The sequence below is a fragment of the Catharus ustulatus genome, chromosome 10 (assembly GCF_009819885.2).
Source record: "Catharus ustulatus isolate bCatUst1 chromosome 10, bCatUst1.pri.v2, whole genome shotgun sequence".
Taxonomy (NCBI): Eukaryota; Metazoa; Chordata; class Aves; order Passeriformes; family Turdidae; genus Catharus; species Catharus ustulatus.
Genome location: NC_046230.1, coordinates 2,051,850 through 2,554,907, shown reverse-complemented (window position 1 = coordinate 2,554,907; position 503,058 = coordinate 2,051,850). Strand labels below are relative to the sequence as shown.

General features: G+C 44.8%; 10 protein-coding genes across 17 annotated transcripts; 4 read left to right on the top strand and 6 right to left on the bottom strand.

Annotated features, from left to right (window-relative positions):
* Nucleotides 1-17,513: 17,513 nt before the first annotated feature.
* Nucleotides 17,514-59,103, bottom strand: AMER3 (APC membrane recruitment protein 3). Its single transcript, XM_033068580.2, has 3 exons — nt 58,969-59,103; nt 49,029-52,073; nt 17,514-22,624 (listed from the first exon to the last, which is right to left on the bottom strand). The coding sequence occupies exon 2, from the start codon at nt 52,050-52,052 to the stop codon at nt 49,047-49,049; it is 3,006 nt and encodes a 1,001-aa protein (XP_032924471.1). The 5' UTR covers nt 52,053-52,073; nt 58,969-59,103; the 3' UTR covers nt 17,514-22,624; nt 49,029-49,046.
* Nucleotides 59,104-83,178: 24,075 nt separating this feature from the next.
* On the top strand, nt 83,179-84,234 carry GPR148 (G protein-coupled receptor 148). The gene has a single exon (XM_033068271.1). The coding sequence runs from the start codon at nt 83,179-83,181 to the stop codon at nt 84,232-84,234; it is 1,056 nt and encodes a 351-aa protein (XP_032924162.1).
* A 5,612-nt stretch (nt 84,235-89,846) lies between these two features.
* KLHL6 (kelch like family member 6) lies at nt 89,847-111,562 on the bottom strand. The gene is made up of 7 exons (XM_033068739.1): nt 111,208-111,562; nt 106,079-106,244; nt 100,067-100,516; nt 97,806-98,043; nt 94,291-94,493; nt 93,164-93,377; nt 89,847-90,827 (listed from the first exon to the last, which is right to left on the bottom strand). Exons 1-7 carry the CDS (start codon nt 111,465-111,467, stop codon nt 90,526-90,528), a joined length of 1,833 nt encoding a protein of 610 aa, XP_032924630.1. The 5' UTR covers nt 111,468-111,562; the 3' UTR covers nt 89,847-90,525.
* A 17,380-nt stretch (nt 111,563-128,942) lies between these two features.
* Nucleotides 128,943-151,055, top strand: KLHL24 (kelch like family member 24). 3 transcript variants are annotated; one of them, XM_033068549.2, is made up of 8 exons: nt 128,943-128,998; nt 130,851-130,956; nt 134,922-135,909; nt 140,829-141,013; nt 141,901-142,019; nt 143,084-143,272; nt 143,697-143,885; nt 145,033-151,055. In XM_033068549.2, exons 3-8 carry the CDS (start codon nt 134,990-134,992, stop codon nt 145,231-145,233), a joined length of 1,803 nt encoding a protein of 600 aa, XP_032924440.1. In that variant the 5' UTR covers nt 128,943-128,998; nt 130,851-130,956; nt 134,922-134,989; the 3' UTR covers nt 145,234-151,055. The 3 variants fall into 3 exon arrangements, with proteins under 3 accessions (XP_032924440.1, XP_032924441.1, XP_032924439.1); XM_033068550.2 differs by lacking the exon at nt 128,943-128,998 and adding an exon at nt 129,727-130,012; XM_033068548.2 differs by lacking the exon at nt 128,943-128,998 and having other exon boundaries at nt 129,727-130,956.
* Nucleotides 151,056-153,350: 2,295 nt separating this feature from the next.
* Nucleotides 153,351-201,055, top strand: YEATS2 (YEATS domain containing 2). Of its 6 annotated transcripts, XM_033068422.1 has the most exons (31): nt 153,351-153,382; nt 154,127-154,239; nt 157,304-157,401; nt 157,498-157,590; nt 160,625-160,867; nt 162,997-163,112; nt 164,220-164,381; nt 166,891-167,002; nt 168,441-168,485; nt 169,529-169,715; nt 171,389-171,628; nt 173,526-173,684; nt 175,918-176,021; nt 178,468-178,575; nt 180,038-180,208; nt 181,388-181,646; nt 182,366-182,527; nt 183,422-183,546; nt 183,899-184,054; nt 184,784-184,957; nt 185,686-185,884; nt 188,367-188,498; nt 188,728-188,826; nt 189,798-189,909; nt 191,081-191,154; nt 192,202-192,281; nt 193,166-193,367; nt 194,728-194,954; nt 196,078-196,152; nt 197,507-197,580; nt 198,630-201,055. In XM_033068422.1, exons 2-31 carry the CDS (start codon nt 154,140-154,142, stop codon nt 198,736-198,738), a joined length of 4,197 nt encoding a protein of 1,398 aa, XP_032924313.1. In that variant the 5' UTR covers nt 153,351-153,382; nt 154,127-154,139; the 3' UTR covers nt 198,739-201,055. The 6 variants fall into 6 exon arrangements, with proteins under 6 accessions (XP_032924313.1, XP_032924315.1, XP_032924314.1 ...); XM_033068424.1 differs by lacking the exon at nt 173,526-173,684; XM_033068423.1 differs by lacking the exon at nt 188,367-188,498.
* A 3,632-nt stretch (nt 201,056-204,687) lies between these two features.
* MAP6D1 (MAP6 domain containing 1) lies at nt 204,688-220,380 on the bottom strand. Its single transcript, XM_033068800.2, has 3 exons — nt 219,844-220,380; nt 209,482-209,599; nt 204,688-206,782 (listed from the first exon to the last, which is right to left on the bottom strand). Exons 1-3 carry the CDS (start codon nt 220,344-220,346, stop codon nt 206,705-206,707), a joined length of 699 nt encoding a protein of 232 aa, XP_032924691.1. The 5' UTR covers nt 220,347-220,380; the 3' UTR covers nt 204,688-206,704.
* Nucleotides 220,381-225,281: 4,901 nt separating this feature from the next.
* On the bottom strand, nt 225,282-237,596 carry PARL (presenilin associated rhomboid like). The gene is made up of 10 exons (XM_033069038.2): nt 237,531-237,596; nt 237,239-237,434; nt 236,442-236,582; nt 233,998-234,046; nt 232,573-232,668; nt 231,052-231,201; nt 230,619-230,689; nt 229,222-229,323; nt 227,328-227,425; nt 225,282-225,667 (listed from the first exon to the last, which is right to left on the bottom strand). Exons 1-10 carry the CDS (start codon nt 237,575-237,577, stop codon nt 225,550-225,552), a joined length of 1,068 nt encoding a protein of 355 aa, XP_032924929.1. The 5' UTR covers nt 237,578-237,596; the 3' UTR covers nt 225,282-225,549.
* A 232-nt stretch (nt 237,597-237,828) lies between these two features.
* On the top strand, nt 237,829-258,184 carry LOC117001051 (claudin-19-like). Its single transcript, XM_033069219.2, has 6 exons — nt 237,829-237,908; nt 242,751-243,023; nt 250,916-251,080; nt 251,210-251,291; nt 253,898-254,008; nt 256,370-258,184. The coding sequence occupies exons 2-6, from the start codon at nt 242,804-242,806 to the stop codon at nt 256,467-256,469; spliced, it is 678 nt and encodes a 225-aa protein (XP_032925110.1). The 5' UTR covers nt 237,829-237,908; nt 242,751-242,803; the 3' UTR covers nt 256,470-258,184.
* Nucleotides 258,185-258,313: 129 nt separating this feature from the next.
* Nucleotides 258,314-259,920, bottom strand: DUSP28 (dual specificity phosphatase 28). Its single transcript, XM_033069220.2, has 2 exons — nt 259,523-259,920; nt 258,314-258,584 (listed from the first exon to the last, which is right to left on the bottom strand). The coding sequence occupies exons 1-2, from the start codon at nt 259,868-259,870 to the stop codon at nt 258,450-258,452; spliced, it is 483 nt and encodes a 160-aa protein (XP_032925111.1). The 5' UTR covers nt 259,871-259,920; the 3' UTR covers nt 258,314-258,449.
* A 5,715-nt stretch (nt 259,921-265,635) lies between these two features.
* On the bottom strand, nt 265,636-458,716 carry GPC1 (glypican 1). The gene is made up of 9 exons (XM_033068819.2): nt 458,468-458,716; nt 361,149-361,307; nt 290,555-290,946; nt 276,084-276,249; nt 274,005-274,135; nt 270,587-270,706; nt 270,024-270,157; nt 268,722-268,897; nt 265,636-268,198 (listed from the first exon to the last, which is right to left on the bottom strand). The coding sequence occupies exons 1-9, from the start codon at nt 458,622-458,624 to the stop codon at nt 267,978-267,980; spliced, it is 1,656 nt and encodes a 551-aa protein (XP_032924710.1). The 5' UTR covers nt 458,625-458,716; the 3' UTR covers nt 265,636-267,977.
* Nucleotides 458,717-503,058: the final 44,342 nt, after the last annotated feature.

Below are 503,058 nucleotides of genomic sequence, written 5' to 3'. Positions count from 1 at the left end.
TAAATTCACTGGTTTCATCCACAAACAAAGCTAGAGAACAAAACCTGCCTTATCTAAGGGAAAAATGCAATCTATCTATTAATATTCAAAGCAAAGGGATAAAAGTTGCTTGCTTTTTGTTTGTTTGCTTTTAATTACCCATATTATTCTACAACATTTTTACAGAAATTTGGGTTAGTATAATTGAAGGTTGATGGCTCTAGAAAGAATAGCCTTTTTGCACCTAGACCCACTCTCTCAGTGCAAATGCAAGTTTCCTAAGAAAATCAAACTCCAGTGTGTAAAAAGTATACTTTTGTTGTTATTTAGAAATGGAAATTATATTTTAATCCTCGCTCCTGAATGGTAGAGTGATTGAGCTAACATTTAAAACTGCCCTGCCCAAACATTCTTGTGAATATTTATATATTTTGCTATCTGGCAACACCTTATTAAAAGCTTTTAACAGCACAAATTCTTCCTTATTTGCCAATTTTCATCCAGATTTGTAACAATCACATTTGGAACACCACACTTGAAGCATCAAGTGAGAAGTTTTACTTCTTTCCAACACCAGTTCTGCTTTTCTTCCAACACAAAACATCAGGAGGAGAAAAAAAAATACATCACCTTCTTAGATTTCTGTAATAATGAGACACTTTCTAGGAAGAGCATCAAGTATTCCAGAGTGCACCAGAAGTGATTTGTTCTCAGTCATCTCCTTACAGGTTCTTAATCCACCCTGTGTACTCTGTTAGTCATGCAGGATTTCAGTCAAATTTTTTTAAGTCATCAAGTCACAATTCAGAAAGAAATTTCTGCCCTGATTCATGAGCTGCAGTGCTGCAGAAGCCTGCAGGTTTGTTACAGGAACTGGGCTTAAATTAAGAGCATAAAGAAAATAATTCAGCTTTGATTGATAGTGTTTTTTGATAACTGTGGTTGCTGAGAAAGGCAGTTCCACTGAGAAGTAGATATTGAACACACTCTCCCATGTAAATAAAGATGTGATAATTTTAAGAGAATGAGGTTGTAAAAAAGGGATGTGGCTGGCTTTTCCAACAATCATTCCCCAGGTTTATAAAGAATGCTTCAGAATTGTTCTGCACATCAGTCTTTCACAGCCTGCACTCTGAACACACTGCTTGTAGCTCAGAGCTGGATCCAGGAGATGGCTTGATGAATGCTGAAGATACTGGAAAAATTTCAATTTCAGAGGGGAAAGGAAGAAGTCACAGTCCCCAGCACATGCTGAATGATTTACACTGCCCATAAAGAACTGAATCAATGCCCAGAATGAAAACCCCATCTGAATCAAGCTCATTTTCAGGTTCAATGTGTTCCACTTTTCCCTCTGATGTTTTCCATTTTCATTGTCTCATCTCTCTACAACACTTAGCTCTACCCAGCATTGCAAGTATCATTCCAATATAAAACAGACTGTTTAAATATTTCTGGCCCAAAAGAATCCAGAAAATTAGAGCATAAATTAAAGGAAAACAGATTCAGAAATATTACTCCTAAACAAAACAAGCCCCACAGAACAGCTTATGATGTTTTAGGAGTTAAGTGTATCAAATCAGACTGTTTGCCCTTAGATCCTGACCCTAAATAAAATATTGGAAGTTTTGACTAAAGGAGTGAAAGGAGGTTGAGTATTCTGGCTGAAAGCTTAGAAAGTCCGTGTTCCAAAGGGGAGGGAAGGGAATGTTTAATGCTTTCTGCAAAACATCCCTCTTCAGTTGTCTCAAGTTGCACTTCTTAAAGCCACTACTTGGCTTTTACTCTGAGGACTGAAGACAAACAGTAGATTTCAGTGGAGTTCCATTAATAGCCAAACAAAAGACACTTTACTGAGAAAACAAGTATTTCTGCAAGCAGCTGACCCAACAGAGTCCTCTTTCCTACAGCTCTGCAGTTCTCCAGCGTGGAAATGGATTCATTTTACAAAATTTCTGATGTTTAATGAGGGAAAGTTTTATGAAGGAGCCTTTCCCTCTGGAGGAGCATTAACTAAGTCTATTTTCACTCCCTGGCTACCTACTTGTGAACTCTGTTAACTTCTACCTCGCTCAAATTTTGCTGAGATTGGCCAGAATGTTCAAAAGTTATTAGGAAGGAGAGATACAGCAAGACCATGTAAGCGTATCAAATGGCAAAAACAAACAAACAAACCTAAACCCAACAAAAACAACAACAGAAACAACCAAAAAATCTACAAAAAAAGCTGAAAACAAACAACCAAAAACAAACAAACAAACCATACAAAAAAAACCCAAAAAAAACCCCAAAAAACCACCCACTTTGTAATTTCCTACAAACACTTAAGGTAGCTGGAAAAGGGCTGTGAAGGGACTCAGCCAGGTCCCCTCACAGAAATTTTGGTCCAAGTGTGACCTGTCCTCTGGTTAAACTCATGTCCCACATTCTGTATATCAAGGTCCAGCTCCTTCCTCTGTCAAAATCATCCTGTGACCATAATAGGTCATGTTGATAAAGAACTCAAAAAGACACAGGAATTCAAATTTGGTTTTCCAGACCAGACATTCTCTTGCTTAAAACTTACAGTAGCTAAATGTTCTCACAGAGTACAGTAATTTCACGACCATAAGGCGCACCGGACTATAAGGCGCACCCCCCGGGAGCCGGCACATTTTGCAACTTTGTAGATCAGATAAGGCGCACCGGTCTATAAGGCGCACCGGGTTTTTTTTTGCAGCGAGGCTCCGCCCCCAGCTCCTCCCGCACGCTTCCTGGCCGAGGCCCCGCCTCAATCCGGCAGCCATTGGCTCCCGGGCCTGCCTGTACCCGGCAGGGCCGGGCTATGCCCACCGCCGCTCCGTGCAGCATCCCCAGGGCCCCGCTGTTCCGGGAGTTCCCTGGCGCTCCGGGTGACCCAATGCCGGCAGGCTTGCCCCGTGCCGCCGCTGCCCCGATTCCAGCTGCTTGCCCCCTCCCCGCGTGGCAGCCGCTCCGATTCTGGCGGTTTTCCCCCTCTCCGCATGGCGGCCGCCGTGCTTCTGGGGGTTTTCGCCCCCCCCCGCGCGGCGGCCGCCGTGATTCCGGGGGCTTTCGCCCCCCCCGCGCAGCGGCCGCCGTGCTTCTGGGGGTTTTCGCCCCCCCCCGCGCGGCGGCCGCCGTGATTCCGGGGGCTTTCGCCCCGCCCGCGCGGCGACCGCCGTGATTCCGGGGGCTTTCGCCCCCCCCGCGCGGCGGCCGCCGTGATTCCGGGGGCTTTCGCCCCCCCCGCGCGGCGGCCGCCGTGATTCCGGGGGCTTTCGCCCCCCCCGCGCGGCGGCCGCCGTGATTCCGGGGGCTTTCGCCCCCCCCGCGCGGCGGCCGCCGTGATTCCGGGGGCTTTCGCCCCCCCCGCGCGGCGACCGCCGTGATTCCGGGGGCTTTCGCCCCCCCCGCGCAGCGGCCGCCGTGCTTCTGGGGGTTTTCGCCCCACCCGCGCGGCGGCCGCCGTGTTTCCGGGGGCTTTCGCCCACCCCGCGCGGCGGCCGCCGTGATTCCGGGGGCTTTCGCCCCGCCCGCGCGGCGACCGCCGTGATTCCGGGGGCTTTCGCCCCGCCCGCGCAGCAGCCGATCCGATCCCTGCGGCTTTCGCCCCCCCCGCGCAGCAGCCGATCCGATCCCTGCGGCTTTCGCCCCCCCCGCGCAGCAGCCGATCCGATCCCTGCGGCTTTAACACCCCCCGCAAGGGAGCCGTCCCAATGTCGGCGGGCCGGCCCCGCGCGGGGGCGGCCCCGAAGCCGGCGGGGAGGCCCCGATATCGGCGGGTCCGCCCCGCGCGGGGGCGGCCCCGAAGCCGGCGGGTCCGCCCCGCGCGGGGGCGGCCCCGAAGCCGGCGGGGAGGCCCCGATACCGGCGGGTCCGCCCCGCGCGGGGGCGGCCCCGAAGCCGGCGGGGAGGCCCCGATACCGGCGGGTCCGCCCCGCGCAGGGGCGGCCCCGAAGCCGGCGGGTCCGCCCTGCGCGGGGGCGGCCCCGAAGCCGGCGGGGAGGCCCCGATACCGGCGGGTCCGCCCCGCGCGGGGGCGGCCCCGATGCCGGCGGGGGCGGCCCCGATGCCGGCGGGGGCGGCCCCGATACCGGCGGGTCCGCCCCGCGCGGGGGCGGCCCCGATGCCGGCGGGGGCGGCCCCGATACCGGCGGGTCCGCCCCGCGCGGGGGCGGCCCCGAAGCCGGCGGGGAGGCCCCGATACCGGCGGGTCCGCCCCGCGCGGGGGCGGCCCCGAAGCCGGCGGGGAGGCCCCGATACCGGCGGGTCCGCCCCGCGCGGGGGCGGCCCCGAAGCCGGCGGGGAGGCCCCGATACCGGCGGGTCCGCCCCGCGCGGGGGCGGCCCCGATGCCGGCGGGGGCGGCCCCGATACCGGCGGGTCCGCCCCGCGCGGGGGCGGCCCCGATGCCGGCGGGGGCGGCCCCGATACCGGCGGGGGCGGCCCCGATGCCGGCGGGGGCGGCCCCGATACCGGCGGGGGCGGCCCCGATGCCGGCGGGGGCGGCCCCGATACCGGCGGGTCCGCCCCGCGCGGGGGCGGCCCCGATGCCGGCGGGGGCGGCCCCGATACCGGCGGGTCCGCCCCGCGCGGGGGCGGCCCCGATGCCGGCGGGGGCGGCCCCGATACCGGCGGGTCCGCCCCGCGCGGGGGCGGCCCCGAAGCCGGCGGGGAGGCCCCGATACCGGCGGGTCCGCCCCGCGCGGGGGCGGCCCCGAAGCCGGCGGGGAGGCCCCGATACCGGCGGGTCCGCCCCGCGCGGGGGCGGCCCCGATGCCGACGGGCTCTCACTTCCGGGGTGGCAAATGTTGCAACTTTGTAGATCAGATAAGGCGCACCGGACTATAAGGCGCACTTCCGGTTTTGGGGGGAGATTTTAGTCAAAAGGGTGCGCCTTATAGTCGTGAAATTACTGTACATGGGGAGCGTTAAAACCAGAGTAGTAGCATGTTTGGCAGGCAACAATTGCACCCAACCACCATAAAATTGTTACAAGAAGATGTATCTGTTAGTATTCTCCCCCTTCACTGGACCATTTTCTTAGGGGCTGTCCTTTTGAATCCAGAGAAACCCCCTCCTGAAGAAATCACCTATATCTTAGAGCTTCCAACCTGTTGGTAGGGAAAACACAAGTGGCACCTCCAGAAGTGGTCACACTTTCACTGAAGACCTTTTAGAAGTCAGCAACTAATAAAGGGTTAAAAATTGCCTCCCTGCACCTTTTTTTTCCTCAAAGGGGTGGCAAAAGAAGGCAGGTAGTGCCCCTACACTTCCTTGTGATCACATACTAATGGCCAGAAAATTCATTCATATCACAAGAAAAACAGTTTTCCTCTTTCCCCTTGCATCCATTCTCATGCATTACATGGCATGTAGACGTTCATAGCAAGTGCAGCTGGAAGCTCTGTAGAACCCAGTACTCAAAAATACAGAGAAAAGACAATAAATTGAATTACAGATCTGTCTCATCATTATTTTGCCTTTTGTATAGATTTTAGACTGTTAAATACCAGGTGAGCTGACAGAAAATGCTTAAGGTATAGGGAAATCACCAGCTGGTTTTGATATTCAGAGGTAGAGAATATTACTGAAGTATTGGAAACTATTGAAACAGAGAATCAGTTCAACTGAATGCATGTTAAATCTGAATTAAAGAAAGATTGGAAGTCTCTTCCCTCATCCCCACAAGTCATGGTGACCGCTGAAAATGGAAGCCTCCCTCAGGGAAACATGAGTGGGAAATATCCCAGATGTCATTCTACAAAGATGCTTCTTGAACACTGACAGCCTTATTGCACGTGTTCCCATGACACAGTGGTGGAATTTGATTATTTTGTAGCTAAACTTCAGGTCAAACTGCATGAGAGCACTCAGACACCTGCTAAACACAGCCTCTCCTATCCTTTGTTAATTTACAGAAGGGTGAGCTCCCCTGACACTAAAGACAGGTAATTCTTTCTGGAGGAGCATTGACAAGGAGTTAGAAGGAGTGGCTGATATTGTCCAAGTCATGAGCACCTGGGGCCCTGTCTGTAGCCAAGGACTGGAAACATTTGGATGTATAGGGGATGTACACAAAGGGTGCCTCTGTAACACAGCAGCACCATTTCAGTGCTCCTGCCTTCCCTCCCCTCCCACTGCAGCAGGATTGCTGGGTTATGCCAAGTTGCAGAACCTGAGAAAAAGCAACACTGTACTGCTTTTGTTCTTGTGAGGGGGAAGGAGGAAAAAATTAGCACTTTTTGAATGGATTAGGACTTGGAAGAGATTTAAGTCATGGAAGAATGTCAGGAAATAAGAAAGTGGGGTTCTCAAATCTGAACAGTCTTTAAGAAAGCTCAGCAAGAAAGCAGCATTAGTAAAATAGAGGTTTAGTTATCCTTTTGGCTTAGCCAGGGAATTGTAGGATTCTCAGAAAGTTTTCTGATGAAATTTGTGATTTTAACAGAAGCTACATTACCTCTCCTCACTCTACTTTATAGTACTATGAGTTGTTCTTTCCCAACTGGAAAAAATTAAAATGCAAATGTAAGGCCATATGCAAGCACATAAAATCACACAGACAGAAACATCTCTTCTAGCTTATGTCCTTTAAAAATTCATCCTGTCACCTAAGAAACTATCCACAAAGAAATGGAACAACCATTTATCCTACAGGATAACTCATGCACTTTGTGCAAAACCATTGTGTGCAGACCACTCAACATTTTATGCTCACTTCACAACTAAGCTACAAAAAGAATCTTTGCACAGGCAGTGAATCCTGGGGACTGAAGTTGTTGCACACATTCAGACCAACTAGTAGATTTGTAGCCACAAATGAGGTTCTGCCTCTTTCTGTAACATAAATATGGCTCTTAAAACCTAAAAACTCAATGGCTGCAAATAGCTCAAACCACAAAAAACCAATCAAACCAACGAGGTTTCCAATCAGGAACCTTCCCCACCCTGGATCAGCACTCCTCAAAACCATCAGGAAGTGTGTACTGACCAGGACTCTGCCTCACAAGTTGGCTCTGGCATCTGCCCTAGGGCTGTTTACTCCACCCCGTGGATTCGTGGATTCCTACCTCTTTTCAGTCAGCCTCACAAAAGATCCCTGCAGAAAAATACCAGAAAAAGTCCCATGAAAGGGTCTCTATCTGCCCCCTAATGCAAGCAATTGGCACCACAGGATAAGTGCTCCATACAGACAAGAGCAAAGACACGACAAATATGGAATATGTGTGGGAAAAATGCTCTCTAGCAGACCAACACATAACACTGTTAGTAGTGTTCAGTTTACATTTTGAGGTTACATTTTTGCATAGCTATGCCGTCAAAAAAACTGATGTAGCTATTGCCCCAAAGCTGCCATGCACACAGAAGAGAGGGCTTGCTGCTGCTGAGGTACCACCTGGTCCCACTCCTGTGGTCTCCACCCCATCATCATCATCATCATCATCATCATTTTTCCTCTGTCACACACGTCTGAAGAAACAAAAGCCAGTAAATATTGCCTTGACATTTATTTTGATCTGTATGGTGATCTGCTCATCACGTAAATGCCTACCATAGTAAAATTTGAATGCAGAAACAGAAACAAAGACCTATTACATATTCTAAATTTACTGATGCAGCCTTGTTACACCATTGTAACCAGCAGTGCTTGAAGCTCAAACGTCTCAGTGCTTTTCTGATTAAACCTAAAACCTTAAATCGTACCACTTTTGTAGAATTCAGCATTTCTTTGCTTGGATTTGAACATTACAGTAGCTTTCTGCAAGGAATGAAATGGACTTAATTATAGCATTTATACCTGGTCCATTGCCTTGTTGCTTCCCTATCCAGAAATATATTAGGAAAAAGTATTTTTATTAGATGTGGCCAGATCAAATTTAATTAAGTCCCACCACAACCTCAAAAACTCCATTATATTTGACAAAAATGTTCCAAATCCCCACCCAATTTTTTACTTTTATAAGGTTCACATTTTCAGAGTTAAAATACATTCCAGTGCTCATCCAACACAACAAATTAATGTAAATCAGCAAAGAACATGAGCAGAAATTAATCAACTAGATTAATTAGACTAGAACTAGAAATTAATCTAAAATCATCTTGAAACCCTTGCAATTATGTAACAGTGTACAGAATAAAGTGGCTAGCAATTACTAATGTATTGCTTTGTGTAGTACTCCATGAGTAGCCCCTACAAGTTTTCCCTTGTTGAATCACCTGTTTCTGAGTACAATGTCAATATTTACAAAGCTCCTGCTGCTAATAAACCATAAAGGAAAGTGCATGGTACATAGTAATGAATTCTCAAATGCTTCAGCAGAGATTTTGATCAATTTGTATTTTAAGCACATAGGAGGTTAACTAAAAATATCAGACTTGTACTAAAATGTCTTACCTTGCAGAGTTTCAACAACAGCCAGCATGTCAGGTATGCTGTCTGACTGAATTTCACTTTCATATATTGTTCAGGCAAACAGGTAAGGTACATTTGTTCCAAATCCAGCTCTTCATGGACAGCACTACTGCCAGCATTATTAATATCTTCTTCCCCACCCTCTTGTCTTCCTTTCTCCTCTTCTGCTGATGCACCCAAACATCTATTGAATTCCATTTTAAAAACGTCTGTTGTGTCACACCCCCAGGCCCCCCTCCTTCTCCACAAAGCCCTGATCTTTCCAGAGACAACTCAGGAAAGTTCTAATTTCATATCAGTAATGATATTCCCTGATCCTCCACAAGTATGTAGCCTTGTCTTTAAGCCAACCCAGAAAGTTCAGGCTGTGGTAGAATAAACTTTCTTTAAACTGTATTGGCTTTTTGCCTTTGTCTTATTAAACAACCTCTTGCAAATGTGTGCACAGCTACAAGACAAATATAGCAGCAGCTAGCCCTATCATACAGCACAAGAATACTCCTGCTGTTGCCAAGAGAGGAGAGAAAGATCCCATTTATTTAAAGAGCAAGTCCTCAGCATCAGGACTTCAATTCATTTGGAGGGAAGGAAAAAAATGAGATGAAAAATCTGTCTTTGAAAACATTTTTTTTTGTCAACTGTGTTTCCTCAGAACAAATCCTAATTCTGTAAAAGAAATTATGTTCTTACTGACCAGGGTTTTTTAATTTAAGGGTTCAGAGACTTCCAGCCACAGTAATTCATTGTTTGTAATATCACAGATGCCAAGCTTGTGAAGACTACAGATTTCAAAAGAAAAATGAGGTCTTGCAGATGGACTGGAGCCAAGACATTCTGAAATAATTAACAGGCCTCTCATAGGCCAAAACATGAAGAAAATATGCAGGAGATTAACTAAGTAATTTTTAGTTAAACATTAAGCAGGTCATCTCTTCCTTGTTACAGCTCAAACTTGTACATTAAGAAAAATTTCAAAAACCTCTAGCTTACTCCTAGTGACAGTTAGAAAAGACTTAAAGATTTAGGTTTAATTACTTCAATTATGAAAATTCAACAGCATCAACAACTAAAAGGCATTATTTTAATGAATAGGATTACCTTGACTGGTAACTTCATGCAGAAGTTTACACTTTCTACAAATTATTTCCCCCACCACAGAGAGGAGTAAAGGAAGACATCAGCATGGTTTGCTGAAGAATTAATCGAGAGTTCCAGTATCTTGGAACATTGCCCTTTTAAACATACAGAGGATCTAATACAGAAGATTCCATCATCTTGGACCATCTTCAAGTATCTCATGGCAATTATTCAGGAAATGCTTACCATCCAATTTCACAATCTTTAATCATATTAAACACCACTTTGACCATATCTCAGTGTATTTAATAGGGCTTCCTGTGTCATACATTTTATTATTGGAATGAATGTTTCAGAAGACAAAAGGTAAAAATTAAATTGCTACATACCCATGTACAGTCTGTCCACAAGAAATGGTGAATGAAATGCAGAAATTACACACAGTTCTTTTGTCTGATATATTTTGCAAGGTGTTTGGCTCACCTGGTTCCTCTGGTGGGTACAGCTGCCACTCTTTCCCTCTTTTCATGTTCACACAAATTTGAGAAGGAGAAAATACAACGAATTGGAGAGCCAAACCTTCCTGAGATAGTTTGCTAGAGCAGAGTGGAACATCATTTCTCTTCCTGCAGGCAACCCTGAGTACAGGTGTTGAAGGCAAGCTGGCTCTAACAACTGCAAAGGAGTTGGACAGCATCCCAGTGCTCACTCCTCCTGGCCACATCCCTCTGCTGTCAACAGCATGAGCCTGCAATTCCCACACAATGCTTACTCTGACATAACACAACTTCTGAGTAATCCTCAGCAGCAGTCCCAGGTTTTCCCACCTGCAGGGATTAGGGTACCACTCATGGACCCAAACGTCAGCAGGCAGGGTGTGGCAGCCTCCCCTGCACGGGGACAAGCCAGCACTGCTCACCCCTAAGCATGAAAGCAGAGTAGTTCCTGGGGAGGAAAGTTCCCCAGCTCTCTCCTGCTCTCCTGTCCCTAGGGATAAGAAGATTACTACCATTGTTTGGAAGCAATTGTTGCCATGCCAAAAGTCTGCTCACTGTTTGCTGACTATTTTAAACACAGTTAAAGAATATTTGACATAGAAAATGATAGGAAAGGAGAAGTCAAACCAAAGAAATGCCAAGAAGCAGATGACTGAGGCATCTTATAAACTTGTAGAACACTGTCAGCTGAGAAAATTACAAGGGTGGAGGCAGATGAAAACTGCATATATTACTAAGGTATTTTCTCTTAGTCTGTTCCCAGAAGGACATGACATTGCCACATACTGACACAGTCATATTATTTTCATCTTTGTATTGCCTCCCAGTTCTTTGATTCTGACCACTAAGAAGTTTCTGCATGAGATATTTTCAACCCTAGTATTTCTTCTCTAATCCCTGGCATTTATGATGCGAATAAAGACACACAAACCAACAAACACAAGTCTGCCTAAGCTATTTTCCAACCCTGGGAGTGCAAATGAAATGATAGTTAAAATAAGATCCACTTACTACATCCTTCAGATAGTCAGCATTCACCTTCATTCCCAGCATTTCTATCCCAAGCAGAAGCCATGACAGCAGACCTCAGCAATTTTAGGACAGTAAATCACACAGACTTGGACCAAGTCTTAAGGGTCCATGATCTGGAATCCTTAAGTGGAGTTTAAAAGCAGTCTGTACGCAATGTCCAGAGAGTGGGTTTGCTTGTTTTCATAATGTTCAGTATCTCAAATGGCTTCAAAATCTTAAGATAAAACAAGTATTCCAAATAGTAACTTTTTGTTATAACTTGATGAGAAATTTTTGCAATTACGAAGAATTAATTTTAGCAGCACATTGGGATAAATAATTTTCCTTTCACAGCCCGTAGTCACAAGTCAAATTTTTGTTTTCTGTTGGACTTGATTCACACTTGGAATCAGCTTTTCTTGCCAGATACGATTACTGAACAGCTCCTTCAGCTTTGTTAGTACAAAGTGTAGTATAAAAGAATGGGTCCAGCTTTTTTGTTTTGCTATTTTAAATTAAAAATGATTCATAGCAGAAGCATATTACACTCCAGAGGAGTGCATGTAAGCTCTTGGCAGCCAATACCCAGTTCCCTGTTCAGTTCTGCTCAGCCTGAAGGCCCACTGCTTACAAGAGTTCTAGATAGGACTATACTTCCCCATCTCAAGATTTTAAAACAACCAACTTTGCCCCCTCAAAAAAACAACCAGAAAACCTCCCCACCCAAAAAAAAGAAAACTCACAACAAAATCCTGAACAAATAAACTAAAACAAAAATGCTCAACCATTTAAACAAAAAAAAAACCTTAACAAAACCCCAAAGCACCCCACAGGTTTTATTTTTACTATTCTCACCTCTACCTCATTGTCCCATGTGTTTCCAAGCATATTGTAAGAAGACCTTCTGTAAAAGGAGCTCAGAAAGTAACTTTTAAAATCCTCAAGCCAGTGTTTTTGTAGCCATCCTGACATTTCTGGCCTGTTAATAACCTTCAGTATTACTGTAGTATTCAGTAGTTACAGTCTGAGGTATTTAAGAGATCAAACATGTTTGACATTGAAATGGTCACAATTCCATATTAATACCTGGAGGCTGTATAGAGGAAGCCAAGAAATCTCAGAGGAATGGGATTTTTGAAGGGCAAGCTGCTAAAACCTAATGAATTGAAAAGTAAGGTAGCAGATTTTTCAGACACAAGGGAACACAACATAAAGCACTAGAGAAGCTGTTTCAGTTATGAAGAACAAATTGCTACAGTATTGAGATGTGAGTTTACCTCATCATCTACCTTAAGAAGTTATCCCACAATGAGTGAATTGCTTAAACTTTATGTTTTACCTGCCAGATTCTACAGTGGTACGTATGTGAAGCAGGGAAGAGAACACAGCACTGACACTACACTTCCACCTCCACAGACTCTGGCAATTTCACCTAATTAAATCTCAGAGCCCTGAGAATGCAGTTAGCCTTGACCTTACCCAGCTGCCTGCTCAGCCCTGGAGTTCCCCCAGCAGATATCTCAGGGTTGTGTATCATGGTAAAGCTCCAGTTCAGAATGATGTATAATAAATATATAATTGCATATAGATTACCATTTGAGTTTCTATGTACATAACCTATATATACTTATACTTACCATAGGTATGTAGCTGATACAAGCAGGTTTTAGGTGAGTAATTGATGGTCACAGGCTCTATAATGCTGAGTTTAATGGCCCACTGAAATGGCAGTAAACAGAATTTTAAACCCCTATAAACTGTTCACAATCTATATAAATAAAACCTTCAAACTGGGTATAGCCCATTTCTGTCCTATCATGACTGATTATTCCTTTTATCAGACTTAGCTCTAGAAACAGCAGTAGCAATTAGACCGTTTTAAACTGGCACTAATATAAGTGGTGTCTAGAATATTTGCAAAAAATAGCTCTAAATCATGCCACCTCTCACTGCAAGTTGTTCTACCATTAGGACAATGGAGATTTTTGTGCTTGTTTGGATTTTTTTTTTAACTTGAAGAATTTTTTTTTTCAGTATTATGGTTTAGATACATGGGAGAGACTGAAATAAATCCTTCCAGGAGGAGAGAACTTAGGATATGAAACAGAATGTAACCCTGCCCATTCCTCAGGAGGCTTCACTTCTTTATTGAGTGCCAGAGTATTGTCCTTTCCTGCTCAGTGACCAGCCTCAGGTGCCCAGTGACCACAAGCCAAGTTTCAGAACTGGGAGGGTAATGGTTCTCCTCCCACCGCCAGAAATGAGTTCCTTGAATCCGTATTTCAGAACATTCTATGTTTCTACCACAATTGTGATGGTGAGAAATCTGTTTAAAACAGGAGCCCTGGCTCCTCAAAAGTTGCTTGATTATGCAAAAGGAAGCATTAAGACAGTATCTCTCTTGTTTAGAGATACCAGTTTTACCATGAGCAGCACAGGTCCTCCACACACTTTCCAGTATTTCCCCAGCTGCCTCATAGCTCTCCTGAAATTCCAGGACCTCTCATCCTCCAGTCTTGCCTGAATCCCCTCTCCCCTTTCATTACCCAAGCTTTACATGCCTTAAGGAAACAGGATGCATCTAACCTGCTGGGAAGAATTCTTCAACTGTCTGAGAAATCCCCCCAAAAAAGTCGAGGACACATAATATTTGTGATTATTTTGAACCTGCTGGCAATCCTGCAGTAGTGCTTATATTTATTCAGCATCTAAGAAAGCAGAAAAGCCTCCCTAATGTGCACAGGGAAGAGATGCACTGTAAATAACTGGGTTTTCTGTGGTATTTGATGGACTGCTTCCATCTGGCTGGACTATTCCCCAGTATACTACTCCGAGCTTTGTATAGGAGTATTTAGAGCTATTTCTTGCATGAGTTAGTCATTGCAGGATGGCCATCCAATGAAACCTCCACTGGGATATAAAGAGCAGACATCTGCATGGAACTGAAGGTGTGATATGTAAAAGCATGGTGCTGGTTAACGGGTGTGTGTGCCCAGAGCAGTAAAGCTCCTTACTTAGCTCAGGCTGTGCAAAACCCATCAGAATTAATCTTGTAGCCAACATGCATGCAGGTACATCAGAAATATCAGTGGATGAAAAGCCAGGACAAGCAGATCTCCACACAGTGCTCTGAGGAATTGGCAGCCTTTGTTTGTGTTGAAGCAACATTTTCCTTTCAATTAAGGGAAGAAATTGGGTGCCATGAAAGATGTGAGGCTTTCTCAGATGAAAGCCTCTATGAGTTTAAACCATGGTTTAACTAAATGCAGATGACCAAAAACTGTAGTTTATATGAACAGCCGAAACCACATAAGCCTCAAAAAGCCAAACTGGGAAAACTTTTGAGAGAAAAACCCTTTTTTTAGCATATTCTGACACATGCTGCTTGAGATTGGGTCAGCAATGTCCCAGGAGTGGGAGTTCACTCTGTGCTTGTACGTTTGGTTCTTGTCCCAGCAAGTTTGGAGAGGTGTGAAAATGAAAACTGGCTGTGCTGAAAGTTATCCAGGCTCCTCTGATCATCAAGGAAGTTCAGCTCAGGTTTCAACCAGCAGCTTGTGGTTTGGCATGAAAGAGACTATTCTAGTTCATAGCAGGATGTAAACACCCTGAATGAGCATTACTCTCCTTTGGGAGACCTCTGGCCACCTGCTCAAGCATTCATCCATACTCCAAACCTATTACAAGTGCTCTGGGATTTGGTGTGGAGGAGTGGCAGTAAATACATGTTTTTTTCTCTGAGATAGCTTTGAAATCACTGCTATATGTGCCATGAGAGAGGGAGAAAGAGAGCACATTTTCACACACACTGCTGGGCCTCTGCCCAAGGGCCTCATGCCCTTTTACCTCAGGTCTCCCAGCCTCTCCCACCCTGAGCTACCCCACACAGCCCTTGTGTCCCAGCCAGAGGGCCCTGAGGTTTGCTGGCAGATCCCCAGCATCTCAGACAAACACATGCTCTTACAGATACTGCTGGCACCCGAGAGCCTTACCCCAGCCCAGCACTGTGCTCTTGTAGGGCATTCCAGAGCATTCCCCCACTGCCCTCCTGAGGGGTCCCTGTGCAGCCTTCCAGAGGGGCTGTGAGGTGAACTCACTCCCCAATGATGTCCTGGGAGTCATAGAATTAAGCTGGAAATGACCTGAGATGACTGAGTCCAACCTATGGCCTAACACCACATCAACTTAACCATGGCGCTGAGTGCCACATCCAGTGTTTCCTTAAACACCTTCAGGAACAATGACTCCACAACCTCTCTGGGAAGTCCATTACAAAGTCCAATCAACCTTTCTGTGAAGATTTTTTTCCCAATGTTTATAACTTGAACCTCCAGCACAGCGATGTCCTCTCATCCTGTCCCTTGTCCCCTGAGAGCAGGGCTGGCCCCCTCCTGGCTACAACCTCCTGTTGGAGCTGTGCAGAGCCATAAGGTCCCCCCTGAGCCCCCTTTTCTCCAGGCTAAACACCCCCAGTTCCCTCAGCTGCTCCTCATAGGACCTGTGCTCCAGATTCCTCCCCAGCTCCATTCTCCTCTCCAGACTGGTTCCAACATCTCAGTGTCCTTCCTGAATTGAGGGGCCCAGAATGGGACATGGCACACAAGGTGTGGCCTCATCACTGCCGTGGTCCTGCTGGCCACACCACTGCTGACACAGGCCAGGTGCCTTTGGCCTCCTTGGCCACCTGGGCTCGTGTTCAGCCACTACTGACCAGCACCCCCAGGGCCTTTTCCTCTGGGCCACTTTTCAGCCACTCTGGCCCCAGCCTGCAGTGCTGCTGTTGTGGGAATGTGTGGCACTTGGCCATCTTGTACCTCATGCTGTTGACCTTGGCCCATCAATCCAGCCCATCCAGATCCTTCTTCAGAGCCTTCCAGTCCTCCAGCTGTGGAAGAGCCTAATCCTCTCCCCTCGATACTGCAGGGAGCTGCCTCACCAGCGCTGAGGGAGGTGAGAGAGGCCTCAAGAGAGCTCCCGCTGCTCTCAAGGGAGCCCCATCCTCCAGGAACACCGATCCCTCCTGCTTAACCCACCCCGCATCTCAGGATTTTGGAGCTTCATGGGGTGAGGGGCTGTGAGCAGCGTCCAGCTGGGGAGTGCATGAGGGAAGGGTGAGCACAGCTACCGTGAGGGGCTGGAGAGCTCAGGTACTGTGAGGGGAGGGTGAGGACAGGTGCCGTGAGGGGCTGCTGAACACAGGTGCTGTGAGGGAAGGATGGGCACAGGTTCCGTGAGGGGAGGGTGAGCACAGGTGTTGTGAGGGGAGGGTGGGCACAGGTGCCGTGAGGGCCTGGTGGGCACAGGTGCCATGAGGGGACGTGGACACAGGTGCTGTGAGGGGCTTGCAGGCACAGGTGCTGAGCAGGTAAATCCCCGTGGTGGATTCGACCTGGGTAGTTTGGTTCAAGGCTGGTGTTGGTGGCCCGAGGATCTGGGACTGCCTCGGAGGAGCATCCCTGTGGGGAGGTGAGCAGTCAGGTGTGAGCCAAGCTCTCTCCAGCTTGGCAGAGCCTCTCGAGTTGCTGTGTTCAAACTGCACAGGTGTGTTCTTCATACTTACTGGGTGGTGTGACAGAAGCTGGAACCTGGGGCACAAGCTGCTCAGCTGGAAGCAGTTCAGGGCTGTTTGTCTTTAGGAATTGTGTGACTGAGCTCGAAGCTGTTCGTGCATGCTCCGTGGGCAGGAATCTCGCATGTGACAGAGCAGAACATGGCTCTGCAGTGTCAGGTGAGTGCTCCAGCCCGCCTTGGCCTGTGCCAACACATGCTCTGCCAGAAGGTACTGAGGAGCTCTGTGGGCTGTTATCTGGCACACCCCTAGCACACCGCCTGGTGTGTGTTCTATGGTGTTAATTTCTGCAATGACAGCAGCATGCCTTTCTTTGTTCCATGTATGTTAAATAAGGTGCTCCTTTGTAATGCATCATCAACTGAATCGTGTTCCTTTCATTATCATTACCTTCCTCATTACTCAAGGTGCACCTTCTAAAGACTCCTGATGGGAATATGTGGGTTAGTACTTTCTTGCACTTTTATCATTGCTGTTGCATTTCAGATTGTGCCAGCTTTCAGTATATTGGTGTTCCACCATGGAAAAACCGGTCTCCTTCCTTCTTTTTCTTCAATTTTCTACTTAGGAACATTAATGCAGGGTTACAACTATGCTAACATTAAGCAAATTGTTAAAAAGGATTTTAAAGATCCTTGTAATTGAGTGACAGACACTTATGACTGAATCCATTTAAATATTCAATATAAGACTATCAGGATAAGATTACAGTATTTTTATCTTTATATTCTGATTCTCCCAGTGTTGATTGACTGATAAGGCAGGTTGTCCTTCACAGAGGAGAAGAATTAGAGAAGAATTGAATTTTGCCTCTATAAGCCTTTGATATAGGCTGGAAATTTAAAAAAAAAATAAATTATTCATAAGCAGTAAGAAGGTTTTTTTCTGAGTACAGAGCTGGAAAATAATCATTCAATAAAGCCATATACAACAATAATGTGATATTGATTAGAGACCAAACACCATTGAATCCAAGTGACTTTAATATGTAATGTAGAATATGGTAACTAAAATATAATACATAAAGCATATGTACATTAGATATGGCATATATGAAAAATAGTTAACAAAATACGTTAAACAGCATATAAATGCATGTATCTTAGTTACATAATAAACCATGTTTGTACTGAAATTTTTACAATCTGCTACTCCAATTTTTAAAAGGTACCTGCTTCAGATTTCTTCCCTATTCTTGAACTTAGGTTTCCACAAATCCTTTTTTTAAGCGTGTGTATACACACTTGTTATTTTATATCTATATATATACTATGCATATACATTGTCAATCCAGGAGTTTATTCTTTTCCTTAAGTAGAAGTCAGAATATGTAACACTGTTCTCTCTTAAGTATGCCTCCTTTCACCTGCAACTTTATTGTGCGTCTTGTGCATCTGCTGTAAAGTGTCAGCATTTACAATATCCTGCCACCACATGCTCCAACTTACTTAGAACAATGGAGTTTTGTGAATGAAGTAAAGTATTGCTGTGGGACTTGTGTCCAAGCCCCCACCCCATACATCTTGCTGGGATGCCTGACTACCATTTTAATGTGTTGCTTTTGGAAGGAACACTTTACCTGACAATTCATTGTATTGTAGGTAGATCTCTCTAAGTTGTTTTCAGACATTTTTACCAGTATGAGATCATTTGCTCTGCAGTATTTAAAGGGGTGAGTGCTCTCTCCACTCACAGCAGTAAACGTGGGGTTTCTTAGGGGTACTCAGGTACCCGGTCTTTGTGCTGGGAGTTCCAAAAATACCTCTGAAATTCCACTGAACTCTGCATTAAACGAAGGAATGTCAAGAAGTGGTGTCTTGAGAAGAACATAGTTTTTTAAAAAATTTTTCCAGAACAAATTTTTTGCATTTTATTGAACCATAAGATGAGAGGGGAAAGCCTTTTTTCCTTTTTGGAGGTTGTCTTCAGCACAAAAGTAGTGTTCTTTTAATTATTATTCTGATCTTTGTCTGGACACAACTCATCATTGCTTCCATTCTTCTAAAAACAGGACAGGAAGTTGGTGAACAGTTTCATACAAATTGCTCTGAAGTTTTGTACCCACAAATGTTCTGCTACATCCATTGGAATGTTAAAAAATCCATCTAACACCAAAGGGGAATGACAGTATGTTAGACTGAGTGCAGGCTGAAGAAATCTGTTCTCACAGCTACAGACTGCATGAGAAATTGAATACTTACATGCAGTGAATATTTAACATTCTCATTAATTTCACCAGCCTGTCTTCATTTGTGAAAGAGATGTTACTTGTTAAAGAGATGTTACAAGTTTAAATTAAAGATTCTTCTTTAAACTCATGTACATCCAATCTTAGTAAACACCTTATTTAACATGACCTCGAGGAGGGACATTTTCTGTTGGTTCTTTATATGGAGCTAGATTAAGATTTTTGAGCTTTCCCCAACATTGCATCAGCAGCCATGCAACTCCACAGGGAGAACGAGAACAGACTACCCACAAACATTTTTTCCATGGTGTGTAATGCAGACCCACAGTTGTTCTTTTGGCAGCATGGATTGAACCGAGGACCTTTGAGTGTCAGAGTGCAAGTGTGGGGAGGCTGCACAGCAAGATCACCACCCTGGACTTCAAGAGAGCAGACTTTTGCCTCTTAAGAGATCTGTTTGGTGAGCTAAAGCCTTGGAGGGAAGAGGGGTCCAAGAAAGCTGCTTGATACTCAAGGATCATCTCCTCCAAGCTCAGGAGAAATGGATCCCAAGAAAAAGGAGATGAGGTAAAAAAGCCAGGAAGCCTGCACAGATGAACAAGAAGCTCCTGAACAAACACACACAAAAATAAGCCAATGAGGATGGATCAAGAGCAGAATACAGAATATTGTCCTCACCAGCATTGTCCAAGCAGACAAGGATTAGGTGAGGAAAGTTAAAGCCCTGATAGAATTAAATCTGATCAGGGACATCATGGGCACCAAGAATAATTTCCATAGGCATGTCAGTGATAAAAGAAAGACTAGGGTAACTATGACCTCTGTCTGGAAGGAAACATTAGACCTGGTTACTCAGCTTACAGAGAAGGATGAGTTACTACAATATTTTTTCCATTGGTTTTCACCAATAAGAGTTCCAGCCACACTGGCTGAGCCACAGAAGGCAAAGGCAGGGACTGGGAAATGAAGCACTGCTCTCTGTAGGAGAAGATCAGGTTCAAGTACTTCTAAGCAACCTGAAGGTGCAGAGGTCCATGGAATCTGATGAGATGCATTTGCAGGTCCCAAAGGAAGTAGTGGATGAAGTGGCTGAACCACTATCAACCATATTTGAGAAGTCACAGCAATCCAGTGAAGTTCCCAAAGACTGGAAAAGGGGAAATATAACCCCCACCCTTGAAAAGAGAAAAAAGGAAGACCTGGAGAACTACAAACCAGTCAGTCTCACCTCTGTTCCCAAGAAGCTCATGGGCGCAGATCATTCTGGAAACTGTACTAAGACACGTGGAAAACATTGGAAGTGATTGGGACAACCAACATGGTTTCACTGAGGGCAAATCTTACCTGACAAATCATACCTGACAAATTTGGTGGTGTTACAACACTAGTGGACAAGAGGAGAGCATCTCACTTCTAGAGGGACCTGTGCAAAGCATTTGACACTGTCCCACATGACATCCTTGGCTCTTAACCAGAGAGTGGAAGGAGCACTCAGTGGGTGAGGAAGTAACTGGCTGGTCATGCTCAAAGTGTTGTGGTCAACAGCTCAATGTACAATTGGAGAGCAGCAAGTGACGTTCCTGCAGGGTTGGCTTTGGGACTGGCCCTGTTTAACATGGACAGTGGGACCAAGTGCACCTCAGCAAGTTTGCCAGTGACACCAAGATATGTGGAGCAGTCAACATGCTGGAGGGAAGGGATGCCATGCAGAGGGATGGGATGCCGTCCAGAGGGACACGGACAGGCTATTTATGTCAATGCTGGACCTACATAAGAGCAGTAAAAGCCCATCCATCTCATCTGCATTTGTTCCCTCTGGTTTGCAGACAGCAGCAGGGGCTGGTTAGCTGTTACAGATGAGCTGGGCTTAGAGGGGAAAGAGCAGCAGCAGGAGAAAGACACCGGGCAGGTAAACAAAGTTAGACAAATCATTTGTTGCTCTGTGCCTGTAGGGTGGGAGAAATAATAGTCTCCACCGAAATACTGTCTCCTTTGCTATGTGGGAGCAAGGTGACTTTTTTCTTTCTGTTGCCTTTGTTTTCCTCCATGAAGTTGGTCCCTCAACCTGAAATTCAGGGAAGAGATGTGCAATGTGCTACAAGGATGACAAATTCTGCCTCTGCTCCCTCGAGGTTCTGGGCTCTTCACTACAAGAGATGTTGGTGAGCTGAAGGCCTTAAAGGAGGCTGCTGTGGTAATTGCAAAAGGAGGGATCACTTGTGTGAGGAACAACTGCTTTATGTACAGACTATCTGTTGCTAGAATATTAAGCCCTGTGTTTATTATTGTTTGGTTAGCTGAATTCTAATGTGTTACTTAGTATGTTAGGGAAAAATGCCTGTATGAAAAACTCCTTGGCATTTCAGGCTTTTGTAGGTTAAATGGCAACTTCGAAGCAATCTTCAGAAATACCATTGTGTGCCATGAAAGCAGGTCCTAGACACTTATAATCTGTATTTTCAGGAGATACTTGTGGTAAAATGACTGCCTTCTCAAAGCTGATTTGTGCTGGCAATCATGGGGTGCTGGAGAGAGAAGCTCTTCTCTTCGTAAGAGTTGAGTAATACTGACAAAGCTCCATAGCTGGGGGATGTGATTTCACTTTATAGCTTCATAGTCCTGCTATATCGTGCATTTTATCACTCAGATTCTGCAAAATGCAGACATCTCTTAAATACTGTGGTTATATATTCTTTACGTTATTCATGATCAAAGGTAGAAATTAACTTTTGACATCAAAATTCAGGCATCTAATTTAAGGTATTTTTCCCTTGCTGCAGTTCCCAGCCTCATGTCCTCCTTCCACTTTTCCCCATGACAGCAAATCTCAGGGTAAAGGTAGTGCCCACAAATACTGTCCAAGCCAGGATACTAACATGGAGGTTGTAAAGATCTTTACAAACACATCATGGCCACAGGGGACCATTTAATCATCAGGTTTCATCTACAAAGCATAGTTGTTTTTTTCAATTTAGTCTCAAAATATAAGACAGCCAAGACCAGGTACAAACTGAGGTATGAAAATGACTGTTTTGTTAAACTAACTCCAAGAATGCCACAAATAAATGAAAACTGGGTTAGCAGTGTATCTTACCCAGTACTTTGAGAACAGTTTTTCAATTAGAAAAGGAAGACTTTGTATAAGGTTAAGTACAGCTTGTTATCATGAATATTTTAAACATGTTTTCTCTCCTTTAAAATGTAATATTTTTTTATGGTGGCTTTCACATATAACTCATTATTCTACTCACAATTTCTGCTATAATAAGCACATGTCTTTGGACGATATAGGGAATACTATATTCTGCTTTCTGATATTTTTGTTTGTTTAAAAAATACCTTTTCCTAGGCAGTAAATCTTGCCATACCAGTGTAATCAGAACCTTGTGGCTTGGTTGCCATAAAATATATAAAGCTTTTCTCTAAAATTAAAGAAAAATTAGTACAACAGAAAACAACTTTACCTCTTCATAACAGCTTCCCAAATGAAAGCTCATTCTGCACATACCTGTGCTTTAAAAATATAGTGATATTTTCAATTGTTGTGTGGCAGGATATGACAGAAATATGCTATCATTTTTTCTTAAACCTTATCACGGCATGATTTTTTTCAAAATCCTACTGAACTTGGGTTTGGTTTTGTTTTTAAAAATGAGTATTAGTTACCAGCCATCTGCAACTGTGGCTTCAGGGTGTGTGGCTGTCCAGAACTCCTAACCATGCCTGTCATTCCAACAGACTGGCATGATTTTCTGCTGCAACACTCTGGTGAGATCTCCAGAGAGAAATCCTTGTTGTTTCTGGTCTTGGTATAACATCATGGAACTGTCATGCTATGCTGTGTTCGAGGTGCATCCGTATCTACAAACAGATTCTTCAGTGTTGCACCTGCAATATAAGCAAAAACATCTTAAATGTTCACATATTTGTTCCAGGTTTTTATTTAAAATATATTGGTGAGTGAATGAAGGAAAATAACTAAAACCAGAAATAAAAACTAGCTACCACCAGAATGCAACCAGGGTCAGATTGGCTATGACATGAGAATTTCCTCTTGTTTGGACAAACTAGTCTAACTTGTCAGCTGTGTACCATATGCCATCCTCATCTTCCCGCAAGTGTTTTTTTTTAGTAGGAGTTTTGTCATTATGATTCTGAATTTTCATGAGATAAGTAAAGCAATCCCCAAAACCCTCACTGTTTCTAAAAATGTGGTTATAGTTTTTGTGATTCTTTGCAGTTATGCAGTGAGATGGTTTCCCAGGCTTTTTGCAGAGGAGCCTCACTTAAAGAACTGAAGGTGGAAAGCTACAATCAGTTCTGTTTTGCTTTAATATTGTCCTACCAACTGCAGCTTTCCCACTGCCCCTCCTACCCAGCCCAGACCTCTCAGCTCTCTTTTGTTGCTGTCCTGTTCCTTTCCTGTGACATCTCTGTCTCTGCTGCTGTCACAGGCAGCAGTGGCACTAAAACAGAGCGAATACATTTGGACAGATCAATCTGTTTCTGCAGTCATTTGTGTCCTCTTGCAGGCAGAGTCCTTTTCTTGAGCTCATCTAAATGACTCTCTTCATGGTTTGGAAGACACCAATGTGAAGAAGACCAGGTTGAACGACGCAGTAGAGGAAAGAATATGCCTATTCCTACCCTGGGTGGTTCTAGTTAAGCACCTGCCTAAGGTACTCCTAAAAATATTATCAGATCAGCTGAGACAGACTTCTCTGGTGTATTGGGACTAACATCTCACGGATGCATGGCTCTTGTTGCACTCTTGTTCCCTTGTGCCAGCTGCAACCTGTACCCATTGTGAGGAGCAGGCCCCAGAACTGTGACTGGCAGGCAGTGGAGGGCAGCCTGCCTGACGCACAGGGGGACTTGGCCACCAAAGCCATCTCTGTGTCAGTGGGAGCTCGCTCTTACCAGTTCACAGTGGGAGCTTTGAAGCATGTAAAATAGGGCTTAGAAATTCAACTGCTAAAAGTCACCCCAGAAAACCAGAAAAATTTTAGAATGTGTTAGAGGTTGCTTACTTCAGTAAAAACCAGCTATTGTCCCCTTACTATTTTTTACATTTCATGTAACTGGGAATATAAATATAAGGCATCTTTATACTCCTTCAATACTCAAGGGGTTTTTCTTACTCAGAAGCTGATGTTTAGTGTCTCCTGAACACAATGAGCCTGTCAGTGTCCCTAAGCAGTAGCAGCAATGACCCCCAGTTTCTACCCGCGCTCGAAGGGGGAATAGCAGCATTCCTGCGCACTCTGCTGACCCAGGCACGCTTCCCAAGCAAGGAGGAGGCCTAATCCTCTGAGAATCCCAAACACAAATACTGCAGCGCTATTTGGCAGGGCAGCAGAGGAATTTGTGATATTCACAAGCTTGCTGCAGTTTGTTTTCCTTGATCTGGAGGCTGTTTTTCCAGGGCTTAGAAGGCACCGCTGGCCAGTTTCCCCTCCGGCAGTGCGGTGGCGCGGAGCGGATTTTCCCCAGCGCGGCACTGCTGGTGGAGCACTGACCCCTCGCGGCTGCCTCCGCTCCAGCCCTGGGCTCGTCCCCTCCGTGCCCTCTGCTGGAGCAGCCTCGGGCTGCTGCCTCCGAACTGCAGCACTTTTACATAACACTCGTATTTTCTGATTGGGCTTTCCATGGCGCCATTGATGAGCCCAGGTCGACTGCAGTGAGGAGTTTATCAGGTTGGCTCCCAAGCTGTACAATTTCTAAAAAATTTTTGCTTAGAGTTTCTTCACCATGCCCAAGTCATTCAGGATGCTTGCCTAAAGCAAGGGGTTTGGCACGTGAAAGTCCCCATGTAACCTGAATGTCGGCAGCCCCTGAAAAAATCAAAGAGGTTTAGAACATGCCTCGACAAATTATATGAAAATCTGATTAATGCAAAGACCTTCTTCAGCTGTTTGGATTGCTGTGCTTCCTTCTGTTGAATGTACCCTGCTAAGCTCCCACTGTGTACCCTGTTGTCGGAAAGGTGTTTTTGCCAGTATGTTAAAGCAATGTTGTTTGCAGATCTCTAAAGCCCCATCTGCTGTGAAAAATCACGCCAAAGCTCTGTCACCCTGGTGAAATAAATAAGTGTCATCCATTTTACAGTGACGTGAGTAAGAAACATGAGGTGGTCACGTGGTTATTCAAAATACTACACGTCAGCATCAATATTGGGAAAGGTCAGGGAATTTCTTGATGTGTGTTCCCTGCTCTGGGCCCTGGGACCTGCTGCTTGATAGTCCAGAGGACAAGAACAGCAGACAGTGCAATAGCTCTGGCAGCAATTGTGAGAAATGTCCACCATGCAGATCTCACCTAACAATCTGAATTGCAAAGAACTCAAAACTCCGCCTGTAATCACTGAAGTCTGAAAACATCTGTGAGCATCTCAGCCTTCACACACACAAGAATACAGAAAGGACTTTGGTAGTGCAGCGTGCCATGTCCACGTGTCCTGTTTATAGCTGTGTCACCAGGCACAGGCGTGCATTGGTGCATTGCTCTGGTCTCAGGAAGTCCAACATACACGGCCTTAATGACATGCAGGGGTCCTGTTCCATGCAGCAGTGACAGCTGCGAGCACGAGATGGCACAGCAGAGCAGTAGTGGGGGGAAGAGGAGAGGGCTGCAGCAGGGTCATGGGCAGGCCTGGTAGATGAATTTTGGGTCCTGGCTGTGTCTGGCAATTGCAGCCTGTAACTTCTGATACCATCATCCCTACTGAGTCCGGTTCTCTCACATAACACCTGACTTTTTAGTATTTCCTAGGCAGCAGCACAGTCATTTCATCTGCAGATTCCCTAGAGTTTATGAGTGAATATCTGCTCAGTACTTACTGGCATTATTAAATGACTCAGTTCCTGAGCTGGTCCCCTTTTATGATGAAATTTTCACGACATCTCCACTCTACTTGTAAATTAAAACTATATGATAAACCCAGTGATGTTCCAACTCTGAGTTCCTTCCTCCTACAATCTCATTTGATGGGTTTTTTTTCTTTTTTTCTGGTGTGACTTTTAGCAGTTGAATTTGTAAGCCTCATTGTACATACTTTGAACACTGGGCCTTTAGGGCCAGAAGGAATGTTTTGCAAGATCAATTGCTCATATGCCTAAAGAAATCTGTTTTAAAAATATTTGATATAGCCTTTGCTAGAGAAAAGAGTGTCTTGGGAGTTATTAATGTCAGGAGCAAGTTAGAATGTAAGGCCACTGTCCCCCTAAGGGCTTGGGATGCATAATCTCGCATTGTAAGATTTCTCCTTCTCTCATATGGGACAAAGATATGCCTGTTATGTCAGCCTGAGACTCGAGAGTCATTGGATGAGTGAAGTTGAACACGTATCTGATGGAAGATTGGGCTAATGTGGACTCTCCAAACTGGAGAAAAGCCTGCTGATTGCTATTGAAGAGGAACAGGAGAAGCTTATTCTAAGGCAAGAAGTCTGAACTGGAAGCTTAATAACAACATCGGTTAAGAGATGAACAGAGACTTCAGTGCCCCCCCACCTCTCTGCCCTGCCCCACCCCCCTCCCCCCAAAAAAAAAAAGCTGATTAACTTACACAGACATTGGGAATGGGAAATTGAGAATTGAGGTAGGGCCTTTGCAAGAGCTGTTTTTACCATGAGGGAATGCCCTGAAGCATTCTTTGTCTAGCCTGGCCATTGAACTGCTGTAACCTTGATGCCAAGGTTATTTAATAGCTCTGCTATCACGCCAGGCTAATCGCTCTGGCTGGTTGTGTAGATTGACAGTTAGCTGAGAATTTTATGATGGGATGATTTTCAGATGAGGAATATGCTGCTTTTCAAACATTTAAATATTACTTGTTAAAAGTGGGTTTTACTGGAACAATAAAAAAACACTTCCAGAAAAATAGGACTAGTACCTTACTACCTAGAAGATTTTACAGTAGAACAAAACTGATCGTATTCAGAATGCACAGAACAGGAAGATTTTCTGTCTTAATGGTCTGCCATGCAGACATGCAAAAAATCCCTTTCCATAAAAATGTATTGTTTTCAAAAACTGTAATCATGAATTGGTGTAATCTTTTTTTTAGTTGAGGGGTTTTATTTTCTAGTCACTTCAGTTTCAGAGCATGTACCATTTCAGAATGGCACCTTGAGCACACTACTGCAGAAAAATAGAAAAGAAAAATAAGTACTGTGATTTCTATACAGAAACACATTTTGTAGGAAATTCCCAATACTGCTGGGTTGGATTTCAATCCTGCTGAAGACTGACCACCCACATAGAAATACTGCAGCTGTGCTGGTGCCCTGTGAGCTCAGAGGATCTCTGTGCAAGGGCCAGAGGACCTTGGTGCTGCAATATTATATCTCTGAACACTGTGCAGTTTTGTTTGCTTTCTTAGTCTGTGTCAGAATGAGCTTTTGACAGGGAAAAAATCTACTTCATATTCCCTGTCCTTTTCCAACATTTATATGGCACTCCGGAGGTCTTAAGAAGCTAAAGCAGTATTTTCCAGGTAGAGTAGAAGTTCAAAGGCCAGGACTCTTCTACAGATTTTGTGATGGCACAGTTATGCACAGATCAGCACCTGTCTGTTCCATGTGACCCAACAAATAGTGAAGTTGCCAGAAGTCACTTGTGCATAAAAACCAACTTGTCACTCCCAGGTAATCAAGAAGTTACACTACAAAAACCTTTCTTTTGCTGTTATAAGCATCTGCCTTGGAGTGCTGTGCCAGCATAATGTACTGCATAATATTATAATACATGATCCTGTGCTGAGAAAGCATTCTGAGTGTGGACCTAGCCTAACTTGCTGGCTCCTTCTTTCCCTAAGCTACACAATAGAAAAGGCACAGAAGGAAAATAATGACAGAGCCTCTTTAACTGCTTCTTGCTGGAGAAATAACCCTGTAGTAGTAATGTGGTCCTTGGTTGTTCTCTAGTTCTGAACAGTTTGGGTCTGACCCCATAACTCAGTGACAAACTGCAAATTTTAAACTACTCTAGCCACTCTTCCCTGCTTTGTTCAACTACATCATGTGTGGTTTATCAGAAACCAGTATTTTTCCAATTTCTCATGTTTTGTTCATGACTGCATTCTTTCTGTAGAACTTTGCATTAACTTCAGACTCATCATAAAAATTTCAGAGCAGAAAATGAGTTAGATTAAATATTTTCTGAGCATGTGAACAAATGAAATTATCAGAATGTGATAAAATAACTGATGCATTGTATAGAAATTTCTCTTCAATTTTTTCTTCATCTCAAGTGGCTTGGATAACATCCTTCTGAAATGCTATCTCAGAGCAATAGTGTGTGAGCTCTTTTGTGCTTTCATAAATACCCACCAATCTCTGCAAGTTAAAATATCGTCACATGCTTACTGCATTTGATTATGGAGGCAGGGACAGGCCATCAGAATTTGTCTGTAATCTCTAATTTCAAACAAAGTTTGCTGTTTTGCTCTCTGCAACTTGTTCCTGTCCTCATTGTCTGCTTCACAGCTCGTGTTCAACCTCTGAGTCAAGGTCACAGTCAGTCTGAAAATCAATTTTCCATGCCTCCATTATGCCTCCCTCAACCTTATTTCTTTTCTTATCTGTTTCACTGAAAGACCTGCCTACACAACCAAGGCTGAAGCATGGGACATGTGCAAAATCTTAGCCAAATAAGAAGCCTATAATGAAATAATCTGTAAATAATCTCTGCCCCAGCTATTGTGAGCCTTTCAGATTATTTATATTGGATAGTCATTTAAATCTCTGCTGCATTGTGCTGCTGTTGATTGAAATGGTAATGAATGCAATAGAGTCTCTCAAACGGTTCAGTTTTTAAAAAGTGTCATTTACAGGCAGTTAGCAGTGTTCCAGTTGCATCTGGTTCATTGATTACCAAGTACAAGCTGGCTGTGTCTGCAGGGCACAGTCAGTCTGGGTTGCAATGAACCCTATGTCATCTTTGTGTTGCACATCTGTGGTGTATTTGCTGACTTGCTAAAGTTAGGGTCAGCAAACAAGCTCCCAGCAACCAAGAATAAGTAGCAAACTACTTTAAGTATGTTTGCAATTAATTTTCCTGAGCCAACCCTTTCTTTTGCTGGTACAGCCCACTATCTTGCAAGTCACTGCACTGCTCTTTGACTCAAGTTTCTCTGTCTGTTCTCATATCAAGGCTGTGCCTGAATCTGTTTTATTCTGTGCATAAAATCCTTTTATCATATTTCTAAGGCTGTAGCTCATGTTCTGTTTGTATTTCTTCTAAGGTATCAAAATTTGCCTTTCCTCTGGCCTTGATAAGCACAGTCTTTCCTTTTCATATGTACTCAGAATACTGTCATTTGGAATCAGTGTTTTTCTATGTGATTATGCAAACCTAAATACGTGTTGCTTTGTGTAGTTTCCCTCATTTATCTTACACTGCAAGATCCATGATTTGGTGGTTGACCCTCCTTCCAAGGCTTCTGAGGGCCAATCTCTGCCTGTCAGTTGTATACTAGTCTACTTAAATACTGATTATTGTTTATGATTAGTCAACAATTAGAGTCTGCACTGTCTCCTTGTTATGCTTCCAATGAAAACATGTAATGTTTTGTTCCATAGGGCTTCTTGTATTTGGAAGTCCCTTCCTGAAAATATGAAAACCTTGATGACATTTCCATTTCTGCAGGGCCAACTGATGCTCTCATTTTCTTTGTACTATTCCATTTGTCTGTATCTATTTGTGGGTGTTTGTTTTGCATTGTCATTTGTAGACATCATTTCTAGCCCTTTGGAGTACAGCCCCAAAACTTGATCCTGACTTATACAGCACATAACATGTGAGGAGAAGGAGGGTAAAGGGGTAGGAAATCAGATATCCAAGTCTGGAATATGTGGTCATGGCAGCAAGAGAAATGGTTACATGATATTTATTCTTTGCTCCTGCAAGACTGAAATTGCAATTGACTTTTGCCTGAAGGTTTTTTGTGGTCAGCTTGGTGCTAGAGCTTACAAAATCCTGCTCATTTTTACCTCTTCAGTGCATTTGTCAGGGTAATTGTGTGTTTTGGTAGTAAGCAACTGTTATATAGGTCTGTATACGTTTTTGCTGAGCTCCACTGGAATGGAAATCTACAGGAAGCAGTGATGTGACACACAGGAGAACAAGCCCTATTTTCCATCTGGAGCAACTCCAGATGTGAAATGAATGCTTCCACTCTCAGGAGCAAATTAATAGCACTTCCTCTTATTGAAGAAGGCTGAACTCCAATAGATGGAACTAGAGAGAAATTGCCAAGTGTTACTTAAAAATTAATTGGCTTCATTTTGAGCTGTGATAAATAAAGATAAATCCTTTACTTTTTCTGCCCTAAAACATGCTGGGTCATGCAGAGTTTAAACCTAAAGAGGTAAAAATAAAATTGAACCATTTCCAATACAGAACTTCAGCTGACTTGTCGACCCTTTAGCAGAGGAGTACTATTGACTGGGACAGCCTCTCATACTGGGGAAGGAATGCTTTATTCCACAAACATGTGAGCAGGGCTCAGTCTCTGCCACAGCCCCTCAGTCTGACAGAATGGGAAGGCATGCAAAGATACCAGCAGCTGCTTGGTGTCAGGGTCACATGCACCCCCTTTTGGGAGAGGTCTAAAAGTTCATCTCTCTCTCTAGTGCCAGTTCAGGAGCCTTCTGTGGCACCCTTGAGAGGAGATGGTGCGTTCCTGTGCTCAGAGGTTGTGGAGTCCTCCCGAAAAGGTTTCTTGACATGCTAATCTTTTCCAAAAAAGACAACCATACTATTAGAGACAATTACACTCTCAGAGGGAGTTATTAGCAGGCAAAAAAAGCCTTGATAACTAAGTTATTTTTCTTGCAAGTGCTTGATTCACACATTGCAAGAAAGGTAGACCAAGGAAGCCATCCATGCCCCGGGACTTTTGAAACTGTTGTGGTGTTTAAGCAGCAATTCTCAAAAAATGCCTCAGTGGAAGTAGAGCTAAAGAGACCAGGTGGATTCATTAGATGGTGAGATCTGGTCCAGGCAGCCCAGGTTTGAAGTTTATTGGTGGATATCCAAATTATAGCACCATCCAAATCAATAAAAATTTGGCTCTGAGGGAAAGAACTGCTGTCATCAGGCCCTTGAGCTCTGTCTGTGGTGCTCTGGAGAGTCTCTGTCCCAGGATTTGGATCCAGGTAGGGTAACAAGCAATACCTGAGTTGAGACACATCCTGTATGACCCCATCAGACCAACCTGGCTGAAGTTTGCTCAGCTCCACTGGCACTGCTGAGAGCTTGTGGTTCTTTACCAGCCAGGGCAGCCTTGGCAGCTGGGCTTTATCTTTTTGGTCCTCAGCAGTCAGGCACTGAGGACCCTACTGTGCAGTTTTCCTTTACACTCCTGACAGTTTAATTTGTTTCACTTGAAATAGGAATATTTTCTTCAGTTGACCTTCCCTCACCTCGTAACTGTGTTTCTAACCACAATTCACATCTTTGACCTCCTAACAAAGAGCCAATGCATTAAAAATGCATGAGGCCCTTGTGAGGGGCCAGCTGAATGGCTGCATTAGCACCAAGGCTGAATTATTGATAGAAAGGGTGACTTTTACTCTCCTTTTAGCTATTAAATAATAGATTAAAAGCTGCACAATAAGATAATTTTCACTACTCACATAAATTACTTGTTCAGTTAAGAAGAGTGAGGACAAAAAATGAAAAGCACCCTGGGGTGGCAAATACATTAGACTTAAAATTTTTATGTTGTAGAGTATTTATTAATTTTAGATGCATCTTCAAATAAATGTTTTGATTTAACAGAAGTAATAAGGAACGTTTTGTAGAGTTTAGGAGATAGGAATAGACTTTTTTTATGATACTCTCAGTGAAACTTATGAATAAGGAAACTAATGTGTTCTACATTAGCTGGTGGCCGTGCTAACCCAAATCAGAAGTGTTATTTAACAGTTGAAATTACCAGACTAATACCTGCTCTTTAGAATTAAGGTATTATTGAATCCCTCAGTTTTCCTATATGTGGTATGCCTCACTGAGCTGTCACCATCTGTGTAGTCCTAGACAAATAATAACTTTGTTTGTGGGTTTGGTTTTTTTTTTCTTATTTAGTTTGGCATCAGTAAAAATATTGCCTATTAAATCTTTTCATGGATTAATAATCTGTTGGGCTTTCTATACAGCCTTTGGCCTCTCCTGGCTGATTATTTCTGTGGCAAGGATCCTGCTGCAGATTTCTGTTAGTCAGTTCGTACAGGAGGTATTAGATGTCATGGTTGCCCACAATTTGGAATAGACACTTGCTTCTGCATTTGCACTTGAGCTACCCTCCTGCAGGGTTGGACGATGTTGGCTTTGAACTGGACAGCTCCTCTTCTGTCAGCTTTGCAATAATTTCAGCACTGACTCAGCAAGTATCAGGTAGGCTGGCTGGGCAGTTTTCTACTTATGTCCTTGTGGCAACAATTTGAAAAAGAGGAAGAAAAAGCAAATTTCCTTTAACTGAAACAATGAAAAATAATTTATTGCAGCTTCTAAGGAAAAGTGGGACTTCCAAAATAGTGCATCTCAGTTCTTCTGCTGGTATTTTCTGAGCCAAAGAACCAAAAGTAATCCAGCCATCAGTATTGCTTCATATCAGTACCACAAAATGTTATGGTTTAGTCATGTTAGGTATTGATTTAAAACCCACTCAAATCTTTGGAAAAATCCCATGGATTTGTAACAGTGTCTGCAACATGGGAGGCGCTCCTTTAAATACAGAAGTCAGCACTGGATTTATGCAGAAATGTATCAATTAGCAAGCACACAGGGCGGCTTCCTTACAAACCTCTAGCTGACAGAGAATAAACAATTCCAAGGCACCTGTCAGTGCAACCTCCCTGGATGACAGCCTCAGCTCTCTAGCTCCAATCCCCACACATTTTCAGTTCATGAGTTCTCTACAGGGATGGGAGCATTTGGTGAGTTTTGTGATGCTGGTAAGAAGAGAAGGAAGGCACTGGGAGTTCACTGTGAGTAGGCTACTAAATGACTATTCAAGGGTAAAGCAGAAATATGTACCACTGACCTACTTAGTGCTGAAAGTCTCCATATTCCATTATTGATGAACTAATCTACTTAATGCCTCCTTGTTGCCTGCAGTTAGCTCAACAGCAGGATGATTTTGATTATTCCTCCATTTCTTTTATTCATGTAATTAGAATTTCCCTGTTTTATAGCCTGATAGTCTGACCCAATGGAATATGTAGAGCTGAAATATATAAGCTGAGTCAGCATTTTGGGGCTGCTTTTGAAAGTTAAATTTAGGCACACAAGACTGTAAATTTTAGTCTTCATGGTCTAATAAGGTCTATAAGTAAAAGTACTGAGGGTGCTAAAGTCTTTAAGTACTTCAAACTTGCAGTTTAGAACTGATCCATTTTGGTGTGGTGTTTTTTAAAACACAGTTTTTGCAGGATTCTAAAGTATTGGTATTGTATTTTTGCTTTTTTTTTAATGGTTAGTCAAACTCCAGCAACAGATCAGGCTTTTTATTGTTAAAGAAACTCAGTTGCCTCTGACAGGATAAAAAGGCAAATATTCTAGGAATTTCTCACTTTTAGTATATATTAAAAAGATCTATTTTCAAAACTTGCTTTTAGGTTCAGTATATGTCATACACATAACGAGAGAGATGAATATAAATTACATCTTAACCAGTATAGTCACTCTCTTCGCATTGCTGAAGGAGGTGATTTTAATTTTGGAAGCTAACTTCTTGTTTTAAAAGTGAGGCTGTGAATCTGACAAATGTAGCTGTCAGCCATGCGTGGGGTGGGGAGGAAGGGAAAAGGAAGACTTCCTGTGCTATGTTTAGCAGTGTTCATGACATAAATACAGCAATTTTCCTGGGCTGTATTAAGTTCTGTAAGTTTTATGATGCTTTTCTTTAAAATTGCCTGTATGGCTTTGTGGGTTTTATGCAATAACAGTATCTTAAAGGAAAAAAAAAAAGGAAGGAAAAGCAGTGATTGAGTCTAGGATGTGCCTTGGTATACACCTCGGAGAAGGCAAAGTGCAAATGCCCAAATTACTTCCTTTGGGCTTTGTAACCTCAAGGTTCCTGCCAGATTTAATTGTTTGCATTGCCAGTGATGGCGTACAACAGATCACAAGGGCTGTGAACTGTGGGGCAGATTTTGTGCCAAGACATAAGCTCATTTCCCTTCCTCTTGAAGAGAAATGAGTGCCTCCTTCAGACTCTGGTAGTCCCGAGTGCCACAGTACTTAAGCCATCCCTGGCTTTTCTGCCAGCTGAAAACCTCATTTTTAAGTTAGTTATTCTACAAAGCCTTCTGTGGTTTAACATGCTTCTCTTGGGACACCATAAGCTTTCTCCTAATGCTGGATGTTAAACACACCATTTCTGTGGGAAGTCTGGCAGGTCTTTTTATTAACAGTTACTTCCAGGAGTCTGGTATTGTGGCAACAGATCTTGGATCCAGGTAGACTTGCCTGGACAAAGATGAAGAACATGTGAGGTGCTACTGGGGTTACTGGCTCTGCTAAAAGCAATCTCAACCCAGAAGGAAATTAAAAGACAGGTGCACAAGTGCAGCTGAGTTTTCCTCAGAAGCACTCGAACTATGCACTGAATGGAGAAGACAATATTTCTGTGTCATCTTTGCATTCCTGTTTTTCAGCCATCAGTGTAGGCTTCTCTGTGCTCTCTTGTTTCACACCCTATAGACCCTATATAGCTCTGCCAACTGGAAACTGGCCAATATGAATGTGTGACACAGAGATGTTCCCAGATTTTGATTATACTTGTTGAATGCTTTTTCCTGGCCACCCAAGTATTCCCTCACCACACTGGCAGTCTTTGAAGAGAGGATCCAGTGGATTTATGGTCCTTAATCAAGCCTAAGAATCTGTCCTGTCACTTACTATCACCTTTACTGCCAGTTAATGTAGCTCACCCCGAGCTTTGTAAGAAAATATTGAATCACTGACCCATTTTCATCTCATAACCCAGCACAGGCTGTTTTGTAGCCTTCCCCCCATGTCCAAAAATGAGGACACTTTGTATTGTAAACTTGCCTGTCCATTAAATGATGTGAATATAGAATGGGTTGCAGTATCTGGGAAATTAAATCCGAGGGTGCCCAGTTGCAACACAATCAGCTGAATATGCCATTCTTCTTGCTCCTGACCTTCTGGGGAAGGGAACTCTGATGAGTACTTACACAGTTATAATTTGTGTTTAGTAAGCACTTGTATTCCTGCAGATGAATCAGCTAAAAGGCCCCTACAGTGTAAAAGCTGATCTATGCAGTATGTGATCATCCTGTTTTATTTAAAAGATGAAAAGTGGCTACTGAGATATCATAATAGATAGACATCAACTGAATCATGTGTCTTATTTGAACTTTCCATTTGCATCCTCTTCAGCAAGTCACTTAAGAGGTTAAAAGGACACACTCAGCAGGATTAAGTTTTCTATATTTTATGGCTAAAATTTCTAATAAAACTTGGAGAAGAAAGAAGAGAAGGTGATATCATATGACACCTCAGCTCCACCAGTACGTAGCCTACTGCAATTCCTTCATATGTCAGAAAGAGTGTGGCAACAGGACCAGGGCAGTGATTGTCTCCTGGAAAGGAAGCAGAGGGACCTTCTTGCTCTCCACAACTCCCTGATAGGTGTGTGGAGATATCTGTCTGATCATAACTGTCATATCTGTCATATCTGTCTGATCATAATGCTCTGTCTCTCATTTATGAGAACAGAATTACTCGGAAGTATTCTTGAATTATGGAAGATGTGAGTTCAGCCTTGTGAATTGCTAGGAAGGAATTTCAGAATCTTGTCATTTCTGAGGTTTTTTTATGGTTATTTGTTTGGGGGTTTTTTTTTTTGTTTTGGGTTTGGTTTTTTTTTGTTGGGTTTTTTTTTTTGCTACAAATTGAGTCTAAGCCTTCATACTTTGCTATTCTTTGAAGTGAATCTCATTGATATGATAGATGTTTTCCAGACTTGGAACTGTGATAGATTTTGGTTTTAGTTAGCTCCCATGGCAAAAAACACACAAGACTTCGAGAAATCAGTGAAGGATGAAAGACTACATGCAGTGTACTTCAAACTCTTAGGTATTTATGTTCACAGAAATGCAGTTAAGAAATAATGCCAAGTTATAAACTGATTCAGAGTTGCCACGTTAGAAGTATTTAACAGTGGAATGCAAATCAGAAATCAGTCCCACCAGTGACCTCTTCCCATCTTGAGAGCCTGTTTGAAGAAAAGCCTGACCTTTAAGCAAAATCAGATCTGTTGTTAGCCAGCACTGATCAGTTTATGCTTTTCCCTAAAACTGGGTTATCTTCAGCATGGTTCAATAGAAAGGAGTTTAGCCTATTACCAACATCAATTTTAAATGTTCAAACTCTCGAGAAGAGAGATTAAACAGTGGTCACAGGAAAGTAGAACTGAGTTTTCCTAAAGAAGCAGAAATAGCACCACTGCCCAATAAATAACCCAATGGAGAAATCTCTACTTGTCAGTTAAACCTGGCGAAGTTACTAGTTCTGCCAATTAATAAAAGGGAAATTTGAAAAGCATTCCTGAAATATTGGCAAATTGTTCTGATAATGGGATTTTACCCATTATTTTTTCAATACTCTAATATTGGAACTGCACAAGTGGAAATGTGAAGAAAAAAGGTTACAGGGATGAACTTTTCTGATTTTTTGCATGAAGACATATTTTTTTTATTCTTGCTGAGATGGATTTTTCAGGTATGCTTCAAAAACACAAAGAAATAGTCTGTTTTTCAATAACTTGGTAAATTTTTCATTTGATTATGTTGCTTTGATATTGATGTTACTGTAGACTAAATAACTAGTTCCTCTAAAAAGTCAGGAATCTCCTCTCAGAAAGCACAATAAAATAAGGTTTTCTTTGTATCACTTGGTTTACTAATCAGATCTTAACTGAATTAAGGTTTTTCTTCCTGGGTGCTAGAGAAAGCTGCCTTCATGGTGGGATTTTTTCCCACCTATTAAGTGGTTTGTTCTGGGCCATTATTCATCACTATATGGTTCTCACTTTAAATTTTTGTGCTTTCAGTTATAGCACCCAGTGGATTGCTGTGTGATACACTGAGCGGTAAATTGCTGCTAGGGGAAATTTATTGATCCCTATGCTGTGCATGATTGCCATATGAAGTTCTCATTCAGGAACAGAATAGTTTCTATAGATTTCCTGAGCTGATTAAATAAAACCAGGTTGGTGACAACAATGCCTCTAGTCAGGTTGAAGGTGAGACACTCTCTCTGCTTCAAGGCAAAGAAACACAGTAGAGGAGAGCAGATGCATCAGCAGCAGCAGAACAGGGTCTGTGAGTCTCTTCCTGGAAGACCTTCCTGAAGTCTTGTTGCTTAGTGTCCAAACAAGACACAAACAAAGACAAGGGGAAGGTTGATGTTGAGCTGTTCTTTCTGCAGCCTCTTTCCTGGGGGTAGAAAAAAGGCCTTCAGCTCTGTATCTCTTCCACTCGCTGCAGAAAGGAACCAGGGCTAAGAAAGCTGAAAGAGGAGGCAGAAGCAGGGCAGTAGCACAGGATTGTGAAGAGGTTGAGTCTGATTAATAGAAGGAAGAAAATTTGGCATCATATCCTGATGGAGGATGCTCAGGGTCTACAGTTGCCTAAAGGCAGTTTTTTAAAAAAAGACAGCTTCTTCTGAACTGATTTGTTACAGAGCAGTGAGGAAGCCAGTCTAAAATATATTTAGGAATCTTATCCTTTTTTTACTTAACAATAGTTTGGTGTCATAGAGGTGCAAATAACAATTTATTCTAAATACATACTTTCCCAATTTCTGTTAATTTTAAGTATCCTTTTAATAGCATTTTTCAAAAGCTTCATGAGTAATTAAGAAAAATAATAAAAGAAGGTCAGTGGTGGTTTAGTAACCCACTAATTCTTGTAACTCAACATTAGGAGGTGGCAGTTCATTACTAACAATGCTACTGTTGTCTGTATCCTTCTAGGCAAAGAAGCAGAAAACATTTCCCAGCTAATTGGAAGCTACGTGCAGCATTCACTCTTTTAGGACATGGAGCATCCCATCAGAAATGGCAGTGACTAACAGTGCAGTTATTAATAGAACTGGCCCCAGTGACCAAACAATTGGGAGCACTGAGACTGCTGGGCCAGAGTCCATGCCCAGTGCATCCCACAGGCAGCCAGCACGGACAGCAATGGCATGGCTGGGCACTGAAGCAGAGTGTGAGCTGGGAATGTGAAAGGACACTGCAGGGCCTGTGCTCTGCAGGGAACAATGCTTCCCAGCAAATCCCTGCATGCAGTCAGAGGTGGATGTGCACTGACAGCTCGTGCTCCGTGATCCGTGGAGCGAGGATTAAGCAGAGACTGGCACACACAGACTGGCTAAGGTGCCTCACAATGCAAATCCGTGGGAATGTGCTGTGTCTGGTGTTCTGCTCCCCCAGAACACTGGCTTCTGGTTCTCAGCTGCTCTGGCAGGCCAGGCCAGATGGAAGCTCTTCCATGCAAAAAATGTTTGGTCCTACTGCAGTGCTCTCACAAAGGCCCATATTTTCTTTGGTTTTTTCACTACCCAAATGTTCCCAGCCCACTGAAAATCCCAAATCATGGGGAGCTGTCATCACTTGAAGAAATCAATCTATGGAACCCAAAAGTAGATGTTTTGTTGGCTGAGGAGGACCAGCTGCCTTACACACTGTTTGTGTGTCCTGGGCATATGCAGGAAAGAGGTATGTGACCTTGAGAAGTCTAACCAAAGAAGTGCCTCTAGCCAAATTGTGCTGCTTAGATCATTGCCAGAATTTCACTGGTAGTTTTCCCAGCTACCAGTGCTTCATAAAATCTTCACTGCCTTTTTTAAGATTACACAGGTTTCGACCTTCCAATGACTTCCTGCCTTTGTCAGCTCAGCTACAGTAACTGCAGCTTAGTGCTGGTCTGGCCACCACCTCCATTTCCAAATTCACTGTGGCCAAATTCAGTCCAAATTCAATGTGCCTTCTGGTGTGCTAAAAGGGCCAGCTGGTGTACAGTGTGCATCCTGCACAGGCCAAGGGGTGCTGGCGTGCAGGGACTGTGTCCTCCCTGTGCTGATCCCTCACTGCTGGCTTGCCTGGTGCTCAGCACAGGTGAAGAGAAACCCAGTTACTTCAATGAAGAGCACAATATTTAATTTGCTTGAATCCTGGATAATTCATTAAAATAGTTTTAGGGAGTAGGGGGTTTTTAACATTAGGATTTCCTGCCTTGCTTGTCCTAATTGTGTGGATGTTTGAGAACTACCAATTTAATTCTACACATATTCCTGTCTATCACAGCATTTTTAACACTGTAAGTTTCTCAGTCCAGTTGGTATATGTGCCTGCAACTGTAGTTTCATCTCCATTTGAAATTTATGATGCCTTTTATTTACTTTGCTGCCAACACCCTCAACCAACCCAAAACCAAAGCTGTTCTGGTGCTCTCCTGCCCTTAATCCTCAAGCCTGTTCTGGGGGGCATTAGATACTTTTAAAAAGTAGTTACTTTTACAGTACAATTCTATAAAAGACTAGTTGTACCCTACAAGAATTTATCTCCAAAGCTTGAAGTGTATAAAATGGGTAAATGTAATGATTTATTATTCACTCTTGACTTTCAGCATAAAGATTTTTGTTTCCTAGATGAAAAATTGTAATTATAGTGTATGGGCAACAAGATGATTGATGTACATTCTATTTGAGTTGCCTCACTTTCCATCCCTTTTGATATACTGTAAGGAATAATATTAGATAAAGGAATAGAGAAACTGGGGTGTGGGTTGTTTTCAGGGTTTGATTGTTTATGTGTTGTTTTTTGGGGTTGTTTGGTGTTTTGCCTGTGTGAGCAACTTGGAAGTTTAATTGTCTCTCTGTAGAGAATCCAAAACACATCTGAGGTCACTTTGCTACTCAGGATTACGGCAATAACAGTATCTAATAATAGTTAATGCAATTACAAATTTTTTCATTTGCTCTTTATCAAATCAAGGGAGCCAGCACACCTCCTGACACAGGTCACATTTCAGAGCAGGGAAGAATTCCAGCCTGCCAGTCTGGGAAATAGAGCACAGTGTGGCTCTCATGAGCATGTGTGTGATGGCAGTAAGCAAAATTGATTTCTGACCAAATCCCACAGGTACTGAGAGCAGTATGCTATCAGTTTCAATCAATAAAAATTGCTAATTGTGTTTACTAGTTGTTAGGCTAAAAATGAGATACAGGATTTGGCCTTGCAAAAATACAGCTTCCCTACAACACAGTTAAGGCACACAGAGGAGCAGCAGGATGGGAATGGTGTTGTGGCAGACAGTGGTGACTGATAAGGGGTAAAACCAAGCTAGAAAGAAGAATTTTTTATTAGAAGGGGATAAGAAAGGTGGAACCTTTCTTTTCTGAGCATGAAATACAAAATTTTTGAAAGTAATTGCAGAGCAGAAGTTTGCAGTTTGTTGTTCTGAAGTTAGTACTGGTTTATAAAGTGTTAAACCATGGTTGATGAAATAATTGAAGAAACAGAATGAAAAAAATTCTCAGGAAAATAAACAAAAAGTAGGAAAATGGGAGTAAGTAGAAACAATCAATATTTAGACTTCATTATATTTAATTTCAGTTAAATGAAAGTTGCCTGGGCTCTGGACTTCTTTTCAAAGCCTGCTTTGTATCTGGAAAATTTTTTTTGTATTTAAGACCTTAATGGTCCTTTAATTGAATAAGTTTGCAACATGCTGCAAGAGACATTAGTCTTACTTTAGAAACAGTAAGCTGCCCCAGCATTTTATGTTTGTATAGGTAGAAGGATATTTTATTGAACCATTGTTGGTTGAGGGCATTACCATTTCTAGAGAGACTGGTGGGTAGAGTATATTTACCTTTAATAATATAAAATGTGAGGTTCAGAGGTTAAGGGAGCAATAGAGAGAAAACTTTTAAGTGTCTGTTCATATATTTATACCTATAAAATCTCATAAAACCTTCACGTTTCTACCATTCACATTATAAACCCTCAGCAATAAATATAATTTTTAAAATAACCTCATTCATTCTTAATTTACGCTTCAAGGATTGCATTCAATTATACAGTTTAGCACTCATTACCTTTAAAAAACACTAATGGGAAAACTAGCATACCTTTTTCTGACACAAAAATTATTCATTAGTTTTAGTGCATGATTTTAATGTACAACAGGTTTTGAATTATGGAAGAAAAAAAAAGCTGAGGGCATTTTTAAATTTTTAAGTATTATTCAAAATTTTACAGATTATAATTGAAGAGCACTTTTGAGAGATGAGATGATTCAAGTACTATCTTGTTATTGATTGAAGCTTTAAGAAATCTAGCCAAAAAAAGCACCTTGCATTGCAACCCTGCTGTTTCCTGGCATCCTTTTGCTGTCTCAGTAACAAACTACTTCCAAAGACATAATCACTCCTGCAATCCCACTTAATCAACCTTGCCCTAGTCAGATGGACTCACTGTAAAAACACACAGTTGTTATTTGGGAAACAACAAACCTGGGGTTTTTGCAGGATGTATTTTTTGGGTGGTTAGAACACCATCTTTAATACAAATGGGTTTCAGGGAGTTGGTTGCTATAGCAACAGTCTACTTAGTGGTTTTTTCAGAGTGAAACCCTACTTGCCTGTATGTTCAAGGGAAGACAGAATGGCTAAGGAAGGAAATTGAGCTTTTATTTCTCCCAAGAGCCATAAATTGCAGCATCATCTATTTAAAGTACACAGATGGAAAAGCTGTTCCTTTTCCTCAGTATTTTTTCTGCTGCTGAGAACTCCCATTTGATGTCTGAGTAAAATACAACCTCCCCTTATTTCAGAAATGCAACTGCATTAGGGTTAATTAAGGGTAACACCCAATCAGATTTTTCCTAAAAGTGCAGCTGAAAGCAGAGGACACAGTCTCTTTGAAAAGCTGGAGCTGTGAAAATTTCTAATGCAGTCTTCTGCCTCATGTTTCCTACTGTAAATCAGGGTCCCTCTCCATCCTACTGAAGTCAGATAGAATTTCTCTTGCCATTGATTTTTCTGCAGCTCCCTGGTTGTGTATCACAGACCCAAAGCCACCTTGACTTGATTTTTTCCCCGCTCTGTTGGCTGTGAGACAGAAAAACATAACAAAGGGGTTGGGGGGGTGTCGAAATTCCTTAATCTTGCCTGGCCATAGGCTGTGATCCTCCCATGTCCTTCAGTGCCTGTCTGCACCTGGGCAGTGAGAGCAAAGCACAGAACCCAAGTTCTGGGGAGTTAAGCAGAGTTAACTGGGGAGTTAAGTAGAGCTTGGCTGGCATTTGCAGGATTTACCTGAAGAGGGGTTTCCAGGCTCTTGAGGGTGGGGAGAATTGTGTGGTGGGGGTAATGAGCTGCCAGGAAGTGACAGCTTCACAGGCATATGGGAAAGGGAAAAGGGTTTTGAGGTAGGTTCAGTCTCAGAGGGAGAGCAGAAATAATGTAAAGCATGTGCTAGGAAAGAGTTGAGCCTGTCTGGAGCAAGTTATATGAAAAATTGTCATGAAGGGAAAAGAAATCGATTTGGAAAGGAAAGTATTGCAGTTGGGGAAGACTAGTGAAAAGAAGATGGCCAAAAACCCCTTCTTTGTTCTGTAGAAGACAAAGAGGACTTTCCTGTTTATGGTTCTCCAGTAATCTTTCCTGTATCTTGACCTGCAGACTGGTAGTTTCCCTTTGGATAATAAAATCACCCCAAAGTGGAGGATAGCTGATTGTGGGAAGAGAGAAATTGCTGGCTGTACTATCTCAGTGTCATTTGTGCAGTTATCATCCCTGGCTGACACTATTATTAAGTGCCACAAGATCTTTTAAAGCTTTCCCTGAGCAGGCCTGCCACATGCCTGTAGAGGGAAGCTCAGAATATTGCCTTACTCCACAGGAAAACCCCAACAGACAGCACTTCTTTGTGTCTCTCTCTCCTGAACTCTGTTTCTGTCCAAGAACTCTGAATATCTTTCTCACCTTCAAATGTAAAAGAGATGCAGTCCCCATGATTTGAGTGACAGAAGAAGCTTGCCACACCAGATGTATACAGTCCAATCTTTCTGGGAGAACTGACCAGTCAGAGTTTGCTTAAAACAGGACAGCCTTCCATAAGACCTGATGGGGAACAGTGTTTGGGCATTTCATTTAAACAGTGCAGGCTCCCAGTTCTCCAGTGCTCATGACAACAGTTTTTATGCCTTTCACTGGATGATAAATTTTTTTTGCTCTTAATTTAGCCAGATTTAAAATTATCTGTTTGGGTTGCAGGTTTTGGGTTTTCTTTTTGTTGGTTTTGGGTTGGATTTGCTTGTTTTAGAAAAATGAAAAAAAAATGTATTGATGCTGGAGAATTCTGTGCTTTCCATCTCTCTGAACTCTGTCTTCATTTACAGAGACCCCAGACTTATATATTGAGGTATAGTCTCTGCCCTGAATCACAAAAACTCTAAAGTCCCCAGTGTTGCTAGACCACAAAAGGGGCGGTGCCTGTTTTAGGAGTGAATAGGTGTCAAAAAAGGAAAAAAATCAAAAGGAATATTTTTTAAGTTTTGCAAAGCAAAACTGCTAAATATAGAACAAAAGACACAATATTTTAAGAGGTGCCTTAAAGACATTAAACTATGAAAGGTTCATAATAGAAAATAAAAGCCTTTGAAGTTCCCATGCTTAAGGGTGTTTAGAAAATGGAGCATTAAACCCAGACACCCAGGAGCAGCCAAGGTCTAGCCCAGAGAGTGCTGGTTGCCAGAAGATAAGAGAATGATTATTTCAGGTTTCTAAATTCTCCATTTGCCCTGTTTCTGACACTCCTTTTCCAACACCTGGTGCAGCTCATTGGCAGAGGTAGAATGCAGAGTTTTCTGGAGGCCTCTGTTTCTGCCCCTCTGCATTTTCTGATGGAGGAAGTGGAATGAAATATTTTACACTTGACATCCAAAAAGCTGAGGTTACCAGACTCTTCATCCTCCTCTTTTTTTACTTGCTGTCTTGTGAGTATAAATGCCATGAGACTCTTACAGCCCATTCTCAAGGTGAGGTTCTCCTTGGCATTCAGTTTCTCCATTACTGTATTCCAGAGGGGAACAGAATCTCTCCTTTATGAAAAAAGCAGCCTGCTCTGGATGCAAGGCTCTCACTCTCCCCTTCTGCCCATTCTTACGCCTTCCTGACCTGAAGTGAAGCAGGTTTTCTTCAGAACAGTAACAACTGATTCATTTAAACAAAAAGGGCCCAGTTTCATAATTCTATAGCCAAACTTCTGTAGCCCAAATCTGACTTGTATTTTTGCACTTAAATGTCAGGCAAGACACTGAGCCTCTGAATGAGCAGTTAGTGTGTTTGCATTCTGCCTTGACTTCTCCCCATTTCTCATACAGAGGCACTCTGTATTTCATCTGTCATGCCTCTCAGACCATGTTGCTGTTCTTTTCCTTTTTTCCCTCCATTGCTATCCCCTTGGAAATCTCAAATTCAAGGTTGAAGGAGACTGGGAGCCAACTTCTGCTCTCAGGGTTAAATCTGGGAATCATTGCCCTAGCTTCAAATTTATGCTGGCGCAGTGAAGATGAGAATTTAGCTTTCTGTACTGTTGTCAACAGGGGGAAAATAGAGTCCCTATAAGGCTGTATCCATGGAAACCATCCTGCTGCAATAGCGGGTAAAGCAGCAAATCAATTTCTTCAGTTTTAAAATGAAACACATTATAGTGCATCTGGCATTTAAGAGATTATCCGTGCTGATAACTGTGTGGAAAAACCCTCCCCTAGCAAGTACAGTGGCAATAACATTTCTTCCTCCTGATAGAATTTGGATTTTGTGTAGAATGAGCATTGACAAAGTACCGTGAAGACAGTGCAATGAGACAAAGCCAAGTCCAGAAGCAACAGCGTTTAATGAAGGAGAAAATCGTTTAATTTAGCATTTAGCCCAAGTATCTGGGCACATGGTGACTAACATTCAAATGTATTAGCAGAGGCAGTGACCTGTCACCTCTGTCTCCCTGCTCTTTGCCTCCGTGGTACGACGCGTGACAAACAGAACGTTTGTACCTTGTGATGCATTTGTCTGAACAGGAGTGAGTGTGTGGCCAGTGGGCTGTCAGATGGGATTTCAATATCCTCTGCAACATGGTCTGGGTAACCGACTCTATACAGGTGTGTATTTCAGAGCCAGAGGCATTTCCAGAGCAGAAAGTGTGCTGGCTGTCTCTGTGCTGTGCTCTAGCTACATTTCATCGTGTGCAACTTGAGAGACCATGCCTTTACTCTGCCATGCAGGGAGCATGGGAACAGGAAGACTTCTTACACCAGATTTCAAAAGCTACCATACACTTTTCCTGCTGTGTGCACAGGTCTTGCCTTTATATTTTCACCTGTTAAGGTATCTCTCTGACCATTTTGAGAAATAATACCCCACTTGAGCAGAAAATTGCCTATATGCAGATGAGACTTTATTCTCCTTTTCCTTTTTACCAAATCCAAATATTGCAGTCTGCCTTCTCTATGCCTATCAGATACTGAGAAATTATCTGTCTGGGAGAAACTTATTTAAGAGAGAGGGCATGAAGTTGAACCAGGAGGGAATAAAAAGCATTACAGGAATGACCCAGACCTTGAGTAGCCCTTCAGTTGGTGAGGATCAGATACAGACTCTTCTGTCAGTTTGCAGTGGCTAGGCTGTATTTTATCTGTTTCTGAATCTCAGTTCCTTGATAACAGCAATCACACATGCAATATTGTCCTCTTTTATCATAGCTGCCCTATCTATTGTGGCAATCCCTGTTTGATTGACAGTTACGTATTTTTTTTCTGACCTGTGGGCAAGCATATTGCAATGCACTCCTTTCAGGGCTATCACTGAAACACATCCAAAATCTTCAACTGGTGCATAATGTGGCAGTTCAGCATTTGAATGAAGTGAGCACATATTGTTGGGGGCACAAGAGGTTTTGTTGCTCTGCCACATCTATCAGTTAATGGAAGATGCAGTTCAAACCCCATTAAGTGGCAGAAATGGCTCAGTGGTCTGAAATGCTGCTGTTTGCAGAGAGTGTTTTGTTCTAAATATGCCCAATTGCTATGACATCCAGTGTAGTCTGTTTGGTCAGCTCCAGGGGTTTTAAGAGCCAGGAAAAGACCTTTCAGTGCACTGCTTGAGGACTGTGCTTCCTTTCTGAAGATGACGTTTCCAGATCAAAAACATGTGATTGAAAATCACAAACTTCTGCAGATTGTTTCCTATGATGCATGAATGTACAGATCTAGGAATCCTCTCTGTATTCAGGGATTGGACTGCATTCACTTCCGAAGTCCTAACCTTTTGATGCTGAATGATGAAAATTATGCTTTTCATTGCATTTTTTATCCATAATTCACACTTTCTGTGTAAGCCTTCCATATTCCCATGCGAGGATGCCTGAGGTTCCTGGGGAGCTCAGATACAAGGCATTTGCAAATTTCTAAAAGGCAAGGGAAGGGAGAAATGGAAGAGGAGCTGTGACTAGAATTTCTTGTACCATTCTTCATCACAATCCTGTGTCTGTGCTCATCAGGGCATCAAAGCCCAAGAGATCAGGCATGGCCCAGGGGAACCCTGTAAACCTTTTTGAGCAGAGAGGATGGACTTGTTTGTTACTGTGCGTCCTGGGATATGTTGAGATGGACTGACAAAACCTGGAGATTTTAATTGCTTTGGATAAAGGCTTTTCCTCTGCCGTGCAACACTGGCAAGAAAGGTGACCTTCTTCCCACCTCCTTCAGGTCAGACTGGGAGTCCATGGCAGGATCAGAGGCTGCATTTGTTCTGAGGGACAAAGCAGGAGCCACCTCTGGATCTGTCACTTGCCCAACAGCTCCCAGGAGTGGCATTTTAGAGCATTCTTTGTGTCTAAGCTCTCGCAGTTTGCACAGTCATGGCCAGCGTAGGAGTGTTTCTCAGGCCTGTCTGTCTCCATGGATTCAGAGGTGACACCATGTTTGTACACTGCCTCTCTTACACTACCACCCCCATGACTGAGGCAAAGCTCCTGAGTCATCCTCACAAAGATTTAAAATTTCTGGCAAACCTGTAGGCCATCTGTTTATGTGGGTAGGCAAGAAAACATCAGGTAGGAAAACCCAGTCACGCACCAGTGTTTGTATCTGTGCCCACAGCAAGCTCTTTTAAATGACATTTTAACTATTGTCTAAATTCTTTTTCTCTAAAAAATTGTAACAAACAGCAACCTTGTTGTTAAATGATTCCTTGAAATGAGCCCAGTCCTCAAAGTCACTTCATGAATACATAAATCCCATCTGTATTCTAAAATTTCATTTATTTTATTGTTCGAGAAACCTTTACCAAAAATCAGCAGTTCCCTCTTGGAAAAAAAGCTTGAATTGTCTTTTCTCTGGGACTCAGGTGAAAGCATGACCTGGTCACATTCCTGCCATGGCAGGTATTGTCAGTGCTGGCACGTGGTGGCACACAGCAGCTGCCACTTGATACAATGCAAAGAATGTGCCCCAAGTCCAGTAATGTCTACTCGTGTTATGTCTTTTTCAGTGTAATGATACAGTCTGTTACTACTCCTGACAGTCACACAGCTCCCTTCTCTGTTTCTATCATTCTACTCCTCAAAACTAGAATCCCTTTGCATTCCTAGCCTGCAAAGGTAGGGACATTCCTAGCAGTACTCTGTGGATTAATATTCGCAGCAAAATAAAAATATCAGGCCAATGCATACATTGATCTGTTCTTCTAACCCCAAGAAGCTGAGCCCAGTCCTGGTTCCATGCATACTAGCTGTAAGCACAAACCTTGCCTCATCTGTACTCAGTTTATAATTTCAGAAATATCTAAAAGAGATTAGTAGTTCTAAGGGCTAAGGTGTGTCCTTGGATGGCAAGTTCTGCTAAAAATTCTGGTGACACAAGAAGGTGAGTAGCTAATCAGCAGGACCACCATAAATGCAGCATAGTTTACAATAAAAATGGAAAAAAAAACCAAACAAGATCAGTTCTTTCCATTGAGAAAGACCTAATTTACTGCTGAGCAGATTATAAATAAACAACATGTTTGTTAAGGGTATGGAAGACTGACAGTCTCTGGCCCTTAACTTCATGCAGACCCATGAAAAATATCCCTCTCTGCAATGGGAGACTTGTTAGTGGGCAAGGTCATTTTCACAATGATGGAAATAGAAAAGCAAGAAAAGCATGAATAGGGTGGCTGAATCTACCAGACGGAAGGGTGTTCTTGCCTCACACAGAAAGAAACACTGTCCTTTTTTGTTTGTACTGCTTGGGAAGCCTTTAGAGATGACCAGAAAGCAGTCACCGCTGTGAGCAGCAAGAGCCAGAGAAATGTGTTCCCTGTGTCCTTCCATTCAATAGTGAGCTGTTCCTTATAGACAATGGACAGCTGTTCTCTGTCCTGTCCCTTGCTGCAACCTCCTCTTTTGTCTTCCACCACCTCCAGAGGGGCCTTCTCAGAGCCAGGGCTGGGCAGAGTTCAGCCAATCTCTCAGATTTGGCAGGGCACATCTGTCAGATTTGACAGAGAATTTACCCAAGTTTCATACTTGTACAACAAATTGCTCTCAACAACTGGAGGCCAGAGGATTTCTCAGCTGGCACAGAGTTAGAACTGTCAGTACAGCCAGTGCCTGCTCTGGCCTAAAGCCTCGTGTGACAGGCAAACCTGAACCAGCATAATCACTGTGTGCTTCAGCAGCTTCTGGTCTGCAGCAAAGGTGTTTCTTACCCCGTGTCACAGGGCAGATTCTGGCTCTCCCTATGCTGTGTGAGTGTGGCTGAAGGATTTTAAAATGCTTGAGGTGCAGCACAGACCCTGTAATCCCTCTCTTGAGAAGCCTGTCAAGCCTTGCATGTGGAGAATACCTTGGCTTCAGGTCTTGCTTTGCCATAGCACAGTCTGGCCAGAGACCAACTGCACCTTTTGAAGAAACACTTCAGGTTTGGGAGAAGGAGGACCATCCTTTTGGTGCACCGAGGAGCACCAGCACAGCACTGGGGCCTTTCCTTTGTGCTTGAGGGCACTTCATATGTGTGCACCTGCAGGACAGGGCACGTCTGCACTGTGACTTCACCCTGCAGATCCCTGGCTTTCTCATGTGACCCCCTGCATAAATTACACCCCCTGAATGCCTCAGCCTCCACTGCTGTTGTGTACCTCTGTGAAAAGGGAACAGATGTAATTGTTTCACATTAAATTTCACCCTTCCCCTAAGCACTCACCTTCTCCGTGCAGGCGTGTCACTGGTGGTTCCTGGCTGTCACTGCTGTATCCCAAGCCATTGCCTCTAGGAGAGGGGACAGAGCAGTCCCTGCAGCCAGGCCATGGCAGGGGCTCTCTGCACAGTTCCAGGGCCCTGGGCTGCACTGTTTGGCCTCCTCAAGCTGCAGTGAGTCAGACAGACAGACAGCCGTGCTGTGTGAGCCCTGTGAGAAGGTACCAGCTATGTCTGGGCAGACAGAGTTAAAGAGAGGTAAAAATGTTGGTCTACTAAGAGATGTCTCAGGGTCAGAGTCACTTGGACTGAGACCAAAGTCCTTTAAATAGGAGAGTGCTTGATTATTCAGCTGGGCATATTCGAAATTCATCTTGCTTTGAGTAACCTCATCTAGGATTTTTGCTCCACTTTTCTGATCTTCAGAGCAAATTTGCTCCCCATTTTGCTTCAAATTATACAGACTGGTAGATTGGAAACTTGTTTCATAGTTGTATTGGTTTGTGCTAGGAATACTGGGATATTCTGGAATTTGAGCAATGCAGCTACATTCATTTTGCAACAATAATTTGTTTTTGTACTGAGACATCTTATGAAGGATACTGTTCATTTCATTCCCAATGGATTTGTCTTCCAGGTGCTTGTTTTCATAGCTGATTTTTAACGATGCCACCTGTGTTACACAGTGCTCTAAGAGCTGCACTATGTTTGTGCTGCTCTCTGTTGGTGTGGAGCTCATGTAGCTCTGGAAGTGATTGAGGGTTAGAGACTGTGGTGGTTTGTCACAGGAAATAGAGAGAGAGGGATACATCGGGTTTTTTCTGTCTTCCCTCTCAAGGGGATCTCGGAGTGAGGTCGCAGCAGTCTTGTAGGAGTAACATGATTCTACTTCGTGATTATCATCTAACAAAGGATTTTCAGAGCTCTGGGAGCCACTCTCTCTGTTCAGCTTTTCTGGCAGTGGGTTTTTATCTTTGGATGTCTCACATCCCAATGAAATTGCTACCTTCTCATTCTCAGTTGAAGATGTCTGCAGATTGTCAGCCTGTGATTGTGGTGCATAACTTGATGATCTGGTGGTTTCCACAATCCCAGGCACTGTAGACAAGTCATTCTGCTGAGTCCCTTCTCTTTCTTGGAAATCCAGATCATATGTGTTCAGGAGGGAGTCCAGGCTGTGGTCTCTTCCAGCAGTGTTTACTGAAGAGGGCTGAGTTGCATGTTTGCTTTCCTCCAAAGGCACACATACATTCAAAGTGTTCGATTCACCCTTGCCTGGTGTCTCCTGCTGAGCTTCTGTGCTCCCTTTCTGCTCTGGACTGGGACTGGGCAGGATCAATGAATCATTAGACTTTTCTGGCTGTGACTGAGGACTTGGAAGAGAGTCAGGGGAGGAGATGAGTCCCGAGTGTCTTCGTAGCCAGTTTATGATCCCCATGGTCAGTGAAAGCTCAGTGTCACAGAGCTTTAGCAAACATTCTTTGCCTTTCCATGTGCTGTGGAAAAAGCCCTGGCTAATGATGTCTAGAGTTGGTTGGGAAGCCATGTTCTCCTCAGCTCCAACATGGAAGCTGTAAATGGACAAAGGGATTTCAATGGCTTGCTCTGAAACACTTTCAGAGGCACACAAGTCATCATCAAGGACAGGGTTTACTTTGACTTCATTTGGGTCATAGAAGAGTTCATAAAGGGCATCTCCGCTGTAACTGTCTCTTGGAAATCTACCTGGGACTCCAGGGGTCTGAGCTTCCTTCAGTTCATCTTCTTGTCCAGGAGAGAATGAATCGTAGTAGCCTTCATCACTCGTGGATGTGGATTCCTGGTTTTCACTTTTCGGTGTTTCTGTTTCTGTGGAGCTGTCCTTGGAATTGTCACCTTCTTTATCAGGTGACACTTGGGGGTCTGTGACCGGTACAGCAGCCTGATTTCTGTCCTTTTCTGTGTCAGAACCAGGTATCTTCAATAACTTCTTTTCAAACAGAGCACTCTGATGCAGCCTTACTGATTTGTTGATGTTGTCCCAAAACTTTGCAAATTCCACTGTCTCATTCTGGCCAGGAGAGGCCAGCTGCTCCACCCCGCCTTGGAAGGAGCCCATGCCAGGGCTGTCTTTGTGCTTGCTTCGCCTCAGCAGAAGGTCTTTGCTGTTCTCCAGCTCCAGGTGAGCTGAGCTCTCATCAGCAAAGATTTCCCCACAGCCAGTGAGAGAGTCAAAGCTCTTCAGGGAGGCAACATCTTCACACAAGGCATTGCAGTAGTCGTAGGAGGAGTCAGACTGCAGTTCACTGTCTGAGCAGTCCTGTGACAAGCAATCAGCTGCACAAGTTTCTCCAGTTTTGAAAAGATACTTGGCAAGACGTCCAGACAATTCACTCTTGCAGCCTGGAGAGGACAGGTTCTTATCCTTCTCCACCAGAAATGAGAGGCTGTCTGGTTTATTTTTTCTTATGTGAAATATATCTCTGAGCCCTTTCTTAGATCTCTTGAGGGAAATCCTCTTCCTGGGAATGGTTTTTGCGACAGCAGGTACAAAAGGCATCTGTGGCACAAAATTCCTGTAATCAATCATCTGACTGCTGCATGCAGACTGGCTGGGGCTGACCACACACTCCTTCTTACTGCTGGAGCTGGACATCCCTGAAAAGCTGATACTGTTGACAAGCCGGCCCTTGCCCTTTCCAGAAAAGCCCTCCTCACAAGCCCTGCTGCTGGGGCTGCAGTGCTCTGTTTTGTCTGCCTCAGCAACACAGTCATGGGTTTTACTCTTCCTTACAAGTTTGTAGGAGGAGCTAGATGATTTTTCCAGGTTGTGACCACCAGGTCCGTTCCTTGCTGCTCTGGTAGAAAATCTGTAGTTCTTGTGTGTGGCCAAACATGCCAGCTGGACTTCGGCCACACTTTGGTTTCCCTCCAGAGCTGCCTTTTTGTCTTTGCCCATCTCATCTTTGCTGGTAGGAGCTGTATGCACTGCTGGCACTTTCTCATGTTGCACACTGGATTTTATGAAGGTCTTTCCTCTCTTGAGCTCCATACTGCTTCCTCACATCTGTTTCTGTAAAGAAAACATTAGAACACAACTATTGTCAGGTTGGTGGGTAGCACTTGTAAATTTTGAAAGCAACTGGAGAACAAAGGAAGGGACATTAAGTATTGTAAAATTGAGTTTCTCTGCCATCAGCTATTTCCATCTTTGAGTCATGGTACTGCATAAGAAACAGATTGTGTGTTGGCTGAAAGATTCAACATGGAAAAAACAGTGCACATTATGTGCTGGTAGTTGAGGTTCAGAGAGCATTATGTCTGTCAGAAATAAACAGATTTGCCTTGAGGAGTAGGACTTCAGGATGGCTTTTAACAAGGTAAAGGTCCTGTTCTGAAGGTAGAAAAGGCATCAATGAAAAGCAATGCCTGAGAATGTGTGTATCAGGTAGGCAACAGTTCATAGATCTGTGCCTTAGATGAGGACAAAGATCTCAAGCTAGGAAATCTCCTGAGAAAACAGATCAAACTTTCAATACATGATGCTCACTTCATATTAAAATAATCCTTCTCTGTGAATATGAAATCCATAAATCTTGGTACTACCCTGGAAGCATGCAGAGACTGAATTACTGACTTTGCTCTCCTCTGAGCATAATATATCACTTTCTACGCTACTACTTTGATTGTCAAAAATCAAAAATGCCACATTGAAAATCACTGTTAGTCATGACAAAAGTGGCACCTTAATTTACAAAGACCAGTGTAGCCCACAGAGGCATTGCCACATTGAATCTGTACTGTGCATTGATTAGCTATTTCTAAAAATACTCTAGTACCTGTATCAGTGCCAGTTTCAGGCTCAGCCTATATAGTTTAGTATTGAACCTGTTTTATGTTTTCATAAATCTAATTAGTCATTAATTATTTTAGACATGTCACTTTCAGTTTTCTGGCAGTTCTTTCCTAGAAAGATCTGATCCTTTCCTGTCATGCATCAACTTGAATATTGAGTAAGTCAATGGAGTTCCATAAAGGTAGGTCAGGGATGAAGCAAGAGCTACCTAAAAGCTGTTGGAGCAACCAGATTTTTACTTGGTAGAAGACCAAGTAAACCCCATGTAATGATTTATCTTGTTTTAAATTGATTAGACATAACTAAACAATTGGAGACGCTGAACATGAGATTTTAAATTCAGCACCAAGCCTAGGCTTTGTACTCCTAAAACAGAACTTAGAGCAGTCTTCAGTCTATTTGGAGCTATAACAGCTGTCTGTAGCCCCAGCAGCTTTCCAGTTGCCAGGCCTTGCTGGGACAGCCACACTGACCAGTACCTCACAAGGTGTGGGACTGTGTATTTGGGAGCACTTCTCCAGCAGGCAGATCAGTGACAGCCCCTTTCTTACAGAAGCTGCAAACTAACAGGTGATTAGCAATATTTACAAATAAATGTAGGTCAGTGACAAAAGGTAGAGAACATATGGGCAAAGTGTGAATATTTGACACGTGCTGGAAACGTGGTGGGTAATAATAGATGGGCATCTATCAGTGTGATTGAGATGTTGGCACATTCATTTGCACTTGGCACTACATGTGAGTGTTACAGAACATTCTTAATGAAAGCCAGTAAACATTTTACTACCCTGTCAGGTATCTGGTGTTCACTGATGCTGCGGGAAACTTGTTTTGCATATTTAGAAATAGGTCACTGGGACACGATTACACTCCTCTTCTGAAAAGCAAGGTGTGATCAACAAGCAATTCAGCATGCAGAACTCCTGCAGGGCTGTGAAAACAATCAGAAACAGCTGATGCAAGACCAGTTATTAATACCCCAGAAATAGAGTTTCTGACATCTCAGTCCTTTGCAAGTGCAGAAATAGGAACTGTGTCCCTGTGTCCCTGATGCTGCTGAGAAGCTCCTCTGAGGTCTGTGACATTGGCAAGTGCCAGCCTTACAACAAAGTTATGTAGGATTCTTTGAAGTCCTGCAGCTGTTTCTGCCCATTCTGAGTATTAAGCAAAGGTCACTTCTGTAGGATGTTGCACACTTGAGAACTTTTCTGCTGATGCCTTAAAAAGGCTATTAGGGATGGATTTATTTACTGTCAAGTATGAAACATATTAAAGCTAAGAATTTAGGATTACATTCGATAATCTTTGGAATAAAGTAATGTTTGGTCTGAATTGTATCTCCTTGATAAGAAACACATGGATGACCAGTTTGACAACTGGGTCTAAAAATTTCAAGGCTTGTTCTTCTATCTCTCGCTCTCTCTTTTTTTTTTTTTTTAATGGATTAGATGAGCAGTTTTATCTTGAAAACCAAAATGGCCCAAGTAACATTTTTACTGAGAATATCTGTATTATAATAATGTAAGATACACTGATGTTAGCTGATGCTGCCTTTTCAGTTTCTTCTGATGGGGAAAAAAGTGTTAGCTGTTTTTTTGGTTTTGTGTGGATTTTGTGATTTGGTTTTTTGAGGTTTTTTTTAAATATCTACTATATATAATCACCAACTTTTTATTCTAATTATTTAATGTTACTAATTATTCCTATATATTCTATTTCTAATACTCCCTCAGGATCCATGCCAGACTTAGTATCTAGTTCATTGTGTCATCCTGCTTATTCTAAGACTGTCATATCTTTGTAAAACTTCCCCATTGAAAATGTTATTTAAATGAACAAAAGAAAGGGAAGACCTCCTCAGTCAACTCTTTGAGGGCTCCTCAGGACAGACTACCAAAGTCTGCAGATTTTTTAAAATATTCATCTTAGATTATTTTTTATAACTTTTTATACTCTGAGTTCCTCTTTGTACTCAAGTGATGTAATCTATCAATGAACTTCTTTCCTAAAATAAGCCAGAAATATTTATCTGATGATTCTCTCATTCTATATCTATTAATACTTTTAGCCCTTTTGGTTGCAATGGATTATACTATGATACCTTTTTTTTGGTCTCTGCAGGAACACAAGTTCCATCTCTATCCCCAGAAGCTGTGCCACTGAAGTTAGAAACAGATTAAAGTGCTGTAAGGGAAAGTTACCCTCCAGTGGTTATATAAAGCTAAATCAAAGTTCTATGAAAAATTATTACAGGCATTTAAAACATAGTTCATTTTTCCAGTTCTTGACCCATGCACTCAGGTACACTAGTGCCTGTCTGTGTTCCTTTTCAATTATTCTTCTCTTGGACTTGCAGGATATGACTTCTTCCACAGGGATAAAAGATATATGAGGGCCTGATTTCCATCTTTGCAAAGGAAATAAAATTTGAAATTAGAAGTCACTGTAAAGAACAGAAACCTGGGGAAACTAGCAGTGTGCTGAGAATGTCAACGTTTTCTTCATTAATAACAAGATGTTTTTTCAGTATCTGCAAAATTGCTTATGGAATGTGCTTAAATAGAAGATATCCTCGAATCTTACACTGGGCTACAACTGAGTTGTCTTTTACAGTAAGATTGGGTGTAGCAGCAGCATTGTGGCTTCCCATCCACAGCATACAGTACTTTTTATCTGGCTTGATCAGACCAGCTGCTCACTTTCAGGATTTCACAGGTGTTTAAGCAGGCAATTAGATCTGGATTTGAGGCTGATACTATAATGAAAATAAAGTTTTCTTTTAAATTTGGATGGCATTGCTCATAAAATTCAGAGATACTTCATGCTGAGACATATACCATCTGTGCAGGGTGTGTCACAGCCTTTTCATAAAACCAGGAGGTTTTACTGAGTCTGTGATTCATCTAAAAGTAAATTAAAGTTTTAGAATGGAAAGATGAACACATTCCTGTGGCTGAGGAGACTTGATTTTAGGACAATCAAGTCAATTGCTTCTGGATCTGGGTTATGAGGACCTGAGCAAGACTGAGTTAGGTAACTGTTCTTGTTAATAAGAGCCATATTCAGATGGCCTAAATCCTCCCTAGGTCCAACATACAAGGGCCAAAGAGTGGTACAATGGAATAGGATATTCATTAGGAAAAGGGCTGCAGGCAGGATTCAATCTGTCCAGACTCATGGCAGTCAAAGAGAGGGGTCACATTTGCCTCTGCCCACGGCCCCTACCCTTTCTGCCAGCCATCTACAAGTTTCCCTCTGTGGTGGAATGTGAGAGAGCCTTGTTTGGGGTTTTTGGCAGTGTCAAAGTTGCTGTATCTTGCTAGCTTATAACAAAATAGAAAGGTTTGTTTAGATAATTTTCAAAGAAAACGTAAAAAATCAGTCCTCTTCCATATAATTCTAGGAATGCCATCCTATTAGGAAAGTAGAATTATCTGTTTCAGTGAGGTTGCAAGGATAGAAATAATACTATTACAAGAAGGAAATTTAGATAAAGTCTCCAGCTTCAGCAAGTTTGGCTCAAAAATTATTTTGTTCAAGTAGAAAAAACTGTAATTGAGGTTCATTTATTTCAAAATCTTATCAGCTATTCAGCTTGGACCTCTCTTACTTGCTTGTTTGATGTGTAATTTATATATGATCATCTCTCTTGGAGATAGAAATAGGTGAAATTTAGAATACAGGGGTTTTGAAGGGGAGATAGGAGTGTTCCCTCTTTATATCACTCTTACAATTGGTAGGTTGTGGAGATGGAGCCTTGCTGTCTCTTACTAAACAGAGTTCTGCATGTCACTTGGCACCTGAATTTCAGCTCCCTCCAGGAATTTTCCTTTTATTAAATGAAAATTTTGATAAACATTGAATAGTCTTTTAGGCATTTTAATTCAAAAATAAGGTAAAATCTCTCTTTGTACTGCTTTTGTGTTTCCAGATACAATTTTGGAGTGAGTCCAAAATCCCTTTTCCACAAGTGGCTTCATATCAATCAGACTTAAGATGCTGAGTATCAGAGGTACCTTTGAAAATGTTACCCTGCTTTTCCATCAGAAACTGTAGCATAATTTCCTGAAAGCATCTCTCTAGTTTGGGCATATGGACATACATTAAGCTTCAGACCCATGCATTTTAAGATAATTTTTTTTTTAATGTTTCTTGATAAAGCATGTAATGGGAAAGGGGGAAAGAGCAGAGAGCTCTGGGAGGCTCTCCCGATTCTTAACCTCAGGAGGATTTTTACTGTCCACCAGTTGGAAGTCCTAAAATACAAAAACAAGCAAGCATGAGGTGGTGAGAGCCACAGCTACTTCTGAAGTCAGTGAACAACACTAATTTTAATCTTTAGTATCTAATCAATTAGCAGTGCATAAGGAACAGCTGCTGCTCCCAGTAAAGTGTGTGACAGGGGAAGATTTTGGGAATAAGACTGTTTATTTACAGGCAAAAATATTAACTCTCTATCTGCGAAGATGAAAGTTAATAATGGAAATACTTACTAATAATCATGAACATATATTCCATTCTGTTAATTTGATTTTTAATTGCAAAGCAGAATACAGCTTCCTTGCCAGAGGGTAGTGATAATTCTCACTGCAGTTATTGTAACACTGTTTCTAGCAAGCAAATAAACATAACAGTTCTTCTGGTCAAAACTAAAGAGGATTTTAAAGCAGGGCTCATCTTCTCCCTTAAACTGATTACCCTCCTACTATCTCATCTCCATTAGAAAAGAAAAGAACAGGGTGGAAAGGATGGAGGATGTAATCAGGGAGAGTGTGATTCAGGAAACAGCAGAATGTTTATTTTTAAAGGCGCCTGTGTGACACACAAACCTGCATTGAGATCATGCCTCTCCTTAGGAGTACTCCTCTCATCATCCTTAGTGGCTGTATCTTATCATTCCCCTTAATCATTTGTCTCTCTCGGGTGACCCAGGATGCCTAATTATTTGCATATACATTTAGGTCAGGCAATGGCTTTCTCATGAAGAACCAGCAAAAAAGCACATTGGTGTGTTTTTAATTCAACCCTCATTCCACTGAGCACACAAAGTAAAATCTTACACTCCCCAGCAGAATACTAGAAAGATGTGTAGTTAAATGCTTAATCTTATTAGCAATGTGCTATATGGAAGTCTGAACCTTCTTTTAAGCCCTGACAACTGTTTCGTGGAGCTCAGGATTTTTCATAGTAAAATTAACCATGTTTCTACTCCCAGCACACTGTCCTGCTGCGTGCTGACAGGAGGGATCCTTGGGGGCACAGCAGCACCCAGTGCATCCCCCAGACCCATCTGGAGCACCCACAGCATCCCCCAGCCCCATCTGGGATCCCACTGCATCCCCCAGCCCCATCTGGGATCCCACTGCATCCCCCAGCCCCATCTGGGGATCCCACAGCATCCCCCAGCCCCATCTTGGCACCCACTGCATCCCCCAGCTCCATCTGGGGCACCCATAGCATCCCCCAGCCCCATCTGGGATCCCACTGCATCCCCCAGCCCCATCTGGGAACTCACTGCATCCCCCAGCCCCATCTGGGGCACCCACTGCATCCCCCAGCCACGCACAGGGTGTGTGGCAGGGCAGAAGGAGGCTGAGCCCCTGACAAAAGGAGGCTCCTTCTCTGACAAAACCTCTGCACCCCTCACTCAGTTTTCTTCTGTACCTGAGGCTGAAAGAAATGTAATTGGCTTGAAATGTTCCAATTACATCATGTAAAAGGGCAGCTTTAACTCCTGCGCAGGGAGCTTTGCAATCATCACCGTATTGCTGAGAGAAGGCAGCAGAGCAGAAATTTCCACTGCATACCTGAGAAGGAAACAGGGCTTTTTTTTACTTGCCCTGGCCAGCAGCCTGTTGGTACCAGATAGCAAAGTGTTAACACTGACAGCTTTGGCTGTCCTCAGTAATTCATTGCTTTAAAAGGAGATAGGATATGTATTTTTATAAATACAGGCACAGACTTGCCAGATATGTGGAAAAAGAAGTAAAAAAGCAATGCTTCAAAAACATCATCCCAAAATGATACTCCCTCGGAGTCACTGTGAGTGTCAGAGCAAAGGAAATGCCATTGCACCAGAGAAAACAAGGCAGATCACAAAAATTCTACTCACCATGTTTTATCACTGAGCAGAAATCCTCTGTCTCCTAGCCTTGCTCCTGAAGCTGGTCTTTATCCAGAGGCTCCTGCGATGCTTTTCAGATTCTGAGGGGCTGGACCACTGCTGCTCTCCAGTGTTACTCTCCACCCCCTGTCTTTTCCTCCTCCTTCTTCCTTCATCCCCACCCCCTCCTTTCTCCAGCTTGTAGCTTTTTCGTACCTCACATAGATTCTAAGCTTCCACATGGAGCTTGATAGAGGAAAGATGCTAATTTCAGCTACCTGCTTGGTGCCATGGAAATGCCTCCTTTGCTTTAGGAATAAAAGAAAGGAGGTAAGCTTGGGAGTTTCTGAGCCAGCATTTTGGTTCCTCCCTACATGACTGCTTATTCAGTAGGGAGGAATACATCCAAATTAATTTCATTTCTCACGTGTTGCTTTGTTTCCGACTAGGATTCAGGAAAAGTGATCTGAATGCGTTTTGGTTGGTGTGATGCTTCACTGGCAGGGTATGCAAGCTGTTGGACTGTGCCACCCTTTGTAGAGCTTGAGGAAAAGCTGAAGTTAGAAGGCATTTTTTGTGGAAGCAAAGTGGTATGAAAGGAAAGAATGGTTATTTCAGCTGCCCAAGGCTGGAGTGGCTGTGTTACCCTCATACTGCCTTCAACAAACATCATTTACCGAATTCTCCTTTCAGTCTTACTTCTGCTTCAGTGTGCAGCAAAAGCAACATCTGATGTTAACAACATCATTCTTTGTTATATAGATGAGTGTATTACCATCACAAACACCAGGGCTCTAATTTCACAGAAGTGTAAAGCTGACATCCTTCCCCCAGCCCTCTCCCCTCGAAGGGCTCCCAATCTGATCATTTCTTGATTGTCCCATTGATTCCTATCTAAGTCCTTTCCATCAGCTTCTCAGGGCCTCCTGCTTGTTGAAACACCTCTGCTGGGGGCATGATAGGAGCCTTCTAAAAGCCAGAGTGTATGTCATGAAGCAGTGGCTTAATCCACTTTGGTGCTCTCCTGTGAGTTTAGAGCTGCACTCAGGATAAGGCAGCAGATGTTGCAGACTGGTGTATCTGCAGGGAAGCTGCCCTCTGATGTAGGGGCTGCTTCACAGCTGCTCTAAGGCAGCCAACAGGCAGCTCTTGGATGGCTGAGACAGGCAAGGCCAATCCAGGGAGGCATTTAGAAAATCTCCAGCTCTGCAAGAACTGAAAATGAGCATTCCCTCACAACTGGAGCAGGTGCATCAGTCAGAGAGCTAATCTCTTCTGTCCCCACATCACAGCAGAAAGGGAACAAAAGCCTTAACCTGCTACCTGTTCTCATCTTCCTTTTCATTGTGTGCTTTTGCTGAATCTTGGAGACCGAGGAGGAAAGGAGCTTGAACTTTTGTGCTGTCTAAGCTTCTAAAGCTGGAAAATCAGCCTGTTAAGTCAAAGGCCTGCAGAACAGAGTGCTCCTGCTCTGAGTGTCAGGCAGTAAGCCACTCAGGTGTCCTTGATGCTAGAGACTGGAAAATTACACCTTGAGGAAAAACCCTTGGTTAAATCCAACCTGCAACATGTAGAAAGCCTTTGTATGACTTCACCAAGAGATTGGTGGGAGGAAAGAACAGGCTGTGGATGTATCCTAGTAGTTCTGGCAAGTAGATTAAGAACAATTATGAGAAAAAATACATTAATTAGAAATAGATTTGATGGGTTTTATTCTGCATGAGACATTAATTTTAATATTGGAGGAAGCCTTTTTTCATGAGGGGCATATGAAGCCACCAAATTTTCAGGCAGTACCCTGTTGCTCTGCAGTGATGTTGCTTTTGAAAGCCTCCCCTTTGTTTTGGAAAGAGGGTGCCTATAAAATGCCAAAGTCCTTTGCTCCAAGTGACACCAAGCCTTGTTAGAAGTACTGACAGACAAGAGAAACAAACAGAGGTCACAGCTGTCACCTGTGCCCAGCTGGCAATTTGTTAGCAATAGGGTGGCAGCAGGACCAGGGCAGTGACCATCCCCCTGTGCTGGACACTGGTGACGCCATACATCAACAGTAATTTCACGATTATAAGCCGCACCATTTTGACCAAAATTTTCATCCAAACTTGAAGTGCGGCTTATAATCAGGTGCGGCTTATATATGGCCAAAGAACGAAAAGTTGCTGTTTTAGTTTGGAGGACAGGTGTCTGCTGAGAAAAGCAGAAGCTTCTCTTTGAAATGGAGAATGTAAACCCCCTCCCTCCAAATTATTATAATTTTGAAATCAAGGGGCTCTCAGGCAAAGATATGGGAATTAGGAATAACAGTTCTTTACTAGGGAAATTAAAACAGAAATACAGAACTACAAAGAAACAAACTCCAAACCCTGACAAAGTCAGAGTACAACCTGACACCCCGTCAGGCAGGGTGTTGGTAGCAGTCCCATTCCATGGTGGCTGCATCCTCCTGCAGTGACAGATGTGATTCAGTTGGAGCAGTGCTCCTGTACAAGGTGCAGTTTCCCTCCTGAGGTCCAGTGGTGATGTGGAGAAATCCGGTTTTCCTCTGGAGTCCAGTGGAGAAAGGGACTCCCTTAGTGTCCCAAACCCTCTGTTTTATCTTGGTAAGAAATGTTGGGCTCTTCCCCCTGGCTGGAGCAACTGCCAATGGGATGCAGTAATTTTATCAGTCCCACAGTGGGACTCAGTGGCCATGAGCAGAAAATGACTGGCTGGAGGAAGGATGGGTTGTGAAAAGATAAAGAACAATGCCCTGCCTGGTTTCAATGGATGGCCCATTAGCAGAATATCTGCCATTGAGATGAGGATCACTGCCCCCACCCTCAACAGATGGTGATAGAACAGATACCTTTTATCACACTCTGTATTATAATGTGCGGCTTATAATCAGGTGCGGCTTATAATCGTGAAATTACTTACTGGTTTTGGGCTCCTTACTTCAAGAGAAACGGTGAGAGGCTGGACTGTGTCGAGAGAGGGGAATGGAGCTGGGGAAGGGGCTGGAGCACAAGTCTGAAGAGGAGCAGCTGAGGGAGCTGGGAGTGTTTAAGCTGGAGAAAAGGGGGCTCAGGGGGATCTTCTCACTCTCTGCAACTCTCTGCAGACAGGTAGGGGTTGGGCCCTTCTCCCAGGTAAAAAGGGACGGGACAGAACAGAAGGAAATGGCCTCAAGTTGTGCCAGGGAAGGGTTCAGATTAGATATTAGGAAAAATTTCTTCACCAAAAGGGCTGTCAAGCATTGGAGAAGGCTGCCCAGGGCAGTGGTGGAGTCTCCATCCCTAGAAGTGTTCAAAAAGCATGTGGATGTGGGGATACAGTTTAGCCATGAGCATTGTGGGGGTGCTGGGTTGTCACGTGGTCTATATGGTGTACAGGTCTTTTCCAGCCTTAATAATTCTGTGATTCTCGTGCTGATTCCAGGCTGGTGTTGGTATTGTCTGAGCAAAACTAGGAGCTTAGATATTTTTATTTGAAAGTTATTCATACATACAATTTCTGTAAGGAGTTTCTGAACTCTGAAGGGTAGGCATTAATGGTAAAGGCATCAGAAAAGATACACCCAAATATGCCACGTGAAGAAGAATGTAGGCAACAGAGAGCACTTAAAATTACATTTAAAGCCTACTTCATGTTCAGACTGAGCTCAATAAAACAAAGATTTGGAGAAAATAATCTAGACAGGGAGGAGCTTTAACCTCCAATGTTGTTTCGTGTACCTTCCATGCATGCAGTCTTTAGAACAGTCTGTTGCTGCTCCTCAGGAACTGGGAAAGCTCTCATGTAGTGTCCCCATTTCCAACAAATGGCAGCTGTTGTCCCTTTGCTGGAAAAGTTAAAGGGGATCACTCTAGACCTGGATGAGATACCCAAAACTGTTCTTGGAGATTCATATAAAGCATCATCTGGAATTAGAGAGCTCCAGGTTTCACGATGTTTACTTTGGACAGAAATTTCCAGCTTTAGAGCCTTTTATTTCCTTTCCTCATGGGAAGTAGCTTAAATCCACCAGCCATCCATGGCCACAGCTGTCCACAGCTGGCCATGGCCATGACCTGCACGGACCTAAATCACAGTGTCACTGCATGCACTGGTAAATGCACAGGATGTTGAATAGCAGCTGATCCATGGTAGCCCTTATGCATTACAGTAGAGGTTTTTTACTTCCTAAATAGTCCTCAACTTGCAGTTCCCTCAACTATCCTTTTGTGCTATCACTTCATTTCAGCTATTTCACCACAGCTGTTGATAAGCTTGGCTCAGAATGTTGGCCACTGGAGAACCTAATCATGCTCTCTGATTAATTCTGATTAATTCAGTCTGGCCAGAATCGGTGGGCATAAAAGGGAAGGGAAATCAAAGACCTGTAAATGAGGGGCATGTGGCACAGCTGCCATCTGTTTAGCAGATGCACACAGTCCTTGGCATGGCAAGTAGGAAAAGGGCCCTGGAGTGAAAAGGGACTAAGGAATGCACAGTCCTTGGTGAGGGAAGAGTAGGGTGGCAGGGATCCTTGGGGAAAGGAGGAAAATCCTCATGAGGGGTAGCATGGAAACACAGGGAGGGAGTTCTTAGATTAAGCAAGCTCAGCCTCCCAAAATATGGAAGCCTGAGTCTCCTCATGGTGAGTTTGCATCCAGTGATTAAAGACAACTACTAGCATAAGCAACTCACAAAAAGCAATCTATACAATTTTTAAATTTTTTAAATTTTCTGCCATGAAAGAATGTATCAGAATCTTTAACCCTGAGACTCAGAACTAAACTGTTTGCTGAACTAGCTCTATTTGATTCCAAGAAATTGCTTACAGAATGAATTTGATCCAGGCTATTTCCTGCCACTGAACTAATGAACAGTCTAACATCCCCAATCCAGTTTCTGCTAACATCAGGTTAAACTTAATTATTCATGGATTCTTATCAGTTTTTCTTGGGTTTGCACAATGAAGAGAATTGGTAATAGGATATGGAGCATTTTCTGTCCGGATTGCTAGCAGGAGGCTGCCCCAGGTTGAAGGGAGCAATCCTTGCTACTTATCTGCCTGCTTCCCAGGGTTTTCATTAAGTTAATTGCCACTCTCAGTTGCTTGGTGAGCTAGTGTGTGCTGCAAATTTTAGAATCATGAATTGCTGTTAATAACATCAGTACTTGGCAAAGGAAATGAAAAGATTTTTATCCACAGATTCTGCAAGGGTACTCAGCCCCAATATCTCCTGCTTGTCTTCCCTGTGAGGCACTGATTTGCCATATTGCAGCCCAGGGGATGATGAGGTGCAGCAAGTAGGGTCACAAGAGCAAAATATGGTGTTAAAAAGCTTGGCTGTGCTGCCTCCCAGCACCAATAATGATACCAACAGGGGCAGGAAGGAGTGCTCAGTGCCTCCAGAGTGGGACTGATCACAGCCCCATTATTGCTGTCCTGGGGACTGGGAGTGACTGATAGTGAACTGCTTGTTGCCCCAAAGAATTTAAAGGGCTTTTGAGGAAAAAAAGAAAGTATTGAAGACAATACTGCTTGTGTTGGAGTTGTGATTGCCCTTAAACTTTTTACTTTAAACAAAAAAGCTCTTGAGTAATAAAAATTTGTCTATAAAAACAATGTGGAAAAATTATTTTAATTATATGTAATTAAAAACTATGTCAAAAGATTTTTTTCCCCAAATTATGAAAAACTCCCACACTCTGTAGACCAAAGACAACACCTAGGAGGGACAAGAAACCTCAGAGACCTGACTACAGAAAGGTTAAAATGCAAAGCATGTCTCTAGAAGCTTTTTCCTTCCAGATATGCCTGAATGTCATAGACAACCATCCAGATGAGGCAAGAATACCTCCAGTTTATTGAACTGCATTAACAGGCACTGCTGTCTGGAAGGCAAAATAAGTATTCAGTTTACAGCATGAGGATGGCAAAATGTGCTATTCCATAAACATCCCAGTGCAACCTAAAAGCAACATTTTCTTAGCTCTTCTGGGGAAGATGCTGTTGTGATGCCTTGGGGGGAGGTTATAGGAAATATTTTATTAGTTTTGTGAGGCTTGGTTTCCCTGTTTAATTTTATACTGCTCTCTGCCTGAGTACATCAAATGCTCTGAAGACTTTGTTAAAGATTCAGCCAGGAAGCTGAAAAAAGAGAGATATAGGTGTAAGTAGCCATAGACACACAGCTTCAAACAATAGATCCAGTCCATCAGTGAGGCAGCAACTCTTCCAGTGGCTCTCATGGGACAGCCTTTCAAACAATAAAGTTGGGATCAAAGGAGGCCTAAAAGCAAAACAATTTAAATAAGAGAGAAGTAAGTAGTCAGATAAAATTAGTGAGGGTGATTGCAATAACACAGCAGGCTCAGGTCTAAATGCAGGGACCATGCTATGAGTAGGACAGGCTGCTGCTCCTGCTTGTATGCTTTTATTTCATATCCCAGTGAAATAAATAATGATATGGTGCATAGAAGCCGAATTGCTTACACTACATAAGATAATACCTGTCACAGGGCCTTGTAAAGGAGTCCTCATGGCTGGTATGGAGCCCAGGAACCAAATCACAAGTCCTGTTCTGAGGGAAGAAATGTCTTGGCTGAGTGCAGTTGGTTGGTCCTTGAGGAGAAGGAGCACTACAGCCAGTTTGTAAACTGTGAGAAGTAGCCCTATGCTGTGTGTAAAATCCCACTGGTCTGCCAGGCAGTATTTATATGCAGGCAAACAAAAGAACATTTGAAAGATGGATGAGAGATGAAGCCTTTGGAATTGCCAGCAATGCAGTTGGTAACAATGTGGTTAGCAATGCTTCTGCTTGATTTACTCAGTGGAACATACATTTTGGAAATAAATCTCTGTGTTTGATTTATCCTGTTAGGGGCAATGTCACGGCCACATTTCATTTTAAAGTGGCAAGTTGTAAATCCTAGAAGAGAACAAAACACACAGTTCTAAATACAGTTTGTTAGATAACTCCAGAAGCTTCCTGCCTGCTGCAGCCTGAGCTGCCGTCACAGCTGGAAGGTGAAATCTCTGACCGTGTTCCTCAAAATCATCAAACATTTGTGTGTGATAGAGTTTGTTTGTGACAGAGTATGGCATTATGAGCAAGGTCTTATGCTAGTGAAATAGGACTATTAATATATTTTTGCAGTAACAGTAAACAAAGCAGTCAAGCTGAAAGCACTCAACATCTGATGAAATGTTCCATTAATGGATCATGAGTATTGACAATGCCAAGTTCATAATTTGGTTTGCAGTTATACTAATTACCAACAGGTTTTAAAACATGGTATTTTATGTGTCTTGTAGCTGGCACGCTATTTAGAAGGAATGATTTGCTGAGTACTGTTCTTTGGTTTTATCCTTTCATGGTTTTCACTGCTGCCATCCCTCTGCAACAAAACGATCTCTAACAGAGGTTTGATTTTTCACAGAGGGGTTATTAATGTTTCCAAGCCAGCTGATAGGCCCAGGCAGGACTCAAGCATATTGATCTGTTACATGTTTCTCTAATGAATGTTCAGAAGCCATTTTTGAGGCAGTAGCTGCGTGCCAGTGCAGGGCTGGGAGATGGGAACAGTTGTTGGGCGGACAGGCAGCCAGGAGCTGAGCCGTGCAGGTGGGGCTGTGTTCGCCTGGGGTGGATGCTCTGTTCTGTGTTGCTGTGTGTTGAGGAGAGTGGTAAGCCTGTGAAACAGGACACTTTGATTTGGGGAAAGAGATTCAGAAATTATCCTTGAGTTTTAATACAGAGGTTATAGAATCATAGAATGGTTTGGGTTGGAAAGTACATTAAAGATCATCTCATTCCAACCTCCCTGCCATGGTCAGGACATCTTCCACTACACCAGATTGCTCAAAGCCCCATCCAACCTGGTCTTGGCAAGGGCAATTTCTTGCCCTAAAATGCATTTCCAGAACCTGAACCATTGTAAAAGGCTCATTTATTCTTAATACCTCTGTTTCTATGTACCTAGTTTGAAACACCTAACAGGAAGTCTAACTTTTCTTGAAAGATATTTTAAGGTGCTTCAAAGCACTTGATATGTTGGGATTTTGCTGTGGAGAAAAAAAAAAAAAAGGCAGCAGGTGACTGATGAGTTTGCAAAGTTTGAGTGGGAGGTGTATGAGAGTGAAGTGGGGAGTGCTGCTGGCTGCACAGTTAGAGCTGTGAAGTCATTGGAGCTTGGCAGTGTCTCAAAGAGCTTGGTTCTTTCAGAGCTGACAGAGTAGTATCCCAAAGTGGACAGAAGCCAGCCACAAAATGAGTTAACTTCTTCCTCAGCTCTTTAAATGAGTTGCCCAGTCAAGAATGAAGTCTGGGCTCACACATAGGTACGTGTGCTGTCACAGAAATGGCATGATGATGACAGACCTTGAGTTCCTCAGTTATTGCTTTAGTATGAAGTTCTGTACAAGAGATGTGGCTGCATCCCCTCACTCCATGGGGAGGGGGTCTGTGCTGGACACCCTGCAAATCAGTCAGAGGAGTGCCAGCTGGGGCTGGAGGAGGCAGCTTTCCCTGCCTTTGGTTTTACACATGCTTCCCTAATGCCAGCATGGATCAAACCCAGGTTAGTCTTCTCCAGATTGGGAAGCATTGCCCCAGTAATTAGAAATTACCTAAAATAACAAGGTGCTGCAATACCTGAGTAGTGGAAGAACCCGGGTAATATGCAGAGAAGCATGAGTCAGGCAGGAGGCCAGCTCTGAACTGCTGTGATCTTCCCACAAGTGCTGCAGCCTGCGGCAGTGAGGGGAGGAGTGGGCAGCCAGGAGGGCAGGAATCACTGCTTTCCCATCAGGTGAGTCTGTGTGCCTGGCACCATGCTTCTAAGACACTCTGATCAGGGCTTCTAGATTCTCTGACAGTAATATCATTTTTCCCATCCCATAAAGGTATTTTTTCAACAACAGGTATTTGAAGTTGTGAATTTTTTGCCTGATCTACCTGATATGTGCAGGTGAAATATCTGATGTAGTTCTGATTATTGAGATGCTGGCCTGTCACATCCCTGCAGTGTCCAAGCTGAAGTAAAGAAGTAAATAGTTAATATCAGCTTTCATGGAATGAAATAATTGGTTGCACAGCATTAAAGAGTTTTTAACAGGAACGTTTATCTTCTTATTGTAGCTTCTCTTTAGATAAATTTTCAGCTCAGAAAGATTTATGAAATCTTGTTATTTGTACCTGCCTACTTGTCCCTCCCTTTGTTTAACTTTTACACCTATTAGCCAGGTGTAGCCTAACTTGACATAGTGAGAGAGGCCTCAGAAAATAATGCCTTTCTTCAAAGGTTTCATGAAACTTGGTAGAGGCAGGTTGTGTAATGGGCTCCACAGGGGAAAAGAGCTGGAAAAGAAACTCCAATTTAACTGGAAATCAGAAAAGCTGCATTGCTGGCAGGTAAACATCTTAGCAAAAGCAGCTGATTAACAAGGTCCCAGAAAAGAAGGCTTTGTTACAGTGCTTGAACTATTACTTTGTATGTAAATCAGAGGGGGGAACCTGTTTGTTAAGCAGCAATGCTGTTATAAGCTTGAATGTAGTAGTAAATAAAACATGAGAAAATGGTAAAAACTTAAATATGAGTGATTTTCCATGCTTTTGGAAAACCTAGTTGTTTTCCAGATTCACAGTGGGATTTTTAGGTAACCCTGCAAGTGCTGTAGACCTACATTTCTGCCCCTCCTCACTGCACAGATGGGGGAATTAATCTGAAGGGACACCAGTATTCCTTGGGTTATCACAGCCATTTTACCAGAGAGTCTGACTCAGAACATTCAGTATTTCTGTGAAAAATTACTGAGTCCCAGCCAGCACCTCTATCTGATTAATTCAACCCAACACCAGAGATGTTACAGATAAACTAATGCCTTTCTGCTCCATCACACCTTTTTGCACTTGTATTAATGAGAACCAAAACTGAAACTGAGCAGTTGGTGGGGGGAGGGGTTGGTCTTGTTGCTATTTCCTTTTTTTGAGCAAAGCTTCCCAAAGTCATCAGTCCAAAAAAATTAATTTTAGTAAATGCAGACTTTTGTAGCCCAGGATGCTGCAGTGAGACAGGCTTGATTCCTTTTTCCACAGGCTCTCCTGAGGATGCTGCACTGTCTCAGCAGGGAAGCATTCCATCTGGAGAGAAAAACTTGTAAAATGCATTTCTGAGATGTAACAGCCAAAGATGTCTTTGTTCAGGCTGTTGTGAAATGCTGCCTGTGTTTGGGCTGTTGTTGCACACAGAGACTTCCCACTAGATGGCCCTGCACATCCAACATTGGAAGTGTCCATGAGCCAATTTCTTGGCTTTGAATTTCACTGAGTGTTGTCAACAAACCCTCTTTTCCACAATTCACGAAGGGCAAGCTCGAGTCATCTGAAGTTCTGAAACTGGCCAGTCTTCCTACATTAAAATATCTTGCCTTTTTTACTGTCAGCCTGTACCCTGAATATATATGCTTAAAACCCTGCTTTCTCCTGTGTGGGAGCTGTAAAAGTGACTGTTAAATGTGCTTTTCATCCACATATAACAAATTGAGACCTGAGGCTTTAGGCTGTGAGACTCTCATCCGTGTCCATGAACAAAAGAGAGAGCAGTGATATTACATCCTGCTCAGTTGGCTTCTTGCACCTGTTCTGCTTAAAATATTTACATCTGGCAAGGTTTCCTAAGGGTGGAAAAACACAGAACTACACTTTCAGAGGATGTAAACTAGTATTATTAACATTTAAAGAGCTGCAATAAACAACTCAGTGTTGATTTTAGTCAAGGAATTTTGCAAGAGATCCCTGCTGATTATTCAGCCTATGACAGGCCCACAGGAGGCCATTTTTGGAGGCATCTTCCTTGGAGTGTGCCAGAGAATACTTCCTTGTGTTTATTCCTCCAAGTCCCAGCTGTTTGTCCAAATTACACCTTCCTTGCATTTTGCTGATGCTGCCTAGCAGTAAATTGCTGGATGCTTGACACAAGTCTCATGTTCCTGCCATGAGCTCTGAGCAGCCTTTTCAGCACTCCTTATTCCCAGAGGACAGCTCACAGCTCATTAGGGTCACACAACCACTACAAAGCTGGGTACATGAGCCTGAGGGAGGATGTGTAGCACAGAATGTCTAATTCTGCTGTAGTGCAGGTGCTTACAAAGGGAGATTCACTAAGGAGCTGACCAGGAGTTCATGTGAAACAGGTCCCTGGTGCTGACTTGGTGCTTTGTGCACAAACAGCAACTCACAGCACCTGCAGCAATCACACAGCAATTTAAGAGACCAAAACAGGCCTGAGGAAAGGACAGAGGATGAGGTGTTGCAGGTTTGGAAGGACATGAAAGCAAAAGCCTTCTTTCTCATTTGTGAGGACTTCAGGACTTAAATGGCTGCAAAATATTAAATAGGTTCAGGAAAATTTGAAGTAATGAGCTGCTTGACAGGAAAAGGGCAAACAGTGGTGCGGGGTACCACCAACTGCAGCTGGCAATGAGTAAATTAAAGCAGCTTTTAATAAGGTACATGTGGTTGGCATCCAAGTAGTGCTCAGAGGGGTTAAAAATTGAAATTAAGTGATCATGGCTACTAAAAACAAAAGAAGAAAACATACCCTTAAGTGTGCTTTTGTGAGTAGGCAGAACTGGTGCATTCCCTGGGAAGGAAATGCAGCAGGTTAACATGAGACCGAAAGAATGAGACCAAATATTGCTGTGGGCCCTGGTGAGTGCTCTGTGTTTCACTATGTTGGCTCCAAGGGGCTGGAATCAGTTTTCCTTGCTGAGAAGGGTGGCGTTGCTAAATGGTATTATGATAACATAATGAGAAATCAGAGCAGCTAAGTCTTGACAAGGCATCCGTCTCGAGTTAATTAAAATAGAGAAGTCATGCCATGGTGCCAAGGGAAATAGAAAAAGCACAGATGGGGAGATTTGATTGCTTACTGAAGATTAGTGTGCTTAGTGCAGAGGTCTTAAAAGGACAAAGGGACAATCTGGACAACCTCAAGGCTGGAAACAGAAGCTGAGAATAGACATGGGCATGTGAATTGCAGATAGAATAATTTTAAGCACCACTACTGGTGTGAATTTGTGAAACAAAAGGCAAGCTTTGGGGTTAACCCAACATTTGTAATTATGGGAGTTGGGTCTGTGAAGAAGAGCACTTGTACCACAGTCTTGGCTTGTCATAAAAAATGTCATCACACTCATATTGTAGCAGTGCCAAACCAGGCCAGGTCTATGAAACAAAAGGCAAATTGTGCCCAGTCCAAGCCAGGCTGGCCCATCCTTTTCAGTGTTTCAAGGCAGGTGTGGTTCCAAAAGCACCTCAGCACACCATGTGAGCCTTGGAGGTGCAGTCACAGTTCTGCTGGGGGGCCCAGTAGGAAGAGGCTTTGTGCTCTGGCCTGGAGGGGGAATGCAGGTAGCAGGGGACAGGTGAGAGTGGCTTTTCTGTGCCACTCACAGCAGCCATGATCCACTTGGATCCAGCCCCCAACAGGGGTCAGAGTGCAGAAATGTAACTGGAGCAGCCTAAACTGCCCCCACGTTCTGCCTGCTCAGACAGCCATCGTTCCTCTCTCTTCTCCTCTGTGCATCTCTCATGGCTGGAATGATTCCTGCACAGATTCCAAGGCACAGTACATTGGAGTATTGCATTTGTTTCTGTCTTTATTGGACTGCATGAAGACAAAGGAGGCCTGGCCTGATCAGCTCCTAGGACTAGTTTGCACAGAAAAGCCCTTCCCTCCACCACCCCTCCACCCAAAAAAAATCCCCAACACCCAACCAAGGAAAAGTTCAGAGCAGGAATGATATTTCCATGAGAAAAGGAAAGAGATAGTCTGGAGACAGAAAAAGGGAAATTCCAGACCAGATGAAAATGGATAAAAATTTCCAGATTAGGAGGGGTGTTCTGAAAAATAGATAAGGTACATGAGTGTAGGAATATGTCTTTTCCCAGTGTTCATGCTGCTTAAGCTCTGGATGTCTCTCCATCAGGTAGAAATTTCGTGTCTAAAAAAGGAATACAGGCTGCTTGTTCCTAAGGCTACTATATTAATTGAAAACAAAATCAGTAAATTACTTAGTAGCGCTGAGCAGCTTTTGTTGGACCACTTGCTGAAATCAGTCCCAATTATGCACAAATTATCAGAAAAGCTGGTCATTTATAGCATGCTAAAACCAAAAAGGACAGCATGAAGAGTGGGGAGGAGGAGCTGACTCTCTTCCAGTTCATTTACAAAAACAAATACTTTTTTATAATTCTGTATCCCTGCAGACACCCCGTGAGGCTCCAAGGACTCCATCCTGAGTCTGACAAAGAGGGAGTTAACCCACTGCAAGCTGTTCCCCAACAGGCTGAAAGGCTTTGCCTGGTGGGGGGGATGTCCCCAAGCTGCTGTTTATTGATGGTTAATAATGGGACAGACTTCTCTGTTTTGGGAGCAGAAAGAATGGGCTTGGAATCTTGCCAGTAAACAGCTTGGGGCGTAGCCTCAAGGGCCCCTGCCTTCCTGTGGTCTGTCCCTCCTCTGGTCTGTCCTCCGTGCCTTTCTCTCTGTTCAGGGCTGAGGTCACTGCTTCCGTGGTGCCTTCAGCAGTGTCAAGGTGAGACACTGGCTGTGAAACGCAGTGCAGACCACATGGCAGGCAGCTCCTGTGTCAGCCCAGGGACACAGCAGGGGTTCAAGAACTCCTGACTTGTGTGAAAAGCCTGTGTTCCTCTGATGAAGACAAGCTGAAATAATTGGGGCTGCTCAGCCTGGAGAGGAGAATGCTCTGGGGAGACCCTATAAAACCTTCCAGCATCCAGAGGAGCTCAAAGAGGATTTTGGACAATTATGGGTTGGACAATTATGTGCCAGACAGGGCCCTGAGCTGCCTGGTCCGGTGGAAGGCGTCCCTGCCCAGAGCAGGGGGGTTACATGGTCTTTAATGTTCCTTCCAAGCCAAACCATTCTTTGATTCTGTGAGACTGCTGGTGCAGATTTGAGGCTGTGGGAGCAGGGGGGTCCCCTTACGCTGATTCCTCAGCTTCCCAGGCTACCAAGAGCAGAAACAGCCTCAGACATGCAATGGCTTCAACTAAAAGTGAGGCACATCAGAAACTGCCTCACAGAGAGTCTTGACAGCAGCTGAAGAGGCTCACAAATAGGCATTGTAGAAGACTTTCAGGGCAGAGAGCTGGGGATGAAAAGTGGCTCTGTGAGTCTCATTTTCACCATCATTCCAATCTCCAGTAGCAGGCAGGAGAGGAAAATAAGTAGAGAAGCAGTGTCAGCTTAGACATTGATGTGGAAGATACTGGCATGATACTTAGCAGGGAATGAAGGGACACAAGTGGCAGGGGTTGAGGTGGTGTCCTGGGGAATGGCACACAAGTGGCAGGGGTTGAGGTGGTGTCCTGGGGAATGGCACACATAACTCCACAGCTGCTGTGCTGGAGCTGGAGCTGGCACTGATGTCACTGGGCTGGTTTGAACATAGCTCAAGCTAGATCCAAAATCACAAGAATATTGTGGGCTTCCCAGGGAAACCAGGTATTTGGAAGGGGAAGAGTCCTGGGGCAGCTGGTTCGGGACCACCAGAACATCTGATGGTGGAATGGGAGCTGCACAAGTGTGTGTGCCCCTGAACTGCCTCAGAGTATCACTGCAGGACCTCAGTGGGAGACTGGGGCACTTCTGAGCTGGTTCAGCTCACAGCTTGTTAAAATGGCTTATTAAAAAGGGTTGCTATTTCATTCAAGTTTTCTTCTTGTATATGTTACCTTGAAGATTTTGTTATCTGTAATAGTTTTGTGCATCTTTATATTTCCCCTAGTTGCTATCCATTGTGCTGGGATGGCATTGAAAATGTTTTCTTTGGAGTAAGAAGCTGCTGCTTTATGGGAGGGAAAAAAACAGCTCAATTAAAAGGACCTAAGAATTCCTGAGAAAATGCTGAGAATGGATTAGAAAAGTAGTCTGGTTTCTAGTCACCCCAGTAGCTATAAATGTAATGAACTCCTACAAGACAGGCATTTGCCTGTGAAATAGCTGAGGTGTCTCTGAGATACCTGGAGGCAGTTTGGAGCTACTTTTGGCTCTACGTGCTGCTTAGGATAATGGTAAAGGAAAAGAGAGGATGCCTCTTCTCTGGTCCTTCTCATTAACATCTTTTAATGAGCAGGAATTTGGATTGGAGAAGAAAGAAACAAAAAATTAAACTAGAAATTAAATTAGCTGTGTATTTTAGTGAAGATCTCAGCTTGCTGTTCTGTCCGTGGCTCAAACTCTCCTTGTTGTGAGCTGTAACTCTGCCAGTGTGGTGAGAAGTTCTGGACATACCAGGGGGTGATATGCCCTCCTCTTTGTGCCTGTGGGGATCACCGGGAGAGTAAGACTGATGTGGGCTTACATAACAGCAGTAAAGTGACATCCTGCTCTCCCCACCAGGAAAAAAAAATCTCTTTTCTTTATAAGTTTGGAACATTTGTGTTCCTACTCCCACTCTAACGGGGTTTTCCTATCATGAAGTGTGAGAGGACAGGGTATTGCTATGGAAATGAGTGGGAGCAGTACAAAGCCATTGTTAGAAGAACATGGCAGAGTCAGGCCTCATGTGGAGAAAATCTAATTTTTAAGCACCTGTGCTGGATAAGTAACAAAGGAGCTGCAGAGAAGGGACAAGAGAGCTTGTGAATGGCACTTGTGTGTGCGGCCCACGGCATGTTCCCTGCTTGGCTAATTAGGGACTGTGACTTGTATTCAGCACATGCTGGCAGCTAATCTCTCTGCCATATTGTGGCTGTGCCTGGCACCTGCTTCCATCAGTGTGAGATAAGGTCAGCATCTCCCTGTGGGCAGAGTTACTGCAGACAATCAATGTTGCTTCTGTGTCTTTGCCAGCTGGGAAGTGCTGCCGTTCCCAGGTACAGTGCTGGGAGCTGGGAGGGAGCATCTTGACTTTGGCAGCTCCTTCCTCCCCAGGATGGTGCTGTGCCTTGTGCTGCTCTGTGCCATGGACCTTCATTCACAGCCTGTCATCAAAAGGCATGAACAGGAAGACATAACATGTATTTGCTTTGCATGGCGTTTTTCCTCCCTCCTTTGTTTCCACTCCACTTCTAGAGCATTTCCTTCCATCTTGATTCCTGTGTTGCCTTTGCCCCCAGGTTGTACAGTCAGGTGAGCACTTCCTGCTGCCAGGGACGAGTGAGACTGTGCAGCTGTGGCTGGGGTCCTCCCTGCCAGCCTGTACGTGTCCTGTCTCTTCTACCCTTTCTAATTCCAGCTCTGGTTTGGTATGACAGGAAAATTAAACCACAAACACCAGAGGTTTATGTCCAGAAAGGAGACAGAGGAGTCTTTTTACTTTATTTGAATAAAGGGAGAGGCCAATTCCGCTCTCGAATTTTTGGAGGATGCAACCTCCTTTTAATCCCATTTTCCCGACCACATTTCCCTCTCTCTTTCCCCATTGCCTGAGGTATGTGAGAGGTACAGACTTCCCTGAACACCTGATACCTGAAATTCCCCTCTAATGTATAACCCTCCCTTTTAATTTTTAATTTTTATGGAATCCATGGTTTTCCCCCATTGTTTCTTTCATCTTTCAATATCCAATTTCATTTATTAGCAAACCTAGAGTTTGTTTGTAAAGGTAAATACCTTTTCTTTTTTTATTATTATTCATCAATCAGTGGAATCCTTCCCATTGTTTCTTTTATCTCTCAGTGCTAGTCTTATCTACCAGCTTGTTTTTACAGACAAATCCATCATTCCTTGTGACTTCCTTTTAGGTCCCTGGGAACCACCTGGGGCCTGAAGGCAGGGACACACATGCATATCCCCGTCCCCAGGTGATCAGTTGAAAAGGTCCAGAAACTTGGTGTGTTTCTGGGTCTTTCACCAACACTGGTGGTTTTTCTGTGAGCTTAGCTTGGGTTGAGTTTGCAAAGTGTCGGAGGATAGGAGGATCAGGCTCCGACGTTGAGCAATTGAGGAAGTTGTTGACATAGAGAGCTTTGCAGAGTCTTTCAACCGGAGACAAAATTTCTGTGTCTCTGTGCTGCTGGTTGAGGACTCTTTTGAGAGTTTGGTGGGTTCTTTCTACAATGGATTGTCCTGCGGGGTTTCTGGAATTCCCCTAGTGTGTTCAATACCCCATTCATTGAGGAACTTTTTTAGTTCTTGGGATTTGTAAGCGGGCCCATTACCAGTTTTTATCTTTTTTTGAACCCCCAGAGTAGCAAATGCAAGGAGGAAATGCTTGATAACATGAGTGACCTTTTCTCCTGCATGAGTGGATGAAAAAATTGCTCCAGAAAATGTGTCAACAGACATGTGCACATATTTTGACTTCCCAAAAGATGGGAAATGGGTAACATCAGTTTGCCACAGTTGGCAGCTGTTCAATCCTTGGGGATTGACTCCTGTACCCATAGAAGGTATCTGGTAATTTTGGCAGTTTGGGCATGTTGCCACAATAGCTTTTGCCTGATCTTTTGAGAGTTTGAACATCCTGATGAGAGCAGGTACATTTTGATGAAAGAATGCATGCGACAGCTTTGCCTGGGCAAAGATGTCAGGAACATTTGCAGATTGAGCTGGCATGGCCAGTGCATCCACTTTCTGGTTTCCTTCTGTGATGAAACTGGGGAGATCAATGTGTGATCTCACATGCATAACGTGGTAGGGTTGTTTTCTGCTAGAAATCAATTGAGTCAATTCAGAAATCAATTAGTGTAATTTGGGATTGGAAACTTCCTTGATGAAAGCATGTTCTGCCCTCATGGCTATACCAGCAACATAGGCAGAATCTGTGACTATATTAAAGGGTTCATCTTTGAATTTCTCAAAGGCTCTGACAACAGCTACTAGCTCAGCAATTTGTGGGGACCCATCCACTATCTGGACATCAGATTCCCATTTCTGGGTTTCGGGGTCTTTCCAAGTCATCACTGATTTGAGAGGAGCCTGAACCATCTGTGAAAACTGTCAAAGCTTTGAGGGGTGCTCTGCTTTGGACTAACTTTGGGACTAAATGAAAAACTCCATTTCCATTGAAAAGTTTATGTTTTGTTAAATGGATGGAAATTTGACCTGTGTAACTATCTAAGGCAAACTGGAGACTTTCATTGGTTTGGAGCAAGTGCTCCAGATCTCCAGTGGTGAGTGGCAGATAAATGCAGGTGAACTCACACCCCGCAAGGGAGCGAAGGCGAGTTCTGGCTTTTCTGATCAGTTGTGCCATGATTTCTTGAAATGTGATAATTGTCTTTGTGGGCTGGTTGCTTGTGAAAACCCGTTCAAGGATCAACAGAGGTCTGTGAGTTGAGAGTCCCATTGAAAAATCAGTCCATGGAAACGAGGGGCCTTTCCCAGGATGGCAAACTGGAAAGGCAGGCTGGGCTCATAGCGATGGGCTTGACGTGAGGACAAGGCTTCTTGGACTTTGATGATGGCTTCTCTGGCTTCAGGAGTGATGGTGCGTGGAGAGTCGAGGTCGTCGTCGCCACGGAGGAGGTTGAACAGGGGAGCGAGGTCTTCAGTTGTGATTCCCAGAAGGGGGCGTATCCAGTTGATGGATCCGCACAGGCTGTGTAGGTCTCTCAGGGTTTTTGGGTCATCTCGAATGGAGAGCTGCTGGGGAACAATGGTTCTTTCACAGATCTGGAGTCCAAGGTATTTCCATGGGCTGGTGTATTGTGCTTCATCTTTTCGAATTTCAAATCCTGCTTTTTGGATGGTTTTGGTGGTGGAGGTGACTGCTTTGTCCAGGTACTTGTTATCTGATGCACAAATCAGGATGTCGTCCATGTAGTGGTAAATGATTGCGTCTGGGAATTCTTCTTGGACAGGAGAGAGGACGTGAGCCACATACCATTGGCATATGGTGGGAGAGTTTTTGAGTCCCTGAGGGAGGAAAAGCCAGTGGTATCTTTTGAGAGGAGCTTCTCTGTTAAGAGAGGGAACAGAGAAGGCAAAACACGGTGCATCTTGAGGGTGCAGTGGAATGCTGAAGAAATAGTCCTTGATGTCAATGACAACAATTCGTCGCAGGTATTTCATTCTAACTGGCACCTAACACACTGCAACCATCTGCATCCCTTCTCAGCAAGCCATCCTTCAAGGAACTATCATGCTACACCTCTCCCATGCTGCCTGGCTTTTTACATGAGACAAAGCATAGTAAGACAGGGACAGGGCCAGGTAACTTCTGCTTTTGCCTGCCTGCAGCAGCCCTTCCTAGACCATGCTGGAGATCATTGCAGATGAGACAGGACAGGAGCATAAAACTTCTGGTGCCAGCCACCACCAGAAACACAGCCTGAGAGGGATGGGTGCTCTAAGGAGTTTGGTGGATGTATTTCCCTCATTTGAGAAGCTTTCTCTCAGGAGAAGAATCTTTCTCATGTCTTAAAGGAGTCAGGGAGTCACAAATTCAGATGTGTATTTCTAGTTCTGCTCATCACTCTGTGCGGTATTGAATATTGGTTTAATCTCTTCTATAGCTGCTAAATACTCACATAAGAATGATGTTATTGTTCTTTATCTAAAGGACTTAGATTTCTGCAGGTAACTCCTGTTAGCACCAGTGTAGTTGTGTAGTGTTCCAAATTAAAGCAAGATTTCTCCTTATAAATTAAACTGTTTCAGGAAAGAAGCTAATATTTTTCAAAAAGGCCTTATTTGGTAGGCCATTTGTCCTGTTTCACAGATGCATTGTTATGAAAAGTAGGCAGGCAGAAGAGATCATTAAATCAAAGGAACAGTCTAGGATGGCTTTTCTTGGAGTCCTGTGAGTCTGTCCATAAATGACCGTGAAAAGTAGCAGTTGTTTGCTATAAATCTCTGGTCACATCTGCAGCTTGTGACAGGAAAACATGTTTGTGTGTCCTTTCAGCACAAAAGAGGAAAACCTGCCTTTCTTTGCCTTGCCAGGCTCAGGGAATGAAAATGGGTGAGTCCTGCTGGCTGCAGTTTGCAGCAGTCAGGGCCATGCAGTGACCGGCAGGAAAGCAGAAGATGTCTGGGACTTACACTGTTACTTCTCTAAACTTTCATTGAAATATTTGTCAAATATTTAGGAATTCTGTTCTTCTGACATCCAGCTTTTTTCTGAATATTGCACCTCCAAGGCCGATTTGGTACAAAATTTATTTTGACTTTGGATCACCATGGCTTGAAGGTATTTGAAATTAGAAAAATTATGTAAGGATTTAATGCTGAGTCCTCCCAATCTCTCTCAATGTCCTCTTTTGTTTGGGAGCCTCATTAAAATGTCTTCAAACCGTCACTTTCTAATCCCTGTTTTCTTTTGTTCCAGGTTTCCTTTGACCTTTCAAAGCATTGTAATCTGAGCTTAGTTTTCACACCCATTTCTTTACTTCCTTCACTTTAGTAATTGCTCTGCCTGATTTGTGAACTTTGTACAGTTACTAGAGCTGTGTGTGTGTCTCTTATCTACAGCAAATAACAAGCAAAGCACTGAACAATCCTTCTGGAGCCACGTGGGGACAGATAGCTGAGGGATGGACGAGCTGTACCTCTCCCTGTGGCTTGCAGAAAAGTTTAAAGGGAATCTTAAAGGTTTAGCAAAAAGTCGTCTTCTAACTGACTTTCTGGAAAACAGGAAGTCTCAACCAAAAAACAGCACAGTTAAACTGCTCTGATTGCTTTCTTCACTGACAGCATCAGCTAATCTGCCCAGAGTGAGAATATGGATACAGGCAGGAAACCTGGTTCTTCCTGCCCTTCTGGGAGGAGTTTGTCTGCTCATGGGCACTTGGCTGTTCATGATTGGGAAAGCTTCACCACAAGGAAGGTGCCTTCTGACCCTACATAAGCCTAGAAGGGGGGCATTTGTGAAAGGAAGCTGAAGAAACTCTTAAGAGCACATGAAGCCTTCTGAGGCCAAGGCTCTGTTACTAAACACAGCTGCAAATAGACCCATGACACAACATTCCAGTAAAAATATTGATTTATTGGACCCAACTGTCTCATCCAAGACACTTCTGTTTGGGGAGATGTGAGGCAGCCTTTGTACCCTCTCTCCCCAGGCCAGGAGCAGCAGTCTCTGGGGCAGACCCACAGCACAGGATACATTTGTTAGGCTGGGACACGGTGTGAGTTGCTGGAACAGGCAGCCACATCAAAGACTCTGTGATCACACTGAGACAGTGACATGATGGCACCCAGGGAGCCTCAGAAGTGAATGTGAGCATTCCCTGCTGACACAGTCTCTTGGGATGAAGGGCTGGGGAAATCCTAGCATTGTTCTGTTTGCTTCCCTTTTGTCTGGTGCTCCCTGTCACAGTGTACCTGTTGACTTGTTGATAGGCCAGGTAAACTCTGTGAAGTAGAAGAATGTGTGTTCTCTAAGTGTGCATGCAGTTACGTGTGTATACAGCCAAATGCTGTAAGACAGTAAGATTTCTAACCTTTTCTACTCATTTCCACAATGCCTGTTTCTAGTCAGTGACAGAATACAGTGTCATGCAGTCTTTGCAGGAGTTACAGTGCTCAGCATGCAACCTGAGATCTCCCAAACCCATCAGACAATTAACAAAGCTTTCAGCAGGATGCTTATTGAAGCAGAAATGAGTAAAGTAATTACCAGTGTGTGGTTCAGCTTGAAAATCAATACAGACTGTATTGAGCCAGAGTAAGAGCCTGCTGCTAATACTGTGTGTCTGCATCAGCAAGATACGTAAAAAGTGCGTCCACCAAATATAAATTTACTAGAGAGCATTTAAAAAATCAATAACCAGAGCATTAAGGCCAGGTTTACAGGAAATTTCAAAAGGATCATTCAGGTTGGCACCACAAACTATTGAACACTGAGAAGCAATGGCAAAAGGAGCTGAGTTCAGAATCCTCAGGAGTGCTTCTCAGAGCTGCCAGCCCCTTGCAAATGCCCAGATGTGGAAATGCCTCCTGAGGTCAAGAATATTAAAGGAGACAACAAATAGATAGTCTTCAGAACCACCTGTTCTGGGTTATATCAGTGTGCCAAGACACCAGCATTTCACATTTCTAAATGTAGCACAACTCTACAGAGCAGTTACAAGATTCCTGTAGCAATCTGAGGGGAGCGGCTTTGGCTGGACCTGCCCAGGCCTGATGGTGTTGAATCTCTCTTCCAGCTATTTACTGTTGTCCATTTTTGTAAAACTAAAGCCCTCCTGCATTCCTAAGGCTTTTCCAGGAGCTCAGGTAAAAGTGAACAAGCTCATGCCATAGGGCTGACTGGCAGCTGTAGCAGAGGAATGGCTGAGCACAGGACAGGCAGGACTGTGCACTTGTGCTGCCGTGTGGGCTCTGTAGTGCTCTTTGTGCTGAAGGAGAGAGCCATGAGATGCCTTCCCTTTGTCATGAGGATGTCAACTGAGTTGACAGTCACTCATCTAGAAGTAGATGAACTTTAAGTTCCCTTCCTACCCAAACCACTCTGTGTTTTATTTTTCTATCAGCCAAAGGTGTGCAGCTGATGTGACAATGAACTATTGTTTTTTTCACATTGAATCCTAAGCAACTGGTGGAAAATACAGTTGTGATTTTATATGGAAATTAGAGAACCTGCCCATTAATAGGACATCCTGGGAGTGCCAGGAGCTGGGAGGCATCAAACACCTCCACTGTTAACAGAAATCCGAAATTACAGTTGCTCCTGAGTTTTCATTCCTTCCCTTCCATTTTTCAGCAAAAGTATAATTCAACAGTTCTGAGTTCTACTGTCTACTTAAGGTATTAACTGTGTTGTGACTCAGTTACAGATGCAGGGCATGACCCTGATGCCAAATGTATAACTGCATCAATATTTCTCACAGACTTTTCAGTGGATGCAGGATTGAGAGAGCAAAAATAATCACCTTCTGTTTTGCCTGCCCCAGACACCATAGCAACTGAAATGTGGTGCTTAAAATTATCATTGGTTTTTCCTTCTATCTTTTTGTTCCATATGGCACACCCTGTCAACAGTCTTAGCATCCAGTTCCATGGGTGCCAGCTATCAGTGTGACAGGAAATGAAATGTGCACAAGATTTGATCACTGATGCTGAGTTTCATGAGCTGTCTGCTTCGTTGCTTGGCATGCCCTGAGGCAGCATGTCCATGGCACAGCAGGGCTTTCTGACTTTCTGCATGGTGAGCTGTGCCCTTGCTCCTGTGGAGGGAACTGCACTGCTGTGTGCTGGTAGCACTGGGAAGAAAATGAATATAATAATGCCAGGTTAAGAGAGCCTATTAAAAAGAAAAAAAAAAAAAAACACAAAAAAAAAAAAAAAAAACCCAAGAAACGCTTTTTTTTTTAATCACACCATGCCCGGAACAACTTGAAATGTTCCTTCTCTGCAATCCAGATCCTCCACAATTCTCTCAGTGCACCCCCAGCTCTGATACAGAGCTCTGGCATTAAAAGCAGCACAGTGCAGCAACAGTGTGCAGGCCAGGAAAACAAGAATTGATCTCCAAATGGACACTGGAAGTGCCAAGTGTGCCCTAGAGTATGCTGGTACAGGACAGTGTATGTCACCCCTCCCAGACAATGCACAGATTGACTGCAAGGTGCAATAGATGAGAATTCACTATTTGTATATCATACATGAAAAAAAGCAGGGGGAGGTTTATTATTCATGAATAGCATGGATTAATTCACTGAACCAAAAATGGTTTTCATCTGTAAATAAGATAATTTCATTCACTAGAGTGATTGTGCTACAATTTTACAACAGGATTGAGAGCCTTTTTTATTGATCATTTCAAATCAACTGTGTTGTTGCATACAATTTGGTACTAAACCACCCAATCACATTTATGACTCTTCTACATCAGTACACGTGGAATGTTGATCTGTATCATCACATATTTGTTTAATCAGGCTAATATTTCATCTGCCTCATTGGAGTGATAATGTGATGAGAAAAACTCAAATTACTGAAACTGATCAACCCATTCACTTCTGTTCAAAGAGCTAGCTGAGGGATTTAGTCTATTTTAATCCACCCAGAGATTCAGTCTCTTTTCTAAACACCAGATTTTGCAGAAAGAAAATAAAATCCCTTTTTTAGGCAAAATAATCTTTTGGCATCACAGAATTCACTTGCAGGTTTGAACTTTCTGTCCTTGAGGAGAGTTGGTAGAATTGGCTACAGATACCACTTTGCTTCCATGGGCTTTTTGCATCTTCTGCTTCATTTAACTTTCTAAGGACTCAGCATAGAAGATCCTGCTTTCTTCAAGTCAGACATTCATCCCAAAATCCAAAGGAAATGCACTTCCCTGGCTGTGCCTCAGTAAGGAGAGCGAATGGAACTGTGATCCGCCCCAGGGAGACAGACTTCAACAGTTCCTCAAATTGGGATTCTACAACTTTGCTCCTTTTGCTGGAGGAGTGGTCTCTCACCCCAACAGGCACAAACACGAAGATGTTTTTAATCTCTCCAGTTATCTGTCTTGTGGCAGGTGTCCTTATCATCCCAACCATCTTATTTGTGATCTTCTCTCAGTTTAAAATCCGCCAGGAAACAAGGTACATGCTGCTGGGAAACGCTCTGCTTTTTGATCTGATCTACCTGCTGTTCTACACCCTGTCAGCTGCCCTCAATGCAGCATATCTAAACCTCCCAAAGGAAGCTTGTGTCCTCCTCTTATTTTTGTTGGCAGTGGCTTACTGTGGAGGACTGTTCACAGCTGTTGCAATTGTCTTGGACACCTACATCGCTGTTCTGTTTCCTTTGCGTTATGTTGTTATTTTGCCTCCTTCACGAACTAAAAAAATCATTGTATTACTGTGGATGTGCTCTGGAGTTTTCCCTGGGATTTTCTTCTTGGTGCTATGGACTACCAACAGCTTTGTGCCCTGTGCCCTGGAAACGTGCTCAGTTCCAGTAATGCTAATATTAGCTCTGAATGGGACTGATGTTGTGAAACTCTGCTTCTGGCTTTCTACCACATTTGTCATTCTCTGCCTGTCTGTAATATTTTGTTGCTATGCTATTCTGTATTTTAAAACCAAACACTCGGGTATATGGGAGAGCATCTGCTCCAGAGCCAGTGTAACATTCTTGATGCACAACACTGTGTTATTTTTTTACTTCTTTCCACTCTTGGCCCTTTTTGTAGAATCATTTTTGTGCATTAATGTCATCAAACTGCAGAGAGGAATCCTGGTCTCCCTGACAGTCTGCAACGTCCTCACAATTCTTCCTAAAGTTTTGTTCCCTTTTCTGTATGGGCTTCGATACAGAGAGATCTCAGCCTCTCTCAAATCTATTGTCAGGAGGAAGCAGCTTCGCCTGGTGTCGCCTGCTCCACCACCATCCTGAGGCAGCACAGAGCACAGACACAGCAGAGGAGCTCCCCTCACTTTGTTATCATGCAAGACTGATGGAAATAACCAGCTTCTGAAGTGAGAAGTGACCAACCCATGGTAAGAAGACATGGGTTCATCACTGCCTCCTTGGTGCCGAAAGGCCACAGATTTTTCATCACAACACAGCTGAGAACATAGTGAATGCTACCCTGGATGGAGTTCAGAGCTTTGTCCTGGTGTGAAAGGCAGGAGCTTCTGGAGGAGATATTGAATTAAGGTCATTTTCACCCACCTGTTGCAGATGCCTTTCTGGAAAAAGGAAAATTAAAAATAGATAATGCAAAACAAAGGAGTAACCGTAGGTTATCAACTATAGCAGAGGATCCTTAACCAAATGTGCTGTGAAAACCACCACCATTTCTTTCACACAGTATATTCTTGCAAGCTTGGCAGCCAAAGTCCTGTTCTTGAAAACATGCACTGAGAGGTGCCTCTGGAAACTGCTGCACTGGGTGAAGCACCATTGCTCAGCTTGTGCAGTGTGCCAGTGTACTGCTGCCTTATGGATTCCATCTGACAATCTGCAAAACACTGATGGTTCGATAAAATCTCCGCCTGGTGCGATGCCCCCTTAGATCTGAGTGTGCTGGGCAGCCCAGCCAGTGGCCCTGCCAGGCATTGCAGGCTGCTGGGTGAGGGAGAACAGTGGCATTCCCTCCCTGTCACACAGAACTGCTGTGCCCCGGAGCCCAGCAGGTGCTGCGGGGGCCTGGGGCAGCCCAGACCCCCAGACCAGCAGGGCAGGAGCAGAGGGGTGCCAGGCTGGGCACGGGGTACCCACACCATGGCTCAGACAGAACCCAGGGTGAGGGACTAAGTGTGAACACCTCTTCTGAGTCTCTGCCGAGGCAGCTCCCAGTTCTGCCTCACAAAAATCTTCTCCAGCAGCACAATCTCAGTTTACAGCTACACCGTGTCAGAGCTGCTGATGGGTACCTGGCACCCACGCCTTGGGAAGGTCAGGAGGAGAGGCTGCAGAGCTGGTTGGAGTATCAGGGCAAGAAATATGAGATCCTGTAAGAGCCTTTTAGGTTTTCTGCATCAGCTACCTACAAGTGAAACATGTATCTGACCTTTGAAGAAACCAAAATGTCACTAGATTTAAACATCAGTGTGGGAAATTTAAATTGCTGTTCTGTTCCTTGGACTTGAGAAAAGAGTTCTGTATTTCTAAAGAAAATATTTTTAGAGTTTGTTATGTTTTATGTAAAAATAATTTGGACTTTTAAAAAGAGGTCCTTGATTTCACTCTGTACAGTATTTTCCTTGTGCAGACTCTGTCCACCTTCTTTTTGCTTAAAGCAATACACAGAAAGTGCTGAATGTGGTTTTTGGCTATTTCACACTCATCTGAAGAAGTCCATTAATTGTGAGCCAGGAGGAGATCGGTGTCTGGTTGCATTAAGTGCTTTTGGCATCGAAGTGAGTTTGAGCAGTTCCTGCTGATCTTCTCTCCTCACTCCCAAACTGCTTGTTGCTCTTTCTCACATTGCAGTGTCTGCTCTCTCCTGTTTGCTGATGCAACTGCTTCTGGGGTTGCAGGTTAAAAATATCTCTTCAAAGAGAACTGGTGTTTTCATTTTAGCTGAGACTATCCAAGGGATCTGTTTTATAGGATGTTCTGAAAACAGCTGCATCAGCACAGATTCCAGATCAGAGGTGGGGGGAATGAGCAGGGACATCTTAGAGGTTTTGCTGCTAAGGGACACTTCCTGTGTGAGAAGTATCTCTAAGGTTGCAAGTGAACGAACTGCAATATTGCATGTTTGCTTTAACCATGGTTCTATGCTTCTCAATCCTCTTCAATAAAAGGATCTAGAAGTTGTTTTTTATGGGCTGCTTTTATTTTTCTCCAGGATGAATGTACCAAGGGCCTCTGTCACAGAAGCTATGTTTGTATACTTTATATTCAACCTGTAACTGGGGTCTTCCATAACACATAGGAATGATAAGGAAAATGTCTGCATACTGGATCAGGTTCTTTCTGCTGAACTCCTTTAGCATGTGGGAAGATCAAGAATGGAAGAGGTACTGGTGAATCCCCAGACTTTCATATCCTGGGCCAGATTTTTATGTCAGTGCCCAATGACGAGGATGCTGATAGCTCACAGGTTGTTTTATCCATGCAAGGTCCATTCATGTTTACCTCTATTGGAAATTTTCATTATAAGTAGTAAAGATAACTGTGTAAATAGCATAAAGTAAAGTAATTCTATATGGAGCCATAGGTGACTGTGTAACAGCAGGTAACAGTTAACAGTTAACAGGTAACTTTGTCTTCCTGCTGACCTCTGACAATTATGAAGGTATAATCTGGACAGGATTCTGTTGCCAGTTCTGTAACTCTCTCTTATATACACATCTCCTGGATATATTTAGATACAATGGGAAGTTTGGTAACATAAAGAAGGGTGCTGAAAGACAGAGCACATGAATCAGTGATTGTGGCAAGCTTATGTATGTATAAAAGCCTGCCCACAGTGACATCAGAAGGACCAGGCAAACAAAACACTGCTCTGTGGAGATGGTCTTCTAAGAAGGATCATTGCAAGCTGATGTTAATTCTCTTTAAAGTGATTTAACATTAGATAGATACGTTTTTCTTAAGTGCTTGTAAACCATTGAATATTACTGTGCTGTTTGGTGCAAAAGCAGCAGGTTATAGAGTGCATACAAGAAACACACCATGAGCCTGAACCATTTCCCTTTGGGATTTCCCCAATCTATGTGAATAGGATCAAAGGGCTCACCAGGGAAAGCACCTTTCATAAATGTCCTGAGTTTTGTCTCAAAGAATGTTAGGCTTCTGCACTTTCCAGAACCTCATGGGTGTAGTGATAACCAACCTTGTAAGGATGTCTCCACATAAGCTCTGGAAATTCATACTGAGACTGTTTACCAGAGCCCAGTAATCGACCTCTCCCAGGTCACATAAGTGAACTTCTTGGACGTCACTGTGGCTGTCCCGCATTTTAATTTAAAGTGAAATGGAGAGCAGTTGGCTTTAACATGTGATTTGGCAGCTGGGGCCAGTAATACTTTAATGAATTGCAATAGCATGAATCACTAAAGATATTCTAATTTATAGTCTAAATATATTCCTGGTCAGTTTTTCCCCTCTTTTCTTGTGCCAGCACTGTCACAACGTTTACCTCTGCTCTCTTCCCTCTCCCAGCTGGATTTAAGTGCAGTTTGCTGTCTGTAACCTGCAGACTGAATGGAGTCAGATCTGCATTCCAGGGGCTGAGGCTGTGCCATACATCACTGCAGACATAATTAGATCAAAGATAGGTCTGTGCCTCAAATGAGATGGGTTTCACTGTCAGGAGATACAGAGGGTCTCCATGCGGGTAAACAAGCACACAGCTTTTGAGGTACAGTTCATTACAAGCATTTGAGTAATTATTCAGTAAAACTAATTCACCTCCTGCAGTTTTAGTAATTACTATTGGGGTGTCTACTTCTGCTCCATCAGTCAGCTGTGTCATTTCCTACTGGGAGTGTGATATAGGAAGAGGGCAGAAGGAAAGTGGCATTTGCCTGGTTGCACGAGGGGCAGCCCAAGAGCCCTGGGGCTGTGTCGGTGCTGGGGAGCAGCACCAGCTGTCCCAGACAGCCCAGGCAGCTCCTGCAGGGACAGTCAGCTCCTTGTACATGGAAATACTCCGTGTTGCTTGGGCAGAAGCTGTGGCTGTGCTCATTCCCTGCCGGAGGGGGTATGCACGGCCGAGAGAAGGAGCCTCTAATAGCAAAAGGAAATTGCAAGGTTGTGAAACTTGATTTCTGTTGTCTCCAGTCTCCACCCCCACCTCGCTGCTGGCAAATGAGCATCCAGCACGGCTGGTTCTTGCCATTTTTTTCCCCACAAACCTCGTGATTTTTGATGTCTGCATAAAAGTACTGATTTGAATGTTTTTGTTTTTCAATATACTTCAAGTCCTTCGGATTGCAACATGAATCCAGAAGATACAAAGAGCAGAGAGGCAAATAACCACAACTCTTCATGCACTGCTATTGAAACGTCGGAACTTGTGAGCGATTCATGAGTTAGGAGAGGGAAAGGAGCCAAGCTGTGGTTGTGCTGTCTCGTGTTTGTCAGTGAGGACTGTTTTGGCTTATGATTGCCCAAGTTTGCACATGTGACTAGGAGACCACCTTAGGACAGACAAGAAGCTGTTTTCTGCCTCTGAGATGTAGAGTTAAGAATTTGTATGAGGAAGTTTATTTGGACAACTTTTTTTCTAATTCAGTGGTTTATCTTTCTCAAGAAAAAAAATACAAGTTTTTGCTATGAACTTTACAGGGAGCAAATCAACTACCAGCTCCTGAGGGCAGCTGGTTTTTAGGATGATTCCCAGTAGGAACAATTAGTCAGCTTCAGCAGGTGCTATAATTATTTTTTCCAACAGGTAAAGATACAGAAACGCAGCTTCTCAAGAGGAAAGGGAGATCCCCCTATTCATCCACCTTCTCTGTCCCACTAGACCAGCCAGTGCTACCAACCAAGTCAAAGGAGTAACTGTTCTTCACAAAAACCTTTTGAAATAAAATACTGTCTGGAGGATACTTCTTCATACCTTCTGAAAAGCAGAGTGGGATGGGAGAGTGTGAGCTAGCATGGAAATGGGAGAAGTGCTGACCCTGCAGAATGACAGGAATGTAAAGAAGGAAGGGAAGCATTTAAAAAGTAGTTGAAAATGGAAGACATGTGGGAAAATTAGAGTGAGAAAATGTGGGGATTGGCTGAAATTACAGAGGTGAGTCCAAGGCGTGGGGAAAATTGCAGAAGAAACAGGATTTCTTGCAGTCTTTCAGAGGGAAGGATGCAATGGAGACCTGTTGGAGGGCTGCACCCACAGGCTGTGTCTGCCTGCCCTGCTCAGCCTGCACCAGGACTGTCTGCAGGCCCTGCCACACCACTGAGCACTCTGCCGTCACTGTCCTGAAATTCAGGAACCCGTGTTTTTTTTCTCAGCCTAACATGACAGAAATATTATTTTTAATACTGTATAAGGCAAAAGGAGATATTACAGAGAGGGAGGGAAGGCTGGAAAGAGTCACTGCTCTCTGCTTGGAACGCTTTGTTTTGCACTGTATTTTCTGTCTTGATTTAATAGTGAGTTGGCTCTTTCCAGCAACCAGGCAGGGGAGGAGGGACGGGAATATGTTCCCAGTCTTCGGCCAAGAGTGTCCCAGGGCGTCCCGGGTGTGACCTCTTCAATGTTTGTTTTTCTTTCCCTACAACTGACCCAGATGCTGGGAGTTGAGACTTTGGCCATCCTGGCCTGTTGAACATTTGCCCCTTGTGGTCCAGCATGTGACAGTGTCAGGAACCAGGCTGGGAACAGTACCTGGAACTGTTTTTCTCTGGAGCAGGCTGTTCTGTCCGGTTGCGTTCCAGGAAAGCAAAGCCCGTGAGAAGAAGGCTGGGAGCGCAGTGCCACCCAGTGGGGATGGAGGCAGGGATGGAGAGCCGGGCTCGGCTGCTCTGCCCGGGGCAGCACTGCCAGAGGAGAGGGCCTGCCAGGCACTACAGCCACGACACACAACAGAGAAAAGGGAAACTGCCTTTTGGTCTGTTTTATTGAGAAAACAGCCGCGGTGAATGTTCACTGCAAACAAATCGGCACTCACATTTGTAGCCTGTGAAGCTGGTTTCTTGGGAATGACAGCAAGGTTTGCAAACTGAGATGGATTTGTTTTGGTCATGCAGAATTGAAAAACTGAAAAACTAAAAAGTATCTTCAAACAAACAAACAAACTAACTAACTAAAAAGTATCTTCAAACAAACAAACAAACACACAGGCTCAAACTTCATCTAAGCACTGGGCAGGGGAAAACACAACTTTGGAAGACTCAAAGTTATGTTCCACCAAAGTTACAAATATTTAATTCCAAAAGCAACTTCTCCTTTTTCACTAGTATGTATTGCAAATACAACTTAACACAATAAATAATTGAGCAAACTCTGGGACCAGGCTGAGCCATTTCAAGCACATTCCAGGGTAGATATAGCTGGGAAATAAATTTCCCACCTACATTTTTTGGCAGGAGTAAACTACAGCTTGTCCCTTTGTTTTTCTGTGGAGGGGAGGAATTAAGATAATTTAAGGATATAATGTACAGAGGAAACACAAGGGCTGGACACTTATACCGATATCCCCCAGAGGACCTGTGGTGGTGTTTCCGAGCTCAAACCCACCCTCAGTGCAGTCTGTGCCGCGGAGGCACCGGGTTCCTTTGTCACACAGAAACTGCCCCGGGCACAACCTTGCGGATGGGCGTGTAAGACTTCCTGAGGGTAACGCTGCCGTGGTGAGACACCCCCCGAGGCAGGACACACTCTTCTGTCAGCTTCTGAGTTTCGGGGTCCCAGCACAGCACTGTCGCAATGACTTCGTTCTTCTCATCTCGGCCGCCGGTGATGAAGAGCTTGTTGTTGCAAGGAGAAATGCCACAGCTGGCTCTCTCGTGGCTGAACTGAGTCACCAGGCACCATGTGTCCTCCTGGGGGCTGTAGGAGTACAGGGCTTTCATTGCCCCACCTGGGAAGGAAATGCATATTGGTTTGCACCGGCCGTTCCTGGAAGGGATTTTAATGAAACCATCCACTTCATCAAGACTCTGTTCCTGACATTCCCAAGAACGGTTTCTGCCCCGAAGCCAAGAAAAAACAAGGTCACAGGATACTTTATTGTTTCGAAAGCCTGAACTGCAGAAGGCCACTTATTGTTCATAAGGCTGTGGAATTTAGGGCCAGAACAAACCGCTGTGATCCTTCAGTGTGACCACAGTGCACCTAGGAACAGATCTTTCTCATACCTGCTGCTCCAGCTAAGGACACAGCCTCGGAAAAATACTATTTTGTTTAAAAGAGCTTAGGTCATGAAGGACCAGCTGTGGTAAACCATCACTGTTAGAAATGGCTACAGGATTTTTCCACTCACTCCTCCAACTTCATTGTCCATCTGTCTATCAAACCTTCTTCCTGGAGCTCACTGCTTTCAAAAACCCTTCCTTGTTTAGACTGAATCAATAATCTTTCTATGGGTTTTTTAAACAGAGAGCGACCTTCAGTTTCTCTGTTTCCCAAAACTGAAGTTATTAATTAAACTTTTAGTGCACCTTTTCAATCCTGCAGTGTCCTTCTCTTGAAAAAATGGTCAATACCTCAATTCTCAAGAAAGGCTGTGTAAATACATAATCCCTCCCGAGATTGCCAACAGCAAAATGGTTCTTATTCTGAAATTTGCAGGCACTGAATGTGTCTTCTGTAGCAGCTGTACAGAATCACAGAATTGTTAGGGCTGGAAGATATCTCAGGAGATTATCCAGGCCAAGGCTGGGTCACCTGGAGCAGGTTACACTGGAATGCATCCAAGTGGGTTTGGAATGTCTCCAGAGAGGGAGACTCCACAACCTCACTGGGCAGCTGTTCCAGTGCTCTGCCACCTCAACATAAAGAAGTTCTTCCTCAGCTGAGGTGGTGCTTCTTACGTTGTAGTTACAGTCATTGTTCCTTGTCCTGTCCCTGGCCACCACTAAAAAGAGTCTGGCACTGTCCTTCCAGACAGGGTGAGATTATTGATAAGGTGCAACAATGCCTGGGATCCTCCCTGCTGGCAAAGTGAGCATTTATCTGTGGAACTTATAGATGTGGTACTTATAATAGATGCTGAGTTTGACAATACTAGTGCAGTACCTGAGGGGTGATCAAGTCATTCAGAGGTGGTTTAATTGGAGCAGACTGAAAACAGACATCTTAGTTGTAGTGATTCACCTGGCAGTTAATCATACTGGTAATTCATCAGTCTGGGTAATTTGTTTGCTTTGGATGCAGTAACCAAATGCTCTTTTATCTTTTAAACTTCAGGTGAGGGCTGATTTCTATCCAGATGGAGTAGATGTGCTTCTCAGATAGATAAACAAGAGATTTACTAGTAGATGTTGCTGGCTGAAAGAAGCTGAATGAATGTGACTGGAGTATCATGTCCATTTTATCAGAAGTTATATCAGCTAGCCCATAAGTCATGTCCCTTCTCTCTTGTCATCCTGCACAAACAGGGTGAGGTCAGCTCCACTGCTGAGGACAAGCCTGAGATATTCATGTACACAGAAGGGGTGGGGGTATGTGTGTGTATATATATGTACACACACATGCAGATTATAAATCTCCCTCCAGAGCACCATTAATTATCTGGTGAATACTCCAGCTCTGCCAGCTATCAGCACCATATTGATTATATTGCAAGTGAGAAATTCCCTGCACCAAGGCTGAGAGAGGGAGGGGAAACTTTTCAGAGCTCCTGTTTTGGAAACAAGTGTTCTTTTCTTTTGGTTTTCCTGGTAGAATCTGGAGATGTGTGCAGGCTCCCTCCTCCCCCCATAGCTCAGATCACCACCATCAAACTCTTGTTCTTCCATTTTTTCTTCCAGTTCTGGCGATTGACTGAAAATTAGCCCCAAGTGCAATTTAGTGAAGAACTCTGGGTCTGCTCCTCTGACCTGCTCCTAGTACTCTTATCCCTGCATAAATCCTGTATGCAGTGGGTTGTGTAACGCCCCTGGAGAGGAGAGGGGACATGATGTAGCTATGAGATCATGCCCATGCCACTATGAACACATCTTTGGATGGCTTTAAGCTGTCTCTGGGCTGGCTCCAGCTTTCCAAGATAGCTCCCAAGCTAACAGGGATTTTGGCTTGGTGACCTTTCCCTACTGTTGGTGAAGGTGCTGGATTCCCACTCCTCACTAAGCTCAGTGGGAAGAGGCACCTGACCATCTGACTGCACTCCATGGAGCATGTGGGTAAAACCAACACAGCAGCACAGGAACCAGCCCTGCTGGGTGCAGACCTGCAGAGCCACGGGGGTTCACTTACCCACCACATAGATGTGGTCCCTGAAGCTGGCAGCATTGATGCACTTGGCCTCCACGGGCATGGGAGCCTTGAGGCTCCACGAGTTGGTGGCAGGGTCGTAGCACTGAGTCTTGTCCGTGGCTAGCTTCCCGTTGGGGCCCCCCCCAATCACGTACAGCCTCTTCTTGTAGCTGGCTGCTGCAAAGGAGCTCACATTGACCATCAGGGGAGCAGCCTGGGGACCAAAAAGAATCATTAGTAACCATGTGAAGCAGTCACGCTGATGCCTGTGGAATTTTAAGTCAGGCATCCATTTTCAAGCAGGCTTCAGAAGATGATGTTTCTAAGGATAAGGGAGAAGTATATTTCAGCTTTCTTAAGACTGCTAAAACTCTTAATAAAAATATGCTCTGTTCAAATGCTGAAATTAAAATTATTTTATCAATAATTCAAAAGACAGGAAATACCAGAAGTGCCAAAAATCTCCTTTACATACTTACATACATTGCAAAAAAGCACAAGAGATTTGTTCATACTGATCTTTCTACTTGCAACTGTGATTGGTGGAGTCATCCACATTGCTTTGCATGATCTAGAGACAATGGGTTGTATCTGCTGTTATGACGCCTAATCTCATTACTGTCATGGCTTCATTGGTTGCCTAATTCTGTCCTCCTATTGCTTGAAATACAGTGAGTAGAACTGGGCGGAGGGAGGTATCCTCTTTACCTTCAAACCTGTACTTTCAACTTAAATGTATAATAACCCATACCATATATTATGCAGAGCTTGATAGACACATTCTATATATATATATATTTTATACATATAAAATGTGTCAGAGCAGCAGTTTTCAGCCTGTGCTCTGGCTCATGTATACTACACTCTTACTCCTTAATTTATGGACTACTAGCTTTAAAAGCCAACTTAAAAAGGGAAGTTAGGCATTAGATGTCTCACAGGCAATGATTGGCTGGCAATCTGGGATTTTTACCTTCTAAAGTATATGCATTTCTATAGAAAAAAAAATTACAAGACCAGAAATACTTAAAAGAATTGTACAAGATCATTTTTATGGCTCCAAGCCCTAAGATTTTCTGATTAAAATGGTCCAAATGATTAAAATGTTATGTGATGTAGCCTCTTACCTCTGACCAGCAGTTATGAAAGGGATCATATGCTTCCATGCTGTTGATTCTCTGCATGCCATCAAACCCCCCAATGACATAGACTTTGCCACCCAACACTGCCATTTTATGTCTCCAGCGCCCAATATTGAGATACTCAATTTGTATCCATTTGTTGATGGAGGCATTGTATTTCCAGACATCATGCTTTGTTTCTTTGCCACCTATAGGGAACATGACACACATAAATATGACAGCACAGCTTGTATTTACTTAAAAATTCCAATGTGTTTAAATTTGTGTTCTCTCACAATGGAAAGTAAATCATTATTACTGATTGTTAACTGATCCTGTTACAACAGAAGAAAATTTCTGCATTTAGTTTACTTAATGCACTTAGTGAAGGAAACTGAGCAATTTCTGTAGCCAAATTTTCAGTGAAGATAAATCACTGTTCCTCACTTTACCAGACCACAGCTACTTTCATTTCAATACTGAGTGCACAACCAACCACACAGCAGGGTGACATGCAGAAGATTTTGGTGCAGCACCAGGGCTTTGCAGAACTGCTCCAAAGGGACAAATAAAAAAATATGATTTAAGTAAGGTAGTGCTGGATGCTGCAGCTGGTAGTGCCAAATCCCTTGAAGACAGGCTTGCACTGGAGAACTGCCAGGTTGTGCAGGGCAGATCCAGGCAGCCCTGTGGTTTGCATCATAAAGCAAAAGACCTGACTGAATTCCTACCAACCACAGTCCTGCAGGACTTGGAAGTTTTATTATTCAACCCTGGGACATATGGCTGGGATTTCATTTTTGTGCCTCTCCTTCTGGTCTCTTTCTCTACTGACTTGGATATGCTTCATTTTTATAGCTTGAAGATCAAAACTGGACCCTGCAGACTCATTGCAGAGCTGACCTGCAAGTGGATCTTTGCTTGTGCTAAAGCAGAGAGTAGAGTTTTAAACAAGAGCTGTTGTTTGCCTACAGTTTCTGGTGTAACTGTAATACAAACGGATCTAGTTAAGCCTGAAACCACATTTACAGACTGAGTAGCTTATTCCATCATCTGCAACCTGATTAAACATTTGCTTCACTGGTGAATATACTGAAAAGAGAATTCATATTCCATTGAGAAAGTGTCTGCCTTCATTGGTATTCTGTACTGCAGACAGATCACTGCAAACTGATGGAGCCTATCTCTGGGCCAAATAGCAGATTGAATGGGAGATAATTAGCATGCTAGAAAGAGTCATTTGTAATGCTTTTGTCCCAGTATTTTTCACATGTATGTGCTGAATTTTATTTGCACTCAAATAGCTGAAGTGGCCAAAGGGCCTGAATGCAGCATTCATGGCTACAATGGGGCTGAGAGACTGCAGGTGTTCCCTTACTCTCCCTTGAAATCTCCCTTTGACATGAGCTTGTGCTTTCCTCCACAGCCTGAAAATCATGTAGCAGCTTGAGCTGGACCAGTGTGTGAATTTGCTCCCAATTTGCTCACAGGGAGAGAGATTTTTGAGAGGGTTCTAGGTTTATTTTGTTTCTGTTTTTCCTCTGGACAACAATTCTTTCTAATTTGAAGAGAAATTGTACCTAGAATAGTGAATGATAATTAATGTCATTTTCAGTTATGCTACAAATGTAGTATTTCAGGCCATCCAGTCAAAGCATTTAAACTGTTTTGGGGAAATCATGATCTAACAGTAGTCATAATCTTGTGCAAAGGACTTTCCTATTTTTCAGATGCTAAAGGAGCAGAGAAAACTCCAGACTGTACCAAGATACAGAGGGAAATTAGCACATGGAAGGGGAGATCAAGTTAGGAAAAATTAAAATCAAGTTAGAGAAGAAGCAAATTACAAGAGCTAAAGCAAGAAAACAAAAGTAGAAAGACATGCATGAGGAAACAGCTGTTTAATCAGGATTGAGACACTAATAATTGGTTTAGCTGAGAAAAAAACGCTAATGGCTTCAGTCCACTCAGCCTTTTATTTGTGTGAGAAGGGCAAAAAGGTGAAAGGCAAAGAGTGAATGGAGAGAGGGACTCAGAGATACGAAAGTGAGACAAGAATGAAGAAAGAGAAGCTGTGAGAACAGAAGCAAAGGGAAAGCCAGCTTAGACTCACCACAGCAGGGAATGTGTTAGCCTGGCCTGGAGGTAGCCTGGATAGAACATAAAATATAAGTGAAGAGACATTGGAAAAGATATCAGGAATAAAAGAATGCAAAAAGCCTTGGAAAAGAGGGAAGGGTAACAAACTGAAGGCAAATGGAAAAAAGACCTCTCAAGCCAAAGGTGTGAAGGTGAGGGGACTATTACCTAGTTAGAATGTTTGACAAAGGTTCCTCTCTACAGCCACATTTTAACAGAGGGACTAATGCCAGAAAGTCTCTCTGATGGACTGAAAGGAAAAACTTTCTTTATTTGTAGTTCTGGGAAGAGTAATCTAATTCTTATCCCAGGATAAATCTTTAATGAATTGGAATGAAGTATCAAAAATATGTAGATTCCTAAAAGAAAGAATGCAATGGAAGATATCTGAATAAAGGAGTGGACCACTATTCACAATTAAGCAAAGTGTTCACACTTTGGCCTACTCTCCTCCTTTCTACTCTTCCATTTTAATGGATTATAGAATTTGATGGCCAGTTATGCAGAAAGGAACTGTTCTACCTAATATGAAGGCCCTGCTCTGTATCATGGTCTGTAATGCCACAGTGATGAAAAGCTTGCTGTCACATTTCCTCTAGAAGCAGAACAAGATCATCAAACTTGTTTTTTTGACAGGCTATCAAAAGCAGCTGTCAAACTGGCTAACAAGCTTGATTTTAACATTTTGATTGTCAGAGTAAAATCTCTGTAGCCCTGGGATCAAAACTATGTGTGGATCTTAGCTGTATTTGTGTGGATCTTAGCTGTATTTGTGTGGGAAGTTAAATACACCTCCTGAAGCTCTTGGGTGATGATCAGCACATGAGTTGTTCAGACCCAAGCTGGGTGTCTGGACCATGGGATTTCATCTGGCTTTGGCAGTTTATACTGCCAAGTTAATAACTGTGGGTGGGCAGTTCTAGATGGCAGCTTTCAGGGGCAGCCAAATATTAGGGACAGTTCCTGCAGGTTCTTGACTGACTTTTGCAGAATGACTCAGATTCTGGCAGGATTTTGCTTATGCATGTGGATCTTCAAATGGACTTGTCATGAGAAGATGCTGAAGCAATTTGTCATTTTATGTTTGGTAAACTGTTCCCAAGAACCCTTCAGTGGCCTCAGTCACTGTTTAGGGTGCTGCACACAAGTACCTATGCATATAGATTAATATTGTTTAAAAATGAATCCTGTGCTCAAATCAGAGCTAGGCAGTGTCCTTACATCTAGAACTCACTGGAGCATGTCCAAAGCCAAAGCATTAAAATACCTGGAGTGCTTAACTTTTCTATGCCTCATGCCTCAAGCATGGTCTTGATAAAATCTGGAAATAATCATGAGAACCCTTTGCTCCCCTCTTGCACTCACAATGTCTTGATCCTTACCTGATATGTAGACTTCATTTTTTAGAGTAATGCATGCAAACTCCACCCATTTCTTATTCTCATTCTCTGTCTCCTGCTCTGTGATTGGTAATTTTGCTACTTCCAGACGGCTTCGCCTCAAAGGATCCAGGCAAGTCACTTCTGCTACAAACTTCTCCTCTTTTGTACAGCCCCCTATGATCATAAACACCTCAGACTGGAACTCGTGCATCCTGGGCTTGGTCCTTTCTGTAATGATCTAAATGCAAGTGAGATAGAGTGAGTACACAGGGCACTTACACCTACAATTATAGAAGGGCCTGGTGATCTTTTCTTTGATTACCTGTTTTTCAAATCACAGCAGGTTTACCTAACTGAACCAGTTAGCCAACACTGTCTAAGTTGAAAGCCTGAAAAGCATCCTAGAAGAATTCAGTAGAGGTTCCTGTATCCTTCCTTCTTTCAGCAGGATTTTTCCTACTCTGAAAACTCTTAGTTGCTTTTGCCTACCTTTAGAATCCTTCAGATCTTTTTAGGAATTACCAGGGTGGCACCAAGATCTATGCAGGTGAGCAGTAGTGACAAGCCTGGGTGCCTGTCAGGTAGCTGAAAAGGACAGGTTTTATTTGGGCTGACAGAGTGAGGGCAAGGTAGAGGGACTCCAAGGTTTGTGTATGCCTTGGGGAGCTTGGAGAGAGCAAGACTGCAGTTAGTGCTAGCAGAAAATAACTGCTCTCGTTATTTGTCTGTCAGAACAGTAACAGTTCTCGACTGTGGATGGGTTATTTTTATTTGTTTCTTTATGTATAAGCTCTTATTTCAAGCCAAAATTAGAAGATTTACGTAAAGCCAGCACCAAGCTGAAATGGGGTTAGCTCTAATTTACTGCTTTTTTGGCTCAGTTTATTGATCAGGTCTTTGTTTCAGGGACACTGGAAAAGGTCATTTGCCAGGTAGATGTTCACCAGGAGCAAAGAATGCAAGGGATGCTTGGAAACTTGTGTTCTGCTTGGAGGAAATGCTTGCAAACAAGACCCACAGGTTAAATCCTGTGTCAGGAGGCAACTCGCTTAAAGTTTTGCTTCCCTTTCTGTCTTTAACATATTTCTATAAATTGGTATAATTTATCCATTATTAAAAGATATTATCTACACAGACATGACTCTTGCATTTTGATTATGTCCAGAAAATGATTTTGTAGAACATGAGTCCCAGAACTTGCCAGCTTCCAGGACTCTGTTGGAACTTGTCTGCCACCGCTGGCCCCGGGGGAGCAGCTGGCAGCGGCTGTCCCTTTGAAGATGAGTAAAGCGTGCTCAGCCGGGGCAGCGCTCCCTTTGTCTGTCCCGCATGCACCTGCTCAAGCTTCCTCAGGGAGCTCCCGGCAGTCGGGTCGGCACTGCCTCAGGTCACCCAGCAGTGTCTGAGGTACCCAGCAGCACAAGGAGCACTCGGGCTGTCCCCCTCACAGTGCTGGTGACACAGGTGACACAGGTGACACGGGTGACACATCCACAACAGCCTCCTGCTCCCCTCTGACTCGGACTGAGGAGGGACACGTTTCCTCACATGCTCACGTACTTTGCTCCTGTTGTGAAATCTGACCTCTTGGTTGCTCTCCCCTCTCCCCCACATTTTGGCCAAGGAGATGTGACTGACACCTGACTTTCCACAGCCTGCACTGAGCAGGCAGGATAGGACTTGACTGGATGTCAGGATTAATCTGTCCCTTTGGGTGCAGAGACCTCTGCAAACAGCAGATGGGCAGTCTTCTCCTCTGGAAAGAGACTTCTTCACGGGAGGTAAAATATCTCCTTTATGAAACATTTTCCCCCATAAGTAACAGGGAAGATGTTACATATTCACATTTGAAAGAGTCATTACAAATTGTGGCACAGTTTGGTGGGAAAATTATTCCTCTTTTCTTAGGCTTAAAGTAAGAGCTGAGAGGGTGAGGTGTTGGGGCTAACACCATTTGACTTTTAATAAGGAAGCTACCTGGGGTCTTAATTTAGCAAGAGTGTGTATGAAGGGTCAAGCTCGGATGTTCATAAACAGGAAGCTGTGCATTTTGTTTTAAAACAACCCACCATAGCTTCCAAACTCTCTAAGACAGCAGGATAAATTCTGTGGCCCATTTTGACTTTTCAGTAGCACCAGTTAGTGAAAATTCAGTGTGACTACCTTTTTCTGCCCCATGGCACTGCTCCTTTCAAATTGATTTTTGAGCTGAAGCATGAGACATTTAGAAAGAGTGGCTAATACCTTCCTGTTTTACTCACCTCATTGCCTGACAGATGGTACATTCTTGCTTCTTGGAGCAAAGGAAAGACGTCTGGACACTGTCTAATGAGTTTATCAGCTTCAACAGTCTCTACAAAATACCAGGGGTCCAAGAGGGGCAGCCGGACATTCTCCAGCACGTATGGCATGAGAGAAAACCTTTCTGACTCCTTGTACCGGACCCAGTTCATGACAGTTTCGAACACCTGTGCCTCTTCCGTGACGTAAAGGTCATCACTCTTGAGCGTGTTGCACAGGATGTCTGCCGGCAGCTCCAGGAACTCCTCGTAGTTCAGCACCTGGGTGAAGTTCTGGATAATGTAGTTCTGCACTTGTTCTTTGAGGCTGTGCAGGGAGTGGGCATCAGCCAGCCTCAGGATGCCAACGCAGTTCTCTGGCTGGAGTGCTTCCGTGAGAAAACTGGCACAAGCATCTACCATGCGCAGGAACTGTGGGCAGAGAAACCAGAGGGTTACTGTGTGTCTGTCACAGGAGAGCTATGGAGCAACCAGCCGTGCCCAATACAGCAAAGAGCTGGGGGAGACAAGAATTACATCATCTGAGCACAGGTATCTCCCAAGATCTGCAGTCTGAAATGACAATTTCTTCCTTCCAGTGTTCTTATTCCTTCTGCATCCAATCGCTCCTTTCCCCTCTTGCAGGATGCGGAAGACCTGTGACAGTCATGATTTTATTTGTTTCATGAAAGGGTTTCCTGCTATTCCCTTTTCCTCCATGAGATCTCAAAGCACTGGTAATCATAGAGTTACAAAGCACAGATAAGGACCCCAGGCACTCGATTTGCTCCCCTGCTTCAACCTGCATGTCAGCCCAGACCCACCAGAACAGATTTGGTTTTAGGGCGAAGCTGGCTCCACTGTCTGCATTTATGCTCCCACCATCCAAACTCCAAATGTATCTGAGGCCTTGTGAGAGTGGTGGGAAATGAGCACTGAGGTCTGGGAGGTTTGGAGCAGCATGCTGCCCCAGAAGGAACGAGAAGCAGTCCTAGGCTGGGATGAGTGGCAGGAGGAGATTGGCCATCAGCAATTCTTTTGAGCTTTCTGACAGACAGGGCTTTCTGGCAGTCTCTTGTGGGGGAGGCTTTCAGAGGGTCTAGTGACCTTTGTCATTGTCATCACCATTGGCTGAAAAAAATACTGATATGCATTTTACACACAGAGTCTCCTTCATCAGAGAACTGACTGTGTTTGCATTCAATAAGGCATCCCAACTACTCTCATAAATTTCCTAGGCAAAATAACCCCACCTGAGCATCCCAAATGCACCTGAATCAATAATCTTTCTATGGGTTTGTTGGGCCACAGGTGTCCACAGGATATTTCTAAAAAGTATGATCTGAGCTGGATTGCTGATGATTATTCAGGAATTGAGAACCAGTTTTGGGTAGAACTGATCAGTTACAGTGCTTCATCCTAATGGATTTTCTGTCACCTCTGATTTCAGGTACAAATATTGCCACTGAACAGTGCAATAAAGATGGGTCAGAGCTAATGCTGTGCATTTCCATCTATGTTTTTTGGGTTGTTTTTCCATCCAGTGCCAGCAAGCAAACCATTTTAACGCCTGTTTTCTCACTGGGGAAAGTTGCACAACAGTAATTGAGAAGCAAAGAGGAAGCAAAACATTTTTAAACACTGTAGTACATAGATTTGTTTCAGTAATCAGGGTAGAATCTTCCAGACCCGTCGGTGTCATGTTGACATATTTAGACTGTTTATCAGAGCTGAGTGATCACAGAGGCTGTGTACAGACTGCCTGGTTCCTGTTTTACATTTAGATGTGGTCAAAAGTTTAGAGAAATGCAACTGACTGATGAACGAGGCTATGTGAGGTCTCGGAATGCGTTGCCACCATTGTGATAAAAATACGTCAGTGGCCCACAGTGGCACCAGTGACCCTTCAGCACCTGCTACGTTCACCTGCCCTGCTTCAGGGCTAGCACAAGGCAAGCACCTTGAACTCACCAGGGCATTTCCTTGAGGATCTGCAAGGACTTTGCTACCAGGTAGGCTCCAGACCTGAGGCAGGTTAAGCATCAGCCTTATTAAGCTTATTAAGCATAAGCATTCAAAGTTGTCAGTAATGAGACACAAAAAAAACAAACCTGGGATTTGCCAAGGTCATTCATCAAGTCATCTGCGAGTCTGGGAATAGACCCCAAAAAAATGTTCTCACCAGCCTGCAGCAAACCTCTGTAGAGTTCTCTAATTATTTATACACGGCTTGTTAAGAGCGATACTGAGGAGGTGACAGCAGAGGTTTTCTCAAGGCAGTGCACATTGCTCTCACGGCCAGCAGGCCCCACTCCCTCCCTGCATGGCTGTTTGTGGCCAGGAGAATGCAGAACTGCGAGGTGTGGGTGTGAGAAATGGTCCTGCTGAGGGCTTCACCAGAAAGCCTGGGCTGCTTGGGAGAGAATCGAGGCAGGACTTTCCCTGGTCCTGCTCCTCATCTCTGCACTGCACTGTCTCCCCACCACTGCCTTCATTTAGACACTAAATTCCCCCCAAAACTCCCCCAAAACTTGCTGGGCATATGTCAGTCAGTCCCAGGAGAGCAGGTGGTGACTCAAGAGAGTATCAGTAGAAAGACACTCCTGAGCCTCTGCTTCATCTGCTGTGATTATTCTGGCAGAGCTCTGAATTTTCTGCTTGTCCACTGTAAGTACTCTTCTTAATGCCACTCCAGGCACTTTAAAAGCCCTGTTCTCTGAGAACAGTTTCTTCAGGAAGTTAGTCCTTCTCCTAACACCCATTTGAATCCAAGTTCTCACTTGCTAGAAACATCCCATATGCTTATTTTGCCTCCAGCTGGCCCTCACTCTGAACAGTAAAAATTTATTCTCCCCATATAAGTCCCCGTTTGTCCCAGCTTTGATGGAGTGTAAGCAGTGCCAGCAGCCCTGCCCCTGGCTGGAGCCCCTAGAAAGGGAAGGGAATGGTGACTGGAAGGTCTCTCATTCACAATCCCTCTCTGTAGGCAGCACACTCGGGGTGGGTCCTGCACCCTGCACGGCCCGGCCCAGCAGAGACACCTGCACCCCGAGGGGCCCAGCTGAGGGCACAGCCCCCTTCAGGGCTGCTCCCCGGGGACTGGAGGCTCTCTGAAGCTGCCAGCCCTTCTCCCACCGGGGGCTGCAGTGAAAGCCTTTGTTAGCAATGGTGCCCTCTTGTCAGGCATGGCCTGCAGCTGCCACCCTGGCTCCTCCCTGCCCCCTGCCCTCAGGATGGCGGTCAAGTGTTGGGGCCGGATTTCCCTTAGAGTCTTGTTCATGTAAAGTGGGTTAACTGGGGGATGAGGGGGCTTTGGGGGTCAGTCAGGCCATCAGGCTGGTGGTGCTTTAGCCATGTCCACCATGCAGGCAGAGTAGCCCTGCTCTGCTTACAGGGGACAGCTTGAGGCATCCTCCTCTGTTCCCATTGCATGTGGCATTTCCATGACAGTGGGCATCACAGCCTTTGGCATTGCCATGGCACTGGCCATCACAGCCTTTGGCATTTCCATGGCAGTGGGCATCAGAGCCTTTGGTGACAATAGATTCTTTTCTGTCTGCTCAGAAGCCTGCTTCCCTCACCATTTCTTTGCATCTAGCACTGCAGTTGATGTGGTTCTTCAGCCAAACCCTATGGAAGGAATGGGTGATACAGAGGTTCCTGGAGGGGCAGGAGCAGTGTAGACAGGTCTGGAGGTTGTTGCTGAATTCTGGTGAGGAAAGCAGAGCTTCCTGCCATGGTGCTGGGCAGAGTTGGGACCTTGACCCTTCCCAGAGCTGAAAGGATGAGCAGCTCTGCAGGCAGTGTGGGTGGCAGAGGCTGCTGGGCAGGATCCAGAGTGGGCACCAACCTTGCAAGTGCAGTGGCTGGGCAGCCACCAGCCCAGACAGAGGAGGTGACTATTGAACTCATGTTGCAACTGTACTTTAGGTGGAAAAAATTTGTCTGGGTCACTTGAGGGTGAGGCTTAGCTGTTCAGCAGCTCCCTGTTCCAAACCCTTCACCTGCTTCCCCCACTGTGGCAGGGATGCCTGCTCTCTCCAAATAGCCCTCCACCTCTTCCTGCTGTCAGTGTTGACTGCATTTGGTCAAAACTTACTAGAAGGGAGTAAAAGAAGGAATTAATTATGCAAAACTTTTTCCAAAACAGTTTCTAGAGAAAAGCAGATCATTCACGTTGGAATATCTATACTATAATACCTAGAGCTGTGCAAGGTATTTCTTCTTTGGTTCTTTGCCAAGTCTGCAAGGTTAAAAAGAGGCACTGCCACAAGTTATTGCTAGTCAGATAAAAAGATTCTATTTTGAATTTTGATTTCTCACATGTCCCTAATTTGAAAAATTAATCGAATAAAAATGTTGCAATAAATTGGAGAAATTAAATTTTCAGATGTTGATATATCCAAATGAAACATTTGACTCTTTCAAGTGTTCTTCAGCATAAATAGCATTGACAAGCTGGCAGAACTCTAGTTCTGTCAGCTTGATATAGTAGATTAGATTAAAGATTCAGTAGCTATTAAATCTTTTTTGCAAAAACCATATTTTTAGTCCAAACCATCACATTTATAATGTGAGGGTTTAAAGCCTTATAAAACTTGATAGTATCCAAGATAACCACTGTTTTTACCTGAACATTCCTGGTGTTCTAGGTTTATCTAGTTGTTTCTGTTTTCTATTCTTACTTATGGTACCTTCACAATTTTATCATTATTCTAACAGAGTTTGATGGCTTTCTTAAAGCACCAGCCTTGGTAATCAAATTTAATCTTAATTTTAATGAAAAATAGGGAAGATAAATAAAAAAATGCAAGTTTATTTTTTTGATAGTTCCAGAAGGGAAAAAAAACCTAAAAAGCTGAGGAATGATCTTAAGGAAAAAAGGTTCAAAAGAAAAGAAAAATAAGACAGAAAAGTGTCCTGAAAATGAAACAAATGTTGCCATTGAATGGTTGATATCAGTTGGTAGTGTTGGTGCGTTGAAAATGTCAGTGAGTTACTGCACTGCAGGCCCCAGTGACATTGAAGTTACCTTTGTGAGACTTTTCCTAATATCCAATCCAAATCTCGTTTGGTACAAGCTGAGATAATTTCCTCTTTCCTATCACTTTTTGCCTTGGAGAAGAGCCTGACCTCCACCTGGCTACAGCCTCCTCTCAGGGAGTTGAAGCAATAGGGCTCCCCTTGAGCCTCCTTTTCTTCAGACTGAGCACCCCAGCTCCCTCAGCCCCTCCTCACAGGATATGTGTTCTAAAAGCAGAGTTCCAGGACTCCAGAGCAAATTTCCACATAAGATTCAAGGATCTGAATTCTTTAATTCATGAACCATGATGATCACGGGGTCGGGCGTTTCTTGCCTTCCTCAATGAGAGGACTGGACACACACACACATTGGCACTTGGCAGGTTGTGTTGGTTACAATTTGTTGGCAATTTGCAGCGTGGTACCAGACACTGCAATTTGGTAAACCTCACAGGTGATTTACAGCACACGTGACTACCTCGTGGACCAAAGGCTGAGTAACACTGCCCAGCTCCGACCTCCCACAAGTCCCAGGTTATGACTAAAACCCTTTGCATCACGAGTTCTACTAAGGAGGATGCTAACTTTGGCTGGCAAGCCTCCATCTCAGGGCTGGGGAGATGGAGAGGAAAAGTAGCTTCCTGCTCTGGCCAGCCATGCCAGCTGCTGCCCACTAAGCCTCTGACTGGCCTTCACAGGCTGACCTGAATTTTGGAGAGCACTGCCAGGCAGGCAGTGCATGGGAGAAGCTCTTGGAGGCACAGCCTGGCTCTTTTCGTTTGCATGGCACTCAGCACAGCAAAATTCCAGTACATGGCTGTCACTGCCATTTTTTACCTTAATGTAAGTAAATATGAAGCAAAATGCCTCCAGAACCCATTAAATCAGAGAAGTTTGCAGTGTGCTAACCAGGGTAAGACACGGTGTTGCCAGAGCAGCGACATTGGGTCAGTGCATTTGAGTTTTCTGTACCTGAAAGAGGCTGGCAGCTTCCAAGACTTTCTGTACATTTTGCTTTGTGATGAGCATCTTGCTGGTGTAGGTGTAGTCCAAGAGTATATTCATGGTTTCTGCATCAACTCCTTTTAGTATGATCTTCTCCTCATATTTCTCTCTTAAATCATTGCAGAACATGGCCCTGGAAAGAAAGACATTTATCTTTTACTGCATTCCAGTCAGGATGAGGCATTCTGAAAACATTGGGCTATTTAGATTTCAACACAGAATACTCTGATTGCTTCACATTTTATGCAATTATTCTTGTCGACAAGAAACAAGAAGATATCTTTTTGTTGCTCTTCTACCTCTGTACTCATGAGTTTGGTAAGGCATGCACACATGATGGATTCCTCCAAGCTGTTCTCCACAGCAGAGCCATGGCAGCAAAAGGCAGCTGTGACGTTGCCTGAGTTGGACAGGTCCCCGTGTCTGGACTGATGCTGTGGAGCAGTGTTGCTGTCTCACCTGCTGGCCTCTTGCTCTGATTCTAGTACAGGTGCATCTCCTTAAGGCCTGGCATTCTCCACACTTTGTTAGAACGTGTTCTTGGTACCCCTTGGCAGGTCAACACCTCCCTGCTTCGAGCTGCAGGACAGAACCCTGAGGCCACACCAGATCCATGTGTCTGACAGCCTCACTTCTCAGCTTCTCAGCATAGCTTTGACCACATTAATACCTGTGGTGGGCCAGGGGAGAATAAATGGCTTATGGATTTTCTTCTAATTAAGATTCTGGCTTTTCCTCTGCTAAATTTTGGGATTGCAGTTGGTACCTCTTGGCTAGAGAAGCAATTGAATTTGCATGAATTGGAACTACTGTTACGCAGAAAGTGCACTGATTTCATACATGCAGATAGCAACTCTTCTTTGGTGGATAATACTGCATTTGAAAGGTGACCACCAGACATACCTTTGGCACTAGGCAGATATTTCATGTAGGATATTAATCAGAAATTCTCTAAGGGCTGTTTAAAACCATTTTGCATTGTGCTAGCTGCAAGACAAACACACACATCTTCCTCGGCATTTTCAATTCAGAGATTTGAGTATTTCTTCCAATGCTTTTTGCTTTTACTCAGGATTTTGATCAGCCCCTTTTTGTTCACTGCATTCAGAGAATGAGATGTCACATCATTTGGAATCTGTCTCAACAGATCAGAATTACATGAGTCCACTTGTAGCTGCACTGGTGAAAAACATGTGCAGATCTAAAGTGTAATTAGAAGCGCTCTTTACCCTGCATTCCAAGCCCTTCTTTATTAGTCATATACAGTGTTGACAGGACAATGCAACCTGGGAAATGGCTAGAGGTCCCAAGTCTTAGGCCATGCTTTTCTTGTAAAATAAATGCCTGAATTAAGCTGTATGATTGACACATCTTACTGGAACCAAGATGTAAACAGATTTTATTGCAAAGCAGTTAGGCACAATGAATGGCAAATGGATGGAAGATACCAGCTGCTACTTGCTCTAAGAACTACCTGTTCCTTACCTCAGCAGAAATTTTATAGCAAGGTCTTAGTTACCTCAGTATGCAAAACTGCCTCTGGATAGAGAGGCCTAAATCTTGAAGAGGAAATCTTGGCAGAGAAGTTACTTGTCAGAAAAGTTGTTCGGCCAAAATTCTCATTTTTTCCTGTCACTCAGCTCATTAGAGATTTTTGCTTCACTGCCCTGTCTCCTGGACAAGTTTCTGCTACTACTGAAATCAGAATATTTCAAAGGCACTTAGACAAATGCTGCTTAACTTGGGTGACCATGAGACTTGGATCCATTTAGCTTCTGTCCCTCTAGCACTGTCAAGTGATGTAAGAGGGGATGTGTGGGCAGGTGGCCATCTGCAAACAGCAGTCCTCAGTTCCCACTTCTGCCTGGGAATGGGCATCAGCACGGAGAGGGAGGTTGGCACAGGACAGACAGACAGACAGACAGCTGTCTCTGCCGTGCGGGATTGATGGATGCCGGATGCCTCATCTGAGTGGTGCAGGTGGTGTCTGCTCATCTTCCTTTCATCTCTCAAGCTGATGACTCCAGACTTGTATCAAACCATCCCTGTCGGGGTGGCGAGAGTCTCACTTCCATCCCACAGACCAGAGTGTTTGGTGGGGTCACTCAGAGACACCCAGGGTTACACTTGTGCAGGGCTGCTCAGAAACCAGCCTCTTCATTCTGGTGCTGCCTTTGCACAGGGGTCTGCTCAAAGTGCTCTGGCCTGTCTGTCTCCTGATGTCTGTAATTGGCTTAGAGCTGCCATCCACTCCCAATTTCATGGATTCACGTAACATGGCTGTGAGCAGCAGAAATCACACATCTGAAGCACAGTGCTCTCCCACCAGCTCTCTGCTCTAGATCGTGGCAGGGCTGAATTGGGCAGTGCTGCACAGGAGAGCCGACTCCTGTGGCCTTCCTGCTGCTCAAATGGAGTGGTTCTTATTCCCAGCCTGTGTGCTGGCAGAGGGAACACCTGACACCACCAAGGCTGAGCTTCTCTCCTAGGAATTAAAATGCTACCTCTGAATCTTTCTGAACTTACTCTCAGGAGGGTAAAATCTTTCTAAATCCTTCAGATGTGGCTACTAATTCCATTATATGTCTCCCTGGTTCTTGTCCCTGTGTAATTCTGAACTGCACCTTTGAACCAACATGTCCTCTAAGAAATGTACATCTGAAGTGAGGGCCCAGTGCCAAATTTACCCAAAACCCAAAAATGGATAATTTTAGAAAAAAAATCTAAATTTTTAGAGAATTAGAAAATCTCAATAAAATAAAGGAGGGGTTGCAGTTTGTGAAGCCCTTTTAAGCATCCTCCCACACTGGAATGCTTGTGCTTGGAATTATGACCCTTGTTCCAAACAACCATGCTGGAGCTCTAGGATGCTCTGGAAAATGGCCTCAATTTCTCCCAGCCCCATTCTCTCACTACTCTTGGGCAGTGCAGGATTAAAGAACTGCTGTTCCACCTTAGTCAGCTGGTTATTTCTCTTCTCTGCTTTGTTGCCATCATGGAGGTAAATGGAGAGTTAATGTTATTATATCTACAGGTGCAGGATGTCACAAGAATTAGTCCATCTTCTCTCTGAAGTAGACAGGTGAAGAAGGTGCTGAGGAAAGACTAGAAGTGATTAGCTTTGTTTAACTGTGCTCCAGTCAGCTGCTGTGGGTTGCTCTGCACTGTGGCCCCCAACGTTCAGGAAGGGGATTGTGTAACTTGCAGGGGAATGAAGCCCATGAGTCACTGGGTCCCTTTACTTTGCTCCTGTGCATGGCTGATAGAGGTCCTGGAATAGCATGGAAAGCACTCACAGGAACAGTGTGATTTAAGAATTCCTTCTTTCTCTGGGGCCATGCAGCTTCTAGTGAATTATGGCAAGATGAATGAAGCCTCCTTGTGAGCAGCAGAACCAGTGAAGCTCAGTTCCCTGCAGACTTGTGTCCTCCTTTCCCTCCTCACAGTAACCTCAGCTTCCCCTTCCTGAGCCCTCCATTCTCCCTCGTTATTCCTCTCACACACTTCAGGTGCCTCCAGGAGCTCAGTTCTGTGCTGGCTGTACCCAGCAGGGCAGGGCACCGTGGTTGTTCTGGGTGCTGTGTGTGCTGGCTGGCCAGGACACCCTGCTCATTACCCTGCAGAGCACCAGGGGTGCCAGTCCAGCATCTCTCCTCTCCTAGCTGCAGATTTCCATCAAACTCTTGGCAACTTCAGGTTTGAGATTTCCACCCTGTGCCAAATGTGATTGAAACCAACCCAAAGAGTCCTGACAAAAGGCACTGGCAGACAGGCCGACAGTGAGGTGTAATAAATCTCAACTCTATGGGAAGCCAAGCCAAAGAGAAGCACCCAGAGGGGCAGACCCTGCCTTGGGATGAGAGGAGATGAGATATCCTCCAGCCAGGTATCCCCCCTCCTTCTAAGGGACAGGCTGTAGCTCACGAAGAGCTCCGTGGAAAGCTGGCCAACAGCTATTGTCATGAAACTATCTTGCCTGATTTTAACTGAGAAGTCCTTCTGATAGCAGCACCTGTACTTCCAGTGAAATTGGGTTTTTTTGTCCAAGTACCATTATGATAATTTTGATTTTAATTTGTGCATCTGCTGTCCATTATGCACACAATGCAGGTAAGAAATATTTGGGCTTCTCTGCTTTTAGCTGTATATTTTCTCATATGCAATAAATATAGTCTCTCTGTAGAAATAATACCTGTCTCCAAATATTCACAGACACAATCTCTATTCTAGATTAGAAAAGCAGAACTGTTCTTCCAGGCACTACCAGCAAAGCTTACCAGACTCCATTAAAATTAGCTTTCTGCTCATGACACAAATGGTCACAGGTTCTTTTTTCTCGTGTTTCCTCTGTAGCTGTTCAGTCATCTGATCACTTTAGCAGTAAAAGAAAGAAAGAAAAAAATCCCAGCCATGCAAATGTGGTTGTCTAAATGATGTTGTCTAAATGATAATGGAAAATCTGTGCTAAAACTGATACCAAGTTCCTCTGTGTGTCTAAAATTTGTTCTTGTTGGCCACTAGTCTCATATAGAATATCTATTGTACTGAAAAAATGAAAAATTCAAGTGGACCAGAAGGAGATGGTGAATGGCAAAATTCCCATTGCAACTGATTTTCAGTAGCCCTAGATGGAAATTCCTTCTCTTTCTTCCTCAACAATTTAATGCAATATATATATTTTACCCCAGAATGGTAGTAGGAAAAATCAGCATGTTCCAGAAACCCACTCCTATTTCAATAAAAATAGCCTGCTATCTGAATGGGTATTCCTCTTTGCTCAGGTCCCACACACACAAGTGGCTAAACATACTTGGTTAAAACATTCTTTCTCATGCACTTGACTGCCAATATTCTGTCTTCCTTTGCATGTCTCCAGTGGACTTTTTGAGTGCTGGTATCAGAACTCCAGCAAATACACAACTTGGCACCTGCCTTATTTAAGTCTCTAACTTTAAAGAACAAGCTGAAAGATGTAAGGAATTCAAGGCTCACTGCAAATTTGCAGAATTAACTCCCGGTTTGCACTCCTTGGAGACTTACAGTTCAAGTCTAAGAAGCAAAATCAGTTTATTGGTTTTGTTTGTTACAAACCTTACCTGAAATAATTGCTAGCTGCAGCAAGGACCACTCGGTGACAGGAGAATTCCCTGCTGTCCACGCACAGGATGACATCTGTGAGGGAATTTTCAAGCCGAAGGTTCTCAAGGCCATTCTGGAGCACCAGAGACAGACCTGTATCATCAAACTTGACCTTTTCTCCACACGAGACTTCCACCAGGTCCCCCATTTTTGTCGAACACTCATTGTTCAAAGAGGTCTCGGGCTCCTCAGAGCTCTTCTCCAGCGTGTCCCCCATTTTGTGGCCAGCCCCGTCTCATTCGGTTGGTGCTTCGTTCTAAAAAGAGCTCCTCAGCTTCGGGCAAATCACACTGCAGAAGTTGGGCGGATTTCCTGTCCAGAGGTTTCTGCTTATCTGTAGCTGTCACACACACATAACAGGAAGCCTTGCACTTTCTCATCCTGTTAACACAAACAAAGGGTGGGTTTTTTTCAGTGATTTTCAGGCAGTATCAACGTGTTTAGAAAGGACTTAAGATGCCTCTGGATGTGAGAAGATTACAAGTGACAGGGTCAGCTCGCTTCCCACCCTCAGTTAGTCCCTCACTGTTATCTGCTGGTTATTGATAGGTGCACCACATGCCTATCAAGTGCTCCTGATGGACTGGGTTTCTAAGGGACAAAGTGTTATATTTTGTATTCCTTTTTCCAGGTATGTGGTTATTAGTAATTGAGCTGGTTTGGGGTTTGGTTTTTGTTTTTAGTAATATTCTTGCATATTCAGAAAGCCCTCCAAGTGGATATCTCTGTCTCTCATGACTTGTTAGCTGGCAACTATTGCATGGCTTTTCTTTAAGGCACAGCTCTCTCAAGGACATGGAGCAGTATCAAAGATCTCACAGCTGATGGTCCTCAGGCTCCACTGCTGGGCACAGGGACATGGTCCATGCAGCCAGTGCCCTGCCATCACCTCTGACTAGCAGAGAAAGCTCAGGGAGAAAGTCTGGAGAGCAGTGTACCCATGCCCATCCCCATCATCCTCACTGATGGGCTTAGCTTGAGGCACAGGTGCATCTGACTGTCCCCAGAACAGACATGGACAGTGCTGGGACCTTGGCAGTGGGGACACTGCAGGGCAGCTCTGGGGCTGCACCTCTAGCATGACAGGAGCACACCGAGCACAGTGCTGAAGGTTTCCCTTTCGCCTAAGGATGGACCAGATCTGCTTGGACATCCCTAGATAAGAACCTGATCCAAGCTGAGTTCATAAGCAACACAGCCTACTGAGAGTGACAGAGCAAATCCCTGGCTTGCTTAGGAAACTCCCACACTGGGAAGTAGAAAAGCAGACCTCTATCTCCCCCTGAGAGGAATGTAGGGCCAATCCTCACTTTGGTAGCCTAAATGCTAACCAACCTTGCATCTGTGATAATTACTTCTAGGAATCCTTGTTTGGCCAATCCACAGGTTCTTACTGTGCTTTTGATTTCCTCTTTTGTCTCCAGCTTGTATAGCTGAGCTCACAGTGTTATGGGAAACTTGGCTTCCCCCTCTTCTAGGAGGAGAAAGCGGGGTCTGAGAAAATCAGATTGAAAGATGAAGAGGAAGGAAAGCAAAAAATATCCTTCCTGCTTTCCTCTACCTCCTTGTTTTCTTCATTTTGTGTAGTCTGTGCAGCCCTTTGGCTTTTTCCTTTCCCAGCTAATTTAAATGTTTTTCTACTGTCTTCTGTGCTAAGTTTTGCTAATGAATGCTTCCTTTTCTAAAGCCAGTTTGTTCTTTCCCAAATACTCCTATAGGAATACAGTGAGAAAATTAAGGACACCTTTCAAAAGTACTAGGTGTGCTTTAAAAATCACAATACTTTAACCCCATCTTGGGCTAGGTTCTCCTTGTTTATCACCACAACTTCTGACCTTTTGGAATTCATCTTATCAGGCGTTTCTCTGATGGTGAGAAGCTTCACATTGTGCTTATCTTTTAGCAAAAGCTGAGATTCCACAGCGATCACTTGATTCCAGTTGCTAAAGCTTTAAGCAAAGCATCAATAATTGTGAAATTGAAGTAAGTCAGTGCTGGCTGTGAGTGCTGGGAACGGAAACCCTGCAGTAACTAGGTCGGTCGAGGGCTGTGGTATTGTCAGTAACTGCACTGCAGGAAGGACCTCAGCAGCTCAAGGAACTGTTGACTATTTGTAGTAGTGATCATTATCCACAGTCTGTCTCTTTCTGTGCCATTGCTAACCCATATGAAGTATTTTTAACCCCTAAACATTTATTTTTTTCTTGAAAAGCACCTCCCTTCCTTTCTTCAGTTGCCATAAAACACATGCTGCTGTGTTTTAGTTCCAGCCAGCAGCCCAGCCCCAGACAGCCACTTGCCCACTCCCCCCCAGCAGGACCAGGGAGAGAACTGGGAGGACAAAAGATGGAAAACATGGTTGAGATAAAAACAGTTTAATAGGCAAAGCACAAGCCACACGTACACAAGCAAAGCAAAGTAAGGACTCAATTCACTGCTTCCCATGGGCAGGTGGGTGTTCAGCACCTCCAGCAGAGCAGGGCCCATCACATGATGGTTACTTGGGAAGACAAACCCCATCACTCCAAACGTCCTCCCTTCCTCCTTCTTCCCCCCACATTACACACTGAGCATGATGTCACACAGTCTGGAATACCTCTTGCAACAGTTGGGGTCCCCTGTCCTGGCTGTGTGTCCTCTCAACTTCCCATGCACTCCCAGCCTTCCCAATGGTGGGGCAGAACAGGCCTTGGCTCTGTGTTAGCCCTGCTCAGCAATAACAAAAACAACTCTGTAGGATCAACCCTGTGTCCACCACAAATCCAAACCACAAATCCAAACCAAAGCCCCACGCCAGCCATTGTGACAAAAATCAACCCTACCCCATTCAAAACAAACACATTCCACCCACACTCCATATCCTTCACATCATGCTCAGGTCCTGCACTACTCAGGACAGCCTCACCAACCACCATCCCACCTCCCACCCTTGGACATAATACACACGTGTCATTCCCTTAGACTATGGACCACCCTTGCAAAATGTCCACAACATGTTCACAAATGTCCACAATATGTCCTTTGAGTTAATTTAATTTGTGACTTTTGGCTCCATCTGTTCTGGTGGTTACTTGGGACAGGAGAGGTGCTGTGTAAGGTGGAGCTTCTGGGCATCAAGGCCAGCTTAGATCAGGTCACTTCTGCACTGCAGCTGCTTCTTGGGAGGCTCTTCCTCCGTTGATTTGGGTGGTTCCTGTTGTACTTATTCCTGTAATATACAACTCAAATCATGGCTTACAACAGAGCTGTATCCATTACAGTCTCCACCCCAGGTCATTTTGGGCCAGGTGACAGGGTTAAACATTGCAATGAACTCCTCTCCTTGTCCCCAGCCTGGCTGGAACAAGGGGCTCCTGCTGTAGTCCACCATCAGCACAGTCCACATCACAATTCTCCATGGGCTCCAGGGGCACAGCTAATTCACCACAGTCTTCCCCATGGGCTGCAGGGGAATCACTGCCTCCCCTGTCCCAGCATGGGGTCCCACCCACAGGAGACAGTCCTTGAACTTCTCCAGCATGGGTCCTTCCATGGGCTGCACACAAGCTGCTCCAGTGTGGGTCCCCTGAGGGGTCACAGATTTCTTACATTTCCTCCTTCAGGAATCCCCCTGCCCTGGCACAGGGTGCCCCACAGGCTGAAGGGGGATCTCTGCTCCACCATGGGCTCCTCTACAGGTCCCAGTCCCTTCCATCCCAGTTCCCACAGGAGTTCCAGCCTGCCCAGTGCAGCAGCACAGGCACAGCAGTGATGCCCTGGCTACCTGGCAGCCCAGGCCCATCACCATGGCTGTCACCAAAGTGCTCCCAGGCAAAGCAGCGACCACCAGTGAGCACTAGAGTGTGATTTACAGGCAGGCAAGCCCCGTGGCAGGCACAGCAGCCTGCTCATTACTAGCTAAACTGCAATAACACTATAAATTCAGTCTAGTACATCCCCATGGAAATCTGTGTCCCTTGTGTCCCACATTGGACTGCCTTATATTCAGAGAACCCCTTGCTCAGGGATTAATCTGCAAACGTAGTAGCTCGTTTCATTCTTTGGATTAGCACAAGGGCAGTGCTGAGGTGGTGAGTGTTGTGTCTTTGCAGGTGTAAGGGAACAACTAACCCAGCAACCAGGCAACTGCTCTCCTGAGCTGCTCTATGGCCCAAAAGCGCAGTAGCAACGTGTTATTTAATCCTGGGGCAAATCCAGCTTCTTACTTCATGGCAGAAGCTTCCAGATACATTCTTTTATTTGGCATTTAGAGACTTATTCTGCCTGCACTCTCATACTGTTTTCAGTAAAGAATTACCTGGCAGCTAAATGAACACTGAACTGGTAAGAGCTGAAGGCTTGTCTGTTCATGACTTGTTTGTCTCTTGTCTTTACCTAGGAATACTGAGCTGACCTGTGTATACTCGGTATCAGCTTGAGAGAACTGGCTAACTGGCTGGAATTACTGTGTCAATAATGTATATCTACCACGTGTGTCACAGCAAGTTTACAGAGCTCTGTAACATCACAGGCTGCTGCTGGTACCTATGAAGCTCTGTACAGTACATTTGAGCAGAGCTCAGAGGCTGCTTTCCATCCTGCCCTGACTTCCTCACCCCTGTGTCTTCTGTTCCCCCTTGACCATGCTCTCTGTTTAAATGTTGATCTGTAGCCAACATCAGCTCATTTTCAACTGTCTGTTCCTGAATCCAGGATCTCATCACTGTGGCATTTGAGCACTCTAAAGTTTGACCTCGACAGATGAATCTGCCTGGACTTGCCAGGAGTCCTGGTTCCCATCTCGCAAAATGAAAGATTCAGGCGGTCCCAGGAAAAAGTCATGGACTTGGGGCCATGACTAAGAGGAGAGACAGAAGAAATCACACCCACCAACAATGGATCAAGAGCAAGGAGCCCAGGCATTCTTCAAACAAAGGCAGAAACACAGGAACCTATTTCTGACAGTTCTTGTAACTTGGTTTGCTTCCCATGTCCTTGTACTATAGCAAACAGGGCCCTTAGGGAGCAGATGAGCCGGAGAGGAGCCAGCTATGAAACTCAACAGTGTGTGGCTGCCTCAAGGAAGAGGCCAGATAAACACTGGCAGGAGGTTTTCTGGAGTAGGAAAGATGCTCAGCCATCCTGGTATCACCAAGGGATCTGGAAACTTCCTACTCTAAGTAACAAGCAGGTTGCTGAACTTGCAGATGGCAATGACTTCATACTTCTGACCTCAAGCTCATACAAAGTGGTCCTTGCTGTGTCTTCTGCCTCTCACTCCAGACCACAAGTGATACTCCAAGTATGTGCTCTGTGACCAAGTAGCTTCTCTTCCAGGCTATTCCACCTTACACTTCTTACACTCCAGAGAGCTTTCAAAGCTGAAGCCACCCAACAGCACATTAACAGCTATGTCTCCAGGCCTAACCATTCCTGATGGCTGTGGAAGGCAGCATTCCTTCATCTGAGAGAGCCTTTGTAAATGTTCTGGCCTCCTAGAGGGCAAGGACACAACAGCAGAAGAAAGGTCTTGGCAAGGTTTTGACTTCTTCAAGTAGAAAAACACTGCAATTTCTTCCACTGTACATCCCAATAAGCACTGCAGAAAATACCTCAGAGCACTGAGGACACTGCTGGGTAGCAGAGACAGTTCCTTGGTGCAGGAGCAGGGGTGGGGACTGCAGCTGGACACGTATCAGGGCTCATCTTACCATCAGCTGTTTTCTAGCACAGTGCAAAGCAAGATAGCTGAGGCCTGAGATAACCATGTCAACCCTGGAAAGTTGCTGGATTTTTCTCTGTGTTTTCAGTACATTGGGATAGCGTTCACTAGCTCAAAATAGCACGTTCTTAATTTAGCTATAGGGAACAAACAGGATTTCAGTTTTTGAAAATACATACAGAACTTTTGGATCAGATTTTCTATAAACTGCAAACTGGAATCTTTGTTTCATTATAGTTTACTTCCTCTGCTGAACCAGCACCACCTTCCATTTCAAAAGCTACTGCTTGAGCCTTCTCATATCCCTCCCTCGGGGCAGTGCAGCTGTTCAAAGTCAGCAAACAATGGTGATTTTGTGAAGCTATCCTGTCTCATCCTCTCACTCTTGAAAATTACCTCATATTTAGAGAGGATTGCAGTGTTACCCTGTTGTGTTGCATTTATTACCTGTCCATCTTTTGCTCTCAGAGTGTTTTTGCATGTATTTTAAGTCAGTGGGATGTTTCTGGAAAAACTGCTGTTTCCATGTATTGTTTTCTTCGGGATAGTCAGGCATTGTGCTAACAATCCAGATGAGTGACTCCAAACCATGCTTTCACCTTGTATAAAAGAGAGGTCCCAGCTGACCAAGCTGTAAATGCCAGATTATTTGGGTTCAGTATTTGAAGTCTGGTTGTTATATTTTTCCCATGTGTGCTACAGGCTATAGAGGTCACTCTGACACGTGGATGGGCCAGTTGAGCTCGAGAATCTTTGATCCCCTGCTCATTAGTTTTTGAGGGAGTGGTGGAGGAAGGCTGCTATTTAAATAAGTGTTTGCTCTATTTGAAGCAGTTGAATTGCAGTCTGGGGGTGCAGTATGGTCACTCCCAAAGCGGCAGGCAGAACAAGCTGAGACATCACAAAGGGCTGTATTTTAAGATTTTATAGCCCAAGATGAGATGCATCCAAATGAAACTGGAAGGGCTGAGGCCAGGAATGCAGCTGTAGGTAAAGAAATGCAGTAGGTGCCAGCCATGGCAGCTGAGAAGAGCTGTAACAAGCCCTCTCCAGTCAGACCAGTCTTTTACTTCTCCCTGGAAGAAGGATGTCCTTTTGTCAACACCTTACACTACTGCAGGTTTTTCAAGACAACAGACAAGTGTTCCTCCTTTTCTGTCCTCAAGAAAATCAGTCTTTGAAACAAAATAGCAGCAGTTGCTTCCATTTCTTGTTGTTCGCAAAGACAGAAAAAAAATTTTAAAGTTAGCTTCTAGTGAGAAGAGCCTCACTTCCTTTTAACTTAGAGTTGAATTATTCTCTAAAAGATCTTGCCAGTGTTACTCACAAAAAGGCTTTGTCATCAGCATCAGACTCCTTCTTGTTTCAGTTTATGTAACAAGATGCTCAGGTCACTTGTCTACTGCTGTCTGCTCTGCCACCCATTAGAATTTATTAGCATCTTCTCTGCATTATTAGCTAGTGGCTGTTTATGCACAAATAATTCTTCCTCTAAGTAAATTATACCTTTGATCTCCATAATTGGACAGCAGGAACCAGGTCCATGCTAGAAGAAGTAGAGGCCTGTTGTCCTCAGTGATATTTTGATCTTGTATTTTTCATGCACCTCAATCTGCTGCCACCAGGCTCTGGCATCCAGCACAAGATAAGGAACACAGCCTTGGCAAGAGCTACAGAGCTCAGACACTTGTTCCACAGCTTTGCAAAACCTGACCAACAAAGCAGCTCTTGAAATGAAGGAGAGCCGTTCTGCTTGGCAGGAGCTGGGAAATGGAGGAAGTGAATTATGTGGAGGTCTGTGTTTTAGTGCCTGTTTGGTAATGGTACACTGGTCGGACCAAAGTTTGAGTTCTTCAGTCTATCTGTAACATTTGCTGAGTGGCCCTGCAAAAAGTTCAGAGTGTGATCCCAAACCATGGGAAATAAGCCCAGTCTGACTGATGTCTAAAGCAATGCTGGTTTCTATTTCTCACGAGGCCTGTTGACCTCAGCCTGTTCTGTGCACACAGCTAACTGATGAGCTCAGAGTGATGCTCCAGAGCTGTGACCGAATTTTGCTTCATTTTTTTGCCGGCGTGAAGCTTAGGAATGCTGGCCCCAAAATCAGTGTGGTCCTTCCTTACCTTCCTGGTGGTGGGATTCTGCTAGTTTGCAACACAGATCACCTTCTTGGGTTGTAAAGCCTCTCAACCTCTTACTTGGGAAGACCTCAGGCAGAGAAGCCAATGATGGTCTGCGTGCCCTGTATCCTCACCACTCGCTGACTCGGACCAGGCTGCTTTGTCTGCTCCCCTGCAGGACTGAGGCCATCAGACCAGAAACCCACACGGACCCAAAGCAAACAAATGAAGTCCAGTCTAAACTTTCTGAAGCAAATGAATTTTTTTTTTTTTCTGGAGATGGTAACAGGAGAAGGGAGTGGCACTCTTGTCAAGAGGGAGTGACACTGTGTGGTGTACTCAGTAGATCACAGTCATTTCTTTTGACCATCATATGGTACAGTTCCCACTGTTGGCTGACATGGGGTCATTTACTAGCTTGTCTAATTATCAAAAAAATAAGGATGGCATTGGAAAGTATTGATACTCTTGGAACATAAGCTTATCTCTGGAAGTTTATCCCTGGGATAAACTTATCCCAAAGTTTCTGTGTTTCATATTCTGACACAATGAAGGGGAGAACCAGTTGGTTCACTGACAAGTGCCTGCTGAAAGCTGAGTCTTGCTTGGTCTGCAGGAAAGAAGCAAACTGGAAAGTTGCAGAAATCTACATGTTTTCAATAAACAAATACACAACTTTTGGTCAAAGTACAATTTGATTTAATGCATTCACACCAGTGCTCTCCAATACAAAACCACTACTTAATGTTCATTTGACTTTTTTGTTGACTCTTTTCATCCACAGCAACTTATTTTAGCTCAAACCTGACATTTAAACTTGCAATTTAACAGTGAGAAGAAAGTGAATGTCTGGTGAACCTAAATGTTAGTTTAAAAAAATGTATTATATTTCTCAGTTAGTTCTACATCATTACAGCAACTGAAGCTTCATCAAGTTTTAAAATACTGTTAAATAAATTGAATCTTTGCAGTTTTTCAGCAGGGTGTCTTAATTGTCCATTTTGCAAGAAATTTAAACTTGTGTGAAACTGTCTTTAGATAGCATAGTTAGACAAGAGAATTCAACATTACTTACAGAGGAAGGGTCTTTAATCTTAACTCTGTATAAATCATAGAATCATAGAATGGCTTGAGTTGGAAGACCTTAAAGACCATGTCATTCCAACCCCCTGCCACGAATCCACTGGAATGATACGGTGTGAGCCAGGGAGCTTGGGGATGTGGATAAACCCTGCTTCCCTGCTGCACAGCTTCCAGCTACCTGCAGCCCATGGAAGAACTGAGTTGGCAGAATGTTAGCTAAGCAGCTGAGCAGATGGGAAAATATTTATCTGAGCAGAAATTATGCTGCAGAAATGTACATTTTGCTAATTATTGCCACTAGCAAAATCCGTTGCTGCCTTTTACGTAAGCGAATTATGAATGACCCCAAGTTAGAAACAGTGCAGGTGAGTTGTTACGATCCGTATGCAAATGTCGGTCTGCCGTGAAGCGCAAAGATTTCAAATAGAAAAAGGGGAAGAGCTGAAAAAGTTGTAGTATTTCCTGTTGAGGCAGGGAATTATCTGAGCGTGCTTTACTGCCTGTGTACCAAATGTGAAGGAGCTCTGCAGTTAGGAGGCTGTGCCTTTGCTGGTTTGGTTTTTAAGCCGATCAGAGTGATGTCAGGCATAGCTGTGAGCAGAGATTGCCGGCAGCAGCGGCCAGCAGAGCACGGGCAGCTCCCAGAGCCAGCCCTGCGCACGGATGCCGGCTGGGCAGCGCTGCCCGGGCTCTGCTCCCTCCGCATCCCCCCAGCCGGGCACGGCACAGAGCCCTCGTGGGGCACAGCAGCACTGCTGCACCCTCCAGCAGCAACTCCAGGGGCCGGCACTAGCCCTGAGCTCTGCTTCTCCTCACGGGAGGGCGCAGGGCGGCTCCAGGAGAGGGGCCGAGGTGTCCGCTCTGCAGCGCTGACATTCCCCGAGAGCCGCAGGGGCAGCGCTGGCACCGCCAGGGAGCCGCCCCGGCGCTGCCAGGGCTCTGCCATCCATCAGGGAAGCTGTCTGCAATGTAGGGCATTGGGACAGCCGGCAGCAGCGCAGCGCCTCCGGGCTGGACAGCGTGACAGAGCCGGGCCGGGCAGCGCAGCGCGCAGGGAGCCGAGCCCGGCCCGGCCCGGCCAAAACCAGCCCAGCCCAGCCCAGCTCAGCCCAGCCCGGCACGGCCCAGCCCGGGCCCGGCACGGCCCAGCCCAGCCCAGCCCAGCTCAGCCCAGCCCGGCCCAGCTCAACCCAGCCCGGCCCGGCCCGGCCCGGCCCAGCTCTGCCCAGCCCAGCCCAGCTCGGCCCGGCCCAGCCCGGCCCGGCCCAGCCCAGCGTGCTACATTTTGGAGCTGTGGCACTGGAGATGCAGCAGGCCAAAGCCATCTCCAACCGGAGAAAGCAGGGAGCTTTCAGAAGTTTGCCACTTACGGTTATAAAGTTTTAAATTTAGAAGCACCACTGTAATTTTTTCCGCCAATCAATACTGATTTGAGAAGTTACGTTTTCTCTTTAAATTTTCTCTTAAGAAGAAAATGGAGAATTTGAATATTCCAGTGGAATTTCCATAATATCTGCCCTGGGGAAAGTCAGAAGTTTTTCAGAACTTCACACTCTCATTAGTGTTTTTCTGAGTTAAAGGGCATTATTAGGTTTATTTAATTTTAGAGGAAAAATATGAATGATATAAATACAGCATACATCTAAAGAAATGAGACATATTTGCCTTGTATTGCTTCCGGTAATTATTTGTTCCTCATTTCAGTCTCCTCTCCTTTTAAAATGACAATATATTGTATTCTATACATAAAAATATTAATTAAAAAGTCCAAGAAAGCATATCCTACCACATACAATATTTTACATAATCAATTCTTTCTTCACAATTTCAGTACCATGTTAATGTATGCCAGCATAGTCTAGCAGCCATCTATGACGTGACAAGTTAATTTTTTTTTTTATCAGAAGCTGTCTGACAAACCAATCTTAGTTTTACAATCATTTCTGCCTAATGATACTGCCTATTAAAAGATGGGTAGGGAAGGCTTAGGATCAAAGAATAAACCACAGATTTCACAATGTTTTCTTGGCAAAGCAAGGTGTTGATTTAGCTGCTGCATTGGAATCTGCAAATCCTCATTACATGTATTTTTCCTGGGATTACTCTGGCTAACATTTTCTTTCCTGTCTTCGTGTGACAAGTCTTTGTCCAAGACCAGTGATCTGAAGCTGCTTTAATCTGGCTGAGCATTTTAATAGCACTGAGAGCTTTGTTTAGAGAAGCACACGACTCTTTTCCATAGAATTATTCCAGGTACAGAAACAATCCCATTTTAGATCTCAGAACAGGTGCTCAAAAGCCTGTTTACAAAGGAGGGGGTGACCAGGGAGTTGATCTGAGCTGGGGCTTTGGGTGCTGCTCCAAAGCAGGTGTATGGGCACAGCAGCCATTCCACATCCCTCCCCAACTGTCCCTGCCCAAGGCAGCCTCCACTTTGAGACAAGACAGCAGCTTTCAGGCTGGGAATGCTGGGCTGGTGAGTGCAGCCAGGGATTTCTGGGTAGCAGGAGACTTTTCACTGTGCTGCTTTCCGGATGTAGGAAGCAGGAAGCATGGGATTTGAGGACAGAATTGTCAGTTGTCCTTCTGGCATCCACGATTCCTCCATCCTCAGAGAGCCAAGAGAGATTGTTTTGCACCCCTGTGCCAATAATAGAGCAGCTGCTCAGTGTGTTTTAGAATGCAGTGCTGAGCCATTCAGCAGCTCTGGCTGCAAGCAGAGGAGGAAGAAATCACAGAACTCCTGGTGAACTACCTCTTTTGGATTAACTTTACTGATGAAGCTTTGTTGATGAAAAATGTAAAGGTGTAGGCAAAACTATAAAATAGCAAAAGTCATGCAAGTATTTGCCCAAGCACCACCCAAAGGCACAGCAGCCCAGAGCAGTGTGAGGACCTTGGCACATAGAATGGCTGGTCCTGCAGCTGGAAATGTGCTGTCCACTGTCTTGTTTGGGGTAGCAAGGGTATTAGTCCAAGCTAACTGATTTCTAAACTTTCTATTTCTCAGCCTATTGCCGGAGGGGGCACCAGAAGCAGGTGGTGGCAGAGATCTGCCAGCCTGGAGGTCTGAGATTCTCTGTGGGGAGACTGGCATGCATATGCCCATTCAAAATACTGTTTGTTTGCAACCTGTCTATTTTCTTCACTGTCAAACCTTTTCATGGTTACTTGGTTGAAGAAAGGATTTATTTAGCTTGTGAAATGCCTGAAGGTCTTGGAGATGAAGAGGTGCAATGCTGCTGCCTATTAATTGGTCCTGGCATTGGCAAATGGTTTGAGGAGAGAGCTGTTCATTGTGGCTGAAGGGCAGAGCTGGAGTTGTGCCGTAGGGTGTTCCATGGCAGCATGGCATAAAGGAAGGCCTGTGCCATTAGGGTGTGTGGGAAAAGTACTGTTGTGAGAGGATATGTAATGCAAACTGTTGTGGGGCTGTGCTTGGGCGTGAGGTTATGGGGCTGAGAACACCACATGGGCTCAGTGAACCGTTTTTGTAGGTACCTACTACTCTCTTGCTGGGTTAGTGGTTGCATGTGTCTGACATTCCACAAGAACAACTCTCTTCAAGTCATCACCTGTGGGACCAACAAGAACTCAAACATCTTTCATTTCTTGGTTTCTTACTTCTCCCCAAAGAGAGGAATCAAACACAGCACAACAGACTCTATCTCCCCAGCTCGGCATTGGTTTCATGGTGTCTCGATACTCTGTGCTGTACAGAAAGAAATAGTTCAGTGTTTATGGAAGCAGTGATGCAATGCTCATTCTTCTCAGCTCTGCAATTACACTCCCATAGTCATCTCCCAAGCTTGGAACATGGGAGATACTGGGTGGAAAAAATTAGACACATACTTTCTGCAAAGAAGGATTGTTGGCATGGGCCTTGTTTTGAGGTACTTACAGCAGTGAATGACTGGGAATCACTGGGATGAGAGGGGATTTGCATGAGACAGGAGCATGGGCTGGCCTAGCACCAGGGTATACAGGGGGACAGACAATCCCAATTGCAGTGCTGAATAGATAAACACCACTGATGTTTTACACAGTAGCTTTTGTGTGTACTGGAAGTAACCCAGTGTAATCTCAGAGCCTCCCTGGCTGAGCAAGAGTGAGCACTGAGCGTGCAGGCAGTGGGACAGCACCCAGCTGGGCATGGGGCGTGCAGGGCTGAGCACAGAGCCTGGCTCTGGAAAATGCCCCATCCCTTCCCCATCCTCCTGCCTCACTGCAGCAGAGACACCCAGGAGGCACTGCCAGCCTGAGCAAAGGGCTATGATGTGCAGCAAAAGTGTCCAAAGGAAAGGGGGATCTACAGAGCCAGCCAGGAGGCAGTGAAAATGGCAAAAACCACTAGAGGAGGAGAGTATTTTTTTACAAGGGCTCTTGCTATGCAAGTGCCAGCACAGCAACCCATGTTGCAGATGACATTTCCTGGTGCAGGTGCCATTTCAAACAGGTGATGAGAAGAGGAAAGGCTGAAAGGAACTGGTCCTGGAAAAATGCCTTCCAGCCTAAATGGGTGTACCTGCTGATTATGCCAGCAGACCAGCCCAAGTCAACGTGACCCACGGGACTTTTGGCACGATAGTGAAAGAGTCCAGAGTCATGGGAAGGATTTTAGAAAATATTGGTGTGTTCCCTTACTTCTGTGCGATGTCTTTTATCACAGAATAACAGAATCATGGAATTGTAGAATGGTTTGTGTTGGAAAGGACCCTAAAGATCAATCCATTCCAACTCCCCTGCACTGGGCCAGGACACCTTCCACTTGACCAGGTTGCTCATGGCCCCCGGGAACATTGCCAGGGATGGGGCAGCCACAGCTTCTCTGGGAAACCTGTTCTGGTGCCTCAGCCACCTCACAGGAAAGAATTTTTCCGGTATAGCTAACCTAAATTTCCCCTCTTTCAGTTTGAAGCCATTACTCCTTGTCCTATCATCACAGTTCCTGACCAAGAGTTCCTCTCTAGCTTCCCAGTAGGCCCATTCAGGTACTGGAAGGTTGCCAAGAGTTCTCCATGCAACCTTTTCTTCTCTGGGCTGATCAGCCCTGACTTTCTCAGCCTTTCTTCACATGGAAGGTACTCTAGACCCCTTATCAACTTTGTGGCCTCCTCTGGACTTCCTCCAAGAGTTCCATATCCTTCTTAAGCTGAGGGCACCACAACTGTGTTCAGTACTCCAGGTGGGGTCTCATGAGAGCAGAGCAGAGGGGGAGAATCATCCCCTTATGACATGAATGGATTTTGCTGTACTTCCATCTTCATTTCATCCAGCCTTTTTTTTTAATGCTATTTCCATACACTTCTTATCTTTTACTTATTGCACCTTAGTGTGTTTTTCTGGCATACTCAAAAAGCAGATTCTGCAATAGTTACTGAACTCATTCTTCTGCTTTTCCTCACAAATTCCTTGTCACATCACCTTTCCTTTTGCTCAGTGTTATTTGTAATCCTGCTGAATGGCTTCTGTCATTACATTTTTGCATCAGGCTCTGCAGTTATGTCACACAGCTACACTTTTTTTTAAAGCTTTCTTTCCACTAAAATTCTGACATACAAATGTCATAATCTGTTCTTCCTCCTTGTACTGAAGGATTTGTTTCATCTCTGCTGCATTTTGGCTCAGCTCTTCAATAACCTTGTGTTGGTTATTAGTTGTCAATCTGTATTCATCTTTGCCTTAAATGTTTAAATCCTCTCCTTTACCAAGTGATACCCTCCCTGTGTTGCATTCAGGGTTTTCAATGTCCAAGTTACATGTTGCTCTCTTCTCTCTGATCAGTGATCAGGGTAAGGGATGTGGTGCTTAGACTGTCTTCTCCCTTCCTATTCTTCCTCAGCCTCCTCCTCTGGTTGCTGTGGCTCACCTTCACCTGTCCCCTCGTTCAGATCTGAGCCCTTCCCCAGACTGTTTTGTACCGATGCCCATGAGCAGTAATCATGGACTTGCTTTGAGTTTTTCTCTGTGTATAAGCACTTGAACACCTTCAGGTTTTCCTCAGTTGTAGAAAAATCTGATAAGGAGCTACCATGCTCCCCACAGCAGAGGGAAGTTCCCAGGGGCATACTGGCATAAAAATTCCCAGAAGAGCTAATACCTTTACCTGGAGGAATGCATGGACCATTTAGGTGGCGCAGTGCATTGGTGAAATGTGTCTGAAAAGTACCCAGCAGTGGTATTCAAATTCAACACCACCAGAAAAACACATGAACATTGGTGGATGCATGCCAAAACCTTCATGCAGGCTTCTAATTTTAGGTTTTAACCTTTCCAGTGCCCTGAAGAAGCCTTCAAAATCTCCAAAATCACCGACTTGTTTGGAAAACATTGGCCTAAATGCTTTACAAGTACTTTACGTTGTTAAAAAAGTATTAACAAAGCTTTATAGAAATGAGTAATCTTTAATAATTGGTTTCAGCTTTTCAGGTAGCATGCAACTGCTTATTTTGAGAGAAATGCTTGGCGCAGCTTGAGAAAGAACAGCAAATGCCCCTGCTAGCAGAGGAATGAAGAGCAATAGGATGTAGTGGCAACTCAAGTATCCTTAATTTCAGACATCCTCAGTGACGTTGGATTTCAGAACTGGAAGTGCCTGGATGTGACCACATGCATACATGAGCACATTATGAAATGATTGATTGCTCAATGAGTATTTTTAATTAGTGTTTTCTTTTTAATACTCCATTTACCCTCTTCACTCAAGGTATTTTTGCCACGTGCAGTTTGTATTGGAGTAAACATAGTCCCTTCAGATTGCTCCTTCAAGCCAGTGCAGAGATATCTTGATCCTGTTTTGATTTTTTCTGCTTCCTCTGACTCATTCCTGTAATCCCAGTTATGTTTTCTCAAATGAACTCTACATACTCATATTGACCCCAAGTTACAGACTCAAAGAACTGGGGCAGACAAGAGGATATAAAGGATAAGAAACCTATTTTAAGCATAACATTTTTCTTAGGTCATATACTTTTAGATTTAATGGTTTTGTAACAAGTAAGACTTCAGGTTATTAATATTTCCTATATTCAGAGGGTGAAACATGTTATTGCAACAGACCTGTATTCTACGAAGTGAACTTGCTGCTGATTTTCTCTTTGCTGTTTATGTTGTTTGGGATCTTCTTGCTTTTCCAGGCAGAGGATGAGAAATGGACTGATGAAGTCAATGAAGTCAAGCAGTTCTGAGTTTTAGCTCTGCAGGAAAATGGTTGAAGATTTCAATTGTTTAAGATCTATTTGAAAACAATTTACATTTTGTAATTGACAAAATCAGTTGACAGTATTTTCAGAACTCAGCCATTTAAATTTTAATCAAGAATTCTTACTGTTTTGCAAAGCTGCAATTCACCTGACCCCAGGAGAAATCAGAGTTGTTTAGCCTATGAAAATCTGAGCCCAGTTTGCTCCGGAGGGGGTCAGCCCTGCAGTCCTGAGCACACACTGCTCCTCTTCAAGTTTCAGTGGCAGAGCACAGCCAGCTACTGCCAAGAGCACACGGCTGGCTGCGCTTCCTATGAATACCCTGGGGTCAGAAGACTGGGGAGCTTCATCAAAAGGTAAAGACATATTATGCCTAGGATTGATATCCAGCATTTAGGAGAGCAAAGTAGTGGGGAGCTAACAGAACTTGTATTTCTTCCTTTCCTTTGGCAGTAAGGAGCTAGAGGGGGAGGTCATCCTTCTAGGAAGGGAAACACAGCCAGTTACCTGCCCACATCAGCTCCACGCCGTTGCATAAAGCCTCATTTAGTACCAGGTAATGATCTTAATTTAAGCATGCACGTCCCTGCCCTCGCCTCGCTACTCTGCATTATGGGCTTGCAAGTTTGCTTATGCTAAAGGGCAGAACAAAAATAAATTTCCATACTCCCAGGCATGTTCCATCAGCCTGTGTTGGAGTGTGGGCCAGTGTCCAAATACTTAGGATATGAAGTGAATTTGGGCTCCAGGACAGGCTCAGACCTGCTCATGAAATTGCAGGGCGATGACACCAGGGTCCTGCTTTTATATTTGCAGTTGGCTGGCTGCCACGACTGGGACCCCCAGCTGTGACAGCAGAGCTCTCTCTTAAGTGTCCCAGCTTAAAGATGACCTTGGCTTCCGTGGTCAGCAGGGACAGGGACACTCTGTTCTGTGTTGTTGTTGAAGAGGAACTGGAAATTCTGAATTAATTGGGTGGAGCTGTAGCTCAGGTAGACAAAGATTCTATCTTAGTTAATTTTTTTCATGCAATGGTTTTTGTTTTGGCCATGTCGGCTGAACACCCACCCCAGGACAGGGTGCTGTTTGCAGTCTGGGAGCCGGCTCTTGCTGGAGAGCTTCGGCAGGGCTGCCCAGAGCCGGCACCAGGGACTGTCCCGCTGGAAGGTGCCATCCCGATGGAACAGCTCGCTTCCATTCACCTGAAGCTTTGCTCGCTGCCGGGGCGGGGGTGGGTCGGGTGTCCTTGTGGGGTACGTGGGGTGTGCTCCCTCAGCACCCCGGGGTGTGCTCCCGGCAGACGGACGGCGATGGCAAGGGCCCGTCCCTGCCGCCTGCCCCCGGCCCCTCCCGGGCCGCTGAGGCCGCCCCAGCGGGGCCGTGTGCGGGCGGGGCGGAGAACTACAGCTCCCAGGGCCGCGCGGAGCCGGTGACATCATGTGCGGTGGCTCGGAGGTCACATGCCCCGCCAGCCCCTTTGTTTTGAGCGGCGCTGGCAGCGCGAGCGGCGGCGGAGAGGCCCGAGCGCGCTGCACCGCTGCGGATCCAGCGCTCCGCTCCGCGCCCGCCCGCACGGCCCGACCGCACCGACCCGGCCCCGGCGGCTCCCGCGGGCGCAGCGCGGCAGGGCGCGCTCCCGGCTGTGAGTGCGGGGCGGCGGGGCGCGCTCCCGGCTGGGAGGGCGAGGGGTGCGGTGCCCCACGGCGGGCCGGGCACCTCCGGGGAAGGCGCGGAGGCCACTGAGGGACAGCCGGGGCGCGGGCCGAGACCGGCCCGTCAGTCGCCGCGGAGGGGACAGCGTGTCCGGGGCTGTGCTGGCAGCGCGCGGCGGCGGTGCCACGTTGGGGCAGGCTGTGGGAGCCGCGGCGGTGCGTGCGCCGCGCTGTTATTGTTGTTGTTTTTGTTGTTGTTATTGTTGTCACCGCGCTCGGCGGTGCCGGCGGGCGCTGCGCTCCCGTCCCGGCGGGCACAGCGGGCGGGGGGCGCGCGCAGCCCCCGCGCCGCCCGCGGCCGTTTCGTAACGCGGGGCCGCGCGAGCCCCCCGAGCCCCCCGCGGGCGCGGATTGGCCGCGCGGGCGGGCGGGGGCGGGGCCGCGGGCGCGGATTGGCCGGGGCGCGGGGGGGCCGCGGCGGGGCCCGGGGTGAAGGTGAGCTGGAGGGCGGGACGGGAGGAGCCATTTTGTGCCGCCGCCTCCGGCTGCGCTTTCCTCGCCTCGGCCGGGTTTCGGTGCCGCGCCGGCCCCTGCGGGAGCGGCTACAGCGCCCTGCGATGGAGCCGCGGCGGCTCCCGCGGCCTCGCCGCCCGGCTCTGGCGGGGCTGGGCGCGGGCGGCTCTGCTCTGCCGCTTTCCCCGGCGGGTTCCGGGCCCATCGGGCCGCGCTCCAGCCCAGCGGGCACTGCCCCGTGTGGGATGTGCTGGCATCTGGCTGAACCCCGAGCCTGGGAACGCTGTGGCCGGAACTCAGGCTCGGGGCTGGTTTAGCAAAATCTGAATCACGTGCAAGAAGGACAGCGAAGCCAAAGGGGAAGGATCGGGACTTTTTCACGTTGAAATCTTCCCCTCACAAATACTATGCAATGTGCTTTTTTTCCCCTCCTTTTTTCCCCACTTAAGTTGTTTTTCTTCCCTCTGAGGGACCTTTTCGTTTACAGAACGGTACATAAAGGGTTCTGCAGTTTCAAAGTGTTCCTTTTCGGTGCTTGTTTTTGTGTATGTTGTTTTACTTAATAGTCGTGACTCTCACGTCCAAATCAGTTCCTGTTTTTTGCTGGGTAACTTTTGAGGGCACTTAAGACTTTTTTGCGTGTGTGTCACTAGCTTGGATTACGGCTGAATTTTTACATTCTTTTTTAAGAATCAAGATAGTGTTCTACATTAGAATAAAAAACTAATGCATTTCAGCTAGCTCTTACCATATCAATCAGTTTGATCACTGGATTCTTGTTTACTGCTTAATCGTTATTCTTAAAGACTTTGTCTTAGACATTCAAATCTTCAATATCCCTTGTAAAGCAATTTCTTTTTAATTCTTTAAAATCAACAACTTATTTTTTTTTTGTTTTCGTATCCCAAGCAAAGATGAAGGCAAACGAAACGCTGTGTTTGTTTTTTTTGTCGGAGTGAAAGGTTATGCCCTTTTTCCCCACCCCCTGTTCCATCCCAAACAAGAAGAGCACGTGCTGTGGTTCCTGCAGGGGGGAGTTTGTTCTCTCTGCCCTGTGGTGAGCACACACCTGAGCTGCAGCCTTATCTCTTATCTCCAACCACAGAACGCCCAGGACCAGCCAAACCTCAGCTGCAGTTCCCAGGCCTTGCAATGAAAACACTGCTCCCGTAGCTGGGTTTCGTTTCTGGGGTGTGCTCAGGTTACTCGTTTTCTGTGGGGTGCTGCTGCTGCTCACACCACAGCAGTGACAGCACATGGGACCCGCCTGGTGCTGCTGCCTCTGCCTTCCCCAGCCCCTTCCCAGCGCCTCCTTTTCTCCCTTCACAGGTGGTCAGCGCTCCGGCCACGCCAGATCCTGGCAGCGGTGGGCACGGGCTGGACATCACCTCCTGTCACCTCCCCTGGCAGCCACAGAAACCCAGCAGAGCCTCAGGTACTTGGGAACTGCACCCCGAGGGTGAGCTCTGGGGCCCAGCACAGCTGGGGACAGGGTGTCACTGCAGGGCTCTGGGGCCCAGCTCAGCTGGGACAAGGTGTCACTGCAGGGCTCTGGGGCCCAGCTCAGCTGGGACAAGGTGTCACTGCAGGGCTCTGGGGCTCTGCACAGCTGGGGACAAGGTGTCACTGCAGGGCTCTCTGGGGCTGAGCACAGCTGGGGACAGAGTGTCACTGCAGGGCTCTGGGGCCCAGCTCAGCTGGGACAAGGTGTCACTGCAGGGCTCTGGGGCTCAGCACAGCTGGGGACAAGGTGTCACTGCAGGGCTCTGGGGCTCAGCACAGCTGGGGACAAGGTGTCACTGCAGGGCCTCACTCTAGGGCTCTGCACAGCTGGGGACAAGGTGTCACTGCAGGGCTCTCTGGGGCTGAGCACAGCTGGGGACAGGGTGTCACTGCAGGGCTCTGGGGCCCAGCTCAGCTGGGGACAAGGTGTCACTGCAGGGCTCTGGGGCTCAGCACAGCTGGGGACAAGGTGTCACTGCAGGGCTCTGGGGCTCAGCACAGCTGGGGACAAGGTGTCACTGCAGGGCTCTGGGGCTCAGCACAGCTGGGGACAAGGTGTCACTGCAGGGCTCTGGGGCTCAGCACAGCTGGGGACAAGGTGTCACTGCAGGGCTCTGGGGCTCAGCACAGCTGGGGACAAGGTGTCACTGCAGGGCCTCACTCTGGGGCTCAGTGACACACAGGTCACAGAAAGCCAGCTGCTGGCACAGCTGTGGGTGAAGGGACAGAGGTAGCACACACCAGGGTGTTGCAGTAGAGGAAGGAGGAGTTCAGTGCAATGTAAAAGTATTTTGTGTAAGAGGATGTAGTGATAGAAGGTGTCAGGGTAAAATGTTTTATAGACTTCTACCAGCCTCTGAACTGGGCTTGCAGGATATTTCTTAGGAACAGCTGGTGTAAACAAACTTACAGATGGCGTAGGTGAAGGAAATAGAGGAACCTGAACTCGTGGTGAACTCAACTCAGAAATACGTGTGTGTGAGGTAACATCCATGTCAGAGCCATGTCTGTGTTTGGAAAGCATTTTTAAAACCTGATAGTTGGAAGTGTGATTGGTTTTTCCTTTCCAGTGTTTCAAATGGGCAGACTCTGAATGGTTAAGATCCATCCTTGTTGACCCTTGTTCAGACAAACAATCCAGTAGATTTTGTATTATTTTTTTCTCTTTGATCAAATAATTTGCAGTACTTGTCTTTGGGGGAAAAAATGTATTTTTCTTTTGGTTTGTTTAAACTTATCTGATAAATTCTCCGAATGACTGGTGGTTTACAGTGCAGGGTCTGTCAGCAGGTAAGTCATATAAGTACCTCTGCATACAGGAAAGGTGCAGACAGGTCTGTCCTGCTGTTTTCCCCCCTTTGCACAACATCTAGCTCAATCTCAGACACAGATCTCCCTCTGCCTTTCCCACTTTGGCAGCTGGAAGGTGACATTTTAAAACTGCCAGTGCAAGATTTGCAGGAAGGCAACACGTATATGTGATAGAGCTGCACATGTGACACTGCTACTGATAGGCTTGTGAAATTGTTTTGCTGAAGCAAACCTGCAGAAGTAATTAACTGGACAGAAGTTGAAGAAAGGTACATTTAAAAACAGTACATTCTGTAATCAAGTGGAGTTCTTTTTCCTTTTAGTGTTTTATTTGTGAATTTACTATATTTATCCTCTTGATTAGTTTTTACTCTGTGGATTTTTTTTCATTCTCACATTTCCTTAAACCATTAGGACATTTAAAAAAAATTGCTGACCACTAATTTTGTGATGTTCCAAGCATAAAGATGATGTTGCTTACTTCAGTGATCAGTTGTAATGCAGAGCCCTTGTTTCTGGTTATTAACAATTGCATAATACAGTGCTGTCTTCTCACATAATGAGATAGATTGCATCTTGAAGAATTTTTACTTGGTTACTGTGTTTTGCCCTTTCATGCAACATCAGGGTCTTGCTTCTCATTTCAGGCTAACTTCTTTGGAAAGGATCCATTAGCTTTCGTAAAATTCATCTGATTTAAATCTGCCATGCTGAAATTCAGCCTTCAGTGTTTATATTGTTATATTTCCCTTTACTGCTGCTGCTCCGTTTCTGTAGTAGGGAGGTAGCTGCAGACGAAATTCAGTGTAGGGGGTAGGATTTTGGCAGCAGAGCTGGTGAGGTGCTGGTCGTTGGTGTTGTTTTGTATCGGGCCTGTGTCATTCCAGGGTGAAGTGATTGTGCAATACAAGGGATAGAATGTCAGCTACAGATCAGATTGTCCACTTGTGCCTTGTTAGTCTCTCTGAAGCAATCAGTTGTTAGATAGGCTCATTCCAACTGTGATTTTTAGGCATCAAAGTGACAACTGGTCCTACTTTAAGTCAAATTAAAACTGAGTGTTTTGTAGGGTAAATGAGCCCCAGAACAAGAATCTACCTTGTAAATTTGTGGAAAAAATTTTACTGGGAACATGATAGTTTTAGAACCTCTTTTCTCAATGAGTGAAGGTACAGCCTGCATTCTTTCCTTGCTGTTTGTTCAGATGGTGTCCTTTTAAAGGTGCTGTGTAAAAAGGCTGTTTAAAAAAAGCACATTCATTTTGTTCTATATTAAGTGATGACGTGGCCAGTCTGGGACTGGATAATTGCAGCTCTGAGGATGGGAGCTCATCAGGAAATGAAGTTGCCGTGAGGAGTTGGTGTTTCCTGACTGTGCATTCAGGGAAACTGAATAAAACCTTGGGAGGCATGAAAAAAATTTCCACGAGCGTTCAAAATAATTCAGCTGCGGCCTTGTAGACATACAAATAAATATTAGAAGCATTTGGAATTGTACCAATGGCCTGGGAGGGTGCTTGGCCAGCCTCTTGCTGCCTCAGTATGTCTTGGTGTACATTCATCCAGGTCGTTTTTAAGCTCAGGAGAGGCAAAGAGCCCTGCTGTGGTAGATTGGCTGCTCTCACTACCTCTGACATGCACTACTTGGAAAGTCAGCTGCATTTTCGTCACCTACACACTCTAATATTGGCATATGCAAACGTCTGAGTATTTGATTTTTGCAACTTCAGTACTCTGATAATGTGAGTGTGTGTTTGCACGCTGGGAGGAACCTTTACACTTGTACTTGAAACTGGAAGGTGTTCAAGCAAAAACTTCTGCTAATAATTAATTGCCAGTAGTACTTTGGAAACAGAAATTCTCCCTGTCCTCAGCAAGTTGCCCTTTGTTCATATTTCCAGTAGTTTTACACAATAAAAACATAGTTCATCTTTCATTCTGTTTTGTGTCTAGCAGTTTACATTAATTTTTAATTGAGTAATAGATTATCAGTGAACTAATTTTTAGATGTTAGGAATGAACAGTAAAAACTTACAAGGTTACTTGTTGAGATCACAGGTTGTTTTTTAACACTAGTGTTTTAAGACTTCATTATGATAGACTTTATAATGAGAATTGAGTGGTTACTCAATAAATTTTTGCTTTTAAAATTTCAGTCTTCTGCCTCCACCCCCCTTTTTGACTAGTGCTGTTATATTAGTACTTTGGAGGCTCCAGCTGAAATGAAGATCACACTGAAAAAAGGGAAGAGTTTAAGCTCTGGATCATTATCCAGGAAGTCTTTGGCTTCTGAACGCCAGGTGATTTGCTGCAGCTGAGATCTAGGGATTTTTTTCTCTTGCACACTAATGCAGTACAATCAGAAGTTGCCACCCACAACAGCTGTTTTCTGGGTATATTTTGCAGTTAACACTTGGCAGTGCTGCGCTGCCCTGGGCAAGGTGCACACTAATTCACCCTGTGTCACCTCCAAGAAAGGTCAACAACTTCATCAATTCTTAGAGTGAACAAACAAGTGTCTTGTCTAATTGCTGTGATGCATCTAAGAGTGTGCCAGACTGAGTACTGAAGTGTTTTAATTTTTCAGACCGTTGCACTGAGAAGAAGAACCTCTGCAAGTTTTTCTCAATGACTCTATAGCCAACTGATGTAACAATGGTACTAATATTGGGACGCAGACTGAATAGAGAGGATAGCGGGATACGAGATTCCCCTGCAACCAAGCGGAAAGTTTTTGAAATGGACCCAAAATCCTTGTCAGGCCCTGAGTTTTTTGACTTCTCCTCGGGATCATCCCATGCAGAAAGCATTCTCCAGATCTTCAATGAATTCCGAGACAGCCGGCTCTTCACGGATGTCATCATCTGCGTGGAGGGCCGGGAGTTCCCGTGCCACCGCGCCGTGCTCTCGGCCTGCAGCAGCTACTTCAGAGCCATGTTCTGCAACGACCACCGGGAGAGCAGGGAGATGCTGGTGGAGATCAACGGCATTTTTGCCGAAGCCATGGATTGCTTTTTGCAGTATGTGTACACGGGCAAGGTGAAAATCACGACGGAGAACGTGCAGTATCTGTTTGAAACGTCGAGCCTGTTCCAGATCAGCGTTCTGCGCGATGCCTGTGCCAAGTTCCTGGAGGAGCAGCTGGACCCCTGCAATTGCCTGGGCATCCAGCGCTTCGCAGACACGCACTCGCTCAAGACGCTCTTCACCAAGTGCAGGAACTTCGCGCTGCAGACCTTTGAGGATGTGTCCCAGCACGAAGAGTTCCTGGAGCTGGGCAAGGACGAGCTCATTGATTACATTTGCAGCGACGAGCTGGTGATCAGTAAGGAGGAGATGGTGTTTGAGGCCGTGATGCGCTGGGTGTACCGCGCCGTCGAGCTGCGCCGGCCCGTGCTCCACGAGCTCCTGACGCACGTCAGGCTCCCGCTCCTGCACCCCAACTACTTTGTTCAGACTGTGGAGGTGGACCAGCTCATTCAGAATTCCCCAGAGTGCTATCAGCTGCTGCACGAAGCCAGGCGATACCACATCCTTGGGAACGAGATGATGTCTCCCAGAACTAGGCCACGCAGGTGAGGAAATGCCTTTAACCCTTTTTTCTGCAGAAGGACCTAACTTGATGTACAGATGTTTGCTATAGGCGTGCCTGGAGAAAAAAAAATCTCTTCCAGATAATTTTACTTTGCAAAATTCTGAAGCTGCTGCAGTTATGCTTCCCCACATGCATGAAGCTCATGTGTCTCTTGAGAATGTGCATAAATGAGTCTTTTTACACAGAGCACTTTATTGCTCTGAAAAAAGGTAAGTGCAGTTATATTACCTTGCAAGTAAAGTACTTTCTTTAAGGGTAATGTTTGCTAGGGGAGATCTTAAGGTACTTCATGTAATAGCAGTGTCTTGGAGAGAGCTCACTGTGCTGTGGCAGGTAAACCACTCCATTTCCCCAGCTTTCTTTTTGTCACAAAGTCATGTAAATGTACAGCACACCACAAAGGATGTGGATGGCGGTATTATGTATTCAGAGCATTTCCTTGCTACATCACAAATATTTTGCAGATGGAGTAGTACATGTATTTGTAATAGACAGCAGAACAACAGGTTCTTAACTGTAAAGAAACAAAATATTGTATTTTTAAAGGATCATGAAACAGTTCCTGAAGTATTTTGTGCTCATTTGGTGACATTTTAATAATTCAGAATTGCTGCTGCTTAATAATGTGTTACACAAATAGGCGACTGAGGTTTCAGGAAGAAATGAGGAAGAATCTATTAGTGGCATTTATGAGCAATGGCTATTATGATTCTTTTTTTCCTGAAAAATATTTTCCCAGCCTTATGCCAGTGATAGTAGAGATGATAGTTGATAGTTAACTCCAGCTGATTTGAGCAGTTTTTTATAAAGTCACATGTTACATTAAGGTGATGCAGTGATGGTCTAGACAAACAGGTTGTGTTAGGAGTTACTCCTCTTTGTTTACTCTTACTCATATGTGGTTGCTCTACAGTGACTGTGCAGGGAACCTTTATTTTTTGGCAGGTGTTAAAGGCTTGCTTAAGGGGAAGAAAACACTTGGCAGTGTTTGCCCCATTAGTGGCTTTCCAGTCTTCAGTCCTGCCGTGACAGAAGAAACTCATCTGAAAGTCCCTGCAGCCCTGCTCTCACCCAGGCTTTCTAAACTGTGCACTGCTCTGGGGGGTCTTAGCCAGCCTTTGGATCATGGCAGTTTGGGAATTTGCTGCAGTGATTGTTTCTGGGCCAGAGGGAGGAACCACGGGAATTCAGACTGTTGGAGGAGGCTGCAAGCTCCAGTGTTTGGTTTGGTGTTTGTTCTGCTTTTCTTGCTCAGTTGGCTAAGGAAGGCAAACAGAAATTTTGTCAGTGTGTGGTGTGTATGTGCTTGAGAATCTGGACATCCCCAGAACAGGGCTCCAGTTTGCAGATGAAGTACCTTGCATAACACAGGTGTTTTCTGAAGCTGTGGGGTTTGTTGGTTTTACTGCTGAGTGTATTAAACTGCAGTGGGAGTTTGAGTAGGCAGCAACAAGACAAGTCATTTACAAAGAGAAAAACTGGCTGGCCTCCCAGCAGGAATTTTTTCCCCTTTTCTATATTACATTCATGGAGTAGTTCTTTGTCATGTGTTTCTGTTGTTTGTTTGGTTCTGTTGCCTATAGCAAAAATTGTGTTTTAAAGTAGTTGCCAGGTCCCCCTTCCCCAATGCTTTTATCACACTTTTTCTGAGCATTTTGGGGGGCTTTGGAGGACAATGGAGACCTCTTTTCCTTTTTTTATTGCCTTCCTCCAATGTCTTTTCTGTATAAACTGTTTCTAAAAGGAGACAGGCTACAGGATAAACAATTCCCACACCAGTGCTTTTAATAAAACTTTGGGAAATAAATTGTGATTGGTTGTATTAATATGGATGCATCTATGGGTGAAATGGGTTCTACTTGTTTTTTCAAAGAACACACTACATTCCAATTTACAATTAGATTTTTTTTTTTCCTTTCTGAAGCCAGTGAAGAGTTACCTGAAGTGAATAAAAGTTTAAAGTGTGGTTTTAACTGTTCTTTACCACTAAGGCATGGTTGGCAAATGCAAGTCTTTCTTGAGAGAGCCTTTCAGTTACGGACTTGCAATGGCACAGTGACATCTTGAGGCTGCTCCTCCTGCTCCTGTAAACCTGTCCTGTCCCTCCTGCTCCTGTAAGCCTGTCCTGTCCCTCCTTCTTGTGTTGCACACCAAAGCTGAGGCCAAGCAGGGAGCAGTAGCACACTTCCATATCCAAAACTGCAGGGGCTCTTCCTGCTGTGTGCTTTGAGTTATCTTCAGACTTTCATCAAAGCTGCTGTTGAGCTGTCTGATAACAATACGTGAGTGTGTTCTTTAACCAGAAGTTAGGATGTTTATACATTTTAATGTGTCCTTTTTGGTTGCCTTTAATGTAGTCTCTTATATTTCCCACTTGGAGATGTTTTCTGTTTCACTTCACATTTTGTCTGCTACCTCATTTACTACCCAAAATTGATTTGACAGTGACAGAGAAAAAAGTAGTGATTTACCAGAATTTCTGTAGTTTGTTTGAATTTCTGTGATTTGTTTTCTCAACTTACCATGGTTTTGAATGTGATCTGTTTAAACTATTTGTGTCTAGCCCGTGCTGTTTGGTGTTTTCACCTCATCAGGAGGTGTGTGTGGAGCCCAGGACCCCTGAAAAGCCTGTACTTGGGAATGCATGGAATTGTATGACACTGTTGATTGTCTTCTACTCCCTCTTTTCTATTTGATGCACCTGTTCTTGGTGGGATAGTGTTTCCTGGAATCTTCACAGCCTGTTTTAGCACCTGTGTTACTTTGCTCACACTGTTCCTTCTGAGGGCTACAAGAAGAGCTTCCTGTACCACTAGTTGAGGTCACAGCTTTTTCTGACCTTCACTTAAACATATCCTTGGTTCTTTTCTGGAATTAGCCTTTGCCTAGATGTTCTTTTTGTGTATTCCTACCACATTTTACTTTTTTAAAAAATGGGTGTGCACTCTGTCATTTGAAAAAAATAAATTTGGAACGAACCATAAAACCTGCACAGTGCAGGACTTGTTCAAGAAAATATAATGGAGAAAATTTTTCTTACCTGAAGAAAGAATGTTGTCATGTAGGTACTAAAATGTTAGGAAATTTTTTAGTTGTCTTTGGATTTGAAATACTGTGCTAAATGAATATTTGCTTGAAATATTCCATTATAGCAATTCATAAAGAACTCTCTCTGAGCACAGTTTTTTTGTTCATTTAGTTTTAAACCAAAGTTTGATAATCTGTTGCAGTCATCTTTTCAATGTGTGAATGGAGGCCTTAATTCTAATTAGAAAGTAATGCACACACAAACCTCTTTGTACACAGTTATCTGCTGTCTTTTCTGCTGTCTTTGGGCTTGCTTCTAAGGCAAATTATGAGTGTCTTGCTAAAATGGAAGTTCTTTTCCAGGGTAATGCTTTGTTGGCACAGGAACTTCCCCTCTCTTACCCTTTGAGAGATTCTTTTCAGAGTTGTTCCTCAAAAAAGCAAAAACCAGTAAAGAGTGAATACATAGAAACCAGGAAGGAGCATGACTTCAAAGCTGAGCAGCTGACAAGAGTTTCTTCTGAGGGGTCTGGGTGCGAAAGTGCCATTCCCCAGACATGTCTCATTTATCTCATCCTGGAGCGTGTTAGCCTTTAGCACTGCCTTTGCCTGCTCACAGTATTCTGGATAGAAACATATGTGGAATATTTCAATTTGGTGTGTGGTGACAAGGAGATAGAAGGGCTCACTAGTTTTATTCATGTTTCAAAACAGGGAAAGCCTCATCAGGATTTAGGGGTGAATATGTGCAGAAGTTCATGTTAGGAACTTAAGGGACAGTTCATGCAACTTTTACCTCAAATCCTCATAAATCCTTTTTTGTTTATTTTTGAGAAGAGTGCAGTATTCAGCAATGGCATGAATGTGTTCTGAGATACCTGTTCTCTGCAAAGCACAACACAACAAAAAGGCTCATTAAAAATAAAATCAGTCTTGCATTCGGTTTTGCTTAACTGACAGCAGTCCTTGAAATAATTATGTAGTGCAAAATGCTTTAATTTAAAAATGCCCTCAAAAGAAGGGCGTTTGACAAATGCTGACAAGAAATTATAAGTCTGAGAGGAGGAATAAAGGTGGTCAGAGTTTGATTTTGCACATCAAAGATGTGCAAATATGCATTAATTTTTTTTAGCTAGGTTTTGTTACTGCTGTGATTATAGAATATGTGTAATGCAGAAACATCTGGTTAGTAGAAGGATAATCAGTGTGTGGAATATAAGTTTAAGGTGTATTTGGGTACATTTCAGCCTGTCTGATGCCTGATTTATTCCCACTAAGTTTTAGTTTTTGGGTTTAGGTTTGAATTTTAATTTCAGTATTCCTTAATGTTTCCTCCTGTGACTGCTGTTTTCTGTTTTACTGTGCATTGGCTCTAATTTATCGATTTCCTTATTTTGGTGACTACATTCCTTCTGCTTTTAAACACTTGCAGTATTTAGGTGCTGTAAAGTATTATTAATTTTGTAAAGCTCAGGAAGGGATTGAAGACTGATTTCATTGTGAAACAGATTGTTCACCTCATTGTCTGCAGCCTGGCTTGAACTGTTTCTGATCTCTGTGTACAGTCAAAGGAAAAATGTAGTCAAGGCTTTCTCTGTTATTTAATTACATGATTTTCACATAGAACATTGTGCAGTGCCTCTCCACTTACACAGGCCTCCTGTCGGTGTGGTAACCTGCTGTGTTACAAGACAGCTGGAAACAGTAACAACCGGTTTGCAAAATGACTCTTCTGTTTTCTTTCTTCGTTGTCTAAGTTGAAGCTTAATAGTACTTTTTCTGATTTTCACAGAGTTTTGAAGACAGTGTTGTTTGGCCTCCATGTACTAATAAATATCTCGTACCTGTTGTTTTCTGTGTTCACTTTTTTAGATCAACTGGTTATTCTGAGGTGATAGTTGTTGTTGGAGGCTGTGAACGAGTTGGAGGGTTTAATTTGCCATACACGGAGTGCTATGATCCTGTGACAGGAGAGTGGAAGTCACTGGCTAAACTTCCAGAGTTTACCAAGTCTGAGTATGCAGTGTGTGCTCTGCGGAATGATATTCTTGTTTCAGGTGAATAATCTTAAAAAATTGAAGAGTTCTTTCTTTGCTTGGTTGGTTTTTGTTGTGTCCTGTTTGTTTTGGTTTGCTTTTTAAGTAGGGGGGCAGATCTTTGTATGTGAACTTCCAGAAGCTCAGCTGAAAGTCACTTTGCTGCTGTGAACACCAGCCCCAGCACAATCTTACTGTAAACAAAAGTGTTTTCTGGAGTTCTTGTTTGGCATGAATCTGCAGTTTTTTACAGCTGATTCCAGGACATCAATTGTATTTAAAGAGACCAGCTAATGGCTGCTTTGAAATACAGCAGGAGCCTGTGTGCAGCAACAGCTGGGAAAACCACAGACAAAAAAATCCCAAGCAGGCTTTTCCCAGCAGCACATGCAGTCCTTCAGCAAGGGAAAATTCCGGGGTGCAGCTGATGGTTCAGACAGCAGGCTCTCTGTGTTGGTTTAACCAAAGAAAAGTCTCCTCAGGTGTGTGTGTGCCTGTGTAATTCGAACAAAGTGAAACCAAGGAGATGCTCACAGAGCGGGCAGAGGAGGGGGTGGCAGGGATGTGCCACGGGCCGGGGATTCTGAGGGTCTCATCTAGGAGGTGACACTACAGGAAATCTGAATAGCTTAAGCAAAAGCCATTAAAATCCATTCCAAATTCAAGAAATAATCTAGTGTGATCTCAGCATTATGGGAAAGGAAAGCATGAGGAAAACAACTTATTGTGTGATTTCATCTTTGAAATTCACTGCAAATTACTTTTTCAGTGTAATGTATAAATACTGGTAGATCCTTATTACATCCAAAAGGGGATTTGAAGTTTTCATTGCCCACTGTAGAGGGGAATGTAATAGTTAGCATTACCCATTCAATAATTATTCAGATTGGCATATGTTTCATTTAAAGGTGGAAGAATCAATAGCCGGGATGTGTGGATTTATAACTCTCAACTTAACATTTGGATCAGAGTTGCCTCCTTAAATAAAGGCAGATGGAGACATAAAATGGCTGTTCTTCTGGGTAAAGTAAGAGAAGTATATTTTAATTTTTTTATAGTGGGAATGTTTGCTGTATATAAGAAAACAGTGGAGAAAACACTTAAGTATTACTTTGTATTTGATATAAAATAGTTTTAAAAATACGTATTTTCAAATACAGTACTGCAACAATTAGGCTCTTCATCAGTCAGACATTATTACCCATAGACATGAAAAATCATCTTACTGCTCATTTATTTTTTGGGATTTTGTTTTTTCATCATTGAAGGGGCTTATTTCCAGGAAGCAATTTTTTGGGAAGCAAAGAAGCATCTGGATTTGCCTGTGCTTCAAAAGTGCTGTTAACAGTTTATGTAGTTATTAACAGAAACTGATACTACTCTGAAAGTCAGCAGTTTTATTTAATGTTTTATATTGAAATTAAGCAAACACATGAAGTGTGGAAATGGGAAGGTTTGCAGTATTTTAAAGGCAAATATGCCTGAACATAAAACCACTAGTTGGGACTCCATTAGTGAAAGGTAGAAAAGATCTGTGTGTGGTGTCACTAAATCATCTTAGAGATGAAACATGCAGCTAAGCAAGCAGAGGGAAGAAGGTAATCACAAATAATGAAGAGCTCTGCTTCTTAAAGAGGAAAGAAGAGACAAGAAAGTAGAGTTTACAAACTGAGAGGAGGAAATGCTTCAGTAAACAAATAGGGAAAAAGCAAAATGCCAGAAAAGCAAAGGTAAACTCAGATGAGTGTTTGCTGCTGCTGTTGAATGTTATCTAAAAAAAAGAGAAATAGAGGAATGCCTTTTCTAACAAATGCTATTCAAATAAGAAGTTTCTAGTGCAGTATTAATAATACTGTGCTTTGGCATGTGTTTGCAGTGTCATTCCACGTGTGACTGAATGGAACTCTCCCAGGGAGTCTTTACCTGTTATTTTTAGACCATATTCTTCTCCTCCTGTGTATAAATAAAAAATGTGAGGAATGTATCCCTTGACAAACCTGGCAAATCAGCTTTCAATTAACGTGATGTGATATTTAAATGTAATACCTGCTGCAAACATGAGGTAATGGTAGTTTTCCCCACTGAGTGCAGGTGTACGTGGTGGGAGGATACGACGGGCAGAACCGGCTGAGCAGTGTGGAGTGCTACGACTCCTTCTCCAACCGCTGGACCGAGGTGGCTCCCCTGAAGGAGGCTGTCAGCTCCCCGGCTGTCACCAGCTGTGTTGGCAAGCTCTTTGTCATTGGGGGTGGCCCTGATGACAACACCTGCTCTGACAAGGTCAGTTAGCTCTGTTGGGTTCATCTTCTATCCACAGCAAACTGGATTGCTGGTTTAAAACCAGGTCCTACTGGAGATCTGCTTGAACTGGTTTTTGCTGGATAGAATGTGGAGTTACTCTAATGCACAAATATACCGAGTAGAAAATGTTAATTGAGTGATACACTGTTACTGTGGTCTTTCTCGTGGATACATTGCTTATGTCATTGGCTTCACAAGTTCTGTGAGTTCTTAAATGGCAATATTCAGAGAACAGTGTCAAATATTGTGCATATGTATAAATTATTGATATAGGGATCTGCATTTACGTTGGCTCTGGTGTTTTTTGGAGAGGCACTGCTCCTTTGTCCTGTAACCTGTGTGGGCATGCCAGGCTGTTCCTTCTGTTGGGCTTTCAATCTGAAAGGCCTGTCCTTGTTTCCAGGTTCAGTCGTACGATCCTGATACTAATTCCTGGTTGCTCCGTGCCACCATCCCCATTGCCAAGAGATGCATCACGGCTGTGTCCCTGAACAACCTGATCTACGTTGCTGGCGGGCTCACCAAAGCCATTTACTGCTATGACCCCATTGAGGACTACTGGATGCATGTACAGAATACATTCAGCAGACAGGTAATTACCAATCAAAAGGTACTTTTTGACATTGTTATCTTGGCATTAAATAAGTATACATTTGCTTAACCTTGATAAAATTGCATCTCTGATTCCATTCTTGCTTTACCTCTTCATCTGTGTAACTCAAAACCTCACAGAAGAGGACGTTTGTAAAGCAGTAGTTGTTCAGCTGGATGTCACTGTTAGGCAGTCCAGGCTTTGCTTGAGAGCTGTTACTGTTGAAGAACAGTATAGTGGATGATGATTTCATTGTATAGAAATTACCTTCTGTTGCATATTTTCATTTAGACTGAAGGGAGCAATTTCCTTTAATTGATTAAAGCCTTTCAGTGTGACAGGAACTACTGAAGGCTGTTTTTGCAGTGTGGAAAAGCCCCACTGTATAGCAGAGAAAGTATCTGACTTCAACAGTGAGAGCTCTGTCATATCCACTCATGGGACACTGAGCAGGATTTGAACGTGTCCCCTCAGCAGTGAAGTATGTGTGCAGCAGTTACATTTCCCCATGTTTTAAAAACACCAATCACATACTCTGTAGTACTACCTTAAGAGAAGTTTGTTCTTTTTTCCCAGCCTTCCCTCTGTTCTTCTGTTTTAGTCTGTGTTCTCTATTTAACTGAGTATTTTTTCCATGCCTGCTGTTGAGGAAGAAATAAAATCCTGTCTCTGTTTCAAGTAAGACACAGCACTGTCTTTTCTTGTGCACTCTTTTTAGTAATGCCTTTTTTCCTCTCCCCATTTACATTCCTCTTCATTATCTGTTACTCCTCTATGGTGCTTCTCCTTGTTCCTATTCTTTGCATTAATAGTCCCTACTGTGGTCCCTCCTCTGAAAATGTTCTCTCCTCCTTTCCCTATCTCAGATCTTTCAGTGGTACGGTGTTCAGTTGCATTCCATTGTTCCCTTTGTCTGAGCTACATGTAGTAAAGGCTTAGACCTGAAATAGTTTTTTCTGTAGGCTTGTGCTGCTGCTTTCCCTAATTTTTGTGCTTTCTGCACTGGCCCTTTCAGGAGGGAACATTATAGGCCAGGCTGGTTACAAAAGGCAGTCATAGTGCTGCTGTCCTGCACTGGGGCAGACACACATGAATCAAGCCTTGCTTTTTAAATAACCGTGTATTCCCTTGTGTTTTCTTGCAACAGGAGAACTGTGGCATGTCTGTGTGTAATGGAAAAATCTATATCCTTGGTGGAAGACGGGAGAACGGTGAAGCCACAGACACTATTCTTTGTTATGACCCTGCAACGGGCATTATCACAGGAGTGGCAGCCATGCCCAGGCCAGTATCGTATCATGGCTGTGTGACCATTCATAGATATAATGAAAAAGGCTTTAAACTCTAATTTATTTTTTTCTTGAAAAAAGAAGAATGAATCCAGTGGTCTGCTGCAAGACAGGCTTTTTAAAATTCCTGAAGTGGGAATTCCCTGCCTAAGTGTCATATGAAAATTATATCCTGTGCCTTTAGAAAAAGGGTTAATTTAACTTACCAAACAAGTCTACAAAGCTGTCCAGTAACCAGAGTTCAGTTATATCTGCTGTGGGCTCTGATATGAGAGCAAGATGTTGCACAGTCATCAGAAAGTTTGCCCTATGTGTGATTAGTAATTAAAATTTTGAAAGCTTTTTGGGGAGAGTGCCTTCAGCATTTGTGCCTGTGTCTTTAAAAGCAATATCTTCAAGGTGTTTCTGGTTCTGCTAATGGGAAAAATGCATAGGCAAATAAGTCCCAAAGAATCATCTAGGATAATTATCTGTAATTTATAAAGCTCAATTATAATCCATATGCATCATTCTTACAAGCAGATGAACCAAGTAGAACATTTTGTCAGGTCATGCATGGGTTGGAATGTAAAAAATAAACCACAAAAACACCAAACCAAACCACCTACAAAACAAGCTACATTGGACAAAACAAGAATCTTTGAGGAATGCTTTCTTCTGAAGGAGAAACTGGTTGTTTGGTGAGCCACTACAACACACTGCAGTGATGACTCTTAACCCAGGTACCTTAACCCTGTGAAACTTATTCATAGTGTTGCTAAATGTCCAGCAAAGAAGTGCAAGGCTACATGACATGGAAAACCTGTGGGTTCAGGCATGCATCTCTGAGGTAAAGTTTGAATCCCAGTTTTTACCTTTTTGAATAGTATGGGTGAAGGCTGAAAGTTACTTGGTTCACTCTTTGCTCACTGCAATGTCTAAACTATTTAAGAAATAAAAGGATGTTGAATTCTGGATTCTCCCAGTTTTCAGAATCACATTATAAATTACCTGATAATAGAGGTGGGGACTTGAGTTTGAGCCCTACAGCTTGTAAATTGGTCTTCTGGATGTCTCATCTGCAGAGATGGCAGAGTATCCAGTAAGTATTTCTTGGCCTTTCTTCAGACAATCACTTACTGTAGCACAGTTAAACTACTGTATAAGCTGCTTGGTCACAGATAAAGAAGTTCTGGAAAGGTCCCTCCTTTCACCAGAAAAATATCTGTGACCTGTCCATGTAGCCATATGACATGTTTTGGATAATTTTGAAGCCTAGGAAGCACCTGTATTTTGATATACCATCATTATTGGGTTGGGTTTTTTTTCAGTAAAGATATTTTTTTAAGTCCTTCCTAGATTTCTGTACTAGGACTCCTTATTTCCAGTACAAAGTTGTACAGTTGAGGCACAAAGTTCATAAAAACTGAAATAGCACTTGGGAGTTGGAAAATTAATGCAATTGTCGGTATACCAATTTCCTGTAAATCACCAAAAACCTTAGAACTGCCTTTCAAAGGAATTCTGAGGCAGCAGCCAGTAGGGAAGTTGGTAAGTGCCAGGGCGGAAAAAAACCCCATGAAACCCCTGCAGAGCCAAGCCCTGGCCTCAGGGTTCTGGTCCATGTGCTTGCTCAGGGGAGTGAAAACAAGCACCATCTCTGGAACGTTGTTTGTTCCACTGGACTTTCCTCATCTGTTTTCCCAGAGTATTTCTTCATGAGATGGAAATTCTGACCCTCAGTGAAGTTATGCCAAGCTGGGAGTCACATTTTCAGTAACATGGTCATAAGTTTTAAAGAGCACTGGGAGCTGCACTTTGAGATGCATAAACTTGTAACCTCAGAAAAGGACAAAAATTTCAGTTTCTGGCTGAATACCAAACACTGCTTTGGATACAGTAAGAATACTGATAAAATATATAAATCATTGCATATCAGTGATGTAATCAGGATATCAGTCTCTGAGCATGTACATTCACATTGCCCTAAAAAGAAAATCCCTTGGTAATATAAGACAAATGAATCAGGTAAATTAATCCTTTTCTAAGTTTCATCTATTTCTGCTCACCAAGTTTTATTTTGAAACAGCAATAAGGTCTGTTGATTGCAATGGTAATTGCCCTGTAACTGATTTTATGTACTAACAGTGTATATAGCTTGTGCCATCATTGTAAATGGAAATGTCAAAGACTGTAGGAGCACTTCCTTAGAGATGCAATTGGAAAAAGACCTTCCTTTCCTTTGATTTCCTTGTTTGTATTCAGACTTGTAATGTCATGCTATACTGTTTTTAAACAGTGCTTATTCTGTAGGTGTAGAACAGTGTCATTTAATCTCTGTTTATAATACTGCACTACTCTGTAAATAACAAGATACTGCTTTCCATGGTTTTGAAGATTCATTTTATAGTTTAGTTGTCTTAACAATTTATGTACTGTTACTGTTACCTATTTTTGAAAATGACAGTGTTTAATGAAGCAGTAAATGCAGAAATGTAGATGCAGAAAAAAACTCTGCTTACAGTTCTTGAGAGCCTGTATCAAAGCTGAGCAGTTACAGGTGTGGAGCACTGCTAAATGGCAGTTACTTATGCAATGATTTCTTTAAAACAGGCAGTGAGATTTTCTTATTGCTTGTTTAATCTGTAAATAATTTGCACTTATGGCCTGCTCTGTTACAACAGTTACTTTTAGATGTACTAGAAAAGAACAATTTGACCTTGATTTAATGAAAATGTACAATTTTTCTAGAAGGATGCATTAATTTGGAAGTTGTATTCCTGAGCCACTTGTTCTCCAATGCATTTCACTTAGGTATAGATGGATTCAAAGATTTAACCTCTCACTCTAATGCATATCTAGATGCTTGCAGTTTATGGGCTTGAGCTGCACATTGGTTTTAGTTTTTTCCTTTGTCTCAGCTAGGAGAGAAAATTATTAATGTCATCTACTATAATCAAAGAATTTCCATCATAAATGGTAGTAGATTTGGTAGCTCTAGAGCACTTGCACAAAGATGTAACCTTGTAGATGTAACTTCATAGATACCTGTGAAGGCTCAAGCATCTCCAAGTCACACCTAAAAAATAAATTCTAAGAATTGTCTTCACTCTGCTAAACAGAAGTGAGTAAATATTTTTTTTTCTCTATTTTGATGTTCACTTCTGTTCTTAGCAGTGTGATGTTAATTGAAAAGACAGTTGATGCTTTCTTGCAGGCAGGCTTCTGGAAGGTTCTGAATCACTTACTGATCACATGCAGCCTCTAGCCCTTGGCTTGTGGCTAAGCATTCTCCTTTTACAGCCATCAGCCACAGAACATTGCCTGGTGACCATGTAGTTTTACCTGTAGACTCCCTCCTTGGGAGTGGTTAAGTAGGCATAATTTGTGGACTCTCTTCCATTTTATACTGTGTGTCTGGTGTGCATTTGGGGGATTGGGCACTGTGCTTTCCCCTCCAGCACCAAGGGGTCCAGATTGTACTGTTATTTTTTTCTTTTGATAGGCACCAATGCAGTTCTCAAAGATAGCTTTGTTTGTACTCTGTTGAAGCAGAGATATTAATGCTGGTTATGTTCATATGGACCCTAATTTACTGAAGCTTTTTAAATAGTATTTTTAACATGGCAAAGTTTTGAGAGAGGCTGATGATGGAGGAAGAGGAAATGTTCACCTAGAACAGAAATTCAGAGGAAGCTTTGGTCACCTGTGCTTGACAGCAAGGACGCTACTGCCTGTTCAGTTTCTTCCTCAAAGTGGTTGGGTTCACCTCATTATCTTAGGTAAACACTTTGTTTATCCTGTTTTTCTGTGTCTTGCTGCCAGGACAGAACGAGAAGCAGGCCCACTTACTGCCTGTGACTTGATGTTTCCCCCTGTCTGAGGCACAGGGGAGGTGCTGGTCAGCAGAGCCCAAGCTGAGTCCAGCTCCAGAGAGCAGACAGGAGAAACGCATTGGAGCATCCAGGCTCAGAGATGGCAGGGGCAGACCTCGTGTGTTTGGGGCTTGTAGTTTGGCTGGGCTTGCTGAAACCAAGGTGTTCAGGATGCTCATAAGTTTGCAATTCCAGATGCTGAAACTCAGGTGGTAAAAATGTTTCACATTTGTCAATTCACTGAACTCAGCTGGAGCAATAAAAATGCAGATACACTCATGGTCTGCTAGTGGCAATGCTCAGGAAAGCCAGGGGTTTATTTTTCTGAATTGCCCAAATAGGCAAGTAGCTGTGGGGTTCTTTTTTACCATTGAAGATGGCACAACCCAATTAAAGAACATTAACAGTCTCACAAGACTTGATCCCTATGAGGCACAACAAATATTTTCGTCTGAATGTAGTCTCATGTACACAAGGAATTACTAATGAAATTATTTGTTGTGCCTGGCTAAAAAATTGAGCAACATATACTCAGAAAAGGAGCCTAGAGGGTAATATGAAATTTCTAAGCAGAAACCTGCTATCTGGTTGGGGGCGAAGCAGTGCTTAGGGTTTTGTAAAGTATGTTTAGCACACAAGTTTCCTCAGTATGGAATTATTTCAAATGACATTAATTAAAATGGATCACAACTGTGCCAGTGCTGTGAGCATTGCCACAAAGCAGCAGCCTCCCACCAAGCCCAAACCAGCTGTGACTCTGTTCTCTGCTCGCTGCCTTTGTGTTACACACAAGTTCATGATAACGCTGCTAAGAACTGTAAGCTATTTGCAGGAATTTCTTTTTTTCTACTGTAGAGATCCAGTCTATGCTGATATTTTATGTATGCACATCTGTATGTGAATTATTTTGTGGTCATTCTCTGATAGTGCTGTTACAAGTGATGCACATAAGGCCCTGTGTACAACTTGTTAATAGTGTAATTAGGGCTTAGTTTGTATGATTAGCTCCAAAGAAAATAATGTGCATTAATTTTGAAAACACCTGTGCCTTGAATTCACCTATATTTTTATCTATTGTGAAAAAGAGCTTGGCTTACTCCTTCCAGTTTGTTACCTTTATTATGGTTGGTCTTACTGTCCAGACTGTTAATGTCCTCCTAGGAGAAATAAATCTTGCTGTTCATTAATCTGAACAGTTAAACTTTTTGTTTAGAACATGCCTAGAATGCTTTCATTATTACAGTACTATGGCAGATTTAATCTAGGGAAATCAGTATTTGTATTTTTCTATTTTTTTTGTTTCCAGCACACCTCAGTGACAAAGGACTGAGTTTAGTCTTTGACTTCCTGTCCTTAATAACGTAATTTCTTGTACTAGTCAGTAGCCTCTGCGATATTTCTGAACTCTCTGAAGTCATCAACCTCTTGTTCAAGATTCAAACTATGAAGCAATAATGTGGTGCAGCATGGCAATAAGCAAATTAAGAGACTTGAATGTAATGTACTGTTACTAATTTCATCTGTGTAAATGCTGGACCTATGAGTCATTCTCCTTTTGGTGCACCTGTAGCCTTTGGAGTTGGATTAATAGGAACTACTTGGCCATGGGAAGAGAGTTTACCTCCTGAACTGTTAATCATATGATATTTTTGCCTGAAATCATATTTTAATTTTCCTTTATTTGCTAAGGAAAACAGCAGTTCTTGTTATTCCTTGCCAGTTCCTTTATTTACTGAAATATAGAAGCTGTAGTTCCACAGAGAGCTGATCTTGCCCTCAAGAACAGCCTGGTGCAGCACAAATGACATTTGAACAGGAAAGCTCAGACCACTTACTGTGTGCCAGAGTCAATGTAACGGATCTCACAAATAACATAAAGGTCTTCAGATTGTGCTGACAGTAGAAAAGTGATTTTGTAATGTAGCACAATTGCAATAACACCTGTTATATTTAAATATACTTCTTGCATAATTCTTTGAAAGTTTTTTAAAGTTCAGTGTATCTAATAAAAATTTGCCTTTTGAATAGTTCACTGGGTTTTTTTTAATTTATGATGAGTTCCAGTGTGGGGCTTGGTGGTACAAGGAAGAAACTCCCTCCTGCTTTTTTTGGGTCATACACCTTGTTGGATTCTGCCCCCTGTGCAGTCTCTCTCCTTTGATCTGCCTGCCTCCCAGTCTAGGTGTTCTCCCTGCTCATTTTTCTGTCCTACCGAGGGGAATAAAGGCAAGCGGGAGGCTGCACAGAAGAATAAACTTGAAAGAAGAGTAAACGAGAAAGAAAACTGGAAAAATTAAAAAGCAGGGGGTGGGATGTGAAATATTGGTTAGTCCTGGGTATTGTGATGACAAGAGAACGTGAATGGACTCAGAAGGCAAAACCAGCATAGGGAACAGGGAAAACAAATAGGTAACAAAACATTGAGAAGGTGACCGGCAAAACATGGGGTGGAAAGAATGCCGTAGGTTCATTCTCCTGAAATTAGAGGCTTGGCCATGTCGCGATCTCCCACACACATGGGGCCGGGCAGGGGCAAGACTCTGGTAGAGCTCTGCAGAAAATGTGGCAGTGCCTGCTCCAGCTCTACAGCATGGCCAGGCTCAGGTACAGCCACGGAGGGGCTCTTGCTGCAGTGCCAAAGCAACTTCAGTCAAGTTCAATGCTTGCAGAAGCTCAGCTCACTGCAGAAAGAAGTAATCTGGGGAAAACAACAAAAAAAAGAATCCCCACAGACTGCAAAGCAATGGAAATATTTTTGAGAGCTGGAAAGCCCACCTTAGGATATTTTAAGTCTTAAACACAGTCAACTGGTGGGAGTATTCTAACAACAGCTTCTTCCTCTTTCCATTAAGCAGAAACAAGGAAGAAAATAAAACTGAACTACATTACAGTCATTCCTGGTGAGCAGGATACAAATTCAAACACAGTCTCCATCCATCTGCCATACTTCACATCTGTTGCTTGGCAGAAAGAAAGGCTAATAGTGTCAGAAAGGATAGTAGTGATGCTGAAATGAGAAGAAAAGAGGACATTAAGGGCTAAACTTTGAACATTCGGCATAGACTTGCTAATCAGGGGCCTCATAAATAAGTTTGCAAATCCATGAGTGAACAGGATGTCAGTTTGTGCTAGTTCAGGGCTCACTGCATGAAGCATGAGACTGCCACAGACCACAGCACTGATGCCATCAGCTGCACCTGACAGAGGTATTGCAGCCTGGCCAGAAGCAAACACAAGCCATGGCAGTAACTGCACTCATTGCACAGGTTTAGCTCTGATTTGACAATATGAAGTACGATGAGCACTAAGTATGGTGTAAGGGTTTTTTGAAGCAGGGTAGGCCAGGGTTCCCATCCTGGCCCATTCAGAGAGTTCCTGCAATCCTGCAACTCAGTCAGCTCAGGACTCCTTTCTTGGAGTCCTTTTCTTTTGTTAATCACAGAATCCATTAGGCTGAAAAGACCTCAGAGATCGAGTCCAACCTATGACTGAACATCACCTTGACAACTAGACCACAGCACTAATTGCCACATTCACTTTTCTTTAAATACCTCCAGGGAACGTGACTCCACCAGCTCCAGGGACAGCCCATTACAATGTCTAATCACCCTTTCTGTGAAGAATTTCTCCCTGCTGTCCAACCTGACCGTCCCCTGGCACAGATAAGCTTATCTTCTCTTATCCTGTCCCTTTTTCCCTGGGAGCAGGGCCCGACCCCCCCTCCCTGACAATCTTACAATGCAGAGCCATAAGATCCCCCCGAGCCCCCTTTTCTCCATCCGGGCTAAACACCCCCAGCTCCCCCAGCCGCTCCTCACCAGACTTGTGCTCCAGCCCCTTCCCAAACTCTATTACCATTCTCCGAACACACTGCAGCACCTCGAAATATCTTCCATATTAAAAAGTCTTCCTCAGATATTTTTACACGTTTAAACACGGTTGTTCCAAGCAGCAAATCAGGATGAAATCACTGCATTCGTCTCTCCGTACAGGAACCCGATGGCGGCGCCCGCCTCGGTTTCCCCGCTGCCCACAGCCTGTGCTCGCCCGTGGCTGGGGCTCCGGGGCTCCAGGGTCCCCCGGCGCGGCCCCGCTCCGCCCTAAGGGAGCCCCCGCCCCGCGCGCCGTGAGGCGGCACCTGCCGGCCCCGCCCCGCCCCCCGCGCGCTGCCCGCCTGCGCGGGCCCGCCCCGGCCGTGACGGGCGGCGCTCGGCCCTGCGCTCATGGCGGCGGCGGCGGCGGGACTGCCCGGCGGGGGCCGGCGCTGAGTGCCCCGGGTGGCGCGGCGAGCGGGGGCGGCCGGTGCAGGCGGCGGGGCGGGGCCGGGCCGGGCCGGGCCGGGCGGCGGAGCGCGGTGAGCGGCGGGGTGGGCGGAGCGCGGGGAAGGAGCGCGGCGGCGGCTTTGTGTGCGCGGCGGGGGAGGGGAGCGGCGCCGCCGCACGTGGGACCGGCCGCGGGCAGCGCTCCGCCCTCGGCGCCCGGGGCGGCACCGACACCGACACCGGCACCGGCACCGCCGACCGCCCACCGCCCCCCGCCACCTCCGCGCCGCCTCACGCCCGCGGGTCGAGCCCCGCCGTGCTCCCGCCTCGGGGGACTCGCTGCCCCCTCACGGCAGGGTCGTGGCTCGGGCTGAGCGGTTCTGGGCGAGGGACAGCCGGTGTGTGACCCCGCAGCGGGGAGCCCCGGGCCGGTGCCGAGGCTCCTGGGCCCGTCCTCCGGCCCCACGCACCCTGGGTGCGCGGCGTTCCCCCTGCCACGGGCGGTGGTGCCGTGTGTGGAGGGAGCCCCGCTCTCCTGGGGTCCCGCCTGACCGCGGTGATTCCCCAGCATGGCTCACGGGGCCCTTTGGCTGCCCTTTGCCAGGGGGCACCCGGGCTCTGCTGAGCCACAGGCGTCAGGAGGCACTTGAAGCTCCTGGGCTGTGCAGAACAGAAGCAGCTCCCGGCTGTGACCCTGTGCCGTGATCACTACCCCCCACCAGAGAGGGGTCCCTGCTCTTTTGGGGGGTGCACCACAGGCGGCCCCATGGTGAGAGGTTGAGGCCTGGCCAGAAGGTCACTGTGGGAAACTTTAATGCTTCTATTTTTCCTCCCAGTGGAGTAGAGATCATGTCTGGGATCAAGAGAGTGATCGCAGAAAAGGACCCCGACTATGAGGAGATCACCATCACACATCCCAACAAGCGGCACAAAGCAGCCGAACAGTCAGGTAGGAGCTGTGGAATTGGAAATTCTGTGAGTGTGCATGCTGTCTGTAAACCAGCCAGCAAAAGGCTGGGGTAGGAGTTAAGGGGCAAAGGAGAGATGTTGAGCAAGGCAGGTAGTGATACCTCTGTGTAGCCAAAGGAAGATGGATCTTACGTGGACTCACTAACTACTGTCTGGGCTATAAAGTAAGGCATGAGGCTGCAGCCTTTGGTGCATGATAGGAGATGGAGCACAAGTTGTCCACAGCCCCAGCACTTTGGTTTCAGTTGCTTCCTAAAGTATTTACAGTCCATCTTCCCCTGCTGAGTTGTGCTCCAGCTTTGTGCATTTGTTCTGGGGCTGAAGTCTGCTTGGGAAAGATTGGCAGGTTGTTTACATTTTGGGGGATAGAGGTCACAGTACAGCATGGGGAGGAGAAAAAAAATCCATGACCCTGCAGGGTGAAAGAGATGCACAATCCTGCAGTACATGGCTGTTGGAAGATGACAAATGTTTGCAAGAGCTGGCAGATGAAGCAGGAAGGAGTTTCTTTGATGAGGTGTAGAAAAGATAATTTTGGGAGAAGGAAGGGGCTTTGAAACATGCAGGAGAGGAGGAAGAGGAGCATGACTGAAGGAAAGGTGGATTAAGAAGTGTAGTGGAGCAAGTAGCCGGCTGAGTAGGTTTACATTTGGCAGGCTTGGATATGCTTGCTTTGGGAGCCAGCCTGTTGGCAGAGTGCCTGGGACAGGTTGCAATCTCTCTGGGCAAATGAGAGTAGAGCTGCTTGCCCCGGGGACAGGGAGTAGGCTAGTGATTTTGGCATAGCACAGCTAGTGAGAGAGGATCGTGATGGGAAGAGCTGACAAACAGGGAGGTGAGAAAACTGAGGCTGGCTGTGGGCTCTGAAAAGGATCCAGGAATAGAGTTGGAGCTGCCAGTTGGAGAGGGACAGAGGATGGCTTCATGGGGGATGTTTTGGAGGATGCTGTACAGCTGGTCAAGTCTCAGGAGACTGAACTCTGGGTTGAATGTGTTGCTGGGCAGGTTCTGTGTGCCACGTGGGGCAGGGGCCCTGCCAGTGGAGGCCCAGTGCAGCTGTGCTGGAGCTGGCCATGTCACCACTCCCAGCTGCCTGCCCTGCCTGGCTTCCAGAAGTCACCACCCTCTCTTCTGGCAGGTTTTTAATCTGCTTCTGAAGCAACTTTTCTGAAGGTCTCGATGATGAGCAGGCAGAGTCTCAGGGCCTTGGAAAACTGTCCTTGCCAAAGTGAACTTTGCTTTCAGGAGATTCCTCCCAAATTGGCTTCTTTCTTCTTTTCCTGGAAGATCTCCAGCTTTTAATAGTAGAATTCCTTAAGTACACAAATTTCACTAACGTGATCTTAATGAGGAACTGTGGTTGACACTAAGCTGAGAAAAATGAATATAAAGTGTGCTTAAAAGCCTCTGTAATACAACCACAAATCCTAAAGTGCTTAAATAGTCATGATGCTGCTGTGGCATGGCGTCAGCCTTGTAAAGAGATGCAGTTGTCCCTCTCTGAACTATACCTCCCATGCTTTCATCTGTTTAGGTTTATTTTAAGTGTATAGCCTTACATGAGAATATTCTCATCATGGTGTTCATGGCTGGAGGTAAATTATATCCTTCTGGTTTTGAAGTTTGCCTTACTCATACAGATTCAACCATAATTGAGTTTCAGTGTAGGCTTGAACTATTTCTGGTCCTAAAATATATATATACACACACAGAAACCTATATATACACACATACACATGCCTGAGTGTATATATGTATGTGGAAAGAAGGAAAATTATTTAGGATACCCCTGTTGCATATAGAGGCATCAGTTGCCTCACTCCTGTTGTAGGTGCCTGATGAGACAGTAAAATTATCTATGCTGTCCTGAAGATGCCAGCAAAGCTTTGACTTGCTTTTCTTTCCCTTCTCCATGATGATATTAGATACCTCTTCAAAAGATATGTATTTTTTAGCAAGACATACACTTCCTCTGAAGCTCAAGCCAAAGTCTTGGTGCTGTTGTCTCCTATTTCATGTAGAAACAATGTGAGATTTTTCCAGGGAAAACCAGACTCTCTTGGTGATCTGCTTTATGGTGGGATCACTCTGTTACTGACACAGGCTGGAGCACCTTTTCCAGGCTTTCTTCTAGAAGTGTAATTTCTGCTTTGCCAGATTCTGACTTAGAATTTGCTAGAAACAGAAGTTGTTTGAAACTCCTAGATGTAATGGAGGTGACTTAAATGAAGGGTGATATTAAAGTCTGCAGTAGGTGTAAACCAAAAAGAATAGTTCTTCTTATGTTTATATATGTCCTAGAAAAATATAATAATAGGCCGATTCCATTCTTAGCCACTAATTTGCTGTAAGGTATTTGCACAGTTTGAAATCCTAAACTACATACTTTCCACCAAGGTCAGTAAACTCCTGCTGAAAGGCTAAATTTTTTTGACTGCTGTGCTGGAAGAGGATTTTGTAAGAGGTGGACCAGCTTTTGGTAATGTAGTTTCCTTTGTGAGTAATAAACAGCTTGTAGGCACTCCAGAGCAGGCTGCACTTCGTGCCAGGGCTGTATAAATATGAGTTTGCTTTATTCTTGCTGTGTGAGGTGGTGTAAATTTCCTGGATGTGGATCTGGCCAAGGAGAGCAGAGGAATGTCTGTGGTGTTCCAGCTCAGTCCAGTGCAGTCGCAGCAGTGACTGTGCTGGGCCAGCACCGTGGAGTTTTCCTTTTACTGTTTACAGCTGTACTGAGGCAGAAATAAACAAACTGGCCCTGTTCTTCCCGTTTTCTGTTATTTGTCATCTCAGACCTAAAAAGGGAAAAATAGCTCTCCACATAAGCCAGCTTTTAAAGATACATGTGGTTTTTGTTAAAGCATCATTTTTTTTTGCAGGAAAATGATCCATCTCTTTATGTGTCTGCGTGTGTGCTGAACTTAACTGTCCTTTCACTCCTTGCTCTGTAGTGATTTCTGATCTTTCTGGTTTCAAATGGAGCCTCCAAAACAGAAATGTAAACACTTCCTCCTTCTTTATTTTCCATGTGTGGCTTTGTACAGCTCGAGATGTTACTGTGCAGAAGATTGAGACTATCATAAAGGAGCAGTTTGCCGTCGAAATGAAGAGTAAAGAACATGAAATTGAAGTTATAGATCAGGTATAAAGGTTTTGTTCTTATAAATACTAAGGTCTTGGTGTTTGGGGCATTGGGGATTGCTGCAGTGCTTATCCCCACTCTGTTTCCTTTCTGCAGCGCCTGATTGAAGCCAGGAGGATGATGGACAAGCTGCGTGCCTGCATTGTGGCTAACTATTACGCCTCTGCTGGTCTCCTCAAAGCTGGAGAGGTAAAAGCTACTTGGGGAATAACAAGACTTCAGGGAATCCTTGAAAAGGAAGAGATGGAGTTCAGTGGCTGTTCAGCTGATGTTTGGTGTTGAGATGTGATTTAGTGAAATAGTGGAATACAAACTGCAGATGGGGTGGCAGTGGGAGAGGAGACCTTTACATCATCTGGTGGGCCTCAGGTGCGTGGCAAAGAGGAGTCTTCAAAAAGCAGTTGCAAAGTTGGTTCAGCAGCCCCTGGTTCTGGTTTCTGAAATACTCTGCATTTTTTTTTTCATCCTCAGTTTTTCTCTGAGAGCACCTTATCTCTCAGACACTGCACAGTTTGTCCTTGCAAAACCTTGAAAAGTGTGGAACATGTTTTCCCATTCCACAGGAGAGTGGCAACAGATGCGCTTAGGGACTTTTCAGGAAAAAAGAAAAATAATAATGATTTCAGGATTTCTTGAGTCTCAGGCAGTGCTGTGAAACCATCTTCCCTTTGCCCTGGCAGTCAGTCTGTTAATGGGTTGGTGAACAGACTGATGGCAGCAGTAAAGCAGGAGATAAATCAAGGAGATATCACAGAGTGATTAAAAATTCACAAGTTTAAAAAACCTCAAACCCTGTTAGTTAAAGCCCAGTTCTGAGCACCCTGCCCTTTAATGACTGCTAATTGCAGGATGTTCATGACTCGTGCAGACTCCCAGATAACACATAGTTCATTACCAGTGTAGGCATTTTCTTACCATCTTTTCAATTCAAGTTGATCTGATTTCCAGTGAATTTTGGAAGCTGTAGATGGGTGCTGTAAACATGGTTTCACTCTAGTCCCATGAGAACTTCTGTTCCAAGTACTTGCTCTCACTGCTACTCCTGGTTTTCCTACTGCGCTTTTCAGAGGAGTTAGAGTGAGGTAAAAACAAAAAGGTTCGGCTTGTTTTTCCTTCTCTGAACTTGAGTTGAGCAACTGGAGTTGGAAAAGGCTGTGCCAGCCTTGGGAGGTTTGGAGATCTCTCTGGCCCCTTTGGTTTTTGTGTAGGCAGCTGAAGAATGCGACCTAAGTTCTAATCTTTTTAAGAGCCTTTATCCATTGTCATCATGCGTCTGCAGAAGCTGTACTGTTCCTTGTTCTTCTTGTTCTGCCATGCAGGGTGTTCACTTTTTCCCCTGGTGATTTTCACACTTCCCAGAAATTATGTGTTTTGTGGTTGTTTTGAGGTCTTCACAAAACTTAGTGGTGCCTCCTTGTTTTATTTAATTTTCCAGTAGTTTTTATGAGTTTATGGATGGTCTAGCTGTATCTTAGGTTACATTTTAAATTTTTTTTCTCTAAGTCCTGATTTCCACACAGGTTAAATTAGTTCTTCCTTTGTTTTGAAATGGTTACTGATTTCAATTTTCTTTGTTGTGTGTTTTTAATTGTGGTTTGTGTATGTTTGACCAGACAGTGAAAGATTGTCTTGTTTCTGCTTCTGGTAGAATAAGAGTCTTCATAGTTAAATTCAGAACTTCTGGGAAGATGATTTGCAAGTTCCTGACCTGTTCTCATAAATATAAACAGTACTCAAACCCAGTGCTGCTGAGTTGTGAAGCTTGGGGTTCCTCATGATTGTGCTTTATTATGATTTCCCACAAATTATTGGACAAGATGTTGGTCATTTTACTTGACTAGAGGTAGAACAAAAGAAGATGTTCTTGGTGTGGGTTTGGCTTGGGCTTTGGGTTTTTTTGGACAGGTTGTGTATGTCCCTGCCCTTGGATAAATGGCTATAATTCTCCCAAGCTGGTAATTGAGGGTTGGTAATTGCTCTGCTTGTGTGTGTAATGGACACTTGGAAAGGAAGTTCTGGAATGGTTCTTTAGAGGCTGAGGTGGGACAATGTTTGTAACTCCTCTCTGGCTACCACTTCTCAAGGACAGTTCTGCTGCTCTGTAGTGATGCTGGTATCTGCCTCCCCCTCAGTCATGTTGGCAGAATTCTAAATCAGGGAACTTAATGTGGATTAAAAATAAAACTGCAAAGGGAGAAACCCAAACAAAAACAGTAACAAAACAAACAAAGCAACAAATAAATCCCAAGTCAGTTTCTTGATTTGTTTTCCTTTGTGACATGCCCCATGAATAATTGTTCCAGCCTGGCTGATGTGGGTAGTTTGGGCAGGGAAGAAGGAGCCTCTTAGAGCTGGTGCTACCTGTAGGAAAAGCTGCCAGTGCCAGTCTGGTGTGAGCCTGTGACTGCAGGAGCTGGAGGGAGGCTGTCAGTGCTCGCTGCTGCACGGGGGGTGTTCCTGCTGCCTTGGTTCATCTTCAAACCCAGGTGACAGGGAGGTCTGGTGCCTGGGTCAACAAATGCCCAGGGGACACTTGTTTTGAGTTGATGGATGTTTTCCTTCTACTTCTGAGGTAAAAAGCAAATGCTAGAGAAAAAGAAGGGCCTTTGTCATGGTAATTAAAAAAAGAAAAAAATATTTAAACACTTGCCTGCCCTGTCCTCCCTCTTGCAGGTTTAGGAGGACCTAAGATTAGCTCCAAGATGTGCATTTTGAGGAAAGTTTGCAGGAATGCCTAAGCACATTATTGTTTATCCCCTGTTAAGCTTTAGGAGCAGACAGGGTGTAGACTGCCTCATAGGTGTTGACAAGGCTGCCAGTGAGTATCAGACTAAAGAGCCTGATGCACTTACCTACCCTGCTTGCCTGCAGGAGCCAGGCAGCTGTGGCCTTCCTGTGTGTGGTGAGACTGGAGATGGCTGCACAGAAAGAGGTTATTTTCCAAGGGGTGTTCTAGGTAGTTGAGGGCAGTCCTCTGTTCCAAAACACAGGTGTGAAGGAACAGATTCAGTTTGGGGTACTGTTTCTGTAGAATCATTTTAAGCTTTTATCTTCTGCATCATCTGTTTTTCCTGCAGGGCAGCTGATTAAATATTTGCTCTTTCTTCATTCATTGACTTTTTCTCTTCTGGCACAGCTTTGGTTTTGTCTGGGCTGTGGGAAATAGTGACCAGATCTCCCTGGGGGAAATAGTGACCAAATCTTCCTGATTTCTTCGTTGCAGGGGACCAGGTCATGCGACACAACAATTCTTAATCACCCTTCAATCAAGAAATTCTTGGAATCTCCCTCGAGGTCTTCATCTCCAGCTAACCAGGGCTCAGACACTCCCTCTGCCAACCACTCTGAGAGTGACTCTCTCTCTCAGCACAATGACTTTCTCCTGGACAAGGACAATGGCAACTTGGACGCCGACGAGCGGCTGACAAACAGCCTGGAGCAGAGACAGAGCAGAAATGCTGGCCGGGTAAAGTAAAACTCGAGTGGTGATCAAGTTGTTGGAGGTGTGTGCTCTGAGGACTCAGTGCTGGCACCAGGAACTCTTCATGTTTTCATCCACCTTGCTGAAGATGTGTTTCTTTCCCTCTCCAACTGCTTGCTCCCACTCCCTCAGCCTGGCTTTGCTGTGAGGCCAACTGAAGTGTCTGTAACGTGGGTACCTCCTCTTACCTCAGTCCTGCCCTAAGCAAGCTCAGCAGGCTCAGGTGGGATCAGCACAGCTCTGCCACCCTCAGCTCTGGGAAGGAGGTGCTTCACAGCCTGAGCTTGGGCTTTGCTGTACAGGAGGGTAGAGCCTGCAGAGGAGAGCAGTGTGTGTCATTCCCAGCTGTGTTTTCAGGAAGTAGTGCTGCTGCCTGCCTCTGGGTGCCCATGGGGACTGCATTGCTTAGAACAGTTGATCCCCTGGAGGGGTTTGGCCTCCTCAGCAGCCTTGTAGTACAAACAGTAGCAATGAGGGTTAGCTCACCCTGGCAGCATGAGTTGGTAGAGCCTGGATGCACAGCTTGGGACTATACAGGAGAGAATTGTTTTTGTTTTGATGGTGCTGCTTGCTGTTGTGCATTACCACCATTTGCTTAACTGAACAGTCTGACCCAAGTAAAAATACGTTCAGTGTTCCCTCCTGCTTTTTTGGGGGTTATTTTTGACCTGGATCCAGACCCTCTCTTTGTGGCTCACTGTGCAGCCACACAAATGCTTCACCTGTTGGCTGCAGGTAGTGCCACTGGGGAGGCTCACTCAGTGTCTGCAGCTGAAATGTGAAATGAGGTGAAACTTCTCAGTTTCCTTTCCATTCCTTTAAGTGCTCAGGCCTGCCAGAGGGGTACAGCGAGGGGTGGGCATATCTCAGTGAATATGGCTGCATTCTGCAGCTGAATAAGTTGTTCTAATACATGGCAGAAAGAGCAGTGATTCTGCCTTCGTTAAGCAGCGTGACACCCTTGGTAGCAGGGCTGCAGTTTGCTGAAACTCTGCCTTGGGTCTGTAGCAGAAGGCAGATGAGCCATACAGGATGTGGACCCACCTGTGTTGTAAACCACCAGACCAACAGAACTTGTTTCTGTGCTGGGGGCATAGATGGATGGAGTAGTTGTATTGCTTGGGGATAGCATGTTGGGACATCTTTAACCAGTGCAGAGGAGGGTGAGGGAGTGATGAGGAACAGGAGCCATCCCAGCCTTCTGTGACTCCTTGTTCCACTTTGAGGCATCCCTGACTTAGCAGAGGAAGGGGAATGGTTCCTCAGTGAATCCAGTGCTTCCCACACTGACCCTCCTCTGATGAGTGCTCAGTGGAGTGCATCCACTGGGCTGCTCTGCTATCCTCATCCTCACTCAAGGATATTCCAGCCAGACACTTCATCCAACAGGGTTGTAGAAAAACCTCTCAGTCCCGTGCAAACGACACTTCTACTTGTGTTGGCACAGTGGGTGGTCAGATCATTGTACTGGGAGTCTTGGCCACTGCTTAATAGCTGGGCTTGTGTTACAGGGTGGCTGGATTTATTGTGCCAAGGTATGGCTGTGGATCTGTGGGTTTACCTGGATGGCAGTCACAGGTTATGGCTGCTCTCCCTGCTCAGATGGAGCTGAATTCCTGCCTCAAACTCAGCCTCAATTCTTCACTGTGAGGCTGCACCAGAGTCCCTCACAGCAGCAGAGACTGGGAATGCTAGAGATTTAGATTTTCAGCCCCCACTCATGGGCTATTGATCTTTGTTCCTGATGAGTAACCAACACAATGACATTCTAGCCGTGCCTGGTTTTATTTCTGATAGTGCAGGGGCAGTACTTTTGAAACCCAGGCTGAAGTCGTGGCTCAGCTCCGTGGGATGTCACACCATGTCTGCTCAGCTAAGCTATGCAGTGTGTTCTTGACCAGAGAGGACAGAATTGTTACATGCCTGAGTTGCCTAAATGTGCCTGGAGAGCAATTTAAGTATTTTTAGGGATGATTCCTTGTTGGTCTTTCATTTATGCAGGTTTTTGTTGTTTTTTAACAACACCACCTTACTTTTCTAGCACCAAACAAAATGATGTTTAAGAGGAATGTTTGGGTTTTTGTTTGCCTTTTTTTTTCTTCCCCTACCCTCAGGACAGTTCGGGTGTTTCAAGCTCTCAAAAACCAGGACAACGAAATGCCGGACTGTCAAATGATGAAACTTCACGACTTTATGTGAAGAAAACGATTGTGGTTGGCAACGTCTCCAAGTTAGTATCCAGAGCCTGAGGGATGGTCCTTTATTTCAGGATTAAATTGAACAGAAAGTTACAATTAGGAGACAAATGAAATCGCTAGGCTGTCACAACATGAGCTTGAATAGTCACTGTACCCAAGGCAGCCCTCCTCTGGTCTCAGCAGGAGTTTTTTTCTGGAAGGAACAGGTGTTTTAGTAGTTATTTTGTTTATTAATTTATATGTGTACAGAGATTTTAAGATCTCTTTCTCTCAAGGGAAGTCTTTCAGCCTTTTTTTATCAGATAGAAGTCCCCTGAAAATTTGGAGAAGCAAATTGTCCTAATTGAGTGTGTTGGCTAATTCAATGTGTCCGTGGGTACAATGTGGGGTTTTCTTAAACAGAAGAAAAACTCCAAGAGAAAATACACCACCAACCACAATGAGGAGAATTGTACAAGTTCAGAACAGCTTTTATTTATATTTAAAAGAAGAAGGCAGGTAAATATGTATAACTTTTGATCTTCAAGGAAATTAGTAAAGAAAGGCATTAGTTTTAGGAAACTGGAATTTCAGGTTTTAGCTCTCCATCCTTGCTCTACTCAAGTCAGTCTTTTGCACAGAATATATCAGACATTTTCTGACAAAGCTAAAGAGACAGATTGCTTCTTGGAGATCTAACTAGGGCTGGACCCAGAATTAAGCATTGACTGAAGTTGCTTAAAAAATTGTAAGAATTGTATTCTTTTGTATTTATAGTAGCAGAGTTGTTGATGTTGTGTTCTGGTGTGGTATTGCTTTCTGATAGCTCAGAATAGGATAGGATAAGGAATTCGATAATGTAGAATGTTAAAATTGTCATAATTAAGAACCAAATGTTTAAATGGGTGAATGTCATATGGCAGCTGTGCGTTAAAGTAGAGGAAATGTGTTAGAAACTGAAGAGTAGATTATGGGACCTGTATCTGTTCCTGGATGAACTGTCAGAGGAAGGACAAACAAGTAGAAATGTTCAGGGGGCGAGGTTCCCACAGGCATTTGAACATCCCCAATTCTTTTGCATAATCTTTCTCAAAATACTTTTTGCAGTATTTGTCTCTTTGGGATTTTTATCTTGTGTTTGTTATTTAATTTTTTGCCAGGTACATTCCCCCTGACAAGAGAGAAGAAAATGATCAGTCAACCCATAAATGGATGGTGTACGTCCGAGGCTCTCGGAGAGAACCCAGCATAAATCATTTCGTCAAGAAAGTTTGGTTCTTCCTCCACCCCAGTTACAAACCTAATGACCTGGTGGAAGTGAGGTAATGAGGAATTATTCCAGTCACTATTCCAGTCTTTGTGCTTACCAGGCTTACAGCGCCAAGTTTGTTAGAAGCCATTCTTACAAAATTAACAGCTTTTTTTCCTGGATTTATACTCCATGTGTGTATTTAACCTCTGGCTTAACTTGGTTTACTCCAAAATAGTAGTAAAAATAAATGAGGGGTTTTATGCAGCAAATGTGCCAAACAGGTTTGGTGGCCTGGGGTTTTTTTTTAGTTTCCTTCTGAGAAAAAGCATTCAGTTGTTGTATTTCATGCTATGCATGTGGGTTGTGCCTCTCCTGTGTGTGTTACATACACTGTCAGCTGCTCAGGTTAGGCTTCTGGTGCTAAACAAAGTGTTTTCTACCACCCTTCTATTCCAGTGTGGAAAAGAGAGCGGAATCCCCAAAAGCTGATTTGCCCATATTTTCAATGCTCCATGTGTGTTCAGGCATGAATATCCCACTCCAAAATATTTCTCCATGGTGTGAGATCAGTGGCATTGGCCTTGTACTTTCAGGACTTTCCCATCAATACAATGATGCTGGTGCTACGGAAACAGGGCAGCTTCTCTGTGCTCTCCCAAACCTCAATTTTCCAGGCTGTGACCCTGGTGGGGGGTAGGTTCTCTGACTGCTGCAGGCAAGTGCCCTGCCTTAGAAATAGTTGGTGCCTTCCCAAAGAAATTACAGTAATTTCACGATTATAAGACACGCCATTTTGACTAAAATTTTGGTCCAAATCCAGAAGTGCAGCTTGTAATCAGGTGCGGCTTGTAATCTTGAAATTACTGTACTCTCCACAGGATGTTCAGCTGCCTCCTGGAGGGAGGAGTGTGGGAAGGGCTGCTTAGGTACAGAATGACAACTTAATTCTGGCAAAATTAAAATACTGAAAGGCAACTCCAGGAAGACTTATCTGAGATAAGAAGTGTTGGTATGCTCAGTAATGTTTCTGAGAACCATGAGCAGGACAAAAGCAAACTGTTGTATTTCTTCTGTAACATATCAAATGACATTTGATTACTGTCTTTTTGTGCCTTTCTCAGTTGTCAGTGCTGGTTGTGTTCTGTTTTAATCCCATGTGGTTAATAGATTTCTGGTGTTGCAGTCCCATTCATCGTAGTGAACATTAATGTTCAGGATTAAAATCGCTTTTAACCTCTTGCATTTTTTTAACCATGTTTTAATTTACATTAACAAGCTGAAATACAGAGTAAAAGTGAATATTACAGATCCTTCTTTTTCAGCTTGGAGAATGACAGTGATTACAGTAATTTCACGAATACAAACCGCAGCAATTTGACAAAAATTTTGGTGGAAACCCGGAAGTGCGACTAATAGTCGGGGGCGGCTAATATGTGAATAATTTTCTGACATTTACAACCCCAGATGTGCCAGCCGGGGCACCTGCCAGTAAAAGCCGGCATTCCGCGATTGTTACAGTGTTACTGTGTTGCCCTGGCTCCCTGCAGGCAGCACGGGGGGCGGGGAGAGAGGCGGGAGAGCTCTCTTCTTCCCTTCTCTGCCGCAGCCCAGGGGAGGAGGGGGGGGGGGCGCCGCCATTGCCGCGGCTCCGGGAGCCGACGGGAGCCCCGCGCAGCCATTGCCACGGCTCGGGGAGGAGGCGGGGTGCTTTGTCCGCGCCCGCCGCCGGCACCACGGGTGCGGGAAAGCTCCGTCCCCACCCGCCGCCGCTGCTGTAGGAGCAGGGGAAGCTCCGTCCCTGCCTGCCACTGCGGGGCAGCGCCGACCCGGGGTGACCGAGCCCAGTGGCAGCGGCGGCCGGCCCCGAGCGGCAGCACCAGGCTGGGCCACCTGGCCCCATCAGCAGCCCCTAGCGGGCCGAGCCTGCACAGCCTTAGCTGAGCCAGTAAGCCCCGCCCTCCCGCGGTTCTGTTACTAATTGCACGCGGGTCCTCGCTGCGAACGACAGAGCGGCTTATATTCGGGTGCGGCTTATCTATGGACAAAAACCGAAATATTTGCCAACACCCAGAGATGCGGCTTATACTCAGTGCGGCTTGTATTCATGAATTTACTGTACCTTTTCCTTGTTGTCCTGTGTTGTTCTGTTGGCATTATATGAAGCATGTGCATTTTTGCTACTAGATAGGGAGCAGTAGGCAGTGATTGCAAAATGCTGCATTGGAAGCTCACCTTGCAGTGAGCTGACTTGAGTTTTTTTAACTAAATATTTTTCATTTGACATAGCACAGCCCTTTTTTTGCTTTCTTTTTTAAAAATACCACACTTGTTTCCCACGTGTCTCATCCAACATTGTTTTACCATTTTTTTCCCTGTCCCCTTGTCTAAAGTGAAAAAGTATGTTTTCAGCTGTCCAAAACCATAAAATTCCCTTTGCTATGATTGCACTCTCTGGTGAATAGCAGACCTGAAGATAGCTTTAGTTGTCAGCTAGAGAAACAGTCTTTGGCTTTCTGAAAAGGAGGGTGGTGAAAGCTGTACCACTTCTGCAATAAAATGTAATCGCTGTTTGTTTCCAGAGAGCCTCCGTTTCACCTGACCAGAAGAGGCTGGGGAGAATTCCCAGTGAGAGTGCAGATACACTTCAAGGATAGCCAGAACAAAAGGATTGATATCATACACAATTTGAAGGTATTGGAACAAAATACTTCAGAGAAAGGCATTTAAATGAGCTCTAGTGGATAATCTAGAAGAGGCTCTGCCTGTGTATGTTCTTTTACCTGTCTGTGTTATGAGTGTCCTGGTGGTTATTTTCACATGAATATTTGAGCTGGAGAATCAAAACAGATCCAGGAAAGCCTCTTACCTTGGCTGTATGGAGCTGATGCAGCAGCTGGAGCTGAGTGCCCAGAGCAGCAGTGTTCACCTGTTTTTCCCTACAGTTTGAGATTTCTGTCATGTTTTCACTGGCTTTAACCTAACAGGGTGCTTCAGGGCTGTCTTTCTGCTAGTAAAGTGGCTGCCATGTCTGTTCTATTCCTTCAGCATGGGCATGAATCAGCTAATGATTATCTTTGTTATTAAAGTGGGCAGGGAGGGCTGAGATTCCCTATTCCCTTTGAAGAGAGCTCCCTTTTCCAACTCATTCACCCCTGCAGCACTCATGATTTCTAGTATGCAGCAGTCCTGGAAAACTAGGCCACTGCTCGTTTTCCTTTTAATTAGTAGTCCCTGGCATTAGTGGATTTAAGTCCTGAGCTGGGTTAGTCTCCTTTTTCTTTGAGCAGTGTTAATTTTATTTGAACTCTGTCTGCATTAATGAATTTCATGCTAAATAAGGTACCTCATTACAACCCTAAGTATAGACAGTAGAGGAGGTTGAAAATATTTCCCTGCATCTTAGGGACATTTAATGCACATGATGAGTGTGGGGAGATGCGACATGGGGACAAATTGTTAACGCTGTGATGGATGGTGAAGGAGGTTCAGCCTGCAGAAGAAAAGGGAGCCAGTCCATGGCACACAGGAGCTCAAATTAGCAAATCTCTGCTGTTCTCACACTGAGCCTGTGGCTGCTGTGAGGGCATAGAGTGAGCTGAGCCCTCTTCTGTGCCTGGCACCCCATGTGCCCCTGAGCTCTGGCACATCCTGCACCTCTCAAACCCAGCTGCTTCTACAGGTGTCTTACAGGTGCCTCTGGCATGTTATGCCTCTTTATCAGCTGATGGTTTGGTGTGAACACTTAATCAAAAACTGTAGTGTAAACACAGCCTTTGAGCTGGTCAGTTGAAACTCAATTATTTCCTTTTATTTACATAAAGAATAATAAAAAAAAGACACTACTTGAGGACTCCTTTTGGATTGAAATATTCCTTCAACAATCTCATTTTCTTCAACTTTTTTGCTCCTTTCCACTTTAGTGTGGACCTTGGGTCATGGCTGAATTTTTTGCACAAGAGAGGGAAGGCACTTACCAGAGCATACAGATTTCTGATCTTATGACCTCAAAATTTTGGATGCACTGCTACTCAACTTGCACAGTTTGAAACTTCTTTCAAAGAATTTGTATTGTAAATTCTAACTAATAAAATGCTTTACCCTGGCTAATATATTGTATTTTGTTTTCCAGCTGGACAGGACCTACACAGGCCTGCAGACACTTGGTGCAGAAACGGTGAGTCAGAGGGTCATGGGATGGATTTGATTCCCTTAATGGTGTTTGAAAAAAAAAGATTCATGGGGCTAGTCACAGAGTCAGACCCATTTGATTTTACAATTTCTAGGATGTAGATTTTGCTCTCTTGTTAATGAAAGGATTATAACACCTTGCCACTAATCATGACAACAGTAGTTTTTTCTCCTTCCTGGTTCAGGGGAGACTGTTTCCAGTTCTTCCTTCATAAAGAACTTGGCTTATAGTGTAGCTTTAAATTTTATTGCTTTATAAAGCTTTTGGTACAAAATGTTTTTATTTGCATTCTGATCTGCTGCAGACCTTACGCATAAACAACTTAAGTTCAAGTGATCACCCAACTATTCTGTTGAAATTTTACAGTATATTAAATACTCCTAAGTTTCTGTATCTGGCAAGATTCATGACTTTAATGGAAAATGAACTCTTGAAATAAATAAATTCATTAATAACCCATAGATGGCTAAAGTTCTAAAGTTTTCTTGATACTGTTTTCCCCTTGCTGTACTGCAGTGAATGGAAATTTTTATGGTGAAATCGCATTTCTTCAGCTTTTCAGTTTGTGGAGAAAACATCAATGTGAAATGTCTACTGTTATTAAAGAACACTTTTGAAGAGTAGATCATGTGGTGTGATTCTCAAGGCCTTACTGGAAAAGGCAGGCTTCAGTTTTGTGCCTGTCTCTACAGGAGTATGAAGTCCTTTCTTTAATGGGTTTCTTAGAGCTGTGCTCCTTAATCCTTCCAGTGTTTGCAGTTCAGATTTCCCCATGGGCCAAGATGTGCTGTTTTGCTGTAGGGATTCAGTGTTGCAAGATTTTTGTCATAGCTCAAGTACTGCTAGATCTTTGGTAGCTGTCCCTGAAAAGGATGGAAATGTTATGTAGAGTTGGGCAAAACAAAGGAAGAGGTATTAAATTAATTATATTAATTTTAGGCATTAAAATAAAAAGGCATAGATGGTGTGGGGTTTTATATCTTTACCTAGCTACCAAATACTAATGTCCTTTCTCCTGTTTTTGAAAGGTAGTGGATGTGGAGCTACACAGACATTCCCTTGGCGAGGAGTATCTCTTCTCCCAGTCTTCAGAGTCTTACCTTTCTGATGTTCCTACATCTTTGTCTCTGCCACTGAGTATCCCAGCACCAGTCAAAGCTTCTTCACCAATTAAGCAGTTGAGGGACTCCAGCCCAGATGCTTCTGTGGACAAAGGTAAAGCAAATAGGTGTCAGTGAAATGCAAGTTCTTGGAACTTTGGCTCTGCTGGACACCTCCTCTTAATTGCTCTTGTGCCTTAAAGGCTGTAGGTGCTGCCTGGTTGTTGCTCACCCCAGATCATATTTTCCTTACTGTGCTCTGAAATGTGATTCAGAAATTGTTATAGATCATTTGGTTTTGGAGTTTGGTTTGGTTTTGTTTGAGTTTTTTTACCTGAAGTTTGTTGAGCAGGCTCTGTTTCACTAAAACATAGTAAGGAACTGCAGATGCAGCTGGAAAAAAGGTGGTTGAATAGCACTTGTAGTTTTGGCTTTGGCAGACTACTTTCAGAGGAGTTTTTAGGTTTCTGAATCTTTTGGGGACTGTGTATACATTTCAGGAACTGATCTAGTGGTGTGTTCAGTTATATATGTTGGTGCCTAACATGAGCTATGGGGGAACAAAAATCCCTATGTTTCTGTAATTACTGTACAGTGGAGAATAGACACTGAAAATGTTTTGTGTGTTTGTCTGAGGGATGATGGCACCTCTGCACATCAGGATCTCCTTTTCCCCACTTCCCTTGAGAGATCAGGAAAGTTAGGATCCATTGCAGTGGGGCAGCAGTTGAGGCCTTGCCATCACTTGGATTGCCTGGAACAGGCAGAGCTGCCCCCTGGGCACACTGCTGGGATTTGTAGTTTGTGCAATGGAGGAAGAGCTGTGCCTCTGGTGGCATTTAGCTTTGTTTTCTGGAACACTTGGTGTCAAGGCTTGCACAACAGACCTTGGTTAACTTGGCTGAGGTACAAGGGTGTGTGTTACACTCTTCAGTGTGAGAAACCTTCTGGACACAGCCACATTGTATTTCAAAATAGTGTCAGATCCTGCATGGTCTGATGCTCTTCTTGATTTATTCCCACACTCCTGTGTTCAAGGAGTGGCTGTAAGCTGGTGCCATGCATGGTTGTGCTTCCTGATAGGTACTGTGGTGCCATTGGTGGTGTTCAGGCTCAGCAAGAAGAATGTCTGTTTTTTAAATGTGGCCACTTCTTGTGGCCAAGAAAGGACAAACACAACCAGATTTTACACACACAGTTTTTTTATTCAAACGGGAGGATTTGTTGCATCTTTAGGTGAGCAGTGCTACAGCCAACAGGAAGGAAGTAAACCTCCCTCCTTTTTACACTGACACGCACTGGCTTCTCAACAGCTCCAGGTTAATTGATCTTCTACACCAAATAAAGTGGATTCCATAGCCCAGGTCAAAAGGCCGTCTCTGCTCTCCTTGAGCTCTTACTCCAAAAATGCACTGCGAGTTTCTTTGCAAATGAGATCCAGCCTTGGTCCTGTGGAGCCCTAACCAGGGACACTTGGAACTAGCAGCAGCTTTTGGTCAGTGGAAGGGCATTCCAAGAAAATGTGTAAGAAGTGACTGATCACCTGCCACAGCTGAACAGGCTGTGCATGACATCATTTTATTCTTCTTGTCCAGCAGATCCCGCAGGCCTGTGCAGGAGCAATCCCCTCCCTCACTTTCTCCCCGTTCAACGCTTCCCACCAGTTGCTTTTCCTTCCTTCAGGAACGTGTTTGTCATGCCTGAGTTATGCTTGTGTAGAGAAGCACAGTAAGGAATCAGATGTGTCAGCCTAAGAAGTATTTCTGTTCTTTTCCCTGTTTTGATCAGGATTCTCTGGGAATGCTGAAACCGAAAGACATGCCGCGTTTTATTCCCTGCCATCCTCGATAGAACGGACTCCCACCAAGTTAGCCACACAGAAAGTTACCTTTGGCTCTCATGGAAATTCAGCCTTTCAACCCATTGCAGCTAGCTGTAAAATAGTGCCTCAAGGTCAGAGTCCAAGCCCTGCAGAGTCACCAGGAAAATCCTTCCAGCCTATCACCATGAGTTGCAAGATTGTATCAGGTGAATGTTAGTTTACTTACGGAGTGCCTCCCCCTGGGAAACCAGTCAACCAGTTGGACTTGTTTTGTGCCTGTCCCTTGGTTTTCTGCCAGTCTTTGAGCATCAGACAGTAGGAAACTCTAGAATAAGGAGCTAAGCACCCTTCTTAATGTTCAATGAAAAAAAAAGTACAAGCATGAAGTGGTTCACAACAGATGAAAAGCAGGATGAGAACTGTTCTCTCCCTGTTCTTGAATGCTTTTAAGTATGAAATAAATAGCCTTGAAATGGACTGCTTCCCACAGAAAGGCCCATACAAAAACACATCCTCCATGTGGAGTATTTTTATGTGGGAAGAAGCCATTCTTCTCCCTCCTGCTTTCGTACAGCTGGGATGGATTGAGAAGAATTTGTTTTGTGATTACTGGGCAAATAATTAGTTTTAACCTTGTAGACTCAAGTAGACCTCTTGTGCTTGCCATGTTGCATCAGATGGAGCAGCTTTGGTCTTTGTCTTCCAAAAGTCAACCTTGTGTTGAATTAAATTGCCAGCTGTGGGCTGCAGTGGGCAATGTGACAGCTCCTGAACCAAACATGGCCAAAGTACTACTTTGCTCATTTTGCTTGTGGTCCCTTCCCTGTCTGTGATGACAGTAACTGGATGATGTTTTACATCACCAAGAATTAATGTACAGCTCACCATTGCCCATGCTGTGCAGCTGCAAGGTGACCTGTTGCAGTTCTTCATTTTCTGGTGTTCAGGGTAGAGAGGATGAAGCACGAGCTATCAGTACATGTGGTTTCTGGTGATTTGCTCCCAGATAATTTTCTTGAAGTGTGTCTGGTCTCTTGTTTTGTTTTTGTTTTGTTTTGGGTTTTTTTTTTTTTAATTAAATTTCAGTATTGTTCCTTGACATCCTCAAACTGTTACTCAGGTTGATTTACACTTGAAACCTGTGCCAAGTGCTTTATTCTTTCTTTATAAGCTCTTCTCTTGATCTTTTCCCAAAGCTTCCTAGAAAGCAGGAGTTACAGGGGCCATCCTATCTTTCCTAAAGTCCTGGTGCTGTTCTTGTTGATCTTTGCTATTTAAATGTTTCCCTGCTAAACATTTTTCCAAGGTTCTTCTCAGCTGTCTGCTGAGAAGGGTCACCCCTTTCAGATTTCAAAGCAGTTTGTAAGACAAGGGGATTTTATTTGATGAGCGTTTATATTGTGTTTTAACTGTCAGTAACTGCCAAGAAAGTAGATTAACAGGCAGGTGAAGCTTGGTGTTTGCTGCTGTCTCCTCTGATCACTTGCTTGCCAATCCTTTTCTCTGAATTTCTTGTCTACCTCTTCATGCAGCTTTTTTCTTCTCTAGTTTCTCTCTCTCCTGGCCATGTTACCCAGAAGCTGCCCATTTTACAGATTGATTTCAAGGGTTTCTGCTGTAGTGATAGCAGTGAAGGGACTTGGGTGTTGCTGCTGCCCCAGGCTGTTCCATGCAGCCTTTTTAGGGGAACTGCTCGGTTCCCACTCTTGCATGCCTGTACCTTGGGCTGCACAAGGGCAGGAGAGCTCAGCCCTCTTTCTCCATCTCCTTGGGTGCACCAGTCTTGGAAGTGAGAATGGCATAGCTGATATCCCTCAGGATTCAGGGGTGGTGGACCAGATGGCTCCTCAAGTTCCCTAGGAACCCTGCTTGTCCTGGTAGGCAGAGCATGTCCAGGGTAGGTATGAGCCATAGCGCTTTATGTGCCTTTCCTTCCTTCTGTCTCCTCTTTCCTTCTCCAAGTCCTGTGACCTCACTCAGGCTGGCAAATGCATCCTCAAAAAGCGTTCCTTTTCTAAGCCATTTTCAGAAGTACTACTATTGCCGTGTTTTTATGTTCTGACAACATTTACAAGCTAGAAGCATTGGACTTTTTTTCTTAAGGTTCTCCAATATCGACCCCTAGTCCATCTCCGCTACCTCGTACCCCAACGTCCACTCCGGTGCACATGAAGCAAGGCTCTGCTAGCTCAGTCCTCAATAACCCCTATCTTATTGTGGACAAGCCTGGACAGACGGTTGGAGCAGCAGCCACAAGCACAGGTGTGTAGTGTGACCACAGAAGGCAGTGACTTAGTCTTACCCCTTCAGGTTTTCCCTTTAAAATGATCAGTGTAACAGCAGCGTTTCAGCCCGTGGAGATGGAAAACTGCTCAGCAGAGAAAGAGGAAGGTACTGGTTTGCGCAGCTGGCCTGTGTGCATGGCTGAGGGTATCTCAGACTTGAGCATTGCTTCCTTTAGGAAACAGCACAGTGTAAAGCCAAACTGAATTCACAGACACCTCTTCAAAGAGAGCCTGTTCTTTTCAGGTGAAAAGGGAAGGGAAGAAAGTGATGTAGACCGTGTTGCACAGATTTAGACAGAAAGAGTGCACAGGTGGTTGGGTGACAGTGTTGGCTTGGCTGTTGCAAAGAGAGGTCACAGTGTCTGGGCAGATCAGTCTTATGTCGCAGTGTGGGACACAGCAGATGTGTTGAAATGCAGAGACCCTGGTTACCAGGAGAGCAGCCGTACTGGGTTTTGTTACTGCTCTCAGCTTCTACCTGGTCCAATTCCAGCTGGTTTGGATTGCTCTTAACGGGATTCCCTCAGTGGTGACAGAAGCCTGGGATCACAGGGAGGGCTGAACTTCAGGACACAGGTGATGGATAGAGGAGTCAGTCAGTAATCTTTGTGTTGGGTGGAGTAAAAGTCCCTCAGAAGTCATTTGTTGTGATATATGGCCAAGAGCTGCTATCTGTTTTAAAACACACTTGTTTGTGTATGTGCATGCTTCTGTGCATCTCAGCAGGATGCCCAGGGCCAAGTGAGGGAGGGCAGCATCCATGGAACACAAACCGTTTGCTGGGCATGGTTGGAAAACACAGAAGTTGTTTTTTTCTAATGCTTCCTCTCTTTATCTGAGGGAACACAGCTGTCAAGTTCATTTTAATGTCATCACAGAGGGGAATTAGTAGGGTAATTGGTAGAAATTGTGTAGCTCAATTTTTTAAAGTATGTTTTGGGGCTTTCTTGGTAACACTGATGCTGTTTTACCAATAGGGTTTGATTAATTGCGTTTTTTTTGATTGGTTGGGGGATTTCTGCCTCTTACTTTCTGTTTCTGCTTTACCTCCAGCCTGACTGTACTCTGCTTAAGTGGTTTATCATGGTTTGGGTAACTTTTGGGTTCTTCTGATAGTGGTTTGTACATGGAGGATAGGATGTGCAGATGCACCAGATTGCTGGGATGTACAAGTGTTAGTGCAGCTATTGTTAAAGTGCAGTTATTGTTAAAGCTGCAGTTTCCCACCACAGTGGAAATGTGCAGAGTGGCCTGGCAGAGGCTGCTTACTGCCTCTCCCTCCCTGTACTCCTGTGCCTCCCCTGTATCCTGCACTAGTCAGATCACATCAGTGGCAGAGCAGAAAATTGATTCCCTTCCCTCCCCAAACGACTTTGTTGTGAGAGACCCTCCTCTCCAGATCCTGTGTGAGGGTGCAGGAGGGTCTGTGGAACTGTCTTCTTGGCAACAGCAGCTGGGCTGGATTGAGCATAATGTGTATTACAGAAAAAGCCACTGGGGCACTTTTGTTGAGGCTGTAGATTGTATTTAAGAAAAGGAGTGAGATCTTACTCTGTGAAAGCCAGCCTTCCCAAAGCCCTTACTCTCAGAAATGGCTGCTCATTTACTTCTAAACTCAGGTGTGGATTGTAGTACAACTGTATGAGACGCTGGTTTTTTGCTTTCATGTATGTAATCCATGGCTTTGGTGTCTCTTGAACAAACAAAACTGCCAAACCAGTCTTGTGCACACACAGATAATGCAGGGTTAAGTTCACCACTGGACCCCCATCCATCTTGGGGACCAGGACAGTGCTGTGGCTCATGTGGCAGTCTGATAATTTTGCAAGAGCATCTGCCACAGATTACTCTATGCCTGCATTCTTTGTTTCTGTTTCTTCCTTTACCTTCCTCACTCTGTCCCTTGCTCTTGTTACTCCTCACTTTGTCTCCCTCTTTTTTTCCTTCCCTCTCCAAGCCTTCCTCCATGCCAGTATCCAAGGCTAGTGTGGGTTCTGGGCAGCAGAGGACTTTGCATCTGCCCTAGTTTTACATACTGCAGGTGGAAATTCGGTGCTGGATCTGTTTTGTGCCCATGGCAGTTCCTGCTGATCTACCTGATGGAGAATGCAGATGAAGTGAAATGCCCTGTTCCTTGGTAGAAGTTTCATGTTTGCAGTGGCCCTGCTCCCAGCCCTCACTCAGCATCTGCTTTATTTCCTGCTGCACAGGGAGCCCTACCAGCAAACTGAGCAGTGTCTGTCAGGCCTCTCACGGGACTGGATCTCCTGTGTCAAAGACCCATGGGAGCAGTTTTGGCACCTCAACTGTCAAGGTAATGGTCTCATTTGGTGTGTATTCCCAGTCTAAACTCCAGCTTTCTATTAAATGGCACTTTTTTAGCCTTAAAAATTCTGCACTTCAGGCAAGTTCCTTGGATTGTCATTTCATGTGAAGGTTTACTGAGTCAAACAGATGGAGCCATAGGAGAACATGGTGGTTATACAAGATGATAGTGTCACTTCACGCAGCTCTAATTAGGCTTACCTACATACCTGTTAAAGGCACTGCTCTTCTATTTCTCTCCAAGTAAATCCACAGAGGGCATAGCTCCCCAAACACTGCTTCCAAAAAAGCTCTTCTGTAGCTGGCTTTGATCTTCTTCACTTTGTTAGTCACAGAGTATGATTAAACCAGAGATGCTTACCTCAAAACCTTCATTCTGTTCATTATTTTTATACAACAGCTGCTCCTGGCAGCCTGAAAATAACTCATGTGGTGGTTTTACAACTGCCTGCATTTAGAAAAAATGTTTACGTAAACAGTGGAGTAACATTCGGATGTGTAAACAAACAGCAGTAAATACAGTTCATGCTTCTGATCTGCAAAGCCCAAAAGGTGCAGAACTGAACTGTCTCACATGAAATCTCTCCCTCATCTTGTGCTAGGGATGATATTTCTGGCAGGGAAGTGGCGTCAGCGAGGCTCTGAAAGCAGCTGGCAGCTGTGCTGCTGGAAACAGGAATGTTTCACTGTCTCCAAGCCTCAGTGTTAAAGCAGGATATGGTGGGGGAAGGCTTGCCAGTCAGTCTGCAGAGAGCAATTCAGATTTGGAACTGAGATGCTTCTATGTCTTCTGGGGAAAAAGTGTTGCAGGCTGTTGTCTGAAGCAGTTAGCTCAGAGTAGCATATTCAGTGTCAGGTGTGCTGCTGGCTAGTCAGATTTTAAAAACTTGTGTGCTTAGATGGATTTCACTTAACTATGTTAAAAATAGTTCATTCTTTATTTTTCACAATTTTTTTAAAAGTTTTCAATAAGTCAAAGTAGGCACACATCATTAGTAACAGCTGAATTCTGTACTTCCAGGGCAACATTAAAAACAGAAGATATTTTTTAAAACCTATAAAAATCGTATTTCTGTAAACAGAAATGTAATTTGATTTGTCTTCTGGTTGATGGAAAAGCTGTAATTTTAGGGTTTCTTTAAGGAGAAGAGTGTGCCTGAAGTTCAGTGGGATATTACAGGTTGTACATAACTCACCACTTTCCATATCTTCAATGTGTGCTAGTTTTCTGTATGTATTTGAATGACTTCAGGCTGTGTTTCTGCAGCCAGCCTCAAATGCAGCTGCTATTGGGAGGACAGGTTGTGCCCCTAACCTTGTCTTCACACCTCCCATTTGCCAGCAGCTATGCAGCTGTGTGGTGACCCAGAGCAGACAACCAACCTGTGTGAAAACTAATGTTCCCAGCCACGTGTGTCACTACAAGGAAGATGCCAGGAGTTGCAGGGACTGATTTCTGCTCATGATCCAACCCAAGGATGGGGCAAATAGTGGTAAAACCATGGCTTTGGGGCTCACATTGATTGTAAAAGAGAGCAATTACACTGTAACAAACTTCCTCAAATTCCCTTGACTACTCTGCTGGCCTCAGACCCAGAAGTGCTAGGTCCGGCTGATGAAATGTTTTTTACTTAATGTCTGTTGTTTCTGCCAAAGGATGAGTTCTGTCTGTGTGCCACTGCATTGTTCCAGTTAGAGGAGAGCACAAACTCCCCTGAGAGAAGAACTTTCCCCTCTGTAACTTGTTTCTTCTTACACTGTCTTCTCTCTCTGAGATTGTGTATAGGATCACAAAATGATTGAGACTGGCAGAGACCTCTGAAGATCAACCACTCCAACTCAAAGCAGGGTCAGATAGAGTAGGTTCCTTGGGAATGTGTCCAGTTGGGTTTTGAGTATCTTCAAGGCTGAAGAGTCCCCAGCCTCTCTGACCAACCCGTTACTACCCTGTTTGGTCACCATCAACAGCAACAAGGTTTTCCTTTTAATTTCCTGTATTTCGATTTGTGCCCATTGACTCTGTCCTTCCATGGGATACTGTTGAGTGTTGTCTGGCTTGACCTTCATTACACCTTCCTAGCAGGTATTTGTATGCATTGATAAGATACCCCCTCAGCCTGTTTGAATTCTAAGTGAAGCACTTGTATATAAAAAATTGATCAGAGAGCATGAGTGGACATTTTTGCCTCTGTATGACATGGTGAGAAACAGTGCTATTGGAGATGTAACTTCCCAACTAAAATTTGCCTTGTGGGTTATATTAGGAAAGTTAGACTCCTTTTACTCAAGTGTTGACTGATTTTTGGAAATGTCTTATTTGCACAGGGGATTTGGCCTGCCCAAATGGTCCATGCTGCCCTTTATTAGCAGTCACTTGTTTGATTTCTTTTGTTGGACGTATCACTGATTTTTGCACCATGTCTTCTTATTTGCAGCAGGAGGATTCTCTTTTTGCCACTATGCCACCCCTTTGTCCCATTGGGAGTCATTCCAAGGTGCAAAGCCCCAAATCGGTCACTGGAGGACTGGGAGCTTTTACAAAGGTATCCCTCCTGACTTTTGTGTTGGGACAGGCAGCCCAGTAGTGTCATTTCATGCTGATTTGTGCCACAAACCATGGAACTTCAGTGCTTGTGAAACTCTTAGTGGAACCAATGTATCTTGCTGCTAAGGGCTCTGTAGCATCTCTCAAAAATGTGTTTTGTTTTCTTTCCCTGTGACTCTGCTGTACCTGGGGTCTTGCTTATCACCTCTTCCATCCTTTCTGGAGGTTTTTTTTGAATCACTACTGTGTTCAGGCTGATATTTTAAAAGCTATTTTTAATGAGATGCAGTGGAAGGAAACAGCAATAGATCTGTCAGGAGCTTCTTAAAAATTCTAACAGTGATTTGTGAATCTCAGATGTTGCTGCTTCTGACTGTGTTTCCTTAAATATTACCACATGGAATATAAAGTTCTTTCTGGCGATGTTAGGAGATCCAAGTAAATGGTGAAGGAATGCTTCATACCAGTTACAGTACCTACAACAATCTAACATGAAAAAAAAACCTGAAAGAGGCTTTTTTTGTGTCACTGCCCTTGGAGATTAGATGTAGGGGAAATGTAAAACATATACACAAGAGAATGTGTGTATGTCAGCTATAATCATTTACAGTATCTACAGCTATTGGTTGTAACATTGCAGGATAGAAATAAAAACCAGGTTCAGAACATGAATTTGAAACTTTAAAGTGTCGTGGCTCCGTGCAGAGATGCAGCATCTGAAGTCAGGTCTGGCCAAGTCCCTTGTCAGGATGAGTGGTACTTGTAACACTACTAGCAGTTGCTGTGGTTCTGTAATTTCCAGGGCCACCTCTGAAATGGGGATTGCTTTGTCACTGAGTCACTTTGTCACACCGCCCCACATGCTGTGTGGGAGCAACCCTCACTTGGAGCCAAGTTGGAGTCCCTGTGGTGGTGAGCACTGTGCTGAGTTCAGTGTGCCTACCCTTCCCTGCAGACAGGCTGCTCCACCAGCAGCCTTCAGTGGTTGGAGGTGATGCATTGGAGTGGCTGCCTAGAACAGAGGCTGGACAAGGTTAAGAGAATAAAGTGGGGATTTATTAAAGGCCTTCAATAGATACACCTGGGGCAGTCGGAAGCCTCAGAGGCTACACCCAAAATGGACAATGGTCATGAGTTTTTCAGACAGATCTAAGTTTGGTCCATTTACATTTTGTGGGTTAATCTTCCAATTACAGCTTCAGGTAATGAAGTCATTTACCCCCAGTTTGCTTCCCACGATTCACTTTTGTTTGTCCTTTCAGGGCCTGAGGCACCTGTAGGGTGTCCTTGGCTCTCAGGCCCAGAGGGATTGTTTTGTCTGACCAAAATGCGAAGACAGTAACTCACACTGTTTGGAGTTATGAACTAATGCAGTACAGGATTTGAAAAACAATAAAGGCTAAAATCCTAAGTCATCAGAGGTGTTTGCTTTCCTTGTGACTGTTTGTTGCCTTGCCCAGGTGATCATCAAGCAGGAGCCCGGGGAGCTGCCACAGCAGGCGGCAGTGCCGGCGGCGGGCGCGGCGCAGCCCTCGGTGCAGCAGTACGTCACCGTCAAGGGCAGCCACATGCTGGCCCTGTCCCCACAGAAACCCATCATGAGCACAGGAGAGGGGACAGTGCAGTCCAAGGTAAGGGCCATGTGGGCATCTCTGAGGTTCTGGGAGCTGTCTCGTGGTGTTACTGCAGCCCTTGGTGCTTCTCCCAGGGGAGCAGGGTTGATCCTGCCTCGCTCCCAGGTGGCAGCCCTGTGGGTGGCTGGGTTACTGTGTGCAGAGTGGCTTGTGTCCTGCTCCCATGTAGTGCTTGGGAAGGGAGCAGGCTGAGCAGGCATTGTTGCATTTTGTTGTGTGCAGGAACATCCCTCACTTCTGTCCAAACCATTGCAGCAGTGGGGTGCAGATGCTTTTGGACTGCCAACCCAAAAAGCTGACAGCCGTCAGCAGCTCTTGCTGAAACTCATCATTCCATAAGAGCAGGTGAATTGTTTCCTAGGAATGCAGGCCTGCAACACAAGAGAGAAGCACAAATAGGGAGTGGGATGTAGGCTGAGCCAGAACTTGCATTAGGTGAAAGCAGTCCTGTTTGAGTGGCAACTCAAGCATCTTACTGTAGGAGTTGTGCCAGTGCAGTCCTGCTTTGACAGGAGTGACACAGCTTCTGAGAAGGCACGGTGCAATGATGACAGATGTGTCAGAATTTGTCTCCGTTCTTGCCTCTTTCCATTGTGGACAGAGTCAAATGATGTGCCAGGCACTAGAGATTGCATACAGAACTTTCACGTTTGCATAAGTAAATACTTCTTTTGCATTTGCAACATTTCCTTGTTCTTTTTGTTGCCTTTTTGTGCCTGTTTGAGCAGCTATGCAAAAACTTAGGTTCCACTGCAGTTACCTTTAACACATAAAATTGAAGCACTTTGTGGGTTCTGCTTTGAGGCTGCAGTTTTCCCAGGGAATCTGTTCCCAGGAATGTGTTAAAACTGAATTTCTACATCTCTTTAATTCACCAAGGCAAGCTTTATCTTCAGCTGGAATTAAGCCATTGCTTATAAATCAGAAGAAAAGGAATTGCCCTGTGATTTGAATGAGCTTAATCTTTTGTGGGTGCGCTGAGGTCCTGACTGGGTTTAACAGTTTATCATTTTACTTGGGATTGGCCTCTTGCCGAATTAATTCTGTTCCTGAGGGAAGAGCTTCTGTTCATGACCAGGCACGTCCTGAGATATCTGGAGATGGGGGTTTTGTACCAGCCAGGATCCCAGGACGGCTGTGGCCAGCAGGGCCTCATCCCATCCCTGTTTGTTGCAGGTTGTTGGAGTTCCAGTTGGCTCTGCGCTGCAGTCGACAGTGAAACAAGCGGTGGCAATAAGTGGTGGTCAGATCCTCGTGGCAAAGTCCAGCTCCTCGGTGGCAAAGGCTGTTGGTTCAAAGCAGGTTGTGACCCAAGGTGTAGCCAAAGCCATTGTGAGTGGAGGTGGAGGGACAATTGTGGCTCAGCCCGTGCAGACCATAACAAAGGCGCAAGTTTCTTCCACAGGAACTCTGAAAAGTACATCTCAAGGCTCAGGTAGAGTGATTTTACACCTTGTTAATAGCTAGTGATGGGTCTATAATGATTTATTCAGCTGCAAAATAACTGTGTGTGATTGAAAGAAGTGAGTAGAGAGCTCTGATAGGAAAATTCAAGCTGAGGTTAATAATAAAGAAAATGTTATCTGTAAGGGGGAAGAAGGAGCACAAGTGCTTTAAAACATGCAGTGTTCTGGGAGTGGAGACCAGATGGATACACTGGGGAACATGCAGCAGACCTTGCAGACTTTCATGGAGCCAGGTCTCACATTTTTGCCTGGCATTATGGTCCTTTCCCCATGAACCCAGCCAGCCAGAGCCAAAGTGTCCCTGTTTCATCCCCAGTCTTCCCCAGTGCTTACAGGTACAGGAGTATGGGCAGAAGCCCCCGGTGTGCATCTGCACACAGCTGCTTTAGCTGAGCACAGGCTGGGGCTCTGGGCTGTTGGAAAGCTGCTGTGTGGTGCCTGGGGCTGCAGGAAGCTGTCCTGCTTTGGCCTGCAGCCACAAGTGGGACTGCACACAGAGAGATTTTTTCCAGACCTATTAAAAAAAGTGTCCGTGCATCACTGGTGGAGTTAATCTGCGGTTAGAGCAGCTGAGTAGGGATTACTGAGGGCTGGTTGCATGTCATTGAGTACTTCCATCCTGTGCAGATTTCAGTGCATACTACTTTCTGCAAGCAGCTGTTTTATTGCTTTTTTTTCTCTTTCCTAGTGATGGCTACACTGCAGTTACCAGCCACCAACCTGGCAAACTTGGCAAACTTACCACCAGGCACCAAGCTGTACCTCACCACCAACAGCAAGAACCCTTCTGGGAAAGGAAAACTGCTGCTGATACCCCAAGGAGCCATACTGCGAGCCACAAATAATGCTAGTTAGTCTTGTAGGGAAATCTAATGAGTTAAATAATGTAATCACTGCTTAATTAATGTTTGGCATTTTTGCTAGAAAGCATCCTGGTGCTGTGGAAATCAGTAATGGGATAGGGTTTCTTTGTTCACTGCCCCGTATATGGTGCTTTTTAAGGCTGAGATCTCACAAGTGGCTTTTGTTTTCAGTGAAACTCTTTCATGCCCTGCTCTCAATGCAGAAATGTTTTTTTTGGTTAATAGGCCTGTGAATGGAACTCCCAGTGAAATACCTGCAGCTGGGGCAGTCCAACTTTGGTAATCTCATTGGCAGCAAGGAAGATCACATACTTGTGATGTTTATGACAGAGCCATAAGTATTTTTTTACCCGTTTCATAATGAGAGACTGCAAAGTCACTCTTCATGCTGTTCCTTCTGGAGGCAGAGCAATATCAAAGTGTCGCTGCAAATTACCACTGCTTGGTATCCATGATCTGTTATTATGTTAAAAAATTGCATTGACAGCCAGTGAAATTAAAATCAAGAAGCCAGTGAGATTCAGAGTGTTTCCAGGGCTTTTGCTGCAGATCTGTAACCTGTAAAAGAATGATGAAGAGATTGTTCTTTTTTTGGACAGCATTTTGATTTCATAGAAAGTTCAAAACAGCCTGAAATGAACTTTGCTTGTCTACCAGCCATCCTTATCTTCCCAGTAGCTCCTTTGCTCATGGCATTAGCTGAGCTGTAAGAGAGCACAGCAGCACAGCTGAACTCTACTGAATAATAACATTACTTGGCTGCAAAACACGAGGCACCAAATGTCTGGCAAATTGTTTTCAATTACTTCTGTATACAGGGGTGCTTTAGCAGCTGGCACTATCTGATTACCAAAGGTTCAAGTCTTTTCCTCTGGTTACAGGTCTTCAGTCTGGTTCTTCTACTAATAGTGGAGGAGGTGGAGGTGGAGGAGGAACCCAAAGCACAAGCAGTAACTTGTCACAGCACCTCACCTACACATCCTACATCCTGAAGCAGACACCCCAGGTCAGTGGCACAAGCATCTCAGTGGAAGCACATTGATATTTCAGGCTGCAGGGGTGTTAGATGGATGTCCTGTGGTTCTGTAGAATGTGAAACTTTCTGAGACTCTGATCTGGATCTTACTTGACATTTCTCCTGCTCTGCTTCCATCAGGAGCTGTTCTGCAGCAAGGAGGTTGCATCCACCTCTTAGTGCTGGAGCATCCCGTGCAGTTAGCAGTGTCTTGTTTCAGAAGATGAAATGTTGCGGCTACATGATAGCCACAAGCTTTTATCTGTTATTGACACTCCTAGATTTCTGTTGACTCTTAACTGTGTTTCAAAGTGCTGACCTCCCTGATTTCTTTCTGGAGCAGGGCACCTTTCTAGTTGGCCAGCCTTCACCTCAGGGCTCTGGGAAGCAGATGACTTCAGCATCAGTTGTTCAGGGCAGTGTAGGAGTTGGAACATCTTCCACACAAGGACAAGCCCTAAAAGTGATAACTGGACAGAAAACAGCTCTATTTACACAGGTAATGTGCATCTGATGTGTTTCTCTCATACTAGTTTTGTCAGATGAATACAGGAACCACAACCACACATTATTGAGAGCATTTCCTTTCATAATTGTTTGGTTTGATGTGCAGTCTTGTACAATTGTGGTGCTGGCTGTACCACGATGAGGAAAGCACACAAAGACTTATTTTCATCAGACAACAGATTTCCAGCTTTCTCTTCTCAGAGAGGGTCAGCTTGCAATCTGTGTAAGCCTGGGGTTGCTGCTTTGTAAATGGGCTCTGGGATTTCTTAGTGAAATGGAAAAGTGAATAGAGTCAGCTGCAAAAATGTACTTAAATGCTTGGACTTTAGAAATGGGTTACCTGCTAACGCTCTTTAAAATCTTTGAGTTTGGTACCCCTCAAAGGTCCTTCTTTTAAAAAATACCAAGTCGTCTCTATGAAATTCAAATTAAGAGTACTTGCATTTGGTTATCCAAAATTCAAGATTGATAGACATTTCTTTGCAAAGTCAACACTTATAAACTGATTTCCGAGGTGATAATTTTGTTCCAGCAATTATTGCCATAATTTTATTTTTTAAAAAATATTTTGAAAATCATTTTTAGTAATATAAAAAGTATTTCTCTTGTTTGTTTTGTTGGTGTGGTGGTGTTTTGATTTTTTTGTTTTGGTTTGTTTTTTAAAAATAATTTAAAACCTTAATTAATCTAGGTTTTCCTTACGCTGCATTCTTTCTCAAAGGCTGCATCCAGTGGACAGACATCACTGGTGAAAATATCAGATGGGTCTATAAAATCAGTGCCTGCCTCATCCCAGCTCTCCAAACCTGGCACCACTGTGCTGAGAGTATCAGGAGGTGTCATCACCACTGCTGCTGCTCCTGCCGTGGCCCTCCCCACAAACGGGGTGGCCCAGGTGAGAAACAGCACTGCTGTGTTCTGTAGTGCAGTGTTTGCACTCCTACCAGTCCCAGGGAGGGACTTGTACTGCTTTTCTCCCCTGCTGGTGTTCTCTGCAGTCAGCTTGCTGGAGGGCCTGCTCTTCCTTGTAGCAAGCAGCTTTGAGCAGCCTGTGGGTGCTGCTGGGAGCACAGGCCCTGCACAGTGCTCGGTGCCCAAACTGCTGGCAGCATCTGCTGGGCCCTGTGTGCAAAGGCTGGCACTGCTCTCCTCCCCAGGGCAGCTGTGCCACTGCAGCCTGGCAAGGAGCTGCTTTGGCATGGAGGGAGGCAGGACACACAGTATCTGCATTTCTAAAGTGAATGCTTTTGTGGATGGATGCAGCCATGGATGCAATTGATGCAGGCTCTCCACCTGGAGTGGAGCTGCAGTGCATGGAGAGCGGAAGAGGCAGCAAAATGAAGAGTGTGGAATTCACTCTGAGCCTGTTTCTTTTTGTGAGCTCCTAATCTGTGCCTCCCAAATGCCTGTGGAGAGTTGATGCCATGCTGCCACAGCCTCCATTCTATGTATGCCATCATTGTGTGGGGACTTTTGGATATGAGCTTGAGAATATTGCTTCCTAACAGCTGATAGATTAAAATTTGATGTTGCTATTTTTATTGCTTATATTACCTTCTTATGCTTATTTTTGAATCACCTGTGACACGAAAAGAGATTTGTTATCCCTCTCTGCTTATACAGCAAACAGATAATGCAGCTTCCAGTTCATCATTTTCTGGAACTCCTGCAGCAAAGGCACCTGGACAGCAACATCAGATCTGTGTAAGCCAGAGCCAGTCTGCTTCCTCAGTAGTGAATAAGACTGCGACTTCCAGTGTTGTAAGTGTTGCTTCCTTGATGACTCCAGCAGCACCTGTGACGGGAAAAGCTACAGTATCAGGTATTAAACCTTCACACCATTCCTAGAGCAAGTTAGAATCCAGGTGTGAGTTCTGTACATGTCTTCATTGTAAATGGAAGAATTTAGTCACCTGCATTTGTGAGTGTGTGAAAGTCATGCTTTCCAAAACATCTTACTAGCATAACTTTTGGCATAGCCAAGGAAATTTGTAATAATTTGGCATCCTTTTGGCATTGACTGTATCTGGTACAAATAACAACACAAGCTGCCCTTTGGTATTGGAGAGGGATTTTAGTTTTCATGACAGATTTTCTCTAGAAGATGCATTTTACCTGTCAGGAGTAGTGTGTGTCACTGTCAAGACACCAGCAGTACTACAGACTTGATTAGTTTGTGAAAGTGGAACTCCACTGTATGTAGAGAACAAGCAGAGTTTGTCTCTGTGGCTTTGCATCTACTCTGTTGGGATTGAAAAGGAGAGAGTTGATTAGAGGGAACTGGAGCCTTTGAAGTCAAAATTCATTAAGTACTGTGAAGTAGGCTGAATTATTCAAGGTAATAAATATGGGCTGTCCTTATGTGGAGGGGAGTTCTCCTTGTTTAGCTCTATCATATTTCCAGTATCTTTCCTGTCAGGGTGGACAAATACAGCAGGTCTAAGAGTTATGAGTTAAAATTGGAAATTTTTTAGATTAATTTACCTACTGGCATGTTCTGTTCACTTGATTTCTTATGAAGTGAAAGCCGAGTAAAAATACAGAAAAGAGAAAATAAGTGACACTGACCTCATATGACAGTGTCTTTTTGAAGCAGCTCTTCTTGTTTGCCCTCTACTCAGACTTAAACTTCTCCTTTCTCATGGGTAGATTTTACCCAGAGTTTGAAAATAAACAGCACAGACTGCTGAGACTGGCAGAATCCTTCAGGAAGCAATTCATTATTTTTCTCTTAGGAAGGAAAGCAGTCAGGTGGGTTTTTTTGGAGGAAATAAGCCATACTAAATAGCTTTCAGATTGAAACTCCCATTTACATGTGAGAATGCTGTCTAGATTTTGTTTTGGGGATTTTTTCATCGTGGAAAACTCTTCAAGAATCTCAGAAGGAACACTGGCTATAAAACAGTTATTTCAACATAACAAAGCAAAACCTGAAACTATCAAATTTTTTACCATTTGTGTTTTTAAAGGCAACTTTTTGAAAAGGATTTCAACCTTTCCTTTGTTTTGTATCAAGCAGTGTCTTCCACCCACCAAGCTGATAGGGTTTGTTGAAAAGGTCCCTTCCTAAGAGCCTTGCTGTTGGGTCCCTTGCTGTCCTACCCTGACACCTCAGTGTGTCTCTCACAAAGGAATGGCTTGCACTGGGTGAGCCTTCTTGCCTGGAGGTGAAAGCCTAACTGACCAGTGCTGGGCATCCTTAAAAACCAAGACATCTTCACCAGAACTTGCATATTTAGTTCTTGTGTTTCAGTACTACTACTATTAATAATGCCAAAACAAATCAGTTACAAAATTGCCATGGTGAAACTAAGAAGTTTATTGTTGTCTGCTAAATTTCCACAATCTGAAGAAAAGTTAGCTGCAGATTGAATACAATTACATAGAAAATAGCCAATTTACAAGTAGAAAGGATGAACATAGGCCCAAATCACAGTGCTAGAGTGCTGGCTGTGGTGCTTTGGGGTGTCATCAAAAGGAGATGACATCTCCTTGTGCAGGAGAGAGCTGGCAGACAGGTAATGAGCTCTCCTCACCTGTAGGACTGTGGCACAGCTTGGAGTCGTGCTGACTTCTCCTGAAGTTACTGAGTGGTGTCACTGATAATGCTGATTTATATGAATGTTCTGCTTATCCTTTTGGCCTTGACTAAAATCAGGGATTTAGTTCAGTCTCCAGTTTAATGTACTTCTGACTAGCCATCCTTATGGGTGTGTTCAGTGCACGTTGCAGAGAGACTCACAACACTCCATTCAGGTGTGTCCTTTGTCAGACCTGCTGCACAGCAGCCTTGGGCTTGTCCCATAGTTGGAACAGGGTTGATTGTGCCCTGCTGACTGCAGTGGATGCTGCTAAGTTGAGCTGCAGAGGTGTGAGTGGCACTGGGATACCTCCCTGAGAGCAGCTGTGTGAGTACAACAGAGCTGTAGTTCACTGGCTTACCACAGCCTTGAGCACAAGGTCTGGTCGTGACTTTTACTCTCCTGAGCCTGCTTCAGTTGAAAGGTTTGTTACATCAACTTTTGCTTAAAATTCCTTAGGTAATGAGGAGATTTGCTTTACAACTCTCAGAGTGCTGTGCAGCATGTAAGAGTGTGCACACTGCGGTGCAGCACTACAGCATTTGAGCCATCGCTTGTGTCAGTGGAAACTCGTCCTGACAGCTCACCCAGCTGAGGCTTGTTAAGAGGGTGGCAGTGCTAGGTTACATGCCATCCTGCTTCAAGCAGAAAGGGAGAGAAGTAGCTGGAGATAAACTAACTGGTGTGTTTTATTTAACATTTTGTCTTCCGTTCTTCTTGCAGGGTTGCTAAAAATCCACTCAAATCAGTCTAGTCCACAGCAGGCTGTTCTGACAGTTCCCAGCCAGCTTAAACAGCTCGGTGTAAACACAGCTTCTGGAGGTGTTCAGACAATACTCATGCCTATGAACAAAGGTAAAGGGCAGAGGAGGATGACAGATGGTATTTGAAAATCTCCTTTGACACAGGGTAGCACTTGGTCACTATTGGCATACATGGTCTGAAGTAGAGGTAGAAGAAATTGTAGCAAGGAATTCATCCCTGAACTTTGTGCTGCAAAAAAAGTGTTTTGCTTCTGAAAATGTTAATTTGATTTTTTTCTTCTTTGTTGTCCCCTCCCTTTTTTTTTTCTGTTCATCTCCAGTGCTACAGTTGCTTTCTACCAGCAAAGTTTCAGCAGTTTCAGCAGTCACAGCAGCAAGTACAGTTGTCCCAAGTCCCTCCACGGCATCCATTGCCAAAGGTAAAAAGGGATTTCTTAGTAAGACACGTAGTAAAAAAATATTTGTGTTGCTTTATGCAGATGGCTTGACTATTAAAGTAGACTCCATGACTGTGGGTTTCTTTATTTCCATTATTAGTAGAGTAAATCAAGTTAAAATGACACCTGGGAACTAGGAATTTAACAGTGACTTCCCCCTCAACAAACCCCATAGTGTAGATGAGTATGGAGAAAAATAAGAATGTTCTAGAAAGCTACAAGGAGTACCTTAAACCTCATTGTTTCAGTCCATATTTTCAGAACTGCATAGAGCAGCAAGTATTCAACCCCAGATCTTGCTGTTCTCAGATGTACTGGAGGTTGCTTTCCAGCAGCACTGGATGCAGACAGCACGTGTCCCTGTGCACACAGGGGGAAGGAGATACACACAGTCTTTTCCAGAATAGAGCAAGGGGCAGAGCTACACACTGAAGTCCAGTTCAGGCAGAACTGTCATGTCTCTCTCCATCCTAGCTGTGTGACCAGACTGCCTGGTTATTTGAGTTTGGCACATCTCTCACTGCTTCTGTCTCACCAGAGTTCTCTCCTAGACGTGAGAAAGTTCACATGTCAGAATCAGTGATGTCTTCAAAAAAGTTGAAATGTCACTTCTTGTTAAAACTTGGTTTTAGGCTTTCTGTCCTGCTCTTTGTTTGTGGATTGGCCAGGCAGTTCAGTTTAGATCAGGCTGTCATATGCAAAACAGCAGCAATTGATTATGCAGGTTTTCTGACAAGGATGAGATGTGAGCACATGGAGATCTGTGGGGGGAACATGTTCTGGTAGGTCTTTTTCAGCAAATTTGGCGGTCAATTGTTCATGCTTAGCAATGAGAATGCAAACAATAAGGGATGTTATGTAAGACCTTTAGTCTTTCTGGAGTCTCACAAGACTGGTACTTTTATCAAGCTGGCTGTACTTTTTGTCTTAAAATGTATTCTGTTTCTTTGAAGTTAAGATGGAGCCTGATTCAACAGGACAGAACTGCAGTTCTGTGGGTACCCAAGAAGGCCAAACAGCAGTTAAAACAGAAGAGAGCTCTGAACTTGGGAATTACGTTATCAAGTAATTGTTCATTTCTCTATAAGGATTTTTGATCTTTAAAGTGCTGGGGGAATGGAGATGGTTCTAGGGATGCGTGCAGTAGTGTTACTTTGACCTAGAAAGCATTATAAAATCTGTCCCATACACTGCTGTATCTGTACTAATCCTGTGTGGTGGCATTTGTTTCAGACAGTGTTGCAACGATTTATTTGTGAATGGATTTGTATGCACGGTTCATGAAAGGGGAAAATTTATTTGAAGATTTGGAGTTGTTTTGGGCTTGGTTAAAATCACAAGCTGCTAAAATCTCTTTATCTTCTGCTTGTATAAGTCCCATTGCCATTGCGTGTCCTTAGTCAGGTCACACTGCCCAGTGAAATGCATCTCTGGCAAGGGGCATCTGAAATAAATAGAACTGTCCACCTTCTGGACTCTCAAGTCTTGTTAAGCTCATATACTTGTGTAATTACTTAGTATGAGGGCTGTTTTGCTTCAGAATTAGAATTAAATAATAATGAGTATTCAGTCACTCAATGCTGTGAAATCCAGTACCTTATTTGTGATGCTTTTGCAAGTACTTGTTAGTATTTTTTCACCAGAACTCAGACTGCTTATTTCTTGCAGTGTATAGGATGTGTCTTCTGCTCTTGATTCCTCCAACTTTCCTGTCTCTGTGTTTTGTAAAGTTTTTTTTATCTCAGTGTATCCCTGCAGACACTAATCTGATGGAGAGTGTGTGTAAGAGACAGGAATAAATCTTCAGTCACTACAACTGAAAATTATCTTATAACTAAGATACCTATTGGAAAATACAGTGCCTGACAGTTTAGTAGACTATGACTGGTTAAGTCAAGTCCCATAAATGCAAAGTTTCCCATGTTTCCTACTGAGACAGCCTGCAGTTACTCCTCTCAAAGTAATGTTGCAGCTTGCAAAATAATGCAGGGATTTTCTCCAAGCCTGTCTTCAGTTTCTTCAGCCCAACACATGCAGCTTGTGGACACTTTGGCAAGAGGAAGGGGCTGTTTGAAATACCTTCTCTGGATTGGGGTGTAACAGTTTATCCTCACACTTCTATTGGTAATGCCTTGGGGCTAAAGACTTTAAGCCATGCAGTGATTTTGAAACCTTTTACATCTGATTCATTGCTTCCAACAGCAGTCTTCACTGTGATTCTTTTTATCCCTTGCAGCATAGAATATTTGGAGAACATCCAGCAGCTTTTAACAGCAATAGTGAAGAAGGTTCCATTAATTGCTGAAAAAAGTAAGCAGTAAATGAAAAGGCTTTGCTCTGTATTGTCAGTGTGTCAGCAGAATGCCTTGCATACTCTGTAGCCACAGAAGTTATTGAAAGGTGGAATGAAATGAAGCCATTCTCCTAGAGAGTTTACCCCAGGGATTGTTCTGAAGATACTTTGAATTAAATTCTTCCAGTAAAGTCAAATATGTTGATAGCAGTTAAAATCTTTCATCTATTTTTTTTCATGAGAAATAGATTGTATTTCTTCACATAATGGCTGCAAGTAGGCCTTCTTTTTCCTGGTTTGTCCTTAATGGATTTGCATTTTGCTTTTCTTATTTTCTTTTTTCTTTTTTTTTAGATTTAAAACTAGGGTTTCATTGAGCTCGCAAATACAGTAACCAGCTCAATGCTGAAATGTGTTTGTTATTGGGGGTTTTTACCTTCTTTTTTTAAAAAAAGGGGATAATTTGCAGGGAAACATTTTAATCTTGTGTGGTATTTTATTATTTCATTCCTTTTACTCACATACATAACTGAAAACATATCAGCTTTCCCTGGTAACTAATGCACTTTGCAGGAGTGGTCCTGGATTCTGGGTAGAGCAGACCCTCTCAAGCAGAGGCAGCAAAGAAGGAGTGAGAGGCACAGTAAAGCTTTCATCACATCCAGCTCTCATGCTTTTGCCAGGAAACCTTTTCACTCGTTTCATTTTTATGTTGTGATTTGTTTGGAAAAAAAAATTCAGTTTTACAAAGGAAAATACTTTGACTAGTAAGGCAGACTTACAGGTCTACATAATAGAGTTTTTTGGGGGAAAGAGGCTTAGAACAGCCCATAGCTGCAGGTTCTGTGTATATGACCCAAGAGGGAGGCTGGTTTTATATTCAAAAACCAGTGTCAGTCTCCCTTGAAGAGAGCACAGCATTTGTAAGAGTTTGTTGTAGTCATTGAGCCTGTGAGCATGAAATGTTTGTCCCTCTTCCTCTTTGCTAAATAACATCAAACCCAGAATGCACCTTACTTCACTTAAAAATTTAATAGAGTTTTTGATTTTGTGTTTTTTTTCAGGTGAGGATGTAAGCTCTTTCTGTGCCAGTTCAGTGGAACAGTATTACAGCTGGAACATTGGGAAGAGGAGGGCAGCTGAGGTGAGTTCTCTCCTCCAATATTTCATAAGCAGTCACTAGGAACACAAGAAGGATTTAGAAATTATGGAACTTTCCTTGTTGTATGATTTGTTTTCTGAATAAATCTATTATTTTAAATGGCAGCATTCCTCACTGCAAGGTGCACTGACCTGTGTTCAGACAGTGATCCAGTTTATTGTTCACAGGCTTTCTCGAGCAGAAAGGATGCTGAAGGTCATTTTTCAGTTTATAGATAGTAAGATGGCTTTTGAAGCATTTTAAAGGTCTAAATTCTTTCAAACTGGTAGTACCTTATCCTCATCTCTCCTCTATGGCCTGTTACAGTCAAGGGAATTTTACCCAACATACTTTATCAATCTTGTTATGGGATTGTGTCTGCTTTCTGTAGGATGAGAATTGAGGGATCTGACATAAGCAGTACTAGTGCTGAAATAGATTGTCAGTTCACCAAAGATAAATACTTCCATTAAATTGGACCTTTTGTGTTGTGGTTTCCCTCTATTTCTTCATAACTTTGCCATCTTGCTGTGGAGTTTTACAGGGACAGTGTTAACACTGAATTAGATCCTCTGTTGTTGCCAGTTTAAATGATCAAAGAGTGTAACCAGATTTTAAGAACAAACTTCACTCTAATGGATTTCTTGCACCATGCTATCTTTGATGTTACTTGGGAGGTAAAACATCTCAAGTCAAGAGAAATGTGACTAGGCCCCTCTAAATGTGTGTCCCTTTTCTTGAGAACTCTTTTTGGCTGATAAAGTGAAGTTTAAATGACCTGTCAGAAGTCATTCTGTTTCCCTTGCAACCTGGATTATGATTCTGGGCTGTAAGCTAACCATAACGTTCTAGCCAGTGTGATGTGCTTTTTCTTTGATTGGTCACAGTGGCAACGAGCAATGACAGTGAGAAAGATCCTCCAAGAAATCATAGAGAAGTATCCCAGGTTTCACAATATCACACCCCTGAAAACAAAGCATGTGGTGCACTGGTGTCGGTGCCATGGCTACACCCCCCCTGACCCTGAGACCCTGCACAACGAGGAGGACTCCATTGAGGACGTGCTGACTCAGATAGACAGTGAGCCAGGTGAGTGTGCAGGGACAGGGAGCTCCTTTCTGCCAAAGACACTGTTTATTGAGTGCCTGTGTATGAGCACATCTGGAGAAGGGGGTTCTTACTTTCTTTGTTTTCACTTAATTCACTCCGGAATAACAAAACCTGGAGATGGTAAGGGCAGACCTACAGGTGGGACTGTCCCTTGTTCCTATCAGTCCTGATGCTTTTCTGAGGCTTCTCTTAGTTTTTATTGTGCTTTGAGGCCCTTGGAGGCTCAGTGTAGATGAATCTCATGAAAGATGATCCTTGCTCCACAATGTAATCATTTATAAATGGATACACAGAGTAAGCATAGGGAGTAATGACATTTCTGTCCTTGGGTAGGCTTAACCTGTGTTAAGACCATGCAGACACTCTGAATGAGTTCAGATACAGAGCCCAAAAACCAAACCTGGCAGTGGCAGTGTGGAGCTCAGTGAGAGTTAGTTTACCTCCAAAAGTGAGGTGAATTGGCTCATGTGAAGCTTCATGCTTTGTATTACAGCTGATACATTATTCCACTAGCATAGCCCTAGGATCCCCTCAGTTCATTTCAGTATGTATTAAAATCACGTCTGTAATTTCATCCTTTCTTCACAGTTAAGCTCTCTTGTTTCACCTTCAGATAATCCCTTCCCAAAAGCTGAATGTTTTTTTGTTCTGATCATACAGGGATTTAGGGTATTTCACAGAAGTGTATGGAACTGATAATGTTGTAAAGTCTGGCCCTGCATTGCAGTTGCTGAAGGTGGAAAGAAAGCCTACATCCACCTTATAATATTTTTTATCTAAATCACTGTATTTGTGTTTGTCTTCAAAGAGTAGAATCTTTTTACTGCATAGCTTTTGCTATGGTTTTGCATAGGTTTTGCTAGCTTGTGTCAGTCATGCAGAGAAGAGGTTCCCTTTTGCCATTCCACTGTGAGCCTGTCTTGAAGCATGATAATGCTCATCACAATGTAAAAGATGATGTAGCACTACATGGTGCCTACATGTAAAAGCTCTCCTTCTCTAAGCAAGTTGGAGAGCATCAGGCTGATTTGCCAGTTGCCAAAAATCTTAAAAAACGTCTGTGAGAATGTCTGGGAGACTGACAAGAGGCTGGTTTTGTATGAAATGCAGCCTTCTTGATTGGTGTAGGAGCAGATGTGGGAGAGAACTATGAGTGTCATGAAGATATAATTAGAAGGCTCTCAATGACTGTTTGCATTTCTGTTCATCCTTATATTTGGTAGGCACTACAAAAATAACTTGCAATTACCTTAATTTCTTGCCATATTCTGAGTGTGCATCTGTTTATAAACAGCTTTCCATAACCTATCATGTGTTTAATTGATTGCTTCTATTTCAGAGTGCCCTTCATCTTACAGCAGTGGTGAGGAGCTGTGCCGAAAACTGGAGGAACTACAGCAGTTTCTGAAACAAGAGGCAGAACATGAGGAGGAAGTAGATATTCTCAACTTTAGTGAGCCATTAAAAATAAACATTAAGAAAGAGCAGGAGGAGAAACAAGAAGAGATGAAGTTCTACATGGCTTCCTTGCCTGCATCTGAGTTCGTGAGGGACACTGCTGAGAAGGTAATAAGTGAATCATTAAGCTAATTAGAACTGTTGTTAAGCTATTTGTGCTCTTACATTTATTTAGTTGCATTTCTTTCATCCTTTTATATAGGCCTAGGGACTTTTTAATGAAAATTTTTATACATGCCCTGGAAAAATGGACCTTTTGACACAAGACACACAGCTGCCAGTTCTGGCAGGGGAAAGGGAAGAATGCCTGCTGGGAACTCACATCAGAGTAGCTCTTTTGCAGGTCTTAGTACAGAAAAACAATCTTGAAAGGCTAAAAGCAAAGATAAATAAGGGATGAGGAGCACTAGCACTGAATTCTTCTGTTCTGTCATGGAAAGGTGTGGACTTGTTGCTTGGACCAATGCTGGGTAATAGCAGTTCCTGAAAAGGGGTTGTGGTAAAACTAAGCAAACTTCTCTGCTGTTTGGATTTCTTCCTCCAGTTTAGGGCAGGAGAGAGGGAGGTTTTCTGTTACAGCAGCAGGAGAGAGTGGGGAGACTGACTTGGCTTGTAGGAAAGAGTGCTTGCTGTAGTACCAGAGCAGCAGGAGGGGTGTGCATGGAGCAATTGTTGGAGAAAGAAAGGATCCCTGTCCTCACCTCACCTGCTGACACCAAGGGACAAAACTTTGATTCTGCAGTGTGTCTGCTCTCTAGCTATGTAGGTGACACAGGCACAGTGAGAGTGGAGCTGAGGGGTGAAACACACTTTTGATGTGGAACTCCCATGCCAGGAGTACATTGAAAGTGGTTTCAGTGGCCATAGTTGGGTGCAGGAAAGGTGATGAGTAGATGGATTGAAGATATGGACAGCTTTAAAATGGAGCTTCCATTCTCAACCTGAAGATGCCCAGTGCCTGGGTTTTGTGTGGACTTTCTGAAACAAAAACTAAAACCTGCTTTTGTTTCTTTGGACTTTCAGAGGCATTTCTACAGGCTGTGCTAATTTTATGCAGATTTTTTTAAAATTAAGCCTGAGATTATACTGCTTGAAAGCTCTGCATGTCTACTTGCTTCTCTTTTAACTACCCTTTGTAATTTGTTTTTTTCTGTTAATCTTATTTCATTCTAGAACAATGTGGGTTGTGTTTTTGATATACTAATTCTTTTTTCTCTTGTGTATCTTATAGATAGGGATTTCTTTTCAACCTGCTGAGGTACAAAAGAATGTTTATGCATCTGTAATAGAAGATATGATTTTAAAGGTAAGAAATTACTTCACAAGAAGGGCTTGTCTGTAATTGTATTAACTCAGCAACGAGGGAAAAAATGGAATATCTTTATTAATGTGCATTTTTCAAATCAAACTCTGTCTTCTGCATGAATAGATAGATACACAGCTGTCCAAAGAGGGTTATACACTTTTGTGTGGGTTTTCATTTTTCTAACCCGATGTCTTGGCTTGGACACAGAATAGTGATTTGCAAATTTTCACTGTCACTAAGATAATGACTCATTCTGTAATTTTGAAAAGTACCCCTTGTTTTGCCCTTCCCTTCAGAACTGGGGGAGAATCTTTCAGATTGTGTAAGACTTGATTGTTTTATACAAGGTTAGCTGTATTTTCCTAAATGCTGCTCAGTTACTTTGCCCAGGTTGTCTCTGCTGGGAGACTGCTGTATTCCTGTGGAGAGTAACCGTTCTGCCATGTGGAATGGTTTTGCACCAGAATTTGAACAGCAGGGATCTGGAGTTCTTGGGTTTGGACTGAAGGCTAACACGGGTGATTTCTAGCAGCACTCTGGTGTATTTCATGCCAAAGATGAACATTAAGAAATGTTAAACATTAATTTTTGGGGTTGTTTATACAGACTGCAGCTTATCAGAAGATGAGCTGTACGAGAGCTAATTGATTCCAGGTGGTACATGCACTCGTGTGCATGCCTGTGTTTTGCTCCCTGTTACTTGCCACAGTTGAACTCTGATACAGATACATCCATTTGTAGACACTGTAGCCATCGGGTTGCTCCATTATAATTGTAGAGTTATGCCAACTTTCCTCACTGAACATTGCAGAAACCTCTCCTGGTCTTGATACAGCACAGAAAGCCAAGAGCCTTAATTAGCTTTTGACTGAACCTTGGTTAAGCATGTTGGGCATATGGCTGCACAGGCTGGGAGGTTTGTCTGGGACTATCTTGACACAAGGCTACAGGGAGAGGGCTGGGATGCAGGTACTGGCTCCCAGGAGAATATCTGCAGTCTGCCATGTACAAAACCAGCTCTGGTGTGTGAGAGGAAGGGTCCTGAAATGCTCTTGGAAGCGCAGGCTCTGGAATGCTTGATCCACCCTGCTGGGCACGTACAGCTCTGCAGGTCTGGAGGGAAAGCAGGCTGGGCAGTAGCAGCCTGAGCTCTGTGCACCTCTGGGTCTCTTTCTGTTAAATAAGCTCATGTGTTGAGGAATAAAACACAGGTGTCTTCAATTGCCCTGTGCTGATCATTTGAGGATTGAAGCCAGCCAAAATTTCAGCTGCTTTTACTCTGATACTTGCACAAATAGCAAGTTCCATTTTCTCTTTTTGTCATGCTGCCTCCTAATGCTGTCTCTTGTCTCAGGCCACTGAACAGCTGATGAGTGATATCCTACGGCAAGCGCTCGCTGTGGCGTACCAGACAGCTCCTCACAACAGGTACAGCACAGGGTGCTCTGCCACACTCACACCAGCACTCAGGGTCTAATGGCTGCAGGAATTTAGTCAGGCTTTGTGTGGCTCAGATCATGAGACTGAGGGAATTTATGGACTATATACTCTGAGAAGAACCAAGCATTATGAGGGGTTTGTCATTTTGTGGCTCCCTAGTGAGAAAGGATGGGAACATGAACATTAAAAGCCAAGGCAGGCTTCTCTGGTGTTGCCATGCCTCAGAGGCAGATGAGCTGTTTCTGCAGAGCCACACTGGAAGGACCTGCTCACTCTTGTCCATCTCAGGTTACTGTGTAGACAGTTTAGCCATGGCCTGTCAGAACTTAACCTAAAAAATCTCTTTATTTTACTGATAAGCACTTTTCTGCATCAGATGCTGAGTGATTTTTATAGAATCATTAAACCATTTGGATTGCAAGGGACCTTAAAGATCATCTTGTTCCTCCCCATGTCATAGCAGGGACACCTTCCACTATCTCAGGTTGCTCCAAGCCCCATCCAACCTGGCCTTGGACACTTCCAGGGATGGGGCAGCCACAGCTTCTCTGGGCACCCTGTCCAGTGCTTCAGCACCCTCAACAGTAAAGATTTTTTTTTTTTACTATCTAATGATTTGGCCACATTTTTATTTCTGTTCAGCAGCATGATTTGGGATAGCTTAAATTTAGTTAAAAAAACCCAAACACTATGAGAAAACACGCAGTTTAGATATTCACTTGTATGCAATATATAAATATTGACATTAAAAGGTATGTATACATGTTATACATAGAAATACATACACAACAATTATGCTATACAAGTTCAAGAATTCATACTTCAGTAGTTGATTTTCATGTCCCAATGCCCAAGAGGCTTCCCTCCAGTCATTTGAGTGGGTTTTTTTGTGCTGTAATATTTTAATGCTTTCCCTGCATTGCTGTAACACCTGCTCTTATATCCTTTTTTTATTTGATTGTTATTTTTGTCTTGCTGCTTTATGGACATGTGGTTTTTTGTGTATTATAATAGCATCTCTGATGCATTCCCTGCAGGACTCCAAGAGAGATCACAGTGATGAATATTCACAAAGCCATCTGTAATATTCCCTTTCTTGACTTCCTCACAAACAAACATATGAAGATACTAAATGAGGAGCAGTGAAATAGAGCAGAGAAGGTGCTACAGGAAAGGTGGATTTATGACTGAAGTTGGGCTGACAAATCCAGTATTTCTGTAGGACACTACTACATTTATAACATTGGGCTACTAGATTGTTACCTCCAATTAAAGATGCACCTTAATGCAACAAAATGATGCTCTGTTCCAAATCAAGTTGTTAAATGTCAGTGTTTACTTGGTAAGTGTATGTTCAGTGGCTGAACATTGTCAGTTTGCATCGAGTTGCTAGCTGTGGGAGACTCCACAGGCCTGGTCCCTCTGAGACGGCTCTGCTGGTGAGACTGAACTGGTTTTTAAGATGAGAAATTATGTTTTTTAATGCAGTCTGCATTCAAGTTGGTTTCCCCATGCAGTGAGCAGGGCACTCGCTTTGGCACTCTAAATATGGGAAAAGTCAAAGGTAGCTCTGTAAGGTGGCCATTTGAGTAGATGGGTGGATTAGGTGTGGATTTGGGGGAGCAGAAGGCTGATGGCAGCAGCAAACTTGGCCATTCTTGCCTGACCGTGATATATGTGACTGAGAACACAGCTGGGTAGATTTGTCAGCAGCTTACTCAGCTAAGTGTCAGCTAACCAAATTCCTTGCCTCTCTAGAGGAGCTGTCAGGTGCCACCTTTCTTAGTCACCTTGGAAAGGGTAGACTGGCACATCCTCGAGCAAAATGAGCAAACCACAATCAGGCTTGGAAAGATTTGACTGACCATTTGTCCTGCATGGGAAAGGAGAGGAACAAAGACAATATTCAGGGTATGTGGGCTTGGGCTGGCTGAAATGTTTCACTGGCCCAGCGAGTGCCTCCCCAGGCTGCCAGAACGTTTGAGGACTGCTGGAGGGCAGATGACCAGCGGTATTGTACAAGTCCTAATGTTGTAGCAGTGTTCATTCAACGAGTATCAGCCTAAACTGTGAAGTGCTGTGGGAGCAGCACTGCTTTGGCTTAAGTTCTGTTCAACACAGAGAGGCCTGGTGGGATCGAAAAATCAAAGATTTGCTGCTTGTGGGGAGATCCTCTGATAGGAAGAAGTTCTGCTACTAACCCAGCACTTACCTGTCTCAGGAATACCGCTGGTGAGGGAGGCATGTCTGCAGCGTGGCTATCAACACCTTGCTGAAGAAAGCTTCATTGACAACATCCTGACCACCCCACATCCACCACCCCTTTGTCCTGCCCCATGGGTGCTTGCTGGTAGTGTGAATAAGCCATTGTGAAGTTGGTGGGACTCCCGTGGGACTGTTGTGTTTTCAGCATGCTTGTTTTGTCTGGCAGTGCTGTCATGGGTGGAGCATGGGCCAAACAGCCAGAACCTCCAGTGTGCTGATCTCAGCTGGGTCTCTGATCTGCTGCATGGCCTTTGATTTAATCACTCTGTGCCTCAGTTTCCCCATGTCTGAGCATGGGGAGCAGGATTCCTACCTCACAGGGGTGTACTGAGGCCTCGCTCTTGTTGGTGCCGTGCTTTGACAATACAAAGCCTTTTATAAACATTAAACTACAGTTACCTTTCTTGGCCCGGGGTAGGAGCAGAATGAAATCTTTTGGTGCTTTTTTGGGGCTAGAAGACAGGCAATGGTAACTACAGTAGCATGCAGGAACTGTGAAAAATGCTTCAGTTAGAGGTTTCAGACTTGGAAGGAGAATAATGTAAATTTGATGCAGTTGTTAAGCTGAAGAAAGCACCGTGTACCTCAGATGGGATGCCACCTGTCTTCTCCACCTTAAATAAAACTGGGGTCTGCAGGAAAGCTCCTCTCAGCTCATCACAGCTAACAGGGAGCTGCAGTTCTGTTGAATATAAGAGTGGCAGAACCCAACCCCTGAATCTTGGAAATGGGACCAATGGATGAAATCCAAACAGCATTCAGAGAAGGACTTAAATGCCCCCTAGGAAGGACATTACAGATGCTCTGGATTCAAAAGCTAATCCTGGCTTGTTCGGGTGAGCTGAGTGCAGGATTGCCTGTGAAAGGAAAGGGCACAGCTTAGCCCTGACATTACTTTATCAGCGGAGGTCAGTGTGACGGAGTTGAGCAGCTGTGATTATGTTTCATCTCAGTGTTGAGTTGGGAGGAATCCAGGTAGCTGGGGGACTGCAGGCCCCCTGCTTTGTGGGCTGCAGTGAACTTGGGGTCTGTACTGCTTTCAGGCATCCCTGTACACTTTATGAAATAGAAGGGCATTTTCAAGATCCCTGTCACTGTCATAGCCTGCAGGTTCTATGGGAACAGCCTTCTGGGCAAACTCAGTCATGCTATGAACTGCAATGACCTCGAGTACTGTGTGCAGTTTTGGGTGCCACAATAGAAAAAAAAAGACATTGAGCTATTGAGAGCATCCAAAGGACGGCCACAAGGATGGGGAAGGGTCTGGGGGGAAAGCTGTAGGAGCAGCAGCTGAAGTCACTTGGTCTGTTCAGCCTGGAGGAGACTGAGGGGAGACCTCCTTGTGGTCAGCATCCTCCCAAGGGGCAGGTACCAGTCTCCTCAGTCATGACCAGTGACAGGACCCAAAGGAATGGCATGAGCTGAGTTAGAGGTTGAGGTTGACTATCAGGAGAAGATTCTTCCCCCTGAGGGTGGCTGGGTGCTGGAACAGGCTCCCCAGGGCAGTGGGTACAGCACCAAACCTGTCTGAGTTCAAGAAGCGTTTGGACAACGCTCTCAGACACGTGGTGTGAGTTGGGGTGGCCTGTGCAGGGCCAGGAGTTGGACTCAGTGATCCTTGGGGGTCCCTTCCAACTCAGCATGTTCTGTGATTCTGTACACATGCATTTCCAAGCCCCTGCCTCTTGCAGGCTTTGTTTCTGGGATTCTGGTAACACCCAGAGCAGCTTTTGAGGATGCAGGAGCTTGTCTTTGGGCATCTGTTTGCAAATAGTGGCTTCTTTGCCTGTATCCTGCTTTTCTGTGAGGAATGGAATTTTCAAAATGTCCTGAACCTGGCCCTCGAGCAGGCAGGTACAGACCCCTTGTTCTTAATGGGGTTCTTGTAGTGGAGATCTAGTGCTACATTTCTGAGCAACCACAGGTTATTCTCCTAGGAAATGCTATATTATTAGTATATAAAGTTTGCTGAAGAAAAATAAACTGTTAAAGCAGATAGAAACCACACGTTTGTTTAGTTCTTCAGATGTAGGAAACGTTTGCAATAAGTTTTTTGCATTTTGAATAGTGGTGGGAGAAAAAACTGTTGGTGAGAAGTTCCTGTGGGAATTGCTTGGAGGTAAGATAGAGGTTGTGGAATTTCACACATCCCTTCAGGTGTTTATGGAATGCTACAGGTGCAGTGTGTTGAAATGTTACGGTATATTTCTCTGGCTTTCTGAAGAGTTAAAGATCTCTTTACGAATATTGCCCCTATTTGTAATGCTGAGTGTTTAAATCCTTCATGTTATCTGTATTATACTGTATAATTGTGTAATATACGTATGTTTACAATAAATTCTTTTATTAGCTGTGCTAGGATTGTCTTGACTGTCACCTGTCACTCAAAGTTTTTCCAGATCCAGAGATATTTTTGTGCTCTGTGTATTCAGAATGTCGTAGTTAGTCCTGGACAAGAATTGGTATTTGAGGAATTGATCTGAAGGAAAAGGTAATTTTCCCCTTTTCTAGTTATTTTAAAAAGCTCCTGGTTTTGGAAGCTGGGGGAAGGGAAGCCAGGAGCAGAGCTCCTCCAACCTTTCATCTTCCAGAGCAGCCAGCTTAAAGAACAAGTCATTAGTTTGTGTGGAAGACTTTTGAAAAGTAAGGTGGGTTGAGGTGCCAGACGCCCACCCAGCTGCTCTCACTCCCCTTCAGACCTCAGGCGAAAGTGAGTGCCTCATGTGGGTCAGGATAATGTACCACAGAACCACCAGGTTTGGAAAACACCTCTAAGACCACCAAGTCCTCCAATCACTGCCAAGCCCACCGTTAACCATGTCCACAAGTGCCACATCTACGTACCTTTTAAATGCCACCACAGATGGGGATGCCAAAGAGGCAAAGACAAAAAAAAAAAAAGCCCCCAAACCCTCTAAATGCTTTTCCTCCGACTTCTTTCTCTGATGTCTTCAGTCCTTCACCGCTAATTGCTGTCTCCTCCCTCCTTCGGTCAGGCCCCGGCTCCTCCCACAGCTTCGGCGCCCTCAGCTGCGGCGGGAACCAGCAGTGTCCGTCACGGGGCAGCCCCTCAGAGACCTCACAGAGACCTCCCGTCAGGGATTCCCCTCAGAGACCCCCTCATGGAGACCCCCTCCCCTCAGAGACACCCTCACAGAGACCTCCCCTCAGAGATTCCCCACATAGAACCCCTCTCCCTTCATGGAGACCCCCTCACAGCTCCGTCTCCTCATGGAGACCTCCCCTCAGAGATCCCCTCATGGAGACCCCCTCACAGCTCCCTCCCCTCAGAGACCCTCCCCCCCCTCCCAGCGCTGGGCAGCACTTCACGGACAGGACCCGAAAGCGTAAGCGAAGTAACGAAGGTTCTGTGTTCTCCCCGCCCTGTGGGGAGGAGCCGTGGGTGTCTGAACAAACTATCGCTGTTGTTTTTGGAAACGCTGCAGAACGTGGTATTGCTAAATGCCACAGAAGTGCCTCCTGCCCTGGAAGTAAACACAGCCTTTCTGGGCTGCATGGCACCAGCAATCCATTTGTGGCAAACCAGGCTGGTCCTTAGGATCAGGCATTACCGCAGTGGCCAAGGTAGAGGAAATGGGTATGAGCAAGGTAGAGGTGATGGGTTTGCATCTGGTTGTTCACTCTCAAAGAAATTAATGCAGAGAGAAACATGCAGTTTATGAAAGCAAGTAAATCGGTAACGTGCCACTTGTGAATTTTGCAAGTTCCCAAAAAGAACTCTACTGAGCAATGTGTATTTCCCACACCAAAGCTTACATTGTGGCAGTGCAGGTATTCACCTCTCCCTGACACAAAACTCACCTTCAGCATCCCAACAGGCCAGGTGTCAGCAGGATTAAACAAAACAAGCAGGCTCAGCATCACCCTATAGGCAGTAAATTCTAAAGTTACAGGTGTAAACCCTTCCTTTTCAAAGGACATTTCTTTATGTGTCAAATACCCCTTACTTGCAGTGTGATTCACAGTCAAAAAACCTTGAGGGACTTACTTGGACATGGGCCCAGAGCAATTGGGAAGACAAATACTAGTGTGAGAGCAGTATTGGAAGCAATCCTGGCATCACGACTCCCTGGAGCCTGCAAAACTCAAGTAGATTTGATTTCTTCAGAGGAACTTGGTGTGATACCTTTCAATTTGGCTGAGGCAGGCGTTTTTCATAGAAAATCAGGTAAGTTGCAGGCATTGACAGCCAGTGGCAGCACCCTGGACCTTACAGTGGTAAGTACCTGCTCACTTTTCCTTCTGTTCATTGCTCATGTATATTAAGCAGCAGCTTGTGAGCCTTTGGCTTTCTCCTGGAAGTCTTTTAGGCATAGCTAGAAGAGCTATTGCACTGTCAAGGAAAGTTGGTTGTATCTTCAGCACTTTTACAGACTAAAATGTTCTTGGGAATAACTGTAAAGCAATGGTCTCTTACCATTCAGTGCTATCACCTTTTCCTGTGATTTATGTGAGATGGCAGAGTGACACTGAGGTGAAACTTCACAGGGCACACTGTGGGTACTGCAGGAAGGGCTCTTCAGAGCATGGCATCTACACCAAAGCGGACTGAACCTCTGCATTTCATGGGGAATGCAGCTGGGCCACAGCTCTGAGTGTGCCTTCAAGCTGTCCTTGCTGGGGGCTGTGCCTGGGGGAAAGCTCCAGCAGTAAGGAATTGACTGCTGATGACTCTGAATGCATCTCTGATGCCCTGCCTGATGTCCAGTATGCTCTGCTGTCATGCAGTGACAAATTGTACTGCAAGGCTGAATACTTGAGGGTTGTATTTTACAACAACAACAAAAAATATGAAAGAGAACCAATAGCCAAAATACATTTTAATTTATTAAATTAAATCCAGTCCATTTGATAAAATACAATCTTATTATATTACCAATTTGTTTAAACCTGGGTCATTTTTAAAAAGAAATACAGTCAATTAAGAAGAGATAATACACATTTCCTTTTTACTTTTTTTTCCTTTGCTGTTAATAAAGTCCAGGATTGAAATGAACTTAAATTGTTTGAACAAAACTGTTAAAAACATTATAAAGAGATTAAACAAGCAGATTGAATTCTTAGAAACATCTAACATGCAAAACTTTTAGCACAGTTTGAATGCTTCAAATGAATTTCCTGAAAAATGAATTTCCTGAAAAATTATTTTGTCAAGCACTGGGATTACTGAAGGTTTCTCCAAGGATGAGTGTGGGAAGAGCCATCCCTTCTCCCAGCCACATGTAGCCTACTGCAGGAGTTCCCTATTCTGGTGGTTGTGTTCAGTCCCACTACAGTGAACAGGGATGGCACCATTAAATTCTCACACAATGCAGTGAGAAGCTGCTGTCTGCATGTATTGCAAGTACAATTCTCATGCCAACAGCTCAAAAATTGTTCTTATGGGAATTATCAGCAATGCATACGTTTTTGCAGAATCCCCCAAATTCATTAAATTTGCCTTAGACTTCAGCTAGTAAGAAGGTTAAGAAAAAATCCTCCTGTGTTAAAAGTCTGTTTCATTACAGATGAATGAATAGCTGATCACTGTTCAAGTCTGAGGATAGTTTCCCTTTGTTCTGGACATGTGTTGCAAACACAAAGTAAAAGTTTTTCAATTTTTTTCCCCCAAAATAATCAGTAAATCCATTAAATAAGGAGTAGACTATATTGCATAAGTTATCGAAATAGAAATTGTAAAGTCTCAATGAACAAAGGCTAAAAAAATGTTTCTTAGAACACATGTACCTCAGCAAAAGTTAAATGCACAGCAGTCTAAAAAAATCAGCTTCAGAACAATGACACTTGAAACAGCCTATCTTAAAAATGACAGATGGCTTACATTCTACATTACATTTTTTTAAAGAAGAATTTCTAAGTGACATTCGCTTGTGGTTGCTCCTAGCATTAGCATTACCAATATACAGGCGATAATTTAGGAATTTCAAGGCAATATTTTCCACCTTGCATATGCAAAGAGTTAACATTTATTAAAAGTATAAGCATATCCTTTTCATTAAAGGATCACAAATTGCTTCAGGTAAAATCCATGTACAATATTTACAGTCACCCTAACAGCTATACAAATTACATAAGTATCTTAGATCCTCTGGAGGAGTCTGGTGGGTGCCTGGCTGTATCCATGCACTCCACTCTAAAGCAGTCTGGTGCACTGCTATCAGGGCTGTCTCCTGGACTTCAGTCCTCTCCTGCTCCTGCATCAGCTCACCCACTTTGGAAATATCCAGCTTCCCAGCCTTAAAGGCCCAAGTCATGTGCCTGATTTATTTCAGAGTTCAGTGACATCAGCTTCCTCCAGCTTCTAAAACAACTCGGGAGGTTCAGACCAGCCCCTTTGAAGCTGTGCTCTGGTGATGCCATTTGAGGTCCTACCCCCAAAACCCCTCAGGAAGCTCAGAAGTCAGCCAGACTACTCCCTGTCTTTCAGTGGCCTTTTTAGAGGGTGTTGCTAAATAAATCTGGTGTGGGTTTTAATTATCCATCCTGCTTGCAACTGTATTCCCTCCTACCCTATGTATTTCCGAGTAGGGACGTTGCCTGCAATCCTGCCCAAAGTCAATCTCCTAATGTGACGCCAGCTGGCATAGCAATGAACCTGCTCCTGTGAAAAACTAGGTCACTCCTCGCAGCGTGTTTGCCAGTTCTGAACCAAGCGCTTTGCGGTTTGTTGTGTTAACAGAAAGTGTGTGTGCATATCATTAATCACTGGAGCTGCTTTTGATAACACCGGTTCTTTGATCTTAACACTCCTCATGAAAATTGCATAGTGGTACATCTTAACAGAAACTCTGCCTTTAAGCTGCCTGGGTGTAAGGAGGGTCCAGGTTCACACGTTGAGGATCCGTGATGGCGCCTGGAAAACAGCAGAAGGGTTGGGGGAGAACCTGGTCTTCACGTCTGGGATCTAGTGGGGTGAGGAAGGGAGAAAGCATTAGTGTGACACAGGATACAACAGTCTAGACAGTTTGAGGGGCCTGGGGTGTTGTGAGGATCTATCTGCTCTCCCTGTAACCACTCCCCAGGTGTTGGCCCGTGGCTGGGCATCAGTGAGATTGGCCTTGCTGTCCAGGGTCATTCGAGGGCAGGTGTGATGCTGGGCCAGCAAGGAGGGCCTTGGTTGTAACCCAGCCCTTGGACCTTGAGATATGTGGTGTGATGGGGATAACCATGGCTGGGCAGGCCTTGGCTGGACCCAGCCTCTGCAAGATGAAGAGCTGCCTCTTCACAAAGCCCTGCTGAAAAATACTCTACAAGCATCACAACAAATTCACTGCTGGATGGGTGCTGGATTTAAGTGAGAGGAATTACAGGAATGAGTGTCTGGTCTTTAAACTTTTGTAGAATGCCATCCAGGCTCCAACAAAATGTTCCATTGTAATGCTTTAGGGGGCCACAATCTGTCTGCTGTGAATAAAGATGCAGACCTGGAGGACCCAAAGGAGAAAAACTGCTTACTGGACATGCCAGGCTTTTAGACTGCAAGGACTTGGATAAGGATGTCAACTTCTCATGCCTGAAAGAAAGGCAGAGATAACAATGATTGCTTTCTCTGATGTCTGTGGAATCAGAATTTTGTGCAATATGTAACCCCTGCAGATGTACTGAAGCATGAAGGACACCTGGATGCTTCTGTCATCCTGAATGCTGAAAACTCAAAGGATTTTATATAGGACTGGCTGTAGATGTGCATCCAGCCCAGGACTCAGGGTGAATCTGGCCATAAAACATGAAAGGGTTGAAAGCTCTGCTGGGTATGCTGATGGCACCATACAAGCAGAGAAAAATGCAAAACTACAGGCAAAGAGAGTATAGGAAAACAGGGAAAGCTATTGATCTCTGGTTGATGTTGTCTCATTGCTCTGATTTTTCTATTCCTCTGGGGATGCATCTGACACGCTAAGGAAAAAGTGAGATGTCACAAACAGCATATGCACAGCTCAGTGGCTGGGGAGAACCAGCAGTCTGAGGCTGACATGCAGGTTGTCAGGACATACCATAAACCTGATTCCCACATGTCTGGCAAAGCCAGGGGTTTCAGGTAAGAGGGGAAGTCCTAAAGGCCAGGGAGAGTCTCACTTCTCTTTGGACTGGTGGCTCCTTGGCACCATTCTTCATTCCTGACTACACCTTTGCCATGCTGTCTGTTGGAGAGATTGTGATGATGCCCTGGGGCTCCAGGACATGGGACCTTTGCTTGTATGGTTCAGAGTGCAGTCAGTGTCCTTGGTAGCATGTGTTTGTGTCTAGGATTTCAGTCTTCTCTTTCCCTTCCTCAAGAACTGAGATAGGGACCTTGAGGGATTTTTCCAGGACCCCTTTCATTGCATCCTATCTGGCAAATTGGAAAACACTATATTTTGACTGCCTAGAGTCAAAATGCAAAATTAAATTAACAAGGGCCAAATATAAGGTTTAAGGGTTAAATGCAAGGTTGCTCACTTGCTCATTGCACCTCAGTAAACAGCCCAGACTATTCAGAGCAAGGAGGAAGTTTTGGTGAGGTTTGCAAATTCAGTTTTGCCTGAGGTCACTGTCCCACTTTCAGCAGAGCTGGCTATAGCCATCGTGAGCCTTGTCGCAGCAGTGTGCCAGCAATCCTCTGCGGAGGAGGCACTTGACTGTCTGCTGATTAAACACTTCTTCCTTGTCCCCTCCAAGGCAAAGATTTACTTTTCACATGTGGCCCTGGAGTAGCTGCTGTTACCTCCACTGGCACGGCACTCTGCGGCTGGGGAGTTCAGCCCCAGCCCTGGCTCTGCGTTCTGAGTCATTCAGTGCAGCCTGTGAACAATTCCTGGGGTTGGCTGGGAGGTGCTGTTCACTTTGGTGGTCTAATACAAAACGCAGCTAAAACAGAGCCTTGTCAGTGTGCACTTTCCTTTCTTCTGGGAATGAGGAGTGTGGGGGCCCCTGTCAGGGAAAATGCTGAGCACAGAATGTTTCCTTATAGGATTTTCAGTAGCACATGTATTTCACAACAAGAAAATTATCTTTGCTGGTGTAGAGAAACTCACAGAAAAAATTGTACAGACTCACAGGAAAATCCCAAAGAAGGCTCAGAGCTGTGCAGCTTGGCTGTTCATCACAGCTGCGTCCTCTTTGGCATTCATAGTGAGGCAGCTTCTGCCCACACCAGCAAGGGGGAGTTTTGTGCTGTCTGGGCAGGTGCTGTTCCTTAGGCAGCAATCTGCAAAGATTCCCAGGCAAAGACCTGTGCCCAAAGGCTGAATCTCACTCTGTAACCCTAGTGCTAGTCCACACTGACTGCTTCAAGTTGGTGCAGAAGGTGTTAGTGGCACCTAACACACAGAGGTGATGGCACACACCTTGTACATAAGGCATTCAACTGAGGGAATTCTAAATCTTGAACCTTCTGTCACGCAGTTTAAAATCTTTGTCTCAGGTTGAATTATGATTGTCTAGCATGCCTTTCTGAAGGCAAGGGATGGCCACATTACCTATATTGGGCAGCGACAAAACAGTTGTCAACGAGGATGTGGCTTTATCCTACATGCACCACAGCAATCAAATACAAGGAGTTCCTGATGAGTATTTTGGGCATTATTCGCACTGACTTGAGGATTTTTAAAAACTGCTAATTACCTTAAAGTCTGCCTTGTAGCTTGTCTCTTGAACAAAATGGTCTTCTGGGATAATGAAGCCTTGTTTTGACTTTATAGGCTTGGATGGTTTTGCTCCAGTCCATGGGCGGTACTCTTGTCTGAAATGAGATTGTCAAGACAGAAGAACTTGTAAAAGACAACATTCTCACAGGGTACTTCTGCTCAGAGTGGTTGCAAAACCAGAAGGCAAGGTAGGTTACAATCAGCTGGCAAGGTTGATCTTGTCTGAGGCATATCAAGAACAAAAGAACTGAGCCTAGCAGCCTGTTTCTCTCAGAAAGCCCAGACTGAAAGATGGAACAGGCCACAGACTGGGCTAGCTGGATTCCCTCACTTTAACTCTTCTTTTTTTCCTACAAAATATGCTCTCTCCTGGAGGTCATTGATGCTTCTTTCCTGGATAAGAAGTAGTCAGGATGACTTTTTGCATGCTAGCCCACTGATCACTTACAGTGTAAAACATTGGCACGCTGGCCACTTACACTGTAAGGCACCTTGGTCTGGTGTGTGGCCCTCACACATGCCAAGAGCCTGCTGATGTTGCCACACTTGGCTGTGGCTCTCAGCAGCAGGTGTGTTTGCCAGTGTGTGCTGTGCTGCACAGCTGTGGCAGCTCAGTCTGAAATGCATCCAAAGGGAGACACCCGTCTCAGCTGGCAGATGCTTACGCTGATGATTTTCCTTCAGATGGGGGAAAGTGCTTTAAATCTGCATGATAATGCCTGAGAATGCTTTGCTGCTCCAAGGATGTCAGCCAAGGGTCATCTGAGAAATGGGAGCAGAGACTTCACTGACAAAGGGGCAGCACCAAAGAACAGCATTGCAGGGTCTGCTTAGTTCAGCTGCCAGCTCCCTTCTGCAGCTTTCCCTCCGCTCCTCTGCACCCCTTATCACCAACAGGCCTCACTAATGCCCTTGCCACTAAGACTTTCTGGATGCTGCAGCAGCAGCCAACAGAGCTATCTTGTTGCTCAGAGAAAGACAGAAGTCTGCACTGTTTGTGTGTGTATCTCTGGCAACCAATTCAGGCAGCTTCTGAAGCAAAAAGAGAGGTGACTAACCGAGATATGACAATCTTATTTTCATACCCTGGCATGGTTCAATAACCACATTTTACTATCTGCTTATACACAGGATCAAGGGGTAAGACTCAGTTTTGTTTTAATGTGTCAAGCTTATCTTTGATCACAGCCCTTCTGAGTTTCATTTTCCCAAGCATGCTATTTGCTACATTTATAATAGCTGCAAATTCCTCTTTTAAATATCTAACTTAAAGTGCATAAGTGTGGAGTATTATTGTAGAATGTGTCGTTTGGACTTGATCCTTTTAGTATATTATGGATAATGTCCTATGAAAGAACTTCCTGCTGTTGGAAAGCAAAGCCAGGCCCCTGTCAGGGCATTGTGCATTGCAAATTTTGTTTATAATCAGTTTGTTCTTGCTGTTCTGAGCTGCCACCTTCTGCCTTCTCTACACTATGGTGTCTGGGCCTGCTCAGGCAGCAGGTGAGTGTCCATGCAGCTCCTCTGGTGCTGGCATTCCTGCTCCGTTCCTGTGACACCTCAGGATAAGGCTGCACTTTTGAAGAAAGGTGATTTTGGCCAAGCAATGCCCCAAGAAGGCAACCTTTCAGCAGGGAATCCCAGATGTGAATGAAAGCTGAGTTAAATCTGACGTCTGTTCTGCTGCACAGCCAGAGGGAGGACACAGCTACTGGGCAAAATACCAGCAAAATGGTATAAAACCATCAGTTACATCCCCGCAGTTTCTAGGAACTGGAACCTGCTGCTCCACATAAAGCCCAATTTCCTCAAGAATGCTGGTGGCATTGATTCCTAACCATTCATCCTTGTGCTGACTGGTCTCCCTGCTGCAATGGAGTGTGTCTCCAGCTTTCAATGAATGACTGTGCTGCCTGCCTGAGCAGCCAACTCTGTCTTGATGCTTTATAGCAGATCATTTGCTGATTTGGCATGCCCCCAAACACAGTTCTTTTAGATCACAAGACCCTCATTTTGGCTGGAAGTCAAACCATTCTCCTCTCAGCCTGAATAGTCAAAACTATTTTTGAGGTACCTACATGCACTGAGGAAATGCTCCCCACAGAATCAGAAACATAAGGGCAGATACAGTCATGGCCCACACCACAACAGCATTTCTGACTTGGAACTGGGATTTTCCTCCGAGGGAACCCAGAACTCTGACCCAAAAGTGAAGGGCAGAGCAAAACAGACACAGCTCAGCTCCTTTTGGGAGCTGAGGTACTTAAAACAAGAAAGAAATATTATAACCTTTGGTCAAGAAACTGCAGCTCACTAAATTTGCTCTGCCTCTAAGCTTGCAGGACATGTTCCCATCTCCAGCTGCATAGCCAAGAGTCAGAAAGAACAGGAGTGCAAATATCAGTCTGGTGACTTGACTAGAAATGAGTCTTGAGTCATCAGTGGAGTCAATCTGATCAAAGCCTGGGGAAGAGGAATGACCTGTTTTTAATGTAACTTAGTGTAAGATGTCAAGTGACAAGATTAGTGACTGTCTTCCCCTTTGCACCCTGTGAGTGTTACAGCCAGCTGCTGCTGGGGATGAACAAGCAAGACTGACTGTTGCTGCTGGAGATAATAATCTTCATCCTTCCCACTGCACCTCTCCTCCTCCCCTTGTGCCTAGACAGCAGCACTTGTCAGGTTACTTTGGGACTGCAAGGACCTGCAGTGGAGGGAAAGTCCTGAGCCTCCAGGCCAGAACTCAGTGACCAGGCTCTCTTTAGGTTCTGTTTTGTCCTCCACTGTTACAACCTAGAGGTGAGATTTTTGATCTCCATAAATAGAAATGACCTGGTGGTACTTGAAGTACTAAACCATTGGGGTTGTGAAAGAGAAAGACCTCCTGAGTAGCACACGGGCTTTAAAACACTATGGATCAAAAGGAAAGGGCTGCTTTTTGTGTACTGCTGTTTCTTTACCTCAAACTCACTCTAGGAAGAATTAAAGAGTAGCTTTTCGCATGTGGGTTGCCACAGTGCTTTGATCATATAAATCACTGCTTTTTCAACTGTTTCTTTGCTTTTTCTCAAAATTGATAAACGGAGTCCAAGAAAAGGAGTTTCTTTTGTAATGTGTGGGGATGTGTCTGCAGGAGGTTTGACTCAGCGCAGCGTGGAGAGCAAGGCTTGTGGCCTGCTGGGACAGTTCAACCATTGGTTGGTTGGTGATTAGAGAGGTCGGTAGTGATGAGAGATGGAGCAGGTGGGAGTACAAATAATGTATAGGCTAGAAAACAAACAAAAAAAAGCACTGGACTGTTAATTATCAGGGTGCTGTGATGAAGCCCAGCACTGATGAGAGCTGTTTCACTGAGCTGGTGTTAATGTGCCACCTCCCCCCTTGGGTGAGCAGGACTGCCTGTACCACACTGTCACACAGCTGAGACAGGAGCCAGGCAGGACAGATGTCCCTACCATTATTCATCAAGTGGCATTGCAGACTTCAGGGCATGATTTGGGAATGGTGGCTTTGGGATTGATCCTTCTGTTCTTTCCAAACACAGTGTCTGCTGCTGCTGCAGCTCAAGCTGCTGGATGCTGCGAACTGCACGATGACCAGCCTATGTGCTGCCTTCAGCTCTTCCCTTCCCCTGTTTCATGTGCTCTGCTAATGTTTTCTGCTTTGCAGAGAAAGCTGTCTGCAGAATCCTTTCTATTTCACTGATCTTGTGAAAATCTAGCCCAGAAAGCTTTTTAATTTCACCTAGGTGGAGGGCACTTCTGTTAGGCATAGGGAGGCAGACAGTGGGAATCCCAATAGTGCTGTTTGCAGTGCTGGTGCTGCTGTTTCCATACAGATTTATCTTCAGCATTGACAGTCATACACCACCAATGCCAGAACAGTATTCATTTTAGTACCTCACCTTTATGTCACAGTTTGCTTCACATGATTAATTATCAGAGGTGGTTCTGAGCCACTGCATAACATTTCTTATTTAAGAACTGGAGAAAAAGGCTCATAACTGAAAGCTATGCTGCCTGACCTAGTCTGTGTTCATACTTCTGCCCTCTTCCTTCTCACACCCAGCACACCAGTGAGAATTAAACAGCATAATGAACATTCTTCCAAATCTCCCTTTAGAAGGAAACTTGTGTGCACAGCTTGGGGTGCCTATTATTTTCTTCTGAAAGTACAAACTACTCTAGACGTCCCCTGGGGAAGCCAGACTGGTGTGGAAGAGGTTTTGGCAGGTGTGTGGTGTGAAATGTCTCCCTGTTTGCAACACAACTCTTCACAGGCTATTGTCAGGGCCATGCATCTTGTTTGCCCAGGCAGGGCTGGGTGGCCAGCAGTGCTCTCCCAAGGGACAGGATAAGTCCACTTGTTGGCAAAGACCTCCAAAGGTCAGGGAGGGTGCTATGATGTCTCCTGGTAAATGGAGGACTGCAAATGTTACAAGTCATGGTCACAGTGAGACTCTGCATGACAAAGTCAGGAGCCCTCCTGGATAATGGAGCCATTAAACTGCTTCTCCTCTGAGTCGTGTCAGACACCAGTGGGGTGCCCTTCCAACCCCTGGACACACGAGCAGATTGTGCCCATTCTCCTATCCTGCCAAAGAACCCAGCATGATGACAGAAATGGGAAAAGGAAAGATTGAAGGAGGGGGAAAAAACAGAGGGGTAGAGAAAAGACATAGCACAAAGATAAAGAGACTAGCACACAGGAATTACAGAAGAGGAAAGCAGAAGCCACCTGGATTTTCCTGTCTCAACTCTCACCTCCAGTAAGGTCGGCAGTACCTGGAGCTGTTCATAAGTCACAAGAAGGAAGCAACAGCAAGACTTGAATGAAAGTACAATACAAAAACCCTAAGACTCAAACTATTATCTTAGGGTGAGTTTTAGAGGCTTGCTTTGCTCACAAGACAGATGCCCAAGGAAGAAACACTTATATTGGTGTGACAGAACAGGCTGCTGCTTCCCTTTTATCAGAAATATGTGACTGGGGATGTGTGGGTAGGTCTGAGGGTCTTGACTTCTGCCATTCACCCACTTTCCATTCTTCCACTCTAACCTATGGCCAAGCGGACTTGGAGTGGAGGAAGTTCCTCCCACTTTAAGGAACGCCTTTGAATCCCACATTTCAGTTCTACAGCATAGTTTGCACAATAGACACCTTCTCTTGAGCCCCATTTTGTCTCTCTTCACACACCTCTGTGCCCCTCCAATCCCTCTCTGCCCCAGCCAGGCTATGCTGTGCACAGTGAATCCTCTGGATCCAGCCCAAAGCCTGCACCAAGCAAGCTTACTTCTTAAATAGCATAAAAATCAGGGGCTTGAGTATTAATTTCCCCAGGCAGCGAGATACTTAAGAATGTAAAGATAACTGTAAGTCTTGATTATAAAAGATTTACTGTATTTATTAAGGATAAGCATGCCTTTAAAGATTTTGCTGGATTAAGGATGGAGCTCCTCATACACAGTACTATTAACCCTGCAGGCTGAGGTATGTGCCCTGGTCCATACATTGCTGAACACAAGTGCAGGTATTTTCTCTGTTTTCTGCACAGTTGCAATAAGATGCCTTTCAAAGTGAAGGAGTCACCACAGTTCACTTTGTATTCCTACATAAGCACTGTTTGAAGGCAGATGAATGTACAGACAGCCAAGTAACACTCTCTGTGAGTGCATCCAGTTATGGGGAAAAGTATAATTCCTCTTCATTCTGTGGTATCCCTCCTGGTGGGGGAGTATCTGCTTCATGGTCATGGAATGGAATGTTCTGAGTATTTGTGCAAGAAGGTGGGAATTCAGTTTACTGAGGTATCTTCCACTTGCTATTCCCAAAAATCATGAGCAATGGCTCAACAGGCATCTTTCCTCTTAATTACTGCAGCTCTTTATGAGGTTTATTTTCATCAGAACAACATGGCTGACTCTGGGTGAGCAGGAAACCCTCCTGATCTCAGGGCCTCAGTTTGGTCTTATTCACTGCTGTGCCTCCCAAGTGCAAACAAGTTGGATGCTCTTGACTCTCAGACCTGCTCAAAATATGGAAACCCCAACTGCAGAGCCTGGGCTCTGGTCTTGTATGTGCATGCAGAAATTTGCAGTCACCTCCCAGTTCCCCAAGTGCCAGTACAAGTAAAGATGATGGGTGGGGGGAAAAGAGGCAAAACAACTGCTTACAGCTCTGGTGCAATGTTTTCACTTACACACCTGAAGTGTTTTTCAAAAGCTGGCAGGTTACTGAAGGGAAAACTGATGTCTAGCTGGGCCTTGAACAGGGTTCTCCTCCCAAAAATACTGGCCCTGGCAGAGAGGCTGTGCAGTCATCCCTGTTGCTTTCTAACAAGTTAAGAAGATGACATCCAGAGAACAGAGCCAGGTGGAGATACCTGCTGACAGCACCAGCTTCTCTCATCCTCTGTTAAGGGAGCTAAGTAAAGCACTTCTCTATTTCTAGAATGTCTGCTAAATGCAATCAAGACCTAGAACTACAATTAATTGTGTCCAAAGCCAAAAGTACACAGCACCTGCAACTTACTGCTGAAGGGAGAAATCACTTCCGTGACGCCAAAGGACAAACCCTTGGGAAGGTGCAGAGAGGCCACTCAGCACTTTCTTCTGCCTCTTCCAGCATCAGTAAGGTGTAATCTGCTGCAACCCGCTGCAGCAGTCCCCAGGATCTTTTTGACAGTTGGAACACATCCCATTTTAGGCTTTCAAGTGCAGCTTGCATTGATTTGCCTTGGCCTTGTGTGCCTGAGCTCCCACAATACAGCCCTACTTGGTTTGACTTCATTCAGACCCTGCAGAACTCCACCCAACATTAAGAGACTGGAGGGAGACAGAAGCTGCCCAAAGATCTGGGGACACAGTGCAGTGGTTTGTAGGGCAGGCAGTTGTGCTGTCCTTCCAACTTTTATTCAGTTATTATTTCAAACTACAAAAAATCTTTGCTTCCACAGGAATATAGGTATTTTTCCAAAACCCCCTCCAGCTCCATCTTTATTCTGGCCATAGACAGATTCCTTCAGTCTCAGTCACTGATCCCTGAGGTTTATTTTGTTCTGGGAAATGCCAGGTCATGCTGACCAGCTTCACTATGTACAGTTTTGTGTGCAGCTGTTTCCTTCTGAGCTTAAAGGAGAGTGCAGAATGAAATTTCACAGGAGCATTGCACTGATACACAAAAGCACATCAAATGGTGCTGAATGTTCCAGGGGACTCAACACTACACTGAGGTGCTTCACAGAAACACACACAATAGGCTGTCAGAGTCAAAATTCCTGAATTAAAAAAACCAAACAAACTACAAAACCTAAAGAAATCCCAATACCTTACAGAGTGAAACAAGAAAACCACTATTGCCTTTAAAAGCATGGACTGACCATGTATCAATGCCAGCTCTTCTGCATTGTCTTGTTCAAGACAGTCTTGGGAACACTAAGCAAGAAGCCCAGGCAGCTGCTGAGACCTGACACAGTCACAAGCTACAGGTGGAGGCTACAGGCCAGCAGTGCCCACACGCAGGAGCCAATCCTCCAGGAAGAGCCTCATGGTGCATGCCTGACCCAGCTGTGCACAGAACCTGCTGAAGCACCTGGAGCACAAAGGACTCCAATGACCCATTTCTTGGGAGAGTTCCCATGCAGGGAACCTGGTCCTCACTGGACTGACCCACAAGGAAGGGCTGATACTCCTGCAAGCAGAAAAAAGGGAATCTCCCTAATGGTCTCCCTAGCAAGGCAATGAGGCTGCCTTAAAAAAACATGTTATCATACCATTGCTCCTCTGCTGTCTGCTGCAGTGGTTCCTGTCTGCATGCCTCTCATGTAGAACACTCTCCCTTTTTCCAACCTCCCCAAAGACATCATGGGGTTCACCAACCTCCTCCTCAGGACACAATGAGCCTTGATAAGGAGAAACCACCTTGCTCTGCCTCTACTACAGGTGATCTGACTGCCCTGCTGCCCTCTCACTTCTGGGGGAGTACAGTCTACAGGAAGTGGGAAGATCCCCATTGCCAGAGCCCAATGGGGCTGTGTATGGCCACCAAGGGACAGTTTAATAAACAAGGGGGGTATTCATCACCTTTGATACAGAGAAAGATGAAGAATATCAATCCTTAATGGTGCTGGTTGGCTACTACCTGAATATTGGACCAATGTTTGCAGACAGCAGTGCTGCCTCTGGAAAACAAGGTAAGAGGAGAGGAGTGAACTGTAGTGGTTTTCATGGAAATGTCCTTGGAGGTTGTGAGTGCTCAGCTTACCAAAGGCAGGTGTGCTGTGATCACCCCTTCCCTGCTTCAGACTTCAGGAATGCCATCCACCACTGAAGCTACCAAATACAAACCCAGTACCCCAAATGTAACTAATAGTGAGTGTCACTCTGCCAAGTACATGCTTAGTCTTTAAAAGAAAAAAAAATCTAAATGAAAATATACTTTTGGAGCCTGTGAAGCTATTGTGAACTTTTCTCCTGCTGCTTATTGTGACTCCTGTGTGCTCAGTGGTACAGTGAGTTAAATGCAATGATGTTGTACCAGATGATAATCTAAAGAAACTATGGGAATTACTAGAATAAGGCAAAAATTGTTTGACTTACATAGTTCTGTTTATATCAGTTGTTTATTGTGCATTCAGACAGCTTTTAAAGGTTTTCTATGAGAACGTTTTTCTGGTGGCTGCCGTGGCTTATGCCTCCATCCTTGTCACTAACTGCTCCTTCTTTCAGCTGTGAGTAGTTCCTCAACTACCTTGAAGTTTTACTTTTCATAAAATTTGTTTTGGTGTGCATGTTGGTATGTTGCCCCGGCCAGTTCTTTGTCCTGTGACCTGTAAACTTCTTGTTCTTTGATGACCATAGTTGAGAGCCTTGTGTAAGAACAGACAAGTCAGAGGGAAGGAAGGTGAGAGAAGTGACTCTGAGCACTTGAACAGCTATAGGAAAGCTGTGGCTCTAATGCAGGCTGATGCAGCCTTCTTCTCAGTCAGGCTGAAAAGGGAGGGTAGGCTTCAACAACAAGGTGCAGATGGATGTGTTTCTGAGAAATTAATCTTGCTAGCCTTGTTCTACACACGTTTCTCTGAAGTAACTCCTTGCTGCTTTGAAATTGAAAAGTGCTTTGCCTCAAAACCAGTAATTACTCTGTGATTGTCCTGTGAGATGTGACAAAGGAGAAAATAGCACATAAATTCAAGCACTGCAGTTATCCTTTCAGAGTCTGCATGTTAACTGCACATAGCTGCCTGTGCAGGAGGAGTGGGATAAGCAATACTGCTGTGCAGGCTGATAATCCTCCCCGAGGCCCCCAGTTTGTCTTAAAAGCACTGTGATAAATAATCTAATGAATTGCAGTGATGAAGAGAAATGTCTCCTAGGTAGATAATAACAGGTAATAAGTGCCTAAATACCTGTGAATCAGTTAGAATAAAAATAATTACTCTATTAGTATACCTCATACGTATATTAAAATCTGCCAAACATCATTATGAGGGAGCATGTGGTAACAACACGAAACTGATACAATATTCAACAGCAGCATGGTAGGAGCTGAAATCCCATGGAGCTCTCCTCCCATGAAGGATGTCAGTAAGAACAAAAGTTGGATTTAGGTGCATCCCACCTGACTGCTTGTTCCAGAAAATAAGCATCTGTAATCGGTCATACTGTTCAGAGGGAAAGGAAGACATTATTAAGATAATGATTTTTAATGCCTCTGAGACAAGTGACAATTTTTGTGACAATTTTTTCCATTGCCCACTAGATGACACAGTGGATATATCCTGCAAATGTCTTCTTGTCTGACTAATCTCTTAAGGCTGTAATTTATCTCGCCTTGAATGTCGCATTCCAGGAGTTTTAAAGGGAAAACGATGATGGCACTAAGGGATACGGCTGTTGGGCATGGACGGGACGCGGGCAGCTCCGGCTGTCGGAGGTGCCGTGTCTCCGGGCAGCGGGTGGCTAAAGCGCTGCTGCGCCAGGGCTGGCATCATGGATCCCACCCCGGCGTGTCCCTCTTCTCCCGAGCGCGGGGCTGGCAGTGGTGCGCACTGAGGCTGGCTCCGCTGCCCCGGCACGCACAGGGGCCGCCGGGGCCAGGCACCCGCCCGGGGCATAAGAGACTTTGAAAGACCGCACTTCCAAAAGCAAAAGCGGCTTCGGCGAAAGGCTGAGCCCGCCGGCGAGCCGGCAGTCCCCGTGCCCCTCCCCTCGGTGGCGGCTCCCCCGCGCCGCGGCCGCCCGCCGGCATCCCCGCCCCGCGCTGCGGAGGAGCGTCCCCCGCCCGCGGCAGGAGCAGCCCCGGCTCGGGGCGGAGCGGGGAGATCGCCGGGCCCGGTTACCTGTAGGAGGTGGTGTGGCCGCCGTCCGCCTGCGAGCGCGGCCGGAGCTGCTCGGGGCCGTCGACCGGCGGTCTCCCGCCGCCGCCGGGCAGGGCGCAGGCGGCGCGTCCCGGGGCGGGCTGGGGGGCGGCCCCGTCCCTCCCGCCGCCGCCGCCGCCGCTACTGGCGCTGACCCAGGGGAAGTCGTCCCTCCTCGGGAGGGGCCACGCTCTGAAGTCCCGCCGGTACTGGGTCTCCGCCGTGAAGGGCTCTTCGGCGGCGGCCGCCCGGCTCTTCCTGCGGCTGCTCGGCTTCCCGGCGGCGGGGTCCCGCGGGCGGCGCGCCGGGGCGGGCGGGCGAGCGCTGCCCCGCGGAGGCGGCCCGCCGCGCTGGGGCGGCCCGTCCTCCTGCTCCTCGATGTCCGAGTAGTTGTGGATGGTGAGCGGCACGGAGAGATCGGACTTGTCCAGCTGGCTCCAGAAGCGGGCCAAGCAGCACACCCGGCTGATACAGGGCCAGGCCATGGCCGCGGCCGCAGCCCCCGCCTCGCCCGCAGCGGCGCCCGCGGCTCCGGCGCCCGCAGCCGGCCGCGCTCCCGGCTTCAGCCCTCATCGGCGGCAGCCCCTCCTCCCGCCGCCCCCTTCCCCGGTAACGACACCCCCTCGCCGGGATTACGGCCCGCACACGTGACCCGGCTGCCGGCGGGAGCCCCGTGCAGCTGCGGGGGCTGGCGGCGGTGCAGAGCGCGGGGAGCGCGGCCGGCACCGGACCCTGCCGGGCTGCACCCCCGGCTGCCTCCTGGGGGACCGGCTCTGCCCGTGCTCCTTCGGGTCCCGGTGCCTGTCGGCGCTTTTGGATCCGCTCTGCGCCCGGGAGCGCCGTAGCGCGCCCAGTGACGGGCACCGGCTAGGCGAGGAACGCGGCTCCGCGCTAGCTGGGTGGTTCTGCTCAATTGTACTTCGAGGCAGCCGTAAACACGTATGATTAGAGAAAGCGTTTGTATGCGAAACCAGGCGCTTACAAAATAAGTGATCTGGGTGAGAAAGAGAAGCCTTGTGATGTTGGTTTCCAAGAGCTGCGTACAAATCCCCACCTCTCATAATCCCCCTCCATTTACATTAACAGTTTAACCAATTCACTCTTAAAATACTACCTATTGACCAAAATCCAAGCATCTATTATATATCTTACTGTAGGACCTACATCCTTTACTTTTTGCTAGAGACTGAAAATTACAGCTTTCCTTTGGTACATTCAGATTCAAAACCAAACAGCCCGAACACAAACCATTGAAACTGCCAGAATTACGTTGGGAATAAAGTCAGGCTTTTGAAATTTGACATTTTATGGCCTGTAGCCACTTATTACATAATGCTCCTCCACAATTCCCCATTCAGTGGGTTATTACCAAAGCTGAATCTCCCAAAGGGTCGCCAAACTGTGAAATGCAAGGCTGTAAAAGTGAAGAATGCAGATAAACTGATATGCCACCTATTGGAAAATCTATTGAAAGACTAACAGGACAGGCATTTCATTTCAGAATGTAATAATCCAATTACAGGTGGTTATCTGATAAGCGAGGGGTAATGGCTTTACATTGAAAGAAGGCAGGTTTGGATTAAATAGTGGGAATAAATTCTTCTTAATGAAGGTGGTGAGGCCCTGGCACAGGGTGCCCAGAGAAGCTGTGGATGCCCCAGCTCTGGAAGTGTCCAAGGCCAGGTTGGATGTGCTTGGAGCAGCCTGGGAATAGTGGAAGGTGTCTCTGCCCATGGCAGTGGGGTAGAACGAGATGATCCCTAAGGTCCCCTCTAACCCAACCAACACCATTCTGTGAAGCTTTATTAAGAAATTAATTATGCAATGGAACTTGAGAAGGTAAGATTTACTGCCGTTTTTCAGCTAAGCAGTTTCTAGCCTGGTGTATTATTAACACCTCATTCTAGTCCAGATTTGCAGCTGCTCCTGAAGTGAAGGAGGACTAGAAATGTGCATATGGACTGGGGCAGAACCTCTCCTTGAGTATGAAAAACAGTCATAGGATAAAAAGAAATTCTTTTACAGATGATCCTGTTGTCCTAAATATCTGATTTAGCACTTGCCCCTGCTGCTAACAGTTTTGATTTCACCATCCCCCCTCCTCACATGTCAGCTGGGGCAAGGAGATTCAGAAATGTTAGGTTAGAACATTTTGATCCCAACACTATTAGATGCTGTGTTTCATTTGTTGTCTGAAAACCCCACAAATGTAATTCTACTTTTAGGAATGTGCACGGAGACACTTAGTAATTTTCTGCTGCTCTTGGTTTTCTGGAACTGCTCTATTCTACATTGTAATTTTTAAAAATAAATAATATCTAGTAAAGAGAAACAGACTTTTCAGCCATAGGAGAAAACAGAACATCTGTTTTATCATGTTATCACTAGCACAGTACAAATGACGCTCTGATCCTTGTTCCTAGGCCTGACTTAGCAAAATACATTGGCGAATAAATCGGATGTCTCTGCTCATCCTGTGCCTGACGCTTCCTAGTACTGAGTTCAGCTCTGGCACTGCATGTCTCAGAGCCCACCTACAGCATCAGGGTGTGCTTTGAGCAGCTGCTCATCACAGCTTGTAGGATGAAATTGGCACAAAGGCTAACTCAGACAGGAAACCAGAAGATGCTGGATGAGATTGAAAAGTTGTCTGCATTTGGAAGATTTGTCATGATTAAAAGCTTGGGAGGAGGAGGGGTGGAATACTGCAACACTAAGACAAAAGCCATCAAATCAGAAAGCAAAACAGCTCTTGCTGCCAGGAATGGGGGCTGAAAGCTCAAACAGTTTTAACACTAAAATGAAATTCCAATAGAGCAGATCACTGAAACAAATTATTCCTTAAACATGGCAAGGCTAAAGACAACTTTAAAGCCACTGAAAAAGGATGAAGAATTGTGTCTCTACATGATTAACCCTGACTTTGTACTTACTGCTGTTTTCCTACACAAACACTAGCTGTTTTCTTTGCCAAGTGTCCACATAATCACCACATTGTATTTTAATTCACAATAATCTCTTTGAAAAGGGTGGGGAAGGTCTTTCTGTGTGGTTGGGGTTTTTTTAGGTGATTGCTTCTTCCTCTTGTTTTTTCTAGGGTTTTTTTTTGTCATCCTTCTAATTTCTTTGTCAGCCAAAGGTGTAACTAAATGCTGAGATACTGACACATGCTGATGCCACATCTTGCAAGAAAGGCATCTGCCTGCCAGAAAGGTATCTTATGTACATTAGTGAGCTGTTATAACTCCAGGGCATTCCTTGTCTGAGTGACTTGAGAACTGGTTTTCCTATTGCAGTTTTAAAGCCATTTTGGACAGAAAAGATAGTTTGTCTTTCCCAGACAATGCTGCAGAAAGGCAGCAAAATTACATGAAACCCACTGCTTAGTGAAGATTTTTGTACAACCTTATATATGGTACACACCTCTAGCATCTCTATAAATGAGGAAAATAGAGATACTGAACAGCCTTTAGAAGGGTGAATGTTCTTATATCGAAAGTTAAGGTGAAGCTTAGGCATGAGACCCTCAAATGACAGCCACTGGCTGAAAAGCTGGTGACTTCCAAACCTCTGTGGCAGATCCAGAATGTTTTCTTCAGGTGCTTTGAGTCCCTTCCTGCAAACTGAAAGGGTGCAGCAACATGCTGCAGGGAGGTCTAACACAACACAAGTGGGACTCCACTCTGCAGATGATACAGGGCCAGGAGGTGCTATGGTGGTACATACTGGTGCTATATTAAAGAACTTAATTGCAAGCTTGGCTTATCTTGCTAGACCTGTAAAATACGTTCTTCAGGTTTTATGCACTGTATTTCCTGCAGCATGACTCCCTGCTGCTTTCATCCAGGATCTCTGAAAAACTCAGCAAATACATAATTGTTGAAGAGACAAGGTAAGTTGTTGAGTGGACAAGAGGTAACACAAGAAAGAGAAATGGGGAGGAAAAAAAGAGTGGACAAACATAGTAGATGCAAACCCAGCATGTGAAGTAGTCTGAGGTATGGCTTTTGAGCTTCTCTGGCATGAAATGCTCCCTTAGGACAAGCCTGTTCAGTGGCCAGCATCTGCTGCTGGCTTCTCCCTGGCTGTGGTGCTGTGCTGTGTGTTCAGCTGCCCTCTCTGCTGCAGGCAGGGCTGCACTGTGCCTGAAACTCTGAGAACTGGCATGCTTGGCCAGAAGACCACAGCACAGAGCAGGAAAGGGACTAAGTGATAAGACTGGAAACTGAAAGCCAGAAAACTTCAGGAGCAGAGCAAAGGAAGATTTAGGTACTCCAGCTCCTTCATTTTTCAGTGTTTATGTTGACAAGCAAGTTACAAATCCTCAAGTGCCTCATTTTCCTAATGAAGAAAAAAAATTAAACAAGCACTAGCCTTGGACAGGGAATTTACATCACTTTTATACTCCATCATTTATTTAAAACTGGTGCCACTTAGCATTGTGTATTCCTTTTCCCCACAGAAAATTTATTTTATGTGAGGCACTGCTGTAAAGTAAAAACACCCCCAAGTTGCTTCTTACACATGCAACATGTTCTCAGGTCAGTCCATGTGGAAGGACTAACTCAGCTGACAGAAAAGAGTTAAGGGCTTGCACCCACCAGCTTGTGTCTGGGCAGATTGCTCAGCCTTTTGCAATGGGCTCAGTATCATCCTTACACAACAGGCACGGATAGAAGCACACCCCAAATCCAGTTTTTACTTGTCAAATAGGAACATTGGTCATGGTATTACCCTCGGCTTTACTTGAGTAGTTACTTCAGGTTACAGTGTTGCTGATCTCAGGCACCTCATCGATTTTTGCTGAAGCTGCTTATTTGCCAAAACTGGCAGATCCTGAACCAGATGTTACAGATTTAAAATTCTCAGAAAAACCTTAAAGGAAACTAACAGTACAGTACAGTACAGCTTAAAGAACACATCCCTCCACCCCACCCCCAAATCAGTGCAGTGAAAGAATACAGAAAGCAGTTTAGTTCATGGCAGAATACCAAAACCCCAGTGTCATTCTTCCCCTGCACGTAAATATGAAAAGGATATTTAATTGTAGTAAAATCTAACAAGATCTGAAAGCTTGTTGGGACTCAACAGAAATGAAAACCTCAAGCTGAATAAGCCACAGGTGACAAAGCTGGACCATTAAACCAGTACATAAGCCTTGGCAAACAATCCAGTATTGCTTCATGTATTTCAAGTTTCAAATCAAACAAGACCATTGCCTCACTTTGTCCAATCTTTTCACCAATAAAAACCACTGAACTTTACCATATTTGCCTTATTTGAGTCCTGCTTTCCCTTCTATCATCTTGTATTGTCTGGCAGACATTAGAGGTATGTGTGATCCTTTAACTTCCTCAGTTCTGAAAATGTTTATCTTCGTATGTATTAACCCCATTTTTTTTAACAGAGATTTAGGTCACTTAATTGAAAAACATGTTTTATTCCACCTTTAAAAAGGTAATGCAGACTGTTACCTCAGAAAGCAATAGGAAAAAACCCTTTATTGTTCCACCTTTGTCAGAGTTCATTTTCTATGGATATGCATTTTTGTAACATAATTTTGTTACATTAGAAACCTCAGCTCCTTAGAGGCTTAATGTGGAGTAGCAAAAAACCCTTCAAAACCAATTCAATCCCATGTCTTCAAGTAAGATACCACTTGGGCACAAGGAATCTCTGGGATTAGAATCAGTTAGATCTTCCACCTCCTCCCTTTCCTGTGTTCTTTGTCCTCATTTCATGCCAAGCTTTCACCAGTGGTTCTCTGTTCTTCCATATGAGCTCATGGCCGTAAGTCACGTACCACCTGGGAAAGAAAGTCCAAGTTAAAGTTAACTGCAACTTCTCTCTGCATCTGAGGGAAAACAGGCTGAGCACTGAAACCAATTAAATGCTCAGTATAGGAGACAAGATAAACTAAGGCACAAAGAACAACATGCTTGGAAAATGGCAGGTAAGCCACTTGTTCTCTTGACTCCAAACAGTTAACTTCAATGCTCCTGTTAGTCTCAGTCCTGAGAATGAACAGTTTTCATGCCTTTAATTTCAAGCTGTTGTGATTTTTACTTAGAAAGCCATAAGTTATTTCAATTTAAAATACTTGCTTGTTCTGATCCTTACTGACAACACCAAGAAGTGTTGTTCCATTCAAAATGAATTTTCTTCTATATGCACCTAAAGATTAATCTATCATTGTTCTAGATTTGTTTATACTCACAGACAATTATATATGCTAATACATGAATATCAACATAAGTCATTAAGCAATGGAGGTTATGGTGGAGAGGCATGAGGGGAAGCAATCACATGGAAATAGCTTGAAGGTTCTCTCCCAAGCCTAACCTGAGTCCTGAGGAACAAAAACACTTTTCAGTGAGCCAGCAGCCAAGGAATTGGCCATTCCTTTAAATCATACTAAAGTGGGAGTCAATGTATAGAAAATACTTTGGCCATTCAGCATAGGTCCTAAATAAGGCCCTCTTTTAGGATGAAGTAACCAAAATCATCACTGAACAAACTGGTAAAACATACATGTAGGTGACGAAAGCAAGAAACTTGCCAGCTCCAGACCATTTTTACTGCAACTGCTATCCTTTTTTAATGTGTGAATCTGCATTGCCAATGCAGATTGTTCCTTCATTGCAATGAACAAGCTGATACAGATCCATCAGGACAGAAAACAGTTATGAATCAGCAAGACTACATCTGATGCATTTGTGGTACCAGAGAAGGGGAGAAAGGGAGACTGTACAGCACACAGCTTACTGACACCAAAGTCAAGAAACAGGAAACTATTTGGTCTACAAGCTGGTTTGCTTTAAGTCTGGCCTAGTGAAATCTCAGGTAGGCTTTTCAAATGCCTAGATGAAATATTTAAAAATGCATTTAGCAATAGGTGTGCAGTTGAGTAGAAGGGGAAAAATTCCATGTAGTTCAAACATGGAACAATACAGAACTGTTTCCTACAAACTTGCTTCTAGTAGTTCTTACTAATTAGGAAGGCTCCCCACAAAGGCAATACAGCAACACTGAGAAAACTGCACGAGAGGCTGCTGAAAGGAATTTGGCCTGAGCTTTTATTAACCCTGTAGCTCTATGTAAATTGGCAATTAGACACAAAGACCTTTTTTTAGGTCTTTAAAGTTATTTTAATTTGTCCATTCTGTGTTTTGTGAGAATCTTTTCTGCCCTGTGACTCTCTTCAATGTGCTGGCAAGAGCAGAACAGAGATAGCCAGCCCAGGACCACCTGGCATCTAATCCATGATTCTAAGGTAGTTCAGCTCAATTCTTCCAGTTCATATGTTAACAGTGTTTTCCATAAAGGACTAAAGGGTAACAGTGAGTTGTATTCATTGCTAGTTAAGACAACTTTACAAAAAAATCCCTATGCTTCAGCAATACAGGAAGAGAGAAAAATACAGGATTAATTTAAGTGCAAAACAGAGTTAGTAAACACAGACTTACATTCCAAAGAGAGCTCCCCCAAGGTGTGCAGCATGGTCAAAAAGTCTCCAGCCTAAAGCAAGCCCTGCAGTGTCAAATGCAATTATGGCTTTTAAAGCCTAGAAAGGAGAGAACATGGAATGGACAGGATCAGTCACAGCATAAAATGGCCAATGACAACAGTTTTCTATTCTAGCACAGAGCAACAATTTGGAATAAAAAACATCCTATAAATTTTATAACAAAGAAATTACTATAAAAATTTGTTTTAAAATGAGAGACTCATTCTCCAGCTGTATTGTGCTGTCAAATACAGATGTGAGCAGGTACAGAACAGTGCAGGGTGGGAACATGTCCTTTTCAAACACTCAGTCTCTTTCAATCTTCATTTCTAAAGCTACAAACACATTCCAAACTTCAGGTCAGGAGAAAACAGAAATTACTTGAAAGAGTACATGCTATAAAAGACAACACAAAATACAACATACTCATTCTCCAATTCTGATGTAGCTTAGATTTATGTGCATTTGTGCTCCTGAATACAACTTTCTAGTGGTTGGAACACGCGAGGGAGCATCCCTGTTATCTGATACAAACATTTGTTGGAAGGCAGAAAATCAGGATGACAGTGAACAACCCCACAGGCAGAGCAGCATGAGTTGCTGCTGCACCATCTTCAGAAGACACAAGGCACCATAACTGTCAATACACAAGATTTCACTAAATGCCTCATTTCATAAAGACTGACAGATTTAATGCTAGGATTAAGTGGTACTTTCGGCAGGATTTCTTTCCTTAAGCATAGGTTAGAATAGAAGCTCCACTGCTATACTGCCTTGTTTAGTTTGAAAGCCCATTACAGTATAGGTAAGGTAGATTAAAGGAGTCTGTAAAGTTCAGATAAACAATTGCATAGAAGGGCTAACATCATTCCAGTGTTTCTACTGCAATAGCTGATATTGCTCTTGTTTTGCTGTTGCAGTGAGAACTTGTTCATGGCATTGCTCTCTGTCGCTCTGCCTATATTTCCTCCCTGGCCATCTTTTTTAAAAAAGATGCAGTTAAAGGGTAGCATGCAAAAAACCCCCCAAAAAACCCAAGTCAACTCAAGCAAAAGTGCAAGAAAAACATGAAGACTAGATCTAAGAATGTTTATTCAAATCTATAAGCTTCACTTACAAAAAGTATTAAATCTCATGATCTTGGAATGACCTGGCTTAACTGCTTTAAGCAGTAAAACACCTTTAAGTAGTGGACCAAAGATGATTAACTTATTAAAGCAAGTTAAGATATACATGAGAAGCTTTTCTTAAATGTGGCAGTGGGTGTGCATAAAAGAACTTAACAAAACAAAACGAGTCCTAGTACTACACATGAAGACAAGTCTCAGTAGCCTATTTCTAATTCCAACAGTGTTCCTAAAAGTATCAAAAAATGATATGCGAAAGAGGAGGCAAATATACCTCCAGGGCTGGAATATAATCTCGAGAAGTGAAATTTTGTTTGTTTCTCATTTTGATAAATTTTTCTTTAAAGACCACATTTACATCAGCCTGTTTCAAGTGTTGCTATAAAAAATATCACCCATCATAAACAAGAGGATGTGTTTGTAGGTTTGCTCAGACAGGTGAACCTGACTCCCTCCCAGATTCTTTCACTTCTTGGGATTAGATCTGAAACAGACCCATGGAGGATGGAATTTAGGAGAATTCTGAATTCACTACACTCTGATGTAATGATCCTGCTAGGCTGCAACAATTCAGAATCAATCCCTGGCACTTCCATGATCCCTCTGCTCTTTCAAAATAAATTTAACAGCTTAGAAACACAGAGGAGAGGACACATGCTCAGAACTGAAGAGCTAGGGGGAAAATGTTTTGAGAGTAGCATTTCTTTGAAGTTGAAAGGCACTTACACTTCCTGCTGTAAATGTGAACATCGGAAGAAGTATGATGGCCAGTTTGGCCTCTGGCATCTTCGTACACACGGCTGCAAGGACAGTCATTATAGCTCCTGACTGGAAATAGAGGAAAATACATCAAAGCAAGCTAAGATGTTACATAAGGGGTAATATAGTTTTCTGGATGTGAACATTATTTCCTTTTGGCTTTTATTTTCAAATGCAGCTCTGTGGTAAGCCTCAAAGTACAAAGCACCACAGAAAAGTTCAGAAAAAAAAAAAAAACAAGACACTAGTATTTAATTTTAGTATCTGGAATTATTGATACTGGGGGAAAACATTCTTCAAATTCTCATATGTAATTAAGAAAGACCCGCTCCCAAATTTAAGATAACAATTTCTGTAAATGTGCTTTTCCCCAAGTAAACCTTAGAAATCTAACATGTATTAATCAAGCACAGACACATCTGACGAAGGGAATCATTCTGAAGTTTGTACAAAATCAAGGAAAATAATAGATGGTCAGGGACAAAAATCTTTTGTCAATGAAACAAATAATTCCTTGGACTGTATTAAACTGACCACTGGCTTTTGTATCCCTGAAATAATCTCAGCAGAAAGGTTCTGAATGCAGTAAACTAATGCAATGTGTGGTAATTTCAGATCAGTAACACTAAGGGAAAGTAACTTGCTCCAGATATAGTTCATTCATAAGACAAATGGACAACACACAGACAGCATTTCCAAAAGTACTAGCTTTAGCACAGCTGAAGTTTTTCTCATTCTAACAGAATAATGAGAATCTGACTTTGGGCTTTTATCAAAATTATTTAGTACAGTAAGTTAAGCCTTTAAACCTGGCAAATGTCTAGGTTAACCTCAAATTTAATGCAAGTTAAGTGTTTTAAAACATTCTACAACTAAAAACACTTATTGGCAGCTTCACATTGTTCATTGGGTGAGACTTTTGGCAGGAGTGCTGCCCTTCCTGCACAGCATGCCCTACAACTTCCACTGGGATCACATGCTGAGTTTGATTGTTTGATTACATTATCTCTTCCAAAGTATTCTATTTTTAATTAGAGAAGACTGCTACAATTATGAAATACCATTTCTGCAGTAAGTTACATAACTGATCTGCTCAGGGACAAGATCTCCTGCTGTTCAGGACTCATTTACAACCCTCAGCATTAAGTGGTGTCAGTTCTGGACAGCTGCTGCAGCAGAGGTAACACTGGCAAGTTGTTGCACAGGAGAACCAGTTCGTACCTGGTTACTTGATTTGGGTAAAGCTTTCTAGTTTCCATTACCCCAAATATACTCTTGGTTTTTTAAAGAGGTTAAAGAATACAGCAGGCTTTCAAATTGGCTTCAAAGATCATAATCAGTCTCTCACATTCCAAGATACTTACAGCTCCAAGGGATGGTTCAAACCTTCCTGTGGCCATTTTAGCAACATAACTGACAAAAGTGGAGATAACCCCTGAAAAAGAGAAATTACTACTGGAAATGATGGCAGCAATGCAGACCAGCATCAGAAAGTACAAATTAACTGTCATCTTTTGTCACAAAAACTCCAAGAGACTGCATTAAGAGTTATTTTATTTTGGTAGTAAAGCAGGAATTAAAACCAGATATGGTTTTATCATATTTCAAAGCCCAGCATCTTAAACCCACCAAAAATCTGTACAACAGCAAAGTAGGACTGGCTTTAGTATAAAGCAACGTGGGGGACTGAACAATGGCCATCTGTCATCAGATATTTATTAACCAAGCATACAGTTTACTTGTATGAACATGTATTTATATTTTTTAAGTGTTGTAAATATATATATGTAACATTACCAGCAGAAAGATATACTGCAATGAACTGCTCACAGCCCAGGAGAGAGACAATGCTGCTGGAAAAGCTCCACAGAACATACATATTTGCTGCCATGTGGAAGAGAGAGAAGTGACTAAATGTAGAGAGCAGCATGGGAGAACACAGGGCTCCTACAAAACAGAAAAGCAATTAAGTCAGTATTTTAATTTGCTTCACTTACACATCATGTACACTAGAAATTTATCATGAGACACTACAGGCTAATTCTGCCTAGATTCTCAAATACAAGCAACATAATAAATCCAGCAATGGAACAAACTTCAAATTCCAAGCAATGCCTTTTGGAAAGGTAGAACATACACCTCAAAGATATGCAAGCTGTAATAACAGTCTTAGTTACGTACTGGAGATTGTTTAATAGGAAACATTATCTTATGATATGTGTCCTATGCTTTGAAAAAACTATTTTATTTTTATATATATGGTGAAGGATTTTTAATACATGAGTAGCCATATAAAATGAATTAGCAACAAAGATGAGCTCAGAGAAAAAACAGTTTTCCTTTTTGAAAAAGCTAATAGCTCTCCTCACTGAAACAGCAGTCTTGAAAATGCAAACAAGCCAATTAGCAGGTTTGAAGGTCAACATTATTTAAAATAGGAGTGTTTGGGGTGACATGCTCAGATCTGGGTAGCAGCTATCTTTAGCTTTGGAGTGCGTGGGGGAACTGGTTGAGTTTCCACATTTTCAGCAGAAATTAAGAGGATAGCAGGAAGTACCTTCCAAACACATTTGTCTCCTTGTCCTTTTAATTCTTTTCTCTGCTGTAGAAATGAAACCCCATTTTTCTGCCGTTAAATATTAGTAATTCTTTTTCCCTAGGTGATTATCTTCAACACATGTCACACACACTGAAAGCCAAGTCGGTGCTTGGGTTTGTTTGGGTTTTAATGTGACTCAAAGCACAGCTTTGAAGCAAGGACTCTACACAACCAACAGACTAATGCTTGTCTGCTGATGAAAGCACACATGCATGTGACTGATGATGGTTCTATCTACATCCCACAGAACATTAAAGGGGGGAAATAGTCACATTTGAGTCCAGTTTATGAATGGCATTATGAGGTACAGTTTATTTTCCTCCTTTGCTGAGTGGCTTGATTTGCACTCTGTCCAAGAAAGCAGTTTGGCTGATGTCACTGGGAAGAGCAACTCTCACCTTTATTCAGGCAAGAGCTGCATCCTGCTGCAGGCAGGAAAAGGCAAGATAGCAGGCAACAGTTTTGATGTTGCAATATTTAGAAAAGTACCAGTTGTGTTTGTTTTAAAAATCAGATCTGTTACTCCTAACATTCTTCCCCTTGAACCACTTCCTGCCCAGATGGAATAATGTGTTTGGGCTGACCGAGATTGCTTGTGGGTGATGGAGCTCTAAGTAAGCCACGTGCCACCTGAGAGTCTGCACTCAGTGTCTGCAGTGTGACCAGAGGTTCTATTACACCTCTGTGTAGGAAAGCCACCAAAATTATTGCTCACTTACTGGAGGATGGATTTGAGGTGAAATATGTAAACATAATCCGTCGCATGCCAGGCAGTCTCCACAAACAGAATACAAAGACATTTGCAGCGATGATACCTATCAAGAGGGGAAAAGAAAGCATAAAAGCAAATTACAAATGTAATCCACCATAATGCTTACTGAAAGCAAGCATTTTAAAAGGCAGCTTGTAGAACTGTACTTCTTTCTTCACAATTCCACTAACAACAACACCTACTTCTTACTTTGTATACAGTTTAGAAAAAGCAATGAAAAATACAGAAAGCTACATTTCTGTAGTGGAAGTCTTTAAGAAATATGACATTTAATTGCAAATGTTCTAACATATAGTGTAATGAATCCAACAGCCCAGAAAGATCTGTGCTGATAAGATTGAAGTTATGGTTTCAAACTGCTATATTCTATTGCAGAGTCAATTCAACAGGAGCCAGCTAAGAGGTCCCATTTCCTGCCCCTCTTGCTGTTTATTTCCAAATCGACTGCACAGTTGCATTTAACTGCACAAGAGAAGAATGGGGGAACCACAAAAATACACAGTACACATCCTGTCCATTACTGAGGGGGAGCTTTGGTTTTAAGAAAATTGTAAAGCTGAATTGGCATTGCTAGGGCTCACCTTTGGGAGACCAAATGTACAGCTTTTTACTTCACAGACGTTATTGCAATTTTACTTTACTTCGAGTAAGTGTGTAAATTATTGGAAACATAATGAAAATGTATTATTTCTTGTTTAAAGTGCTTTCTCTTATTCTCTCCAAGCATTTAGGTATTTAAAATGTTTTATAATAGCTGAAAACATTAGAGGTGAAAATAACTGTTAAACAGCATTTCAGTAATCTTACACTAACAACCTGTCAATACAGATTCAGTAACTACTTCATGTAGAAGATGTAGGAGATAGGGCTCAGCTATTGGATTCAAATCAAGTTTGTTTCACACATTACATTTATCTTGGGGATTTCAGCTAGCATTAGGCTAACCAATCAAAACTACATTATAACCAAAGGAAAGCTCAAAGGCTATTTTTTTGCTACTTTTCATATGTCATACTGCAAACATGTAACTATAGGTCATTTAATTCCCACATTTCAGTGGATTATACACACCTATTTCTTCTAAAAGCAATTGCTGTTTTTCATAATTTGTGAGAAAAATATTGCTGGGGGGGATTCTACTTAATCCTCCACACTCTCTCACACAGACACACAAAAACTTTTTAAAGGCATACAAAAAACAGTTTGAGAGAAGGAAGTGTAGCAGAAATAGCATAGGTGCAGGTGTAAATTTACACATGCTTTGTGCCCAACAACCTAAACACGGTATGAAAGCCACCTGTTTTAATATACTGTACCTGTTTGCCATATTTCTCTTCCTGTGAATGTCTAATACTTGTAAGCTAACACAAACCTGTCACAGTCCGCTGACCCTCAGTCAGGTTATTCCACCAGCTGTTAACCTGAAAAAGAATTGTTGTCCATCAATGCCACCATGAAGCACTTGCAATTTCAAAAACAGCCATGTAAGCTCGTATGTTTTTAAGAATGGAAAGTATTTGTTTGAAATCTGTGAAGTAAATCAGTTTCAGGTTTTTTTACTTCTGATTGCTTTAGCTTTTCAAGTCGACATTTCCTTACTGAAGAACAGCTATCTACCCTCCTTTTCATAAAATACCCCAATATGGATGAAGAGTTTCTCCAAAAAGAATGGGGTTATATCCTTTTACACAACTCCAACGGGCTTACCCTGCTTGCATTAAACAAAGATCTGGCCCATAATGCTGACTTTAGCAGATTAGCCAAAGTTAGCATAAATCCTGCCTCAACTAAGCCTCACCCTAATGCTAACATCACACCACCCACCTTTGAGTGATTCCACTTTTGTGCCAGGTTCACTTTTGCAGAGGTGGCTCACAAGATGTGGAATCCATTCCCCCTTGCGTCCAGTTCACCCAGCCCTCCTCCAAGTTTAAAACCCCTGAAAAAATTTATTTTGAGCGCAGTCAGCCCACAGACAATTGCACCCCCCTTTCCCTTCCTCAGCTTTTGTAATCATTTTGGACATATTTTGTTGCTACCTCAATGGCCTTCCAACCATCTTAAGGATTATTAGAGGCAGGGGAGGTAATGCTGTATGAAACAAAGTATTTACTATTTGATATCAAAGTAACAAATTCATTGCATTTTTTTTTGTTTAATTCTCTGGCAGAGGATTTTCTTCAGTGTTAAGAACACAGGGCAGACAGTTTTTCTAAAATACAAGGAATATACGCCCCTAAGAAACAACAGGGGGAATCCTGAACTCTTAGAAATAGAACTTACCCGTTGAAGATGGGGATTGGGAGTTTAAGCCTATTAACAACAGGGCAGTTTAATTTTCTTTTTTGGATAGCTAATCACCAGATCTTCCCCTTCAGGTTTTGAAGGAAAACAAAAGTATAAAGGCATAATTATTTAAAAATATTAAGTGCTGATTGCAATCTCCCCTGCAGTTCATATACACCAAGCAAGAAAGCATGCTGGAATAAAGGCAATTTTCTTTCTAGCAGCTTTTACATGGTTCTGTGTTTTAGATTTTTGACCAAGACAGTACTGATAGCACTAATGTTCTACATTTTGGTGAATGGTGTTTGCACAACATCAAGATCTTGTGCATTTCTCACCCTGCCGCTGCAGCTTGCAACAGGCTGGAAGGGGCACAACCAAGCAGACAACCTGAACTAACCAGAGATACTCCCTATTAGATAATGCCATTCCCCCAAAAGAGGGGATTTCAGGAGGTTTAACATACTTTTCTCATTAACTGGTTGTGCACTGGTCTTTCTGCAGGACATGGTGAGTGACTGCCTATGCATCACTTGTTTTCTCTCTTCTAACTAAACAATTTTTTGGTGACTGCATTATCTTTATCTTTCTTCTTCCCCAGCACACTGGGGGTTTGTGAGTGAGGAGCCACACAGAGCTCTGCTCCCACCAGAGTTATCCCACATGCCCATTTCCACAGCAGTGCTGGTGTGCCCCATACACATTAGAAAAACAGCTCCTGTGTGTCCTACCCAGGATCCCGAGCCTCTCCAGTTCCACACTCAACCCTGCTCCCCTTGGACAAGCAGACCTGAAAGAGTATCAAGCCTGGTCTATCACAAGCCAGTAATGAACAAACACAAACATACATGAATGTTTAGGTGAGTTTTAAGTATACTTAATTAAAAATTAAATGACTGCTACTTTTAGGAAGCCAACTAAATCCTGCAGCTCTTATTGTATTCTTGCTGCCAAACTCAAAAGTACTTGTGTGGAAATGTCAGCTCTAAAAGTAAAAAAGCCCTCTAAAACCTCGTGTATTTTTAAGGGTTTAGAGGCTGAAAATACAAATGCATTTCAGAAGCCAGAGTGCTAAAAAGTCTCAAGCATAAGATTGAGAATTTGATCTAGCTCTGTCCTCTGGGAATTCATGTTCACTTTTGAAAGCACTTCAGAAAAACATGTGTTGGGGGGTTTTTTATGGTGAAAAAGCAAATAGTACCTAGTGTAGTCAAACAAATTCATACTACTGAACCTCTCTCTCCTGCAGTTCTGGGTGGAGATGGTATTCTTCTCTATTTTTCCATCATCACTTTTGCAGCGATACTGAGTTACAGTTTTCTAGAACTAATTCTATCAGTTTTCTTTACAAGTCAACTTATCTACTGCAATTTTTTGAAAAGCCATTATTTCTCCAAATTCCAAATCCGACAAACCAGGACAAGTATCTGTTGTGCAAACGATGCCCACACCAGCGGAGATATGCGGCCGTGCCTCGCAGCTCGGCAGGGATCCGCCCCTGTGCGAGCAGCCGGGCCTGGCTCTCTGTACCTGCTTTCTGAAGTCGCCTCTCTTCTGCGGCCGCATTCTATCCATCCAGTCCGCTCGAGCTTCCTCAAAGTAGGTCTGGACGCGCGACTTGAGCGACTCATACTGCCAGATGGCGGCGGAGCCGAAGGCCGAGCCCGTGAACTGGGGGTGACACGGGACAAAGGCTCAGTGACCGCCGCAGCCCAGGCCGTGGCCGAGGCCGGGCACATCCCGGGTAACGCCACAGCCCGAGCGCGGCGAGCACGGCTACGGGACCCGCGGCACCGCCGGCCAGCGGCACTCACAGCACCACGGAGTCCTTAACGAGGGAAAACACCTCTAAGAGCATTAAGACCAAATGTCAAGCTGACACCACCACTGAGTTCACCATGCCCTCGAGTGCCACATCGCGTGTTCTTTCAGGGATGGGGACACCGCCACTGCTCTGGGCAGCCCGTTTCAACCACTTATTTTTTTCCCCCTAACATCTAATCTCAATCTCTCCTTGTGCATCTTGAGGCATTTCCTCAGGTTTACTGAATGTTCAGTGTCATGGGATGATGCTTTATCAAAAAGGTTCACAAACAAAACTGGCCAATTAAATTACTAAGTTCACCGAAATGGAATGAAACTGGGAGACCTTTACAATATTTCCATGGATTTAGCTTAAGTTACTTTGCATTAGCTCAGTAAAACGCGACAGTATCTGGCCAAGAACCCCGCGTTAACCCTGAGGTACTGAGAAGCGCAGCCCAGGCAGGGAGCATTCCCGTGAGACACACGGAATACGCTCCTCAGCGACCCGCAGGAGCACTTACCCCTACGGCGAACAGGAGCGGCTTGAGCAGGCGGCGCGGCGAGGGGCGGCCCGCGGCCGCGGTGGGCGACGGCGGGCAGAGGCTGCGGCGGGGCGGCGGCACGGGCCGCGCCTCGGCGGCGGCTGCCGGGGGCTCCTCGGGCCGCGGCCGCGCCCGGCGGAAACCCCGCCGCGGCTGCAGCAGCAGCAGCGCCAGCCTGCGGGGGAAACACGCCGACCGTCAGCACCGCCCGCCCCAGCTGCCTCCTCCCTCCCTTACCCCCCCGTGCCGTGCCGTGCCGTGCCGGCGGTACCTGTGCGGCCGCGGACCCGCGGCGCGGGCCCAGCACCGCCACGCCATGTTGGCGCCTCCCGAGCGCTTCCGGGGCAGCCGGGCGACATCTTCCCGCCCATGGCGGCGGAGCCGCTCGGTCGCCGCACGGCAGAGGGCGGGCGCGGCTGGCCGCGGCTCCCGGGCCGCTCCGCACGGCGGGGGATGGCGCCCCGCGGCTCCCGCTGCCGCTGCCGGGGCTCAGCGGGCAGCGCCGCGGCTCAGAGCCCCCGGGCCGCCATGCCGGTCAGAGCCGCCGGGCCGCCATGCCGGGTGTGTGGCGCCTGCCCCGCCGCCATGAGGAGCGTGGCAGCGCCTTGGCCGCCGCTGGCACCGAGGAGCCGTGCCGTGATTTCACAGTGTGAGATACTGCATAGTGATTCGTGTCATTGCAGAAATACACCATGAGATCAATATAGACGAGAATACTGAATTCAGTGTAAAGCATAGTGATTTCATTATATTTGTTGAAATGAGTTTGCTGTGCTTTTTGGTTTTATGCATTTTTTTACTTTGCCACTATAATAATGAACTGTATCCACTTTTTATGTATAAGGAAAATGCAGGCTTGTGTGAACAGGAGCAGACTTGTCCGTGCTGTTACCTGCTTGCTGAGGGTGTAACCTGACAACGTTTGAGCCTTGTCCAGACCTGGTGGGGGCTTGTGGCCACTGCTGTTTGAGTGCTAGCCAACATGTTCAGGCTTGCCCGGACTTGTACCCCAGCACAGTGGACATGTCACAGCCCACCGTGAACTGCCTAGAAAAGGGGCAGTGCCCAGGGGTAGGACGGACGTGTTGGTAGAGGGCAGACTCCCCACGTCCCCAGCGCTGCTTGCCTGTTCCTTATCAACGACCTAATAAATTGCCTTATTAATTAACCTATCCAATTTTGTGAGTAATTTGTAACAACAGAATCACAGAATCACTGAGTTGGACAGGACCCACAGGGATCAAGTCCCACTCTGGAGCTCTACTCCAGACCATCCCTAAGAATCCACCACGTACCCCTGAGTGTTGTCCGGATGCTCCTTGAACTCTGTCAGGCGTGCTAATATGGCCACTTCCCTTGGAGAGCCTATTCCAGTGCCCAGCCGCCCTCTAAATAAAGAACATTTTTCTAATATCCAACCTAAATCTGCCCTGACACAACTTCAGGCCATTCCCTCGGGTCCTGTCGCCGGTCACCACAGCTCAGTGCCTTCCCTTCCTCTTTGCTTCACAAGGAAGTTGCAGACTGCAATGAGGCCTCCCCTGTCTCCTCCAGGTTGAACAGACCAAGTGTTCTCAGCCTCTTCTCATATGGCTTCTCAAGGCTCTTCTCCATCCTCTCCTCCATCTCTCCTTTGGACACGTGAATAGCTTAATGCCTTTTTTATATTGTGGTGCCCAAAGCTCCCCCCCCGCCTCAAGGTGAGGCCTCTGAGCAGAGCAGAGCAATCCCTGCCCTGGCCCGACTGGCGATTCTGTGCCTGCTGCCCCTCAGGACATAGTTGGCCCTCCTGGTTACCAGGGCACTGCTGATTCATATTCAGCTTGACATTGGTCAGAACCCCAAGGTCTCTTTCCACAGCACTGCTTTCCAGTGTCTTGTTCCCCAGTTTGTAGGCACATTGGGGTTGTCCCATCCCAGGTGCAGAATCCATCACTTTCCCTTTTTAAACTTCACACACTTGGTGATTGCCCAACCCTCTGATTTATCAAGGTCTCTATGCGGGGATGATTTATTGTACTGTTCTCTAGAAGCCTTGTGGAACAGGCAGAGCCTGATTCTTCCTAACCTGAAGCAACCTAGGAGGCAAGGTGGAGGCTGGAGCTGCTACCTCAGCATTGCCTTGCTCCATGTGTGGTTCCACATCACCTTGCCACACCTCAGCACCTTCCCTCGCTGGGCTCCTCTACCCTGCCCTGCCACACCTCACCTCATGTCACGTCACCTCACCTCTCTCCCGGGCTGCTCCAGCAAAGGGCTGCTGGATGACCAGATTCCCACCCCACCACCTCCTTCCAGCCTCTTCCCTGTGTCTGTATCAAGAATAGTTTAGCCAGCAGGACCAGGGAAGAGATTATCCCCTGACTCGGCATGGGTGAAGCCACACCTTGAGTTCTGAATGCAGGTTTGGGCCCCTCACTTAAAAAAGGACATTGAAGTGCTGGAGTGTGTCCAACAAATGGCACCAAGACTTGTGAGAGATTTAGAAAACTTGTCTTATGAGGAGTGGCGGAGGGAGCCAGGGTTGTTTAGTGTCCAGGAGCTCAGGAGGGACCTCCGTGCTCTGTACAACTCCCTGGCAGGAGCTGTAGTAGGGATGGGGCCAGTCTCTTCTGCCCGCTCTGCAGTGAGAGGAGCAGAGGAAATGGCTTTAAGCTGAGGTGGAAGAATCAAATTAAATATTAGAAACATATTTTTACCTGTTCAGGAGGTCAGGCATCGGATCAGATTGCCGGGGAAGTGGTGGAGGTGCTCAAAAGGTGTCTGGTCCTGGTGCTGGTTGATGTGGTCCAGTGGCTTAGGGGTACAGTAGCAGTGCTGGGTGGACAGTTGGATGATCTGAAGACAGACAGACTGGATGATCTGAAAGGTCTCTTCCAGCCTTGGTGATTCTGTGATTCTGTAGTTATCCACAGATGCCTGAGTAGATGCCACAGCTGCCCTGCTGTCCCCTTGCTGCCAGTCAGGGCTCCTGCTCTCTGGCACTGTGCTGCTCTTCCCAGCACCATCTCCAGGCCAGCAAAGCTCTGCTGTACACACCACCAGCCTCCTGAAATTAAATGGGAAAAGAAAACAGGTGTTTGCTTTGAAAGTAGCTTCCTGGTTGCACGCACCTTCCTGGTTGCCTGTTTTACTGTGGAGATACTCATGGGACAGGAAAGCCACCTACATGATGCCAGTCACGCCTGGGCCACCAGACAGAGTGTAGGGCTGCCAAAATCCAGCAGCAAAATAAACAGTGGTTTATCTCAAGGGTGCGCGTGGAGGACAAGCAGTCATGTATTGCAGCAGGAAGAGTTCCGCATGAGTGTGAGGAACATGTTCCACAAGAGTGTTGTCCAAATTCCAGCTCTGGAGACTGCACTGTTGTGACTGGATAAGGCTTGGGTGACCTGACATAACACTGAAACTGCTTCAGTGGGAGGTTGTTATCCAGAGACCCCTTCCAACCCAAGTTATTTTGTAGTTCATTGTGTGAAGGCAAAGAATAGCAAGATGAGAGTGACTGCATATTGTAATTGCAAGTGGTATAAGACTGATTAGGTTATTAAGATGTTGTGACAACTTCAGGAGCAAAGTTAAAAAGTCATATTCTTTGGAAGTGGAAAGAAATGAATTAACATGTTCCTCTTTTTCTGTTGTTTCCTTTTCTCCCCCCACCCCCCATCTAGTAGTGAAAAGAGTTCACCTTCTCATTCCAAGGTCAGACTCTGACCAGAGAAAACCTCTGTGAGCTATATGGTTTAGTACTGTATTTAAATTTGCATTTTATCTCTTTCTGATTGTGCTAGTGGCCATGGGTCAGCCTCAGAATTTGTTTGAACTAAGAAGTGATTAGTAGGTTCAAAGACAGATATTGCTGATATTAGAAATGTATATATACAAATGAAACCAGTGTTGTAATCAATGCTCTTTCTCTGTTTTTCTATGTAGCAAAATGAAAAAGAAGGAGGGTTTTAATTTTCCATTTTAGATACTTTTAGCACTCATTTTTGCTTCCAAAGACTTTATCAGTGGTAAATTGTTTTTTTCAGTGACTTCAATATATTTCTTTGCTAACCCTTCCTGTACTGTGTCCCAACCACATACATTTTGGCTGTGCTGTTTTTAATATTACAGTGATGTTTTTTGCTCCCCCAGGGTTTTTGGTTTTGTCACATTACAGCTCTTAATTGCAATATAGCCTATGTGTGTACTTTGTGAGGGATGATGCTGTGGACTTGTGTAATTATTCATGTTTGGTTTATTGTCATTCTCCTTTGGACAGTTGCAATGCATATCTGCTATCAACTGTGCCATCACCTCAAACTTATAAACATGACTGTGTGCCAGCCAGTCCTATAGGGCAGGGTGTCCATGGAATGGGTTGAAAGGGGATGGATGTGCTGTTGGAATAAAGTATTATCTGGACAGTCCTATGGGGTTTGTGCAGTAGCAACAGGGTCAGGAAGGGGTGAGTGAGGGTGGCTCCTTGAGACAGAGGAAGGCAAAGAGGAGGAACTGCAGCAGCAAAGTGGCTGCAGAGCTGTCCCAGGCTGCCAGACCTGCTTCAGCAGTGACCCCAGGAGGTCTGTCCTGCCTTGGGCCGTGGCTGCAGTCACAAACAGTTTGGTTTGTTAAAGTCATCCACTGCACAGGTGTCCAGCTGCAGATTCCTTCTCTAGGATGCATCCTAAAACATAAATTTTCAGCTACAACAGCCATTGTGGAAGCTGTAGCAATGCTTCTGCAGTGCTTTACCCTCTGTTACTGCTTGGGCAACTCAGTGGCCCTGACAAAGCAAATTATACGCCAGGTTAATCTGAGTGTATTTGGTACCAATTTACATAATGTTCTGGTAATTTTCCCTTTCACTGACATATTGCTATAGTGGGAAGCCATGCCAGATCTTTGTGCAACAGTTGGACAGAGCTTTGGCCCTGGGTCCTTGATTTTTAGAATGGGACAAAGTCCTAAAGAGTAGAAAACCTCCACTTGGATGATCAAATTGGTCCTCATAAAGTGCTGACACTGGTATCTCACAGGAGGGTAGAGGAAACGGGTTAGAAACATACCATAAACGTGAGTATCACAATTTATCGAGCTTAATTTATCGTGCTTTACATTTGTATTGGTAGATGTTGTAATTGGGAGATGAATAATATACTAAAGCATTTGATAATTTACATTTTAAAATGAATTTTGAGTTAGCAAACAAGTAACAAATGGATAAAACATTGAAATTAAAGTTAGAGAATTCTTTGGTTGTGTTCTGTGGTTTTGCTGTTTGCATTTTTTTGTAGTAAATGTGTACAATAATAAAAATTCTCCTAAGAAAGTAATGTACAGAATATTCAATTATTCCAATTCCTTAATGGGACTTATATTCTAGCTCTACAGTTCCCTTGTGTGATACATTATTTTGTAGTTAGGCGGTTTTTGATGTTTCTGCAAAGTCAGGCTTGTGTAAAGGTAACTCCATACACTGTGTGTGTATAAACTGTTTCAACAGGTTTCTAACACGAGAAATTTTGGGAAACCTCTTGGAAGAAAACTTCTGTTACAATGGCATCATCCTGTCTACAGATTTGTGCATTGCTGCTGGCTTTAGCAGGATTCACCACATTACTTGTTACTACCATGTCCAGCAGATGGAAAGTTTTGGACACTGAGACAGAGCTGGCTACTGCAGACTGGGTTTCTGAAGGTCTTTGGATGGACTGTGCAGCAACTGCTGTTGGAACAAAACAGTGCAAGAGATTCCTCTACATGCTGAGTACAGACCGTAAGTGCTCATGGCATATGTTTATAAAATCCAAGGATGGGGTTTTATTCCTTCTTTCTGGACAGCATGTTAGCAGGTTGGGGGGCACAGAGTGCAGGCATCCCAGAGGGTCTAGCATGGCCAAATCCTGTACTGGTTAAATGGCCTCCATGAAACCAGTGTTTCACCCTGCAGTTCAGCTCAATCACTGCTGTGGCTTTGCTGCCCTCTCTGGTGTGTTGACATAGAGGAACAGGTGATATACAGTAAGTCTGAGAATTTTTTTTTTAAATAGTTTTGGAAGAAATAGAATATTTTCACTCAGCCTAGTTCTTCAATACAAGCAGATCATAGTTCCATGAGCACTGGTGTTTGTGTTTTGGTGTGAGACAGGAATTATTAGATATTCCAGAACTGGTTTGATACTTTGTGCTAAACCTGTGTACCTGGGTACTTTTTCTGGAATTTCTCAGAGGTGGCGAGCTTAGACTAAAATACATCTGTGCAATGGTTACTTCTGTTTTCTAGGATAGACCATGCTGGAAGGGTAGTTTATCTGCAACTAGAAAGAGAAGAAATGTCTCAGTTGGGGCTGGAAAGTATTTGTGTGAATCGTTCTGGATTTTAAAAATATCTTTCTGTAAACACCATCTTTGTGGTAAAGGACTGGGAAGGACTGGCATTGAAGTTCTTTCCTCAGCAAACTGAGTGTAGGAACAGTAATACTGTAGCCTTTGGAAATGGTATTTTGTTAAGCTTTCTGTCTTAAACAGAACCTTGCATTTATTCTTTTACAACTTTCAGTTTTGTGCAGTCACTTTTATGAGTGATGTTAACATAATTTCTTCAAGTCTTCCGTGCTTTATGGGTTCCTGATTGCTGTCATTGCTATTTGTCTGGACTCTTCCAGCAGATTGATTCTGAACGTGCAGTGCTTAAACCTTAAAAATATCACGTGTCACAGACTATGAACCCTGTTTTTCTTGACACAGATGTGTTTTTCCCTGGAGTCAGAGCTGCCTGTCTGTAAGGCAGATATCCAAAGGGTGAGAGTTTAAATCTCAAGATTCAGCATATTCATGGTTCTTCCACAGGGCCCTCAGTTTGGTGGCCTCATCTGCCTTCATAATGAGGAAGCCAGTTTAAGAATAAGTATCAGCATCCTGTAGCGAGGCCGGAGTTTGTAGCCTCAAAAGGAGGCTAATCTCATGCTTCTTAGGATTTTTAAAACATTGCTTATGGTATCAGAGGCAATGTCAGCTTTTCACATTGCCCTGGTACCCATTCAGCTCCTCTCCAGGGCTTCCTCTCTTCTTCCTTCCTTAAGTTTCTGGAAACTGGAGTGATGAGATGGAGCCAACAGTGACGGCATTGGATTCAACTGGCTGGGTCAGAGCAAGCCCAAAGGAAAGCTCCCAAGCTGTGGAAGGTGCTGATGTGAAGCTGTCAACACCAACTCTTAAGCCCTGCTGTGGCAGAGCCTCTTGCAGAGCAGTACTGGCTGTTATTCCCATTGCTCGGCAAGCCACAGTTTACAAAATTTAGTGGAGAATAGCCTCATGTTCTTTAGCACATTGGAGAGTGATTTCCTGAAGGGAGTTATTAAAATGGCTGGTGCTGTATAGGAAAATCCATGCACTTTAAGTCTGCAGTTTAATCTTTCCTGTTCATATGTGTGCTTTATTACTGCCTGTTGAAATACATTTCTTAATTAGGAAGAGATTTTTAACAAATTATACTCTTCATTTTTATTTCTATCCTTGGCAGCAGTGTAACAGCTGGGGACACTTGATTCAAGGTCCCAACTATCTCACCTTTGAAAGTGCTGTCAGCAGAAGTGATTGCTGAGATCACCTGCATAGCACCAGTGTATGGGTAAATTATCTGGGAACTTTTGAAGGGCTTTTAATGAAATGCAAATACTACAAGGTACTGGTACAGTGTGTTCATTTCACTATGTCATCATTTTTCAAGTTTCAGTGAGTAAGCAGAAGGAAGGAATTCTGTAACAGTCACCTGAGATTGATTCTTACCACACACTATCTGGTTTCCTTAAAAGATTGCAAGTTTAGAGCTGCACAGGATCACACTGCCAAATCTAGTCTTGTTTAAATCAATGACAATCCTCTTGACTGCCATGGGAGCCAAAATGTCATAGTGGCACTGGTGGCTGGTGTTATAGCCTTTGGCAACTGATCCTACCAACCTACAGCATCAGCTCAAAGTGACCAGTGAATTTTGATGAAAAACAACAAATACCTGTTAGGGACAAGCTGTGGATCTCTCAAAGGCTAACCCTTCTGGTGGTGTTTACATAAATGCTGTGGATCTGTTACCATGTTGCATCATAGCAGAATTATTTTATGAAGAGACTCTGACTCCATTTCCGGGAGATAAGAGGAGGTTATCACTGCAGGAGATGGTTAACCCTGTTTGGATCCACAAGTAGTTTAAAGTATTAACATGAGTGGGCAATGTGAATTGAGACTGCAATTCTGTCTAGCCAAAAGCACAAGCAGCTAAACTGAATTTAACACATGCTTTGCCTAAAATAGTTTTTTTTTAACCCTAAAGTATTCTAATAAACAGATGGAATTTTCTGATATGTATAATTTTTCTTATAGGTATTTTTGTTCATAATTTTATTCCTTTTGAGACAGGTCTGATACACTAGCTCCTTCATTTCCTTGTATTTTAATATATTGTATAATTGTACAGTGTGAGTGGGACTGTTTTTAAGACTGAACATGTTTAGCTATCAATCAATAGACAGTAAAATATTAACGGAAACCACTCCTCCATAAACTTAATCTTCATGAAAGAAGCTGGCAGTAGCTGAAGTTGTTGTAGAGTACTTATGACCATAACTCCAAAAAACTGTGCTAAATTTTGTAGCAGAAGTATAAAGCTTCTGTTCTCAAGCTGTTTTATGTTTGAATCCTCAAGAAAATATTGCACAAAAGCCTTTAGATTTGACAGCAATAATAAAATTACAAGCAATTTGTTGACTACTTAAGACAATTAAAATCTAGTTGACTTCAGAAAAGAGACAGAAGTGAAATATTTGCCTATATTATCACTCTTACAAGGTATTTTGTAGAAATACTGTCTGAGAAAAAGGAATAGGCTCTTTTTTCCACTTCCTATTAGAAAAAGAATTAATATTGTCATTTTTTTTTACACATTAATATCTTTATCATTAACTGCTCCCACTTCTTATTGTCATGCCCGGTAAGCCTTATCTATGGGGAAAGAGCAAAGAGCAAAGGTAGACTCATTTTGGAGTGAAACCCAGAGATAAAACAGCAAGGAGGCTTCTGAAAGGCTTCAGTTGATTGTAATCTAATTATAAGGATATTTAACTGTTACTGCTCACAAGCATGACTGCTGCTTTGGAAATTGTTGGGTTTCTTTTGTGCTTGGGTGGCTTGGCAGTTATTGGAGCTACTTTGCCAAATAATTACTGGAAAGTCTCCAGTTTACATGGTTCTGTGATCACAACATCGACGTTGTATGAAAACCTGTGGAAGAGCTGTGCAGAAGACAGCACTGGAATATCCAACTGCAGGGATTTTGACTCTATGCTGGCACTGCCTGGTAGGTGACTTCGTGCAGCCTTCTTTGTATTGCCTAAAAGCTTATTGGCAAAAGTAGTAAGGCTTTTGTTTTGGTAATCTGGTAATACTGGAAAATAACTGGCCATGAAGGACTTTGTGGGTTGAAGTAATAAAAACCTCTCAAGCAGCAGAATGTGTCAAGCATGTTAGGAAAGGCTATAAAATAAGGCAAACTAAGTCAGTTGATCAAGTGTTTAATGGGCATTTAAAGTGGTTTGTAATCTCTTAGGAGGAGACATTTTTAAACTATTTATTTATTTATTTGGAATTATTGTATAGACCTTCTTTTGCAATGCTTCGTAGCTAATGTACTGTAGCTGGAGTTTTTTCATGTAATAGGAAATACTGTTTTTAGTTGTGAAGTGGTAGTGGTTTATGTGAGTTGAGACTGAAAATTTGAGTTAATCCAAGAAATACATGATTATATGTTATACATATGATAAATTATAGAAGTAGTATATGCTATAAATTAATATATGATTAGGCTTGTTAACTAATGCTAACTACTGTCAGGGCTTGTTAACTAAAGTCTATTTGGATGTGGTTTTAAATATCAAGAAATTTAGACCTGCTGGCCCCTGTCCTCTGTATCAGGCTTCATCATAGTTGTGGTTGTCCTCAAATGCCCAACTAGGCAATATTCTGTGGATAGTAAGCATGTTTATAGACGGTAAAACTACCTTTTATTAACCTTGAATAATTTAGCATATAGATACTTATTCAGAATAAAAATGTCTTCCTTCTAGCTGAATCTGCTCTAGGAGGTGGCTAAACTAAATAGGTAGGAGGAAACTCCTAATCTGAAGAATGTGTAACATAGGATTAGTGGGAATGAGATGTTAAATTCACTTTCTCCCTCAGTCTGAAGCAAAGGCTTGCTGTTGACCAGCTCTAACACTCACAGAGCAATTCTCTGAAACTGTGTCCAGTATTCAGGGAATAGTCTGTTCTTTTCACCTTTCAGTCTTCTCTAACAATTGCTTTTAGAGAGTGCATGTGAATGAAGAGGAATATAACCCTATTTAAACATCTTAGCCTCAGTAGCAGCAGGATCCTTCCATCGGACAGAGCACTTATGGCAGTGCACACCAGCACTGCTGGGTTACTAGTCAGACTTGATGACCTGAAAGATCTTTGCCAGCCTTAACAATTCTGTGATTTTATTTGCTTCTTGTAAAAACCACTCCAAGGGCTGGTTTGTAGCTTACTGCCACTGACTCCAGGCAGCATCTTGTCATTGATGTGTTTACATGGGGTGCTGCCTCTGGGAATATGTGCAGGAGATCAGCATCTGGAGAAAAAGGTGGTTTTGAAAGAACATGGTGGGAGTCAGAAAAAAGCACCATGAGTGCTAAGCAAACAGATCAGAAGGCAAGCAACAGCAGGGCTCCTGAGAGCTACAGCTAACATCATAGAGTCAGCTGGAAGGAGAAAAGCAGGGCCAGAAAGTAAATGACTGGGACAGGCTCTGAAGTGAATTTGTGAGGATTAGGGTTGATCTGTCGAAGAGGAGATCAGTCCTGCAGTTGAGAAGATGGCAGTATAGTTGAGGGGTAAATCGGGGGGAAGGGAAAAACAGCTTGCAAGACTGTGAAGATAAAGCATTTTTAGAAAGGAAAACTGAAGAAGAAAAGTCAGAAGACACTGAATGGTAGCAACAGTTGAAAGGACAGCTGGGCAGAGCGGGAAAGAGCAAGAAAATGGGTTTGGTAACAACAAGGGCTGAACAGACAGTGGGACCTCTGAGAAACATCCACAGCACCTGCAGATATGTACTTACCAAGGCAGACTAAAATTTACCATGGTCAGTTTAGGCGTGTTTCAAATTTCGGTTTAGAAACTTAGCTGAAACTGTTGAGAGGATGCCAGGGACTGGAGGGAGGGCAAACAGAAAAAACAAAAGTGTCTTTGTTACCTCTCATCAAAGGGAAGATTTTCCATGAAAGTTTCCTTATTGCCAACTGAGCTATGTGGAATACTTCTGGATTTTTCTTTATGTATGGGAAAAGTCAGACTTGATTCTTTTAAACCAATTCAATGCTTCTGAGTTCACTAAACCATTAGTCTAAATGACAAATATTTGAAGTGAGGAGCTTTTCAAGTGCAAAATGGGGGTAATTTCTTACAATTGGTGTGGACTAATAAAATGAACTGACTTTGCATCTTGTTAAATAAGCTAAGTTCAAAATAAAAAATTGAGTTTTCTGAATTGTGAAGTAAGATTAAGTTAGCTAAGTGTGAACTCAGTTAAGGCTGTTGAGGTTATGGTATTGTGGTACAGTTGAATGAAATCCCTTTCCCATTGGATTGCAAGCAAGGGTATGCTTGTGTGTCCTGGAAAGATATGGGGAGCCCCATCTAACACTGCAGGGGTCCCCAAGACCTGAAATGTGAGTTGTTGGACCATGCTGGATGATTGCTACGCTGTAAGATCCCAAACCTGAAAACAGGTGTTGAGTACTTACCTTAAGGGTATCTTCTGCAGGCAAAACCTTGAACTGTTAGTGGTATTTTGAGGGTTCTTTCTACTTTTACTACTGTCTTCATTTTTTCCACAAAAATTTTAAAATGAGTGTTTAATAAAGCATTTTTTAATCACTCAAATTATTTTAGCCTTTAATTCTGTATATTTATCTCATGAGTGCTTATTGCTATCTTTGGTAACTCTTAAGCTTGCAGGGCCAGTACTCTTAAGCCATATTAGGCTGAGTTGGAGTGTATCACTTTGCCTCATGTCTCTGTGATTTTTGTTTGGACAGTTACAGCTCACTCCAGTTCAGAACTAGACAGCAGGTTATTGTGGAGGACGTGGGGGTGGGCAGGGAGCAAGGACTTGAATGCTGTCATCAGTGATGTGAGTGTCCAGTTGGAGTCAGGTGTGACCCTTCTCACATATGATTAAAATCGTAGAGTCACAGAATTGTTTAGGTTGGAAGAGAGCTCAAAGATAATCAAGCCAACCAAGTTAGCAGCTGTGACCCCATAGCAGTGTGGAACTGCTCGGTGGTTGCTGCTGCCTCTCCTAGGGCGTCTTCTGAGAAAGCTGCTGGGGCAGGTACAGTCACTGAATTCACAGTTACACCACACACAGGTCAGCCAACAAAGGCAAGAAGGTTCCAGAGTTCCAAGATAGAGTTCCAGCAAGGTTTATTGCAAAATCATGCTGAAGGAGGCCAGGGACAAAAGACCCAAATCACTGCAGTGTCTCAGGTTTAGTGTGAGGTCAGGGGCCGATGGCAGGCACGGGGGTGGTCTGAGGGCAGGACAAAGGGCAGTGACCCAGAGGGAGCTGAGGCAGATGAGCACAGAGCACTGTGAGGGAAGCCTCTTTGTCTCACTTCAGATAGTGAGGTGTTCTCAAAGCCTGTGGCAGACTTTTCCAGGGCATTACCCTAGATGTTCCCCTGGCAGGCTCAAGGGCCTCCACATGACCCTAGGAGGCTGTGACACTTGGCATGTTTATCTCACAACAAAGGTGCCAAAATGCCATTTGACCTGGAGCCAGCCAAATGCAGGGTGCCATTTTAAAGGAGCCCAAAGTCCCCATTTGACCTTCTTTCTTAGCTGATTGATAATCTAGTCCTGGCTTTTGTACAGTTGATACCTAGATGTGAAGACCAGGAGCTCAAAGGATGCAGAATTGCCAGCATACCAGATTCCCTAACATGCCCACAGCAGCTGTAACCTCTCCACAGCAGAATGTCTTAGGGAGGAGTGCGGCAGCTCTCAGATGCACTCACCTCCTGTTTATTACACACAGTTTGAAGGGCACTGCTAACTTGAGCACTATTCTTTCCTATCTCTCCCTGGAAGAAGCAAAGCTGGCACCTTTCTCCAGTTCCTCAGTTGTGCCAGAGCCTTGCACACCTTGACTATGACCTGGATTTCAGATGTGTCCTGTGCACTCAGCTGTACACGTGTCAGGAATTCAGAAGGGCTTGTGAGCAGGAGACTCCTTCCTGCTCCTGAAAATAACCATGTATATCATTAGGCATTTTCACAGGAATGTAAGGGATGAGTGGCTTGCTGTGGTTTTTCAGGATTTACTAAAAACACAAGAGGGTTTATTGAGCTTATAAAGCATAGGCATAGTTCAACTCTCAAATCTGTTTGACTTGAAGGCTAAACACATCAGGGTTTGGAGACTTCTCTGAACCATATGACAGTTGGGCAAGATTCACCCATTACTGCACCTATTAATTTTGTTGCTTCCTCTAACCACTTTTATTTTTTTCAGCACAAGATTAATTAAATTTCTGTATAGATGCTGACTTGTTTTCTGTTTTTCTGTCGCAGCTCACATACAGGCATGCCGTGCCCTGATGATTACTTCCATCCTTCTGGGATTCTTAGCTGCAGTACTCTCACTGCTCGGTATGAAGTGCACAAACATTGGGCTCAGTGATGAAGATGGAAAAATGAAGTTTGCTGTCACAGGAGGATTTCTTTTCATTTTAGGAGGTAATATCGAGGCTGAAATGAGAGCACTATTGATACTTTGTAAATAAAATAAACTTGTTCTTGGTTTAAATCTGTTGCAGCCATTGAAGGAATTATTCACCTGTGTGCTTTTTAAACTTTTTCTGATAGGTCTCTGCTCCATGGTGGCTATTTCTTGGTATGCTGCAATGATTACTGCTCAGTTTTTTAACCAACACTACGCTGGAACCAAGTAAGTTAATGTGTCAGCCATACCAAATTCCACAGTGTGTTAGAGAGCTGCACTTACCTCAGCTGCTCCAGTTTCAGAACCTGCATGGATCCCATTATCCAGTCCTACAGGAGGGAAAAATTGTATTCAGGGAATCTTTTCACCTCAGAGATGTTGGTGGGGAGGGAGGAGAGTTCTTTTCTGGAAGAGTTAGTGAATGTGTGAGGAACACCAACCTCACATCTCAGGGGGTTTTGCAGAGTGTTTGCATTTTTTTGAGAGACTCAATTAAGTGTGTATCTCAATGTTATGAAGAAGAAAAGGTAAAATTTTTAATCTGCTTTGGCATTTAGACCAAAAGAGGTACAAAACTCAACTTCTGGCTAGAATAAAGTACATCAGATGTACATGCAATGGAAAATTGTATGCAAAGCAGCTCATACTTTGTACTGGTGACCTGCAGAGAAATCTGCTGCCTCTCTTATATATGTCTGTGTATTAACAGCTTGACATTTGTTTTCCTTATGAGTTAATATGAGGCAATCTGTGGGATTATCAGCTAGTGCAGTTGCATACAAACAAGTTTCGAGGTATAAAAACCCTTACTCTTAGTCTGATATAAAAGTAACAGTTGTCAAAATGAAATGGCAGTTTATGTCACCCTTATCTAGGTGCCCTGTTTAGAAATGAGGAAAAAGGGTAGAGGTGACTGAGCCTCTCCTTCAGAGAAGAGCAAAAGGAGATGGAAAAATGTTTTCTGTGGAATATGACACATCTATAATATACCTCTACCAAGTATATAATTCACAGATCAGTAAACTACAAATCATTAGTTGCTAGGATCATATTTGAAGTGGTTTGTAATTTCCTGCAGGAATCACTTTGGGGAAGTCAGAGGTGAAGTGCTTTGTGATAAATCAAAGTACTTTAAGCAATTGCTTTTGTTGTTTGTCAGTTTTCCCTGTGTTTTCAATGAAGTGCTTAGAAAGAAATTGTATTTGTGCAAGTTACTTTTTGTTGCTTTATATGCCCTTGAGAGAACTATATGAAGGGTAATAAATACATTATAGAACTAAAACAACCGTTGATAAGGAATTTCGGTTAGTCGGATAGTTGGTGTGTTTTATTGTTACCTGCTATAGCTTTGGGGCTCCAACATCAGGGCCTGTTAATCAGTTACCAGATGCTTTGCATTCAGTAGCTAAAGAATTATTATTATTATTTTTTTAATATCTAAGCTTCATGTTTAAGGTATTGATTCACTGGGCAGTTCTTGATGAATTAAGTTTGATCATTGGTGAAGCTGGACATGCAGTCTGTGAGACAGCTTTAAATTCAATGGCATGCCAGTATTGATGTTCACTCTTAGGAGGCTGGAAAATCTGGTTTTTCAGATTGCATTTTTTTGGTCTGACTTCAGTAAATTAGTGAAGTTGACCTCTGCTAATTCTTAGAGGAGTTTCTCCTACAGCTCAGAAGGCAAACTCAGTTCTCCTGCAGGTGTCTCCTGTATACTTTGCTTTGGTGTGACATCTACAGCATTCTTGTCTGTAGGTGACTGGTGAGCAGAAATGATTGCAGGCACTAGGCAATGTGCAATTTGTAGTCCTGGGGTTTTTTTGATAATGTCTCCCTGCTCGTTCCATGTTTGGCAGTCCCTAGACCAGTGGAGACCTTGTGGCTCCCATGTGTGATGAGAACACAGAGAGCTGTGAACTCGTGTAAACCTCTGAAACCCTCCTGTTAGCAATGAATTCCAGAGTCAGAAGCTTTGACACTTTTAAATAATTGTGTTTCCAAGTGGAAAGAAAACACAAATCTCTGGTCCCATGGTACCTTCAGTGCAGTCCATGACACTTATTTTGCCCTTATATTGGGTATCTCAGACCACAGATTTACAGGTGGATTGTGGATATAGTTTTTGTCTGATCATAAAAATTTGTTTTCCTCTTTTTATGAAATTCCTGCCAGACTTTTCCAGACTCAGTTGTGTCTAGTCTTTAGGACAAATTAATTTTCAATTAATTTCTCAGACTGGACTAGGGGATTTCCTGAAAAGTATAGTTTTATAAAATAGGGAACTACTCTTTTTCAGCCAGGGACATTCATAAATACCTTTCACCCATACAACCACAGAGGGTGCTGAATATCCTTTAGGATATCTAAGTTTGAAAACTAGCCCTATACAACCAGCTACTTGTAAGTGGCCTAGTCTTGTGTCCATAGAAAACTGATGTCTGTGGTCAGCCTTTTCTCAGCATATAGACAGAAAGATCTGAACATTCGGTTCACTGAATCATTTCAGTGACACAGCCAATAAAAGGGCAAAATAAGTGTTGAGGATTGCACAGGAGGTATGTCATCATTACTTATTATCAACAATTTGTTAAATGTAAACAATTATTTATTGCTAGTTTATGTTGCTTAGTAATCTCTGTACTGTCACTAATTTGGCAGAGCAACTCTATACAAATAAGAGTTTCACTGAGCAGACACGGTGCCAGATCTGTTCTCTGTTAACTGCTGAAGTGCCTTTAAGTTAGCTGGTTTCTATTCAGATCAGAATTTGTTTGCCTGGCTTTGTGATCCTGTTATAAGCTGTTTCCATAAAATCTTTCATGTTTCAGGTATGAACTAGGAGAAGGTCTGTACTTAGGCTGGACTGGATCTGTCCTTTATATACTTGGTGGAATCCTACTGGCCTGTTCATGCAAAGGGAAGGAAAATCAGAATTACAGGTAATCTTGGATTTGTCAGGTGAATCACATACCACTTTCTGTCTGTGCACTATTCTGCCTCTCACCCCCTGCTATAAATATGTATCAATTACAAACAGTGCTGTGGCATGTTACAGCCTGGTGATGGTGATGGCAGGGGATGCTGTACCAAACACTTGTACCTCCCAGACAGGGTACTTAATGCATCACCATCAGCAGTCACCTCTACCTTGTATTTGGTAATTCTGGGCACTGCTGATGGTGAAAACATGCAGTGAAAGAGCAAACTGTGGCCAAAAGAAAAGCATATAAAGCCCTATAATGTATTACAATCCAGTTTCTCTGCAGTACTCATTGTGAGTAAAATATTCTAACACTGTTCAATTTGCAGAAAGTGTAAAGGCATTTCCCAAAGCACATGGAATTACAGTAATTTCACGAATACAAGCCGCACCAATTTGACCAACATTTTGGTGGTAACCCGGAAGTGCGGCCAATATTCCAGGGCGGCTAATACATTAACAAAATTCTAAAAGCTGCCAACACGGAAGTGAGAGCCTGCGGCAGCCCCAAGCCAAGCTGGAGCCCGGCCGGCCCCGGCAGAGGTGGGAAAGCCTGGCAGAGGCGGGGCCAGCAGTGCGGGGGGCGGGCGGCTGAGCCTGAGCCAGCAGGGCGGGGCAGGGGGGCGGCAGAGCCTGGGCCAGCATGGCGGGGGAGTCGGCAGAAGCGGGGCTGGCAGTGCACGGGAGCCCGACTGCATAGGGGAAGATAGCAGAAGCAGGAAGCCCGGCGGCACGGGGCTGCCCGGCGGCGGGGAAAAGCCCCCTAGAAGCAGGGCTGGCAGTGCACGGGAGCCACATTGCATAGGATAGGATAGTAGAAGCAGGAAACCCGGTGGCGCGGGGCTGCCCGGCGGCGGGGAAAAGCCCCCTAGAAGCAGGGCTGGCAGTGCACGGGAGCCCAGGGGAACCAGGGCTAGCAGCGTGGGGGAGCCCGGCGGTGCGGCGGCCAGCAGTGCCGGCCAGGGCGAGCCAACATGGCAGCGGCGGTGCAGACGGGAGCGGGGAGCCAGGGAGTCTGGCAGTGGCGGCGGCAGCAGCACTGCCCACAGGGCAAGCAAACGCAGCAGTGGCAGTGCAGACGGGAGCAGGGAGCCTGGCGGCGGCGGCGGCAGCAGCAACACCGCCCGGCCGGCCCAGCCAAGCCGTAGCGCCGAGCCGGGCCATCCACCCCTATCGGCAACCATGAGCGGGCCGAGCCTGCCTGGCCCCACCCCGAGCCAGTAAAGCCCGCTATGCCGCGATCCTGTTGCTAATTGGCCAATTTGTGAAAGCTGCGCACGGATTCTTGCGACGAACGAAAGTGCGGCTAATATTCGGGGTGCGGCTTATCTATTGACAAAGACAGCAACATTGTCGAGGCACCGGGGGTGCGGCTTATAATCCGTGCGGCTTGTATTCGTGAAACTACTGTAATCACTAGAAACATTTTTTTTTTCTTGTTCTTTATGGAAAGGTGAGATTTCTGGCCTCAGCATTTAACCTTCCCTGCATTTTTGTTTCAGTCTTAAATTTTGCCACATACAGAAGGCCTCATTTTAAAGGAGAGGGATGAAATAGGCAGAAATGGCAGAGGTCCATGTCCACCAGAACTCAAATAGCTTGGAGGCTGTACTAGCTAAGCTTGAGAGGATTATAATGTGCAAGGAAGAAGCATATTCACTGTTGGTGTATTTAATCTTAGGAAAGTTATATCAACATGTAGTAAGTGAGTGTGCCTCTGATACTCCATTGCCTAATCCGAAACCATTTCAGTTTTATGGTAATATTTCATCAGTCACATTGGACTTTAGATCTTGCTCACCTTTCTTTGATACAAAGTACCAAATGTGCTGAAATGTCCTGAAAATCAGGTAGAGCTGAATCCATGAAATACAAGTTCAGTGTGATGAATGAATGACAGTTGAAGGGGTTGGGTGAAGATACTTCTGTTTCCTTGTCATCTTGATTCCTGTATTAACACCTGCAGCTTGTACAAAGCTGCTGAGGGCTTCTGCTTTAGGGCCTTGACTGAAACACCTTGAGGGAGAGCACATGAGAGTTAGGAATTGTCTTGGTTTAGGGCAAATTTGGGAGGAAACTTCCACACTGCCAGAGTGTGGTTGGTGCTATGAGGGAGATGAGCTGTGCAGCCCATCAGGGAACCCATCTATTCCCCCCTCAGCTACCAGAGCAATGAGAACAGGAGGCCTCTAATTTCTGCCCCGCTGTAAAGAACGTGCTATGGGGGGGTTGGATACAAAGCTGAGTAACTTCTAAGTATCTGAAACCATGGGAGTGTGTCTAATGCCTATTTTTTGTATTTTTTTTTCTTGATTTACAGTCCAAAAAAATATACGTACTCAGCAGCCCAGGCAGCTTCTCAGCCACACAGGTACCCCAGGAACTCTGAGACCATTGTAAGCAACCAGGAGTACGTCTGAGCTTCCCTTCTGCGTCACCTGTAGTGTTAGTGGGTTATCAACTCAAATAAGGAAGCAAACTACTTCTTTGTTCTGGTTCCAAGTTGCAATGATATGGCTTAATTTGGAGCAGAACCAGGAGGAGGTATGGCTTTCAATGTAAATAGGAATGTAAGAAGTTTTCTACAGAAGATGCCGTGATGTGAAATGCTGTGGCATGAAGGTTTGCTGTGTGCTGAGAAGCCTGGTAAAATTTAACCAGAGCGCAGTATATGCTGACACTCGAGAGCAATGGTTTCTATTTCAGCTGACTCAAATATGTGGAACTGATAGCTGTATCTGACTGCAAGTTCATATGCCTTACAGTTAGAAATGTGTTGTGTTTCCATTAATGTTTAGCTTCCTCCTTTTTTAGCAGCTTAAGCTTTTGACAAGAAATAAACTTTGTTCCACAGACTGAAACAGATTTTTTTACGAGTGGAATCCTCTAATAAAGATATTATGTTATACTGAAATTCTTATTATATAATAGTCATGTCTTATTATATATGATAGTCAACGTTTATAAAAGCTAAAAAAAATTTCAAGCAACCACTCACCTTCAAATTTGGAGATGTGCAACAAATTTCTTGTTGGTTGTAATGGAGATACAGAAGATAAACAATACAGAATGAACAAAACACAGCTGGGAGTGCAGAAAACATCTGGTGCGAAAATGCCTTGTGTTAACTAAGAAAATGATAGCCTGAATTTTTTGTTTTCATTTCTATGGTTTCAGCTTTTAAAATAACACTACTTTAACTTTGAGGAATCTAACTTTGGGAACTTTTACTGCATCTGAATTGTCTAATTAATGTAATTTCCCAGTGGTTTTATTTTCTGTCATTGATCCATCATTAGAATTTCTGTCTTGAGCTACTCCATTGCTGGGAGCATATGTTCACCTTGTGTGAACACTTAGGCAGATGGCAGTGAGCTAACTTTACTTCACATTTATGCTTTCAGCAAGGTGGAATGGAATTTCACCCTGCAGGTTCTTGGGTTCCATAACTTGTCCCTTTTAAACTACAAATGTATTCATACAGTTCGACAAAACTTTGTTTTGAATGACTAATGATAAACACATAGCAATCTAATCTGGAAGTTTCATGCTCAGTAGATAATTTCAGAGGGCAACCTGCAAGCAGTCTCAGCAGAAATTATTTAGCATGCAGGAACAGCTGATTTGTAAACTGAGACATCAAGGCATGAACTGGGCACTGTTGGACTAAGTAAGTAAAGCTAAAAGGAGAGCTGATTATTTCTAGAGTGCCAGTGTCATCTTATTCCCTCCACTATCATCTGCAGTTTTTAAAGTCATTCCTTTGGTGTTTTAGAGAATAATTTCAAAAGCTGAAAAGGCACTTAGCCTGCATGGTGGAAGCTGAACTCCTTACCATCATCTGTGTATTCTGTCCTTAGGATTTTTAGGTGATTTGTTGAAGGTACTTTGGTCTAGCTGAACACAGGGAAAATCGCAGAGATAAAGCATCAACCACTGTCAGTTTCCCACCAAAGGTTGTGTCAGCTCATTAACATGGATTATGATTCAGTAGGTCAGAGAGAAATTCAGAACCTCCTTGGTCTGGCATCGTGGCTTCTAATGGTGTCACTGGGAAGTTTAATTAAAAAACAGGAATGAAATCCCAGTGTGGTAGCTCCTTCCTTTGTTCAGTAAATCATGCCATATCCAGTTCATTCAGGGGGAAATAACTGCCAAAGATTTCATGCCTTTCTCTGGTTTGTTTACAGTCCTTCCAAGCATTTTCTGTTTCTGCTGTTATTCCCTGCTTATCCGCCCTGTTTCCATGCATTACCAACAGAAATGCTCTGAATGAATTTAATGAACCATCAACTCAGTTATGGGGGTAAAGTGTTTTATGTACGGATGATTTAGGAAGTTATTTTTTCCCTTTTTTTTTAAAGTCTGTAGCAAGTCGCTTCACTTTCTTTAAAGTATCTTCACACATCATTATTTTTAGGTCCTTTGCTCAGCAGAGCAGACTGCTTTCGTATCTGCAAATCTTCTTCATATCTCTGCAGCTGAGACCAAAATCCTGCATTCGGTTCTGCTACGGGTCTGGCAGATTTCACAACCTAGAGAACAGGAGAGACATGGTAGAAGCAAGGTATCCTGCACTTGTGGAAGTCCTGCAAATGAATTTGGGACTTAAAATATTGAGAAGATTGACTTTGGTTTTGATTTGGCTACAGAGTGACAAGCAGTTATTTTGGTGAGCTGACTTCACTCTGTGCTTGCTTGGAGCTCTCTCATGGGCCTGGTTACAGAACGGGTTCATGGGCACGACACGAGGCAGAGCTGTTGGTTTGCTGGCAATGGGAAAGCCTATCACCAAGTGCAGTGACACTGCTCGTGCTTAAAATTATAGTGTGAAACTAGGTCACTCTCTGCACACCTCAGTCTAAATTAAGGAGATCTGCTATCTAAAGTGATGCACCTGACAAACGGGCAAAGACCAAAAACCCATTGAGCACAAGTAGTTTGTATTGGATTGGCCTCCAAGGAAAGCTGACATGTCTTTGCTGATAGCAATATAGCTGTGGCTGATGGCTAGCAGGTATTCAGCAGGCCTAACAGGATGTTTCTTTTTTGGTTTTGTTGGGGTTTTTTTGTTTTGGTTTTTTTTTTTGGAGCTGTCACATAGGAGCAAACCTTGCAGAACAGTTCCTGCACCCACTTTATGTCTCTGTTCAGTTATTGTGACTGTCCAAATGACATAGAAAATGTCCACTAGGTGACCAGCTTTGTATGTTTGCTACCTGTGTTTAAAGCCTGTTTGTATTTGCATTTGTGTTCATCCCAGAAACCCCACACTGAAAACTTATTGGACTAAGCCGGGCATGAAAAACTTCCAGGGAACCGTTTGTTCATTCAAACGCGGAATCTCTGTAACTGATGATGGGCAGGTGAAAGCGCCAAAATAATTCTACAAGAAATCATCATTACTAATAAGAAGCGTTGCATTTCTTCCCCAAAGGAGCGGTAGATACGAGTCTGGATGTAGGCACACTACCTGAAAGGCGTCCTCGAGCGGGAGCTGCCGGTGTCTCATGAGGTAAGCGGTGCAGACGGCAGCGGAGCGGCTGCGGCCGTTCTTGCAGTACACGAGGCAGCGGCCCCCGGCCCGCACGGCCGCCTCAATGGCGGCTCCGCAGGGCTCCAGGTGCCGGAGCAGGTCCTCGGCCGGGTCATCAAACACGGGCACACGGATGCCGGGGACGCGCCGCCCGCCGGGGAACGGCTGCTGCCGGGTGACATTCACGCAGAAGGTGACCCCTTCCCGGGCCAGCAGCTCCTCGTCGCACGCTGCCCTGGCCGTGCCCAGCAGCAGCGAGTCCGTGACGTGGCAGAGCTGCGGCATCGGCGGGCTCGGGGCACCCCCGGTACCCCCTGCAGCCCCGGCCCCGCCGCCGTGCGGAACTCCCAGCGCCGGCCCCGCCCGCAGCCCCCGCACTCCGCTATTTTTATCCGCTCCGAACGGGCTGGGGCTGGAGGCTCCGGGCAGGTCCTAGTGCCGGCTGCATCCCGAGAGCTGCGCTGGGAAAGCACTTCCAGAGCCCACAGCTCACTTGTAAAGCCAGTGGATTTATACAGTGGCGTCCCCCAGAGCAGCTGCCAGCCCGCTGTGTCCTGCACGGGAGTGCTGCTGCTGCGGGCAGTGCTGTGGTGCAGTGATGCAGTCAGGGCAGGTTTAGGTTTAGGTTGGATATTAGAAAAAGATTATTCTCCCAGAGACTTGGGTGCTTGAACAGGCTCCCCAGGGCAGTGGGCACAGCACCAAACCTGAGAGAGTCCAAGAAGTGTTTGAACAGTACTCTTGGGCACACAGTGTGACTCTTGGGGATGTTCTGTGCAGGGCCAGGATTGGACCCCATCCTTCTGGCCCTTCCAACTCAGCATTGGAAGGTCATTGCACTCATCAGTTGTGATTCTTTTATTGATCTGATCTTCTCCAGAGCATCTCAGTGCCCCTTGCCAGAACAAAAGCATCTTTTGAGTGCCCGGAAAATTATTTACTAGGCTGGTCAGATAGCATAGTGCTAATCTTTCTGGACTTCAGTAGAATGGCTGGTGTGCTGCCAGGGTAGAGAGTATCTTACACCAGAGAGTGCTGACATGTTTTGAACTGCACAGGATGGGTGGGGAAGGGCCAAGCCCAGCCAGGTTAAGGTCACATTGGCCAGGTCCAGGCAGGTGCTGCAGGTGCCAGCTGCTTCCTGGAGGCTGAGCTGCTTCAACCCTTTGCTTTCCAGCAAAACAGGAGCATGTGACTGATACTTGCTGCTGCCACAGAAATAAACCTGAACTGTTGCAGCAGCAGAGCACAGACTGCTGGTGTGAAATGCAGTGCCACCCCTTAAGGAATTAGAAGTGAGGTACAAGGATGAACTCGACCTGCCACACACCTGCCATCGTTTGTGTCAATAGCAGCCTGTCAGTGAGATGCTGGCTCTGGGGCCAAAGGCTCTCACATGAGCACAAAGGCATGCTGTCCCCTCCTGTTAACCAGCACATGCCTCAGCTCCCACATGTAGGCTTATTCATGTGCCGCCCTGCTTTCCGTGCTCAGGGCCCCAGGAGCCGTGGTTCAGGCTGGGATCCTGCAGCTGGAAAGGAGAAAGATCAGCGGGAGAGCCCTGATGTTGCCCACCCCAGCAGTGTGGGACAGGATTCCTCCACAGCCACTCTTTCCAGGGATTTTGGACCTTCCCTGGCAGTAGCTCTTGCCCAACTTAGCATTTCCATGGTACACCCCTTACTCCCAGGCCATGATGCATCAAGGAGCCTTTCTGCAACCACTGCCAGGGACTTGTCTGTGGGACAGGCACATGCCAATTCCCCACACTGTGGAAAAGAGCCAGCTGCTGCCCTACCTTCCTGACAGAGGCTCATCCTTCTTCTGCCTGCACTCCTCAGTGGGCTTTCTTGGGCCCCTGCAGAGTCCCTGGGTGGTGCTTTGTGGGCACACTCCAGTTCATACCAAAACCATGATCTTTATTTCACATGGCATCATACTTGCTGTGCCAGGAACCCTCTGCTGCTCTGTGTGGATGGCAGCAGCCCATCAGATTGCTCTGTAATTTGCCAGACAAGCCTGGTGTGAGTTGCTGGTTCACCAGCTCCTGCAGCTCATCCCAGCACTGGTCCAGGTGTTGCCTGGGTGACACCATCTCAGGGCTCCATTCTTGTCACTTCAGCACCAGCAAATGCCATTGGGGCTGCACCTGAGCTCCCTCTCTCTGATGGGTGTTTATCCTACCTGCAGCTGACTTAAGGATGGTCATTCCTGCCGGAAAGGTGGTCCCTTCCCACCAGCCTGCCCTGCACCGTGTCTCTGTGCAGAGGAGGAGTTAGGAACAGGGCAGTTGTCACCACACAGAGTAATGCACAAGTTAAACACAAGTGCCATCTTCTGGCGGTGAAGCCGGTTGCTGCCTCTGTAAGAATACGGTCGAACTGCAGGGTAAGAGCCTCATCCCTCGTCAGAAAAGGTCTGATGCCTCGGTCCGGATTTTGCTGGGGTATTTCTGGTCTTGGTGGCACTGCCAGTTGGGGTACAGGGCCAACAGCCCCAGTCACAATGGCTGTCTCCTGTGCTCCTGCCATGCACCTGCAAAGTGCCTGGCCCCACTGTCCTGGCGAGCTCCCAGTATGTACTGGGCTGCTGCTGGAGCCCTTGAAGCCTTTCATGCCCAGGGAAGCAGTGATGTGGCTGCAGGGGAGTGGGAGCTGAGCTTATACCACACCCTACACCTCCTGCAAGCTCTTGGCAGTGAATTTGCAAACATGCAGTGCTCAGTGACATTATGAATTGCAGAAACATTTTCAGACACCTTTAGTAAACACCAAGCCCTCAGAGGCTATTATTTCAGATCGTAATTGGACACCAAGGAGGCAAAGCAGGCAACTGGTGTGCACAAAACTTCTCCAAGGAGAAGACCTATATTTTTGCACTTGTCTCTATTTATATAAATACGTGCATATGGTGCAAATAGCTGTAGCTGCAGAAGAGGAACCTAAATAAATACCTACTCACTCAAGGGTATCAGTCAGTTTATTAAATTTAGCTGATATTTGCTTCCAGGCAGAAGGATACACTTTTAGTAGTTTCACTCTTAGACATGAGCAGCTCCAACACATCACCTTGACATCTGCATTCACCCACTTCTGGAAGGGGACAGAGCTGAAGCACAAATCTTTCTGCTGCACCAGTTCAGTCTCAAGCACTGGTTGGAGATGAAACATCCCCCTTGCTGCTTTGCTTGCTGCGAGCCCGTCCAACAGCTGTACTGGTGCAAAGCCATGGTCTGGAATTACCACAACACTTTGTAATGACCAATACCAAGGACATTTCTGATTTTTTATACTGTTATGCCATGACTTTCTGTGCTTCTAGTTGACAAAGAGATAACTTAGAATCCTCACTTTGATAATTCAAGCCAGGCTCACCTTGTTCCCACAAACACACATCCATAGAACCCAGGAGCTGCTCCTCTGAACAGCACAGGAATGCAGGCAAATCCCTACTGCCAACACTGGCATCAGCCCATCACACACTTGTGGCTGAAACATGGTTTCATTCCTCAGGGCTCCTGACCTGGCCTTTATCTGTGCCTTAACAAGGGATAAAGAAAGAAAATGCCCAACTTGGCTTAAAAGGAGAAGAAATAATTGCCCTGTCAATACAGATTTGTCTCCAGCCTTTTTATTTATACAAGGATTCAAAGAACATATTTCAACTTTAGATAAACAGTGCAAGAGAGTTACAAGTACCTTGGTAACAGAAAGAAATAGATAACTGTCCAGCTATGCTGATAAGTGAAATAATTCTTACTCCTGCAGATAGAAATGCATCTGTTTAAAGCAAAGGTGGACTTTAGATATTCTGCTATACCTTAGCTCCTACCAAGCCCACTGGAAAACAACAGGCAGCTTGTCATTTGTAAATGAGAAGTAGCTGTGCTCTCAAAGCCTTTTGAGACCCTCACCATTGTTTAAAACATACACGTTATGGCACAAAGAGCAGGCTGGAAGACAGAGACACTTGGAAATCCACCATTTGTGGTTCTCCCCTTCCCAGGGATGGGGCCTTTCTAAATATTTTTTTCCTACACCACTACCCTCTCCTGTCAAGTATGAGACCTTTTCACACCAGAACACGATGGATCACCATCTTGATAACATTGAAGATGTTTTTCCCCGGCCAGCCCAGTTCCTCAGAGATGCCCCCATGCAGCCAACCCAGAGCAGCCAGCAGCCACGGGGAGGTGTGTCACAGTGTTTTCCAGCAGGAGCAGCCCAGGAAATGTCATCCACAAGCACTGAATGGCCCCAGGTTCTGCACCAGCCCAACCACAGGCTCGGGACTTGTCTGGCCCTGGGTTGATTTCAGCTTGTTCAGCCACACCAGTGGTTGTTTAGTCAGAAGTAATTGCAGTTTGCTTTAGTTTAGAGTTGATATCCTGGGGGCTCTCGGCCGTTTCAGCTCCTGGGAAAGGTGGCATGGCCAAACACAACTCCAGGCCATTCAATGGCAGCAGCTGGGGAAACAACTTCAGGGCAAGAGAGAACAGAACAACTGAGTAACCAGGGACCAACAAAAAGCAGCAGTGTAGGCTGACCATGGCCAGATATAAAAATCAACCCCAGCAGACACAGGGCTGAGGAGGAAGTGTCACCACCACCACTGAGCATCACTGGGCACAGAGGAGCTGAGCCCCCTGCACTGCCCTCACCCCAGGCTGCTGTCCTGGTCTCACCCTGGCTTCTGGAAGGTGTGAGCTGCCACCCTCAGCCTCAGGAGGGATGTGGAAACGGGAGCTCAACCCCAGCCTGGGGGTGAAGGCATCAGGAAGGGTTACCCCAGTATAACAGATTTTACTGTTTCTTTGAGGTTTTGCCTTATTAATTTGCACTATCAAGTTTTTTTCTTGTAACAGAACCACTAGATTGGGCTATTAAATTGTTAAAATATTAACTGGATAATCAGTAAATTCCTGGCTTCACATTTAAGATATGAAGGGGCCCATAAGAAGCTTTTGAGGGTAACAGGCAGACAGCAAAAACTACAGTAATTTCACGATTATAAGCCGCACTGAGTATAAGCCGCACTTCCGGGTGCCAGCAACTTTTCATTCTTTGTCCATACATCAGCCACACCTGATTATAAGCCACACATTACAATACAGAGTGTGATAAAAGGTATCTGTTCTATCACCATCTGTTGAGGGTGGGGCAGTGATCCTTATCTCTGTGGGAGATATTCTGCTAATGGGCCATCCATTGAAACCAGGCAGGGCATTGTTCTTTATCTTTTCACACCCCATCCTTCCTCCAGAGAGTCATTTTCTGCTCATGGCCATTGAGTCCCACTGTGTGACTGATAAAATTACTGCATCCCATTGGAAGTTGCTCCAGCCAGGGGGAAGAGCCCAACATTTCTTATCAAGATAAAAATAGAGGTTTTGGGACACTAAGGGAGCCCCTTTCTCCACTGGACTCCAGAGGAAAACCGGATTTCTCCACATCACCACTGGACCTTGGAAGGGAAACTGCACCTTGTACAGGAGCACTGCTCCAACTGAGCCACATCTGTCACTGCAAGAGGATGCAGCCACCATTTAATGGGACTGCTACCAACACCCTGCCTGACAGGGTGTCAGGTTGTACTCTGACTGTGTCAGGGTTTGGAGTTTGTTTCTTTGTAGTACTGTATTTCTATTTTAATTTCCCTAGAAAAGAACTGTTATTCCTAATTCCCATATCTTTGCCTGACAGCCCCTTGACTTCAAAATTATAATAATTTGGAGGGAGGGGGTTTATATTCTCCATTTCAAAGAGAGGCTCCTGCCTTTCTCAGCAGACACCTGTCCTCCAAACTAAAACAGCAACTTTTTGTTCTTTGTCCGTATATAAGCTGCACCTGATTATAAGCCGCACTTTGGGTTTGGACCAAAATTTTAGTCAAAATGGTGCGGCTTATAATCGTGAAATTACTGTAATTGCACAGAAATGGAAGTGACTTGCAAGCTCCCATTCTGCAAAGCAAAACACTGACCTCAGCATCCACGTGTTAAAACCCCAACCCAACTGTGTTCTGAAGAGGGTATAATGTTTTAGTTCTTCTTCCCTCCCCTCCTCTTTTTTTTTTTTTTTTTTTTTTGCTTTGGATGTAAAACTTCTCCAGGATTGGTTGAGGGGATTGTTGTAACTGAAGGTTAAACTTGTATTTGCCATTCTGATATAAAAATGGAAAAGACAGGAACTCTTTAGAGCAGTAGAAATCATGTGAATTTACTATATGTCTAGGAGTAAATAAACCTAGACAAAAGCACATTTACCCTCCCCAGGGCTCTGATGGGTGTAGTGGCACTGTCTGTCCTCCAGCCATTGTCCAGCACCCCAGTGTTCATTTCTGACACTGGACCAGATCAGGAATGATTTTTCTTTACAAGAAGGTGAGGCCAAGGCAGAAAGGTTGCAATGTCAGTGACACAGAGAGAGGCCAGTCAAAGGTGGCCTAAAATCCCTGCCTAGTTTGAGGCACCCTGAGTGCCACCACTGGGCCCCTGGGAGGGCAGGAAATGAACTGACTTCCAGCATTACCTTGCTCCTGTCCTCATCTTTCCTTAAATTGCACACTTTAGAAACTGCTAATGTTAAAAAAAAATTTTTTCCCCTTTTCTTAGAAAACAGCCAAACCCCAACCCATAATGTTTGCTCAGCCCAAAGGCACATCTCCTCCGGCAAGAGAGAGAAGAAATGCTCAAATGCTGTGCAAAAGCAAGAGATAGGCCCAGCTCTGCCCTCCCTCTCACCCCAATACAAACCTGTCTGAAGCTCCAACCCAACCTGTGTTTGCTCCTGGCCCAAGCAGTCACAGTGACTGTGCTGGATCCAACATCTGCTACACCTGTGGCTCCAGCCCATGCTTGCTGCTCATCAGGCACAGAAGCCTCTGGAAGCCCCAAACACACAGCTCTAACAAGCACAAACACTCCTACAGCTACATGAGGACATTTATAACTTCACTCACTACCCCCAGCCTCAACACCTGGCACAGAGCCCACCCCACCAAGCAATTTGGGGTTAGGGCAGCTGCCCACATCACCCAGAGGCTGGTGAGTGGTGGGACAGGGCACAAAGGGTGAGCCTGGCCCTCCCCTGAGCCAAAACAGAGCTGCAGGTGGTGCCTGACCTGCTGGCTCAGCCCGTGCCTGCTGGAGTTAGGGAAGGTATATTGGATAATGGGGAAGAAATAGGGAAAGTGGGAATCCATTAAAAACCTGCAATGTAACTGCAACAAACACCAAAGGTTAAAAGAAATCCCAAACAAAATGTGCCCTGTCCTCACACTCCCCTGGTGAGTGCTGCCTTGAGCCAGTGCTCTGGGTAGGGACCCAGTGCCTGTGGTGATCCCCACCAGCCCCTCCCTGCCCTAAGGCAGCTGCTTGAAGGGGCACAGCCAAAGCTCCAGTTAGTAAAACATCTCTGGTCTCTCTTATTACCAAGAAAAATAAAGGATTCCTGTCTGTGGCTGGGGCCACAGAAGGAGGAGGCAGCAGAACTGTGTGTCACACAGAGAATCCCACTGTGCATATTTGCATCTCTCTGTTACCTACAATGGTACTGCACTGCAGGTACAAATTGGACCATTGTTACTCGGGTAAAAAATGGCTTTCCAACTAGCATGCAAAGAAAAAGTACCCCAAACCCCAACCCCTAACACTCATTCCCAGTCACTTAGATGTAGGAAACCTACATTTCAAATTGTCGTCAGCTACGAGCTCTAGTCAAGAAACCCACTTGTGACCTTTCCAAAGAAAAAGGGAGTCCTGCATTTTTGGGTCCAACAGCCGCTGCCAAACTCTTTCAGCTCAACCCACCAAACCTGCTCACGCTCCTGCGTACACCCTGGAAGTGAAGGGCCATCTGCCCAGCTAGGAAGCACAGAGGAAGAACCCAAGAGCCCCTGAATGCAGCACGGGGGCCGAGCGAGGCTCCCGGTGTCGGCGTTGGGAGCGGCGCTGCGCGCGGCACGGGCGTGTCGGCAGCTCCGGCACCCGAACAAGGGCAGGGCAGTTGCATATTCCACTGGCAGCAGCAGCACAGCTGCCCTCGGAGGGCTCGGCCGAGTTCCCCTGGAGCCCTCTGCAAAGGCTGGCTCCAGCCCCAAGAGCCAGTTTGTGGCAATAACAAAAGTAAAACAATGAGGTATGGAAAGAAGGGCCCAGCATTGGGGAAAGACCAAGAAAGAAGAAAACAGCTTGAGCACTGCCAGAAATAGCAAACAACTGAAACCTTCTGAAAACCTTTTTCTCCTCCCTTTTCTTGTTTTTTTTTTTCCTTTTTTTTCTTTTTTTTTTGCCAAGGTGAATTAAATATGTCCTTTGGTTGGTTGGTTGGTTGGTTGGTTTTGGCAAAGTGAAGCCCTCAGCCGCAGTCTGTTTCCTGGCTGTGCCACTGAGTTACCGCCGCAAGTGCAGCGCGGCAGTGACAGCCACCGAGAGGAGGAGGAGGAGGGAGGCAGAAGGCAAAGATCTGCTGCTGGCCCCATTGACGCCGTGTCCAGACTGCTTAGGAATAGCGTGTGTTTCTGGCTGCCTGGTGCTGGGGCTCTTAGAAAGTCTTTTGCCACAGACGTCGTCAGGACAGCTGTCCCCGCTCCCGGAGCCGCTCATGTCGTCACCTGCAGAGACACACGTGGGGTGAGCACACACTGCTTTCCCTATGGAAACCTTTCCTTTTCCTTATGGTGGGCAAGGCTTTCCCCTTGCTGCAGCTCCAGGCAGCTCTGGCCACCAGCCCTACCCTGGCCACCCCCTCCTCTCTGCATCCCTCAACGTGGGATACAAGCTCATACCTGACCTCCTGCTGGCTTTAATCACCTGTTGCTGCTGCAGCAGCTGGAAACTCTGGAGCAGACAGGAGCAATGGCCCTGTCAGCAGGGCTGGGGCTGGAGAAATCCCTGCAGGTTCCAGTAAGGCACTGGGAACAGCACAGTCTCCAGCCACCCCACAAGTTGGCTGCATTCAAGCAGCCTCTCAGCAGCCCCAAGCCAAAAGCCAGGCTGCCACAGCCCCTCCCTGCCCCCAGGGCTCAGCAGCAGTATCACGGACACCAGTGCAGGCTGCAGGGACTCCAGTGAAGGCTGCAGGACTGCTCGGCCCCTCTCACCCCCCTTGAACCTCTCTGGTTCTGCTACACTCACTTGTGTCTTGGAAGTCCACGTCGTTGCCGATGTTGGCGTTGCCCAGGCGGTTTGTCATGATCTTCAGCTGCATGATCTGCTGGCGAATGGTCATATCTGGCTTGGTGATGTCCACCTCCACCTCTGGGTTGTTAATCTGGTTGGCCAAGCCATCCCCCATCACTTCAGGCAGGTAACTGGGAAGGAAGGCAGAAGGTTTAGATGTCTCCCCCCCAGAGCTCAGCTCACCTCTCCCTGCAGACACCAGGGATAATCCAGGCTCTGTGAGCCCCAGAGGGGCTGCAGTCAGTGCCACTGACTTGTGGATCAGCCTCTGCAGCTGTGTTTGCTGGGAGGCAGCCCGGCTCTCTGGGTGGCCAAGCCATGCTGCCATGGCCAGACCCCAGAAGAGGGGTCTCAGCTTGCAGGAGGTGGCTGGGTGGACTTGCAGCACCCTTGTCCCAGCATGGGAAGGGATTTCCTGCAGGAAAGGCAGAGGGCTTGCTCTCAGGCTGGTACCAGTGGGCCCACAGTGACACTCCCCTATGGACAATCTCTGTCCACATGGGAGCATTTTAATGCCTGCTTGGTTAAGTCCTGTGGAGACTGACACCCTGGGACCACTGAATGGCCCCAGCCCAGTTTGACTAGACAGGCTCCCAGGGTAGCTTAATTAGCTGGGACCTGTCAAACAGAGCTGCACTGCTGCTTCCACAGTGCCCTGGTCCTCCTGCTCAGGGACACTGCTGGCAACAATGTGAAATGTGGAAGAACTGAAGGTGTTGACTTCAGGCTGGCAAAGTCAAGCCCAAGAGGTCTGAAGAGAGAAGAGGAAAAAGGTTCATGTCCAGCAGCTGCCAATATCCCCATAGCCATTCTTTAACCTTGGCTGGGGTAGGAACTGTTCCTGTAGCTGTTTGATGTCACCCAGGTGCCCCCTCCCAGAGGGAACAGCATGTCAGAGCAGGTATGGATAGAAGGATGTGCATGCAATTCTCTGCAGCAGCTCTGGAGCTTGTGTGGTAAATCCAGCCCTGCTGCCTTCTGAGTGCATACAGAATTGCAAAATTGCTTCCTTAGTAGAAAACCACACAGTTATTTCATGATGAGTGCATTTCAGTGCTTAAGCCTCAACACACAGCAGAATGATGCCAGGTTTGACATTCCAGGTATGAGGTTTTCCAGAAATGCAGCATTTCAATGGACAGGCACAGACTGCTCCCTCTGAACAAGTGGGGCTGGCTGTGATGATGTGTAAGTGCCTTTTCAAACCCTTCCTCTCACCCCAGATTGGTGCTCCTGGCACCGTCACCCACTCCATACCTGCCCTTGGTCATCCCATTCCAACATTTGTCATCTGATGCTGAGCTGGACATCACTTTTTTGCTGCACAGGCTGCTGGGTAGGGTGATCCAGTATGTCTTGAGAGCTGTCAGATTCCCTTTGGCATCTAAAACCTGTAAGCAAAGGGGATACTCAGGGCCACGAGAGCTCTGGGACGCCCCAGGGTGGAGGCAAGTACAAGGATTCTGCCTATTTTTGGTTTTACCATCACAAAATCTGTTTTTATGCAAACAAGGATGTATCATCAACCGTCCCCTAAAGACCAATCATGAACCCAAGTGCCAAGGCTAAAGGTTACATGCCAAGGACTGTTCCAGTACACAGGACCAAAACCAGGAGAAGACCCTGAGCCTAGGAGCCTCTTCAGCTAAGTCTGGCACCAAATCCCTGGGAAACTGGTCATCAGCAACATAGACCCAACCCTGTGCAGAGGGTCTGCTTGGGCTACACTTGATCTGATCTTCTTGAGAGGTGCAGCTCAGCAGCCCCCAGAGCAGTGTGACCCACTGCAGCACCAGGAGCAGCTCCAGAGACAAACCCACCAGCATCTCCAGTGCTTGTGCAGAGGATTTGGCTTCCAATGTCACCTTCCCCCGTCTCTTCTTGTCCTCACTACTGGAGCCTTTTGTGCTGATTTTGGGATTTCCACAGCCTTGGAATACCTGAAAAACAAACCAAATTCTTTATCCCATGTTTCGATGCTACTCCTTTAATTATTTAACACTACACAGTTATGGGTTTTTTCCCTTCTTAAGCATGTTTATCCTTCCTATTGCCAAGATTCTCAGAGATTCTGGCTTAGTTTCTAGTGCCAGATGTGTTTTCAGCACATTGTAACTGGTTTTGGTTACCACTATCAAGCAAAATATTCAGTAGTAACACATGTTTTTTAAAGAGCCGCCAATATTGATATTAAATTATTTATAGCAATTTTATCTGTTCTTCTGGAACATAAAAATAAACTGGAAAATAAAATGCTGGGAAGAGCAAGATGGGAGTTGCTCACATTCATTAGATCAGTGGTGAGGGTTTCAAGACTACAAAACATGGGAGCTTCATTGGTGGACAACAGACCGATGTGGGACTGTCCCCATGACTCCTGCAATCAACATCCACACTTGGGAAACCAATGTGCCTCCAACCAGGGCACTGCAAGGACAGCAGATGTGCCACAATCTGTCAGATTGGATGTTTCAGGGGCAAATGAGGCAGCAGAACTGACTTATCTGTTATCTTCAGGTATCTCCTACCATTGTAGCTACCTGCCCATGTGGGCTTTGTAGCCAGAGGGCAGCAGAAGCACTTGGAAGGTACAAATCCTCAGACCTGGCCTCTGGGATGAGGTGAAGGGTGTCCTACAAACACCTGCTTCTCCCAGTCTCTGCATCACCAGTCCAGGCAGCTGAGCCTCACTGGTGGCAGGGGAGCTCAGAGGGCCAGGCTGGACAAAGCATCAGAGGTCAGGAGGGACTTTGCATTGTCAGTTTGAGTCACAATATGCCAGCCTTTACAAAGGAAGCCACCTGATATGAAAAGAGGGCTCCAAGCTTGTTGTGGCTGCCAGGGTGCTGTCAGAAGCTGTTGATAAACTTGACTTTGGCTGGTGTCCCCTTGCAGCAGAGGAGTCAGACAGACTCTGCTGACACAGCTTGTGCCACCTGCTGAATGCACTGGCTCATGGACTCTGACAGCCGAGTCCTAGCCCAGCCAAGAGACCCCTGTCCGTGTGTCTGAGGAACATTCAGCCTCCAAAGGTCCCTCCTGGGGTGCCCTGTCCTGCTGACCAGATGGATCTGATGACTCCACCAGTTCAGCACCAAGCCAATTTGTTTGTTCATCAGTCTCGTTCACTCTGTGCAAAAAACCCACCCTGAAAACTGCAGGTGGAGCATTTTCAACTTGGTTCTATCAAAACAAACCCTTGGTGTCACTGCTGTATCTTGCTGCCTATTGCTGCTGCTGGCAGATGGCCTCTTCCCAGGAGACAAAAGTCTAGGGAAGTGTCCAGGGCAGGGGCAGCTCCAGCACAGTGTGGTACCAAGGCGAACCTCTTGCCACTCTAAACGCTTCATGTAAGAGATGCAAACTACTGCTGGAGAAAATATAACTGCAGCAGACTGAGGGGGTCAATAGTCTCCTGAATAATGAGAGCAATGAGCCTTTGCAGACTCTGGTAGCTCCTGCTGCCTGAAATCCATGAGAGCCACAGGGAGAAGGGGAAGCGTGAGGAAGCAGGGAGAGTGAACACAAGGCTTAGTACCACAAGTGCTTCTTTACAGCTTTACCCAGACCCCAGGACAGCCTGTGGCTGAGGGTGGCACTGGGGCCAAGGCCACTCCCAGCTCCCCTCACAGAAGGCATTCCATGTGGAGGAGAACATTCCCTGCAGCTGGCTCAGGTGCAGCTGCAGTGAGAGCTGCAGATTCACCTCTGGATGGCTGAACTGATTCTGCCACAGGACAATGCCACAGAGGCTGTGAAGGGCCCACCCTGAGAGATCTGAGACTGCCACGGGAAATATGGGATGGACCCAGCAAGGAGACCTGGTCTGGCTGTGTGAGTGGGGTGTGCACAGTCAACAGGGGACCCAGGGGCTGTGACCTGCCACTCTTGGGGGCTGCAGTGACAGCCTCTGATGGTGGCAGTGTGGCTGCCAGACTGCCTCCTGACTGGTCAGACTGGGAGGCTACCTTAACAGCAGTTAAGATAACCTGGGTCATGTCCTTGGCTGGGTCATGTCTTTGGCTCTGAGATGGCCAGGACTGGCCTGGGACAGTCCTGAACTCAGCTGACAACAGCATCCTTCATCTGATGGCTTTGCCGTGCTCAAAAACAGAGCTCAGAACTTGGCAGCTCCTGCCCTCTGCTATCTGTGCCACCAGCAGAGTGCTCCTGGTCACCAGGTCATACTGAGGAGCTTATCAAACATGTTTGGTTGCTCCAATCAAACTCCAGTTAGACTATTTAGCCCCTTTCATTGCACCAGATTTACTGCATCCCCCTTGGAAACACCTTTCTTTGCAGATGATGCTATGTTTTCCCACACCATGGATATGCTTTAATGTGGAAAGCCTCAGTCTCAGCTAACAAGGGAAGAAAGAACATTGCCTTTCATGTCAGAAAAGAAACCTAACCCAGTACTTGGACGCATGCTGCTGTTGGTGCTTTGATGTGTGCCAGGGAATTCCTGTCTGCTAAGCAATACTTCTGGCCCTTCCCTTATCCAAAACTCAGTTAGGACCTGTCCTGCTTCTTTCATGTGCATTTCTGCCCTGACTGTGGGATAGCTGCAGGACCTGGGGAGTGTCTGGGCAAAAGGCAGGAGCCCTGGAGGGCGGCTTTTGTTCCCAAAGCTTCTCTTACCGGCAGCTACAGAGGTGACTGTGGTTAAGTGGATAACTATACTAAAAATAGAAGACCAACAGAAGAGACTTTCATGATACATACTTCATGGAAGACAGGTGAGCCTCAGGAGAGCCTAGTTTGTACTCTCCAGATGGACTGCCAGACTGCAGCTCTGTCCCAGGGTGCAACCTGATAGCCCAGTATTTCCACTGCAGAAGATCCCCTGGAGGCAGGTTAAAGCAGCTGCCTCCTGTCACTGGGGACTGTACACTTCATGTAAATGCCTCAGCTCAGCCAAAACATCTCAAAACTCCTCAGCACAGAGGCCCCTGACAGCAAATGGCACTGTGTACAGAGTCCCACCTCCTGTGCCTGTACCCAGAGGAGGCTGGTTGGATGTGGCAGGGAGCACTATTTGGAAACACCTGCAAAGGTTTTTGCCTGTGTCAGATGGGTGGTAGTAAACCAAGGTGATTTATCATTAAAAGAGTGGGCATTTGCTCTCTTTCACTCTTCATTGCCCCCAGTTCAGCTCAATAATGAACACAAAAGAGCATTTGGTCCTGGCAGTTGCACATGTTGAGTCCTCAGCCAGGCCCAGGCACACGCTCCTACCTTGCTCGTGATGGAATCTTTGTTTTCTTGCAAGTTAGAGATGGCTTCAGCGATCCTCATGTGGATGGTGCCTATCACAGTGTCCACGTTGTAGGGGCCGTCGATGCGATCGGCCACCCCGATCAGGGAATCTGCAACAAGGCACAGACAGCTCTCAGCATCACTCTGGGCACACCAAGGCAACATCAGCTCATGCTGGCTGGGAGAAGCTGCTGAGCCCTTGGCAGGTCTCCCTGTTGGGAGATACCTCTCCATGTTCACACTGCCCAGGTGCACACTTGTTTTCCTCACTTTACATAGGTAAAGCCGCTCTGTGGCAAAGGAACCTCCTGCAAATGGTAAACAAACTTTGGGGAGGGTGTTGACCTGAAGTAACCAGCATTTCCCTGGCTGATGCAGAAGGGAAAACCAGAAAACTGGTGCAGAATTATTAAGAAACACACAGCAATACTTGGTCCTCACCTTCCTAACTCAGTGCAAGTCTCCAGCAAAGCACTCCAGCCAGGGGAAAGTGAGAGAACTGGGGTCAAGAAGGTGCCAGAGGTAGTGGATGTGGGAAATAGTTTCTGTGGCAGTGAAGGAGTGAGAAAAGCTGTAATTCTTCTCACCTTCACCTCTGGAAGGACAAAAGCCAGGGAAATATCAGGCTGTACAGGTACAGAAGCAGACCAGCCTGCCCACAACTAACTGGTAAATAGGACAGGGAGTGACTGAGGGCTGCCTCAGCTCTCAGCTCCTCTTAGAAAGCTCTGATGTCCAGGCACTCCCACCTGGCCTGAAAGTTCCTGCTTGAATGGCTGCTTTGGGACTGTGCTTGGCTTACAAAGGATTAATAATCTCTGCCTACCCCCAGAGACAATTCTCAACACTCCAGTTGGCTCTGAAGGAAGGACAGCCTATATGCTCTCAATACAAGGGGGTAAATTTTGGTAACTTTTTTTTTTGTAATCCAGGAAATAAAATCTCCTGTAACACTGAAGAGCTTGCAGTTTAATTTTGCTGCCACTCAGGGGTTGTGGTGTCATCTTTGAGACTGTATTTCAGACAAACAGTGCCTTGCAGAGGCACTAGCTTGAGATATAGACATTTAAATCAAAGGTTGCACCCCTAAATAGTGATAAATTATATTTGAACCATTTACTATAAAAATCTGCCTTATTTGCTGTGCCCTGATTGTCAGACTGAAAGAGTAACTCTGTATTTAGTGTAACAAAATCGTCTCTGGCTACACAGAAGGGCCTGGAGAAGGGTGAAGGAAGGACAGCACCAGTGAATTGCTGCCTTTGACTCCACAATTTGCTCCTGTCCTTGATCAGTTTGTGACCTCTGACACTGAAATGTACAACTGTAATTTGAAAGAAGCTCCAATTTCCTCCTAGCCATCACCCCTTGACAGTGTCTCTTGGGAAGAGGAAGTCAGAATAAATGCAAAGTGCACATGGAATTGCTGCCCTGCCAATCAAGGAAAGCTGTACAGTGATGTTTGAGGAGAGAGGCCCTCATCCTGCCAGGAGAGAGAGGCAGGAACAGCTGGCTGGCTCTGGTCAGAAAGGCCAAAGGGCCACTGAACCTCTGGGAAGGGATAATTCCTGCCCCTCCTTTGCAGCAGGCTGCCAGGTGCTGCCACAGGGAGCACTCCCAGTTAGCTGTGGCACAGCTGGCACGGGCACCTCTCCAGGCAGCACCCCAGCCTCGCTGTGCTCTGCTTCCCTCTCCACCCTGCAGCATCCCCCGAGAGGCAGGTGCCGCCCCTTGACTCCAGCTGGGTTTGTGTTCTTAATGCCAGCACACTGGCAGCTTTGCTGGCCAGGCACAGGGTGCCAAGGCAAGGGAGAAAAGGCCCAAGGCCATCTCCTCTGGTGCCTGCCCTCCATGAGCCCATGAGCCCTCAGGTCCCACATCACTCCATGTGCACATACAGGGTGAGAAGGAGAGAGGAGCTTGCTGAGGGATGCTGTGTGGGCACAAGGAGGGCTGAGAGCTTCACCACTGCAAACATCCCCCCTGAGCCTCCCACCACCCTCTTTATTGCCAAACACAGCCTCAGAGAGCTCAAGGGTGAGAGAAAGGCCACCTTACCCATCAGGTACTTCCACTCCGTGCTGAGGTCGGCCTGGTTGGCCAGGCAGCCCTTGACCACGTTCAGGCAGTAGTTGTTGCAGGGCTTCACGCTGGACATGCCCCGGCAGTGCGGGCAGTACATCAGCTTCATGATGGCACGGGTGCACTCGTGGCTGAGGGACACCTGGGGACAGGCAGAGTGAGGCACAGACTGCTCAGGGGATGGGGTGAGCTCCTCCCCTCCCTGGGGTGAGGGAGCTTGCTGTGATCCGAGAGCCAGCACAGCCCCCTGGAACATGCACCAGGAAAAGCCACTTCCCCCTCACTGCCCCTCCTTCCCCCCCCTCCTGCTCCCCATGGCAGGGACAGGAGCTCTGGGGCTGCTGCCAGCTCCTCAGGCTGTGTTTGAGCCCAGGCTCCTGGGAAAAACCTGTCTGTGAGCACCATCCCCCTTCCAGCCAGGTCTGGTGGCCACGAGGACACCTTGGACTGTCTACCAGACCCTGACATGGTGCAGTGTGCCCCTGGAGCTCTGTCATCAGTGCCACCACCATGGCCCTTCTGCAAGGGTCTGCTGCCACTGTCCTGCAGACACAGGTGTCCCACAAACTGCATCTCCAGTTTCCTGGAGGGGACACACAGTGGGGCCCTGGACACAGAACCTGCCCAGCTGGCATCTTTGGAAAGGACAACAGTCTTGAGGAAGACTTGCACAATGCCAAAATTATGGGCAATTGAGAGCACTTGACACAGGGAAGTAATTTCTCTCTGACCACTTCAGGAACCACAGGCAGCTGGTGACTTGGGCCAAGCCATGCTGTGCCAGCAGCTCACAGGCCCTGCACATGCAGCTGCTTCTTTGCAGGACTCTGGAGGTGGCTTTGCCACCTTTAATTAAACCACCCTGGTCCTGCAAGCACAGAGCCAGCGCAGGTGCAGAGCCCTGAGAGCAGGGCCACAGCCTCAGCAGCACATTAGCCATGGGCCAGTGTCCCCCCAGCTGCCACGGGCAAGGGCTGAAGTGCACTGAGGGGTGAAGAACAGCCTGGCAGATCCTGCAGAGAGGCTGGCACAGCTCCACATTCCCCTGTCTTGTTGTCTTTTCTCTTTTGTGGTCATTTTCTGTCTTTGCTCAGATCCATTTGCAATCCCCTTGTAAATCTTTTAAAATCATCTACAAAAGAGAAAATTAATGTCTGTGTGAAGTCTCCCTTAGTTCCAGATACTTGACACTCACTAGGAGCCCAGAGGGGAGAAAAGTGACAGAAGGGGCAAATCTTGAAAGGAAGAATCCCTGGGCCTCCAGCTGCAGCTGCAACGCTGAGAACTCTCCTTACTACTTGTGAAAAATACTTTGAATGTGGCCTGCTGGGGGACTCCAGAAAGTTTCAGTTCTGAGGTACCTTTGGGAGAGTGTGAACATGCTGAGCCCAGTATCAGAGGCTGTATCAGTGAAAATCCCTAATCCCCCCTCCTGAAACTGCCAAGGTTTACTGGAAGCTGTGTGGGAGTAAACCTTGGAAAACAGATGCTGGATGGTGCTGAGATTTCATTGGGCAGGAATGCACTAAAATAACCTTGTGAGAACTTTCTTCGGGATGAAGAGAAATTGTTGAGTTTCAGAGAGAGAATCCAAACAGAGCCTGCTTCCCTGGCCTGGCAGGAACCCCCCACACCCCAAAGGTTCCCTCAGCTCCCTGGGCCAGCTGTGGGTCCCTGTCCTGGGCAGCTCCTGCAGACAGAGCCTGGCTGCCATGTGGCTGTGCCACCAGGAGATGGAGGCTCTGTCCTGCTGCACCGCATGGATGCTGCGCACTTCATCTCGGGAGAAACCCTGGAACCACCACTGCCTCAGCAGTGCAACGAGCAGAGGGACAGGCAAACAAAGGAGCAGTTTGTTCAAACCTCAGAGTTTAAATACCCATGTCTGAGCAGCAGTAAGAACACGTGCATGTACACAGGCTGTAGCTCCAGACCTCCTGAAACCAGAGCACTCACACAAGATGCAGGGATGCAGATGGGTAAGGAGCTGTGACCTCCCCTGCCCCAGGCAGAGCAATCACCAGCCTGGATTACATGGTGACACTCACAACCCAACCTTTGGCCTGCACAGGCCATCAGCTTCTGAAGACAAGTTGTCCCCTGTGCTTTCCTGGCACAGCCCATCACTGCTATCCTGGCCTATCCAGCTGTGCCATGGAGCACTGTCACCTCGTACTGCACACACTGGGACCTGCAGCACAGCCAAGTCCTGAAACATGGGAACCAGAGGCTTGTTTGCCTTTACCCACACACATCCCTGGTTGTACTGTGCAGACTTTTGGAGCAGAGGGAGCTGAAATGCTCTGGAAAACAGGAACACAGGAACACAGGTGCCTGCAGGAAGCACTCCTGAGGTGGTGTGGGCCAACCTCCCCAGGCAGAGAGGACTGCCACCAGATGCAAGGACAAAAAGCTACTGATACCCAGCCAGAGTCCCTAGGAGTCACTGAAAGAGGCAAGAGACAGATTTTGGCTCAGAAAAGTATCCCCAAGGCCCCCTACTGCAGAGAGCTGACTTCTGTCCTCCTCCCCATGCTACTGTCACTAGCCACACTGCTGCCACCAGCCACACTGCCACCAGCCACACTGCCACCGGTCACCAACCCATGCAGTTCCTTTGGGATGCTGCCACCTGCCTTGGGGCAGAGGGTGCAGGCAACAATGGCAGCACCTGAGGCTCAGTTTCAACTCCTGAGAGCATTGGGGGAAAAAAGAGTACTTCTGCACCTTAGTAAGGGATGTTTCTGGATGCCAGAGGGTGCACTGGCAGTCTGTCACTCTAGCAAGGTGGCTTTGTCTCCTGAGGACAGGGCAGTGTCCCACTGCCCCATGAGTGGGGAGCCTGGCCCCTGCTCTCTGCCCCACAGCCTCTCTCTGAATACAAGCAGGTGACCATCCATCACCAGCCATTGCTTTGTTGAATCTGGCAGGTGCCAAGTGTTCAGCCTAATCTCTTGGTAGAAAGGATAAATATTAATTTTTGCAGGTGCATGACACCAGGCTCCACTCCCTTTCCCCAGAGAAAGACTTCAGCCTCTCCTGTTGGAGAGAAGTCCTTTGGCACACATAGGCTGCAAAGGTGAACTGAGAAAAACAAGGATAACAGAGCAGAAAGAGGAATCACAGCAAATATTTTCTCTGTGTTTTGCCTGGCCAGAGCTCAGTTTCTCACTGTTCCACACAGCCCATGGACTTCTGCTGCACACAGGGCAGAAAAGAGTGAGGGTTTGGGGCTACCAGAACCCAGCCCTGATCCTGCACCATCCCTTTGGGGGACTTGCAGAATATTAAGGAACAGAGCCCTTCAAACATCTCTGAATGCTCATGGATTAGTTTGCTGAAGTTAGCTTGCAGGTTTTTTTCCATCATGCTGTATCCACACAGGGGAATCCCAGCCCCAGTTCAGAGGGGCTGAGCTTCCCTCCCAGGGTACGGATCCAACAGCACAAGCAGGGGAGAATTGCAGCTGTCCTGCCTCCCCATCCCTTGGGCACAGCCAGCAGTGGCACAGGGAGAGGAGCTCCTCAGCTTGGAGCTGTGGGGACACACACCCTCCCTCCCTGGCAGCCCCTTCCAGATGAACTCTGTCACTGGGAGTGAAGCAATTTCTCCTCCACCTGCACACTGAGACATCTCCACCTCCCAGTGCTTCTGCTTTCACCCTTCAGCCTTCAAAGGAACCTGAAACATTGAGTTACCCCCAGTGGGTGCCAGCTGAGACCTGCAGGGAGTCCCTCCAGCTTCCCAGCACAGACCTGCAACAACTGATGGATCTGTGAGCAACATCCATTCACCACAGGTGGCCCGAGGGCAGGAGCATGAAAAGTCCTGCAGATGGAGTGAAACCTGACAAAACTGCTTCATCTTCTACTGATCTGGCACAGCATGAAGGTGGTACATGACAATAATTGATTTCTCTAAGTACCATCAACCTGGCCCAGCCTGTGGCTGGTTCTCCTTTAAGGAGGCACCTATAGTCTTTTCTTAGCTCAGTGACCTAGAAACTGCATTAAGATGTCAAGAGAACACTCACAATACAGTGGAGAAGCCAATTCCCAAGAATCTGAAAGAAAGATCATTATTATTGAGAGATATGGCTTAGAGCCAGGGCACTCATTCAGTTGTCAGAGGTATAAATAAAAATGCAAAATAAAGCTAAGCTCAGCTTAAAAATACATTGATTGTACGTCACTGCTCAGCTAAAATCCACATACTCTATTCTGATCACAGTGACATCCACGGGTAGACTCCTTTGAAGTGTAAGCCCAGTGATGAAGTGATAAGGAAAAAATGTTATCTTCTAAGATACACCCAAAATAGGGGACAAATCTTACTGAGCAATAAATAATTTTAATTAAAACTACTTCACAGCTGGGGATACAGTAGTAGCAATGAGGTAATGCAAGGGGAACAGGTGCATTCCCCTGCTCATAAAAAGCCCTGTTCCACCATAAGCACTGCCATTTCAAGGGGTCTGTCAGCAGGTCCAGCTCTGTGCTTTTCCACAGCACCTTTCCAAAGCCTCACGTGCCCAAGTCTTGTTGGTGGAGCCACCCAACCAGATGTGAATTGCTGGAGGAAAAGACTTCTGTAGGCTCTCCTGGCCTGGTGCTGGAGCTGGTCACAGGTTCTGGGAGCTGGGAATTGCTATGTGACTCCCTGGCACGGTGTTTGCTCAGCGGCCAGCTCAGGACAGGCACGTGTGGAGATAATTTGACAGAAAACTGAGAACATATTCAGAGTGGCATTGGTTTCCTTAATTTTTCCTCCTCCTGAGCAACGTTTAAATCAATTACAGTGAAATTAATGACTTTCACAAGCCATTTGCTGAGAGGATGGGCTGGGGGATTAGGCACTAACTGGGTTCCTTGCCACACCCCAGCCAATTTAGAAAACATTCAGCGTGAAAGGCTTCTAACAAAAAAAACAAAAGAAAAACAAAAGAAAAAAAAAAAAAAAAAGAAGCCCCTGCCATGTAGAGAATAACAGAAACACAGAAACACGGGAGGCTTGAGGATAACAAAAAGTCACCAACTCTCCCCCTTTGCACTTCAGGAGAGCACCTAAACATAGCTTTAGAACAATCGTAGACTTCCTGAAGCACAAACATAGGGAGGACAAACTACTTAGATGGGGAAAGCGCTCAGCTCAAATGCAAGAGACACAAGAGACATCCCTGCACAGGCACTGGAGAGCCCAGAGACACCTGAGTGCTGACAGCTCTGGGGATGGCCAGGGCTTTAGAGCCTGTAGGACACACAGCAGCACTCTGGCCAAAATGGGCTGGATTTCTCCAGAACAGAGGAAAAAAACATCTCATCCTTCCTCTGTGCCTATGAAGAGCAAATCAAACTTGTGATGTGCACGTTCAGCCCAAGTTACCCATCTTTGCACACCTACAGATGCTCAGAGGTAACAAGAGCACGTCTTCTAGAGCCATGGAACATTTCTCCCTCAGCCCCACCATGGTCTGTTCTGAAGCTCCTACCCAGGTTACATGCTGCTTTTCCAAACAGTACCCACTGATCTGCAGAGCTGTTTTTACAGTGTAAGATTTGGTGCAAAAGAGGGGTGCAATTCCCCCTGACTCCAGACCTTGCTGAACCTGCAACAGTGGGAGGGTTTTTACTTCTCTGAACTGGGACCTTGTCTGACAGGTCTCACAGAAGAACAGAGAGGGGCAAAGAGGAGATGCATTTTCTCTCATTACCCTAATGCCTAGTGCTTCAAAAATACTCAAAGCCTCCAAAAATACCCTGAGCTATACTGGGGTACAAAAGGACCATGGAAGTGATGATTGGACTTGCACACAGCTAAAAGCTGCTGTATCATCCTCACTCCAAAAAACATTTCATTATACAATTTCCTGAAATTTTGGTCTGGAAAGACCAAGTGTGGGATGCAGAGAGGAAGGCCTCAGGGAAGTGCAGCTGAAGAGGCATTAGTGCTGGGACCAGCTCTGTCACATCCTGGAGTTACAGGGTCAAGCAATGATCCTTCCTTCCCATCCCAGCTTCCTGAGAGTTGGAGAAAAGTGCATCTTTAGGAAGCCACAGGTATCTGGACAATCTTTCCAACAGTGGCAGCACCAAGCTCCTCCCAGAGCAGCACAGTGTGTTTGGGCTGTGCCACTGCTCTTGGGCACAGAGCCTGGCTCCAGATGCTTTCCAGGCATGGGACTGACCCCATGGCCAGTGGCAGGGCTCCTCTGTGCCCAGCAGCACATGGCCAGCTCCTCTGGCCCCCAAAGCTTGCAGCCAAGCTGCAGATGCTGCTTTTGAAGTGCTAGCTTCAAACAAAGGAAAGAAAAAAAAAAAGAAGAAGAAGAAGAAAAGAATCATCCGACCCCAAATCCTTTCTCCTTTTGAAGCCTGGCTTAAAAGCAAATGAGAACCTGCAGCCTAGTTGCAATGTGACTGGACTCCTCGGCCTTCAGGGGCCTTTAAGTACATCTGAAAGGCATTTAACACCAATAAAATAAGTTGAGCTCTTGCTGGTATTTTTCCTACCCCCCTTCTCCCCTTGCACATTCCCTCCAGGCTGCTGTGAGCCATCTGTGCCTTGCTTCCCAGGGGAAGCAGGGTTAGGTAGATGGGGGAGACTTGGGGATGAGAGGGATAGACTGGGTGGAAACTCCAGGCTGCTGGAAGTGCTGTCACACCACCAGTCCCCCAGACTGTCAGAGGGACAAGGGCAGGTCAGCTGATGGAGGGAAAAGGCTGAGCTGGTCCTTAACACTGCTGGTGAAAGTGATGTTCTGTGGGCTCTATTCCCCCTAAAAACCTTACCCAAGGCAGTGTGAGGGTGGCCTGCAGGGAGCTCTCTGTGGTGTGGTGTTGGTGCTTCCCACACTGACCCTGTCCCTGCCCTGTGGCTGGTCTCCCATTCCCTTCCTGGCTCTCACCTCCAAGGAGCAGTGCAGACCCAAGGTGGGCACTGGGACCCGTGATTTTGCTCTGATATGGGGTTGGTTGTGGTGAAACAAAATACCTCCAGATGTGTCAGGTATCTGTCAAAATGTGCCTGCACTGGCTCTCAGGTATTTTTTCCCAGGTAGAAGACCTCTCTGAATGGCCATTCTAACCTCCAGAAGCACCAGCTAAACCCAGTGACATCAGGCAATTTAGGTTTCCAAAGCAGGGGATGCTCTGGAGGCAGCAGACAGCAGGCAGGTCTCAGAGGCAGCTGGGTTTGGGCAGCTGGAGCAGAGGCACCTACAGCTGGAGGCTCCCCAGGGCTGGGCTGAACCAGCCACACAGGCTGAGCCATTCCTGGCACCCTCTCTCACCTTCTCATGGGAATTTCAAATGCAGGTGAGGGAAGTTCTGCCAGCTGTGAAAAAACCTTTCTGGGGCAGTGTCTAAATGAAAGCGGGTCAGCTCTTCAAGCCACAGATCAGGCTGTGTGTGCTGGGAAATGCAGACAGGTATTCAAAGCACTCCAATTAGCCCAAATCCCACAGCTGCAATTGTACAATTGGGATAAAGTTGTCAGGGTGAAGAACAGCAGATACAAAAACAGTCAAGCAGAGGAGCTGATCCTGCTGGGCTGGTGGTGAGGAGTGCTCCTGAGCATCCCATGGGCAGGAATGGGCTTGGAAAGCCAGCCTTGCTCTCTTTTAGAACAAACCAGCACTCAGAGGAGAGGTTTGTATTTCACAGGGGAGCTGGCCAGCTCTGTGATCAGAGCTATCTGCAATGTGGCCATCTCATGTTGGGCAACATTTCACTTTTACAGTGGAGAGACCTCAGATATTAATGCTCAAAACCCAGAAGCGCTGTGATGTTCTTTGCACCTCCATGTGTGTAACTGGAAATCTGTTCCATTCACTGGGCAGTCAGTGCCCAGTTTCTCTGGTGACAGGAGTGGGAGCTGCAGGTGTGCCCAGCCCTTGGCTGGTGCAGGGGAGCTGCTGTGGGGAGCACACCCTGCTCCCTCCACCACATGGTCAGCAGCTGCCTTGTGCATGTTTATGCCAGCCCTGATGTAATTAGCACCTTGACGTGTGTTAAATGAACCAAGCTTTCCAATTTTTCAGAGTGAAACTCTAAAAGAAACAGCTGCAGGGCTGACAGAAATATGATTCTTTCAAAGTCTAATGAATTGTATAATCACTTCAGTCATTATTTTGCATCTTCCTTCCATAAATGCACAGCCACAAGTCCTTGGAGCCCCATCATCCAAGATCCATCAAGTTCCCAAAGCTGTCAGGGCTGAGAGGTGAGTGGGGCACAGGCACAGTGTGCGGGGTCTGGTGGCACAGGAAGGACACAGAAAATGCCAGCACAGTTCAGAGCCCCTCTTGCTGTCCCCTTACTGTGTTCAGCCCTGCGCTGAGGGAGGGACATGGAGGATGGAGCTGATGCCAAATCCGTGCCCTTCATGCTCCAGCACACCAGAGCTGCTGCTGGGCCTGAGGCCAGACAGACTGCCTGGGTGCAGCCCTGCCAGCCCAGCAGCCAAATGGCCATTCTGCAGACTCAGGGAAAAAATAAAAATATGAAGGCTGGGGGAATCAAGGCAAACTGGGGCAGTAAAACAGACAGGAGCATTTTTCCTGTCTCCCTCCAAGGAGTGGTGAGGGCACTTGGAGAGGGCAGTGACAATGGCTCCAGAGGCAGCACCCACAGCTAATTGGGAGGATCTGTCTTTAGATTCCTGTCTAGTACCTAACTGCCTTCAGATATTAAAATGAGAGCTATTCACGTAGACAGACAGACTGCTGTCATGTTCTCTCCCTCCAGAGGAAAATACTGCAAGTCAACACCTGCCTATTGCACACGCTCCCTGCTCTGTTCATTTAACACAGGTATTTCCAGCTAGTACAATTTTCAATCCTTTGAAAACTAGATTCAGTTGACTTTTAACCACCAGGTAAATATGGGAGACATATATCTACTTTCCTGCATTATTTTTGTTCTATTCAGAACACCTATGGGTTTTTATCCCTGAAGGGTTGTGATTGAAACACAATAAGGGATAGAAATACTGGAAAGTAATATGTGAAATACATAAGGATGTGTTCAAGACTGCATGCTTCTCATCCAGCTTGATTTGAATCTATCCAAACAAATTCCAATTTTATTACAAAATTTCCTCCCCAGCTTTACAAGCAGCAGTGCAAAAGAGCAGTGGTGTGTGTGGGGCTGCAGGAGCTGCTGTACCAAGGTGTTTAAAGCAAGAAGGCAGCTGATGGCAGGGTGATGATCCAAGGAGCACAAACAGCTCAGGGAAAGGGATATTAAGCTCCTGGGTTTGCAGGGGGAATTGGGCTGACTGGAACTTAGATCTAAAATGGTTTAACCCTTGCAATCTCACATACAAACTGCCAGGGACAGCTGGGCAAGAAGACATGAGGCACTTCAGCAGAGATGACACCCCTTGGGAGGGAAGGGCAGGTCCCAGCACCCTACAATGTCACCCAGTCGTGGGCAGGTCTGGGCAGCTGTGCCAGAGGCTACAAGGGCAAAAGGCAGCCAGCACAGGAGCTGCTGCAGGACCAGTCCCTGAAGGTCAAGAACTTATTTCAGCCTGGAGCCTCGGATGGTGCTCACAGGAAGGGGTGTCTGAAGCACTGCAGGGCTCCCTCCTGCTTGCCCTTCAGTCCTGCTTGCCCTCCTCCTGAGCACAGCCAGTCCTGCAAAGGATCCCTGGGGCATTTTGCACCCTGTGAACTGCTGCTGAGTCTGCAGCACCACAAACCTCCAGCACAGGCACTGACCAGCTCATTTTTGGAAAGCCTCACCAGTGGTTTGCAATGACAGAAAGGAAAGCCCAGAGACAGCCCAGCCTGCTCTAGCAGCTGCTGTTTGTCCCTGGCTGTGGTGAGCTGCACCCCTGCACCTTCCCAACTGACAGCAGCACCTTTGGGACCTGCTGCTTCCTGTGCCACGTGGAAACTCTGCAGGACAAAAACCCACACCTCTGCCATGCAAAACCTGCACAGGTCCAAAGGCAGAGCCAGGATGACATCCAGTGACAAGGAAATAAATGTGGGATATTGAGGGTCTTGCCACTCACCCCTGCTGTGGAACAACACTCTGGTAACATCTATTTACAAACACTAACACTGTCTTTTCAGGATCAAGAGGAGGCCAATTTAGATAAATGTTTAATACCTTTACAGAAGTGAAATCCTTTAAAAGAAATAACATGTCATTTATGGTTGTGTGTACTTGCTGCTGATGCTCTCAAAAAAGATCAACCACTGAAGGGATGGAGATGTCCCACCAAGCACATAGGACCAGAGTTCACTGCTCTTTAGATAAACAGTGGTTCCATAAGGGGGAGAAGAAGATTTTATACTCATTTAATTCAGTAAGATAAATTTTATACCTACTTTACCAGAAAAGCAACTGGAAGCTGAAAGACAGAAGTAAAATATGCCCTTTCAAGCTGTGGAAAAAAAGTGGGTATGAAAAATGGCTGCAATCTTAAAGGACATGAGGACCATACTGTCTTTGTTATGTTATTGACTTGTTGGAAATGTAAAGCATGTTTAGACAAACATTATTTTCCATATGTTTTCAGCACATCCACTTAACCATTAAAAACATTTCTAAAAATTTTATTTTTAGGACTTTTTAATTTGAATTCAGTTCCCAGACTGATCCACCATGTGTTTAAAAATTACTCATATGGTAAATAGGAAAGCTGCCAGGTACCTTATACTAACAGAAAAGTTTTAAAAAATAAGGCTGAAATAATGTGAAACACAGTATTGGCTAAATAAAAATGTAATGATAGCTGACTTCAGCTTGCATTGGTAAAATGAAATACAGGATTTAGTGAAAAAACTTATAAAGAAAATCATTATATTTTGTTTCAAACTCAAATGAGAATCAGCTTAAGAACATCTCCTCAAAAAAGGAAATGCAAACAACTATTAAAATCGATTACTTGAGTAAGTGTTTCTTGCTTACGTAGCTGGTATTGCTTCACATCAATCTCTACCACCTTGGGAAAACTTAAAATTTAGAAACAAGAACCAGTGAAGACCCAGCAAAGGAAAGATTGTCATAATAACTCATTTTCTGAGTTATTATTCATTTCAAATTACTTCCTCTGGCTGCCTTTGGAAATGGAACATTACGTCTCTGCTCTCTGTGCTCTGCCTGACAGCCACAGGCTGCCAGGGCTGCAAGGGCACTTGGAGGACTCTGGGCACTCTTTGGCATGCACAGGGCAGCTCTCCTCACCATCCGTGGCTGCAGGAATCCAGCAGGGACCTGTGCAGCCTCCCTGCCCTGCACAGGTGTCCTGCTGCAGACAGGACCAGCTCTGCCCTGTCCCCAAGGCACTGTGCAGCACAACTGACCCAAGGGCATGAGCAGCACGTGACAAACCCAGCCAGGGTCACAGCCACTACTGCCCTCACACTGCATCTCCCTCTGGGTCTTCTGCTTGTGATAAAGGGTTACCTCTCATCCCTTGCCATTTCTTCTGTCTTAGCTTTGCTTCCCCCAGTCCTGCAGTATCCCAGTTCACCTCCACCACATCTTCCCAGGAGTGTACCCAGCAAGTGCTCACAGCAGGGAGGGAGGGTCTGGTCACACTGACAGCTCTGGGCAGCAGGGAGGGAGGATCTCTGGGCAGCAGTCAGGGAAGATCTTTGGGCAGCAGTCAGGGAAGATCTCTGGGCAGCAGCTGGCAGGTAGCGACTCCACCAGCACAAGGCCCTCTCCTGTTCGCATGATGCTCAGAGCTGGAGCAAATGCTGCTTTTGGGCAGCTGCCAATCTCACCATCAATTAACAGGATTCTAAACAGAACTGGGATATTTGTTCTCTCTCAGCCTGGCACGCAGCACAAGGTGTCATCCCTGGGGGAGCTCCTTCTTCAAGTGCCCTGCACCAGAGATTTTGTGGCTGCTGCCATTTTGATGGCTGCTACTTCATGCAGGCGATGCAAAACACACTTGGCATTGTGCAACTTAGATGAAAATCTGCAATTTGTGCTGAAAGCACAGCTACAGAAACACAGAACCTGCACATGAACACAGAGATGTTCATGAACACAGAGCCCCCTCACTGTGCCAGGGCAGGGTGCCAGCCTGCACATCCATCCTCACCTGCCAGAGAGCCACCCCAGCCCCACCAAGGTCCCAGCCCACATGTCTGTGCCAGGCCAGGTTGGTGGCAGCAATCACCAATCCCAAGTTTTAGGACTTGGTGTCAGAGCCTGCAGTCTGTCAGGGTGACTTTGCCTTGAAAGCTTGGACGGCAGTAAAGATGAAAAATGGTTCTGCCATTTTCTCTCCGTCTGCCCTCAAACTATTTATGGCCAGCAGGACACAGAGGGGCTGCTCCCACACGTGGCTGTTCCTATCCCTGCCAGCCAAACACCCTTTGGGCACAGTGGAGAGGCAGTGGGGATTAAAGAAATCTTATTAAATCCACGCCTGTAGCTCACTCAGGGAAGCTCTCCCCCACTTAAAGACAGCCAGAAACTCTGGCAAACAGCATCAGCCCTTCTCTGGAGTGCCCAGTAATGCTGCCGCTGCACAAGGACCTGAAACTGCAACAGCATACAGGGGTAGACTGAACTGGAAGTGTCCGAGAAGCTGAAACCAGGAGGATTTTAGTAGAAATCTGTAGTTTTCCTGGGATTTGCAAATAAATAGAATCTATCTTTTCCTGAAGTCCAAAGATAGCTAACTTATTTCCAAGTGTTCATTTCAACAGGCTTTCTCAGTCTTCCTGAGCAAAACGCTTGCCAGTGTTCCAGAAGAAATTCCAACTCAGAAAGGTAGTTTTAAAGACTGCTGCTACCAGCTGACAGGAAAGTTGAATTCCAGTTTCTGACCTTCTTCTAATGTCATAAGTATAGAGTAACATGAAAAATGACTAGAACCAAGGCACCAGTTGTGGGTTGAGTCAAGCACTTCACATCCATTTGACACAAGTATAAATTCACAACTAAAAAGCCAGTAAAGACAGGGAAAATGAGCCAGTTTTGGTCCTCATAACAATTCAGCTCTTAAGAAGGCTGTGCTGAGGTTTTCTGACTCAGTTCATGCAACAGCAACACACTGGGTTAACTGCAGCGCCTCGGAGGGCTCCTGTGAGAGAGGAATGGTTGGGACCCTCCTAGAAAACCTCCCATCCTGAAGGAATGGACTGGGGGAAGCTGAGGGAAAAGGAGGATCTGTGACTTGTCATGTTCCTCACGTCCTGCCCAATAAGTGATGCACAAGAAAAGGAACCTTCAGAAAGGGGGGACCAGAATCAAAATGAAGTGGATCAGAAGCCTACATGAAGTTGGGGGAAAAATCTGCTGCATGTTGGTATCTCAGGTCCTTCCCTTTGGCCTGCAGTTGCCCTGGCAGCCTGTTTTACCCACCAATCTCAGCTACAGGCAGGATTACATCCATTGAGCTGGAAATCTCTGCCATTCAGTGGATTCATTAAAAGTATTTTGCTTTTGTCCCCCTGAAATTACATAATTCTCTTCTTTTATCTATCTGAAGTGTCAGGAGAATGTGATGTTAATGAGATGTACAAAGGCTTTTGGGTAGCTGAACAGTTTTACAGTCCCACATTGATAAATTAAAGCATTTGTCACTGTTACCACATTAATGTTTTTTCCTGAGATCAAAGTCTGGATTTGCTGCATTAAGTGGGACCGTCCTCTGCTCCGCATCACCACACATTACCTTCTGAGGAAATGAATTGTGGTTCTGGGTTTTTACATTCACAGTTTAATCACACCCTGATTCTCACACCTGCTGATTCCCATCTCCACATGGGGCATGCAAGCCATTTTTTTGTTATGGATTTTCTCCTTGCTGCCTGTGTGAAAATCCTGACTATCTTGTTTCAGGACAATCACTTTCTTCTGGCTCCCAAAGGCTGCTTCTGCAGCAAAGAATACAGACAATTTCCTTCCTCCTGGAACCCTGGATTCAGACATGTTAATTTACATTTATATAGCACCTTTCATCCCTGAAGATCCCAATGCACTTTACAAACTCCCCCTCTCTGTACACAGAAGCTGTACAAATAGACAGGCTACATAAACAGACACAGATCCCACGGCCAGCCTCTGAAACACATCCCTCAGCCTGTATTCCCAGCACACTGGTGGCCATCCAGCTCTGCACCCTGCAGCACATGTCCATCAAGGAGGCAAACACAGCAGTGTGATTTAGAGGCACGTCAGGGAAGCACGAGGAATCTGGGCAAGCAGCAGAATGGCTTTACAGCCTGGCTCGGTGACATCTGCCTGACTCTGCTGCATGGGTTAAAATGAGGCAAAAGCTGATTTGTGGTGAGGTACATCTCACTGCCTCGGTGCTGCTGTCAGTGCCTGTAGAAGTTTGCTGCTCCCTCCCACTGAAGGGTAACCTGTGAGTAGTTCATTTTTTAAAAGCAATGAAAACAAGGGGAAATAACCCCCACTCCCAACAGCAGCAGCTCCACATGGAGGAGAAGGGAGAAGCCAGCATACCTGAGACACCTTTTTGACCACGTCACTGCCCACCAGGAAGCCCTGTGCGTAGGAGCGCGCCGCGATGAAGGCTCGCGTTGCCTTCACCTTCAGGTCCCTGGGCACCTCCCCGAAGGGTCTGTGCTGCTCAGCGTGTTTGACCATGCAGTCCAGGTACTCGTCTGTGATGTGGTACTGGGGGTTCAGCAGCTTGAAGAGCCTCTCCAGCAGCCGTGTCCAGAACTCATTGAGGGCCTCCTCCAGGTTGATGTTGGAGCTGCGGTAATAGCGGCGCAGCTCGCTGTACAAGTCCTTGAACACCTTCACATTTTGAGTGTACAATTCTCCGTACATGCTTGGAAAGGCATCGTACAGGGCCTTCTCTGACTTGTTCAACAAATCCTGGAAATAACCTGAAAGATGAGAAAAAGGAGAGGTGAGGTATCAGCTGGACAGGCTGGAATCCAACAGGCTGTGTCATTTGGCAGCACAGCTGAATACCCAGAGAAAACAGAAGGGCCTAAAAGAGATTTTCCTCCAAACAACATCACCACACTCTCAGATCTGAGCCCTAGCCATGAAGACAGAAGCAGGAAACCCTCTTCCTGCTCTATGACGGAGAGCCCTGGACCTCTCCAGCTCTTCTGGCAGCCTCACCTGGAAGCAAAGCTGGGTCTCTTTTCTGAATCCACAAGGTGCCACAGTCACTCCTAAGTTTTCTTCATAAAACTGGCATTGCTTACACAAACCCTGAGCTGCCACATATTATTTCCAAAGCCCTGGTGAGATGAAGCAGGGCAGCCAGCAGGGTGCCAACCCTTCCAGGACATCCCTGGTCGTGGCAGCCAGGCTGGCTCTGGGCACAGCCAGAGTCCAGGTGCAGAGTCAGGAACAGGCACATCTTCCTGGGGATTCCAAGGCAGAGCTGTAGCCAAGGGTTTTTTAACTGAGGCCAATATTATCTGGGGTTCTCATCCCATTTGCTTACTTGGGTGTGCATCCTGCTTTTGTTTCAGCACAAATAATGGAGTGGTTTCACACCTGTGGTTCGGTGGTCTCAGATGTGACAGAAACGTGACTCTCTTGCTACACACAGCACGATAACAATGACAGACTTGACTCCTCTTTCACCAACATCTTTACATATTTCCATCATCTCAACTGCCAGCTACCTTCAGGCTGAGACTGCACAGTAGGGAACTCATAGCAGCATTGGCCTGATCCAATTAATAGATTTACATAAGCAACTTTAATAATCACTGGAGTCAGTGAGAGGAAAAATAATTTAAATAATAATTTTAATTTCAATCACATTTGTACTTTTAGGGACTTTTTGATGCAAACCTGATTAAACTATTCTTTAAATCTAAATTACTATATTTTTTTTGGTGGTGCACGATAAGGTCTAGTTGGAAAGAAACTGTTAGTCAATTAAAATCAAACACCATGTATTTAGGTACATAAATTAACTTTGCAGTGCTAGACATATAAGAAAAGAAAGAGAAGCTCCTGAAAAATGCATACTGCATGTACAAAGCTTTATTAAACAAAGTATTTTTTGAGGGAATGGCGCTGACTACAAATTCCTCTAAAATTGTAGAAGTAGTAAAGTTCAGATCTGACTGAGAAGGGCCATACAAGCTTTCCTATATTAATAATCCCTCATTGGCTTCTCAGATTTGAATGAAGCTAAAACTTAAGTGAATTGATCAGGTGAAAAGAACCCTCTGCATCTGCACCACAGGCTGCTAATACTGAAAATTCCTGTGCTGTTTTAACAAAACAACACCAGGCATTAATAGCCCAGCCTTCTCCAGCCACTATTATGTGCTGCTTAATAGACTAAAATTTGATCTAAGAGATTTTTGTGTTTAAAAGACTGTGAGCAAACTAGGTCTTAGCAGAAGTCTGGTTTAATTACTTATGCAGAAAGTAAAAGTTTGTTATCTTGAATGTTGAATAAAAACTGGTTTTCAAATGTTCATTGGGAAGAAATTCATCCTTATTCAACATGACTGGGTTGGAAGTTTTTATCTCCAACCATTTCTACTGGGATCCCTCCATCTCTCAAATGACTGATCATGCACCTGCCCCACCAAAACTGGATTTCTCCCCACAGACACCAGGTGTCAGGGCATCAAAGTCACCTATGACCTTGCAATGGGGTGTTCTCAATAGGGAAAAGAGACAAAACCTGATCCCATCAGATTAATAAAAAACGCTGCATCCACCTGTAACAGAAAGAAAATACAGTTTTTCTAGTGCTGATGAGGACTCTAAAAGCTCTTCCCTACCTTAATGTATCATTCCAAACACCGCTGGTTGCCCATTCACAAGTTAATTAAACTGAGCTCAAACTCTCCTCTTGTATAATCACTGCTCTTTTCTGTGTGACAAGAGACACGAACTGAACAATTTGCTCGGCAATCAAGGTATGACATGCAGCTTTGCACTCACCATCAGGAGGAAGAAAACACCAACAAACACAGCCCAATTTGTCAATTCAAGGCAAAACTACTTTCTTTGTTTTGCTACAAGAGAAACAAGATGTATATCTCCCTGTCAAAAAATTGGAGCCTGCTCTCAAAAAAGTCAGAGCTAATTAAGGGCTGATGAACTGTTGCCTAAGTGAGGGAACACTGATTACAGACAATTCATTTGTGGCTGGTTCTCACAAAGTTCTTCTAAATTTCACACACTGAGGGAGAAAAAATCTACACTAGCCAGGGAAAATTAATTAGCAATTAAGTCTACACCTGTTTGTGATGAATGGCTGACCTGGCAGGGAATTTAAATGCCCATTTTGCAGTATCAGAAGGTGCCACAAAGTGAGGTTTGTCGAGAGGGATGCCAACTTCCCTGTTCCTCAGTACAGTGCCAGCTAAGATCTCCCAGTAACACCGCATCTTCTCCTGAACATTTCCTGCCTGCCTAATGTCCAACCTTTTAATGAATTTAGACACATATCATAGATTAAGGATATGCAGGGCCTCGGGATAAGACAGCATGCTGAAGCACAGTTCAAGTTCCTGCCATTCTACCTTGATTTCAGGTAGAAGAAATTATTTATTTGAGGGGAGCAGCTCATTATCTGTAGCCATGGTAGGTGGGGGACTCTCAGGTAATAGGGTGCTGCAAGTCTCCAATAATGCAGCTGTCCCACTGTTCTATCAGAAGTCACCAGAAACAGGGCCAGCAGGTCCCTTTGGATGTATCAGCTCCCACTTGGGCACCACTGCTGGGTCTGCCCTGGCTCCCAAAGCACCACTGGAGTTTTTAGCTCAGGCAGGGCATGAGCACATGGGGCAGCTTCACCCAGGTCACACGCTGGACACAGCCTGAGGCCCTGAGCTGCGACCACGTTCTGTGCCAGCAGCAGGCTCCAGCCATCAACTGCACTCAGGCACTGCAGCACAGGGCTTTGTCACCTCGAGAATGGCAGGGACCAGGAGAAGGGCTCCACTGCACTCAAACACTGCAGCACAGGGCTTTGTCACCTTGTGAATGGTAGGGATGGAGGACAAGGGCTCCAATTAACTCAAACACTGCAGCACAGGGCTTTGTCACCTTGTGAATGGCAGGGATGGAGGACAAGGGGCCAGTGCTGCAGCTCTAAAGCCCTTCTGGCTCCAGGAGGCACCACTGCCCTCCCGTCCTGGGGACAGCAACATGGTGAGGTGGCTCTGCAGAGGTCACCTTCCCTCTGAAAGGATGCATCTGCTTCCACTCTGAGTCACAAGAAAGCAGCTATGGATTGTGTGGACCGTGCTGAAAAACTGATGGCTGTTCTTGGCTTCTGTGAGCCCCAGGAATTTGACAGTAGTAGCCAGAGACACCTACCTGAGTCACCTGCTAAATCCATGACTGGCCTTCCCCTCTTTCAAAAAGTTTTGTTCAGGGCCACTGACAGGTGAGTCCTTCCTCAGCACTGCCAGCTGAGAAACACAACACTGCCAAGCCCAAAGGCGGCTTTCAACACTAGTACCTCAGAAAAATCAAACTCAATTTTCCCTGTGTCAATGCAAGGCAAGGCTCCTCAACCAAGGCCACTCCTACATGAAACATCACCTTTCACACCCTTTTACTGCAAAGTATTCAAAAGAAAAATAAAATGAAATGGAAGTCTGTTTTATTACTATTATTATTGCTTCTCACTTGCAGGCTCAGAAACAAGGCAACTGGTTTTGCTCAAAGGAAATTTGCCTTTTGGCAGAGGCCAGCTCTGAAGAATTCTGCCTCAAATGTAAAAATTCCAGAAAGTTATGAGTAAAGAAATGAAAGGTTTTTACAACCAAAACAATTCTGCCATCTTGGCTGGGCTTTCTCTTGCTGTTGTAGTGACAAAAACTTAACTTCTCAGAGAATTAAGTTTTCAACCAGAAACTATAACCTTTGCATTCAAGAGAGATTGCAAATCCCCACCCATTTCCCTGCTTCACAGCTTCCCAGTGTTCGCAGCTCATATTTTCACGGTTTCCACATTTTCACAACTCTGGATTCAAATTGGGAAGCTGTGAACAGCACGGCAGGGATCGGCAGTTTCTCTGAAGATAGAAAGTTTTGAGTTTCTCCTTCCTCAGCCCCCCTCAGCACCGAATACTTCATCCAAGCTCTCTGCTACCATTTGATCACTCAGCATCTGGAACACACTGGGGTTTCTTCAACTAATACAGTGATGGAATGTGAATGGATGCAGGAAAGAACGAGATCACTGAAGGAAGAACACCCAAATGCTCTCTAGGGCAAGCAGCAGAGCTGCCTTCCTTCAAGCCCCATCAAATTTGAGAGGCATGCTAGAGGAAATATGAGAAATGGAGAAAGGTGACCGAATTATTTTCAATCTGAATATTATTAAAATTTTAAGCAGAAAACTGCAGCACAAAATCTCTTACACACAACAGGGAAGAGCTGAGACTGGAGGAACACCAATGGTGCTCTTGAGAAAATGCTGCAAAAGTTTTGCAGCAATAGATGAAATGAATACCCATTAGATTAAAGCTGGTCAGACAGCTTTGCCTGGTGAGCTCTGTTTGTGGTCTGAGGGCATTGCCATGAACTGCCAGGACAAATGGAGGTGGGGAAACAACATGAGGAGGAGGAAATATCAGATCTTGTGTTATAATTTCTCAGTTTTGGGTGAGCACATGAGCCTGTGGTGGAATTCACACCGGGCCAGAGCCTCGAAGCTCTGGAGGAAGGCTGGGCAAATCCAGTGTGAACAAACTGCTGTGTGTCAGGACTGGACTGAGAACAGGAGAGGAAATAGAGCTGCTTCTGTGATGTCCTGAACCCCAGCCAAAGCAGGGAAAGAAACAGGGTGGAGATCTCTGCTACAGCAGAGGTCCTGCTCAGAGCCAGCCCTGTTGGTCTGAGGAAGAGTCTTTTCCTGGGCTGAGCTCCCATTTAATACCCTGCTGCACTTCCCAACACCAATTTGCTTCTCCAGTTGGTTCTAATGCTGTTCTTGCAGTCAAGCTACTATTAGGGGGGGCATAATTCAGCAACAGGTTTAAGCCATTAAAATCCAAATCTAATGTGTTCATGTCTATTTTATTCACTTCAGCAAGTACAATGACACTTTATTTATAAAATTGTTATTACTAATTTAAGTACTACCCATGTGCTAAAGAGCTGATATCAGTCCAAGAGCAGTGATACACTCTGGTTCATACCTTGGCTGATATCAGTCCCAAGAGCAGTGATACACTCTGGTTCATACCTTGGCTGATATCAGTCCCAAGAGCAGTGATACACTCTGGTTAATACCTTGGCTGTGTCCTCCCACAGGAAATAACCGCAGTGAGATCTGAGTGACTGAGGCTCCATGGGCAGATAGCCATGGATGCAGGATCCTGGTGTCATTTTCCTGGGGAGTCACCTCTCTCCTCACAGCTTCACATCCCTGTAAAACTGCTCTGGAGCTCTTTCCTCTGTCCTGAGCCACCTTGAAGAACACAGTCCCTCTCTGCTCTCTTCTGGGTCACTCTCATGTACACCCCTCCCAATGCCCCTGTTTGATGACTGTGACCAAGGAGGCATCAGGATAAACCAAGACTCAGATTGCAAAAAAACCCCCAAGCAAGTGGAGATAAAATCAGCTTTTCCCTAGAAGCCAAAGGATGAGCAGTGTGAATGAATGTGCTAGGATGCAAGAATTAAGATGCCTTTAGGTAATACAACTTCAAAACTTTTAGGATTTGCTCCAAAGAGCCACTTGACTGATATTTCCTCTGCACGCTGTGTCCTGGGAGTGTGTGCTGAGAACTGTGTGGGAACACAGAGCTGAAGAGACGTTGTGGGTCAACGAGACAAAAAGTGCCAGCTCTGCCATGCAAGATCAATTTTTTACTCTCCTAAACCTGCTCAGTGCCCAGAACAAAAGAACTTCAAGATTTTGACCTCAATCCTACTGGAAGGTTGGTCCAGGGCACTTCCTCTGACAGGAGGATTTCTTTTCTCAGTTTCTGGTGGAAGTTCATTCTTGATCTTTGCCAATATGATCCTGTACTTTCAATTGTTTGTTTTCTTTTTTTCCTGGAGTTCACTCTTTGAGAATTTACACACCACGTCTCACACTTTCTCAGCATCCATGCTGCCTTCCTACACAAACAAAGGTACTTTCCTCTCTTTACACCTGACAGGCTCTCCAGTCCTCTGGATCACTCCACTAGCTCTTTTTTTCCCCCTCTTCTGCTTGGTATTAACTCTTCTTAGCTGTGGGTGGTCAGAAGCACAAAGAACATCTCCTTTCCTTCACTGGCAATAACACTGTGGATATTGCAAGGACTGCGCTTGCCTTTTTTAGGAATGCATCACATTAGCATTTCACAGACTTTCTGCCACCAACTGGTACATCCCTAATTCTCCCCCTTGCTATTTCCAACCAATTAATCCCCAGCTGTATGCCTAACTCTGAAATATTGAATTTCACCCTGTTTCTATTATTTTGGTTGTCATGGTTATCCACTATCCTCTTCAATAGTGACAACTTTTCCCAGCACTATGCCACCAATTAATCTCATGACTGCATTTCCCATCATTTGTGCAAATTTTTAATGGGGCTGTTAACCAGGATGGGGTCTAGGCCTGTCTTGGGAACCATGACTGGGACCTCCCTCCAGCTCAGGAGCTCATCTTTCAACACAGTGGATTGCTGCCTCCCCCTTAGCTAGTTCACCTGATAATTCCTTTACTAATTTCCATCTTCTTCAACTTAATTAACTACTCAAGGCACAGATGCAAATGTCTTTGAAGCCTCCTGGGATGGATTAGTAGAGAGAACAGACACACCATGAGCAGCAGTGAAAGCAGGCTTTGGATACAGGATTTGACTGAATCTCTACAATCTCTTAATCAAGCTGCCTTTGGGTAAGAGCAAAAACTGGCCTTCCTTGAACTGGTTTAGACTGGGACATACAGCAGACAGCTTGTTTCTTGTGGAAGGGAAAAAGAGAGCTTTTTGAGAAAACAAAAACCTTTTCCTGCAAAAGAGAGATGCTGTTGCATGACAATGCTGTTTGGAACAGGGCTCTGAGTGAGGAGAGGAGCTTCTGCCCAGGAGGAAGCACCTCCAGGCACTCCAAAGAAATGGCACTTTTTCTGCCAGGACATGGATTTTCATTTCATTGTGTTGAATGGTGGAGAGATGTAATTATTTGCAGCTATTTCTTCTTCTGCATATTGCCTCTCCTCTGTTTCTACACTTTTCCAAGACAGGTTGCCTTTATCTAAGTCAAGCAGGACTGGATCCAGCTATCAAAACAAGGGAGTGGAGGATGTTTCCCTGGCACGGAAGCTCCCCAGAGGAATGAGCTGGCCCTTACTCCAGGAACAGTGGGAAGCTGGATATTCTGCTTGTCCTCCTGATAAGCACTAGGGCCCAACAAGGTGTCACCCAAGGTGACAGCAACAAGCAACAAGCCTGGGTGTCACAAGCACAGCCACAGAGGCCCTCTCCAGCCCCAGCAGCAGCTCTCTCCAAAAACAGTTAGGCTTTGCTTATCCCAGTGCACTCAGTATTTCCATCCTGATGACCTTTGGAAACAGCTCTGTGCAAATCTTAAGACACACCTGAAGTCAAGTTCAACAAGTCTTCAGGGACAAGAGCTCTGGGGCTGGGGGTAAAGAACACAAAATGATCTGTGGGAGTGGCAGGACGTAGAAGCAAAGCCTGTGCATAGACTGCAGCATTAAGAGGAGTCAGCATCCCCTCCTTGGAGCACCTGAGCCTGCTCCAGAATTCCTTCCTGCCTGGCAGTGTGTGAGTCAGGAGGGAGCTGGAGCAAGCAGCCTGCACCTGCCTGGAGAGGAATTCCAGGCACCACACAGACCCTGGGATATAAAATGCCACAACACATTCTGTCAGTTGCTCAGTAGGTCCTTGATTGTTTAGGCTTGGAATTTCCATGTTGGGAATTTGGGAACCAGGGCAGGTGTGGGGCAAGGGTGGCTCCAAGCTGCTCTGGGCAGCTGCAGGGGTGGGATGGTGGAGCAGGAGCTGGCAGTGAGCCCATCACTGGGGCTGCAGGGGTGGGATGGTGGAGCAGGGGGTGGCAGTGAGGGCAGTGTGCCCATCACTGGGGCTGCAGGGGTGGGATGGTGGAGCAGGAGCGGGCAGTGAGCCCATCACTGGGGCTGCAGGGGTGGGATGGTGGAGCAGGAGGAGCAGTGAGGGCAGTGAGCCCATCACTGGGGATGCAGGGGTGGGATGGTGGAGCAGGAGGAGCAGTGAGGGCAGTGAGCCCATCACTGGGGCTGCAGGGGTGGGATGGTGGAGCAGGAGGAGCAGTGAGGGCAGTGTGCCCATCACTGGGGCTGCAGGGGTGGGATGGTGGAGCAGGAGGTGGCAGTGAGGGCAGTGTGCCCATTTTGTGCAGCAGTGAGCAGCACAAGAACAGTGTGTGAGAGAGTGTGAGAACAAAGACAAGCTGCACCTAGGCTAGACTGGTCACATCTAATTCCAACCCTGTTCCCTGTACCTCTCCAGCCTGCCTGGCAGAGAATGAAGAGCTGTGCTGCTGTAAGGAAACCTCTTGTAGACTGAAAGCCTTTGAATAGGGGATTGCTCTGTTTGCATCCAGAGTGGGATAAGCAAATACAAGAGATGTGAATCTTAAGATTATTTTACCCATGTGTTTTCCTGGGATCTGAGCTGGCAAGGGATTTTAATCATGGCACCTTCTAAATATACCTGTGCTACAACAAGAGACTGGCAGCAAATGATGAACTGCAAATATTGTCCCAGTAGGCTCTTATCAAACAGATTTCAGAACAACCTCTCTGTTAGATAAGGACTGGGGAGATGTATGGGTTGGGTTCATAACATGGGAGTCAAGTCTGACCTGGTAGCTCAGTCATCAGCTCAGGAAGGGCAGGCACTTCCCTCTTCAGCATGAGCTGAGCTCTTCTTTACAGCCACTCCTCTCCCTCTGGACTGTAGTAGGAATTGGGACAACTGAGCCAGAGCAAGCTGAACTTTTCAATAAATGAAATTTTGTGAGATAAATTTAGGTCCCATTTTTTTCCTCCAAGAAAGCCTGCATTTAAAGGCAAACCAATAAGCACCACAGCTGTCACTGACAAGAACATAAAGGCAGTAAAATTAACTGCTAATACTGCCTGCTCCTTTCCAGGTTTACTCAGTAAGATCTGAAGGGCTCCATTCCTCCAAGGCTAAAATAAACTCAGAAGTTTAACAATACTGAGGGTTGCTGGCAGTTTTAAAAGGTGTGATATACACCCTGGATACAGCGCACACCTCTAGAGCAAAGGTATTTTTCACTCCAGAAAGAAGTGTTCCTTAAGTCCAGCTGAACACTGCAGCTGCAGAGACATGGCAGGAATGAGACAAGTAGTGTATCTGCTTGGGATGTGCCCATGGAGGCTGTCACCTTCCCAGGAACATCATCCCAGCCAGCCTCACTGAGGCTGAGTTTGACTTTCTGTCCCTTTCAGCAAGCTCCAGAGAGCTGCACCTTAACCTGCACAACACCTCAGGGTGCTCCCACAAGCACTGCTCGAGGCTGAAAGTAATGAAGCCTTTATACATTTCAATACACATATTTCAACTTCTTCCTTACTTAGAAAATAAACCAGGAACCAATTTGTCATTCAGCCAGGCTCTTTACAGGATTATTTTAATTGAGAAAAATATCAGTGAATTATTTCTTCATTAGAATTAAATGTGTTTGTCTCAAAAAAAAAATAGCAGAGGAAACAAGCCCATCATTTGTGTCTATTTTTGACACTTTCTGCATTCACAGAGGGACTTGAGCATCCCCATTACATGGTTTTACAGATCAAAATTCCTTGTTTGAGTTTTGAAAAAGCTGTGGCAGTGAGACAGATCTGACTTTGGCTTTTTATCTTCTTCATTAGTGTTGCCCTCTGCTCCAAATGGCCTCTAGACAAACTATTTATTGTTGGGTTAATTAGATAATTTGGATCTAAGCTTGCCACTGCATTTTTGAGAGTATCTAAGACACATGGTCCTTGAATCTCTAAGAATCTTGAGTATGTGACATGTGGGCTTTCCCAAAGGAAAAAGGAGGATAGGAATTACTGGCTGTAGGGATAATATTCCAGACAGGCTAAGTTCCCCTGTTATTACTGCAGGAGTTTATCTAAGTCTGTATGAAGCCCTTAATCTCTAATGTTCTCTCCTTCAGTGCCTTCAGAAAATAACTTGCCTCTTTGTAAAAATATTTTGCTCCCGTGGAAGCTGTATGAAAAGGAGAAATAGGTAGAGATGCTGTAGACAGCTAGTGCTGAGATGCAACCTGAAGAATGCAGCACGTGTGCACCTCTGACAGCTGGGAGTGACAGAATGTACACACAGACAGTAACAGGCACATCTGTTATTGGAATCATAAACAAATTTGTCTCAATTGCTATTTTAATATAGATGAAACGTGGCTATCCTATATACAGCTACTCTGAAATAATATTAAGACATTACAGCACACTTGTAGAAATTAGGAAGAGTCAGAAAGACGTGGGTGACAAAGCACCCCCTCAGCCCTTCAATGCATGGGGATTTTCCTAGGGATAACCACATGGTAACTTCTTCCCCCAGGTGCCTGCTTCAAAAGAAGCAAATTTTAGCAATTGTTGAGGAAAAGAAATTCCTCTTCCCTGGCAGATATTACAATAATAAATTCAGCAGCAAATTTTATTTTCTGCCCCATCTGATGGGCACCCCTCTGCTAAAACTGCTAACTTTTCACCTTGTCCAAAGATAAAAATCTAGATAAAGACAGATTTTTCAAAGGACCCTAGCACCACTTAACTACTTCTGTTTTGAAACACAAAGTCACTTAAAAAGCTAAAGGGAGATTTAAGCTTCGCTTATCCAACTTCTTCATTCAAAGTGTTGTTTGTTGCTGTTTAAAGGTTGCTAGCATAAACTGGTCATAACCAGACTGGGATAAAACCACTGGATTCTCTGAGCTTGGGAGCTTTGCTTGGCTGCAGCTCACCTGAAACCCACATGCAGAAGTGGCTGCAGCCAAGCAGGTGGTTGAGAGCTCAGTGAGGGTTAGATCACAGAAAAGCACCTGAGTAGAAACACTTCCTCCTAAATGGATGGATCCAGATGTGGCACCAGACCAGTCCTAGATCAAGTGTCCTGTCCCTTGACTTGGTGTTGAAAGCCTCTTGAAGAAGATCAGTTCAAAACTAGAATGAGTTAAACACTAAGATAACACAACTCACAGACACCTAAGTTGTAGCTGTGCCACTATTGAATTACTACTGGCTGATTTTTCTTAATTTCATTGAGGTAGAAAACAGACCTTGTCCAGTACTTAGACCTTTTACAATTATGTCTGAATATGTTTTCTAACAGATATAAACATATTTTTTTTTAGTTTGTGGACTGTACATGTTACATATTACTGGCTTGATTTATTACTTGTGTATTAAGTCACATAATGACTGACCAGCATGGCAAATCTGCCACAAAATCTATTTGCTTTGAGAAACTGGCAGTCACCTCCACACTACCAATGGACATTTAAAACTCATCTGAACCTCATCTGGAGGAAACACAATTTTGAAGGCTTGGGAAAGAGTCTGAAAAAAGTTGACAAATGTCTTGTCTGCCAGCCTCACTAATTCTATTCTGAGATATACACATAACACATGATTTTGAAATTTGTATTAATCAAACATAAATCACTTTCAAATCTGCAAGCACGATAAAACCTTAGAAGAAAACCTGCCTGGGTGCCTTGTGCCTCTCAGGACTATCAGCTGCACACATCAGTGACTGAGGACATCTGCACCCACCCCTGGCTGACATCCAGCTTATGGAACAGAGATCAAAAATGCACCTTAAAAAAAACAGTAGTTGGGAACCAGAATGCTTAACTGCACTCTGGCTGCAGCTACACTTAGGAAAAAACAGAGAGGAAACTACACATGCTCCTCTTTATAAAAATTCATTTACAACAACTAAAAAAAGGGCTTTGGTTACCCTTGGCATGCTCCTCCTGCCTGAGTTGGGGTTTCTGCAGCTTTTGAAGCATCTCTGGCTCTGGTCCAAATTTGAATGATGGGAGAAATGGATACTTGTTAAAAGCATGTGCTTGATTCACTTAGCCAACATAAAACTTTCCTTTTTTTTCTCCTGTCACATTTTTATCCAAAGTACATTGAACTAGTGAATTGGACATGAGTAATAAATTCTGATCTCCTTAGTATGTCCTCTCATGAATATAGATTAAAAATCCTCATTAAATATCTTGATAAATTAATGAATTTATAGGGATGCACAGAGAGGTTGACAAGCAGCTGTCACTCACTTTTTCCTCTAACCACAAATGTTTGAAGCTAATTTAAATAAACTCAGATCAGACAGAAGATTTAGAACAGACAAAAGGAAATACTATTTTAAACAGCCAAGTGATGGAAAACCTGATTCCTGTTACAAAATGTCCTGGATGCTGAGGACTAAAATAAATGCATAAGATGAGCAAATCAGAAAAAAAGCAAGTCCATTGGGTGGACATGAAACAAAGCAAACCAGCCATCCAGGGTAGCAGAAGAACCACAAAACATTCATGGGGCAGAAGGCACATAGGATACCTTTGGAACTTTCTCTGTAACCCAGCATCCATCTCACTAATTGCCATACCCTAATTGCCCCAGCATACTCTCAAGATTGAGGCAAAAATCAAAGTCAGCTTTGTTCTCTGGGAAAAGAAGACTCAGAGCACAGGCCCAGCAAACCCAGCCCACAGCCACTGCTGGCTCCTGCTCTGCTCCCCAGGGACCAGGCACCTGCAGCCTCCCAGGACCAGCACCTGGGGCTTGGCCAAGCTCCTCTTTCTGGCACTGCCCCCTCAACCAGAACCCTCTTCCTGATGCAAACACCCTTTTGTACCTTTCTGCCACAATGTATCTCCAGAGATATTCCATAGCCCAGAAGCTCAGTGATTAACTTAATTAGGGCAGTAATTATATATCTTCTGTTAATGAAAAGCTGTGTGCTGCACCACTGTTTGCTGATGTACAGAAGTGCTTCCTGGACAGGAGCTCACACTGGGTGAAGCATACCATGGTACTGCCCAGCTCAGTAACAGCTCATGCAGGTGACACAGATCCAGCTTTTTCTTTACAAACACACCAGTGAGTGAGACCTGAACATCTCCTCTGCCTGTAAGTGAATCCATGGAAACCTACAAAGTGATCTTATGGTAGCATTGAAACAACAACATTATAATAGATGCAGCTTAGTGCCAGCCCAGGGCAGAGGCAATAGATAATCAGACAGCCCGAGCAGTGCCCTCATTAAGGCTCTCTGGTAAGGAGAGCCCATCCTATATATTGGCATTTCCACGCCTGTTGTGGTGCTGGGTAATTCAACAATTTGCCTTTAATTCCATTAGGATGCTCCATCTGGGTTCAGATCAATGGCCCACCCAGCTGTTTCATCTGAACTCTGTTTTTAACTTGCTGACTGTAAAACAGTCATATAAATTCCTGGTGTGCTCAGGAGAAAATACTAGTGGTGAGGTGATGCATATTCCCCAGAGAATGTCCTCCAAGTAAGCCAATCTGTGTCTGGAGGATCCAATTTTGGGTTGTGCAAGCTTTTCAAAACGACATAAGCACAATTCTGTGCAATTGAAATAGCAGAAAGCAAACTGAATGACTTTTCCCAAAGTTTAGGGAGCAGAAGAGCACACCCAGCCCTACAAATCATGGATGTGGAAGCAGCTGACCGGAGGAGGACCAGACCTTTACTGGGCACGCTCTCACAGTGCCTTTTCTGCAATCCCCATCTACACCATAAAACTGCTGCACATAACCAACAATTTACAGAGCTGATTTCCTTCTAATTCTCATTCCAGCTACATGCTTGGCAGCTTTATGTTTATGCTGCTCCAATCTCTTTGAAGAGAGAACAAGTAGCTCAACTGCTCATCAGCAAGTTGAGGGGTAATCTGACTTCATTCATCCTGTGCCCTTCTGACAGGCTGCAGGGCTCACAGCATTGCATTCTGCACACAGAAAAGGACAAGAACTACAAGGAAGGGGTCCCATTTGTGTGTCAATGCCAGTGAGGCAATGATCTATGAGGACACATCTCCCTATCCCCATTTCACACCACGCATAACCAAACCTTCAGCCTTCAAAACTTTTGACACTGTTGATCCTCTGCTGTTATCATTCCCCTACACAACCAACAGAGGACCTGCTCTGCATGATCTGCAGATGCTGGGGAGATGCACTGCTGGGAGATGCTCTGCATCTGCTCAGGCTTTCCTTCAGCACCACATGGAAGTTCTGCCATCCAGAGATGTTTCCTTTCACTGACTCCTATGCACTTGCTTACATCACACACATGGAGATCTCAAGCTTCAGTCTCTCCTCAATTAATCAAATTAAGATGCTATTCTTGTGGGACCACCTCCCTGCCCTTCATTACAAATGCCTGGGGTAGGAAACTCCTGGCATTTGGGAGCTTGCTCTTACTCCAATTCCTTTCATCAGTGTCCTACAGGAATACAATCCATTGCTGCTTTGTGGGGCTGGAAACAGGGAAGAAGTCCTTGCAGGTCTTTGCAGCTGCTGAGTCGGTGGTAGAGCTGCTGATGCTCCTTGGTGAGGTTCTTTTGTGTGCAGTCTCACATAGCTGGCAGCGTGTAATGTGTCTGTAACATCTCTGAAATGAGCCCATATGTGCATGTGGAAATCTGTGCAAGTGGACTGAACAAGTTAAAAGAAAAGGGAAAAAAAAGAGCAGAGTTTCCTATCTATGCTAGTCCATTCTCTAGGGTGGGCTGAACATGCTGGTGGATTCAAAGCAGACTAGCAAAGAGACTGAATGAGATGGGTATTAACACATTCCTACCACTCTTGGGAAACGAGGGAGTGCAAGCCAGGGAAGAGAGATGTACACCCTCAGCGTGCTGTCCTGAGTCATAAAATCAGATTGCTTTGGGTTAAGGGGACCTGAAAGATCATCTAGTTACAACCCACCTGCCATGCCTAGGGATGCCACCCCTAGGTCACTCAGGACACCATCCAACCTGGCCTTGAACACTTCCAGGGATGGGGCATCCACCTGTCCAGGCAACCGTGCCAGGGTCTCACTACCCTCTGAGCAAAGAGCTCCTGCATGGGAAAGGCTCAGAGAGCCTTTGTCTCACTGACTCCTGGGGAGAATATGCAGGGGACAAACCACGAGCCATTACAAACACACTGAGTTCAGGAACAGCTTCAGTGGGATCCTGCACCTTCTCTGACATGGAAGTCAATTGGGCATGAAATACGAAGCCCTAGAACAACAGATTTCATTAGTTCTAGTGCTCTCAGAACCACTTGGACAATATGTTAAAAATAATAGAAAAGCTGCTCATAAAATACCAGCAGAATGGTGCTGCACATCCAGAAGCTAAAATGAGTTCTGAACAAGAAGCCAAAGAGCTGCAACTTATTTATTAGAGATCCATTGAATAAATGGCCCTACTGTACCCATGGAAACTACTGTACCAATTCATCCTCAACAAATGAGAAAGCAAAAGCTGTTTCCTTAAAGAACTGCCTTAGAACGAACTAATCTGTAACAATATTAAAGCAGAACATAATAGAGCTGATTTTTTTTTAATTACACAGCACTACTTTCTCAAGTCTCACAGCCATCCTTGTGGGCAGGACCTGTTACACTCTTTTCAGGGGAAAGCACCTGAATGCAAGTGGCTGGGAAGAAGAGTCAGCAGCATTTGCCTGTGAATAGAATCGCAGGTGTGAAGCTTCTCTGCACCTCAGTGTGCGGCAATTGATCTCTGATGGCTCCTTGACCACAACACCAACAACACAAATCCCGGTGATTCAGCCTGAAGGTGGGAGAGAAAAATGGGGGTTCGGTTCTAAGCAGAGCAAGCCATGCCCTTCCTCTCTGCTCCTCTGCCTCCGGGTACAAGGGCTGTGTGACAGACACTGGGATGCGACCACTTGGAGAACACACACACACACCTATCAAAGGTGAAGTGTGCACTTTGGAACTAATTTTAGTTGTATTACTGTAAGCTTGAACTAAGTCTAATTACTGTTTTAGCCTTTGTCATTTCTATCACTTGGTCTGATCTAACACTCATTTTTCTAATCCTCTTAAAATAGTCTGTTTTAAAGGTTTACTCAGGCTGACACTTGGACCATGATGCTAAAGTACTGTTATTAAAAAGAAAGAAAACTATTTGGTGTTCATTAGCAGGGTGACAATTATCTGCAAGACAAGTGCAGCTGGAACCACAGGACTCTTGCCTCTGTACTAATTTTATCTGAAGCTCCTGAGGACACCAAGGCAGGGGCAGTGCTAACAGAGGAGGGAGAGAGGCTCCTCGGGCTCCCTGTGGCAGCCAGGAGGGCAGAATCCCACTCAGATCCCAGGTGAGTGCTCTGCCTGCCTGGGAGCTCCACTTGCTCAGCCACAGCCACTGCCATTAGTTTTGTGGAACTTTCTCCCCAAAATGTTCTTCTTCCTTTTCCTAGGGAGGCTCTGATGTATCTGAAGGGCCTTGGCTGTCTGGTTTAAAGCTAAGCTAGCTCTTCAGATTTATTTTTGTCCGTCTGTGCCACATGAGGCTTGAATGGCTTTCTGAAACACCACTGTGGCAGACTTTGGGGATAACAATACTGATTTTGGTCTTCAACCAGCTGTCTTCTCAAACATAATCTATGTCTTCTTTTCTCTCTCCACAGCAAGCACAGTTAGTTTATATTTGAACTTTTCCATCTTTGAGAACTTGTTTACCACTGCCTCCTTGAAGGACACTGGACTTCCTCTGTTCTGCTCTTGCTGTGAAGAAAAGCCCTTTATGTTGATGTGACACTATAAAAATCCATAATCATAAAGTTAAAAATAAAACTCTTGCTAGAATAAGATCAGCTGAATATATTTAAGTTCTTTATATTTGGATCTGTCTTGTATTTTCATATTTTACTTCAATTAAATTGCTCTTCTTCAGTAATTCAGAGGCCTTTCAGTAACCATGTGCTGCTGAATATAAAAGTCACATATTTATTGCACAGATAAGAGTGCACACTATCCCAGGATGTCTCATTTCAAAGGTCTTATTCCAACAGAAACCTGCTTTTCATTGCCCCAATGTGAGGAAACATCAGCCAGCACCATCAGAATGTAAGCCCCTCTGCAGGGGTGAGGGATCAGAGCTCTCTGCACATTTTCTGACATTTTCTACAACACCACTGATCCTGAGGAAGTGTTTGGCAGGTAAGAGGAAGGGATGAAAAACATGTAGTAGCATTCTTTATCCAGCGTATTTATTGCAATCTTGAGTCATCTGCCACGGTGGAGGGTTTGATTCGCTGATAATTTCACACTACATAAAAATTGAATCTGTGATAATTTAGGTAGGCTATCAAGTACTGCTGATCTCGACCATAAACAAAGCAAAACCAGTAATTGCTTTTACTGAAAAATTATGTGTGTTTTAGGGTTTTAACACTGGGCTACCCCAGGGGAAGGAGAAGAAGATTGGAAAGCGGTGGTTTCAACAAACATGAAATTGCACAAAAAGTAGCAAAAATTAGATGACACTGAATTTCCACACATAAAAGCAAATAAAAATGCTGTAATATTGGCTTCTTCAATTTAATACAGTCAGCTTTGAGATTTCCATTTGTTTTGATATGAAAAACATCAATTTGTCACAATACTGAGTTTTGTAATTGCTTCACTGTGGTACCATTAGTAAGGAAAAGGTATTGATTTAAACAATGCACACATAAACATGGTTTTCAAACCAAAATTCCTCTTTTTCTTACAGCTTTTGCTATTAATGATTAGAATTCATCAGCACAATAGCAAAAGACCCAAGCACAGAGAGTTAAATCTCGCAGCCCTTGCTGGCAGTGCCCATGAGTGAACACTGCATTTGCAGCCCTATTTTCTGTGAGAGAGGAAAAAAATGATGATTTTATGGCAACAAAATCTTTCTCCTCCTGTGGCTCACAAGCTGCATGGCAGCTCCTGGCTGCGTGCAGTCAGAAGTGTTGCAAAATTTAATATTAAGGCTCAGGGACTTCTGCAGCTTCAGGAGTTACTCTATAGCTGAGGTCAGGAAGGCATGCAGAGAGCCCCAACTAAACTTATTGGAATCAAAGACCTTAAATCTTTTTAGAATTTAAAATATGAAACTTCTCTCCCTATACTGCCAGAGTTTTATTCCCTCCTCTTTGCTGTTTCACGGTCTTAAAATTGAGTGCCAGTAATTCCTAAAAGAATTTCAGGGTTATCACATAGGATTTCTACTTCTACATTTAAAATATTCCATAAACTGCAAAAGGTAGGCTTGGGGCTTGGTGATGCTAAAAAGGCTCCCACTAAAATTGCCAGAGTGATAGACTCGGCAATAGGCTGAGCATCCTCGAGGCAAGAAGGGAGGCTGTGACTCCTGTGTGCCTCTCCAGGGCTGCAGAGCCAGCACCCCACTCATGGGGAGCTCACCTTGAGCCCCACAGCACTTCAGACTACAAAGCACCCATTATCCTCTCCTGGTGCTTTCTTTAACTGACACAGATGCCATTTCCTATTATAAATAATTTGTTCCACAAATAGACATTTTCAGGAACAACATCTGTGCCTGTGCTTAATTTGCATCATGCTGATTGTCTTACAGGAGTCAATGGGAGAGGTCACACAAGTTAAATGAGTTCTGCCAACTGAACTTTGTGGGATTGTGGGTGTTTGTTTGCATTTTGCTTTTGTTTTGTCTTTGCCTGTCGTGGGTTTTGTGCTTCTTCAGTGTCACAACTCCCATGAGGTGTGTAGGAGTTATTTAGGGGTGATATTGGAAACACCAGCCTTTGTATTTCAACTATTGGCTTAACATGAAACATTAAACATTTTCTAAATAATTTCAGATGGATTTGGAAGTGGAGCATTGACTTTAACTGTCCCATACTGCTGGTCCCAGCCTCCACATATTCATTGGGGTTCATCCTGCTGAGCCCCAAGCAGTGCTGAACCTCCTCCCAGCAAGCATCCACTCCCCTGCTGTTAGAGGGGCTGTGTGTGCTGTGGCTTTGTACATCCAACCTCAGCAATACACAGAAAAGGTTTCTGGTGGCAAGCATGAAAGGTGAGAGATCCCCCAATCTCCCAAGAATATATTGCTGCTTGTGCACAGCAAATAGTAGATACCAAACTGCCCAGGAAAATTCATGTATTTGTAAGATCAGGAGATTTTACAAATAACTTCTTCCTCCTCTTCCAATTTTCTGCACACCTGTAATCTATAATTTCATGTCCTGTATACACCTGATAGATTGCAATAACAAATAAAAGGCTTTTATTAATGGGACTATAAAACACATGCTCAACCCCTGTGGAGTTAATTGCAGTGCTTTACATGCAATACTGCCACTGCCAGTGCAGTGGAACATGGCATTCCCTGCTCTACCCAGCCAAAATACATGGGGGTGTGGCTGCTCCAGCCATCCAGCAGTGCCTGCCCCTCCAGGCATGAATGAAAGGAAACTTCTCACAGCACCACAGCTGTGTGAGAGAGGATCCTGACAGAAAAATGAATGTATTCAGGTCTTTATCTCTGGTTAATTTACTTCTATGGCTATATGGAAAAATGAATGCTAATTGAGCTGGTGTGTCTGGACTTTCATTTCTCTTATCTCCATGAAGGATCAGGCAGTAGGTTTTCCCACCTCACCCAGGGATGACACTGCCGAGCTCCATCATTCAGCCCATCCACAATTTGCAGTTCCTCTGATACAAACCCAGCAGCCTGGCACGTAGCTGCAGGCTGCCACAGCCCAGCAGCCATCAGCTGAGGTGGTTAATCATTTCTTCTTCCTGCTGTGAAACTCTTCCTTCAGCACTAGTTTCCTTGTTCTGAGGCTCAGCTCAGGCAGCTCCCTTGGGACCTCAAAACACAACAGGGTTGTTATTTTTATGTGTGTTTGACAAATGGGCGAGACAGCTTCCAAAGGCCTGTTGACTATCTGGATTTTTTAAAATTAAAAGGTCTCCAAAACACCAGAATCACCCCCTGCTGCCAGTTCTGGTGATGTGGTTAAATGAAGTCCTTGTTCTGCTTGGAGTGGGCAAATGGAATGAGTGGTGCAAACAGAGGCACCAGCTCAGTGACACTCTCCAGGGAGGGAAGGACAGAGCTGCTGTCCCGAGCAAGAGCTTGGTTCCAGGTTTGTCCTGCTCCTGCCAAGAGGAAAGTGGCTCACATTTCCCCAGGGTCTGTCCCCATTTCTTCTGCCCTGTGCTAATCAGAAGACATGTGAAAAGGTGTCATTAAGGTTAGAAAACACCTTCAAGATCATTGAGTGCAAAATGACTGAGTGAGATGATGCCCAGGGTATCCTGGTGTCCTCTGTAACACTGCAGGATGGAGTAATTCTCTTTCTCTGTGTGAGCTGGTGTAAAATGTCAGTGTGCTGGTGCCTGTCCTTCTGCAAGGCCACAGCTGTGTGGTGCCACACGTGCTGCCTCATCAGCACCCAGCAGCATTTGTTTGCAGGGGATGAATACCAGGATTACCTGGGAGGGGGTGCGGGTGTGTGTAGTTGGGGAAGGGCCTGTGCTGATAACAGGAAACAAAAACACTCACTTCCAAACCTCCACCAAAAATCAGGCCATAATGAGCACTTGTCAGCAGAAGAGGAAAAAGTGTTTCAACACCAGCTTTCAGGAGAGTGAGAAGAGAGCACAGCAGCAGAAGATGTATAATCTCATTGTTTTTCAAAGGCTCTCTGTCCCACAGTGAGGAATTTTCCAAATCTCCCAGGATGAAATTTCTCCCACCAGGGGCTGTTCTCCAGAGCTTTAATGTGTGTTCATGGCTGAAAGACAATAATGTATCTACTACCAAATTTGCTGCTGTCTTCTGGCAGGGCTCAGCTAGGTCTTGTGGCCTGAAAACATGCTGAATTAATTTGGGCTGAGCAAATATAGACAGTAAAACATACATATAACACAAGAGCTTATTCTCTATTATTTTACATAATAGAAAACTCTCTGCCCCTTGAAGACACCTCCCTTCCCCAGGGGAGGTTTTTCAAACAGCCCAAAGCATGGGAACTGTCCAGGTCAAACACAGGCTCTTTAGTCCCATCAGAAATACATAAACACAGACTTGCCCATCACATAATCCAGCCGCCTCCACCCAGTGCCATGAGGTGAGCAGCTTTTATCAGTGCCAGACTCATTATCTTTTCTCCAGAGGATACTGGAGAAGCACCAGTCCAGCCAGTGTCTCCAGAAATGAAAAGACTGTGAAAATGCAGGATGGACCTGCTTGGGCTGAGAGCAGGAGTAAGAGCAGAAACATATGAGACAGAAACATATAAACCAAAGGAAGAAGTTGCCAAGACCACGAGGAGTCTTTTCTGCTGCACCAGGCAAGTCTGATGGGCTCACCTGTCTGGAATCACCACACTGAGCACGGGGTTGTATTGTCACACAGAAAGAGCAAACTGCAATTAAAACAATTTACAGAAAGGGTTAAACCAGCATCACTGTGCCTGAGCAGCACATTCCTTTGGCAGTAATCTCTTCTATTTTTAAGAGATTAAAACCTAAGAGCAGCAGCATCTGGCCTCTAATTTGCAGAAATAACAAATCAAATGCCCCAAAATTGGTAATTTGGTAGATTAAATTATCAAAGCCTACTCTTTTGGTGTCCACATCTGATAGTGCTTTGATCTTGTTTATATCTTAGAAATTGTTTCATGGACTAACTTTGTACATTATCTTCAAACTGGGACAGGTTTTATTCTATCAGCAACTCGGTTTCCTTCCGAGCAGCAGCCTGCTCTTTAAAGTGCAAATTAAGAACCAGGGAAGAGAAGAAAGGATGGAGCTGTTTGAAGGAGCTGCTGGATGTCAACAGAGGTCAATGCTTTGGTTTCATTTTGTATGAACAAATGACCTGACGCAATCCAACACTGAAAGGTGTGACCAAGAGAGGAGGAGCAGCCAGTTGCAGAGTGTCAGCATCCTGAGCAGTGGGTGATGGCTCTGGCCACACCAGCCCCAGCCACGTCAGGGTACAGCTCTGTGGAAGAGATGATGGGGGCCACAGGAGATTCCCTCCTGGAAAGCCTGCACCAGAGGCATGTCCCAGTGAGATAGAGGAGAAGGCAGCCTACTCTTTTGCTACATGTAACTGGGGAAACACTAACCAGAGCAGAGCTTCTAAAAGTGCATTCAGTAGCTGGCTACAACCCAAACACAGGGAAATGCAATGATTCCACTTCCAGCCCCTGTGGGTGCAGAAGAGGCTGAGAGAGGCAGCTCTGGGCTGGTGACTGCTGCAGCTGGCTCTGTGTCCTTGGGAGATGCTGTGGCTCATCCTGCAGGAGATGCTGACCCAGGGCTTTCCTCAGGGCTCTCTCCAGCTGCACAAGGCTGCAGGTGGTCTGCCCTGGAGCCCAGCCCTGCTGCACCACAGTGACCACAGGGCTGCCCTGGTGCCCAGCTCTGAAGGGCAGGGTCGGGAGGTGCCAGAGCTCAGCCGCCTCCCAGAAAGAGAAATGCTCTAAATTAATGTGCTCTGTGATGAGCTGCCAGTGTTAGTGTGGCTTTTGAACTAGCCCCAATGCCACAGAGAGATTAAATCTTTATTTTAACAAGATTATTATGGTTTCCTAGGCAATCCAATGCATACAAACAATGGAGCTAACAAAACATTGGCTAAAGGCGTATCACTTCAATTCCCACATACTGCAAAATATTGCTTGCCCCGGGGGAACTCACTGGGGAGGATGAGAACACTTCAAGAAACTTAACCCTGACGAAATGAGCTGGAAACGTCAAATCTGACCAGTGTGAACATGTTAGAAACTGTACAGCTGACATACAATCTCCAGCAATAATGAGTAAGATGCTTTACCCCTGAGCCAAGGTTTTGCCTGAATCATATGAAAACTTTTTACAGACATAAAAAAAGAAAATTTACATATGTACACTCTATCTTAAAAAACAAGATTCTGCATCTGAGGATCTGCTATATGATCTTTAAAGAAGCTTCAATAATAATTTTATTGTTAGTCTTTGTGTTACAGTGCTTCCACACAGCAATAGCTAGAATCAACTTCAAATTATTAATCAAATAAACATGCACAGAGATCCCAGGGGCATGATGCCAAAAGCCATGCAGTTCAGTAAAGGAGTGTGAATTCATCCAGAATTAAAATTCAAATGCAGGCTATTCTTTCAACAAAACCCAAACAGCTCCTCCATCCCAGACTTTGCATGAACTGATTGAGTTAAAAATACATGACTTTTGTGCCTCTGTGCTTGACACTCCATGTCCTCCACTCAATCTGCAGCCAGTGTTCATGGGGAGGACTCTCAAACCAACATCACAGCCTGATAAAGCAACCCTTTTTCTGTTCAAAGGGATTTCCTTCTCTGCAGCAGAATCAGCAAATCATGGTTTGTGTCATTCAACAAGCTGCTTTTGCAGAAATACTGAACAATACTCTCAGTTTTGTTGTTAAACATCCCTCATCTATGGAGAATTTTGGGCCCACCAAAAACTTAGGAAACACAGAATCAGCTGAGGCACACCTTGAGACCCTCTCTCCCACCTGATAAAAAATGGCAGCCACTCAGCTGCCAACAAAACCAAGCAGCATCTCTTGCACAGAAGTGATATCTGCCAGACCCAGAGAGAAAATGGTCCATGTCAGTCTGACTTATGGGGCTCAGCTCTGCCTTAGCAGCTCCACCTGTGCACTTCCTGCTCCTCCTGAAGACCAGAGACAGCCAGGGCACAGTGTCACCCCACTCATGCTGTACTCCAAAGCTTCACAATGCACTACAGCATAACGAGTCAACAAGGCAGGAAAATGAACAAATTGCTTCTTGGGGGTTCAATGGGGTCCACTCAATGCACTCATCCTCCTGAGTGCTGCCATCTGGTACAAGAGCTAACCACAAGCTGCTGATAAAGAGTTTACATTGCTTTGGTACAGCACATTGCTCATCACTTTAATAGCTCCACTCTGTTTTCTTAATAGACCTCAGGAAACATCTTCTGCATTCCCTAACTCATCTAATCCATGGGATGTCACTCAGAACAATGCCTTTGTTTCTTCCAAAGTTGATGGCAGTAATAAATTGCGTTTCCACAGATGAAATCAATGCATCACAGGAACACTGCAATGCTGCTTAGAGCAGAACAACTTTAAAGAACACCAGTTCACGTGAACCGAACCCCACAGAGCCCGGGAGCTGCTGGAAAGGAAGAAGCACCACCTCCCTGACAAACAGATTTTCCTCCATGTATCTCCTTCTTGCAGAAGCTGATATGGTAAAAGTTGGAGATCCTGTGAGATATTTTATAAAGAGCAAGGATCCCTTGGGTCAGGCTTGCAACTAGTCCTCCCTGCTGTATTGATAGCATTGGTTTGAATGCTCAAGGCTAAGCAGGAACTAAATCACTAGAGATATTATAGTTACCTTGAAAGTTGTTACAGGAAGGTCTCTCAGAGCATTAATAATGCTTACCCTGCCAAACAGCTCTGTTAGACTCAGCCTGTCTCATGGACTAATGTGGACTCCAGAAAGTATGGCATCTCTGAGAAAATGTTAGCAACAACATATGTGCCCTTATTTCACAGAATCACAGAACATGGTGAGTTGGGACCCACGAGGATGATTGAGTTTAACTCCTGGCCCTGCACAGGACATCCCAAGAGTCACACCATGTGCCCAAGAGTATTGTTCAAACACTTCTGAAACTCTCTCAGGTTTGTTGCTGTGCCCAGTGCCCTGGGGAGCCTGTCCCAGTGCCCAACCCCTCTCAGGGTGTGGTACTTCCACAGCTGGAGAGACCCTGAGTGCAGAAGAGCCTGTGGGCCATGCAGGCTGACCAAGGCTTTCTCAGGTCAGAGACAGGCACGCTTCATCAGCTTCATCACAAGAAGCACCATAACTTGCAGTTTGGGAATACATATCTTCCAGAAGGGTTTCTGAGAAATAGACTCCATTGCTCCTCTCAGAAATATGTTCCAGCAGTTAATCATCCTGGGTGCTAAAACACACGCCTTAGTTTACATCAAACGAATTTTAGCACCCAGATTGCCTGCTAGCAAACTGCAAGTGTAACACAAGCAGGAGCCTTGGAGAGCAGAACTTCCCAACCAAGCTCATTGAAAACACACAGGAGCAGCTCCAGCGACAAAATGCTCGTTCAGGGGTTTAGCAGGAAACAAGGAGTTTCTTCCTTCTCTTTTGGGTACAGTGGAATATTTCAGACACCAGAGGTGAGAGTCACAGCTCAACTCTGAAGCAATCCTGTGTGAAGCATTTGGGCATCCAGGAGGAACCATGTACCCATGTCATTCCTCTCATGCATGGATGAGCTCTTTTTAAAACATACCAATCCTACAAAAATATCTGTGATGCTGTGATTTCTGTCTGTCTTTCACATGAAATTTTGCTGCTAGGATCTTTAGGGCCAAGGCCTGTCTCCTCATCCCATATTTACACAGCACCCACTGAATCTGAGCTGAAGTTTCCAAAGGTGCTTATCTGTACCTCTGTCAAGGTACGTATTTCTTTAACCCTGTTGGTCCAGAGTCTCTCAGCAACAGAGTGACTATTTACTCAACTATATTTATTTTCTTTCAAAGGATATTTTTTTTTTTTAAAGACCATGTGCTTGTCGTGTTTTTCTTTTTGCAGATGGTGCCAAGAAATTAAAGAAACACCAAAACCCTTGGCAAATGGTGCCAAGAAATGCAGAAATGTATTTCTTCACCCTACACCTCTTCAAAGTTTCTCTGCTCTCCCCAACAAGCCCCTGTTCTCTCAAAGCCCCGGGAGCACTGGTGCCCACGGTCATTACAGAAGTATTCAGGGTGCCTGCCACAGCTGATGACAGCTCTATAATCGTGGTGCAATTGGATATGTTGCCATGCTTAAGTCAGCTGGTTTGTGTTGGAGGTTTCAGCGTGGCATGCCTTCGAACTGATGTAATTCTCCATGTTTTGTCTGAAAAGTGTGGCAAGTCCCTCTGGAGCCCAATGAAAGAAACCTATATTTTGCAGGCCCTCCTTGGCTGCAGTGATGATTGGTGGTGGGCTGACACATGTAATTCTGAATCTCTGCTCGTCCCTGGGCAGCTTGCAGAGCTTGCCCACAACTGTCAGCTGAAACCCACCCAAATTCCTGCCCGACTAAAAAAAGAGATTCAGCCGTTCAGAAGCAACAGAGAGATCTGCCAACCCAAACTGAGTCCCTCCAAGAAATTAACTCCCATTTGTTTATTACTGAGTATTTGCCACCTCTAAGTACCATGAATAGCTGAAGCATATTCCAACTGGGGAAGCTGCCAGGGGCTGTTTTCTCGAAAAGGCCGACGCGCATATTCTGGTCTCGCTGATGCCACTCCTTCCAATCTGGGCCCTCTTCTACCAGACCAAACCCCTCAAGCATTATCAGTCTTTTCTGTCTGCAGCTGCTGATGGCACACTGGGCTCACCCTGCCTGGCTCTGGGCCTCCTTCAGGACTGGGTGTTCAGTGCTCTTCTGTCAGCAGGCCTGGATAGAAGTGAACACTCTTCCCCTTCTCTGCAGCAAACAGGTACAGCACCACTGCATTAACTTGGATTTTAACTGGCTGTGCTCTCTAGGAGCTGCAGAGCCAAGTTCCTAAGTTCTGCTTGTCCTCTCCAAAGAAGTGGTGCTGCTTCCAGAAGGTTCCAGAGCCTGGGAGATGGAGAGTCCCATGGCAGTATGTGACTATAAGAGTATGACATGGCAGTGATTTTCTATTTAGGGGGAAAATGGCTCCTATACAAGATTTGTACAACTCCAGAATCAGTGACCAACTTGAACAGAAAATAGAAAATGGAAAATAAAGGGCCACTCCCTTTTGAAACCTCATAAATGACAGTAAATCAAAATAAGAACATTCTTGTCTCCTCTCACTGCAGGCAGGTCTGAACAAAATAGTAAGATTCTCTGCAATTAATTGCTAGTGTATCCAAAACAACAAATCAACCATTTTAATCTGTTACCTGTGTATGTTTCTGTCAAGGGAAATGTAAATTTGGAGCTGATGAGAATAACTTCTGATGACTGGGCAACAGTGCTGGAAATTATTCTTTCCTTTACCCTACTTTTTAAAGGTACCTTTCTTTATTCCATTTTAACATTTAGCCACAAAACATTGGATAAGTCATGGGAATTTCCACCTTACTGATAAGGCATTAGCAGCAATCAGCTCATACACCACATAGACTGGGCTTTTTCCTACCAAGTCACTACTACAGACAGTCGGTTTCAGAAGGAAAGTAGTGGACTAACCTGCACAAAAAAAGCTTTTTGAGGGCTGGCTTTAAGACCCAGCAAACAAAAGCAGAGATGGCAGCAGCTAAAGGCAGACAGCAAACTTCCTGAGGATCTCTTTCCCTTCAGGCAGATTACTGAATATACAATACACAACCCTGTATTGGAGACACTCCAAAATCCTGGATGTACCACCACCCCAAAGGATTCCCAAGCACTCCCCTCTCACAGACTCACACTGCCTTTCACAGCCCAGCAAGTACACAAAATTAAAGAAGAGCAACTGAGAGTGACCTTTAAAATAGAAAAATGTTAATTTCAGCTATTGTTTTATGTATCTTCAATAATTGATGCCTGCCCTGGCCCAGGTTGCTCGGACTCTCCAGCCTGCCTGGCTGTGACTGTGCATGTGAAATGCGTGCTCAGCTCCCGCGGCGCATCCCGCTGCCACCACTGCTGCTCCTTGACCTGCTCCCCAAGAACACAACTTGATGCTTTTGACAGGCCTACTTCACCTGTCTGTGCAAAGCAGAAACTGGAGAGCCAGGAATAAAAGGTGCTTGGTGAAGGGTAAAAAGAGGATGACTGAGAACGTACCCAGACATCCCTTACAGACAAAGCTGCAAGTGCAGTTTGGCCAAGGTGAGTCCTCTGCAGGAGGGCAGAGGTGAAATGACAGTCCCAGTACTGGTAATGTCCAGTGAGGTTTGTACACACACAGAAAGCTTTGCCCATGTCAATAACTAAGTCACATCTCCCCATATGGTATATGCATTTTACATTGTTTCTTCTTTTTTCAAACTTGATATGGATCACGCTGCTTGGTTCACTATATACACGCACATAAATACAAAGTGATAAGCAACCAAAGTATATTTGGGCTTTAAGAATCAGGAATTGGGGCTGGTTCCATACATAATGCATATGTTACATACAGAGCCATGACTAAAGCATTGTGGTAACCTTCAGAGGAGCCTGCAGGTGATGATGCATAATTAAGGGACTTGCTAAGCCTAAAGCTACTGCGAACAACCAATTAGAGTAAAACCAAACCAAAACAAACCCTTATTATACTTAAATCTAGTTTTAGACACCTGTTGTGGAGGATTTATAAAATACCCCTTAAAGCAAGTGAGTCACGAGCCACAGGCAAGTGACAGGCCAGAAACAGAGCCCAGAAGCTGGTGTGGAGCCTTGCAGTGTGCTGGGAGCCTCACACAAAGCACCCATCCTGCCAGCCTCACACACCCTCTCTGCGCCTTAAAAATGGTATGACTCAAAAATCAAACCACACAAACATGTTTCTTAAGAAATAATGTGTGATGGCAAGTTGACTACAACAACATTTAATGTGTTTTCTTTTGTCAGCAGGAAACCTGGAATTTTTTCCCTTGCCAGATGAACACTGTCCACACTGAACACCAAGGGCACACAGGGCTGAACAGTAGGGAATAACACTTCTTGGTTGCTTTCATTAAAATCACTTACTTTTCATGGTATTTAATATAATTCAGCTTGTGCATCAGACTTCTCTTTGGGATTCATTCCCTGTACCCAGCTGAGAAAGCTAATTCTATCTAAACACTTCAAAGAGCTTCCTGGGAACCAAACAGATGATCAGTGAGGTCTAAACCTCAGGAACACTTTTGTGCACACGAATCTTCCCATGCCAGCTCAGATCTTTGAATTTTTCAGAAATGTTCTGGGATTTGAGCTTTTACTTACACCCACATTTTCCACTCTGAACCATTCAAAACAGTTTTTCACAATTAAACCCAAGCAATGCCATAGTGGGAACCACTTGGATGATGAGCTGCTGTACAAGTCAGTCTGTTGAGATGAATCCGTTTGTTGTAGATCAACTCTGTATTCATGGAGGAACCCATTTAAGTTAACAACAGATTACAGATGCTTCCCTCAACATGACACAAACTCTCCAGATAAGGTTATTTTTTACAGCAAAATCTGATTTTAATTGCAGCACAGGAAAAAAGAAGAAAAATGTTCAGCCTGCTCTGAGAAATTACCAAAGGCCACGTGTGAAGCAGGTGTACTCTGCTGAACACAATCCAACTGTATTTGCACTGAAAGGGAACACTGAAAGGAAAGGAAAACAAGAAAGGAAAGAAATGCAACAGATATAGAAGAAAGTGTAACATGTGGAATGAAATGAGTTAGCCAATCAGCATTTTCTGTGGGAAGGCAGACCACATTCACAGCTCGGGTCTGATTGAAAGCCCTTTAAAAGAAATGCTCCTACTGTTTCAGTGGGATTTTGGATCCCATCCAGCAGATCCCAAATGCTGTCCATTATCATATGATGAGTGTGAATATACACCTTCATTTATATTCAAAATGTCACCTTTTACAAACTTCATAAACAGACAAATACAGGAAAGTACTAAACGAGGAGATATGCAAGAGGAACTGATGAAGGAAAAACTCAAGGATAAAAAAAGGCAAACAAGCAAATCATTAATGCTCTTGAGACTGGTGATGTAACATGGTGATGGAGAACACACCTCAGAGGCAGATGGAAGTCTGAGCTGTGGCTTCAGGTTCCCACACCCTCAGACACCTAAATTCCACCACCAGCTTCCTGCTTTGCACAAAAACCTTATTCACAAGTTTGGGTTTAGAGAAACAGGCAGAAAAATCACTGCTTGTTGCCCATTTATCCAAGCACATCCAGTTTGCTTTCCTTATGTTGTTTATATTTGTGTTCCTACTTGCTCTTTTGAGATCTCTGTTTCTGCTTCCTGATGAAGTGTGGGCAAGGCAAACTGACACAACAACCATAAGGGTGTCAGCCCGTTCCTAACTCTCAGAGCTTGCCTGTGCTTAGCTTGATTAGGAACTGGGCACGGGTTCCTATAGTGTTTAAATTGTTTCTCCTTCTTTTTCCTGAAAGTTTTCTCTGACACTGTAAACAGTGTTTCTAGGCAGGCAGGTGATTAAACGCTCATTAAAACAACTAATTAGTGCAGCACCAAAAGTAAGAGATTTTTATCCAATGCCTTAAGGGCTGGGGTCTTCAGAGGCAAAAGAGTTGATTTAAACCAGAGAAGTGAGAGACCCAGGGCCTCTAACAGAGCCTCAAATGAAGCCTAAGCTGCAACTCATGTACCAGAATTATAACATCTACTGTGGTCACCAGCAGATGTTATTGAACAACTTCAAAGCTAAGGACTAAGTACAGAAGAAAATAAATATTCTTCTGTACTAAGAAAGGGATTAGCACATCAGAGCAAAATAAATATCTAACTTCTAATTGTTGCTCTCAGCATTCTAATTGCTTATTTGCCCCCCCTAGGACTGAAGGCCCCTGTGCTGGGAGCTGCAGCACGTGAAGCTGTGCAGTGTGGTGACAAGTCCTGATTCCTGTCACAGCAGCAGAGCAGCCCCTCGGCTCACGGCACAGAGGGCAGGCTCACGAGCTCGTGCTGCTTCCAAATTGAAAAAGAATGCAGAGCTCTGCCCGCCGTTAGGAGATGAGGCTTACTTTGTCAAACAGTTTTCAACATCATTTGCAAATAAATGCTTTTATAAAACTGCAGGGACCACATTTATGATCTGATATAAAAATCAACAGATGCCTGTTAAGTTATTACAATGAAGAACTTGTTCGATGGGATTACATTCATTATTGTAAGTGATTTACATCCTATAAATCACTTCTTTGGGGGTTTACTTATTTTCCCTTTGGCTGGCAGTGCTACCCATTCTGTTCCTGCTATTTTGGAGATGAAAGTTTGGAACATCTCACATATGTAGAATGAATAAATATTACATATGAGACATGCTGAGAAAAGCTGTCCTGTTTGTCAAGTGCCTTTGGCTAAAGGAAATTCTGAGTTTCTTGTACCATCTGTGTCCATACCCACATACACTCACCACACTGAACCCTCTTCATGCAGCTCCAGCCTCAGAACCAGGTCTCCTGGCTGGGTGCAGCTCAGAAGATCTCCGTGCATTTTGGCTGATCCAGACAAGTGAGAATCTTGCTGTACCCCAGGAATTATTTCTATAACTTTATTCAGATGGTGCAACACTGGAAGATGAATCACAGTGACCTGCAAAGAATCTACTACTACGTCAATGGAGGAGGCGAGACACACTAAAAATGTGGCAGCCTGAGACAGAATGAAGCAGGGTTTCATGTGTCCTCAACCTTCTGCTTGCAGTGCCAGAGAGGGGAAATCCAGTCTAGGCTGGGCTTAATGTCATAGGAAAGCACTGCAGGCAGAAACCACAGACATGTCTGATCTGCAATCAAGCTAAATCAAAGGGGAAAGGTACCCATAAAGTCTGGATAAGCAAAATACGATGCACTGCAGAACATGAAATCAAAATCAAAGGGAAAGTAATGCTAGGGAAAGAGACCTGGAAATGGAGAATAATTCCATCATAGTTCTAAAGGCTTCAGGTGCTTCTCTGTAATTAAAGCATGTCTCCAGCTGAAGCCATCTTCAATCTACAGAATGTAATGGGAACACAGAAATGAATGAAAACTATTTCATGTGTGAAAGGTTGCAAGACTGGTCCTAACACCAGCTCTTTCCTCAGCAGCTCCCAGATAAAACTGCTGCTCAGCAGCTCCGTGTGCTCCAGCCTCTTGATCAGGAATGCAAGAGGAAAGCCTGCTGACTTTGAAGATAGGCTGATCACTGCAAGATTTGTCTTGTCCTGATCCCTTTCTCTGTGCCTTGGATTTCAGTACAAACTTCACGTACCCGGATGCAAAGGCAGAATCTTGAGTGGAATTTCTTGTGCGTCCGAGAGCCTCTGAGGAATGGAGGTCCTGTTCCCAGAAGGTGCCAAGAATGATAACAGAGTGTTAGCCAGCTTGGATACACAGAGCATGACAGAACTGTATCACAGTTCTCTGGTAGAAAGGTTATTATCAGCCTTTGAAATGCAAGCTTTAACAGGGAAGATTAGACAGGTAAAAACTGATAGCAAACTCTGAGGAAGTTTCACCTTGAAATTGGCCCTTTGGGAACCATAAGGATGAAACAGGATCAATTTGAAGGGGAACAGCAGCACCTTGGCAAACTGACCATGACCACATGGCTTTGGATGAGCAAGGGAGGCCTGCTGGACTCTGTGTGCCATGCTGGGTCCCTGATGGAAAGCTAAAACAAAAGAAAACTAGAAGAAATAAAGTTCTAGATAAAATATCCATCTGCTGCCCAGAGACTGAATTTTATTGAGTTCCCCACATCAGAAATCATGTTATGGAAAACATGACCAGCATCTGGGGAAGTTCTCTAGAACTTCAGTTTCCCCTCTGTTTTCCTATTTTTTTTTTTTTTTCTGAAAGCAGCTGGAATACAGAATAACACAAGGAAACCAGCAAAAATACTGTGCCTCCAAAAATACCAGTCTGCCAGCTGGGGATGGGCAAACAGGCATGCTGTCTGAGTGAGCAGCCTGGCCATCCACGGGGAGTTGGAGCATCCAGTGGCAGCAAGGGCAGCCCAGCCTCGCGTGCCTGCAGCCCAACAGCTGCGCTGTGCTGCCTCCTGCATAATCACTGCCATCCCTCTCCTCCTCCCAGAGGGGGCTGGCAACTGCTCCCTTGCCTCCATCTGGAGAGGCAGCTGGACATGACATGCCACAGGAAAAAAATTCCAATGGAGCAAAAATAAAAATCTCTCGACGAGACAATTTTTATGCTAGGAAATGTTAACAACGCAAGTCCCATAGGATCTCACTAACTCACTAACTAGTAATTTAATCATTCATGTCCAAAGGTGCAGTATTTCCCCTGAAGAAAGAAAGAGCTGGTGACTGGCAGCCCTGTAGGGGAAGGAATGTCTCTGTGGTTTTTCCTCCCTTCCCCTCCCAAGTGAAACAGCATTCCTTTGCTCCATGAGCACTTATCTGGCCCCTCAGACCACCTTTCCTACCAGCTGTTCTCTCCATTTTAACCACACACACCCCATGGGGACCCACGTGGTTGTGCTTGTCAAGGGCAAAGCACCTGGACCCAGACCTGGCTTTGCTCCCACCACTCCTCTGCAGCCCCAGGGAATGGTACAGGGGACCCCAGCCCCAGGGGACCCCAGATCTGGCTGGCTGTGAGCCTGAGCAGTGCACCCCAACCTGCTTTTTCAGCAAGAAGGAAGGCCTGCCCCAACCCTGCTGTGCCACCTCTGGCAAACTGCAATTTGTCCTGAGTGGTAATATCTGAAAACACACCCCAAAATGGAACAGTCAGTCAGCAAAAATAACCAGGCCCTCAGCCACAAGGCTGACAAGACCCCTTTTTGTTTCAGAAGGCTGTGCTGCCCTCTGCTTAAAAACCTGGAGTCACCTCACTGAAGTCAGCGCTCCTCTGGGGAGGTTTTTCAGGCTTTTAAATACATGGCTTTACTATCTAAGAAAATGAACAAACACACCTGCCCTATATTTCTCCTGGAAATGTGCACTGTTATCTTTACTAAAAAGATAATATTTTTATTTTCAGAAGGAAGCTCTAGGGAACAGTGCTTCAAGCCAAAAACTATGTTATATTTCTCAAATAGCCAAGAATAGTTGCTTTCATTTGGGCTGGTCTTAAAACTGGGATTTTCCCCCAAATGACCTTTAGAGAGGGATGGGGAGAAGTGCCAAGAAAAGCCCTCTTAGGCATGGAAGTGAAGAAGGAACATTTGGCCAAATACACCGAGCCCAGGAGGTGTGCAGGCTCCCAAGGGACCTGCCCACGTGCCCCCTGTGCCCTGCTGCCAGGTACTGTGTGCAGAGCCAGCTCCTGTCCCCAACCCTGCCCTGGGGAGCTGTGACAGAGCCCTGTGTCACTGACACAGCTCAGGCTGGCTCCCAGTGCAGCACAGGCTTGAGTCACTGCAGAGATGGAGAGCATGTGCCAGGGCAAAACAGCCATCCACATGTTCTGTGCAAGGAAGAGCTTTCCTCTGCTCCTCTTTTCAACTTCACTGGATCCTCAAGCAAGAAAACTGGTTTTAAGCTGGAAGTTGTTGTAGAAATGTGATGTTTAAAAATCAAACATTTTAGAAACACAACTTTGAGCAGAGGCTTAAGCTGTTAAACCATTGCACCCCTCTGCAGAGGGAGAACACTGAAGTAAAACTCCTGTAAGCCCTATACACAGTGGACTGGCCCTTCCAGATGAAGGCTGCATGCTGGGCAGCATTTCCCTGTCTCTCTGGCACATCTGTGCTCTTATCACCACAGAACCAGCTTTCAATGAAGACAAAGACTTGTTCATTGGAACTTGTCAGAACTCTCTCAGAATTTTACCTGTGTAGATGCTGCTCAGTGAACAGATTCAGTGCAATCTGTGCACATTTGGGACCACACTTCTGATCTCTGATGTTCAGCTTTCTTTATGGAGTGTGCCTGGTTTTAAAAAGATCCTTCTCTTCCCCAAGTCTACCACTTCCTCCCTCAACAATCAAGTGCAGAGGAATCACATACGGTCATCAGGTGGTGTCATCCCAACCTTGCAACCTCAAACAGGGTGCAGTGTGAATGGGAACCCACTTGGTGACTGTGCCTGGGCTACTGCAGGAATACCCTTCTCCTTTCCAGTTTGAAAACTGCCTCTGCAGTATAATTCTCCTTCCATCAAAGTGAAACTCACCAGAACACACTGCAAGCTCTAGCAAATTGCTGTTTTCTAGACATGCTGCTTTTATTTGTGCAAACATCCCTGCTCCATCTGCTCAGCTTTGGGCACATTATTAATGCTGTGGCAACCTGAAAAGCCCCAGCTTGCTGCACAGAGAGCAATGTGACTTCAATGGCAAGGGTTTGGAAAGGATCTGGTGCCAGAAGGAGAAATGGGGAGTTCGTCATTGGCTATGCTGTGAGCTGATGAGTAGCCTGGGGGGTGAGGAGATGTCAAGGACTCACCAAAAGCTGAGAGGAAATGGGAGGCTTCCCAAAGCATGGAAGGTTGGCAAAAGCAGCGTTTAGTACTGGGCGTGGTTTGCAAACTTAAGTCCTGAAAGAGCAAATGACAGTAGAGCTACAAATAGAAAAGGGCACAGGGACACATGTCTTGATGAACTTGGGATCCTGAAACTATAGTTAAGGGTGAAGCATGTGTTCCAAACAACAAATTTATAATCCAATTGTTCATAACATGCTCATAAAAATTTAGGAGAAGAGAGAGAGTGAGGATCTCAGTGTTAAGCATGCACAAGCCCATTTTGGGCTCATCAAAGTGCCTGGCAGCTGCCATGGCTGGCAAGGCCCAGCTTGCTAAAGACCATGCCCACATCAGTGGCCATGATGGGAACGGCCCCAGACTTCCCCAGATCTCTGTGAGACCAGGCACTGAGGATGGGCCCATAGGAGTGTGCACAGAGACTGAGACTGACTCTCCCCGCTGAGAAAATGGTATCTCTGAGGAAGGCGACCTCAGAGGGCTTCTTCCACACCATTTCCCCAGCTCTCTGTGCTTTCCCAGCAGCACAAGTCAGCTCTGGGCAGTGGCACGAAGGCAGAAGGCACAGGCACAGCTTTTGCCAAGGGCTGCACAGGTTAATTCCCCTCTCTGAACATCCCTGCAACAGCACAAGCTCTTCAGAGGCCATGGCAGGGACAAACAAAATGCCTGAGGTGCTTCTGGTTGACCAAGCCTTCCTGCCTTGCTTTATTTCTGCTTCATCATTCAACCCTCTCTGCTTTTGGGAAGTTGGAGCAAAATCAAAGCAGCTGGTATTCAGCTGGACAAGACTAAAAATATGCCTTGTCCCCATATGTGTGGAGCAGGAATTTTTGTAGCTGCATGGAGCTGCTCAGGTCAGAGGGCCAATCTTCAGCTTAGCTTTGCTGATGTTCAGCACCTTTGCCAACCTAAGCCAGCTAAAGAGTTGGTAGAAAACATGTCAGACTGCTGAAAACCAGCAAAGGTTCAAATAACATCATATGAAATCAGAAGCAAACACACAAAACAAAGCAAATCTAATAAAAATATTATCTGTTGGTTGGCTTTCCCTTTCATGTGCATTACAAGTAAACCAAATTCCTCCAGATGACTCTTGCATGAGTTTTGAAGAGGCTGCAATCAAGGACAATTGATTAAAAAGCCTGAATGTTGAATGTGCCCAAACACTTCTACAATCTAGCAAGATGTGGGTTGGATAGGAACTAATCTCCCTTACTACACCAGCTGGATGATAAGATCAAAACCTTCCTTTCTGTCGAAGTTCAAGCCTCTATATGGTCATGCTATTAAAAACCCCATCAAATTCCAGTATCAGAACTGGAATCTGAAATATCAGGCACATCTGAACCAAATTACAGTCTCTTATAACTGAAAGAGATAAGCACATGAATAAAGCATTTAGAAAACAGTCAATTTAAAAGTTTTATATATTTTTTTCTACTCTCAGGTTTATAGTTAAATACTCATGTTATGTTTGACCTTTTTTTTAATTTTTATTTATTACTTTTCCTCCTGGATTCCAGATTGTGACCCTGCAAGTATGCCCATAATAACAGAGAATATGCATTTTCAGAAGCAGTAGATAAGGAAAGAGCTCAAAGTCTGAGTAACTGGACAGAATATAAGCTCAGGAATACAAAACTCCAGCCTGGTTGCTGTATCCAACAGTATGAACACTGATAGAAGGATATTACTGACAGCTGCCTCATCCAGACACCACAGAGAAATCAGGTGAAGCAGAGTTATATAATGGGTTTGGGTTGAAAGGACAGGGGGGAAAGAAGAGTGACAAGCACTTTTAGAAAGCTTAGGAGAGGAGAAGAGATAAAGATGAGTAGGCCAGAAAGAAAACAAAATAGAGGGCAAGGAAAGTAGAAGTGCTGACAGCACTAATATAGAAGCAGATGACAGGAAAGGCAAGGAAGACAGCTCATGGTGAAAAGTAGGATTTATGTATCACAATTCTGGCACCATTCCTGAACATTTTTGAGGGCAAAACCTCCAAAAAGAACTAAATTTAATGTAATGTATATTCAAAAAAACTTGTGCCCCTCTAGCTGCCTCAGCTGCTGACTCCAAGGGTTCCTCTTCCCCAGCTCAGCCCTCCTGGCTTAGTTTGTGTGACCCCAGCTGGGCTCTCATCACACATTCCCAGGCCTGCTCATTCCTGCACGAGGTGATGAACACACCGAGTGCCTTCAGCCAGTGCAGGAGCTCTCATCTACTTGGAGAGAACAGTTCATTTTTCATGGGAGTCATTTAGAGCTAAATGCCAACCTTTCTGTTCCCACAGCTCCTCTGACACTGAAATGCATGGCAAATCTCTTCAGAGCTTTCAGAAGGGTTTGTGCAATAAATCTTAACAGCCTGCTAAAACACGGCCAGTTGCTGAGGTCCCAGTGGATTCATGTGAAATTTGCCTCCCCACCCCTTATAGCTTTCACTAAATGAAAAAAAAAAAATACTCTCCCTCAAGCCATGAAGACTACAGAGAGAGAAACCCTGTACAACAGCAGCCTGCACATCAGAATACCATTATTGTGGTCTTCTGGGCTATTCTGATAGAACAGTGCTTCTTTGTTAAGGCAAATGTTAGCAGCACACACTGAACACTTCCTTCAGACCTGAGCTTTTCACTGGAACAGTCTCCAGTGATCAGCCTTGCCCAATTTATGTCATTGAAACATGAGCTCCAGGGCATTTCAAATGCTAGAAGCAGCTGCCAGCCAAGCTTCAAGCACTAAACAAATGTTAGTTAAAAACAAAAAAGAAATAATAATTTTGTTATCCACAGGTACCATTCATTGAATCATCACTTCTGAAACCCTTCCCAGAAGCTCTGAGAATCCAATGTGCAAAACAGTCTGCAGGAAAGCAGGGGCACTGTCACTCATTCAGCAGCTTTGGCTTTCACCATTCCAACTATTTTCCTGCAAATAGTGAATCAGTTGCTAAGGGATTTCACTGGACAATATGATATCACTCTGTTATTGCACCAGTGACTATATATCATCCCTTGAAAACAGAACAGCGTTGTTAAACCCAAACTTAGTCTCTTGTCAATACAGCTGTGGTGGGAAAGGCTCAAGAATCCATCTGGTGAGACAGCTCCCCTCAGCTGCTGAGGCTGCTGGGGGTGCTTTCCCCAACAAGAAATGCAATACTGCCCATTGCAGTGGGAATCCTGGAGCAGGTGGGACAGAGATGAGGATAAACCGTGTCTTGAACAGCAAAAACAACCTCTCCACTCTAAGCAAATATTCAGAAGTTGATTGCAAAAGGCACACACCACTTCCCAACAATGGAAGTGTACTTGTAAGAAAAACTTAACAAGAACTTTTATTCCCTTAGAAAATCTGGTTTAAATTAATAATTTGTGATATGGGATGGTTATGCATGTTACAGGTAAAGAAACAGTAGTCAATTATTTAATTAATCATTCTTCTTAAGTACCAACCTTTTATTTGAAGGACCCTAATGATTTCCACAGGCTCATTCATTTTATGAGCTTTAACACCAACTGTCTGCAAGTAACAACTGTTGCTCTGTATCATAATTTCCCAGGAATGCCAGTCTGCAGCACCAGGAGCGAGTTTCAGTTTCCCGAGTTGGATGAGAAGGTCTGAGAACGTTTTGGGGCTTTCCCACAGCTCAGTGAGAGGTGGAAAAGCAGCACCACTAGGTAACTGCACTTCTGTCAGGACAAGCCAGATTGGCACAGGCACCTTTCCAAGGGAAAGGGGATGAGAGGTAAGAGCCACTGCTTGGATTTACTCTGTATTTCAGGATTCTGTGTGATACCACAGCCTGAGCTGCCAGAGGGTGAGCAGCACTGCTGCTGGGTGCTGCTGGAAGCAGTGTTCCAGCCCTTGCAAACATGCACCACTGCCCTGTTCCCTTGTCACAGGGGGCCAGGGGTGCTCCTGCCTACACATGGTCCTGTTGGGTGCTTCTCTCAGCCCCTGAACCGCCTGATGCCAGGGCTCCTCAGCAGGGCTTGTCAAGCAGAGGATGTCTTGATGCACAGGGAAATGCTAAAGCCCCTGCAAATGCTCAAATGGGCACATTTAAAATTATCTTCTGTAAATCAACCCCTCTTTCTCAGCTCTGCAAAGGACTCACTGAGAGAAAACAGCTGAAGGGTCATGATTTCAAAACTCAGCCACTCTGGGAGTCACCTGCTGGTGCTCATGGTGGGCTGAGGCAGATCTGTGCACGTTTCCCAGGGGGTTTACAGTGCCAAAGTATGTGAAAGTTTGCACAAGGGTTTCTGCCTCAAATTGGAGCTTCCCCCAGTTCTCCCAGCAGAGCTGCATTCCTCTAGCAAACACTCCCATTCCCACCCAGGGGCTGGGCTGCCCCAGCCACAGCCCTCCTCCTCCTCCTCCTCCTCCTCCTCAGGAGGGGCTGGCTGCCTTGCAGGACAGGCAGCCCACACACCTGCAGGTAGGACTGGCCTTTTCAGAGCATCTGCTTGGACCACAGTATTTATAGCAAGTCACAGATGAAGGGTACATAATTAGTGATAAATAAATTCCTAACAGGACCAGCCCATTTGTTCTTAATTAGTCTCTATTCACATTCAATTTATTTATGTTACTGCTTCTATTAAAAATCTTTGCAGAGGACAATAAATTTAAAGTTACAACAGCAAATGCTAACAGGCGGTGCGTTATACATGGATGCATTTGAAAATCTTCATGCAGTGTGAAAATGACCTTCAGACCATAGGAAAACAATATCTGCATTTCTAATATTCCTTTTTCCCAGCCAAATGGATTTCACTGTACTTTTGGACACAGTCCCCCTCCCTCTGAATCATTTAATGTGATGAAGATGATTAGGATCACTGATCTGCTCAAGTGACTGAGTTTTTCTGACATCACCCTCCAGAGGGGAAAAAAAATCCCCAACCAACCGCTACCCCCAAAAACCATCACCCAACCCAAAAAGTTCCCCACACTCAGAGGATATGGGCTCACACAGTGTGACACAGGCAGCAAGGGCAGAAGTGCAGCTGTTTGACTTTTACAAAATGCAAGGCATGACCCTGTTATGATTAAAACCTTTTTGCCTGGCTCTGTGCTGGAGCAAAGCAGGGATTTTTTCTGGGTGGGGATGAAAAAAAGTGATCAGAAAGTTCTTGCTACTGAGTCATGACACAATGGATAAAAATAATTTAGCTATTTCACATGCTTGGGAAGAAAATAATTTCAGCCTGGGGAGACAAATAGGGATTATCTAAATCAAACACAGAGAAAAATCTGATTGTGTCTGGTATTTCTTGTGTTTAAGTATGCAACACTGTGATGGGTCACTCCTTCAAAATCTCCTAAACTTGATCCAGCTTCTGCTTGTCTGGATTTCAGCACCTCATCAACAAAATACATTTGTAACAATAACAGTAATCTTTTTCCTCTTCCTAAAGATTGACCATTGCTTACTTTAATAGTTACCTACAAAAATGGGAATTCTTCCCCCTGAGCTGAAGGCTGGCCAGTGCTTCAAATCCCTTCCTAGCGTGGGCCAAAGCTGATTGGAGGATAGAGCCTGCTGTGCCCTGTGTCCTGTCCTGCTGCAGCACCAACCCCAGCCTGCAGCAAAGAAACAAAAACCAGAACACCTGCTCTGGGCTGCACTTTGTGAATCAGAAAAGGAAAGAACAGGCCACAATGTCTGTTAGCAATGTCTCTTAGCAGCACTGGATCCTGCTCTACTAAACACCATGTATTTTAGAGCCCAAATTAGCATACCTTCCAGGGTATTAAACAGCCATTAATAACTTCTCAAGAAACCAAGTAAATTAAATTAATAGCATCCTTTTTGACAGTCAAGGGCAGTACAGCAGAATATTGGTGGGCAATGAGGAATAACATATATAAACTGACTGATTTTTTAAAAAATCAATAGAAACTTAATCACAGATGTATATAGCCAACATATATATATAACCACTGAGATGTTCACAGGGGAATTTCAGTTTCAGCAATAAACCAAACTCATTTCAGGTTAAACTAATATGGACATCTTGAATTTACCAGTGAAAAATGAAAGTAGTGTGAACTTTAAGTTTTCAAAAGCAAAAAGACATTTAATAAAATCTCTCTTTTTGCCATGGGACTAAGGAAAAATCCAATAATGTATTAGCCATGCAATGCTGGTAAATCATGGATTCTTATTTACAACACATTTTAACTTGATTTTATCTCAATATACTGTAATGATTTGCTGTCATATTGTTAATCATTATAATAACAAAGAAAAATTATTTAGTTTATAAGTAAGAGAACACAACTAAGCATTGCCATTAAAGACAATCTGTGGGTATGTTGCCTAAGGCTGGTGTGACCATTACCTTCTATTAAACAGCAAGTATGGATTACTTTAATTGGCAAATTACTTTGAAATAGGAAAAGATGACAAACATTTTCTATGGAAACTTGTACAGCTGGGAAAATGTTTTTAAGAAAAGCATTTTGCCAAAGTGTAATTTTCCAAGGAGGGACCGAACCTGAGATATTTCAGTCTGGACAGCCTGTGAGAGTGACCCACAGCCCAATCCTTCATGGCAATCATTCTGTTTTGGATTTGGGTCAGAGCACATTCCTGAGGATGCTCCCAGCTCCTGAGACACAGCAGTGGAGCCTTGCAGCCCCACCAGCAAGGATGAAAACATCCCACAGCTCCTGGCACTGCTTCCAAATAACAACTCTGGGTCTTGGCCCAAATGTTTAATTTGCAGTTAAATTTGTAATGTTTAATTTGCAGCTGAAAAGATAAATATGTTTACAGAAAACTGATGCAGGTTTTTCACTGTGCTCACAGTAATATTCCATGAATTTGTGCCTGCTGTCAAGTGACCACCAAAAGCTTCAAGGTGCTCAGTTGAAGCACCTTGTGGGTGCCAGGTGGGCAGCTAAAGGGAGCTTCTGACACTTCTGACAAGCCAGGTCTGTGCTGCACCTGCCAGGCACCCTTGGAATGCCAAGGGGCAGCTGTGTGCACCAGGCTGCACCAGGTTTGTTACATCCAGCCTCCTGACAGCAAAGCTCTTTCAGCCCTACTCCTATGATATCCCACAGGACTAGAAATTGAAATCAGCATTGTATTTCCAGCTACTAGTATTCCAGTATTTTTTTCTTTTCAGCTCTGAGAATACATGTAATATTGGGATTTCTCTTCTTCAGGAGACAATGTGATGAAGGGCATGAAGAGGAAACACGATCAGAGCAGTGAATAAAGATTGAAAATCCATCTGACAATGAAAGGCTGCTATGGAACACTAACACTCAGTGATAGCAAATGCTTCCCAGCCCATGGAATACTGAAACAATGCTGACACAGTTGAAGGGAACACTGCCTACATCTAAATTTTCTTCTTTCTCAATTGTTTTTGATAAGCAGCTCTAAATTTTAGGGTATATTTATCATACCTAGAAGTATATTTATCTATATCTAGAAGTCCTACCCACCTTGCACAGGACACCAATGCCTGGCACACAGCAAGCTCCTCCAAACACCACCCCACAGGGATCAAGTCCCTGCTCTGAAATGCTGCAGTAAGAAACGATTTCAACTTATAAAGCCCACCCATTGCATCACAACACCATCTCTGCTTCAAGACACAGCCCAGCCCCAGGATGGGGCCAGGACAGTGCACACAGGTATCCAGTGATCCTGGAAACACCCTGCTGTGGAGCCCAGAGCTGCACTCCACAATGGCTCCTGGCATGGGCAGGGCGGCCCTGGCTGTCCCAGCCTCTCCACACAGGGGCAGAGCTGCCTGCAGCACCCACAGCTCCCTCCTGCTTCAGGGCTGCTCTCAGAAACCTTGTGCTGCTGAGAGAGCCATCTCCCATCCTGGAGACCCAGCCCTTCCAGTGAATGCCCCCAAGTTATTCACTCAGCTCTACTCAGATTGCACACTTTTCCTTTCTGTGAAAGTAACAACAAACCTCAAAAAGAAGCCATGAAAAAGCCTTTTCCGTGGCTGCAAGAAGAGCCCTGTGTGAACAGACCCACCAGACGTGTAAACAGCAGGTTGTGCACCCAATGTTTGTTTTTCATCTCCAGCAAGGAGAGTGTGCTTAGTGATGAAGGAGGCTGAACAGACTTTTATCCAACCACTTCTGATCTCCTGATTTCTCTTGTGCATCCTGAACTGCCTGAAGGCAATGTAGAAAACCCCACAAAAGGCATAAAGCACAAATCCTCAAAGCAATGTTTGTTCCTCTAGAAGTTGTCTCACGCTTTCTTCCCTCACTGCTCCCTTCCTCCGCCCTCCTTTCCTCCCTCTCCCATTGCTCTGCAATTCATTTTATTTCTTCAAAAACATACTCCCTTCTGGGCACTATGTGAACCCCAGTGAGCTGCCAGGCCATCTGACAGGCACTCATTGTCTCTTGTGCATCCAGCCTGTTTTCCTGTGCTGCTGCAGCACGTTTTTCCAGGTGAGGCAGTGCAGCATCACCTCCATGTGATGCACCTCTGGTGTGTCTAGGCACTGTAAGAAATAAGGAGTTTTAAACACACCATAGCTGCAGGACAAGCCTACACTTCACATCTTTTCAGACACTTCTCATATTTTCATTCCAAAGGTCCCACTCCTTCAAGACAAAGACTTGCCAAGGACCACAAGGCCACCTGTGCTTGCAGCATCTCCCCACCCAGCAGTGCTGAGCTCCCCCACAGAGCTGGTATTTATAGCCATACCCCTCCCAAGTTCTGTGGTCATGCAGTCCTGGAGGCTTTGGTTAGGGCTTGTCTTAACTTCTTACTCCACGAGAATAGTAACACCTTGTTTAATATTTCATGCATGCCTTAGAAGCGAAGGGGCACCTCCCTTCTTCCTGCTCCATCACCAGGGGCTTTCCACGGGGCACAGCAGCCTCTCCCTGCTGGCAGGGGGAGGGCTCACTCAGGGATGTTGTCTTTTGGAGGCTTCCAAGGAGTGTCACATACAGCCAGTGCTGAGCCTGTCAGCACCACATCTCTGCACTCCAGAACCAAAAATCTCTAACAGACCAGATTTCAAAGGTAGGGTCAAAATGCAGCACTACCTCGGGGTAGGAGAAACCTTAGAAAACCATCTTCTCTGCCCCTCCTTGAAGCTGAGAGTGAGAAATTTCCTTTCTTGTCTCTTCTGTATGGTTGCTTATTAGAAAGATTATCATTAATTATCAGGGACTTCCTGTAGAAGGAGGAGAACAAAACCTGAACAGAATGGCTGTGCCAAAGTGGTCTTTCTACAGAGCCTCTGAAGAACACTCCATAGCCCAGACACACCCGTGCTCCTGTGCAAAGGAAAGCAAGGAGGGGGCTCTAGAGCCAGAAGCAAAATGGACAAGGGGAAGGGTATTAAGAAAAATAAGGATACAGCAAAGAGTTTTACAATTACATGGAGCTATTTCTCTGCAGAACTAGCAGACTTGCCAAAGATAACACAAGGGGGAGAATAATTATATTTCCTCACTATTTAGAAAAAATTCAGATGAATGCAGTGTTTTCACAGGGTGATGACCAAATTTCTCATTCCAGCAGTAAAGCAGTAACAACTGAAATAGCACATTTAAAAAATCCAAACCCTTCAGCTACTCGGTATCTGCAAGTGCTAAAACTGCTGTAACTTTTATAGTTGCTTTTAGTAACCCAAAAAACACTGGACAAATTTCAGATGAAGAAAACGACGAATGTTGTACAGAGTCTGAAGAAGGTAAATGAGCAGCTGCAGCTCTGCCAGTCTGATGCCAAGGCCCTGCCTGACCTGAGGTTTGACTTGTAAAGAAGTACAGGAAGATGGTAACTTATGTGCAGCCTGTCAAACCAACACAGGGAATTTTTTCCAAACAGCTCTTTTGACAGAAAAAAAAGGTGGTGGCAATAATCAGTAACTAGAAGGTAAAAAGGATTAAGCCACACATATTAATTGTGAGGGTAAAAGCAGCCTGCTTTACAAACTGAAATCCCCACCATAGGAAGGGTTACTCCAGTCCAATCATACAAAATAGAAAATCTCTGCCTTGCCTCTTAGTCTGGTCATCAGTCACGCCAGAGCAATGAGGTCTGGATCTCATCTTAGAAACCCCTCATGCCCTGCTGTAGAAAAGAACCAAGAGCACAGAAACACTTGAGGGCTGGGAGGATGCTGGAGGGAGGATCCTTTGGCCCCTTTACATCCTCTTCAGTTTTCTAAGCCACTTCTGCAATGCCATTTCTTTGTCACGATGCTCTTATCCATTTACATTCTCTTCCTTATTCTTCACAGTTTAAATTTACCACCCTCTTTTGTTTTACATGTAGATCTACTTAGAAATTGGCTGTGATACTCTCAAAATACTGCACATTGCTGAGCTAAATTTCACTCTACACTCTGCAGTCCTTGCTACACCTAGATTTGATCCTAGAAAATCACTCCTATGCTTCTGCAGACCAGTCTGCCAGGTTCTTACTATTGTCAGAGGTGGATGCCATTGGTAATGTATATGTATTACATACAAGCAGAAATCAATGCTGTGTGCTGTACATCTGGATCAATAGCATGGCAGTAAAAATGGATTCTGGATATATGAATTAAAAAAATATATATACAACAAAAAAGAAACCAGAAAATCTTTAAAGAAACTCATAAAATGACAGGCAGGAAAAAGCAGCAACTGCACCACATAAAGACCAAAATTCATTTGCAGTGTGACTATTTTTAGATACCCCATTTTAGTTACTAACCTGCATTTATTCTAACGTGGGGTTTGGTGGTTTTTCTTTTAACTGCCTGTGCAAGCTTTTTGGTCAGATATAGTAACGAGCACTCACCACAGTAATTTTAATTAACAAGCTCTAATAAATTTGCACATGTTGCAATATAAGCTCTAAAAATACCCATGTGCATCCCCAAAGTGTGGCCAGATTGCTCTGCAGTGAGGTTCCCCAGGAGTTCCTTGAACATCAAACCCAGCCCCAGCAGCACTGCCTGTGGCCCTGGGGCCATTTCCTCCCACCCAAAGCTGCCCAGCCCTGGCACTCACACCCTGTTCATCCACCACGGCCAGGTCTGCAGAGATGAGAAGTGCCACTCCCTTTTTTTGGGTCAGTCTCAGCCATGTCAGCTGGAGCCAACCTGTTAGAGGCCACATTTGGCATTTGGCACAATCACAGTTAGGCAGCTGTGCCAAAGAGGGGAACAAAGAAATCCGCTCTTGTCAAAATGTTTCAGTTTTCACTGAAAGCTTCCAGTGCACTGATGTTTCCCCCCTTTTTTTAAACCTGTAAAAGGCCATTCACTGTCAGTGTGGGACACTGAGCAAGAATGGAGGGAACAGTTATTTTTTTCACCAACCCCTAGAGTTCCCAGACCTGACTCCCTTTCCTATGGGAAAACTGCACACTTCAACCAAGGCCAACCCCAGTATAGAAACCACCCCCACCCACTCCTTCCATCCCATGTCCTGTTCTCAGGCTTGGTCCTGATCTCCTGGGGCTGAAGTGGTCCCACTAACATCAGAAACTGCTGCCAGGAACAGGAGCTTTATCAGTTCAGTGTATTTCCAAGCAAACCATGTCACAAAGATGCAAAGGAGGAGCAGCTCTTCTGGGGACAGCCTTTCCAGCTGGGCTTTCTGCAGCTGCCTGGTGGAACCCAGGCCCTGCCAGCACAGCCACTTTGACTGCATGTTCCTGATTCCCACAGCAAGTGTAGGGGTTGGAGCCATCTGCACAAAGGCAGCGATCCTGAGAAATGCTGCAGTGCCAGAGCTGGGACAGGGTGGGGACAAGGGAGCAAATCCTGCAGTGGCACAGAATCCCAGAATCTGTGTGTGCAGCCCAAGGCATAGATGCTCCTCACATAGAACAAAATTCTTTAGAAGCACCTGTGCACAATAAAATGGCCTGGGATACACAGATGGTCAGTGGGGACTGGGTGGGTGTGGGTGATCTCTGCTGCATGTGCTGGTCAGGGCATTCCCCACTGGGACTTGCCTTTCTCAAAGGACAGAAAAAATGGTTTCAGATGGGTATTATTGCTCACATCTTTCCCATCACAGGTCTTTTAGAGGTGATGCTGGCCACTGTTCTTTCCTCCTAAAGTAAATTCTTTCTCAGTCAAGGGAAACACACAGAAAAGGGTGTAATTTATTTAACACATTCCAGAAATATCCAGCCATATCATCATGTTTAAGTGTTTAGAAAAACTAAACTATAAATGAGAGAGGATCAACATGTGCTGAACAGAACAGGAGAGCTGCTGCTAGGTTTTGTGAACCTTTCCATAGTTTGGAGAGCTTCAGAGAATGATACCCTGAGCAGAGACAGCAACAAGCTCCTGGAAGCTTTTTCTGTGCTGTACATTGTGCTGGCATATGGGAATGTCATACCAGTACTATTAGCCAGGACTCTTTTGACATGATGTAAAGCATATAATAATTATACAGCAAATATGACGAGATGGAATTGAACCTGATCTCAATTAGCAACCAGAAGTATCCTTCCAACTGAGATTAATATTGATTAAACCATAACAAGACTAGTACTTGCCAATAAGAGCTCTATAAAATCAAGGAAAGGTGAGGCCAACCTCTAAGTTGGGAGCACTTTGTCATGAGCTGTAAAGACAAGTGATTGTCCTGTGGCCCAATTTGTCCTTTTCAAAAAGGGAAGTTTGGCTCTGTATAATTCAGGAAATTACAGTCATTTCAGTGGACAGCTAGCCTGGCCAGGAGCCCAGAGCAGAGACCAACAGCCTTCAGGAGACAGCTCTGTCTTCCTTTCAGCTTTCCCCATCCCTGGGACAGTATTAATCACATCAAATCCCACTCCTCTCAGCTTTCCCCACTCTCAGAAATGCAAGACATGGTTCCCATGACTGTTGTACTGTACTTCAAAATATAGGTTTGTGCTTTTTAATTTCCCCCCTTGCACCAAATTAAGGTGGATATTTTGGAGTTGAACAAATATATTGGATTTATTGGCCCTTCCCCTGAGTGAGGTATAATACCACCAGTCCAATCCCACGTTCCCTTTACATGGAAATGATTGGATTTATTGCTAGCCATTTTTAGATTATATTAAGTCAAACCATAACAACTAAGCATCCTTTAGGGCTTAGTGCAGATTATAAAGTGATGCTTGAAAAACAGACATGCAAGGGTTTGAGAGGCAACAATAGAAAGATTACAACAAATCTTATTTTCAAAATTCTTGATCCTATTTAAGTAATGTTTTAAGATGTTCAGGCCAGCTTCAGAGAGATGCTGTACAGCTCAAAATACACTGAGTGCTAGTATTTTTCAAATGTAAAAATATATACACAAAAATTTGATTGGCAATTACCTGATAAAGTCAACTTCTTTAAAAATTTTTGTTAATACTTATCTGATAAAGAGCCTATTTGCAAAGAACAAAAACCAATGTGACAATGGGCAATTTTCTTAAGATGAGGGTAGGAGGCAAATGAACCTGCAAACCTCTACATTCCTACAAATATTGGGTTGGGAAACAATTAATGCCCATGTGCCAAACCCAGAAATGTGTCCCCAAAAAGTGGCTTGTGTGCTTTCTGACACACTGGCCACATGGCCTTGGCAGGCAGCGCTGGCACAGCATTTCAGCAGCACAGGCTGCTCCAAGGCATGTCCTGAAAGACAGACCTTGCCTGCCCTGCTGATCTGTCAGTAGTTGAGCACTGGAATAGAAAGGGGCACTGAGAGTCCAGGAGAAGAAGGTCACAACCTTTCCAAGTTACTGCTGGAGAGATCAGCTCTAAATCTAAAGCAAGAAATATTACTGCAAAGATATAGCTGGCCCATGACTACAGGCACAGCCAAGAAATGTCACTTGGTCAAGGAACCTTTCTAGCCTTGTGAAATTTCACCTATGCACAAATTTACAATTCTTCACATTCAACAGCAGGCAAGTATCAGCCTAACCTGGCGAGGATAATAAAATGTAACACAGAAACTTATTAGCAAATAAGTCTGGCTCCAGCAGCCACAACAAGAGAGCACAGGAAGGCAGGAGCACCAAGATGATTTTTTACTGGGTGCAGCCCCTGGGACTGCAGGTTAATTGGGACAAAGGCATTACACCAGCACACTGACATTCACATGCAACAGAGTTGTAAGAGAGCAGGAGCTGCCCAAGGATGTACTCATGCTTGCTAAGCCTCTAATCCCAGCTTTGATTCCTTCTCCATCCATAATCAGTTCAAATACAGCTAGAATTAATCACTGTTTGCAAATTTAAAGGCTGCTTTTCTTCTCTCTGCTTAGAATCTGCCTTAGGTCACACACAGAGCCAGCATGGGTGAAGACATGGGCCAGACCCCCTCAGAGCCTGGCAGTCCCCTCCTGCCCAGAACACAATAAAGCACATTACTGCACAGCACTGCTCAAAGCAATAAATAATAGTAATAATAACAACAACAATAATAGCAATAATAATAATAGTAATACAGTCGTGCTAAACCCTACAGTCCTACTTACTTGGCAGTGACTGTGACTGCAGGCACTCCTGCCTGTTTCCTGGATCCATCTCTGAACAATTCTTACAGCCTCCTCTACAACACCTCTGCCCACCCTGAGTGCTGCAGCCAGGCTCCAGACTCTGTTCTCACTGACCTCCTCCCTCTTTGGTGAACTGTTCTTCCACCCAGTCTGTTCTTCCCTTGATACCATATGGGCTGTGGAGAGGCAGCTGTGGGCTGGACAGGACAGTTCCTTCTCTGGAATGCTGGCCAAGCTGATGCTCTTTCACACTATGATTCTTGTACCTTGCTCTGGAGCTCCAGTGAGAATTTTGGCCAGCACAACTGCAACTAATTTCCAGCTCAGGTCACCTTCACATCACAGTGACCATCAGCCTTCAGTCATTAGGTTCCCCAGCTTTAATGCTCCCTTTGTAACTTCTCTAGATGCCATTATATTGCACAAAGCTTTGTTTAGATTATCTCAAAGCATCCCATTTCTTGCTATTATAGGAAGTCAAGAAACATAACATGAGCAGTGCTCCTAAAAGTGAGATTTATGCCCAGCTGCACTGTGCAAGCAGAATTATGGCGCAGAGAAAATTACAGGCAATAAATAAATGTGTATATAGATAGAGGATGTCTTTTAATACATATCTGAAAAGCATTCTTTGGAATGCTTAATGAGAAACCTATTTCAGATCCTCTAAAACCATTTTCTTAAGACTTAGTGAGTTCTGTACTTAAAAAGAGGTTAGTGGACCAGCAAGCAAAGTGTTTTTTATTTCCATTTCAAAGGATTCCAGCAGAGGCAGATATTTTTAAACGTTACACTTGCAAAATACCGATGCTCTTAAACCTGTAAGACAAACTATTTGCATCACTCACCATAGAAAATTTCAAATATCATTTGGAATGTCACTGGAAGTGCAGAGGGACAATGGGCATGTCTCCAAAGTTTGGGTTGCATCCACAGATCCTCCTTCACTCACCCCATGAGCTTCTTTGATTCTCTGGAATCATGTTACACTTCTGGAGCTGACTTCCAAACAATGGACATTGCAGTCTACAATAGTAAAGATTTTTCATCCTTGCCTTTCATGGTCTTACAAAGATCCACATCTTTTATAGATAGACTGGGATCATTTGATAGACCTACCTACTAAAACAACAGCTGATACTGAAAGATGATCTGAAGAATCCTGTCCAGCAAGGTTCATTCCCCACTGCTGCTTCCTCTTGCCCAGAAACTGCCCAGGACTAGTGAGCACCTCTTCCTCTCACCACTCTGCTCAGGCACATCCCCAATCCCACCCGCTCACCTCCTGCCTCCAGAGCAGGTTGCTATTCCTTTGGCAGCCCTAGCACCCAAGATGGACAAAGACCAGAATAGAACAGCAAGAAATGAACTTCTACCTCTTCAGCAGCATATCTGTCCCACAGGAACATCACAGCCCGTTTCTCAGATATCTAAACACACTCACACAAGTCAACAGCCAGGTCAGAAGAGCACCTGTGCTCAGGGAACTCAGCCAGTGTGGACAAAGACCACAGATGGAGCACAAGAAAGAGTAAAGGATAAGGATACAACATCACACCAATTTCACAACAATGAAGAGGTGGGGTTTGAGAGCTAAACCAGGCAACTAATAAAGTCTGACATATTTAAGTTGAAGGTATGATGACAAAAAACTGAAAGACTCCCTGTGCACCAAGAAAATGAGCTTGAAAAAGCAATGACCGCCTGCATTTTATAATCTCTCAGCTGCTGAGATTGTGAACAGTGACACTTTGTAATCTTATAGGAAAAGCAGCTCTAATGCCATCTGGTCACATATTTCTGGCCAAGATCATTTAGTAGAGCCTGTAATGAAAAAAGTTGCACATCCTCCTAAAAATGTGAATTATGCCAGCTGTGCCACAGTGTCACTTGTGCTTTCAAGGAGAAGGACAGCTGTCATTCCTTTTCTCTGAAAATAGCAAGCACACTGCTTTGCTTAAGAGAACTTAATTTTTCTTGGATCACTCTAAATTATCCTACCTGTCTCTAGGAAAAGAAAGGGTGAAGTCCCTATTAATATTTTTTGCTTGATTTTTGCTGACATATATACAGCACTTGGTTCCATATCCACCTTGTTGAGCTACTGTGAAGAAGGTGATATTTGGACCTTGACTCTAATCTGAACTGAAGCCAGCTCTACAGCCTTGGCATAAAACCAGTTTGAGGGAGGGTGCAGTTAAGCTTGTCATCTTCACCTCTCCTAACGAATGAGACATTTCATATTTTAGATATTACCTCAGCAACTTCCTGCCAGCTTTAAATTGCTCTGTCATCTCAGATTAGCACTCATCATTCATGCTAATGTAAACTAAATGGTACCTCTCCTGAAATATGTGAAAGAATAAATGGGATTACAATGAGGGCTCCAGAGCATAAAATTTCTAATCCGTGAGCAACTAATTGCTGCAGGTCCTTCTTGGTGCTTCCATCCACCAAGCCTCCATTTTAACCCCTGTATTTTCTATTATGTTATTTTAAGGGCAAATCTTGTTTGCCTCAAGCACACAACTATTCTCACTGGCTCCAAGGACCTATTTGCAAAAGCAAAGCTACGTAACCTCAAATGAGCAGGGAAGGAGACAGCAGCACCGAGCTGCGTGCAGCAAACGCGCGCTCTCCCAGGACAGCGGGGCCAGGGCGCGCCTTCAGAACCACGTCCCGTCTAGACTCCTCCACCCGCTCCCAAAGCAAAGCCAGGCAGCAGCAGGGAGAATTATAGCCCAATACTCACTGTGACAGCAAGGAAATAGCATTGGGAAATGCTTATTTTAATGACAGAAAAATATTTGCCAGGCTTGGGCTTAGCAGCAGTAGAAATGTTATTACTTTCGAAGCTGGAAGAGTAAATATTTCAAGGGCTATTTTTTGACACCTTCACTGTGGCTTGATTTCTGCATCTATTAAGAAAAAGCCTATATAGCCTGTGGTGTGGGAGCTTTGCAAATCTTTGCATAAAACTCCATTTTGTAAGGCACTAGTGTGATAGCACTGTATAAAATTTACATCAGTCTGAAGAGCCACAAAAATTAAATGTACCTGAAAATACTAAAGTGCCCTTGTTTTGTTCCTGGAATTAATGCTAAATTCCATGTCTTCTTCATTTTATTATTTCTCAGAGCACATGGAAACAAGACAGAGAAGTGTCCCATGAAGCACTGCTACATAAAGAGGCTTGGCTGTGTACAGCTTACTTCCTAATGTGTAAATTTGTCTTCCTGTTAACCCGAAATAACTTTCAAATATTAGGCACACAGAAAGCTGTATTTCCTAGCAATTCGCAGTTTCATCTCCCCAGCTTGCTTATGTAGAATGAAATCCATTTCAAAATACCGTCACTGCAAGCGCTTCAAAGCCTAGGAAACATCTTTTAATGGTCATTACTGCGCCTACCTTGGGCCATCCTAAGCCTCCTACAAATGTCCACTGATTTTGGTGGGAGTGCAGAGCACTGAGCAATGACACTGGAGTACATCAGCTCCGTTACATTGCCCTGAAATTAAACAGAGTAGAACCAATTTCTCTGCTGTAAAGTTCCAGTAACCCAGAAAATCCTGAGAAGTGCAGAAAGTGGAAGGCTTTGATCGATGAACATTTGCAAATGTAGGGCCATCTAGCTCTGGAAATTACCTCTGAGTTACGATGATGTACTTTGGCATCTCCCTCGTTATCTGCAGCAAATTTTTAGTCTAATTTCTGGGTTCAGGGCTTTCTGGAAAGGAAGTCAGCTCATTTTGGAATAAAGAGGAATGAGAGTGAAGAAAGACGAGGTAAAGATTTGTCTACAAAAATGCTTCTTAACATGGATTTCTCCTGGCTATTGCTTAATTCTCAACTGCTCCTCTTTAATAGAGCCAAACTCTGTTTTAAACACATAATCTTATCTTTCCTCTACCCTACTCCTTCCATGCATAATAAAGTGCACTGAAGGTACTTACATGGCTGTTGTTACTCAAGGATGTGAGCTCCTCTTTAGTCTATCTATCTTTGTAATATCTGTGGGAGCTGGGAAAGTCCTATTACAGTCTCAGGCTCAGAACATCAGAGATATTTAGGGACCTGCCACTGAGATAAATGGGATTAGCTGCCCTATGGCTTTTCTGGCTCAGAGCCTCCACTCTGTCCCTAAAATCACAAAGGACATCTTAAATGAAGCAGGAAACCACTCCTAAGAGTCTCACTACCGAGGCTGGGGGGCTCATTTCTGGCCCAGCTTTCTTGTTTTGATTTAGCTGTATGTTGCTCAAGGATGAGGTGTTAGATAAGGTAAAACCCCCGTCCCTGATCTCTGTCTGTGAGTAACTGAAAAGCTTTCAGCACTGTTGGCATACACAGGCTGCCAAGCACTGCTTTACTCCAGCTCAGATTTCTCTCCCAAGGTTCTGTGTAAAACTGCCAAAGTAACTACCAAATCTCCTATTTAATTCAGCACTCGTGGATTCTTTCCCTACAGAGCAGCAAACAGACTTTTATTGCCCTCTGCACCTGACTTTGTTCTTCAGAAGCACCGGTTCTTCTGCATATGCTCCTGCAAAGCAGAGCGTGCTGAGGCAAGGGCTGGGCGGGTGTGCAGTGTCTGCACACCCCGCTCCTCACCAGCACAGACACTTAAGAAGGAAATTTCCATCATTTCTGGGGGACTCCACCAGTTCAGTTCCCTGCCCAGTTCTGAGCAACAGACATACAAAACACATCAGCCGCTCGCCCACATGGCACAACAGGAGCAGCGTAGCTCCTGTCCTCCACACCTGGGAATTAGTCTAAACATAGTTTGCTTCCATACACAGGTATCCATTTCCAGCATCAAGCTTCCCAAATGCAAACAGCAAACCAGTTAAAGACAAGGTAATAGTACACAATTTTCATAATGAAACCAAACCTCACTGTGTTAAAGGTGGGCTTTCTATGGGCACATTTGGGTGGTCACACATGCAGCTCCCCTGAACTTCTTGCCTTTAGGGTGTCACCACGAGCACCCTGGCCTCCTGATGAAATGATACAGTGACCTTTAGTGGCCAAATATTCATTAGGACAACACAAGTGGGTATTTTTTTCTAACTGTGGCCACAGGAAGGTGTGATTTTTTTCCTCCATGGTCACTCAGCAGTCCACAGTAAGCCCAAAATAATGTTCCATCCTAATTGCCACAGACACACTCTTGAATAAAGAAGAGATGGTATTTTCCACTTGCTCAAAGCAATTACCTCTTAAGATATGCATTAGTTCAATCTTTGCAGGATTTAAATTAAGCCAAGTATTAAATAATCCAAAGCTAACTACCTGAACATTTTCAATGTCTTTCAGCATCTTAAAAATAGTCTTTGATGCTTGTTACTTTAAAGGCACAGAATTTTGTCTGAAAATTGACCACCTAAATTCCCTAAAGTGGAAGCTGAGAAAAACCATACTATCTTTTTCCAGTCTCAAATTAATATTTTAGGAGGATTTTTGTATTAACTTGACTTGTCCTAGAATGTAAAAAATGGGGGATTCTGTATAAGGCTAAGAAACACAGCGACCATGTGCATTGAGGAGGGGGAGTGTTGAACCTGAGAATTCCTTTAGGGATAAAGATGAGAACTACCTCCATAAAGGATAATATTTTGTTTTGGGGCTTGCACTGATCACTTTGCCTTAAATGTTAACATGCTAGCATGGCCACAACTGCAGTCCCTCAGAGTATGAACACGGGTCTTGTTCAGCAGATCAGCAATTGCTTTAAATAAGAAATTACAAATTGGTCCTTAGATACTGGTTTTACTAATCTGACCATGCTGGAAACGAATTCTATTCCTAATAGGAGTTCAAAGTACAAACTGCTTCCTTGCCCAAATTGCCTGTTTGCAGCAATCTGAAATGGAAGTATTTTATCAGCTTAGCTCGACACAGTGAATTTCTATTATCGGGAGAAAAAGAATTCACAGTACCTGCTTTCCAAATAGTTTCAGTTCATTGTGACTCTGGAATTATGGAGAATATGTACTCTATTTTCAGTTTACCATCACTACAAAATACTCTAAATGTGAAACTCTGTAGATAAATGTCTGGGCTTACATACAAAGAGGACAAAACTCCAGTGAAACAGTTAGCAAGATTTACTAACAGAAGAGACCTGAGAAGATTTAACTGTGCTGTTGGTGGCTGCTTCCTTCCTGGATTGCTTGGGAAACTTCTGGCACAGAACACAACAAACAGCACAGTCCAACTCCCAAGGTGGAAGCGCTCAGTCAAGGTGCTGTGTCCCATCAGTCAGGTATGACTGGGAAGTATTTTATCCCTGCTGTGGTTTGTGCAGTATCACCTGCTCTCTCAAGTGCCTGCCTTTTTAAAATATATTGCACTACAGAGACCTATAAGTTTTATGACAGCAGAGATTCCAATCTTTATAGTCCTTTTAATGAAAATTACCCATCATACTTTTTTTTAATGGAAAAAGACTAAACCTAAACCGTGTCTGCTGACAGTGTTCACTCCTAACTCCTTTAATTTTTTTCATGTTGTAAGAAACATCCCTGTTCCCTCTTTGCCTCTATATCCCAACTTATCCCCTAGATGCTCAAACACGACTGCTGCTGATCAGGCTGATTTCCCTCAACTGCTGTCTGCCCAAATCTCCCTCCTCTGTGCTCAGGAATATGCCTGAATGGAGAGTATGCAATTTACTGCTTACCCATTATTTATATATTCTCTTGGTGATAAGCTATCCCCATCTTTGAAGCCAGGTCACCTTCCACAGAGATTCTTTCTGTTCTAAAATTTGGATTGTGCACAGCAGCAAATTCTCAGCCCTTACACTCAGGAAGGACAGTCTGTTAAAACTCAGCCTCTCCAACTATTTCACACCCATGTCTTAAGGTGGTTTTGCACCATATCCATTTCAGTGGCTGTGGAGTGCCCCTCCAGCAACTTCAACAGTCTCTGTGTCAGATCCTTGCCATGTGTATGTTTATTTAAACGCAAGGGAGGCCTTACAGTCCGTAAGAAGGGCCATGGGATTAGGAGTGTGTCTATCCATCTTGCAATGAAGAGCAGAGACACCAGGGAAAGAGCTGCTGTGAGGACAGGCCAGTTTGCATCAATGGCCTTTTTTTGGTAGTGTCAATCTCTGCCTGTTGCAGAGAGAAGTCAGAGATTCCCCAAGAGGGATGTATGGCTGTGCCCTTCAGTGCAGGATGAGCTAAGTGCCTCCTCCTCATCCCTGTGCCCCACCAGCTCCCCATGGAACCTAAAGCCCAGGCAGCCAGGATCTCTGCCCCCAGCACTGCACTTGGAGGCCTCACACAGACCCATTCTTTAGAAAGTCTTGCCACAGGGCTTACCTCTGCTCTAATAAAGACATCTATTCCCACAGCTGTACTTCTGCTACTGCTGTTCACTCAGCAGTTGGGTTTGATGAGCTGATTTCTCAGGGTGACTCATTCCACCCTTGCTTCACCCGGGCACACTCCCTGGGGCAGCTGATATCTGGGTGCTGAGGGCAGGCTTACAGCAAGCTTTTCACATTTCATGCTGGCTACCTCCTCCCTTCCCTTTGAAGATGCCTGAAGCAGGTGCCTAATGAGAGTCTACTGCAGACACCTCCAGCAAAAGTGTCCCAAACTGCTGCCACAGACACTGCCAGCTCCTCCAGGAGCATTACTGATCACAGCATTGCTGACCAAAGGGCTCCCAGCTCTGAGCCTGCACCACCAGCACTTGGGATGAGCCAAGAGAATGATCCCACAGAGTTCAGGATGTGCAGCTGTGGCACAGCAGGGCTGAGTCCAACAGGCTCCGAGCTCAGTGACTACAGACACAAATAACAGATCATCAGATCCTGCAAACTCATTTTCCTCAGCTCGACAGCCACTGGCTTCTTCCTGTGTTTTACACACAGCAGACAAGGGCTTGTTCTATTTCTTTTGGTCCCAAGAGATAAAATTTATATTTGTTACTATGTATTTAATTTTCTGGGTTTCTTTCAGAATGATAGTCTGTCACAGCTGTATTCCCCAGTGCAAACCTGAAAATCACTGGGCCATGTCCTAACCCAGTTACATCAACTTATTCAGTGTCAAAACTTGGCTCAGTTTTACAGAGAAGTCTCTTTGGTGAGTCAGCTTCCCAGAAAATCTTCAGAGATGTTAATCCACAGGCAGATCCCACTCTGGTATGATACATATATGGAGTTTCCCTTGGCTGGGAATAAAACAGAACTGCTTCAGACACACTGTGTTTCAGTTGTATAAAATGTCTTGATTAGCATTTCTTGTTTGGTTTTCAGAAAGAAAAGGAAATAACAATAGACTCCAGATCTCTTTCTCATTCATAACCAAAGCTGGTCTGAATAATTAAAGGTAATTGTTAGTCCTAATAGCTTGGCATTTTTCACTGCACCTTCCAGAAAAGAGAAAAATCTAGACAGAAGAACTACTGAATTGTGAATGTTCACTCAACATTCTCAGTGGGCATCTGAATCTTGTATTTAAGCCAAAACAGTAAGTACTGCAGGCAAGAAGCACAGAGAGCAATTGCTTACGGGTGACCAAAGGTAAGAAAGGTCAAACATTTATTTCCTATGTTGCTCCTATGCATGCAGTGCCCAGAATCTTTTAATTATATTTCATGGTCCTCTGAACTTGTACAAGGGCATAAAACATATTTATAGCTCACTTAAACTCTTAGTAATGAAACAGCCATCCTACACAGGACCTCTGCTAATCAACTGAAGACTTTTTGTGCATTAACTTCAAAAATGTAAAAAAGTACTTGTTCCTTCTCCAGCTGAAATGCTTATCACAGTCTAAAGGCAACAATAAAGAAAAGCTATTTTCTTCTTAGGTAACAGTTTTGAGTCTGTATCAGTTCACCTGTGATGTCTGAAGTACAATTTCACTGGCAATGCACATTCATTAAAACTGTTACAGCACTGGAAGCTCTCAACCACACTCTACAAACACCAACGAAACATATAATGAAGAGATCATCCCTCTTTAGAGCTTTTTCTGCCTAACTGTGTCATTTTCTCTTTTAGACAACAACAAAAACAGGGTAATCAAATAAAGAGGTCTCCACTTAACTAATCATACTTGATGAAATCCTGATGAGCAACTGAAAAGCTCCCAGTGTAATTACACACCTCACAACAAAACTACCTGGCACCAATCTTCCATGCTGGGAATCTGCTTTGAGATGAATTTCAGGGAAGATCAGCCAAACACGTTACTTATGTGTGAGGCTGAGATTAAGGAAGGGAGTTGGTGCTTTACAACAGGACCAGCTGCCCTTGCTTTTCTTTTTCCCTAGAAGGTGCTGAGCCCTGGCATGCTGAGGTGGGCAGTGATGGCAGGGAGGGAGCCAGGCTGGCACCTCCTGGTGCACAGGGGGCCTTACATTAGATTTTAAAGACTCTAGTCAAGGCTGCCTTATAACTGCAAAGCCAAACACCCCCATACTTAGGGATCTGAGAAAATTCAAGCTGCTGGTGAAACCTTAATTCAGCTCCCTGATGCACATGCTTTATGATATGATCTTTAATTAGCCCATGAGGAAATTAATAATTATTTCCGAGTGTAGGATTTGGCTGCTGTACAGTAAATAATGCCCCACGCTACCCAATGAATGGTGATGATTCAGCAGACAACATTTCTCATGTGTCCTGCAAAAGGCAAGGGGCCTGTGAAGATCACATCAATGAAGAGTAAATATCAATAGTTTATGTGTGCCAGAGAGGGAGGCACAAATTAAAACTGCAAAAAACAAAATCTCAGTTCTTGTCTTTTGCAGATGCACTACTGGGACAGGCTTCACCGGGACCTGCAGCAAGCTCCACACAATGAGGGGATGAGGGGAAAGCTGGGCTGGCTTAGCTCAGCCATGCCATCTCCAACCTGACTGAAAACCACATGGCAGACACAAAAGGCAGAGGATGACAAATCCTGCAGAAACAAGAACAGTTATGCTCCTTTCAAAGAGCTCCTCAAGCTGGACAAACCTCAGCTTTGAAAGAGCCGTGCTTTCTCAGAGCAGCGGCAAATGCATGCTGACATGTAAAATACAGGTTGTATTTGTCACGGGTACAGCCAACTGCACAGCTTTCCTGTTCACCTGCAGGTGTGAAGGAGGAGGATCAGTCCCTGCTGCAGCCAAAACAGTCAGCACTAGAGGAGGAGGAACCCTACCTCTCTCATTACTACCTGTGAGCTACAACTGGAGAGCAGACACAGACAAGTCCTTATTTAGAGTGAACCAAGACAAACAGGATGCTCCACTTTGCCCTCAGATGTCACAAATAAAGCACAAAGCCAGCAAATTGAGGCTATACATTTTTCTTGGCTATTTCCATCTAAGTCCTTGCCTTTCTTCATGACCCAGAGAGCAGGAGCAGAGCCAGGCATGGGTGGGTACATCAGAAGAGAGCTGAAATCCTGCTCTCAGAAAAGTAAATTCCAGCCATTTCCCCTGCAAGAAGTTTATTACATGCTTCCACACAATACTTTTATTGGCATTCATTACTCCTCAAGGACTAATTGATTCATTTTTAGCAGCATTAAAACAAGGCTGCATTTTCCAAGGGAATTGCTCCACTGCTGGGGCTGTAGGAAGCTGCTCAATTATCTCCAGAAAGCTAAAAGCTGAATCCAGACTCAACACTCATCTTAAATTGTAACAAACATCATTTTCCCAAGCCTTGATTAACCCACAGGCTGATCCCCAGCTCACAGCTGTCTCAGGTTTTAGGAGGGAGGTTGGGAGTGCTGGTGTTTGTTTATTTTATCATTGCCACACAGCTTGGGAACCTGCAGAGCACAGTCACCACTGGCTACATTTCTTGCTAAACACTACTGGAAATGAAAACCAAAAGACTGAATTCCCCAATACTCAGTAAAGTTGCTCCTCCTTTTTGTATCTGATGTCTCCTTTGGAGCTTCATTTAAGAACAGCTGGAGACCCACAATTTAGCATTCACATTTAACTAGATATTTGTGGCATTCCAGGGTCAAATTAACAAGCTTATTACCTCTCAACATGTAAAAATACTGTAATATTAATTCCCAGCAACACCTACAAAAGAACACAGCAATTCCTTTCCATGGAAATACACACATCTATCTACATATATACACATATATATATTTCTTTATATGACCCTCTGCCTTTATCAGCATCTCCAAGTCTCTGAGTTTAAATGAATTCACAATCCTAACTGTACTGCTTTGAAAAATACATAGCAGGTATAGTGAACAATGGGGAAATGTACAGCTTGTAGATGCAGCTAAGACAAAGGGAAACAAGCATTACAGCAGTACATGAAAAAATAAAGCTGGGTAATCAATAACAAGGTGCTTCAGAGAGAAAAAATGAATCCTTTTTATTTTCCCTACTAATGAACAGCCTCACTGTTACTCTCCTGGCCTCGGGGTGAAGAGCATGCTGATGTTATCCCTTGGTCAGCAGGAATCACTGCTGAACAATGTCAAACAACTTCCTGCAAAGGGTAGGTCCTGCTGGGAAAGCAGTGGATTAGAAGGAGTATTACTAAAGACAAATCTTTAAAACCCCTGATAGAAATGGGGTTTTCTGATTTCAGTTTTTCTTTGCAGTGAAACAAACACAGCCCATTGGTGTTGTGACCAAATCTACAGGTTTAATGAGAATGACTCAACACTACCTGGTTTCTTCAGAAGTAGCTGTGAGCTGCTGGGTAAAATGAGAGTAGTTTTCTTTCCCTCTATCATAGTTAATTTCAGAAAAGACAAGAAATAGAATCAAGACACTTCAACATCGCCTGGACAGGAAGCAAAGCACTGGAAAAAGCTCTGCACACATTACACCCTTTTAACTGTGCTTTTAAATGCAAGAAGCTACATTGGCCTGAAGGGGAAAAATAAAATAAGAATAGGAAGGGGGGAAGAAGTGAATAGTTTACATCCTTAAGCAGCTATAGAAAATACAAAGGTGAAATGTTAATCAGCGAAGGCATTCAGCCTCTTTTCCCCACAAAAAGGACTTATCTTTGAGTCTCCCTGCAGACAATCAATTCTCAGCCTGTTTTTCATAGGCTGACATCACCTTCAAGCTCTTATTGGCACTACTGGTATTCATGTTACACTCTAAAAAAACAGATCACAACAGGTTACCCAACACCAAAAAACTCTTATACACTTGCCCCCATTTTACACAAGTTGTTTGCAGACCTCCCTCATGATTTCGATCATTACTTCCACTTCAGAAGGGGTCTTGCACAGAAAACCCACAAATACCAGTGACCAGAGAGCGTTTAGAGGCAGTGCCTATTCCCTCTTAGGCTGGGGTATTGAGAACAGATGTCTGGGTAGATGTTGGTTGATGAACCTCTGTAAGACAGGGAATAATGACATGATGCCTTTCACTGTCTTACCAGAAGAGGATCACTGTTTGATGAACTAGAGACTTGTGGTACTCCTGCACCTCACTCTGCACCCAGGGACTTGAGCTCTGCTCCCATCTCTAGCACAAACTTACAGTATGACCTTCCACTCATCTCTTCCCTTTATAATCCACTTCTCCAAACCAGGTATTTATTTGTTTTTTTGTTTTTGTTTTCAAAGTCCTTGGACCATAGGTTGAAGCTCAGACAGGCAGGATGCCCTGCAGTGCATTACAGCAGTTCTTGGCTCTATGGATGTGCTGCTTCAATGGCAATAATTAATAAAGCAGAATCAACAGTTTGCTGCAAGCATTTCTGGTGAGAGAGAACAAAGTACTTTTATAATCTCAAATGAGAACAGATACTGTTATTATTTGAAGTACTCAAAATAACCCAAGCTCCTATGTCAGGACATGCCACATATTTCAGTAGCATATTTTCCAGTTCACTGTGTTTGCTGATCTCTAGGTGGGGACAACATCTTGTTGTTGGAGCCCCCCATGCTCCCAAATATCCACAGCACTTGGCTTGGAACAGAGATGGGATTCTTGGCAAACATCAAGTTGGAGCAAAAATATCTCCTCTCAAGAGCTGATTAGGAGCAAGTACACTTCTTTGCAATAAAAGCAGCCCAGGAAAGCCTGTTATTTTCCTCTTAGGAGAAAACTAGGCATCAGAAAGGTAAAGGGTGGCAACTGCTTCATGTGAAGCCAGTAAACCAGCTAGAAAATGGCTGAGCATAAAGTGGTTCAAGACACAGGCTCTTCTGCAGAGAAACCTCAGCTGTTCATCTCCCATTCCCTGCACTGACTTCCATCCAGCCCTCTGGGAGTAAGGCTCTGCAGCCACTGAAGGCAACACCAGCACCTGTGGTAACAGTTAGGCTGCTTGGCTGCTTACTCTGTGAAATCAGAGGCTTTTAAAGAGATTCATGCACTGTCCCTGAATGTTAAAATAAACTCTGCCAACACTTTCTTCTGAGATTACTATCTGGGCATCACTAATTTCTTGCAAAATATGCCTGTGTTATCCTGTATCTTTGAAGAGCAGGTGCTTTCTTTTATGTCCCCAAGCAGATGCACATTTCAGTGTTCTCTGAGCACTCAGAGGCAGCTTTTTTTGAGTGTGTGACAAAGCATAGTGACAGTGGCTGAAATCGAGATGCCCAATGTACATTTTCCACCTAACCTGACTTTTGGAGGGATGAAGCAGCTCATCTCTTGGGGTGTGCATGCCCTTGCAGGAGGCACCCAATACAGTGCTCTCACCCCAGCCACTCTGGCATTTTGTTCTCTTTTCTTGCAATAAAAGAGAATATCGTGCCTATGCCATCTGTTAAGCAAAGTGCTGCACGTACATTGTAATATACCCTGCAGCACAGAACAGAGCCTTCCAGATTAAATGTGAAGAGAAGTGGCTGTAAGGAGACAGAAAACTCCAGGTGCTGGAGCTGTTACAGGTGAGCCTAAGCATTTGCTTCCCCAAGGCAGCGACCTGTCAGGATTAATCTTGTCAGCCCAGGAATGCGCCTCGTAGACACCACACCCCATTCCAGGAGCCCATAAATACCAAAGGAGATGCTCAGCACCACACATGAAAGCATCTCCTTTCTTCTGACCATGACTGTGGGGGGATGACAGCACAGCTAGCATCAATCCTGTCTTGTGCTGTGCTTTTTTCAAGGTGATTCCTTGTGGGGAACAAGATACTGAGCATGGGTGTTTGCTGCCTTTCTCCTATGGACACCTCCAAGTTTCTCTGTCCTGGATCCACCTAGACTGCTTTTTTATTTCAGCTTGAAGGAGGTGCTCTATCTGTCTGTATTGTCCCCAAACCAACCCTAAGGGAAGGAAGTCCATGGGAGCCAGAGGAATCATCTTTGATGGCCTCTCAATCCTTTAGATAATGCATCCCAGAGGTAAAGCTGTAGGACAAATGGGCTGCTTCTGAATGATGCTGCCCAAGAACTGTGCAGAAAGAGGCACAAAACAATGGTGTTTTCAGAAGTGCAATTTTACCAACAAGGTTGCCCCTGGCCTGTCAGAAAAATGCAGTGCAAGTGATGAACACTCAGTGAGAGAGATTCATTCCCAGCTTTCTTTTCCTCCTATTCCTTTGTCACGTCACTAGAAAAACAATCAAACATCTTCCTGCCCTTAAGCCCCCCTCTAATTCAGTCTCCCTGACTCTGCCAGCTTTTTGTTCAGGAGCTGAAATGTTCTAGGCCCATTCATTCTTTTCCATTTGGAAAAAATGCCCACGCACAGGCACTGCTTCATAGTAGATGCTCAGCTGGGAGATAGCAGGCAGCCAGTGCAAGATTGATGTTAGGAAAGACAAAGCTCAGGTGAGCTATGGAAGCCATCCCATGTCCCCAGCACACGTCCAGAGGCATGGCTGAGCCTGCTGTCCCCTGGGGTGCTGGAGTCCTGCTGCCTCCCATCTGCCCAATGCCCCAGAGGTCAGAGCTCTCCCACAGTGTTGAGCCCATGGCCAAGGCCACCAACTGAGCCACACACCACAATTTCAGGGCAGAGCCCTGGCCTGGGGAGTCACCACAAGAAAGAGCGCTCCCAGGAAATTAGGGGTTTCTGGATCAAAAGCAGTACATTTGAAGTCCTCACTTAAATTCCTGGCCCTAGGGAGCAGCCAGTGCTGATGGCAGGGGCAGTGGGGGGCAGGCAGCTCACAGAGCACAGCCTGTGACTGCTGGAGCAACTCTGCTCACTCCACAAGTGCTCCCTTCCACTACCTCTGAAACAAAGGATTTTATTTCTAACACAGCAGCATTTCCACATTTTAAGGCACAACCAGCCCCTTCTTCCCTGTTTCTACAGAAACAGTATCTTTTAGACAGCACCTCACCCAACCATGGGATGCCTCCAAGAAACTCCCAGAGCTGAGAGCAGTGGCAGCTGAACACTGCAAGTGTGGAGCAGTGCTTTTGGGACAGCACATTTGGGGACACAGGCACTGCAGCCCTTGTGGCCCAGATAACCCTTGCTCGGATCTTGTGTCAAATATTTTCTACACAGAGAAGTCCTGCATCTCTCAGAATACATCTTTTGGTGCATGGCCACCAAATTCAGATACTTTGAAATCTCGGGTCACTGGGGCTTGGGTCATGTTCTCATCAACTGAGAAAATTCAGATTCAGGTCTGGATTTTGCAGTCCAGGTTTAAAGCCATCAGGGTAGCACAGAGCTCTGCCTGCTGGGCTTACTCCACAACCTCCTGATCAGCTTCCTCAAGCATTCACAGTATATATGAATGTAAATAAAAATATTTATATATGCCTCTCTCCAACAGTGCTTTTAGGGGCCACAGCTCTAGGTACTGAAAATTATATAACTCAGTTCCTCTGACAAAGACACATTTGGTTGAACTTTAAACAAGGGACCTTTAGAAATCTGTAAAATTTTAACCATCAGTGTGTAACAGCTTCTAGTACGTTTCCCACCTTGTAACATTTAAAACAATGATTCATCTTCATAAGAAATATGTAACTGTCTGAAACTAACTCTCAAATGCTGTTAATTATCTGCATGGTCTATGTTTCTGTATGCAGTTTCCAGCTACCAAGACTGGACACTATGAAAGCTTTTACATGACATCAGCTTTCCAATGACCAGCCAGTTATAAAACACAAAATTTTTAATCTGCATTTGATTGTCACAGCTTAAAAATCACAAATTTTATGAGAACTACAAATCATTTTTAGACTGTGCAGTGTGGACTAAAAGCCAACTTTTTTTTTTTTTTTGGCTTGTTGATATTTCCTGAAAACATGAAACAATTCTGAAAGGACAGATTTCCTGGCTCACAGCTAAAGGTCAGCAGTCACACAGGGACTGTTTGCTAAGTGCACCAAAAGGAAAGATTGGCGCAACATTGCAGTATTATTAAAAAGTGATTTAAGTGGGGAAAAAGGGAGAAAACAGAGAGACAGACAAGGATTAGACTCTCAACAACTGAGCTTTCACAAAGATTAGAAAAACAGCCTTGTTCCTTGCTGCTTGCAGCCCCTCACTGTCACTCCAAGCACCACTTGCTGTTGCTCCCTCTCTCCACCCCTCTGCAGCCATCCCTGAGTGCACAGCCTTGAAAGGGACTGCTCTGACCAGGCACCACAAATCACTTCTAGAGCCTTTCCTGCATAGCCCAGAAGTTTTTCCAGGCTCGTTTCTGCAATAGATTATGGAAGTAAAAGTTTAATTTGTATTGGGAAGGATAGGAGCTCAGAATTCCCATGACTGTGAGCAACACTGACATGCAGTTGTGTGATATGCAAAAAAAGAAGCTCATTTTCTGCAGGAATCTCCCCCAGACCCAAGCAATGTTTGCATCTTGCTCTCAGCACAACTGAAGAGCCAAAGTCCTGTTCTGCAGCTGTCAGAGGGGGCACATCCAGCTCACATCTATATCCTGAACCACTGCATGGACAAAGCTCCTTGTCAATGTATTTAATTTTGTAATAATAGATACTGAAACTTCCCCATTCACTGACAGGATACCAGTTTGAAAAGAGTCACATTCTGCAATCAGTGATGGAAGCACCTTTAAAACAGTATTTAGTAACAGTCTCAACAGAGGCTATACCCCAGCTCCCTTTAAGACCCCCAGCTTGTTTTTATTTTTATTATTCATGTTTTGTTTTCTTAATATAGGCTATATACAAATTCTCAGGCAAATAAATGCCAATCAAAACCAGCCTAGTAGCCTCTAGTAGGTCTCTGCTACAGGCTGTGCTCCCAGGTAACTCCATTTCCCTCCCTGTCTGACCAAGAGCCCTGGGCCATCAGAATTAACAAAGAATTTGTGCCTTTGATCCTGCTAATGAAATACCTCTACTCTGACCACAACATCCTCCCTAGCATTGAGTTATCAAAAGCATATGCTCCCATCACTCATGGTCTGTGCTTCTGGCTCTTTTTCTTTTTTTTTGAATTAAAACCAATTGGTTGTAGAGCAAAATTCTGCCTTTTCAGTTAAAAGGTCAACAGCAAGCCTATGACCACATGTACAGTTAGCAACCATACATGTTGCAAGCTACACATGTCCTCAAATTTTGCTAACTGCAGTAACAAAGCAGAACAACAAATGTGCTGGTAAGCAGCTAAGCAATACTGTAGGCTGTTTAAATTTAGCCCTGGCAGATCCTGGAGGAAGGGCATCTCAGAAGCCAAGTGTCCTCTACTGTGCACAGAGAGCACTCAGACTGTAGAAGCCCATTCCACACATCTCATTTTTGAATGCATGGCTATACCTATTGCATGTCATCTGTATCTCACACATGCATTTTGTCTAAAAGTATTTTGATATGAGATAAGGACACTCAACTCTCAGCCACAAAAGGTTTGCCCGAAAAGCAGCTAAGGAGACTGAAACAACAGAGTCTGTAATTCCTTGCAACAGCACAAAGCTGCAGCTCAGAGCAGAGGCATGCTGACAATTCAGGGCTTTACAGACCACAACCTGCAAGGATGAATTATTCTCCAAAGCAAAATGTTGACCACAAGCATGAAGAACATTACTTCAGAGGCAGATTGCTGTAGCCTTGCTATTTTCTATCTGGACCTTGGGGAATTTACAAGTAGAGACTATTGCCATGATCAGCAGTGAGATTACAGGAGCAGGATTTGCTGTGATGAATCCAAAAATAAGGCAGCCCCAGGGCTAAAGTTCAGTGTGCCATACCTGCTAGCAGAGAATATATGAATAATCTGATCTCCAGGCTACACATACTTCAAGAAAGGGTTGGATATCCCCATCCAGTGGAGCTCCTCTACATCCCCCTAAGGCCAAATGAAATCACTAATGTGAAGACAAGCTGTGCAACCCAAAAGCTGCACTCCAGGCTGCTGCTGAGGAAATCCTACAAACGCAGGCATCCAGTGTCAGCAAGACTAGAACTCATCAATTTGGCATAAAAAAAAGCTCTTTCTGGAACAGCTCTAAGCAGCACTACCTGCAAAAATCTTGTTAACTGTGAGATTAATAACATTTACTGGAAGCTAGGGCAGTTTCTGTGGCATTGTTTCAGGAGCTTAGGAAATTCCATTGCCCCATCACCAGAACTTCCTCAATTTCAAACCATTTATGCAGTAGCTAAAGAAAAAAATAATAGTACTTTTTAAAGGTAAAGTCATGGTTGAAACTGAGACACAATATAATGATTTTTTTAAAATCATGTCTTGCATAAATTATAAACTCTGTATTGATTGCAAGGGTAGTTAAGCAAACTAAAAGGGTATAATGGGGGCAGGAGACATCTTCCTGGCCTGTGGGCTCAAGTGAGGTTGTTCCCACTCCACAACACCAATGATCTGTGCATTATGGTCTGTTAAAATAATACTTGGCTTATTGAACACTTACTTTGTTTGATACTTATAAGAAACTTGGGTATGTACCACAGAAATAAAGGTCTGTCTTTGTAAAATACTGGGGAATAAAACCAAAATAAAATAAAATACTGGAGAATAAAAACAAATGGCTCTAACTGACACCTCAACACAAGCACCCCCCCTTAATATGCTTTGTTTTGCTTACTATTACTCTTATTGCTGTTATTATTATTATTCATCCACCAAAACATCACATTTAAGACTAAACCAGTTCTTCACTAGGAAATTTCTGCTTGTTAGTATAATCCTCAAAGCTTCCATCAAATTTTGTGCTCTCTTACATGACAGATGCAGAACTCTGCTCTTTTGAGTGGCTGTGGTGAAAATAAAGAGCAGATATAGCAGGCAGTGCTGTGACAGGGAGTGGAGAAAGAGGGTGACAAGTACTAACTCCTGTGAAGGGCTGGATTTCAGGGCTTGGGGATTGTGCTCAGGAGCAGCCACATCAGGTCCCATTCAGACACCAGTCTGAGCAGCCACCATTGTCAGGCTCTTTTAAAAATCCTGATTGTCACCTTTTAAGGTGGGTGAAAATCAATTAACTTTTAGCTTATAAAGGAATGCCTTTGCTGTGGCCAACCTTGGCCACACACACAATGCCTTTTGTAGAGATGCACTGCCTTTTCTTCCTATTTAGTGTAAAAGCACTTCATCTTGGTTATAAGCCTGAAGGTCAGGCTTATTTCTTTAGATCTATTATTTACTACTTGAATTTCCTGTTCCACCTTTCTGGCTATTACAGCTTCTTTCCCTGACTCTTTTCACAGTAACTCCATATGATGACTGTTGATAAAGTTAGGAGGGCCATGATTCTAAATGTGTGACCTTCTTCAAAATCTGATAATAGATACAGTTTCTGAATCACAGGTCATCTCAATTTTGCCAGTAGATCATTTATTTCCAGTGGCCTTCAGACCTCCAGGCTTACTGTGCACTGCAAAATGGATTTTTCAGGGAACAATAAAAGTAAGAGAGCCATCCTTAGCCTTTGCTTTGCACGTTAGGAGGGATATTGGACTTTGGAGAGAATGTTTGTCCACAGCATTTTATGCACTGTATCTCTAAGAGCTTCCCTGCTCTGTAACATTTCCTGATGTTTGTATGAAGCTGACAGCTATAAGCATCCAAAATGAACTAACCTCCTTTTCACTCGCAATCTACATGAAAAGGGCAACAAAAATTCGTGTCTCCTTAAACTCTTCCCACCTACTGAGGGCTATCCAGTCACCTTTACCATATTGTTCAACTTACAGTTCAAGGCACAGTGCCAGGTTTACCTCACTGCCTCAAATGCTACTCTGTTGTGATAGGAACTGATTACAGCATGCCTGTCAAAGCTGTGTCAGTGCCAAGGCACACCAGGATCTGCCAGCCTCCTCCAGTGGCTGCTCTGAAATGGGGATCTCAAAATGCCTTGGTCTTACAGAAACACTTCCAGAGGTACAATTCCTACAACTCCAGCAGGTCAATGCTTCACACAAACTGCTGAGCAAGATGCAGAGAAAAGCATGTCAAACACCAACCCCTGGTTCCAACAGTGCGTGGAAAACTGAGCAGAGACTGGATCCTGAGCAGTCAGGTTTTACTTACTGTCAAAGCTTCTGTGCTGTGCTGTTAGGGTCGCCTGCACGGAGCGACCAGCCTCTTTCAGCATGGCTTCAAATTCACTTCGGCTTTTGTTTGCAAAGTTCTCCTCCATCTCGCTGGTGCAGCAGGTGTAACCTTGTGGGCAGATTCGCAGGTGCTCCCCTAAAATGAGAGAAAACACAGTTTAATGGCCAGGTCTGGAAAAGGGAGGATTTAATGCCGGACAATCTCAGCTTAAAAATATCCCAGCTCCATGGTAGCCTGGATTGCATCAGGTCTCTCTGTCAAACTGATCACCTAATTTAAGTTCTTCTGCTTTAATACAGTGGTTGGTGTCAATGCAGGAACAAATTTTCTCAATGTTGATTGTGAGGGAAGAAAAAGCAAAGGAGACCAAGGAGAAGGGAAATACATGTGTCTCCTGCTCAAATTCTGTCCTAGAATCCATCTTTGCCTAGAATCCCAGAAGACACGGAAGTCTGATTAAATGACAGCTGTACTCATTAGACTTAAGATGTATATTAGCACAGCTGTTTGTAACTGCTTTGTCAAGAAAAAAAGAAATAACTCTAAAGTGCTTCCTGCCCTACCAAATCTATACTGAGAAGGCATTTCCTTAACCAGAGAGGCGAGGCTAGTGAGAAGTTTTCAAGAAACAAAGATGTGATGAATGTCAGTGGAATTTGGGTGGCTAATTCTCCTCCACGTGTATTGAAATTTTCAGTGAAAAATTTATCTCCCAGAAAGAGCCAAGACCACCCCAAAACCGGTTGCTATGACAATCACTGACTGAATACACCCTTTGATATAAGAAAGAACAGGAAAGGTAAGAGGACTCAGCAGACAAATTGAAAAATTCTCCAGCTTCTCCTTCCCTCTGCAATTTCTTTACTGTGGAGAAGTAAGTGCTCGCATAGGAAGAGTCAGCAACATTTAAAAAATAATTACTCAAGTTCTTGAGTCCTTTAAAAGACATATCCACCTGCAAACACACCTTATGTTTCTTTGTACCCAAGCAATGAGAATTTATTTGAATGAAATCAAACATTTATTAAAAAAATAAAATAAAATACCCCTCTTGTTCCAAGTATGTTCTGAGATAAACCAATTACCAAGCAGTTACCACGTTTAAGATAATTTGACTGGGATTGCCAATGACTTTGCTGGTACTTTTACAGGACTGCTGTGGAGTGCTGTCTTAACGTCATAGCTGAGTCTCAACATCTTTAAAATTCTGTTTTATCTTGTGTGTCTCAACAGCTTCAAAGCCTGAACCTGCACAGTCTCCAGAATTTCCCATTTAAGTTCTTAGCTATTTCCAGTGTAAAGCTCTTAGCAAATGGGTGGTAAAGGGTCTCTGAAACTGGGCATGTGTCCTACCCTTGTGAAAGTTATCAGCAGCCTACGAGCAACTGGAGTATTCTGTAGTTGATGTATTTTAGGCAGAAGCCATTTAGGACAAGTTTGCATTTTGCTGGTCCTTGGATTCCTGCTCACAGATGAGTTTTCAAGGGCAGGCTCACCCTCACCCTTGAGCAAACTCTGCAGGGTGTGGGGTGAGCCTGCCCTTGGCAAACAGGTTACCGTGGTCATCTGCACTGCCAGTCTTCCTGTCTGTGTGACGGGAATTGCTGCTCATCAGCTTCTGTAGGACAGTAACTCCCATCTTCAGCCTTGTGTTGTGCTCCCAGAGGAGAGGACACCCAGGGTGGTGTCCTGGGGGCTGCCTGTCCCCCATGGGACCCACTCTATCCCTACGAGCGCCCAGGCACCATTGCCAAAGCAGCAGGGAAAGCAGCAACTTGCTTCAATATAAAAACTCAGAGTCAAATATAAATATCATGTGGCTCATGCCTGCCACACCAAATGCAAGCTCAGTTCCAGGGCTGGCCTGAGTCTCTCCTTCCCTCATAAAAGAGATTGTTCTGAGTCATTCCCTGGGCTCCTTTCTGTAGGGCTGCATTTATCTGCACAGCATCAGGGCTGCTGACATGTGACAGACAGGCAGGAAAAGGCAGCTGTAATTTTTTGACAAGACATGGCTTTGATTCCTGTCATGGCAAATTAAAAACTTTTTTCTTCTCTGGCCTTTTCCATCCCGTTTCTGCTGCCACAGGATTTCTGGCAAGGACAATAGTTTTGTGGACAGCAGTTTTACTGTGGGACGCATCCTTCCATGAGGCCTTTGATGCCCTCAGGAAAAAGTGAGCCCTCTACAGAGCCTGGCCCCTCTGAAAAGCCAATTAACAAAGAAATGGATCCCAAGGAATCCCAGTGGTTTCCAAAAGTGCCTTTACCAGCTCAGCTGATGGGGATTTTTGCTGGTGAGGTCCTGGTTGTGCTTGCACTAACAACAGGAGCACTGCTGCCATTTCCTCTGGGTGCCATTACCCGCTGGAGCTGGCAGGCTCGGGCAAAGCCTCCAACAGCCCTTCACAAATGGCCTGGCTTGGGAAACCCAGTAAAACCAGGGGGAACCCTGGGGATCTCCCATCTCCTGGCCTCTGCCAGCAGGATTCAGGGAGGAGATCTGCCTGAAACTGGGAAAGCAAACATGGACATCCCTGCAAGGAGACAGCAGCGTGCTCCCCAAAGCTGCCCTTCAGGGGGTTCCCTGCTCAGGGGGAAAGTGTGGGGATTGACCCCAGGAGGAGGGGAGGGGAGGGGAGGAAGAGCCCTGTGCCTGAGCTCCCTGACAGACACTGAGGAGCTGCAGTGGTGAAGGTGTGCTCATTAAAATGGGACCTGTCCGGACAAACGCTGCGCGCTCCCAGCCCGGGCGAGGCACGGCGTGTTTGGGCAGGACGGCTCCAGCCCGCTGGGACAGCACAGCCTCTGCACAACCAGGGCAAGAGACAGGGCAAAAACAGGCAGAGAGCGGGGCAGTCACACCCATGGCTAAAATTGGTTAATTTTACACACATCTGTGAACTGAATATAGAATTTTTTCCATTCTCAAACTCAGAGCAGTTTCAATCTCTTTTGAAGCAGCATTTATCTTTGTGTTCTACAGGTGTTTGTAAGGTACTCAGCAGGTGTTTGTGTGGTGCTCAGCACCACCATACTCTATCTCAGTGGGAAGAAAAGTTCTCATCATTTATCTCTGTAACTCAAACTCAGCACACACAGAACAGTCTTACAGCACTGTGAATACACTTTGCTTTCTTTGCTTTTTAACCTGACCCATCCTGGAAACATTCACTATTATTATTTAATCTTTTTCTATTGATTCCAAAATAAATGTGCCCGAGACTATATTTTGGTTCTCCTTATATTTCAAAGTCTCTTTGTTTGCCAACTTGCCTTTGTCCTATTGCTGAAGCTTGCACTATAAATATCTCTGGGTTCACTTGGCAGGAGACATCTGCAGATACCTAGGGAGAACCAGAGGTGTTTTACAAGGAGTAAATCTCCACGATACAGAGTGTGTTCTCTCCCCACTGCTGTGCCACACAAGCTCTCTCTGCACACAGCTGACCTGTTGCTCACCACTTGCTGGACAGCAAGTGCTCCCACCCCTGGAAGAGCTTTGCAGAAAGCAAAAAGGCAACATAGGGAGGGCTGCTCAAATCTCCTTGAAGATGGTGGACACACTTATGGACACACTTCCAAGGCCAGCTGTGGGTCATGCTCAAAGAAAATTGCTCTATCCCAAGTCTGTAGTTGGAGCCTAGCCATCTCTCCTTAGCCCTAGACTTCCATCCCACCGCTGAGCAGGTCTGGCAGTGGAGCATGGAGGTGCCCTGGCTGCACTGCATGGCTCAGCTAGCACCAGCTCAGTGCTGCCTTATGAACCCTGCATTTAAGACACACTTAAGTTAGAGAAGATGCACTTTGAGATGCTCTGAAAACAATCAGCTTCCCCAAGCCTTTCACAGTCACAATGTGAGATTCAATCTGGGTCTCTTGGGAAGAGCCAGCTCTCCTGCAAAAGCTGCTGAAGCTGGGGTGGGATGTTACCCACCGACTGCACAGTCCCTTGGAAACAGGGTACACCAGGCATGAAAAGAGCATCATTACTGCACTTCAGAGTGCTGAATATTAAACCACTTGACCCCTTCCACTCAAGGATGGAGTTAGGCTCAGGGTCCCTGCAGGGGAATAGCCCTGCCCACAGCCACCACCACCAGGAGCAGAGACAGGGCTCAGCCTTGACAGGGCTCAGCTCCCTGCATTCTCCTGCCATGTGCTTCAGCCTCACTGCCCTGGCCACACGGGCTCCCTGGGCTGCCTGCCATGGGCTGTGTGCTGTACCACACAGGAGCTCAGCTAGCTGTGCCCAGGAAAGCTCTCCAGCTGTTCACTGCTCCTGCCTTCCACCCCACCAGCAGGCTCTGGAAACAAGACAGAAGGGCAGTCCCAGGGGTGTAAAATGCAGTACTGAGAGAAGAGTCCTTGGCTCCTTTAACCACGTAAATAGTGCTATTCCTATCCCTCTCACAGGATGTTGGAGATTGAATTAATTACAATGTTTGCAGAAGGTTTGGGGTTATGTGGCTGTGTTAGAGTATCTAAATGCAAATTATTACAAAATCATTCCTCCCAGAGGTTAATTTATTTCAGGCTGTGATAAATCCATCATAATTCTTCCCTCATATTTGTAACCCTCCTCCCACTTGCTCTCCAAACTCTTCCAACAGCTCATTTCATGCTCCTAGCCTCAGTCCAGCCCCCCATGCCAGGAACAACTGCGGCCCAAGCTCCCTCTTGGGGGGTTTCTGGGTGGGCATGTCTCAGGCAATCAGGCCTGCTGAAGTGCAAGGCATGCCAGGCACGGCAGGGATGCCAGAGCACAGCCCCAGGTGTAGCCAGAGAGCCTGAGAGCACCTGACACCTGAGGAGCTCCAGTCCTCTCCCACTGTCCCTGGTAGGCACTACAGTTCTGTTGGCCTCTCCCTCTTCACACCTAAATCCCATCCCAGGATAATGAGCATCACAGCCAGGAACTGAGGACAAAACAGTGTACTTTAGAATATGGGTTTTCTTTTTTTTTTTTTTAAAACCATGTCAGAGCATCTACAGCTGATGCAAAATAAGCCTGAAGGTAACACAGATGTTAAAAATATCTTGCATAGAGGTGGTGCAATGGAAGTAAATCCCTTTCCTTATGCCTCCCAGCTTTTCCTGCTTCAGGTGTTCCTGTCCCCATTCATCTTCAAATAAATATCTTTACAGAGAACACAGTGTGGCACGTGCTAATAAGCAGCTGACAGCACAGCCAGCACTAGTACCATGATGCTACCTTAAATCCTAGTCTTGCCACAGATAACTCCTAAGGGGAAATAGGGGTACCCAAAAAATCATTTGGACTAGGACCAGGAAGAGCTCTTCATGCCCTTTTCACTGAAAACCATCTGCTGGCAAGCTCTACCAAACACCTACACCCATAACACCTATCTAAGGTGCACAGCTCAATTCCCTTAGTAGCTGCTGCCATCCAACTGAACCAGAAACCAGACTGCTCTATTGAGCAGAGTGAAAACCAGATATTTTCCCATATTACAAAGGCAGATGTTAGCTGTGCAGCCTATTTCTTTAATTTGCAGTCAGCTGTTGGCAAAATAGGATATCTTCTATATTCTGATTATGTATTAAGAGTAACATCATTTTGGCTTTGGTTTGCACATAATGTCAAGGGGAGTCACAGCAGGCCTGAATATCAAGTACGGTACAGCAAACACTGTGATCAAAATTCACTGAATCACGTTCTTCAGTGATACAGCAGGCAGAGGACAGTCAAGGTGGGGCAGGGCTCTGGACTGGCCCAGAAAGTGGGGGCAGAATATGGTCATGAGGAAAAGTTGTACCCAAATGAAGTCCTTGTTTTCCTGCACTTCCTAGGAAGATGCACTATCAGGATAAGAAGCAGAGGTGGAAGGGTGCAGCTGGAAACCAGCCCTGCCATGGACTCAGGGACATCTCGGATGAGCTGGCCTGGGAGCTAATGCAGCAAGGTGGAGAGGAGAGCCACAGGGAAGCTGTGTCTGCAGGAACCACTCATGGACCTCAGCTCCTGCTGTGGGGCAAGACCCAGGCCAATCTCAGCTGGCCCAAGGCCGCCACAGAGCAGTGTCACAGCTGGCACACGAGCAGCACTGCAGAAGAGGCAGGGCTCTCTCAGCACTGCATCCACACTGGTGACCCCACGCACATCCCTGCTGCCTCCTGGCCTCAGTAAGGAGAGAGGGGTTTATCTTCTGCACAATCAGTCCTATCTCTTTGCTGCTGCTGCTGGGTGAGTAGCTGGTTATCTCGTCAGACTGATAACAAGGGCATGAAGTCTTTTCGAGCTGCACACCACAGGTCTGGATTTGTCCTATGTCAGCAGCTTTTGTAATGCCTTGCCATCTGAAGGCTGATCAAATAGCTTGTGCTATCTGAGATGAACTAATGTTTTCGTTCCAGATAAAGAAAACAAGCACTGTGTTCCACATCAGTGGTAAAAACAGCAAACTGGAAAAAAATAGCTAGAGAATATGCTTGTTCTGATAAAGCAATGCACATGTTTAAGATGGGACAATAGCAAAACATTAAACGCTTGTTCCTACAGCCCATCATTCAGACCAGGATTATAGCAACAGGAGTGAACAACCAAGAGCAGATAATCCATAAGATTTGTTCTTTCCACTCTTATCTTTCTACTCCTACTAGGATTTAATAAACTATCAAAATACTGTTAACCAAATAAGACAACTTAATCTGGCTACTGCATGGAGTTGGCTCCCTACCAGGTTAGTGCTGTTCTGTAATTGCATTACAGTGAAAACCTGACACAGTGAATAAATACAGGTAATTCTGAGAAATGCCACAACTGGCACCTCAAGCAGAAACCCACTGATGGATGGGAGGACTTTGGGACTGCCCCACTAGTACTGACACAGGCTGCTCAAACCAGGAGCCTGGCAGGAGCATGTGAAGAAGGCTGAACAGCAATTTCCTCTGTATTTGCTCTGGTTGTGTGTCAAAATACTTCAGGCACTGAGGCTGTCAGCTCAGTGTCAAGCTCACACACACTGGAAGTGTCACATCAATTTGTTTAATCCTAGACCCTGATGTCAGAGGAATTTATAAGGCGGGAAAAAATGGGCAAAAAAAGTTAATTAACAGAGGAGAAAGAGCCACCTCCATGTTGTGGAAAAATACTAAGTACAGATCAGATAAGAGTGCCTTCAGAAACGACAGTCCACAAATCCTAATGTCATCTGTGTATGTTACAGTGGCAAACTGCCCAGAGGAAGGGAACAGAGAAAATGTCACAAGTGCTGACAACAGACTTGATTCTTAGTGAAAAGCTCTGCAGGAAAGCACTTCACCCACGCATTGCTCCTTTGGGTTTGGGGAGTGTCTTTCTGAATGGAACAGAATACCCCTTCCCATCACTCTGCTCCCCTGGCTTCTCTCAGGACCTGCCTTTAGCTACATGGGCCTGACTCTGCCTCTGGGCTGTGCACACACAGCGGGAATCAGCACAGGGTGAAACAATCCAAGCCTGTATTTAAGGACAGAGTAGGAAACAGTTTATAATTTGCAGTAGAAAATATATTTTTCAGCGGTTGAGAGAGGAATGAAAGAACAAGGGCCAAATCCACATGTACCACAAGCAGTGAAAGACCTCCAGCTAGCAGAACTGAATGAACACACTGAATCCATCGCTCCTCAGATCCTCTTCTGGGCACTGGACACACAGTGGGGGTGCTTCTGAGCAGTGAGGGTGCTACAGGAGATTGAAAGGCTTCAACTGGGAGTTGGGACATGGTCTACAATTAACACTCTCCAAGTTAATCAATCTTGAAAGAAGCCTTCAGTTCAGACTAGATTAACTGCAAGAATCATGGAGAAACAAACAGGGAGTGCACTGTTACACTATTTCCTCTCCCCTTCCCTGAAAAACAGAAAACTTTTAAAATTAATCTTAGACATTGGAAGAATTATCTCTTCTCTTCTCGTAACACTTGTGGGGACGTATTGAAGTTGTTTGTAGCAATCCATCACCATGAGCCTCTTTCAGAGTTGTCCTGAGCACATCAGCTCCTCACCAGATGTTTGGTTCTGTTTTTTCTTCTTGGAACAAAGAGTCTTTTTATCTCAGTTTGCTGCAATCTAAAATAAGATCAAACTGGAAACCTATCACTCTTATCAGATGCAGCTTCACTGCAGGCTTCATAACAACATAAATATGTTATTACATAAGAGGCAAAGCAATTCATTAAGCAGAATCTTTCTTACTAGCTTCTTCTCAGAAAAATATCTATTGGAGAAACTGTCAGCTCTTCCTCATGCCCTGGCAACTCACTGCCAGTAGGATCAGACTGCAAAAGGAATCTGGGTAGTAAACTAAGGATTAAAGATGTAGTTCATACTAAGTTTAAGAGACTAAAGCTTCTGGTTTATTCTCCATTAAAAAACCCCATACTTTGGGGTACTAATTAATATAATCCATGTCAGGAACTTGAAGAAGGGACAAAACCAAAAGGCTTTTCCAGTTCAACTGCTGAAGCTCTGCCAGGAAAACAGTGGTAGTGCACTTGGGGCTGGTTTGAGATAGAGACTAAAGAGCTTCAGCAAGCTTGCAAAACCACTGCTCAAGAATGGGGAGTGCTCATGGCTGCTCCCAATCATTTCAGTGCAAAGAACAAACCTGTACTAACCTCTCATGGAGAAGTCAGAAATAGAGAACATTTCTTTTCAAAACTTCCAGCATTTGAAACCTCAGCAAAACTCCAGCAGTTGATGCTGGTGTGAAAACCATGAAAATCATCTTTCTGTGTTTCAGTTACATGCTCAGCCCTGGGCTCCTGGAAGTCACCTCCTGTTCCTTATCCCTCTGCCATACTTGCAGCACACTGGGATGAGCAGGATGCACCACACCAGAGGAAGAGGCTGCACAGGGCACAGGCCACTGCTGCCCACCTGATGAACCCCACTCCTGGCTGCCAGCTCACCCACGTGAGGTGCTCTGTGCACACAAGGAGGGTCTTGCTCTCTAGCAACAAAAATCTCCCAAGGGAAAATCACGAAGCTAAAAAAACCTCAATTATTCTGCTGGTAAGGATGAAAATGACTCCTGAATTAGCAAAAAAAAGTTTTTGGACCTGAATGTGATTCTGAGAGTTTGCAAAACCAAAATGTCTATGCCTAAAAATTTAAGAAATTGGTTTAATGAAGCTCATTAATCTGAAGTTCCACAGATGTGTGTATACTTACAGAAGCTAAAAATAAAATATGCATGTCTGAATAGTCTAAACCCCAAACATTCAAGATAATCCTTTTTTAGATTTCTGTAAAAAATTAAGAGGCTTCACCTAAAAAGAGTTGTTGACTTATGCCATAAATTAGAAGTGCTCATACTTCCTCTAAAACTTCTTGCTGTATGTGTTGGCAGGGATGTGGGAAGGTGCAGGATTGGAGGGGCAAGTTCTGGTTGCTGCGGGCTTTTTCACTTTGCAACTTGAAGCTTTTTTCAGCTTGGCTCTCCTTCAGCTCTTGCTTTGCTTTAATTGTCTCATGAATGTTTTGGCCAGCAGTAAAAGTGCTGAACTGTGGAGCCCTTCCCTACAATTTGAGGCACCATGAAAGCAAACGGCAAACATGGGGTCACCCTGTGGGAACACGAAATTGCAGACTTCCAGTTTGACAGAGCGGATGCAGCTGATGCAGAACTGGGATGGACAAGTAGCAGCATCCAGGCTGGAGTGTGCAGAAGCCGCTGTGTGAGAGATCTGCAGCAGAAGGAATTCAATATGCTGCCTTTCCCTTCTGGTTGCAGACACACGTTAAGTGAAACCTGTGCCACTGCTCTTCTTTTTATGCCTCCATCTGATCTTCCAAAAGCACATTACAGAAAGCTGCCATAAACCTGAAGATGCAAAGGACATCCCTAGGGACCTCCTCTTCTGCCCTTAAAATTAATCCAGGGGTATGAGGAGATAAGGACATCAGCCTGGTCCTGCCAGAACTGCTTCATGAACAGATCTTTGCTTCCACAAACATCAAACCATCACCTTTCACCCCTACATAGAGGGGTGGATCCAGAAGACCAGGTTTAAACTGGGATGAACATTTAAAACTCCAACACCCTGCTAGATCTCAGTGTGACTTACAGTGCATATGCCCAAAATTTTACAAGAGAAATGTATTTTAGGCAACTTCTGTTTGAAAACTTAATGGAAGTGTAGCTATTCTCCCCTGAGCGTCAGGAACAGATGACTAAGAAATGTTGCCAGTATCTGTCTTTCAGCGAGATTAGTGTTGGGTTTGTGTGGTATCCTATTTATAACTCTGACAAACAGCTCAACCAATCATTTCATACTTAATCATAGCTGTCTGCCCAGCTCCCTTCAGAGAAAAGCTTTTCAAAAACTATGTGCCAACACAATATGAACAAAAAGAAGCAAACCACAGTCAAGAAAAAAAAGATCTTGCTCCCCAAACCAGCAACAGCTATACAGAAAGCAGGTCTTGGTAAATCATAAGGCGTAATTAGAGCATCATTATTCAAGGGACTGCACAGCTATAGTTAGTCAGTGTTTCCACTGTAAACCCCTATTTTCATAGAGGTTTGCAGCTCAGCTGCAAGGAATTAGTCTGTGATGCAATTTGGCAGTAGAAATTTTAGAGCAAGGATTTTTTTTTTGAACCGTTTAAAGATCCTTTTTTCTTCTCCCACTTTCAATTCCCCTCTCACTTCTGAAGCTGTAGCAGCACTTATGAAAGAAACAAAAAACACTTCTGTGTGCTGTTTGATGTTTGATTTCTGTGCATGTGTCTGTGTGGTTAATGGGACCAAAAATACCAAGTTAGCAGGGAGTTTCAAACAGTTCGTAGTTTGATTCCCACAACAGTCACAACTCAGCTTCCCTCTGGATGTACCCATGAACATTCCCATCTACACTGTTAACTTAGTGCATTAAGGAACCTTGACATCCTGAGTAAACCTGCATACCCATCTAATGCCAAAGATGGGTTTACATTTCATGGGATAGAGCTGTAAGATTTCTTTGCATCTTTTTGCTTTGAAAGAACATTTTCCAGGGATTATAAGAGATTACTTTTTGCTGGACTCAACCCTAAGCTCTATGCTCAGCCGCCTGTTTCCTCCTTGCCTGACACTTCCATCGGGGCTCACATTTCAGCAGGAACAAAAAGCATGGTGGGGACCACTAACAGGAATCATGAGGAAGGGAAAGGGACAGGAGAAACATCCCTGTGGGACATTTTATCTCAGACAAAATTAAACAGAGCATTTCACAGCGTTTTCAGCTACTCAAGAAAAACACACTGCTGTTTGCATCTGTAAGAACATCAGAGGAATGCATGTACTCTTTTCCAACTAGCTTTGGCTGAAGCATCCTAGGGGTTTAGCCTGCCTGGGCATGAATGAGATTTGCTTTCACACATATGGACCACACTCCAGAAAGGTACAGCAGCCTCTGGGCACCATGCCTGGTTGTCACTGCATGCCACAAGCGGCGTCAGAAGGAACTGCCTCAAGTGCAGTCCCAGCTCAGAGTGGGGTAGCAGTTACACAGCTTGAAAAAAATGAGTGTAAAACCATGAGCTGGAAGACTTACAAGCCTCAGTCTGCAACTGGATCACTGTGAATGGCCCGAGTGTTCATAGCAACATCTTTGGTGCACAGTTTCTAAAGAACAGAGTAGCTCTCTAAAGAACAGACTAGTTTATCCAGGCAATTTGATTTTCTGGTGAAACAGATGGCGCCATTTAACATCACCATGCCTCAAACCCTGCTTTCCTGGACCATGATCTTGGCATAAAGGAAACTGGGCCACCTCTGAGCTTCTCACACCTTGCCAGGTTCACACCTTCCTCGGAGCTCCCCATCCCAGCACTAATGAGCTTCCCCTTGACAGCTTGGCAGAGTGACAAGGATAAGAGAATTCCTGAGGGCAGCTGCCTCCAAGCTCCCTGAAATCCTGATGCACTCTTCAGAGGACTGGAACAGCAACACCAGCTGTCTCTGCAGATACCCCACTACCTTGACCACTGTGATTTGTGAAAGCCATAAAAGAGACATTCTCTTTTAGAGTGGAAGTGCTTTATCTTTGCCAAAAATTGCAGCAAGCATGGTATTTATGCTGCAGGAAGGAGGAGCTGAACTCCTGCCATGTCTTAAAAACAGAACAAAGCAGACTTTCTACATATACTGCTTGAATCTGCTTTTCAAGGTGGTAGTTAGAAATTAAGAGGCAAACGAGCTCAGTAAGATTACTCATGTACCTTCAATCATTTACAGGAATGTTAGCAAGGGCTGTGCTTCAGAGGGCTGGATCACACTTTCCTGTGCTACCATTATTAACCTGACATAACATGTTCATGGAGTGAGATGATAACGATGCTGTAACTGGTCTCCCTAGAATACGGTTATGATTGGGGAATCTCTTAGAGGAACTCTCACTCATTAAGCACTCAGCTAAATGCAGAAAGATGGTTGAAGGAAAAGCTCTGCAATTTCACGAGTTTGTAACTTGAAAAAGGACTGTTCTTAACATTTTGGGTATTGGGTCTTTTTAGACTGAGTGTTGCTAAGAAGTGGCAGATTTACATTAAATGCAAACTGCACAGTTTTTTCTTTTTCCCCTGAATGTAAGCAATAGGCCTTTTACACCCACCTTAGAAGACATTATGGGCCAGTCAGTGAAAAGCACAACTTTTAAAATCTGAATTTTGTTCTCGTGATATTGTGTATCCAAGTGAGCATGCTATTCCCACCTGGGAAAATCCATACTGCTTCAAAATGCATCAGGTCCCAGGTACTTAGCTCAGTCTAAACCCAGGACCTGGTCAAAGCAGCAAGTTCTCCTTTTGATCCCTCTGTTCTCTTACTCACTGAGATGCTTTTGCTCTTGAATAATCACATCCTTTGTGCATCATGGCACAATAGTACCGTGATCAAATTTTTCTTTCTTGTAATAAGTAAAAAGGGACCATCCCTGGAAGGTTTATCAAGCCTGGAAGTCAACTCCACTTCCAGATTCAGCTATGTCAGTGGGAAATGTTCTTGGCACTCCTAAAGATGTGAACTCTAGATATTCACCAGTCTGGCCACTATTTCCCTAAATGATGAATGTAATTCAAAAACACTTTCTCCTTTTGCAAGCAGTTAGGGAAAATTTAATACCAGTCTGACCAGTAAGTGACAGTGACTACCACCACAGTCAGTACATTTTTCAGCAATGCCTTGGAGAGTGCTTTCCCCTGACCCTGCCTGCCTTTGTGCTTTTTTTCTGAGCTACTGACATAAAAGCAAGTGCCCACATAGGAGCAGTCTTCCAGAGCAGAAGACTCTGCTCTGCAGAGCAATCACAATTCTATGCAGCTTGCTTGCCTCCCACCAGCTAACTCTGTGGCCTTTACTGACCAGTTCAGTAGGAAAGTGGAGAGGATTTGATCCTCTGAGCACCCATGGAAGTAAATTGTGCAATTCTCTTGGTTTTGTTATTTACAAGCAAGTCATGTTCCAGCCTCCAGGCTTACTCATGGCACTGCTGAGGGACTGCTGCTCTCCTGCCATATGTGCTCCCACAGCTTGAATGCCAGTCACGGTGAGCCTCAGTGCACCTGCACTGGAGAAAATCCAAGTGGAAATCTCATGAGAACAGGTGTTCTCACTGGGGATGCTTAGAAACAGGCTGGGCAAACAGCTCTAAATAGACTCCACTAGTTGCTGTATCTGCCGAAACCACGTGGTCTCATGACTTTTTCATTCTCCATGTCCCAGGATGTGATGATCTGCCCATCTCCCTGGTCAGGGTGTCAGGCAATGGTACAGATCATTCCTTCATCTGGGAATCAGGACAACAGACCTGTCAGTGTGTGAGAGTGACAGGAAACTGCACTTACCCAGCATTAGAAATAAGGAAGTGAAAGAAGATCTGCACCTTTAATTGCATCCTCACTCCCTGTGACAGCTGAAACCCCCTTAATTAATACACTTCATACATTGTCTATTTTTGATCTACTTCAAATTCCAACCACCAGCAGAGGATGTTTGTCCCATTCCTGCTGAGAGCCCCCTGGGATTTGTGATGCCCATCATTCAGCCTCGCTCGAGCAGGAAGACAGCTGTGGATCGCTCTCCCCTGCATGAAATATCCCCCTCCCCTCCTTTCTGAGTATGACTGGCTCACTCAGCTTCCTCAGCACTCCAGACTGCCCTCCTTCCCTTGGAATACAGAACTTCACCCTTTAATAAAACAAACACAATGTCTTCCACGTATCTTTCAGGCCCCATCTCTGAAATTCAGCCACGAGACTTCCCTGTTACATTTATGGAAGTACATGACTGATCTCCTGTAATCAACAGATGATGAACATGTAATTCCACACATCCTCACACACACAGGCCTCATCAGCTGTGGCCCACGCTGCACTCCTGCAGAAAGGACACCAGGTGGTGGACTAGCAGCTCAATTGTCACCTCTTCTTTTTCCTTGCCAGGCTGTTCCCACTGACACAGATCATCCACTCACTCCTTCTTTGACCCTTTTACTCCCATCTTTGGTTTCCCACATTTGTGCTGAGTGAAAATGCAGTGCTGGAGTGGCAGTGCAGCAGCTATGCTCCAAACTCCATGGATCCTGTGAGACAAAATTTTGTGTTTCCTCAAAGTCCTCATATCCCTTGTAGCACACTGCAATCACCTGGCTCACTGAGGACATGGAGGAATTATTCCTGATTCTATCCCAGCATGGCCTTCCACTGGCAACTGACTCCTTCCCCTCTACTCCACAGAATTCTGCATCTGCCTTAAGACAGTTAGTAGGGCACACAAATAACAAAACCTGCACTTTGGTCAGTAGTTGCCTTAAAGTAGCAGGGACACTGAACTACCAATTTCTGAGGCAGCATCTGATGGGAGAACAAATGGGAATGGATTAGATCTTGCAGAGGAGCTGCAGTTAGAAATCCAGACCCTTCCCAGTGTGATGCAGAGCACTTGCTGTAACTTCAGGCTGTTGGCCACCTGAGGCTGAAACTGCTCCCACTGAAGTTGATGGCAAAACTGCTGCCTTCAAAGGCAGAGGGACTGGACCCCAGCAACTCCAACTCTTGTAACCCACCTGTGTGCTCAACAGCAAGTTAAGAGATGCCCAATTGGGAAGAGCTTTCACATCCATCTTCTGAGCAGACAAGAGAGGTTTGTCCAAACACTGGCCAAGGTTTTTGCTCCATTTCTTTAATCACAACCACTACACAGGGACTGCCCTTGTGTCAGGAGCTTGAATCAAGAGCTGCTTTTCAGAAGTGAAGCATGCTGTGAGTCACATGCTTTACAGACACTGCTGGCCTGAATCAACAGTTCCTCCAAGGTGGACTTTGAAAGCTCTGTGCCAGATGGCCACCTAGCTATGGCCTTCAGACTGTAAATAAAGGTACTGTCAAAAGACAAGCTTACTGCACAAGTCCTGAAACTATTCCAATTCCTTTTGCCTGCCAGAAGATGCAGACCTCTAAATGAATTATAGGGTTTGTTTTTTCCCAGCCTGACACATGATATTTCAATAAGGTGCCCAAGGGTCACAAACACCAGCCAGTATATACTTCCTGAGGCAGCTCAAAGCTACCAAGATTTCACATGAAAACAGGACCAGTAGAACAGTATCAGGGCAGGAAAATAATCTCAGAGCCTCATCACACTCTAAACATGGACAGCTTTCAGTCTGTCCCTTATTTATATTATCTGCTTCAATTCAGTTGCTGATTTATATTCAGAGAAGCTAAATGGAACAGCCTGCAGTGCATCAGAAGTGTTTAAGAACACTTTTCAGGACAGTTGTCATTTTGGAATATCCCACTCTTTCCCCCTTCCCTGGGTGCTTCATTAAAAAAAACCCCACAAAACCCCAAGAAATCCACAACACTATTCCAATTCTGATGGTTCTCTGTTATCTTTGAAAAAGTCTCTACTATCCTCATATATTCATCTGACCCAATGGAGAGCAGGAAAATCTATTTTCTCTAAAGCCCTGATGTACCAGACCAGGAAGCTCCTGAGCACAGGGGGCAGAAAGCCCAAGCCCAAAGAGCACCTACCTAACTGAGCTCTGTGACCCAGCACAGAAGCCAGCCCTGGCTCCCCCTCCCCTCAGGCTGCTCAGTCCTGACCCTGCTCAGCTGTCTGGGGCTGACATCAGCTGCCAAAGGCGAGGCTTTTCCTTATAAAGGAAAGAATGCAGAGTGATCCTATGGAACAGACAGTGCAAAAGGGCACTCCAGCCGATCACAATCCCTTGTGGCTTCACCACCTACCAGTTAAATTCTGGAGACCTGCTGCTGGGAAACCTCTGCGTTACGCCGTGCTGCGCTGCTCAGCCAGACTTCCCTCTTCTCAGCAGCCTGTTCTCTCTTCCTCTGACTTCACTCATTCACACTCCTTCACCATCACGTCCTTTTCCCCCCTCTCATAAGTAAGCAGTGTGACAACTGGGAATTTTAACTGCCTGAATGCACTGGTGAGGTTGTGTGTTATATTGGGAGGAAAGAAACACCATCAGCTGCAGTGCCGTGGATTCACTGTCTCTGCAAGGTAGAGTGGGTATCCCTTTGGTGTCTCTTTGTAAAGAAAATAAACCCCTCATAACAAATCTCTCAGGATGTCAGAAAAAGAAGCAATGACACAGCCTTTCTTCAAGAGGGTATTTCATTAAAGTTTACAATAATAACTTGTGCTTGTCTTCACAGAACCACTAAAGCAAAGGCATTGTTTCTCTCAGGATGAACTGCAGATCTAAAGCTCAGCAGTGTTATGTGCCCTTAGCCCTAGGCAGGCTCAGGGAAGATCCTGAAGGGTCATGCTGCCTGCTGGTACCTGGTCACCATTGTCTCAGATGGGACAAATTATTCCAGTGAAGGACTTTGGCATTCTGTCCATCTTGCACAGGCCTAGAAAAACGGCACAGCACGATGGTCAAGGGCCAGGATGAGAAAAAAACCCATCATGTGCCATAAAACAGCTCATCCATAGAAACCTACCACTGCCTTGGGCTGGGTGTCAGCACCCAGCCATCCACACACCCCACACTCCCACTGACACAGGGAGCACAGGAGCACATCCACAGGAGCAGGTCTGGAGAACCCAGCCAGCAAGCACAAGCCCAGCAATTCAGATGCAAATGTCAAACCTGCTGTGCTGAGGGAGCATCGGGGAATGTGGAGCAGGCACAACCCTCAGCACTCCTGCTTAACAAGCAACAAGTCTTTCCACAAGCAAAATGAAAATATCACTTCCCTGAGGAATGGGATATTAATTATAAACCTACGCAGTTCTAGCAATGCCTGCTATGTTTATTTTGATCCTCACTACCACACACATTGCAGCAGCAATACCATCTTTCCTTGGAAGTATTAGACATTACAAACCTCATTTAAGAAAACAGATTTTGCCAGCAGGCCATCAGAAAGATAAGAAATAACCTGACTCCACTCCAGGCCATAACTGTTTCAGGATTTAGCCACCGAAAATACACCTTTTGTAGTCTGCTGGGGTTGGGAGATAGCATCTTCTTTAATCACCTCTGCTGAAGCCCTTCAGATGCTGCTTAACAGCTCCATTCAGTCCGGGAGAGAACAATTCTGGTCTGTCTGTCATTCCCAGTTGCAATTGCTATTTGTTTCCCTGAGCAGTAAAGAGTTGCTGTCAGCTAGGCTGTGTATTTTCTTTATACTAACTGATGAAAGTGAGATTGTGGGAGGCTCTTACAAGAGCTTATAACCCTTGTCTTTCCCAGCAGCACAGCCATGGTTTTGCTTTTGGTTCAGGTTCCAGCCCATGAACCTCTGTGCCAATAAATTAAGCAGTATCTGCTGTTTATATCTCCCACTGGTCACTGATATTTTCTCCCGCAGGACCTGACTAACACACAGCCTTTTCAGCTCACATGCTTATCCCTTGTGTTTTTCAGTCATTGCAAATTTGGTTCAGCGTTAGCTGAAGTGGAATCAATACCTGAGGGCTGGACCCAGCCAAACCTTTGCTCACATTCACACCCTGGGGACCAGACCATCACAGACCCCCAGTGGGGACCACATTGCAGGGATGCCCACATGGGCTCCTCTTGCTTTGCCCAAAGTTTCTTGCCTCTGATGTGGGAGGGATGTGTGTCCCTGTGTGGGACATGTGTGGGAGGGATGTGTCCCCCTGAGAAGCAGCGTCTGCTGCTCCCCACTTCCAGAGCAGCTCCAGACTGTCAAGTTGGATCTGTGAAAACCAGTCCTGTTTGGACCCAGGACAACATCTATTTACTGCTACCAAGCAGCATCTTGGTAGAGTGGCCCTGAAATGTGGCAGCCCTTAAACCTGGCTCTTGAGGTCAGGGCAGGTGACTCATGAGGGAAGCCCTCAGTCTGGGTATCTTCCTGTCCACTCCAGCCATTACTCACCAGGAGCTGAACTATTAAAATAATTTGATTAGTCTTTTCAAGAATGTTCTGTTATTTTGAGTGCCTAACTCCAATCTTGTTGTGAAGCAAACAGGTTAAGCCAATGGACGTAACTGTGAAAATCTGGTAGCAAACCGAGAGCATGTGCTACTCAGGAGCAGCCATCTTTCTGCACCCTTTTCCCCCACATTTCCAATGTTTTGAATCCAGATGGATTTATTTTCAGATTTTCTTTCTGTTGAGCATGATGAGGTAACCACAGAGGAAGAAAATGCTGACTATCTAAGTCACACCTGATACCACATCATCACATTAGGTATCACTAAGTCTTACCCGATACCAGTGTGTGATTATCTAAGTCACACATGTACCTCACTGAGCATGAAGGAGGCTACAAAGCACTTCAAACTGTGCCTGCAAGCCAGGACACACTAGGACAGTCAGCAGCAGAGAGAGGACAAAGATGGTGCTCAGAACTGCACACCTCTGCCTTGCAAGGATGCTGCAGCTCCTGGGGTGAGCAAAGGCTTTGGGTTTATATTTATTCAAAACGGCAGATGCTCCTCTGAGATGGGAGTGGAATCACCACATGGAGCCTTTTTGAAAGCACCAGGGAGCTAAATGGTATCTTTAAGGGCAGCAGTAGGTTTATAAGGATGCTGCTGTGCCCAAATCACGTGGCACTGAGCTGAGCAGCCAGACTTGCTTAGGGGAGAGAACGCCAAGCTGCGGGATCAAAGGAACCCATCACACCCACCCCACAGAGAATGCTTCCCTACCCACCCTCCCTCCCACTCCCCATTCCACCCTGGGTGGATGCTGCAAACCCCCAGTGGCTTTTCTGCATCATTTGGACAAGCCTGAAACTCTCCTCAAACAACTGCCAGGTCTCTGCAGTCCATCTGCCCTGCTCTTATCTGCTGACACAGTGCAGAGACAAAGGAGTGAGCAGTGCCCTGCTGCAGGGCTGGCTGCTGCTGTGGTGGCAAAGCACCTGCCAGGAGCAGGGCTGGGTTTGATGTCCCCATCATTCCTGTCACAGAGACACTCCTGTCTCTGTCTGCCATGCCATTAGAGCTGTGCCAGGAGGAAGGGCAGAGGAGACAGGGGTGGGAAACAGCCTGTCCAGCAGAGACAGCAGGAACAGCACTGCTGGCTGCCCAAGCACCCAGCCTGCTGCCTTCCTTACACCCGGTGGAAATCTCAAGGGAACAGGTGATGTCCTGCCCCTGCCCTGGGGCAAACCCACAGAGGCAGGGCCAAGTGCTCCCTGGTGCAACCTTGGCTGCTGCTCCTCCAGCACAGAGAGCTCTGCTCCCCAGCCTTTCAGTGCTATATCCCTGCTCTTCCCCCTGTTCCTTGGGGTATGAAAAGCCCTCAGGTGGAGTCCAGATACATCAGGTATTAATTCTGTGCTATTGTTTAGTATTTTAATAGACAATCACAAGCTATATTAGGCATTACAACACATTGCAAAGATCGTGCACACACAGTGCAATGGCACACAGCTTTGGTTTAAGTAGTCATAAACTCAGTGCTCTTGACATTACAGCAGCTGCCTTCTGAACCCAGGTTGTTTCTAAGATATTTGCCATTGGCAATAAAAGATACTCATGGTTTCTTCTGTGTTTCCTTTGGAGAAAAGGTGCAATAGGATGCAGAAGGGATAGTTTGCTATTTGCTGTTTAGGTTTATCTTGCAGAAGAGCTCTGAGAGCAGATATCCAATGGACAAGGGTTCTTGTGTATGACAGGCCTGCTGCATATCTAAATATTTTTATGAGCTCTTTTCTTTGTCTGTATATAAAGTATGGAATTTACTTTACATGTAAAGAGAGCATTTAAGTCAGTAACTGGATTTTAATACAGTTGCACCTTTGACAACCCAAGAACAAGAGAAAAAGCAGTGCCTGAAAAGCCCTGTCTAAACCACCTAAGGCACTTCAGATTGAAGCATATGCTGCCTTTCCTACCACCTGTCTGCAGAAGCCACAGCATCCAAAATGCAATCTTGAGACTCACTTTATTTTTGTGGTCTAGTTCTTTCCCCAAGACTCCTTGGTATATGCCAACAATATATGGAATTTCTTTTCCACCTTCCATCCAAGGTCTGGACAGGGTTAGCTAGAACTGTTTGCTAGCAAAATTAGATGCTACCCAGGACAGACACTGAAGATCAAACACATCCCTTGTTTCCAGAGACACTGTGTGACAAGAATAAATCCTGCTCAGATGATCTGCCTGGCAGTTCCCATTCAGCAGCACATGCCTGAGAACACCCACTAGAAAAACACCTTTTTGATTCATCACAATGGGAGGAAGTTCAAGAACCAACACTTCATCCTCATCCTCCTCCTCCTCCCTGCCTTCAGCCTCTTGTTGTCTTCTGGGCTGACCATGGTGAGAGTGGTTTCACAGACCCTGTCAGCTGAACAGGCACATTGTGTATCTTCATGTTTCATCCAAACCAATCAAGAGGCAGGGAGTGAGACAGCCTGCCTGCTGAATTCCCAGTCCCAAATGCTCCCTGGGCACTGTGAAAGCTGTCATTTGCATTCCCCAATTTCCAAGTGCTGAACAGAGTTGATCCATGCTGAGTACACCTCTGCCTTCCTCAGCAGCTGTTTCATCTGCTGTTTGCAGCCTTACACTTCCTTTGTCCCACTGATCTGTGCTTCACGTGTGCACCAGCTGAAAAGCAATTAGAAACAGAGCTCCTTGACAGTGATTACAGGTACTGCTGCCTGATTACTGCATAGCTCAGGGGAAATGTGCATGTATATTTATATGCATGTCTGTGTGCATGCATGCAGCTGACACACACGTTCTCTCCCTAACTGGTACCTTGCAAATTCAGTTTGGGAGAGCTTCTGCTCCTTGGTACTGCCAATAAATACTAATTATTAAATATAGACTCAGCAGGCCTAGTGCAGTTACACTGCTCCCTGACTGGGACCAAGTGAACCTTCAGTTGAAGATGGAAGAAAGAGAGAGGAAATCAGCTCATGCTCAGAGCTCAGAGGGGTCAGCACACACCCTGTGTTAACAGCAACACTTGCCTATGTTGGGTGCAACTTCAGTAAACGAGACTCCTGACACAGGCCACCTGCACATCTATTGTGCACAGTCATCTTCCAGAGGAGAACTGTTCTTCAGGATCAACTGTTTCAATGAACCACAACTTACAAATTGCTTTTGTTTAAAATCAGTCACAGAAGAGTTCCCTCCAAGGGCCACGTTGCCGCAGTTACTCACGGGCTGTTACTCATTCGCTGTTTCATCTCCACCAGGGCCCTGGTGCCGGTGTCACTAAATGATCTCCATGAATGTGCAAGGAAGCCTAGTTCTTCCAAGTTTTCCAGAGGGAAAAATCCTTGTCAAACTCCATTACAACCCAACAGCAGAGAAGACGCAGCAGGCAGCCTAGTAGTACAGGCTTGGATGTAGAAGGCTAAATGTTTCCAGCCTAAATCCAGCTGTATGAGCCCCATGTCCTGCTGCTTTTTGCAACCAGCAAGCCTGACAGCCCAGCTTGAAGTCGGCAGCTATCCTACAGTCCACAAGCTGGTGGCAAAGCTGAATCCTTGTTACACGGCTTTTCCTTGGGAATTTGGCATTCCTCTTTCAACAGACAGTGCCATTCTGAGGGACTGCAACACCTCAGTATCTCATCACAGTCTGGACAGGACACAACCCTGCTAAACTGCAGGTCTTGTGCTCTGTATTTACCCCACCCAAAGAGGACAACAGCTGATAGATAATTGTGATTGCTCCAGGCCATTAAATACTTCAGTGAAACCGCTGTGTGCTTCACCATGTGGAAAACAACATCTGGGAAGTGACTTCTTTACTCTGCCAAACTATGGTTAACATCAGTTGAGACACAACACACTGTCAGCCCAAAAGGAAAGATAATGGTGCCCTCCTGCCTTGGGTAGCTGCCATGCCCTCCTTCTCAAGCACACCTTTCTTTGTACCTTCCACCTAGAAGCAGCAGATTGGCAGCTGGGCACACCACTCACACTAGGGCAAAACTCCCCAGTTTCCTTCCCAAAAGTATGAGCTCTGCCACGAATCCCACCCGTGGCCTTCTTTCTGTTCACTCCTGGTGAGCAGACTCCCTGGTTTCCATCATGCCTTTCCTGGCCTATGCCTGTCTGCTCCACTCTGTGAGCTGACAGATTACTGAAGGCTACAAGAGCACAATTCTTGTACATATCAATATCCTGCCTGTTCCAGAGGGTAAGTAGGCTGATCATGTGTGAGTCTCAGCTGAGAAGTAAGGTCAGCAGAGAGTCACTGGGTGTAGAAGTCCAGCCACATCAGCCATGTGTTTGTTGTTGCTTTAAAAATTCATTCCTGTACTTGTTTCAAGGAACATCTGGTTTGATAAGACTTCTATTATATTTTTTTAATAACAGTCATAGTCAAGGACAGTCAGGTGAGCTGGGCTGAGTTTGAGGTCTGAATCCAACCTTCAATTACGATAACGAAAGCAACAACCTGTGATTAATGGATGTAGCTCTGATTCAGTGAATTGGCTGCTGTAAGTCAGAGCAGTTGAACTGGGCCTCATTTGCTAATAGCTGGCATCCATTAATTACCCTCATTGCAGAGGAGTTTGTGTAAGGTCTGCTCAAATGCAGGAGCTGCACTGCTTCATCTTCTGCTGCCACAGACTTCTCCCCAAGGGCTCCTCCCGAGCATGCCTCCTCCATGCTACTGCCAAGGAAGAACTTTTGATTTCCTTGCATGTATTGAAGGGACAAGGCACAGATGTGAAATGGTTTGGAAGGAGCTGGGCAACTGCCTGGTTCTTGCAAGACTTGCTCCAAGGCACTTGCTATGGGCAGATCCTGAGAGGAGAGGCAGATGGGGAAATGCTCACTCCTCATTAGCAATTACTGCCAACAGCCATCAATGTAATGTGCGTTCTGGCTGCAGGCTTGTATGGCTGTACAGAGCTGCTTTCTTAGCTCTGGGAAAGGTCTTTCCACATATTAAAGAACTTACAGCCTCACTGGACACTACAGGAAAAGGGGAGGTGAAGGAAACTGTGCAGACGTGGCACTGATGTGCTCAGGTTTGTGCAGCAAGTCTGCAACAGAACCAGAAGCTGCAAATACACCTCCTGCATCTCTTGTTTGCCCTTTAACCCCCAGGCTGTTCTTTGTCTGTCCCTGTGCTATGACTGACAGGCATGTAGCAGGAAGGGCCATCTGCATAGGCCAGGAAAATGCAGTATATCCAACTCCAGAATCTCAAAACTCCATCTTTATACAGAAGTTTTGTGATGGAAAAAGGTTCTGTGAATGTCAGCATTTCCATATTATCACCATCTGTACATAGATTGCCATGGCAGTGAGAATTTAAAAGATAAAAAAATGAAATTTAAAGATAAAAACTGGTTTAAAAGTTGACAGTCTTGAGGAGTTTAAGTGCCTTGCATCCCTCATCATTTTTCATTCATCTAATGTTCTCTTTTAAATACACTTGACAAACTCACATGCTAGGAAGTGCTGTACCCAAGGATGCACTTCTGCCTGTCCCCACAGCATCACAGCCCAGGAAGGGCTGTCTCCTGCACCCTGTGTTGCAGCACCGTGCAAAACCCACCCAATGCACATCACACCCACCCAGGCAGGGCAGCTCCAGCAGAGCCCACACTGCCCAGGAGTCAGAGGGTGTCACTGCACAGGTACAACACCCAGGGCAAGCACAGGGGATTCTGGCTTCACTGAAGAAGGGATAAACGTGGAGTCATGAAAAATGAGACAGTGCCTCAAAGCCTTGCCTATGCACCCGGCATTGTCATTCTGTGGATTCAACCACGAGTAGCTTTTTTAGCATTTCCTTAGTCAGCTCCCCAAAGACAAAAGACCAGGAATACAGCCAAGCAAGTAACATGATCATAGTAGTTATGGCAATAGCCACCTTCTAAAAACCATCCTACACTCCTTCATGATAAGATAAAGAACCAGAAATTTGAAGCAGTGACTGCCTGACTTTGTCCTTTGTCCAAGGAAAACACTGACTCCTGTTATTTGGAAAATGAGTTGAGCGGATCTGCTGCAAGTCAAACTCTTAAGAAAGAAACCATCCTGTAAACTCAGTGGGGCTCTCCTGGCACAGGCCAATTTCTTCATTTCACTTCCACAGATAAACACTTCACCAGGGAGCAAACACGATGTAAGTACAGGGCAGCCAGCACGTGCCCCTGAAACGCCTCTGCTGCTCAGGAACAACTGCAGAGCCCAGCTGGGATGGGGAGAAAGAGCCTGTCAGGCCATTCCTCCCAGCCTGGGAGGACAGTGGCTGTCACCACCTGAAGCTGGTGTAGGGTCTGTGCAGACTTCACTCGTGTTTTTAGTCCAGCTGAGACCAAACAAGCACCTGTGCTCACACGTGCAGATCCGCACACATGCACCTACCAATGCCTCTGCTGCCTCCAACACTGCAGGAGCCAAGGAAACAAATCCAAACCCCATCAGTGATAAAATCAGTCCCATAGCTCAGGACTATCTCCTGCTCCCAGGATTGCTCCGACAGACCAGAGAACAGGGAAGAACTGTGCTGTCCTTGATGCTGGAAGAGCAAAGCTCTCCTGCTTGACAAGAGGCCTCGCGTTTGCCAGCAACACTGGCAGGTTTTGTTCTAAGATATTTTGGGACTTGTTCATACCTGAGCCAAACTGTTTCCTACACGCTTTTCTTTGTGTTTTTAGGTGACCCAGTACATTTGAGAGGTGTTTAATTTCAGAAGATACCTGGATATATTTTGAGATTTTGTCTGTGCCTTTGAAAGAGTCCATTTTTTAAATTCCCCCTTGATTTCAGGGAATGAAATGAATGCCTCCTTGCCTGCCCACTGTGCACCTTTGGCCTTTTGATGAGAAACCAAGAGACAAATGGCTTCATTTCTCCAGCACAAGAGAGGGACTCAAAGTGGTAGAATGAATAGCAAGTACCATACTCCTAATGATCAGAAATTATGTGGTACAGGTAAGGAGAAATTGTAAAACAACAATACAAGTAGTGGAATAAAAAAGGGAAAAATTGCTCATCACTTGCACTCCATCTGCCTTGAAAGGCAACAGTGTTTTATTTCCTTTGGTAGAGGAAGGTTTGCATAAAACATAAGCAAGGTTGTACAAACCCTTGGGGTTTAATTTGATTCTAGTTTATCTTTTGATCAGCACATCAAACAATTGTGCAGCATTTTCTCCTCCTGCCTCCCCTCCCAGTTTCTAAAAGCTGCCTGAAATATCTGTGTGCTGTCTCTCACCAGGGCAGCACAAAGCCTTCAAGGTAATGCCATTATATTTAAAGAGAAGTCTTTGCCAAAACAGACCAACACAGGGGCAGCCCTAATGCCTGCGAAGGGCTTTTAGCAGTAGGTTAAACATGCCTTTCAGTTTTTTGAGCCTCTCTTGAGTGGAGAGGTTATTAGGGGGGGGAAAGGCAAAATAATTACCCACCCCAGCAATTGCAAGAGGCCAACTTCTGCCATGTGAAGAAGCAGGGACCCATCACAGCCAGACAGCAACCCAGCTCTGACCTGTCCCCGCTGCCTGCACACCAAGCCACCAGTGAAGTCTCATTCTGCTCACACCTTGGACTGTAGTCAGCATTATTTCAGTGGCTACTTCAAAGCAGCAAAGCCTTTGACCTCTCAGAACCAGCAGCAATGCCAGCTGTGCCATCTGGGATAGGAAGTCTAGAAGGAGACCACTCCATGCCACAAGAACTAAAGCCCCTGTGGGGTAAGTGGCCATCTCAATGGTGTGACCACAGCTTGTGGCTTGTGACACACATGCCTGGACACACCTCATGGCTTTCAATAAAATAATGATGCAATAAGAAAAGAGGATTACATCTTCTTACCCAGTCTAGGAGCTGCACAGAACAGAAAATAAGCTTTCCAGGAGATTCATGGGGGACAAAAAGCCAGGAAATGTGAGTGACCAAGGACAGTGGGAGATGTATCAGGACAGTCCTTGCTATAGCTGGGGCTAACAGCAACCCAGAGTATGCAGCTTCGCATTTTTTTGTTGGTGTGTTGCTAAATCATATCTGATTTAGCTTAAGTTTCTCTTCCTGTCATTGATGTTTGCTGCTCAGCCTCAGAGAGCCGCAATCTCCACATGCCACCCCTACGGACACACTTCACCTCCATCAAGCATTTAATAACAAAATGTAACTGATCTTTAAACTTAATGCGACTCTATCAGCTGTAAGAGGCTTTATGTTTCCATTCCCATAACCCAAAGTGCTCTCTCACTTAAGGAGGGTCAGTGGACCCAACGAGCAGGCTGAACCCCAGGGCTCCCAACCTCCATGTGGGGCAGCAGCCCCAAGCCCTGACTCCCACTCTGCACTCACTTGTAGGTAACAAAACTAAAGAGTGGTCCTGTTCTAAGTGCTTTTGACAAAGCCCTGAGCCCTGAGAGAGCCCTTTGCTGCAGCCCCCATGATCAGAACACACTCATGGCATTTCTGGGATGGGGGGCCATGGCACACTCAGGCAGGTGCTGCTCCCCTGGGCACAGCTGCACAGACAGTTCTGCTGGTGCCACCAGCCAGAGTCCCACAGCTGAGGTGATGAGCTGTCCCAGCAGTGCAGGAGCATTCCTCATCTCCTGGCTTTGCCAGGTTCTCAGGGCACCTTGTGCAGGCTTTGCTGTGGCTGTCACACAGAACATCAGAGCAGTGCAGCAAGCACAAGGCCCTGCAACACATAAAACAGTTTGCTATGCTTTGTATTATGTTCTGACACTGTAACACTCTGATTTAGCTTTCCTGGCCTGGACATTGGCTTATTTTAGACATGCTTTGTTTCCTGTTTTCATTCTCTTCATACTTCTCATAATCTGGTATAAACCTCTGGGTTTGCTTTCAGCAACTTCTGTAGCTTGATTTAAAGGCTAACAAAGAGCTCAGTGCATATTTTACATTTGAGGATAATGGGAAAAAAATCCTACATTTTTATGGCCAGAAGGGGGCCACTGGATCATTTAATGTGACCACCTGTAAAGTACCATTTCCCCTGCTGAGCCCAGTAACTGCCTTCGACTCAATTAGAGCTTGAAGCATTGACAGTTCTGGTGTTCCATATAAAGACCAAGCACAACATAAAACAACTTCAGAATAGTAAAAAAAGTTCTGAGAGCCTCCTGGGTGTTCCTCACATATCACAAGGAACTTAAAAATCCCCCAACAGTCCCTGTAACGTTTTTTTATGTCACAGTCACACTTTCTCTGAATAAAAGCAGACATTCTTCATTGACCCAAATAAGCTGCAGTAATCATAAAAAACTGATCTTCCTTGTGGGGTTTGCTGCTCCTGATATTTAAGGGATTTTCTTGGGAAAGTAATTTTTAAAACCCTTCTATGCTTGGCTACATAACCATTCACATCCTCCCAAGTTCTTAAACACAAGCTCAGCAACTCCATAAGGATGGCAAATTAAACTGAGGAGCTATGAAGACAGAGGCAGGACTCTTATCACTGCACTTAAATTCTGATGATAATCCCTCTGCAAAGGCCACCTCTAGCTGCCTTCTATCAGTTCTCTTATCCCTTGTCAAGGAAAAAAAAAAAAATCACAAATCAGCTCAACAAAATAAGCATGTTGCTGCATGCACCAAGCCACATTACATTTCCTTCCTCGCTTACAGAACTTAAGCTGGCTCAGAATTTCTTTTCTTTAGGAACCTGAGCCATGCACTGTCCTACTGTTACTCCAGAATCAAAACCCCTGATTCAGATGCCTCAATCCCCCTCCTTGCACTGACAAGTTCAGCCCTGGAAGTTCATTTTCAACACTTCTGCTCTGAGGTTGCTGTCGGGACATGGTTTGAAGGCCAACACAGGGACAAGAATTACTACAGTTTGTCCAACTCTAGAGTGCCACCAAAACAGCTGAATAAGCCAGCAGGTAAGTGAGGGCAAATGAGGAACAAGAGCAGAAGAAGATGAGAGGAACAAGAAAGTCAAAGTAGAAGGAAAGGTAGCCATGGCAGAAGGACACACCCAAATATTCTGCAGTTAGTGCACTGTGAGCATTGCTTGGCTGGAAGAATTCAGCTGTCCAGAGAGGGGCACACCACCCAACCCTTTACCTGCCTAAAAATCCCAGCTCAGAATGACACCAAGACTGCATTCAGCACCTTTGCAGCAGCAGGGTTTGTGCAGTATGTATTAGAGGAAATTCACTCCCTGTCCCCTCATTCTGGCAAGGACCTCCTGCTATGCTGGGAAACCTTTCTGGAAGCTTCCTACCTAAAGAACTGCCTGTGAGGGAACAAAGAGCAATCACACAGGTGTGAGTTACAAAGAGCAAATGTTTTCCTTGGGCATGATTGTGACACAAGTTGGCTCCAGAAGTGTAACAAAGCCTTTCCTCCATCCATAAACAACTGAAAAAAAGAAAAGTGGGAGAAAAAGAAGGAAAACCCCCCGAAGTTTTCACTCACTCGCTCTCCTGGCTTGCACAAACATGTCAGGAGACATACAGATCCCATAACCAGTAACACTTTGTCCCATGCACTTTAGTTCTGTGGAAACAACAATGTTTTTCTGCAGTAGAGGAAGCCCAGCACAGAGAACCCCTCTCATGACCTGCTGGATCTGTGCACCAGAGGGCTGAGACTGAGCTATGCTCCATTTACTGGCACAGGCTTTATACCTGCAGTAGCATGAGGCTGCCTTGGTGAATTAAGAAGAGGCTACTCCTGACCTGCCTGCAGTTCCCCTTGGAGCTGCTGAGATCACCTCCAAAGAGTCCATCCTGCATGGATGATGCTGTCCATGGCATGCATCACTGCTCCAAATGTCAGGTATTTTAAAGGCCTTGCTGAGGTACCAAAGATGCAAGCCACCCACGTATGCACTGTTCAACAAAGCCCTTTTCCTTGCTCAGAGCCACCAGGATGCACAAAATCATTTTCCTCCTAAAAACTGTGTTACCACAGGAAGCTCATACCATAAACTCTCCTACCCAGACTAAAACATCACAACATTCTGTGCTTGAGACCATACCATAAAGCAGCAGTCACCTCTGACCCCACAACCATTTGGAAGAGTTAAACTCTGTTATAAATCCTCATTTATATGCTAAGTGAGTACAGTCATGGAGCAAGGGATTAGATCTAGCACTCACACGTAAAAGCCCATAAAAGAGGGGGAAATATGTCATTAACATTTATTCCACAAACAGGCAGACTGGAAAAAAAAGCACTTTTCTCATTTCTACAGTATGGCTTGCAAAACTGGAGAATGATATCGAAGCTCACACATCACACTGGAAATCAAAATCTCTGTTTAGATGCTTGATACTAATTCAGCTCTGCCTTGCTGAGTTAAATTAAAGGTCAAATACAGATTTGAAATATTGTTTAGGCTTCTTATTGCTTTAATAGCAAGCACCAAATTACTTGAGTGAACCTGTTCTGAACATATTTCAGCCAATGATATTATTTCCACTATCTTGTTTCACCAGTTCCTAACTGAGAGGTAAATTCAAATGACATGCAAAATTAAAGCAGATTGGGCAGAGAAGATTCCCAATACCCCCTTGGTAACCAGTCAGAGTAAAAGAAATGCAGGAAGTTAATTTACTGGGAAAAAACTTTTAAGACCACAAACAACCACCCTTTTTATTTGCTTACAGCGTTTACCCTAAAAGTGACAGCATTGTTCATCCCAGTAGTCAGAAATGGTTCCTCTTGCACTGCAGGTAAACACTGGCATGTATTTTGACTGATATCTTAATTAAAGTGTTTAATTAAGCAATAAGAACTGCAAGCATACATCACTCATGCACCCATCCATAGGTGCAATGTTTGTCATGAGGACAAGCATCCCCTCAGCCTTGGACACAAGAGTTTCACATAAAACAGAAGTGGATTCTGGCACATCTGTTCTCTCATGTGCCCCAGAGGGAGCAAGAAAGGAGAGCTGAGCTCAGCACAGCCCAGGCACCATCCCTCTCACACAGGGAGATGTGCAGGAGCTGATGATCCATCATGCAGACCCACAGGAACATGGGCCAGCCTTACAGAGAAAGGGTCCCACAAGGAAATTCTTCTGCTTGCTGCAGCAAGGTGGGTGTGACCCGCATGCAGACTGTGTGACCAACTCAACTTCCACCAAACTGCACAAATGGTCTGGGCCAAAGCCAGATGTTGATCTGAGCAGCTGTTTGAGACAGAAGATGTTGTACAGGAGTCCCCAGGATGTCTGTGTGATCCACAGCATTGTGTGCTGATGGCTCTCCAAAGGTTGGTCAAAAGCACAGGGAACATTTGAAGAACCAGGTTCATTTTGCTCTCCATGGTTCCCCTGCCATACAGGAGGTACCATGAGATCCCAGAGATTGAACATTGACAAAACTCTACACCTTATAACCTCAAAGGGTCAAGGGAAACCTAACACTTTGCTCTCCTTGTGTCAATGGATTATAGTGACTTTTGACAGGGAAACCAGTGGGCATGATCTGACTAACAGTGATATCAACAGGAGTTTTATCTGTTGGATAAGTCTGTGATCATACCCATTCCTCCTTTTGGCTACACTTCTGCCTAGGAGGACATTCTTCAGAATAATGAAACATATAAAAACAACAAAGCAACAATTCCAGAGTTATGAGATATAAATGCTTGTCAAGATGAGCACTGGACATGAGCCATACACAGGCTGCTGTGCAACTACCAACTTCTCCCTTCCAAGATGTGGGCATGACTTGACACCTACCAGAAATTTCTGAGAAGATATGAATGTTTGTTTGGGTTTTTAACTTCATTTGGTCAGTCAGCTCTACCTTTTAATTATGTCTGTCCTTGATTGCACTGACAAATGGCTGGATGCTCAGACATATTTATTGTTCCATAATAAAATAAACCCTGCTTAATAACAACAAAATACAAACAGGGTTTATTAGAGGCAGGAGGAATTGTCCATTGTATTAATTAGTTTCATTTCTCATTTAAAGCTGTGTTTAATAGTGGATAAAATTAAGTAAATTTTCTCAATTATATGAAGTGCATATGGTGAGCTGAATTGTGTATTGTACAATTACACATAGCTTTGGGATTCAGAGAACAGTTCTGTACCACAAAACTCTCAGCAGTGAGGAGCCTGGGGCTAATATTAGTGAAATTACTTACATAACTCACTCTTTTATTAATGTGAAAGCAGACTATGATTAAAAGTTGGAAGCTGGAGAAAGGAACTATCTGGACTAGCCCACCAGACTAATGCTATTTATTAAATTCCAAAAAATACTCCAGGACATAGGGGTTAAGAAAGGAGGTGTTTTAGAACATTCAGATGCACCGCGTCTCCACAGCAGTTGGCTGGGCTGCACACCCAGCCTGTGCTTGGCATGCTCTGTGCATACTGTGTGTCCATCTGAGCTGGAGTAACAGTTGGTTTTATTGCTCTATCCTCAGAAAATTAAGGAAAGAGAAAACATGTACAACCATTAAAAGGCTGGATGAGGGCTGCTGATTCAAGTGTGCAGCCAAAATGCAAGCAAAGGGCCCATGCCTGCCTAAAGCAGAGATGCACAGGCTGAGCTCTGCCCTGAGCAGCCCAAACACCTTTCCAGAGCCACTGCACCGACACCTGCACACAGCTGCACCTGGAACACGTGTGAGGGCAGGTGGCTGTCCCAGCAAATTACACACTGCTTATCTACATACAGGTTAACTGAATGATTTTCTTCTGGAAGATGCATGTACTTAATAGACTTGTCTTCTGTCCAGTCCTGTCTGTGGCAGCTGGAATTTTCCAGCTAACAGCTCACCGTAGCAAAAAAAGGAATACACTTTCATGGGAACCTCAACTCCCTTCCTCCTTAGTCTGCAACTAATTTCCTTTAGCTCCTACTGAAAGGTCTGCTTGTTTTTTCTCAGGCTTTCCCCAAGGAATGGAATGAGAATTTAACAGGGCTTTTGCAACAGATGTTTGGGGAATCTGGTATTTAGTCTATGACAACTGCTTTGTAAAACTGTCCCTTACTTTTGCATAAGCCACTTTATAAACCCAAATAAATAAAACTGTTCTAAAGCAGCCCTTGGTGACTCTGTTAGCACTGCTGCTGCTGCACTACAGGCTGCAACTTGAGCTTGTAGAAAGCCAACTACTGAGCTTTCCACGTGGTACAAAGTGGCATCATATAATTAGATGAAAATTATATCCACTGTGATAGCTGTGATCTTCCCAGGAGAGCACTGAAGACCATCTGTTGACAGAGAAAGGTGGTACCAGATCAATATCCCTTCCTTCTGCAGAAAAAGAAAATCTCATGCTAGAACTAGCAAGCTGCCACCTCCCACCAGGACATCTGCTCACTCAGCACCTCACCAAGCTCCCACCTGCAAAACTCCACAGAACTTACGGGGAAATCTGTCTGTCTGGGAAGCACTCGAGTTCCTCCAAAACTGGTTCCAGCACCATTCATCTGAACAAGATGATTTATTCTGACAGTATGAATTAAACATTAAAGCTATTCATATGGCTGGACACACCTCAGGGGACCTTACTCAAGGGCCACAGGAAGGGCCATTCCCACAGCAGTTTTGGACTGACAGGAAGCCCTCAGTGTCTCAGGAGATTTTGGAAGTCCAGGCACTGAAATGGGGCTCCACCATGAGCATGTGTCATTGCACACATGGAAAGAGAAAACAGGAAGTTTCCAGTGGTTAACACAAAGTTAATTCCTCAAGGGCAGTCCTCTGCAGAGTCCTCAGAGCTTCAGAAATGAACAATGAAGGGTTCTGAGTGCAAAATTCAAAAATCAGTCATACCAAGGAGTGTACAGATTTCTGGAAGCTGTTGAGCTGCCCTTCTGAAACTGAGAAAAAATACCTCAATTTGGGTTGAATGAGCCATATTTGGGTTCTTCTGTTTGAAGATTTCTGTATACTCATTATGTCAAGGTTGCTGCAAGCTCTTCCAGTGCAGTGGTAAGAAAGGCTTCAAGTCATACAGGAACTGAATTTTGATCTTTTGACTTTGCTTATCCTCCCAGACTCAAACCCTGGCCTCACTGTGTTAGTGCTAGCAGCAATGATGACAATTTTACTGACTCCTCTGGGGAAAACAATACTGGAGATATCAGAAAACTCTGCTTGAAAAAACAAGATCCTCAAGACTTCATATAAAGCTGAAATATGCTTTAACTGTTTTACAATCATATCAGTACTGTGAGAAGGGAATTCTGATAGGATATTTTGAATAATACAAATATCCATCAGTCTTTTAGGACAGCCTTCGTTGGGTTTGGCATTATGTCAGCTGCAGTCTGCATCATTCCCACCTTCAGTGCCTCCAGCCCCACACAAAGCAGTACTCCTTCAGCATGGAAGATGGCCTGACAAAACCAGGAACAGGAAAGAAAATCAGGTAATGATGCCATGACTCTGCCCATGGTGGAGTTACCTGGCAGGAAGAAGTGGAAAGTATTGCTCATTAAAACCAGGTTCCACATTCAACTTCGGACTTTCTGAAACATCACTGAAAAAATGAACGATTCTGTAAGCCCTAAGGATGAGCAATACTTCAGGCATGAACTTAATATTCATTTATCTCACTGACAAACAGGCAGCTCCCCATCCACATGAGCTCTCCCACCTCCTGTATGACAAGGCACATTACCCACCCAGTGTAACAAACCTTACAGCACGCTGCTGAGCAAGCCCCTGGTGAAGGCTTCACCTCCTGGAGGCTGCCAGGAGGGAATCAAAGCAGCCAGGGAGACATTCAAAGCATCATTAGCCAGCATGTGTGCAGTGCTCTGCCCCTGCCAGCTCCCAGCAGCCAGAAAAGGTGGAGAGACAGCAGCTTTATTGTCTTATCTTCTGTTGTGCTTTTCAATGAACACCTTTAAATGCCAGCTCTTCTTACCTTACATAGAGGCAAACTCAGACTGTAACATCATACCTCTGACCACTGAGAGCACGTTCTCCCTCTCTTTAACAGGAACATTGTGATATTTCAAGAGGTTTTTCCCTAGCATGGCACATATATCTATTTTTCACTTATAAGCAACTTAAATCACTTTTGGTAGAACAAGGAAATTCATTAAAACATATTCTGATCTTGCTTAATATTTTAATCAAGTCTCCTACAACTCATGTTGCCTTTTACTAGCACACAGGCAGGTTTAACAAACTGTTGAGATTCACTGTAGGAAAAAAGCCATAACCCAAAACTTAACAGGTTCCAGGGAACAGGGACAAGGCCCCTGAAGCCATGGTGTCACAGCAGAAGGCAGAGATGGTTTTCTAACCACTCACAAGCTCTGTCCAAAGCCAACAGCTATTCCCAAACTGACAACTGCTCCTCCACACGCTGTCCCCTGCTGCAGGAGGGCACAGGGAATCTGCACAAAACCCAAGATAAAGGCAGTAACACAAACAGTGGCTGCCTGTTTTCACTGCTGGAAAAAGGAGAACAAACAGCTCACTTAGTCTCACACTGCTCTCAGAGACGGAAGGACCTCTAATCTGCTGGGGAGCCAGCCAGAGAGCGTGCTGGGCTCCAGAAGCAAGGCTGTGTGGAAACTGCAAATGCTGTTTCCATATGAAACACAGAGGGATTAAAATATGCAGAGCTACAAGGAAGAAAATTGCCCCTTTTGCCAGCACCAGCTCAGCCCTTCAGCTGCTCTTCAGCTACCCAGCTTTCTCCAAGAAACCTGTGCTGTGTTTGCCCCAGACTGTATTTGCCCATGTCCACCTGAGTCACTGCTCCCCTCCACACCATGGCACAGCAATGAACACACAGACATCTGCTCCTCTGGCCTTGAACCACTACAGCAGAAGCTGCTGCAGACCTGAGGCTGGCACACAGAGAGGACAGCGATGGAGACACGAACACAACATCCCCTGCACAGCTTTGCCTTGGGTGTAAGATGCACCACCAAGGTGTGCTGAGGAGAAATAAGGCCAAGGGAGGGATGTGGCTCCTCCTGCCCCACATCCTCCTGCAGGACACAGTGTGTCTCAGTGCTCCTGTGGGAGCCCCACTGCAGGCAGGCACATCCAGTTCGCTCCTGCAGGCTGGGATACGGCAGCTCCAGGCTGGAGTTACAAGTGTGAGCAGAAAGGACCCAAAGGAGTGCAGAGGCTCCTCACAGCTTGGCAAGGAGCCCACTGCTTCCTCCAGAAAACCAACATGAGCCTTCCAGCTGGGTTTGTTTTGCAGCAAAGGGCTCTGTTACAAAGCCGTGTGGGAGAAAGGTGGAATAAATGCCCCCAAGGCTGCTGTGAAGAGCACACTTCAGAGCAGCTGCTCTCTCTGTTATCTAATCTTAATTTTAATTGGGATTTTTCCCCTTGTGTTGCCCGGGGTACTCAGATCCCTGTGCACGTGCTCCTCCTGGGACAGCAGGCACAGCCTGCCCGCACACGCTGCTGGCCCTGCAGCCGTGCTGGGGGGCAGGAGGAGAGCAGGCATCACACTCACACTGCCCTGACAGACATTCCCTTTAATGCCACCCCTTCATCTGCTAAATGTCTCCAAATTGCCAACTCCCTCGGGGATTCTAAATATTAAATGAAAAAAGGTTATTACAACATGCCCAGCAACAGAAATTGGGGTGAGGCTGGCGGTCACGGATAGCCTGGGCCAGAGTTAATTAATACATGCTCACTCCGATTTTTTTCCTGTTTTGATAAAGGGCAATTTATAGCTGGCATGACTGTCACAATGCCCCATGACCCTCAGTCTAATTATAAAACATAATGTGGAAGTGCAGATGCAAGATCCTAGGAAAGAAATTCCGGTCTTCTGCAGCTTTTACTTTTTCCCATTCCAGCTTTCTTTCTCCCAGAGTGTAACTGTGGCTCCGAGTGCAGGATAAGCCCAGAATGTTAATGTGTGTTTATTTAGAGACCTCTCTAATGTGTTTGTGTTGTGTGTTTCTAGAGCTACAGACCAAAACAGGCAAGGTAACAGCTACCAACACACAGCAAATTCCCAGAGGGGAAGACAAGAAGGGTTAGTTGCTGAATGGATCTTAGTCAGGAGAGAAGCTGGAGCTGTTTTAATTGTTCATCAATCAATTAACGGCACTCTCAAATGTCTAATTAAGCAGACAACTGGAATTAAGCAAAGGGCATCTCTGAAATGCCAGCCCTCTTAAGGAAAGCACTTCTTATGTTCAAGTGAGTACTTGATTAAGGTGTGCTTGTGTGGAGAGACGTGCAGGAAAATCCCCAGCCGAGCGATTAGCATGTCTCCCTGGCGAGGCTCTGAAAAATCAATCCTTGGGTGCTCAGCTTCACCTTCACACCCAAGCGAGCGCCTGAGCTGGCTGGCAAAGCACAGAACAACCCAGTCTTGTTTAAGCTGAGGGAACAGTGACACAGACCATGGACATGGGCAGCTCGAGGGTGGCAGTGCCAGCACAGGTTTGATGTGAGCCCACACCAGGCTCAGAAAGCAGCAGCAGCAGCTCCTGAGAGTTTGCTGCTCTTCCAAAGACAAAGCCAGGGCAGGCAGTGAGCTCTGCAGACAGGGCAGAAGCTCCCAAGCCCCCTCCATGGGCAGGTGAATCACCCAGCACAATTTGGGGATGTACATCCTGCTGAAACCACTGCTGGCACATCTGCAAAGAGGGGCAATGAGAGCACTCTGGCAGTGGAACAAGGATGGCATTGGAATCCTGTGATCACTGATGGCACCCAGCCCACGGGATTCAATGCAAACACAAGCAAGGCAACATGAAGATGCTGCCACCATGGATTCCCTGTATATCAGGGACTCCACAGCCTCTGAGTGAAACCATGCAGTAAAACCCAGCAGCAGCAGCAGGAGATTCAGCATGTAGCAGAAAAGATTCCAAATGGATCCCGTTTTTCTTTAGTGCTCCCAGGAATCGAGAAGCTTCTACAAAAGCTCCACAGCTGGCTGTTCACACTGTACCACACAGCACATGCTCTGGGTCTGTGCTGCAGCTGTCTAATTTCATCTCCACAGCTGTGTCCAAATACTTGCAACAAAAAAATCAAAATTAAAAAATCACAAGAGACAAGAAAAGAATGTCCAGAACTCCCCTGGAAATCTTCTGCTAAGGGGTGAGGCTGTTCCTGTACAGTAGAGTTATTCACAAAGCCTGGTGAAGAAAAAAATCCCAAAGTTGTCCTTTAAGCAGACAAGAGTTCTGTTGGTTTCATCTGGCACTTTTACTTGCAGAAGGAACTCCTTAGCCTCTCTCCATCAGGATAGAAGGTCCCTAAAAATAACCCAGTGAAAGCTGATAGAGTCATCTTAAAAATCTCACTTGTGGGTTTAGTCCTGAAGTGATACTTTGATACCAACTTTGGCCTTAAGCCGAACTTACTAGTACATACCAGTCTAGGGAGATCAGTTTTCTTTCATCTTTATAGTTTGGTTTTTTTCCCCCACTCTGGCAGATACTCTGTCTCCTTGTCTGCTTCTCCAGTTGCCCCAACATCACAAATTACCATCAAAACTTTGTGTACTTGCTTTCCAAACGTGTAAGGTGATAAAATAACAAGTGATTATTTTGCAGCAAGGGAGCTGTGATATTAGGATTTATATTTCTGAGCAGAGTATGTCCCTTGAGAACAAACCCAAACAAACCAAGCCATAATAAAGACATTTTAAAAAAATCCCAGAAGCCACCTCCCTTGATTAGGTGCTCTTGCAATGGGTATCTAAATGAAGAACAAATCTTGCAAGCTTACAGCAGTAAAAATTATTTTAATACAACAGTTCTCACACATATAATCAAGGTAGAAAAGCCTGAAGTGTGACACATTTCTTGTTTTTCTTAAATGTTTTCTGCAAATTCCAATAATTGTTTATTCTGCTGCTTCTGTAAACAAGTACTCTCTCAAATGGAAAAAAGAAAAGGAAAAAACCCAGTCATGGTAGCAGCTCCAGCACTGCCTTAGAGCTCAGCTTCAGCAAACTTATATTGGCATGTTGCAATAGTGATAAAGTTTTTTAATATATTTTTTTAAGTTCTACGTTTCAAAGTCTTGATAAAAAGAAGCCTAGATGGTACAAAATCGTATCTGAATAAGAAGAAATCAAGGAAACTCTTCCACAAAGGAAATTACTATCAAAATTGATGCTTCCTGCCATGTTGAAATTCCAATAAGCATTTATCTCAGCAAATCCTCAACAGCCTCTGACATTTCTATTATTGGGGCTGACTGGGTTCATCCCACCCTTATGAGAATAAATAGTGGAAGATCACAGGGGATGGGAATTGCTGCAATACAGGCACATCACTCACCAATTTGATGCAGTGAGAAAGTTGTTTTTTCCCAGGTGTGATGCCAAAGGGCAGTGGGAGGAGAGGACAGAGTCAGAGCTGGATCTCCCCTGGCTTGCAGCGAGGTTGGGGTGGTGCTGCCTTGTGTCCTGAGCCAGGCAATGCAACAGGGATGGGGTTCAGGCTTCTGGGGACCATGGAAGGCACCTACACCCTGCCCACTGCCCAGCCCATCTCCAGGTGATCCACCAGCAAGGGAGGCATCAGCTTGGCCAGGAATGGCCCCAAGGAATCCATCATACCCGTGCCAAATGGGGTGCACAGCCACCTCTGCCTGGTGCTGCTTGGGACTGCTCCAGGTCATAGGGAAGGCTGGCTGAAAGTGGACAAGAACACAACGGGGCTACAAGAAAAGACAAAAACCAGAAATGCGAAATAAAGCAAGGCAGTGTGGGCATCCCAAGGGAAAGAAGGCCCCTAAGTGAAGTTTGTGATGGAAAAACTGCTCTAGAAAATTACAGTAATTGCATGATTATAAGCGGCACCGTTTTGACTAAAATTTTTGGTCTGAACCCAGCAGTGCGGTTTATAATCAGGTGTGGCTTGTAATCGTGAAATTACTGTAATTCAGAGATGTGCACTTATCTGGGGGCTGCTGCCATGACAAGAAGACAGTTCTGTGCCATGCTGAACCCAGTGCCACCACAAGGGGAAATTCCCTGTGGCCAAAGGAGCCCCCTGTCCAGAGGGGTGTGAGGGACCTCTTCCTTGCTCCTCCTGCAGCTCCAGCTCTGGAACAGGCTGGTGTCCTGCTGCTGCCAACAGCACCGTGCAACACTGCCTGTCCCTGCCTGAGCAGCACCAGTGCAGAACCTGCCCTTCCTGCCTGAGAACCAAGTTCCTTGGTTAAATCTTATTTCTGTGACTCCTTCCTTGCAGATGTACAGACAATGCTTTTGAGAAATCAAGAGAAATGGTCCTAGAGCCTTCCATCATAGATTTGTTCTTTCAGAAACAGATATCCTAATTCTAACTCTCTTAATCTTCTTCTTCTTTTTTTTTCTTTTTTTTTAATTTTTTTTTTTAAATTTAAACTCTTCCTGTTCCTAAAATTAGTGGTTGATTTGTCCTCATAGCCCAGAGCAGTACTGCCAGCAAATCCAGAGAAGGAGGGCTTGAGGCTTGCACATGTGTTCAGATTTAGAAAGCCAAAAGAAAAGAAACAAGCAGTATTGTAAATTCTTGGCTATTTGGAAATTATTTTCTGAAATAACTGCAAAGGAAGAACCTCTCCAAGTGGTAAGTGGCACTGCAGTACTGCAGTACAAGATACCCTCACACCTCACCACTGACAGCTTATCCATACTCATCCCATTGATCCAGGCAGAAAACCCCAGAAACCCCCCACAGAACAACAGGCTGGGAACAGAAATCAGATGCTATGGATTACACATGGAAGAGAGAAGGAGAACTCATAGGGAGCCTGGTAACCAGCAGAACTAATGATGACATCCCTGTCTTCTGCTTATTCCTGATGTGGTAACACCATTTCTGTTCCAAAGGTGCCCCAGAGGGCAGAGCAGCTCTGACAGGAGGCAGCAGCCTGGACTAAACCCTGGCCAGGTTCCTGCTGCAATGTCCAGTGTGGCTGTGATGCTCTCTGAGACTACTTAAAATCAGAGGCCAGACAAAATCAAGAGAATAAAAAGCAGTTGTATTTACTTCAGGTGCATTTCAGGGTTAGGGGCTACACCCAAAAATGGATGGTGGGTTGTGATGGGTTTTCACACTTTTAAAAGTTTGGTCCATTTGCATATTGGGGGTGAATCTTCCAATTACAGCTTCGGGTAATGAAGTCATTTACCCCAAGTTTGCTCCCCCCAACTCACTTTTGTTTCCATCTCTGGGGGCCTGAGGCAGTGAGGTGTCCTTGATTGCCAGGCCTGGAGAGGAATTGTTGTGTCTGACCAAAATGGGAAAGCAGCAGCTCACACTGTATATGGAGCTTGGAATTATACACTAAAGCATTGCAGGACCACAAAAACATGAAAAATAGAAAAGCTGAAATCCTAAGGCATCAGCTGAGCAGGGGAGCACAGGCTGTTGCCCTTAGTACAGAGAGCAGTCTGAGAGCACTCAGGGACAGAAGCCCGTTGTGATAACACGCAGGTGCTCCATGTGAGATAAAAAGCCAGGGGCTCTGACAAAGGGGCTGTGGAGGGGCACTGTGGACCTGTGGTGCTGCTCACATGGGCCTGGGCCCGTGTCAGCCTCAGACCCCCACAACTGTGTCCCCAAACAGCCCGAGGGGCTGGGCACGGTCACAATGAAGGCAGGTGATCAGCAGAACAGGGCTTCTGCAAACCTGAACCCTTCTCAGCTGAGAGGAAGAGCACTGCCCCAGAGCCCACAGCTGCCTCTGATGTAGCATCACTCAAAGCTTCTTTCCTGACCAGACCTGAATTCATCCTAAAACATAGGAAGACCTTTTCTTCCTTTTCTGTGGCTCTTCTCCCACATGACAAATTATGCATCACAGTAGGTTTTTGTCCAGTTCAACCAGATTTTAGTAAGAAGATCAAGCACATTCAAGGCCATGCCATGGCAGGAAGGAAGGTGCAGTCTCAGCACCGGTGCTGGAGGGAAGGAGGCTTAGAGGGTCTCACCAGTGTGTGCAAACACCTGAGGGGAGGGTGCAAAGATGATGGAACCAGGATCTTCTCAGTGCACCCAGCACAGGATAAGAGGCAATGGGCACAAACCCAAACACAGGAGGTACTGTCTAAACACTCAAGATATTCCTGTTTGAGAAGTGTGGTTGGACAAGACGCCTCCAGAGATTCCTTCCAACCTCAGCCATCCCAGGATTCTGTGACATTATTAATACATGTGACAGGCTGAAGTGCAGCCTGGCAATGATGGGCTTCAGATGAGCACTGCTGCAAGAGGAAAAGCAGGGGAATCACTCTGCAGACTGAAGTTACCTTTGGTCTCAGAAAAGCCAACTACCACTTCATTTTTCTGAACTGTAAAGACAAACACCTTTTTTCATTATTCTGACTAATAGAAAGGGGGAAAAGTTAAATGAGTTAATTTTAAGGTATTTGTACACTTCCAGAATGAAGGGTACAGTTAGGAAACACCCCCCAGTAAGCTCAGAGCGCTGCTCTCTCTGGAAGCCACATTCAGAGGCAGAACAGGAGCTCCAGCTGTACTGGGCAAACATCCAGCACTGAGGATCAGCATCCAAGAGTGATGAGCAGAGCTGTCACCAGGCAGAGCACCTTAATCTGCTATCTTTCCACTTTCTTTCTTTGCTTCCAGTTTTGTAAGCCAGGTACAAAACTTTTACTCTGCTGGAGTGCTTTTTGACAATGTTTATTTTTAATTTCTTCTGGCAGTAGGAGTAAACTTCGGATAATCTGGCAGGTGCTATGCTCTGTTCCTCAAAAAGCAGCAGCTCTGCCTCTAGTAGGATGAAGATTTCTTCTCTTGCTACTCCTGCTCTGAGAGCAGGATGATTCATTTTTCCCACCAAGATACAGCACTAAGGAATTTCTCTCTGAAGACTTACATAGCACACTTTTAACCTTCAGTTTTGAGGACACATCTTCAGACATCTACTCTGCAACATTTTGTCAAGAATTAGTATTTTTCTCCTATCACAGAAGCTTAACAGAAGTGAAAATATATTCTTGTAACACTCTGGCTTAACTTCCAGATATCCTCTAACATCCAAAACCTCCAGGCTCCCCATATCTGTTTGAAGATGGTTGCAGAACTCAACAAGTCTGTACCCTTCTATTTCCCCATTCATTTTTTTCCCTCACTGATACCACAAAGCAATCTCTAATTCATAATCACATCCATGTCAGGTTCCCAATCTTAAGAGAAGCACTTGGCACTTTAATCTTCAAGCAGATTACACATTTCCTGTTAGGACTTGAAATCTAACTCTGTGCATGTGTGTGGGTGCCTGCATGCTTCTTAAGACTTGCTTAAAAAAAAATAATAAAAGGGAAGGATGAACAAAGGGTTGAGACTTTTCTATCGGGGGTCTGGAATTAGTTTTGCTGACGATGAAAAGATGAAGTGGAAAGGGCTGGGCTGCTTTTCCTCCACTCTCTGTGTGGGACCATGGACACTTTCTGTACTAAGTGCCACTGCACTAAGACTGTCCCTGTGCCCCCAAGTCCTCACTGCTGGGAGTCTGGGAGCACCAAGCCCTGGCTCCTGAGGAGAAGCCACAGCACTGTAATTGCACAGAGCAGGGCTATTTGCTATATGCATGTTTGGAAAGTAAGGCTGGCTACCCAACATAGAGAAGCTGACCATAGAGGAATTTACAAAAGGAGAGAAAGGCCAAACAACTCATTTTTGACTGTAAAACATTCCACTGAGAGACTGATAAAATTAGTTTGAGTTGAGTGGCCCCTCTCTTGGAATGAGCTGGCATTCAGGAGCTGCTGCAGAGTCTCCAGGGTCCAGCCCAAGGGGGAACACAAAACACTCTCCCCTCCCCAGACTGGGCACAGGAAGGGCCTCCAGATGAGAGCCTGACTCAGGTTACCCAGACTGGCATGAGCCCTGCTTGAGAAAAGTGCAGCAGAGATGAATGATATTAGGTATACAATAAAGTATTTGAACAGTGAAATTTGACATGTTAATCACTTCTTTTAAAAATATCTTCCTTTTAAATCTGCACTGGCAGCATGTTAGCAGCAATGTTACTGATACCTAGGACACACAAACCATAGCCAGTGTCAATTCAGAACTCTCTACAATGCTCTGCTTTAAACTAGATCCACAGGGTCTGCTTCTGATGCCCAGAAGCTTCTGAGTTTCTAGGTTCTTCCCTCCCCAGACTTCCCATGTGAGGCTCCCAGTAACACCTCCAGCTGGGCACTCGTGTGATGTGGGAGGCTGGCTGCTAGGAACTGGAGTGGGGTCAATAAATCAGAGCACATACTGGGCACAGATGAACTGCCTTTCTTACTGCAAAGCTTGTGGTCACCAACAGTCTGCTTCTGATTCAAACCAGAGACTGCAGTGCTTGAACACAAGCAGCACTTTTATATTCCAGTGATGAAATGCACAGCTTCTCCCATGTCAGACCACAATGGTGTAGATTTTAGGAAGAGAATTCCTTACTCTGAAATTTTGAGCATATACATATATATATATATGTATATGTTCTCTTTTGAAGCATTTTGCCAGGAACTAAGCCCAGCTCCTGGAGTTTCAGCTGTGCTGTGGGCTTGCTGCTCCTCATCCTGACAGCAGGATTGTGCTGATGGCTGAAGAATATTCCTTCTCCAAGGGATGGAGCAAAGAGCTGCCACGGCAGGAAGGCTTTGACTAAAGCTGTGCCTGCCAGTGAGTCTGATGACAAAAACATGGTGGTACCTAAAAGCCAGCAGTTACAGGATGTAGCACTCCCTGAAACACTCATATTCAGAACCATAATAAGCAAAGTCTGCTCTTAGCAGTTTGCTTTGCTTTAAATAAATGGGGCAGAGGGCAGTGGAGTGGTTTGCAGTTAATCACCTAACACAATACAAAATAGCTGTCAGTGAACTGCCCCTGATCTATTTATTCAATGCAGAAATGGAGCAAGAGTGGTAGCATGAATCTTCACTAGCTCACCCCTGCTCAGAGTGGCATCTTGTGCCATAATGTCACCTAATCAGAGCAGCCTCTTGTTAAGTTTCTGCTCCCATGTCACAACTCACCAGCATTGAAGAGTGATCAATAAAATGCAGGCAAGACCCCATGAGCTGCTTTCTCACAGCACATCCCAGATGGAAACTGGGCTGCCTCACAGGACAGGCAAGAATAGCTGACAAGGAATAGCAGGTCTTATAAGGAAGTAAAGTATGAAGGAAAGCAGCAGAAGTAAACTTAGACTGAGCATCGGGGCAATGTGCTAAGATGTTACAAATACAAGAGTGGCCCCAAAGCAATGGTTGCAGACAGCTAAGTAGAGCTGGAATGGAGAGGAGCTGAGATGATTCTGTCTGGCTCCAAACCAATATGGACTGCAGGTCTCAGGATGCTGCTCCTGCCTCTGAAGCCTGAGGAATATGAATTCCCTTTGTCCATCTGCTCTCTGACCCCTCCCTAAAAGTCTCGGTGAAGGCCAGTCAGTGCAGGGTCAGGTCCTCCACTTTACATCTCCTCACCTGGAGATGACCCCAGTTCTCTGTGTCATTCCACAAACACAGGAGAGAGGTGTCAGTCAACAGCTTGGAGCTGCTTTTCCTACACACACACACACACACACACACAGACGCTCTGCACTTGGTACAAACAGCCAAATGTGATCCAAAACCACTGGCTGAGCAAACAGCTCACACCCAGCAGAGGCTCAGAAACCTGAGACAGGGCACTTCAGCAGGAAATGGGACGTGCAGCTTGAGAGGGCAGTTTTAAATGTGGACTTTACCATCAACACACTTGGAACCCAGGAAGCAAATATCCAATATTCACTGGAGATCTGCTGTCCTGCATGATTACAGAGCCAGTCAGGCAGAGGTGATGAGCGAGCTGGGTGCAGTCATTATACCTCTCAGTCTGGGAGAGATTTATTCTGGCCCATCAGAAAAAACGAGACAGGACTGTGTGACCTGACTTGCAATAAGCTTCAAAAAAAGCAAGTCAAGACCAGGACAGGAAATGAATTTGGCAGAGTCCAGGACAAACCCAACACATGATACTGGCCCTTAGCTTCTTGCTCACATAATAACCCATAGAAAAGTAATAGCAGTGACCTTTAAGGACTAGAAACCCAGCTGAACTGGGGAAATTCTCAAAATTAATAATCTCAAATAATAGGGAATATTATTGCCTCTGAACCCTAGCTCCACACCCACAGAAATGAAAACAAACCCTCATTCCAGAGAATTTTTACACAATGGTGTTATTTGTTGGTTTGTTTTCAAACATTTATTTCCTAAAATATGCCTATGTCAAATTGAAGAGTGGGGCAATGCATCTGGAGGTGTTTGAGAGTGTTGTACACAGATCCATTCCCAATCCATTGGTCCATGAGCTCTAGAATTATGCAGCCCCTATACCTTCCACTTGGGGGAAAAACCAAACCACTTTATAAGGAGTATATGTCTGGGACCTTTACATACTGCCACTTCACAAACCTTAAGAAAGCAGTATTTTTAAGACTTGGATACCATTTTACAACCAGCTTCCCTCACCTAAGTTGGCGTTAGTCAAAGCCTGGATTCTTTCTTTACTGTTGGTTTGGCTGGGTGTGAGTGCCAGAGACTGACATTTGGAGAGAAGCGAGCCTGTGCAGCCTGGAACAGTGCATGCACTGACACATGTGCTGTATGTCCACAGCCTGTAGGGACCTGGTGTTTGAGAGATCATGTGAGATGCTCTAATCCACACTTGAGCCTTCTGAGCCCCTCTCCTCATGCTCAATCACCAGGCCGTGGGGAAGTGCATTTACTCTGTTCATTACAGTAATTTCACGACCATAAGGCGAACCGGACTATAAGGCGCACCCCCAGGAGTCGGCAAAATTCGCAACTTTGTAGATCAGATAAGGCGCACCGGACTATAGGGCGCAATTTTTTTTTTGCAGCGAGGCTCCGCCCCCAGCTCCCCCGCATGTTTGCTGGCCGAGGCCCCGCCTCCACTCGGCAGCCCCGACCCCGCCTCCAGCCAGGAGCCCTGGCCTCGCAGCCCTGCAGGCACCCAGCGGCCGCAGCCCTGTGGGCACCCAGAAGGCCCAGCCCCGCCTCCAGCCAGCAGCCCCAGTCCTGCGAACAACCAGTGGCGCCAGCCCCGCGGGCACCCGGAAGCCCCGGTCCCGCAGCCCCGCAGGCACCTGGAAGCCCCGGTCCCGAAGGCACCCAACAGCCCCAGCCTCGCCTCCACCCAGCGGCCCCGGTCCCACGGCCCCGCCTCCAGTCTACAGCCCCGGCCCCGCAGGCACCCGGCAGTCCCAGCCCTTTGGCCCCGCCTCCTCCCGGCAGCTGCAGCCCCGTGTCCCCGCCTCCACCTAGCAGCCGCGGCCCTGCCGGCTCGCCCCGCGGCTCGCAGCTCTCACTTCCGGGTTTGCAAATTTCCGAACTTAGTCCATCAGATAAGGCGCACCGGACTATAAGGCGCACTTCCGGGTTCGGGGGAAAATTTTAGTCAAAAGGGTGCGCCTTATAGTCGTGAAATTACTGTACTCAGTTATATCTGGTGCTTGGTGCTCAGCACTGTCCCTAAACATTCCCCTTCCTAGAGCAGGTCCTTGATGCTGCAGTGGAGAAATCCCACCTATCCTGCATTGATGCAGTGCTCCAAGTACCAAACCATGGGCACTACTGTTAATGCAGAAACAACAGCCTGCCCATCTGCCTTAGGAGATGTGTTAGCACCACTCACAGAGTACAGCACACAGAGTAGGGGCTCTGCCCACCTCTCTGCTTTTATTTCTCTAGTTCTATTCTCACACTTTTTCTCCTTTCTTGTGTCTGTCTTTTATCCACCTTTTCATTCATGCTCTCATTTTCTCTTCTCCTCATACCTTTCCTGCTCTCTCCAGCACTCCCCTTGTACACAGGCTCCCTTTCAGTTCTTGGGCTTTGCCTTTTTTGCCCACGAACTATTATTCCTTCCTGTTTTCATCACGTCTCCTGAACCATTTCAGCTGTTTATGAAAAAGGCTTTAAAGTGACTAATTGTTGTTAGAAAAACCCAGTCACAGGTCGGGTTCACAGTGCCACGTGCTGGACTGAGATGGAGCACTCAGCTCATTCCTCTACAAGGACTTTAATACTTGAGCTTAGCCCTCCTCTGCCTCTGCACAATTACTCCTCTTTGCAGTGTGCTCTCAGAAGAAACCACTAAATGACAGTTGTGTTTAGGTAAGGGACTGAGGTTTTCTACCACAGCTGGGTGGAGTATGAGGTGGGGTGTCTTTAAGTGAAGCAGATTTTGTGACTGAAGGCCAGCGAGAAACGTGTGGATATTGAGGTCAGCCCTCTCTTCCAGCTTTTAATGCTAAGCATGTTCCATAGGTGTAATAGTCCAGTATTTCCACAGGTACCCAATGGCACTGGGCTTAGAGGAAGGAGCAGCATAATTACTGCTGCCTCCTGAGAAAACAGGTGTTTGCTCTCCACATTTATTTTAATTCCTTCAACTTTGCTACAGTTCATAAGAGACTAAAAATTTATTACCAGAGCAGTATGAGAGTTTCACTGTTTCTGCTTTATCGCAGAGAGGAGGGACATTGCAAACTAGATGGAAAAAATAAATTAAAAAAAAAAGAAGTACAGAAAAGAAATAAATCAAGCAAACCTTAAAAACTAACACTGTGAGAAAGCTTAGCAAGCACAGTGACTAGAAGATTTATAGAAGTGTGTAAGAGCATACTGACCAAAAGTATTGCCACAGACTCACCAGAGAGATTCCAAGAACAATTGATGCCTCATTGAAGCAAACCAGGTATTAAAAAGAACCTTATGCCCTTGTATTTCTTATTATTTTTCAATAACCATATAACACCTCTGCGGTAAAATAGTAACATGAACTCATGTTGACCTTTGATATTTGAACTCAGAGCAAAAGAGAATAGAAGTGCTGAGCCCACAAGCTGCAGGAGTGAATGGGGTTATTCATAACTGGAGGCTGTGGGGAGGCTCACAGTGGTGGCAGCTCCTGAACCCTGGCACTCACTCTGCATTCACTGTCCTGCTCCTCATTTTTGGTGCTTATGGGAAAAACATCACTGTCACCTTCTTCAACGCAGACATCAACACCTCGTGTTCCACGGACCTCAGCCTGGACACAGCTCCACTGCTGCCTTTGGCTGGGGCATGTGTGTGCCAGCACCATCACTGGTTAGCTCATTAAAAGGGCACTTGTCATGGCAGCCAAAAAAACCCCATTAACTTCAAAGTTAAAGCACATGAGGTAATTTTGATCCTGCATTCCACCCTCATTTTATTTAAAAAAAAAAAAAAAATGCACAGTGACATACGATATGTCTGCTAACCTTAGGCTCCCAGCCACCAAGTAATTCATCCTCCTGCAGGTACCTCATCTGAACATGCACGAGAAACTCTTCAAAGGATTCCTCAGACGACAACTTGTCTCACTGAAACTGAAGGCAAGCAGATCTCAAGAGAAGTCAGTCAAACTCGGTTTCAAATCTGATCACACTCATATGTCCCAACAAGACTCTTCGCTGCAAATGCATTTGAAGTTTTAAGTGTGCTGCCAACTTTCTAGGTGCTTAGCTCAAAGAGGTAGCCAGGGGAGATGCCCCAAGAGAAACTTAACTGTAGAGGAAAATTAAAAAATATCTTCTGAATAGAGACCACAGAATGTGAACTGCCAAAAACATGCTCAGAAGTTTCCTTCATAACCTTGTAAAACACTGGAGAAAGTCACAAGTGAGACAATTTCTCCTTTTAAGAGGAAAATTTATTCCATTGTAATTCAAAATTCAAGCCCCGTTAAATTTATAGACTTCACATTTTATTCAGTTGTAAAATTCTTGCCCTTCTTTGCCAGATCTTGTCAGAGAGCTCAGCCCAAGCCTGCAGCCGTGCTGGCACTGTACTGCTGCAGGCAGACGGACACTGCAGAGGATCAGCACCCCAGCTTACTCCACCACACAAGAACACAATGAAGAAAACCTATTTTTCAGTTTCCCCTTTGACAACTTACCCCACAAAAAGAGGTGGGTTTTTTTCAATAAATGATTTATCACTCACTCCCACTATTTGTGGTGCTGGCAGAGAGGATGGGGAACATGCAGTGTGGGCTAAAAAGGTTGGTGGTCCCCTCTGGTTTGCTGTCAGAGAAAAGCCAGGGCAGACTTCAGCTCTGCAGCTGACTCAAGCTCATTTCAAACAGAAATTGGATTACTTGTGGGCAAAGCTCCCCTAGGGATCAGGGTTTGCAAGATGGACTGCTCAGAACATTTAGTTGAGTTACCTCCAGCTCCATTCCTTTCCCCAGAGCCCGTGGGAGTCCAGCACTACAGTTCAGTGTCAAGAGATGTCTGCAAAGCTTCCAGAACACTCTCATTACAGGTCCACCTTCCAGAGCTGCTGAGCAACATCAGGTGCCTTCAATGCCAGTGCCAGAGCCAGGGCTGCTCACCCTCCACATTTTTCTACCAGCATTATCACACACTGCACTAAAACTGCGAGAGCATTAAATCAAAAAGAAAGGCAAGATGAAAAAACAGGTTCATCAAAAGATGATCACCAAAACTGTTCTTACAAGCCTAGAAAGTAGAGTTTCTGTATTAAGTAAGTTTAAAGAACAATGCTCAATGAAATCTATTCATCCTCATAGCAAGTGCACCAATTTAGGTAGGTAAACACTCTGAGTCATTCGGCCAATCAAGTACCCTTATCAAAACCATTCATTTAAGATTGCCATGCTGAAGAAGCCACCACACTCTGGCCTTCTCTAGGCTAATGCTGCTGTGTCTTTATACCAAACTTCCTAAGACATGTCTTTCTTTTATTTTATTAAATGCTGGAATCATTTTGCTGCTTGTTGAAGGTGACACACGTTTAGGGTGGACAAATAAAGTTCATTCACCTCGTTTGTGATCTGAGCAGCTCTTTGCAGATAATTCAGTTTTCCAGTCAATCTAATTACAGTCTGAAGTTATAGCAGCAAAGACTTTCAAGTACAAAGCAAACCGTGTAGGAGCTGAAAGCCGTTCATTAATCCCGGCTGGTATTGGTAGGAGTGGCTCGTGCCCTCGGGCTCTTCTCCCCACCTTAGCATTCAGTCTTTATCTCACCTATTATATGAATCAGATGGTAAATATTTTACTTTCTCTAAACTACAGTAACCCTTATGGTGATCGCAGAGACAGTTTGCTTTGTGATATGAATTTCTTTCTTCCAATCTAAAACATTCCTGAGCAAGATCCCCAAACAGTATTCACTGACGCTGTGGCAATGATTTATTGAGAGGATGGGAATAAGCAAAGAAAGCCTGTTCATGAGAAGAATTTATTCCTCCATAATACCTTTAATAAAAACAATAATCTATTCATCCTTCTTTACTTTTCATCATCTCTTATTTGAAGAAACTACATCTGCCACATCAATTGCTGCTAGAATTTAATTTTTAAAACTTCAAGTCATTAAGATCACAGGTAATTTTAGCCCAGGCCTCACCACTTCAGGGTATGATTTGTTACAAGGGTGGGGGCAAACCCAGCCCCAGCCCCAAACCCTGCAGGTATGAATTCTGCCTTTTCCTTTGCATTTTGCAGGGCACACAGTGTGTCTCTCTCCTAAGGTGCAGCCAGCCCCTTGGGAGGGAAGGGGAAGCTGCCTGGGCCAGGGAGGTCCCACAGGAGCATCCCACTGCAGAACGAGCCTGGCTGCCACACAGTCACCCCTCTCTTTGAACTAGCCCACAGCTCTTTGAGGGTTTTCCATTCAGCCCTGCAGCCAGAGGCCATTCCCAAAACCACGGTTTCTGGCACAGTAATAATGTGCAGCCATCTGCGATTTTGCACCCACAAAACAGCTAATAAATCGTAGCAGGGCTGGCAGAGCATTCCCTCTGCTGAAGGACTGGAATGGTGGGGTTTTTCCTGAGGTAGGCACAGGGGATTTGGAAGCCCCCATGACCTGTGCTGGCAGTGCTCCCATAGGCTGACTGTGGGCAGTGGGAATGTGGCTCCTTTCCTCAGGTTGCATTTGTCCATCCAACAAAAGATCACAATCCCCCTTTTCTCCCCTTCTTCTCCCATAGAGGAGGGACCTTCTGGCAGACCCAGACACAATGAAGGCACAGTGCTGGCTGGCTTTGGGGAGAAGCCCCAGGATGCATGGACAGACCCTTGCTCTCAATAGGTGAGGCAGAACCAGGCAGTGCCTCAGCTCAGCTGCACTCAGGAACCTCACCAGTGCCAGATCCATGAGCAGGGCCGGGGGCATCCCAGATCTCCAGCAGGGCTGGGTGGGGGTCAGGGAGGAGACCCCAGCACTTCTGGCACTCATCATCACCACAACAGCCATGAGCATGCTGTACACCACAAGAGGGCTGTGGCAATCCTTTTTGAGTGGTCAAAACCAAACTGAAGCTGGTGGGATTGCAGCATGATGTTCTGAGCAAAGCTGCGACAGCAACATCTCACGTCCCAAGTTTCTGTTCCCTCGCAATGTTGGAGGCCAGCACCCAGCACAAGCTCACAGCTCTGATGAAAGCTGTGAGCTGGACGTGCCAGTAGGGTCACCATGACACTCCATGTCCGCTCTCATTTCCAAAACCAGCCATCTCTGGGGTAGCTGAGATTACCTAACAAGCCAGGGGTTTCCAGATTGCCAAGAGACCCACCAGGACTGCCACCTGTTATAGCTCCCAGCCTGTGACAGCCTGCCTGGCTGCACAATTCATGGCAGCACACCAGGGCTGCTCCAGCCTGGCACCAGTCCCAGGGAGACCCTGGTGCCCAGAGGCAGTTGGGCAAAGGTGCTGGCACAGACAGTGCTGAGTTCCTGTTCCTCTGTGTCCTGCCCAGGCTGCAGCTCTGCTCCCATCAGCCCTGCCCTTCCCACAGGACCCTATGCAGGATGATCTCTGGGACACACTGATTGCTGGGGAGAGCTTGCCCTGGACTGCTGGCTCCAGAGGTGGTGTCAGCAGGTACCTGCAGGCCCTGTGGCAAGAGGGAGGCAGTGTCCTAGTGCTGGGACCAGCCAGGGGAAGATGGCAGGTGAGCAGCACTCAATACTGGTCTGCAGCCTGCCCACTCTCCTCGTTCACAGAGGTTGAACTCCTTCCCAAAGTACAACCTCTTCCACAGCACAGCACATGCACCTCAGCAAGCAGCAATGATTTAAAATCCACTGCTATTCGAGTGGCACCTCTGGGTACCAAGTGCCAGTGTGGGAAGCAATCTGAAGCAAAGCACCTGAAAAAGGCCAACACTGCATCTCTAGTCAGCACCAATAATCCTTGCTCCTCCTTTCCCAGTTTCCAAGCCCTCACATAGACCCCAGCACCGCACTGCCAACTGCTCCTGAGCTTCAGTGAGGACAGTGGCCTCTGAGCCACACACACTGCCCAGTCCTGCTCAGGGCCAGAGGAACCCTGCAGCTGAAGATGGGAGCATTGCCTTCTCTTGACCAAAGCACTCATTTCAAAGGTGTTGTAACTAAGCAAAAAACATGAGAGGAGACAGAGAAACCTGTGCCTGATCTGGCACTTGTTGCCCGGGGAGCAGAGCTCTGGGTAATGCTGCTCAAGGGAGTTTAAGATCTCACACTCATTTATCATCCTGTGCTTGCAGGGGGATCCTTTCCTTCTTGTACTCCACACGAGCCAGGCAGAGTTCACTTCTGGGAGCTGTGGGAGAGTAGGAGACCGACATCTGCTACCCAAAAGGGAAGGGATTCCCCCACCTCCCAACCAAATTCAGAAAGTGGATGGATGCTGACACTGCCTTTGGCACTGAAGCTGCAATATGCTGTGTGGGTAGATCCCACTTCAGCAGCATTCAGGGTAAGATCACACAGAAATAAAAGAAAGTTTGAATGAATGAAGGGAGAATGTCACATCTAGGCACACAAACTGAAGTCCAACTCAATTTCTCTATGGGCTTTTAAATTAAATTCTTGCTTACTTCATATGTCTTTTATTTAAGGCTGTGTCAGAAAGTTCTGAGAGATAGCTTTCATTAAATGTACTTAGTTCCTGAATCCTTTTTTTCCCCAAAAACGTCTCTCTTCTACTATCCATTATCCCCATCTAGTAATCTCTCATTATTTGTTCTGCAGTGCACAATGCTGCTCTTTCTTTTCAAAATTATCCTCACTTGATTGCAGTGAACAAAACCAAAGGAATGTAATGAGAATTTCTCTACTCAGTAAACAGAGACAATCAGCAAGAGATGCCACAGGGGAGTTCTTTGCTAGTTCTTCCAAACCACATCTCTGAGAGGGGCAGGAGGCAAAAGGCACCTGAACCAAATCCTGAGCCCATCAGCTTGAAACCTTTTGCTCAGTTAGTTCCTCAGCTGCTTTTCTCCAATGAGTCCAGTGGAGACCACCAAGAGGTGTCTTTACATAGTCAGGTATTTCAGAGAGTCTGATCCCCCAAAAAACCAAACCCAAACCTCAAACAATAAAGTCACCCCTTCCAGACCCTGAAAACAGCTAAAGCACCCAACCACAAGACTTAGAGAAATTGCTGAAAAACAATCCAGACAACCAGAACATGGTAATGGTTTATACATCTCTTTTGTATGTGCCTTCCAGAGTTTAATGCTTTGCGTTGTATCTTTTATCTCTTCCTCTTTATCCTGAAGAGGTTTTGTTTTCTATCGTGTGAGGCTGTGTGTTTTTAATTAGAGTCAAACTTCTCACAAAGCCCTGCTCTTGGCAACCAAATGCTCCCTATCATCAGGCTTGTGATGAAACCTCCTGACTTATCAGTGCTGGGATCTCAGTACATCAGCAGAGTGCAAGAATCTCCCCTTCAGAGCTCAGCCACAGCAGGGCTGTGACAGAGCCATCGGTCACACATATAAATAAATCCGGACTACTCTGTGTGCCTTGCACTCTGCCAGCCTCCAGGCATGTGCATATTGCCACTTCATGTAAAACACAACAACTTTTCCTGACTGCTCTTTTCTCTGACAAGAAGGGCCTCCTTAACAAGGCACCTACAACATGAATTTTGCCTAATAACAGCATTGTCACATTAGGGAATGGCACTTCATGACCTCTCCAAAATAAAACATATTCCAATTAAATATGAGGTGAGATGTTTTTATATCACCTAAACCAGAAATCCAAACCAAAAGGGAAGGGAAAAAACAACCAACTAGTTCAAGTGCACATTTTAGATTGCATCCTTTGAAAAGAGAAAAAAAAGCACATCCATGGTTAACAATGCTAAACTGAACCAATTTCCAGCACACACAGACAGAAAAGGCAAACACAACTCAAACAGGAGGTGTCTGGGTTTGAGCAGTTAAAACCCACTAATTGAAAAGAGAGCAATCCAGGACACACTAACTGAATGACTTGATGGGAAATGCTCAGCTAACAACATTGACGGGACCACAGGAGTCTGGGACCTGGACCCTAATGAAGTAGCCCCTGAGGAGGAGCTGCAGGTTCCTCCTGTGTCTGGGACAGTTTTATGCCAGTGCTGGTGTCCCAGCACACACATGATTAATTAGTCACTCCTTCTCCCTGCATTTCTGTTCTCATGGCACGTCTTTCTGAATGCATTTCTAAATGATGCAGAGAAGAGCGTTTGCCTTAACCATGGAGCCACCACAGTGCCTCCACAGCTGAGCTCTGCCAGGCCCCTGCAGAGACCAAAAGGCAGAACTCCCTGTGGCTGGACATTCCCACAGCCAGTGTCTGTTTAGCTGATGTGCTGGTGCATTTAAATAGACACCTTATGACAGACACAGAATGGTGCAAGTCAGAGCACCAGGGAGGGGATTTTTACCTAATAGCTTCAAGTCATTGGAGATTTTCAAAACATAAATTAATCTGTGTAAAGTCAGCAGGAGCTAAGTCTTAGCTATTTAATTATAAAACCTCCCCCTGCAGAGTTTTGTCTGCACTTCGCTTCTGTAAGAAGAGTGAAGAGCATTTCTCTGCCCCACAGCTCATTTTCAGTTAAATTCCATGTCAACACATGATGGGCTCAGAGAAGCACTCCAGCAGGTGCAGATCTAGTGGCCATCTAGACCCCTCCACATGACAAACCATCATCTGTTAACTTCAGGGCCTTTACATGATGACCCCAATCTAGTTCACAAACCAGGAGGAAAATCACTGACTGAAATTCAGCATCTTCCCTGAGTGCCCTGTGAGTAAGCACCAACCACAGACTGGAACTCAGCTGCCTCTAGAGAAACCTCAGTCTGTTTACACAGCCACAGAGCTGAGAGAAAACACTCATGGCTTTGTATGTAACCAAGACATAAGCAGGCTCCCCGTCAGTGCACTGCATCTGTCCCTCATCGTTAGTGTTATACACTCCAGCTTCCCATCAAATCCCCTTCTTCCTTCAATGACTCCAAGCAAATCCTTGAGGAAGAGCCTTGCCTGAAGACCCCCACACTTTCATCCCAGCACCCTGCACGCCTGTGCTGCTCCCCTGAGCATGTCTCCATGCCCCAGCCCTCCTCCCTGCTGCTGGCAGGGACCAGCCCAATCTCAGGGGCTGACTGGTGGCAAGCTCCAGCTATTTCCCCAGTAACAGATGCAGGAATAGATGCAGGGTGCTTTGAGAGAAGACTGGCAGTGGCGTTGACTCTGTGACAATGATCAGACTCAGCTGGTGCAAGAGCAGCCCCAGAGATGTTCCCTAAATGAACAAGGTGCAGCCTCCACATCGCAATAGGCAGCAGGAGGTGGAGCGACCCGCACCCACTGCTGGTGTCTCCCTCAGCACAGACATCTGATTACAAGCATGTTCAAACACAGAGTGCAAACCTGCACAGCTCCCTGTAATCTTCCACTTCAAGCTGAGTATCAATGAGGCAGCAAATTTTATCAGGAAGAGATTATTTTCTTCTGATATCATCTATTCTGACACTGTAACGCAAGCAGTTGAAACACAACTTCAAACTCTGCAGTGTCTAATTGAGAAGGCGGAGGGAAAACACCCTTCACTGGGCTGGGCAGAGTTTGTGCCTGCTTCTGTTTGCAGCAGCACTTGGAAAGCTGTTGGACTGCTGTAAAGAAAACAACATAAGCATACAGCTGAACTGAGACACAGACAGGACCACAACACAGCTCCTTGCCCCAGCATTTTCAAGCTGCAGTCCATGTTATAGCACTATTTACAAAATGAGAAAAGTACAACACTACTGGATTTGGTGACTAGAACAGGCATCCCAGGAGTCCTTCCAAGGTAAAAACTCACAGCTGGCTTCATCTCAATGAACTGTATCAAGGCCTCAGAACAACATGAGTTTTACATATCATGAATGCTGCATAATGAAAGCATCTCAGCACATTGGCTGTGGGCTGGTGGAAAGTTTGGGAACTGAATTTAAGAGTCAAGTATGCATTGTTTGTTTTTGAAGTTAAGAAGCTGTGTATATTTGGCATCCCTTGGGATTGACTGTTAGGAATAGGGATTCTCCAAAGGCACAGCAAAGACTGACATTGTCGAGGCACCTGTCAAATTTAACTGGCTTAAATGGCCACATCTGTAGCTCATTAAAATGAGAAATTAAAAAAAAATTGTTTAACTAGCAGAACATATCCAAACCAGTATCATCCTGAAGGATCAGGGAGGACATTAAATGAGACATATGCTAAGTCATATTGCTTAACACGTGGTTGGAAGGTACTCAGAAACCACAGTGACAGCAATATCCAAACCTGAGCAGATCAAGAGACAGCTGAACATCTCCAGGGAGCATTACAGCCTGTTCTCAATGTCAAAATAAATAAATAACATCTCAACTGACTACACGTATCAGAAATGGAAGAGAAGATCAATTCTGCTTTCAAACAATAAAACTAGAAAATCCCTTAACTCTGCACCCCATGCCCTAGGTAGTGACTTATTTATAGAAATAGTGTGTGATTTTCTCACACTCTTTGCCCTCATAAATGCCCAGGTTTGACCTCTTGATCCCTTGTGCTACTTCAGGATTTCTGAAAGCCATAACCAATGGTTACACTCAGGGCAGTGGCTGTCACAGGGGATCTCAGTGTTAATGTCAGCTCCCAGGGTTTCACTCTGGCAATTTTCTATCCTCAGAAAACAGGAGTTACACTGGCAGCTCCTGTTCTAGCCCCTCAGGCAGTGCAAGAAGCCCAGAAGCAGCTGGGTCCAGGTGAGTCAGTGTAAGAGCAGTGGCTGCTCCAGTTCCATGTCCGACAGGACTCCTGATTCAATTTGCAAAAGAAAACCAACCAAACTTGCCAATTTGGCTTTATGTGAGCCTTGAACCAAACCTCACTCCCTGGGACCTCGCTTGCTGGGACTTGCAGCTCTTTGATGTGCACAAAGGCACAAGATGGAAGGTAATGGCTGCTCTGCGATGAAATCTTCACAAGCTGTGATGTCAGCCCATTTCTGGCTACACATGTCCAAGAGGAGGAACCTCAGAGGCAGGGAGATGGAGGGATGACACCACTGGGCTGCAAAAAAACCCTAAAACATTTCAGCAAACACATCACAGAAGCTTGTATGAAAGCCAAGGAGAAGTGCATAAATAAAACCCACTGCACTGGTCACAAGGGTTTAATCACTTAATGACTGATTAGCTATCCATGCAGAACAACACAAAAGGCCATCATCTTTAAGGCATCTCAGGCCACATCACTGTGCAGAAAGCACAGTCAAATGTGGCAGCCAGATGGCAAATCAAAGTCTCAGGCTGACGAACTGCCCTGAGGTTAAACAGTGTCCAACAGAACCGACTCCAGCAGGGACAGACGGAGAAAAGAGCAGGAATCATCAGGACATACCAATCATCTGCTTTGTTGAAGAAGACTTGAAAAACACCTTAAAGAATTCTGATTGCTTTAAAGGGGAAAAAAACTATCATGTAAAAATCATAACACTGGCCCTAAGTGAAACATAACTAAATGCAGGAATACACCGTAGGGAGAGGTATCATTATCAGACTGATAGAAAATGACAAACTTCATGGCCACAGGTCTTCCTTTCAGTCTGAAACTGAAGCCATAAATTAAGCTAAGTGCAAATTAAGAATGCTGCTTACTGTGATCCAGTGTAAGAGAAAAGTGGTTGTGGAACAGGAGGAGGAGGGAGACCTACAATTAGTGCCTGTGTATCTGGGATGAAGGAGGGAACTGGGGAGTGTGTGGGGAAAATCCAACTGTGACATAAACCCCATGATCTTTACTGCAATTAAAAATCAGACTTAGTGGAGTTATAAATTTGCATTTACAGATTTGTTTCATTGCTCTCCCATGAGGTTTATTACCAAAAGGAGTAAGATCATGTGCATGTTTGGTGATAAATGTTGTCTCATTAGTAAATGAGTATTTCCATGCTCTACAATGACTTCAGAGCTCTTCAGTCATTTGCTTGAATGCACACCAATTTCTCAAAAGCATGTTGTACAAAATAAAAAATACACTGCAGTACAGGACTTATATGAATATAAGTCCTGTCTTATATGAATTCAGTGACTTTGGTGGTTCCTACTGAACTGGGGAAGTTTCGATAACAATTGGCCAACGGCTTCAGAAATTTTAAATTTGCCATGACCTGCTCTCACTGAAGCCTCTGTTGGTCTGCAGAAAAATTGCCTAATGGAGTAACACTAAGGGTGAGGAGGTGAGGAGCTCCTGCTTTCTGTCCAAGGAAAGGGCTAGGACCTAGCTTGTCTCAATTTACCAGCTGGTTTCAACAGGAATTATTAGCACCCCAGCCAACCTAGCCATGCTTATGGCCTTTGGCTGGCACATCAGAAGGAGCACAAAGACTGCAAAGACCATAAAGCTGGGGGAAGAGAAACCATAAAACTCTGAAGTCCAAAATAAGTGTCTCTGTATCATGACAGAGCAATGCAAACAGCAACACTGCTACAGACAAGAGAGACAGAGAGAGCCAGACTGAAGGGCTGCTGCTTCCACAGAGCCATTTCCCTGCCCACTACAGGCACTACATCCTAAAGGTCATTTGCAGAGGACACACAGATTGGCCTTCCAGAGGGAGTAAATGAGAATAGCAAACTGGAAGCAGAGTTTAAAGAAAGCACTTGTTAAGAGCGCTCTTTACAAATGGGAATTTTGCTTGTCCTGACACGCTGCATGTGAGCTGGAATACAGCTCAGTGGCTGGGAGCTGCCAGGGCAGGGGGAGCTTGTTCATCAGGCTCCTTGGGAAGCATTCTGAGCCCCATGAAGATGGATCCAAGGCCAGGGCAGGTACCTGAAGGGTCCTCTGCCCTCTGCAGCACATCCTGGCCCTGCTGCCCTATGCATCAGCAGAGAGCCCTTACAGGGGAAAGAGCAAGGCAGCAGCTCCTTGAGATGAAAACACCTACCAGCACTTCCTAAACCACTCATGAAAAACACTGGGCTATTTCTACTTCACAACAGTGACTGATTGCAGGTTAGTTCCTACACATTATATGGGGGGAAAGGTTGTTCCACTCTCCTGTATCAGATTCTTTGTGTTAATTTGTGCTACAGAAATGTATAAAAATGCTTCGCTTTACTGGGCACTTTACATCATAAAAGTCAATTTTTGAAGGCAGAGCTGTTTTCAAGGCATTCCCCAGGAATGGGGAGATAAAATGAGGAATCCCCATGTCTGCTGTGCAGTTGGAGGCACAGGCATTCCCCCTTCCCCTGGCAGCTCCTGAACAAGCAGCTGTTTTGTCACAGCACAGTGACAAGGCCATGCAGTCCCTTAAGGCAGGGTGCTGGCGTGGCTGCAGAGCTGCCAGCATCCAAACCAGCATCTCCACACAGCTCCCAGCAGGGACAGGGACAAATGCCACGTCCCTGGGTGCTGCCTACACAACCAGGAGCTCAGCACTGCACTCATCAGCAGCTGGGAGGCTCAGAGGATGTGTTCAAGGTCACAAAAAAAAAATCACTGAGTTTCAAAATCCTACCCCTGGAAGTGCTAGATGAGTGAAGAGTGGCAGGAGGGGTGTGGAAAAGGGCAGGACTGTCCCTTGCAGCAGCTTCCTGCAGCTAAGTTAGGCTAAGCAGAACGTGGGGCTGCACTGCCCAGCACCCTGAGCAGCCCTGTGGCTGCAGGAAGCACACACTGCCAAGGAAAGGACAGCAGGAGCAACAGCTAGAAAGAAAAATGGAGAGTGATAAGAGACACTAACAGCAGCTCCAGCAACTGCCTGAGGACACACAGGGAAATTTAATGTATTAAAATAACACTTTTAAATAATGATCCATTTAATTGATGCTAAATTACAGTTGAATGCCTGCAGAAGTGCTTATGACATCTGCACTAATACCAATTCAGTTCATCAGGATTAATATTATTCTAATACATGCCAAAGGAATTAATAAGTATTGGTACTTTAAAGATTTTAAAGTCATGTTTTGAGATTGTTTAGCTCTCCTGTACCCTTTCTCCTTCCTCCCAGTCCTCATGAAAGCTTGCTTGCAAAACTTATTAAAAATAGAGGTGTTTTCACAAATCTCATCCACTTGAATGATGATGTAGTTCTTATGCCTGAAGATTGAAGGAACACTTCACTTCCTGCAACCACCAGAAAAAGGGATGGGTCTGTACAAAAATAGCATCCCGTTATGAAAACATGCCCAAAAAGGAACAGGAGGTGTGCACAATCACACCTCTGCACCACCCACAAACAAGAACAAACCCTGAAATATCACCTGTTGGCAAAGCTCTGGTAACAGCACTAAAACAATCCCCAAAGTTTCACTCTTGTGTTCACGTACAATTAGAGCTGCACACCTCCTTCCCACTGTGCCCCAGGGCACTGGGGAGCAGAGGCTGGCACACAGCGCTGCCTGGGGAAGGACAGCGGCTCTGCCAGTCCTCCCCTTCTCATGGTGAAGGCCCCATGTGCCCTCACAGAGCTCAGAGGCAGCAAAAGAACTGCAGAGCATCTCTGATGGCTCAGCCACAGGAGCTGCTTCCCACCACTCCCGACCAAAGCGCTTCCAGAGTGGCCAATATTTCAGCTCTGCTGGCCACACGCTGGGCTGCAGGTGTCAGCTCACAGGCTCTCTGCTGTTATCAGTCTCAAGTGGTGTTTTTCAAGCAGTGACACACGAGGAGTCGTATCTAAAATCTCATTAATATTTAACAGGATTTGGCGCCCTTAGCTTTCTGCTTCACCAGTGAAGTCTCCAGCTTAGCTAGTCAATGTTTTTATTTTCATATATCACATTGCTTCTTTCACAGTGCCACATGCTAGTGGAGTAATTCAGCAGCTGAAAACCAGCCTTTCATACCTTCCAGCATTCATCACCCTTCACATTCTTTCTTTACTTAATTGCTAAAGATGGTTTCTTTTTTGCATCTTGTGTGTTTATTTTTGTGTCAGGAATAGCCTATCCTCAGAGCACACTTTCTCCTCCAGCAACCTGTGCAATATCAAAGCAATACTGGAGGGAGCTCAGGAGGAAAATGACAAACCATTACTGAATGTAAAGCCTTGACCTACATGAGCATACTTAGGGTCAATTTGGTATTTCTTAAAATTCTCCTGGTGAGGTGACTATGCTGGCAGGAACATTTGGGATTAGACGGTACCAAACTCACTACAGCCATGACCAAATCCTGTAGCTCCTGACTCAGAGTTAGGCTCTGAAAGAATTCCCTTCTCAGGGGTTCAGAGTTTGAGTCAGCAACACCTGAAGGGAACATAAGTATGTAAAAAAAATAAATTGCTGGATATAAAAACCCCAGCTCAACAAAACAAAGTCCCTTGTCAAGTACAAAAAGAACCTCCCCATGTCCAAAAACTTTAATTCTCGACTTGGATGTACTAGAGTGAGGTGTCCCCAGCCACCATGATAGGGGGCAAGTCCAGGCACAATTGTCAGAAAAGTGGAAAATGAGAAAATGCTGGGACATGTTCAGTGAGGTCAAGACTGACGTTTAAAGGCTATTTCATAGCCTGATACAAGCCAGAGATGATAATCTTTAAACCAGAAAAGAAGTAAACCAAAAGTAACACTTTTGACTGTTTTGTGTAACAGTCCCCATGAGGCCTCTGATTCCCAGGGAACGTGGACCATCAGCTAAGATCTTGCTTTACAACTGAGAGCCAGCAGTTCAAATTCCAGCTGTGCCACCAGCTAAAAAAAAAACCAAACACCTGGAAAAGTCCTCCAAACTCAGCTACAATTCTCATTACACTGACGTGTTATCTCCAATATAATTTTACTAGGAACACTCCTGTTTTCCCAATAAACAGAACGCCTGCTACTGTGGTGGCAGGGACTAGAGGAAGATTTTAAAAGCAGGTGATAAATATTCACCAAATAGATGTGGCATAAACATGAACACAATGGCATGAGGCAGTGGGAAATTTTTGGAGTTTTACTACAATGGGGCAACTCTAAGTCAGCAGTGGCCATCCTGCTTGTGAATAATGTTCTATTGTCAGCTATGGCAATAAAAGCCAAAAAACCAGCAATTCCTAACAGCCACAGTCACCACATTCCTCTTTCTGCAGGTAGGCTGATACATTTCACCATCATGGAAAAGAGTGTTAAAAACTCCTCAGGAGAAACACTAAATAGAAGTGGGCCTGAAGGAGACTGGCAGTACAATGATCACACAAAGCATCAGTGATGGAAGGCAGGGACACCCCCAAGGGTTGTGTTAACATTTGAGCCACTGCTGAAGACCTGGGGCTTTAGCCACCAATCCAGCTGTCCCTCTGAGAAACTCCAACAGTTCAAGAGAAAAATTTTTAAAAATCATTAAATTAAGAAGTCTTGAGTTTCATTTCTTTCTTTGTGTAATGCTCTTCCAGTCAAATTTATACCCTAAACCATTATGACAAAACAAAGGTTTCAAATTTTTTTCTCTCTCAGACCTTTTTGTTTTCTCTTTCATGTGGAGATTGAGCTGCTAAAAAGCCCTTCTGTGACATATATGCACAACCAAGTCCCTTCCATTTCAGTTGCTGTGAGCAATGATTGCTGACCAAGCAACCCATTGGAAGCAGGATCCTAAAAGCAGATATCGGCATTGCACCCTAAAAACCTGCAGGTATTGTGCTGGTGGGAGATGTGCAGCCAGCAGGATGTACACAGAGACCTGGGCTCAGCCACACCACTGCCCTGTAAATAACAATGGACATGTCTTAATGCCACAGAACCAGCATCAAACGGGGCTGGTGGAATCATGGTGGTACACCATGTTCATTCACACACAGCCATGATATTCTCCAGTCCTTTGCTTCTCAGCAGGCCCAAAAGCTGAGTTTTGGGGTAAATGCAAGGGATGTGCTGCTTAGGGACAGGGTGTAGTGGGAGGCTTGGCAGTGCTGGGTGAATGGTTGGACTCGATGATTTTAGAGGTCTTTTCCAACCTAAATGAGTCCATGATTCCAATACAGAAAATTGAGTGTTAGGCAGACAGGAGTGTAACCCCTGTCAGACAATCTATTCTGTGAGCTGCACACAGATCAAAGGAAGGAAAAACAAACTCTTTCTAGCAAAATTCCAAGTTGATTAAGGACTTCAGGAGACAAAGTATTAGAAAGGCCTCCCTTCCAAGATAAAGATATAAACACACCAGAGCCTGAGAGATTCCCTTGCCCCAAAGATCTCTTTTCTGGTTGCCCCATAGTGGCAGCAATGTCAGGGTGTTGGTGGGCTGTGGGACCCCAAAGCCCTGCACAGGATACACTGCTCTTCTGAAGTCTGAAGCATTTGGATGAAAAGTTTAAAAACCTCAAAGACACAGTGGAATTGATCTGTGATTAAAGGAAGGATTAAATGCTGAATCTAGGGCAATCAATAGCCCTGCTAATGCCTAGTGCAAGATTTCCTGCTCCAGTCAAACCCCCTTTTCTTTGCTTTGAGACCATTGTCCTTATCAGTGGAAAGATGATCCTTTGAAGACAATGTCTTTGTTCACACACACACCCCATCCCTCAGCCCTGCTGCACCACAGCACAGTGCCTGGGATTCCACTGCCAGACAAACCCTGCAGGATGCTCAACTCCCATCACTATTCCTGTGCTCATCACTCAACTTCCCCATCCCCAAAAAACCTAACCTGCCCCCTCCCCACAGCATGTGCACCTCTGAGTGTCTTAAGACATCAACCTTTCCAGTCTCTCACACACCCCAGCCCCAAAATGCCACTCCAAAATTCCCACATGCCCTTAAAAGCACCAGAGGCATAAATTTACTCTTAGAAACAGAAAGGGCTCCACCTGGCCTGGGTTCAGCTTTTTTCTGTCTCCCAGGACTGGGCCCAATCTCTGCAGGATGTTTACAGACAGTGATGTGGGATGTGGCTACCCCCACTATTAATTTTAACTTATCAGAGTCCATAATAACAGCAATTAGTCCCCATTAAGCGAAGGATCTGCACTTACACTTCACAGCCACAGATTTTATTTCTTCTCTTACAATTAAGTATTTTTATTAGCCAGATGGATCATGAAATTATTAGAAGAACTGGGATGTAAACTCTAAAAGCACCTTAAGTAATTAATACCGATTTATAAACATTCAGGATTAGAGAACAAATACTTAATTCTTCCCTAATCCCTCAGCCAGCACTGCTTTGTGTTCAACATACAGGAATATAGATTAACCAGCCTGAAGTTAATAGCATTTGAAGGACAGAGCTAATCAGTCATGCATGGCACTGTGATAGGCAATATGCTTCCACCACTGATTTACTGTAACCTGTGGGATTAGGACAAATTCAAGTGACTGCCACTTTCCTCTTCATTTCCAGCTTTCCCCATAGACTCCTAGACACTGAGATTAAAGATATTGAACCTTTAAAGAGGATCAAACTGATTGGTCACCTTATAAACCTATAAACCAGTGCACTACACTGGGATTAAGGGACAAAACTGCTATCACCTACCTACTGTTTCTATCGAGTTTCATGAGAACTGATTTCTGTCCCTGTCCTGCTGATGACTTGGGGCAAGTCACATCTTGAGATTTCTGTGTCCCTTGTCTTCCTCACCCTCCTCCTCTGCTCAGCAGGTGAGGTCCCTGGGCCAGAGCCTCACACAGCACCACCCACTCTGAACCAGGCTACTAAGTGTTGTCATACAAACAATTAATGATAATACACACCAACATCTGGTACTGTTCACCTCCATTTCAAGCTATGCACCAGCACAAAGGGCACTGCTTTGGGTGTTAGAAGGAAATAAGTGCAACTCATTGAGCCAAAAAATGTTTATTTTCTCCTCTCCTAGCTAGTAGTGCCATTCTGTTCCTGCCAGTTAGACAACAGCCTTAAAACCAAAATATTTACAATTAAAAAAAATAATAATCCAGTGTTGGAGTTAATAAAATGGTGTAATTGAGAAGAAGAAGAGTCTCTAAAACCTGATTTCAGGCAAACACAAAGACTGCCACCCCATTGCATTATCACACAGGCACAAACACAGCTAAAGCCAGCCTGGCAAACCCAGCAGAGCGCAGGGTGCTCCAGTCTAAGGGAGGATTTCACTCACATGTCACATCCAGTTGCAAACAGGCAGGAAGGGAGAAGAGGAAGAGATAGACAAAAATAAGAAATGCACTGCACATTTACCTAGAGCTCACCCCATTTCATCTAGAAGCTGGACAGAGCAGTGTTTCAGGAGGGAAAAAGACTAAATGAAGTACTGTGGTTCTGCAGGGAGCAAGCTTGTTTTCAGGAGCAGCTGTGCACCTGCATCAGCCAAGAGTTAGCACTTCATTTAGCACCATCATCAGCTCAGGCTCTCAGGTGTTTTACAGCAGGACCTCTGCCCACAGCACCAACACCAAGGTCTCCTGCACACATTCTTTTCCTTAAGAAGTCCACTTTGCCCTCAGATGAGCTAATATATATCAGGATCACTTGCCACAGCATCTTTCCCAAAATAATCAGATCCTGCACTTATGTAGCACTTCAGCTCTCAAAAAACATCTTGCTGTTTTATGGATTTAACAAGATAAAGTACACATTCTCTTTCCAGGTCACTTCACCCAATACTGAGGTGTGGGCTGCTCAAGGATGAAATGCTGCAGCTGCTGCACTTTAGTAGTTCACTAAAAGTTTTATAGCAGCAAGAAAATACCATCCTATGCAGTAGAAACTGCATTTTGATACTCAAAATCGGGAGTTAGCCATGCATAAAGAAAAGTGGAAAAAAGCAACCACCACAACTCACTTGGTTTGTGCCTGACACCCAGGGTTTTTTATTCATTGCTGCCCAACTCATGGATGGAAGAGAGAGGAAAGTGTTTTTTTATCCTCCCTGACAGATTTGAATTTGATCTCTGGTATTATTGTGTGTGTGCTTCTATCACAGCTCTGTACAGCAAACTAATGACCGGCAATGAGACCACCCTGAAACAGAGGTGTCCTTTGAAAGGCCACCAGCTCTTCTCCATCCACATCACACAGCTTTATGAATGCAGAAAAGCAGAAGCAGAACTCTGGATTTTGCAGTGTTTTGCCCCCTGCTGATCTGCCATCAGTGGTAGCTGACAAATCAGCTTCTGGACACGTGCAGGAAGCTCCTGTTTGCTCAGTGGAAGTTGGGTCACTGCTTTCAATGCAAAGCACGTTTCTTCCTCTCCCAGTTCAACTCTCACCACTCCCTGTGCTGTCCCTTCAGATTATTTTAACATTATTCATAACACTGCATCCCCCATCGCCTACCTCTGCTGTCTGCAACAGCCCTCTTATCTGTCAGCCACGTCAATCCTCCAACTGCTTCCAAACTTTCTTCAAAAAACCTCGCTCCTGTCATTTCTTAGCTCTCTTGGTTTCTTTCCTCTTCTGTGATTTTTATGTGGTCATTCATCTTAATGGAAATTTCCCCCAGAAAGCTGGGTATGTGCCACCAGTTACCTTTTTCACATGTTTTTTAGACATTTGATCTAATGAATAAAGTTGAATATAAAATAAAACTATTTTATTTATGAGCTGCAAGCACTAATTCCCAACATTTGTTCCAAAAATTCAAAGTAAAACAACCTCTTTCCTGCTTTGTGTAGCTGCCATGAAGGCTAGTGGATATAACCTACAGCCAGTGAGGAGATTTTGCTCTTGGGTGAAAAGAAAGAGTTCATTTGGACTGATATTTTAGTCTGTTTAACTCCAAGTCTGTTCAGTGGCTCAAGCCACCTCAGAGTATTTGGCAAAAGGAGTCCCCTGTGCAGCCTCAGCAGTTTGGGACTGGATGTTGAAGCTGCACTTCTCTCAGAGTGAATAAGTTTCTTTCTGGAAGATGGAATAAGGGTCTTTAGAGGTCTTTCTATATACTGCTTCACAGAGCCCCTGCACAAACACCTCAAGGGGTCTTCTCCAAACCAAGGGGGTTTAGATTGCTCTGTGTGGGTAGAAATGCAGCATTTTCAGTATTTCAAAAGCCAATATGCCTGGCAGTCCAAATTTATATTTAAATTACTGAGCAAGCCACATTACACAACGTACATGGGAACCTAATGAGAAGAGATTTCCATGTTACTCCTCACTGTCACAGGTAAGAAAGTAAGTCCAAGTGAAAGCACTGCACATTAAATACAGGATGAAGACACAGTACCACTACTTGCATAAATATTTACCCAGGTTCTCTTAGGAGACTAATCTCCTTACATAAGTGATGGAGACAGACCAGAACCTGGAGAGCAAGAGCAAACACAGGCTGGTCTGTGTAAAATGCCTGAAGTTGGCCTTGGGAATACCTCTCTGTGCAGTCTATGCCATTTTGCAGGAACTGCATTAAGTCCCATGGGCTCCAGATCAGCTTTCCAAAGGCCCAGTCTGACTGCCTGAAGTTTCACCTTCTCTGATTAGGCAGAAATTCCACATGCAAAAGGATACTTTGGCCACCCATCTCCAGCATTATTGCAAAAGAAAATGACCTAATACTTTCTGAGTATTTCAAGTATTGTCCATAACAGGGTGTATCATCATTTGGTCAAACTCTAAAAATCTCCAAAGCTAAACATGTGTATGATATCATACTTATATATCAGCACTCTTGAATTCCCAAGCTCCCTGGAGAAGCAAGGAAACACAAGCTCATCATTCAGCCATTTGCTTTCCTATTAATCCTAGATATTTGACTGAAGGCCTTACAGGCTTGGAATTTCCCTATAAGCAGTAGCCCATAAAGTTCACTGAAGGGCAGGGGGAATTCCCATGCAGAGCCAGGGCCTCCCCTCTGCAGAGGAGTGACTTTGGTGTAGGTGGCCATGAAGCTGATGGTAACAAGGGGCCCATCAGAGCAGGCAAAGTGGGATGTCTGTGTAGGGCATCACCACACACCCATTTCAGCATCCTGCTGCAGCCACCACCAGACCCTGGAGCCACAGTCCTGTGTTTGCTGCACAATTTCATACTGGTCATGAGGCTGATGAGTGATATTTGCTGCAAAGCACCTTGTCATGTTCTAATGAGGGATGCCAGGAAAAATGAATTATAGAGAAGTAACACTGCCTTCTAAAGTGAAAACCTGGAAAGTGTCCAGAGAGATCTGTGCAAATAGTACACTTTAACTACAGGATTTCTGTAATAGTTTTCTATTATCCATCAATCACTAGCTGTAAATCTAGTCTGCCTTCATTAGAAACCAGAAACAGGAACAACTGTAGTGGTCTTCCACACTAAATATATTACACCCTTATGCTTCAATTTACCTTTTTCTAAATAATGCTACTTTTCCCTGTGCTTAATATAAAGAGTACTGCAAAGACAGCAGTACAGTTATTTATTTGCAAGGGAATGGAAAGGTGAAAGTCAAACGCTATATAAACCATTATTTTTTATAGACCACAATGCTGTGCTTTCTGCAGTGGAAAAGCAGAAGACACTGCCTCTTCCCCAGAGAGAATTCATTGTAAGTGAAGCAGAAAAAATACTGAACAGTCACAAACAGTCCATGGAAGAACACATTTTGAGCTGCCCTTATTTCTACACCGTTATGTACAATGATTATGTCGAGACTCATAACCCCTCATACTTTGTGTCTATGTCTGTGTACAATGTTTAAAGTTCAGCACCCCACAGAATAAGTGCATTTTAAAAGGAAGGCTCTATGCAACTCAGTAGAGTCACCCTGAATTTAACTTGATGCTGTTTTGGAGGTGAAGAAGGCACTAGCAAAGCCTAACACACAAATTAAGACCTCTTTCAAAATCCCTATTTATAAAACAACGAAGGTATGGAGAAAGATCTAAGAGCATTAGGAGGCAACAGGAGCAATGCCTTAAAAAACCGCCCATTCAGGGCAGACTTTAATGTAATAACCAGGGTCAGGAGCATCCGTGTAGAAAACCATGCACTTTTCAGCTTCTCCAGTCCTGAGTGTTCACATATAGAGTAGAAGAGATAATTTAATAACTCATGCTCTAAGGTTTGCTTAGGTGTCTTTGGCACTTGGGTGCCAAAATCCCACACAAGACTCTGTGGCTGAAACTTGGGGGGTGGCAGTGTGGAACCTTGTGGGTTTGTGGGGCTACTTCTCCAAGGGCACAGGTCACCTTCAACAGTGAGCAGCTGCACCAAATAGCTGCAAGAGAAATCTCTGTACAGCACAAACATCTCTTCTGGTTTTGTCTTCAGAGCAACTTCAAATTATTTACTGTGCTATAAAATGCAAAATAAGCGATCTCCCGCAGCTTTGTTGCATAGTCCTGTTGAGATACAGCGTTTTTACCAAGTTTTTTTTTGATATTTTGCTGTGATTTAGGATGTGTTCAAGCCTAAGGTTAAAACCTGCTGTAGTAGGTGTTAAATGTAGTTTCATTAGCAATCAAAGGCACGAGAAAGAGTTCTAAAGACTAAAAAGAAACCTCATGAGCAATAACTCCAAAATGGTCCAGGACAAAGGACATAGTACAAGAAGTGCAGTTTGGATCTGAGGTCCTTACAATGACTTAGCTACCTCCTCCAAAGGCCAAGGCAATTCTGCAAATGTAAAAAGGTAAAAATAACATCCTCCTGTGAGTATCATTGCTGAGGTACTGGACTGTTGCCACTTTCTTCAGTAGCTGAAAGAGAAAGGCAGATTCACTGTCCTTTTCTCTTTTGTTGGTACAGAACATTCACATCCAAAATTACCAGAACACCTCTGGAAAATCTCCAAATCTGAGCAACTTAAAGCAAAAAATAACAGGCAAACCTTGTGCAACATTCCCCAAAGCTGGCATTGTAAAGGCTGTGTAGGATTGCAAGGCTCTGTTGTACAGAAGATAAATGGGAGTTGCATGAGGAACAAAATAACATCAGCCTGGTGAAGCTCCATCTGCACTCTGCTGTATGTGGTGCATTTGAAGGATGACCCAATGCTTACCCACTGAACTTAAATATGACAAGAAATGCAGCAGCTTTCCTAAGCCACAGCACCAGGCTGTTCCTGGTGGCCTGGGGACATCCTCTCCTTCCTCCCAGCCACCCCAGCCTGCAGCCCTGGGCTGTGTGTGCTGTGTGTAACCCAAAGGAATGCTGCCCAGAAAGATCTGGTTTATTGTTAGCCCTGGTCTAACCCGTAGGAGCTCCAGTGAAATCCCAAACCCCACTGCAGCTGATGCCTTGGGGTGGTACCTAGAGCAGAGGCTGGACAAGGTTAAGAGAATAAAGTGGGGATTTATTAAAGCCTTCAGTAGATACACCTGGGGCAGTCAGAAGCCTCAGAGGCTACACCCAGAATGGACAATGGTTATGAGCTTTTCAGACAGATCTAAGTTTGGTTTATTTGCATATCAGGGGCTAATCCTCCAATGACAACTTCAGGTAATTAAGTCATTTACCACCAGTCTGCTCCCCCTCAATTCACTTTTGTTTGTACTTTTGGGGCCTGAGGCTGTAGGGTGTCTCTGGATCTCAGACTTGGAAGGATTTTTTTGTCTGACTAAAATGTGAAGAAAGCTCACTAACACTCTGTCTGGAGTTCAGAGTTATGCACTAATGCAGTACAGGATCTGAAAAGTATAAATGCTAACATCTTAAGGCATCAGAGCCATGCCAGAGGTGCACAGGGCAGTGGTGGCTCCCTGCCCCAAGGACGCTGTTCCTGAGCTGTTCCTGTGCCAGCCAAGCTCTGCTGTGTGATTCAGAGACCTGGGCACAGCTTCAAAAGCTACAGCAGCAATGAGTCACGACACCAGTTACTCATAGCTTGCTGTAATGTTTAGGGAAGTGATCACAAGTATTTATACATCCAGTATACAGAAACTGCCACCTCCTCCACGCTGGGCTAAAGCTACAGCTGCTACTTGCCTCAAGCAGACAAAATATAAGAAGATTGGAAAGCTGAACAGAAGCTGAGGGAGTGACCAAAGAGCACAGCCAGGCTCCTGTGCATGCCTTGACCATCCTTGGGTACTGCAAAGTTAGAGGAATTTAAAATAGCAAGAAAAGAGAAAAAAAGAAAACCCTGAATTCTCCACTCCTATTTTCAGCTCTGGGTTAACATCTGCAGTCAGAAGACTGCCGCAAGATTTATGAGGAATCACTTTGTACATTGCCAAATACATCTAAAACCAGATCTTTGAAAAAAAGAGACTGAAAATAAACATCCAGTGGGTTTTATAACCTCCTTGTGTGCTACTGAATTTGAGATAAGGGCAACCCCACTGAAGCACGTGGGATTCCCAAGGTAAGAGAGCTCACAGTGATGTGAGACAGAGTGAAGAGTAACTGGGTAAAACACATCTCCCAAGACCTGACCCACAATTCATCTCTAGTAAGTATTTTTTGTTTCTATCCTCAACACTTGTATCATGCCACTGACTTGCCTTTGTTTAACTGAACATGTTTGAAGCCTCTCCCCAGCTATCCCATGTTCATCTTTTCCCAAGCATGAGGGTGTAAATCATCACTGAACAAAAACAAGCAGAATACCAACCAAAACTCACTGTGCAAACAGAAATGCTGAAGTTGTTGAAGGCTGTGCAGTACCAGCCTTTTATTCTCCTTCTTTTTCCTGTCATTCATGGTCCCACCTGTTGGTTAAACCCCACAACACCTCCCCTCCAAAGCATGATGTTTCCTCATCTGCATGGATTTCAGTCAAAAAGCAGACAGATAAAAATGCCACACCAAACAAATTCATCAGTTCTGGTGCTGCCTCTTGCAGAGAGCTTCCAGCTAACCAAAGTTTAAATTAACTTTCTGAGAGGGCACAAAAGCCAGACCTCATGTAATTACATATTCATGTCTCCCTTGGGCTCAATATTTATTTATTTTAGGATGTCTAACAGCTCTCTTGGGCTTGCTCTACAGCTCTGGAAAAATGATTACTTAGTCCCTGAACCTACAAACTGTATTCTGTGTAAATTTTACATCCAGAGCTATGCCGGGTGATTAAAAAAGGCAGAGTTTATCAAACTTTCTGAAAGCTTGATTTGCTTCACAGCTCACCTGTCTTCATAAAACCCACTGCAGGCTGGAACAACGGGTAAAATTTCACAATCAGCACTTGAGCAAGAAAGAGAAGGTATATGTAACTACTTAACTTTATTGATTTTTATTTTTATCTTGTTTTCTTTCACAATAATTGGCAAGGGTTATTCGGTTGTTTTGTTTTTTAAAAAAAACCCAAGACTTATGAGATTATTAATAAAAGTTCACAGCCCACTATACTTTAAATCTTTTTTTAGCTCTCAAAGGGGACACAATCACAGTTTGAGATGGAAATAATCTTTCTAGCCTTAAAAATCTATTAGCTCTTATATTGATGCTTCAGTTTGCACAGGAGTTATTCCCCTGCACCACCCAAAAATTGACTCTTGTGGGCTTTAGAGTTCCCCCATCATCAGAAGGAGTTTCCAAGCTGTGCATTTTGTACCATGAGAGGTCCATGTGCAAAAGCAGATGTTTTCCCACCAAGGTGCTGCCCTGGAGGTCCATTTGAAAAACATTATAGTGAATATATGAATGCATGGAAACACGCAGCTTTTTGTTTGTTTGTTTAAAAAAATGGTATTTCATAACAGCCTGGCTCAACAGCTGGAAGGAGCTCGAGGACTGGGCTCCTCCAGAGGGGATATCCCATTAAGATACATGACAAATTGAGCATTTGAATTGATATAAGATCTGCTTTTCTCACGCTCTAGGAAAATGTGGTGTATTATCTCTTTGTCTGGAGTCTGAGGGTAACTGAACTGAGGATTATGTGAGGCTGACACAGACCTTTGTCCCCCTCATTCTCTACAGGCTGCACATGCAGGTTTTACCAGCGTTCCCAACACTTCACTGCAGACAGAGCAGCAGGCCTTGTACAAAACCACCTTTCCTGGAGGAGCAGAGACACATAATTTGTTTTTCATTCAGGCAATGGGTCTCCAGGAGGGCTGGCAGCCAGGCTTCAGACTACAGCTTTAATGTGTGCCTGCTCCATACATGTCAGTGGGAAATACAACCATTTACCTGCAGACTTCCTGCCAGCCTGGCACCCCTCCTGTCCTCACACCAACCACGCCAAGGCACCAGAGATACAACCAGATGCTGATGATCTTGCCAGTAAAAAGTCATTTTATCTATTCATGGTCTGCACTAAGGAGTAAAAAAAGAAATTCCATGCTAAACCATGAAAGAGCTGGTTCTCAATTAACATGAATTGACACCCCCTTAACTGTAGTATGATGTCTGTTTTTCAACATTTGTATCTCAGGTTTTATCCATTCAGGCTCTTTACTGCACCCCTAACATTTTGGCCCCTCTGGCCCAGTCAGCCTTCTCCTGGATCACCAGCCTGGGAACAGCTGGATTCAGTCAGCAAACTTTTGCTCTCTGGTGTAGGGTGACATGGCCAGCAGGAACCACACTGCCAGCTTCAGAAAAATAAGTTTAAAAGCAAGCCTGAAGCTGCAGTGGAGGAGGAGAGGAAGAGAGAAGAATCACATTTTTGTCTATATCTAAAATATAGTTTCATTTTGTTCTTAGCCTGACTGAATCAATCACTGTTCCCTGACCATCCTGTGTTACTCTTAAAATACAGTAAGGAGTGAAACCATATTAATGAAAACCAAGGAAAATAGGAAATGTGATTCTAAATACTGAGTTCTCAAAGCAACCTCAAGCAAATCATTCTACTTTATAGCAACTTGATTTCCCCAACCACAAAGCAGAAGAGCAAATGCTCTGCTGTTACTTTATTGGAGCGGCTGTTCTGAAGTCTCTTAGGATATGCTTCGCAGATGGAGAAGTTGATGAGGATATATATATATGTGTGTGTATATATATGTATGTGTGTATATATATATGCATATATGAAACATTCACATGCCCCAGCGTGCTGAGCTTCCAACATGGTAAAGCAGCAATGGCAATGAGAGAGTGGGAAATACCATTTAACTCGTGATGGCAGCTTTCAAAGTCTAACAGTGTGAGCTCCTTCCACAGGTGCAATTGCCTGGGTAAGTGAGGAGGGATCTCATTTTATCAGCCATGAACAGTTCATCCTTCTTGCTGGTCACTAGCAACACACTTTTCTGTGTTTTAGGACCTGGGCAAACAGGAGAAAATATCTTATCAAGGGAAAAGACTGCAGATATTTTTTTTATGATCTGTGGGAACAGAAGTCCTAACAAGTCTGCAAAACATTGCATAAATGCCTCCAGATAAAATTGTTAGCTCTGGATGACACCCATCTCCTAAATGCTTAATTGTGAAATTATTTCCCAGAAGAGTTTGTTTGTGTTGCTAAACCATTAAAAACAGGCAGCCCAGATCCATGCAAAACCCCCAGCAAGGAAATACTTAAAATATGGGAATGTTTTAGACCAGCCAGAGGATTGGGACTGCTAACAGAAATCAACAAGTTCAGACATAAAAGGCAATACTTCAGGACTGTTTTATAATGCAGACATAAAAGAGATGATAACTATTTGAAATACTTCATAAAAGTACTGGAACTAAGCATCTCCTAGAGCAGAGCCCTGACAAATCGCCCAGCCACCTACATGCATTTATGGTTGTGGCTGTCCAGGGATCACTTAGAGGTAAATTAGCAACGGAAGTCATTACACAAGGAATAATTCCAAGAAACTGGAGTCTCAAAAGCAGAAAGTGAATGAAGAAATTGAAATTGCAGGCAATGGGGCAAAATGACAGCATACCAGACAGACTATTTCCTCAATGAAAGACATGTGAATTATAAAAAAGTCAGGCAAGTCAGCATGTGTCAGAAGTGCCCTGAGGAGACTATCCTTATTTCCCCCTTTTGGCTGCAGAAGGCCATGTAACATTTCCATTTAAGTGAGAAGGCACATGATGAGGTTCCTTAAAAGCCATGAACACAGATCCTCTGAGCCTGAGGATTGCTTCTGCCAGGTGTAATTGCAGTGCCCTGGCCCCATCAGCCAGCACCCACCACACAGAAAGCTGAGCTTCTCTGCAACAAATTTATCTCTGAGAGGGAATGAAATTCAAGGAGACTTGAAATTGAAGAAGACCACAGAAACCACGCTGCTATTTCCTGCGCCCCGCTTTGACAAAATGGGAGCTGATATTTGAGATGGGCAGACCTCTTCATCTCATTACTCTGTGACAGGATGAGAGAATTTGTGCAGGAAATCATGTGCTCTGTTCCTCCATCCTGGTGAAGTGCAGAAAAGGTGCTTGAAATTCCTACATGTTCTTCATTGAACAGCCCTAAAGACAAAGTCCAAAAAGGCTGTTACACCCTTAGATACCTGGAGCCACAGAGCTCTTAAGGCATGCAGAGCATCCTGGGGCAAAAGATCACAGTATTCTCACCCTTGTCCTTCTCTCTTCCTCTAACATCTGCACTTGGACTGCCAAGCCTCACAGCTGTGTGCTCTGATGGGTTATCCCCTCTCTTCAGCTCTCCTCCCCTCATGGATGCCTGGCTCTGGAGACGCACCATGAAGGTGGCACCAAGCCCAGCATCAAACCAGTTTGCAGCCTGCTGCCTGTAGAGTAAGGTAGGTGTGTGCTGCAGAGCCAGGCAGTGCAGGAAGGAAATGCAGGACTATCAGCAGCATTAATGTACCTCCCAAGACAAGAGAAATTCCTGTTGATGGCTCCATCCCATATCCCATGCAGGAGAGGAGCAGCTATGCAGCTGCCAAGTGCTGCAAACCACAAAGGCTCATCAAATAGGGGGCCATACTGGTAGACATGTGCAACAAATTGGGACAACTTTTTTTTCCCTCTGTCACTGAGCAGGGCAGAGGAAATGCACTCCGGATACACACACGCACCCAGACCACAGACAGCTTGCTCTGGGGGAGCTCAGTCCTAATCACAACCAGGTCTCTGCTGCTGGAAGCCCCTGCTCTGTGTCTTTTAGCCTCTCACAGCACACACCCAAAGGCACAGGCTGCCTCTTCTCCCTGCAACAAGGCACTGTCCCTGGCAGGCTGGTTTGTGAAGAGTAGCTATCATTTGGGCAAGACTTGACACTCCTTCCCTTTCTGGCTGAGAGGAGAATGGACTGAGAGCACTCCTGAGGAGAGGGACTCGGGGGTGCCAGTGGATGAGAAAGAGAGCAGACAGGGGGCTGCAAGCTGAAAGTACTCTGGTACCTGTTGGACTGGAACTGCAAAAGCACTTGTTCCCAGTCCAGTGATTTAGCTTTAAGAGGAGCTTTAATGGAAGCAGTTCAACCAACACAGGTGGCTTTGAAAATCCTACTCTTAAAATCCTTTGTGTCGGCAGCTGCTGCTTGGCCAACTGAGAAGCCCTGAGGCTGCAGCCAAGTTGCTTATCCCCATTTATTGTGAGCATTGAGACCCCTGCCTGGCCTGAGCCTTGCTGGCTGATGGAGGATGTAACAGCAGCACGCAGACTAAGGCTGCGCTCTGCTCAGGGAAGTCAGAAACCTCAGGCTGCATCACTGTTGCAGCCCCAGAGCCACTAGGGCATATCCTTTCCTCATGACTGAGCTCAATAAACCCCAGCACCCTGACCCCTGTGTGTGACAAGTCCGATTTTCACCTTGTCAATCCTGATGAAAGCTCTTTACAGACTGTCCCTGCACACCACGGGCAGCCCTTGTGGGGCCTTATCAAACGTTGCTGAAAGGAGAGGAACCCAGACAGATGGCTGGTTTGGAAAGTCCTGTAACCTGTGATGTGGACATGCAGGAAGCAGCTCCAATTTGTCTTGACTTCTGGTTCCTTTGCAAGAGGCTGATGTTTACATAAACAAAGTGAAAGCAGGGGCTGCAGTGGTGACACACAAGCTCTGAGAACTTCAACAGAGGTTAGGACCTAGGGCAGGTTGCATCCCAGCAGCATTTTGTACAAGGTACTGCTGTTAACTCTCAGGCTGGACAAGGTAGAGAGCTCTCCTTTATGAATTACAGATAAGCCCTCCAATGCACCAAGTGCCAGGTGTCCTGATGCTCAGCTAAAGGCAAGGGAGGGGGGAGGAAAACCATGCAGGCACACCTCATTTCCCAATCTGGTGTGAGCTTATAATCAAACATTTTGGAGGCCAAGGGACAAACTTCTAAAAGTACTCCTGTAAGGCTGTAGACAAGCAGATAGATCTTCAAAGAGCACACTCTAATTCAGGCACATAATGAAGTGGACAGATTAAAACAAAACAAAGCCAAACCCATGCTGAGACAACAGCAGCTGAGAACGACAGCTGAGAGAGAACCGCGGGCCACTGGGGAGAGCTGCAGCCCTGCAGCCTCAGCCAGCAATGCTGCTGGGACAGCCCTGCTCCTCCTGCCAGGTGCTCTGAAAAATCTGGCCAAGGAGCCAAGCAGGGAGAAGGCAGTGCATGCAAACCAGCAGAAAATGTTATCTCCATCAGGGTATGACACAGGCCTTACAAAGCATCTCTCCTTCTGGTAAGAAAGATAAAGGGTTCTGTGGGATTTGGTAACTCAAACGCTTACATTACTGAAAACAAACACTCCTAGCTTTTGCAGATGTCTGAAGAACTGTCAGGCAGCTGTGCAAAAGGAACATGAGGAAATTGCCCATAAGAAAATGGTTAATTCAGACCAAAAAAGGCAAGAGCAAAAGAGCTTGGCAGATCTTCTGAGGGCAAAGTTACAAACCCCACTTACTGAAAGTCTGGATCTGGAAAGCTCAATCTGATAGAGTTAAAAGACACTATTTTGGCCTGTCAGAGCCCTGAACCAGCCAAGTTCAGCCCAGCTGCTGCTGTTGACAGCTACAGAGGCACCTCTGAGCAGCAAACTAGAGAAACACAGCTTTCCCAGCACATCAGGGACCTCTGAGCAATGCCAGATAATTGTACACCAACAGCTAAAAAAAAAAAAAAAAAAAAATCATATTTATTTGGGAAAGGTTACATATTGGAAAAAAGCCTATTTTTTTAATATAAATTATGACAGTGTTGAAAAAGGCAAAGGTAAGGCTTTTTTAAATAGTTCCACCTAGTTAGCAGAAGGTGATGGTGGCTTCCTTCTTTTGTGTGTCCCACCAGTGTTTTGCACTACCATGTCACAGTTGGCTGCAGAAGTGAGAAAAATTGTTAAGGAGGTATCCAGGTTTTCTCCTAGCAGTTTTAATGGCTGCTTTCCTTTGCCAGTGCTGTGACTGGCCCTCTTGTGCTCCACTCCAAGATATTATATATATATTATATATATTATATATATTATACCAGTTCTCATTACCAGGACCTGGCAGACATGGCCACTTCTGATGGACTGAAGTCTGCTAACACATGGCTGTTTCACTGAGCTTCACAGAGCCCAGGAATTCCTCAGTTCTCCACAGGACCAAGGCTCCACTGCAGGTGACCTGTCAGGTTCCCTGGGCGGATTCCAGTCAGGAGACAAAGGCTGGAGCAGGTGGAAGCACCAGGGGAGCCCCAGGGTGCCAAGGGATGCCACTGGTGTGCACAATGAGGGGCTGCCAGCACACACCTGCTTCCAGGGTGCCAGGTATTATTTGCAAGAAAACAGCAGCAGCACATCACTGCACAAGTGATAAAACATCACTTAGTGACAAAACACTCAGTTTGTACTGAGTCTTCTGCCTCATGGGGTGGCAGAGATGGGCTGTTCAGAGAACCCTAAAGTTGCTCTCTCATGGAGAACAACAAAATGCTTAGGGAGTTCTTTTTTACAGTTCCTTTTCCAACATGCACTGGGACCCTGGTGATGCTTTTGCTCTGCTTGACTTCTCATTATTGGCTTTTGCAGCACCTCATGTACCTGGGGACACACAGAGGTGTTTCATCAGCCTCAGTGCATAAGGCTGCATGAACTATTAGAGGACTGGAGTCATGACCCAGCTTTCCTTTCCAACTCCATACTCCACATGTCAGGCCAATATTCCTTCTTGCTGAAGAAGGAATGAAGTCAGGTAACTCAACAAAGGATCAATTAAATTAGTGTAGAAAACAAAAGACCAGGATAGGCAAGACCACGTGGATAGTGAGTTTCTTGATATATTAAACTCACCAGGATATTCCATTGCTCTCCCTTTTTCCACATGAATTTTCCAAAACAATTTTTTGAGCCTCCACAATCATGGCTTTTTACCAAGCAGCATCCTTTCTTACTGCCTCAAAACTATAGTCTGCCCTATACACATGCCTGAAAATAAGAGATAGGCCCTGAGTATCTGTCACTGGAGAGGTTAGCTTAGATTGTTTTTAATAGTTTGTGGTACTCATAACTCGTTTTAAACTGACAGGGTAAAGTGATAAAAGAGTAAGATTTGTGTTTCTGAGCTCACATCAAAGAAGAGCTTTAAAGAACCACTAAAAAGGCTGTCAAAAAGAAAGGAAAGCTTTACCTAGCAGCCTAACAAAACAAGCTTCAAAAAATGAGTAATAGTGTCCCAAAACAAACGAACCAGAGAGGGAAAATGTTAGTAGAAAAGTAAATATTTAGCAGGGCCTTTACCTGCTAGGAGAAAGACAAAAAAGCCTGAAAGAAGCCCTGATCATGAGAGAGATGGTTTTTGCTGCAGAAAGAAAGGATGTCCGTAGGATTTGGAAGTACTCACTGTTCTTTTCTGCACTACTGACTACGTTAGAGTCATCAGCCTGAGCTCGGCTCTCCGTTACACTGCACACAGCCTTCAGATTATTCACTCCCTGACACCAATTTCTCTTACAAGGCTTCTTTAAACTTCCCTTTGTACCCCCAGCTTTTTAACTGCCATCACAAGCCTTCAAGGTTTAGCACTGGGAGACAAAGCAGCAGCCTCCTGATGCAAAGATTAATGGCACTCCACAAAGAAGTGCAGACACATGAATTATCCACAGGTCTTTCATTCTCCCAGAGCCTGCTGCCCAGAGCAGTGTGAGACAGGTACACACACACATCCCCTGGAGATGCCCTGGGTGAAGGGCAGCAGCCAGCAACTTTTCCTGGTGGGTGCTTCCCTCTGGATGCATGATGCACAGAGTGGCAGCAGCTCTCACAGCTTCTTCTGCTCTGTGCTGAACAATCCCAGAGCAGATGGTGCTCAGGGCTTATACCTGGAGCAGCGCTCAGCAATCTCAGAAATGTGTTCTGATGTGCACTTCCCCTAAATTGTCTTTGCCATTCCCTAAACAAGAACTCAGCCTCATGGATAAGTAGCTCCTCAGTCACTTGGCTCAAAGGGAGTCCATCATCCAATTCCAGTAAGCACTGCTCAGCGGGGATGCAAAAAGAGGTTTTGGCAGCACCCACTGCTGTTGCCAGCCAGCATCTTTCCGGTGCTCAAGTCACTCCAAGCAGCTCAATTTCCCTTCTCAAACTGCACCACTACAGTTATCTGATATTGTCCCCTTTCTGCAGGCAGCCCTTACAGAAAAGAAGATGCAATCACTTCCCCAAATCTTGACTTGAATTGTCTTTTGAACGCAACTCCTCCCTAGTATTAAGCTTATTAATAAATGCTCTTTTACTGATTCATCCAAGTGAAGAACTACCATGCAAGTTCAAGAGCTTTGCTAATTTAAAAGAGAGAAAAGTGCTATTTTATACAATGGGAGAGGAACTTAGCTTGCTGCCATGGGATTTTGTGGGCCAGACCTTGTCCAGCAGGTTTAAAGAGATACTAGATAATAGTCATGGACAAAAGGTCTGTGAAGGACTGGGCAGAGATGTACCCCTGATATCCCCTCTGGAGAAGCTGTGGCTGTTTCGGAGTATGAAGTGACAGACCCCAGAAAGGTGGCACAGCCACACTCAGTGTGTGTTCCTCAGTGTGTCCTCTGCTAGCACTGTCAGACACAGCCTCCAGGGTTGAGTCAGCCCATGGGGTGACCTAGTCAGACATTTCTTACCTTCCTGCAGGGCACCCAAGCCCCTCACACACCACTCCTAGGCCTGGCTGTCAGAGCAAGAGCCAGCTGCCCTGTGGAGGCCAAGCAGACACCACAGATGGTAGCTGAAGAGCTCGGAAGCTTTGAAGCCCTACTTCTGTACCATCAGCAGGCACAATACACAGCCCAAAGCACAGGGTGGGAGACACTGCAGAGGAAACCAACTTAGAGTTGCCATCACCTTGCTCAAGTTTCTGTTGCAGATACCAAAATCTGAATCTTGCCTCAGCTCGGTGGGTCAGTTCAGCAGGGAATGCTGGTGTATGGACGAGGGCCACGCGAGCACCTCCACATGCACTGGGGGAGGGAAACAAATGACCCAATACATGTCAAATTTTATGCCAGCTTGATGTGTTGCATGCATGTGTGATTACTGCAGAAACCAACCTGGGTAATTACAGCCATCTGCACCCATTACTACCATTTGTATGTGTATTCATAGAAACTGCGCATTAGTTAGGCATGCCATTGCACAAACATATTAACCAGCTAATTAATTAAAAGAACAGACCTTCTCTGCTTAGGAGGAGCCCATCACCCACTAATCACAAGAATATATTTTCTCCATCTGTTAGATCACTTGCTTCCTCCCCAAGGTCAGCAGGGAAGATGCAGCTGGCCTGCAGTCTCCAGAAAGATGTGCTGGGGTGCTAAGCATTCTGTCTAAGTGACTTCCTTTGTGTAGCAAGGCTCCAAGACCATGGCTGTTTCTGGAAACATGGCCATGGCACTCCCACAGTGCTTTTGGATTACCTCAGGTGACCTCTGGGTTAGACACCAAGCATCCTTCCACCCCTCCCAGTACTCCTTTGCCAAGCACAGGAGGGCTCATTGCCCCTAACAGGGCAGCACTCTGGCAGCCCAAGTGCACATCCCATACAACCCCTCCTGCCAAGCTGGGCCCTCTTCTGGCTCCTGTTTCTACAGCAAACTCCCAAAGCAACAGCAGATTATAAATATACAGGGGACGGCTGTGCCCCAGTGCTTCCCTGACATATGGTTCTATCTTCAGTCAGAAACTCTGCATTTAAATTTAGGGATGGAGCAGGAGGTTAGGTTTCAAAGTTCCAAGATAAATCCCCTGGGAGGAAGCAATGAGGCCAGATTTTTGTCCCTGCAGTACAGCCTTGAAGCAGATGGGAGCAGAGAGCCAGTTCTGTCGAGCAAAGCACATTCTGGTGGACCCCTGAGAGGCTGTGCCCAACTTCTCAGCTCTTTGAAGACTTGCTGGAGCTCCAGCCCCCTGTACCAGCTGCTGCTACTCCAGCCCTGATGGGGCAGTCACGACTCCTGCTGAGCACCCAGACTCTGGATAGAAAAATATGGCTCCAGCTACTGCCTTATAATAACTCCCTCTATTACAGCAAAGGGCAGCAGTAACTCTTCAGGGTGTATCAATGCCTCCATCAGCTCCCCATCCCTTTCAAAACAAGTGTTTGTGTGAAGGGGTAAGAAGTTACAGGCACAACAGCTTTGGCCATTTTTCATTTGTGATGAAAAAAGGAAAAAGTAAGTTTCAAATCATTGTGAAATATTTGTGAAACAAGCCAACCTCTTCCTTCCTGCACACATGAAATGCAGTGCTGAAGAAGTTACTACAATCCAATAAAGCGTAAAATGCTTCCATCATTTGACAATATAAATACTTACCCTAGTTATAGAAGAGCTCAAGACAACTCCACAATAGATTTAATTCTGGTTTTCCTAAAGCTAGAGAAAATTTTCTAGCTTCATATTTTTTTTAAAAAGAAAAAAAACCAATTTCCATCGCTCCCAGATGTGGGAGACCCGTTGCAGCTGAGGGGGCTCCATCAAGTGAGACCTGTGCAAACACTGCACTTGGAGCACCCCAGTTGTTGCCAGGCTGTCTGATCACTTTTCACTTGTCAGGAAGCCTTCTGGTATCTCCTACCCAGCCCTCTCATTCTACAGCTCCAGAGATGTCCTAAGCTCTGCAAAGACACCAAAATACCAGGGTGTAGCTGCTGCCTGCACTCCTCTGAACTGCTGCAAAGGACCAAGGGCAGGACCAAGGGCTGGAGCAAGGGACCACAACACACAGGCACTTGGATCATTTCTAGATGTTTCTGCTGCAGGACCACATCACCATCACTGTACATGTTCAACACACAGGCACTTTCCCTACATTCTTCTCCAAGCACAGACTTTTTACTGTTCTGCAAAGCACCAAATTATGTGCTTAATTAATCATGGATCCATGATTTGGTCCAGTGCCTTCTCAAACTAAGGAAAAATGCCTTCAAAGAAACTGCATTTAAACGTGGTCTGAGCAATGCTGTCTTGCCCCTGTCCTCTGCAGGGGGCACAGAGCCAGGGCAAGCCTTTTGGGAGAGCCTGCAGCCTTGGGTGCTCCCAACCTGCCTGCCCCAGCCAGCAGGAACTGCTCCCTGGGCAGAGTTATCCTCTCCTCGTGCCTTCTGACCACCTCGGCCGTGCTGAATCCAAAAGTCATCCAAACAAAACCTGCCATCCTGGATCCCTCAATCATCTCAGAAGCAGCAAACATGCTGAGTTAAGTGCAAGGTAAGCAGTATTTTTATTTGGTTAATTAGAATTGCTCATCAAATGAAAACAAAGGAGTGATTTACTGCAGAACTGGTACAGGTAGTTGTTGCATAAGTACATTCCTGCATATTTGGCTACATTAGGAATATTTTTTAATTAACAGTTTCTCCTTGGCTAAAGCAAACCATAGAAAATAAAGAAAGAGAAGTTTCACACAAAGATACTGCCGAATCCCTCAACTGCCAGCTACTTTTTTTCTGCAGGGAGGATTTTAAATTAAAAGCAGATTGCCTTCATTAGTGTTACCAGAAGCCATGTAACTGCCAAAGCTGACAGAAACACAACTGTGATTTGCAGATTTGGCAAGTGCCATTTTCTCTTTCTGCAAATGTGGGTAATGTCATTTGTATTAAAGGGCTTTCGTGGGGGACACTGCAAAAAAAAACACAACTCCTTCCCCAGGAGAGGAGAAATACCTCCAGAGCAGCAATTTAGTAATCTGGGGCTCTCAAGCTTTCTCTCCTTGTTAACTTTGCAAGAAAGTTCATTGCATTAAATTTGTGCTGAACATGGTCAGACAGTATGAATGTTAAAACTGTCTTCTCCTGATGACTGAGCAGAATACAGTAGCAAGCCCAAAATAAACATTTCAACAGTGATCTTTGACATACAGCCATACTCAAGCTTTCCATGACATGCTGCCAAACCCTTAGAAGCCATTCAGCACCAAAATCCCTATTTTCTTTACTTCATTTTAGCTGAAAAGGCTGATGATAGGAAAGCTACATTTCCACCTAGGGCAACTGTGTCTGCAGGGTTCATGCTCTGCTCCAGAGACCCAACCTTGGTGATAAGGGTTAAGCCTGGGTAGCATTTTTACTGATTGCTGTGTGAATAGCTGCAGAGCAGAGGGGGGTGCATGAATGGACTCCACATGCCCTGCTCCTCTCCCCAGTGCATCAGTCTCCCCCAAATTCTGCTGTCCAGGTCAGCAAGAAAACTTAAGATACATAACAGAGGTGTTAAAACCCATACAGGTATATCTCAGTTTATGTTAGATGTGACACAGCAGTCACTGTTTTTGGAGCTGGATGAGCTGCTGATGTGACAGCAAAGCCACAGGGGTGACCCTGACCCCCGTGTGCTCCCTGGGGCTGGGAACAGACCCTCAGCACCAGCAGTGTCCCCCTGGGTGCTGCTGGCACAACCTGCAGCCATGGCCAACACCTGCTGCTACAGAGCCTCCCACAGCGAGAAAACAATGGAAAGTACAAGATGGAGAAACAAGAGAAATGGGTAATGTCCTGAAGAACCCAGATGCTCAGCAGCATGGCTCTAGAGATCACAGCACCCCCGAGTGAATGAAGGGTTTATTCCCCCAGCTGTAGCCAAAATGGGAAGGTCTGAACACACTGCTAAACTCTGCAGGAAGTAGTCCAACACAGCATTACCACAGTCACAAATGTAAAGTCTGTCTGCAGTAATTAGGATTGTACTACATATGATTTATTAGACACTGTCTTATAATCAAGACTAAAATAGCTGCCTACATTGTAGTTACCAATTTCTTAACTGTCTAAAAATAAAACAACAAATGTAATGCAGTGCCAGACATGGAACCAACCGAAGTGATGCTAACCTCCATGGAGCCTGCAAAGGTAACCACAGCCTGCTGGTAACCTTCAATCCAACCTGGAGTTGAACACCCAGTGACTCTGCAATTTTGGTTTGTATCTTCAAAAGAACCAGAGAAGCCAATTCTGTCTCTGTAGTCCAACTCTGTTTCACCACATAGTGAACAGACTTCATTATCCATTGAACTGAACACTAAGTAACAAGTTAACAATAATTAAACTGAAAGAGACACAGATTAAAGGAATTTATTATTCCCTGATCTGCAAAGCAAATTGTTTAGATACCTGCAATCAATGAGTAATGATGAAACAGAGTAAAACCCCAACAAACCAAAGAGCCAACAACAGGCTCGTAAAAATCTGTTCAGTAAGGCCCATGTATCTTCGTTAGCTGAACAGCACAGCATTTTAATCAACAACCCCCCCCCATCTTTATGTACCAGGAGATCAGAGGCAGAATGTGGCCCAAAATTATACTGTTTATTATTCATGTATCACAGGACTGATGAAGATTTATGGTCCCATTGTGCTAAGTACTGTATAGTGAAATTCGGAGAAATAGTGAGAATCAGTACTCCAAGAGTTATAATTCAAAGACAAATTACAAAAACAAGGTATTGTAATTTAAAGACAGTAATGAACAGATGGGGATTGGAGATTCAGACAGATAAAGCAACTTGCCCAAGACAATGACACATGTGCCAGACACATGTGCCAGAGCAGAAAATTTAACTGATCTCCGGAGTACCAGCAACGGATTTCACTCATGTAGGAAAATGCTGTTACTCCTCTTTGATTTCACTAGATGTCATATTTCATAAGCTAATAAATAAGTTCAAAAATTGCTAATGTTACATGGCAGTACTGGAAGGATTTTCTTTCATCCCTCCCTCCTCAGAAGACCATGATTAACAAAAGTCCTCTGTCTACACCTACACCTGATGAGGCACAACTACAGCATTTGCACAGAATCACAGAAAAATTGAAGCCTTCAGGTCTTGTGCAGTCATCTAGTCCAACCCCTCATTCAAAGAAGAACAAACTAGAGCAGGTGCTCCAGGGCCTGGTCCACTCAAACTGCATGTCTTCAAGGATGGAGATGAAAAAATCACACCACCTCTCTGGACCCCTGTGCCTGAGTTCAGTCACTCAGGTTGAAAAAGTCTTTCCATGTATGAAAGGAGGATTTCCCCAGTTCCAGCTCATGTCCACCACTCCTGTCCTGCTGCCACACACCAAGCCCAGCTCTGTCTCCTCTGTTCCCACACAGTGAGTGGTTGCAGGCAGCAGTGGGATCTCCTCTAGCCCTCTTTCTTCTGGACTTCACTTGCTGAACAAGCCCAGCGTTCAGAGCTGCCCCTTGGGCACACTGTGCCAGAGCAGCTCCACTGCAGCCACACCTTTCCTGGACAGGTACCCTGAAATGGGGCATTGTGCTCCAGACACAGCCCCAAGGCCACCAAACACAAGACTGTAAGGCACTTCACACCCTTTAGTTAAATAAAGGATGCAAATATCTAATTTTCTTCTATCAGTTATAGTATTTTTATGCATTCCACACTACACAAACCCTGCAGCCTCCAGGTCACAGAACAACACAGGAACATTGTTTTTGCACACCACTTGTGAACATTTGCTGATCCAGGGGTCTCAGCATATGGAGGCACACCAGGCTTCCAGAGCAACCATTGCTCCCACAAAGAACCCTGGAAAGGGACACCTCACAAATCTTTTTCTGTAGTTGGCAAAAAGGATAGCCAGGTCAGCCTGAGTGATGTAAAGTGCTCAAAATATATCAGTGACAGCAGGATAACACAAGACACTGTGCTGTTGGACACACACACATCAGCAGATACATTTAGGAATTTCAGCCCTAAAACCTGTCACACAGTGTTTTGCTAACAGTGAAAAATATTTAATTTACGACTGTGACAGGAGATCTCTTCAGTGCAACACAAACAGTAGCAGCAGTGTTACTAATTAAACCAAAACTCAAGCTCCCAGACAGCTGATCTAGGATAGTGGGAGAAGTGATACTGCATTTCAACACAGTGGCTTTCTCTCCTGGTTTACAAGTAAAATGTGCCGCCTGTCAAAAGGTGTTTGCTCTCTGTTTATTTTAAGAATAAAGTCACAGCTTAGGCTTTACTTATTTATATTTGCTGGCACCTGTGAAGATTTACTAATAAAAATTCCATTTTAATTATTTTTGCAGAAGTGCTATCAACATTTGGTTTAGGTTTTCCCTGGATGTAGTGCCCTAAGGAGCAGCATAGTCACTCCACTCAGCCATCCTGATACAAAAGGCTTGGCACAGAGACATTTGGGGCTTTAGTGATCCCACAGCTGAGCAGTGCAGGATACATGGATATGGCAATGCAAGTTGTCCCCTGTGCTGCTGTTGAGATGGGACAAACCAGGGGGTGTCAGAGGCAAGCTCTGCATGCCAATGGCACTTTTATACCAACTGTGGAAGCAGAGCAACGGAGTCCCAGCTTTGGGATGAGCCATTCCTCCATTGATGGATACATTCAAGCCACACCAAGCAAAGGTATGTGCTACATCGAAACACAGGGATCACACTGTGCCCCAAAGATGACTTTGCCTGGATGAGAGGTGTTTGTGGGCACAGGGCACACGGCCAGGTAACACTCACCCCTCACAAGCTCAGCATGCGGCCACCACGCACCTGCAAAAGTTTGTGTTTTGAGCACAGAACAGACCTGACACGAATCATAGAATTGTTTAGGTTGGAAAGGACCTCTAAGATCATTAAACCCAGTTGTTAACCCAGCACTGCCAAGCCCTCCCTTGCAAAAGACAAACTGGAACGCTTCTCTGACCTCCCCAGGCTCTTCCCAAGGTCTCCTCCACACCAATCCCCCAGCACACAACAGCTGGGACACTGCTACAACCCAGAGCCATCGATGGATGGGGCACAGACTGGGGGAGCCTGAGTGAGGGATTTCTACCCACAGATTCTCATTATTGTGCAGCCCTTCCTCAAATTCACAGCAGATGAGTCCCTCAGCTACGCTTTGGCCTTGAGAACCTCTCGAATAAAAATACCAGCCTCCTCCTCCTCCCTCATCATGGAAGCCTCCCGGAGACCTCCCACAAATGCAAGGGGAGAGAGAGGGGGGTTCTTTTGCAGGGGTTGTTTGGTATTCTGTCACAAAGCCAAACAGATGTTTGTAAAAATCTAAACTGGTTCTACAACTGTTTTAAACCCTGGCAGCTGTGCACAGCGAGCAACTGCACTGGGGGAGAAGAGCACTGCTCTCACATCCAGGGACTGGAGTTCAATAAACCAAACTTCCCATGAGTTACTCAAGCACTCTCATTCCAATTTAGCGTTTATGGCAGAGGAAACTGCTGAAACAAGAAAAGTGAAGCGGCTTTTCCAGCTCCATGGTGAAAATTTGCATGCAGATGGGGACTAGGACTAGCCTCCCTCGTGCCAGACCCAGACAGTAATTACAGCACCCAGTTTGCAGCACGCGGCTTATCTGGGGAGGAACAGACACACTCTGGGACAGCAGCCCTCACACAAAAGTCTGTTGTGCTTGGCACTCACTTCAGGATCAATTATACAATGAAATCACCACAAACTTCAGTGCAGCAACATGAACTGTGAGCAGAAGAGACTGAAGTAGTCTCTTTATATCTGTATTTTTTAAAATGGAAAATTAATGGTAATTTCTGGCAGTGCTTTTATTACGTTTTTATTTATGAACGAAAATTACAACTATGGATTTCTAAAATACTCATCTTTTAGAAACCTGCCCATCCAAATGAATTATACAGGATAGTTTTACAATCCTATAAAATACTAATTTTTGCAAGCCAAAACTATTTGTCATAGAGTATTTGCATTTCAGTAATATAAAAGATTGACTGTCTACATAAGTACTACCATGTTCCTCCCCAAAACCACAGCAAAACTTCTGTTGTTGTTTTCTTCTCTTTTTTATCCTTCAGAAGAATGCATGGCAATTGAAAAACTGGTTTTACTCACGTTGCTAGCACGGGAGTCTGTAACAGCTGGGTAATTCTGTATTTCTGATTCATGCTGCACTATACAGAAAGGCACATAAAATCAAATTAGTTTTATAATTTCTATATAGGCAACACAGTTGTGATGAGTGTGGTTTTTTACAACACCGAAGCAACAGCATAGCGAAAAACTGTCACCATGCTCTGTTTATTTGAGCTTTAAGAAAGAAAAGTTTTCCTCCGTATCTGAAGAATTCCAAGTAAAACAGGAACACATTACTGGGCAGAAGTGACTGACCAAGCTCACAGCCCTGTCACGTTCAGACAAGCATTTTAAGTGTCTGCAATCTAAAGCTTCATTATTTTCGCAGAACAATCTGGCAACGGAGGTAACCCGATTCCCTGGGAATCGAATGTTACTTAAAGACAGGTTTCACCTGTCAGGGATAGAACATATTCTGAGCAACAAAGTGTCAGGATATACAGACATCATCTGTCCTTCACAGCTAACAGAGAACGGAGGAAATTTTCTGCTCTCATTCAATTTTGAACTTTATCTACTTTTTGTAACTTTGAGGGGAAATATTCTAATGCAATGGCAGCTACAGCAGTGTTGGGCAAACAAACTACAAAACACAATGGAATAACCTTCAAGCAACTGCTGTGAGGGTTCCTGCAAGCTTTAGGATCTGCCTTCCCTGGCTCTCTCCCCATCAGGATGGGGCAGAGTTACCCTTACAGCCATCACTAAAACACAGGCAGCAAAACAAATGTGACTTTTTCCCAAGTAAAGTTAAAGATGAAGAGATTGTTAGGGACTTGCTCCAGGCCACCATCCCTACAAGCTGTCCGCTCAACTCAACCTCTCCTTCCTTCTCACACCTGTGCCTGGGAGTCAGTACTTGAAGGAAAATTGGGAAAAAGACCCAATACCAGCCTAGCTTACAGAGGTAGAAAGGAATGACTTAGGATTTTCAGAAAGACTCAGTCTGTGCAGCAAGTTCAGAAGGGGCAGATGAAAGCTGAGGAGAGCACTTGATGGAGACTTTCCTGCCACCCAACCAGAGGCAGCACGTCCAGCCCCTTTCTCTGGATTCACACTCACCTGAGCAGAAGCTCCTGCGGAAGAAAACCAAGAGGGTGACTCTAGGTTTGCTCCATGCCCTCTGCAGGGCAGAACATTGCAGGGACATGTACAGGACATTGCATGCCCTGTGCCCAGAGCAGGCAGAGTCCAGCCCTGCCATTGTGGATCTGGATGTGCTTCCATCAGTGACACCCAGGACAGGATAGGACACCTCGCTGACAGCAGCTCTCTGCAGGGGCTTTTGCTACTGCTTCCCTGAGCAGGAGCAATATGAGCACTCACCACCTTGGGGGAAAGCAGCACTCCTGTCTGGAGGCAGCACCTGTCCTGTCACAGAAGTTAGGCAGAGCCAGCTGAGCCAGCTGTGTGCCAGAACAGCCTGCTGTTTTGACAGTATCCCCTCCCTGGGGCTACCTGCCTGCCTGCTGCATGTACACAGAAGCATCCCATGGGGCAAAGAAAGAAACCCAATATACAGAAACATGTAGCATTCAGCAGGGACCTGAGCAGCAAACAGAAATTAAAGCTGTTTTCCCCAAGGAAGCCTGTGGAGTTCCACAGAATTGAGATGTCTACTTCCCTGGTCTTCCCCTGAAATTCTCAGTTGAATGCTGGAAGCAAATACAAAATTTCTCCTTGTGCCAGTGACACCTGCCAGTCACTCCCCCAGCTACCCTGCTCCTCATACCCACAGCCCCACAAGACAAGCAGGAGGAACACATGAGCTACTGCCACAAGACCAGAACTGCAGCCCTGCCCCAGCCACACAGTGCTGAGACTACTGCAGACAGCAGGGTCAGGATCCTGCTCAGACCAGCAGCTCTCTGAGGCTGGAGCCATCCTTTCATCCTGCCTTCCCCTGCCATACTGTGCCTAATGCAATTTGATGCTGCAATAAAAATAGATGATCCTCAAGCCCCCTCCCCAGCCCAGTGGACACTGGTGGGTCAGGCACAGAGCCTGTGCTCAGCTGCTGCTCATGGGCAGGTGCTCCAGGGCCTCTGTTTCTCTGTTTTCAGTTATTGCTGTTGTAACCTACAGGCAAAAACCTCTGGCTTTAAATACACATTTTTGATAACGAAGTTACCAGCTCCTGCCTTTGGCTAACTCAAAGCACACTTAATTACTGAAGTCACCCAGAGGAATATATCTATCTGGTCCCCTCCACATGAGACAATTGTACTGAAAGCTATAGAACATTAAACCAACTGTTTTACAATCACTGCCAAAAACCACACATCTCCTATCAAGCCCATCCAGAGAACCCAGACATTGACTGACACGTGTTCTTAAATAAAACGGGGCACTTGCAGGGCAGGAACAGGAAAAGGGGGGGATGAGGTGAGTTCTGCAGTTTCACACAGTGGTGCTGGTGGGTGTCTCCAGCTATACATCCATGCAAATTTTCGGGAAAAAGAAATAGCAGGCTTTTGCTTCACCAACAAAAGAAGCTGTTGAAATAGGGGGTTTTTTTCAGACACAGCTGATAAGGATAATTACGTGGTGGAAAGCTTAGTCATCTATCTCCCAGCGACAGAAAAGCAGAATCTCTTAAAATATCGCCGGCAGCACGGGGCTGCCGGAGGGTGCCCGGCCGGGAGCGCCGCTAGAGGGCAGCGCCCTGTGCACGGACCGGCCCGGAGCGCCCTGTGCACGGAGAGCGGCCCGGAGCGCCCTGTGCACGGAGAGCGGCCCGGAGCGCCCTGTGCACGGAGAGCGGCCCGGAGCGCCCTGTGCACGGAGAGCGGCCCGGAGCGCCCTGTGCACGGAGAGCGGCCCGGAGCGCCCTGTGCACGGAGAGCGGCCCGGAGCGCCCTGTGCACGGAGAGCGGCCCGGAGCGCCCTGTGCACGGACCGGCCCGGAGCGCCCTGTGCGCGGAGAGCGGCCCGGAGCGCTCCGAGCGCCCGCCCGGCCCGGCCCGGCCCTGCCTCCCCACACACCAACACCTGCCCCACGGAGCGAACGGCACAGCTCCCTGCTCTGCCTCGACACAAACAGCGCTCCGAGCCCAGCACGCCACAAAGGCCCTTCTGATCTGCCCCGAACGAATTCAGTTCATTAAGGGGATGCTGCTGCTTCTGGGAATCCTCCGTGGAGCTGATCTTGAGAAATCCCTCCTGCCCTGAGGAAATACAACTCAAATGGAATCACCACCTCAGAAAGTGCTGATCAACAGAGTGCCCCTTTTAGTCATGGGTGACAGATCTTTCCTTGGGAATGGAGGAGCCCCAGATTTTATGTTTCAAACCACAGATGTAGGCTTGTCCCACTTTGGAAGTGCCAGCAGCTGAAATGCCCTCCAAGATGGGGTCCCATTACCCCCTTCCAAGAGCCGGATCAAGTCCCAGCTGGTTGCCAGACCTGTTCTCTACTTAGATAACATTTCTCTAAAGGGCTCCAACACATACACTTGACAATGTTTTCATCATAAAACCCAATTATACAGCCTAAAAGGACCAAAAGATTTTAAAAATTGTTCTGATTCCTTTCAGCTGAGGAGCCAGGGAAGGATCTGTGTGAGATGTGTGACTGGATGGCAGCCTGGCAAAGTCCAGCTGGCTTCTTTCTGTACCATCCTCTTCTTTAGCTGCCCTGCACCCACTGTCACGTTAACAAGATCAACCTAATAGCAAGCCACGTCTAGGAAGGATTAGTCTCAGGAGTAAACAAACCAAAGCAGAAGTCCAAACCAAACAGAAAACAAGGGCCAAGCACATTCACATCAAATCACAACCCTCAGATCTTCTCCAGTCCATGAGGGAACTACCTGTGCCTGAGACACTGGGGAGCAGTCACCCATCCAACATCAGTAACCCCAAGACACTCCCATAAGCCAGAGAAAGCTGGATATCCCCCTCACAGGGCCATATTTTGTGGTATAGGCTCACTCTCTTCTATCCCAAGTCACACGGTGAGCCTAAGACAACCAGTCCCCAACGCATGCACTAAGAAGCACCCCTGGAGCAGGGTATGTCTCCCCATCAGTCCCCAGAGCAGGAGACCTGCAGTGGGGTGATGGAGTCTGGGCAGCAAGAAGCTGAGACAGCAGAAACAGTTGTTGCCTCCAGAAGACTCAAGAGGGAACAGAAAAACTGGAAGTTCTCAAACTGGTTTCCCGTACTTTGTAGCAATCAGAGAAAGGTGAAACGAAAAAGGGGAGTGGGAACTCTCTCCAACACGCAGGAAAGCTGTGATCAAGTTAGTAGTACATCTCTTAGGAACAAGTGGTGTAACTTGCCCAAACTCAAGGAGTAGGGGGCTTTCCCCCCAGCATTATAAACTTTCTTGTAGGCAGATCTTTACCTGAGACTCTGGGTGCATGGCTATCTGTCAGGATTGCTAACACGAGCAGACACTTCTTTCATGCTTGGGAATTTTGCCATTGACTTCAAAGTACTGAGATATAACACCTTGTGTATTCCCTAAACACACTTAATAACAGCACCTGACACATCTGAAATGCTTAGACATGTTAAAGGCATTGTACAACATTAGCAGAAAACCAGGAAACCCTGTCTAGGTGGTTCATGAGAAATCTGGTAAGCCAAGAGTCTATCCCTGCATCAGATGCTTATCTATTAGCCAGCTAATAACTGTGACTGCTGCTCCAACTGATCTGTACAGCCACAAGCAGGGACTACCTTCTGGTGAGCTGTGGAGACACTAGATTATTCATGATCCTCTTCAATCATAACTAAGAATTCAGATTAGAAGGTGTAAAGCATGCAGTAAGTGCTCTAAACCCAACACAAACACAGCCAATCTGAGTCAGAGCCTGCACGCTGGGAGCTCGCTGAACTCCTTCTGCAGGGCAGCTCTGGGGGTGCAGGCACTGTGTGGTTTGGCTCCTGGGGCCGGGCTGCTGTGGCACCAACACACACCAAGCAGTGCCCGGAGCCAGGTCAAGGCAGACAGGAGCACAGCAGCCCCACTTTGGGGACAAGGCCACAGGGCTAAGAAATTAATGTTGCACTTTGCTTCAGGGCAAGAAATGGAGAGAAGGAGCAAAGTCTCCCTGGAGAGGGACAAAGGGAAGGGCTTTTGTCTCCAAACAGCTCAGAAATAAAATAAAAATGTGGTTCATGGGGTAGCTCTTAAAACATGGAGAAGGCCACCCTCAGGAAATCTCAGCACAGGTCCAACTGGAGACAACATTGAACCCACTTCATCAACACCTCTTAACTTAGCCAAAAGTTGCACCATCACAGAATCACCAGAGTTGGAAGAACTCTTCAATATAATTTCATCCAGTCATCAACTCAGCACACCATGACAACCCCTTACCCACAACTCCAAGTGACTCCACCACCTCATGCTAATGCATGGCTACTCTTGTCGTGAACATTTTTTTCAGCTATCTAATCTCAACTGCCTGGCACAACCTAAGACCATTCTCCTTTCACTAGGAACGTGGCAGCAGACACCTGCCCCTCCTCAGCTGTGTGCCCTGGATGCATTCACAGGTGGCAGTGGTGTAACCTGACAAGGCTCCATGCAGGTGACAACCCCCATGGTCAGCAAGCTGAACTGCTGCCACCGAAACCAGCCTGAAGCAAGGGGCAAATGTGGAATTATGAACTGCATGGTCCTGTACTTGGTACGTGTGGGGACACTGGAAGGAGGGTCTTGAGACTTTTCTTCTTGGACACAGCGAAATTGGCACTAACCTTTGCACTAACCTGCACAGCTACTAAAAAGCATCAAGGATACACAGCACTGTGCTTTATCAGGCCATTTCTAAGGTTGTATCTATACTCACTGATGGTTTAACTGCACTGGCAAGTAATACAGCAACACAAAAATGCATTCCTGAAGATGCATCAGTTAGGAGGTAATTACCAATGAAAATCACCAAGTCTGGTCGCTGTTTTAAACAGCAGGCTAATGGTAGCAGCAGCAGGTTTATGTCTGGGACCTTCTTTCTCCAAGCACTTCTTCATACTACTTTCCATGTGGTATTCCTCAAGTTTTCATGGCATTTATCTACAGAGTTCCCCTGTCATCAGTAACAGCTGGTTTGATACCACAATTTAAATTTTTTAATTTACTGTGCCATGAGACTGCCAGCATGTATGCTCACACCAACACACAGCAGGAAAGAAAACTCCTGGATCCTGGAAATCTGTGTCCTGACACTTCTGGAGCCTCAACAATTTGCAGGTACAAGATGTTTTACTGTCTGCTAACCTGCGATATGTGACACTTGTAACCGCAGCTGTGACTGCCCTGTGGTACTACCCCTGTGCACAATGCTGCAGCCACCTCCACCAGTGTTTGTAAACATTCAGCCTTCCAAGAACTTCCCACTCGAAACACCACAGCTAATGTATTCACATCTGCAATAATTAGATGCAAATTTATAAAAAGCCACTTTCTTGCTCAACTGAAGTACTATTCTATTAATAGTGATGTTCAAATGATTCTGAAACTCCCCACTGTTTAACTTTGAGCACTGCTCGTTTTACTTTGGAAATTTACTCTCAGTTGTAACTCGACAAAGAAGGTATTAATATATTCACATTTATGAGGCATGTGTATGGTTCAGCCTTCTCTATTCATAGGTCAGACAACAAATTGGTTTCTCTGAAAAATTATCTGATGAAATATTCAACATAAGGCATTGTGTAGCTTAGATGTGCATTACAAACTGCAGTTTTACTGGGGTGTCCCTGTAGATTGGCTCTGGCACGTACGCCTGCATGTTTTATGCTTTGTCTGAAGGAGGAAGCTCCCGCAAGTGAGGAGAAGGCTCTTGGATACGGGTCACAAGTTGGTGTATCAAAACTTTGATGAGAATTTTAAAAAAACCTACAATGCATCAGCGTATTTTCCCCAAGCCTTCAGAGGAAAAAAGCCAAACACAAGACAAACCAGACCCTGAATATTCTTTGTTATTTCAGTTGTTTCCAAAGAGGAAGAAATCGACCAAGATTTATCCAAAGCCAGAATGAAGGCGAGAGGACACACTCTAACGTAGGTTGCACAGGTTTCCTCTGCACTTCACGTTTGACACGGTCATTTTACTCCTGCTTCATTTTTAGTAAGTGGCAAACACCATTTACACGCTTGCTTCCCATCCAGAAGAAGATTTAAATAAATCAATTCCTCTCTCACAACATTATGAGAGCATTTTCCAGCTCGGCACCAAACCCCTTACACTCAGATCATTCTGATTTCTGAACCAAAACCCCGAAACCCCTTTCAGTTGTTCTCAGAACAGAAGCAACGAGACAATGAGAAAAAAGAAAGAACCATCACTGAGCACTTGGTGCGACCACCCCCCTCTCACAGTTCCGTTCGCATCGCCGCTGCCGGGGACAGCCCGGGCAGCGCTGCCAGCGGCGCTCAGAGGGGCGAGGGGAGCCCGACTCCGGGGGAAACCTCTCAGCTCCGACTTCTCGCCGCCCACGACCCGAGACAAACTCCAGCGTGGGGCGGCGAGCGCTCCCCCGCCCGCGGCTCCCGAGCCGTGCCCGGGCATCCCCCGGCTGGCAGCGGCTCCAGGGCTGCCCCGAGCGGGGCACGGCGCCCTCGGCCCCCGCGGGACTCACCGGAGATCTCGGCCTGGGGCACGCCGCTGAGGCTGAAGCCCTTGGCTCCATACAGCTGCCGGACCTCGGAGCAGCTCCTCGCCTTGCTGCCGCTGTCACCGCGAGCCGGGGCGGAGGCGACACACAGCAGCCAAAATCCCCACGGGAAGACACGCATCCTTGTCCGCTGGCCCCGCCACCTGCCGTGCGAAGGGCAAAGCCAAGGTCCCTGTGCGCGGGGGCGGCCGGGGGGGCGCGGGGTGCGGCCCCCTCCGCGGGCAGCCCCGGCGGGACGGGCGGGCGAGGGCGGCGGGCGGGCGAGCCCCGGTTACCGCGGCGTGCGGGAAAGGCTCCGCCGAGTTCAGCCCCGGACGCCGCCGCGGCTCGGCCGAGGGGGGCAGAGATCCAAGTTCGACCGCGCCGCTTCAAAGCCCCGGAGCGTGAGCGCGCTGAGGGCTTTTGTTCTTAGCGCGGCCGCATCCCCGGGCAGTCCCGCCGCGATGCTGCCGGCTGCGGCGCCGCCGGGCCGGGCGGAGCGCGGCGGGGCGGGGCGCGGGGCGGGCTGCGGGGCTGCTCCCGCGGCGGGGCCGGCCCGGGCTGGGCTGGGCTGGGCTGGGCTGGGCTGGGCTGTGCTGTGCCGGGCTGTGCCGTGCCGGCACCGCTCCACCTGCGCGCCGAGCGGTGGCGGGGCGGCTCCGGGCGGGCAGGGCTTTCCCCGCCGGACGTGGCATCACGCGGGGGCCGCGCCAATCCCGCGCGGGGCGCAGCCCCCGCCCCGCCCCGCGCCCCCGCCGCGGGCGCTGCGCAGCGCCCGGAGCCGCCGGAGCATCCCCGAGCGCAGCCCCGGCCGGGCCGGGCAGGGCATACACGGCCCCGGAGCATCCCCGAGCGCAGCCTCGGCCGCGCCGGGCACAGCGCGCAGTGCTCGGGGCCGCACGCCGTCCATCGGCAAGGACGCGGGGACACCACCGCCTGCGGGGACACCACCGCCTGCGGGGACAAGGCGCAGCGAACCCTTCTTTGTCTGCCGCGGGTCCCGGTGCTTAATCTGAGGATCCGGAGTTCCCGCAGCGCGGTGGGGAAAGGGCCGTGCAGAAGGACTTAAATCATTGCACGCTTAGACCGGCGAGGAGAAAGCAGCTCAACTGAGAGCCAGAGAGTCCCAGCAAGGTCCTGGGGAGGCTGAAAGTGCCCCTTTAAAAGCAGATGTGGGAAGAGAGGGAATTTTCTACGACAGATTCTCAGCTTTGGAGTTTGCTTCATACAACAGCCTACCAGTTCCTGAAACTGGTGCTCTGCAGCACTGCCAGCCGCGTTTTGCGCTGCTTCCCACAGAACTGAGGCAGATGTGAGCACCTGTGTATCAAGGCAATGCCTGCGTGCTTCCCCGAATGAGCTTGCAGACTTTTGGCCAGCATCTAACTTGTTTCACGACAGACAGAAGACCCAGCGATCCCTCCTGAGCCTTTGGAGAGTTGTTCTCTGTGAAAAAAAGTGGAGGGAGTCTGCCCGTGCCTCAGCTTGTGTGGGCTTAAACCTTACAAGATAGCAGAAACCCCACACACAAACACCATCACCCCCCAAAGCGTAGCAGAATTTATGAGAGATTGTAGCTTTTGGACTGGTCAGTCACCCAGGTGTGCAAAACTACACGGGAAACAGGTGGTGTTCACCTCACTCCTTCAGAACTGCTTGTTCTGAGGGATGGGAGAAGTGGCTGCAAAGTAGGAGCCACGGGGAGTGGAAGGATGGCAGCAGGGAAAAGTTGTTGCTTTCCTATGAAATCACCTTATGATTTCCTCTTAAATCTTCCTAATTAAATTCATCTATGAGATATGACAAAGCAGATTAAGAGGACAGGGAAAATCCCTGCGAAGACAGGGAGAATTTTGTAATGAAGATCATGACTGAGGTGACACATCGTTACCACCAAAATAGCTTTGAGTCAGACATGCCCTATACAGTCTAAATCTTAATTCTTTCACAGATGACATTGTGCTTTTTGGCCTCTTGCATCATCTCTCAGTGATGCACAGTTCAGAAACCCGAGGCTTACAGAGTCCCAAAAACTTGGTACACCTCAGCTTGGAGCTTGCTTTGGGAGCTTTCTGGAATGTAGAAATACCGTTGTTCCTGGAAATACGTGGGGGGAAATCTGCCACGGATGAAGTCTGACTTACCCTGGTTTTAAATTAAAACTCTTTTGTAAATGCAAAAGTAGTGCACACTTAAGAGGTTACCGAATAGGTTATGTGGCATGAGGTTATTTCAGCCTGTACTCCTGGGGATTTATTTTCATTTTTTAGCCATAGCTCTTTCCTCTCCCCAGGCTTTGAACATATCACTCAAAGACCTGGGTCAGAGGTCTCATCTAACTAATCTGACTACAATAACAACTTACAACAAGCAGCAGAGGAATCTGTACATACATTGCTATGTCTGGAGAAACACCAGGATCTTGTTCCTCCTCTTGGAAAATAAGAGTGAAAATCAAATACTTGCAGACACACGGGTAACAACAGTCTCACTTGAGTCTGTTGAGGGGAATGAACTCCAGGAATGCAAACTCCAAAGAGACAAAGTACTTATAGAGAAGAAAGGCAGAGTCATAAACCTTTTATCTGGTCTGGCTGCACAGAATGAGTTGGGGTAGGCAACACAGGGGACCAAAATAGTACCAAATTTCCTCTTTTCAAAGCCTGAGATTGGATACTTGTTGCCATTGTATATGGAGTGCTTGTTTTCAGCTCTGCCTGCAGTGACTTTGGGAAAGTTCTCTGTGAGCTATGGCTGCCCCACAAGGCTGCAGCACAAAGCTCTCTGCACCCACACAGCTGTTGAAGTGCAGAGACACCAAGTGCTGGCAGGGGAAGAACTGGGACTGCAACCTTTGGCTTCTGGCCTTGGAACCATCCCCTGAGTTATAGATCATTTCACAGGCCAGAGTATTTCCCTTCTTCACATACATCTCACTTCCCCCAGTGTAGGAGTCTGTATGAGGCTGTAGGCAGCGGGCTGGACAGTCGGGACAAACGGAGAGATCTCTAAACCAGGTTTTGAAACTTGTGGTTTATTGCAAAAGGGCGTGGGTGAAAGGGCCCTGCCTGGAGCTGCAGCTACAGCTCGGAGCAGGGCAGTAAGAAAGTAAAGAGTAATAGAGCAAGGGTAGGAGGGTGGTAAGAGAGGGAAGAAGTAAAAGGTAAGAGCTGAGAGGAAGAGCAAGAGCTACAGAACCAAGAGGATGAAGTTCCCGTTACAATACAATAAATCTTCTTTTATGTTGAATATTCTAATTTCCACTAACCAATCTAATACAAGATACAAATCCTATAGCATTTACATACAGCCTGTAAGAATCATTACATTACTGTACTGTGTTACACTTTAAACGACTCTTTGGACCCCTTCTGCCAAGCTAGCGGGGTCTTCTCTGACCTTTGGACCTGCAGTCCAGCAGAAGGCATTGTTCTATCAAGGGGGGATAACTTTCAGCCGGCCATCCTATTGTCTTCTAGTTATTTAGTAACAAAGGTTTGGTATCTCAAAGATGGCTTTCATTTCAATCTCGCCTATGGTTTCCATATTCTCAGAATCTTTTGCTAGGCAATCATATTTATAAAGTTTTTCTGATTCATCTTTCCCAACTGGGTGCCAGTGCCTGAGGCAGGGACTAAAGTCATGTCATGATAAAATCCTGGGAGCCCGCAGCACACACGCTGCTGTTCCCTGGTGAGACACCAGGCTGCCAGCCCCAGCACAGCTCACACTGCCAGCTCCCAGGCTCTTCTCAGGAGCCTCAGCTGAATTACAAGGTCTGCTGCAAACCTCTGTAATTAAGTGACCATCAGCAGGTCATTTGTCTCCTAAACACGAGTAAGTGTTTCTTATCTAACCACCTGCCTTTGAGATGCTCACATACTATCATAAGGAGAAGCTTATAAATAGGCAAATTTAAAATGAACCCAAGCTGGTACGAACTCTTCAACAGAGAAGATATCTGCAAGTCTGTGCAGGATCCAATCCTGAGCAAACAAATCCTAAATGATGAGGCACATCTCATTTTGCTGTTAAGTTTGTATATATATGCAGGATTTGACCCAGGCACATTTTAAGTAAATTGAAATAAAGGTCTTCAAAGTGTCATGATGAAAATGTATTTTTGGCATCCATTATAAATTGGATTGTAAATATCTGAGGACCAGATCCAGTTTCTGAACATCCTCAGCTAAAAGAATGGAACTTGGCAAAAAGTAAACAAAAGATTGTCCAAAAACAGGCAGAAAGAGCTAGAGCTGGGAGAGATACGAAAAGGCAGAGTGAAACACAAAGATGAGTAGACAAAATGCAGAGGAGGCAAAAAGCACACAGCCAGCCAGCAAGATAGCCAGAGAGAGACAGAAAATCCATCCTGCTCTGGAGATCACCTCTTGACAGTCCCAACAAAAAGCACTGCCCACTGAAAAGCTGATCCAAGCATTAGGAAGTAAGAAGGATGAAGAAGAGCCAAATCATCTGGCACAAGTGGGGAAAGGTACCCTTTAAAAACAAGAAGTGAACAGACAGGCTTTCTACAACCTCAGTTTTCGCAGAGATGTCTTTGTTTCTCTATCACTTTCCAAAACTTTTGCAATGCAGTGGACATGTCTCTCTTTTTCACCTTGATGCAAGTCAAGAACCGTGCAGGCAGCAATGCAATTACGCCCACCAGACTTCCAGCTGGTTCCAAAATGGACCTATGCTGAGTTACAGCAACCTGGAGTCTGACAGCAAAATCAAAACAGGAAAAAACACAGATAATAAAAAACCCAGTATCAAATTGCATTGTATCTTTGATGCCACATAAAAGAATAGTGCGTTCTCCCTCGGATTCAGCGGTGTTTCTACTTTTTCCCTATGCATCAAGTGCAAAATTCACACAGAGTGGGGAGTGGGGAAGGAAAAGAGATGGGCAAAGCCTGATTAGGCTACAGCTTCCTCGCTCCTACCAGCCCCATGTAATGAAACCCTTTGCCCCTTTCCCTTAGCCAGTTTTATGATACTTTTGATTCTCTGGCAGCATCAGCAAATACGGCACCTTCAGATTAAAAATCTTCATCAAAGCAGGAATATCTCAGCACCTCTTCTGCCCAGTTCCTTTAATCTCTGCAATAGCTGTTTCCTGCAGGATTCATGAAAGCCCCTGCCCCCCCAACACTGGCTGGTGTTCAGCTGAGGCTGGACATGTGTTTTGCTGAATCAAATCTAATTAAGTTATTCAGAGGATTTACTAGATTACACCTTGCTATCTACAGCTACTTACTTCTTCACTGGCTCTTCCTTCACTGGCAATCCGGCATCTTCTCCTCCCCTCTGCTCACATTCCCCCAGGAAGCTTTCCTGACATGCACAAACAGCACGTGTCTGGTTGTTTTGATCACCAAAAATATCAGATCAATCCCTTCAAATTGCTGGGGCATCTATGTACAACTGACAAATCCAGCTTGATCTCAGCTGACTTTGTAAGACACCGTTTGCTTCCCAAAATACTAAGACCTTATGGGATTTGTGTGCTCAGATTAATTAATCAGGGATAGCGTTCAGTAGATGTACAGAGCTGGGGACCCTTCCCAGGTCTTGAGGGAGCCAGACTGAGGCCCCAGGGCAAGGACAGTCACAATTCTGCCTGCTGAGGAATAGAGGAAGAGGGGCTGCATAGAGGACAAGTGCAGCAGTGCATGCCAAGGCAGTGCCAAGCTGCTCTTTGACCCTTCGGTGAAACAAATCAATTCCCTTTAAATGGAATTTTCATTTCCCCAGTGTGGCTAGAACTAGGAATATTAGGAACAATTAAATAATATCAGACAGAGAATCTGGCTAATGCAGGTAATTGCCACTCTGTGCTGTGTTTTGAATTGAACCACACAATTGTACAGCAGCGACTTAAAGGAACGTATTCCTTAATGACTTCTTACCAACGACTCTAGTCTGCTACACCCTGCTAGACTGTACTTGTATTATATATGAGTGAGAGACTTTCCAGTAGAAAGAAATCTTAAAGGCCAAACAATGAATAAATGCCATAAGCTTTTTAGAGAAACTGCTGCTAACTGGGTCTGCCCCAGGAAGTGCATTTCATCCTTTCTGGGCATTTTCAGCAAAGTTTTTCCCAGTCTCCGAAACATATGCAGCAATGAACAAAGAATATGGACATGGCACTTGAATCTGATTTATGTTTGATAAGCAGAGCTTGCCTTGATAGTATGAAATGGCTCAAAATGCCCCAAAAACCAGATGAGAAATGTGTCCTTTCAGCATGCCCCTGTGGTGATGATTCCTCCCACTTCCTGCAAAAATTGCAATCAGATGCCTTCCTCTTATAATTCAAGAGGTTATTGCCTGAACCTAACTGGTTTTGAAAGAGATTTTTCAGGTAAAAATCATTTTCATTGTCATGCACCTCTTGTTTTCATTGTCATCTGTCTGTGGCACTGGCTTAAGGAAAACACAAGCAGGAACACACTCTGTTCCTAGGAATGCCAGCTCCACAGCGTGTTCCTGAGCACTGGTACCACAAATGGGTGTAGGATAAGAATCCCAGACTTCTTTGAGAAGAAAAACATGTGTGTAGTCACAATATGGGCATCTGCCATCCCTAATGGAACTTCTCAGCTGGCACTTTATCCTCAGCTGCTGCCACATTAAACACTACAGACTAAAGCCCTCAGATGAATTAATACAATTACCTTTGTTCTGCTCAAGTGTTTATTTTCTTCCCCTCACATTCAGTTAGGTACAAAATAACCTGTTTTTCTAGGGAAATGGACTGTGAGCAAACACTGACAAGACTAAAAGCACCCCACACCTCCAGCTTGGAGCAGAGGCTCTCCCACTCCAGGCTGTGTCTGCACTACAGGAAACACCCAGCAGTGTCACCCAGAGGAGCAGGTAAGCCTGGCTTATCAGCAGGCAGTTCAGCTCTCAGCAAATGTTGGGCAGCTTTCCACACACAGGGGAGAAAATCTGACTGGGTTTGGAGATGTGTCCTTCCCATGCCTTTTCCTCTGCACTGTTAGTAAGATAATTGCCAGGTGACACACATTTTGAACGTGTGCCAGCTTCACTGCTGATGTAACTGTACATGAGCAGAGCTACAGCTGGAATGGATTTGGGCCAGGGTGGTTTTCATTTTAAGAACTGTGCATTTTGTAACACAAAGACAGCGAGTGCATCTGCTATGACTGTGTCATCTTCAAGGTGCTCCAGGACCAAGCCCTCAGAAGACAGAGTGATGCCAGAGGAGGTGCAGCAGTTCATCCTGGCTGAAGATTAAGTACCCTTATAATTAAACATTCTCATGGAATGTTACTGTTCCTTTGCTCAATACCACAGAAACACCCAATGTTGGATTTTTCAAGATGCCAGACAACACAAACCCATCTTCTTAAGCTTAAAAATAGAACTCTTAATCTGATTTAATTATCTCAACCTGCTAGACCAGCATGAATACAAGGAGATGCAGAGACATGGGCTGTTAGAAATTATAGAACTCACCAGGACACCCAGTGCCTTTCCACCAGGCTTTCAGTTGGTTGGTTGGTTTGTTTTTACAGTGCTACTTTTGAGCACAGCCTTCAAAAGAAATTGTTTGCAATAGCTATGTATTCTCACACCACATACATAATTTTGTGTTAGGAAGGACTTTCCTTCTGTGGCTAAAGGAGCAAAGCTTCATTCCCTTGCTTCTATTGTAGCAGATGCTAGGGACATGGCTTTTTAAAGCATTTCAAATAGAAGTTGGTGGACTAGAGGACCCTGGAGCACACTTTCAAATCTTCCTTCCTTCCTTACAAAAGCTAAACAGTTAGGTGCAATGACTCACTCACACTGACATTTTTGGGAGAGAATGATGCCTTTTATAATAACATTGATATTCCTCCATTGATGTCTCAACACTAGCTAATTTAGAAAAGAAACATGTAGTGCAAGGTTGAAAGGTCACAGGCCAGCCAAAGAGCTCATGAGATCGTGGGACCATGAAAGAGGCTTTGGCTTTAAAATAAAATACCCTTTTTTCTTTTTGTTTCCTTTTTTTTTAAGTAAGAGAAAACTTTTCTGAAAGGCCAGGAATTTAATCTGAACTCTTCTTTCACTTACTGTACAAATAAAAACCACACTGCAGAACTACTTGGGGGGGTTCAGTAGAGTTTATCTCCAGAGGTCACTTTAGTCTATATTGAGTAGAGAAATAGAGGGAGAAGGAAGGACACACATTCACTCTTAGAAAGCTGCCAGACCTCTCTTTAAGCTCTGACGTTACCACTGTCAAGCCAATAACCTTCTAAGATTATTCTCCCCACAGTCTAGTGGGGACTCTGCAGCCTAGTGAGTGTGAAATTAAATTATGAAATACTGGATTGTTTGTGGCTGTTGTGTTCTGCTCTATCCACACTGTTCTCCTTTTTCCGGTCTCCCCTATTTTTTCCCCTGTCAGAGTTAAAGGAAAAGATAAACCAGGAGAAGCTCACAATAAAATAAACTTGTATCCATGGTGTTCTGATGTGACTGATGGTTGTACCTCTGACAGACTTCGATGCAGATTCAGGTTTGAGACTAAAATCAGGGCCAGATTTTCTGGCTTTGAGTCCTTTCAAGGACTGCTTGCTCACAAAGTATTCCTTTTTTTTCTTCCCCAAAAGAAGACTCTGTTAGTTTCTTCTCAATATTAGGTGAATATAAAACTAATTGCAGCCTGATTGAGACTCTCTCAGTGAAACAACAGCATCCTCTCCTTTATAAAGAAATTTGGAAATATTAATGTGGGATATCAAAGTGAGTTTGCAAAACAGAGAAGGCCTAATATGCTGTGTTCCCTTCTCCTTCCAGTGTAGCAGCTTACAAATATTATTTGTTGATGCAATATATATATAGTCCATATATCTTTAGTATGAGAATTTATTATTAAACCAATTAGGCACAGAGTGCTTTCATAACTATAGCTGCTCAAAATGAAAAAGATGAAGTGGTTTCCTAATGGAACATGCAGTTGATAAGAGAAGAAATTACTCTTTCATGTTTTCAGATATTAAGAAAATAAAGACTAGCTCCTACAATGAAGCACTATATAATATCCTGCTGTCCTCCCAAACTTGCATAATTAAATGTTTAATTTCTGTACTTTCTTGTTTTTATAACATTAACAAGATCCATAAAGTCTGAGGTAACCAAGTGTAAGTCACCTGTAAAGTTTACTGAGCAGTGAGAAGAATTTACCACACTCTTAGAAACAGCATGGATTTGCTTGGCCAAGGAAGGACTTGTCCTGGAGACCAGGGTATCCAGAGTTCTCTGCTTAGAAGGACACTGACCCAGTGTCACAGGAGAGAGTTTTTGAAATCTCTGCCTGTCCCTCCTGACTCCAGCCTGGTGGAACAGGAGACTCCTCCCTGACTCTCTTGACATAGGAAGCTCACTAAGTACTTGCTGTAATAAACCTGCCCTGCACTGTGACACCTGTCCTCATACACGTGTGACTGGCATCAGCCTGAGAGCTCAGCTTCAATTACCAATGCCACTGTCAGAATTTAGAGCTGTCCATTTCACAGCTGCTCCCATGAGCTCAAGGCACACAAAAGCTGAGCCATCAATGGCTGCCATTCATTTGATGGGTCACAAGGCAAAAACACCGTGCAGTTTGTCCACAAGGGCCTTCTTGGGTATGGAAGCACAGCAGTGTCTGTAAATCCTTATAAATTATACCAGAATGCTATCTAGCCTTCTTACATAGGCTTGGACAATTTCCTCCCTCCTCCCATTGCTCATTTTCCACTACTCACAAATGTCTGTTACACACAAACAAGAAAAATGAGCTGGCAAACACCCTGCCCATAACTCAATTTTAAGGCAGAGAAATACAATTTTCCCCAAATCTTTCTTTCCTAATGTTTTGTGAAATGAACTGTTCAAAGCTATCTATTGAAAAGGAGATGAAAATCCTTCCCTTCAAAAAAGAAGCATAATGAATGTACTCTTCACTCTTCAACAGATGCAGCACAGCCTGCCAGAGAAACTCCTCTTTTCCTCCATTTATGGGGTTTAAGTGTTCTGCTCATATGGATTTGAAAGTTTTGATGCCATCCTTTTAACCACTGTTTTTGTGTATGAAAACCAAAACCTGAGCTAGCCAAATGCAGAGGTAATATGCAAAATTATCTTTGTCAGCAGGGATGACTGGAACCTCTTTGCTCAAACTGCCCTTAACATGAGTGGGAATGTCACACTGCTGTTTGTCCCAGGTGTGGCTCTTGGCTGGAGAGATGCTGAGGCACGGGGTGCTGGAAGCTCAGAGGGTCAGTGTGGAAGCACTGTTGTGTGCTCTTTCCTGCAGTGGCCATTGCCAAAGCCAACCCTGTGCTCTGACCCCCTCTCATGTGCACTTTGCAGACTCTCCATTTCCTAATAGGGGTGTCTGAAATCTTTCAGGTCCCAGCTGCAGGAACAACAGCATTGAGGACTCTTTGGGCACTTCTGTGTCTCCAGAGAAGCACATCATCCCTGGACCCAGCAGCTCAGCTCCAGGGCTCCTGCATGCCTGGAGGGGGATGCTGAGGACAGTCCTGCTGTTTGTCCTGTCCTGCAGTGTGCCAGGAGCCTCCTGTGAATGACTGGGCTCTCCAGCAGTCCAGAGAAATGTGCTTGCTTGTGTCATGTAATGCTTAGGAATGCCTTGGGGCAGGAACAGGTACAAAAACCCTCGGAGGTTTGTAAATGTCTTTAGTGTGGTCCCCTTTCCAAATTGATATTTTTTCTGTAGCACATACATAGAATAATGCCAACAAAAACCACAAGTTACAGCTGTCCAGCAAAGTTCATAAGAACTCTTCACTCATCCATCAAAATGAAATCTCTGTCTGTGCAAACCCTCCAGTAACACTGTGTATATGTAATCTTTCTCTTCCCCCACACTCCATGAATTTCATTGCTCTCCCTGCCTGCTGGTTTTGTCCTGCACTCAACTAGAGGGGTTACTTTGGGATGCTTTTCTTCCTGTTTGGGTGGATTGCTTTGCCTTTCTAATGCTCCTCCTGGCCCTGCCAGTCCTGGGAGCACGAGGCTCAGAAGGTGAGCTGAACTCACATCTTCCTAAGAGCAGTTACAAAATCTGAGGTGAATGAGCTTAATTTCTCTTGTTTTGAATTCCCTCAGCAGTGACCCACAGCCATGAAGAGGTTCTGTCTGCGTGCAGGAATCAAGAAAGTCAGGAACTCACCTCAGAACTTGCTATGCAGGACTGCTTGTAGCCATAGCTCTGCGTCAATGATTCATCAATTTATTTGATTGGCAGGATTGATAGAAGGTCTTAAGAGTTCTCCTGAGAATCAAAATCAAAAGAAAATCCATATGTAAGGGTGCCCTATATCTTTCTAAAGCTTCTCTTATTTGGGAACTAAGCTCATCTACTTTTAATTTCATATAATGAGAAAGTATGGACTTACTTAGTAAGAACATGGCAAATATTAATTAAGTACTAGCAAGTAAAAAGAATGTCAGTAGCTACCAGGGAGAATAAGTCTGAGAGATTGGGGTTTAGACTATATGAGGCTGAAAAAATAATAATAACCAGAAAGCGTAGGAATTAAAAGAAGTACTTGTTAATTAGAGAATATTGAAAGCAGTGGGATAATAAAAAATGTCCACTTTTCACCTGTGACTATGGAGACAACTCCTTCCTAGAATTAAGTTTCTGGTCTTTCTGTACATGGTGCTGTCAGAGTGGGGTACCAACATCATCACTGTTAGATCACTTAATTAAAGATGTGGAAGCATCAGATGGTGCCTTAATGTACCCTTCTCCCCTAAACCATGTACTGGTTTTGGGCTGACCTCATGAAGCTGAAATACCCGTTTCTAAGAAACTCTCACATGGAAAAAAGTTGAAATTCTATAATTCTATCATTGCTGCTCCTCCACTGGCAGAATTTCGGGGGGGACACCTGACTGACTCACTGTAACTGAGGCTTCCTTCCCAGCTGAGCTAAATCAGTTAACATCAGCTGGGGATCTGCATCACATTTCTGCTTTCAGAATGAAACCTATTTTATTGGGAGGACAGAGACAAGTAAACTATAAATAAAACTGCATAAGGGCTCTACAAATCAGTGCTTTAAAAACTTAACTTTTCATCAATCTAACTGCTGCTCTGCTCACTGTGATGCCACTTCATCTCAGCAGAGACACAAGCAGCCTGTATTCTTTTAACCTCAGCAGGCTGTCACTGGTCTTTGATATAGCAGCTGTCTCATAGCTACCACTTGATTTCAATTAAACCAGGCTATATTTAGGGTGAAAATAGGGCTATTTTAAACTGCCATACCTGCCAACTTTTATTCACTCGCAGCAGTAGTTATCTTATTTGATATACCTGGTTTTAAGCTGTGCCATCCATAAAATTAAAAAGATACCCGAAACTGTGATGTATTTTACATTCACAACACCAAAAATCTATCATTAAAAGCAGCAGCTCTCCAGAGAAGAGCACGCTTTAAGGTGATAAAAAACAAAATGCTCTCTACACACAGCCAGGGTTGCTAGCACAGCCTTGCCATGGTGGGGTGATACTGATGATTCTCTGGTGCCAAGGAGAATGAAACTGAAAAATGCATTTATTTTCACTGATCACAGGGGTCTGTTGCTAACACAAAGACTTGGTGTGTGGAACATCAGCGGAACACTTTTGTGTGGTGATCCAACATAAAATGCTTGTTTTAGGGACAGATTATATGATTTGGGATTGAAGAGTTCTGTCTCCTCACAATTTTACTTCAGACAGTCAGTCATTTCCTCCTCCTCTATCAATATCGCACGTGCTTTGTGCTTTCAGCAGAAAATGGGTGAAAGCCCCATTAATAGAGACCTCTACCCTTTTTCCCCTTCTTTATGGTGGGGAACACCGTATTACAGCATTCCAAAATATTGGAATGCTCAGGTCGGTGTGATGCACTGTCATAAAACCTGTTCATGCACAGACACCCTGGGACACTGCTCTGGCACAGGGAGTGCCTCTCTGACAAAACCTGTGAAGATCCTCTGTGTTTAGATAATGCAATTACCTGCATGAAAAGATGAGGCACAGTTTTACATGAACAAGATAGAAAATCTTCTTTGAGTCATCTAAAATTTAATAGGCTACGACCATGGCTAAAGCAAAAGATAACTCTCTCATGCAAAAGCCTTCTCATAAACAGTCTGTAATTACACTTGCTGCTGCTGTTTGGTTGATGGCACAGGCTTTATTAAGTGCAAGAGCTGTTTTTCTGCAAGGAAGCTTACTGGAGAGTGGATTAAAACAAGCATGATCACATCCTGACATGCATAAAATGCTGATTGTCTCACTTGCCCTATATGCCAAGTGCTTACTCTTGCAAGGTATTTGGAGCTGTCAACGCCAGCTGAACTCAGTGAGGCAGAGAGGTGCTCAGCACATCTTAAAAAACCCTTGGCATGGAGAGCAGGCCTCAGACACACTCGATGTTTGCCAATAAAACATACCACGGGAATGATGGCAATTACAGAGCAGCTATTTGTGTGAGCATTACTGGAACTCCTTACCCTCCTTCAGAGAAAGGACAAGACCAAAGGGGGATGCAGAAGTGCTCCAGCTCTGGCTCACAGGCTGGAAACCTGCCTGACCCTGACAGGCTAAATAAAGAGAACCTGTGGCTCCTTGCATGCAAAATACAACATGGAAACAAGACTGTTTAAAGGGCCAAATGGAGACACCCTGAGAATGCCAGAATGGTTATCCCTGCAAGCTCTGCAATGCATTGTGCTGTAGCCTCCAGCTGGGTCTGAGTGTATTCAACACCTCCTTCAGCTGGGGCATAAAATGAACAGAGCACACCAAGGCACACTCACTGGGGCATTGGGACATTATTCAACATTCTGCTTTAACACTGTTGTTTCAAGCAAGCTCCTGAACGCTGCCTTGTTCACCAAGCCCAGCTATGGAGACAGAAAACACTGAATTTTTATTGGTTTTTTTTTTTAAATGGCAAGATGGTATCAGAGCACTTCAAAGCATCACAGATGGTATCCACAACGAAGATACCAACAACCCAAAAAGCTGTCCTTCCCTCTCCTTATTCTTGTACATACTGGATCATTTTGGCTAAAACTTACAAGGAAAAAAAACCCAAAAACAAACAACCAAATCAAAACAAAAAACCATCACAAGTATTTCCTTACATTGGAAAGAAAATAACCCTGACTGCAAAATTAACCTAATGGCTCTGTTTTGGCAAAATGATGAGCAATTGGTAAGAAAAGAATCCTACAGTGAGAAGTGTGGGGAAACTATCATACATCCCCAAGGCTCTTAAAGAGTGAGTTTAGTGCTAAGTGTGTGTGTGGAGAGGGAATTCTTCAGAGCAAAGAAGGATCTTCATTACCTGAGTGATACAGGCATAACAAAAACCTCTGAATGGCAGTGATTCAGATGAGATGAGATTCTTCTTTTTTTAACCACCAGGGAAGTAGATATGAGAGCAGTCCATTCAGGGATGTGTTAAAATTTCCATTTCTTGAAGTCTTAGAATCCCCAGCAGACATACAACTAAAAATACATTGGTTCCAACAGATGCTGGGAGATCAGAGCCAGAATCTTCCAGTGCAGTGGCCAGAGCTGTGCAGGATGGTGGGCAGCGAAATTCCTCCTGTCCCTAAATGTTCCTCTTCATACAGTGAGCACACTGAATTACCATCACTGTCTTGTCAAGTGCAGGAGAATTTATTTTTTTTTGTTCTGAAACCCATGGCTATTGCTATTTGTGTAGTCAGAGACCTTTTAACCATTTTTCCCCTATTAGGGTGCACACCAAACCTCTCCGTTTCCTGGGAGCAATGCCAGGGCAGTGGCTGATCCATACAAGACAAGGGTGCAGCAGAGGTTGCCTACGAGCCTTCAGAACAGTTCTAGTGAGTATGAGCTTAGGATGTGCTTAAACTGTGTACTCAAAACCCACTAGCTTCCCAAAAATGTGTTCATACCTCTGCCATCAGACAGATACACAGCAGTTATTCTGCAAAACCTCCTGGCATCCCACAGCTCCTTCTTCAGTACTAACCAGAGCAGAAGACCAAAAACTTGCAATCTGTTTTTCCTTTTGATTACCATAATTTCTGCCTCTTCTGGCTTCCTTTTGCTGGAGCTTAGCACCATCTCTTATATTTCACCTTTTTTTTGGGCAATGTTTACAGATTCTTCACCTTTTGTTCTAATTCAGAACGATTCCTGATGTCTTAGAGCTTGTGTGGTTTTTAACTGCATGCCTAAAATACATCTTTAATTCCTTGTTAGATTTTCAGTATTCTTGAGCTCCAAGGCCTTCATGCTTCTCTAACCACTCCTTATCAATTTATTCCACCTCTGATTCCCATGTGCCAGCTGCCAATTTTTTCCCGTTGTTCCTTATTGTGAAGCTGACAAGGAGCACAGCAAAACTGACACAGCGAGGCACAGAAATGCTACAGGAGCAGCTCAGAATTGACAAGTGACAGTGGGACAAGTGGCAGTGACCAGGTTTTCTCCCTGAAGTCTGATTTCACATTCAGAGTTCCCTGAGATGAAATAGGAATAAACAGGTATTTTGGTTTTACTCCTTTCTGTATAGAAATATGATGAGTTTAGACCCATTACTCAGAGGAACCTCAGTTTGCTGGTATTATTTGATAGACATTAGGCTTGTACTTATTTCTTAAAGCTAAAGCAACAGATATATGACTGGGGAGGGAAGGGGAGGACTTCAAGGATGGCCAGTGGGTCTGAGAAAATGTGCCTGAATGTGGTGGTAGGGAGGAACCAGCAGCAGATCAGTTTTGCTGGCCCTTTGAAGGCTCATTAGTGTGTCAGGAAAGGTTTGAGGCACAGCCCCAAGTCCCCAGTGCCAGCCCCACTGGGCTGTTTGGGCCAGGGCTGTGGCAGCTCCCTCTGTGCACAGGAATCAGACCATGGATCTGCTCAGGGTGCAGGCTCCTTGTGCTCCACCTGCCTGGGGACACAGGCACAATTGCAGAGAGGGCCTATTTTAGTCACTGCATATAAATAGTAGCCACCCACTGGAAGCACTGGCTTTGTTCTTCTCTACTCCAGTCCAACACATAAGGCTTCCACAGCAGCCTGACCTTAAATCTCAATTCACTCCCAAATCCCAGGGGAGAGGGATCTTTGTGAGAACTCCTGAAGATGGGTCATTAAATTAACATTTTTGTCTCATTAGCTTTTGAAAGCAGCAGTTACAGCACGAGGGACTTGGCCTGGTGATATACCTACACATGCTCAGCATGCTTCCACTAAACCCATTAGACCACATCTGCCTAGAGTACATTCTTCTGGCCAGAACCCATAATATTAATCTCTGCTGTGTCCTACATCCAAAATCTAATTTTACACTTACTGTACTGGGAGATGCTGCATGGATAGAGGGATATGTCATCCTCCCTCCTTCTACAGATGGAGCCACTCTGGGTCCCACTCCTGTGCTGCAGGAATCACAGTCACTTTGGGGATGACATGGGGACCCAGAGGACACCAGGAGTCCAAGAGCACTGGTGGGAGTGAGGATGGATGGGGCTCTGAGTAAGCTGGTACAGTGGAAGGTCCCTGCCCATGGCAGAGGGCTTAGAAGCAGATGATCTTTAAGGTCCCTTCCAACTCACACTGTGATTATGAGAATCTGTAGAAAAAAGTGTGCAGAATACACCACTCTGGTAAATCTGGCGAAAAAAAGACAAAGCTACCTTGGTTACAAAATTTGATTAACACATCTAATAGGACAGACAGTACCTAGCAGCTGTCAGTAATTATTTAGCCTCTGGCTGGCTTGCTTATCCTGAAAAGATTAAAGAAGCTGCAAATGTACTTCACAGCAGAGACAAGAAACTAAACAAGATTATTAGCCTTTATGAGAATGAACACCAATAAAATGACACAGCAGAACTTAATGCTATTTCTTGAACAAGAAGTCACTATTCTTTACAAACCTAATATTTCACAAATGCCAAGATCATGTATCTTGGGAAGAACAGTGGGAAGTACTTAGGGTCACAGCCTAGCCACAGGAACTGTGTGGGATGCAGTCTGGGAGAACAGGGCAGGGTGCTCACACTTTGCCCCAAATGGAGAAATGCCATTCACAGGAGATGTCTGTGCTCCACAGCTTCTGAGATGATTACACAGAGAACAGGAGTTACTCTCAGGAGACAATATCCACTGTGCTGTCTAGTGCATATCTGTCATTAATCTGATGGTGACATTTGGGGCTGCCTCATTTTCCTGCTGCTCTGATTGTTAGGATTGCCCTTAGCACAAGTTTATTTCTGAAGTTTGCTGCATGCTGAATGCCAAACTCTCAGGAGTATTTATGCCAAAGTTTTGGGCCAGGCAGTGAGGAATATTGTATTTCCCCTACAGCCAGGAGAAGTCAGAGCAGAGAAATGGAAATGGCTGGAAACCAGTCAGCAGGGAATCTAAATGATATAATGGATATCTGTCTCTGCTGGTAGCACCATACTAAAGATTAAACCTGGTTTTAAGTGAGACACTACACATTTAAAATACCTCCTTCTACTTAAAGCTTATTATAGCAATCTACGGAGTCAGTGGATTGTCTTTTGATTACATCTAGGAGACTGCAAACATCCCAGAGATGGGGTCTTTCCTCTTCTGAGTATTTGCACAGCGTGCAGGACCAGAAGTATCTTTGTCAGGCACTCAGGACCGTAATGAAATATAAACAACAGTTACCAGGAGGCGGCTGCTCAGTGCCACTGTTACCTTAGGCAAGGATTATGTTTTGTATTAACTTAAAAGTGACATTGAAAACAGCTGAATGAACCCAGCATTAGAGGTGTGTATTCCATATTGTGCTGTGCTTCGAGGAATTTCTGAGCTAAACCCATTTCTTTGTCACCTACTTAGGAAATTTTGACGTCAGAGTAAAAGAGAATTAAATATTAACTGATTCCTCAGAGGTTTAGAGATGATTTCTTTCTAAATAGGCTAAAAACCCTACAGTTAAAAATTATAGCTGAAATTTTAAAACTCAGCAAGTAACTTCAAGTTACAGTAAATAACTGGAAGATAAGAGCTGATAATAGAATTGTCTTCCCTGGCTTCTGGTCATCCTCTCTTTTATTGTTTCCCTCTTACTGACACAACGAATGCTGAATGACTGGTGGCAGCCAGCTGGATATAAAATGTAGCACCTTAGGAGGTGTAACTTTGCATTAATTAGCATGCACTTTAGATAAAGTTAATGGCCAACACAGTTGTCCATTAACTAAATGAAACTTGAAATTAGAGTCTAATTATCAAAGGAAGAGTTTAAAGAGTATCTAAGAGTTTTTCTTGTATTTTTCCGTCTAACTCAGATTAAAACCTAAATCAATAACCAGATATAGCGCAGGATTGTGTTTTGCTTTTAGTCTTTTTAAAAATCTTTTACATGAAGCAAAATTAAATGCACTGATTTTCCCTGAAGTTTAATCTGACAAGGAAATACACACTAGCTGTGTTTAGCAAAATGATGCCATATTTGTGGAATACTAATTAAGGAGCCCCAACCCAAAACAATTCTCTCCCTTCTGTTTAAATAGAAGGCTGGTGTATATCGAACTCTGTCATCAGCTATTATTCACATTCAAATAGGTCAGGTCCCTGAACACCTGGAAATTAGCCTGGAAATTCCCTCAATTAATGAAACCCTGCCTGTCTGGATTTATCCTGCCTTAGCCATAACACTTGGACAATCATAGCTGTAGCATGTAAAATTAATCTCATTCTGTTACTTTCTGTGGAAGGGCATTTTGATTGCGCTCTGACCCCAGAGAAAAGGTTAATACTTGTTCATTCTCCTGCACAGTGTGCTCAGCAGACATCCAGCTCCTGCAGTCCACCTCACTGGAGTTGGCAGGGGACAGAGGACAGAATCCACAGCTGCCCCCAGCGCACGTCTTCAAAGCAAGATGCTTACCCTGGTTTGATGAGACACCCTTTAATTTCTTATGCTCCATCTATTGACACAGAAATTTTTATATTTAATTTACCTTTAAAAATTATTATTTTTCAAACATTCCTTCAGCTACTCCAACTATCAGTTGTTCTCTCTCCTTCTCCCCTTTCTGCACACAGGATTTGTGATTTACCTCACTGTGCTGCAGGGTGCCATTGTCCCTGGCATTTATAGGCAATTCCACCCAACCAGATATTTACCCTTCCTGCAGTTTGCTCCAGCCTTTCCACAAGGTTGAATTTTGCTGTGCTGGGTGTGAGGAGCTGGGCACTCACTCTCAACGGTGCTGTTTGTAACCAGTTCTGACCCTGTCACAGATACGTGCTCTAGAAACTGAGAATTAATTAAGTGATTGCTCTTCATTAAAAAAAATGCTTCCAGCTTCAACAATAATGTAATTGTCACAGTGATTAAAAACAAACAAAACAGGCACAATGCAAGTAGCTGAAGTTCAGGGGTGGATTAAGTTAAGCTTGTGCATAACACCATCATCCCTGGCCCTGTTTTTGATTGCGTGCTCTTCAACTACATGGAAGAAAAAGCTCATTTGCACTTAATGCCAATGTTCTCATCCCATAGCTAGAGTAAAATAAAGTCATATCTTAAAAAAAAAAAATGGACAGGAAGGACAGGGAAGGATTTTGTTGAAATATTGGGCTAGGATCAGAGAAATCCACCTTACCCTCAGCCTGTACAGGGTGTGCTTTCCCACCAGGGGAGTGAAGTGCTCAGCTCTGCCTGCAGCCTCCCTCTCCTGTACTGAGGCTTGGCCCCAAACTGGTTCTGGACTTCACAGGGGAGTTCTTTGGCCAAGGCTTTCTGTCTGCTGCTCCCTCACCAGTCAAGTCTCCCACCATGCCCTCTTCCTCTGACCTTACCCCTTCTGTTCCCAAAGTTTCACAGTGCAGATACTGCCTCTCTCCTTGGGCTGGCAGACTCCTTCCTCCAACACAGTCCTGAAATGGAATTTTTACCCTCGGGCCCTAAATCAACCATGTTCTGCCAAAATCTGGTGTTGAAGATAACAGCTGCAGAAAATTATCAAAGTGTTCAGTCTTCAAGGAAGACTCAGTTCTCCTCACAAGAAAGAAACTTGTCCTTTCCTTTCTTTCCAAAATTTTTGAAATCCATTTTTTAATCTAAGTGAACTTAGATTAAAAATAAGTTTATATATATATATATGGATATGAATATATACACATATATATATAAATATAATGGCCCTAAGGGACACATTAGACATGAGCTGAGAACAAACCTTGAATGATTTAAGATGTTTCTGCTGGTCAGGACCCAGCTGAAACAAAGTGTACTCACTTGGTATGAAACAAGTTAGTTTTAAGTCACCTTTACTGACCAGAGGTGCCCTAAAGTCTCTTTACTGGGGTAGTCAAATTAGTGATGAAGTTAAAAGAGCATGTCTAATTTACATGCATAATTACATCAACCATATATGCAAACTACAGCCTGAAGCTCTGCCCTTAAAGAGGAGGATGATGTAGAGTAACAGACAGTTCCAAACCCAGACCAGCACAGAGCTCACCTTATGGCCAGAGCCCCTTATTCTGAGCACAAAGCCTGGTTGTGGCACATGAAAACTTGGGCTCTGATCCTGCAGGGCCCCTGGGCTCACACCCGTGGTCCCTGCCCTGGTGAGGCTGGGCTGGATTGCTCCATGTGCACAGAGTGCTCGTGCTGTCCCTCTGCACAAGTGCTGCTCCCTGCCACACAACCCACTGCTGCAGGGGGAGTGATCCCAGGCACTGCTATTTCTAGACAGGCTGTGCCAGAATAGCAAAAATCCAAGAGTTTAAGAAATGTAGAGCATTTTGCTTAGGAGCTGTCACTCACTTGAGGCTCACCCTGCCCTGTTCAGCTGCTGTTCCCATCTGTACCCTCTGTTTGGTTTTCTATTCCTATTCTGAAACTGAATTGGTAAGCAGAAAATTTTAGTTACTGAATAAACTACTGCCAAAAATCTCTGAAGAACACATTGCAAAGGAATGAGCTTGCTGTGTGATAGGCAAAGAACAACTTCCAGTCCAGAGGAACTCAGGCAGAGACAGACCCTGAGCATCATGGCCCATTGGACCACGTGCTTGTCCCACAGGAGGTGGCTGCTGGTCCTGTCCAGAAATTAAATTGTGCCATTTTTAGGAACAACCTCTGAGTGCCTGATGGGATCAGCTGTCCCAAAGTCTCTGTACATAGCACCTACTCCTACTGTACCTGGCACTGAGAGACTGGCAGCAGGTGCCAGGTGAGGGGGCTGACACTGTCAACATGACACGAGTTCTAAAGAACACACTCTGTGTAGAAACTGTCCTGCAAGGACAGGATTTCTTATGGCTCAGACTCTTGCTTCAGACTGTGTTTTCACTTACTTCACTGTGATGCCTGAAATTGGCTTATTAGGAGCATTCAGCTTATCAGTTAAATGGATTTTTGAGTAGCTCTTCATCATCTCCCTTCAATATTGTCAGGTTTTGAGGGAAGATGTTTATAAGCCATTATACAGAGATGTCTTTTATGTGTGATAAAGAGCTCTTTCTCCAAGATCTCTACACTCACACTCCAACATATAATCAGCTTTTACAGCTATATTAAAGTCTCCAGAATAGGTGGTTGGTTTCTACAGTGGGAATCCCTGTTATAATTACACCATTGCTTAATACAAGAGTATAGGAATACATTTAATATAATACATACAACATTTTATCATGAAAACTGCAATTACTTTCAACAGAACAACAGTTTCCAGTCAGAAAAGCTGACCTGACTGTTCTTCTCCTGGCAAATGCTGAAACCAGCACATGCTGAAACCAGCACTTACATGCTGCAATATAGAAAAGAATCTCTCCTCTGACAGGACAAATTATCAAAACTAATGCTTTTACTGTAAATAGCTTTAAATGCCATAGGACCTGTGTGTAAATTAGGGTACCATTAGACTGTGCTCATTTACACCAGGCCTCTAAGTAGCCTACAAGCCTGTATAACTCCAGGATTAATTGCTGTGCTTTGTTAGTGAATGGTCTTTTGTTGGCTCTCTCAGCAGGCATTCTGCCTCTCTGGGCGGATTGCCTCACACAAACCTGATACACCAAGAGTTATGGCATATCCTGTGCTCTCCCTGCACGGGAAAACAGAACTTTTAATTGTCTCTTCTTATTATATCTCAAAATACAGTTCCTTTGTGGTTGTGGAGAATGGAGGAAGAATCTCAGCGGTTTAGTAACAGTGAGCCTTTTCCTAATCTTTGCAATCAGATCTTTGGGACTTTGCTGCCATCACACAGAGCAATCACTTCACACAAGTGAGAAATCAGTGCAGCCTCAGCTCCTGATAAAGCTCAGTAGAGGAACCAGCTGAGCCTGGGCATGCCACATCCATCTTTCTGCTTGCTGCTCTATTTTGACAACTGCTGTGTTTGTGTCCTTTCAGATAATATTTGTCTAACACTAACATAATCAATCTCATTTGAGAGTCAAACTTAACATGTCTCAATCTCTACCTAGGCTCCATATGCTGTGTGCATTCTGGTCTGTATTAACACAGCTGAGCACTGTGAGGCATATTAATGAATCTCATCTGTAATTTGCTACTTGTTTTAAAAGAACTTTGTTGTAGAAGTTCTGCAGTCAATTCACTCCACGCGTGAATTCAGCAGAACAACTCATTTCCTACTCTAATAAGACTCCAGTCTCTGGTTGGGATGGTTGGTTGCCAAAAGAAATGGCTTTCTTAAGAATGGGAGCGCACAATTGCCTTTCTTAGCTGCTCTATTATTCATTGTCAATCTAATGACCTTGCCATTTGTTTTCTCAGCATTGATTCCGAGTTTTCTTTTGCATTGAAAAGGTCACATTGCCTTTTCCTCTTCCCCTCCCCTCAGATAATTTTCTTCATATTTTGTTAACTACTCATTTTCAGAGCAACTTCATGCACATTTCCACGTTTTCCACATTTCTCCCTGAAATCTGTGTATTGGCCAGCTCCTCAGCAGCATACCCAGCTCCAGTTCCAGTGACTCTGGCAAACCCACTCCAAATCATCTCAAAGTTCACCATGTGTTCCCCAAAACAATCAGGTAACTTCTGGAAGTCATGTCCATTCAAGGCCCTGCATCTTGGAACGCAAACAAATTACCCAAAGCTGTTGTGCATACATTAATGGCACTCTGGAAGGTTTGCATGGCAACCAACATGGCTTGATCAGGAAGACATGCATCTTCCAACAATCCAAATGATATTTTTTTAACTTGTAAAAGCTCTTATTTACTCCAGGTATTCTCCTTTTATCCACAGCTTAGTCTAATAAAAAGGTTCAAGTTTCCCTGACAAGTTTTCTCACAATTAGCAACTGTGAGCAAGCTAGCTGCTGTTATCCTTGGCCATTCTGGTGACACTTGGGACATAAATTAGGTCACTTGTCCTCAGCAGACACTCCATTGCCTTTCTTTTTACTGCATTTTTACAAAACGGCTCGGTACAGAGAAAGAATAAAAATAATATCATACAGAGAACTTTCAAAATTCAGGTTAAAAAGAGGGGGAGGGGGTAAAGGAGTATTTGAGAATTTTATGCATCTGTGATTTCTGGGCACCAATCTGTGAGAGGATTCCCTGATCTGTGTTTATTTTTCCAGAACATCAATTTAATTTCTCTGTTTGAGTCCACTGCATTTTCACCTATTGTTCTTGCTCTTCCTTTGGGGTTAACTGAAGTGGTGGTTTTTTCCAGCTTAGAAACATTTAATATTTTTCAAGTATCTATCTCAAAATGAAAGCAGAAATTAAAGCAGTGAGTTTGCTACAGAACACAATTTCTTTTTTTTTATAGCTTTCCTGGCTGCTCAAGGGTAATACAATCAGGATAGAAGTTCTTGTAGTCTTGATAACAACATATAATTTTTTCTGTTAATTTTCTGACAGTCTTGTGTTATTGCATTTATCTGAAAAAAAAAAAAACCAAAAAAAAACCAACCATGAAGTTTTCCATTCCGTCCTGGCACAAACAGCACAATTCCCTTGGACACTAGTGCATATTGCACCTATTAATATCATGATATGACCTGAAACTACATTTTCTCCTTCAATACCCTTAAACAGCTCTGAGAACATGACAAGGCACTGCATCTTGTTATTGACTCATTCGTACTGAGCCTTCATTTCTGTCATGCTTCAGCCACATTGGGACAATAAAGGATTGTTTTGTCTACCTAACTCCAAGCATTAGCTCTTTTTATAGCTTTTAATTTTAACTTAAGTAGGATGCCTCTTGCTAAATACATCTTCTTGGACTTGCTTGAAACAGATTAACTAAATATTACAAATATGCACTCATCTCTACCCCTTCACACACAGAGCAGGCAGCAGCACTTGCTACTGAGACACATCAAGGAAAAAGGATATTTCATGAGTAAAGTTTTTCCTGAGCCACATGAAATTGTTCTGCCTGCTTTAAGTTGCTGAATTCACTTACAGACTTCCACCCCATCAGTGTCTTTAATGCCTTTAAGGGAATCACATCTCAAAAATATAAAGTTTGCCTCAGTAAAAGTGACAGAAACCTTAATTTAGTCCCTATCTAAAAGACTAGAGAATATTCCTGAGACCAAGAAATTATGCATAGATGGACAGGATCAAAGATCTTTAAGACAATGCAGATTGCGGAACTTTATTTTTACTGACACATTCTGTTCTGACACCAGTCTTGATCCTGGTACTTAAAATGTATCACTGCAAAAATCATCCAGAAGTATAGAGAAATGAAATAATTTTTTTAAAAAATTCCTTCTTCATAAGGAATTTTACTCCAGTGCTTCAGTGTATCTCACAAGAACTGAGTACACAAGAGACTTTGGCTTACTATCATTAAGAATGAATTAGAATAAACTGTGAATCCCAAAGCTCTAGTTAATAGAAGCATAAAGAGAAAATTGGCAGGTAGCAGTGAGGCAGTGGGCTGAACGGCTGCCATCAACAAGGCCTATAAATAGATTTCTTTCCAAAGACATACACATTTTATTACATACAAACATAATGCATTTTTCCACTTTGGGCTAGTAAGAGATCCTCATTGTTAAGAAACATGGAGAGCAGCCACTTCACAAGTTTCTTTCAAGAGCAGATTCAAGCACTGCGTTTTTATTCAACTTCCCACGTGCTTCTCACGCCGGTTGTCTCTGCTGCAGAACAGCATGGAACTGATGTGGGACTCTCACTTCCCCTTGGACACTCCCAAACTGCATTGATAAGCACTTTTAAAAGTAACTCTGACAGGTCTTATGTTAAGTAGAATCTGTGTGAGCAGGGGCATGTCATGCAGTGCTGCTCCTGTGCAGTGCTCGCTCTCCACCTTGGCTTTGGCAAAAGCAGCAGCAGGAGAGGCCTGAAAGGGCCATTAGGGAGTGCTCTGAACCGCCTCCAGAAGAGCAGGACAACTGCAGAACACTTGACTGGGCTTTTCAAATCCACTTACATTTGTCAGGCTTCTTTACCGTGTGGTCAACAGCAGTTCTACCACTGCCCCCAGTGACAGCCTCATGAGACCAGTGCTAAAATGCTTTCAAATGCCTGAGATGTCCTCACACAAAGGGTAATGCAGATGCAAAATGAAAACTGCTCGTGCAGACACCAACAATGACAACTGCAGGTGACAGGACCTCAGATTTGGGCACCTTGTTCATTGAAGCACCACGGAGATGGATTCAAAATGGTGCTATTGATGCCTGGGAAGACTGATCTGGAACAGAGACTAAACAGAGCAAAAGGAATAAAATCAGTATTTATTGAAAGGATACACCTTGGGCAGTGCAAGAGCCTGGCCAGAGCTACACCCAAATCAAATCCCAGATGGATTCTGGTCATGAGTTTTACCCTTTCATGAGTTTGGGTTCATCTACATATTGGGGTCAATTGTCCAACCACAGCCCCAGGGTATGAAGTATCAGCCTGGCTTGCCCCCTTTCCCTCACCATCATTTCTACTTTTTGGGTACCAGTTGTCCTTAATTCTCTGGCTGGGAAGGGATTGTTTTGTCAAACTACCAATGTGAAGAGAACTTACTAACACCTAACATGAAGTTTCAGAGTTACAAATCAAGCAGCAGAGAGTCCGAAAAATACAAAAGCTAAACCCCAAGGCATCATTATGCTCTCTGCGAAAGTGCAAAAAACCAACCTGCAGTTAGAGTGGATCTATACAATTACCTGCCAAAACCAGCTACACTTCATGTCATGCCTTTCACGGGAATTATTCCTGCCAACCTAAGTGGGGTAGTACAAAAGTCAAATGCTAGGAGAAAAAGGATATAGCTGCTGGTCAATCCTGCTCACTATGTAGGATGTCTGATCTCCACCTCCACAGGGCATCTAAGAACCTGGTCTGATGATAATTCACTGGAAGACATTTTCTCAAAAAATACTTCAGGATGGAAGCTGCCTCAGGATAGAAAGTTGAAGAAGGAGACAAATACAGAAGGCAGATGAAAAATGCAATAGCAGGTGAGAAAGAAGAAACAAAGACATAATATTTAAAAAGAAATTAAAAGGGGGAAAGCAGGACTGGCACACAGCAAGACTACGAAGCAGATTGAAACAGGTCTCTTCAACAACCATTTGTTGGTTCTGGTTTGGAAACAAATATATTGTTCTAGTGAGCTTTGGAGGAGTTTTTGTTTGTTCATTTTTACTTTTCAGAAATCAACAGCTTTCAACCTTATAGTCTCAGCTAAATTCAAAGGCTTCAGAACACAGGCAATAAAAAATGACATAGAGCAAAGAAAGGAGTATTGTATTGTAAGACTAAATACACCGTGCAGACAGATATAATTACTTGGGTTTCCATATACCACCAATCTCAGAGCAGCAATATTAAAAGAAAATGAGTGAATATCACTGAAAAATCCCTGTAGTTACACTTCTGTGCCAAACAAAGCCAGAAACCACAGGGTCAGATGCTTTTGTTTGAAAGTGATGTTGTAAGCAGGGTTTAAGGCTGGCCACACCTGCCTCCTCCTTTGCTGTACGAGGCAAATGACTGTTAAATCCACACTGTAAATCAGCTCCCAGCAAAACCACAATTCAGGCAACAGCCCTGTAGGTTTCCATGACAAAATGGACTATTAGGATTAATGTTTTCAGAGATCATTTTGTTTAAATGCAATTTTGCCTCAGCATGAGCTCATGTTGTTCCAGTGGTGGGAATGATTACTGTTCTCAATGTCCTTAGAATCAAGATGTCCATATATTAAACCCACTTTTGGATCAGACTCCAGGGAACTTTTTCCTTCTTAGCAAGTCACAACATGGCTGGGTACAGAGCCTCTGCTTCATCTGGATGCTTAATAGAGAATCTACTCAAATTCAGGTACACAAGGATATAAAAAAAAAGCAATGAGCAGCTCTAGCCTGAGTCTCCAGGGAAATCACTTTTCATTTTGGGTATGTTGATGGATCATAGGGCAACAGCCATGGCACACACAATGAACTATTAGTGAGTTTGCCCCATAAGTTATCTGCACTTGAGATAGAGAGAAAAAAGTTTCATTTGCCTGAGGCAAAAATGTTCCACCAGAGGGGAATGATTGACTGACCTTGGAGCACTAAGGCTGATCACTGGCACTAGTGCAAATGAAAAATTCAACATTACCAATGATTTTCGACTGCCCTAGAAAAACCAAATATTAATATGGCTTAATGCAGCACAACTGAAAATCCAGAATGCAATAAAACTTTCCTATCATGCTAGCACAGGGATTTCTTTGTGCCATTCATTCAAGGAGCAGGATATTCTCCCTCTCTGTTTCAAGTCATTCTTTCTGGAACTGAAACAATATGGAATTACACTGAGTACCTGTCACCACCCTTCCAATATATGGGCTCACAGGTGCTTTCAGTCTTACAGAAATGATAAAACTTCTGTCTGCATCTTCCCACCAGTTCTGACCACAGCGTCCTTGCGTTATTTCCCTAAGAAATATCTGGATGCATGCTTTATAACAGTCTGTGAGGTACATTGGCACTAGGAAGCTCTGCTCCAGAGGAAAAGATGATACTCTTAAAAGGGGATTCTCTCCTGAGACAGGTGATGGTGACCTTTAGAGGCTCAGAGCTGATAAACAGCCCAAGTCTGTGACAAAGAGACCCTCAAAAGTCAGAGGCCAAATGTCATTTTTTTCCTAGCCTGGAATTAGGATGCCACTTGTAGAAAAGAAAAATAGTCTACCTTGGAATAGTGTAAAATATGAACTAGCCACAGGAGATTCACATTTTCTAATTAAATGCCGATTAAAATCAATTAAGAAGCTATAGCAGTCCTGCACTAATGAGGGAAATCGTATTATTACCTCTGCATTAAGTACTGTATCATCCACTAATTCCATTAAATCACAGTGATATTTTTTGTAATACAAGGACCTCGACTAATATTGCAGCAGATTTGAGCAAAAAGTTATGCATTTGCAGTGTTTCCCAGCCAAAGTAACACATTTTCCTGCTGACTACACGCTATGGTGACTCTAAATGCAATCTTGTGACAATTGTAAGAGGCATCATCTCCATCTTTTTAATTTCTTCATATTTGAATAGGGTTTTCTAACTCAAAGGATTGCTAGTAGTAAATTTTACTTGTTAAAATGCAGGTAGAATTATTGTGATAAAGTGTTGTGATACAAGATTTATAAAACCTTGCTACTGTGTTTGAAGGCTCCACTAATGAACAAGAAAGAGCACAAAGGTGAAGGCAATATGTAATCTAGAAAAAGAACAAAAATAGGCATATTCATCAAAGTGTTAGGGAAGGAGACAAAAGGACCCAGACATTTTCAGGGTCATATGATGTCCTAACTTTCCAAAAAGATGAATCCTGAATGGACAAGGAAAGAAAGCTGGATCTTTCCATTTGGTTTATAGAAAAGAGCAAATAATCTTGTGGTCTGGGCAGCACAGACCCAACTTCAAACAAGAGTAGGAAAGGCATTCCAGCAGTTCTCCAGGACACATCAAACCTTGACTAGGTTCAAATAGCTAACTAGCCTCCTCAGGAACAAGTAAAAGGCTGCAGAACTTAAAGAGAGTAATTTCACGATTATAAGCCACACCATTTTGACTACAATTTTGACTATAAGCCGGATGTGTGGCTTATAATCAGGTGCGGCTTATATATGGACAAAGAATGAAAAGTTGCTGGTTTAGTTTGGAGGACAGGTGTCTGCTGAGAAAGCCAGAGGCTTCTCTTTCAAATGGAGAATGTAAACCCCCTCCCTCCAAATTATTATAATTTTGAAATCAAGGGGCTCTCAGGTAAAGATATGGGAATTAGGAATAACAGTTCTTTACTAGGGAAATTAAAACAGAAATACAGTACTACAAAGAAACAAACTCCAAACCCTGACAAAGTCAGAGTACAACCTGATACCCCATCAGGCAGGGTGCTGGCAGCAGTCCCATTAAATGGTGGTTGCATCCTCCTGCAGTGACAGATGTGGCTCAGTTGGAGCAGTGCTCCTGTACAAGGTGCAGTTTCCCTCTAAAGGTCCAGTGGTGATGTGAAGAAATCCGGTTTTCCTCTGGAGTCCAGTGGAGAAAGAGCTACCTTAATGTCCCAAAACTTCTGTTTTTATCTTGGTAAGAAATGTTGGCCTCTTCCTCCTGGCTGGAGCAACTTCCAATGGGATGCAGTACTTTTATCAGTCACACAGTGGGACTCAATGGGCCATGAGCAGAAAATGACTGGCTGGAGGAAGGATGGGTTGTGAAAAGATAAAGAACAATGCCCTACCTGGTTTCAATGGATGGCCCATTAGCAGAATATCTGCCGTTGAGATAAGGATCACTGCACCCACCCTCAACAGATGGTGATAGAACAGATACCTTTTATCACACTCTGTATTGGAACCTAAGACCGTTGTTGACACCGATGTGCGGCTTATAATCAGGTGCGCCTTGTAATCGTGAAATTACTGTATCTCTCTCTTCTGCAGTGCAGTATAACTTTGATAACAATCTTTGTAGTTTCTCTTATTTGTAACTTCATGTCATTATCCCAGAGTATGTTCTGGTGGCAAGCAATAAAACGGATTCTCTGGTAACCTACAGATAGCACAGCACCACTTGGCTCCTTCAGGGAAATACAAATTTGTTACTCGAGGGGGGCCCTTCTCAATCCCTGGAGTGTGCCATCCCACTGGATAGGGGCGTGGGGAGGTTTGGAATGTCTGGAGAAGCCTAGACTGGAGCTGCAACATTTCTTGTAGGCATTTAACAGAGCTTGCCCCTTTGTAGGGAATCAGAATAGCTTGGTTTGGAACAGGAAGAGGGGCTTTGCCAATGGGAAGAGGGAAGTGAGCATCTGAAACTCGGAGCTCAGGCTTCCAGTGGTCTTTGCAGGTTGGATTCTGGTCTCTGTTTTGTAACTGCAGAACTGAATTGCAGCTTCCCACTCTCACTAACCACTAAACAGAAATGTGTCTTAAATGCTTTATAGTGATTGTAATGTTAGGCTGAATGGTGTTGACAATTTATTCATGGGTTATGGGTAACGATGATTTTAATGTGATTTCTGTACTTCCCCAAGCTTCTTTATGCAGTCTCTCTGTGAGACATCTCTCTGTCATTACACAGAGAACTGGAACAGTAGAAAATCTCCAACTGTGTTTGCAAACATTATTGCAACTAGAGGGGGAAAGGGAACAATTGTTGTCTTGGAGATTGGCACCACTCACCAGGCTGACACTTGACAGAGAACAGGTAGGATCACTGCTCTGCCACAGCACGTTCAGGGGCTTTGGGACCTGGCAAGCTCCACCCAAGCCAGCTGGTCCTGCAGCCCATCTCTGAAGGGTGCCCAGCATGAGCCAGGCATGCAGAAACACTCACAACTGCACAGGGAGGTTGGAGAAACTAAGTGCTCATATTCATCATTATTTTAGAACACAAAGTCATAGGTGCAAAGTTCCTGGTAGGTCAAGAAATACCACACTACATCCCAAATTTAAATGGAGCATAATGACATAGAGAGCAACAGATCCAGTGATCTGTGGTGACTCAGGGAGCTAAACATGGGATAAACCCACTGTACTGGAAATGATTATTGTACAATTGGATGAATTACTTTCAGAACACTCAGCCCCTACTGAGCATTGCTGAAGTCTCTGCTATTGTGGACCCTCTGGTAGCCAGACTTTGCTGTGGATCCCAAGCAGAACTCCAGCAACCCATGAGGGCTGCAGTCCTACCTACTCTGGAAACCAAAGCATGGTCACAATTAATGGAGTTTAGGGAACAAGAAAAAAAAATCAGAGAATAAAAGAGGAAACCACTAATAAGAAAAGTAATGAGCTGTAAAATGTCTTTAAAATGAAATAGCGTTTATCTAAATCTCATCCTTGGGAAACTTTTAGCCTCTTCACAAGTCTTGACCAGAATCAGCAAACTTACAGCCTGGCCAATTCAAGTACTTTCTGTCCAATAAGAGAAGACTTACCCACATGAGTTCTCCTCATTTTGGGCTGAGCCTTTATATCTGATGAAGATAAAAATCTGAAGAGGGGTTGGTAGTACAGTGTGCAACTGACAGAAACAACAATTTGAATGGTGTACATGGTAAAAAAAAATTCCACATTGACTTTTTATTAAAAAGCTTGCTAAGCCTTTCTAGGACTGACAGAGAGAAGGAAATGTCTTGCAGCAGTCAAGGCTCACAGGGCAATTGTTGCAGTTTAGAGCTCATCATTTTTCCCTCCTTTCATTATTCCTCAGCCCGCTGTGGCTGACATTATGCATAACCAGCTCACAATCACTTCCTTATTGCATTTGATTTCCCATGTTTCACCCTGTGGATTTTATCTTGCTAATGAAACCCAGGGTATTTGTCCTTAGGTATTCACATGGTCCCCATTGCCAGAGAGCCTGAAGACCTGAACATCTTAATGGAGCCTTACAAATTCCACTGGCTGCTTCCAAACCACCCGAGATGAAAATAGACTTTAAGTCATTCAGGCTGGGTCACTGGTGTTGTGTATCAATTATGCAGATTCCCTCAAACGGATTCTGAAAGCATCTGTCACACATGAAAGAAAAGCTCTGTGAGCCTTTCCAAACAGAAATGTCTTTTGTTCTCTGAAGACTTCATACATAAAGGTGTGAAATGAGAGGGTTCAAACAGGCTTTCCTATGACATGGAGCAAGGAGGGCCTATTGCAGGGATGTGGGGAAGATAGCTTTTCATGGATCCTAAGGACTGGATGGCTGAGGTGGGGGCTGCCTACCCCCAGCCCAGGACTCACCCTGGGGCAGTTCTCACTGAGGGAAGAGCATAAAGGGAATTCTGTTCCCTCTCTGAGCACACAGGAACTTTCCAAGAGGAAATGTGCACAAGCACAAGGCTATGAAGGTTTCAAAGACTGTATAATGAGAGTGATATGCTGATAATCAGCTTAATTCCCATTTCAAACACCAAAGTCCTTTTGTGAATCTGGCCCTATAGACTTAATCCTGCATATAGCTTAATTAGCTTAATTGTTGGCCATGTCTGGTGAGGGGAGGGTGGGCAGGACAGTGTGCTCTGGGGAAACTGTCCACACCCAGCAGGTCAAAGAAAAGCTTATGGTGGATGGGGCTTGGAGGGCTCTAAATGGAAACGGCTTTGTTTCAGGAACAAGAAGCCTGGGAAGAGGCTACAGAAGTTTGTGTTCAGATAGGCAGAAGTAACTGGGACTGAATGAAGAGGAACCTCTGAAAGCTTTTCAGGACCACAACGGTCCCATGCCCAGGGCGCTGAGGATCGCTTTTTCTTTCTTGTCTCCAGACAAATGTGTAATTTCACTGTTCATGACCAGGGAAGTGAGTGTGCAAGGATCCTGTGACTTATTTCTGTTCACTCTGAAAGAGCACAGCTCAAACTTGGTTGTATTTCCTCCACATGCCACTTTCCTTCATGCTTTCCCTGGGACAAAGTCCATGTGCTTGCAGCTTGGGACACCTTACAGGACCAACATGCCACTGCTCTGCAAAGTCCTTCAGGGAGAATGTGAGGCTGTGCCTGAGCTCCTCCTGTGAGGGGACTCTCACAGGCATGGAAAGAGCTCTGGGACCAGAGCTGCTCCTGCTGCCTTTGCAAGGACACAGTCTGCCACATGCCCCTCTGGCATCACAGCTGACCTTCAGTCACCCTAGGGCTCTGGATGTTACACTTCCCCCTATAAATCACTAATAATTTGGCAAAAGAAACACTTGAGCATCATCCTTTCTTTAAGAACAGTAAAATAGAAGTTTGTGTTGGCTGGGCAGCTTCTGGGAAAGTATTTTCTGTTGCATACAGGGAACATGCAATTTTACTTTATGCAGTAAAAGGCAGGTGTGTTAGTGAATGAATATCTACTTAAGCATTCATGTAGACCTTTTTAGGTGATTGAGACTACCAGAACTGAAGTGGATTTTGGAATTTTTCTCCCTTATCTGGTTTTTCTTTCTTTACCCTCATGGTTAAATGAGGAGAAAGTTGGGTCAAGCTGTCCCAGTTTATAGGAGCCTCATTAAAAAGTAAAATAAGCTATCCTTCTGCAGTGAAGAAACCATTAAATATAAGTTCCATAAATATTTACTAATGTGAAAGAAAACCTTAATCCAAAGAGTTTGAAAAACAGTCTTGTTTTACTTGCCCTACTATAAAAAGAATCCAAGCCTGCCCAACCTGATCAAGCTGCCTTTCTAATACTGTAAACATGAGCATGGAATTAGTTTTTACATTTTCCCACGATGTCCCAGAGGACAGCATCGTATTACATTACACACCAAAGCATTTAAACAGACAGAAAGTTCATCCTGGCTATCAGCTAGCTCCTCAGCCAGTCAGGCAAGGCAGTTAAACTGGAGTTAAAGAAACTTTAAAGAATGTGGAGTCATCCACAATCCCAGATCTTTGTCGTAGAACAGAAACTAAGAGACTCAGGGGCACATGTAAACAACCAGAAGAGGAGAAGCAATCTCCCTGAACTCCTCTCCCTGTCCCCAGGCACTGCTGTCAGTGTGGTTTGGGCAGCAGATGATCCATGCCTCCCTGGCAGTGGAGACTTGGCTGGTTTGCCCTTCCTCCTGCCTAGCACAGCTCACACTGGAGGCAGATCTCCTCAAGCTCAACAAGGCTCCTCAGCTGCCAGCCAGGTGCTCTGTACTCCTCAGCACACGGATTAAAAAGAAAATCTGCTTTGGAGCTGTACTCCTAAATGTAATGTGAACACACACCAGCTTAAGAGTCACTGTTCCTGCTGAGAGAGACTGGGGCCTTGCAAACACCTCCAGCTTTAATGCCTGAAGCAAAGCCTGGTTCCTGGCAGAAGCAGGGTCCCTGGGTGGTGACATCCCCACAGGTGCTGAAGGACCTGTGCAGGATGGGCAGTGCTGAGCTGTGAGCAGCCCTCTGAGCCCAGCAGCACTGCCCCCGTGTAAAGCTCTCATTTCACTCTGTCTCTGTTAAGCTGAACAAAGTAGCTGTCAAACACTTCATTCACCTTCTCTACCCAGTCGCTTGACTTGCCTGTTACTTTGTCTCCTTACACCACACTCTTTGTTTAAAGTACTGAGTATTAGCATGTCTTTCTCCCCCCCAGCCATGCTTTACAATCTGTTCTGCTGCTTCAGACAGGTGGTGTGTCTTGGTAGACCGTGCATCTCATCTTCTTCTCTGTCCTGACAGTCTCGGACCCTCTGCACACACTTTTCTCACTTCTAGTCAAACAGGCATCTGTTTTCTCCTCCTTATGGGAAGGTTTCATCCAACTGCTTACCAGACTCTGCGCTCTAACAGGCATTCAGTAACTCAACAAATAAGAATTTTTTAGAGGAATTTTGTTTGACTGTTCAGACAAAAGCCTTCTTTCTTCTTGAACACACTTGCTCAAACTTACTTTGCACTTAGTTTCTCCTATAAAAGTAAACATATGCAAATATATTTTTTCATTTAAGGCATAACAATTGTTATTCAATTAATTAAAAAAACATCCTCATGTACTTTTCCATTACAAAACTGTGGTCCTGATTTGTAGTAAACACTCCTCACTGAAAGCTTAATTGATGCTTTAGCACGGGAACCTATTATCATTCAGTGTTTGCTAATTTAGTCAGTGGTTAGAGTTTATATTTCTCACAGAAGTAGTGTTTAATTTTCTCCCAATGTTACCTACCATTAGTGGATTTAGCTTATCAGAAAATGCAGCAATAAGCATATACAACTCCCAGCCTCTAACTGGAGCAAGTCAATATTCTTCAGTTGGGATAAAAAAGAAAAGAGAAGGCAGCTTTTTAAAAGGGCCTCAGTCCTACTTTTTTTCTGGCTTTTTGTTGTTTTTTTTTAAATAAACACAAATGAAAGCAAATATGGCACAAATTATTTCTAGGCAGCAGAAACATTACTGAACATACCTCCTTTCACTCACAGAGCCACTGGCCATGCCCTCAGGTTGCAGCTGCTATTTTGCTGCACCCTTCTGTTGCTGGTTACATGAGAGATTAATGGGGTTGGGGTTACTGGCTTGAGAGTTTTCATGGGATTGCACAGCAGCAGTTAGCTCACAGGATCATGAGGCAAGCACTGTTTGCTCTTTTGCCCTGTCCCTCCTACAAGAAGGGGTATCAGTTTGCTATCTATAACCACGTAGGGCCTGAGGAAAAATATACTTTATTTCAATTAACAAAGATCACGTTCATTTAGACCCTCTCACTATTCAGAAGAAAAGGAAAAAGTGAAGCTGGAGAAGCTCTATGTAGCCACGGCTGAGTCTTCAGAATGAAGTCTGGAGGAGTGCACACACATATGTGCATGCAAAGTGTGTGTGATTGCATTGCTATTAGCCTACAGCTCATAGAGATTATAGCTGGTATCTCCAATTTTCTGGATCACTCATGCGAGGTCACCACTTCATTTGGCTTTTCTGCAAATACTGTGGGACATCTTTTCCAGATACCTTGTGACGTCATTTCGACCTTCTTAGAACCTACTAGTGCTACAGAATAAATATATACAAAATATATTCTCATTTATTTTTTCAAACAGGCAATTATGGATATCCACAAACTCTCCACACAAAGTGTATGTTTGATTTTATGTACATATGTCTACATGTAAACTGCATGCAAAACATGTATTTGTGTTCCTGCAGGTGGGAACTGACATGGATGTATGCAGATATATTAAACTAGACTGCAGTCTAGTTTTATTCCATAAAAATTGTATAGAAATAAGTTGGAGCACTTTATAAAGAGATATAACAAAGGCTACTGTATTCCCCCCAAGAGGAAGGCATGGGTATTCAGAAGGCCCTAAAAAGCTGCCAGTATTACAGCAGAATAACAGATATTTAAAGTGCTGCTTCTGATCTACAGAGTTTCTGCAGCAGAGACAGAGAGTACAACTCTGGGACACAAGATCCCAAAGCTGTGATCAATCCCTACTCGTGTTCTGTTCCTGAGTGATTTTGTGTGAGTTTATTTTTTTAAGCGACTTCAGTTATCCAGACTTCAACTACTATCTTGTTTTTTCTATTTTGCTACACAGAAATACAGATGCAGCATGAAACTCCTTCTGAAATTCTGTGCAGGGAATCCAGAGAGAGTCCCAGTCCTTTTTGAAGAGGATTATCCATGTCCTTATTCCTCTCTGCAGGGACAACAACAGAAGCTAAAGCCATCAGACAGTCTCCATTGCTCTGCCAAATCCAACAGGCAAGTTCCCTGCTGACACAACTCCATTAAAACCACTGGATTCTCACCTTTGGAGATTATAGCCCTGAAAATTTTTCAGCAATTTCCTAGGAGAAAGAGCACAGCTTGACCTTGAAAAGAAATTAAAGGCTCTGTTATCGATTGCCAATATTTGAAATTCAAAGACTGTAAACTCAGGGAGGAGCAACACCTGGAAAGAATTCCACAAATCCTGTGGATAAAAATCATGCCTAAACAAAACAAGCACATGTTTCTGTGCTTAGCCCCCAGCAATGGGAATGTCACATATAAATGTGCGTGTAAACACATACCTGCTTTATTTCTAATGTTTTGGGAGCCCGTGGTACAAAATGCTATGGGTGCTCCACTGAGTAAAGACCATTAAGCACACATTCTAAACACTTGGAAAACAACAAAAATGAAGATGCACAACATGTTGCAGAACTTTATTTCCAAATTTTAGTTTCCTTCATTTGAAATAACTCACATTAGAAATTACAGTAATTTCACGAATACAAGCCGCACCATTTTGACTAAGATTTGGCTCCCAAACCGGAAATGCGGCCAATATTCAGGAGCAGCTAATATATGAATAATTTTCTGACATTTACAACCTCAGAAGTGCCAGGCAGAGTGCCGAGCTGAGCTGAGCAGCTGCAAAGCCGGCATTTCGTGATTGTTACAAATTGCTACTCTGTTGCACCACAGGTGGAGCCTGGATCCCTGCAGGCAGCACGGGGGGCAGGGAGAGAGGTGGGAGAGCTCCCTCCTTCCCTCCTCTACCACAGCCCAGGGGAGAGACGGGGGGGGCCCCGCGCCGCCATGGCCGCCGCTCGGGGAGGAGGCGGGGTGCTCCATCCCCGCCCACCGCGGCAGGAGCAGGCAGGCTCCATCCTGGCCCGCCGCCACTGCAGCACGAGCGGGGAAACTCCGTCCTTGCCCGCCGCCGCCGCCATGGGCGCGGGAAAGCTCCGTCCCCGCCCGCCGCCGCAGGAGCGGGGGGGGCTCCGTCCCTGCCTGCCACCGTGGGGCAGTGCCGGGCCGGGGTGACCGAGCCCAGTGGCAGTGGCGGCCGGCCCCGAGCATCCCCGTCGAGCGGCAGCGCCGGGCTGGGCCACCTGGCCTTAGCTCAGCCAGTAAACCCCGCCCTGCTGCAGTTCTGTTACTTATTGGCAACTTCGTCGCACGCGGGTCCTCGCTGCAAACGACAGAGTGGCTTATACTCGGGTGCGGCTTATTTATGGACAAAAACCAAAATATTTGCCAACACCCAGAGATGCGGTTTATACTCAGTGCGGCTTGTATTCGTGAATTTACTGTAATGTGGATTAAGTGTTCTTGGGTATCTCTGGATACTCAACCCTAAACCTACCTGAGAAGAATTCAAAGCCACACCTCCTTTTTCCATCCAAGCTTCCTCCTCCTGCTGTAGTTTCCAATGAAGTCACCACCCTCAGTAGCTCAGCACAGTTGTCACTGAGTTCAGTGAAGCTCTCACAGTTGCATTAGGGATTTACTTAGAACCTGATGTTGACTAACACAGGAACACATGGAACCAGATCCATATAGGAAGAAAGGGCTATTTAAAATAAACATCTGGGGAAAAATAAAGGAGACAGGAGAGCTCAGTGCTTTGTACACATCTTGAGCTGCTAATAGCTAGGTTTGCAGTTCTGGTGGGTAGGTTGCACCAGGGTTAGCTGGAATCTGTCCCTGGGAATTCTCCAGGGTGCTGTCAGCAGTATGCCTGGGCTACCACACAGCCTGGCTGCTTGTCACCTCCCATTTCCCAGGGCCTGCTCATGTACTATTAATGTAGGCATTGAGGATTTGGCATAATTTACTAAATGGATGCACTTCCCTGGCAAGGCAAGCAGCAGAAATACTTTTTTCCAAGGAAAACAGAGTTCCTGAGATACAGCAGACCATGCTGAACACCCTCAGTCCTCCTCAGTCCCTGCATCCCCATTCACACTTGGCTGTGAGACAGAAGAGACTTTCCTGCTGGCTGACTGCTTGTGGTGGTTTGAGATGGTAAACCAGCTGAGCTGTTTTCTGTATGTTGTCAGTGTGAAAGAAAAGAAGTTTGTGGGGAGAAGAAAAGTGGTCTAAAGTTTTAGTCTGAGTTTTTTTCCTATAGTTTCTAGTAATAAAGCTTTTCTTTGCACCATTTAAAGTGGAGCCTGTTTTGCCTTCCTCCTAATCCTATCTCACAGCAGAAAAATTTCAAACTGGTGAACCAAAACCACTACATTAATGCATGGCTCCAGCAAGCTTGTTCACATGAATACATCACACTGCTGAAAAGTGAGTTTTGAGGGGGGTCTGGTTGATCATTTGAGGGGGAGAGGGGGTCTTACTGATCACTGGAAGCCTCAGCAGATTGATTAGTTACTAATTAATGAGAAACAAAACTCACTTGTTTAAAAAAAAAAGAAACTTTGGCAAAATAAGAACTAATTTATTTTATCTCTGTCCACACAATGTGTATTTTACAGTTTAAAAATCAAGAATAGATGAAAGAGTAATTTATAAGGCAAAAATGTAAAATACTCTTCACAACTGCTTTTTAAAATAATTTTGACACCTCCAAAATGAGAAAGGTTTGCTTTCATAATATTCTCTTCCTTTTCTGTAGTATAGAGAAAGCAAAAGAGAGTTAATGAAAAAAAAAATTAAAATCCACCTGATTTTTTTCCAAGAGTTGGGATCACTTGGAGGACAGAGCAATAGTAACAGTGGGCTGCTCACTCTCAGGAAGGACAAAGGTTTGCAGCAGCCTGTGGGAGCCTCTGGTGCAGTGGGTCTGAAACTCTCAGTGCTGCAGGAGCAGCAGCAGGACTGCATCCCTGCCCACAGCACAAAATCTGCCTGAATTGTGCTCATCAACACTGCCAGCACAGCTTTATGCTTTTCCGTGACCCACTCAAGCACTGGCTGGGCTGAACCTCAGCCCATGTCTGGGTCCTTGGTATTTTCAGTCTGAGCTGGAAATGCATTTTCTGCAGGCCAGTTCAGACATGTCTACTAAAACTGCAAGGGCTGATTTTTAATACCTTTAGAAAAAGCCTTCAAACTGCTTTCTATTTCTCTCTGGCTTCTACACAATCAGCCATCTCATCTAATTCTCTAAATTCCACTAACCACCCATGAAAACCCTGTCAATATGCGCTGCCTCAGTTTCACCTTTGGAAACTTTAGAAAAGTTTCTATAGTATTTCTCCAATGAAATAAATCCTGCAAGCAAACTGTAGTCTGTTGAAAACTTGACTTTCACAGAACAGTGCCTTAATCAATAATCAAGAGAACAGCTTTGAATGCATACAAATGATGCAGGTCCACTTCACCACAACTATATGCTGGAATTTATTTTTGAACAGCAAAACATTTTCCAACAGATTGTATGTTAATTACAGTGCTGCTGGCAAAACAAACTCCCTTCACCCCGAGCTGCTTCCAGATGCTGAACAAAGCCTTAATAAACCCAGACTGTCCTTTAAAGGTAACCATCTCCAAACCTCTGTGAATGATTTAGCATACAGTGCTGTACATTCACTATCACTTCTATATAAGATATTACCTCTTAATATGCAATTAAAGTTTTCAATTAAAGCATGAACAGAATGAGAGGTTAGCAATTTCTATGAGGTTCTGCAGCTGGGTTTATTCAGCAGTTGCAGAGACTGTAAAGAAATTCACTTTGTCCAAGAGAACCATCTCAGAATGTATTCTCTATATATTTTTTTTCCCATATTATTTATTTGCTTTACACCTGTGTACCTGCCCCAATACATGGAACAAAAATAAATTCTGGGAAAGTCTTGCTGTTGGAAGAATATGGTAACCTCAAAAGAGTGATGCTTAATCCTTGCTATTTTGCCATATAAATACTGTACCTCTAATTTCTTTGATGAAGCCAGATGACAAGTCAGTTTACACCTCTGAAAACATCTTAATTTTTAGATAATAAAAAAAATAAACACATAATAAGCCACTGTGTTATCTTTCAAAGACATCTGTATTGGTAAAAATAAACTCATAAGACAATGCTTTGGTAAAGAAACAAGCATAATCCTGGTGAATTTGGCATCTGAGGTGTTAATAACTCAGCACTCTACACCTGGGATGATTCTCAGATTAAAAAAAAAAAAGTCAAATAGAAAAAAACCCCCTGTGTTCAGGGCAGCACAGAAAAGCATTGCTACAACAGCCAAACAAATCAAACCCTGATCAATGTCCCTGTGGTCACCTGTTAACAAAGACTTGCTGTGTTTTGAATGCACTTTGTGCTGGAGCCATACTATTCCCCTTCCCTGATGCTTTATGGAAATTAGACACATCTGAAATCACTTCTGGAAGAAGGACAGCCCTATTTTGCTTTCACACATCCTTTGTGGTGGTGCCTAAATTACAGATGAGGGCTGGAAAACAGTGCTTGCAGCTAGATCTGAGTGAAGATGGCAGAAAGCCATCCCAATGACAGATCTGAAGGACTTCAAACAGGATTCAAACAGAGTCAGTTCTGTCACGTTTTGGTGCCATTAGTGTCTGTTTCAAGCAGTTTCTGTCCTTCCCTCTCCATTCACATACAGCCCGGAAGGCAGAGAGCAGGGCGGGGACTATTTTGACTTTCTTGACTATAGAGGAATAAAATGAAAGAATTCTCTTTTAAATACAAGGACCTGAATTTTAAAGTTCTCCTGCAGGCTGTTTCATTTACAAGAACTATTAACAATGGAGTAAACCCCTGTGTTTGCTCATCCCACTGCCAGATGGGATTTCTCAGGGTAGCAGAGTGGCCAAGCCCTGCTGCTGCTGCCTGAGCAGTATCCTTGAAGAGGCAGCCACTATCCATGAGTGAAATTTTGGGAAATGGGCATCACCACACAGCAGGGCACTGCTCAGGGCTTCTCCTGCCTGGGGACAATCTGACAGCACCTGGAAGGACACAGAGCAGCTGGCCCAAGCACAGGTTGGTGCTGACACCCCCAAAATGACAGCAGAGACATCTCTGTGCAGCACAGCTGTCTCTGCAACCCTGGCTCCTAAAAACACCTGCAGTGGAGAAGCTCCCACCCTGATTTATTCTGTAACTACCAAAATAGCAGCCAGAACATCTTTGGACATTTCTTAGTAAAAGGTGACAGGAGACTGGGCTACAACAGGAATCAAGCAGATGGATTGGGAAAAAAAGCCCAAACCAAACCATCCCCCACACTAAATATGCTCAGTCCCTCTGATTTCCCACTCTGGAAATCAGAGTCAAAGCCACCCTTGAGCCATCCCACATGACCAACAACACTTTTAACTGCAGGCTGAGCCTCTGCTGCCTTAGTTCAGGCAAATGCCTGCAAAGGAAAGGTGTGTTTTGGCCAGCCTGGACCTGCAGGACATGACCTGAGAGCAACTTCATGCCCCAAGTAAATGCATCTGCATGTGAGACCCTTCTTGAGCTGTCTCTACACAGATGTTGCTCCAGTGTGAATGGAAGACAGGTCATTTCCTGCATCCCAGGGTAATGAGTGGAAATGTAATGGGAGTCAAATCAGATGCTACTGTTTTAAAGAAAAGCAAATTTTTAATAATCTTTGAAGCCTTTGAGCAACAGTAGTTTCTCTCCCTCACCTTTAGCAGAGGACTCTGCAGTAGAAGCATCCCCCCCACACAGCTGGGCTCCATCCCTCCATGGTTTGAAAAGGGTGGGTATGTGTTTTTGTCAAAGGCCTGCACTTGACCCTCTGGGCCAGATAAATACTTGGAAAAGACAAGGAAACCTTGTACTGTCACCACACCCCATTTCCATGGAAAGCTAAGCTGCCAAGCAAAGTTCTCATGTAAAAAGCTTTGCCTAAAAAATACAAAAGAAAGAAAAATAAGTATGTTTTCCTGATTGCAATGACTTAATACCACATTATTTAGGGTCTTACTTCGTTCAATATCTTATCTACATAGAAAAAAATTAAATGCACATTTTCTTATGAAAACCATTGATATTTTCTTCAAATGTGGCTCACAGTCTGGGGTTTCCCACTGGCAATATTCTATCAAAGGTCTGATTTGTCAGGATAGCTTCTCATTCCTTTTAGAGAATCTCTATAAGATGTTTCAAAAGGGAATTTCAGGGGTGCCCATAGAGTGGGGAGTTGTCATTAGTAAAGGTTTGAACTACAAAGGAAAGATTAGAACCACTGCTCATAATTACAAATATGCTAGCAACACTCAGAGGGAACAGAAGGGGAAGAGCCTCATGCCCTGTGCTAGGGTACAGGATACCTCACCTGTGACTACTCTGCTCAAGAATCTCTCCTGTAGATCTGTCTCCACATAATTTTTCTGTGCTTTACTGGAAGTATTTAATGTTCTAACTCGGGGATGCAAATTTCTACTTTTGTCCACAGTTGGGCCATGTGTCAGAACAGAGACAGAAGAAAATTAGCTCAAGCATGAGGTGGCTGTAGGAGACAGCTGGAAGCAACTCAACCCCCCAGCAAACTTTGATGCTAAAATCTTAACACAAAAACCATCTCCTCTCCTTCACTGGCTCTAAAGAAAATTCACAGAAGCCTGTCCACCATCTAATACAATTGTTCTTCCAGCTCCTGGGATTCCATCTGCTCCTCTCACAGATCCAGTGACCAACTTCCACCTTCTGCAGATAATTGCATTTTGGGATAACACTGCATACAGGAGATGCAGGGACAACCTCTGGCATCTTTTAGCAACAAGCTAATGCTGGCTTTGGCCAGCTTGCAGAAAGCATGAAATAACTGTGTTCACAGCCATGGTGGTATTTTAGGGAGGATCTTAACGAGGCAAAGCTAGTGGGAAAATGTAGTGTCTTTGATAGAAAAAAAATAGTCTTCAAGTATAAAAGTTTTTTATTTTTTCCCTGTCTTATCTAGATAAAAGAGGTGAATAGGGTAAAAATAGGTAAATTTAGGATAAGCCTGAGCCCAGGTTAGCCATGGAAGAAAGGGATGTGTATACACAACCACTGAGGTTGTTTTCTTTCTGAGCTCACATAAAATCTGCTCTCAGTGCAAAGTTTTTATAGGGACAAGTGAAAATCATAACAAGTTCTCTGGAAGCAAAACTCCATGAACTCCAGGGTTATTGTAACTTTCTCCTACTTTTTTGTGATTAGAGCACATCATATCACCTGCCAAACCTTCTGCTGTTCACAGCAGAAGGTCAAAGTGCTTTAATAAGAAAAGATACAGCAGATGTGCTTTGGATAAAACTGCATTTTTGATCTGGCCACAAGCTTTATGAATGCCTTTCTAATTACTTCATAAAATCTAACTAAGTTTTAATCCTACTCTTACTTCTAGAGATTTACTTTCAGGCATGCTTAATTAGAGATTAAAAATACACTTTCAAAAAAAACTCTTTCACTCTTTAGACAACAACAGACCTTCAGAGGACAGTGCATACTTTGCCACAAAAATCCCTATGATGTTGCTCTTATAAATCACTTCTTCTTGAGTCAGACAAGGACAAATTACAGAAAAGACTCACCCCTGAATTCCCAGCAACATGTGACTGAAACCACAGCCTCAAATTTTCCCCTCATCTAGGTCAGCTATCCACCACTACCATCCCAGCTAAAAAAACTCAAGCCAGAGTTTTCAGGTGTGGCCAATTCTCCCATTGCCAGACAAATCCCCTTTCTGCCCCAGGTGCATTCTATCATGCAGCAATGAAAACAAACCCTCAGAAGGCAAATCCTCTGCCAATCCCACCCAGCTGATTCCAATTGCATAATAAGCACAACCAACTGAGGCTTTGAGGTCAGTTCCAGATTTCCAGTGAGTTACCACCTCCATATTGGGGTTCACACAGTCCTGG

Excerpts from the sequence above, each read along its gene's own strand:
- AMER3 (XM_033068580.2), bottom strand. The coding sequence starts at position 52,052 with ATGGAGCTCAAGAGAGGAAAGACCTTCATAAAATCCAGTGTGCAACAT.
- GPR148 (XM_033068271.1), top strand. The coding sequence starts at position 83,179 with ATGCACTTCCCTGGCTGTGCCTCAGTAAGGAGAGCGAATGGAACTGTG.
- KLHL6 (XM_033068739.1), bottom strand. The coding sequence starts at position 111,467 with ATGGGGGACACGCTGGAGAAGAGCTCTGAGGAGCCCGAGACCTCTTTG. Across the intron at positions 106,245-111,207 it reads GCAGCTAGCAATTATTTCAG|GGCCATGTTCTGCAATGATT; the intron begins GTAAGGTTTGTA and ends CTTTCTTTCCAG. Across the intron at positions 90,828-93,163 it reads GGACCACATCTATGTGGTGG|GTGGGGCAATGAAAGCCCTG; the intron begins GTAAGTGAACCC and ends TTTCCTTCCCAG.
- KLHL24 (XM_033068549.2), top strand. The coding sequence starts at position 134,990 with ATGGTACTAATATTGGGACGCAGACTGAATAGAGAGGATAGCGGGATA. Across the intron at positions 135,910-140,828 it reads CCCAGAACTAGGCCACGCAG|ATCAACTGGTTATTCTGAGG; the intron begins GTGAGGAAATGC and ends TCACTTTTTTAG. Across the intron at positions 142,020-143,083 it reads TGGCTGTTCTTCTGGGTAAA|GTGTACGTGGTGGGAGGATA; the intron begins GTAAGAGAAGTA and ends CACTGAGTGCAG.
- YEATS2 (XM_033068422.1), top strand. The coding sequence starts at position 154,140 with ATGTCTGGGATCAAGAGAGTGATCGCAGAAAAGGACCCCGACTATGAG. Across the intron at positions 183,547-183,898 it reads TCCTGAAGCAGACACCCCAG|GGCACCTTTCTAGTTGGCCA; the intron begins GTCAGTGGCACA and ends TTTCTGGAGCAG. Across the intron at positions 193,368-194,727 it reads TCAGATAGACAGTGAGCCAG|AGTGCCCTTCATCTTACAGC; the intron begins GTGAGTGTGCAG and ends CTTCTATTTCAG.
- MAP6D1 (XM_033068800.2), bottom strand. The coding sequence starts at position 220,346 with ATGGCCTGGCCCTGTATCAGCCGGGTGTGCTGCTTGGCCCGCTTCTGG. Across the intron at positions 209,600-219,843 it reads GGCCACACCACCTCCTACAG|ACAAGAGTACCGCCCATGGA; the intron begins GTAACCGGGCCC and ends ATCTCATTTCAG. Across the intron at positions 206,783-209,481 it reads GCTACAAGGCAGACTTTAAG|ATCCCAGACGTGAAGACCAG; the intron begins GTAATTAGCAGT and ends TCACCCCACTAG.
- PARL (XM_033069038.2), bottom strand. The coding sequence starts at position 237,577 with ATGGCGTGGCGGTGCTGGGCCCGCGCCGCGGGTCCGCGGCCGCACAG. Across the intron at positions 237,435-237,530 it reads GCGGGTCCGCGGCCGCACAG|GCTGGCGCTGCTGCTGCTGC; the intron begins GTACCGCCGGCA and ends TTTCCCCCGCAG. Across the intron at positions 231,202-232,572 it reads CACCTCAAATCCATCCTCCA|GAGCCCTGTGTTCTCCCATG; the intron begins GTAAGTGAGCAA and ends TCTGTTTTGTAG.
- LOC117001051 (XM_033069219.2), top strand. The coding sequence starts at position 242,804 with ATGGCATCATCCTGTCTACAGATTTGTGCATTGCTGCTGGCTTTAGCA. Across the intron at positions 251,081-251,209 it reads ATTTCTTTTCATTTTAGGAG|GTCTCTGCTCCATGGTGGCT; the intron begins GTAATATCGAGG and ends TTTTTCTGATAG. Across the intron at positions 251,292-253,897 it reads CAACACTACGCTGGAACCAA|GTATGAACTAGGAGAAGGTC; the intron begins GTAAGTTAATGT and ends TTCATGTTTCAG.
- DUSP28 (XM_033069220.2), bottom strand. The coding sequence starts at position 259,870 with ATGCCGCAGCTCTGCCACGTCACGGACTCGCTGCTGCTGGGCACGGCC. Across the intron at positions 258,585-259,522 it reads CGCTCGAGGACGCCTTTCAG|GTTGTGAAATCTGCCAGACC; the intron begins GTAGTGTGCCTA and ends CCTGTTCTCTAG.
- GPC1 (XM_033068819.2), bottom strand. The coding sequence starts at position 458,624 with ATGCGTGTCTTCCCGTGGGGATTTTGGCTGCTGTGTGTCGCCTCCGCC. Across the intron at positions 290,947-361,148 it reads ACAGCACAGAAGCTTTGACA|GTTATTTCCAGGATTTGTTG; the intron begins GTAAGTAAAACC and ends CTCATCTTTCAG. Across the intron at positions 268,898-270,023 it reads AATGGGATGACCAAGGGCAG|TTACCTGCCTGAAGTGATGG; the intron begins GTATGGAGTGGG and ends CTTCCTTCCCAG.